Source organism: Apis florea, unplaced genomic scaffold (assembly GCF_048593485.1).
Source record: "Apis florea isolate Af1SG1 unplaced genomic scaffold, ASM4859348v1 contig_3081_pilon, whole genome shotgun sequence".
NCBI classification, from domain to species: Eukaryota; Metazoa; Arthropoda; class Insecta; order Hymenoptera; family Apidae; genus Apis; species Apis florea.
The window spans coordinates 3927163-4487690 of NW_028256703.1; the positions used below are offsets into that span (position 1 = coordinate 3927163).

The window sequence follows — 560528 nt, forward strand, 5'->3', positions numbered from 1 at the left end:
ACATCTCGAGGATCCATCCATCCGTCCAAGAAGCCCGCTCGTTAAAGATCCTTCCATACAAGAGAATACAAACGGAGAGGAAAGAATTAGCTCGAGAGGAAGGAAGGAATCGACTCGAATTCTTTTATTCCTCTTCTCGAACTCGATTGGAAACTACTACTGGTCTACCCGCGGGGGAGCGGGTCTTGTCCAGCCCACTAATTGCCCCCATCTTCCGTTTCCGCGAAACGTGTCGAGTATTACGTGTCGAGATCCTTGGACGGGGAGGATGGAAGGGCTCCTTGGAAGGAGACCGCGGGAATAATAAGCCTGTGTCTCTCCTCTCGAGGGTTCCGTCCCTCCTCCCTGATCGGCGAGACGGGAAGAGGCGCCAACCAAGTCTCTCGAGGCGTCGTCTCCCGAGATACAAGGCGGTGCACGGCGGCGCGCGAGAGACTACTTCTTCTTCTTCTTCTTCTTCTTCTTCTTCTCGAGGAGAGAGAACGGCTAACGAGCTGTTTTGCATGGCAAAATGCTTCGACCCGGTTGTTATCGGTTATCGATCCGTCACGAAGCAAAGCACGCAGCAGCACGCTGCCACGCTGCGGATTAAAGAGAATCCCGCGCCCGGGCTGCGTGCACACACTTTCTCGTCGTTGCATTCGTTTCGAACACGCACGCACACGCGTGGAGAGAAGGAGAAACAAGGGAGAAGAAGGGGGAGGAGGAGAGTTGCTATGGCTGCGAGCGTATCTCCTACACCAGCTGCTCTATCGATGCGATCTCGTTTCGACTCGATCATCGCGCCGATCTTAACGCGTCCATGCGAAAACGTCCGTGCATCTCGCCTCGCCTCTTCCTCTCGTTCGAAAAAGGGAGAAAACGCGAAATCGAGTGGATCGTTTCGAGGGTAACGAGCGAGTTTCTGATCTAGGACGCAAGTCGGTGGAAGCAAGCGAGCAGGCAGGCAGGCAGGCGAACGGGTGAGCACGCGCGACTGCATTAACGGGGCCAGTGTCACAAGATCAAACAAGATAATTAATCTCGTTAGTCCCGAATCAACCTGCGCTCTCTATTATCGGATTACCATACCGGTCGGCCGGCAATTTGTCAACGCGTCGCGTCTCCTCCACGGCGATTCTCCTCGACGAGACGATCGGCCGCCGACCAACTGTGTTTTGCGCGCTCGTGGATTAACGGATCCCCTCCCCCCCCCCCTGCTAGAAAAGAATGGACGGTCAGCACCGTTAAGGCATTCGTTCGTAGAGAGAAAGAGAGAGAGAGAGAGAGAGAGAGAAACGGCGAGGCGGTCGTAAAAGATAATAAACCGCAAAAATTTTTCAGCGAGGCGGTGCTCGCCGAAAAACCGCACCTTGGACCGTTTTATTTAATAAGGGGCTTGTTGGGTGCAGGGTACTTTTATTGTCTACAAGAATCGGGAAGGCAACGTTTGGGATCCGTTTGCCGAAAGTGACTTCCGTTGACAAGGGGATGAGAGAGAGAGAGAGTGTGTGTTGTGTCCCTCTCTCCCTCTCTCTCTCTCTTTCTCTCTAGGTCATTCGTAGTTAACGTTCACGAGGACAATTTGAATCATCGAGTTTACGATAGGGTTTTGCACGTAGGTCATAGTTGCCGTAACGGCAACGTCAAAAAGACAAGCGGGTTTCGTAAATAATATTCCCTTCCTTCCTTCCTTCCTTCCTTCCTTGTTCCTTCGGGATCGGTTGAGGTCACAGTTGTGGTCGTTGCATGGCAAAAGCCTATATAAACTTTTACGATTTTGTTTTATAACAAGCATGCCTTTCCCTCCGTCCCAACGACCTTTCTCTCTTTTTGTTCTTTCCGAAAGCGAGTGTCCTTCCTTCCCAGGCAAACTTCTCTATCTCTGGCTCCTTTCTTTCCCTAATTTGTCGTAGTAAAATTTTAATCCAATCTCAACCTGTTTCTAATCTAATTTAATTCCTTCCTTCTTTTCACTTCCCCTCCCCGCCCCGTCCCCCCCCCTCCCTTTCGCTTTTTTCTTTTTGTTTCCTTTCCTTTTCTTTTTTCCACGGATTATTATTCCTCGCCCTTTTGTAATACTTCCTCGTTCGAATTAGCGGCAGTTGTCAACGGTAGGTTTTCAACCGACTCGCATCAGGCTCGTATCCTTTGTACATTCGTATAATCTCTTTCACTTGACAGCTCTACGGCCAAGTGGTACCAGTTATACCTTAATTGTCGTCAATGGAGAAATTACAGCGTTTTACCTTAAGTAAGCCAATTGAACTTGCCTCGTCTTAATATTTCAAAGCTAAATGGTCAACGCGTTAACGGGACTTTTAACGACTTAAGCAGACTTTGGAAAAACTGTTAATCCTAAACCAATATAAAAGTTTACACGACCTATTGTGAATTATAATCATTCTTTCTGATGAAGCTATATAAAAATATATAAATATATATATGTAATTTCTCAACCGGAGTCACGACAAGTTTGAACAAGTTATACACCGAGTTGAACGTGTCGATCGCTTTTCGAATTCGGGAAATTACGAATAATCCGTCAAAAACCCTCGAATCAACTCGAATCGACGTTGCTCCTTTTTTTTTTTTTTTTTTACCGTAGCCATCTCTCGACCGACCACCATCAAATTTCTTAATAACGCATGATATATTCAATATATTCGTACGTTACCTTTCAAACTGTTACGATCTACAATCAATATCGGTCTCACTATTCGTATATCGGATAAATCTCTCTATCACGCGATTTTTATCGCGACGCGACTCGTGATCGGGGCTGGCAGAGAAGCGGAGAAGCGCGTGAAATCGTCGTGTCGCCGTGGGAAAAAAGAGAGAAAGAGAGAAAGAAAGAAAGAAAAAAAAAGAATCGGCAACGGGATCGAAGGGAAGAATTCGATTCAGCTCGGTGAAAAGTCTCGTTTCTTTCCTACGTGGGGACGTAGCCACGCTGTGCCTACACCACACATAAAGGGGAAAACGGAACTCATCAGGCCGAGAGGAAGTGGACACGTCGGAACAATTTCCTTACACCGTCTCCTGCTCCCATCCGCCCCCTCCTCCCTCGGCCTTTCCGTCCTCCTCCTCCTCCCGATCGCTACTGAAATTTTGACCAATTTGCCAAATCGATTCACGTCGAAATGAACCTGCACCGTAATATCTCCAGGGCGATTCTCTCCCTCGCGCTCCTTTACGCCGCGCCCTCTGCCTATCCCACCACCCTTTCGGCCTCCGCCTTCGTGTCTCGAAACATTCGCGACGTTTCAACTTGTCGTCCAACAACAAGTTGGACGTTCTTTTTTTTTTTTTTTTTTTTCCTCGCTTCGCAGGCAAGGATGGAAGAAGCGTACGAAAAATCTCTCCACAAGTCGAGCGTGAAGAAAAGAAAAACGTCGAAAGAGCGTCGAAAGAGGAGACGATTCTCAAAAGAATTCTCAAAAGGGCGAAAAATCAAGCAGGGCGAGAATGGAAGGGGGGAAAAAAGGGAAAAGAAAGAAGAAAAAGATACGAATCGCATTCCTATTATTAGCCCCTTAATTCAAACATCGAACCGAGGACGATACCGAGTCGTGTCGTACCGCGGCGTAAGCAAGCGAAGAAAGAAGAAATCGAAGGGAGGAAAAAGAAAAATCTCTCGGCGAGATATTTAATTAATTTAAGAGAGATGAAAAGGGAGACTTTTGTCTAGGACGAAAGTGCAAAAGCAGCCGGCATTTTTTAACGCCGCGGAAGAGGGTACTTAGCAAGCCATCCTCTCGGAGGATGATGGGTAACCCCTCCTTCCCCCTTCCCCATCCCCCCTCCCTCCGTGTCTCTCTGACTACCCACCCTCCAGATATTACCCTTTGGAATAGAAGCAAAAATTATGGACAGCCGATAGGCCAGCAGCCGCTGCAGGGGTGCGTCTCATCCATTTAGGTCCATCACACATGACTGGATGGGGTGAGACTTACCCCGCAGAGGTTCTCACGTAGATTATGCCCTCCTCGCCCTCCACCCTCCGGTGCAAGAGTCGGGAAAGCACGTCCCGGCCGGGATGGACCACCATTTTCCTTCCTTTTTCTTTCCTCCTCCCCCCACCCCGTAAGTAACGCGAGAAAGTAACGCGCCCGATCGAGCGAGAGAGGAATTAAAAAATCGACGACGATACCTTTATCATCGCTCTTTCCTTCCCTCTCTTTCCCTTCCTTTCCACTCGAAACGCACCACTTCGATTCGCTTCTTGCCGAGAAATTGTCTTCGCTCTTCGCGGCGACCGATCCGAATAAGATCGTATCGAGATCTTGTTCCGAGTACGTGCGTGCGATGCGGGAAGAAGAGACGGGTTTTTCGGTTCGAAGGGTTCCAAGATTTATCGATTATTCCCGGTAGTAGTAGTTGCGGTCCCCACGTTTCGTCGAACGTGCCAACCAACGGCTCCAACCAACCCAACTGAGAGAAGCGTCGTGCGTACAGCTCCGCTAAATTTACCACGGCAAACAACATCCCGATCATGTGATATTATCACCTTCGATCCGCTCGAACGAGAGAAGAAAAACACGTCTCGCGATCACCAAGTGTCCATCCAAGCGTCCTTCTGACTCTAATTTCTTCTAAAATCGAAATTCAACCCTCTCTCCCTCCCTTCCCAACATCGCGATGTTGCGAGAAAAAAAAAAAAAAAAAGAAGGGAAGACAGAGGGCGAAACGGCCGGAGGGAGGAGGAGGAGGAGGAGGGGGGTCGATCAGCGATTCCATTTGCTGGTGCAAATCCAGCGGAACGAGGAATACATTAACCGCGAGTACAACCACGCAGTTGGCGTGGAGCGAGGAGGAAAAAAAAGAGAGAGAGAGAGAGAGAGAGGGAGGGAGGGAAAGAGAGGGAGGAAGGGAGGGAAGAGGAAAAAGCAAATCTTTTTCCATTAACATCATTTACTGTACGCGAGCCACGCGGCTATTGCCGCCGGTCGCGTACGTGATACGTGGAGAGGCGCGCGCGCAAACACCGTGATCGGCTTCACCACTCTTCACCACCACCACCACCCCTCGTGCTACACCCGTATTACGGTCGTCGGGGGTAAACCATCCTGGCCTCTAGGAGGCGAGCGGCGGGAGCCCGCAGGGGTACGCCACGACAACCCCCGTAGCAACCCCTGAAAATCAACCCAACTCTCCCTGCTCCTTTTCGGCCACCCTTCCGCCTCTTCCGCTCCCCGATCCATTCTGCTGTTAGACTCGCTTAATACCGCGAGAGGGGTATCCATCCGTGCCCTATTCTCGCTTCCAAATTCTCTGCTCCGCGCTCTACCCTTCTTCTTCCACCCATTATGGGCTAATATGGACCTTCGATTCACCCGCCTCGGCTCGATCTCTCTCTCTCTTACGTCTCTCATTCTTTTCATCCTCCGCCCGATTTCGATTCTTCCTATTTTGCCCAGAAATCTTCATCGCGTGCCCGCTACAACGGATACAAGGGATATACCGTTCGAGTTTTCCGATTCGAAACGTTACGGGATTGTATTTCGACCGATGTAATTTTTAGACGATCTCGTGTATATATATACGAGAAAAATTTATCGTGTATATAATATCACGGTTGATGCTTTTGCGTTTTCTTTCCTTCTTCTTTTTTCTCTCCCTCTCCCTTTCGATTAAACGTAATATAAAATCCATCTGGATAGAAAAAGAGGTATCTGTGAAAAAGCGAGCCGTGGAAATTTCATTCACCGGAAAAATAAGCAAAAGGTAGTATATATAGAGAGGGAGGGTGGCTATCTCGATCAAATTCGAAAGCGGCGAGGTATATATATATATATATATATAGGTAGACAGGTGTTGCAATATCGCGTCGGTTCGATCGGTTCTCTCCTTTAAGAAGAGCGCAATTCACCGACAGCTCGGACAGCACTCCCCGAAAGGGGATTGCAAATACGGTGGCGGTGAAAGAGAGCGCCCTTTGCATTCGGGATGCAGCGGCAAGTTAAGACTAAAGTTTGAAACACAATCAAGGGCCCTATAAAGGGCATCCAGCAACGGGGCCAGCAATAATGCATGCGGCGTGCATTCTACCCCTCTGGATAGATGGGGTTCTTTGTGCCAAGGGTGTGCCACGCCAGAGGCCAGTCACTGGGTTTCGAATGTATACCGTACCGTGCCATACCATACCATATATATATATATATATGTATGTATAGAGGAGAGCTAACACCATTATCTAATACTTCTGGGTGCCCATATGTGGTGCTCCAGCTACGAGCCACCGTACACCGTTCTCGAAAACCTCTGCCCACGGTCATCCCCGTGCCATTCCCACCCCATCTTCCTCAAACTCCACAAACTCCCCCTCCGTTTCTTTTATTATCGCGCAAACCCCCAATCTCTCCCCCTACTTACCCTCCCCTCCTGCCCTAATTACGGATAACAAGCTGGAAAGCTGCGTTTCCTTCCCTCCTTGCCCTTTCGCTTTCGATCCCGTTTCGATAATATTTTCCAACCACGCAATACGCGATACGCGTCGCAGCACCGTTGTGTTTTCATCGTTGTTCCCGTATTTTGACGATGAAAATAACGTATTAGACGTAGGATTTTTTACGACTTTCAATTTTGTCGATTGCCGTGCGAGCACTCGTATTTTTTTCCATTTTTCACTCCCCCCGAATTTTCCGATATTTCGCGATCGAACGACGCACAATTAATGCCACGTATCGCGTAGGAGGGGTGAGAGCGGGGGGAGGAGAGAGAGAGAGAGAGAGAGAGAGGGAAAAAAGCACCGGACCTCAGCACAGGAACACCGAATACGCAACACCGAGCGGATTCTCTCGCTAACAAGCATCGCGGCCAACGAGCTGTTTATAATGTTCAATTTCTCGACATTCATTTCGATCGCGGAAGCGTAATTGCCGCGTCGATGAAACATCGAATCCCGCCCGTCTTCTATTTTTTACCGCTTCGATCCACCTCGGACCCACCCCAATTACCCTCCACCCGCATACGATAAATCGTATTATCTCCTCTCGAAAATACGCTCCGACACCGGATACCTTTGTTTTCGACCACACGGCCGCGTTTTGTGCAACCTCGCTTTTCCCCGCCCCGCCCCGCGCCTCCCTTTCCACCCTCCCCTTTGCGATCCAAACGCTTTCCAACGCGCGCGTTCCAAATCATTCCGTTGCAGCAACCTGATCAATTGCTCGTCGTCCACTTGTCCTTCCATTATCCATCCATCCTCTTCTCTCCCTCGGGAGAAAACGAGAAAAAGATGCGAACGAGATCGAGACTTCTTCTTCCCCTTCTTCTCCTTCTCTCTCGTTGCCGAGAAAAATTAATCCGATTACCACCGAGAACTCCTCCTCGAGTAAATATTTGTACACTTTGCGAGAAGAGCTCGCTTCCTTGGAAGCTCGGTTCGCCACCGATCCTCTATCATCAACTACACCCCGAATTAGCGCTAGGTCCTAGGATTATCCGCTCGTTAAATACTATCCCGCGTGGCATCGCGTTCATTCCCTTTTGTCCGCGAGAACGAACAAACAACAAGTGTCACGAACGGCAACAAGAGTCGCGAAGATACGAAGATTTTTCCCTCGGAACGGAAGATATTCATCCCGACTTTATATTATTCAACTTCGACTTTTGCGACTTTTTCGGGTTAACAGAGATCGGATTGTTCGATCGGCAAAAGTTGTTACACGGAAAATCCGTTTCGACGACAATTTTTCCTCATCGGCTTTTCATCGGCCGTGGAGGATCCGACCACCTGGAGGAACAAACGAGAGGCGAAACTGCGTCTCGCTTTGATCCGACGCTCGCCACCCGTCACGCCTTCGCATTCGAGACCGACAAGTGTGGAAACAGGACGCATTCAGCGAAATTGCGGAGCACGCGGAACAACTTGGCCACGCGTGTCTAATTTCGTAGGTCGGCCGTCGGCCAGAGTCTCGGTTTCTGTTCGATACCTGAGAATCCCTCTCCCCGGATACGGAGAGAAGGATACGGTCCAAGAATCGGATTAAGGGATTTCCAGATCGCGATCTACATCTTTCTTTTTTTTTTTTTTTTTTTCCGCTCCCTCCGACAGAAAAGAGCTGAAACGTTCCATCTTTCCCATAAATGTTCCCCACCACTGCTTCCTCCTCCTCCTCCTCCTCCTCCTCCTCTTTTTCTATACGCGTTTCGAGAAGGCTCTCCCTGTCCCTCCCCTTCTCCTCCTCTCGTCGTCGAAATAATACGAAATAATACATTCCATAAGAATACCATCACGCGAATCACGTTAGACTCGCACAAGAGTTTGTGCGCCCACCCGCTCGTCGCTTCGAAGGTCATCGGCGAGGGAAAGTTGGACGAGAGCGTGCTCGCCTCCTCTCGTCTCGTCGTGTAAATTATCCGTCTCGTTTGGTCTGGGTGCAGGCTCGGTGGTGGTCGCGGCAGCAGGCCACGCGCCATATAATTTCCAAGCGGGCGGATAAAGAGGTGCGCTCACGCCGTAAAAGTTTACGGGAGCTTTCTAACGTGGCGAGGCATTGCCAAGGTTTGACGACGAGTCGTCATAAATTTGCCGCCAGTCACCCCGAGGTATCGGTCCCTCGGACAAAGACGCACGCTCCATCTAACGTTCGTGAACGGAACAGAGACAAAGTTGGGGAGTCGTCGTAAAATTTTTGGAGAAAATTTGGAGAAAAAGGTGCGCGGTTCGGTGGCGGACTCCGTTTTCTCCTTTACGATCTTTCCAAGGGAAAGATCTTCCATCCCTTTTGCGGGGAATTGTGCAGTGAGCAGGTTTATAATACGAGGGCATCTCTGTTCGTTGCATTTCCCCGTCGCATTGTCCCCGCATTGTGACCCGAGCTGATCGAGTTGAACACCAGACGACATAAATATTCGCGTCAATTTGCGACGAGACAATGTTTTGTTGTCGTCGTCGTCGTCGTCGTGACAAGAAGACCCAGTGACCTAAAAGCCGGAAGGTTTTCCAACAGGCCATAAGCTTTCCACGTAAATTCGTCTCCCTTTTTTTTTTTTCCTTTCTTTCTTTCTTTCTTTCTTTCTTTTTCTTCTCCCCTCCCCAACCGTCGATTGCTTTTCTTCCCCTTAACGAGCGGGGCAAGAATTCCTCTTCCTCCTTCCTCCTCATTCCTTCTTTCCACTTTATTTTTCCTGTTTCCTGAATCGTTTCCTCCTCTACCACCACCGAGAGGGAAGGGATCGTTTAGTTAGCACGTGCTTCCATCCGTGCTTCGTTCCGCTGTAGCTGAAAAACCTACGAATCCGACCTACGATTCGAGTATACCTTTCGAGTATACGAAAACAAGAAAAAAAAGGGGGGGGAAACGACTTTCACCGAGTTTATCCAACGGACACCTCTCGATCTTTCTTTCCCGCGACAGCTGGGGAAAAAGACCACGATGCATCCACGAGTACTAGCTTTTGTAATACCGTTTCCACCGCGAGGGGAGGAGAGCTCGAGCGGATCGACGCGTCCCGTGGGGATTCCCCACTTTGCGCGTACCGGGCTGAATGTCCCGGAAGAGATGCTCCGCTATCGCTGCTCGCACCAGGACATCGCTCGCATTCTACACCGGCGACGCCATTGTCCTCCGGGACGCACCGTGTAAGGTTACGAATGATTGTCGCGAGGATTCCCGACGACGCGTCCTCAATAATAAGGGGATCCAAAAAGACGTCTCAATTACCCGATCCTACCTGCCCCTTTTTACCTGTCCGTCCATCCACCCACCTCACGCGTGAATCGACCAACCGTGCGGTGTGCCATTACTTTCGCCTTCGAAATCGAAGGGGGGAGAGAGAGAGAGAAATCTCGGTCGATCGGGTTCGATTCGTTCCCGGGAAGTGTACGATACGATTACGTGGAATTTTTATGCCATTTTTCGTTATTATTTTGATGAAAAAGTGAGATCGATTTCGTATTTCGAGGAGAAATTTCTCGAATACGAAGAGGAAAGTGCGTATTTTGATCCGTGTTTCACGAATTAGAAAAAAAAAAAAAGAATCGAATTACTAGTAAATTTTGAGGAGGAGGAGGAGGAGTTGGAGAACAGGAGGCGGCGAACTCAGCACCTATATACGAGATATACGATCAAACTTTTGGAGAAATTTTTGTTGGAAAAGTTCGAGGAAACCGAGTACTCGACCAAGTAAGTAAAGTTTCGAGTTGGGTCCGACTAACGGTCGGCCGCCTGGCATAATTGAGCTTTGGGCGTAATAAATACGGGAATAACTAGCGTCTCGTCGTGGTCAAGGTCGAACAAACGTCTCGTCCTTGGGGTCGCGTGGAAAGCTTATGACTCTCACGAAAGATCATCGGTCAACTCTCGTGCCGCCTCTCCCTTTCTTCATCCCTCCCTTTTTGCCAATCCTTCGCCGAAACCAACGAAACTTTACTTTTCCAATCTCCCTCTCTTTCTTTCTTCCCTTTCCTTGTTTCTCCCAATCTTTCTTCCTCTCCCCCCTTTTTTATCCCAAACGTAAAATAAAAAACGTAAATATCCCAATCTCCTAATTAACCTATCTCTCCCTCCCTCCCTCCAACCGTCCATCCATTTCGAAACACGAAAGAGGAGAGAAGAATATGCTCGGATTGCAGGAAACTCAAACTCGTCCAGTTGAATCGACGGATCACGGAGGGGGCGAGAGGAGCCGAGGAGAAAAATCAGAGACGCGTTTTTCCCATCCCTGGGTTCGTGAATGAGTTGGAGGCAGGCGGTGAAAACCGCGCGCGGATGAATGGCGAAGGCGTTTTCACGTGTACTATATATATATATATATATTATATATATATATATATATAAAGCGAAAGAGAAAGAGAGAGAGAGAGAGAGAGAGAGATCTCTTGGGGGCTGAAGCTGTGTTTGGTGACCCGACATAAATCACGGGAAATCTGCTTTATGCTTCGCGAGGGCAAACAGCGAGAGAACGGACGGGGGCCTCATCGACAATGGCGCGGACGTGCAACGTCCGCTGGCCAGATCGCATAATAAACGCGTTTTTCCACGCGGCGTGGGCCGCGATCAACTCCAGACCGGGGGCACGAGGAGGAGGAGGAGGAGGAGGAGGAGACGCAACGTCCTGGAAAAACGCAAACTCCCGGTAAATAAAGCCGTATTCTAGAGGGCCAGGCTGCTCGACAAAACGCGGGATAAATGGACGTTCCACGCATCCCCTCCCTCCCCCCCCTCTTGTTCCGCTGACTCGCGGCGCTGGACGCCACTCCTGTAAAAAAAAAAAAAAAAAAAAAAAAGAAAAAAGAAAAAAGAGAGAGAGAGAGAGAGAGAGAGAGAGAGAGAGAGAAGAGGAGAAACACGGGGGATGCTCGAAATCACCGCGTGTTCTACCTGTCTCTTCTGGGAAAGCGGGCATTCTTTATTCGCGAGCGCTGCTGCTCTCTGTGCTCGGCTTCCTCCCCCGCGCGATCCTCCCCCTTTCTCCCTTTTGCCGCTGCACACGCTTGTTTCTTCTTGCCGTTTCACCACCGGTGAGTGCGCAGTCTAGAATTTTATTCGGCGCGCTCGCTCTATGATACGGGGTGTAATAGGAAATGGAGACGAGGGCGGTGGAAAAAAATTGTTGTTCCACGGTTCGTTGTCTTTGACGGCGAAACGGAAGCCAGCTCGAATCGTTCCGGTTCGGGACGAATATAATGCCTCCTCGTCGACATCGATTACGCGCGTATTCCAACAATTTCGTTAATCTTCTATCTAATCGCGTTTAATCGCGATCGTTTTTCATCTTCTCCCTTCAGATTAAAAAAAAAAAAAGGAAGAGAGTCCATATCTCTCTCTCTCTCTCTCTCTCTGAGCGTTTTTGAAAATTCCTCTATCGCGGTCGTGGAATCCGCGTGAAATCCCGAAGCGGAACGGGCTGGTTGGAAAAGATTCGTCCCCCGCTGGATATCTGTAACGCGTATCGAATGCTCGGATGGAGCGCGTTACGTTGCACGTGCACACAGAGAGGGAGACGCGCCGCTTCTCCACCGTGCGCGCGTTAATCTTTGCCCGGAGTGAAAAGCTGCAAACGGGGGCGTGTCGCGTTTGATTACACAGAAGTCGACAGCTTTCATGGGAAAGGAAGCGGAACCGAGTGTGTCGAGCTTTGTTCGCGCGTTCCTCGAGCGGAGGGAAAATGCGGAGGGAAAAAATGGACGGGCGGAGGGGGAGACCGAGTCTAAAAACCCGAACAAATTACCAAAAGATTCGACCGAATGTGAGACCGATCATCCATCGTCGCTTGACCTGCTCTCTCCACCATTGTTGATCGAATTGTCACGCAGGGGAAACCTTATTCCGGGGCGGGATATTGAAACGTTTCGTTCGATTCTCGAGTGCCGGGAGAATAGAATAGAGAGGAGGAGGAGAAGAAGAAGAAGAAGAAGAAGAAAAAAAGAAAGCTGTTCCTTTGGAGATTCCTTGGATAACCGAGACGCGTTAATTTTTCCAACCACGACGAGAAATACGTGGATGAAAAGGAGAACGGAATTGTAAAGCGATCGATATTCTTCGTTATTTTATACGTGTATGTATATATATATATAGTGTATATCGCAGTTGTTCGTCTCGAGGTAAACACACAGGGGGAGGTAACGAGTTCTTCGCAACAAGTTATTTTCGTGTGTTATACTTGTTCCACAGCAGCGGAGTACCGCACTGGTGCCGCAACCTGGGCTATTCTGGTTTTCATATTTTTAGCCTGGTACACGCTTGTATCGTCATCGAGCCAAAGCTTGGCATCGAGGCAAATTTCTGGAAAACTCGCGATCCGAAATTTCCAATTCTAATACCGGAAATTTCACTTTCAAATTTCAATCGTTCCCGATCTCCGATATTTCCTAAATTCTTTCCCGTATCGAAACCGGAACTAATACTGATCCGTAAACAGCTAATTTAACCATCACCCACTGCCGTTACTTCCCCCTTTTCCTCTTCGAGGTCATTTCTTGAGGAAAAACGGTTGCTCAAAAGCTCGAGTTTCGAATCGGCTGTAAAAAAAAAAAAAAAAGGAAACTCGTTATCCTGCAAAATCGGGAGGATTCTCCGAAGGGGAAGAAGAATTCGTCGTGTCGGAAGCTGAAACCTCAAAGTCCGCGCGGTGAAACCTCTTGCTTGCCAAACGGTGGGTCGACGCTTAAAAATACAAATTCGACGAACAAAGGGAGAAGCGTTATCGGCACGGTGGGATCCTGCCAATCGGCTTCCTTCTTAAGAGAGAGGAAAAAAGGAAGGAGGGAGGGAGGGGGGAGGGGGTAGATGCGCTGGATCGCAGAGGAGGAACGCTTCGCTTTCGAGAAGGAGCATCATGGGTGCCAACCCCCCGCGGCTCGACCTCGAAACTCGCAGGGGGCCGCCGCTCGTTCTGGAATTTGTCTCCTTCGAGATATATACTTCTCTCGACAAAAATTACGGCCTCTTTCCAGAGACTTTAACTAATCGACGCCGTGTCGACCGACATTCGTCACGTTATTGGCGAATTAATTTATCGTGGTGGTGCTTTTACACAGAGACTGAATACGTTTGTTGTCCAGGTTTCCAGGTTTTACGTTTTCAAGAATGAGAAGACGATGATCGAGAACGAGACGATAATATGTATAACTATACGAACGAGACGAGTAGGAAAAATTGTCTATCGATCTTGTCTATCGTCTCTCTCGTCGAAATTGGAGCGGAAACGGAGGATGGGATTAAAAAGAAATTTCCATGAAATGGGAATGGCAAGTCGAAAGGACCTAATCGTTACCAAATTTTAGGCCATCAGTCATCCGCAATAGAGACATTCCTCGAGGCAACCGGAGAGGTTGAGTTTTGCGGGTGTTTATGGAGCCAACAGTACGCCCCTTCTGCGTCCCTCTTCACCTATCCTCGGAAACCTCAATTGTATTCTCTTAGGATTTTACTTCTCGCCTGACCGTGTGCCCTCGACAGGCCCACAGCTGCCGAAAACTGCTTTCGAAAGCGACTCTGCAACTCGACGACGAATATAAATAAAATAACCGCAAAAGTACGAATTATCGCATTTTTCTTTTTCTTTAAAATAAAAAAAAAATAAATAAATAAATAAAAATTGTTTTCTCGAAAACGATTCGAGCGAAAACTATTTAACGGAGGGGGGCAGGCAAAAAGGAAAAAAAAAAAAAAAAGAAAAGAAAAGAAAATTTTAGTAAATGCAATTTAAAAGGATTTCCAGTAATCCTATGAAAAAGGTACATACCTTTGAAAATCAGTAGTACCACGCAGCAGGTCTAAATACTTTGTATCGTCGTTTCATTATCATAATCCGATTATAATGGCGGTGATTCAACAACCACGATTCACCTGCTCAAACAATTAAAATAAAACGGGAAAAGGAAGGAGAGAGAGAAAAAAGAGAGAGAGAGTGGAAGAGAGGAAGTTGAGGTCCCTTTTGGGCAACGCAAGGCTATCAACGAGCCGTCCATATATTTACTCGTTGAGACCGCGCCTCCTTTATCTCGTTCGGTGCTTGCACGGTCATCGTCGCAAATTTCGCCCATTTATCCGGACCGTTCCACGGACAATGAGAGGGAGCGAGGCGGGCGTAGCGAGTCGCGCGACCGTGCACGAGAGAGAGTTTCCCCAATTTCGAGGCTAACAGAGACGATTCGTTCCGGCCGTAATGCGTTTATGGCACCGTGTCCGCTGCGTCCCGCGTCCGTCACGCTTCCTTCCCGTGTTACAGGACCCGTTCGACGTGCTAAGGAGACCTAAAGACTCTGTTTTGTACGACGGGCGTCCCCGCAGCAGGCGTCGTCCACGCTTCTTCGATCATCGTCCATCGCTTTCCTTTTTTTTTTTTTTTTTTTTTCTCAAAAACAGAATCTCGTTTCGCCATCCTTTCCCTTTCCCTTCCAATTTAGATCTCTAAACTTTTCTCAGATTCGAGTCGAGAACAGTCAATTCAAAAATTGTCGTTCGGTTCAAAATATATTATTGGAGGATCGATCGAGGAAAGTTCTAAACTCGATATCTCGTTTCACCAATCTTTCTTTTCCCTCGAGATCGTAGATCTCTAAACTTCTCTCAAATTCGAACAGATTCAAAATTGTCGTTGAGTTCAAAATATAATATTCTCGATCGAGGAAAGTCGTCGATATCTCGTTTCATTTCATTCTTTCTTTTCCCTCGAATATAAATCTTTAAATTTTTCTCTCAGATTCGAGTCGAACAGATTCAAAATTGTCGTTCAGTTCAAAATATAATATTCTCGATGATCGAAGGAGGATGGATCGAAGAAAGTTCTAAAGTTCTCGTCGATATTAGTCAATATCTCGTTTCTCCCATTCTTTCTTTTCCTTCGAATTTAGATCTCTAAACTTTTCTCAAATTCGAACAGATTCAAAATTGAGTCGAAAATATGATATTCTCGATGATCGAAGGAGAGTATCGATCGAGAAAAGTTCTAAACTCGTCGACGGGATTATCATCGCGAGAGGGAATCGAGATGATCGTGGAAAGAACGAGAAGAGAGAAGAGAGAGAGGCGGTCGATACCGAAAGTTTCGATCGGAAGGATCGAGAGGCGGACGAAGTCGGCGGTGCCGCGTATAACCACGGATTGCCGAGGTTCTTTATGGGCAATCTATGGTGATGGAGATGATAGGCAAGCAGATATACGTAAACCTGATTCCGGAGGATCTTCCGCGACCCTACTGGAAGCGGGGTACGCGGCTGGAGAAGAGTCGGGAGAACCGCCTCGATTCCCCAATAGTTTAACTTACGGCCGGATTTACTGGCGGAGATAGGAGAACCCTCGCGTATTGGCTGATAGACCCGCGACACCTACGCTCTCACCGATCCTCCTCAGCGATCCTCAAACTTGCCAACCAAGAAATTTTTCACCCATGCAAAAAATCACGCCACTTTTCCAAAATTTCCAAAATTCCTCCACACACACACACATACACACACACATTTTTCCCCGCAATTTCTATTCGCATCGATTCGCGATTTACACGAAACAAAACCATCGTTTTGCCCATCGAAAAATCTGTCGTCAATTAAATCCGTCCAATATCCAAGATCCTCCCCCCTCCGGTATATCCGTCGCAATCCGCGGAAGAGGAGAGGGAGGGTGTTGGTAGCAGGGAACACAGGAAGCACTTGGGACGCGCAGGAAGCACCCCTGGTTCAACGACAGTGGCGGCGGGCGAAAGAGAATAGAGGTGGGCGAGGGGTGGTTGGAAGGGTATAGAGTTGAAGAGAGGGGAAGGGAGGAAATGAGGGAGGAAACGGGGAAAGAGCAAAGAGAGGGCGAAGGGATGGAGTGAGCGTTGGTCTCATCTTGCCTCCACAAAGCGGCGCCGCATCAGATAGCATTTGTTTTAAATATATGGATCGGAGGGTGTGGGCGGTCGCGCGAACGGCTGCTGCGAGGGACGACACGACACGAGGAGAGAGAGAGAGAGAGAGAGAAAAGGAGGAGGAAGGCGATGGGATACGATGCTCGGTGTATCCTACGCGAAAACCGGCCCGCACTTTTATCGCGACTCCCTCTCCAAACAGGGACAGGAGACCGAGACGAGAAAAGAAAGGGAGAGGGGGAGAGAGAGAGAGAGAGAAGGAACAACCCCGACACAACTCGTTTTCCTCGGTATTCCCCAGTTTCAGAAGCCAATACTCCACACACCCCCCCCCCCCCCGGACTCTTGGATACAGTCGAACGAGCCTCCCTCCTCCCCTCATCCCAACCTTCTCCAACCTCCCTGCGGCCAGATATCGGCTTCCCAATAAGCTAACCGAGTGCTCCGCGCTCCGGTATCCCCGTTTCTTTCCTTCCAGAATCGCTTCCATATCTCCTTCTCGCCTCTCTTTGCCCCGCGATATTTTTTCACGCGACTTTTACTGGACCCGATTATTCGTCGGAAATCTGGAATCTTCTTCTTCTTCGAAATCGGCCGAGAAAGGAGTAATCGAGGATCGATTCGTAATTGGCGATCGAATTTTTTCTTTTTTTGTTCTCTTCGAACAGAGCTCGTAACCACTTACGGGACTTACAACAACGAGGAGGTTTCACGCCGAGAGATTCGACGACCACCTCCCGCGCCTACCCGACGGGGGTCTTCCGGCCTCTCCTCCCTCCCTATATAAATACGCATCGTGCGCGCATTATCCACGGGAAAATTACGGCCTCCTCCACCTCTGAATGGAAGTTATCGATCTCGATACCGATGACACCAGCGTCGAACAACCTTTCTTCGTCTTTCTTAAACGGTGTTTGACGAATTGCCTGATCCGTCTAAAAAAAACCAAAGGGACTAAAAATGAAAGAGATCGATATTCTTCGAACGATATATATATATATATATTTAGGAATAAATCGTTCTGTCCCATCTCGAAGGGAATTCGCAATTTCGATATATATCGCGCGAGAAATATATCCCGATCTATGATATCGGGGCGAAAGAAGAAGTTCGTTTTTCAGCGGAAAGGTTTCAGCTTAATTTGCCCCGCGTGTCTGAAAAAAGGAAAAAGAAAAGGGGGGGAAAAAAGAAATTGCCGGCACAAATTTCGCGCGAGAAAGCATTCCTCCGGTGCCCGATCGGTGCCCGACAAAGAGAAGCTGCGAGTCACCACGATCGCGTTAAAATCAGACAGGAGGGAAAAAGAAAAGCGTGGCTGAGGGAAGGAGAGAGAGAGGGAGAGAGAGATAGATAGAGAGGCAAGAAGGGCGAGAAAACGAGAAAGAGAGGCACTTGTAGGGGTCGGAGGTCGCTCGAATTTCACACGTGGATTAACTCTCCGTCGAGTGGAGAGAGTGTCCTCTCCACCTCCTCCTCTCGTCCAACTTCCTCTCGTTTTCCAACCCCCCGCCAGAGGCCTTGGCTACAACGAATTCCGAGATCCACCCTGTGCACCCGCTAATGAACGTCCGCGCGACATAACCCTCCCCCCTCATCGATACGGTACACGTACAAGGCAAGTGCATGACAACCACCTGGACGATCAAGTCCAGAACGTTGCGCGAAAGGGGTGGTGGTGGTCGTGTGCGAGCCGTGCTCATATCGTATTAAATCTCCTTCGACCTGAGCTCGAGCTCTCTCTTTCTCTCTGCGTCCATCCATCTCGTAATTCGAGCTGACTTCAAATAAAACCGTCAGTCAAGTATTACCGCCGACACCACCCCCTTCGCACCCCGGCTCGAGCGTCGAAGGAGATTGTTCCACGGTGGACGAGGCGCGGTTCTTGACACCGTGCAAAACACACCGATACCTGTCCACCGAGCATTTTTTTTTTTTTCTTCTTCTTCTCTCTCTCAGACAGGACAGACTTCCATTTATGAATCTTCCGGAATCTCTCCATCTTTTCGGAGATTTTTCGAGAAAATTTTTCCACCAAAACGGATATTTTGTGCATCTTCTATTAGAACCTGACGAAATTGCCAATTTTATAATAAATGATTTTATAATAAATCGATTGTAACCTTATATTTTTGCTCGGCATATATTCAGAATTATATGTCCTCTTATGTTTCCTTTCCGTAATACGTTCTTTTTTCGTATTGGTTTAACGTTTAACGATTTAACCGAACGAATTTAGAATATTATCCTTGCACTGAATTTAGCTAAGTTGCGATTGAAGCATATCGAAATATTTCGAAAATTCGTGTCTGGAAAGAAGAGAATGAAAATGAATGAGAATGATTGAAAATGAGCCCCGAGATAGACCGAAATCCATATTAAACAAAGATGAATTGAAAGCCAAAGTGAAGGAAAGCCAGAGTTATACGTATCTGCAATGACACTTTTCGGACGTTTGGTTGCGACGGATAAAGTGAAAAAATTGGAAACGAAGGATCAAAAGTTTGGAAGTGTATCTCGAAACGGAATAGAATTATAACCTGACGTGAAATCGAATACTATACGATAATCGTACACGATCCGATCGGACGCTAATGAAAATTCCAAACAAATGTCGAAACTAACCGTTACGGTGGTCTGTAAAGGGAACAATTTATCGTTCTTTTCTGAAACAATTGCCAAGAAATTGATTAAGAAACAATCCACATTAGTCAATCGTATAAATCTATTCTTTCGTGTGACAACGCATACATTCTACGAAAATTAGCTGAAATACGGAATCTCATCCACCAGATATTTCAACTCATTCACAATCGTTTCTAAAAAATAATATACTCGAGAAGCTTGAATCCCAGCATTTCTCCCGCACAAAATATCTGCTCGATGAAAAATTTTCTCGAAAAATCTCTCGAAAGGTGGAGAGATTCCGGAAGATTCATAAATGGAGAAAGAGAAGAAAAAATGGAATCTCGTTTCTCTCGACCAAGGAAAACGGCAATTTCGCGTGATGCGACCCGATAGCATCTAATTAATGATATCCTCCCCCACGATTTTGAAATTTTGAATATTCACAACATATCGCAACAACGCGCGAAGTATCTATCCGATGACGCGTAACTCGAAAAAAGTAGTACAAAATGGTAACCGGAATTTCGTTGTTTCGTTTCGAACAAATAAAATTACGAATCACAGCGGATAACTGGATACTTTCGGAATTCCGCAACTTTTGCAACGATCCAATTTCTCTCCTCGTCTCTGTTTTAACGTCGCAAACGAAGACATTATCGAGGAGGAGAACGGCGCAGAACCGAATGCGAACAGAACGCGAATTGGCCGTTTGCAGTTTAAGAGACATTCGACGATGGTTAAGGGAGAGCAAAGAAGAAGGGTTTTCTACGGGGAATTGTTATCTTTAGAGGCGATTCAACGAGGAAGCATAGTCCAGTTCCCTGACCACTTTCGGTATATCGTCTCGCAAAAACTTTACCTTTCAAAGAATCGGGAGAGCTTTCGATTCTGGGCAAACTCTTCGAGAGAGAGAGAGAGAGAGAGAGAGAGAGAAAATTCAAACATGAAAATTGAAACATGCGCTAAAAAAAACGAGATCTTAGAATTTAGAGAAAAAGAAAAAGAAATCGGAGAAGCACAACGGATAGTGGAAACTTCGAACGAATTCTTTGTTGGAATTTTCGATTCTTTCTCGAGACGACAACGACGAAAGTTAAATTTCTAAGAAAAATAGATGAAGCAAATATCTCTTGTCGAGATAAAGAAAATATTCAGGTAACGATGCATTCATCGTGCCTGTTGGAAATTCATTTGAAAGAGAGAGACGCGCCACGTGCTCGAACAAGGGCGGAAGAAAGGCGAATCCTCGAAGCACAGTAGTAGTAAGGGGATGCGATTCGGGATGCTAATAATAATGCCGATAAAGAGTCATTTCGTTAATCGACGAGCGTTCAAACTTACCAAACTCTCGTCCAAACTCTTTTGTTCGAGAACGGTACACAAGCCCAGAAAGGCCATTCGTCTCTGTAAATTATCCAGTTCCGCGACCAGGCTTCCTGGCAAGGGGTCCATCCTATAAAAGAAACACGCATAACGGGTTTGTGAAAATTTACGATTCCACGTTGTGTTTGGATATGGCCAAGTGGCGCGCAACTCGTTCAACCATCGACCCTTTTCACCATTTTCTTTCCTATTCCCACCTCCCCTCCTCTCCACTCCCTTCCCGTTAGAGCTAAGCGTTTCATAAACCTTCACCCCGTTCTTTTACCGAAGGAACGCTTCAACAATTTTTCACTTTTTCGAAAATATAATATTTTCCGAGGGAGGGAAAAAATTCGCCCGCTTCCTTCTCGAAAAATCCTCGACGCGCGAATCCTCTCTCGTCACAAGTCCAAGAGCAAGATTTACAATCTTCGTTCAGAGAGTGAGATATAAAAAAAAAAAAGAAAGAAACAACGGTTTTTTCGCGTAACGGAGACGTTTCGTTCCGTTTTTTTTTCCCCCACTCGTGTTCGCTTCGAGGAAATTTTTACCGTTTCCTTCCTTCCCCTCCTTTCCCTTTTTTTCAGGGATAAGAAAGATGAAAGAAAACGGCGAGGCAATGTTTCACGATACACGTAGCGGTGCTTTATGAATTTATGCCAAGTCGTTCCCAAGACCGTCACACCCCTTCCTTCCTCCGTCTTCTCGACTTTTAAGGGTTATACAGCCCTTGCGGAGTGACCCTTGCCTCCCTTCGCGCGCTTTTTCCCTCTTTTTTTATTACTTCCTCAACAACTCTCTCTCTCTCTCTCTCTCTCTCTCTCTCTCTCTCTCTCTCTCTCTCTCTCTCTCTCTCTCTCTCTCTCTCTCTCTCTCTCTCTCTCTCTCTCTCTCTCTCTCTCTCTCTCTCTCTCTCTCTCTCTCTCTCTCTCTCTCTCTCCCCCCTCGTTCCTTCGAGGCTTGAATCAACTTTACTGCCAGTCGAAAGGCTTAGCGGTAGAAAAGTCAACTGGATGGAATTTCGTTGGGAAGGGGGGACGGGAGAATTAACCCGGTCTCTCGTTTTTATGATTTTTTAAAGAAAAAGAGCCAGGCAAAACTAGAGGTATATATGCCGTTCTTTTCTTTCTTTTTTCTTTTTACCCCTTCCCTTTCTCTCCCTTGCACGGTGCATGTGGGTCACTCCGTACAACTCAACTTCCTTCGTTTTTACCGTTTTTTTCCTCCCCCTTCCTTCGTTCCGGACATTCAGGCACCGGGTGTGTTTCACCCTATCGTTTTTAAGGTTATTGGCGATCGATCTCCGCCTTGCGAATCACTCGAGTAACGCGTTGCTCTTTTCTCGCATATTTTTTCGAAAGGATCGAGCTAATTTCATCCCGAGCGAAATATAGGAACGAGCAAAGAATAGATCAAAATTCTTTGAGATCCTTTCATGAGGAACGCGACGAATATACGGGGAAAAATTTTAAATTTTCTTTACGATTGTAATATATATATATATATATCGAAAGATCCGTCGAGTAATATCGACAACTTTTTATCAACGACGATGAATAATTCGATGAATTTTTTCCGATGGATCGGGAAAATCTTTGGATCCAAAGATATATAGGAAAAAACGAAAGCGCGAGGAGTTGTTGTATACATAGGGGATAATGGGCTGAAGGAGCGGGAGGAGACCTTCTTGAAAGAGTCTTCTGGAGAAAAAGCTTAATGGTAGCTAAACTCTCTTTACGGTCGAAAAGTTTTCTTAGGTGGCAATGACCCAGTTTCGGTTTAACAGCGCCTGCCATTATGGTCGATTTTTATGCTTTTACAAGGTCGGCGCTGGTGCATGCGGGTGAATGGCGAAGATGGGAAACTAGAGCCCAAAAAGTGGGATACCGTTTCGGTGTTTTTCTGGATCAAGGGTCCACCTAACGGTGGTTGTGTTTTTAATAACGGTGTCGTATATTTTAATAGGATTGGTCTCCTTTTTTTTTTTTTATTTCTTTCATTCTTTCTTTCTTTCTTTCTTGACACAAAAGCGAAGGCGTTTTATGCCCCATCGTTAAGACCGTCGTCCGCACTAATTTTTGACCAAAACAGGGCAGTTTTTTGGCCTCGGTCCTCCTCGAATCTGGAACATTTTTTCACGACCAGTCGTAAAGAAATAAACTTGGAAAAGTTCGTTTTTTTGATTTACGACATTTAGTAGTATCCGCCGCTTTTTCAAATACTTCAAGTTCGTTTTTCTTTGGAAAATTACGCTCAGGGGTTTTACTGCGTGCCACGAAAATTCGGTCGAGATTCTGAAAGAGAAGCGTTCCTGTTCGATGATGGGCCCAGAGTCTCTGTCCTCGACGAATACATTATCTTTATCTACGAAAATGAACGGGGAGGCCGATGAAAGACGCTGGGGGGGAAGAAGGAGAAGAAGCCACAGTGATGCTAATCAAGGAAGGAGTAATCTCTTCTAATACGCGTTTTAGAATGCGCGACGTGACGCCAGCTGCGCGATCCAACCCTCTTTCTCCTTCTTCCCTTAAACTCGAAAGGGTGTCGAGTCTTTTCGCGTTAACGAGATCGTCACGAGATAAACGCGAACAATAATTCCCTTACCACGGATTTCGTTTCATCTCGAAAAAATATATCCCCCTGTTGAATCTCTGAAAAAAGAAAAAAAAGAAAAAGAAAAGAAAAAAAAGTCGTTTTTTTTTTTTTAAAGAAAACATCGGTGGTTCTCTCTCTCTCTCTCTCTCTCTCTCTCTCTCTCTCTCTCTCTCCTCTCCCCTCCCCTCAATCACTTTATCCAACGCGAGAGGATAAGTGAGAACAAGCTCGTGGAATATATAAATCCGAGCAACGAGCAATGCAGAAACGATGGCGGTGGTTAGGCGTGCGGAAAGCATCGAAATCGCAGCAGCCTCATATCATCTCCGTTGGAAAGGAAATACACCACAATGAACGTTTTAAAGTAAACCATGCGACGCATGCAACCCTCTCTCTCTCGCTCTCTCGGCCAAAGCCAGACCACCACCATCCAAATTCAAACACGCCACCCCTTCGCTCCGCGTTCTTCCACACACGCATACACGCGCGATCCGCCGGCTGGTCAACGCGCGCCCAGGATGACACTGCGTGCGTGAAAGGGCTCGTGGATGCACAAAGAGTGTGGCCAGCCGAGTGGCCGGTGTGTTGGTGACTTAATTCGGTGTGAATATATGCAAGGCCTCTCGGATCCCTGCAACCATCGACGAGCACGTTCACGGCGCGCTCCATCCGCGTACGGGTAGCGACAGCCTCGACGAGTTTAGAGTCACGCTTCGATCCGAATTTCACCTTCCCCTCCCGTCCATCCTTGCCGTTTCTTTTCTCCTCGAGTAAACGCGACCTTTTTTCCTTTCCTTTCCTTTCCTCTCCAAGAATACGAAGTAATGCAACGCGATTCGATCGCGATTCACCCGAATTTTGCAAAAAGTCGACTCGAATCGAACGAAAAAAATACCATTTCCAAAACTTCGAAAACCGCTAATCAAAATTCGAGGAAACGCGTCGATGAAACGACATCGATCGTTCGTTCGTTCGTTCGTTCGTTCGTTCGTTCGTCCGGTTGAAAAACAGATCCGAGAAATATTCGCAAGATCGGCAAGAATTTTCCAATTAAAGTAACATTCAAAGCGACGAGTGGACGTTCGGCTAAATTACTTGAGCGTGGAGAGAACTCGCGCTAAATTACTTGAACTCGCGATACAGAGAGGATCGAACGGCCATCACTAGCGACCGGTCGGCTAATTTCAATACCTCCCCTCCCCTCCCCTCCCCCCACTCCACTCCACTCCTCTCCTCTCCTCTCCTCCCCCTCTGTGTTTCCAGCCCCGGCGTATGTACGATACCACCACGCGCCCCTGCCGCTGGTCTGCGTGACGCCGAGCCGCGTACGGACACGGGGGTGGACATTCGGCGTTGCGTGTCGGGGGTGGATTGTTTCGGTGGACGCGCGTGTGCGCGCGTACAACAGCGCGGATGTATTTGACGCTGGAATATTCCCGTCACCCGCTGTCACCCGCTGTAGCGGAGGGGGGAGGAAAAAAGAAGGAAGGACTTGTTTCTGAACAACAGGAAGCACGGTGTAGCGCGGATAAACGGATTTTTCGACTAACGACCAGAGATCACATCCTCCAATTAATGCGTCTCGACTTAACGCCTCGCTACTTCTCGCCCGCTCCTCGAGGAATTCTCCCTTCCCCCCCCCTCCCCCCCCCGATATTCCGCGTTAATTAGTCGATCGAAGGCGAGTCCCAATCTTTTTCTTTCTTTCTTTCTTTCAAATTGTTTCAGTCGCAAATTTGTTTCGAGAAGAGAAAAAGAAAAAAACCTCTTGTTTTTCTTCGAGTTTGTAACCTTGATTTAAGAAAGGATTGAAGAAAGGAAATCTTGATCTCGAGGATCAAGGATGAGAAAGGAAGGAAATTTTTAGTTTCGTTCAACGGTGATATTATTACGGTGTTGACGTATTTTCTTCGACGAAGCGAGATTTCGAGAGCCGCGGCAGCCTCGTAAAAACGAGGAGAGAGAGAGAGAGAGAGAGAAGAGGAGGGGGCTTAATCAAGTTGCATGCATCCCCGTTTCCTAGATCTATTTCCTATCGATGCAACGGGATTTACACCGCCTTCCAGCCTGTGTAATTTCGGAGTGGACGTAGAAAAGACGGGGAATTCGACGACGCGGAAACAGGGTCAAAGGGGGGTGAGTCGGTATACCGTGAACTGCAAACTCTGCGTCAGCGACCCTTCGAACTCGCGAACCTTCGACACTCGACTCTCTCTCCCTCCCTCTCTCTCGCTCTTCTACCTTTCCCTCCTCTTCTACAAGAGCGGCTAATTTTGATTCACGATTGCCCTCGCAGCTACACACACACCCCGCTACAACCTTTCATCAGCCGGATCTAGCTGGCCCCATACCAACCCGTGCAACCCTAATTTTCTCAACGCCTCTCGTCCATCCCGCAAGGAAAAAAATTGCTAATACTTCACCGGCAAATTGGGAAGTTACAGCCTCCCCTCCCCCGTCTTCCATGTTTTCGAGAGGGTTCTCGCGACTTCTCCTCGGCATGGCACCCGAGTATTTTTCAAACCAACCTCCCTCCCCCTTTCCAATCACCGTTATCGCTTATATCAATATCCCCGATATCCAAGCGAGAGAATATCTATATCTGTATCCGTCGTCGATCTGCATCGGTTTACGATTCCACTCCAACAACCTCTGATCCCCTTAACTTAACCAAGTCCCTTGGCCAAAAAGCATCATCCCTTTACCTCTAAGAAAGGAAGGAAGGGGAGAGAAGCAAGAAACAAGACTTTTTTTTCGGGCTAGCTAGGCCGATAATCCCATCGCCCTTCCCTTCCCCCCCCCCCTCCCTTCCTCCCCCGGGTTGAATTAAAAAGGAAAGGCTGGAAGCGGAAATAAAAATCTTTTCGGATGCTGCGATTCCAACAATCGCGGGCCGAGCATAATATAAAACTGTCCCCGGAGGGGGATTGCGGATACGAGGAGGGGAGGGGTGGTCGATCGACGAGAGAGGGTTGGCCGGTCCGTTCGAGATTTTCGCCATCTCCGAGGGGTGGAGAATGGCCCCTACGTGAGTTCAACGCGACGCCGGCCTCTATCGCCACGGTTATCGCGGCAAACTCGGCGGGGTGCAATGGCCCCGGGGAGCGGGGGGGGGGGAGGGGAGAGGGCAAACTGGACGCCACGTATCTTTACGGGTCATAAAGGTTGGCCCTCGTTACGGAGGAAGCTGTACCGCACCGGTGGCCACCAAGGCACCGCACCGCCGACCCTCTTTGTCGCCTTTAACCCTCTCCCTTTTCCCCTCTTCTATCCTTCCCCTTGCGGATATCCAACCCCTCGTGGCTCCAGGTGGCATCGATACGGCGGCAATAAAGTCGTCGCCGATTCCAACGGACCGACGAAACGAGGATAGGATTCGAGGGCGCCACTTTTTCCACGAAAGTATTCTTCGACGGAGGGAACGAAAAAAAAAAAAAAAAGGAGGGGGCATACACGTTCGACTTGATCGATAAGATCGATAGGAGGGAATAATAAAGATCTCGCCTGTTTCGCCTTTATTATTTTGGGTCGGAGAGTAGGCCGCAGAGTAATGAAGATGTCTGGTGACGGGTGTCCTCGACGGCGGCATGGGGCCCATCGGTCCACGGGGGGTGCGCGTAAACGATGTCACGGATGTCATTGTGCTCGGCCGAATCGAGAGAGAAATTCAGGTCCGAGCCGGGCCTTTAAATAGGCCGGATATATAATTGGGCCCGCCGGGCCATTCACCGCATTTCATCCGCGGTACCCCCCACAATGCCCGTCGAGTGCTCGCACGGTGAGAAAAGGGAGAGCGGACAAAGACACGCGTGAATAACGAAATCTCTCAGCCGGCGAGGATCCACGCGAGAAGTGGATCCGTATCGAACAGCCGCTGTAAAAAATTTTACAAATTCTTTTCCTCTGCAACTTGCCTTTCGAATATATATATATACATATGGATCTCGAACGGGTCTTCGATCCATAAGGTGTAAAAATTCCACGAAATCGAACTCCTTCCTTTCTCCCAACGATTCGAGGTAGCGTACCTCCCCCCAATACCTGACCTCGGAATCGAGTGCCAAAATATTGAGAGGCGCACCACCGCCGGTTTCTCCGACGACACGCATCGAGGAAGAACGGAGCGAGAAAGGGCCGAGAAGAAGCCGTGATAAATGCCCTAACCTCATTTTTCATGTGCCCCATAAAGATCGTCGTGTATCCTCGGATGAATGAAGGGGGGGGGCCCAAACCTTTCCAACCCAACCTCGTCCCCTCCCCGAACAACAGCATCTTCGAGAGAAGGATCCGCCATTGGCGAGCGCAGGAGCGTGACATTATATTTATGTTGTCACCCTGCGTGTCAACGCCGTGGCTACCGTGGAGCTGGCTGCCTCGTGAGAGTGAGACGTGAAAGAGACTCGATGCGAGGGGAGAGAGAGAAGAAGAAAACGAAAAAAAAAAAAAAAAAAGAAAAAAGAAAAAGAAGCGAAGATAGGGGGCCTGACCGGGCCCAGTCTACAAACACCGCGCGTCCTGATCGCTACTCGCTGCCACACTGGGACAATGGACGATCCTTTCGTTACCTGTTTACCAAAACCCAGTCATCGTAAAACCATCGAATCGAATCGCGAAGAAAGCGACCGCTGCGTTTTCAAAACGCGTTCTCCTTCGTTTTTAGAAAACGTTCCTTCCCTCTTTCAACCAGAATCCAAGGAATCCGAGTCTCGACACCATTTCGATTCGATATCTTTTGCCTCGTCTCTCTTCTTTTGGCGGGAAGAAAGTTAATCGAGAAAGAAGTTAATTGGTTTTCTAGGCCGAAGAGAGAGGAGAGTCGCAGGGGGGCCCCTTCCGGCCCAGCCTCGCGCGTGCCTCTCCTCTTGTTGTCGCAACTGTCGTGAACAGTTGGCCGCCCCGCTCGAAAGTGTCTGCGAATCGTCAGCCGAGAGGGTCGTCGCGCCGACAGCATCCGGTTTCTCGATTCGTCGCCGCTCGTTTGGGCTAACCGCTGCGGACACGACTCATACCTCCGTTTCCCTTTTTAAACTTTCGACAGGTTTCAACGATAGCCTCTCTCTCTCTCTCTCTCTCTCTGTCTCTTCGTCTCTCGCAACTTCGTAGCGATTTAAATCTCTGAACACGGACGAAGAACACGAATAGGAACGGATAGGATTGGCGCGTTCGAGAAGACGAGGTTCTCGCCCGTTCTCGCCCTTTAATCGTGGAGAATGAGAGAAACGGATGGGCGATGGATGAAACGAGATAAGGAGGGAAAAAATAGCGGTGGCAAGACCCGGTGCAAGGCCAGGGACGGGCGTGCAACAATCAATAACTGTCGTTCGTAGCAGGCATAAGTCGTACGTGCTCGTTGAACGTTGTATGTAGAGGAGTAACGCGTGCCAGTTTCCATCAAGAGTGACGGTAACAGCTGTTGCACGTCCATTTCGAAAGCTTTCTCCGTGGAAACTCCGGGGGAAATTGGCGGCGCTGATCGTCGCGTAAACACAACCTAAAAGCAGTAGATCACTCGATTCCTCTTCGTACAGTTCTAAACACGGATCCCGCGGATACGTACGAAGGGGAGGGAGCACAAATCTATATATATATATGTATATATATATATATATATATATGTATACTATATGTGTATAATGTGTGTGTGTGTGTACATGCGCGTATGGGTGTACACGGGCACACACGCAATTTGAAACAGAGCTGTCGATCGATTAGAACTTTTCCAGAGCATACGTGACACCCATAAAAAGCGTATCTCTTCATCCAACGGAATTGAATTCATCCCGCCTTACTTCGTTTCGGTCAAAAGCCATTTGCATGTCTATCCCGCGTTCAAGAAAAGAAAAAAAGGAAGAGAGAGAAAAAAAAGGAGAAGAGAAAAAGTAAAAAGGAATCCGTGCCGATTTCGCCCCGACGATATGCTGATTTTCTAATCAGGGAACGCGTGTATCTTAAATATCTTCCTTTCGCCTTTTCTTTTTCCTTCTTTTTTTTTTTTTCTTCTTCTAGAAATTTGCATCGTTTCTTTTATTTTCGGTCTCACGTTGCTCCAGATATTATCGTAAGAAAAAAAAAAAAAAAAAAAGGTAGGAAGGGTTGATTCCTTATTTCATTCACAGAGTCATACGCGAAGAAAGAATAGTGATTTTTTTGTTTTCATCGAAACCCAAAAGATATTTCCACGCGAGCGAGACAGGCTCGTGAATAAATTTGTAATCGAGTTTTGGAAAGGACAAAAAAAAAAAAAAGGGAGCTCGAATCCGAGGAGATCGGAAAGATTCATAAATTTCATCAACTGTACCCTTTGCACGAAAGAATTCTATGCATCTATCTCCAATTCGAATATCTCAAAAATAGTGTAAGATCGTTACACGGTCGATACTTCGAAAAAATTAGAGCGAGCTCGATAAACAACCAACGTTCCAACGTTCGAGATCGATCGAAAACTCGATCATCCCTTCCCCCTTGCGAAGAAAAATCAATTCGAATTATCGAAAGGGAAAAGAACGAAACGAAAAAGAATAGAAGAGAGAAACGTAGTCGAGGAGAAGAGACGGGAAGGGAAGAGGAAAGGAAATTTGGGCGCGATCGCGATCGAACTGCTGCCAACGTCGTTCCCTCTTCGAAACGAAACATCGTGAAAATTGATTCGAGTATAGATGGGAATCGAGGCGAGGCCGGGTCGCGCGAGCGGCGGCGGCACGCGGCCTGTGTCGTTTCATATTCGTCGAAAGAGTGGCCACGAGGTAGTAGCTCGAGATTGCAGGAGAAAAAGGGTGGGGAGGAGAAGGAAGGGCGGTAAATTTTCATTAAAATACAAGGGAAACATTTCTACTCCGTTAGACGGTGAATTTGCATGAATTAGAATTTCAAGTGTCGCGCGCGAACCAAGGGGCGATTGCGGCGCTTTGGAAGAAAAAGGAAATCGACGTTCGTTCGTTGGCAACGTGCAAACGATACGAAGGGGAGGGAAAAAGAACCGGCGGGAGGGGGAGGGAAAAACAGAGTGGAAAAAAAGTACAGGGAGCAGCGAGAGGGGGAGGAGGGGAGGGGGGGGGGGAATAAATAAAAAAAAATAAAAAAATAAAAAAAAAAGGAGTGACGAAAAAGAAGCGGGGAGGGGGGAGGGGGGAGGGGGGGAAACGCGGATATTATTTTTCAAGCGGGTGATATACGACCGAGGTGACGATTTACGGAGTTACAACGATTGCTTCGTTTTTACAGTCCGGAAAAAGACAATTCTTTCTTTTTTTTTTGTTTTTTTTTTTTTCGTCACTAGTTTTTCCTTCCTTGAATTTTTTTTTTTTTTTTTTCGCTTTTTCGATCTGACTGCTTTTTCTCCTTTCTCGCTGTCCTTCTCTCTCCCTCCCTTTCTTTTTTTTTTTTTTTTTTTTTTTACTACTCGTCGAACAAGCAACGTGTTATCTCACCACTCTCCAAGTTTCTTTTTTTCCGACGCGCACCTCCTCGCGTTTGCCTCTTCTCCGGTCCCCCTTTTTTCCTTTCCTTTATCACTTTTTTTCCTTGCGGATGCAAAAAAAAGGAAAAAAAGAAGGAAAAAAATTGGCGAGCAGAAGAAAACACTGGAAGCTGCGGAAGGAGCGAAAGCAGCCGCAGGACAATGGGTTTTGGCGCACCGACGATGCTTTTAATTTTTATGGGATTCTTCGGGTTAAAAAGGCGCGTACACACCGACGAATTTCCTTCCCGGGCCAGCCACCTCTGCGGCTCTTTTATTAGGATCATAAAGTCCCTGCGGCCGGCTGGCAAGAATTTTTTTTCTCTCTGTTTCTCTCTCTCTCTCTCTCTCTCTCTCTCTCTCTCTCTCTCTCTCTCTCTCTCTCTCTCTCCGTTCCTCGCACCAAGTAGACCTTTGGGATTTCCGGCGCGCGCGCGCGCACGCGCGTCACCATCGGGAAAAACTCGCGGAAAAAGTCGTGGAAAAAGTGACGGCCGAAAAGGATCGATGCAAAAAGCGTCATAATGAACCGTGATGTCGCGATTTCTTGCTGGAAACCCTGAATACCCCCATAGATCCCCCATTATCGATGCTTTGTGTCCAGCAACCAAAGGACCAAAATTGCGGACAAATCTTCGAGGATTATCGGGCGTGATGAGGTAAAAAGTAAGCGGCGAGAAGAATTTTTTAACCTTCTTTCTCCTCGAGCCGGAGATATATACGTACGATCGGATTCTTCGAAGGAAAGAGGGAAAGAAAAAAAAGAAAGAAAGATCGTTTAAATACGTGTCGATCGATCGAAGAAGAATCGAGATCGAGAACGAAAAATTGTTCCGCGGCCTACAAAGAAAAAAAAAAAAAGAAGAAAGAAAGAAAGGAAAAAAAAAAATCCCCTTTCGTTGCAGCGCGATTATCGAATCCTTGGAAAGATCAGAGCGAGATCGAGCGCGGAACGAGCGAGAAGGAGGGAGGCCGTGTCGATATTGAAACGGTGGAAAACAGAGGAAACACAGACGGGCTGACCGATCGGCATGCTCTCCGGTATTTCGCTCTGGTTGCGAACCAATTGCTCTATGGTTTCGCGAGCCGAAAAAAATCGACTATTCATGCATAACACCGATAAAATCTGAAAGCTGCTAAAAGCGCGCGCGATCGTATCGCCCAATAATGTCGTTTCCGTACCGGCAAAATACAGAGGCGCGTTTAAAACCGACTTCACAATAATTTGACAATCCGACTACGGACTGCTGAAAGAAGTCCGATACTTTGATACGGGAATAATTCGACAAGTGGATTCGTTCGTGTCCGGACGAAAGAGATCGGTAGAGGAAAAGTTGGTTAGTTAGTTTAACGCAAATTCAAATTCGTCGAAAATTTGCTCTTGTCTTAAGAACGTGCGATACGAGGAACAGGATCTTTTATTTTCTCGAACAAATTCCTCTACTTCGACTCGTCTCTAATTTACAAGCCTACCCCTAATATCGTTCAACGATCGTTACTGACACGCGTGTCCGGGAAAAGGAGGGGGGAGGGGGAGGACACTGAAAGAAGAATAAACGGAGGAGAAGGAAGTTTTGAAAAGAAGTTGTGGAAAAAAAAAAAGGAGCGAAGAGGGTAAATCTGCGTAATTACCCTCGATTTCAGAGACCGTTGCGAAATTCAGTGGTTCCGGCCAGGCTGCGTTCACCGAGAGGGAAAAAGATATCCAAAGATAGGATCTGAAAGCTGCTGAAAGCGCGCGATCGTATCGGCCGGTAATGCGATCCCCCAGCGACATAATGGCGCAAAACCTGGCCCCCATTGTTAGCCCCGGGGCTCAGCGGCGCATTCCTTGGCCAGGATGTGCTCTCGATTTTCTCGGATATCGTATAATGTGGCTTATGCCCCCGGCGGGGGGAAACAGAGGGAGGACAGGGAGGAGGAGATCCGGCGATTTAGCGTGTGCGTCTCGAGAGAAAGGAAAAAACTGTGCTCGATAGTTGGAGTAGGTGTATCCTCCAGCAAATCTATTATTGCTGTTCAAGGAACAACTAAGGATTGCATTATGAACGAAAAATATAAAAAAAAAAAAAAAAAATCTTCTTTTTCATCTTCGTATATCATCGCCTGATACAATGACGATTGCGAGATTGATGATTGGATGGATGATTGGATGGAAACATATATTTTTATGCGCAAGTGAAATTTTTATTACAAATATTACGATTGATTACAGTGGGCGGTGAATTTTAAATTATTGAATGAACGATGAAATAAAAATTGACGATCTGTTATGAACAAAAGTTGAAAATTTTCAACTTTGAGAGAGAAGTTGTTTTAAAAATGTGCATAACGAATTTCTATGCCGGATAAAGACCGTAGCGATATCTTAGGACAGAACGGAAACTACCTATTTGGATGCACTTTCTATCGGTAATGCAATCGGTTCGAGCTTAAGATAGTTACCTACTGTACCAATGGATAGTGAATTGAAATTTCATATATAAAGTTGATAATTTAATGAATTATAAAATTATAAATCAATATATTAATACGTTAAAAAATTAATAAATTACTAGCGAAAAATTTCAATATTTTAAATAAAAATATTGATTTTTTTACCTGTTAGATACGATCTTACCGATACAACTTTACCCATCAAGCTACGCTTACCAAATGGGGAGGAAACAATTCCGATTCGAATTGTTCACCCTATCGTTTATACGTTTCCAAGCTACGCGTGTTCGATTTCCAATAAATTAAAATTATGCAGAAATTTTGTACTTTATATTAATTAATATGAATATTTTCGAATATTTAAAATATGCGTGTTTTATTCGTAAATATAAATATGGTTTATCATGTAAAAAATTAGAATTACATGATAACACGATGTTATCTACGAACGATATAATTTTTTTAATAAGCAAATTATTTTTTAAATAAATATATACTTTATTTCATGATTTCTTGTATATCACACGCGATAATTTATTTATTATAATTTTCGCTATTCCGATTTTTAATAAATTTAATTCGAGATATTATATTTTAAACTTTTAAATATGTCAATTATAACAATTTATAATCAAAAAGAAACGCGATATTAATTCAATTAATTTTTCACAGTTAATAAAGAACCGAAATTATTTTACTTTACGTGTAATTCAACGTGTAATTAATCATCGAAACACATATAAAATTGTAATGAGCCAACATATATATCGGTCGAAAAATACTACAAACTAAAATGGTAAAAAAAATAATTTGCCATTATATATAATTAAAAAACACGATATAAACACGATATGTAAGAAAACTTATTCTTTTTTAATAAATATAAAAAAAAAAGAAATTATAAAATTCTCGATAATAAATATCACCGATTATTGTATGTGCTCGTATAAAAATTATTTTATGTATACAAGCTATCACTCGTGTCGATTCGGATCTCTCCTATAACGACATGATTGACAGGAGAAATAAAAATACATGGGACTCACCATTAGATGCGAAAAATATTGCCATTGATACTGCAATGGACATCGAGAAATCATCGTAGAGTGAATCATTGAAGATTGGAAAATATCTGCAACAAAACGTACAACATCATAATTAAAAACACAATTTATCTAAAAATAAAAAAAATTATTTAAAAATATTGAAATAATGAAAGATAAAATATCATATGTGCACTATAGTAACAGTAAAAATTGAAATTTTAATAAAGTATAAGAATAACAAAAAAAATGGAATGTTGATATAAATATTTAAATGAAATAAAAGATAATTATTTAACAATTAAATGTTTGATGATCATTTTCTCGATACACTAATTTTAACATGTATCAAAAATAGATATAAATAAAAAAGAAAAAAATAAAAGACTATCGATACAATCCGTTACAATCATTGAACAAATATTAATTCTAATTTTGTACATAACTAATGCGATTAAATTTTCTTAGAGCTATTGTGCTCTGAAAAATATTATTACGTAGCAAAAATATTATTGCGTAGCAAACACTGAATCCATCAACCGTTTTGCACGCGGTCACAACAATTCTTTGAAAGTGAAATATATTGGTAGAGTAGTGGAGTGGGATAGAAAAACATTACACCGCAATTGCGTCGAAATATGTCTATGAAAACAAAACAAGTTGTCAACAAGATTAATTCTTTAAAAAATTTTTGGTCAAAACATAGAAGAAAGTAAAAACTAATCCAATTTCTTATTTAAATAATACATTTTTAGATTAATTATATTAAATATCAATCGTATAAATTACTCCAAATTTATATATATCAATTATATATTAAATACATAACTGATATAATTATTATTAATAGTCTAATAAAAAAAATCATATATATATATGAATATATATCTTTATGTACCTATTTTATTGGAAATTAAAGATTATCCTGTGTTCACGAAGAGCAGAATTGATTATTTGAATTGATTCAAAATCATCATGGCGTCCATATTTTAAGTTGGCATCCCTTTTCTTCGAATATGGTTATAAACAATCAATAATCTGTACAAAAGAAAACCAAAAATTTGGAAACTTTGAATATATAAAACTATAATCAATTATAACAAAATAGAAATAATAATTAAAGTCAAATTTTGTTTGAAAAATTCATAATACAAATCATCGATAACCAAAAAAGCTAAACTAAATAATTAAACGAACGAATAGACAAACGAACAATAACAAAACTATTAAATTTTGTTATAATAATCCTTAATAAATAATTGAATAAACTTAAATTAATTAAATAAGAATAATAATACCTATAAACGGTAACAGGAATGTAGTAGAAACATACTACGCAGTTGAAATTGTTTTCGTTTCGCGGAGCGACACGTCTTGTTGCCACGAATTCTACCGGCAGAGTGAAGAGAACGTTCGCGTGGCGCGCGCATGGAGTTCCATTTGGTTGGAATAATACAATACTCCCGCCAAATACAAAATCGTGTGGAAAATTAAAGCATTATTTATTATAATAATTTTTCTCATTTAATCAATGAACTATAGATATTCCGATCAGAAGATCGTAAAAAATATTTAATATTTTGATTTTTACGCGATGAAATATACATATATTACATATAGATACAAATAAACGAGTTTAAATATTCTATGAAATATTTTCAAAATAATCGTGTAGAATGATTTCAACTAATTTTATTTATTAATTATTGTATACTGATAATGATAAATTAAATTTCTAAAAACTTATAATATATAAATGTTAAATTTCTTCCTATTGTCGATATAAATGATAAAAAAAAGAAACATTTAACACTATTATTATCCTACTGATTCAAGTTATAATTAAAACTTATTATTATTATTAATATTAAGCCAAAACTTAATATTAATAATAATTTAAATAAAGAATTACATAATTAATTTATGTTTTAAATATTTAAATATTATTTTAGATATTATTAAAATGTTATTTAAAACTTTCTAAATGATATTTGTTCCGAAAGATAATAAAAAAAAATATATTTCATATATTATTAACTTTTTCTTTATGCATAACAAAATCCTATTATGGAGTTGAAATCTAGTTATTGATTGTACTTAATACGTATACGATCCATTTCCAAATTAGACTAAATTCATTTAATGTTCTGTTCGGATGTTCTTAATTTACGTTTTCCCGTTGGAACGAGTGGTAAAGCTGATGCTTTAAAGCTCGTTTTCCCCAACATAAAGCGTACGAGAACGGAATAGGAAGGGTATGTCTCACATCTGTATTGTTATCCTTTTGATGTCCTCCTCAAAGCTGGACCACATCGGGCTTTCACTCCCGTTTAGCAAGTGCAGGGAGGTAGAAACGATAAATTTCCACGGTATAGTTCCATAATTTATTGTCCTCTATAATCAAATTATTATACTTCAGTCTAATGTACTACTTATTACTCTATTTTTATTAAATTATTTGATTTATTTTTGTATTGTTTGATATTTGAGGGTGTAAAAATACATTCTATTTTCTACTTTTGCGAAAAATAAAATAAAAGTACGTGTATAATAAATAAAAGATCAACAAATTTTTATACATCTTATGTATAAAAATATACTTATATTATTACATATTGTTTTGTTAAAACGTATTGAAAATTTAGAAGAAGATTGGATTCAAATTTCTTTAAAAACTATTTCAAACGTACTTTCTCTAAGGATATCAGATAGAACGGATGGTCGAAATACCAAATATAATTTATCGAAGACTGTGTGAATCAAGAGCCATCCCTGTATCCTCGGAATCTAGAATACTGTGGACACTAGAGAGAGGTAGTCGCACGGGGGGTTTATTAAGCTTATTAACAGACTATACAAGGGTGGACGTACATATCTACGTCGGTGGTCGTTAAAGTATGGGCAGCTAAAAGGGGTGCAAGATAATGGTACATGTATGTGTTGTACCTTCATTCGTTTCATATAACAGAAGTCGAGATTTCGGCTTGTCATACCTATAATTATCACTTCCCTTTGCGTTATTTCCCGTCCTGTGTATAATTAATTTCTACCTTACTTCGACCTATTAAATCACGGATTTAAACTAATTATACGTATTAAAGGGAATGTAAACGATCACAACGAAATTTAAAATTATACAAATAATTTAAAAATTGTAATATTAACGCAATATTTATACTTTGTTTTATTTTTCTTCGAATTTTATTCAAAGCATAGTATATATATATAACTCACACATATACTATGATAACTATAAAAAAAGAACAGCTGTTTGCCAAATTAAAAATATTATGATAATAATAATCATACAGTCATTTGCCTTCTAAATAGACCCTTTTTCATATGCTTGTTATATTCCTTGACTGCATCCCCTTTCTATAATCGCGTGCCCACCCCAGCGAGTATTATTAGCTGCACGCTTTGCAATTGGATTAACGGAAGCGAAATTGCATCGACGGAAACGGCATAGATTGTTTCGCATAGTCACGAAAGTCCACCACTTTTGCTTGTTCCATCTAATGGAAATACTAGTATCATGAAACAATTATCGTAACGAATCAAAAAACAATTTTAAACTTTATGTATTAACAAAAGCGTTTCTATCGATTTGCAAGAACGATAAAGTATTAAAAGTTTTATTTCTTTCAATTGAAGCTAAATTTGAATGATTGCGATAATATTCACATTTCTAACTAAAAATAAAATATGTATTGTCGAGTAAAATATATATTGCCTGGTGTTCAAACGATACGCGAATATAAGAACGAAGGGTTGAAGGAGCCAAGGATCCCAGATTTGGGTTTTACAGAACAGAGGAAGAGAGGTCGTCTAATCGTGTCCCTAGTCCTGATTTAGGACGGGATTTTAATTACGAAGGGTCAGTAAGTGCGGCTGTCCACTTGCCGTAAGTATTTCTCCCTTATTTATAGTTCATTAGCTCGGCTTTTGCGCGAAAGGCAGATTAACTTACATCTGATTATACGGTCCCTACTTTGAAACAAAATTTCACTCTAACCCTTATGATAAAAAGATCCTCGCAAAATATTGATAAAGTTTCATCCGATATTTTCAAAAATTTAACATCAAGATATTTATAAACTTGAAAAAGATATTGTAATATTTTCATAATTATATAAATATTTCTTATACAAAATACTTGCGAATATAATTTCACGCTTAAAGGAACAGATCTCTCTGAATTAAAGATGATTAACGAGGTTGAACGTATCGCATTAAAATTTGTCGATTAACAAAAACAGGATGCTATTAAAGGAAAGTTCTTTCTATAACGAGACACTTTTTCTGAGAATCAAACTATCGATAAGCATGTCTTACGAAGCCCTTCCGGTGGCGCTGGAAGTCACTCGTTTCCGAGCGATATCGTCATCCTGATAAAAAGCGTAAAAAAAAAATGTTTCTGTTTTTTCTTCTATCGTTAATCTGTTATCTCGCTCACCTCATTTCAAGATTTCTAATCTTGTGATACTCGGAAAATATTATATTTTAATTAATAAAATTCTACGCTCTTTAAAAAATCGATGCGATCGCTAATAAAATATGCCCAGTTATCTACAAGTTATCTGTTACACGATTATATAGATGGAAACAATTTTCCATTATAAGAAACAAATCGATTAAATTAAAGAGACACTTGGAAATTAAAACAAAATCAAAAATACAATCGAAATTACATCGTAATTATATGCAACACACGTGACAACTGCGATAGATCTGACCGGTGTCTTTCGCGTAAGTAATTGCGGTTTCACGACACGACACGCAGCCCGATTTTTGCGGTAGATCGGTGTGAACCGACAAAACCGATCGACGAGGTGTCCCTCGACCGCGCTTCTCGCTTTTAAAGACAGAGAGATAAGAAAACGCAGGTAAAATCGGCCACGGGTCAAAGCACCGTGCCACTTCCGAGAGGTTAATTACATTCTTGCGAGCTCCGCACGAACGAGTGAAACCGCATTTTGCTTCCTCGATTGCACTTTAGCAGACCACAGTGCAATAAACGGTAGCGTTGCGGGAACATGTCGGTGAAGACCTTTAAAGCACCTTATACTGTTTTTTCATGTATTACACATTCTGAGAAAATCCTTACCATCCGAACTATTTGACATCAAATTCTTATCTTTCCAACGAAGGTAAGAAATTAAGGAACATCGATGGACTTTGTTGGATATTGACGATTTTCTCAATAATTTCAAATGATGAACGGCTTCGCGAGGAATTGAGATTTGTTGAGGAATTTCTTCTTGAGAAAAGAATTCTGGATTTCTTTTAGCTGGAAAATTGAAAGAATTGTGAATTAATAAGAAAAGTTGTAAAGGATCGCTATGATATCATTAAGCAATAAAATTAGATCGAGTTTCGCTTAAAGAAAACCTTGCACCTTTATTAACAGTCTGGCGCCAGTTTACAGAAAAATATATCAAATATACAGTTCTATAAGTTCCACCTGGATTGCATTTTGCAATGGCTATCACAGGTAACAGCTTCCTACCTGGTGGAGTACAGATTGGTGGGGGGTCACCGAACAAACTTCAAAAGAGAGGAAAAGAGATCGAGGGAGAGAAAAGGAGGAGGTTGAAAGTAGCGGTGGTACGAAGGAACAAAATCCCGAGGGTGGGGCAAACGATCCACGATACGGGAGAGCCCACCCCCACTTGCTCCCCCAATCACAGGCTCCGCCTCCAGAAAGCCGCGTGACGTCACACAGACACTTGTTACGCCTTGCTGAAGTACTGGATTATCACTTGGATCTTGCCAACCTGAAAAAGTTACCCTTTTTAATCCCTATAAGTCGTATTTCAATAGTCCATCTATTTTTCTATTATCTATTTACCTTCAAAAATTGAAACACTTTGTTACTTTTTTTTTTTTTTTTTTTTTTCATTTTTCGAATATTTCAATTCACACATCATTTGAAACATTAGTATAAGCGTTAGATATGATCACTGCAAAAAAAAAAAAAAACGACTTGAGATAAATTTGCTCGATTATATTCCTGTATTACCAGAGATGATTTATTTCCACTTCTGAAAATATACACAAATATTATTCTCGTATTACATATAGGAATCGTAATTTTTGATTATCGATATATTTAAGTAGCCATTATTTCAGAAAAGGATAAAAGATTCCAACCAACAATACGATTACGATATCGCGAGTGTTGAAAGATTGACCCGCTTTTGAAAATAATACGATAACATAGGGAATTTCGACGATATTACTTATTTTTTTCTTATCGGTGTTATACCAAAAAGATTAGGTTATGACTAATTGCTATGAATTAGTTCAAACATCGAATATCATACTGTTATTTTATTTATACATATGTTTAAAATATATTAATAGTAATTGGTCGAATCAGGTTATGATCGAATATAAAATTAACTGCTTGAATATGCTAATAGATTTACAAATAGATACAATTATGGCCAGTAACTATGATGACACATAGGAATTTCCGTAAATTCAATGTAGCAATAAAACATATCGCATTTACCTACCTTTCACGTTGCACGAATGGCCTTCAATGAAATTTTTTTCATTTTCTACTACGTCGATAAAATTATTCTTATTTTTACATATTCAAAAATTGAAACACCTAATCACTTTGCAATTAATCTAATATCATATCATTGAACTTTTCTTTAAAAGATAATTGTTTTTGAAACTAATCACAAATCGTATACATCTAATAACACTCTGTTCTTAAATCTACTCGATTCGTGTACATTTCACGCACAAAGTTAAAAGAAATTACAATTTCGAACAATAACTACGAAACATGTGACTGGAAACGACGCCATTGTTTCTTCTTCTCATTTCGAGAATCGCAATCATAGCCAGCGATTATCGAATGTCCAATCGATCGAGATCATTATATTCTCTACCGGGCGTGGCGCTACTTAACCTTAATTCAGGTTAACCTTAATTAAAGAAAAAGCATAACAAACCAAACATATCGACGTAGTAAATCATGTAACATTCAGTTTAATTCAATCGTTCATGATTAATCCAAGTTCCAAGTATTTGGACGTTGCTCAGGGATTCGTTGAAAATTAGCGATATATTTTTTCTATCAAAATAACTCGTACAAATAAGCCGAGAAATATGAAAACACGGACACTGGTCACAAAACGAGTCCACACGATCGGAGGGCGGGCGATCTGACAGTGGGGATATGGGACTGTCGAAGCGCGGCGGGAGGACGATGTCGACGGTGGGGAGCGTCGGAATTGCAAGGCTTAGGTTGCCCCGGGCCGCTTACGCGGAACACGCGGCTGAAGCCGCGCCGCCGGCATTACGTCGCGCACCGTCGACCGCGACTGACGTTCCTATAGATATTTCTCATTTCCATCTTTTACGTCTACTTCGATATCCCGCGTTCAATCGATAGCAAGCGAATATTTATCGATCGTGTTTCTACACGGTATCGAATCTCGATCGCGAATAAAGTGAAAGTTTATTTTCTAACCTGTCGTGCCAGAAAATTCCAAGTATTGACGCTCTTATTCGACAACCTGTAGGAGTTTCCAACTGCCAAAACGTGTTTACATCTTCGACAAGTGATTAAATTCAGAATAAATAGATGCATCGATCTAACACAGTGACATCTCGCGGACTAAAAGTGCATTAGAAGAAGAGGAATAGTTTCTGATTGGACGTCAATATTGGATAGTATTGGATAATATTGTCATGGCGTTGGCGGGAAGCTAATAGAGAGTATATCCGTCATGGAATACGACGACACTGAGCATACTCTACATGCTTAAGAAGATAGGATGAACGTGTTGGTAAGTATCCTGGACATCCGTCGTGTGAACCAGAAGCGGAGAAGCAGTCGTTGGAGAAGAAGTTGCTGGTAGCAGCCGTAGCAGAGGAAAGTCCGTGGAGTGTAGAGTGCATCTCGAGGAGGCAAGTGAAATCACGACGTCTTGTCCGGAGGGTACGTGCTTGGGCGACGAGGGGCGGCAACTGGCCGATGGGATGCATCTACCGGTGGGTTCAGTGGGTTGCGGGGAGAATTACGCCACCGTTGGATCCCACGAAGGCGCCGGTCCGTGCGGCCCCTCACTGGCGCCTCTTCAGGGGGTAAACACCAGGTACCAGCAGGCCGACGACGCCGACGCCGGGGGAGGTGGTGGCGAAATGAGCGAGGGTGCCGCCGTCGGCGAGCTTTGGTGGACCGAAAGACTCGTCGGCGAGGCACAAGCTGAACATCCTGGTGAATTGGTTCGAACAGGTTCGTATTCCTTCTAATATGGCTACCAAAAAATCGCATCGTTGATTGGTCGAAACGTTTGACGTCATTCTCAATTCGAACGAGCGGGAAAGTAACGTATAGAATGGAAATTTCGTCGCGGCACGAATTGTGAATCGTGAATTGAATTGAATTGAATTAAAAGAGAACTATAATATTTCTAAAAATTTCCAAGTATTGTTTTTCGTAGATTTTTAGAGAAAAAAAGTGATAAACATTTGTTATATGTTTCGCGATAGAAGAATATAATTACGATATAAGTTTTGAACAAGTATACGGTTAAAAAAATAAGGTTAGGTATCGATACATTTCTAATCATTACATTACACCTCTATTTCTATTCTCTACAAAAAACGTTGAACGTTTTTATATTTTTACAGGATCACCATATTTTCTCTGCAGTCAATTGCCAACACATTGGAGATCCAACAAGACGCTTCCAGTGGCGTTCAAAGTTGTCGCTCTGGGCGAAGTCGTGGATGGAACATTGGTGACAGTACGAGCGGGTAATGATGAAAACTGTTGCGCCGAGCTAAGGAATTCCACTACGTTGATGAAGAATCAAGTAGCCAAATTCAACGATTTAAGGTTCGTCGGAAGAAGTGGTAGGGGTAAGTGTTTAAAATAATTATTCGTTTATTATCGTTTTACCAATTAATTATTTATTACTGGGTATCAAGGGTATCGTACTATTTCCTTCTTCTTTACCTCGTTCTAAAAATAAAAGTTACGAAATAGGCAAAACATATATATTTGATTAATTTTGCTTTACGTTATACACAATTACGCAACCGCGGTACAAAAAATAAAATTAAACAAGAAAGATTTTACAACAACAAAGTATTGTATCTATTTTTAAAAGATATTGAAATTCAGATTTCAATCCGAAGATACAATTTGATGATCAAAGCTCGAGACAACCTATTAAACGAGCCAATAGAGATGGTTAGTTTTGAGGTTTCGAGTGTCATCGTCAGTGGCATGTCGCTTTGTAAGTCGTTGAAAAAGCAGCCAGTAAATTATCTGTGCAAGAGAGGCGCACGTACCGTGATTTCGAACCCCCTAAAAGCACGGTTATTGTAATCATCATCGTCATCAACTGGCCTCAACCCCGCTTGACTCGTCTCTCGCTTTTAAACCCTCCGCATCCACGAGTTCCCTCGCATCCCGCCGCCCCCAGAGTCATTACTCGATGTCCGCCGGTAGCCCCGACCTAGCATCCGAAACAACTGGCCGTTAATCAGAAATCATCGTTCGTCGGCCGGAGAGAGGAAGGGGCTAAGTCTCGAAAATCAAGCGAATCCGCCCATGTTCGTTTCGATGTTCGCGTCGTTTCTCGGAGAAAAAAAAAAAAAAGAAAAAGAAAAAGAGAAAAAGAAAAAAAAAAAGAAAAAGAGAAAAGAATATAAAAATCCAATCAGAGGTGAGGAAAAGTGAGGCGAGGAGGGTCGTGTTTAATTAGCGAGCGTAAATATCTTCTTTTACGTTATTCGCGCGTTAGTTAATTCACACTTGGCAAAACCGCAAATCGTTAAACTGCTTTAAAAGGTATAGATTAAGCTTGAATACAGAAATTAAATCGCGCCAGCCGCGAACAAAGTTACACGTATCAACCGGGGAACCGGGGCTTTTAATAAATGATTTCGAAACGAATCGATCGACCGACAGCTTTTTAAATAATTCGTTTTTGCGCCGATCAAGTCGTAGATTTTGAGCGTTGTAGTACGTCGATCAGCTACGATTATCTACGGGGCGGCAGGTGAGCCCATCCGCTCCTACAAATGCATTTTGCACCCCACGCATCGTACGATGCATTTATGAATTAACGAGCCGGACTGCTCGCGTTGGAACTGCACGTCCGTCGATAGCATCATCTATGTTTCATTCCATTTCATCATGAAGTGCAGGGTCAGCGAGGCTCCATCCACCTCCTGACACCGGATACGCTATCCCCGAAATCAATTAGCGAAAGGGACACGTCCCTCGCCCAAATCCTTCGATCCCTTTGTCCAGTTTTTGGTATTTTTTTTTGTTGTTTTTTTCCGTTTTTTTTTTTTGTTTTATTTTTTCCTTTTTCCTTTTTTTTTTTTTTTTTTTTTTTTTTCGTTTCACTATCTCTCCTCGATAATCCGTAATACTCAATTTCGACGATTGACCAAACCACCCTCGTACCAGCCGCGACCGGCCAGTCGACCTATCCTCCTATCATCGAGATTTTGTTTCCGCGACTTATTAATTTGATTGAATCCTACCGCACCGCTTCGATCCCCCTCCGATATTGCCGATTCGTCCAAGAAATTCGGTGGAAAATTCGAAACTTGGAATCCTCCCTTCCCCCTCCATTTCCTCCCCTCTCGTTCCGAGTATCGATAAAGACGAAAGTCGTTCGCAGAATCGTTCTCGTCTCGTTCGTGAAACAAGAAGAAAAAGAAGAAAAAAAGGAAGAAACGATAACAAAACGCGAAACAAAAGAAGGAACTCGGAAGGAAGGAAGGAAGGGAGATAAGATTGGCTCGCGCAAGAAGGGTTGAAGGATGAGCGGAAGAGGGGAAGAAAAGATGTTTACAATTATCACCTTCCGTGAAGATGGATGAGGTAGAGAAGTAGAGGTAGAAGGAAAAGGGGAGAGATGGGCCGGTGGTGGCGGATCAAAGGGAGAGGAGAAGGAGGAGGAGGAGGGGCTTTGGGCGAGGGGGGAGAGGACGGGCGTTCCATGATCGTCGGGGCCGAGGCAGGCCCGTGCCTATAATTAGTAATATACCGCAGTCTATATCGACACGGGTGAAATTACCACCGATAGTAATTATTTGACAATTGCAGAGACATCCTGTTGCGAGACTCGGGACCTTCGTCCCACCCGCGTACCCTTCGTTTTCCATCCCAACTTGCCGCCCTGCCTCTCCTACTTGGGGGAGAGGAGCAGCCGGCCACCTCGCCCCCTCCTCACTCACTCTCTCTCTCTCTCTCTCTCTCTTCCTCGCTCCCTGGTGCCACGAGTATTAACGGACGGTTTCGAGTGGTTTCGGATGGTTGTGTGGGCGGTTTGGGATGGCGTTCATCTCATCCTCGGCACCGTTCGAAACGCACCGACACAAGCGAAACAAGCGGCGGAGTCGCGGCGGATAACCGGCGATGTGGTGCACGGTTATATATAGGTGGCACATACGCGTGGCCCGGTTTTGTCTGTCTGTCCGTCCGTCCGTCCATCCGTTCGTCCGTCCGTCCGTTCGTCGTTTCGCGAATGCACAGCCTGGGTGTCCTGTCTCTGCAGATGACCGTTCCCATCATCGAGTATTAACCGCAGGTCCGGCCATCGGTGGGGGAAATCGGCTGTGCGGCATTATTAGCCCCAAATGCGATGGACTCGGAGGAGGGAAAGGGGTGGCCGGGTGTCGTGCGCGAATTCCCTTCCCTATCATCGCTTCCGATACGACGCTGGCCGAGCCGCGCACAACAGCTTCCCATTCTCTCCGTTTTTCGCGTCTCGTGGAGGAATAGAATTCTTCAGAAGGGAGAGGAGAAGAACGCGTGGAGGGACGAGACGCGTTCAAAAGAATCATCCATGGTCGATGGACGGTTGATTATTATCGAGGGGGGTCGTGAAAGCGAAAAGACAAGCGCGATTGTCGGGGCGAGGGACGATCGACGCGGCTAATCGATTTTAAAACGGAAGTCGGGGGGCTGGGGGGGGGGGACCGATGCGATGCGCGTGATTTTTGGTGTTCCGAAACGAGCCACTTTGCGCTAGACCGAAATGATGACGATAACAAGGATGTAATGACGGGCGCGAGAGCGACAGCATCGTGGCTGAGAGGGGGGTGGGATGGGGTGGAGGGCGAGCGGTCGCTCGCGTGGGGAGGGAGAGGGCACGCTATAACTAGGATATAACGCCGTGCCTCTGCCGTGCAGTCAGTTGCAGCTCCCGGGGGTGGCGGGGTTGGGGGTGTTTGATGCCGGTTATCATGTTGACAGACACAGCGAGGTGGACCAGGGTGCACCAAGGGGAGACAATTACAAATCGTTGACGTTTACGCCAACACAAACGACTATATGTCCGCGACACGTTAGATATCCTCTCTTTAACGCGAACCGACCGATCTTCTTCGTATTTTCCATCACGATCGATCATCCTCGAGTTGTCTCGCGCTCCAAGAGATCTCTCTCTCTCTCTCTCTCTCTCTCTCCTCCAATCCGGGAAACGAAAAAAACGAGAAAGAATCTTGGCCACTTTCTTCCTTCCTTCCTTCCTTCCTTCCTTCCTACCTATCTACCTACCTACCTACCTACCTACCTACCTACCTGAAAAGCATTCATCTATTTTTAAGTGGTGCCGAATCGTGCCGACACAAAGTGACCGGAGAAGAAGGCTCGATGGTTATAATCCGGTTGACTTTTTACCAGTCGGAAAGAGACAAGGGGGTTTGTTCCGTTGGAAGACAGCAGACAGGCGGCGGCGAATTACCGAATGCATATTAGCGAGCGTTTAAGAGAGCGTAGTCAATCTCTGCGACGGACGTTTATGGAGAGGGAATTAATATACCGAACCTTCAACTTCGAGACCTTGGTCGGTGATATATGCACACCGGTGCTCCACCCCCCGAACCGTCCTCCTCTTCTCTTTCCCTCCCTTCCCCTTGGCCTCCCCCGCCCTCTCCAAGACAGTCGCGGTCCGCTCGAAACAACCGAACGGAGGTAAATGTAATTGCGGGAGGACGAAATCGTAAACTATTTAGATCGCGATTCGCCCGTGACTCGGTCGGTCGACCGCAGCCTATCGGTCTGTCGCAAAATTGATTCGTTCCTCCCGAAACATCGGGTGATGATCGGTGATAAATCGATCTTCCAACGACTTGGGAAATTGGTATGCGCGGAAATATGCCTTCCCTTCTCCCCCTCGATATTCGAGATTTTTCGATTTAACCGATTTAACCGAGGCCCGTTTTCCAGGGAAGAGCTTCAGCATCACCATCACGGTGTCGACGACGCCTCCCCAAGTGGCCACGTACACGAGGGCCATCAAGGTGACCGTGGACGGGCCAAGAGAACCCCGATCCAAAACGAGTGAGTATAGATCAAACACTTTCCATCCTCTGGTAGACCATGGATCGCGAGATCCATCCGCGGCCACCGGCTGCTACTATCCCTATGCTTCGATTCCCTGAAAATGTACCGATAATTCAACGAAAGTCCCTATACGCGGTAATGGGAAGTCATTACAGAGCAGATGGTGCGCGATGATGCAGTGGTCGATGTGCGTACCGCGCGTATGCGTGTTTCGGGTTAGCTATTCACCAACCCGCGCTACATAGACAATGCTTTTACCAGCACACTGCCGCGTGAAAAGTAATCCACTTACCGTAATATACTATGAAAACCTCCAAAAATATCCGTTAATTATCGATGCTTGACCATGCTTAATAACCGGTGTGTCGTATCATGCGTATTTGCCACACCGACCGTTCCATCTACAAATAATCGAAATCGTCGTCCACGTTCGCGGGACGCTCTGATCTTTTCTTTCCTTTTTTTTTTTTTTAAATAGAAATTTTTAGAATAGGAAAATCTTTCCTCTCGAAAGATTCTTTTCTCAAAATTTATCGATGCTTTTCGAGCCTTTGGGATTAATTTATTCGCTCCTCTCTCTCTCTCTCTCTCTCTCTCTCTCGTTTTTCGACTCTCGTGGAGGATAGGAGGAGGGGATCCGTGGGGAAAGGAACCCGCGGAAAGCTTTTAAAAAATTACCGCATATTGAATGTTTTGGAAACCGCGAGGATAACAGGATACCAGAGAAAATACCAGAGCAATAATGAAATATTTAATTTCCAGTTGAACGTGGAAAAGTGATCGGTTGTATTCAAACTTGAGCAGTTTTTGATCATCAATTCCGCATAATGGATCCACGAAACGTAAATTTATCTCCATAAATATTTGTCGAGGACGCGGATCGTCCATCCGGCTAGCAAAGGGAGAGAATTCGAAAAACGCGGAACAATTGTTTCGGCTTAAGCGAGTACCACCAATTTTGAGCTCCGTTCGTAGAGAGAGAGAGAGAGAGAGAGAGAGAGAAAAAATGCCCGTTATTTCGATATCAGATTAATAGCCGCTGCGGAGTCGACCACGAATACGGCAGCTTTTTGCGGACGTTTCGCATTTGTTGTATAAAGTATTGATAGACGTAGGACGATGCGTGCCCACCGGTCTCGCAGATTTTTTTTTTTCCCCTCTCCCCCCCTCCCTCTCCCCTCCCCCCCCGCTTTTGTTTTTTCGAAATGGACCAACGTGATTGATTTTTCTAACATTTTTATCGTTCGCTCAGGTTCCGCGGGGCAGCACAACGATCGATACGAACGAAAGTTACGCGGCAAATCTATCGTATAATCCGCCCCCCCTCCCCCCCCCTTTTTTTTTACCGATGATCGCAAAATCGGGGATATTTTAACGAATCGGGAAACTTTTAACCTCGCGAAGGATACAATTTACACGAATAGAATTTCAAACTATTTACCCGTTAATAATACAGGGGAAAAACTTGACAGTCCCGTGCACGAGATGGACGTGGTGTTTTGTGTTTCTCGTATGAAAAAAATCAAAGCAAGCGAATCGATGTTTTTTTTTTCCTTTTTTTTTTTTTCCCCTCCCATTCGCCATCGTAACCAATGGAAATCAACGGAATATCAAAATATCGCTAATGCCGTGAAATAAAAAAAAAAAAAAAAAAAAGAAAAACGCGAATCGACGAGTTCGTTGTCGCAGCTTAGACGGAGCGAATCCATTCGATCGTCGCGTTGCGCACGAATTTTTCGAACGATAATTCTCGACGACAAGTTTCGCACGAATCTGTTCGTTCTCTTCTCTGGAGCACGAGGATTCCGTGTCGGGAGAAGAATAATCGGGCGGCGGGGCACGCATCACGACATATTGCATACACGAGTTTCGGACAGCGATGGCGTGCCTCCTCGGCCACGCACCAGGGACAATCTATGTAAACGACCAAGCGTGTACGGGAGCCGTCGGGCGAAACAACCGGCGCTTTCATTGTCCTCGCGGCAAACGATGCGAAGCACGGCCGCTCACCAGACACCTGCCGGCTATCATTATTGCGTGGATAATCGCGAGCTTTTTGTTATCGGGAATCACCACCCCTCGCCCCATTTTTCAACCCGCCCCGGCTGTTCCCGCCCCGGTAATCGCGCAATTTTTGCAATTCACCGGCCCGTCGTCGCGTGTAAACACCGAAAACTCGGCCACCGAACGACGCGTGACCGTCGATTACGGACGGACTAACTTTTCAGCGCCAAGTAACTTTTCCAACGGTCGCTTTGAGCGTAGTCCAGAATCTTATTAAAAATCGACGGATCGAACCCAAGGAAATTATTTAATACGCGTAGCTCGTATTCGAATGCATTCGAATGTTAATATTGATAATCGATTTTTCTTGATCGAGAAATGTTGCGTCCAACGTGATAATTACAAGTGCGAAGACAGCTGTCGTTCTCATCGAGACCGATACTTTGAGCGTAGACCAGAATCATGTTACTTTTCTTGCTAAAAATCGTAGCTCGTATTCGAGTTCATCGTATCGTGTTAACATTGGTTAATATCAACGGCTGGTTGATACTTTAAAGATAGTCCGGAATCTTCTTACCTTTCTTGCTAAAAAGGCAAGGAAATCTTGCGTCCAACGTAATAATTAATAAAGTAACAGCTATCATTTTCAGTTGATCGGTCTCATCTTGCCAAAAATCAACGGATCGAAGAAAATTATTTAATACGCGTATTCCATTCGACGTATAATAATTAATAAAGTGCGAAGACAGTTATCGTTTTCAGTTGACGATCGGTCTCATCTTGCCAGAAATCATCAACGGATCGAAGAAAATTATTTAATACGCGTATTCCATTCGACGTATAATAATTAATAAAGTGCGAAGACAGTTATCGTTTTCAGTCGATGATCGGCGAACGTCGGTCTCGATGATACGAGTTGGTTTCGATTGGAATTAGACGGGACGCGCGTGGTAAAAGGAACGCAGACGATGACGCGGGAAGGCCTAGTTTCCTCTCCGGTTGGTGGAAAACCGAGCTCGATCGGAACGGAAAACGAATGGAAAGGAGGGAGGGTCGGTCGACGCGAATCGGTTGGAACGAACGGAGAAAAGGGAGTTGCGGAACAAAGTGGGTACCGGGTATCCATCACTGCGGCCGAAAATCATCGAAACGGCCCCGGCAAAACAATATCGATAGATCGGCCGCTGTCAGTCAAACGTTGAAATTGAATTTGCTTGCCCGCGTAATTGTTCCGCGTTTGGTATTTCGATTAGAGACAAGAATGCACCACGCGCCCTTCTGTCTCTCTCTCTAAATTATTTTCCGTATCCTCCGTAGGAAAAGCTTGGAATCCTCGTATCTCTCGTTTCGAAAAACATTTTTGATCCTCGCCGAAAAAAAAAAAAAAAAAAATCCAAACCCGTTTTAATAATCGTTCGATTCGATCGAGATCGATCCGATCCTCGGTTCGATAGGAACGACGTTACGACGCCAATCATTCGTGGCTGATTTCGACGATATTAATCGGAAAGTAATCCTTCAAGTTTCGAATGGGACGAAAAGCTCGTAAACTTTTGCGAAAGGGAAGGGAAAAGAGACGGCGAATTTAACCGTTGTTTCTAAAAAGAAAAAAGTTTTTTTTTTTTCTACACCGATGTTTCTGGCGAACGAGAAAGAGAGAAGATGGCACGGAGAGAAGAGATCGGAGCAAAATTGTCGAAATGCTGTGGCGTGGTGGCGCGGCGTCAAGGAGGACGTAAGACGAGCGGAGGGAGGGGCCCGTTATTAGAGAGGAGGAAAAAGCCGCGCTATTTCCGTCCTCCGGGGCTGCCACACTTTGATTAGATAAGCCCACCACTCGTGCTGCGGAGATTGGAATTATTGTTCTCTCTCCCTCCCTCCCTCCCTCCCTCTCTCTCTCTCTCTCTCTCTCTCTCATTCTCTCCGTCCTCTCTTCCTTCGCCACGTTCAACGAGCGGGCGAAGGGGCGATCGGGTGTTGAAGGTGTTATATCACGATCGTTCTTGTTCAGTGTAATTAACCGCCTTTCCGCTTCTAGATTCGGATAGCAGGTACGTTCTCGGATATCCCGAACGAGGCGATAGCCAGACCTCGATTTTAATTTTCACGAACAACGAGCCACGTCGGTTGCCTTCCTCGATTCGTCGAGGACGATCGCTTCGATTCAGATGCGTCGAAATTTTACGCGCGTAAGTTGAGAGAGAGAGAGATACGATCCCTTTCCGGATTATCTTTAGCTCGCTGCCCATTCCCATTCTTGTAGTAGTTCGCTCCCGTTGAATGGAAAGTCGAACGGAGGAGAGCTTGGTTCCGAAAAGAGTGTCGGCCGATACGTTTGGAGGAAGGGGTATTACGAGCGTCCGGTACGTGAGAAGTCGTGGGATCCGGTCGTGGAGGCGAACGTGGATCCCTCGTTTCTCGTTCGCCGTGGTAGTCGGTAGCGAGGAATAATCTTGTAGGCATCGGTTGCCGCACCGGAGCTGACCATCTGGGCTCACCGACAATTTCGTGCAGTTTGCGGTCGAACTTTATTTGTCGTTCGCCCTCGTGGCCCTCTCCCTCTTCCTTCCCTCTCTCCCGCCCTTAGGAATAACAATTTGCGCCTCGCGGCTCCCATTCTTACCTTCCTCTCCGAGGGATGCAGCACTGCTCCACTTCTTTCGATCCATTTCGGCCTCCTCTCCTCCAAGGAAGAGGGAAGAATCGTCATCTCTCTCTCTCTCTCTCTTTCGGGAAAAATTAGGATTTCGCTTTCAGGTCGTAATTCGATTAATTCGTGGCACGGATAAAAACGGCGGCAGAGGTTGCGCAGCGTGGTGATTTTGCCACCGAATGTCGTGTACAGCGATTACGTAAGCAATCGAGCCTATGCACGTGGCGCATAATGTGCATCCCCGTATAACGATGCACACGCATTGCGCGCATATTGCGATCCTCCCCAATAGAGGAGGATCGCCGTGTCCAGCGCGCAGAGATACTCGTGCCTCTCCCACTGCTCTCCCCCCCCCCTCCCCCTGCTCGCAGGAGGGAGAGATGGAACGCGCGAGGAATGCTATTGAAGTCGATCGCATAGCCGCTTCGAGTTTCTTAATTATCCCTCTCCGCATCTCTCTGCCTAATTGCGCAAACATCCTTTAATTCGCTCCTCGAATCGAGCCGAGGTTCCGAACAAGGCTTGGGATTTTTCCCCATCTGAGTCTAAATCCTAAAGCGTTGCGCGATCGTGTAAAAAGAGAAGGAGGTGGGGAAAAAGCGGAGTTGAAAGAGAATCGTTGGTTTGTTTTCCAGGGCAGACTCACATCCCCGGACTGGCGCGAGTTCCCGCGCTACCCCGTGTCCCCGGCTTGACCCGAGGGACTTTCCCCGACGCGCCAAGCCCGTTCACCCCCTACCTCCGGGACTCGGAGCCGTACAGGAGGAATAAGCACCACGTCGGGAACAACGTCACCGCGAATTCGGTTAGCGGTGGCTGCACCAACCCCAACAACACCGATCCGACCGCATCGCCTGCTTCGAGCGGCCACCTCGGGGCCAACAGCGGCTCCTCGGCTCATCAAGATTGCTACAAGCACAGCCCCCAGCACGGCGGTGAGTCCTCTTCTTTCCCTTTCTTTCGATCGATTTTCCAATCGCATCGATTTTCTCCACAAGAAAATGGTGTCCTTTTTTTGTCTCGATATCGTCGAGGGGACCGATTTCGCTCGCGACCGTCCGTATCCTCGAAGGTACGCGCAAATCCCACCCACCCCCTTCTCCTCTATCCTCTATCGAGGGGAGGGGAGGCGAGGATCGGGCGAGGGATCCGGAGAGAGAGGGATCCGCCGTTTCGCGAGGTAATAGTTTCATACCTCGTTCCGGCTCTGCACCCTCTAATTCAACGTAATAACGACATTCAACCTGCCGTTTCCATCTCTTCTCCCGCTGATCTCCAACACGATCCACCGTTGTTGTCTCTCTAGCACGAGGCAAAAGTGTCCTCTCGCTCGCTCACGAGCTCTCCCGTTCCTCCGCCCGAGACGTTTGCAGGGAACGAGATCGGTGTTTTATCGCGTAGAACGGATCCATCCCCTTGGATCGATCGTTAAATACGGTTAAAAATTTAGCAAAGCGATATTAAATCGATTTGACGGGCGGGGAATATTTCGAGGCCGTTGCTGGTACGATATTTCGAGCACGGAGTCGAGCGATGGATCGAGGAAAAAAGGCGGGAAACTCCGGGAGCCACTTTATTTCTGCATGGCATCGTCTCGCATCAGCGGTCTCGACCTGATCAAAGTTAAGTAGACGCGCCCCTTCAGGCTGGCAAGACCTCTTTGAAGCTACGTTGCGGTTTCTCTTTGCCCTAATCTCTCTTCTCTCTCTCTCTCTCTCTCGTCCTTCTCCTCGACCTTCTCCGCTGCTGCTACTGCTTCTCTCCGGTCCCGATCGGCCCAACTTTGTTGCACCCGTGTCACCTTCCCGACCATTCTAATTACTTCGTCCAAACTCTCTCTCTCCCTCCTTTCTTCTTTGATCAACGCGAGATATCCAGTATTTTCCGTCTTTTCGTTCGTTCGATCGAGAACGAAAACGACATGGAAAATCAGAAATTTTCATGGTCTTCGTATGAATGGAAAGGCGATCGAGGCGAGGCGATGCTTCGTTTATCGGTCACCCATTCATCTCCTCCTCTTTTTCTTCCTCTTCCCTCCTCCTCTTTCTCTTCTTCTTTTTCGCGTTCCGTCTCTCTGTTTCTCGCCTAATGAGCGGATCCAAGGGGAGCCGGGCACACGTACGAATGAGCGCAGAGAGTGCGAAATGAGCGTCGGTGGATGCAATTTTCCTCCTCCTTTTCTCCTCGCCTCCCTCGTCTCCCTCTCTCCCTCTCTCTCTCTCTCTCTCTCTCGGTCGTGTTTTCGAGGCAGACCCTTCTGAATTTACAATCGGTACAAGAGAGAGAGAGAGAGACTCGTGCACTCACGTACCACTCACGTGCACGTCTGCGTAATACCAGGGATCGATCGATCGATCGCTTCTCGATCGATCGAGAGCTGGATCCATGTTGTTTTTGCCGGCCGATCCGACTCCTCCTTTTGTCTCGGGCTCGGTTCGCTTGCGATGCCGTTGTATACGTTGTTGAATCGACCGTCTCCCCTCCCTCCTCGCCTCCTCGTAATCTTCTTCTTCTTCTTCTTCTTCTTCTTCGTTTCGCCTCTCTTTCTCCATCGCCACCGTTCTCTCTCCTCCTCTCCCGGTGATTGCTCTCTAAATCTCACCTACATGATCGCTCGAGTATCGCTCGAGCCCCCCGTTTACGTCCCATCGAATCGAAACTTTTCCTTCCATCCTATTCGTTACGAGCAACTATTATCCTAGATCCTACTATCTTCGTCCTCTTCTCCTCCATCGAAATGCGAAAAATTCGAAAGAACGATGTCGTTGCAAGGACAAGCGACATCGGCGAAGAGTTTTTGCGGAGGTGTGGAGAAAGAGAAGGGAAGAGAGAGAGAGAGAGAGAGAGAGAGAGGAGGGGAGGGAAAAAGCGGGAAGCGAGCGTTACTCCTATCTGTTATAATATAACCGTGTCCGTTTCTCTTTTGCCCGAAGCCTCATCTCGAGTCGTGATCGGGGTAATAAGCCGGTGGCAAGCGGGCCCGAGTACCCGAAGGAGGAGTGAGGGGGGGATGGTGCGCGGAGAATTGAAGAAGGAAGGGGAGAGAGGTGCCCTCTCTGGTCCTCTTGAAACGAAACGAGAGAAGGAGAAAATAGAAACGACAGGAGAGATGCCGGGCGACCGACCACGTGGTAGGGGTAAGGATGCTGATTATGGGGTGTCAAACAATCACGCTGATTGTATATTCCTCCTCTCTTCCTTTCTCTCTCTCTCTCTCTCTCTCTCTCTCTGCGTATCTCCGCGTTTACTCGGAGAGCGAGTAACCCGAAAGCGATGGATCTGTCTTGTTTCCTCGCTTTGGTTGCACCTTGGAACATCCCGTGGAGAAGATCGGCTAGTCGCGTAAAAATTTTTCGAGTCGCGGAAAAGAAAGAAATTACTGCAGGGAATTTAGAATTTCCTGTTTTATCTATTTATCGAAAAAAAAAAAAAAAAGAAGAAGAGAAAAGAAAAATGCGGTGTCGTCTCATCTAATCTCGAAAGAAAGGACGAGGAGGAGAACGAAATTTGTTATTTACGAGCGGTGTTATATAATTGGATAGGGAAGAGTCGAAGAGAAGGATTCACAATTTCGCGATTCCCACGTGACCGTTTACGGAGATACACGGAGATACCTTTCCCGTCCCGTCTCCATCCCTTTTTTTCCTCCACCTACTGATGATTCTCGGTGTTTCTTTACTTCCCCGTGGATTTTGTCCGACTGGGAGGGCTTTAATGGAAGGCTTGTACGGAATCATTTTTACTCGTTCCTCGGGGAATTGGGAATTTTAGTTAAACGGTACTCTCCAGGAGAGGAGAAGAAAAAGAGAGAGAGAGAGAGAGAGGGGGAGAGGGGATCTTTGTCGTTTAATGTCAAGCTGCGGCCGGATTCGCGTAGAATTTCATCTGGAAAGTTTACGCCCGTATATTCCTCGTGTATACGTATACACGCGCAACTTCTTTTTAATCCTCGCGGCTGGTATCACGTGTGGTTGATTAAATTTCTCTGCCGGCGTCGCCACCTTCGCAGCGTCTGAGCTCTCTCTCTCTCTCTCTCTCTCCTTCCCTCGGCAAGGAAAGGGAAGGGGAGCGAGTGGAACGGGTTCAAGGGTGTAGCCTTTCTTAAGGGGTGCGAGGGAGGAAGTTTGCAGGCAATTAGGAAAGTGTCACATACACTCCTTTCCTCCCCCGCAACACGCCAACCCCTATCATACTCTATCACCGGGTTATTAACGCGCGAGCATAAACTTGTTGCCAATTCGCAAAGGATCCGTGACACACGGGAGGAGGGAAACGCGTGCGATCGACCCCTCCCCTTCTCCTTAAAACTACTTCTATCTTCCTTCCCCGCGTTTGTTCGAAATAAGAGAGAAGGGGGGTATTTTTCCGGAAGATTTTTCGGGACGAAAAACGAAATCTTCCCCCTGCGTTGTAATCCAAAGTCACGGATTATCCCTTTGGAGCGAGAGGAAACGAGGCTTCGATGACGAACGCGACCGCACAACTTAATTAAACTCGTAAATCCGTCGCCGCCACGTCGTTCCACGACGTCCACGACTGTTGTTTCGTATTGCACCGTTTCCACTTATTTCCCTCCCTCCCCCGTCTCGACCGATCGCGCGTTCCTTCCTTCCTTCCTTTCTTTCGCATTTTCGAGGAAAGAAAAGACGCGACGATCCTTCGAGGCGAAGAATTTGAGAAATCCGTCGGTGCTCGCTGGCCGAAGTTTATCGGGTCGGGTGTCGCGTTTATCGCGTATCCTGGTGGCACGACATCCTTCCAATGTGTCCCGTCCAATCAGGCGCGCACTTGGCGGACGACTCAAGGAAACCCGTGCGGTGACCAAGACCGCGATAATAACCGAGGCGAATCGAGCAGCTCGTTTCGTTTCCACGTATTTCGAATCTGGCCAAGGATCTATCTGGAGGTATGCTTTCCGGAAGATGGCCGGAATCTGCCACGATAACGCGCTCGCGCGAGGATGAAGAACGTTCGATGTTTCGACGCTCTCTCGACTCGATCCTCCTCGATCATTCGATGATTCGAATAATGTGTGCGCGCGTGTGTGGAGAGAGAGAGGGAGGGAGGAAGGGTCGAAGAGAATCCAGGATGAGACGAACGAGTTTTGGCACACGAGAGGACGACCACTCTTGGGAGGAGGGTGGATTGAATTCGTGCATCCCTTCGTTCGAACGCATCCACGCTTTTCCCACGACGATCCCTGCTGATCGTGCACCCTTCCCCCCCTCCCCCCCTCCCAGTGTCGAGCCGAAAAAAATACTCGCTCGTTTCGAGACAAGTTTAAATTTTCTTCCATCCTCGATGCACGAAGAATTTCTCTTTTGTTTGCTCTTTCGTTTTTTCGAGTGAACTGGAAGTTGGAACGGAGCAAAAGTCGATCTCGAGGAATAAAATGGAATGGGTCGGGTGGACGGCCGAAAATCGAGGCGTTCGGCAATCAGGATACTCGTTGGAATCGATTTGCGAGATGATCGAGGGACAATCTCGAGAGCAAATCGATCGAGGTCGGATCCGCCGGCTCGAAACGTCGAAAGAATCGAGAGGCGGACGAGCGAAGCGAGAAAGCGGTTCACGATCCGGAGGATCCCGGTTCCCGAGATCGTCATCCTACCGAAACATCGGGGCAAAAACTCTCGAAAATCTCGGCGGGTAAAAAGAAAGGCCGGTTTTTTGTAATAATAAGCCGAGCCGAGCGAAGAAACGGAAAACTGCTCTCTCGGCCAACTTGTCGCCGCGTTTTACCATTAACGGTCGTTTATTTGGACCGATTTCTTTCCGCTCCTCCTAAGGTAAAAAAAAAGAGAAGGAAAGAAAAGAGGAGAGGAGAAAAAAACTATCGAGATTTCTTTCTAGGATTATCTCATTGTGTCGAGTGTTTCGATTCTCAGCAGGGAAATTGTCCAAGCATTGCATCCTGAGAGAAGCAAATTGCAAACTATCCTACTTTGCCCCTCCATCTTGTCTCCTTCTCTTTTCTTCGTATCGAGCTCTTTCGTTTCGATCTTTCGCGATAGATAGAAGTTTGAGCAAATTTTTTCTTTGGCCTCAACTTTTTTCTCCCCTTCGATGTATTTCGAGATTGGCCAATACGAAATATATAGGAAGAAAAATTTTGGCGAAAAGTCGACAGTATATCCCTCGCTTCGTTCTGGATTCGTCTCCATTTACTACTGGACAAATGACGTTGCCTTCTGAGAAAGAATTCAAAGATTTCCAAACACGCGACGGATTATCATCGTATTATTTCCATTCGATTCTTTCCCATCGTAAGTTTCGTTTCTAGAACAAATTTCTAGAGAAATCGTTCGAAACAAATTCGCGAAGGAATGTGAGAAAAGTAACTGTCTCGTAAGAGATTGCAACTAGATAACGCCTCTTTGATTGAAAAGCAACCATTTCTAAACCTCCGTTCAAAGACCACGTTTCCAACATGTCGTTTTCTCTCATTCTTGTCACGATTTTCAGAAGAAAAAAATTCCAAAACTCGTAAATCTCGGCCACTCTCCTGCCGACGCACGAAATGCAAAAAAATCGTAACATCGAGTACGCGAGATCGGGAGATAAGAAGAAAAATAGGGATCGAACGGAAAGAGGGAGAAGAACCACTGGAATGAATGGTGGAACGGAAGTGCAGGCAAGGTAAACGAATTAGGATCGAAAGGAAGCCCGTACCGGCTCTTCCCCCCTCCTTTTTTTTCGTACACAAAATTCCTGTACACGTACATCGCCCCGATACATTGGCCGAATCGTGTTCAGAGAGAGAGAGAGAGAGAAGAAGAGCATCGAAGGAGAAAAAATAGGGAATAAATCTTGGGAGAAGAAGAGGAGACGAGGAGGAGGAGATGGAGAGGCAGTTACGTGATCCACGCTCGAGAGGGCACGGGATCTTCGTCCTGATCTCTTTCTCTCTCTCTCTCTCTTTCGAGTTCCTCTCGTTTTACCTGCACACGATTTTGGTCCTCTGGTCTATCTTCTCCTCGTTTTCCCTCTCCTTCGTTAGACGTCGAACGATACGGGGTCAAATTGAGTTACACGCCGGCGGGCGTGAACTGTGCAACCGTTGCAGAGGATTCATCATTATGAAGACTTTTGCTGCCGCAAAGGCAAACCGCTCCTTCGAACGAATGTCGCAAAAGTATCGATTCTATACGATTTGATTCGTTCGAAGCGTCGACGGATATAAATAAATTGGAAAAACGAAACGATTTTCGTCGGAGCAACGAGAACATCCTTTCTTCTGTCCTGACTTGCTCTTTTATCAATCGGGAACTTAATTGATCGGCAATCAAGCAGCCCGATCGAACCGTGATCGATCGATTAACGATCCTAGCTTTCCGTCTCGCGATCTCGCCTTCTCCTCCACCTCCTTTTTACCCTACCTTTGTGCAACCTTCGTAAAACGTGTCGGCCGTATTTGTTTATTTTCTCCTGGTGGAGGATGCGTTCCGGTGAGAGAATCGAAAAAACACTGGTCCCCCGATATCCCTTCAATTGGGGGACAAATTGAATGGAGGAGGAGCGGTTGAAAGAACGTCTCTCCTCCTCACGCGATCCACTCCTCTTCTTTGTCCAACTCTGTCGCCCCGAACGAGAATAAGATCGACGAATTCCTTCGAATTTTCATTCGACCACGCGTCCAATGCAAGCGTAAAAGTAGCAAGCGAGTGGCAATTATACGGGGAAAAAGGAGGAGAGAGAGAGAGGCTAGAAAAACTCTCGCGTGTCTGGCGAGAGAGGAAGGAGGGGGCCGGTGAATTTCCGGGCGCACGGCTCCCATTCATGATGCTCTTCATTCACCCTCGAAATTACGCCTCGCTCGTGGAAGGAGGGGAAGGGCCAGAATGAAAGTTCTCGGTCGAAAGTTGTTTCTGCTGAAAGGCGAAAGGGGGGAGACAAAGAGGAAACGACGGAGATCGCTGTTCGAGGAGGATCTTTTTCTCCCGACACCGGCTACCTCGATGGGGACCCTTCCCCATTGTTCGTTTTCAAATTGCCGTGCGTGCGAGGCGCGCTCTCTTGTGCGGCGCGTTAAACAGATTTCCTCCTTTTGAGGGGAGGGGGAGATGAATGGAGGAAATAACGAAGGAACGAGAGACGCGGCTTGGGATCGCGCCGAAATTAGCGGCGATGGGCATTGAAACCGTCGTCGAAAGAGAGCGGGCGACGCCTACTTCTCTCAGAGATTGACGAATCGTTGAAATTGTCGGATGGAAGGAGGAAAGGATTCGTTTCGTACTTATCGATCGATCCATCCACGTTATCGTAATATTCCATCGTAATATTCCATCCTCCTTTCTTGTTTCCTCGAAAGGAAATAAAATTCCAACTCCTTTCGAGGAAACGAAATCGAAATCACTTGATCGGATTTTCCGCGTGTTGCGACGAGGAGGGGAGGAAAGAAAAGGGAGTGGAAAAACGATTTTCCTGTTGGATTATATCGAGCCGGCAAGGACACCGGCGACTCGGACTGGTAGCCGGTATCCCGAAGTCATCGAGGGAAACACTATCCTCGGGACAGGATACCCGGCGGTATAAGAAGAAATCGGTGATGGTAAGCGATACGCGAGGCAACAAGAGTTTCCTGCCCGTTCGTATGCGTAAGACTTCTCCTCTCCTCTCCCTCCCTCTCTCTTTCTCTCCTCTCCGAGCGTCGTTCGCGTTGCGCCTCTCGATACGTGTCATACACGTACTTGGTTGGCGTGTGTCGACATTCGTGTCGAGCAAGAATATCGAGACGACGCAATATCGACTTACGTTACACGACCAAACGTGTGCATCTATCTTGGTGGGAAACGAAGCCCCACGGCTTCGTCTGTTCGTTCCACGTTCCTCCTCCTAACTTTTCTCTCTCTCTCTCTCTCTCTCTCTCTCTCCATCTTCCTTCTTACATCTACAGAGGCTGTGACAACAAAATTCGACGAAATTCTTCCCCAACGAACGTTCTCCCTTCTCTCTCTCTCTCTCTCTCTCTCTTTCCAACTTTTGCCACTCTCGCGAAATTCTTGACGCGCGTCCGGAGAAGGAGAAGGAGATAGAAAGATGCCCGAAGCAAGGTGAAACGTGTCAAGGACAAGGTATGCCGCGGGTATCCCGCACACTTTGGAAGGACGAGTGTTTCAAAGCCGGGCGTCCAACTTGTTGCCGAAAGAACGGCAAGTATGTCGCGTCGCGGGATAGAAGACGTTTCTCGATCGATCGAAGGAGGAGGAGGGGGGGAGGGGAGGAAGGAAAAAGACGAGGTCGATGTTGGAACGATGTTGGATAGCGGTAGCTGGGGAAGCGAGAGAGAGAGAGAGAGAGAGAGAGAGAAAGCGAGAAACGACGAAATGACGGCGGTCGATGGACGGTTCGTTAAGTAGATGGCTGGTCGGGAGACTAAGCACCAAAACCACCTCACTGTGGTTTCACACCCGCAGAGCAACGGACAGAGATCCGGGGAGGGGAGGAAGAGGGACACGGGGAGGAGGAAGTAGTAAACAACTCCGGGGAGTTGCTTTGGTCAGGACTCGTGCGTCCCTTCGGTCGGGATGAACGGCGGCGATGTTACACCTTGATGATTTCTTCCAACCCTCCTCTCCGCCCCGGATCGCGACCGACCACCGCGGCGTAACGACACCGAGTCGAATCCGAGCCGATAAACGGGCTGGTCGACGATGGGAAAGTCCGATACGCTTTCCTCCACCTTGCAAAAGGCCTTCTCCCTGCGTGTCTGCTGCGGTTGAAACACTATGAAACTCGACGAAACGTTTCGAAGCGGAGAGAGAGTAGCACGATTTCATCTCGTCTCGTCTCGTCTTATTAGCCGGCAAGGTGGCTGACAAAATAAGAAAAATTGGATCCTCGTATCGAAGCGATCGAATTTTCACCCGACTCGATCCGATAGAGAGAGAGAGAGAGAGATCTCCCCAAGTTCTAGCGGTTCATAGAAGCGGCCGTCTCCTCGTCTTCCTTGAACGGATCCTCGAAACGAACCATTATCCAACAGATGGTCGACCCGGTGCCCGACCCGCTCCGCTTTGTTTTCTTACCGTTGTTCCGGTAATTGCGGCAAATGCACGCCCATTTTCGGTAATCATCCCCACGCCCCCATCCCCGCGGCGGTCCCCTTTGAGAATTCCGAAACGACCTCGACCTTCCTTCCTTCCTTCCTTCCTTCCTTCCTTCCTTTTCCTTCCTTCCTTCCTTCCTTCCTTCCTTCCTCGGTCAGTAGGCGTAACGACAGTTTTGCCGGAGGATCCTCTATCCTCCTGGATGACCTCGATCCACTCCTCTTTTATCCAACCTCGTTGAATCCAAGATCCATCAATTTTTCCGCGATTTTTTTTTCTCGGGAAAAGCCGAGAGAAAAATTGAAAAATGGCTAGGCTCGTGTGATTTCGCGTTGCGAGATTCGTTTAATCGTTCGATGGAGGTCGTAAATGCGCGAAACGAGAGACTGGAGAGACGAGTAAAATACGGGAAAGAGGAGTTTTAAAAGAGGCGTGCGATCGACTCGAGGCCCGTTGAATAATTCGAAGGCTCTCGCGTAGCGTAAAGGCTTGTCCATAGGTTTACGAGGGAATTAGCAACCGTTAATTACAAAACCGCCGACCGTTTCTTGCGCGCAAGCAGCCCCTCATAATCCAACGCGGGATTACGAAGCGAGTTTCGTAGTACGAAGCCAATGGCGAAACCCGTGATTTATCGCCTATTAAAATCGACGGTTTTCTAATCAATTCTCTCCAACACCTCCTCCCCGCCTTGACCGTTGAAACCGTTTCCTTCCATCGCTTTCCATTTACCTCTCCGCTTTAAAATACGATTATATACATTTTTCTCGCTTCCCGAATCTCTGTGTAAATTCTTGATTTTATTATTTTTATTTTCCCTCCCACGAATCCTCGTCGTATCGGTTCTTCTCGCTCCGACGAGGAAAGGAGAGAGAGAGATTATTCGAATCGACGAGGATTCTTTCATAATTTAGATTTCCGAACTACGATTTTTAGCAAAATCGATTTCTCGTTGAACGAAGTAAGGAAACCTCAACACGATCCGGTTTTCCAATCGAAGTTACGATTCGAAAACTTGCAAATTTTGTAAATACAGAGGATTCGAAGTTTCTCGGCTCGTTCCGCGAAATAATTTCGTAAGAATCTTTTCTCGAAATTTATTTTTTTAACCACAACGAACAATGGTAACTCCCGGTCGGGAAAAATTTCGAGAAGCCTCGATGAAGGAATATAATCGACGATACTTGGAAAGTTGCTCGTTTCCTCGTGAAGCAGTTTCTTGGAAGTCTTCGATCCGCCCTTGAACGGAGCGTCATCATCGAGCCGACGACTGTCGAATCGCCAATGCTCTCGCGCGCGTCACGTATGCGATCGTGAGACGCATCGGGTTCCTTGACCTTTTCGAACGTTGATGACGTTTTCACAATTTTTTCCCTTTCCTTTTCTCGCCTTGGAACGAAGCGCGCATCGATAGAGCGGAATAGAGCGGGAAAAAGTGGAGTGGATTCTTTGGAACGAATACTCGAAGGCCAACGGGAAGTAGACTATAGGATTACCGATGTCGAATGAAAGCTGAAACGAGCGATTGAGAGGAAGGATGGGAAAAAAGAGAGGAGGAAAAAAAAGAGGAGCGAAATATTATGCGTCGATTCTTTTCGTGAAACTTTACTCGCGGGGGAAACGAGAATACACGTTTCATAATACTCTCGTGTTCGACCGCCGCCGAGGCAAATAAATGGCGAGCGCGTTCATTTTGCCGAATCATCGGTGACTCATTTTCCTCTCCAACTCTGCTTTTACTCTAAGGTGCTATCGCTTCTCGAGCCAATACTTGGATACGTATATACACACGTATATACATATATTCATCGGACGTCCGACGGAAGTCGCGAATAACTCTGCGATAAATATTTCACGAGATGATGATAATAATATATAATTGCTTGCACACACGTATTTTACACGCGTATATACGAAGAGAGAGAGAGAGAGAGAGAGAGAGAGATCTCGATCCGTCGTTTATTCCGATAGATGAATTAAAAGATGATTATAGAACGTATATTTCTCGAGCAATCGCTTCCTCGTCACACCTTGCCCCGTGACTCATTTCAATTAATCCGGCCGAGTTACTCATTCGAGACCTCACCGTTACTTTTCGTACGTGCCCCCTCTCTTCTCCATCTTCTTCGTTCCTCGCGCACACACACACACATACGGATACAATAACAAGGATCCCGACGAATTGTTGCAGATACGGGTACAGCAGGGAGCGCGGAATGGACTTATCCGTCGGCGGCACCGTCTTATCCTGCTCCCCCGGTAAGCAGCGGCGGCTCGTTCTCACCGATTCCTGGAGGAGCGTTCTCGTATCCGGGTGAGGCCCTCTCTCATCACCCGACCACCGAGCCTGTACCATTGCCAACTGGTAAGCGGGGAGGAAAAATTTCCATTCTCGAACGCGAGGGAAACTCGTTCCGATCTTTGTTCGTTATGACCGATCGAAGTGCATGAATCTGAATTCCTGGAGGAGAGTTCTCGTGAAACCCTTTCTCACCATCCGACCTGTACCATTGCCAACTGATAAGGGGGGATGGGAGGGAAGGGGAAATTTCCATTCTGAGACTCGTTCTCCGTTCGGATCTTCGCCGAAAAGATCTTTGTTCGAAAAATGACACGTCGTGAACGCTGCAAAAATGGAATGTTTGGAATGTTGCAGTTCTGCCGTCGGACAGCCAACAGGACACGTACACGCCGAACTGCGTGTCGATGTATCCGACGAGCCACGGAAGCTCGTCGACCTCGTTGCCGTTGGTTCCCGCGAAATCGGGCGAGCCGGACATTTTCGCGGGGGGCGGAGGGGCGGGGAGCGGGGGGAGCCCGGGCTACCACTACGGCTCGTGGACCCACTCGGGGCCGGCAACCCCGGTCCCGGTCGCCTCGCACAACTACAACCCGAATTACCAGGGCTACTACAACAACCCGAGCCAGAACTACATCAGCCCGGCGCCCATGGTCCTCTACCCGCAGTTGTACAGCACGGTGAACCAGAACCAGATCCACCTGCACCTTCACGGGGACCTGAGCGAGGAACAGGTGACCATTGCCGGCAGCAATCTGACCATAAGCAGCAACAGGCTGGAGATCGGCGTGATGGGCGAGGAGAACGAGCAGAGGAACGACGTTTGGAGACCTTATTGAGCCCCGATCAGTCGTCGTCTCTCCGACGGTTCTTCGATTGGATTCACAGCGCGAGAGGCAGATGTAAATGATGCGATACGATCGGTGAAAGAAGAAAGGTTTATCAGAAGGTTCTGTTAACGGGAGATTGGACGGCATCGCGTCGCAGTGGTAGCTCGGTTGAGAGATTCTTTGGTCGATGAGTGAGAATTCTTCTGGGAGAGAAACGAAACTCGTGCGCGAAAAAGTGTGGTGAACTATCGATCGTGATGGATCCAACGCGTGTATCCTCGAAGTGGGAAGATAGTCATGTAACGTTGTAAATACAGATATTTTCCATGAAATAAAATCTTGCTTGAACGGCTTCCTGAATCCTCCCCCTCCTCTTTTCCCTTTTCCCAGTTTTAACGAATTAAAAAGCAAAGGCGAGGCTCGTCGTCTTGTTCGATATATTCCAACTCCCCAACTCGTCTCGTTCGTTAGCGGGGAAAAATTGGACAAAGGGATTGGAAAAGATCTTATCCGACCCGTAGGGAAAAAAACAAGGCCGCAATGGTCGCGTCTCTTTTTCTCCTCCACGGAGAACAGAGGAGAGCAGAGGATAATCCTTTTTACGGGTGCTGCGAGCTCTATTTAATATTTAAATGGAAATGACGAACGAGAATGGATAGTTCTGCGGTCTACGTCCACCGTTTTCGCCATCCTCTCTCTCTCTCTCTCCCTTTCCCCTCTTTGTCCAGTTTTTCCTGTCCCTCCCTCTACGTAACAAAGCGAAAATCTTTGTACCTCGAATTTGTCGGTTTCCATCTCGCGCGAATCGAGATTTTTCGAAATCTAGATCTATCTGACGCGCGACAAGATCGGGAACGATTAACAATCGTTCGAGGCAGTGTTGGAACGACACTATAGTATATTGACCGAGTCTTCCTATAATTGGAATTATAAATATAACGATCGTATTGAAAAAAATTTTCCTCGTATTACAATTATCTCGAGATCTTCTTTTCGTGTTTGAGCGCAAGCAGACCGAGTTGCAGCGAACGCGGTTTCCTTTTTTCCTTCTCTCTCTCTCTTTTTTTTCTTTCTTTTCTTTTTTCCACAGACGATACAGGAGTAAAGTTGAAATACGGGGTAAAAAGAGAGAGAGGGGATAAAAAGAAAAGAAAAAGATGAAGAGAAGAGAATCCATGGACGGACTTTCACCGGAGGAACGAGCGTCGCCGTCTTCCTGCGCTCGTCGTCGTCAGAGGCTCTGTCAGAGGCTGCACGCTTTCCACCGACTTGTCTCCGCTTCCTCCTCGCTGATGTTTACTGCCTGTTGGAATGGGACGGGAATAAAAGCATGGAATAAGCCGAGGCGACCGTCGCTCGTAAGCTTCCCTCTTTACGAGGATGACTCGACCGCAGACAAGACTCTCCCGCCCTTTCCAAAGCCCGTTAAAACGAACTGAAATGCGCTTGGCCGACGCAGCAAATCGTCGACACCTTTGATACTTCTACTTCAGGTTCGTCCTCTTTCGCTCGCCCAACCAAGTTTCAAATCGGAACTTTGAGAATCGAGTTGTGGCAAGGAATTTTTCTAATATGAGCATAGAGAAAGGGTTCCCTCGTAAAATTACGCACGTTCAATCGAATTAGTAGTACAATTTTATTAACTCGAAATAATCGAACGTTTCACGCTCGTACATCTCTTACTTCGTCTATCGCGTTTACGCCGATTTCGATTAAAAATATTATTACCTTATTACCTTACTATTTACCTCGTCCGTTACATTTTCCTTCCGCCTCTCGTTTTACGGAGAATATTCTCGGCCGAATGGATGAATGAATTTCTTTCTTTCTTTTTTTTTTTTTTTAACTTTATTTATTTTTTTTTCTCGTGTGTTATTTTCTCGAAAGAATAAGGAAAAGAGAACAAAGAAGAACGAAAGAAGACGGAAAAAGGGTCTACGTAGGCACGTTTTATTATCAATTAGTAACTCTCCGCACTTTTTTTCTTTTCTTCCTTTCTTTTTTTTTTTTTTTTTATTTTTCCTCTTTTTTTTTCCCTTTTCGTTTAAACGATCCAATTAAACGCTCAACAACAATACTTACAGCACCGATCGAATCTTGGGTTCAAAATTTGAAAATTGGACCGATTTTATACAAACAATCGACAATCATTATTCCCCTTTCGTCTCCTTCTACTTACAAACGATATACAAAATATACGTGTAATATATGTATATATGTATATATATATATATATCGAAGCGAAAAACGAAACTAAAAAAGAAAAAAGAAAAAAAAAAATCATTTGCTAGTCGTCGGCTAAACATCGTCGGGGAAAACGATAGAAATCAACGATAAAAAAAAAAGTCTATCTAGCTCGTCCGGTTTATATTCGCGTCAACAATGGACGTGGCCAGTTGCGCAAGACGTGCGTACTATTTACAGTAAAATATAATATGTCGTGCTCTTTTTTCCTTCCCTGTCCCCCCTCATTCGCATTCGAAATTCGTTCGGCAAAAAGCTCTCTGAATTTCTCTCTTCGTCGAAGAACGAACGTTTTTCTTTTTTTTTTCTTTCTTTCTTTCTTTCTTTATCCTATCCTAGACAAATTATTTCTTCTCCAATCTTTAACTCTTATCTCGCTAATCTCTTCTCTTCCGTCTATATTAGCGTGTAACATTTGCGATCCTCGAGGGAATCGGAGAAAAAATGTTTTTAAACATTTGGAAAATTGGAAGAAAGAAATCGAGAAGGTAAACGCGTGATTCCTCTTTCTCGTGCTTCAAGACTCTTCTACAAGAGTTTCTAGAGTTTCTTATTTCCGGAAAAATCGCTCCTCCTCCGTAAACTTTCTTTCTCATTTTCTCAAATTTTCAAGGAGAGAAATAAAAGAAGGCGAATAAATATAGGCGGATGAATAAACTTGGAGGATGATGATATATATACGGTGGAAAATGTCGAAGAATGTGGGGCCAGGCAATCTTTCGTGGCGAAACGTATCGAAGTCGCTGGTCGCGACTCGTGCGTTGTTCCAACCGATGGAAGCAAACCCATCCGACTGTGGACCGCAAACTACAGTTAAGCGCGAAGAGCATAAAATGAGAATCGAGAAGATGTGCGTGCAGAGTGTGGATCGTAAATAAAATCCTTGTCTCTCCGTGTCGACGAGTCTGAGCGCGCGACAAACTAGAGATAGGCGAGGCTCCCTTCGAACTTTGTCGCTCCCTTTCTTCTTCGAAACGAGTCGTTTCTCGCCTGCATTTCAAATCCTGTTGTTTCGTTGATCCTGCGAATTAATGCCAACACGGTTCTCTTGGTATCTCTCCTTCTTTTCAATCCTTCCCTTCAATCCTCCCGAGAGAAAGAATAGAATAGACGAGGAAAGTGGCTTTTGCAATTTGTAATATCTCTCCAATTATTCTTTTGGAAATTGTTCGATAATCGTGGAACGATGGAACGGTAAGGAATACGATTTCGTAGGATAGGAAATGCGATTAAAATCATTCAGCGATTCTTCTGGAAGAAAAAAAAAAAAAAACCGTTTCGAGATTATCGATCGTCCGTCACATGTTAGTAGACTTTGAAAAGTATCCAAACCAAAACCGATTACGCTCCTCGAACACTCCTCGATCGACACGTACGAGCCTTCTTCGACTTCTTACACTTTTTATACGCCGTTTCTTCTTTTTCTCTGTTCGATTACCACTTATAAGAAGAGTTTCTCTTTTCTTTCTTTCTTTTTTTTTTTTTTTTTTTTTTTCATAAAGTATCATGAAAATACATCTGTTCCCAGATGTATCGAAGCTGTTCCTAATTGCTGGTCAATCCGTAGAGCACGGCGATTCGATGGAAAAGGGTGGACAATCGTTGCTTCAGAACCTGATCGACCGCGTAACGCGTAAGCACTCGTACGCCGCTTACGAAAACAGGAAGCAGCGGGACCAGTTGCTCGTCCTGTGAAAAATATACTTTATATCGTGAATCGTGAACCGCATTTCATAGATAAGATAAAAAAAAACTTTTTCTCGCTCGCTGGAAAAAGAAATGTATATATATATATAAAGAGAAAGAACAACGACTTACGGACAAGGCGAGAGTCCAATCCAACACGGTGCTCAACATCTCGGCCCATGCGCCCCTGTGCGCCTCGCTGTCTTTGAACACGTTGCTCCTCCTGCGGGACGACGATCCGTCCGCTGTTCGACTCGACACTTCCTCGGTCTCGAAATCCTCTTCCTCGCTCTTCCGCAAGAACGGATTCGTCCTGAATCCCCGTTTGCTCCGCTCGTAATCGCGCAACAGCTCGTCCATGTTGTCGAATATCTCGGGCAAATCGTCCTCCTCCCCCTGCTCCCCCTCCCCGAGAACGATCCTCGAGGAGGGAACGTTTCTCGGGGAGAGATCGTTGGACGATCCCGAGACGGTGGATCCGTTTTCCTCCGTTTTCCTCAGCTCCATCACCGACCTGCAACGCGGGTTCGCGCTCGAACCGAATCGAGCGCGCCTCTCCTCCTCGTCGTCGCGCTCGGCCTCGATCGGCTCGAGGAACCTCAGGCAAGCGTCGCTCCTCCTCCTCTCCAACCTCGAGCCGCGGAACTCGTCGTAAGTCACGCCACCTCCGTTCGTCGCCTTCAACTCGAGTAGCGAGGAATCGAAGGCGAAGGAGTCGGCCGACTCGGTCCTCCTCGAGGAGGACAACGGGCCCAGCTTGTAGTACAAGTTGTCCCGTGGATTGATGAGCCGCAGGGAAGCGGGTGTCGCCGAGTCGTATTTCCCCGTGTCTATGTAACCCTCGCTCGAGGTGCCGCCCGATCTGTCCGGGTACACGGCCGCCTTCTCCGTGACCGAGCCAAGCCTCGACAGAGGCCTCGAGTCGTCGGTTTCCGGCTCGGATTGGGGCCCAGAATCGGTCGAGTATTCGACCGCGAGATCGGACAATCTGAACGGTCTCGGATCGTCCTCGCATTCCGGCCCGAGCTCCTCCAATCCGCTCTCGTCGTCCAGGTTCGGGTTGTAGCTCTCGATGTCCTCTTGCTCCTCTTCCTCTTCCTCGTCCTCCTCCTCTTCTTCGTCCCGATCCTGGTCGATGGTCCGACTCCCTTGGAAGTGTTCCTCCGACTGGAGGAATTGGACGGGGGCAGGGGTGGGAGGGATGAGAAGGGGTCGGGTGTCGGTGATGGGCTCCTTGGCGGTGATCTCTGGAAAATCGTCCGGTTGCGCGACGAGCAGGAATATCCTCCTCTCCGAGAAACTGTCCACCTTGGTGTGCCTCCCGTCCTCGTCCAACACCACCTCCACGTAGCTCTCGCAGAGCTCCTGGAACGTGGTCCTCAATTGTCTCAGGTGTTTCGACAATTTGCGCAGGTTGGGATCTTTTTTCGATTGATTTCGGTGCTCCTCCTCCCCTCCTCCCTCGTCGGGGGACGCGGTGAGAATGGTCTTGACGGTGTCCAAGGTGGCGCGCGCCTCCTCTATCTCGTGCAGGCAGAGCTCGAACAGGGTTACGATTTTAATGGTCCACGCGACACCCGCTTGACGGTAGAGGTTCGCCGGTTGGGGCAGGTTGGCCACCTTCTGGACCAGGAACTTGAGGCCGGGGCGGCAGTCGAACTTCAACGCGGTCGCGTAGGAGAGATCCAGGGCCGAGAGGAAGATGTCGACGTGGTGGTTGGTCAGGTAGGGCAGATAACCCGGCACCATTGATTTCGACGACGTCGACGCGGCCGATTGGGGGGGTATCACGTTGGACAAGCTGAAATACGGAGGAGAGAGAGGGGGGGGGGATAGATAGAAGATAGAGTTTGCAGGGATTGTTCGTTTCTTCGAAGAAAGAAAGAAAGACGGATGGAGTGGTGGATCTGCTTACCTGGGGAAGGAAGAATCGGGCCCCTGCAAGAGAACGCTGGCGATGCAATGGAGAAGCATCTGGTGGACGAGGAGGCCGACGACCAACGCTCTGAGCTGTACTCTAACGATATAAAGATCGGGATTGAGCGTGGTGCCAATCGAGGGCGGGTAGAGAAGGAAAACGTAGGATCTGTCGTCGGGTCGTCTCGAACAATTGTCTTCGCCGCGTTGTTCCTCCATGAGGAACACCTGAAGACAACAACACGTTCCTTCAAATCTCTCTCCTCTCCTCTCCTCGTCGGTGAATTTTCATCGCACGATTCTTCGTAGATCCTCGACACGTATTTTTTTTTTCTTTCTTTCTTTTTTTTATATTATTCTCTCTCTTTCGAATTGAAACGAGTTTATTTATACGACGAATAATAATAATAATAATAATAATGATAACGATGATAATAATAATTTTCGCCCGATTTCTTTCTCTCTCTCTCTCTCTCTTTTGTTTTATGCGTCGATTCGAGAAGCTACAAAAGCAATCGTGCGCGATGTCTGAAAAATTGTTGCAAATGATATCGTCGTGATGTACGTACGTATGTATGCATGTATGTATGTATACATGTGTATGTATGCGACTAGAGAAAAGATGGACGGAGCAGCACTGTTATATTTCTCTCTTTTTTCTTTTTTTTTTTTTTTTTTTCTGATGAATAAATCGCAAGATCGTCGCACGTGGTGGTTCTAGCTTGCTTCGACCTGACGACGTGATTCGATTAATTCGGTCAGTCGGTAAACGTGTGTGCATTCTACGAAAGCTGCAGCTTCTAGAATAGGTGTCGTATATCTCATCACGTACATATTATGTGACAGTGAAATTCTAGCCATGGACTCAAGCCATGGATTTTAATGGTGATATACGCAAGACCGTGCCAAGTTAAATTTAAATGATATCTCGGCCAACGACGGGGTCCTTCCTTGTTTTCGTTAAATTTGATCTTTGTCGATCGAATATGATCATCCTTCGATGATGATGATGATGATGATGATGATGATCTTTCCGATAGAAAAAAAAAAAAAAAAAAAAGAAGAAAACAAAAAGATAAATAGGAATCTAATCATCGAAGAATCGAAGAAAAGCGATAAATTTCAAAGGGGTTCCGTTTCGATGGGAAGGAAAAGGACCTCGTCGAAGATGTTCGTGCCTTCTAACAGCGAGTGCAAACATCTAAACGAGATGATCGATGACAAATCGTGTCGCTTCACCGTCGACAGGCATACTTTGATTCTTTTCCTCTATTTTTTTTCCCTCGTATATATATGTGTATAGATATGTGTGTGTGTGTGTGTGTGTGTGTGTGTTGTGTGTGTGTGTGTATGTGATTTTCATCGCGCAGGCCGATGAAGGAATAAAAGGGTGCAATATAAGAACACGCAGTAAGAGCGAATGATAAAAGCATTCTGTATTTGACACATTCTGCATCGAACACATTCGAGCGGTACAAAAATACATTAAAACCACGAACGTGTTGACAAATGAACGCAGTCCCGTCAAAGAGTACAAAGATTTTTCCATCGTTCTTTCTTTCTCGCCTGACTTTTTCTTTTCTTTTTTCTTTTTTCTTTTTTTTTTTTTTTTTTTCCCCTTAACGAACATCTATATAGCAACTTTGCACAGTGGCATAGAATTCGAGATTTTAAAAAACGGTTTAAAACTTTTTTCTTTTTCTTTTTTCTTTTCCACTCTCTATCTCGTCTCTCGTCCTCTCGATCGCGTTGCGATTTATTTATTTTGAAACGAGTTGCACGCGCTCGATAAAGATATATACATAATATATATATATATAAGATAACGGTCCCATATGGCACGAGGCTTTCTAATTCTACGCCACCGTGTGTGCGATCAGCCATTCAGATGCTAGCTCAAACATGTCACGCAAAAGCGCACGATTCACGAGGCACGTCGATTGCAAAAAAAAAAAAAAAATATAGAAAAATCTGCGATCTAGAATAAAAATATCTACGATCCCGCAATGTCGCGCGAGGAATAATACTTTTCTTTCTTTCTTTGTTTTTCCGTTTTCGTTTAAGGAACTATATAAGAGCTTTTATAAGGCATGTAGAAAAGCTGCGGTTTACTGTGAATCTCGAATCGCGAAGAAACGTGGCTCGAAAGCAGGCCTGTCGACAACGACCACGTGTCATAATGTTTCTTTTCCATATATTCTTTCTCTCGAATAAAACCGCGATGAATCGATAATTATTGCGAATCGAAAACTCTCTCTCTCTCTCTCTCTCTCTTTCTTTCTCGCTTTCTCTCTCTCTCTCTCTCGTTCTCTCTCTCTCCCCCTCTCTTTCTCCAATTAGAAAAATTTTTGTTCTTTTAAAATCGGTCGACAGAAGAAGAATCGATGCGATTACATTCGTTTGTCTGTTTGCTCTTTTGCTTATTTCTTTTTTCCCCTCTCTCTTTCTATCTCTCTCTCTCTCTCTCTCTATTTTTTCTCTCTTCGGAGATAGATTCATTTTTTTTTTTTTTTTTTTTTTTTTCTTAAAATCCATGACGTGAGTTACCGTGGGCGGCTAAAGCCAATGGGGGCCCGTGTTCGACGTAGTGTTAGTGTAATCGAGGGGTGTCGTGTGCTGCCTACAACCAACGGAGTAGGAGGTAGTGTGCTGGTCGATCAGTGTCGTCTCAATGGTCATCGAATCCTGGAAAGGTGTCGTCGGCAGTGACGCCGCATTCTGTCTCTTGATGGCGGACAATACCTCGCGCAGCTGGCTCACCTGAGAGCAAGTCAGGTCAGGAGGGCACCACGTGTCTCTCTCTCTCTCTCTCTCTCTCTCTCTCTCCCTCTCTCTCTCACACTCATACACACACACAGGAAATCCTCGCCGATATATACGATATATTTTCTATGCGTTAACACTCTCTCGCTCGAAATGAATACATATACATATATATATATATAAAATATATAATCAAATACGTAGGAAAACAAACAGCCAATTCGCGGGATTGGATTAAAAGTAAAAAGGATAAAGCGACAAAGAATTTTGGACGGGTTGGAGGAAGAAGAAAAAGGAGGAGAAACGAGATTACAAAGGGAGAGGGATCAACGAATCGATTCGAACGAACGCGGTCGGCCGAGCAAGTTCGAGTTGCGAGTATGAGGGCACAGAGAAGCACAACGAACGTCAAACAGCCATAGTATATATAATAATAATAATAATAATAATAATAATAATCGTGATATCACGATCAAACAAGAGAGACGAACATACCTGGGCGGCGAGTTGTCGCAGCCTTTCCGACTCCTCCACCGTCGCATCCCGCCTAGCCGCAACCTTGACCTGTGCAACGTCCCCGTAAAACGACTCGGATCTCGGCGAGAAAGCCATGGTCAGCTGGTGCAACTCTTGCAGGGAATTCGAACAGGCGCGGTAACAAGCGACTCCGCACACCTCCCATTGTTCTGGGGTGAGGAGGGGGCCGCTGCTCACCAGGACGTGCCTGCGCAAAACCAAATCGCGTGGCGTCGCCCGCCCTTAAGAAAAGAATATATCCGTACGCGGCCGAATATATTTATACGCGTCGATTGTAATGGAAAAATGGGAGGAAAGGATGGATCGAGAGAAAAAAAAAAAAAAGGAAATGGGTTGGCAGGCAAGAGAATGGTGGGTGCCACTCTAAGATTTCAGATCGGGATCCCGTTGGTCGTTCAGCCTATGCCAGCCTATCTGCCCGCGAACCTGTCCCGTTTTTAAACTCCGCGCACGCCTGTACATCGATACTCGCCGATCGACCCCGGCCCGGGATTGAATTACACACGCGGCCGTCCATGTGTGTGCGCGCCGTGCAGTTTAATATGGAGAAAACGGACGAGAAAACGGGGCCCGCGCGGGCCGAAGTCGGAGGAGGAGGAGGAGGACGGAGGACGGAGGCCGAGATGCAGGCGGCTCCGTGCGAGTCGCTCGGCACGACGACGCTCCTCGGGGGTGTCGAGTGTCGGTGGCTACCTTATCCCACCGGACAGCCTGTCAAGCTTCGTTATCATCTTACACGCACGCTACGCCCGTGCACGACCAATAATATATATATATATATATATCTAAACCTCCGTCGATGGACATTCCAACGTTACCTCCGCGTTATGATTCACCTTTTCTCTCTCTCTATCTGCGAATTTTCGCTCTCTCGATTCCGGAAATTTTTCCTATATTTCTTTCGATTCCTTCCCTTCTCGTCATCCTTCTCCTTTAAGGAGGAGGAGGAGGAGGAGGATGGATTCGCCTTGTTGGCGAATCGGTGATCTTAATTCGATAATGAGTCATCGGTGTTCGAAGAAAGAGAGAGGGCTTTGACTTCGTTAACGGATGCGTTGGAAACTCTGCAAGGAGTTGTCGAACTTTTGCTTCGAGGTGTTGGCACCACTGACTTTCCCTTACTTACCTAATACAGGCGCAACCTAGACGAGCTATGCTCTCGGTGGGTTGGACGACGCATTCGGCCATCACTAGTAACAATTGCTTCAACATCAGGGTCGTGGCCGATAGGTAGGCGTCGTTTCGAACGACGTCCGCTCCTAAAAATTTCGATCCGAATTTATTTCTATATCTACTCGAGGATCTCTTCGAGGCGAGAGCATTTCTTTTCTTTTTCGTTTTTTTCTTCAATCACCTTGCAAGTGCGTCAAGTAATCGACAACGAGATCCGTAGTGAGGCCGCAGCACTGTTTAAAATTAGGCGCAAAATTGTCCCAACCCCTGAATATCTTGGACGTCCTCCTCAACCAATTCTGGACCATGGGCAGAAGCAGATGGTTGACGCAGTACAATCCAAACGTCGGCCCGGGAACGTTTAGAGTGTCTCTCAACAGATGGAACAAGGTCTCCAACGTGTGAGGTTGATAACGTTTCGGGCAGATCATGGTGGCGCTCGCCAAACCCTCGATCAGAATGTACCAGACTCTCAGTATACCGCTCGGCTTGTCCATGCTTTGCAGCGTGGTGATCGCTTGGTGCACGTTGTCCATCAAGACGTCGTGCGGCCTCTCGGGGATCGTTTCCTGCATCGACTCGGCGTGTTTGTCGAATCTGATCAATTCCGAGTTGGGTATCGTCGGGTCGACGTATTGCGGTATGGTCGAGACCTGGATCCTCTGGGCCGAGTGGAAGATGGGGCAGGCCGGCATACCGTACATGGAAGCGAGGATGTCGCTGCAACTGAGAAGATACTTGAGACTCTCGACGCAAAGCCTCATCCGTCGGGATTCGACCGCGTCGATCTGATCCTGCTCGTCCTGGTGGCCGTCCGCGTCGCCGATACCGCGCACGTGCTTCAACAGGCAGAGAATGCAATCTAGCGCCGCGTTTGCGAACACCAACGTGTTGTCCGTGGATAGAAACACCCTGAACACCTCGAGAAGGGGGGCGGACTCGACGGAATCTGAATTACCGACCGAAGCTACGCGTAGCGCGCCGAACAGAGGTCGCCAACCGGATCGTATCTCGGTCCTGTTGGTCTCCACGAACTCGCAGATGCAGCTGACGATCTGGAAGGGATTCGCAACCGCTTTTTTGGATCGATTCGACGAGTTGGACGCGACGGATTCCGCTCGGACTCACTTGATCTTGGACGTCGCTGTCGCAAAGTTCCAGACACAATAGGTTCTCGAAAGGTTTGAACAGCGCCTCGTTGAAGTGGAAGTGGGGTAATTCCATTTGCTCGTTCAACAAAGCCGCCATCGAGTCGTGAATGCATTGTACCGCCTTCTTCGAAATGCCACGATCCTTGTGGCAAGCCGCCTCCATAAAGTGGGGCCCCAGGATACTCCAAACCTGAAAGAATTCCAATTTAATCCTTCTGTTCTCGGGAGAACTCGAAAGGGGAGTCTCGTCTCTCTCTCTCTCTCTCTCTCTCTCGTCTCTATCTCTCTCTCTCCCTCACTCACTTCCTTCCTCTCACTCTCACCCTCATTATATGGATCAGAGGTCTTCCACTCTTCACGCACTTCAACATCACTTCCCCCAATCGAGCCAGAAGAAGCACGTTCATTTCGTTCTCTCTCGGCTTACTCCTTCTCCACCAGAATCTCTTATTGTCTTTGGATCCGTCCGTGGTCTTGAACAACTGGGCTTTGCTCGCCTTGCAGAGCGCGGTCAGGAACAAGCATAACGCTTTAAGGTTCAATTTCAACGCCGCGTTCTCGAACAATCTGTCCACTTGTTGGGATAAAACGCAGATGATCTTTGCCGCGTAGTCGGCGGGAAGGATCCCGTTGAATTGGCCGTCCGCGTTCGACTCTTGAATTATCTCTGGAATCGTGTCCGTGCTAGAATTGTGGGTATACGGACTGGATAGGAAACTATATACGTCCACGCTGAAACGATTTTTAATTTTTTTTTTTCTTTTTTTTTCCTTTTTTTTTTTTTTTTTTTTTTTTTTCGATAATAAATCATTATTACATCCATCGAGCATTAATTTTTTCGCGGATGGCGTTTTACCAAGTTTCTTCCTCTTCGATTATGTTGAAGTTGAGCTTCAATCTGTCCTGACTCCCCGCTTTCGGATCCCCGCTCGTGTTCTCCTTCTTGTCTTTCTTCTGCTGGCTGCTTTTCGGCAACGACGGATTTTGATTTCTCCCGAAGAAATCGTGTTCCAATTTGCTCACGTACAAACAGCACCTTTTGTGAAAAAAAAAAAAAAAAAAAAGAAAACACTCGTGTTGTTGTTGATTCGAGAAGACGGATAAAAAAAAATCGGATCGGATAATAATCGTGAAAACAATCGTACGTGAAAACGTGGGGCCAGCAATCGCTTCCGTGACTTCCGAGCTCTAAACCTTTGCCCAAAAGTACGTCCATGCTCAACGCGTGTGACGTGTGAATATTGGTCGCTCTGTTTTGCAATTTCAACCGTAGAACGTCCTTCGTCCTCGTGATCTTCGAGATAGACTGCTCCGTGCATGCAGCTTTCACCAGCAGGGCAAATATGGAACCGCATCGATTCTGCAGACCTGAATGAAAGAAAGAAAGAAAAGAAATCGGTCAAAAGCATCGGTCGTGATAAAATACGCGATATTTCGTTGGCGCTATATATCCGACCAAGTATATTGCTGAGAATCGCAGCCTTGTGAAGGCCTTCCAATGACAGGATCACGGTGTCTCTCACGCCTCGTCTACCACCGTCTCTGCTGAGAATCCCCTTGTTGTTCTGCTCCTTGGGAGGATTCAACCCGGTTGTCAAAACGGTCATCATACTTCCCCAACAGCACGTCAATACTCTTCTCGACAATTTGGCGCCCGCTTCCGCTTCCGGGGTCGGCTCGCTTCGAGACAACTGAGCTTTCTCCAATCTTATGTAGTCGGACAAAAGCTGCCCGCCTCTCTGACTTCCAGGAATCCCGTCGACATCTTAAACGAGACACCTCTATCGTCAATGAAATCCTTGGACCATGCCGAGAGAATTGGACAATTTGCTTACCGGTTAACACGTTTATCAGGGCGCTGTTCTCCGTGTAGTGTGGATTGTAACCGCACTTTTCGAGCAGATTGCAGGCCAAAACTTGTTGATACAGCTCGGACAACCAGGTCGCCGAGAGATATACCAGAACTCCGGATCCGTGTACCTCCTCTACGAATTGTTCCTAAAAAGAAGAAAAGAAGGAGAAGAAAAAAGAAGAAAAGCGAAAGAAGGCGTAAAAAAAAAAAAAGAAAAGAAAAGGAAAGTCGATCGAGATGGATACCTCGCTTATGGGAACTTGACGATTATCCTCGTGGTAATAATTGATCCTGATCAACTTCAAGTTGAGCAGCAAAGCGGCGTATGTTGCGAGATAAATCCCGTCGGCGTTCATTATAGTGATCAAGGCGCACGAGTCCGTGCTCGTGTCCGTCTGCTCCTGCATCCTCTGTTGGGCTGTGAAAACACCTGTGAAAATTACGGGACAAGTTTCGAGTGGAGGAAAGAGATGATATCTGTACATATCTGGAACAATCTCGTGGTGGCAATGGTCGTACCCTGGCAATATTCCGAGGCGAAGTTCTGCAGAGCCTCGTCCACCTCTATATTGCTTCTCAGCAACAAGACCATCGGTATGAGATCGCTCTTCAACGTCCTCACGAATTTCCTCGCGTTGTGCCTCTCCATGTCCACGTTGCACTCGTCGGCCACCTGACGGCCCACGTGAAGGCATTTCGGCAGTTTCTCCAATCTCAATCTTTCCCTCTCGTTCTCTATCGCGTAGTCGTTGTCCTCCAGGCTGTTCTCCTCTTGGATCTCGTCGGATTCGTTCTGAGGGCCCTCGGTATCCGTCGAGTCCCCATCCTCGGACGGGCCGTGCCCCGACGAGTCGGAATCCGACCCTATCCCCTTTTTCATCAGCTCCAATTGCTCTCTGAAATTAAGTATTTTTACATATTTTTGTGGTAACGATACGATACTCCATCAGTGGTATTTATTTACACTGTTTCCACTTGTTTTCACTCGATCGGTTAAAACTCACCTGTAGGTTTTTGGCAACCGTGCCATACTCTGGTAGGTCAGAGGTCCCTTGTAGTCGCAAGACTCCAAATCCTCGTACAAGCTGTTGATCGTGCACGTGTACGTGTGATTAATGGCCTTCCCCTCGCACAATTCTTGAAGCGCGGAGAGCATCGCGACCACGCACGAGACGCTCGCGTGCAACGTGCTCAAACCGCCGGTCGTCGACTCCTCGATCGAGTCCATCGCTCTGTCGTCAAATCGTTCCCATCAATTCCCTCCTGTCGTTAGCCCTCAAATTAACCCTTTCGCTACTGCGGACGATCATAGTCGCTCCGCATAAGATGCTAGTGAGATACCATGAGATAGGTGACTATAGTCGCTCTGCCATTGACATATTACGATCGATTATAGTCGCTCTGCACAAGATGCTACTGAAATATTACAGACGACTACAATTGCTCTGTGCCATTCAAGTATTACGGCTATAATTGCTCTGCATAAGATGCCACTGAAGTCTTACAGGCGACTATAATTGCTCTGCATAAGATGCCACTGAAGTATTATAGGTGACTATAATTTTGTATCAATGTATATAATATTGACTATAATATGTTCTGCATAAGGTGCCACTGAAGTATTATAGGTGACTATAATTTTGTATCAATATATATAATATTGACTATAATATGTTCTGCATAAGGTGCCACTGAAGTATTATAGGTGACTATAATTTTGTATCAATATATATAATATTGACTATAATATGTTCTGCATAAAGTGCCACTGAAGTATTATAGGTGACTATAATTTTGTATCAATATATATAATATTGACTATAATATGTTCTGCATAAGATGTCACTGAAGTATTATAGACGATTATAATTGTTCTGCATAAAGTGCCACTGAAGTATTACAGACGACTACAATTGCTCTGTATAAGGTGCCACTGAAGTATTACAGGCAACTATAATTGCTCTGCATAAGGTGCCACTGAAGTCTTACAGGCGACTATAATTGCTCTGCATAAGATGCCACTGAAGTATTATAGGTGACTATAATTTTGTATCAATATATATAATATTGACTATAATATGTTCTGCATAAGGTGCTACTGAAGTATTATAGATGACTATAATTTTGTATCAATATATATAATATTGACTATAATATGTTCTGCATAAGGTGCCACTGAAGTATTATAGGTGACTATAATTTTGTATCAATATATATAATATTGACTATAATATGTTCTGCATAAGGTGCTACTGAAGTATTATAGGTGACTATAATTTTGTATCAATATATATATAATATTGATTATAATATGTTCTGCATAAGATGTCACTGAAGTATTATAGACGACTATAATTGCTCTGTGTCACTGAAGTATTATAGATGACTATAATTGTTTTGCATAAAGTGTCACTGAAATATTACAGACGATTATAATTGTTTTGCATAAAGTGCCATTGAATTATTACAGGCAATTATCTTATTTGCATAAGATGCCATTGAGATACCACGGATGACTATAATCGCTCTGCACCGTGTATCGTACGATGTGACAAGCGATTATTGCATTTTCTTTGGAAACGTAGCATCGATATTTTTATGAGCAATTTTTTTTTCAATAAACATCATCGAAGCAACTCGAATTGAAATGAAACGTTGCAGCGGCCGCTGACGATCTTTCTCGAGCATCGTGTGCATTTTTGGTGCAGCGGCGGTTTATTTATATTATGGAGGAAAGTAGCGAAAGGGTTAAAGGATGGATAATTTTTGGCTTACAGTCTCATCAAAGCCATGTCGCTCTGAACGTGGCTGGATTTATCCTCTTCCACCAACAAGGGGCCGGCAAAGTCCACCATTCGGCTCGGGCTTCGTAAAAGTTCCTTCAAAGCTTTCAAAGGTTCTAAGCGTTGCTGGGGCGGAGGATAGAGCAACATCCTGTGGAACACCGATTCTAGGACAGGGCGAAGGGGGCCCACGCATCCTACCAATCGAACCAACTCCGTCCCGATACTGTTGGGAAAAGAAAAAGAGAACAAAGAATCGAATTTTGCAAAATTCGATCGATGACACGGTTTACAATGTTTCACTCTTTGCACTCGTGTTCACAATTAAGAAGGTTATCAATCAACTCGGAATTATTTTTCATATTCGATCGAAACTTAACTTGCCGTTTTAATAGAAAGAATTTGAAAAGTATGCAAATTTTTATCCGCATCTCAACCCTTCGATCGGTGAAAATTTATACAATATGTGTATATATATTTTGATTTTTCAAAATTTTCATAAAATAAGTAAAACTAATTTCTTGGTAAGAACACGTAGGAATGCACAGGAATAAACGCTCCAATATTCCTCTCAAAAACATAAACAAATCTTGTGTTACGATAAAATTTATAAAAAAACTGTGAAAGAGCAAAAAAGTAAAAATGATACAAGTAACATTGAAAAAATTACATTTTATAGTTCTCCATCGCGCAATATCCAACAAAACAATACCCAATATGTAATCTTGGATGTCTGCCATTCGTCGACTATATTTGTGATTTAAAATTATTTTTAAGATTTTTCTTTTTCTACAAATAAATAATCTCGAGAAAAGAAATCAACAGCGACACACGAGTGCAGCTTGGTAAAATCATCGCCCACCTGTAAACAGTCTTTGCCTGGTGACTGTCGAAGCTCAAAGACGTGGCCAAGTATCCGGACCCTCTCCCGATCTCGTTCTCCTTTCCCTCCCTCGAGGTGAAGGTTTTGTCGACCCTTGGCGTGCCCAGGAAAGCGATCAACGCGGGGCAAAACTTTTGCCAGAGAAAGGTGGTGAAATGGCCGTTCGTGTGAATCTTCTGGGGCAGGGACGAGATCAAAGTGTGCAGGCACTCCAACAGGAACACGACCGTGTTCCCGTTCCTTCCGTTGCTGGGACAAGATTTTCTAAAGTTACGTGTACCTTGTTTTTTTTTTTTTTTTTAAGGAAAGACTCATCTCTTACTTCCTCTCTTCTCGATTCTTACTTTTGAGCCTCGTCCAACTTGCTGCAGATGTACTGAAGTATAGGCAGAGCTTCGTTGAAGCAGGAGACGCCTCTCTCCCACAAGTTTTTATTCTTCTTCGCGTTCTCGTCCATCTCCTGGCATTCCTCGTCTGACAAAATTCCCGAATTTTTTTTTTATAAACTTTTAAAACGGCTCGAGCCGAATTTATTCGTTTATTACACGCGAGGCCAAGATTTATCGATCAAACCTTCGTTTCGACGAAATTCCGTGACCGCGGAGTAATAACGGAGAGATAACGAAGAGAAAAGGAATCACCTACCTAGGAACAAGCAAAACGATCGCAACGTTTGACTGGTTGCAGCTTGGGCCGCGGTCCTCACAGCTTGATTCCCGTTTTCGAAAGCCTCGCAGCAGGTAGTGAGAATGGCGATTATTAAACGACCGTTCATTGTCCAATAAGAGGAGCAGGCCACTTGTAACAGAACCTAAAATATAACATCAGAAATATAATTAATTGGTTTGAATTAATTTCGTGGGGAATTTTTTTTGTTATTTCCAATTGAAGAATGCTCACTTTCAGCATGTCCGTCTGCGTGTCGTCCGATTGTGATAACATGGAACTCATCGCGTGCAACATTTGTGCGGGTAGCCAGAGAGAATCGTCTTCTGGCTCGTACGGTGACTGGAATCTGTCATCCCTTAACATTTTCTGAATCCAACGAAACGAATTATATATATGGATAATTTATAGAATAATACGAATCGAAGGGAAAGGTCTTTTTTTTTTTGACGAAATTTCGAATTTGAAAATCGATCGTTCAAGAAAGAGAGAAATAAAACGTAAGAGTATCGATTTTGAGATAGACGCACAGACACGTCGAATCTTTGCAACCTTTAGCGCTTCGATACAACTTGGTCGTCTCGATATCTTTCGTTATCGCGAAGTTCGTTCCCAACAGCGGATGTGTCATTTACATGTACCGCGATATCGAAAAAAGTGGCGCAATATGGGTAGGAAAAAAAGATAGAAAGAAAAAGTAATATTCGATGAAACGCTCACGTGTAATCCCGATAGGCCAAAGGCAACGAATTTGCTCCTCTTCGTTTCCAATGCTAGCTGAAAGGCGTGTAGACATTTTGCTCGCAGCTCGTGGGGTGGATCGCGTAACAATCCTTGCTGTTTGTCCAGGAAGTCTGCAAAGAAAAGGGTAAATTCGGGAAATAAAATATCCTTCGCGATTAATTACGAGTTTCGAGTTGTATTAAATGCAAGTTTCTTATTGTTTCTCAATACGGAACGGAAGAAATTGTAATCGATTCGAATGTAATGGTGGTGGGTGGTGATGTATTAATAATCCAAAGTGTGTACGAAATAGGGACAAGTGTCGAAGTTCAATGGAATAAAAAGCGTGTAAATAATAAGGATAATCTTTTGAATCGACTCACCGTACGCTTCCTGCGCTGATTTCCGCAAATTTTGTAATTTTGCATTGCTCGATTCTCGGACGATCTGCAGCAGGAGATCCTCCATGTCACGGTGGACTAACACGCGACTGATCGATAACGGGAGTGCACGCTTGGCTGTACGCGCGCATCCAGGGCCGTACAAACTGTTTCAGAGTCAAATTTATTTCCCACTTATCGATGATTAAACGGCTATTCGAATTCTCAGTATTTTAACGTGTTAAATTAATAATTCGACGATTGTCAAAATTTACAATTTTTTTTTTTTTTTTTTTGAAAAATAAATTACACTTTGAATTACGCGTGAAATTGTTCGTACAATTATCGAGAAAATATTTTGCGTTTTATAAATGAATCGTGCTTATAGTGCAACACTTACCATCGTCATTTTATAATCTTTTTAAAAAGTTGACATAAAATTTCATATTTTCACGAAATGTAACCTTTTTCACGGAAAAATCAATCAAATTCAAATAGATTTTTCGATTGATCGAAAAGTCAATTTTCAAACCGCACGAACGGTGGCGGGTGGCGCGCAAATAGCTGCGATCACGTGACTGCTTCACTTGGCTTCCAAAGATGGCGGCGGAAAGTGACAAGAAGCATAAAAGTGTCGAAAAATTGTGCCGTAAACGAGTGACTTTCTACGAATTAGCTGTGGATCTCATAGGTACAAGCCTCCTCGCGAAAGAAGAAGGCTAATTGTGTGGTTTCCTGTCAGTGTTATCATAAAATCATCTCGTCTCCCGTGACAGGTTTGGCATTTGGCTTGTTTCATCATTGGCATGTGTCTACGCTATTCGAAAATGACCGGCATTTCTCGCATCTGTCCGAAATCGAGAGAGAAATGTCTTTTCGCACGGAAATGGTACGAGTTTCGAATGATATCGGCAAATTGACGAAATATTCGTGGAGTATAACCAGGTATGTTTTGTTTATTCTCTGTTCAGGGGATGTATTACTCTTATTACAAGACGATCGCGGAATCGAAAACATTTATGGACGGGCTGAGAAAAATTAGCCACGATAATATTTCGGAATATGGGAACGTTATCAACGCGGCTAGAAAATATAGCTTGCTACCAGAGGTATTGTATCCTATGACGTTACAGTTATTTTGGTTAGGTTATTGAACACAACACAACAAAGATTGAAATGTATGTAAGACAGAATTGATCATTTACAGTTAGTGGCTGGATATCTTTATCATTGTGCCAAGAATTTGGGGCTTATATCTATAGAGCAGTGTTGGCAAGTGAGATTCATTTTCGTTAGATTTGTATACAGAGTCGACAGATTTTATTTAATATTTATTCAAGGATCTTTATAGATCTTTACAGACTCTGTATGCATAAAGCAATGCAATGTGAGTATCACTTCTTATGGGAGAACTAGAAAAGAATCACTTTCAGATAGAAAGAGGAGAAGGTTTGTCACCGGTAACCAGTTGCGAGGGTCTAGGCGTCCCAGTTTATTTTTATTTGGAAATTGTTTGGACTTCCACTATACTTACAGTAGCTATACTATTCTATTATGCCACTTTCCTTGGCAATAGCCTGTACAGTGGATTCATAGCAGTGCTTCTCTTCTTTTATAACCATAATGAATGTACACGTGTTCAATGGTCTCCACCGTTGAGAGAAAGTTTCGCTTACCCCGTGTTACTATGTCAAATGTACACGTTGACTCTGATTCTTAGAGAGGGTACTCAACAGAGCAAGCAAAAAATACCAAAAGACTTACTCCAGGTGTGTTGAGACTTATGTTCAAACGAGTTGGAATATTTTTGCACAAAAGTAACAAGAAATTTCATTCTTTTCAGAAAATGGGCATGGCAACGATAATTAGTTTATGTTGTTGGCAATTTTCGCATTTCGTATTCATCACGCAAATCGTTGCCCTTTTAATATTAAAATGGATGAAAATAATTTCGAACGATCTTTACAGATCTATTTCTAAAGTTCACGGTTGGTCCATCGTGATAGCAATGGGTATCACCGACAGTTTCCCCTTGCTTTTCTCCATGTACTTGTGTCTTTTGCTCGTCAGCAACGCTTTGAACGTAACCGAGAAATTGACCAATTTTATCGGCTCAAAACTACAAACGATCCTCGAAATAGTTTCCACGATCTTGTGCACGGTATACTTAAAGTCAATCTACGCCTTGTTATACGAAGACACGGCGCACGTGTTCAATTTACTTAAAACGAAACTGATCGGTTACAAAGATTTTCACACGATGCTGTACACGTGCTCCCCGGAATTCGATTTCCTCCAATACAGAAGCTACGAGGCGATCGTAAAAACGTTACTTCTACCGTCTGCCATTCTCGCCGGAATGCTGGTGATCTATTTTTGGTACAGGAATTACAAAATCAAAGGGTACCCTAAATGCATAGAAGCGGATCTCGCGTACAACGGACTACAGACCGGAGCCTTCATTATCATGGCCGTTTTTATCATGAGATTGAAACTGTTCATGAATCCTCATCTCTGTATAATAGCCGGCACGATATGCGCGAACAGATATCTGGAGAAACTTGGTATAAAGAGAAAGATAATCAAGACTGCCATTATAGTTCTATTGATATCCGCGATATCTTACCACGGATTAGAAATATTGCAGGAAGAGCGAAGCGTTATGGGTAACTATATTACAGTAAAGAGAGAAAAAAAAAAGAAAAAAATTCAGTATTAAATAAACCTGTTTATTGCTTGATCTTTTTCAATGATGGCGTAATCAAGGTGAATACAGCGACATCGAGCAAGAAGAACTATTCGAGTGGATCAAAAAGAATACACCTGAACACGCTGTGTTTGCCGGGAAGATGTCTTTGATGGCAAACTTAATGCTCTCGACGGGAAGGCCGATCGTCAATAACCCTTACTACGAGAGCAAAGAGATGAGGTGCATAAGCTTGCTATCCCCTGGATCGTAACGTCGTATATACGATATCAGTTTTGATATTTATTATCTTATGATTTTCCAGAGATCGGACTATGAAAGTTTACGAAGTGTTCAGCAGAAAAGACGTCACATCCGTATACGTGACACTTAGGAACTTGCAGGTCGGATACGTCATTCTAGAGGCATCGATGTGCTTTGGCTACGCAAATTTGTAATGAAATATTTTAATCAACAAATTAATCGTGAGATTAACATATATTTTTGTAAACGTTGCACACAGGTTAGAATTTTGCATTTCAGACCATCGCAATGCCAAATGATCGACTTGTGGGATCTTGTGGACAACGGAGTGGCGAAGGCTGCTGGAAAGCAACCCGTGTGCCCGATGCTGTTTCGAGGAAACGCTTACCCTTTCAAACGATCGTTCGTAAATAATCGTTACGTTGTTCTGCAGCTTGATTATTCTTACTGCGTGGAATTGAAACCGAACAATTCCCTTAATTACCAATCTTGAATGGTAATTGTGATCGAATTGATGAATCGATGTGACAAATCGAAAATACCTCGCCGAAATTGCAGAGAATATTTTTCCCAACAGAGAGGCAATTATGTATGATACTTATATATATATACATATATATATATTTTTTTTTTAAAGAACAATGACTCGTTGAGACGAGCCAAAGTAATTTTGTTAGAACTAAAAATGCGAATAAAAATGTTAACTACGTTCCTGTAAAATCCATATCTTCGTTTTCCTGCGTTCCTGCTTCTTCCCGCATCTCGTTTACGTTTCGTCGAGAAGCAATGCGATTCAAACTTCAAAGTGCTGCCCTCACGTAAGACGAAACTTTTTGCTTTATATAACTTGGCACGAATAAAGGAGCCGCAACGAGAATACTCCGTCTCTCGTAGCATGGTTATAACATCGTCTATATTACGGTAAAATTTGTCCCTTTTTTTTTTTTTTTTTCTTTCTTCCTTTATCTCTTTCCATGAAAATTGGTCGAATTTCACGAGACAGTTATTAGCGCGAGAAACGACTCGGGAGAGTATCGTCACGGGATCGCAAGAAGAATCGAACCACGCCGCGAAGATAGCTCCGTTATAGTACAACACACGGCACTGCACCTTCACTTCGCCGTGTAACAGATAGTATAGTCTTGCCTTCTCGCTATACTACGTTGTGCTGCTGACCCAAATGAATCCAATGGGCAGTCAGTCCTGGTCCGGGCTTCTTCGCGGCGATATTGCTCGCTCGTTCACAGCTGGCATCGTGTAAAATCGCGATACGTCTTTTCGTTACGACAAAAAAAATACCAGTTTACCAGCAATACATGTGCATTGGCAATCGATCGTGGATTTCGTGGTAGATAATTCGCGATTTAATCGAAAAACCTCGGTGCCCATATTGCAGCGTGGTCCCGGTGATCGCCCAGTGAAATTCTAAGGGCACCTTAAACAGTGAAAGTTGCGGACCAATTAATATATATATACACACACACACACACACACACACATATATATATATATACTAAAGACGGTGATTGTCTTGGCCGGTTTATTTTTTCCACAAAAATGGTCCACAACGTTTGGACTATGCGTGTCGTTAAAAATCGATAAATCGGTGCGCCGATTAATTTACATTTTGGCGGGAATTTTTTTCTCGTTGTTATCTCTTTCTCTTTTTACCTTTCTTTCCTTTTATTTCCCTCTCCCCCCCTCCTCCCCTCCCCTCCCATTTCTTCTTTAAATTAGATACCCGAGAGAATTTCTGTTCTAGTGTAAGTTTTATCGAAAAGTGTAACGGAGAAGTATAACATTTCCTGGATTAGAAGTGAACATCATCGGCACACTGTAAACACGTTGTGAAATCTTTGATACAAACGTAACGCGGTAGCTGGACCAGAACAGAGAGGGGGGGAGGCTGAGGATGCCAGAGGCGGAAGCAAAAACGTAGAAATCGCGTCGCACCGGCTACGAGGATCCGATTGATCGAGATCACGCGCATCCGCAGGCTCCGAATAGCGATGCGGTTGCATTCCACGGCAACGATAGTTCCGCATAATCATTGACACTCTGCAGTGAGTATCGAATCATTTTCTCCTTCCTTCCTTTCTTTCTTTCTTTCTTTCTTTTTTTTTTTTTTTTTTCTTTTTTCTCGATCATTATATTCCGCCAACGACGGAAATGATTTCGTGGGATATCAAGGACATCTCCGCCTCGCGTCCTTGCGTCAGCTTATGAACGGTGCATTAATTCGCTCAATGAGCATAACAATGTAAATGCAGTCCTCAATCGGATACGCTGACCCCGCTATCATAATTTCGAAATTATCCTCGTTCCTTCGTGGACAACTCGTAACTCGATCCCCCGGAATTTTGATTCGCATTTTGATATCCTAGATCCTAGTCCATCGTCGAGGAAATTTTGGTTTGCCCAGTTCGAAAATAATCGCGCGTAACTCGCCAGTTGTACGTGGATGTAGAATAACAAGGAAGTAAATTAGCTCGTATTACGTATAGGAGAAACAAGTTTTTCTTACGGCTACAATCCTACGCAGAATGTTAAAATAGCTCGTTAAAAATTAAAATTCCTCACGTTTCACAATTTTTCTATCATCATCTATCGTCGTTTATTAGAAACGCCCATTGAGCTCTCCTCGATGTATGCACGAGATACGTAATAAAATCGTTCATCATTGGCAAAGAGAGAGGAAAAAAAAAAAGAAATACTCCTCCAACGTTCTTGATCGAAAGATGTTTCTCATCTTCGTAAAGTTCCATCGTTTTTCTTTCTTTCTTTCTCTTTTTTTTTTTTTTTTACATTTGGACGATCGTAAAACGGCGAGGGATTGGACGCGGATGGAGAGAAGATAGATTCCTAGTTGGCGAAATAGCCGTTCGTTCCCTGACCTCGAAACAACGCGGAACATAGACAGGTTGGCTGCGTTCGGCCGAGGAATTTGGCACGCACATACCCGACTCGAGCCCGCAAAAAGAAAAAAAAGAAATAACGATGCATCGAAGCCGTACAGAGGCCGTCCTGAATCTCGAACTTATAATATGATCGTTGATGGCCGCGCCTAATCTTCGCCGACGACGATACGACGGATCGTCGCTTACTTTCTCGCCGGTATTCGTAACCCACTTTTCAACCAGTCACCCCACGATTGCACCGGTGCCAACTGCTGCTCGAATTAGTAGCATCTAATTCGCTAGAATTATCTCGAGCCGCCGTTTCATTCCTCAATTCTATCGAGGGAGAAAATTCTTCGAGAAGAATCCACAGTTTCCACAACCGAATCGAAGAGATAGAGATGTATCGAGCTTGAGTGGAGGCTGATACTTTAAAACCATACTTTAACCTCTTCTTCCTCCACCGTGTTTACCACTGGAAAATACCTTGGAGAAGGATGGGCGAATCGTGAGAAACGGTTTCAAGGTGGAGGCCACGCAGGGGGGAAGAGGCGTCCCTCCCGCGCGATAGAGATAAAGAAGCGTGGAGGAAAGCACCGCGTGGAAGAGTGGGCGACAGAGTTTCACATGACCGAGTTAGAGCATCCAGTTTTGCCTGGGGACACGATATATATATATATACTATACCAGTCACGCTAAATATCGTTTTCACGTAGGCCGGTTGATTGCTCGACAGAGCAATCCCTAATTGGCCAGAGGTCACAATCATGAAACGTAATTTCATCCTGCTAAAAGGTAATTGCCGGGAATTGCCGTTCCCTTCGCTTCGCCGATATTCGTATCTTCCGTGTCATTCGAATTCGATCGGATAAATTTGCGCGATTTCAAAGCCAAGTTTTTGGGAAGTTAGAAAAGTTTCTCTCTAACGTGATATCCTCGAACAGGAGGGACAAAGAGGATTGTAAAGATGGAGGAAAATGTGTTTTTGAGGAATTTATTCTCGATCCAGGCCAGCTTGATACGCAGTATTTTGCAGCGTTTTCAAATGTTGGTCGCTCGAGGTATTTTAACACCTTTCACGATCGGACGAAATTGATCGGGAGGCTTAGGCCAGCCATCGCGTGATTTAAATTTATCGCACGTTTTATTGCCAAGCTTTAGAAACTCTAACGAATCTCCACTTTTACACCTCGTAAATTTTGCTAATTTTTAACAGATAGACGGACAGATAGATTTCTTAGAGAGGAGTTCAGTCTCAGAGTTAGGATTAATTTCATCTTGGATCGTGTATGGAATAGGGTCAAACTAGGCGGACGTCTTCCTTCCATGATCTCATATGGCTTCATGGTTGAGCGTTTTTTTTTTTTTCTTTTTTCTGACCTTGCTCGATACTACACCTCCCAGCATTCCTGCCTAATCGAACGACACACCTCTCGCTGCCGCGTCCGTGTCTCGTCACACACGCGCGCACACACGTCTCGGTTAGAAACGTGGTTCCTTCATCCGTGTGCGCCTCGATCCACGTGATTACGAGAAGGCGGTCGCGTTTAAACCCACGTTACGTTTTCGATGCGTGTTTTCTTCCTGGACGGTTTGGAATTTTTTGGAAAGAGAAGGAAAACGTGAATTCGGTCGTTTTATGAACTGGTCTTTTCGATCGATCTCTTTTTTTTTCCCCAGGAAAAGAATTCGACACGTGTCGAAAAAGAAACTTCTTCTTCTTCTTCTTCTTCTTCTTCTTCTTCTTCTTCTTCTTCTCGAAGAAGTTTTAAAGTCGAAGTTTCTAGAGAAGGAAGTAGAAATTGGGAAAGGAGTTTGGAATTTTTAAATTAATCTCGCGACACCTGCCCAAATTCTCGCGAAAGTAAATTCTTTTTTACGGCCATTACCATACAGAGGCGCGCATTTCTGCGGACTTTCTTCGGTGTAACCTACTTCCGGCAGAAGAACAGGAGGAAGAATGACGTTCACACCGGGCAAAAGAAGCCCGGGTATAATAGAAAGACAAGATCTTCAGACTGGTTTCCTCGAACGACATTGTTATCACAGTGGAAGTAAAATTAACCTGGTTTCCGTGACTTTTTCCACTTGGAATCTAATTTCACTTCGGCCCGGCAAATGTCACTTTGCAACAATACCGACGTGTCTATCAAAAGCCAAGATCATCGCGAGAAAGAATTATTAAAAAAACGTTTCCGTGCTTTCCTTTATTTATATATATATATATCTCGTCGTATTTCCTCAAAGTTTTCTCCTATCTGGTTACATTTATTCAATTAATTGCGCAACCAACTGCGCACCGAACAGATTATCGCACCGAAATTTTTCCGCCTTTTCTCGTAATAAAACGTTTCAATAAAACATTCCACAACGCGGGGAGAACTTGAACGTTGAATTTTCATGTTGACGCGTGAAAGTGTAACGCGTGAGTCGCGAAGAATGGGGGAAAAAAAAAGGCGAGATAAAGTCGAGTCGAGTCGAGGAAGAAGATGCACGATCGAAGATACATATTTTGTAATTTTCGATACGCCGCTCGAGGGACAAGGAGCAGGGACGAGAAAGTAAGAAAGGTGGAAAAAGATTTCACGAGGTTGCCGCGATCGTTTCTTTTTTTAGAAACTTCCGCGACCCCCGCCGCTAAATTCTCTCCCAAGAAATTGGCTTCGAACGGTGCAGAGAAATTTCCCTCCGCGAGATGCAAAGGAGGAAAACCTTCCGTGTACGTAAAAAGTTTGAAAATAATCCTCCGGAAAAATTCGAGGGAAATTCACGCGAAATTTAATCCGCGGTTTCTTGCTGGATTGCGCAACGATTCGAAATCGTGTACGATTTTACTACGATCTTTCTTTACGAAACGAATTATTTATCGATCCGAAATGAAAATTTCGAACGAGTAAACGACTCGATTCCGACTCGATAAATTAGACCACGGCCGCGCGGTGGAATAGAAAGTTGCAGAGCGGATCGAAAGGTGCAGGCGAAAGAAGAGAGCAGAAACAGGGTCCGGTGGTTGGATATATATATATATATATATGGAAGAAAGAAGGAAGAAACGATCTCTTCGTTTCCCCCATCGTGTTGACATTTTAGCGACCAAGGAGAAGACTTCCTTCTTCCCGCGGCAATAACTTCGTTGATTAACAATCATTCCCGCCGTTCTTCTTTCCCCCGCCTCCGAGGATGTAATAATTCGACGCGCTAATTGCCACGAGCTTTCATCGAGATTAAGACACTCTCACTGACGGGGAAGGAGAGCCTTTGCTCCGATACGCGTCTCGCCTCTCCTCGCGTAATTTCCCTCGCGTTTTCTTTTCCTTTCCTTTTATCCTTCCTTTTGTCTTCGATCCGACTCGTCTCTCTCTCTCTTTTTGCCCCGGTAAAGTGGGACGTATTTCAAGAATACCGCTCGTAAAATTTCGTCCCATCACTCGACTCGCCACCGAGTCTCGAACCCGATTACCGCGAACGAACATTTAATCGAACGAACATTTGGATCCAAGACGAGAAATGGATCCAAACGTTGTACGTTTGCTTTCCATTTTCCAACCGCGAGTTTTCACGCGAAGAGGAAGGTTGCTTTCTTTCTTTCTTTCTTTCTTTTCTCTCGATTGCAGAGATGCGAAACGAGGTAGGAGAATGGCTGCCCACCTGCGTAGGTTCACCGATATGCATCCTGCTGTTATCATGGTCCCTTCTCATCTATCAGAACCAGCCGTCCTCGGCGAAGAGGAAGATCGACGTGTTCACGGTGGCCATCCTCTCGCAGAGTTTGGTCCACCAGCTCGGCCTGCTCTTCTACGCCATACTCACCCTCATCCGGCCGAGTAATCACTTCGGAGGTAAAAAAAAAGTTGCTGCTCGAATTTCAAGATTATTGGGAGGGGAGAGAATTTTATTTGCCTCGACTCGATCGCAGAATTTTGCTCGACCCTCGTCTGGATCCTGAACTCGTCCAGCATCCTGCAGGAGTTGACCCTCACCTCGATCGCGATATTCACCGCGATCAACGCGGGCGAGGAAGGCGCCAGCCTCACGAAGAATCACCTCAAGTATCATCTGGTCAGCCTGAGCGTGATCAGCGCGTGCGTCGGGGTGACGGGTGTCCTCAACTTCGAGCCGGAGCTGTGCGTCTTCTTGGCCCAACAGATCTCCCCCAAATACGGGATATTCGTCAACTGTCTTCGATGCCTGTTGATCGCCGCCACAGCGGTGAGCCTGCTCGTTGCGTTGGTCAGGCGTCTCTGTCGGCCGGCCAAATCCGAGCTGCTCAAGTCGGTGTCGGATCTGTCCGAGACGAGCTCGAAGAACTCGTCGGGCGCCTTCGAGTGCCATCCCCAGCATTGGGATCCCTCGAGCGGATCTTGCACCAGCGGATCCACCAACAGCAGAGCTTGTTTGCGGAAGAAGAGGGTGCAGATCGAGGAGACCGGCGGGAGGCCGACCACCTACAGCATACTATTCGTCTGTTACGCGTTTCAGTATCTTCCGATTTTGGTGAGCGAAAATTTTTCTTTTTCTTTCTCTCTTTTTTTTTTTTTTTTTTTTTTTGTTCAATCGATGACGAGAGCGCTTACTTCGTAAGAAGCGAGAATTTCGTAACAAAGTATCCGCAAAATCGACGGATGGAGCAGCGAGCCGTGACTCAAAAGGACTACGATCTAATTTATTTACCGATTTATTACGCGTGAGTTAAAAGTGTGAAATTACACGGATTATACGTTTGTCGATTTGAAACGCTCGTTACGAATCGTTGTTTAATTATCCACGAATTGAAGAAACTGATTATCTTTACCCTTGAAAACCGGAAAAGACCCGTGCTCGAATCCCTCTCCACCGGAAGGAAACACGAGTCGCCGATCACCTTTTTTTTTTTCATTCTCTTCTCTCGCCCACACCGGAATTCCGTTCGTTCGTCAATCGAGAAAGTCAACGCGTGCAAAAGGGGAGGGGAACAACAATCGATGCCTTTCTTTCATAAGGTCGCCATATAACGCGCTTTGTCCAATTATATGTTCGAAAGTTTCATATACGTTCGAAATAAAATTGCAACGTGAAGAAAATTAGTAAGAGGGACGACCACCGCGACAAAAGTAGAAACAATAGCGGCATAAATAATATTGGAAAGTGTAGCGAGCTTAATACGGATCGCGGCCTCGATATCAAACTCGATTAAGATTCGTTGGATACCACGTTTCGACTCGTGAAACTTCCCCTGACCTTCCTCGTTAATATTTATAATTCGCTCGTACGCGTGACGTATTCGTTATCGCCGTCGGTACACGAATCAGGTTGCTTCTGCGCAGCCGTTGAAACCTCTCTCCCCTCTCCTTTCCTTCCTATTAGTAGCGTCGCGCCGTCCGACAATTCGACAAAGAGATTTCCTTTCCTTCCGTGAAGATGTTCGCGTTGCTCTTCCTTCTTGCGTCTTTCGTTAATCACATCTCTAAATCTATGCTTCTCTACTCGCTCGTCCACACGGTGTGGAACGTTGTGGTCTTTGCGCAATTATTAATTCATACCCGTCGAATGATTTTACACCGCGTTATGTAAACGCATCCACGATAATTAAATTAGAAACGCGAATACCGTCATCTTGCTCGTTTCTGAAGTTTCGAACCTGCTCGACGACGACGACGACGACGACGATACGATTGAAAAAACTCGAGTCTCTTGGAGCGTTTGAAAATCGTCGTGAACCGTTGCCGATCTCGATCAACGACGACGTGGAGCAAGAAAGCCGTGACGCTCCCATCGCGTTCTCTCCATCGAACAATTAAAAGAGGCGAGGTAAAATTCTCGGTCGAGATTCAAGCGCGAGTCGCCGCTCAAATTAATTGGAGAAACTCGCTCGTGAACGGAGACAGGATAATGGGTTGCGAGATGGAGGAAGGATAAAGATAGATAGAGAGAGAGAGAGAGAGAGAGAGAGAGAGAAGTACGAACGACGCGCCCCTCGCGTTGTGGAATCGCGCGAATCGAGCCGATACAGTTGTGCGGCACGCGTGCAAACAAGAGTCAAGTCGCGTGTTAACCGATATACGAAAAGTATTATTCGAACGATTCGGGGCAGAAAATTTCTGTTAACCGAGATTGCGTGTAGCATGTAATCGCAATTGATGGGTAAAAATTTAATAGATTCGAGGTTACGTTACGAATAAAGTTAATTTAATTTATCTCGCGTGATAATAATTGGAAATAATGAGCTGGCATTATACGAAATGCTATTTAACCGTTTCGACAAGTAATTACTCTAACCTTTATTTTCAACTTTATCTTTACTTTTTCGATCTTGAAGGGTTTTGTAATGTTTACACCTGGAAGAAAGTAGATGGCGCCAGGCAATCGTTCGAGTGGGAGAAAATTGGAATCGGAATCGAAGTTGTGAATAACTTTCCGACGTTTTCGAATTCGGTTCGGTAGAAAGTCGGAGGCGAATCGAGAGATACGATCTATGAAAGGGCGCGAGAAGAATCATTGCTCCTCACGCGACGCGTATATATAATAACCATCACGAAGAACCGAGTGAAATTGGAAATTATATCGTCCGTGAAACGGTTTCACTGTGTTAATGGAACGATATATATATATTTCGAGGTTTCCCTTTCCACGGAGAAGAGAACCGCGACGCTCGCCGCGCATCCCCATTCTCCTAATCACTACCGTCGCAGTTTCGATTTCGTATCTCCGTCACCCATTAGCCGCGTAATCATCGGACGCCGGATTAAAATCACGATAATGACGAGCCGCTCTCCCGCACGTGTAATTCATTTCGCGCATAATTCCATGCAAATCCAGTCCGGCACGCAACGATTTCCCAACCGACCGGCTAGAAACCTTTTCTTTCTGCGTCGATCCTGTCATTAACTTCTGCACTGGCCGGGAGAGATACGAAATATACGACTGTGAACTTTCATCGGTTGCGCAATCGGCCACGATTTCTTCCAACCTTTTTCCGACCTATCGCCGCGAACATTCCCCTCCCCGATACGTCCTACAGTAATTCCAATTGTAATTTTGTTAATTATTTGTTTTGCATCGCTAAAAATTTTATATTTAATCGATGAAATTATTAATCCATTTTTTTTCTGCAAAATCAATTGGCCATCAATGATATTGATCTTATCGAATATTCACGAAAATCGGATTTCTCGCCTTCCTTGCATTCGCGGCGCGCTTTTCGAAAGCCGAGTTTCCACCCGAGCAATTTTCCGCCTGCGGTCGATTTTAAAATCGAAAGTAAACCGCGCAAGGCTCGTTCCCTCCCTCTTTTTTCTTTTTTCTTTTCCTTTCCTCTCTTTCTCTCGGCCCCCCTCGAAATTACAGGAGCGCACGCGTCGCTTCTTTATCGACGCGTCGAGAGCGGGGCAATTAGCCGCATGCGATGCCGGCTGCATTCCGCGCGGCGAAAGCCGCCGTCGTTCCTGACACGATTTCTCGTGGAAAATCCGATCGATCGCGCATCCCAACATCTCTCTATCTCTGTTTCTCTACACGAATTGAATTGGAAGAGTGTAAAAAAGTCGAAATATCGTAAGCTCGTTTCCAAGAAGGAAGCGTTCAGATTCGAAAGGAAGGAAATAAGAAACGCGATGTAAATGTTGTCGTAAATACTGTTTATCTTATTTTCTTTCTCGCAGGTGATATCCATCGAGCCGGGATTCCTCAGGGATTTCTGCACACCCCAGAATCTGGCCACATGGCTCCCGCTGGTAAAGGACACCCTGTTGCCCGTCTTCCTCGCGCTGTTCGACAAAATGTTCTGCCGTTACGTGGCCAAGGTCTACACGAAACAGGATCACGCGAGGAGATTGTCTCACGGTAGGTGGTGGGTGACTCGATCGCGATGCCTCGATTTCACAAATAAGTTTCACGATATTTTCCATCGATCGGAGGATGTATCGATCCTTCTTGGAGATGAAAAATGCAACGCGTTGATCGTTGAGAGAGAGAGAGAGAGAGAGAAAGAAGGTAGCCGTGGGAAACGCGTGTAATCGTCAAGGAGAAATATCGGTTACCGGACAACCTGTCATCTCGCAATCGCGGTAACCGCATACCTCTCGGGTTAATTTCTCTTTTATTCGTCTCTCTCTCTCTCTCTCTCCTCCTTCAATTTTTCTTCCCTTCCCCTCTTTCTCTCCTCGTTAGAAAATAAGAGGAGGAATCTTTGTTACATCTCGTCGAAATGTTCCCGAAACATTGAAACGAGAGAGAGAGAGAGAGAAGGGGGCTTGGCCATTTCTGGCTTCCGGTACGATAAATCGAGGCGAGCGAATTTTCGCAACGAAAGATTGCGAAAGAAGAAATTTCGCGGCCCGATTCCTAGACGATTTCACGAAAAAATTTTCCCCCGCTCGACGTTTCCCTTCCAGGCGGAATCGACGGCAAGTTTCGCCACTTCGAGCACGAGGCCGAGTACAAACTGCAGTTGAACCTGAACCACGGACTCAAGTTCCCCTTGACTAACGGAAGCCTCTACGGCCGGTTGCACAATCACCAGAACAGAGGCGAGTATATTCTGTCTACGCGTTAATTTCACGACACGCTTCCTTTCCATTCTTCCTCCTCCCTCTCGCCTTCCATTTCTCTTTTTCTCTTTTCAACACCGACGGATACGATCGCAATTTAATTACAAATCTGCCTCGTCGCGAATAAAATCGCGATAGATTCTAGGTTTCGAGAGCCGAGGTCGAACGTTTCGAACGATCCACACCTTTCTTATCCACGAGGAGATTTCTAAAGAGGTTATTTTGTACGACGGACAAGTGGCTCCGCCAACCGTGTCTCTCTTCGACTCGAGCGCGCTCTGAATTTTTGATCGCGCGACCCGCTTCCTAACGCGCGTTAGGAATTTCCTCGAAGACACGACGACACTGTTTGGATGAAAAGTGGCCCAACGAATAGTCGCACGATCTCCGTCGATACTAATTTGTACGCTTTTCTCTCCTTCCTTGAAAATCGAGCCGAATAGATCCCTTCTTCTCCTTTCCATACTCGATCCAACGCCTCGATCAAGGGAATGGATTTTACAGGGAAGAGCGGTATACAACAACAACAACAACAACAACAACATTATCCGAGAATACGATCCCTGGACGAGGAGAATAATTACGCTTCACTCCCCGCAGAACTCTCCTCGTTCGGCTGTTCGAGCTTGGAGCCGCGGCAAGAGGCGGGGGGCGGCACCGTCGTCGAGGGGGCAGCACCGAGGAAGAGCACCACCGTCGTCGAGCGATCGAACGTTGGTCCAAGGCCGAGCGAGAGCTCGTTCCAACAGCTGGTGGCCGGCGCTCGCCGAAAGATCGGCAGCACGGACGTGTTCGGCCAGAACATGGAGAATCTGGTCCAACTGGACGATCCAAACGGAGCGAAACGAAAGTTCGCCAAGAGTCTGGACGAGATCAGGGAAGAGCCCTCGAGGAGGCACGCGAGGAGCGTGCTCGGTTTGGAGCATTTGATCCTCGGATCGGATGAGAATCTCGAGGAGGAGGAGGAGGAGGAGCAGCAGCAGCAATCACGTTGCCCTAGGATCGCTCTTCGTAGGAATCAGAGCTTCGATCACGCTAGATGCCAATCGTGAGATTTTCGCCATCTCGATTCTTGATTAAACCTTTCGCCACTTCTCCGCCGCTGAACGAGGAGAATGATCGTCCGCCGCAACAATTCGAGTTGCTTCGACGGTGTTTATTAAAAGAAAAATTGACGACAAAAATATCGATGCTACGTTCCCAGAGAAAGACACTCCGATAAATCCGATCGCTCGTCATATCGTACGATACTTTATGCAGAGCGACTATAATATATACTTAAGTGGCATCTTATGTTATAGTCACCCATAATATCTCTGGCATCTTATGTTATAGTCGCTCGTAGTATCTCAATAACATCTTATGCAGAACGACTATAACAATCGCATGTAGTACCTCAATGACATCTTATCTTATAGTCACCCGTGATAACATTTTATGTTATAGTCGCTCAGTAGCAGAACATAATCGCCCATAGTATCTCACTGGCATCTTATGCAGAGCGATTATAACAATCGTACGTAGTACCTCAATGACATTTTATGTTATAGTCGGCCGTAGCAACTCAGTGGCATCTCGTGCAGAACGACTATAGTCGCCTGTACTCATCTTATGCGACTATAACAGTAGTACCTCAGTGGTATCTGTTATAATCACCTATAGTATCTCCATGACATTTTATGTTATAGTCACTTGTAGTCATCTCACTGGTATCTTGCGCAGAGCGACTATAGTCGGCCGTAGTAGCGAAAGGTTTAAATCGAAATTAAAAAGAAATATAAATACGCAACAAAAAAGTATAGAAATCTCATTTCTCTCTCTCTCTCTCTCTTTTCCGAAAAATATCCCAGGATATATCATCGGCCGATTCTCGACTCGAGAACGTACGACTCGAATAGGCAGGAGGTTCAGATTGGTAGGAAGGAGCAGGAGAAGGTGCGAAAGGAGGAGGAAGAGCAGGAGGAGGGAGACGGATACGAGACCTCGGACGACGAGAGCTGCGATCTCGAGAACGGGGATTTCGACACGATGAGCTCGTGCAGGAGTCGCAGCAGGAGCTGCTGTTCCGTCACCACCGTGGCCAATGATGATTTCGAATACTTTCAACGTAAGGGAACTAAGGTAACATTTTTCTCTCTCGGCACCTCGTTCAATTAATTTCCTTCCTCTTTCTGCAAAACTTTTTTGCCCCTTCTTTGTGAAAAAACGACGCGCGTTTCGAAATCGGCCACAAGGACACAAATACTCGGATCGATGGAGACGCGAAATATAAGTTGGATATATATATATAGTCGAGTCGTGGCCTTTCGTCGTCGATTGCGTAACGGAGAATCGTGAGAACGTGGTGGTTTTGCAGGTGGAGTTGCTGCCCTCGAAGAGAAGCGGCGAGGTAAAGGTCAACATGCGATCTTTCACGCCGAGGATCATCGAGAGCGAGGCGGAGGGGAGGAGGAACGATCCGGCGGACACGAAGCCGAGCATACAGTCGTACCACTTGAAGAGGGCGAGAATAGGGAACGGTTACTCGATGAACGATCTGGACAAGTTGACCGTGGATCGGAAATCCCGGCCGAATCTCTCGATCGAGAGCTTGAAGAGTATCCTGAGGAATTCGGACGTGAGTTATATGGACAACGGGGACATATGCAGGCACGATATTGGCGGATCCGTGCCGGATTTTAAGAAGATCTTCGTCACGGAATTTATATAGATGGATAGAATTTTTCACAGAATTTTTCTTCTTCCTTCGGGAAAGGAAACGGCGATCGCCATTCGGGGAAAGATCGCGAGGGGGATTGGAGAAATTTTTTCGGAAGGAAAGAAGAGAATTGGAATTGGAGGGGGGAAAAAAAGGATCGTACAAAGTGTTCACTGTAATATAAGCGGATATTTTTCCTTTAAGAAGCTAGAGATATATTTTGTATAGAAGAAAAAAAAAAAAAAAAAAGAAAAAAAAAGTCATTTCTGAAACGACGCATAGAAATTTGATACAAGAGCGATGGAAAGACTGTGTACAAAGTGTTCTTTCGAATGAAATTCGTCTTTTTTCTTTTCTCTTCTTCAGAAAAATAAGAAGAAGTTGGATTGTACGGATTTACCGAATTGATTTGACGAGATGCACACAGAGTTTTTTCTTTCTTTCTTTCTTTCTTTCTTTTTATATACTATATACACAAGCGGATCGTTAAGGCTGAAAAGAAGTTTCTTCGTTTGAAAGAAAGCAAGAATCGAGAAGCCTCGGGGAGAAATCGCGAGGTAATCTCCTGCAGTTCCTGAGCACAACCTAAGATCTAGAAAATTATATAACAGCTACACACGGAAGTAGTCGAATTGGAAAGTTCGCGAGGAATGCAATAAGTCAAAGAAGTTGTTAATTAATTCGATTCCTCGACTTCTCTCGTTCGATAGCGAGTTCCACTTTTTCGAGCTTCGAATCGAGACACGAAAAAAAATCTTTTTTAGATCGTCTCTCGAAGAATCCTTGCACAAACGAACGACATTTACATTTAAAGATTCGTTAAAAAAAAAAAAAAAAAAAAAAACAGGAAGAAACACGTTGCGGGAGAATGGATGGGAAAGAAAATCCGAAAAAAAAAACCGGTTTATTTATAACAGCACGATAATATCGCGTCATCGCATCGCACGTTCGTAATAAATCGATAATACGATCGATCGACGTAACGACTCGCTGGGTCTGGAATCGAAAATTGCGACGAGGCCAATTTTTTTTTTTTTTTTTTTTTTTACGTACGCAGGATTCTACTACGCTAGACGAAGAAGATGCGAACAGCGTAAAATATACACTAAAAATATATGGTCGCATCGATCGTAAAATTCCGCGACGAAACGAAATTTGACAAAATTCGATCGCGTCTACGATTATCGCGCGTGGATGGAGATCGTATTGTATATATCTTGTACATTTATGCGTGTGTGTACGGTACTATTTAATTCGTTAAATATATATACAATATATATGCGTATGTGGCAGAGATTTGTGCTCGCTGGTGTATCTTTCATTCCCTGCTGCGCGAAAAATACGAAATGGAAGATTTTTTTTTACAATTCTTACGCGCTAGACTAGAACTTTTTCTTTTTCTTTTCTTTTTTTTTTTTTTTTTACATATACATATATATATAAAGAAAAAGATTTATTTCTACGATACAATTACGAGAAAGAGGAAGAGAAAAGGGGTTACAGCTTATAGAGCTCTTACGAAAAAAAAAAAGAAAAACCTACGATGAAATCTTGCTCTTTCGAGAAATCGTGAAATCTCTTCTCGCAGCTTAACAGCCGATTGCGATTAACGACGTTCTTCGCGCGTCGTAGAAGAGTATATCGAAGATATATCCTTTTTTTTTTTTTTTTGCTTCATTAACTGTGTAACAAATTTGTTACACAGAGATTACACAGTGCAAGCGCTCTAATCGCCGCTTAATTATCCTATCGATCTACACTTTATTACGTTGACTAGCAATACACTTGGTTTGGCATCGTTATTCTAATTATATACTCGCCGACCATGCAAACTATGATCCGCAACGAATCGAGGTGAAAAAGTTGAATTATAATATCGAGATCGACTATTGGACTACACAACGCGTCAATTAATCGAGCGAAATATTCCGTCACATTTTGCAACAGAGGGACGACTCTATTGTCATTTTCTCTCGAATCGTCGATCGCGTTTAACCAATGAGAATCGTTACGCTATTGTTACATATATATATAGATAGATAGATAGATAGATAGAAATAACGCTTTGGTAAAGAAATTGCAACTTGTTCTTGGAACGAGATCGATAGATCAATGGCTCGCGTAGACGAGATCGTTGCCGCGAAAGATCGCCTCGATCATCGACTTCCGGTTGAACTTTCCTCCCCTTGACTCGACGATCGCCACCAGTTGCTGATATCGCTTCCAAGCGGTGACCGAGGCCGCTTCCCCTTCCGCCACGTTTTTAATCTTGCGATACACGTCCGTGCTTCTCACCGCAGCCTCGGATGTTTGACAAACGCTTTCCGAGTCGGGTATCATCTGGAAAACGAAATTTTTAATTTTTTAAAAAAGAAGAAGACCGCTCATCCTCCTTCGAAGGAGGGAGAGAGATTTATTTCTTTCCACATTTGTTGTTGTATTTTTTGAAGAGGCGGCCAGTTTTTTTTTTTTTTAAGAAAATGGAAGTCGATGGAAAAGTATATGTCGCGATTACTTCGTTTCGAGAGGCTCTGCTAAAAGTGGATACATACGCCTCGTTCATCTTTTGCCCTCGTTTAAAGTTTCATCTCTGAGAGAGCTCCTCTTTCCTTCTCTCTCTTTGTCAAACCGTTTTAAAAGCTGGTCGCTTTCATTCGCTAAATTGTGCAAGCTCTTAAGCTTGCCAGACATTGTCCCACCGTGAGAAAGGGAAATCGGCAGGCCGTCCTTTTTACGCCATCCGCCGATCGAGATTCGCTTTTATCCATCCAATAGAGGAAAATCTGCCGTCTCCTCCTCGTTATCCCTCCCTCCCCTTCGCTCGAAATACCCAATTCAAGAATATAAGCAATTATCAATTTTCCACGAGACGAGATCCAATTGGGAGGGAAACGCGCGATTAATAATAAACCTCTCTTGGACAAATTCTCAGCTATTATCCCGATCGTTGGACCCGATTATATACCAATTTTCCTCTCCCTGTTCCTGTAATTTGCTCGACACGGTGGAAAAGCGGGTCGTGTTTAATCGCGTTCCTCGATCTCTCTCTCTCTCTCTCTCGTCCCGTTTGCTCGGGTTGACCGATGTTTGTAGGACGCCGTGTATACACGTGTAACGCAAGCCTAAAGCCGGCCCCTCGAAATCAATACTCGGCATTACACTGTTACTAAGGATTCCCATCCCCCGTCGCCAGATTCAACCCCAACCCGGAGGCGAGGTTCAACGGCCAAAATACGCGTTACACTTTTGGGACGACGAGTTCCGTTCTTTTATCTCTCTCTCTCTCTCTCTCTCAAAGCTCGATTCGATCGCGTGGAAAAATTGGTTGGAACAGTTTTTGGAAAAAGCTGTGTCTCGATCGATAAAAACGATGAGTGCTTTCGAAGTTTTTCGAGTTCCTTGTCGAAATTTCGTTGGATCGAAGGGATGGGAAGGATGAATAGAGGAACGTATCTCGTCCGATTTAATTCAATTCGGGAGGAATAATATCCCGTTTCTATCCCGTAAGATGGGAGAACGATAATTGCGACGAGCAATTGCTACTTTTACGGGAAGGAGGAAGGAAGAAAGAAGTTGAACCAGCATCCTTCTCTTCTATTTACCAGTTCTTGGGCCGGTAGTTTTTAAGTTTTTAAGCACGGGGAAAGTTGCGAAAGACTGTACTGGCAGGTACTTAAACTTTTTCCGCCCCTCCTCTCCGTTCCGGGCGACGATAAACATTTATCTTGTTCGAAAATTGGCGAAAGAACAAACGCGGGTTTAAAGTTGGGAAACTCGCTCGAAGTTATTCCCAAGGAATATCGGAAATCTCGTTGACCAGCATGCGAACGAATTAAAATAGTTTCCTTCCTTCCTTTCCCCGAACATTTTATCTCCATCCCGATATTCCCGATCCCGTAACGGAATTTCACTCGATTTCCTTCGAGGAAGCCTTCAAAAATTTCCTTCCGAACTTTCGATCGCCAATTAACAAGTTTTAATGCACGGGGCGGCAATCGCGCCATTCGAAAACTGCTCGTAGCTGGCCAATTAAACGACGTCGAATCGCCGATGGAAGATTCCCAACCGCTTCGTACGCGGGGCGAAGTACGTTTCGTTCGAATGTTCGGGAGAATTTAATTCGAAACGACGCACTGTTTTAGGACAATATGACGACGAATGAACGATCATCGGTCTTATTACAAATTTCAAAGATTCTTTAAAAAATCGCGAATAGAAGGGAATGAAAATTACGACGCATCGCACTGTTTTGGAGCAATAGTCGAATGAACGATCATCGGTCTTATTACAAATTTCAAAGATTCTTTAAAAAATCGCGAGTAGAAGGGAATGAAAATTACGACGCATCGCACTGTTTTGGAGCAATAGTCGAATGAACGATCATCGGTCTTATTAGAAATTTCAAAGATTCTTTGAAAAAATCGCATCGAATAGAGGAGGGAGGGAATGAAAATTACGTTGGAGGGAATCTGCTTACCTCGATCTCTGCGTTCCGTTTGCTCGTGAAGAAGAAGGGGTTAAGGTCGGGATCTCTGAATCACGGTGGAAATCGAAATGGAGACGATTGGAGAGCGACGACGTATTCGGCGGAGCGCAGCAGCAACACCACCGCCACCACCGCCACCACCACCACCACCACTACCACCACGGCCGAACGGTAACTGAAGAAGGCGAAACACAAACGGCGGCCATCAGCTGGTTTCCCGATTACTCGGCCTCCCTCCTCTCCTCGTGGGGAGCTCACATGTGCCGGCCATATGGGGGGGAAAAGTTGGCGGAGGGCGCTGACGGGGGGAGGGGGCGCCTCTTCCCTTTTCACCCTTCGTTCGCGCTCACCTACGATTTCTCGAGATTTCCGCCCAATCCCTCTTCCGCTTATTAAAAATTGTCTCTCGTTGTCGAGAATCGCCTCTATATATATATATATATTTTTTTTTTCTTGGTTGTTTATCATCGAGCATTACGAAGCAGTTCGTAATAAGAGGGTATAAATAATTTCGAGAGGGTTAGAATTTGTGCAGATCGTTTGATCGTTTTGCTACTCGGCCGATAATTGATTCCCGATACGTGTCTCGAATTCGGGGTAAATTTACCTTGGAATCGGACGGGATCAAGAGACACGCGCTCGGTCAAAGTTTGCCGAATCCCTCGGCGAATATTACTACGTCCCCTCCTCTCTCTCTCCCCTCCATCCATTTTCGATCGATGCTAATTCCTCCGTTTAAAAATGGATGAACGCGCTCGCCTGTTACGCAACAATGCGCAGCAGCAGTTGAGGTAAACTATGAACGAGCTAAGCTATGGCTAACGGCTGTGTACAGCTGCAATATCGAAACCTTTGATCTGTGAACCTGCGTCGCTGCTACGCCTGTATAGTATACGTTATGCAATCGACAGTTATCGACAAATCGACGTTAATTGCCGTCTCGGTTCGAAGCCAGGGACGAGACTAGGGATACGCGGTGCCACGCGACATTTTTTCCTTCCAAATTCTCGTACGAGAATAAAATTCAAAATTTGATCTTTTTCCTGGAAGAAGAGAGGGGAAAGAATGTTGTAGGATCGATTCGATTCGTTGCTCGATCGTTGTCCAAGATACGGGGACAACGGGGACCTCCCCTCTGGCAGCCTCGTTTCGGTTGGGGAATGGTCGGTAAATTGGCTGAATTGCCGCGTCCGAGAATCGCTCGAGTCACGCCAATAGAAGACAGAGTTCGGGAAGAGACGATCACGGCGCCCGGATCACCATTTTCGATCCATTAACTTAAATTTTGTTGGGAAAATTTATTATTTATCTCGTCTCGATGGATCTTTCTCCCATTTTCCCATTTTGGAACAGGAGCGAAAGTTTGTGAAAATTTGGGCGGATTTATCCTCGCGGATGTTGAACCCAAAACCTATTTTCCTACTCGGGAAAGGAGAGAGGAAAAGTTGCGATACGATAAAAGTCCCTCGCCACGAAAGTGAAAAGTTTCGGGCTCGTACAACGACAGATGGTTCCAGCGTGTGCAATATATATTAAAAAAAGAGGAAGAAGTTGCCATTGGCGCGATAAAAGAGCAGGCAAATGAATTATCGCGAGGAACGCTCCACCATCTTTTTCCAACCTCGAGTTATTTTATCTCGAGGTTTAATTCAAACGAATTCGACGAAACCGCTTCGTTAAGAATCGAATCCACGATTTCTTCATTTCATCGTCGCTCCCGATATAAATCCGATATCCATCGATCGAGAATTGATTTGAGCGACGAAACAACACGATCGATCCCCCAGCTGCGCCTATTCTTTAATAGGAATCGGCGCGTGCAGGCCGTAAGGGCGCTCACAGCTGCCGGAAGTATACATCTGCCGGCCGTGCCGCGAGGCTTGGCCCACCTTTGCGTGTTTCGCAATTGTTTCCACCGATTATTCGTTACCGGCTCGATCAAAACTCGTGGAAAACGTAATGGAAACCGTGGTGGAAAAGGATGAGGAGGGGGAAAGAGGAGGAGAAGGAGGATTTTGGAAAACGAAGGAACATCTGCCAGTAGGAGGAGGAGGAGGAAACGGTGATGTTCGAATCCAGGGTCTGGCTCGTGCCGAACGCAAAACACCTTGGCCCCTCTCGATCGTTTTGTGGCCAAGGTGTGCTTCTGGAAAGAAGGAAAGAGAACGTCGAAAATCCCGAACAAAGGATCTCTCCTTTCGAGAAGTAAAAAGAAGGGAAGATATCGATCCAAAATTTCATCTATCCAAACGTCGAAATAATTAACGGCGTCAGTTTGCCCCCGTCGAAGGATAAAGGCGGGCCCTCGATATCGATAAACCTTTATAATCGAATCGATCTTGACGAGAATGTTGGCAACCGGTTTAATCCCGAGTTTAATTAGCGCATTACAGGGGGGAGGGGTAGCATTAAACGATCGGCGATTCGATCTTTAAAGCAAACTTCCTTACCTCCCCAAATAAACGGATAAAGATTTATCTTTCGGCTAACGAGTTACGTATACCTTTCTCTCCTCCTCGAGATCCTGTAGCAGTCGTCTTCTTCCCTTCTGAATAAATAATCGTAATTTCCCGTAGACAGTTTCAGTAACGACGACGCGTCTTAAAAGAGACAAAAGACTTCGAGTGAGTACTTCATCGTGAAAAAAAATTCCTTCCTTCCTTCCTTCTGAAATCTTTTATCGTTTTCTCTCGTGCTTGCGCTACACTTTCCATACACTTTCAGAGGCAGAGTTGGGCATTGACCTAAGCTTGAGAAAGTAACCGGTTAAAAATTTCGAATAAAGTTATCTCGAGCAGTTAACTCGTTGAAATGCTTCCGAAAATTATTTCGACGATTTACTTGGAAATTTAAAAAATGGAATTATAAATCTTAATTATAATTCGAATTGAATTTTGTCTCAACGCTCCCATAGAGTTGACGATTGATCCAAGATTGAAAAAGTAACTTGGTTAAAAATTTCGAATAAACTTTGACCAATTACTTACTTGTTAAAACGTTATATAATCCGTTTTTTCGGAATAGCCACGTTTGATAACCTACAATTATTCGCGATTTTATTATTATTATGTTTCGAACATTGATTTAAAGTAACGTTTATTCGTAACTTGAACTGTTAAATTTTCGATATTAACCTTAGCATTAAGATCGAAAAATTTTGAAAATTTCGAATAAAGTTACTTTGACCAATTACTCGTTAAAACGCTTGAATCTATAATCGATCCACGATCACGTTTCACAATTTAAAATTATTCGCGATTATTATTATTACGTTTCCAGCATTAAATTAAATCGAAATAAATTTATTTGTAACTTCGAAATTTAAATTAAATTTTCCGCTGCCTACGTCCCACAGAGTTGGACATTTTCAACCCAAGATCGAAAGAAATAATTAAAAATTTCGAATCGAGTTATTCGAACGATTACTTATAGCTATAATTACAATCGATCCGCTTTTCGTATAAACGCACGATCGTTTTGACAACCTGCAATTAATCGCGATTATTTATTACGTTTCGATATAACAAATTATCGATACACAACTTTGTTCAACCGTTAAACTTTACCCGCCACCGCATCTGCCATTCGTCCATATCTGAAAAGAGAAAGAGAAAGAGATGGAAAGTGAGAAACGACGAGGAAGAGAGTGGATCCCACGAATATTCCCTGTCCCAATATTTTCCAATCGACCCGGTGCAAGGAATTCTCGGTGGACACGAATCCGCGGAAACGAATCTCCTCAACCCTTTCTCGTATTTTCACCCCCGCAGCTGACGGGGATACCATCTGACGGCTCGGCCAGCAACAGCTGTTCCCTCCCCTCCCTCTCGGTCGGGCCCAAAAAATCGAGACGATTTCGTCCGGAAGAAGAAGAAGAAGAAGAAAAAGGCTTTCGAACACCCGGCAGCACGTTTCCGGAAGGTGATTGGAGTTTAGAGCGAGAGAAATTTCGACGAAATTAAACGGTGAGAAACTTGTGTGGAGAACGGGTGAATCTTGAACAGGCAGATCAGTTGGAAAGTGGACGGGTTATCGGGGTGGAGATAGAGACGAAGTTTGATTTCGGATGGCGAAAGTCGGTTCGATTCCCTTGCGAATTTGGAGATAGGAAAATTTATCTTCCCTTCCTTCTTTCTAAAAGGATGAAACTCTTAGAGGATCGGTGAGATTTAAAGATTTAAAAATCGAGAGTTCTCGAATCCAATTACCTTCCGCTGATATCCGAATCCTTGAAACGAGGAGAAGCGGTTAAATAAGCATAGATTCAGCTTGGTAACAGCAGCCTCGACTACTTATTTTCGAGCGAACGTCGAAGACAACAAAAGTACCTCGACGGAGCAGATGCATGGCATGTGCTACGAGCCGACACCAGATGCCCCATTGGCGTAGAGATCCCCATCGAGGCAAGCTGCCCACCCGGGATCCTTCTCGGCCTGGTCGCGTGCCAGACCCTTCCTCCACTGTCCTTCTCCCTCGATTCTCCTCTCCGAGATCCTTCTCTTCCGGTTTCGATGCGAGGCAGCCAAGCTCGGGGACGAAGCTGCGGGGATCTGGAAAATTGTCTCCCTAGAACAGGCGCGATCTCTGCTGGAACTGGAGGGGGCGAGAAGAAGAAGAAAGAGAGGCTCGATTAACTTAGCTCTTAGTTTATTTACTGGTCAATGATGATTATCTACAATGATTTATTGTAAAAGTAACAAGTAGTCGTGTATAAGTTAAAACGATACGTATCATACATATGTACAAGAGGCTGATGACGATCCCCGAGACGAATCGTGGGGGAGGAATTGTGTCTCGAGTGCGGGTGACTCTCGATCGAGGGTATCGATCGTCGATCCAAAATCACTCGCCGCTCTACATAATAATCCCGTTTTTGATCGATCCGAAAATGTCGGCGTTGAATCATCGACGCGTAAGTCTCCGTATACCACGAACGATTCGCGCCTTCTCGATTTATTATCGTGTCGGCGGATCGTGATTTAGATATAATCGATATATTTGTAATCCAGCGTTTAAATCCATCGACGACATCTCGATCCAAATTTATCATCGTATACCATCTTCTTCCTCTTCGAATTCTCTTCGAACGTTGCACCGCACAATCGCGTTTCTCTTTCTCCGAAGTAGACGTTTCTTTTTTTTTTTTTGACGTTTTCTCTCTCTCTCTCTCTCTCTTTCTCTCTCTATTTAAAAGGTAGCGAGGATCTTCGTAGTTATTAAGGATAAGATTGAAACGGAGGCACTTGGTAAACGTGAGAAATTGCGAGAGGATTAATAATAACAGGGACGAGATGCGATGCAACGTTCGAACGATTCGGATTTATCGCGCGATAAAATAATCTATTAAGGAGTTTGCCCTAGGAATATTTAGTTTTTCTTTTTTCTTTTTTCATTTTTTTTTTTTTTTTGATTCAAAACCGACGTCTCTTCTCGCTCTTCGATCCTCCAAAACGCGAGGATTTTCCCGCGCGAGGAGGATCGAACAGGCGAAAGTGATGCGCGATAAAATAATCTTAACAGGTTTCTCTCGCTTGTGTGTGTGTGTGTGTTTTTGAAAAAACGTCTCGACAATCGATTAAGAAATTCTGTAACGGGGAGTGAACGGGGGTTCACAACCCCCTTGTTCTCCCTCGTTGTTCTCGTTCATATCGATCCAGCGTATGAACCTTCTCCCCCCCCTCGTATTGACATGGTTTATTGACATTCGTTTCTCGCGGAGTCGAATCTAACGTCCAATGGATCGAAAGACGTTTGCGAGAAGAGGGGAATTGTTTTCTTAAGCCTAATAAATAACGCGACGATAATACAATAAATAAACGAATATTATAAAAAGAAGGGGGAAAAAAAAAACGATTATAAACGATTATAAATACTAATGACGAGTATATGGGGAAAACAAAACAAAAAAAAAAACGAACGCTAAATCGTGCTAAAAACGAGATACGAGAGAGGAAAAGAAGGGAGGAGAAAAATGATTAAGGAAAGAAAGAAAAAAAAGCGACTCGTCGTACGAACGAAGGAATATAAAAAAAGAATTAACCAATTTGATTCGAAATGACGGCGTTACAACGACGTTACAACGTGACGCGCCATTGGATGTTAAGTTCATCCTCCCTCTACTGCCGTAGACTATCATCCATCGATGGATAGGAACCTGAAGAAGAGTCGCGGATCCATTTTATCGATCGTCTTTTCTTTTCTTTTCGAACAGGGATCGATTTGAAATGCTCGACTCTTCGAACGCTTACTCAACACTCGTTGAATACAATGCTTCTTTCAAGTGCACTCTTAACCTCTAATTTAAAAATTTTTTTTCGAACCTTTAGAATTTCTATTTTTTTTTTTTTTTAATTACGTACTTTCTCTAACGCGTGGGGAGAGAAAAAGAAAAGGGAGAATAACGCGAGAGAGGATCGAAGAAGGGGAGACTTTTGATTCTCACGCGGTAATTTTCCCTCGGCGAGAAAAACTCGTTGGCCGGAACGAACCGGCCACTCCTCTGCTAAGAGAACTACGCAACTACGAGGAAGTTTTGGAATCCGCTCGACGAGTGTCCCCCTATCTCTCTCTCTCTCTCTCTCTCGTGAAAGAGCGTCGTTTGCTTGACAAACACACGGCATGAATGCATTTTAATCCGGAATGGAAAGAGCTGCTTCTTCGCCTCCTCTCTTTATATTTTCCTTTTCTTTTTTCATCGCGACAGATAGCCGCGCTGGAGCAAGACCGCCAAGCCGTGGACGATCACCGGCCGGTCCGAGATGGTCGAAAAGCGAAGAATCTAGGACGCGTACTGGGTTTCGAGAACGCACGGAGAGGAGCAGAGGTCGAACGAAGCCGTTTCACCTTTTTCCTTTCTTAAAAAAGAAGAAGAAGAAAAAAAAAAAAAAGAGTATCGTAACAATTGTTTTCTTTCTCGTAAAATAACCTCCCCTTTTTGATTCAAAGGGTAGCGCCCTCTCGCGTCCATCTCTCTCCTTTCCAACCACCATCTCCTCCGTCGCTGGAGGAAGCAGAGAGAGTTCCTCCATCGATGGAAGCAAGAGGAGGAGGAGGAGGAGGAGGAAGAAGAGCAAAAAAAGAAGAAGAGAGGGGAGGGGAAAATAAAAAAAAGGTACCTCGTCTCGGGATAAAAATCCAGAGCGAGCGGTTTACGTGGCGTATCGAACGAAGGCTCGTTCCCTCTGCACCTCCAGATGGTCCTTCATGGCCAAGACCGTGGGATGATGAGGCGGCAGTCCTTCGTCCTCGACCAGATATCTCAGGGCTTCCGCGGCGCATGCATCCCAGCCGGCGTTCCAAGACGACGGGACCACCGCCTCCTGGCCCATGGTCGTCGTCGCGGTCGTCGAACGGCCCTCGAGACGTCGCCGTGACTCGAGGACGCCCCGTCGCTTGCATTTGTTCGTGGTGGCAGCGACCTCGCGCCAATTACTCGTCCCCCCCTTGAAGCTCTGATCCTGAAGGCAACTGTGATCCGGGTAATTCGTCCCTACTACTATCACCTCCATCCGATGCGGTTCGAGACCCGTCGTGCAGCTCTGCCTCCGACGGGATTGCTTCAACTCGTTGGCCAACGAGGCGGCCAGCTGGTGCAACAGCCTGCTGTCCTCCCTGCTTCCGTCCTCGTCCTCGAGCTCCTCGTCCAGCTCCACGCCCTCGTCCTCCGAGGAGGAGGAGGACGACACCAGGTTCTCCTCGTTCTCCTCCTCGTCCACGCCCAACAACGTCAGTAACCTCTCCGCGGCATCTGCGCAGACGGTGCAATGGATTTCGTGTGTGCGTGTATGTGCGTGCATGCTGTACCCGAGCCTCTTTCTTCCCCGAAAATCGAGCTCCCACTCCTCGAAACGACTCTTGTTTTCTCCGTTCTCTTGCGCGGGGGGATATTTCGAGTTATAAAACTCGAGAAAGAAAAGGACGACGGTATTACGATAAAAGTGAATGGAAAACACGGAGTTGAATTTCGTCGAACGAACGAATATCTTTCGGGATAAAAAGAAAAAAAACGAGCGGACACGAAAGGGGGGAACGATCGGCGAGGAGGTAATCGGCGACCGGAATTCGCCTGGAATCCAGGTTTCGCCTGTGGGAATCCTGCGCCATCACCCTCCCATGGGAACTACCTGTCGCTACCTCCGCGCTTTCCGTCCTTCCTTCTTCCTGCGAATTTCGCACGATCCTCCTCTCTCTCTCTCTCTCTCTCCTAACCCACCACCTCTCTCACCTCGTGTGCCTGCTGCACCCTCCTTTTCTCCACACACCTTTTCTCGAGAAACCCTGACTGGTAGTGGTGGTGGTTGTAGGGGGTCACTTCGTCCTGTTTCCGGTGGGAACCACGCGGAGACGGGACCCCGGTCTTCGATTATTAAACGATCAAATCGAGATTGGATCGTAACTACTTTGGACGGATGGGGGGAGGAGGAGTTTTTTCAACGTCGTTGGATACGATATCGTTCCAAGTTAAAAGGGAACAGAGGTTTTTCTTCTCTCGAACGATTTACGTTCGAATTACGGAGGGAGAGGATATATATATACGCGTAATTTGAAGGAAATATAGCCGGGGTATAGTTGGAAACGTATAGCGGGGATAATGGGGAAATTAAGAAGAAGGAAGATGCGGAAGGGAGGTGTGTAATACGGTTGGAGATTAAAGGAGATTAAACAAGTTTGGGCAACTATTAGTTTCTCTGGAAAGTCTGGTGTTCCGTTATGAATTATGTATAACGACAATGTGTCTGGAAAACAGAATTTGCGCGTAATTAAAGGTGTCGTGTTTTCGCCGATTTTGAGGAAATCGCGATTGGACGGATAGCATCCTGAGCGGAAAAGAAGCGGTGAAATCTGAGGGAGGGAAGATCGATGGAAGATAAATCTTCCGTCTATTTCTCCCCATAAAAGTTACCACAGAGCGAGGAACGAGTTTAATAAATCTCGTCTCGCATAAATTGAAAAGGAAATTATAATTTATAGGAGTCGGCAGGAAACCGGATCACGTCCATCTCACGATTTTTTCTCCGTGTAGATCGCGCTCCCTTTTTTCCTCTCCTTTTTTTGAAACGTGCGTCGTCTCCTCTTTTTTCTCTCTTTCTTCTTCTTCTCGTTCCCCTCTCTTTTTATCCCATCGGAAGGGAACGTCTGGACCAGTCGCGCACAAACGAGCTCATTGTTTTTTCCCTCCGGAGGACAACCCCCCCCCCGGGACGTGGACGCCGGACGTTCCCACAGGGATAGCCAGATTTAAATGTCTTCTATGCTCTCTCCAGGATTGGGTTAGGTTAGTCAACGATTTAAAGGTCTCCACGAAGGGTGTATTTGGCTAACCTACGTCCCACGGCGGAATTCGAAAAAGCAACCAGACAAGAATTTCGAATAAAGTTACTTTAGTAATTGTCTATCGATAAATTTGAATTTGTTCGTAGCTAATTGATTTTCGTACAATCGCGATCGTTTGCCAACCTACGATTATTATTGTTTCGAGTAATAAATTAATGGCAAGAATCGAGAAAACACTAATCCAAAAATTGTAAAAGCAATTAAAAATATCGAATAAAGTTGCTTTAGTAATTAATGATTATTTATCAGTGAATTTGAATTTATTCGTAGCTATTGTAATTGATCTGTTTCTCGTACAACCTACGATTATTATTATGTTTCGAACAACGAATTGAAGTAACTTTATTCGTAACTTCGACTATTAAATTTTGCTGTCCCACAGGATATGTCTCATACTTGCCAACAATCTTCGAGACGAAATCGCGGGAAATTAAGAAAGAAAAATGTGGACAGAAACGACTGGATCTCTTCTAGTAGCAAACTATATGCCGGATAAAAGTTTCATAAAAATCCACTTAAAAGATTCTGCTCGTTTTGGAAGAATAGGAGAAGACGGGTGATCGTGTCCCGGGAAGAATAAACCTTGGACGTCTTCCGTCAATTTACGACACCCCCCTCCTCGACAATAATGTCCGTCCATCGAACATTACGAAAATGATCGGAACGAATCCTGCTCTAAAACAGAGTAAAAACTCGGTTGCTCGGCGATAGATTATCGGCGTTCCGTCGAGAAAGAGAGATTATTCTTTCCTGCTGCGGAAAGAGGAAGGCCACGAAACGAAACGAACTTTGTAGATAATGGTGAATTCGATCCTCTTTCCGTATCGTTCGACCATTCATCCGTCCCTCGAGAAATTGGCAGGCAGCATATAAAATTCGTATTTCAAAAAAGTGACTTATTTTTCGACGATTAATCATTAAACGAAATACTTGGACGAATCTTACGAATGGACTTTAGAAACCAGATCTTGTTATTGGCCATTAACCCGAGTTGAAAAAGTAGTTAAAAGTAAAGTTACTTTAAGCAATTACTTATTAAAATGCTCGTATAGCTGTTATGTACAGTTGATCCTCGTTTAACGCAATTATGGCAACTTTACTCGCAACTTCGACCGTTATATTTCGCAGACACAAAATCCTTGGGGAAAAGTTGGAGATCCTTTCTTCATTTAATCGATTTAACCAGTGATCGAGATTAATACTTTTCCCCAAAAGAATTCTTGTTTATCGTTATCACTATGATAGTCTTTCGTTGAAGACGGGTCACCGAAGAATCAGGTGAAGCCATCGAGAAGAAGGATCGTTGAAATTCGGAGGCAGATCGAAGGGGGAGGAGAGGAATAAAAATTTCCTGGGATTTCGTCGCATCAGCCACGGAAGCAGGTAGCGTACGTGAAGTGCACCGTTGAGAAGAAATGTTTCTAGCTCGCGTGGAAAGCAACAAATTTTCCCATATTCCCGGGGAAACTCGATTATCCCCCCCCCCCTCTCTCTCTCTCTCCCTCCGTTCCTTCGACAAAGGGTCGACGTTCAAGCTACTTCGAGGCGAGAATAAAGTTCGTTCGGCAACGTCTCGAGTCGAAATTTCGAATAAATTCGATCGTTGCAAAACTTGCTTACTTATTACGCGTAACGATCGTCTTATATACGTCTCTCTAGATCTCCGTTTCCTCTTCGCGAGATTGCCATGGGTTCGAGGCTTCGCGATAAATTGCAAACGTTTTTTTTTTCTCCTTCGACGATAAAACGACCGACACCCAGCATCGTCCAAGAGCAATCTCCAGATAAAAGTAATCACCGTTTCGGCCAATTAAAGAAACGCAGGGAGGGAGGGAGGGGGACGAGTAAGATCGAGATTACGCGATGGGGGCCTACAAATTATCGATGGAAGAGGAGCGATCGATGCGTGGATTAAAGCAATTAAGAAGCGACTCGAAGGAATGTAAAACGAGCAGGGAGAAGAAGAGGGAAAAAGAAACGCTCGATGGTGGTGGTTTTCGATGGATCGCGTGACCAAGGGTTGCCGGCCTGCCCAAGGAATCGAGCATGGTCTCTCGATCGTTCTGAAAGGTAAAACGGTCGAAGGAGAGGGGGAGGAGCAGAGGAGGAGCGGGTAATTAGGACCGATTATCGGACGAACATCAGGGAAGGGGGGAGGGCGAGGTAAATTAATCGCGGAGTGGCGTAATTCGTCGATAATCGAAGGAAAGTCAACGACGATAATTGGACGGAGGTGTGGACGGATGGGGATCCAGGTATATACCTGGAAACAATCGGGCGAGAAAAATCTCTGTTGTGCGAAGAAATTGCAGGACGACCGTCCTCCCCCCTTTTTCCACAACTCTTCTCCGACTTTGACCGTTCAACCGAGACGAGAACGGGGAGGCAACCCTCCTCCTCCTCCTCTTCTCGCAATCTCCTTGTTATTGCTTTTTCCACGCTCCCTTCTGTTCTTTCTCCAACGATTTTTCCTTTGAACATCTCTTTTTTCCTCTCTCTCTCCCCCGATAGAACGCGAAAAACCGGTATCCCGCGTAGTTTCTAATTTGGAGAATTCTCCTCTCTCTCTCTCTCTCATCTCGAGAATCCTTCGAAAAATATTTGATTCGTCTTGGTCTTTTATCCTCGATCAACGAGGAGGACGTAATTTCATAACTGTCGCTGTTGTTTCTCCGACATAGGGAGGAGGAGGAGGGGAAGAAGGCATTTAAAGGAAACGAATTCAAACAAGGATACGTTTACAAACCGCTCACCACCTGGTTTCTCTCCGAGGAGGCAACGACAAAGTTAGAAATAAGCCGCGACAAAGAGGAGGGATTTTCTCGCGGCTGTAAATAATTATTCTGTCTGGGGGGATATTAGGGGAGGAGGGGAATATTCGCTCTTTGTACGGGGAGGGGAGTAATTGCATTTCTGCCAATTTTCCCCGCAGCTGAACGTTTATTTAGCTTAACAATTTTCGAGAGAGCCCACCCACCCCTTCTTCCTCGAGCCCTCGAGCGCCCACCGCCCCCGCCGTTATTCTGCCTCGTTACACAGGCCGACCCACCTACTCTCCTCCCTCTCTCTCTCTCTCTCTCTTCCACCCCTTCCACCCCGGCAATCTAATTAACGAGCAAATAAAGTGCGCGAATGCACACCGGTTTCCACCGCAGAGGGATAGGGAAAGGGGTGGTGGTGGTGGTGGTGGTGTAAAACAAGGGGGTAGTTAGGAATAGAAACGGGAACGAGGATATTCCAAGGAGCAATTTGAATTGCAAGAAACTTGTTTGCGCGCTTTATGAATATCATCCCCTCCCCAACGGATATATAATGCGATGTTATATCATCATATCGGGAGGGGAGGAACTTGCGTCGTGATTATTCTATCCCCCTCCTCCTCCTCCTGGGGAGTGGAGGAAAAAAATAATTCGCTCGAAGAGATTCTCGTCTCGTCCCCTTCGGGCCTCGTTTTAATTAACCCGATTGTTATTACCACCCGATTCGTTCCTCGAATCCGGGGGAGTTGTTTCGAGTTTGGAGGTGGTGGTGGTGGTGCTCGATCGCGACCTTCCCCCGGAAAGGCCCTCCCCCTTTTCCCCCGTTTAAACGAGAACATGCTGGCCTCGTCTGATCCCATCCATGGGGATGAAAGAGGGGGAGGGTAGGGGAAGAATGAAAGTTTAATTACCTCGAATTGTCGGGGATGAATCCGCGACGTCGGTCGCGAGATCGACCAGCTCGTCCAACCCTGCTGCGCCCCCCTCCTCGCAGTCCATCGTCGTGTCCTGAAACCAAAACGTGTCCTTCTCACAACCATCCTTCCCTCTTGCTTCTTCTTTCGCGAGCCTGTTTCTTCCTTTCTCTCTTTTGGATAGGAATACACCGATTCAACCCGTACGCATTGCTCGGTATCTGGCGAGCCTGATAAATGCGAATAAATGCCGCCAGAAGAATAAACGACTTATCGTTATCTCGTGCTCGTCGAAACGATCGTTCCTCGTCGATTTATTTGTCCGCAGGAACGGAAACGATCGTTGGTTGACTCGATCAATTTAAACGTTTTCGTCCGCGAAAAGTACGTGGATAAAATTGTTATCAACCTGTGTGACGAATATTTAATCGGGAACGCAAACGCGAGACAAATGTACACACCGTTATCGTTATCGAAGAAGTTAAGAGGCGGAGAAAAAGTTGGGAGGAAGATCCATCTTAACGAGCATCTCGGCCGACGAATTTCGAAAAATTGAAACGCGTGGTCGAACCGCGACGAGGGTCCCGCCTCGTCTCATTAACGTAACGTACATTGTAATCCGTCGTTACACCGACTCTCTCCCTCTCCCGCGAGCAACGTTTATTTACGATAAAATTGCACGGTGCGAAACGGCCGACTCGGTGGCAAAACCGATTTAATCGCCCCTCGATTTCCCATAAAATCGGCCTGCCTCCACGGATCAGCCGTTCGTTAAACGCCGCCTTCTCGAATCCCTTGAGCTGAATCACCGTTAATAAACAGGGCATTAAAAGGAGAGGAGAACGAAATCCAACGGACCGCCCGTAAGAATGTTTTGAAGAAGAGGAAGAAGAAAAAAAACGAATCTCGATCCCGCTGGTAAATCGTCGAGTATCGTTGAGCTAGGACGAGCTATATACTTCGATTCGTGATTAATTGATGGAGCGAGCTTCGCGTTTCGAAATTATCGCCAATGGAAAAGTAAAGGGTAATTAATCTCGATTGAATTTTGTACTCGCTACAATTCGCGATATTTATCGGGCAAATTTTACGGGCTAAGATTTATAGGCCGCGCAATTTTCAATTAATTAATTAGCGGTAAGACGAGGCGTTTGTTTCGAAATAACGATCGATTATGACGCGGCACGATTTATAGGTGTCGATTCAATCGATCGAGAGTTCCATTGAAAGAAAGATCGTGTCGTCTCGTGTCAACTTTATCCATTTTAAATGAAACACCCGCTCACTTGCTCGATCAATTCCATTCCGATCGAATTAGAAGCCTGTATCCCTTGGAAATTTCTCTCCTCTCGTTCGCCCATTTCGCTCGTTGTTTACGGCCGACCTTGGTCATCCGTAAATTGGGGAAATTTATCGCGTGCGAAAATGCGACCCAGAGAGAACGGGGCGATAAACGAGCGTGAAAAGCGACCGTGGTCCTGGCTCTTCCATTCTGACCATCCACTTTTCTCCACTATCGATATACCAATTTCACTTCTGGCTGACTTGGGAAAAGGAAGGAAAAAAAGAAAGGAAGGAGAGAAATTTCGAAGAGATGAGAAAAGCAGGCAAGGCGTGTGGGAATATTTTTCTTGGGCGGTCGAGGAGAAACGATAACAATCTCGGCCAATATATCCAAGGGATTGGATAATTATCAAAGGGCGGCGATACCACCCTGTCCGCGAAGAGGATCCATCCATCCGTTTTTGAATCCACGACGCGTCGAAAAAAAAATTTCACGATCGTTTCGTGGACGAGGTAAAAATTTTGTTTCCCGGAGGAAAGTACGAAAATAAATAAATAAATCATAGATTTATACGTATTGAATCAACGTCGTTTAAATATTTTCTTAAATGAATCGATAAAATAAATTAAAAAATTAGTTGAATTTAAAATAACATTAGTTGGTCAAATTAAAATTGATTTTAAATAAAATTATATTTTAAAATTCATTGGATGTGTGAAATTTAAGAGTTGAGTTTTTTATCTATTTCCTTTACTTCATTATTTTTAACTCATTTATCATATTAATAAATTCATTCTTAATTAAGTTTAATTTAAAATTTAAAAAGAACTTCAAAATCATTAAAAAAATGAAATTGATTATTCATAATTCTTCCTATTATTGTTTTACCAGGAATTTCTTGATTAATTCGATCACGAATCTTATTTAAAATTTTATTAATTTTATTAAATTATATATTTATATATATATAATGAATTTAAAATCATCTCTAAATCTAATTAACAATCTAGCGTTATTATTTTTATTAGACTAATGACAATTAATGAAAAATTAGACTAATCCTTGGAGTTTGGTTAATCGTATATCCGAAATTACAACAATGAAGAACGGGAAGAAGCAGCAGTTTCGCGCGAATGAAAATTTTCTCGAAAAAGGAGGGATGAGAGATTTCGTTGTAGTCGCGAAATAACTTCGAATAAATAAAAAAATTCCTACATTTAACTAATGCAAATACACATATAATTATAATTACATTCTAAGGGACTCTTGTTACTCGATCGGTAACCTTCTTAAATATAAATACGAGTGCAAAGGATTAATTCGATATTTAATTTCAGTTAAATGTTATTTGCACGATTCGAACAACGGGAGAGCTATCGTTCGAGATATCCAAGATTTTTCAAAACAATCCAATTTATCGATCCCTTATTTTCAAAAAGATTTGAAAATTTCAATGTTCAAAATGTTCAAAATGTTCACGAAGATCGGTGGAACGAAGGTAACCATTCGCCTATGGTTAAATTCGCTTCCCTATTTGCACGATTCTTTCAAAATAATCCAATTCATCGATCCCTCGATTAACCTCGAAGCTTAAAATTTAACCCTTTGCACTCGTATATCGCCATATAATCGCCATCCTACATTTCATTACTACGCATATAATATAATTACATTCTAGGGATTTTTGTTACTCGATCGAGGTGTTCGTTGAGCGAGTTTCGAGAGAGGAAGATTCTGTTCAAAGGGAGGGAGGAAGGTGAGTGAGAAAGAATGGAGGAAAATGAGAGGAAAAAGGAATCGAGGAGGAAGGATATTTTCATGGTGGAGGTGATAAACGGGCGATAAAACGGGCCGAGGATGAGATACGAGACGGAAGGGGGGACGTTTAAAGAAATTAAGAAACGAGAAACTTTCGTCCACTTTCGGGAGAAGCTTGGAATTTATTTTTTCCCCCCCTCTTTCTTCTTATTACCTCGATGCTTACCTTTAGAGAGGTAGCAGACAGAGAAGAAGAATTTTTTTTTTCTCAGGAAAAGACTTTTCTTTCGCGACGATCGTTGCGAGAATAGACAGACAATTTGCTCGTTCAATTTGAAGGATTTTTTGGATTGGCGAGATTAAGCGTGGAGGATTAATAGAGCATCCGCGAGATATTGATTCCGAGGGTAAATATAAATCTCCTCCGCAAACTGACCCAGTTTTCACTCGAGACTACGTGGTTAATCGAGTCCTTGACACGGGCATCAAAGGGGATGCACGCTTTTCCAGAGCGGGAAGGGAACAGGGAGGGGAGGGACGAGGGATTTCGAGAACGGTGAACTCTATTTTAACTCTGTTTTAAAGAATCGTAAAGGGTCCGCACGCCAACACGCCACGATTCTCGAGGGCATAAATTTCCATCTACTTCCATCCACCAAGGGCGAAAGAACAATTTGCCCTTCTTTCTCCGCCCAGGCCGTTATTTTCACACAATGAAAAATACGGTCGAAACGTAAAGATAAACTCGAAAGAGAATCGAGAAATCTGGGAAAGGAAAACTTGCGAGATTCAATTTCTTGCCGAAATCCTCCAACTTTTCCAACTCCGTTTGTCCCCGCTTTATAACCCCGTCCCCTTCGTTTAAAACCAGATTTAAATAACGCGAGCAATTTCCTTGTGCAATCGACGTGTTCGTTTCCAAGCTAAGAAATCGGGCTAGAAGAAACGAGAGAAGAAAAATCGAAAAAAAAAATCGGGCGGAAGTGGTAAAGTAAAGAAGATGGCGTGGATCGATTGTTGTCGGTCGATTATTTCTTTTTTCAAGAAAGAAGGAAGAGAGAGAGGGTGAAAAGCGTGGCGTACAAAGCGTTTGCCGCGATGAAAGCGGCGGACAAGACGGGAAGCGTTGTAACAACACCGCTCGCTCGTTAAATAAAAGTTTGTAACGAGGTAGAAAATGAACGCGCGAAAAGATGGATTAGCGTGTTGAAAAAGCTAATACGTTAACAAGCTGTTGCACGCCTCTCTTCTCCCTCTCTCTCTCTTCTTTTCTTTTTCTTCTTCTTCTTCTTCTTCTTTTTCACTCGGACACGATCACGCGGATTACATCTCATTAATCTCTTGAATAAACAGAGTCTCGAGTTGGTCGATTTTCATTTCGATTCCAATCTAGTTTCATCGATTTCTTTTCTTTCTTTTTTTCTTTTTAATTATTATCACGTCCGATATTTTAAGCGACATTTCCTTCTCGATCGAAAACGTTTAATCCACCAATTGTCTCGAAAATATATATATATATATGTAAATGGCGAAAAACACGGTTAATTTATCACCGAAGTTGAAACGTTAATCAGAAATTAGCCTCGTTGTGACCTATCTAACCAATCCCTCGAACAGGCTTATCAATTTTAAACGCGCGTAAATGGCCGATAAACGGGACTAATTTGTCCATAAAATGCTCGCGCAAATTACTTCCGCCCGCTTCTCTCCGCCATCGATCTAAATTGCAAATACAAAGGAATTTTAATAACCGGTCGTTCACTCGGCGAGCATTAATATAAATTAGAGAGAAATTAACTCCGACGATACTCCGTAATCCGTGGCGAAATTGCCTAACTTTTTCCTCCCTCTGTAGTATAGTATGGATAAATGGAAAATCCACGATAAATAATCAACGGTGGATGGTTCGAAATTTCATTCGTTGGATTCGTTAATTCGAACGAGCGGCCGCCTCGTTTCCATTTTCTTCTCGCGCGAGCTTCGAAATTGCTCGGTTTTTCATAAATTCGCAGTTAGATAAATCCGCGATAAATGCGTTTCGATGGAAAATTTGATTATTCGAAGGTGTACGAGCTCCGAAATTGCCTGATTTTTTCTTTCCAAATGATAAATAAATGGAAAATCCTCGATAAATACAATGGAAAATTTAATTGTTCAAAGCTACACAAAGCTTTGAATCTTTTTTTTTTTCTTTTATAAATGATAAATAAATGAAAAATCCACGATAAACACGTTCGATGGAAAATTTGATTATTGGAAGGTGTACGAGCTCCGAAATTGCCTGATTTTTTCTTTCCAAATGATAAATAAATGGAAAATCCTCGATAAATACAATGGAAAATTTAATTGTTCAAAGCTACACAAAGCTTTGAATCTTTTTTTTTCTTTTATAAATGATAAATAAATGAAAAATCCACGATAAACACGTTCGATGGAAAATTTGATTATTGGAAGATGTACGAGCTCCGAAATTGCCTGATTTTTTCTTTCCAAATGATAAATAAATGGAAAATCCTCGATAAATATGTTCGATGGAAAATTTAATTATTCAGAGCTACACAAAGCTTTGAATCTTTTTTTTTTTTTTATAAATGATTTGATTATTCAAGTGTCCACGAGCTCCAAAATTGACTAATTTTTCTTTTCCAAATGACAGATAAATGGAAAATCCGGGATAAATACGTTGGATGGGAAATTTGATTGGAGAGGTTAATGGATGATCCAAAGGGATGGGCAGAGATCGTTAATGAGTCTCGTTTCGATTTTTGTTCGCGCGAGTTTCGAAATTGGCTAATTTCATTTTTTCTTTTTTTCCAAATGACATGTAAATGGAAAATCCGGGAAAACTTGATTGGAGAGGTTAATGGATTATCGAGAGGGAGGGCAGAGATGAGCGTTAATGAGCGTCTCGTTTCGATTTTTATTCACGGTACGCGTGTATCGTTTAATTCTTGTAACTGGAATGGTGGGCCGCCAGGTCGGTGCACTGTCTGCTATCGAAAACCGATATTTTTGCCTGCAAGGTAGCGGAACGACAACCCCGGAAAAAGGGGATGGTAAAATATTGACACGATACAATAAACGATCCTATCGACCATCGCTGTATGTATCCTCCTGTTGAATTATCGAATTTTATCCCTCCTCCCGTGCGAATGGTAATTAAAAGAATTACGGGCAAGAAGGAGGCCGAGGATAATAAAAAAAAAAAAAAAAAAAAAAAAAAGAAAGAAAGCAGAAAAAGTTTAAACGAGGGACCGATCGAACGAGAGGATATCGGGATCATGCCAGAAATAAGTGTCTCTTTAAAAAGACTAATTTAATTAAAAAAAATTAAAAAAGAAAAAATAGCAATACCCGTATTATTTATATACCTTCAACGTGTTCCTCCCATTTATACTTTTTATCCCCTCGAATAATAAAATAATACTTTAACATCCAAAGATTTTTATCGCGTTTCGAAATATAGAACAAAATTACTTCCCCTGTTCAATCAAACTTGCTAATGCAAACTTGCACGTTGATCGAAATTACAATCATTATTGGGGTATATGAAAGAAAAAAACAGAAAAGAAGGGAGAATCACCCCTCGTTACCGCCTCTCCCACGAAGAGAGAGAAAGAATTTCGAGGATTTCCCCCGAAAATTGATGAAAAATTCCAGAAAGGACAAAACCAGCGGCGTGTAAAAATAGATGGAGGCGCGCGCGATGGAGGCTTTCTCTCTGTCTCGCGGCGAGGAACGAGGAGACCGATAATCCGGCTAATCGATGGAAATAAAGGGGGTCGAATACGAGGTCCCGTATAGCGGTATTAATTCGCTTACAACATTTTTATGCGGCGCTCGTTTTATTGAAACGCAGTTATCGTCCTGCGGACCGATATCGAATATCGATACTCTTGCTTGCGCGAGCACGGATGTGCAAGGTGGTCGTGAAAGAGGGAGGGAGAGAGAGAGAGAGAAAAAAGAGAGCGAACAAAACGCGCTGGTTCGCCTCGTAAACGATATATATATATATATATATATTGCCGTATCGTAAATATGATACGGGCCCATCCGCGTTTTGCATGTTATAAATCGATTTTACACCGAGAACCGATAAAACGGGACGCTTAACAGAATCGTTGTTGTATCTCGAATAAATGCACTCTCGACGTTAAGAGAGGAAGCTTGGATATACACGAGAAGGGGTGAAAGGGGGTGGTGAAAGAGGGGGAAAAAAGAGAGAGAGAGAGAGAGATCCATTGGACAAATAGCCGGGCTTTATGCGAGGATAATTTAAAGAAAAAAAGAGGAGATGGCGGTTTTTATCGCATCAGGGACAAAGTGGGAGACGGTAAGCTGATCAAGCGGATATTTCGTTTGGCCTTTGGATTAAAATTTAAAGAGAGTGCGCGAGAGAGTTGTTTAACGTTCAACTTTGTGATAATTTTGATTAAATGTGGATACACGAGTGGATATTATACGCGGCCAATGGTAAATTATATACGTTTTAAAATTGAGAACGTGTTTCGCGTTGGTTATTAAATTATAAAAGGGAAAATTTGTTCGTTCTACGTGATTCCGTTTCGAGATAGCGCTTGACTGTGCGCGCGTTTCTTTTTTCCTTTGTATTTAAAAAAATGGAGAAATGGAATTAAAAGATAAGCTCGGATTCGCGGGATAATTCCCGTGATGAGAAAGAGGGAGAAAAATTCAAAGGAATACGATTCCACGCTTCTGTGTAAAAGAAAAAAGATGGGGAAAAGTTTTCGGTAGCGAAATAAGATTTCTATTTGAAATTTAGATCCCGACGACAACGGGAACTGAACGAATCGAGGAACGAAAAACCTGTAACGATTTCGATACGGAACGAGGGAATATTTCAACCTTCTTGCGATCGGGTTATTCTTTGCGATCGATTTCAGAGCTACGAAGGAATTCCTGTATCGACTCGAAAAATTACCTTTCCAATCTTCTTTCGAATCTCTTTTCCTTTTTCTTTACGTGAATCGTGAAGTAAATTCAAAAGCGAAGAAATGAAAAAAAAAAAAAAAAAAAACCAAAAAAAAATCGATTCGAATCGATTCTCGAACGAAGAACGATCTCGAAGAAAGATCGCGTTTGGGCAATTTTCGGGGTCGACGTTGGTGTACGATAAGGAGGGCAAAGAAGGCAGGTGGAAAAATTCGAATCGATCGAGAAAAGGCGTTGCGAACTTTTCAACTACGTGGAAAATGTAACCAGAGATACGCGTATCTGGCCGGAAGGAAAGAGTTCAAAGAGCAGAATAGAAAGTGGAAATGGAAAGTAATATCTTTCTTGGTAGCGAGAACTTATGCGCCTCCGTGTAATCGCGCTTTATATCTTATCGAGATCCTGACGCGATGCCGAATCCGTGTAATTGCAATCCGCGCTTTTTTTATCCCCCCCCCCCCCCCCTCACAGGGAACAGAAGATGTGAAAAAAGAAGAAAATGTTTTTTCCCCCCTTTGATAAAATTGCAGATGAAAACTTTCTCGCTGGAAATTGCTGTACGAATACTCTTTTTCTCTTCCTCTATTTCTTCTTCCTTTTCCTTCGACCAGAGTTTGGACGAGATTGGATGCGGTTGAACGTTTCCAGGCGAAATGAGATTTTAATTAGCGCGACCCTGGTTGTCGCTGTTGCTCGAGGTAATCCAAAGATCGGAGGGAAGAGAGGAGAGGGAAGGAAAGAATATCATCGCTCTCTAGGATTTAAATTTTGTCCCCTCACTTTGCCCCCTCTCCCGTGTAATTTAACCGAGCGCGATTGTTTCGTGCGAAACGAGCGTTAAGCGGGGATAGGATAATCCCGGCATTAATTCGGCGGAGACGTCTTCTTTCGACAAAATACAACAACAATAACAAGGGGTGAACGAGAGTGAAAATTATCTCGAGAGTTTAGATCGTTTTCTAAAAAAAAAAAAAAAAAAAAAAACAATTCGAATAATGAAGAGATCGACGTCGAATCGATCGATAATTGCCAAGGATTTCGACGACCTTTTTCCACCGATTTCGCGATTCGATGAAAGATTTCATCGACGCGATGGAAACTTTATCAATCGACGATGGCCAATTCTCCTTCGTCTTCGAGTGCAACAACGGAACGCTATGTCCAAGAAAGCAATTATTTAACAATCTCAACTGAGATAACGTTACTAACCGTTACTATCCGTGCGATTTCTATTTTAATTTTAATTAAAATTCGACGAGTAACGTCGTCGAAAGTCTTTTCAACGTTTTGGGAACGGACCAGACGCGTTTCCAACAATCAAAGCGCACGAGAACACGAGAGAATTTCTTTACGAGAGAGAGAGAGAGAGAGAGAGAGAGAGTGTAGGTAGCGCTCGGGGCGCAGGACGATTATTAAACGCACGAAATTACTGTTAATACAGTGGACGGGAATGCATCGACTTTAATTGGTATGCGGCGAGTACCATTAACGTTTTAATTAGCGGCAAAGCAAGCTCGATACACGTCGACCGACATTTCCTTTCGGCGTTCACGATCGATGCACTGGCATTATAACCTGTTAACGTTCTATTTACGGAACAAAACGCGTTTTCTTCCCCCGACGAAAAGGATTCCGCGGCTCGAAAATGCTTTCTTTCCCTCCCCCCCCCCCTCTTCTTTGTTTTCAATTGGAATAATCTCCGAGAGATTACGATCAACGCCTACTTCTGATCCTCCGAAGAACTTTATCGGCTGCTCCTTCTCCCCCTTTTTTTTATCGCCTTCCTCGATCTCTGCGATCTCCTTTTTTCTTCCATCAATCGCGAATTTCTTCTCTTCAAACGCTTTTTCTCCTGCTCTTCCTGATATCAGAAATCAACATCGATCTGAATTTTTTATCAGTTTCCTCGATCTTTGCAATTCTTTTATCTTCGCGTGTCGAATCTATCCATCTCGTCGAAGAATTTCTATTTTTAGATATTTTTCTTTTTTTTTCCTTCCGGCTTCAATTAGAACCTTCGAACGCTCCATTGATCGGAATCATTCATCGATTTTCGTATTAATATTTCTTATCGTTTATTCGGAATGTACGAAATAGTTACGTCGATCGTGGCACGGTGAAAATTTTGTAGAGAATTTTTAAAATACAGCGTATTATTATTACCGAGATAAAGAAAGTCGACAAAAGTCGGTAAAGTGAATCTTATTTAGAGAAATATTTGCTGCCTCGTCGAAAAGCGTTTTCTTTTTTTCTTTTTCTTTTTTTTTTTTCTTTTCCGTTTCTACACCGTTGCATTATTCGCACAAGGAGTCGAGTGCTCATGAATAATGACTCGGGCGAAACGGTAGAGGGAACAAATTATTTCTCGTGTCGTCACAGCCAGCAGCAACGCGAGACAGCATTGACAAATTACTTTTCGGGAGAAACGTGTTACAAGATAGAAAAGTAAACTATCGTTTTTACTTTTGCAATGGAAGTGGCAACTTTTTTAGTTACTAGCCTCGGTGCATTAATCCTTGATCTCTCTTTTTTTTCTTTTTCTTTTTTTTTTTTTTGAAATCTTTCGACACTAAAAATTCGAATAAAGAACGAATTCTACGTTCGAAGAAAATTATGCGTATATTCGCGTCGAAACCTTTTTTCATTTTACTCGATGATCCGGTTTAAACAGGGAAGGATAGCTGTTTACCGCAACGTTAGACATTTTTTTAATCGATCCAAAGCTTTCTTGTTTGGCGTTCCCCCGAGGAACGAATCGTCGCAACTTTTTAATTAGTGACGAGCTTTAAATAACGTCACCTTTTAAAACCGAATCCTTTTTTTTTTCTTTTTGTTTCCTTTCGAACCAACCAGCCAAAGAAATTAACGGTACACTCCGCGGAGGGAAGAGCTCCCTCTATTTTTCTACGGAATCGCGAGATATATCTCGTGCAATCCGGGTTGAAGAGAAAATTTGTTCCATCTTCGATAAAGTAGAGTCGAGAAAATTGAGAGCAAATTCTATTCCCCCGTGGGTAAAAGGAGCTCGGCCAAAGAGTCGAATAAAATGCACGTATATAAGGGAACCTATAGAAAACGGGGACGAGTATCTTGAACATAAAACGAATGCAAATTTACATACGTACCGGTGAGGAAGATACCGGGAGAACCGATAGCGCTATTGGATTCGTGATCCCCCCCCCCCTTTCCTTGTATACGTGGAAAATTTAATCGTATCTCAATTTTCGCGACGCGAAAAATGCGTCAAATTCGACGTCGAACAATCGTCGAATGCAAACACTGCGAGTATAGATAAAAATTCCTTCGAATTATAATTTAGCCAAGTGTGTATATCGGTAAATATGAAATTCGTAATCGAGAGAAATGAAAAAACGGATGGAAAAGATGGGAATAACGAACGAGAGAAAAGAAATTCGAATTTTTTGCAAGCGTAAAATGCAAACGCAACGAGCATTATTGTCAAAGTTTGCAGGATGAGGCGTTAAATGTGCGTGATAAAATGTAACGATAAGCACCGGTGGAAACGAAAGCCGGGAGACCGAGGTGGGACGCGTTTCCTTTCCGGGACCCCTGTAAACGGGCCACTATATATACACGATGCACACAAGGTGTTTCTAAATCGTCGTCCCTCTGGCGCAGACGAGCCACGATTTTTCCATCATTTCTCTCACCGATTTTAATTTCTAAATTGTCTTCTAAAACTTTGATTCTTCTCGAAATCGAGAAGGGAATTCTCCTTTCGTGTCACGATCGGAATAATGGAAAAGATCGGGAGCGAAGAATGAAAATGAAACGAGACCGACTTTATATCATCTATTACGTACCTCGGACAAGGAGTCCTCCGACATCATATCGCTGGTATCTCTCATGACTCCCAATGGAAACTAGCACCGACAACAATCACTCAACGCCCACGTTTTATCCGTTTCCTCCTCGGGCTCCTCGGGTGTATCTTTCTTCGCTCGGTGTTGCTCGTTCCTCCTTCTCCTTCTCCTTCTCTCTCCTCTTCTTCTTCTTCTTCTTCCTCTTCCTATTCTTCCTTCGCTTGCCACTCGTCGTCCTCGTCGTCGTCGTCGTCGAAAGAGAAAGAGTCTAGTTGGCTTTCTTTCTTTCTTTCTTTCACCGATGAACGTGCACACGAGAAACTTGAAACGGGTCGGCTATGACGAACGAGAGAGAGAAAGAGAAAAGAGCGCTCCCTCTTGTCACGAGCACATTGTCCCGATCGCGTTTTCGGACCCGTGTTCGTTTTAAACGCACGTTATAACTTTGGTCGTTGGATCGATCGTATCGTAACGTGTCACTTTCCTCCCTCTTTCTCTCTTTCTATCTCCCTCTTACACTCCACTCCTCTTCACTCTTGCCCTCTCTCTTTCTCTCTCTCTCTCTCTCTCTATATATATATATATCGTTCTTCTTCGTTCACCCGCCGTTTCCCTTCGGAAACCGTGTACTCGCGACACGCACAGCTTCCGTTTCCGATTGGCCAGGACACGTCGGGATGGATTCCTCCGCGTACGATCAACCGGATCCCGGATTCGGTTCCACTTCTTATCGGTGGGACGTGGTGGGATCCGAGCGTGGCGAGCTTGAGGAGCTCACTAGAGGATCGCGGCTCGATCCATCGGTGGACGCGGCTTTGGAAACACTGAGGAGCGCGCTGTCAGGTAACGAAGCAAGGGAGCAGGTCGACGGACAGCCACCAGCCAGACACTGGCCTCCATGACACTGCTCCCGTCCTCCTCTACCCACCAAGCGCTCTCTCTCCCTCGCACCAGAGGCCACGCTGCTCCGCGCTTGCAGCTGCCTTCCCTCCCCTCCCTTTCCAACCCCCTCCTCGCCCCTACGCCCCAACTCCCCTCCACTTCCAACGCCGCGTTCCACCCTCTGCGTTCCCCTTTCGAGACGAGCTCCTTCTCTCTCTTCCTCTTTCTCCATCCCCTCTCTTCCTCGTTCGCTCCGCTCCCTCCCTCTCGCCCACCGTCCCCCTTCTCCCTTTCCCCCCACCTGCCGCATATCTATCCGATTCTCGGCCTCTTCTCCTCCTCCTTCCTTCGCGAACGCTCTCCTCCCCTCTTCCCTTCCTCCCTTCCAGAAGGTTTCCCGCAGAACCGATGTCGAGACAGCACCACCGCCGTTTGACCACGGATCGTCGATCGGACAAACCTCGGATTCCTTGGATTCGGCTGTGAATGACGAGCAAATCCGGGTCAAATCCGTTCGAGGATCCGTTCCTCGGCGGGTGAACGTTCTCCATTTTGCACGAGGAATTTTCGGAAGGAATCGAAAAATTTAACCTGTATTCGGATTTCTAAACTATATATAGTTTAAAGAAAAGACCGATCGAAAGGAAAGTGAATTTCGTGAAATTGAACCTGAACTTAAAAGTTAACGATGTAATAATAATATAACGTGGTAATGGTTTAAAAGGTTCAAGAAGGAATCTTTAATTCCGGTGCTTTGGAATCCTAGCTCGAGGAGATTAATCGGAAAGAATTGGACGAAGGGTGGAAGGGACTGGAGGAAATTGAAAGGTGGATGGCGAATTTCGATGAAGAGAGAGAGAAAGAGAGAAGGAGAGTTCTCGCGGCATCTACAAAGTTGTTCACGCGTCCCGGTGGAGGGGCGGACGAACAGCTGTTATTTCACCTGTTCGATATATTATTTAAATGCTTCACCTGCCGCGATGTCCAGATACCGCGAGATAAGCGGCCAAACGTTTCCTGCTTTCACAAAGATACCGCGTATCGCTTCAAACTTTTTTTGAGAACCGAGAACCAGCAAAATTTGTCGAGGATGAAACGGAACAATCGAACGCACAAAATTACGAAACGCACGGTACATTTATTTCAAATAAATCTCGATCAATCTCACTCGTTGTTCTATAAAAATCAAGCGCGATATAATTATAAAAATATTCTCAATAAATCATTCTTCGTCGAGATCATTTTCGTTTAAAAAGATCGCCCGACGATCCTCCCCGACTAGTATCGGGCTGAGCTTCTTCATGTATTTGGCCAATTGTTCCCAGTCCAAGTATCCGACCTCGTGATTCTTGCCGCAGCTTTTGAAGGGAACGAATCCGTCTCCTGCTCCGACGAGAAACGTTGGCACCACGACTCTGTACCATTCGTCCTGCTTCAAGTCCTCGAATTTCGGCACCTCGCAAGCTCGGCATCTAGAAAAATGAAACGAATCGAACGACACGATTGATATGAACGATCGATATTCGAATTCGAGTACCTCGTTGACAAGTACCTTATTTTAACCTCTTTCACGATCTTGCTACTACCGGTGTAAATCACTTTTAACCCCGACCATGCCAGCTTTTCTTTCATGTTTAAGATCTGAAATAAGACGAAAAAACGTTCAAATATTATTCATCGGTTGAGTATTCGGCCGTTCGCGAAGAAAAGAGAGCCTAACGCATGGCAACACCTGTTACACGCCGGTATATAGAGAAACGTGCAAGAAACAAGATAAATTGGACAAGAAGAAAATCGACCGCATCTTTGTGGAAAAAGCGATTTCTTCAAATAAATTCGTCCCAATTTTTTCCCTTTTTTTGAATTTTTGACACAATTTTGCAAATACCTGCAAGATGCAGCTGCCGTTCAACTCGAGAATGTCCCACGTGTTCTCGAAAGGTTGAGCCATCAACAGATCGGAATACGTAATATCTCTGCCTGCCGAGTCGATGGGAATGCGTATCCCTCCTGTATTCATAACGCCGACCGCGGCATAAGTCCAAACGGTTTTATTCTCCGCTTTATCCACGTACTACGATCAAACCAGCGACGAAATTTATTAGGAGATGGATAAATGAATCGGTTGTCGATCGAAACGACAATGGACACGTACGGAGTCTACCATAGCGTCCGTGATCAAATTTCCAAAGTTGCACTCCTTCTTCCAACATTCGTTGTCCAGATACACCCTCGATTTGGCAATCTTCACGTTCGCTTGCTCGTCCACGGCCACCTTCCACGGTTGCAAAGCCTTCACCATCTCGGGATCTGGAGAGATATTTTGGTCGAAAATTAAAATTCCGATTTAAACATGGAAGATGGATTTTTTTTTTTTTCACTTTTTCCTACCTTGCTCGATCGACTTGTCGAGGAGAATCGGATTTCCGTCCCAATCGACCACCTCGCCTTCCCCGTCGAACCACACCGTCAAGTTTCCCAAGTATCTGCGGACAGAGAGGAACAGAGAGAAGGCTGATTCACGAGAAGAAAAGCGAAGAGAAGAAGTTGGGACAAGCGAGAACAAATTACCAACTTTGTGAAGGCCGCCGCTTGAACGATCAACACCGTTCTGTTGCTCCCCTCCTGGACCACCTCAACCGGATATTTGTCCGCAGGTTTATCGATGAACGGGGGCGGTCCTGAAAAAAAAGGTGATGATCACTTTTCACGCGATCCCTCTCGTCTCGTATCCTCTTCCTTAACCCTTTCGCGACTTCTCCAACAAAAATGTGCTCGAGAAAGATCGTTGTTTTGATCGGTGAGAAAAAAAATTGACGACAAAAAGAATAAATCAATGCTTTCCGGAGAAAAAATACTCGATGTGCAATAACTCGAATCGTATAGCGAAAGGGTTAACTCTCCCTTATTAAAAAATAGTTTTTTAAAAACGAATACCCGTGTAAAGAAAGGTGTGGGAGTGACCGCCGACAACGAGGTCGATTAAAGGACACTTGGCGGCCATTATTCTGTCCACGTCCAACCCGCAATGACTTAGAACGATGATAATATCGACCCCTTGGGATTTCAATCTCCGCGCCTCCTCGTTCACCGTTTCCACCTCGTCCAGGAACTTTAATTTCCCGGTAGTGGCGATTTTCTGTTGTTGTTGGTAATTTCCAAGTCTCAACAATTATGGAAACGTGTTCGTGTTAATCGTTGTTCCGGTTAAATCTTCGCGTCGTAATCGTTTGCATCGCCGTTGCGCAATTCAATCAATCTCAAACGCTTCTTCGAACGCGTTCAACACCGATTCATCGACCATTGAAATTACGTGTAATTTCGCCACGAAAAATATTGTTTTTCGCACGATATTCCTTTTATTATACGCGATATTGTAAAAAAAAGAAGTATCTTCGCGCGGATCGAATTATTGTTCGAATGTATCGTACTTTTAGATTACGCGAACGAAGATTTGAAGAAGGGAACAAGGATGAAACAAGAGAGATACTCAAATTAAGGTGTACGAACGTTTGTGGTTGAGAGAATAACGCCGATCACCCCGATCTTCGTCCCATTTCTCTCGATGATCGTGCTGTTCTTGTACAGGCCCTGAGGATCGAACGCGATACTCGTGGTCAGTGGCGGGCAAAATTTGTAAATAATCGAAATTGCGAACGAATAAAGTTACTTCAACTTATCGTCCAAGCGCGTGTATAACAATCGGAAATAATTGTGATAGCAAACGATCGAATAGTTGAAAAGCGATCGAGCTACGAACCAAGTACACTTTTTAAGTAAGTTAATCGTTTAAAGTAACTTTATTTTTTAACTGGTTACTTTTCCAATTTGGATCAATGTCCAATTCTGCTCGTCATAAAAACTTTTCAAAGAAGGAAATCAATCGATCAACCTGCATCGTTGGTTCCTCGTGCGCGTCGATATTGGTCACCACCACGGGTGCCTTGACCATTTTCAAAAATGGAACCACACCCTCCACGTTATTATCGAATTCGTGGTTCCCTATCGTCTGGAAAAAGGAGAAACGAATATAATTATAACCAATACGATCGAACGATATCTCCGCGGACAGATAATTTAAAAAAAAAAAGAAAATTATCAATCTTTGTTGCCTTTCTTTGGCAACATTACGAAGATACGAATTATCATTCGTTATTATCTTCCCGAAAGTTATCGTTATCGCATAATTACCGCAATCGACCTATTTTCGAAATCATCTCGTTCTTCTCCTCTCCGATTTCATCGATCGCTTCGACGATAAATCCCATCCTCTCGCGTGCGTTTTAATTTTCACGCGATCACGATCCAAATCTTCCTCTTCATTCTCGCTTTATCGAAATGAAATTCGGATGGGATCTCGTTCGAAGCGATCGAGCCGGACGATCGTACGAAACGATCGATTGTTAACTCGTTGACCCAATTAAAGCTCAACTGGCTGATAGAGCAGCGGAAAGAATTCTCTACTCTGTTTCTCTTCTCTTTTCTCTCCTTATTTGATTATATTGATCGTAATTTTCGTTTTACCATGGCGTCGTGGGGCAGCATGTTCATGAAGGTTGCCGTCACGTTCCAACGATGAACGGTGTACCACAGAGTACCCTGATAATGGTCCCCAGCATTAAGGAAAATCGCGTTCGGCCTCTCCTTCAACAACCGATTCACAGCCGTGGAAATTCTCGCTATTCCACCCACGCAACTCTTCTCCTCCCCCTCTTGACACGTTCCGGATCGAGAATTGGTTTGCTCGAACCTGAAAAAAAATTAATAATAATTTTTCGAAACGAAAAATCGATCTATCGTTCCGAAAAGATCGGATCGATTGTTATTGTTACGCGTCCGAGATAGCGCGTGCAGGGAATGGAAATTTTGTCGTCGGTTAATAGAGAATTGAGCAACCGTGGAGAAAAGAAAAAAGGAACACGGTAAAGAAACGAAGACGATTGACCCGAATCATGGTGTCCCTGACCCTGAGATTTCACTTGGCAGGACCTTGGAATCGAATGGCGCATGCCACGCTTTCCGATTCGATTGTTCTGTTTACGTAACCGATCGTCACAGACCCTCTCTCTCGCTCTTCTTTTTTTCTTTTTTCTTTTTACGATTAATTCCTCGAATCGCGAATTCTTTCGATCCTCCATTTTCGAATCTCTCGGATTATTTATTCGCGAAAGATCGTGGATTTGATTAAAAAAAAAAAAAAAAAAAACACGCGAACGTGACGATTGTGTTTAGAGATAACAGGAAATAGAGATAATTTCTCTCACTTTCATCGCTTGAATCGATCGATAATAAGATGATAGATCGAAAATTAACGAATCGGTTTATCAATCGATTAATCACGCGAATATTACAAATTAATGCTGAACGAAATCACTCTTTGTCATTTTATTAGAAGGAAGAGTTTTTGAAAAATTTTGTTTAAAATATTGAAATATTTATATTAGAATTAGAAGAAATTTTGTAAAATGATATGATCTTCCTTTTCAATCGATTCGGAAATCGATTATAATTTCTTCATAATATTCATGCGAGGTTAATAAGATTATTCATAAGATGATATCACATTCATAAAAAATAAATCTTTGACACGTAGAATTTCTCGAATTTATTCAAATAAATGCGAATATTTCCCAACTCAATTTTGTAAAATAACCGTACGATATTTCGAACAATCTTGTGCCTATGTAACATTATTTTTAATCAACCGAACCGAATCAAAATGGAAGAATATTTTTCGCGATCCAGATACTCGAAGACCTACATTTTTCATTGTTCACGATCTTAACAACCTCCATCAACTTTCAACTTTCCATCCGCTATGCTATACACATATCGACCAACAATACGTCTTGCAATTTGCTCAACTAATTTAACGATGAATCGACCCCCTTACTTCATATCTCGCCGGCCATCACTTTTTCTTAACGAGAGAAGTTCAACGATCCGACAAGTTTAGATGGGGCGCAGAACAAAATTAAATTGCAACAATTTAATAGAGGCCGCATTTAACTTAACATTTACTTAACATTTCGATTCGATCGAATCGAAACACTTTCTCACCTTGCGTGGAAATCGTTCAGATGTATCACCGACAACTCGAACAAATCCTCTCGTCCCGGTCCTCTTCCGGTGGATCCGTGGCACGTCAAGAGGACCAGGAACAAGGGCAAGAGCGAAAGAATGCGGGCATCGTGGATCGAATTCATCTGAAATTCGTGTCGAATCTTTTCCTTCGCGAATCACCGTCTTCGAGATCTTCCTCGTATCTGTCGAAAAGAGGGAAAAAAAAAAAATAATAATAACGTTATCTCCTTTTTAATCATGGATCAAAGATTTTGCGTTCGATTTACTTGAACTTTCAGAAGAATCATAAACTCGTGGATCTTTAATTTTCACAATTTTTGCTCGACGTGATTGTTACGACAAGAGATAGACGTTTCGAAAATTATTTTTTATTCGTTTTTACGGATTATCGCAAGTCTTAATATCGCGACTCGAAAGGAAGTCCATTTAAGAATCGATTCGCAGGAAAGATAAGGAAAAATAATTTCGTTGTTCCTTCGAGAATAAAAGAGGCACAGTGAAACGTGTATGAGTTGATCCCGGCGCATGAAAGGAATTTCTACGAATTCGCCGAATTTCTACGATCTCGACGTTCCCGAAAAAGAGAGAGAGAGAGAGAGAGAAAAGAAAAAGGAAGAAAACAAAGGTCAAAGCATTCGTTTATACGTTTAATCATGAATTATTTCCGGCACAATAGGCCAGATTATGAGAGAAAACGAACAAACATGCTCCTCTTCGAGATTCTTCGTTTCCCATTCTCGAAAACAACGAAAACGTTTTTCTCCGACGGATTGAGCAGAAGAAGAAGACAGAAAAAAAGAGACAGAGGAAAAAAAGAAAAAAGCAATCGCGATATCGTTATCGTACCCTCTCTCTCTCTCTCTCTCTCTCTCTCTTTTTCGCGACAAATTTATCAATCACCACTCGCGGAACTAATTTGTCGAATTTGATTAATGATATCGGGGGGGAAAAAAAAAAAAACACTCGTATCCGCGCGTGTGTGAAAATGCGTTACTCTGATAAAGAGCAAGAAAAAAGAAAAAAAAAAGTCGAGGGTCGAAAAAAGAAAAAAAGAAGAAGAAGGAGAAGAAGAAGAAGAAATGCCAATGTTTTATCGAACACGTCATCGCGAACGTTCGTTAAACAACAGCGTGAGTGTAAATATTTGAAACGAGAATGCATAAATTTTGCACGGATGTCGTAATCCTTGAATCGAGAGAGAGAGAGAGAGAGAGGAGGGGAGGCGAAGGAGGAGGTGACGAAGACGAGGAACGGAAAAAACAGTGTCACGGAAGGGGACGTGGGATAATTGACGAGGAGGATTATCCGATTTCTGCGGGGATGGAAACAATTAATCGCGCGCGTGATGATGGCGAAATGCGGTCATGAAACGTGGTGATCAATCGGAAATTTAACGGGGGTAACCCACCTGTCGCGAGCGGCCGCTCGTCGTCGACTGTCCGTCCAGAGGAAGCGCCCGCGTTTCCTCTCCCCTTCCACGATCGGATAAATTTATTATCAGGCTGAAATTTCTTACGTAACGGAGGCGATAAAAGAAAGGAAGATTCGCGGCGAACTTTGTTTCGCGACGAAAAGAGGAAAAGAATTATTCACGAAGAGTTTGATATCGATTCTTCTTTTCCGATCGATATTTAAATTTTTCTTCCAATACGGCGCGTTTCATTCTGTAAACTTGGACTGAATATATTATTCGTGCTGAGAATATATATATATATATATATTCGTGTTACGCGTTAGATCAGATTGAAATTCCTTATGTAACGGATAAAAATAAAGGGAAATTGGGGAGGGAAGTTTGTTGCAACGAGGGCAAACATTCTCGAAGAATTTGATATTTTTCTTGATCTTAAATTTTTTCCACGGCCAATATGACACGTTTAATCCTGTAAACTTGGAGTAAATATTACTCCAACGTGCTAAGAATACGTTCGTGTTACGTGTTATATCAGATTGAAATTCCTTATGTAACGGAGGCGATAAAAATAAAGGGAAATTGGTGGGAACCTTGTTGCAACGAGGAAACATTCCCGAGGAATTTGACGTTTGATTGATTCTTCTTGGCGATCGAAGTCCGAAAGATCGATACAATGCTGATTTTAAATATTTCGGTTAACCTCGAAAATAAATATTATTCGTGCTAAGAATAATGTAACTCGTGTATGTTACTTTTATCGAGATAAATCTTTTGATAACAAATCGTCGAAAATCACGCGTGTTCGTTGTGAACGGACGAGTAATAAGAATCAGATAAGAATTAATAAGAATCCGGCGAGAGAGGATAGCTAGGCAAAGAAATTGAGAAAAGAAAATGTGTACCGCAAAAAGATTCGAATTATGCTATTATCCTTGATCCGAGTCGATCTGAGAGAACGATTTCCTAGAAATCGGCCTCCGTCGAAGATGGATTACGGTAGAAAAACTGTGCAAAATTGAGGGAGAGGGTTGGTCGGGCAAAAATAATTTTCGGAGGCATTTAACGATCCTCAGGTTCTTCGCCTTAGGATACTTCTTACCTGACTCAGTTTCTCGTTGTCCTTCGAACGAGTAACATCTCTTGCATCGAGATTCAATAGCAGTGAAGCGCGACCTTGTGCGATCCTTGATCCCCATATCGATTGGAAATTTTGTATGTATCATTTGGTTCAATTATTAAACAAAATTAATTATTTCGATGGAATAAGCGGGAACGAAGTGGATGACTCCTCGAATTAATATCCAAAGCGCAATCGGTTGTAATCGATGGATAATGGTTGAAAAACTCGTTTAAAATTCCTCGTGAACGCGCGTCTCGTTCATACATCGATACATCGATCTCATATACATATTTTACCATCGAAGTCAATATAATAGGAAAATAAAGTGAATATTTCTAATTGCTTGCTACGATTTAATCGATTCGCAAATTAACATTCGAGCGCAATCGGTATAATTGATGGATAATGGTTGAAAAACTCGTTTAAAATTCCTCGTACCTGCTCTTTCTCTATAGAAAGTGAGGTTAGAACGTTCGAAGAAGTTGTTCGAATATTATTCCCAGAATTCGCTTCGCAAATAAAAAAAACAAAAGGAAAAATGGATGTATAATTTGGGGCACAAGAGAGAAAATAATTGACGCGATAGAACAGCCATCCATAAATTGTATCGGCCGAGAATCTCTCTCTCTCTCTCTCTCTCTCTCTCTTTCTCTCGATGCAACAGCGTATATTACGAAATCGTGGCTAATTAACGAGTTAACAAACTTTGCAACATCCCGCTAAAACGATTGCAAAATCGGTGCTCGGTGAAATTGCGTTTTCACCCGCTGTTGAAATTAAAATCGATATTGTTGCGCGTCTATACGCGCAGCACGCGTATTATGCATATTACTTAGAAGAGGGGGGGAGGGAGAGGAGTAGAAATTGAAAAATAAAAGTGTTTTCACGCGTTGCTCGTAGAAATACATAAATAAATAATTGTAACGCATTCACGACTCTTTTTACGATTCCGTTTTATTAACGATGATAAGAATATAATCAGAATTTTTTACGATCGTCATCGTTGTTGTTCCTATTACGCACTTGTCGAAGCGTAATTTTTCTATTCTTTCATTCATTCGAATCTTCGTCTCCCGAAGATCCTCTCCCTGAAAAAATATCGACGCGTCACGATTCTCTCCCTCGAGAGAGAAAGAGAGAGAGAGAGAGAGAGAAAGAGAGAGAGAGAGAGAGAGAGATCGAAATTTGTCAACGAAAAACGGCAAGCGGCGTGGTAAGGCGAGAAAAGGATATACAGGCCGCCAACAGACGTCGCTAGGCGACGGTAGGGCGTCCTGGCGCATTGACAAGATTATTCTATATTCTTAGTCTTAGTGTGTCGCTTAATAAAGCCGCGACTGTGATCGAGTAACGATCCACGCAAGACGAACGTCGTGGAACATCTTCCTTTGCCGGAAGATGAGCGCATTGTATTCCCCTTGGACTGTGTATCGCGATAACGTGTCATCATTTATGTCGTTATATCGTGTCATTAGAGTGAAACGTTACGTAAAAAACGATATCCCTCGCCTCGTCCCTTTATCGTGCTCGTGAAACCATGTGAAACGGAACGAGTGGAAGCCACTCGCGCGCTCGCATCGAGATAAAGAACGATCCGACACGAAAACGTGTTCACGATGATGCGTGAAATCTCGTCTCGACAAATCGTTCCAATCGTTACTTTTTCCTCCTCCTCTCCCGAACTGTTTCTTTCTCGCGGTTTGTTTATCGAGTTTGATCGATGATTTGATAACGTACGCGTTATCGACGTAAGATAAAAACGTGATCGTTGTTTAGACGAGCACGAGATAAAACGAGGTTAATAATTACGAGTTTTCTTTCAAGATTAATCAGCAGAACGGCGAAGAAAGAGGCGCGATTCGTTCTCCCGATAAAGCGAGGATTAATTATTAATTAAATGCGTAATTATTTTTTTTCTTTTTTCCCTCGGGTCGCGTATCGAATGAAACGAGACGATCGATCCCGATCGCGTTTAAGATCGCGTCGATAATTACTTTGATTGAAATTAATCAGATAATCGCGTCTTTTCTTCTTTCTTCTTCTTTTCCCTCTTTTTCCCTCCCCCCTTTATTTTTCTTTTTTTTCTTTTTTCTCGTCAAAGGAACGAAAATAAATAGTCTCGAAATCTCTTTCGATCGATTCATTTCGCTTTCTATTTTTATTTGCGAAGTGCAGTACATATACCGTGAAACGTTACATAGTTGACGATCGCGTCACGTTCACGAGGTAACCCTCGACACAATCGCCGTTCCCGTTATATTTAGCTCTTAAAAATGGATAATAAAAAAGACAATTCGAATCGCGTATGATCGATCGAACAGCTTCAACTTGCCATTGAACTTGAAAGCGCAAATCCAAATCAGCTTGCCAAAAAATCTTTATACACACATATATGTATATTGAATACCTGTGGGTGAAAAAAAGAGAATCAATGCGCGGACGATGAGAAAAACTCTCGAACGCGTCCGTTTCGCGATCGGATCTGCATGCGAGCGAATCTCTCGTGTGTTCCCCGAGGGGGGAAACCACGTGCACTCACTCGTTCCACCGTAATAAAAGTCGACCACCGCTCACGATCTCGACCGGTCCGCACCGAAATCCGCACTGTTGGGGGACAAACGGAGGCGGCCCGAGCTTTTCGGTCGACGATCGCGTTCAGTCGACGTTGATCGCTCGGCAAAATCGGGCGGAAAACGTGGTCGCAGAGCGTTATAGGCTAGCCGTGGCCGTGTGATCGTGCGTTGTGCAATCGGCGGATACAATACGCATCGCCGAGGATCGACCGGTGAGTGATTGGCACCGGGGGCATCCTTCTTTCGTTTTTTTCCTAGCCGCCGCGCATTATTTTTAGAGCGGAGAAGTGTCGGTACGCGCTCGAATCGAATCGAAACAGCCGAAATGATTCTCGAGTTACGAGAGTTTCGCGCGCTTCTCCTGCAGACAGATCCGCTCCTCCTTCGTTCCAAGGATCTTTTTGAACGTTCGATTCGAACGACTCGATTATGTATACGATTGTGTTGCGATGTCTTTTTTTTTTTTTTTTTTTTGAGAGGGGAATGAAGTTTTTTGGGGAACGAAGGAACGTTCGGGTGGTGGATATATTTTAATTTAGATTAAATTCGATCGAGGAAAATGAAAAATTAAGCGAGAGCAAGAGTCCGGGTTTTTTAACAGCTTTATTTATGTCGTTCGGATCACGTTGGAACACGTAACACGTGTTTTTTTTTTTTTTTTTTATTACGGTATCTATGTGCGTCAAGACTCAAGGACAAGAATATCTTAATTAATTCGCCGATTTCGAGTGTTCAAAGAGGTATGATTGCGATAATTCGATTTCGATATCCAATTATTCTTTTTGCCGTTTCTCTTACCGGTATAATCTATCGCGCTAATCCATCGTCAATATTTTTAACGGTATGTCGCTTCAATTTATCGTACCTGAGATTCTTATCAATGTGGTTTCAATGTATTGTTGTTAGTTGCAGTTGCACACTCAGCTCATCAGTAAGCATTAAGAATACGAAATCGTCGATTCTCTCGAACGATTCGTACTATTCCTTTTTTTTTTTTCGAGAGAGAGAGAGAGAGAGAGAGAGAGAGAGAGAGAGAGAGAGAGTGTAACACAACTAGTTACGCTCAATCGATCCATTTCACCAAAATATATTTTGATGAAGGGAAATTATTGAACGGGCAAGGCTTTTACTCGAAACAGAAACCAGTTTCCAACGAGCTAGTATGAAATTCAATGAAGAAATAGATGACGTAAAACAGATAGACCTCTTTTTCGCGTTCAAAGATATCAGGTAATACGAGGTGTTACCGTTTCAGAGCACGCGCGCGTTGCATTTATTTAAATAATTTATAAACCTTTATGAATGATATTTTTTTCCCGAAGCGATTGTAATTTGTTACGTAAAAAAAAAAAAAAAAAAAAAGAACCGCCCTTCCCAATTCATGCCTCTTCCATCAAATGACGATTTGTACTTTTTCTGCCAACTAATATCGTTGATACTCTGTATGCGCGTGTACGAATGCGACGAAGAATTTTCGCTGACTCGAAATCGCAAGCGGTAAAAAAAAAAAGAAGGAAAAAAACCTCGGCAAAGTCGCAAAAGTACGCGACAAAGGAGCAAATTTTTCGCAAAAATTTCACGGAAAAATTTTCTTTAAACGTATATAATAAAGCGATTAATTACTAGCTACGTCAATACGACACGTAACACTTACGGTTTATGTTACGAGAAAAGACATTGGAGATATTCGGCCAACTTATCTTACGAAACTTATGTTTAAATATTCGTTAATATGAGGGGAACGAGTACGAAAGAATTATTATTAATTCTACGGAAAATTTGCTGTAAAATATTCGTAATAATTTTGTATATATCGCGTAACAGAAATTTAATCATCGCTTTGATCCATATAAATCGTTTTTTCTTTTGTTTCTTTCTTTTTTTTTATATGATATCTCGTTCCACGATGCTTTCACGATATTGATCCGGTAATCAATCGTTCCACGATATATCCTCCCAATATGATGCTTGTTTCCGTCGAATGAAATTCGACGGAAATAGGATTTGGAGAAGACGGTGATTCGTTACGATCGTAAAGATTTTTCTCATCACACACGGGACGGAAGTCTGCTCCCTTCTTCTTTTTAACGACGAGGAATCGTTTAGGTTTATAATAACAAAAATTAACGAGCTGGAAAAAGCGGCGAGTGGCAGCGACAATTTTATTTTTCTCCTTGCTCAGTGGAATATTTCAAAGGCAAAAACTTTGATTCTTCCTTGAAATCTATCGATCCGCGAAATTAACGCGTCTTTGTCTTTTAGAGCGAAGTTCTAAAAAAAAAAAAAAAGAACGGATAACAAGAAAGAATATAAATAATATTTTTTATTGTTTTAATTTTTTTCAATAATTTGCCGTTGATAAAAATTGGACAAGATCAGAATCGATGAAGGTTAAACTACTTTGACTTTACTTTGACTTACTTTTTTTTTTTTCTCTCTCTTTTCTGCCTCTAATAGCCGCACAATATCGACGCCGCATGTCTCGTTATCTTTGAAACAACCAGATAAACCAGCGTGAAATTGGACAAAAGTGCATAATTGGCGAAAAGTGAACAACAAAAGGGGAAAAATGATGATGATTATTTGGATAGTGTTCTCCACCCTCTTGGCGTTCTCCAACGAAGTCCTGGCCAATCCTGTCTCCGAGAAAAGTGACGACGGGCTCACCCTCAGAATCATTCACACCAATGACATGCATTCGAGGTAAAAGATTTTTTTCTTTTTCTTTTACATCCTCTCCTTTCCTATACTTCCTCTTCTTTTCTTGGGAAGAAAAGAAGGCGAACGAAAAGGGGAGGAAATAATTGTACGTTCTGAATAATTTCTTTTACATTTCCATCAAATTGAACGTTTTTTTTCGTCATGGCGGTAATCTTTCTGTCGTTATCTTTCTAAAAATTTTTGTAAAAAAAAAAAAAAAAGATGAAGAGAGCGCAATTTTATCGCGATTAATCGATCCAATCGTTCGATCCAAACAATGGAAAGATAAAAGAGGAAATATTCGCAAAGATTTCGTTTTGTCGGCATTCGCATTATGCGCAAACATAAGCATATTCGATTCTCGTTTCTATCGCTCTACTTCTCCATTGTTCCACCTTTATCTTTCTATTATTTTTGATTTTTATCAAATTTCTATTATACAAATCCCATTAAAAATTCTTAACGAACGTGCAATTAAAAGAAAAAAAAAAAAAATCCACTCCTAATCTGTAATGTAACTGTTCATTTTGCAATATTTGTTAAGAAAATATTTAATCAATTGGAGAAAATGCATCGTGTACGTATAATTCGTACATTGTCCCCCTGTTTATACGTCAACACGTGTATCGTTTCGGTCAAATATTTAATCAGTTGAAATATCAATGACACGCGATCACAGTAATTGCAAACAAGTCTAAAATGATAATTAACCGTCGACCGATTTTAACCGTTAATTTTCTATACTCGCTGATCGAATATCTACATATATATGTTTGTCGTGAATCCAAGTAAGGCATTGTTCTCCTCTTTTTTTAATTCCTTTCTTTTCTTTTCTTTTCTTTTCTTTTTTTTTTTTTTTTTTTATATACAACACGCACACAGATTCTGTCCTAGATACATACATATATATATATACGCGTATTTTTTTTTTTTTTTATTTTCCTTTCTCTTTTAAAGAAGTCTTGTCTCTTAACAACACGTTACGTCCAATGCCAAGCTAATTTGTTTATCGACAGGCATACGTACGATAATGGAAATGTCAAGTATAACACGATCTTTTAATTTGTTTCTCAAGTCGTTTACGAAGAAAAGACACGTAACAAGAGAATTCAATAAAAGAGAAAAAAAACGATTATTTTTGTTCGCGGGATAAAAAGATCGCGAGGATCCACTGTTATCGTATCACCGTTACCGAGATTCCCTTCCGTCATCATTCTTTGCTTGCATTCCATCGATTGACACGATTGACGAAAGTCATCATTCACGCAGATTCGAGCAGACGTCGAAATTGTCGGGCGTTTGCTCGGCGAAAGAGGCGAAGGAGAAGAAATGTTACGGAGGATTTGCCAGGCTAGCGACATTGATCCGGCATGCGCGAAAATCGCATGTTCCCTGCCTATTCTTGAACGCTGGGGATACGTATCAAGGATCTATCTGGTATAACGTGTACAAATGGGAGATAGTGGCCAAGTTCATGAATCTTTTGGCTCCAAACGCCACGGTACGTCAATTCCTTTCTTCTTCGATCGATAAAAAAATTGATACATTTTTTTATCATCCTATCGCATCCTCCTCGTTTCGTTTTCTTAACACGATACAATTAATTCGGAAGGAGAAGTTGAAGCGAACTAACTGCTGGAAATGAATTAGATTTTTGGAATAATCGTAGTTACGACAATCATCGTCCTTTGATAATATCCTAATTCTCTTTCTGTTGATACGTTGATTACAGAGCTTAGGGAATCACGAGTTCGACGATGGTGTGGATGGTCTGATACCGTTCATCCAGAACGCCACGTTCCCAATTGTGACTTCCAATCTAAATTTAAGCAAGCAACCAAACTTGGCCGCGACCAAGTTGCTGAATAGCACGATACTGACCGTGAACGGAGTGAAGATCGGGATAATCGGCTATCTGACGCCCGACACGAGGATAATCTCTCGGACGGACAACGTCATCTTCCTAGACGAGGTGCAGAGCATACGAAGAGAGGCAAAGGAATTGAAGCACAAGGGTGTGAATATATTAATAGCCGTTGGGCATTCCGGATTCAAAATGGATAAAAAGATCGCACGAGAAGTGGAAGATATCGATATAGTGATCGGTGGACACACCAACACTTTCCTTTACAACGGAAAACAACCGGATAGGGAGATACCGGAGGGGCTTTATCCAACGGAAGTAATACAGAAAAGCGGGAGGAAAGTCTATGTGGTTCAAGCTTTCGCTTACACTAAATATCTTGGCAATTTTACGGTAATTTTCAATGATAAGGGAGAAGTGGCCAATATTAGTGGGAATCCCATTCTTGTGGACAGCAGCATCGAACAGGTGAGCGTTTAATTTTAAACTTACTTGCCACCATCATTTATTCCTCCACAGGGATTTATGATAGTTTATTCCCGAGAATAAAAAGAAATCTTTTATCGTATATAAAAGATATCGATCGTTAACCTGTTATTAAGCCTAGACAAAGGATGATGTTGAGTCTGAGAAATGCCGTTTAAATCGACACTTGTATAATTGTGTAATATTTTTGATTCCAAGAGCGAAATACTCCAAACACGACTGACTCAACGGCGACCAACATCATTCTGATTCGAGGAAATCTATAATAAATATACGCTGATCGATCCTCTGATTATCTTGATTATCTTTTTGTGCGCTGATCACCACCTCGATTCGAGGAATTTTCCTCCAACTTGGGGGTGTCGGGATATTATTGGTTTTATTTATCGTGCCCTATCGATTACACTTATTGTGGCATTGCGAAGAACATCTAATTAACACTTCACACTGTTGCGAATAACATCGTGCTCTGTGACCCAATTGTGAAAGACCCAGCTCTCGTATTTGTAATACGGTTTACTTATCGTTAAAAAAATACATCAGCTTCTTTACCAAAAAGGATTTTCGACACGTGTATATATGCGCTCAATAAACTTTCACCTATCATTATCAATATTATTGCGGGCGCGAACAAATTTATTTGACGTAGTGGCGATAAATTAGATAACGAAGGCTATTGAATGATTATTATTATTTATACAAATTAGGAAAAAAAATTGTTGCAATAATTAGATTTAATTATTTTTGTTGAATCGCGCATCGAAAGATCGAACTTTGAACGTTTTAAAAATTAATTGGCGATTATACTATATTCTATTCAATTATATTTTTCCATTGTGTCCTATCGTATGTACTTATATTTTTATATTTCCTACCTATCTTTTTATTCTTTGATAATATCGATAAATTTTGATAATAAACGTTCGATCCAATGTAATGTAATATACGTATATGTGCCACAATAAATTGAACATGGATTCAATGAAAATAATTAATAATAGAGAAGATTTACGAAATCGATGTATATTAATTATTTATCTATCTGAATTTGAGTCGAAAATCAAAAAATATTAATATGAATATAGGGAAGAATCAAATTCCAAACGTGATATCGTAGATAAGATGTACGACAATTTATAAGTTAATTTCCACAATCTTATAATAGGAAAAACTTTCTCTTAATAAATTTATTTAACGAGAAAGAATATTCTGTATAAATTTTAGTTGTGTGTATATGAATTTCATGTAATATTTTCTTGCTTTCTATATTTTTTTATAATTGTAATTAATAAATAGCTTCTTATTTTTGTTTCTTCATAGGCGGAGGATATTTTACACGAATTGGAACATATGAGAAGAAATATTGATAATATTAGCGGAACAATAGTTGGAAAAACTCGAGTTCTTCTCGAAGGAGATAGTAAAGTTTGTAGACAAAAAGAATGCAATCTAGGTAATTTGATTACAGATGCCATGATTGATTATAATGCTGGTGAATATGCAGATCAAAATAGTTGGACAGACGCTGCGATAGCCCTTCATAATAGTGGCAGTATTAGAACTTCTATCACAAGAGCTAATGATGATAAAGTTACAATGGGAGACATTCTTACTGTGCTACCTTTCCAAAATACCATTGTAAAAGCTTCGTTAACTGGAGAAATGTTATTATCTGTATTAGAATGGAGTGTTTATAATCTGGAAAAGAATAATAGTATTAATCTTGTTGGGGCATTTCTACAAATCTCTGGACTTCAGGTATTTGTTAATTAAATAATAAGTAAATTTAATAAAATATACATATGTCCATATTCACACAAAAAATTATTAAAAAGTCGGAGAAATACATAATATAATATTTGTATTAATAATAAAAAACATTTAAAATATTTAGGTGATCTATGATTTATCTCAACCAAAAAATTCAAGGATAGTTTCGGTAAAAGTATTGTGTGCATTTTGCAATGTTCCAACATATAGCAAATTAGAAAAAAATCAAAGTTATAATGTACTTCTGACTGATTTTATGCAAAGTGGTGGCGATGGATATTCTATGTTAAAGAATCTTCGAACTCAACCTCTTGGTATATTTATATATAAGTCTTGTCAAATAAAATTTTTTTATTATTTTTCGATTTCATAAAGTTTTTTATAAATATAATAATAATAAAGTATTTTTTTTTTTTTTTTTTTTTTTTTTTATTTTTAGGTATTACTACAGCAGATATATTAATGGAATATTTGAAAAAACATAGTCCTGTGCACCCTGCTATTGAATGGAGAATTACTTACTTAAATGATCAAATTAAACATATATATAATAATAGTTCTAACAGCATATATCAGTTTATCAAATTAGCAATTTTATTACCAATAATTAGTTTGTTACTAGCAAGATAGATTCTATATGTAATACATTCTGAGAAACCGACATTCAGTATTTTAAAACTTCATAATTTATACCCACATTTTATGTACGTTCTACCTTTCTCACTACCTCAAATATGATATGTATATTACAAACTATTTTGATGTTATCAGTAAAAATATCATAAATACTTAATTATTTGGTATAATGAAAATACTTTAATTGATATTTTATATTTTGGATTTTTTTGTCAATCGATATTTAATAAATAATAATAGATATATCATATATATCACATATATTGTTATAAACATTGAATACAAATTCACATACAGATGTTATTATAGTAAATAAATGTATTTATTACAAATTTATTTATAAAATAGTATATAAATATATAGTACAAATATTAATAAATTATTAAATAGACATTTGTATAGAAATATTCTATTTAGAGAAAAGAAAGAATAGCTTCAAATTCATATCTTTTATATAAAACATACTATTAATTCGTTTTTTCTTTGTATAAATTTTATTGTATATTATTTAAAGATCAGGAATTTCGAATCGATTTCCATTCAAATCATAGACACGTTTCAAAGTTTCTACCACATTATTCATTTCTTCACAAGGCATTGACACTAAGTCATATAATACTTCGATCATTCTTAACAAATCGTCAACAATATGTTTATCCGATATATTTCCTTCTGTCGCGATATCGACATAATTATTGAATTTTCTTAATACATGATTAATTTTGCTTTCATCTTCTTTCTTCTTAATTAAACTCTATAATAGAAATAAATTATAAAAATAAATAATAGCAAGATAAAATTTTTTGAAATATTTTAATTATTAATTAATTTACTTTAAAGGATTTTAAATTGTAATATAATGGCCAATCTTCTTGACATGCTAGACAATTACATTTAAAATAATATTGTTTCAAAAGTTCTTTTTGCCTCTCTTCTTTTGGAGTAATTGCATAATGTTGACCATAATTATCATATAACTTAAAAAAAAGAATAGATCTTTTGTTATATTATATTAAATTAGTTCAATCATCTATTATTTTTATTATATTTATATGCCAAAATTTCAATATATATACCTGTTCGCCTTTTTTAATAGGATATATAACATAAATGATCATGTAATTAGATCTTGAATGTCTTAAAATATTTGGATTACAACTATGATTAATTAGACTAAAAAATGGCATAGCTACAATACCACGTTCAACTGCATCTAATCCACATTCTTCGGAGAACTAAAAATAATCATTATTAAGAAAATGATTAAGCATGAATTATTAAAAGAAAAAAAAAAATTAGATAAGAAAAAATAATTGTCATTTACAAGAATAATTGTCAAAATTACATAATATTATATTTCTAACAATTACATACACTGTGAATGTTACTAGGAATCAACTGTTGATGTCTTAATATAAGACCACCAACAAATGTAACATTATCATTTTTTATTAATACGGATAAATCTTTCCTTAATGGACTTCCAAACATATTACTACACGTTGCCAGAAAATATAAAATAAAGCTTGCATCTAAGGATCTTCTAAAAAGATCTTGTACTGAACGTTTTTCAGTGTTAGTTATAAGACCTAACAAACTTCTATATTTATCACTAAGAAACATTCCATTTTTAGAAAAACCTTTTGTACGAGGATCTGTAAACATTATATTAATGTTATTAACACTAATATTAATTTTGATACGAAAATATATTATTATTTACCTTCACAACTCTCAACTTCTTCTAATTCTTTTCTTAATTCTTGTATACTTGTAGCTTCTCTTACAGCTTGAATAGCAAGTCTCAAACTAAATAAATCTAATTTAACAAAATTCATTTGTAACATAGAAGGAAATATTGCACATTCAATATCATGATATTTTTTCCATTCCATAGCTTTACATTCTTCTGAACAATACATAGCATATGTACAATATTCACAAGGTATATTAGCCCAAGATACTTCTAAACAATTTGAACAATGAGTATGTATATTATCAGGAGTTAAAATTAATGAATAAGGTTTTTCTATTGCAACTACTTCACCGGGACTTATTTTACGGGTAGCCACAATATGTCTACCATATTTGTCATTATATTTTATTGTTATTGCATCAGAAGCACAAGGAACTTCAATATTATGAGTCTTTATCTTAGGAAGCGGTGCTTGTTTCATAAACTTTTCTTTTTTAAACTTTTGAGATGGTAACACATTTTTTATAGATTTTAATTTTTCATTTAATTTTTTTCTGTCATCCAAAGACATTTTTTCCAACCAATATTGTGCTTCTTTTATAGTGTCTTCTATATTAGGATGTTTAAGTGCATTTAAACATTCAACTTTTCTCACATAAAGCTTAGCACGTAGATTATTTGGATATGCTAATGCTAATGTTCTATCTATGTCTTGAATGCATAATTCATATTTATGTAATTTTAATAAAACAGCTGATCTATTAGCATATGCTAAAGCAAGTTGTTCAGATGGATAAGGAGCACAAGCTATGCTTTTAGTATATAGTTTCAGTGCTTCTACACAAGTATAATTTTTCAATGGAGTTGAAACAAATATCTTATTACCCTGTTCCCTTAATTTTTCAGATTCTTTTGCATCTTTTTTATTATCACATATTTGAGGAACTATATTATATTCTGACATAACATTGAGAGTAAACATTATACGTTCTTCATCTGTATTTAATGTTTTATATTTATGAATCAAATCTTGATGTTTATTTGCAGCAATTATTTTTGCATTTAATGCATCTAATATTTTTTCCATTTTATTTTTTTTTAATATAACGTTTTACATAAAATTATAAATCTTCATATAGAATTAATATACAAAATATCTTTGTAATAATAAATCATCATTTCTGTTTTATATCTGATTATATATAATCTTGTTATATTTGATGAAATTATTCTTATTACGTATAATTGCTTATATGTAATCCTTGGAACTTTTTTTTTTATAAAAATTATTATAATACCTTCAAATACTATTTAACAGACTACAACTCCACTTAAATCTAACTAGTTAGTAAAAGAAATAAAATTGTAATTGCAAAAAATCGAATAAATATTTTTCTTTTCCTTTTATCAAGTTCAAATAAAACATGGATATCTAATACAATATATTAAGATTTCAAATATGATAATTTATTCAAATAAAAAATATCATTGTTAATTAAAATCACTTAATAAAAATCTATTTGGATAATAAATTAAAATACTAATTAACTAATTAACTAAGATTATTTAATATGAAACAAAGTATCAATTAATTTTATAGAAATATTTATAAAAATTTATTTTTATCGTTATTTTATCAATAATTTGTTGAATACCATATCATTAAAAATAATATAATTTTTTAAATAACAAATATTTTAATAAAACATTTACTCAATGATTTATGATATAATCGTAAAGTTTTATGACGTATCTTTTTCTTTATTTTTTTCAACTAACAAAATGGAGTTTACAGTATAGATACATATATAGAAATTTTATTTTATAATACGATATATAAAATAATATAAGTATACATATAAGATATATATATATATTTTTGCTTGTACATTTTGTTTTTATTATTTTGTTATTAAAAATTAATTCAATATACAAGGATATAATAAATATAGTAGAAAATGTTTCCTATAAAAAAATTTTAAATATAATCTCTGAAAAGTTATACCATCACATTTAAAATATAAATTATTAATTAATATTAAATAATTATAAATTATGAATACAACAAAAATAAGAATGCAACAATCTATAAGAAATGTATACATATAATCGAAAATATTCAAAAATAAAAATATGATAAAAAAAAATCAGTAAAAATAATATTTATTTATAATTTTATATAATTATGATTAAACTTAAATAAAATATAAAATATTCTATTTTTCTCGTACAATAAATTAACACTAAATTATCTAAAAGTATTGCAATATTGGCACTACTGAAGATAAGAAATACAATTGATACAAATTAACTATTTTCAAATATATTTTTTACTTGTTTTCATATTATTAAATAAGATAATGAATAATGTAAACAATTAATATTAATAAATTAAAATATTAAAAATAAAATTCAAACAAATAAGTTGATTTTAATTGTAATATATATTTATATATTATCTCCATTGCACTAGGAATTTTCTTTAAGAAGGTATCACTGATGATAATAATTCTTACCTTCGGTTAATATCTGTCTCATTCATAGCATTATGCTATACCAGTTTCCGTTTTGCGATCATGGGTTGCTGTAAGAGTACTGTTTCTGAAAGAAGATAGTTTCGTCAAGATATTAATTATTTTTCGTATTAACGCTGATATTCCTTTTTGTTCTTTACAGGTAAGAAATGGCATCAAGATAACTATATGATTTATAAAAAAAATAGTGACATCGATAATCAATAACAAGTTGAATAAAATGGAAACATACCGATTATAAAACAGCTTTATGACGCCTCTTTCTTTTTCATATAGTATTTTTTTTCTTTAAATAAAATTAAATTTTTAAAAATTAATCGTATTGATTTTCATTAAATTTCGAAATCGAAAGACTTTTATTGTAATATTGTTTTTTGAATGAACATTGACGAAACCTGCGTAATAGAGTTTATATTCAACTTAGTTGTTTTATTAGCTATTAATTTGTATTCTATAATAAAATTATTTATATAACATCTTAAAAGACCTATTATATTAAGTATATATTTATGAATAATATTAATTAATAATGATAAATTTTAATATTTTTCATAAATATTGTTACTTCATAAACTAAATAAATATAATTACTAATATTGTGCGATAATTTAATTTGAATAATAACAATTGAATAATTTTAATTTATACATTAAATTCATATATATTAAATATTACAAATAGAATTAATACTTTAAACAAATTTATTAATATTGAACATAATTTTTATATATATATATATATATATATATATATATATATATATATATATATATATACACACATATATAAAACATATAAGATATAAAATATAAGATATATTATTATATATTTCAGGATAGTTCCTTTTGATAAATGGACAAACATATTAATGTATAATGGAAGGTCCACTGGAAATAAAAGATTCTGCTGCAGGTGCAGAAGAACCTATTAAATCAGAAGCACCTGTACAAAATCCAGATAATAGTGATCGTAGTGATGGTGCAGTTTCACCTCCACCAAATTGTAGTATTTGTTTAGGCAAATTAGTGAATACATCATTTACTGATAGTTGTCTTCATCAATTTTGCTTTACTTGTTTGCTTCAATGGTCTAAAATAAAGACAGAATGTCCATTGTGTAAACAGACTTTTAAGTCAATTATACACAATGTTAGATCAGAAGAAGATTATGATCAATATCATGTACCCAGAGAATTGGCTACTTTGGATCTTAATTTTGAATTGGGTCATACCATGGATACTGGCACTCATCGTTTTCATTATAGGTATTATGTAACTTAAATTAATTTAATATATTGTATTATATGTCTAATAATTTTATACATAAATAATTTTAATCATTATAGGACAACTATGACAGGTCATCATAGACGTCCACATGAAGTAGTACTTAATCCAGATCAGGTTGCAAGAAGAGAACAATTACCAAGTATAGTACCACAAGTCTCAATGTTAGAGCGTTTACGCAGACGTGTAAATCCAGCCGATTATCGTCGTAATATTTATAGGCTTGGAATTTGGGCTACTGCATTACCGGATGTCTTTGGTCGCTTTCGTGAATGTAGTGCCGATTATTATCGGTAAAATATTATTTATATAATTCTTATATAAAAAATTGGAATCATTGTTTTTTTATTATTTTTTATGTAAAAAAATATTCTTTTTTTTATATATAGGAGAGAACCAAGAGAATTAAATCGACTTATACCATGGTTAAATAGAGAGTTGCAAGTATTACTTAATAACAATGCTTCTCATGTTGCATATGTATTGAGAGTCATATTGGATGCTCTTAGTCAGTATGATATCAGAAGTCCAGAATTTCGAGATTTAGTACGGCCTCATTTTAGTACATTTACAGATCATTTTGTTCATGAATTGCTTAATTATGCACGAACTAATTTTGATTTAGTTGGTTATGATCAGTCTGTGACTTATTTACCACAAGGTATTTAATCTTATTATTCTTATATTAAAAATTTAATATTTTAATTATTAAATTAGAATTATTAATTGATAATAATTATTATTATAGGCCTGTCAAATGAATATGTATCAAGTGTTTTGTCACCTGCACCTAGTAGTGCTAGCACTAGTTCTGACGATTCAGATGTTCGAGTTTTAGATGAAGCAATTGATCTTAGAATGAATACAGAAATGCCCAATGTAGGACCACATACAATCAATATGCCTGGTAAATCTTTTATTTAATTTTTCTTGTTATATTATATTATGTTTATGTATTATGTATTATTTCATGTAGAATTAGAATTATAAAATATTATTTTATTTAGGTCCAAGTACTGTAGGGCAGACTTTTCAATTAGAAATTCCATACAATGTACCAAACGTATTAACTATTTCTTCCGATTCTTCTTCATCGGATAATGATTGTGAGGTAATTGGTTATGTGAAACCACGTCATGAAAGAACACCAGAAATCATAGAATTACTTTCATCTGATCCTGAAGAAATAAATATTTCTTATATACCAAATGATAATGCCGAGTAAGTAAAAATGTTTGTATTTTGAAACTCTGGATTTAAATAAAAAAAATATACAATTTATATTAATTTACATATATATAACATTATTTATATAATTATATCATTATTAGAGCTACAGCACCTACTTCGTATGAAGATATTGCTCAACCTAGTACATCTCATAATATTAATAAAAGAGAATTAACATCCTCATCTAATGAAAGTAATTCCGATTCAGATAGTGATTACACTTTTCGAAGAAGTAGAAAGTATCAAAATCGTACTAGAAAACATACAAAAAGAAGTATGACCAGTAAAAGACGCAATCGATCAATAGAATCGAGAGTTCGTAATCGAACAAGTAGAAATTTATCCAGTTCCGGAGAAAGTGAATCTAGAAAAAAAGGAACCAAAAGAAACACTCAGCGAACAACTAAAAGAAGATTAAGTACTAGTAGTGACAGTAGTTCTCATGAAACACAATCAAAACCGATGGATGAAAAAAAATTTGTTTATTACACACCACAGCATTCCGCAAAAGTTACTGTGCGTGTTCGTAAAGATTTAATCAAGAAAGAAACCCGATACTCGGATGATGAATCATTCAGTAGCAATAGTAGTACTGAATCAGATGATGTTAAAAATGTAAAATCTCATACATTACGAAAATCGAAAAGGAAATATACTACTAGTTCGAGTGATTTTGATACCGGCAGAAGTGAGAGAATAATTAGAACAAGAGGTAAAACAAGACAAATACCAGATAGAAAAGAATCTCATCGAAAAGAATTAAGATATAAAAATGATCGACAATCTTTATCTAGAAGTAGCAGTGCATCTTCTTATGCATCTCAAAAAGTAACGAGAGATAATTCTAGGCGACGAGAATCCCAACGAGATTTGAGTGATAACGATAGCAATTGGATAACTAGAGATGTTTCAAGAAAAAGTCGTGAATTAAAATCTAAAGCGAGAGAAGCAACATTAAGTAGTTCAGATTTCGACGAAGATTATAGATCACATAGTCAATGCAGTAATTATTCAGCTAAGTCATATACATATAAAAAGAAATCAAAGCATAAGGATAAGCATAAAAGTAAAAAAAGAAAACGATCTAGTAGTAGAACACGTAATTCATCGAATCGATCACGATTAACTCGACGGCATCCTGCTTAAAATTAAAATATGCAACATTGAAACATTCCGATTTAAAAAATTATTTGATTTAAAATAATAAATATGTGCAACTCCTAGAAAATTTGCAAGGGGTTACATAAGATCTCAGGGTAACACCAAATCAAAATCAATAAAAATAATAATGCATTTGTTCATTAATTAGCTTGAATTTAGAAAAATATTACACTTCTAATTGAAATTATTTGATGAAATTTATCATGTGATTAGAAATTTATTGTTATTATTATGATTTTTTTAAATAATCATGTGTGCATAAAATACAACGATAAAGCATGGTGAAGTCATGTTAATTTTAATGATTTATTATCAATATTTCTTTATAATTGTAAGAAAATGAATATAATATTTAGAAACATATTGCATTATATAAAATATTAATAATGTTGTTTCATTTCTTTATTTTTTAAATAAAAATGGCTTCCACATGTGTTGTAAAATATATGGAAATTATGTATAAAATATTAAAGTGTCATAGATTTTATTTATAATTTTATCTACTGTATAAAAAAAATAACCAAATTCAATCATAATACTTATTTTAAATTCTGAATAATATGAAAAAGAAAGCAAAAATTCTATAAATATATGTATACATGAATACATGTATATATGCATGTATCATTATTACCTTCATTAAGGTACAACAAATTTCATTATATTTCCCTACGATTTTGATTCCCAAAGAATATTTGTAAATATATTTGTATGTTATAAATTAATAATTTAATTAAAATTTTACACAGATATAATTTTTTGTAAAAATATGTAGACTTAGAATAATTGCTATGTGTAAAATTATATATGTTATGTATAAATCATAAAATAATTAGTTTATAAGAATTATTTTAGTTTTCATTTTTTTTCTTAAGTTATTGTACATTTTGACATATAATATTATAAAATATGAATATAATACATTTAAAATTAATCAAAAAAAATTTTTTTTCTATCATATATTTTTCTTAATTTATAATATAAATTTTTTGCATTATTTATACTTTTGAATTATGTGAAATGTACTCCTTTCGCATTAAATGCATGTAAAAGGCTGAAAGTTTTAACATAAGATTAATTTTAGAGTAAATCAATTATCAAAAAAATTCATAAAATTTGTAATACCTGATAAAATCATCTATATCCATAGTTCTTGCACGTTTATTTTCAGCATCTGCTTTTTGTAAAATATCATTTATCATGTCTTTGATGTTAAATCCTTCTGTAATTATCTAAATATCACAAAAAACAATTTCTGTTAATATTAAGACAGATTTTTTTTCAGATATTTGTTACATCCATACTTAACCTTATTATTCAAACTACAATGAAGTTTGTAATTTTTTTCTAACATTGTTAAAACTGTAGTTTGTTTGAATGCAGCAGAAAGTGTTTTATTTTTTCTGACAAATGCAATTCGTGTCAAACCATCCCATTCTTGATAATTAATTGGAGGTGGTGGATTACGTGGTTCTATTCTAACTACATTTGATTCTACTTTTGGTGGTGGTCTAAAATTATTTTTTCCTACTTTCATGAGCAAATCCACACGTGCTAATAATTGAGTATTTATACTTAAACGACAATATAATTTATCACCTGGTTTTGCTACTAAACGTTCAGCAAATTCCCTTTGAAACATAAGTATGGCACATCTGTAGAAAATAATGCTAATCAAGTCTGTTTCTTCTTATTTTTTCTATATAATTATTTTATATCTTTTAAATACTTTAATTATATTTGTATGAATAAACTATAATATATAATATATAAACAATTTTTAAATAAAATAAACTTACCTAAACATTGGTCTATGTAAAAGTAATTTAAATACTAAAGGTGATGATATTTGGTATGGTATATTAGCAACACATAAATCAAAAAATGGTAAATCTGTTTTTAGAATATCACCTATCATAATTTGCAATTTTGATTGATAGACTGTGCCTTGTACACGTTTCTGTAATTCAGCTACCATTCGAGTATCCAATTCACATGCGATAACTTTTTTAGCTTTATCTAATAATTTTATTGTCATATTACCAGTACCTGGACCTATTTCTAATACAACATCTGTTGGTCTAACTGCTGCTTTTTCAACCATACTTTGAATAACAAGTGGATTCTTTAAAATGTGTTGTCCAATATCCGTATTAAATAAAATTCCTATAAATTTTTAACAAATTAATTTGTTGTATTATAAAAAAATATTAGTATTATATGTGTTATAATAAATATTTCATACCTTGTTTTACAACTTCCTTATGAATACGAGTTGTTTTCTGTGAACGTACTTTTGGCATTTTATTTATATAATATTTGAAAGTACTATTTTGTTTCAATAGATATAATCAAAAACGAAGTAAGATAAAATATTTATATTTACTTTAAAAGAATAAATAATAAAATAAAGATAGAGATAGAGTAAAAAGTCAGCGCCATCTCTAAAGTGCCATAAATGAAACAAAATATAAATAAAGAAAAGGATAAAAATAGAATAAGAATTAACCATAAGCGCCATGTTTTGAGTACGAAACAAGTTCAAAGATAGGATAAAATAAAATAATTAAAATTAATCTTTTGAATAAGAGATTAAGAGAAATTTTTAAAAAGATCTAAAAGGCTTTTAAGAAATGGCTAGTAATTAATTTTTATTATATCTTTCTTTTCTTTTTGTATTATTTGTTTTCTTTACTTTATAAATTTTAAAAGACAATATTTATCGATTAATTTTACATCTTTTTATCTATTAATTAAATTAATTTTACGTTTTATTATCTAATCTATTAATTAAAAATTTGAATAAATTCTATTCGATCCAATTTTTATATTAGAAAAGAATATTTGTTTTATCTTTTATTTATTTAATAATTAAAATTTAATTCCAATTCCAACCATTACTAATGTTGCATGATATTTACTTCAATTGGTAATGTTGAAAATGACATTAAAATGATAAAAAAATTGCAATATTCTCAAAGTATGGAACAAAAAAATACATTAAATGTTAGATCTATTCTGTATCTTGCTGTGTTATAATTAATATATTCAGCTTCTTCTTTTGCAAAGCAAAGCAAAATTAGAATTCTGTGTATTTTAGATTGAATGTTTTATATTAATGTTTTCTTATTATTTAATATTAAACTATAAAAAATTAAAATATATAATAAATATATATATATTTATTAAAGCATATTTAATTACTAGTTACAAAGTTACAAAATAGTTACAAAAGTTTAACTTTTTAATAAGTGGCAAAACTGCTACAGGCAAAGTTAGAGGAAAGTTTATCTATCTTCTATATTAACATGGATGTAAATCTGTCATTTTGATAATTATATGATTAAGGTTATAGACAACGAATTGTCTAATTATTGTAATATTATTTAAACTTTTTTTCAAGCATGAATGTTTGATGAAATTTAAATATAAACGTATGTCAGTAAATATATAATTATTGATTTTCTTATTACATGAATTCATTTTAATGTTATAATTTAAATTAGCTTAAGTAATTTTATAATTTTTTAGGGATAAAATTTTGCAATGCAAAAGTTCAATCTTGAAATTCTAAATTGGTGACGTTATGGAGTTGAAAGTATGGGTAGAAGGAATACAACGTATTGTATGTGGTGTTACAGAAACTACTACATGTCAGGTTGGTAATGTCTGTTTAAATATTTAAATTGATTTAACATTAATATATATAATTAATATTATATTATATTATATTATATTATATTATATTATATTATATTATATTATATTATATACTTAATATAATATTATAATAATATTTTCATAATTTTAAATATTGAATTTTATAATTTATAATTTATAAAATTATTGATTCAATAAAATTATAATTTATATAATAAAATTGAATTTTTAGGATGTAGTATATGCTCTAGCCCATGCAACAGGACAAACAGGTAGATTCACTTTAGTAGAAAGATGGAGAACTAACGAACGTCTCTTAGCTCCATATGAAAATCCTTTAAAGGTATTAATATGAAATAAATAATTGAAGAACAGAATAATTTATTGTTTTTTTTTTTAAGATTTTAGTGAAATGGGGAGAATATTCTTCAGAGGTTCAGTTAATATTAAGACGTTCTACTCCGGAAAATAATAAGGCTTCTAGTTCATTAGGAACTCGTTTAAATCATGGTACACGTTCAAATGGTATAATGAGTCCTACCACAGAACATATTACAACTAATAATGGACAAGATGATACCAAGAATACTGTAATTCCAAATTCTGAATTTGATGACTTACAAGGATGTCTTGATAGAAATCGTGACATTAGAAAATCATTAACATTTGGAGGATTGCATGGACATGTTATGGAAAATAATACAGAAGTAAATAATGTTTAAATTATGTTATATATTTTCAACATCATTTTTATACAATTTATCTTATCATATATATTTTACATATATATTTCAGATTCAAATGGAAAATGTTGCCATAGTTCAACCTACATTGCATTTAAAAAATAAGGAATTAAATATAAAAAAAAATATACAAAAACCAGCTCAATCGCCTACCCATGCTACTAGCAGTGAAAGTAACACACATTTATCACAAAAGAAAGTGCGTGAAGTTCCCCCATATAGAGATCCTCCAGGTCCAGCTTCACCACCTTTAAGAACTTTACCCCCATACAGAGATCCTCCACCACCTAATTTAAATAGTCCTGGAAGATCACATTTTCAATCTAGTACAAATATTGGAAGTTCTCATGTTCATAAAGAAGATCAACCATCTTCCAGTAATTCTGTCAAACTAAAGAGAAATCTTATTCAGGTTCTACAGATAAATATATTTTTTAAATATAAATACATACATATACACGCGCGTGCACACACACACACACACACACACACACACGAAATATTTGTTATATTTTTCATATATTATTTCTTATATTATCTTGATAAAGAGAAAGTGAATGAGAGAGAAAATTAGAGGAATAAATTAATATAAAGATAATTATAATATAGTTATTGTTATCAATGTTATTAATGTATGTTTAGGAATTCCAAGAAACAAAAGGACAAACTCAATCTGTAAGTCAATTATCTGGTCAAACTCAAAATATGGTTACTGTTGCTTACACTCAACGCTATGTTGAACTTATAAGACTAGTCAATAAACAACGTGATACTATTAATGCCCAACAAGCAGATCTTACTAAAGTATAAAGTTATAAATTCATATAATTTATAAATTTATAAAAAAAATTTAAAGTACATTTCAATATTTATTTTTTAGTTTGATGCTGAAATATTATATTGGGAAACTAAAAATAGAGAACAGATGCATCAGATAGATTTCATTTCTCAAGAAGTAAATCGTATGGAAACTACGGGGCGTCTTATTGAAGAACAGGTATATTTTATACATTTATTATTAATTAATAAAATTGTAATTACATTTATTGTTTTTATAGTTAAAAGAATTAGCACATGTTGAGGAAGAAAGTGAAATAGTTAGACAACAAGAAAAAACATTAAAATCAGAAATTACATTATTAAGATCAAAACTGGCAAATTGTGAAACAGAATTACTTCAATGTAAAAACAAAATCAGGTAAAAGTATATTAAGTTTAAATATTTTAATGCAATATTAAAATTATTTTTTTTTTTTTTTGTATTATAGATTAGTTATGGAAGAACTTGCTATAGAACAACACAATATAAGTCGTGAAACAGATGAAAGACAAATAATGGAGCGTAAAATCATTACCGAAGTTGAACATCTTCAAAATGAAGTAGAACAAGCTAAACGTTCCGCTGAGTTAGCTTCACAATGTGCAGAAACATTAAAGCTTGAAGTAGTAAGTTTAGAATCTGCAATTGTTGAGAAAAAATTACAAGTAGAACGATTAGTAGCGGATATGAAAGAAGCTAATTTACAAAGTCTTGCTGTTGCTTGTCAAGATGAACAAGTAAAATCATTATTTGAAGGTATTCAAAATTTAAATTAAAATATAATTAAAAATTTTATATAATTATATATTAAATGTTATATATTTATTCCACAGGTGCCCACAAACCCGGTAGTACACGTAAAATGATAGGTTCACCAAGACAATTGGAGACTGCAGTACCTACAAGCAAGAATCCACATGGTGTTTGGGTATAAACATATGTTCGATACATTTTGCGATATCGATTATATTACTTTTTATTTTTAATATAGTAAGCAATTAAACATTTCATGTAGAATTATATGTGCAATTTGCACATCAAGTAGATCTTTTACTTTCGTATTATATGTATACATTAATTATTTTATTCATTGGCCATATAATTTTCGAAACTTAATTATAAGTCTAATTAATAATTTAAATATTATTTGTATATATATATTTAGTATGAAAAAAATTGGACAATATATTTATCCAAAGTATTACAATTATAAATCATGTAACTTATATGTTACACAACTTGCATGTTTTTTAAAAAATGTACTTAAAAATTGTTACAAATTTCACGAAATTATTACTTGAGATAAGATTATATATTTTCTATATTATCAAAATAATTCTGTGAATTAAGTGCATTTATATGATGCACTATATACTTAAAATATTAACATAATATATATGTATTGTGTATCTTGTACATATCGTTGAAAATATGTGATAATGAAGTCTGAAAAATTCTATTCTATTTTCTGCTAGTTTACGTTATTATTATTAACTATATTTTTAAATATTTAAAAATCTATTTTTTTTTAAATTTCAGTCCAAAATCAAATTCATTGCATTTCATTTAACAAATTTAAATTTAATAAATTTAAATTTGTATAAAAAATCTACTTGCATTTATTTTATATTTAAGTTCACTTTGATTTATATGATAATTTTTGTTATTTTATGTTTATTGTTAATGCATATTCATTAAAATAACTTTTTCACTGCCATTATTAGTAATTATCTTTTGTAAATGTAATGAATAAGTATATAGCATATTATATTTTATACGTAATTTCATTTTTATAAAAATTAATAATCTTGTAATTTTATTGTCGATAATATTGATTTGTTTTTTTTTATAATGTTTACCAAAGTGTGTTAATTTTTTATTAAGAATAAACATATATTGTACAATAAAATATAAAAGTAAAAATTAAAATTAAAATAAATTAAAATTAAAATATGAAATATATTTATTTATTTAATTGATTATATATATTTTTTACAAATATAAATATAAATATATATTTACAAAATTTTAGAAAATACAATATAAATATAATAAAAAAAATATTTTTATATCATAAATAATATATGGTCCTTCCAAATAAGATCGAAACCAAATCTCATAAAATGATTATGAAATCTATTAAATATCTTATCTATGATTGATGTGATTGTTATAATTTCGCGCGTTTTTGAATTCAATACCTTAGAAAACGATAAATACTAGTACTCTTGATTTACATATAACTGTGAATATCTAGATAAATAAAAGAAAACATTATTAAATAAGTTCAATATTCGAAGTATGATTATAATTTATTATAATATGATATTTAAATAATTTATTAAATCATAAATTTAATAGAGATTTAAATAACATTATTTTATACATTTTTCAAGCAAATATGAGTCTTTGGGTGGATAAATATCGTCCAACAACACTCGGAAAATTGGATTATCATAAAGAACAAGCAAATTATTTAAAAAATATGGTAATCATGACTTAGAAAACATAGGTTATGCTAAAATTATATGATTATGTGTTTCATTCCTTATTAATATAAATGAAGTTTATTTCTATTCACAAATAAACTTATTCTATAATTTTAGATACAAAAAGGAGATTTTCCACATTTATTAGTTTATGGACCATCAGGGGCAGGAAAAAAGACTCGTATAATGTGTATTATAAAAGAATTATATGGAAGTGGAACTGAGAGATTAAGAATGGAAACTATGACATTTGAAGTATAAAACATATTTTTATATATTTAGTTTAATTTTAATAAAGAATAAATTTATTATTGCTTTCAGACACCTTCTAAAAAAAAATTAGAAATTTCAACAATAAGTAGCAACTATCACATTGAAGTAAATCCAAGTGATGTTGGCATATATGATAGAATTGTAGTGATGGATTTAGTAAAAACAACAGCTCAAACACATCAAATAGATCCAAATGGACAAAAAGAATTTAAAGGTAAATTTTTAAATTTTAATTAATCATTAATTTTAATAATTATCTAATTTTATATATTTCTTAATAATTTATTATAATATTATGGTATAATTTATTAGTGGTATTACTCACAAATGTGGATCAGCTGACAAAAGATGCACAACATGCTCTTCGAAGAACTATGGAGAAATATGTTGCTACATGTAGATTAATACTTTGTGCAAATTCAACATCTCGTGTATTGCCAGCCATTAGATCACGATGTTTAGGAATTCGAGTTCCAGCGCCATCAATAAAAAATATAAAAGATATTTTACATACAATTTGTAAACGCGAAGGTTTAACATTACCAGATGAACTGGCTACAAGATTGGCAGAAACTAGTGGTAGAAATCTTAGACGAGCTATATTAATGCTTGAAGCTTGTAAAGTTGAACAGTAAGAATATTAAAAGATTGGTGATCTTACACAAATCTAATTACAATAATTTAAATATTAATCTTTCATTTTTAGATATCCATTTACTGGAGATCAAAATATTACAGAACCAGACTGGCAAGTATATATTCGTAATACAGCAAATATGATGGTCAGTGAACAAAGTCCAAAGAAACTTCTTGCAATAAGAGACAGACTTTATGAATTATTAACTCACGCGATTCCATGTGATTTGATATTTAAAGGTCTTTTACAAGAATGTATAAAAAATTGTGATCTTCAGCTAAAAATTGAAATTGCAACAGTTGCAGCAGAATATGAACATAGAATGCACAAAGGATCAAAACCAATTTTCCATTTAGAAGCATTTGTTGCGCGATTTATGGCAATTTATAAAAAATTTATTGATTCATCTCTTGAAGGTTTTGTATGATATATTTATTAACATATTCGCATATATTAAAATATAATTATTCAAATATAAATATAATTGTTAAATAAATTGACATTTTTAAATTTGTTTACATTTCTATTAAAAATTAATTATTAATAATATCTATTAATTACTAATAGCATCTAGTTCTGTTTTTGTTATAAATTTAATATAATTTGCGCAAAGTACAAGATAGAATTATTATTGATCTAATAATACAATTAATTTTTGATAGAAGTTATATCACAACATAATATAATTATCTAAATTTATATAGCAGCAAGAGCAATAGCAGAAATTGCTGATAGTCCAATCACTGCATAACCAGTACTATATACTTCCTTGATTGTAAGGAACATTCCCAAATCCCAAGCCTGCAAATTTTAACAATAAAAAGAAACTTTAATCAAAAATATAAATTTTCTTGAATAAATATAATAATAATTTCTATAAAAGTTACCAAGTGACGCAATCCATTAAATATATGATATGTAGCAGGTAAAGCAAGTAAAGTTTTTCCTACGAAAAGAACAGGAGCAGATAAACCTAATTCTGTGATTATTTCTATGAGACAAGGAATACCTCCTGGGATGAGTAATGTTCCTATAATAATAATAAAAATTATTAAATTTATTCTTTCTTTAATCTATGTAAAAATAAATAATAATCTTACCTATACCAAATAACATAGCATAACTTGATAAAATCATGCCTGTTGTACGATGTGTAATTGAAAGAAATGCTGTTAATTGAATTTGGTAAATAGTCAAATGTGGTGACAAAGGTCTCTTGAGGCGCAAATTCTTCTCATCATGAGTTTCACAAATTTCGATAATTTCTTTAAATAGAGGTTTCGAGACAGCGATATTTCGTGAGCTAAGAAATTATTTTAATAATTTAATTTATAATAAGTCGGCATAAATAACATTCAAATAAAATGAAGGTTACGCATTATATAATAAATTACCTGCAAGTGTAAAAATTCCGAAAAGTACAAGGATCAATGCTTCTTCGAGAAAGCAATCTAAATAAAACCAATTTTTAATATTAATATTATTAGTTAAAATAAAATATGATAAAAAACATTAAGCATTATTTTATTACCTCATATAACACAGCGCCATGTTTTTGTGACTGTATTGTAATTTTAAATGAACATGTTATAGATATCTTAAAATATCTTTTTATAGTATTTTTTTTTATTACTTTATTTTGATGAAATTATATAATTCGATCAAATAAAAATTAAGAAGATTATTTCGAATTAAAAATATATAACTTATACATGATTTTTACATTTCTATTATTTTTATTTTCTATTGTTAAATGTTCTAATAAGAAAAAAGATTAAGAGAATAAGAAGCGAATTTACTTTTCTTAAATTTTTATTATGATAAAAACATTTTTCAAATCATCGTTACTTGAAAATAAGTCTTTAATTAAAATAAATTATATATAGCATAGCCATCTTATAATTTCTTATACTTCCTGTAACGTTCTTCGTTGTGACTATTTAATTCTTTACCCGGTTCATGCCTTCCGTTTTACGTAGCTTCTTGTTACATTTTTGATTTGAAAAATAATATTTATTAAAAATTATTAAATCAAAAAAAGATATATAAGTATAATTGTAGTAAAAAATATTATAAACTGAAATGAATGAATTTAAATTGCCTAAAGCTCCTAATGGAGTATCTGTTGCTGCTACATGCCTTGCAGCGGTCGGCGTAACGGGTTACGGCGTTTGGAAATCTATGTACACAGGTTTGATCTCCATGTTTCTATTAGAGATTGATATTTATTACAAATAAAATATATATATATATTATTATGAATATAAATAAGTTGATATAAATTAATAATTTTAGAACAGAAATTTTTTTTATTAATTTTATAATTGTTTTAGTGGAAGCTGGTCATAGAGCAATTATATTCTCACGTTTAGGAGGAATTCAACAAGATATTTTAACTGAAGGTCTTCATTTTCGTATTCCATGGTTTCATTGGCCAATTATTTATGATATTAGAAGTAGGCCTAGAAAATTATCTTCACCTACAGGATCCAAAGATTTACAAATGGTCAATATCTCTCTTCGTGTGCTTTCTCGTCCTGATGCACAAAGCTTACCTACAATGTATCGTCAGTTAGGTCTTGATTATGATGAAAAGGTTAAAATTTTATTATAATAAATATAATTTTTATATTAAAAATTAAAAATTTTTATATATATTAAATTTAAAAATTTACTATTGCTATAAAAATATGATTATTTTTTAGGTTTTACCAAGCATTTGTAATGAAGTATTAAAATCAGTTGTTGCAAAGTTTAATGCATCTCAACTAATTACACAAAGGCAGCAGGTGTCAAATTTAGTAAGAAAAGAATTAACTGAACGTGCTAGAGATTTCAACATTGTTTTAGATGATGTATCAATAACTGAATTAAGTTTTGGTAAAGAATATACTGCTGCTGTAGAATCCAAACAAGTTGCTCAACAAGAAGCACAAAGAGCAGCATTCTTTGTAGAAAAAGCAAAACAAGAAAAACAACAAAAAATTGTTCAAGCAGAGGGTGAAGCAGAAGCTGCAAAAATGATATCCTTTAAAAAATAATATAAATAATATGTGTATATAGAGTATCTCAAAATGTTGGAATATCTGATTCTTGAGGTTTTCTTTTATAAAAACTTTCATTAAGAATAATGAATTATTAATAAAACTAATCATAATATTAACTAATCATAGAGTACATAGACTAATCAAACTACAATAGTTGGATATCTGCCATCGATTGGAACAGAAATATTTCAGTTTATAGATGTTCCAGTATTTTTGGGAATATATATATATATATATATATATAATTATAATATATACATATCTATAATTTTTTTATTATTTTTTAAACAAATATCCTTAACTTCTCTGTACCTTGGCTTAGCTCTTAGTCAAAATCCAGGTTACTTAAAATTACGAAAAATTCGTGCAGCACAAAATATTTCTCGTACGGTAATTGCAAAAAAAATTTTATTTCTTGTAGTAAATTATTAATATAATTATATAATGAGTTTTTTTTTTTTTTTTTTTTAGATTGCAAACTCTCCAAACCGTTTATATCTTAGCGGAAATGGTTTGATGTTAAATATTCAAGATCCATCATTTGATGATTCCTCAGACAAACTAAAAAGTAAGAAATAAAAACAGCATAAAATTTTTCATACTAATTATATGGTGTAAAATAATTTTCAAAATATTATATATGTAGATACCAAAAAAGATTGTTAATAAGAATCATTAGATGATTGTAGATATAAAAATATTGCAGCTAGTCTTGTTATTGTTTTTATGTCCTGTGGTAAGATGATGCTCGCTCGCAAATCTCGAGCTCCTGTTTTTTCAGGTGATAAAAGGATGATGAGCTGGGAAAACTGGAATGATACAATGCAAAGCGCGGTGAAACATTTAACGTCTGAGCAACAAACAACAGTGAAAATCAATGAAAAACCCTTAATTAAATCTTCTGTACCCTCTTCAGAAGAACAAATATCTATTCTATTGGATTCTGCAGATGATGGAGCAAAGATGATTGTTTCTTGAACTCGAATTTAAATTTAATTTTATATTTCGGAAGAGATTTTGCGATGCGAGCTCATCTCCTATCTCTAATATATTCCTTACCCTTAAATCTTATTACTGTCATCAATAGATAAAATTTTTTTTATGTTATATTAAGGGAATTATAAGTGAAGATATCTTAATAATTTTTTAATAATATATTATTACAAATTATCGATATAACTATCGAAATAAAGTTTAATTTACAGTTTATTCCTTTATCCTTATTTTATTCTTCTTTTATCTTTAAATAAAATTCAAATTTATGATATTCATAAGATTATTTATAATAAAATTTTTATAATATAAAAATTTGTGTAAATGAACTATATTTTATCGTATAATATATCCTCTTATTTAATTAATAAGAAAAGTAGATTAATTTCAGAAAAATTAATAGAGAAATTATTGAAAGAATAAATAGATTAATTTCAGAAAGATTAATAACAAAAGTAGATTATTTCAGAATACACTTGAAAATTGCGAATTGTACTTCCGGCAAATTTTTAGATAAATTATAACTAATATAGATAACCTCTATTTGTATACGATAAGAAGAACATTGCCAGCAATTACATAGATACAATTTTCAAGTTTAAATAAATCAAAAGGTGTGTATTTTCAAATTTTTTTTAAGTTAATCTTTATTTTTATATTTCTATATTTATTAAAGTCATTTTTTTATATTTACGTATTTTTTTCTTTATCTAATAATTTATAATAAATTTGATTTCATTGAAATAATCTTATTGCATCATTTTTGTAGATGAAAGAAGATAAATCTATTAATTCAACTACAGGAAGGTAAATGAATTAATTTTTTAAATTATATATCATTATAAAATTATATTTATATTTTATTATATTATTTTTAAGTGATGAGCTTTCTAAGAAGGCTCTTAAAAAACAACAAAAAGAAGTAGAAAAAGCAATAAAAAAAGCTGAACGTAAAAGTCAAATTGTAAGTCAAATTTATATATTTTATTTAAAAAATAATTTTCTATATAAAATATTAAAATTAATTTTTAATAAAAAATTTTTTAAATTATATATGTATGTATATATATATATATATATATATATATAGCAAGTTCAATCAAATATCGTTCAAGAAGAGGATATATCAATTGGAAAATATGGAGAAACAGGATTAATACAAAGTAAAGAAAAATATGCAGAAAGAAAATTTATTGATATTAAAGATTTGAATCCTAATTTAGAAAACCAGACTGTCTGGTTAAGAGGACGTTTGCATACAAGTCGTGCTAAAGGTATATTATTTAAAAATAAAATTGCATTTGATATTTATTATATATTTTTCATATTTCTATATTTATATGTTTTTAATAGGTAAACAATGTTTTATTGTTTTAAGACAACAATCTTATACAATACAAGGTTTAGCAGCAGTTAATAACAAAATTAGCAAACAAATGATTAAGTTTATATCTAAGTAAGTAACACAATTTATTAAATTCATATTTTCTTATATTTCATAATATTATTTTTTAGTATTACTAAAGAATCTATTATGGATATTGAAGCAGTTGTAAAACGTGTCTCTTCTCAAATTGAGTCATGTACTCAAAAAGATGTAGAAATTCATATTGAAAAAGCTTTTGTAATAAGTATTGCGAAACCACAATTACCTTTACAAATTGAAGATGCTTCAAGACCAATAAAAGAAGAAGCTGATGACAATATTTTGAATATAAAAGTAAATCAAGATACCAGATTAGATAATAGAGTTCTGGACCTTAGAACTCCAGCAAATCAAGCTATATATCGGGTGGAAGCAGCTATTTGTAAATTATTTAGAGATATACTTACAAGTAAAGTAAGTTATCAGTAAAATTATAATTGTGATGCAAAAATTTATTTATAAATTTTATTTATAGGGATTTGTTGAAATTCATACACCGAAAATAATATCTGCAGCAAGTGAAGGTGGTGCAAATGTATTTACAGTATCATATTTTAAAGGAAATGCTTATTTAGCACAATCTCCACAACTTTATAAACAAATGGCAATAGCAGCTGATTTTGATAAAGTTTTTACTGTAGGAGCAGGTGATTTTCAATTTCAGAAATGTAATATTTAATTTTCTAAAAACATCTTATTACATATAATTATATAGTTTTTAGAGCTGAAGATTCTAATACACATAGACATTTAACGGAATTTGTTGGTCTTGATTTAGAAATGGCATTTAAATATCATTATCATGAAGTAGTTGAAATTATTGGACAGTTATTTGTAGAAATGTTCAAAGGTCTTCGTAACAAGTTGGTATAAATTATTAATAAATATAAAAGATATCTTTTTTAATATATATAACATTAATTTTATGAAATTTAACTTCAGTTATGCTGCTGAAATCGAGGCTGTACGTCAACAATATAATGTGGAACCATTTAAATTTTTAGATCCACCTTTAAAATTAGAATATAGTGATGCTATTGAATTATTAGCAGAAGCTGGCGTAATTTTGGGTGAAGATGATGATCTTTCTACACCAGATGAAAAATTATTAGGAAAACTTGTTAAAGCAAAAGTGGGTTTTTTTTTGAAAATATTTACAGATATAAATTTATTTTTTACTCTTTTATTTCTTTTATTTAGTATGATACAGATTTTTACATCTTGGATAAGTATCCATTGGCGGTAAGACCGTTTTATACAATGCCAGATCCAAATAATCCTGTAAGTTCATTCAATTTGTCGCAATATTATATTAAATATATATACATTATATGCTTTATTGCAGAAGTTATCAAATTCTTACGATATGTTTATGCGTGGCGAAGAAATTATTTCTGGTGCACAACGTATTCATGATCCTGAACTTCTTATAGAACGTGCAAAATATCATGGAATTGGTAATTATATTTCAGATTTTTATACATTTATAGTTATAGTGAAGTATATATATATTTTTTTTAAATTATAGATTTAGAAAAGATAAAATCATATATTGATGCATTCAAATATGGTTGTCCTCCTCATGCTGGTGGTGGAATTGGAATGGAACGTGTTGTTATGTTATATCTTGGTTTAGACAACATAAGAAAAGTTTCAATGTTTCCTCGGGATCCTAAACGTATTACGCCATAGAATTTCAACTTCCAAATAATATATGCAGTGATAATATATTTATTAAATTTTTAATTGTTTTATTGCTAAGAAAAATTAATAAATGGATATTTTGAATGTTTCTAATTATTTATACTCAATTATATATATATATTATAATAAAGAAAATAAACAACCTTGAAATAGTAATTTAATTGCACTAGTTTAGTGTTGACATTTAAAAGTACATGTAATATTTTATCTTTTTCGATATTAAAATAATTCCGTATTAAAATAATAATGAGATTTTAAATTTTTATGAATTGTTAGAATATGAATTATTTCGGATAATAAATGACATTTGATTAATTTTAAAATTTTGTTATATTCTTAGAAATTATTAGAAATTATTATGTACTAGAAATATTTGTATATATATATATGTATTAGATATGTATGTATATATGTATTAGAAATTATTTTCATTTTATGTCATTTTAAGAAAACCGCCTTTTAACATAGATTTTATTCATAGATTTCATTCATAGATGTCGTAACATGTCACGTAGAATGTGAATTATGTCAACGAAATGCTTATAAATACAAACTTAATAAAAAAATCTTTAATTTTAATAATTTTATGTTAAAGAAGACTAAAATAATAATTTATATTTTTAAGAAATTCATTATTGCTGTAATTAATACATTAAAAGGTATCAAGATTTAAAAATGACAACAAGTAAATCATTGATTTTAAGCGGCTTCAAAGAAGATTGTGAACAATTAATTGCTCGTTTTGAGAAGGCAGATGACATTAGATTTCAAACTTTTTGTGAAATTTGGAAAACGATGAGATTTTCACTGGTTTTTACGTAAGTTAAGATAAAGTTTTATTAAATTTAATTAGTTTTTTTTTACTATAATAGATATTTCTAAAATTTAAAAAACTCTAATTATTCAAATAAATGATGAATTTAAAATGTAATATTTTTACATTTTCAGAGGTCGTCCAACTTTTTTAGAATTATTAGAATTCTGTGAAGAAACACTGAATATATGTAAACAATTTCTTCTTTTACCTCCTCGATTTAAAGAACGTATTGGAGGACTATATCTTTTATATGGAATATATTACAAAATGCCAGTAGATCAGTTTAAAATTAGAGTTAAATTAGATGATTGGCAAAATATTATGGAACTTCATGCAGAAATAAAAGAAGCAGAACACTTAGATGCTAATTATATTTTATGTAAATTAATTGTAGATAATGCATTTCACTTTTGTATTTTTGATTCAGAGGTATGTATGATGAAAACCTTTTTATGTAAATAATATATTACATTATATATAAATGAAAATATTATATATAATTTATTATTCCTAGTTTGGATTGGAAAAACAATATCGTGTAAAGAATGCACAATGTTTTAATCCATATTCTGTATTGCCGATATTAAAAGATTTAACTGACAAGCATCAAATGTTATCAAAAATAAATGAAATTAGTAAAGTTTATGAAGAAAATAAACAATTATTAAAATTAAAGAATGACTCAGGTACTAGTTTAAATTTATTCAATTCAAATATAGCTGAAGAAATTATTAATGATATTCAAAAGTTTGAAGAACAGAAGAGAAATCAACAAATAAAAAGTATGTTTGATTCTGAAAAAGCATGTAGTTCTTCTACTTCAAAAGGAACACATAAAAAAACCCAATTGTATGTAAATTTATGTAATTACAATTAATATATTTGTAATATTTTTTATATCATTGTTTTTTTAATTTATATTATATATTATTATTTTTAAATTGTATTACATTATATTTTAATATTTTAGAAAAGGAACTTCCAAACGTAAAATGCGACCATTAATTGATTATGATTTTCAAATAGAATCAAATGAATCTGATGAAGATGAAGTATTTGAACTTGATGATTATGATTCTAATTCATCTGAAGATTTTGATTAACAACAAAAATAAAAATATACTATCCGTAAGTGTATTATAATAATATAAATTTTATAATAGAATAAATTATATATGTAAATCTATAATAAGAAAATAATATTTCTTAAATTGTCTTTTATTGAAAATTGTACAAAATAAGTATAAGGAACAAGTGAGTGGAAATATTAATCATTTTAAATTTAAAGAAAACTTTTTTAGAATACATTGTACTCTATCTTATTGTAGCTATGTTTTTCACATGCTTTAAGTGAAGACAATTCAATTAAATGACTAAACATCTTTAAAATGGAATTAAATTTCTAAACTTAAAAACTGAGTAAAATGTATTATAGATTTCGTGAATAAGTTACTTTATCAGAGACTAATTTTCAAAGATGTAACTTTTCATTTTCATGTAGCTTTATGTATATTTACGGCATTAAAATTAAATCTATATACTGAATAAGTCTTATTATTGCCGCCAATAAACATTTATAAAGCTTACGGTAACAAGTTCATGTTAAATTTTCTTAATAAACTTTCAGTTGATTGTTATCGTCGAATCCAGCACTATGACCCGCGTTTCGTACAATAAAACTAGTTCCGTCATAATGCATGCGTCGTTCACCGCGTCGCACAAAAAGATGAGATGTTTGACCAAGAGATGCAGTACAATGTAAAAATGGAGTCGTTAACGAAGCTGTACCATTACTAGGTGATGTTCGTAATTGATATTTGTTACTATTTCGAGCAATCCTAATAGAGAAATAATTCATATTCTTATTGATCAATATAATTAAATATTTTTTATATTTATTCTTATGAATAAAATTACCTGACAAGACCATCAGGTGTTTGCGAAACTCTAACATTATTAATGATCCAATTTTCTACACCTTCATTAGTTAACCAATATTGAGCGGCACCTAAAGCTGCCGTAGCTTCTTGCAAACATGCTGGACCGTGCCGAGATCGAGAGTAAAAAACACTAAGAGAAAAGTCCTAAAAGTTAAAGAGTAAAATAATATTTTAGTATAATTATTTTTGATTTATAAAAAATGTTTTATTTTTTATACCTGACTCATATCTGAAAATGAATCCGTAGTTGTTCTTGTTCCCGCCGTATCAACTAAATAAACTAGAGCACATTGTTCTGAAGTAAAGCTCACCCCTTTATACCACATCTTTGCGTATCTGATGAAGGATAATATTACTTGTTAATGATACTTTAATGATGATACAGATACCACTGACTTGTTATTGCCGTGGGCATCATGGGCCAGGATTTCAACTCGTGATCCATATTGATATATTCTTCCATTTGGATGGAGTAATGCTGCAGCTGCTCCAGAACCACTCAACGATAGTACAATGTTATTCTACGCTGACGATAAATGCAATTCAGATAATAATCATGTAAGTATTAGAAATTATTTACCATTTGTATTATTGTATTATGTGAATTCATGTATTATGCAGTTTTTACAAAGACATTTTAATCATGGTATTAAAATTTATTTGAGACAGGAATCTTGTCATAAAATAGAAGAAAAAGAAGATACCTTAAAATTAATTACTCTAACTGCTCGATCGATCGTCATATCAACCCGAATTCTGTTGTGAAGTCTCAATGAAATTGTACCATGTGGTGTAGTTACAATAGCGGCATCAGTATCGTGCTCTCTCCAGTTTTCTGCGTAGATACATGTTTCTTCATAGTATGGTGCAATAGTTTTAGAATTTCGTGGTTGTCGCCACAATGCTGTTGAATTAGAAAATGCTGTTGCACCGGCTAATCCACCCCATTGTTCCGATGGCGGTGCTTCAAAGTATTTGGGAAATTCACTGTATCGCTAAAGGAAAGAATGAATTACTTTCAACTATGACAAGTGATAATTGTACTAATTAGGTAAAGTACCTGGAAATTAGTTTCATCTGTTTGTGCGTGATAACTGTGCGCTGTATAAAGAGATCTCGGTCGCATCGGTGCTGTTGAGGTATTTTGACTTTGAATTGCTGGTATGGAACATGGTTGTTGATTTACAGCTTGTGTTCCTGTTTGGACATTACATTTTTGGATCTCCTTCCGATATTCGCCGCAAGGAGTTGTCATTGCTTTTGCCTTTAATTAATATTATATGATAAAAATAATTAAAAAATTTTTATTAATTAATTAATAATAAAAAAGAAAGAGATTCTTCAATTTCATTAATTTTGAAAATGATTTCCAATTTTAAAAATAAATTTTTTTATATTTTTTAGAAAGAGAAATGAAACTTAATGAAAAAAAATAATTAAAATCAAAAATTAAAAAATGATCTTAGAATAAAAAAAACCTTGGAATTGGCTGTAGCGTTTTTTGTCTTCTTGCGACGCGATTTCCGGGGTTTCGACACCGCCGTTTGACTACCCTCGTTTATGCGATCCACGGCTGAAGCGGTTTTCGTATCTGCAGGTCCAGGTCCTTTTTATGAAATCACGTCTTCGACGTTTCTGATATCTTTTGACTTCACTAAGATGCTTACATATGTAACTTTAATCTTAGATGTTCTTATACAGCGATTAAGAAATTTCGGATCGCGATGAGGGAAATCAATCCTTGTAGATACCTATAAAAACTTGTTCAAAGGATAACACGGTTGAAAGATATTTTGGTAAAACAAATGAATATTTTGGTTGATTATATCGTTGCCTTGACAATAAAAAATGACAAGAGATTCATAATAGAAAAATTTCGATAAAATGAGTATAGGCAAGTTTTTTGAAGTTCGAATGGAATGATTTATCTAACATTTATCATATCTTTGTATTAATGTATTTTTTGTTTTACATATATGTCAATATAATAGTATATTGTAATAAAAAAATTATAGAATTAAAATTTTTCGATCGGCACTTATTTTGAAATGAACAATTCATTTTAACACAAATTTTTTTTTCTTTTATTCTTTAAAGAATTAATTTGATTAATGTTTATAATATTTTATATTTTTCGTTTTTTCTTTTTTTTTATAGATCTTAATAGTTTGAAAAATTATTTTATAAATTATATTATTTAATAAAACTCTAATAATAGAAAATAGTTAGAAGGTGAAGGTGATGTTAAGAAGTTAAGAATTATATAAGCGTTATACATTATTATGCATTATCATTGCATATTAATATCATTACTCGTATTTTTTTCTGTATGTTTTCTAGTAATTCCTCTTTTATATATAGTTGTTTTTCACATTATACGATGTAAAATATTTTTTTTTGTTATACGCAATAGTGTTTAAATGTTATCATAATGCCACTCTTACATTTTATTAAAAAACAGATCAGCATCGATTCAGAATATTTAATTTATTCTTTTATATATATATATTAACATTTTAATATATTATCTAATTAGAACGAATTCAAAGGTTTTGAAAATTATTCTTTTTATTAAAAATAAAAATCGATGTAATTTTATGATAGATTTGTAATATTCTATTGTAAATTTTAAATCTATTTTAATTTCTTAATATTTATTTTTAAAAATGGAATTCCAATAAAAAATATAAAGTAATAAATATTTGATAATAAATTTGATATACTAATACGACAATAGAAATTATGCAAGTCAATGTCATGCTCATTGCATAACAACTTAATCATTGCTTTCTTTATACTTCTTCCTAAAGAATAAAAATTTAAACAAGATTAAAAATTAAATTGTTAACTTTATTATATTTTTAAAGATTTTTTTAAATATATTACTAATTTATATTTTATTTTTTAGGTCCTATATGAAGTACAAAATACATAAAATACGAAAAATACATATGAATTATATTTCTCCTATATTATATGTATAATATAATTAATATATGAAACAAATTTTGAATATACAAAATAGAAATTTTGAATATATAACATAGATTTTCTACAAACAACATTCTTGTATAATACTGATCTTTATATGGTGGGGACATAGGAATTATCTGCTGACACTCCTTAAAGCCCCAGTATGTGTTTGTTCTGTTCGCGTATAATAACTCGCAGAAGTTCAATTGAATTTAGAAACTTCGGGAAAAATTTATTTAACGATTTTTAATTAATAATGATTATTTTTAAAATTATATTTTTTATGAATTTTATCTATTTAACTTTAGGTAATTATTATTATTACTATTGTTGTTATTTTATAATTGTACGAATTGTATATATATTTAATTAGTAAGTTTTTAAATATCATATATTAAATTTTAAACAAATATATTTGTTTTTTAAAATGACAAAAAGTGAGATATAAATACAGATATAAATATAGATAAATATATAGGTATATATATATATTGGATATAGATAAATATAGATATAAATATAGATTGCAACATTTATGTATATTCTATTTCTGTAACTATCTTTAATACTCAAGTATTTAGTTTCAGAATACTTGAAACTATAATTTAAAGTACCTTGTTCTTATCTTTTAGAATTGCTTATGCTAATTGAAAACGTTAAGACAAGTAAACATAATAAAGAAAATGATAGCCTCCGACTAGTGACAGTGGTAAATATAAAAAAAACTTAAATTAAAAAAATTTAAGAACATTTAAAAAATAAATTTTTTATATAAAAAATAAATATTTTTTCTCTTTGGAATATAAAATTTATACATTATTATACAAATTTATATGTGCATATTTGAATCAAATGTATTTACTGTTGAATTAATGTTATTATATGATCAATGATATAAAATATATGAATTTCTAATCATGATAATAAACTTTTAGATAATGAGACATGGAGAGAGAGCACCTCAGGATACTTATCCAAATGATCCTTATCTCAATAATTCTATGGAACCTTATGGTTGGGGACAATTAACAAATGTAATATTTTTACAATTTCTATTACTATATCAACATTTTTATTATCAACATAAGTAATCCTATGTAGGAAGGAAGAAGAAATCAATACAATCAAGGTCTTTTTCTACGAAAAAAATATAATAATTTTTTGGGTCTAACATATAGTCCTGATATATTTTATTTGCAATCTACAGCAGTTGATCGTACAAAAATGTCTGCTATGTTAGAAGCAGCAGCTTTATGGAAACCAACTGAAAAACAATCTTTTAAACGTGATTTAGCTTGGCAACCAGTTACTTTATTTTATCAACCACGTTCGGAAGATACAGTACATATTTTATTTTATTTTATGCAATATTAACCTTATGTTTATTGTTATTAAATTAATATTTAAATTGTTTATATGTTATATATATTAGTTAATGCTGATATGGGATACATGTCCAAAATATGCCAAATTACGACACGCAATTATGAATTTACCAGAAATTCAACAAATTCAAAACGAGAATAAACAATTTTACAAAGAATTAACGAATTTAACAGGTATGGTGATTTCAACTCCAAATGATGTCAACTCGCTTTATGGAACATTAACAGCAGAGGTTTGCAGAAAAAATTGATACGTTATTTTATATGTAACGTAACTTAAAAAAATTTTATTAATATTGTAAATTAATTACTTTAGAAACATATGAATTTAATTCTTCCCAAGTGGACTAAAAATTATTATCCTGATAAACTGATACCGCTTACATTATATGATTTTCAATTAAATGTATATAATGATCTTCTTAAGAGACTTAAAGGAGGACCATTTCTTAAAAAAATTATTACCGATATGTTAGCGAAAAAAAATAATACTTTAAAACCCGAAGTAAGGAAAATGTTCATGTATATTGGTCATGATAGTACTATTGTAACTTTAATGAATGTCATGCATGTATGGAATAATCAAATGCCAAATTATAATATCATGATAATGATTGAATTGCATGAAAACAATGATGAATGGAATGTTCAGGTAAAGCAATAATATAAAATAATATAAAAAAACTTGATAAAATATAATATAGAAGTCATTTTTATAATTTTTACATTCTATTTTTTTTTTTTTTTAGATATTTTTAAGAAATACTACTGAATATGAACCATATCCTCTGACCATTCCTGGATGTACAACAATATGTCCTCTCGAAAAATTTATAGAGATTTTAAATCCAATGATCCCAGATAATTGGAATGAAGAATGTAAAGTTGATGGAGAATATAAACCACCACCGGCACCACTTCCTTAATTATGATTATTTGGCAAAAATGCAAAATGATCATGAGAAATATAGTAAAAAAAAAGTATTATAATAAATAACTTCATTTAAAAAGATGAATTGAAAATGAATATTCTCGAAAAGAATTATTAAAATGATAATTTTTATATTTTAAATCTAAAATATATTTATAATTTTTTAATTTAAACTAATTTTTAATGTTAATTAAAAACTTCTTTTCATAAAATGTATTTATTTACATCTTTATTTACTTTTTTATTATATCCATATTTTATTTATATTCTATTTGCTATAAAAAAATATGTACTTGTATATAAGAAACATATGCATATGTCGATAGTAAGCAATCGCTTATAATTAGATTTTTTCTTCCTAGGCAAATATTTTTTCTTCTCGACGTTTTTTTGTAACTACTGTACCAGGTTTATGTTGAGCATCTGGATGATTTAATAATTCAGGTGGACAAGTAGATATAGGACTTGCAAGAATAGTTTGTTTCAGATCATAGAATAGATGACTATCATCTTTTGTACAAAATGAAATAGCAAGACCAGCTTTTCCTGCGCGACCAGTTCTACCAATACGATGTGTGTAATCTAGAAACAAAAAAATAATATATATTTCTTGATATAATTATATATTCCTGTTTTTACAATTTCATTTTTTTTAATAATATATATTTACCTTCTATAGTTTTAGCCATATCATAATTAATGACCATAGATACATCTTTAATATCGATACCACGACCTGCTACATCAGTGGCAACCAAAATATCTTTACTACCACTTTTCAGCGAAGCAAGTGCATATTCTCTCTGCTCTTGACCTTTACCACCATGAAGGGTACAAGCATTATACTGATAAAAGAATTAAATATTATATCAAAGTTTAAGTTTACATTAAATATAAAATATAATTTTATTTGATTTAGAGAAAAAAAGAAAAAAAGTATAATATAAAATAATTAAAATTCAAACTTACACCCAATTTCTCTAAACCTCTTGCAAGGACATCAGCTCCCTTCTTCTGATTAACGAATATGATAACTGGTGGTTCAACTCCTCTACTAAGTATTTCCATCAATTTCTTACGTTTATCAGCTTCACCCATTATATGTACTATTTGTTCTGTTCTTTCTGTTGGTTTTCCTACACTACCGATATAGACAACGGCAGGTCGTCTTAAATAAGTTCTGGCTAATCTTTCAACTGCAGGTGGCATAGTTGCTGTAAACATCACAGTCTAAAAAATTACAATAAATATTCATTATGTGTATTTAAATTTAGATAAAATATAGTATCAATTATTTTTTACTTGTCTATATTTTTTCTTTGTATTGTAATTAGCTAAAAGTTTTTCTTCATTTTCGGCGTCTTCATTGTCTGGCTTTAAATTTGTAACTGGCATATATTCCAAAATTTTTTGAACATCTGAAAATTTGTATAATAATTAATAATTATTTATATGTACAAATTAATATATTAAAGATATACCTGGTTCAAAACCCATATCTATCATTCTATCAGCTTCATCTAATACAATATAAGTACATTGATTTAAAACCAAATATCGGTTTTCTAATACATCAATTAATCGTCCTGGCGTGGCTATAACTATCTATAAAGATAAGAATTATTTTAAAATGCATCAAATTGCAAGTCCTTTTTTATCAATAAATGATTATAAAATTTATACCTCACAACCCATTCTCAATCTAAATCCTTGTTCTTCTCTCGAAAGACCACCTACAACAACAACTGTTCTTATACCTAATGGTTGTCCAAATTTATTAGTTTCTTCTTCAATTTGTTGAGCCAACTCACTAAAAAATATATTACTTTTTTATAGAAAAATAAAATAAAGATTAAAAATATAGATAATAAACATACCGAGTTGGTGCTAAAATTATACTATAAGGACCTTGATCTGCTTCTTCTAATCTTTCAATTTTTGGTAAACTAGTGATCCATAGTAATAATGGAATTAAAAATGCTAAAGTTTTGCCAGATCCAGTTTCAGCAACTCCAATAATATCACGATTTTGAAGTCCGATGGGAATAGCTTGTCTCTGAATAGGTGTTAAATCTTTATATCCCACTTTATCAATGATATCAAGAATTTCTTTTGGAAATCCTGACTCTTTCCATGATCTAATTGGATCAGGAATACGTCCTCCTTTTATTGTAATATTATAATCTTCTCTAAATATACGCCAATCTCTTTCTGTCATTTCATGAAGAGCTTTTTCAGACCAATGTCTATCATCCCATTTTTGTTTTTCTTCTTTTCTTTTTACTTTTTTTAATCGCATTCTAACAAATAAATATAAATAAGATATATTATGAGTATTATGAAAAATAAGTTTAAATTTCAAAAAAGATATATACTTCTCCTGTTCTTTTTCAGCTTCTGTTCTTCTTTTTTCTAATAGTTCTCCATAAAATTTACTTTGGTCTCGTTTTTGTGCTTTAATATCTATTCCAGCAAGATTTCCTCTACCAAAAAATTGAACCTGATGTCTTTCCTTATAAATACTATTGTAATCAACAGATGTATCTTCTGATGTATCCCAATCAAATACAAATTTTCTATCATTTAATCTTCTAACACGTCGTTTTTTTTTCACTAGTCCTAAATAACGTTCTTTAATAGCTTCTACTTCTTTTTCTTTATCTTTATCTTTAATTTCATCCTCTCGTGTACGTTGACCATCTCTACGTCTGCATTACAAAATATTTTAAAATAAATTTTATTTAATAAATTCAATTTATATAGATAAATATTATATACCTATCTCTATCATCCCATTCTCTATCTTTCCCAGCATTTTCACTATGAAAAGATTTACGTATATCCTCTTGTTGCTTTTTTATAGCTTCAACTTCCTCTTGACGTTTCTGTAATGCTAAAGCAGCACGTTCTTCTTTAGTTAAAAATTTTGGTTTAGCACGTGCTTCTTCTTCTGCTTTTTTCTTAGCTAATAATTCTTCCAAACTTAGCGGTTCCTTTTTTGGAGGAGGCTTTGGCTTTTCCTCAATTTCCTCCTCTTCTTTTTTTGTTTCAGTTTTAGTTTCTTTTTTATTTTCATCTTCTAAGACAAATATAGGACTCGGTTTACGTTTTTTTTCATCTTTTGATTTGTCTTTAAATTCTCGTCTTTCCCTTGATCTATCTCTATCTTTTTCGCGTGATCTATCTCTTTCTCGTGATCTTTCACGCGATCTTGAACGTTTTCTATCTTTTTTTCGATCTTTTGATCTACTTCTTGAACGCCTTCTATCTCGTCGTTCTCGATCTCTTTCACGTTCCCGATCACGTTCACGATCTCGTTCACGCGATCGACTACGTTTTATATTTTTTTTATCATGAGCCATTGAATTTTCTGTAAATTAATTTATTCAATTGTTTATGATCAATATAAGAGGTTATAGAATCGTAAATTTTAAAATATTTGCTACATATATATAGGTATATATTTATAAATAATAAAATAAATATTATGTATCATTGTACTAATAATTATTTTCTATAATAACATTTCTTATAAATACTAATATGTAATATATGCATAATATTTTGATTAAATGTTGTCAACAGTTATATATAAAATACATGATATAATTAAGCCGAATAGAATTGTTCAAATTGTTTTAAAAAATTACAAAATACAAATAAATATAACAATTTCGTCTTACTGAATAGAATTTAATAACTTCTTTAATAAATCAAAAAATTAATACTAAATCACTCTTAACAATAGTTTACAATACAGAATTAAGACATGATTATGGTTATCTTTTCAATGCAAGCGATATAATTTTAATTTAGTCATTTAATAACATAATAATTTTTTTAAATTCTAATTTAATTTAATATAAATTATTTTAGATATAATAAATATAAAATAATAAAAATTATTTTATTAATTTATTTTATTGATTATTATAATCATATAATCTATCTTAAATTATTTGAAGTTATAAAACATTCAAAAAAATAAATACAAATAAAATATTTATCTTTTAAATTTTCAAAAATTCCTTCTATGATAATAATTATTTATAGAGTTTATATATTTTATTAAAAAAAGGAGTTATTAAAGAAAATCTATATAATATGGTAATAATATTAATAAAATTGTGAAATTTATTTAAGATATTTTCACTTTTTAACAATTTTAATATAAATTAAAGATTTACTTTCAAATAATTTTTATTTTTATATAAAATTATGAAAAATTTATTCTACAATAAAATTTATTGAATTTTTACCGCTCAATCGCGAATAAAATGCTTTGTAATCATTGGAGGGTAGCATGTAAAATTTGAACCAATGGAATTGAAGCATCGATGAGCTACGGGGAGGCTCAATAAAGGGCGCTAGTGTCCGTCAAGTGTCACAGCCGTTGCCTGTCTCCTCAGTATTGTAACTTAAATCGGTGATTTAATTAGGAATAACGTATTTTTTTCTAGAATTTGTGAAACATTAAGCAATAATGACCGACAAGAAAGGTAACTATACATCGTAATCGCGTAATACAACTAGCAATATGTGTTATACACGTTAAGAATATCTCGTGTTTTCAAGTCGAGAATACCACTTGTCACTCGTACGACGGCGAATTTTTTTATGTTAGCAATGCTATCCAACACCTGTGAAGAATGGTGCACGTTTAAATTCTATCAAAATTCGTATCATTATTACATAAACAAAGTCTAATCTTAATGCGATGAGAAAAATGTGAATTTCTGTTCAGTGACAGATAAATCAATACCGTATTGTGTGTGGGAAATACAAAATGGCTTCCAGAGTTCGTCTTGAATAATTTTCACGGTGACTCTTTATTAAAAGTTGTATGCTATTCAAAATATCATATTTTTATACAATTAATATTAATCTCGTATTATATATAACTTTATTTCATTTTTATATTTAACCAATTATTGTATATGTTTAAGAAAATATTTTGTATATACATATATATGAATAATGATATATACTTTACGTGTTTAAAAAAAATTTATTTACTTATAATAATTTGTTATTATTGCATCTTATCATGCATTTCTGGTTGAAAGAAAAAATTTAAAATTCTATTATATTTTGAATATCAAAATAATTATATTTTATATTTGATAGAAAATGTTAAGTTTTCTATCAGAAATATGTTTTAATATTAAAACTTTGAAAGTATTAGTAATATTATTAGTAATATTAATAATATTATTGCGATAAAAAGGAATCAGTTGGTCAATTTTTATTTTAAATGTGCTTATAGAATTATCTTAATATTAATAAATTATAATTAAATTTTCTAATTTATAATTAAATTCATAATTTCAATTCATATTATAGAAAAAAAGAATAAAAACAAGTAAAACTAAAAGTATTATATATAATAATATTGTATAACAAAGTTCTGGAAGCCATTATATTTTTTTTATTTCATACTGCTTATAAATATTAGAATTTTATAATAAAACGAATATGCTTCAAATATAATTATATTATTTTTCTACTTTATAATTAAAATTAAATGAAAAAGAAAATGAAAATGATTAAAATTTATTATATCTTAAAAGATATTTTATTTAAAAATTATCAAATATTAATTTCAAATTATATTTTTTTTTACATCTAAAATATTTTGTTTTTAATTTATATAAGATGAAATAAATTCTGTAAAGGAATGTTTAAATTATTTTTTTTTATAATTTAAAAAATACATTAATATATAAATTATATATAATATGTTATAAAAAAGCTGTTTAATAACTCGTACGAGTGAGGTATGTAATTTAATATTACTACTGACTTTCAAGTTTTTTACGTGCTGATGGAAACATTTAATTGATATACAGCTTGGACCATGACTACATGATTTTATAGTAATCTATTATTGTACTTAATTAACAGCTCAGACACTTAAGTGATTATTCCTAATTCAGTCCGCTCTGTTCCTAAGGCATATGATTACAGAGCATAGCGTTTAAGGGATGTGTAAAAGTTTAGTCTGTAAGTAGATCAGTATACATTGTTAATGATTATAACGAAAAATAACGAGAAATTGAGGATTACTGCTGCAAATCTGCGAGCATATTATCGTGACGGTATAGTCGCTAAAAAACCGAAGGATAGCGCCTACAGTTGTGGCTGTCAATATGTTTGCAGCGGACCATTACAAAGACGATTTGATCCCAGTCAGTAGGTGGAGCTTCGGAGACCGGCGTTCGCGCAGCCTAAGCCACGTATCTAACCTCACCTTACTCTATATATTACCTAACTCACTACGTGTTTATATACCAACATATATTACGTATACACACACATACACATATATATATATATATATTCCACCAAATATATATATGAAGATATAGATGCACCGTGCGCCTCCTGATTCAAAAAGTGAAGAAAACGAAAAATCTAACATCGAATTGCCCCTATCTTCCCACCTTCGATGTTTCAAGCGATCAAAATTAGTCCAACCTATTCCATTTCCTTTTATCATTAATCTTATTAATAGACCGTAATACCAAGAGATCGTGGAATGCCTGGTTCAATAAAAAAAATGAAATTATAAAAAGGGTACATATCGTAAGAAAATTGAGGGAATGCCACATTAATTAAATTAATTCTCATTAGACTAATGTCAGTTTCCTCATTTTTCCAGGCCTACGTTGGTTATTAATCCACGATCAGCAGGTATTAAAGGATCGAGAAAATCCGTTCCATGTGTTAAGAGATTGCTTGTTGAAAATCTGCCGATCTAAAGAAAACAGAAGTATAATATACGAGTATGCACGCTTGTATACAGTTGAACAACGATATGTACTTTCGACCGCGTAAAAGTTTAATCACAGGCTTTTCGAGCGAAGCTGTCATCTCGCGATATTAAAAACGAATATACTCGTAAACAGAGATCGCTTAGGATCATCAATGGTATTTGTAAGTCCTTTGTGAATGAGATTAAACGTGATCAGAAAGTTATACTTTTTGAATTGGAGACGTCGGCTGCTATATATCCAAATCAATATGAACGTAAGATATTGATATGGGTGTACAAATATTTCGTAATGAAATCGTGGTATTGGCTGATTGCTTATTTTCTCTTTTTCCATTTTTTTCTTTTTTTTCTTCTTTTTTTTCTTTATTTTCTTTGTTTCAATATACTCACTATATCTCATGTGACTTATTTATAAGAGAGAGTATTCAAATTTGTCGCAATATAAATCAAGTTTATTCTATTTTTTTGTTTTTTTCGAATAGATTAAAAAAATTCTCTTAGAAATAATTTGTCACAAGATGGCATAGTGAGCTAACGGGGTGGACACGAATGCTGTATTTAAGCTCAGCGTATTTATAATATTCTTACTCAATAGAAACTTGGTAGCTCACTTTTAACAATAGTGCATGTTGCTTTGATTCGGGCTACAAGTTTTTTTAAAAAGAAATAAATAACAGAGATAAGTATATATTTATTAAATTATTATATAAGTATGTTTTTATTCTTTTAATAATATTATGAAATAAATCAGAAGTAAATTGATGATAAAACTAAAACTTGTGGTCAGTTGCACGTATTTGTAGTTAATATATAAGAAAAAGTATATTTTCTTCAACATTAGCGCATTTATTTATTTCGTTAAATTGGAATCAAATAAAAAAGAAAAATATATAGCATATATAAACTCTTACATATAACTTATACATAAATATTATTTTTATATAGCGACTTTAAAAGCAAAAAGGAAAAAAATAATAAAATTTTGATCAAATTACAACGTAGCAAAAATTGAAAAAAAAAATGATATAAAAATATAAACATGCTTCATTGATTAAAAATAAAAAACAAAACGATGAAGTGTGTTATGCAAATATTTTTTGGATGTGTATATATAAAAAAAGAAATTTTGAGCGAAATTATATTTGTTGCATCCTTATCTACTTTGTGTGCAAATATACATATATACATAGCTTTGATCATTTTTCATATATTTGTATTTTAGTTTGCATGCTTGGAATGTATTGCTAGAAAAATGCGTGACGTGCGAGCTTCTTTATTGATTGATAACTTGATTGATTATTCATTATTTCTGATCATCAAATGAAAAAAAAAATATATATATAAATTTTCTTATTTAAATTTTGCTATAGAAGTTGCTCGCTCGTCTTATTATAATGCATGTTCATATAACATGTAGTAAATTTTTTCATAATTCTATTTTTTATGTTTATTCGTTCGATGCCTTCTTAATTTTATAATGATCGATGTGTTTCTTTTTTTAGATACAATTTTTTTTTCAAAAATAAATTTTTTATAAAAAAAATGTAAAATCGTTAAGAAGGAATTGAACAAATTGTTTTTGTCGATTTTTTAATTGTCGTATAATTAAAAAATTTTCTAAACGGTTTTTTAGGCACGATAAAGAGATGTTCCTATTCCTGTCGTGAACGAACCATCGAATTCATTAACATTTCTGAATTATTTTTCTTTTTTCTATGGAAATTTTGGGAAATTATTAAGAAATTGTTCCAATTGAATTGTTGCTACAAGGTTATAGGAATCTCTCAAGCAATTGAATTGCATGTGCATGTTTGGCAGAATATATCATGTATACTGTTAATAGTGAGCTTAAATATGAGATAGTATTTAACGATATTCATCGAGAGTTATCGTGAATATAAAAGTGTCTTTACCTTCTCAAACCCAGCGGCCTAGAACAAGTTCGATAAAAAGTCGATTGAATTTCTATTGAAACTAAAAACCAAAAAATACATTAGCAAATGTATAAATGTTTGTAATGTGACATTATTTCTGTAATAATGATATTGTCATTACAATAAATAAAATAAAATATTAAATATTAAATTACAATTAAATATAGAAATGTGTTTTTAAACTTAGATTGTAATATTATATATTAATGAAGTCATGTTGAAAATTAAATCTTGTTCTACATTAGTATTAAAAATAATATAATTTATATAAATTTTTTATATAAATTTATATAAATTTTATGTAAATTTATAAAAATTGCTAATTAATTACAAGATTATCTTTATAAGTAATTTTTTTTTTTTTTGATTTTTTAGATTTTTAAATATCATATGAATAAAATTTCGTCGATAAGTTAATCATTTAATGAAATCTTTGATCGGTCGCTGGGTTTTCCGAGGTACAAAAACTATTCCACCGAAGCATTTCGATGAATAAAATCGTCTTTAAAAAAAAAATAGATAGATTGTAATAATAATAATAAAAAAAAAAAAAAAAGGAATGGGCAAACTTAGCCCGATTTCTCGTGCAAACGGATAAAACACAAAAGACCATTTGATTCTGATAGCAATTAGGTTGAATATGCTTATTGGGACAAATTAGGTTTCGAAAGTAATAACACAGAGCAAGATGAGAGGGAATGCGTGCGTGTACGAGAGAAAGGCGGGTCGAATAAAGAGCAGAAAGAAAGGGGATGAATAGTGGGAGAGATAGAAAGAGGGAAAAGTGAAAGAAAGGAATTAGGTGAACATAAAGAAAAATAAAACACACTGTTCAAGTTACCCAGTAAACTCGTACTAGCATATTAATATTATAATCAATTGTTATTGGATTCGATGATTGTTTGCACCGTGGCACTGACACATAAATTTATTATTCGATTGAAAGCTGATCTGATTAATGGATATAGAAGCCTCCTTCTTTATAATTTAAAAAATTTATATAAGAAGATGGTTTGCTTCTGCTTAGACGGAATGTGAATAAAACGTTATCGTCCTACACATAAATCGAGATAAAGTGTAATATAACATAATTTGAGCGGAGTGCTCGTTTCCATGCGTTGGACCAGTGTTCAATTATCATGGACAATTTGGTGTGGGCTGACGTCTATGTTAGAGTACAACATGTCCATCCACTGCCACTGGACTTGAGCTATTTATCATACGCGTAATAGATCTACATTGATGTGAGGATTTACAAGAATTAATAAAAGGTTGAATTGATAAAAATACAATTACTATGTGAAATGAAACAGATGTTCATTTTTATTTATTTTATTATATAAAAGAAAAAGAATAAAATGTATCTTTATATACGTTTTGCGTATTTTAAATGGCAATAGAACAGGGCATAATTTAGTCTTTACTTCAAAAAAGAAAAAAAAATATGAAATTGGGCGTTCTCGTGTTTGCTTACGAGAATGAGAGTTGAACGTGGCCGATGACGAAAGACTGCTCGTGGCAAAATTTACGCGAACAGCGCCCAATTAATAATATATATTACGCAATTATAAAGAATTTTTAATCATGTTTGATCTTTATTTATGGATATTTGCAGAAATTTGTGGTTTGCTGAATCTTGTCACAACTTTTTGAATGTGTGGAACTTGATATACATATACATATATATATATATACATATATATATGTATATGATATATATATATATATATACATATTATGAACATATATATATATGTATACCTTTTTTCATCGTACCACTGTACTCATTGTATAAATTACACATTCACCGCCCGAAAACAATGACGATTTATTAGTTAATTTGAATGAAAATTAAATTTAATTGGATTATTTATACGGTTACTAAAAAGAACAAAAAGAATTGTGTCTCACTTAATCGAATTTTAATTACTGGGCTTGTTTTTTAACATCACTTTTTAAAACAATCCATTTACCCTTCTTATTCCTGGCTTTATTTTAGCTCTGTTTTTTGTCATTTATTTTCTTTTTCAATCAAGTCGAACCTGAATGTTTCATAGCTGTATTCATATACATATATATATATATATATACATATGTATATACATATATATATATGTATATATATATATATATATATATATATATATATATGCTTGAGTATTCTTTGAAATTCTGTTATTTGAATTCTGTTATTTTTATTTTATTATTTTGTAACATTCTTTGATCGACAAAATGAAAGTTAAGAAAACTAGAAGTAAAATTTTTATGATGATTTTTTTTGTTTTTTTGTTTTTTTTTTTATTTTTATTTTTTTTTTTTTTAAGAAATAAAAAATACTAAAAGATAACATTCTTCTGACATTTATTGCATCTAATATTTAATGTCAGTTCATGAATATTCAAGGGTTCGACTATTTAGACGAATGTATTTGGCTTTTACCTTGATTGCGTAACGCTATTTGCTTTGAGATCGGTTTCGTATATCTTAGTTTAGAAGTAAAGGTAGGTCGATTAACGCGAGTTTTCATTTGAGAATAGTTTCTCATTTTATTGTTATCCTTTTTTTTCGTTTTTTTTTAATTCTTGACTGACTGCCTGACGATTCTTTTGACTGTCGAACATTACGTATCACCCGTAGTGGCTGTATTGTTAGATTTGTTTGTAAAAATTTTCTGTGTATTATGTTCTAAGAAGGTGAAAAGAATTCGAGGAAGCTCTTCTGCAAATTTTTTTTTACAATTTTTTTTTCAACGCGATTCTTTGTCTGTTTAAAAAAAAAATAATAATAATAAACAAAAAAAAAACATTACTCGAGACTTTTTAATTTTACTTATACTAGTGACAAGATGTACCACAGATTGCTCCATGTCAGATTCCAAACATATACATATATATATATACATATATGTATATACATATATATACGTGCTGTTGTTTATTTATTCACAATTAAGGTACCAGAAGTATAGTTCGCTAAGCTATTCTCAAGTGTCTCGCTTTAAATTACGTTTCTTTTGAGAATCCTCGAAAATAAAATTTTTAAATTACAAAATTAAAAATACAAGCCTGTTAAATGCCAGCAATTGTTCAAGATATAATATAAAAATATCGATGGAATATGGATTTTCGAAAGAGTCGTAAATATTTTTACTACGAAGCCTGTCTTGTACCACTGAAGTTTACGCAGATATGCATTATTAGTTCTTTTTTTTTCTCTTAACACGTATTGATTGCAACTTTTCTTTCCACTTGTATGAATATATAAGATTTTGAACTGCTGTAAACTCTAAAGGTAACAAGAAGGCAACGATACCGTTTTTTCGGTTATTTCTTTTCACCATTATTTAGTGACTAACATTGTTTGAGCTTTGAATAGTACCTTGATAAAAACGGTGTATGTCATGTGTAAGATATACTTGGGTGTGGGAGTACCACTTTTGGAATCAAGACATATTCGACGCGCGTTGTAAAAATTAAATTTAATTAAATTGAAGAAACAAGATATTCATCTATTAATGACATGCAATATATATTGATCAGCGTCAAAAATGTCTCGATGATGAGGATGTGAGTTAACACGATCAGCAGGAAATGGAAAAGGAACCTTATAAAATGCATAATATGTAAAATTGAGAGCGAATGAATAGTTCCAATATTGCCTGTTGTTCGATAATTCATGTTGTCTCTTATCCTTCCTAGCAGTGGTACCACGTACCGTTGGCTTAGATCAAACCTACGGCCAACAAACTGAACGGACTTGCATTTTCCATTGCATGTGTTACAGCATACCCGGTGACACCTCATCCACCAACAGGTTTTGTCCCTGCGCCGGCACAGCCTGCTACTTACGGTAGTACACGTAAGAGAGAATCATCTGTTTATTGCATCAATTCCCTCAGATTCCAATGAATCGATTATATACGAATTTTGTAATAGTTGCAGGTGCCGCACCGTATGGAGTATTTCCTAATCAACCACAACTATATGCCGCGCAAGGCCCACCACCGCCAACGTATGATCAAACTCTTACCCATCCAATGGTAAATACTTTGTTGTGATAATTGTTTGTTATAATTTATGAAAGACACGTACCACTCGTTAGAAGTTTTCGTCAAAATTAATCTAATTAATCTGTATATAGATGTATCAACCAATGTATGGTCAAGGATATCCAGGATACTTAGCGGGTTATCCTGCATATGGTCCATTGCAATATTATCCACCATTAGCTGCAGCTGCTGCATATTATCCTGCAGCGGCAATGCAACCTCCAGTTAGGCCTCCTACACTCGTTATGCCTGTAAGTTATTATTAAATTTATACTTTTGTTATAATATTTAATGAGAATATTAATTTGTTGCATTGTTCTTCTTCTTTCAAAGAATGGGTTCGATGCTACTAATCGATTCGATAGTATTTCACAACCTGTCTTGCCACCACCCCCAACAGTTCCAAATGCCGCCCAATTAGCTGCAATGGCAAGTCATAGCGTGGCTATATCGCAAAAGAAGAACTTTCTAGGAGGAGGAACAGAAGGTGGTTACACCTTTTGGTAAACCATTAAACCTTTTGTGAAACACTAAGTCTAACAAAGGCATTGTTGTCGAGATGATCCATGTAGGCAAATCTGATTTATGTTAGAATTTTACTATTTTCACATTGGAAGCAGCTATTAAATTAGTATATCTTGTGCGCGGATCGATTGCAAAAGTAGCACTTATTGATTCGCAAAATTCCAAAATGCTTAATATATTTTTTGTTATTTCGTTAGTTTGTCACAAATTAAATATGTGACACAGTTATCAGTGCACAATGCAATTTTCAGATTTTAGCAATCGGTCAACGCATCGAACATATTATGAGATTTAAGAAAAACATTAAGAAAGGAAGACTCGTGCGATGCTTATATTAACTATATTCAATTATATTCAATTAATTAAAAAAAAAAAAACCAAAATCACATTTTGTAAATTGAAAATGCGTGACAGTAAAGTTGTAGGTCTTGGATGATACGTCGTTGTTTCATGATGGTAACGTTCAAGTGATAAATCAATCTCTTGGCGTATTTGAAGTAAAATTTAAGATAATTATTTAAAAAACAATATATTTAATATATATAATTTTTCATAATTATACAAATTAAGTTCAAAGTAATTTCATAACATCACGCAATATATTTGAATATTATGAATACAATTTTTTTCAAAAACGATTAATTTTGTTTATATAATATAAAAAATATCGACTTTCTCAAATATATTTTGACCAATTTTTCTGCAATCAACGATTTTTCAAAACGCACGAGATATTCCATTTTTTTTTTTTAAATAAAAGGAATATTGGACGCGAGCGAGAGTAGGGAACACGGTGTTGTTCTTCTTTTTAGAATTAACGGGTGAATACGTGCACCAGTGGATGCGAGTTGTCTCATTCGCCTACAGGGATCGATATTCAAAGTGTGTTCTAAGCCTTTTTTAAGCGCGACTTGGTTTTCTGCAAGGCAGACCGAAGAACAAAGGGGCTACTCGTGTTATTTTTGTTACTTTCTACATGACTATATATTTTTTTCGATATTTTTTTTCCTTTGGAGTCTTTAATGCTCCAACATTTAAAAAATCATCTTGAGTAGCCCTAACGTTTAGAAAAAGAAAAAGAAAAAAAAAAAAAATATGTACGTGATAGGAGCCCGAGGAATGCGTGAGAGTCATTCATAGTTATGAGGCTAATTGTTGCGCTTTGTACTTCGAATTTAGCAAACAACTAGTAGTAGGAAACTTTTATTATTCTTTTTTGATAAAAATTTTAGTGAAGGTAGTAAGTTGGTAAAAATCTTGAAAAGGTTCTAACATCGTTAGAATCAACATAATTTTGACGTATTTTGCGATTAAAAGTATAAGTGATAATATTTGAGGCTCGAGTGCCAAACGACAAAATTAAAATTATAAAATATATCGAAGATTCTCACGTATTCAACGACTTCGAAGATACTTACCTATTCTATCTAAAAGTACGCACTCTCTTCTTTAAAATCAATAGTCTTTCTTCCTAGTTGTTTGATGTTTCTTTTTTAAACACAGATTAGCTAGATCGGCTAACAAAGTTATTATTTAATTGAAAAAAGGCTTGTCCACGGCGTTCGAATTTCAGTTTAAGCGGGTTTAACTGTGCTTTAATTGAAATAGTTACCATATAGTGAAATTTATTATAATAAATATTTTTTTCTGTCTCTTAAATAAAAATACCTATAATATTCGAAATGATCAGTGTTACATTTAAAAGAATACATCCTCTCTAATTATAATAATATTCAAATTTTGGTTCAAATTCCATAGTAATTATGTGGAAACTAGATTCAATCAAAGCTCATGAAGGAAACAAATAGTTGACTCAATTTCAAAGTACAAATTGAATATCCATGTAAGTAGAAGGAAAATTCGTAACGACGAGGTCAAGCTTTATGTCAGCCATATTAGGCGAGTTGCGATGATGATAACGGTAAGCAACGCAGCGAATTCGTAATGCCTATAATTAATATTCAGTGCAGAATTGTTAACAACTATACTTTTCTGAAAACGTAAGATCTATTTCAAAAAATGAAGAGACATACAAAAATTTTTGAAGATCATAAAGATTAGTTGCACAGCTACGAAAGCGACTGTTTTGCTCCGCGATCATAGGCATATAGTACAGTGAACCTGCTGATAGGATACTTGGAATGTTCCGTTCTGCAGGTGCACAATTAAACACGATATTAATTAAGCAATGAAGATCGAAGAAACTAATTTACAATCGGTGATAGTTTAGGATAGGACCAAGAATCGCAGTTCTATTTAGAAATTTTCGAATGGGTGTTCCGGCAAACTTGACCAGTACCCTTATATGTTTCGCATTGGGCTTTATCAGGATATGATGTTTAAAAATATTCATATTGTTAAAAAGTGATTTTTGCTCCTTAATCAGAAGTTAAAATTAATTGACGATAAATCAAATCATGATTTCTATTTTGCCCTAATTATTATTTATATAAATCAAGTTTATTGCGTGAAAGTTGTAAATTTTACATGAAAATGTTATCCAATATTAAATTTTGCAGTTAAAACGCAGGAACTTCCTATAAAATTATTACTGTTCTTTGTATTTTGTGATATCTGATTACCTCAAAATCTAAAGCAGAATATGTAGGTATTTGTCTTGTTTTGTACCATCCTCGAATTTAATTCAGTTTCTACGAAAAAAAAAAAAAAAAAAAAGAAAAGATGATAATGCGCGATAATTGGAATTTAAATTTTTATAAGGCGAAACGCACTGGCCAAATTTGTTGCCACAGCGCCATAACTTACATTCACCTTGTACCTTCAATTCTTTTTCTACCAGATGTACCTACAGTTATTCACATGTGACAGCGTTTGATAAAGAAGCGCGTAATCTCAATCTTATTAAAAGAAAAAAAAAAATCTAGTCCGAAGAGTCTGACTGATTGGGATACAAAATGTTACATAGACTTTTTTTCTCAATCCGTGCGACGCCAGGTGCAAAATAATACCGCAGCATTCACTTATACCTCAGAAATATCTGAGAAATTGACATTTTTCCAAAAACTCATGCCATTCCATTTGACGATATTGAGTCATAATCAACACATGTACGAGTCGCATTTAGGAATTTGAGACGCGTATTGAAAAAAAAAGAAAAAAAAAAAGAAAAAAAGAAAAAAAATGAAACGCGAGAAGTTATTTCGTTACTTGAAATGTAATCACTCTCGTCGAATTTTTTCGAATTTGCATATCAGCAAAAGGCTGTTCACTGCAAAGGGCACTTCGCTCATACTTACATTGCGCAATAAGTGCACCGAGCCACCTCAATCTTATGCAGTTATGACAAGAATTGAACGTTACAATGATCCTTTCAGAAAGAGAAAACGAAAGAAAAAGATACTAAGCCTAATAGGGCTAGTTTTATAGAAAACTTGTACACGTAAAGAAACAAGTGAATTATATGTTGTGTTAATATTTATATTTAAATTATTATTATTTAAACGATTTATTCGCAAATTTCTACAGTTTAGATCAAAATTTATGCAACATATTTTGAACGATTATTTTGTATCAAGCGAGAGTGGTGGAAAGGTTTTATATCATGAAAAAAGTGTGCAATAAGCGTAATGTCTATTGTAACAATAAAGAAATGATATTAATTGCAACAGTGAATTTGTTATTATGTTAAACAAAATAGAAAGGATGGGAGAGAGAGGGAGAGAGAGTGAAAGAAAATGAGAGAAAGAAAAATAAAAAGAGAAATAAAAATGTACCATTGCAATCAAGTGTATTAATTAATAAATACAATAATCATAAAATTATTGGTCTTTTTTTTCTTGTATACATTCTTTTTGTATACAAAATATTGTTTACACAATATTTAAATGCAATAAAAATGTACGTGTTAAAATTGTTTTTGTACAATATCATTTGTATTTTAAAAGATTTATAATAAAATAAAACAAAAAGTTAATATTTTATTATAAATCTCTTAATAATAGGAAATATGTAAAATATGTTATACATAGTAAAAAATGATTTTATATAATGTATATAAAATATTGGCAGTTTAGTATTGAATAATTTTACTGTCTCTAGATTGCAATTCATTAATTTTATTTATATTTATTATTATATTACTATTGATATTTTCTTTCGGACAAAACGTTTTTCATTGTTTTTTCTAAATTAGGTAATATTTCACAATAATGATCTACACATTTTGTTACACATTTGTCAAATTGTTCACTGTATTTCTCCAAATCGCGCTGTGATGGATTAGGTCCTGCTGCATCTTTTATTCTATCATTACAATCCATAACACATCTTTGTAATCGATTCTAAAAAATGATATTTATTAAATCTTATTAATTTTGGGATTATTAATTAAGAAAAAAAAAACACAACATACTTGAACTCTTTCCAGTTCTTCTCTAGCATATTCTTGAGCTTGATCTAAAGAATTATTGCAATTTCTTACACAATTTTCAATTTTTTTTATACTGTAAGTCTCATTATCACAACAACTTGCAGCACATCTGTATGCATCACCCTAAAATTAAATATAACATTTTTTATAGTTCATTAATTTTATTATTTTATTAAAAAATGAGATTTTTAATTATGAAAATACGCATGTTTCACAGTATAACCTGAAAATATTACAAGTTCAAAGCACCTTCATTTTTCTCATTGATTTATCAATCTCTTCTACTATTTTTCTAGTATATTCATCGACTCGTTTTTGTTGTTCTTCAACCATTTTATATTTATTTTTCTAATAACTTATTTATATTAAAATATACTAAATTTAATGTACCCGGTTTCTCATAAACCCAGTATATATACAGTATTCATGCTATACGATACAACTCGTGCACAGTACACAATTACATAGAAAACAAGTTAAATCATATATATGCAATTATATAATAACAAATCAAGTATTCATTAAACGAATATTTTTCTCCAATCATATTGTATTTTAAAAAAAGGGAGAAAATATTTCTCTTTAGGAATGCGGCATGAGGAAGAATACAACGATTTGATAATAAAGCTGCGCTAGATATATGCGCAATGATAGAATTTTGTATATGCGCATACGCTGCTGGTACAGTACTATCCATACGAATTAAAGACTATTCCGGTCACTCTTCTTCACTTGGCCGGTTAAGATGTTGAATGTCGTATCGAAAGCTGCTGCTGGCGCCTTAAGGGCCGTCAAACCCTCTATCCTTCAAAATGAAATTACTAAAATTTCGGGAGCATTATCAGTAAATAGTAAGTATTAGAAAATATCATTTTCTCAGTTTCATTGTTTTCTTTAACACTGTGCTTTATGAAATTCTATATAGACAATATTTAATATCTAGTTATGTTATTACTTAATATAGTTTATTATTCTTTTTTATATTTCTGTAGAATGTAGTTTTTGTTTATTTAATTGACATTTAAATATTAAGAAAAAGATATTCAATTGATTATATAATCCATATTATTTGATCAAACCACAGTGGTAATTCTACTGTACCCAATATGGCGGCATTAAGGTCATCGATTCATTTTTGACTGCATCGAAATAATTTGTCAATGTTATTAATTATTCACTTGTTTCAATTATAATTTTATCTAAAAAAACTTTATCTAATTTCTATTTTATATTTTATATTATGAAAAATTTATTATTTTATTTCTTTTTACTATTATCGTTTTATAGAAATAGGAATATCTTCATTTTTCAAATCTTTTATAGATTTATATTATTTTTAACAATATTATTACATAATTTAGATTTTATATATTGATTCAATAAAAAATATGAAATTCTTAATTTTTTAATGAAATTCACGTATTATGTAACTTATCTTTTATAAGTATTATCTAATATATATATTTATATATATATTAATATATATATTTATTAAATATAATTATAATATTATAATTATTATTTTTATATTATTATTATTATTATTATTATAATATTAATAATATTTATATATAATATAATAATATTATATATTTAATAAATATTTATTAAAAATATTTTATTAACAATTATTTTATTTGTAATTTTTCTATATTGTCATGTGAATTATGAAATATAATATTATATATTAAATATATAATTTCAGAAATAATAATTATATGCAAGAATAAATATTAAGGAAAATAATTATTTACAATTAGGTAGAGATTATGCAAAAGCTGCAAGTTCCAAAGGTGGAGCTCAAGGAAAAATTGTTGCTGTCATTGGTGCAGTTGTTGATGTACAATTTGATGATGCTCTTCCTCCAATTCTTAATGCTTTGGAAGTACAAAATCGCACCCCCAGGCTAGTCCTTGAAGTAGCACAGCATTTGGGGGAAAACACAGTACGCACTATTGCTATGGATGGTAATTTCATGTTATAATTATGTATATTAAATATAAAATATAATAAGAAATATAAATATTTTGTAAAAATTTTTTACTTATACTGAAATAATCATGTAGGTACTGAAGGTCTTGTTCGTGGACAAAATGTTCTGGATTCTGGATATCCTATTCGTATTCCTGTTGGTGCTGAGACATTAGGACGCATTATTAATGTTATTGGTGAACCAATTGATGAACGTGGACCTATTCCTACTGATAAACTTGCTCCTATCCATGCTGATGCTCCTGAATTCGTAGAAATGTCTGTTGAACAGGAAATTTTAGTAACTGGAATAAAAGTTGTTGATCTTCTTGCTCCTTATGCTAAAGGAGGAAAAATAGGTAAAATTTATATTTTATTTAAAATTTTATTTATAATATGCAATTTATTCATATCAATTTAATTAAATAGATATTTATATTTAAATAGGTTTGTTTGGAGGTGCTGGTGTTGGAAAAACTGTATTAATTATGGAATTAATCAATAATGTAGCAAAAGCCCATGGTGGTTACTCTGTATTTGCTGGTGTGGGTGAACGTACTCGTGAAGGAAATGATTTATATCATGAAATGATTGAATCTGGAGTCATTTCATTAAAAGATAAAACTTCCAAAGTAGCTCTGGTATATGGTCAAATGAACGAACCTCCAGGCGCTCGTGCTCGTGTCGCTTTGACTGGCTTAACCGTTGCCGAATATTTCCGTGATCAAGAAGGACAAGATGTATTACTATTCATTGATAATATCTTTAGGTTTACTCAAGCTGGTTCTGAAGTATGTATTATTGTTTATTATGTTATAATTTATTATGTTATATTTTTTTTACTAAAAGTTTTTTTTTTTTTAAAGGTATCAGCTTTGTTAGGTCGTATCCCATCTGCTGTAGGTTATCAGCCAACATTAGCAACTGATATGGGTAGTATGCAGGAACGAATTACCACAACAAAAAAAGGATCTATAACTTCTGTGCAGGCTATTTATGTACCTGCTGATGATTTGACAGATCCTGCGCCTGCTACTACCTTTGCTCATTTAGACGCTACAACTGTATTGTCTCGAGCTATTGCTGAATTGGGTAAATATAAATACTTATTTTTATAACTTTTGTATTAAAATTCAATAATGTGAAAATTTACGATTTTTTTTTTTATATTAGGTATCTATCCTGCTGTCGATCCCCTCGATTCTACTTCTCGTATCATGGATCCTAATATAATTGGTGCTGAACATTATAATGTTGCTCGTGGCGTACAGAAAATCTTACAGGATTATAAATCACTTCAAGATATTATTGCTATCTTAGGTATGGACGAGTTATCGGAAGAAGATAAACTCACTGTTGCACGTGCACGTAAAATTCAGAGGTTCTTGTCTCAACCATTCCAGGTATATATATTTTACGATACTGACGATATTTCATAATATTATGTTTGAAATTAATTAATCTTTTTCATATAGGTTGCTGAGGTATTTACTGGTCACGCTGGCAAATTAGTACCATTAGAAGAAACTATTAAAGGATTTAAGAAAATTCTTGCTGGAGATTATGATCATTTGCCGGAAGTTGCATTCTATATGGTCGGTCCAATTGAAGAAGTAGTAGCGAAAGCAGAATCGTTGGCAAAACAATAAATTAATTCACAGTCATTAATCATGTCATTAAAAAGTAATTAAAACGATCTTCTAATAATACCTGTTTCTTTTTTTCTATAAATATTGGTCTTTATCCAAAAATATAGGGATTTTTAAACAATGTACGTGGATTAGAAGATTGTTTTCCGTTCGAAATTTCACAAAAAGTACATAAATTTTTCGAAAACATCATGAACATAATTAATCATAAATTTTGTATAAATTGTGTAATTTTGTTCCAGATGTTTTCAAATTGATATTGTTATTATTTATAACATATACTTTAATATTATAGTATATGTTAGAAATTAATAAAAATTTTACAAAAATATAGAGAAAAAAGGCCAAATATTTTTTGTTTTTACAAGGTATTTTTCATTTAAGATAGAAAGAAAATAGAAATTATTTTATATAGAAGAAAATTATTTTATTTCAGATTCAATTAATGGATTTTCCAATTGATAAATATTTTTCAGGATCTAAAATATAAAATGAATTTTAAAAAGAAAAAAATACATAATTTAAAAAACTAATTTGAAATAGCAACATTACCTTCCACTGTTCCATATTTAAATACATTACATTTTGAATATTTTCGATATTTCCTGTCTTCATTTGAGCTGTCATGTCTTTAGTACAAGGTTGAACAACTAGTATTCCAGATGCATCTATCAAGAAAATAATATTTAATAAATAGAAGTATATATAGGTTTTAATAATTGCAAAAACTAACATTGTACCTTTTGTTATTTTTATCTTTCCATCTCTAACAAGAAAAGATATTTGTAAAATATTTTGAATTGTTTTTCCAAAATCATTAGGATGTAAAATTAATTTGAAAAAATCAAGCGGTTTGCGATAAATTTTATAATATTTAGAGATAAACTCTTTCATTTTTACAGTTTCTTCTGGTCCTTCTTCTTCCTTTTCAATTGTTACAACATTATCTGGTCTTTTAATCTGTGCTTGAGCTTCTTTTACTGCAGGCTTTTTTTTATTAATTTCCTTTTTTTCTAATGGTGTTAAAGTACCTAAAAGTATACATGAAATAAATATATAATGTAATAAAAAATAAATATTAGTTATATAAATTTTAATAGTAAAATTGAATAAAACCTAGCAATGTACTATATTGAGCTGTTCTTTTAAAGCATTTTATAACTCGTGATTCCAGAAGTGACCAATCTGGTGTTTCTGGTTCAACATCTGGAAGTTGTTTTACATATTGTACCTAAATTAAATAAATGTATGAAATTTACTTTTAAACAATTATAAAACAAAAAATTTATCATAATACATACTATTTTTTTAGCAAATTCTATATAATTATATGAGCATACAACTTTTGTTAAGGATCTTGTACAATGTTTTAAAACATTAGAAGATATGTGCATCATTTCTGAATCCATTAATACTTCTTCTTGATTATGCACTAAAAAAATAACATTAAATAATAAAAATGCATATTTAAACAAAAAATTGAATCAATTGAAATAAAACATATTCAGAAGTTATGTACCCTTTTCTTCTATACTTGTTTCAGAATTTATATTGTCTGTTTCTTCCATGCATAATTCCAGAGTTTTTATAGTTTCATCATTAATTGATTCTTCTGAAAAATTTATATTAAATATAATATTTATTTTTCTTTTATAATATATATTCAAAATCTTACGTAAAGATTGAGCTCTAGTTATTATTTTCCTCAGAATTTCTTTGCGTTTTTGTGGTGATCGTGAAATTGTTGTATTTTCATCGGACATAGAATTGTTTGTTGACATTTTGAATTATTTTATTGAAGAAATTTAATTAAATTAAAAATAATTTATCTATGAATATTTATATGATATAATAATAATTAATTAAACAATATTTTCATTATTTTTATGCAATAGGTATAATAGAAAAATTGCTTTTTTTATCATCATAATCAGTACACCTAGCACTAACTCACATTAACCTTTCATCACAGTAAAATAAACTATATTAATATTTATTAGTATAGTATATTAAAACTGAATCATTGTATTGATATGATTGTCTTTTTGAAATATATTTACTGAAAATGTATTTTTAAAAATTTTTAATATATTCATTCTGTAATGATTGTTTTGTAATGTTAATCAATGTAAAGTGCAAATAACGAAACAAAATTAAAAAAAGAAAAATTTGTGATAGATAAGTAAAAGGTTTCAAAGGTTTTGACATTTCGTGGACGAACGTTGACAAGTTTCTTTTTAACCAAAAAATTAAAGAAACGGGCATGGAAAATACCTCAAATAAGGTATTATTTAAACTTTTTAAAAATAAAAGATGCTAAAGTATTAATTGTATCAAATTATTTTATAGGAAGACCAAAATAATCAAGATGATTCAGACTCTGAAGTAGACGAAGTAGAACCTAGGCTCAAATATGTCAGGGTACGAAATGATTTGGAACATATATTACAAAATGATGCAGCTAGTTGCATTGCAGTACATCCTAAGGTGTGAAATATAATCACTAATATTTATAAACATGTTAAAGTTAATAATAATTTCAAGTTATGAAAAGGTTAACCATAATAAAATTTATATATATAAATTTTATAAATTCTGATTTTTGGTCATTATTTTTTGTATAATATAAATGAAATATTTTAGTATATATATTCTTTAAATTATAATAGCTATATAATTCATAATATTTATATATTATAATAAATTAATTTTTGTTTAGTTCCTATGTCTGGGATCACATTGGGGTATGATACACCTTTTAGATCATCAAGGAAATAATATACAATCTAAAAGTTTACAAGCACATACAGTTGCTGTCAATCAAATATCTATAGATCACAATGGAGATTTCATTGCATCATGTAGTGATGATGGAAAAGTTTTTATATATGGTCTTTATAGTACAGAGAATAATCATAATATGAGTATGGGTAGATTAGTTAAAAGTATAGCTATAGATCCAAATTATTATAAAAGTGGTAGTGGAAGAAGATTTATCACAGGTTATTTTATTTTATATATTTAATTTTTTAAGACAAGTTAAAGTTTAGCTTTTTTTGAAATAAAAATTATTTTTAGGAGATGATAAATTGGTTTTGTATGAAAAAACTTTTTTATCTCGAATGAAACTAACTGTACTATGTGATGCAGAAGGAGGAGTAAGATCAATTGCGTGGATTGGTCACTTTGTGGCTTGGGCATCTGATACTGGTGTTAGAATTTATGATTTAAATGCCAGATGTTCATTAGGTCTTATTAAATGGAGCAAATCTGCTGAGTAAGTAAAAAAAGTGATATTATAAAAATTCTATAGTATCAAAATTAAAATAATTTTTCTCTGATATAGTGCATTACCAGAACATTATAGATGTAATCTTCGCTGGTCAGATGAAAGAACATTACTAATTGGTTGGGTTGATATAGTACGAATTTGTCAAATTAGGAAAAGATCAACACAAGAAATGGTTAACAGAGACTTACCAGAATATGTAGTAGATCCAGGTATATATTTTATAACTTATAAATTATAGAAATACAATGAATAATAAAGTATTAATTTTAGTTTCAACTTTTCGAGTGGATTTTTATATTTCTGGTATTGCACCTTTAGAAAATCAATTAGTATTATTGGGCTGTTTGAAAGAGTTAGATGAAAATGGAAAAAGTCAGAGACCAACATTGCATGTTATTGAACCAAAATATCAGGTTTTCTCTCTTGTCTGTGCAAATTCTCTTACACTTCGTGGCTATAAAGAATATAGCTGTAATGATTATCATTTAGATTGTCTAAAAGAAGAAAATAGGTATTTATATTTATTAATATTATTAATATTCATTTCTATTAAATTTATTTTAAAATTGTTTTTATATCTATTTATAGATTTTTTATTGTAAGCCCAAAAGATATTGTTATAGCTAGTTTATATGATGCAGATGATAGAATAGAATGGTTATTAAATCATAGAAAATTTGAACAAGCATTAGAAGCAGTAACAGTGAATAATGGCAAAAACTGTAAAAAGTATACTTTAGTTGATGTTGGTCGTGTATACTTAGATCATTTGTTAGCTTGTGGAAAATATGATGAAGCAGGCAAACTTTGCTTAAAAATTTTAGGAAAAGATAAAAAATTATGGGAAGAAGAAGTTGGTATTGTTTTTTTTAAGTTATTTGTTTTATTTATAATTTTACTTATATTATTTTTTTGCAGGTATATAAATTTGCAAGGGTTCATCAATTGCGATCTATTTCTTCTTATCTTCCAAGAGGTGATGTAACATTAGATCCATTAATTTATGAAATGGTTCTTTATGAATATTTGAAAATGGATCCTGATGGATTTCTCCAACTAGTCAAAGAATGGTCTCCAAAATTGTATAAAGTTGCAGCTGTTGTAAATGGTGTTTTAGAACATCTTTTAATTCATAATCAACGACAAAATGTATTGTTAGAAGCTTTAGCTATTTTATATATTCACGATGAAAAGTACGACAAAGCGTTAGCTATGTATTTAAAGTTGAGACATAAAGATGTATTTCAACTTATTCAAAAATATCAATTGTATAATACTGTTTACGATATGATAGAAGGTTTAATGGATTTAGATGCGGAACGTGCTATACAATTTTTTTTAGAAAAAGACAGAGTGCCATCTGATATTGTTGTACAAAAATTACAGCATAATCATCGATATTTATATTTGGTAAGATATCAAAAATATATATGAAATATATATTATAATTTCTTTCTTCTAATATTTAAAGATAATTTATAATAGTATTTAGATGCATTAGATAAAAAAGATACAAAAGGTACATACCATGGGTTGCTAGTCCAACTTTATGCTAATTATTCAAGAGATAAATTATTACCACTTTTACGTCGATCTGATAATTATCCAATACAACAAGCATTAGATATTTGTAGTCAAAAAAAATTCTATCCAGAAATGGTATATCTACTTGGTAGAATTGGAAATACTTCTGAAGCTTTAGCACTTATGACTAGAGAATTGAATGATATGGAGAGTGCAATTACATTTTGTCAAGAACATGATGATGAAGAATTATGGAATGATTTGATTATTTATTCTCTAGATAAGCCTAGTAAGAAATTGAAATAATATGTTTTATTAAATTATAATATAAGTTAAGTTCTCCAATAATTGTAATATATTAAAATTATAATATTAAAATGTTTCTTTCAGAGGCTATTACATTTCTCTTGCAAAAAATAGGCACATATGTCGATCCTAGACTTATGGTAGAAAGAATAAAACCATCTTTAGAAATTCCAGGCCTGAAAAAAGCTTTAGTTAAAATGATGTGTGATTATAATCTTCAAGTTTCAGTACAAGAAGGATGTAAACAAATTTTATCTAATGATTATTTTAATTTACATGAAAGATTAGTTAAATGTCATCAAAAAGGAATATTTATAGATGGTTAGTAATAAATAATTATAAATTATTTAATTATTTTAAAAATTATTATAATTATTATAAAAATAATTGTAAAAAGATATAAACAAATTTTATAAGAATTTCAATTATATTATATAATTATATTATATAATTATTCAATTATATTATATAAATATATTATATTAATAATAATTATATAATAATTTTTGTCTTTTCTTTTAGATGATCAAATGTGTGGAGCTTGTCATAGAAAAATAATTATAAGAGGTATCTAAAATAATATAAGCTATTTAAATACAATATTAACGACATTTTGATTGTAATATATTATTTTTATTACAGAACCAAGAAATTTAGTAGTATTTTATTGTAAACATTCGTTTCATGAAGATTGTTTACCAAACTTCGAAGTAGTAGTATGTATCTTAATTTTAAATAATTTAAATATTTTTCAATTTTTATATGTTTTAATTTTATTTTTTAGGAAAATTGCGTTATTTGTAATTCCCAAAAAGATACATCTCCTAACAGACAATGATACAGGTAAATTTTAGCATTAATTAAAAATAATGTTTATAGTCTCAAATTTATAGCTATTTAGTCTTTTAATTTTTGTAATATTTGATTTATGATAGAACATTTTGTACATATTTTAGAAACTTTAGAACATTCAAAACATTTCGTATAAGACTGAAAATTAAACAATTGTATGAATGTTTTATAAATATAATACATGTATAATATATGTATATAATTTTATTATAAATATGTATAAAATTTACTTTATATTTGTCATAAATTTCAACAATAGCTTCATATTGATCACAAGTTCTTTCTAATTGTGAAGAAAAATTAGACACATGATTTGAAGTAGATATATCCAATTTTTCTTCAATATCAGATGTAAAATCATTTGAATTTTTTGAATCAATAGAGCTTAAAACTTTGGAACTCTGAAATAAATCATTTATAATTTTTATATGGTATATTATACTATATAATGTATATTAAAATATTTACTTTCTCATGATTTTCTTGTGTGAAACATGTAATTTCTTCTGAACAAATTTTTTTCAATGCAGTACAATCTACATAAAATCCACAGATATTGCATAAAGTATCTAACTTCTTTTCTGTGAGCTGTGATGATACATCATTATCATAATCTTCTTTCAATGTACTGGTCTCCCAAGTCATTGGATTTTTTGCAAATGCTTTAAAATGTTGTATTGTAAAATCTATCACATTTTCTGGTTTTACTGTGGAGACCAGTAAATTATGAAGATATTAATATATTATTATAAAAAGTAAAATGCAATTTAACCTGTTTAAGAAATATTGGTACAATGTTTCCCCAATTGAGAAATTGATTACCAACTAACAGCATTTGAATATAATCTGCAATTAATTGTTTTATTTCCGGATGATCAGCTAAATATTCTGTTTCTTCGGCAATTTTGGAAAACTATTAATAATATATGTATAAAATATGTATTTTATTTTTATAAGTTATTTTATATTAAAATATATTAAATATTACTTACTTTTATATCTAAATATTTAGAAAACATTTCAATATCTTCATTCCAAGAATCTTTTAATGGTGTTTCTATTCTTATTGTTTTACTTGGAATATTTAAATCTGCTAATGGATTAATTTTCAAAATATATGGAACATCTAACCAATTATGTCTGAGTATTCTACCTTTCGTTGTTAAATATGTTCTTATAGTATGAATAGTTCCATCTTCTCTACATAGTTTTCTTTCAATCGTATAAACATTTAACACACGATTATCTAATTCCATACATTCGATAGGAATACAAATCTAATAAAAAAATGTATTTCGTTATTTAAATTCATCAATATGTTCATATTTTCTTACATAATTAGATTCTGTGGAATCTCCATCTATAGAAATGCTTTGAAAAGATAATATTCCTTCATAATTTATAAGTGCCAAATATCGCATAAGTAATATATTTGCTCCTTCACTTATTAACCTACTGTTAGTGTAAAAAGATAAGTCTTTAATTTCCGAAGATTTATCGCACGGACAAGTGTCTGTTAATTTTACATGGTAACAATTATCTTCTATTCCTATAAATATTGTTTTTTCATGTAGACCATTTTCATAAATGAATCTATAACATTAATGCAATATTATTTTTAAAAGAATTTAAAAAACATAAGTTTACTAAAAATTAACAAACTCTGTCCTCTTTTCTTCTAGGCAATGAAATTTCGATGTCACCGAACTGATAACTTTTGACCCACCGAAATGACCATCAATAGACATCGAAGATTGTACATGTATTAAAAATTCTTGAGCTTTAGGCCCAATGGATTCTACCAGAATAGAGTAATTGCCTATTGGCTTCATATCCTTCATAGATTCATTTTTTAAACAAACTATTAAGCTTTCCCGAAAACATAAAGCTGCTCGTTTTTTATAGTCTAAAGTACAAAAAAAGGAAGGATACAATATATTGAAAAGATGGCATAATATTTTTTTCAACAAAAATCTATGTCTAATCTATTAATATAATTCCTAGACATCAAAATAATTACATTCCATATATAATTCATTTCACCAGCGACGAATAAATTTATAATTTTATATATATATATATATATATATATATATATATTGTATATTTTTCTATATTACATATCGTTCGTGAATATTTACTTGTTTTATTTATAAAATATTTTTATTCGTTGTTGGAGAAACTCGGTTTCTTATTAAGAAATTTTTAATATTTATCATTAATACATAATTATTTTGTTTAAAACTGATCGACCGGAAATTAATAATTTATTGTACATACTAATGTATATTCTAAGATTTGAAAATGAAATTATTTTACAATAAAATGTGAAGAAATTACAATTTATACTTTAATATGTACAGTAAAAAATTTGTCAAATTGTGATACAATATATAATATCATGTATTTTATATAAAGGTTATTGTATAAAATGATTTTGATATGTTCTATGGTAATTTAGAGATTTTATGATATAGATTTCACGCATAATATTACACTAATTCTTAGAATATTTTATTTAAGTTTCCATGTAAATATCGTGTCTATGTTGCAGTGTAGAACATGTAAAATATAATTAATATATACATTTTTTACGTCGCTTAGAAAGTTGTATGGCAATTTATTACAGTAAAAATATTTATATATTTATTATAAAAAAGGAAAAAAGAATAAATTTACCAATTGAAAATTCAGGAATCCATTTTCGAATATCAAATAGCTTACAGAAAATTTCTTTCTTATCTGACATTTTGGTTTTTTTAATATATAATTTTTTTACTTAAATATAAAAAAAAAAAGAAAAAAGAAAACAAAAAAAACGCATCGTTTATCTGATTTAAGAGCAACTTCTCTTGAAATATATATTAAAGTTCTAAAACGATATAATATCATTGTATCATTTTATAAAGTAATTATAGAATAAAGATGCGACGAATGCGAAAGAGAGTATTAGATGTTCATGTTTGCGAATTACCAAAAAAATCTGACAGTAATTTACCAAAATTACCTCCAAATGCAAGATTTTATGTTCGTTGGAAACGAAATTTTCAGAAAATTTTTCTTGTTTGTATGACTCATCCTTTAACTCGAAATTACCTACGTAGTTTAGCCGCGGTTGCTTTTGAAAAGAGAAGACACGGGCGTTCTAGAACATGGTGGGTGATACATCCTTGTAGTAATTTAAGGTAATTTTAATTTTTTGAAAATGTATAATTAAGAATATAATGATATAATTAATATAATTAAGAAGATAATTTTAAAATAAATTTATATTTATACAGATATTATTGGGATTTTTTAATGACGTTTACATTCCTGTACATGTTCGTTACAATACCATATATTTTGGCATTTCATAGAATAGCTAAAAGTTCTGAACCAAAAATTTGGAATTTAGTATATCCTGCATATATTATTTGCTTATGTGATATTGGATTTAATTTGATAACTGGTTTTGAATCAAAGGATGGTCATGAAATTTTTCTTGATCCAATTTTGATAATTCAGTAATTTGTTTAACTTCTTTAACTTAAATATGCTTTAATTGATGAAATATATTTTTAAAACAAGTATTATTTTTAGACATTACATGAAAGGATATTTTTTTTTTGATCTTTTATCATCGATTCCATATGTTTGGTTTTATCAAGATCGTATTTTACCTCCTGGACCTAATTCAAATTCTTTATTGCTGATTCCTGAATTTTTACCACTTTTAAAAATTATACGTATTTTTACATTACGTCACTACATTGGACAAATACTTCACACAGTAAGAAATAAATATAAAAATTTAAAAATATAAAAAAAAAATAACTTAAACTTATTAAGATATAAACATATCTTCTCTTTAGTATTTTATAATTTCACACGCTCTCGAAAAAATTATATGGTTATTAATTTTGATATTATTATTATTTCATTGGAGTAGTTGTATAACAATCCTTTTTCCATTTATCATAGCATATATAAATAATGAAACTTTAAAAGTACGTATTATATTTAAATTTTCTTATCTTACGTTTATTTTATCTTTCAAATTAATGATTTGCTATAAAGGTATAAATATTACAGGATTCAGATATGTATTTAATTACTTCCAAATTGTATGAGAAATCTAACTCTGATATTTATTTAATGTATCTTCATATTGGCATGAGTAATATTATGGCATCAACTTGTTTAGAATTTTATTCCTTGGGTAAAATGGATACAATAACACGTTGTATTTTACTATTGTTTGGAAAAGGATGTATAATTTATTTTTTAGGTAATTATTATTATTTTTTTTGATATAATAATTAATTATTTATTAAAAATAATTTTTTAATTTTTCATATTATGATAGTTATAATCTTACAACTGATTGAATCAGCTGCAGAAGCAGAATTAAAGTATCAACAAGTTATACATCAAGTGAAAGAATATATTCATCAAAAGAAATTTCCAGAAAATCTTAAAAAAAGACTTATTGATTATTACGAATATCGTTTTCAAGGCAGTTACTTTAAAGAAAATGCAATATATCGTACTTTATCAAGTTAATACTTAATTTGAATAGAAATTTTGTATCAACAATTTGAATATATCTGTAAATATATACTTTTATATTTAGATCTTTTAAATCAAGAAATTATGATGCACAGTACCCGTGGACTGTTAGATACAGCAATCATTTTGCAACATTTGCCACGCAACATCATTGGAAATTTAATGGGTAAAATAAAAATATGTTTTTATTTTGAAAGATTTTTTATTTTCAATGTTATATTTTTATAGAAATTTTAAAACCGGTCATTTATCTCAATGAAGATATCATATATAAAAGTAAAACTGAAGGTGACTGTATGTTCTTTATAGTTAGTGGAACTGTTGCTCTTATTACGTTCTCTGGAAAAGAAGTATGCAAATTTATTTTAAATTAATATATGTTATAAAAATAATAAAAATTAATAATTTCTTCCTAAGATATGTCATGAAAAAGATGGAGGTTATTTTGGTGAAGCAGCTATAATATTTCCAGATCGAAAAAGATTAGAAACTGCAATCGCACTAGAAGTATGTGAATTAGTTCGTTTAGATCGCCGTGATTTTAAACGTATGTTTCCTATAACATCAATTCTTTATAAAAGATTGGAAAATGTTGCTAAAATCAGATATGAAAAAATTAATAAACTTGAGAAAATAGATATAGTAATTGATAAGGAAAATGAAGATAATGATTTTATCTTTAATAGAATAATTAATGAAGTTGAGGATGACAATAAAGCAAATTGATATAATAAATTAAAATTATTTAAATATTTAATTTTATACAACAATAATTTCAAAATTAAAAAAAAACATTATTGTAATTCGTAATTCATAATGAATTGTAATTCGAAAGTATATATGTTTTCATATGCTTGAATATCTCATTCATATTGTACGCTGTCATTGTACGTTCATTAGTTGTATGCGTTCAATTTATCAATTTTTTTCGGATTTATTGTATCCGAGAAAAAATATATTGTATCTAAGAAGTTATGCAATGTAATTGATTTAATATTAAGATAATGGTTTATATTATAAGTAGTTTAATTATTTTTTAATTTTAATTTTTAATTGATTTATTCCGAACAGATGTTAAGTAAATAGTTACAATTGTTATAATTATGTTATAATATTGATATTAATTTATTATATTTTACTGAATTATATGTTATTTAAAATATTTGCATGAATCGAATTAAAATCAATATTATTATAATTAAAATTATAAGGTTAAGTTTAGAAATTTGATATGTCGTAAGTACACGTGGCCAAACACATGTGTCATTTTATTTAATTAATAAGTATTATAATTAATTAATAAGTCATTAATTATATTTTTAATTTAAAAATTTTAGTTTTGTTTTTTATTTAGTGCTACAAACATGGTTGAATTGAAATGGGAAGAAAAATATGAACTTATCACAAGAAACTTAGCTGAGTGGCTTGGTGATGAAAAACTTAAAAGTATTCTCAAACAACGAGATTTGAAGCTTTATTGGGGTACTGCTACAACTGGTAGACCTCATATTGGCTATTTTACACCAATGTCCAAGATAGCAGATTTCTTAAAATCTGGTGCAGAAGTTACTATATTATTTGCTGATCTTCATGCTTATTTGGATAATATGAAAGCACCATGGGAACTTTTAGAATTACGTACCCAATATTATGAAAAAGTCATTAAAGCTATGCTTAGGTCTATTGATGTACCTTTGGAAAAGTTAAAATTTGTTAAAGGAACTGATTATCAATTATCTAAGTAAATAATTATATATAATCAGATATAAACAAAAAATTGATAGGATATATGCTATATCAATTACTTTTTATTCTAGGGAATATACGTTAGATGTATATCGTTTAAGTTCTATTGTAACTGAACATGATGCAAAAAAAGCAGGTGCTGAAGTAGTTAAACAAGTTATAAATCCTTTGCTTTCTGGATTATTATATCCAGGTTTACAAGCTTTGGATGAACAATATCTTAAAGTTGATGCTCAATTTGGTGGAATAGATCAAAGAAAGATTTTCACTTTTTCAGAAAAATATTTACCATTACTTGGTTATGAAAAACGTATTCATTTAATGAATCCAATGAGTATGTGTGTAAAAACAAATCAAATACAAAAATTAATTTTTAAAATTTATAAATTATAAACACAAAATTTTGTTTCAGTTCCTGGATTAGCAGGATCAAAAATGTCTTCTTCTGAAGAAGATTCAAAGATTGATTTATTAGATAATCCCACAGCTGTTAAAAAAAAGTTAAAAAAAGCATTTTGTGAACCTGGTAACATTAGTGATAATGGAGTACTTTCATTTGCTAAACATGTAATATATCCTTTATTGAAAGAAGGAGAATCTTTTAATATATATAGAACAACTGAATTTGGTATATTTCATTTTTTATTTTTAATATTTTTAATAAATATAAATATATACAATATATCTTTTTTTAGGTGGAGATATATCATTTGATACATATGATGATTTAGAAAATGCATTCGCTAAGGAAGAAATACATCCTGGAGATTTAAAAAATGCAGTTGAGATTTATATCAATAAACTTTTAGATCCAATTAGAAAAGAATTTGAAGTAGATTCAAAATTAAAAAATTTAGCGAATAAAGCATATCCTCCACAAAAGCCAAGTAATATTTTTTTCATATAAAACAAATATTGAGCAAATTCAAATGATAATATAACACTTATGTTAAATATTTAGAAATTATTGAGGAATTAACACCGGCTCGATTAGATATCAGAGTTGGCAAAATAATTGAAGTATCAAAACATTCTGATGCTGATTCACTTTATGTAGAAAAAATTGATCTTGGAGAAGCTACTGGACCTCGTACAATAGTTAGTGGACTTGTAAATTATGTACCATTAGAACAAATGAAAGATAGAATGGTAGTCGTCCTTGCAAACTTGAAACCAGCAAATTTAAGAGGTGTTCAATCCCATGGAATGGTTTTATGTGCTTCAGTGTATGTTTTGATTTGATTTATAAATTTATATGTATTAATTTATATGTTACATTAAGTAATCTTTAAATTATTAACAATATAGGGATGAACCAGTGAGACGAGTTGAACCATTAAGACCTCCATTAGATAGCAAGCCAGGTGAAAAAGTAATTGTGGATGGATATGAAGACGGATCACCAGATGATGTACTTAACCCGAAGAAAAAAATTTGGGAAAAATTACAAGTATGCTTTTTTATATAGTAAAATAAAAGAAGTTATATATTTACAAGTTACTATTAAATTAAATTTTTTATAGGTTGATCTTGTAGTAAACGGTAATGGGGAGGCATCCTGGAGTGGAAATCTTTTATTTACTGTCAATGGTGGCAAACTTACAGCTGATAGTCTTAAAAATGTAGCGATTAAATAATAATGCTTCAGATATCTAGGTATTCATGTATTTTTATTTTTGCAAAAATTGATAAAATCTGATTTATATTGAGAAGTGCTTTATATTTAAAACTGCCGTTTTTTATTTAATTGCTTGCGTTACTATTTTATATTTTTGATGTAAGTATATAATATATAAAAATAGATAAGAAATGTATCTACAAGGAATTTAAAATTTTAAATATTATTTATCCTACTCTTATATTTCTCGTTATATTTTTCAAAATATATAAAATATATTTATGAAATTAATTTGAAATGAATTAAAGCAAATTGAATTTTGACATTTGATCATATAATAGTCGATGAAATATGTGGTATCGTATTTCTGTCTTTATAAAAGATTCGTATACAAGGAAATTGTAATTTTAGATTATGGGAATTTTGTGCTTTTAATTCTGAGCTAATACAAGTTTTTAATACTTTTTGTTTTTTTTTTTGCATTAGCCAAGACGTAGCAGAGCATAACATTAATTCCTTTCTTAGTGAACTATTACTACAGCCATATAATAAAGGATTTATTGCCGCATTAATTAATACTAAATATCTGCTAATATACCTGTAACAATTGTTTATTTGTTATATATTACATATATATTGGAAAAATATTTTTATTAATTTTTTAGAAATATTTACCATAATGGATATATAGCTTCTGCTTGTCCTGTTTTAGGTGTTTCTTTCAATAATTGTGCTCTACGAATTATTAATATGGTAAATGGTACACGGCATATAATGAATGCTATAACTATAAGAGCCAATATTTGTGCTACTTTTCCTTTATATTTTACCACAATTGGATATTTACTTTTTAGAGCTTGTGATTCATAACGGTCTAACTAAAATTCGATATTTTATAGATTATATTTATATTTTTATATTATTTATAAGATTAAATATTTTATCATTTTAATACTTTGATAAGAATAGCTGTGTAACATATTGCCATGATAGTCAATGGTGCCCAAACACTTAAACCAGCAAAAATATGCCAATAAGGATAAATAAGCACAGTATCTTCAGTGCAATAAGTTTCTAAATAATTTTTCCATTGTCTTTCATAATAATGACGAAAATAAATTAAAGGAATGGCAACAGATATTCCAAAAATCCAAGTAGAGAAAAGTAAAATATACATCATCCTGATAATAAAATCCACGATAAAAAAATGTAAAATGTATATTATTTATTATATAATGATTTTTATGTTTTTAATATTTTATTTTATCACCTTTTTGTTAATTTTCCCGAGCAATTAAGGACAATAGCAGAAACACGATCATAACTAATTGTACTCAAATTAAAAACTGCAACTAATGTTAAGGCATGCACCAATGATCCATCCAATCGACAACCAATTTCTCCCAAAATATAATTTTGAAATAGATCGACGCAAAGAAACATCCATGGACATATTAAACATGTACCTAAATCCGCGATACACATATTCACAATTAAGAGATTAGTTGTAGTATGTAAAGATTTTTCTTTGAGTATCACATAGATTAATCCACCATTAGCAAAAGATCCAATGATGATAATTGGTAAAATGCTGATGATTTTTACAATTATTTCCCACGTAGGACGTATTTCCCAAATTTCTCTGGGAAACATATACTTACTAGTGTCAACATTTTCCCACTAAGAATTTATATATTTGTCAGTTATATTAATAGTGAATATAATAACTAATTGATATTTTAAACAAAGTCATACTTCCAAATTAGCAGATGCGAAATCATAATTATTCTCTATATGATAATTCCACTGTATATCTAACATAAAACTTTTATTCCACAAATTTAAAAAACCCATGTCGTTTATTTTAATAAGGCACAAGAACGACATGAATTCTAATAGAGTACTAAAGGCTTAATCATAATTGCAAGAGACTTAATCTAAATGCAACAGATGGTACATTATAACATGTAGAACAAGCTTGTTTATTCAGCACTTTAGTAAAATTTGAAACATGAGACTTTGGTTAAAAGTAATTGGTCAATTCTGGAAATACTTTTAAAAGAATATTTTTTTTATGAAAAATAATGATGATTTATATTTTAATTTATAAGCATATTTTATTTGGTGAAAATGTATATGAATACACATGAATTTCATATAAATTTGTATAATTTGTATAATGATGTGCGGTAGCTTTTTTTTATCTATATAAATTAATTAGATTTTACTTATGTACAAGAATGTACATTTGGCACATTTAAATAAAAATATTTTTGCATAATATTTTACGTAGCTGTGATCTATAATATCATATATTTATTATTTATATACTTTTTATTAAACATTTTATATAATTTGTACTTAGTAGATTATTTTCTAGTCAGTCATAAAATTATCTAAACAATTTTTCATAATTTTTTTTTAATGTACGAAAAATATATAAAAGTTATATTAATAGTACGATTTAATTATGCAAATATTTAATTTCAATGGTACTAAATGTTATTTTTTTAAGAGATTAAAAATAATTGAAATTATTAATCATTTATATACTTTTTTACGAATACATCTATATTTTTTATATTATAAATTTTTAACACCATTGGAACTCTTAGAATTAATTCTAATATTAATCTTTGAAAAAGATTTTTGTTAGATTTTTATTTTTTTATAGCTAAAATAAAGTAATATTTTGTAATTCATTTTATTATATTACTATTATCTTATATTACTATTAAATAACTAAGAAAGTAAAAATTAAGAAAGATATGAAGTATTGAAATTCACAACATAGTTGTAACTAATAATGTAACTCAATTGTTAAAATAGATCATAAATTAAATAATATAGATTTTTTTACTTTAATATATTAAATAGGCATAATAAAACTATCTCTGATACAATTGCTATTCATATTTCACATATTCTATCCGCACAATACCATTGAAGATATACAAATTTGTAGTATGTATTATTTGTATTATTTACAAATAATTACAAATAATACAAATATTTGTATATTTGTATTATTTACAAACGAATACTATTCATGTCTAGTCACAGCAGCAATTCATATTAGAATGTCATTTGTTCATAAAAACTAAAATTTTATAACATTTAATGCATGAATATAAATCCTGCTGATAGTCTTTGAACACTATGGAAAATAGGGATTCATTCATCATCATCATTTTCCATTATATTAAACAATATTAAACTACAATTTATAACAAACATATGACTAGCTTTTATAGTCTCATTCTGTATCATCAGCTTCTGATGATTGCGCGACGGGTAATGGTGACGGAATAACTAGTTCATCATCTTCAACTTCTTCTTCAGCAAGCAAAAAATCTTCTCCTTCATGAATTTCTTCTTCTCTTGCTGGTTCTGGCGGAGCTAATACGTCTTGACCATGTTGTTTTAAATGATCTTTTAATGCAAATGCTCTGCCATAGGATGCACCACAAATATAACAACTGAACTTTAAATTATTATCTTTTTTATGAGTTTGTATATGAGCACGCGCGGCATATAAAGAAGCAAAAGGACGGGAACATTCAGTGCATCGAAATGGTTTAGTGTGACTATTTTTGTGCCCTGCTAATTGAACACGTGTTTTAAAAGTTTTTGGGCAATATGGGCATGTATAAGCACGTTCTTCTCCGTGTGTAAGCAAATGATGATTATATACGGATGAAGCCTTAAATCTTTTACCACAATGTTGGCATCCATATGGTCTAACTCCAGTGTGAGTCCTCATATGTAAAGTCAGACAATAAGATACACGAAAAGTTTTACCGCAAACCTAAGAGATAGTAGATTATTTTTATAATAGAAATCATATTATTTTTAATGTACTTACCTCACATGCATGTGGCTTTTCTCCAGTATGGATGCGTTCGTGTTTTACTTTCTCATGAGGTCTTGTAAATCTGCGACCACAGTGTTGGCATTGATAAGGCTTTTGATTTTCTGCAGGTTCAGCAGTTGTAGCAGTCTCTGTAGTAGGTGGTGTTGGTGAATGTGGTTGACTTAGTTCTGTATGTACTGCGGCATGCATTGCTAAACTATCAGCAGAATCAAATTTTCTGTTGCATACTGTACAAGTAACAGAGTCACCAGAATGTAATGCCATATGTGCTTCCTTGTATGATTCTGCTAATGTTTTACCTAAATAATTATAATAATTATATAATAATATATAAATAAATATAAGTATATTTTAAAATAAAAAATTTAATTATGTTTTTAAATTTAGTATTCGAAACATTACCACATTCAGGACATGTGAATGTTGCACTAGGTGTTCCTTCAGGTGCATCAACATGCCTTGCTCTGACTGGCGCGTGCATTCGAGAATGCAAACGCAAACTTTTATGTGAACAAAATTCTGTACCACAAGTTTCACATATGAAAGTTTTTTGATTCGGATCAGGTTCACCTTCATGTACTTTTGCATGTAATTGTAATGCTTTCGGTGTTGCAAAAGTTTGGTCACAACTATCGCAACGATTATTGCCATGGAGACATGCATGAACTCGAAAGTTTCCTAATTTAGAGAACTGCTGAAGGCACTGATTACATCTATACATTCTCATTGGTGTTGCAGCCAATCTTTTTTCTCGTACCTGTAATCAATGTATATGAAAAAATATCAAGATTAATTATAATAAATAGACAAATAGACACTTTTCATACTTTCACTCCTTCTACATTGGAAAAAAATTTTTCAATCATTGGTGCTTTAGTAGATTGAAGTGATGTTTGTGCTGGAGTTCTATCCCAGAATCTTTCTATTTGTACTACTTTTCTTGTATATAATCTTCCTTCACTATCCACACATTCTTCTGTACGAAGAGTATTCATACTTTGTCTTTGTCTATTATTGATTACATTTCCTGATTCTGAAGTTAAGGTGTTAGTTGCAGGTACTGTAGGAATATCATCTAATTGATCAGCTATTTCAAGTAGTACTTCTTGTCCATCATGAAATTGTTTTATATGTTCCACAACAGAATTAAAGCTCATGTCACAACTAGTGCAACTGTAAACTGCTTCTGGTTCAATCTATAAAAATTACATTCTTTAATTATATAATTTATTCATTTATATATAAATAATGCTTTTATTATTCATACCTCACAAAGTTCTTGTTTAACATGTAAAAGTCCATCTTCATCTAATTCACCTACATCATTTATATGATCCATATTTATCAAAGCACCAGTATCTCCATCAAGAAGTTCTGAACCATCAGGTAAAATAGTAATTACATTTTTATTTCTATTTTTATCATCTGCCTCTGAGGTGGTTGAAATTGCCACTAATTGATCCTGAGATAAAGATTTTTCTTCTGCTTTGCTTGCAATATTAGGAACTTTTTCTGACATCTTAAATTCCAAAGAATTTTGCTCCATGTGTGTCTCTTCAGTTTCCATCTTTTCTACGACTTTAATATCTCCTGATATTTTCATTAGAAATAATAGTCAAACAAACAGAATTAAGATAGATTAAATTAGCATGTCTACACACCATTTTCATCAACTTGTATGGTTTGAGGCCCACCAACTATCATAATTCCAGTGTCATTTACAGTTGCTAGAAAGCTTTGATCTATTCCTTCAACATTTGTATCCTAAAATTAGAATTATCAAGCAAAAACCAAAGAAAATATAAGTACAAAAATTTTCATTGGATATTAACCATTAGCACTTCTGTATCTACTGGTTGAGATTCCTGTTGAGCATCCTCCTCAGTATCACGTTTTGATTCAGATGATGCCTCTGATTCAACGCTTTGTCCACATCGATCCAAATGTTGAATGAGTGCCATTACAGAGTCAGATCGCTGCGAACAACCAGGACAGTATAGGTTGTCCGTCATGCTTAATAAATGGTACTTTAATGACTGTGGATTGTTAAATGTTTCACCACAGCACATTGGGCAAACAAGATTCAACGAGCCCATTATCTTTTTCGTTTTGGTGCTGATCTCATAGAGGGTCTTTGTTGACCTTAATCTGACCCTCTACTTTTTTTATTAACTTAACTTGATTTTTTTACGTTCGTCTATTTTATTTTCAATTAAAAAACAAAGCCGGCTCCTTATTAAGAACCTAACCTGATGATGAATCACAAAAATCAGTAAAACTCTTCAAATATGTCCAGATATAGAACAATGTCATGTTGTTTCTTCGGAAGACTTGGCTTTCCACAGAATATTTATTTAATTGTAATCAATTATATTACATAAAAATAAACGGCATTTCTTTCGTATAATAATAGCGATAACAAAACTCATTAGAGACGAACTTCAGCGCAAACAAATGCCGCACACAACAATCATGAAGTTAGGGATGTGATAAGTGAATCGCGAAGTCGGCCATTACATGCGAGTTTCGGTATATTAACTATCGAAGTCAAATTCAAGCTTTATTATTTACAACATCATAATTGTTTCATTGCAACACAAATTATTATAATCTTGTTAGATTTCGTTTCTCGAGAGTTTCAAATCATTTATATTATAGTACATACATCAAAACAATTGATAGCAATCAAAAGTGAATTAGATGCTCAATTGACAAAAGGCGCGCGGTACGTTCTGGTTTCACTAGAACAAACTTCGCATTTACGAAACTTCCCGTAATTTATAATCCAATAATATATTACTAAAAAATAAAATTATATTTACAATATTATTACATATTTTGTTATATTAATATTGCACAAAATGTAAAATTTATAATAAATAATTTTATAAATACTAAAAAAAGGTAAAGAATAACAATTAGCTAATACATCTTTCTAAATAACATATATTTTACTTATTTAGCAAAGTATATATACATTGTCTTAATTAATAATTACAATATATATTATCACGTAAATCAATAATAATACCATGCGTTTGAATTTCATGCCATGTTTTTGTTACATGGAATAAAAATAGTCTCTTTTTTTATGTTTTAATCAACATGCTCATGCTGAGCATTACTTTCACGCCATGTATTTTGAATTAATTCTACAAATTGTTGCCACCATCTACTTTGAGATGTAAAGTACAAAGCACATGCAGTAATGAAAATCCATGAAAGAACTAAACAATAATCTGTTCCATTAGAAGGTGTACTAGAAACAGGACCAGAAAAATCCAAGGATGTAACATATAATGATCCATTTGGTTGTAAATTAGTTATTTGTGTTATAAATTTTGCAAAAGTTTCCAATGTGTAAACGGTATAATTAAATTTTGCTACAGGTTTCCCATTATGAACAAGCATTAATGTTGGAACTCCAACAATTCCATATTGAGCATTAAAACTGAAAATATGAAAAATTTAAAAATTATTTAGATTTTTCTAATTATATAAATGTTCATGACCATGTTTATTTCATAATCTTACTTTTGATATTTAATAGCATCTAATGCTACTGCTTTAATATGTGGAAATGAACGTGGCAATGCATTAAAATGTGGCGCAGCTTGACTACTGAATATACTCCATCTGGCATAAAATAATACTATTACACAAGTTCCTGGTAAAAGTCTGCCTTCTTTATCATTTCTACTCTTATTTGATGGTCCAGGTTCTAAGATTAATAATTTCATTAATCTGGTTGCATTAACAATCTGAAATTTATATTTATGTAATATAATTTTTTTTTATATTTTATATTTAATATTTTCAAATATTTTATTATTTTACTTCTACTGGTCCATAGACTTTATCTGTTAAACAATTGACTTTAGTCACATTAGAAGACGAATTAGTTGCTGTCACATTTGCTTCAATAATTTTATTTTCTTCTTCATATTTTACATCTTCTGAATTAGATTCAGGTTTTTGATCAGAGTTCTTAAATGAGATTACTTCTATCACTTCACATTCACCCATTCGTCCGAAAACACCTATTACATGAACTACACAAATAAGAGAAATTGAAATTGCTTTATTAACAAATTGCAACGAAAGATATTAATGTCTCACCTAAAACTATGATAAATAAACAGAAGTTCTTTCTAGAAAAAAACATTTTATGTACATAACCTAGAAAACTGCTTATGTTTTTATCAGAAATTTGAAAACGATTAAATTCACAAAAACTTGAACGTTTTTAATATATAACGTACAATATTTAACGAATAATCATAATTGCAGTATAATTCATAATGTTATACACATACCAAGCGAATTGATGCATCATTTTTATTTTCATTCTCAATTAAGAAATAATATGTATAGGAATACCGTGACCAACTGTTTGAGGTCGCATCAGTCGCATATTCTGCAATTCATCTATATCTTATTCCTCACATAAAATATAATATGCAATCTGTTTTTACATATATTATTTTTAATTATTTTTATATATATATATATATATATATATATATATATATATATATTATTAATAATTTATTTTAATTATTATATTAATTTTATATATATACATATATACATTGATATCATATTTTGCATTATCAAGATTAATATTTTTTTAATCTATATTATTTTTTAATAAACTCTCAAATCTTAAAAAATCTTAAGTTTTCTTTAAAATTCGAAGAAAGCGAATTTATACAAATGTTTTTTTTTATGATCAAAAATACATCACATTATATTTATAATATTTTTATGTATCATATTATGTTTACTATATTATATTATAAATATTAAAACGTGTTATTCTTAAAACATATTAAAAAAGCGTCATATCTATTATATATCATCAATTCATTGAAAATAATGACATCAATTAAGTTAGAATAAATAAATCTTAGAATAAATCTCATGCGATCAAATTCGTTACTTTCGAATATATTCCACATAAGTACTGCCGGAAGAAAAAAGAAAGAAAGATTTAAGAGTAGGAGTTACCGCGCGTATCTAGCCACTTTCATTGTTATTTGATCTGCCTTACGCTGAAGGTGCAAGCTGAATATTCCCATTTTTCTGAACGAATAACTAGTAATTTTATTTATTTATTACAAAATTTTTCATCATTAAAAAAAACATAATACCTTCGAATTTTCAGTGAGTATACATATAAATATTTTCACTTATATTTCTTACTATTTCTATAATGCACTATTTCAGTTACTACTTTTCATTGAAAATTACTTTCTTTTTTTTACATTATATTAAAAAAAAAATTCTTTACCTTTATATTCAATGCTTTATCTGACACCTGATATATAATTTTTCCAAAAAAGTAATTAATTTTTATTCAGTTTAAAATATCTTTTAAAGTTATTATTAGTTATATATTTCCTCAATAATTTAAAAATTTAATTGAATATTTTATTTTTTTATTAAATTATTGATTATTATATAGATAATTATAATATAAATAAATAAGGAATTTCTAATGTTTTGTCAAAGATATATATGTATAAGAGATGATTTAAAAAAAATACGAATACTATAAAAGGGAAATAATTGCAAAATCAGCATTGGAGTGCCAGTTAACGGAGCGCGGAAATATCAGCAAATGAAATCAACATCGAATCGCGCATTAGCATACAAAAATACCGATGATAGCCTTATTCACTTTGCCGATCAAGATTCATGTATTCCGTCCAAACAATAAGATTTCGTATTTAGGGCACCGTTGCGTGTACTTAAATGAAAGAAACATCGTACCACATTGTAGTGTTTCGGTCAATTAGGAAAAATTGAGAAATTCACTTCAAATAAGCTAGAAAATTATTTATTAATTATTTATTATTTTAATGATTTTAATTTCAATTTTTTTATTTCAAAATGGATATTAAGAAATATTAAGAATAAAAGAAGAAAAAAATTAAATAAAAATTTAATATACTAGAATGTACATGCAATTTAATTCGACAATTTCTTGAAATAATTAATAATAATCGAAGAATACAATAGAGACAGCTCACGTGCAAATTATGCTTCCTGATTTCACTCGATTGTCGTTGAAATGCTGGACGGAAGGAAGACGCATTCATGCTCTGTTTCAGCGAATTCACTGAGTTTCTACAGGATATACCTACTGAGATTTTAATGATATCGCGACACAAAAATATAGCTTTTTGTTTCTTACAAGTTTTGAAAGTGTCATTGCAATTGGCTTTATCATGAAATCGTAAAGAATAATAAAACTGATCACTATTTCCTCTATTCATATTAGATTCTTATGTAATTTTCCCTATATATAATTTTCACTTTGATTTTTCTTCTATTTTGATGATCTATAAATTATATCTTATTCATATTATTCTTTTATAATGATGAAATCAAATTGAAAATTCCATAATAACAAATTCATACAATATTAAAATGATTTCAGAAATTGTATTATATTATATTTTTATCCATTATAGAGATGGTGTCATTCTGTGAGATATCAGTGATTATGTTGTTGACATTTTCTTCGATTAATTTCGTTCATTCGAATATTGGCAATTGGGAAGCCTGTGGTGGAAGATTAGAACGTGCCCTAGATGCACTTCACAAAGACTCGAGTAGACGAAAAGGATTTGAAGAAGAGAAACCAGGAACGATGTATCAGCAAGAACTTCGTTCTGTACCACTTGAAATGTCTGTCTCCCGGATTGTTGTGAAAGTAATATTTATTGCATAAATTGGATTATAATCTATATATTGTAAATAAGATAAATCTTGATATTTCTTTCAATTAACGATTAATATGTAAATGAAATAGTTACACTTGAATTTAAGAGAAAATTTTCAAAAATTTTCAAATGGAATTTTATATATCATTTTTTTTTTTTTCTAAATTTTATTTTCATTAATGTAGACATTGTTTTTCACTTTTTAGTTATCACAAGGAGCTAGAAACACGGGGAATTGGGCGAGGGTTGAAAAATGCATTTACGAACCCAACAACAATTCTCTTCAAACTCGAGTCATGTTCAATGATTTATCTGTTTCTGGAATGGTTTCGTTAATACCACGAGATCATCAGTCTCCTGTACCAGCTGAGTCTTGTAGAATGACTCTAAGATTGAGACGGGCAGGTGTCGATTTTTTAACGAGTCCAATCGCTCGTGGCAGAGGGCAAATGCGCATTCGAACGGAATCTAGTTTTTTAGAGCCGAGATTTGCTTCTATTTATGCTTATGGTTGCCATCCTACACGTTTAGACAAACAAATTAAGAGACAGGACAAATGGCCTCCGTTTTATCCACCTCGAGATGAAGTAATTTATTTGTATTATTTTTAATTAATTAATTAAATTTTCGACATATTGGGAATGAAACATTTAATATTTTCTAGTATACAATTCTACCTTTAGCATTGAATGATGATTATGAGGCGGCAGAACCACGTCAATTGGTCGGTGTTTCGAAAGAGGTAGACGTTGTCATTCCGAACGAAACTCGTCAATCTCGTTTTGTAAACGCTCCTGTTACAAAATTAGGAATATGGAAGAAAAATATTTGGCTCACCAAATCTCCACTGCGGAAAAGGCGGGCTCTTGTAAAATCTAATATTGTTGCGAGTTCATCGGATGTACATCGTTTTCCAGATTCCTTAAAAAGTGGTCAGAAAGCTAGTATTCGTTCCATAAGGATACCGAGATCAACGGAGATGATCACCCCTCAAGATTTTGTAACCGCATTGATCAGTAAACGGTCAAAAACCAACGAAACTGGTAATTGCACCGAGCATCGAACAGGGCAGAGCAATCTAACCGATATAACTAAAATTCTTTTGAGACACTTGGATGACAGCAAATCAAAGACAAATGTCAAGAGAGAAGAAAGTTATCCGACAATGGAAAAAGAGGAATCGAAAGAAATTAGACATTTGTATATTGATGAATCGTTAGACAATATTTTTCCGATTGATCTAGAAAACGATAGTAAAAGTTGGCAATCTAAAGAAAACATAGCTAGAGAAATGGAAGATGTTTTTTTAAGAGGTGCCAGTCAAGCTTTGACCAGATATATCGAAAGACAATTGCATCCTGCTATTAAAGAAACACTTATGATTTCTATGGGATATACTATCAGTTATGGATAATGTGTTCTTCATCAGTTAGTAATAATTTCTTCTAATTTAATTTCTCTAAAAATTTAAATAAATATTGTAGAAATTTGAATATAATCTAAATTATTGCTATTGTAATATTAATGTCTAGTCTTAACAAAGATGTTTAGCATCGAAAAAAAAAAAATATATATATATACACATTTTTATTCCTTCCTCTATTTCCTAAAGATATAATTATTTCCTAAAGAACTTAAAGAGATAAATATATTTATTATAATAAATAAATATATATAAATTTATTTCTTAAAATTTTAAATATCTTTATTTCTTTATATATATAAAATAACTATTAAATAAGTATATAATTAAAATTAAGTAAAATGATAAAAAAAATTTATCTCTAAAAATATGATAGTTTTAAGAAATATATAAAAAAATTAGTATAAAATAAAGTAAAAATCTAGAAAAATGTAATATATCTTTTTATGTATCATATTTTCTTGATATAAAATCACGAAATTGATCAACAATATTATTTGGATAATATATATATTTTTTACATATGTTTTTTATTTATATATTTTCATATTTTATGTATATTTTTATGTATGTTGTATCAAATCGAAAATCAACGCCATCTAAGGAATATATAATTTTTAGTCGAAAATCGAGAAATGTTAATAGGATTATAGAATGAGAAGAAAGTCGAATAGAATTGTAATATCACAAACAAGGAGAGAAAATAAAAGGAAAAAGACAAAATAGGTAAAAATGGTGAAGTCAACGCCATCTTTAGAGTGCCGCAAATAAAATAAACGTAGATAAATGAAAAGTAGAAGGATAGAGATAAGAATTGACCATAAGTACCATCTCTGGAATATTAAAGAAAATATTTTTTTTAGAAATATTCGAGAGATGGCGTAGATTTTTAATTCATAATATCCTACTTTAAAGAAGTATCTTTAGCATCTAAGAGATGGCACTGATATGCAATTTCTCTTATTTCTATCTTTCTTCTACTATTTGCTATCCTTTCTATGTGTGTTTCATTTGAGACACACCGAAGATGGCGCTGATCCTGCAATTTTTATTCTATTTCTATCCTTTTTCCATTATTCTTTTTCTTTGTCTTTATTTATCAGATAACCTCTTTGAATATTCTATGCTTCTGTTAATATTCCGCGATTTTTGGCGGCTTATTCTATCTTCACCGGATAATTCTGATGTTACTTGTTACTATTATTCGTTATTGACATTCTTATCTGATTAATCAAAAAATTTGTGCAAGATCAAAAAAAATTGTGGAATAGTGTTAAAATTATTATGCAGTTAACTATATTGATCTGATTTTCAGATTAAATGTTCAAGTTGAAAATAATAATTCAAAACATCAAATAAACAAAAAGATGAAATCTCGTTATTATATTATATTATTTTATTTATCATAATAAAAAAATAATTTTAAAAAATAATAAAAAAATTTTTTTTCATATTCATGAAATTAATTAAAGAAAAAAAAATATTAACTACAAACTTTTATTAAATATATTTTACTTATTATTTTTTATATCAATTTATAAGTTAATTTTATAAATTAACCATATAAAATAAATGAATATTATTCAATAACGAATAATAATTAATATGTTTATACCATACATGTATTATATAATATACTATTTGTATAATTCATTATTGTTTTATAAAAGAAAAGTAAAAAGCAGAAAAAAATTTAATTTTTAAAAGTATTTACATTTTAGGTAAGTTCTTAAGTTTTATTTTAATATTTTTTATTTTAATTTTTATTACTTTTATCTTTTATCTTTGTGCATTTCATATATTTTGAAATGGTGATATATTTTATGCATCTAGGGGAAAAATATATCGACGCATAATGACCAACATTTCTATCTTAAAATAATTATTACTGAATGAATCATGATTTTTATTCAAAATTTCTTTTGAATATTCTGCTGTAATATTCTGTAAAAAAAGATTATTAGATTTTTAATAATAACTAGTTGATATTATGGAATATTTTCTTTAAATACTTAATTATCGGTTATCATACACCAAACTCAAGCTAGTTACGATTTAATAATAGTTGAACGATTCTCTGTTCACTATATATATAAATCCCTGCAAGAATGCAGAAAACGTGATGGTAGTGCCAGGGGTGAAGTGATGCTCTCACGCATATAGATCGAGTATATACATACTACATGCACCCTTATCTGTTAGTGATAGATTAAAAGATTCTCTGAGAATTTATAGAACATGTGAAAAAAACATTTGAAGTTCTACTTGTAATCTTTATAATATTTTATATTATACTATACTAAATAATATATTATAAATTGTTTTATCGTGTTTTATAACAGGTGTTTATAAATGTTAAGTTTCATAGGTGATAATAGTGAAAATTGTATCATTCATTAAATTGTTATTCAGAATAATACAATTATCATTATTTTATATTTATAAAAAAAATGATTTTATCTTACATTTTTAATTTTAATATATTTACTTCTATATTTATATTGAATAAATAAGAACAAATAAATATTTACAGAAATTTTAATATTTTAATCATTTTTAAATTTTTTTAAATTTTCAGATATAAGATATAGATTTTTAAATATATTTTTATTAGAAATATTATTTAGAAATTATTAAATTTTTAAAAAAAATTATAAGGAAAAAGTGAAAAATGCATTGTAAATGAATTTATGTACATACATCACTGCCTCTGCACACTTACGTCACAGCTACCCTGTGTGCAGATCGGTGCAGCCTTACCACGCAGCAGCGTGTGCAGCAGCAGCAGCAGCAGCAGCAGCCTGTCCTCTTTTCTCCGTATACTAGCTTCCTTAGTGGAGGGGTGAGATTGGTGGCATTTCAGTGACGTCAGAGTCGATCGTCAGGCGCAAACTGAGGGTTTGCGCCCATCATACTACGTCAGAATGACGAGCCGATAAACTATCCATCAGGGTTTTCTGCGGCGGGCGGGCCAACGGTCTTAGGGTAAACATTCTTTCCGATCGTTTTAATTAGTTGTACGTTGCATTTTATCTACTTTTATTAAATTGTGATAAATTTATGAATGTAAAAAAGAGAAAAAAATGAAGAAAACTACTGACGCGATTGTCGATGAACCACATTCTGGATTCTCGTTTTCAGGTGGCCGCCGTTGGTTTGGCCGACGATGGCGAACTCAGCGGGGACAACAGTTGACGGTATCGACGTCGGTGAGAATGATGGTACAACAGGAGTAACTGGTGGTGGTCCAAGGAATCCTCTCATCTGCGGCGTCTGTCATGACTATTATAACGAGCCTTGCCTGCTATCCTGCTTTCACACCTTTTGTGCCCGCTGCATTCGTGGCCCTCATCTTGAGGGAAAAGTCTCCTGTCCTATCTGCGGGTAGATAACAACGACTGTTATTGCATGGCGTCCTTAGGGTGGGTGATGATCCCAGGTCTGGCTTAGGTTCAGCTACAATGTGCATGTCATTATATTTCCTAGTTCAATTATACATGTAGATTTAAATCCAAGTAGGAGAAAATTTGTTATATTTAATTAATTCTTTACAATGATTTTTTGCTTTATACAATCTCATTTCAATCTTAGGAATAAAATTATGAAATATTCTAATTTTTTTTACATTTGCACAATAGAATATATAATTCAATCTCTATTTAAAACTACTTAATTAATCTATTTAATATCATTGAGATATGCATTAAAACCTAGATGTGAATCTATTTTTATCATTTATATTATAAATTATTATTGTCTTGTAAATACATACTTGATTTGACAATATTTTTTTATTGTAAAGTGTGTGCAATTCTAATTTATCATGCAAAATAAAATTCTTCAGTTTTCCATTTTGCTATAATAGTTTTTTGACATTTTTTTTTCTTTTAGATATTACTTTCATCAGAATCCATTTTTATAATCTATATCAATATTTTTATTTTGCAAGACTTAAAATATATATCTTTTTTGTTAAATTTATCTTTAATAATCCTTTACTTTTATAAATCTTAAATATATTGTTATATATAGGCAACAGACACAATTAAAAGATGGAGCACAACTACCACCCCCCGATCAGCTGATACGTCAGCTAGTTGAATTGGCAAACTCTGAAAATCCACCTTGTGCCAATTGTGATAAGCGTGACAAATCTACTATGTTTTTCTGTACAACATGTGGTACGTTGCAAGTAACATTAAATAACTTATTTTACTAATCTTGTGTATTAAGAAATAGTATCATCTGCTCTAGAAACTTAAAATTATTCTTATGTGTATCAGGTCAAGCATTGTGTACACACTGTAGGGAGCATACCCACCGAGCAAAGATGTTCTCTACGCATGAGGTGCTGCATATGAGCAAATGCGCCAAGGATACACAACGTCGTTGCCCTACCCATGGAGAACAATATATAATGTACAGCCAAAGTGCCAAGTGCATGCTCTGCGCTACTTGTTTTCGCGATACTCCTGCGGATGCGAGACTTCATTGCGTTGATATCGAAACTGCTTGGCAACAGGCATCAAAGAAGATGGAACGAGCTGTTAATTCTATCTGCGAACTACAAGCTGGTGTGCGGGATGGAGTATTGGCATTAAAATCACAATTGGATGAACTGCGACATAGTTTGGATTCCGAAAAGAGAACATTGAATTCTTTTTGTCAAGGAATGCAAGAAGCAATTACAAAGACACATGGAAGTGCTTTGACGGAGTTACAGCGACAATTTGAAACGAAGGAGAGGATGGTTCGCAGTCAATTGCTGTCACTAGGTAGCGCATTACCTGTACTGCAGATGCATTTAATGCTATGCACCGCCTTCACCAGCGGTGCCACGAAATATCAATTTCTCGAGCTAGCCCATCCAATGTTAGACCGGCTTAGTCGAGTCGCGCAATTAGGATATCCATCGAGGCCACCTTTGCTGACCGCGCATTTGAAGACTAACTATAAGAATGAATTTGCTCGTGCACTGCAACCATATGTGGGTCAAGCACAAACTCCGAAAGAATCATTATATGATCAAACTCACACGATGACTCAGCAGGATCCGCCAGTGATTCAGGTATCTAGATTCATTTAGCACGGTCACCTCGATTACAAAATTCCATCTTTACGTTCATATTACAAGTTTCTTTTTCATTGCATTTCTCGCGCACACTTCTGTGTAAGTATTTTTGTTTACAGGATTTTACTCGATATATGATGTGGCTTGTACTTAATCGTATGGTGGTAGTTAGTAGCCAGATTAGAATACAGTCATTCTTGTAGCAAATTGACTGTTCTTGGCAGACGTGAAAACGTTTCGTTTCTTGTTAGTTTCTTAGCCGATGATGTGGTAGTCAGTATCAGACACTTTATTCAGACCCGTATATATTTATATACACGTCTGATGTGCTAGGAAGGAATGACCGGGCGTTTACGTAAAGCATTTCTTTTCCAAGCAGAGCAGCAAATCTGCTCAGAGGATTCCAACCAAGAGTGGGACCGACGGTGGACCGTTTTCCAATCACTGCCGAACATTTGATACTCAGTTAAAGGAATTGAATCAACAGTTGCTCACAGTGAAGGAACGTTTAGGGGAATTGCATCGCGACGTAGCACTTTTGAGAAGAGCCAACACACCTCCGTTAGGCACACGTTACGAACAAGTGGCAAGAGATTGTCGGGTATTAGAGCAACAATTAGAGCATTATCAAATGGAACTAGAACGTCTTAGAAACGTGTTTGATGCGCTTTGGGATGAACAGATATGTAGAATTCACATAGAAAAAGAAATATTCCATTCACAGGTATTCTTCAGATTATATTATCGATAAAGGCAAAAATATCTCCTACAACATCTTGATTGATATATTTTTTCTTTATTTAGATGAATGATATTCTATCATTGAGAAGTCAGGTAAAACAATTGCAGAATCTTGCTCAACAATTAGAACCATTTATAAAATCCTTTGCAACTGGAGTGAGTGCTGGTGAAGTAAGCATGACAGCTTCTGATGTAGCCAGTAATCAGCATTTACAGGCATTATTGGATCACTTGGCACGGTTACAAATGCAGGAACCCCCACAACCACAAACTCAAGCTCCAACTAAGGATCATCGACATTCGCGCACTACTGCCACCAGTGCTGATAATGCACTTTACATGAAAGGTATATATATTTTTACTTATAATTTGTCTCAATTTTAAGATTATATATAAATTTTATATATTTAGAAACCAAAGAGGTACCGACACGTTGTCGTACTCCTTCCGGTGGTGTCGAAGCTGTTTTGGATTCGAGTGGAAATATCGTTGTCTATGGAACAGCCAAGTCTACAGATCCCAAAAGAGGAGTGCTTAGTCAATTGATTGAGAAAGCTAGAAGTAAAGAGGATCGTAAAAAGTCACCAGGAAGAGAGGAAAGTCGCGATCGTAGTCAGAGTCGACGACCGAGAAAATCTCCCGATAGTACAAAACCTAAAACACCGCCTGGTCACTGGTCTGCCAGCAAAGTACGTTCTTTGTATCGATCTTTGAAGGGTGGCAGCGGAGACAATTCTGCCGAGGGACTTGATCAAGCGGAAAGATGTACTGATTCCCAGCAACCACAGTCGCATACGGCTGGTAAGAGCAAATCTGTGAGGATTGTATGTACTAAATGATTAAATAACATTAGAAAAAAATTTAATGCTTCGATGATTAAAAAATTATGTAGATAGTATTTATAAATTGATGTAAATAAAATTCTGATAAATGTACGCAAGAATTATTATGCTATCGCGTTTAATTTAGGAACGATAAGTGTTAATCTCATTTAAATGTTATTCTCTTTTTAAATCATTTCAGCTAATCAATTAATTAAGTTAATGAACAGAAACTTTCAGAATAAAGCCAACATATCAAGAATTGGAATCGATATTATATTATATTATAGTTAATATAATATTAATGGGATACTTAGTAATTTTTTAATTTTTTAGTTTTTTAATACTATTTTTTTCATTTGAAATTCTATAAAAATAATTAAAATAATCCATAAACATATGGTCCAATTAAATTCATTCTTTAATTAATCTTTCGTATTAACTTTTTCAAATTCTTCTATTTAACGAAATAAATATTTTGCATTGAATCTTAATTAAAAATTACATATCTTAATTTTTTTCTGTTCTAAAAATATTTTTATCAAATCAAATCAAATGAATTTTTTTATAACATTAATTTCTCTAAAATATCAACATAATTTATTTTACAAAGGAAAATATATGATGAGATATATTTGATTTGATTCATCCTGATCCATTCATTTAAATTATTCATATATTTCCCTAACAGGCGAAGAAGGAGAATATCAACGAATTTCGGAGGCATCCAGCACGGGAGAGGCGAAAAAACGCGTTCAGGCTCAGGTACATGCAGTTCCCGACGAACAATCAATTTCTACAAGTAAAGGAACCAAAGTGTATCCGGCCAGTGATTCGGAGGACGTATTCTACGCGGATGAAAAGGCCTCGACAGAAGTGAGGAGACGTCGTCGTGCGAGTTGCGACAGCCTAAGTACCACTGGCTCAGGAAGCAGGCGATCGAGCATCATTGATGGGACGGTAGGTCAATCCGCGCAGGATCCCAGGAAAACAATGGTTCTTTTGATCGGATCTACACCGAAGTCGTCGTCTCTGGTGCAGAAGCAGCGTTCCTGGGAAACATTTCCGCGGCCAAAAAGCAAACGCAGCGTAACGACTACCGAGGGTGGAGCTTCGTCCCTTAGCCAATTGAAGAAAACAGATAGTTTCGAGGGACACGAGGAAACGGTGAGGACGCTGGTGGCAGCCGTGCAGGAAACGAGGTCGCATCTACATCATCGTCATATGCACCATCATCGCCATCACCGAAAGAGCAAGACAAATTAAAACAACTGATCAGTTGATCAGTCTTGTTCGAGGAAGATCCGCGATGAAGGTTACAAGGAGCTTTTTTCAAGAGGTATCCAGCCCGGATGGTCAAAGTGCGGAAGTAGATTTTAAGTAGAAAGAAAACTAAATCGAAATAAAAGTATTTATTAGACTGTTTTGGTAGTTTGATTTGCATTTGGCTATCCGGGAAAAAGTCAATACCCTCCAAAATAATGCCTAGCATACATCGGAGAAAGTACTATCGAAAGACTGTATGTTTACGATAGCACATTATTATTGGTAGGAAATTAATGTTATGCAAAATGGTACTACAAGGATTTTTTTTCCAAATATTTTGAATGTTTTATTAGAGATGTTATTATAATAAAAAGGAAATAGAAAGGGCATTTCGTGTGATGTATATAATACTAAACGAAAATAATTTTACGAATTAGAAATCATTTATCGCTATAAACTGCCATTGATGAAAACACCTTCGACTAGTGCACGTTTTTACTTCTATGAAATATTGTGACTTTTTCGAATTTTATTTTTGGGTTTGGACCAAGAACTGTTTTCAATATTTTTTATATAATCATCTTGTATAATTGGTCGGGTAATTTTTACTCCCATGTATGTCTAGTCAGAGTTGTTTCAGGGTCAACCAGCCTTCAACGTAGAGCAGTCCTCAATTTTTTATTGAACAGTGTTTTGATTGCACTTTGAAGCGCCGAAGGTCATAATATCGCTGCCAATAGTAAAAAATAAAAACAATACGTACATTATGTATACATATATATAAAAAAAAAAAAAATTGAAATTGATAAATGGTAATCTTGTTGTTGATGCAATCTTTACATGGTGCATAAAAACATTCAGAGACTCGAATTAGAATTAGAGACAGACGTCGATAAATTATATGTGGTATACACGAAGTTAGGATTTAATTAATACTATTACAATCGGTATTATTACTACTACTACTATTATTATTATTACTACTATTATTATTATGAAAAAGAATAAAAAGATAAACAAGAAGGAAAAAAAAGAAAGAAATGGAGGAAAATAATTTTCCATGCTGCTCAAATCGCGCGTTTTCTTTAATTTGGATTTTAGAATTGGATTTTAGAAGGAATAAATTTTATAAATTGGTTGAAATTGATCCATAAAAATTAGAATTTATATATAATAAATTCAAAGTACTTTATACAATATATATCAAATCTCTATAGTTTAACGACGAACAGATCATCGATTATATATGAGAGATTAAAGTAAGTAACCACTACTTTATCTTGATAAGAAAATAATAAAAATAATAAATAAGAAAATAGCCTAATTACAAGTGTACTTGTAATTTGCCAAATGCACGAGAATCCATTGTCTATTCCACAATATGCTCTAATTGCAGAGGTGCATTAAATGTTTTTACAATTACACATATATGTATAAAATGTTTGAGGTAATTGTATTATGAAAAATATACAGCTTATACTATGAAAAATGAAAGTTTTTCATGGAAATTAAATAAATCGTTTAAAAGATTAAAAAGATATCATGGTCTTTGTATAGATCATGAATTACAATTATAGTAAATGTACACGATTAATTATACATGAAAAATGTCAAATTGCTGATAATAGAGAAATATACAAGTTACAAAGTATAAAGTTGTTCAATTGTTAGTAAATATTTTGACTGTTATATTATTTAATACAATTTATTAACATTTAATTTAATTTTATATATTCTTTTCTCGTTGTTATCAATATCAATTTTTATTGTTTAATGATTTGATGAAAAATACATATACAATATATATATATTACATCAATGAGGTATTTTCAAGTTATCTTTTTATAATTGGTTCATTGAAAACATACGGTGAAAATTTAATGTATTATATTTAGAATTTATTATATTTAGAATTATATTAATGTACACTATAAACATTACATTGAAATATACATTGAATGAAACATAAAATGAAAATAAGAATACGCGTTTTATACATTTAACATTTTAATGCTACTTGATGCAGATTTGGTTATATTAATTTGAATTATATTATTATTTTTGTTTATATAAAATATGTATAAAATATACAGTTCATTGCTATAAATTTATATTCTATATTTTTACCTTTTTATGATTCTTATATTATTAAAATATATTACAAGTTGGATAAACTGTAGAAAAAATTGATTGCAAATAAATTAATTAAAAATTACAACTTACATATTTATTATTACTTTATTAAATTCTTTTCTATTGTTTTTAAAACATTAATGTCGACATTGTTTATAGATTCGTTTAAAGATTCTTTTTCAACAAATTGTGTTTGCTCAATTTTATCATTATTTTTTTTAATGCTATTATCAATTTCATTTGATTTTGTGTCACTTTCATAATTCCACATATGCTCTATCTGTGTCGATTTCAATGATTTCAAATTAATTAATTCGATAATAGCATTCTTTTCATCTGATTCTATTAATATTTGCAATGCTTTTCGAAAGTGGTCTATCAAACGCGCTAATTCAAATATCGTGATATTTTTACTAACATTTAACGTTATATCAAATGGATTATAAATATAAAGCGGTGATGAATCTTGTTTCAATTTGACTTTTCCTTCCTTTATGCAAATTGCTTGCATTTTAAAATCAAAAATACTGTAATATTCGAAAAATCCATATAAGAGATTATATAAAGAGTCATTATCATTATATTTTATAGAATTTTTCCAATTAAGATACCAATCTTTTTTCGATATTTCTGTAAAAAGAAATATAAAATTTAATACAATAAATATATAAAATATAATTCTTTTAATATTTATACTTACTTGTGTAATAGTTTATTGTATTTAGAGAAGGTAATATATTTTTTATTTGTAAATAAAATAAAATTAACAAAGTAAGTGAAAAATTCGTGATCCATTGCCCTGAAATTTCCTTTGTTACATTCATATTTCTTGCCCATTTACGAATAGTGAAAATAAGTGGTTTAACACGCCAATCCATTTCTCCGTATGCATATAACAATTCAGACATATGTAACGCAACTCTGTATATACATACATAAATTCAAAAGTAATCGTAACATTTTATAAAGATAAGAAATATTTACTACATACACGTTTGTGCTACTAAGATCACAATACATATTTGTATTTTGGTTAAAAAATTTAATTATAGGAACTCGTGCTTCAAGAATCTTTCTTATATCGGTAATACCAGGAATACATATTTTCATTATTGTGCCTATTGCATCCAAGAATTCTTTCTGTTCATTCCTTTCTGTAAGATGAACAGGTTGTGTCATATACAAAAATCTTTTTGAAGACTGAAAGAAGATTTCAATTTCTATAAAATTAAAACAAGATTAAATCATTATAATAAAATTATATTATATATATATATATACACACTTACATTATTTACATTAAAAATGCATGTTCTACATAATAAATCAAGATCGCATCCTATTTGACCAAAACCATTAACAGAGGATCCAAATGGTATGACAGATAAATTGGTAAATAATCTAGATAAATAATAAGAAATTTGTTCAGCAGTAAAAAACCTTAACCTAGTATCTAAATCTGTAATTTTTAACATATTGTAAAGAGAAACCATTTGTTCCGATACCTAAAAACATTAATTAATTCAATATTATTAACTTTTAATACATATTATTATACAATTTATAATTAGTTTTATACATTACAGAGTTTTTACGTTCTAATGTTTCTTTGACTTGATTGGCGCTAGGAGGTTTAAATATGGATGAATTTTTTGATAACTTATTATTATTTAACATATTTATAGTTTTATACAAAAATAATGGTGTAACAGAATGGGCATAATTTGGATTTATCTTACATGAAGCTAACTTTCTAAAAATTTCCACATCTTTCTCTGTTATCAATTCTAATAATACAAAACACTGGAAAGAATATAATACACATAATTATTCAAATACGTATTTAATATTGTAATCTTCAAAATCAACAAGTATAAAATAAAAATCACAGAAAATACTTACTTTATCATTTGTTGTATTATAAAAAAATATTTTCTGAATATTCACATATTTTGTACAAAATTTTTCCAAATCATGAATATGATTTTCTGCTACCTTTACTAAAATAGATCTTTTTGCTTGAATTTGTCTAAATTTAAGCATCTGTTCAAACGTCATATATTTATTTTCACCTGCAAAATTTCTTATTTTTAATTTACTTTTGACTTTTTAACACATTTATTAAACAGTGCTTTTTATAATAATGTTAATAACACTTGCTACCATACTTAAATTATTTAATTATTTAAAAAGATTATAAGATAAAAGTTATTCTACTTGATATTTTAAATTATTTTCAATCTTTTATTGTACGACATATATCTGTTAATTGTAATACATATTCAATGTTAAAGTTTCAATTAGATGATATTAATAAATATAATAATTGATATTAATAAATAAATAAAACATAAGTAAAATTCTAACCTAGAATGAACTTAATAGAATGATTATAAGTCATTAAAATAAAAATAAAAAAAAAATTATATTAACAAATTAATTATGGAATAAAAAAAAAAAATAAATTTAAAGCCGAAATAAATAAAAAAAATTTACTATTGAAAGTATAATCATTCACGCAAATGAGGTTATGAGGGACCAAAAATATAATTTTTTAAAACTGATATTTTAAAAGCATACCATGCTTGATATTTGCCTGATTTTTAATATTATATTCTGTTTTACATCTTTTTATGTTTACTATACATTTACAATAAAATGTATTTAATACAAATCCAAAATTTAAATTAATTCGATGTATAAGCGCCATTTTTATATAATATACTCTAGCGCCAAACACGTGGAATTTGATCTAGACACATACTTACACGCATACTTACAATCGATAAAGTAAGTATTTACACTTACATATATTTTTGGATCAGTATGGAATAGTAATCACATTATTACATAATTAAAAATAATTAAAATATTAATTATTAATTTATTTAATAAATTTCGTTTAAGATTTAATTATTTGCAATCAAGCGAAATATAAGATTATTCATTTGAATTATTAATATAAATATATATATATAATTTTATATAGTTAACATACATAGTATTTATTATAAAATAATATCAAAAAGTTCAATTGATCTTAATTGATTTATTTATAAAATTGTTATCATAAATTTGACATTTTTTTGAAAAGTTATATGTTATAAAAACATTAAAATTTATATAAATATAATAAAGATTATATACATTATGTCATAATATTAAAAATTTATATAACATATAGAAGAATATTACATTGTATCTTGAACTTGAAAAAATTTTAAAATTCTTTTACATCCCTTGAAAGGAGCGCAGTATAATATCTAAGCCGGGCGATGACGTAAGCGCAGACTATCTTGCTCATTTCGATACATGCAAACATTTTTTTTCTTTAATAAATATCTTATTACCAGTTCCAAGAAATATTTAATTTTGTATCGTAATTTTGCAAATTTAAAGAAATTCTTGAAAAAAAAAAGAAGAAAAAAAGTTTATTGTAAATTTTTCAGGATATATACATATACATATATATATATATCATATACATATATATATATATATATATTTCCGATTTAAAAATTTTGAAATCTGAATATGAAAGAAAAGAAAATATCATAAAAATAGAATTAAAAATATTTTTACATTAAAAACGAAATTCCAATTGAATAACAAGAAATAAGCAGCACAAAAGTTATTTTTACTTTATACTAAAATTTCATTCGTAAAATGAATTAAATTCGTTATTCCAACGATAAAGAAACAAAGACAAACGCTTCAGTGTCGCGCTCTATCGGTCGATCGTTCAAATAATCTGTAGATCGCTTCACAACTTCTTTTTCTCCGTTTCACCTGTATATATATTCTTTCGTATTTTACTTTAATCCATCGTTCCTTCTTTCTTTTTTCACAAAAGAAAATTTCAAAGGCAATATCCTGCGTTATTTCTTTCTTCCATTATCTTCAAATTTATTAATTTTACCGTTCTTCTTTCCTTCCAGCAACGAAAACCATCTATCTTTGTTTCTTCACTTTATAACGCGTATCATTGCTTCTCTCTACAATTCTCCCTCTCTCTTACCTCTCCAGTCGGCTCTTCGTCAGTTCGTCCTGCGAGGGGAATACAGAGGTAACAGGGACCGTGTACAGGGGACGAAGCCAGTGCAGTCTCGAGCCTCGCGTCGATCGCAACGGATTTCATTTGTTCCTCGGCTCTCTTCATGCTCGACTGCCTCTTTCCAGAGTAACAAACCGCCGACAGGTGTGTGGTGCAGTGGCGATAATAAAACACGTGAAAATAATCCTCTTGGCCAGAGGAAACGTGGAAACGTTCTATTCGAAAGAGATCGATCTATTCCGTAAAAATTAACACGGTGGAATCGATGATAATAAAATAATCAGAATCCCTAAAGATATCCGTTCAACCAAAAATACCAGAAAGTAAATTTGAGAAGAGAATCTAATATAACTTTATCTCGCGATAATAAATATCGCGATAAATAACGGGAATATCGGTGAGGAATATCAAGTTAACCTCGCAAGAATACGATGATGATCGTTTTTTATCTCTACGAAGAGCACAAGATGAATCTTAGAGACATTAGAGTCTCGTAGATGATCGAGAAGAATTATTATCGAATTATTATCATCCACAATTTGGGGATGTCGACCTGCGCGAGATGGACTTTATGGCCGGCAAGAACGCGTTTTCGACGCTATCTGACGAGTATCGCGTGCTACCGGAAGTGTTGATGATGAACGAGCCGGATCCACGAGGTAGATCGAACTGGTGATTTCAAAACGAATTCCGGTGCTTCGTGAAAAGTGATATTTTTGACTTTTCATTTATCGTTTCCCTTTCTCGTTTACGCTCGACTCGTTCTTTCGTAAGAACAGTGGAAAAGATTTATTTGTTGTTCCGCCGATACCATAAAAAAAAGATCGGATATATCGTCTCGATAATTGAACAAATTTTTTTGTGGAAGACCGGTGATCAGAGACAGGTGAGATATTTTGGCAAACAATTGTTTTACATTCTCTTACATTCTCTTTCGTAATTTTGCATATTCGTGAGATATACTTTGCAATTTTTTTTTTTTTTTTTATAAAATACAACGTAATATATAGTATAAAAGGTGATATATGAAACGATTAACGAAAACGATACATTTACTCGATTTATCGCCCGATCAATTCATTGTATCAGACCGCGTATATCACGAGGATTAAGGCCTATTATTAAACGATCGTTTCGATTTTACGTTTTTAATTCGCGTTGACACCAAGATGGCGCAATATCTCTGGCTGCAAGCAAAGACTACGAAGACCACGTTGGCGGACATTCAAGGGCGCGGAAGGCGGCTGAAACGAGTTCTTGGCGAGGCTATTGTCAAAACGGATTGGATAAAAAATAAGAGACGAGATAGAAAATTCGTTACTTACGTCACCGCATCGCCCGATCATAAATTTTCGCTCTAAATTTGGTTCTCCATTCTCAAGGTCGTCGAAAGCGAGCACGCGCACATTTCACAATACTTATTTTGTCACTGCTTATTTCATCGTTTCCCCTATCTCCACAAAACTCCACCTATGACTCCTCAAAATGATATTATTTTTTTCACTACGCATCGTACGCATCATGGCTGAACCCTAAATTCTTAATCGTTCCCAACACTTAAAAAATTTAAACGAATAAATACTCTTCGTTCATAAATGATTATAATTCCCCCTAAATTCTGAACGTTGAATTTTTCACGAAATCGTATCAAAATTTTCATTGCCTGCAATGAAAATCTATCTAAAAATCAAGAAATCCTCCACATCTGGATATATACACGTCCACCTGTGTAATTTTTGTTGTACAAGGGAGGTATATTTGAAAAAAAAAAAAAAAGAAAAAATGAATGGGCAGAGGGGTGTAACGCGAGAGTGGGTGACAGCTGGGCGAGCAGCGTGGAAGCAACCGTTTCCTTTCTCGAGCGCGGAGGAGACACGCACACAGAAAATGGAGGGGCGAACATTGCCAACGGCTGAATGGGTATAACGTGGACTTCATAGTCGGTTTAATGAAACGGCATTATGCAACGGAACTACGCGAAAACGGGTACAAGGCTCGTGACGCGAGGTGTTCATCCTCGTAGGCAGGCACACGGTGTGGTGACCAAATATGCAGGCGCCAAGGCTGTCGGATTTTAATTTTCGTCTCGAAGGATTAAGATTAAATTCTTGGATGAAAGTTCGAATTTCGTTCTCGAATCAGCTTCTTCGAGAATGAGACGAGCATAGCGAGGTAAATTGTCCCTTCCTCCAAGGTAATTGTTAGTTTTTTTTTTTTTTTTTTTTTTTATTTATACAGAAAGAAATTATCGGCAGGATTGTCGTTTAACAGATTCTCGTTAACGAGGCTATTGTTTTAGTCATAAATCTCGGGCTTTCGTAACGGCAACGCGAACGGCATACGTATCGATGACTGAGAAGACGGATATAGCCGTCTTACGCGACAGAAGTCACCGGTGACTTCAACGCCTGGTATGCCATTTACGTGGGCAGCGTTTCAGCGTGTACTCTTCCTCCACCTATGCCCTCCAACCGAATGAAACGATTCGAAAGAATTCTTTTTTTTACGCGCGAAATAAAACGTACGACAAAAAGGAGGGAGGAGGAGGAGGAGGAGAGGTATCGATCGTTTCATATAAAGATTGCAAAAATATATCTTTTTTTTCCCCTCCAGAACGAAAATTTCCAGGGGGGGGGGGGGAAATAAATTTCCGAAAGAAAAGAGAAAGTGAAAGGGAGGAGGAGTGGAAGAGAGATCGTACGGCCCTGGACGGCTCCCAAGTGCATCGGTTCACGAGGCACGAGCCTGGCTTTCCTGGCCGCGGCGAGAAACAAGGTGGAAAGAAAAGGTGGCAGAAGCTCGCGGGATGTCGATCGGCCAGCAGCGTTCCGCATATCCCGCGATTCGTCTGGTCGCGAGCCCGTGTTCAAACGAAAATCGGAAGGGAAACGGTGCGGTTGTGGGAGTGGCGAAAATGGCACCACGGTTCGATCGAGCACGGTGGTCCAGCTCGTTGTTGGCCGAGGCCGTTCCTGTTCCGTGCACCGGCCTCTCCTCCTGCTCGAAAAAGTGAACGTTGCGTTATGTTCCACCTTCGCGAAACACCGCGTCGCTTTCTCGCGATCGCACAGCTCTACTAACCACCTCGAAAACGTTTCTCCCTCTCTGTCCCTTCGAAATTATCGAACCCAATCTCCATTTCCTCGAATTTGATCCCGAGATTTCCCGCCATTTTCTCACGAATCCTCCCCCCTCCCCTCCTTCGGCTCGAGATCGCGAGATCGATATCTCGTCCAATTTTGCCGATTTTTTTTTTTCTTTTTTTTCTTTTTTTTCTTACGAGCAGAGGAGAAGAGATCTTTCGGATTGCATTGTGGTGCGCGATAAAGACATATATAATTGATACGATGTATATTGATATCGAGTGAATGTATCGATCGAAAGAGACGTGGATAATCGTGCGATTTTTTTCTCGTCGCAAGTGTTTTTCTTTCTTTCTTTCTTTCTTTCTTTCTTTTTTTTTTTTTTTGCACGGTCGATCGTACTCACGGGAGTTCGACCCAGTTATTAATAAGACTTTCTCTTTTATTTTAGCCATGGACTGGCGGGGAGTCGCATTGGCATTTTTATCGGTAAGTAAGAAAGAATCCCATCCTTTGCTACGACGATACGAAATTGGGTGCACGCGCTTTCTCATAGACTCGATAGAATCGTAGTTTTATTCCTCTCTCTCTCTCTCTCTCTTATCACTCGAATCAAATTTATTCCTTGAACGTGCAACGCGAAATGCACGGGTATATATAAGTGCGACCAATGCCACGCTACGAAATTCCCCTGCAACCTTTGATCAACCTTTCGCCGCTAACTCAAGTTTGAAATCAGCTGGTTTTCAAACTCGATTCTTCGTGCCATCCATTTTTCGATTTTCTGTAATTCGTAATAACCTTTCTCCCGACGGAATTGTACGGAAAATAAACTCGACTAGAGGGAGGGGGGAGGAGAAGTACGTTGGGCAGGAATGCGGGGAATTATGTAATCCTCTTTGTTGGTACGACGCAAGTTGCTAGGAAAATCGTCGTCGAGATGGCTGCAATTTTTCAACAATTCTCTTTGAATAATTTTCAAACAGCTCGTTCGAACGTGTATTAAATTGTTCTTCGATTATTTGCAATTCGTGAAAGTTGGGCTGAATTGTCGTGCGACGAAATCAAATTCACTTTTTCCCCTCGAAATAAAATAAAAACCATGAATATTGTCATCGATTGCTTTGACATGGTTTTCCTTTTTTTCTCTTTTCTTTTCTTTTCTTTCTCGTTTACAAACTCGTGTTTAACAAGCGTTGCAAACTTTCGTATTGCCCCTCGAGCACGAAATGAAGACTGCACGAGGTAATTCGAGTGGATGCTCGTTCTTTTTATGGTAATCATAGCAAACAACGCCTCGTAAAAAACGAAGCGATGTCTCTCTTGACAAAGAGACCGGCGGGTTTGATGTCGTTAACCCATTCAGAAGGTTGGAATAATGGGTCTGCGCAACGCTTAATAATCGACAACCACGTTGAAATTTCAACGATTATACCGATTATTATGCCGTCGACCGCGGGCAATTCAAAACAAGTGGGCGTTTCTCAAGTTCTTCCGGTTTTTAAAATGCCTTTAAATGCCGGTTTGCCGGAACGAGACATTTTTCTTTTTTCTTCTTCCTCCCCGCCCCCCCCCCCCATTTCGTAACAACTCGCCAATCTCGAGAGCGAATGTGTTTACACGCGTGTACAAACGATATAACGCAAAGTAAATCCGAAAGAATAAAAACTCGCAAGTTCGCGAGAAGAAAGTAGTTTCGCGAGTAAAAGTAAACAATGGACGTCGAAGAAATATTGAATTTTCAAATGGATATTTGAACGCGTTTAAAGGAGAGAGAGAGAGAAAAAAAAAAAACGGGATTGAAAGCAAATTCTCGACGACAAAAATTGGACGCCCTCTCGAGGAGGACGTTGCAAACGTTTGCGGCGCACTCGAGAACAACGGAGTTCCAAAAAAAAAAAAAAAAAAAGAAGAAATTTCTTGTATCTTCTCGCGAGGAACATAAATCTTGAAAAGAAATCATCTTGAAAGGACTCGAAGGGGAGGGAAGGGGTGTAGTTTCAGTGAGAGAAAAGAAAAAGAGAAAAAAAAGAAAGAAAGAAAGAGAAAACCAAAAACTAGGGAAACGTGTCCTCGCGTAAAAATCAACGAGGACACACAGCACACGGAGGATAGACAGAAATTTCAAAGTGTTGGCAAACATTTGCGCACGCCTGAGAAAGAGAGACAATCCGTCGTTGGCCACGCCTACTTTTACTCGGTGTTCTTTTAAATATCGGCGCGGGATCTCTTAAGAGGTATCTCCCGAGCTCGTTTTCACAAACGTTTCACTGTGAAGTCGATAGGATGGGATAGCCAATACCGGAAGTGAACCGCTAAACGCTCCCTTACGAGCAGTTCACACGTTCACAGCCTGAACTTTGGTCGCTGTTTAGAAGACGATATAAACGATATAAACGGTGGAAGAAACGTATTTTTCTTTCTGACCATTCGTCGTGTTTCGTCACGTATACCGATCCAAAACGATCCGTATTCGCATCTCGATGCAATAGCTGAATTGACGGGCAAAAATAATAATTGAAGTTAGGAATAAACGTCACGCACAAGTTATTTCGATAATTCATCGATCTACGAATAAATGTTATCCAGTGGTAGTGTTTTAATAAGCAATTGTTCGAAATTTTTCTAATTAATTTTTTAATGCATCCATGACATATGGCATGGAAGAATTCCAGAATAATTCTAACGTATCGGTATAATATAAAAAAATATTTTTATACTTCTTTCTAAAAATATGTAATTATTATTTGTAACAATAATTTACAAATGTTAAATTTTATATTCCAGTTTGTTTGGGATATAATAATTGTGCATGTACGAATACGAGCTGGACATATGTTAATATTGTATAAAAAAATAATTGATAGTTTCGAAAATATTTTAGTTTCCAATCTTGGATGATTATCACAACGTAAATAAAATATAATTTTTACGATTTCGAATGTTCAAGTTATAGCTCTTCCACTATTGTGACGCGTGTCAGGTGTCAAGATTGTCAACAAAGCGTTTGAAGTGGGGGGGAGAGGGGGGGGGGGAAATAGACGATCCTAGCGAAGGACATCTCTTGTATCGCGAAACTTCTTTCCAGCAGTGAATAATATATACTAACGTGTCGACACGTTACCTTCCAACTATCTTTTTCGTCGAAATTATTTACATTCGTTTATCCATTTTTGATCAACTTTGCCCAGTACACGAACGATTTTTAATTTGAACAACGTGTTCAAATTATTAAAAAAAAAAAAAAATTATAAAATTTACGAAGAATCTCTCCACGTCACAAATAGCAAACCGTACGATTATTGCGTACGTGATGAGATTGTTGTGGCGTTTCAAGATCTCTTACTCTTGCAACTTGTCGAAAACAAGATTAATCCGAAAGGATGGAGTAATTGCGATTTTTTCCAGTTACGGACGGAACAGAGAACATTATCACGGAGAGCGGTCAATAGAAAATCACGGGTTTGTTTAGCTCGAGAGAGAAAGTCGTGAGTGAGTGACGCGGCCAAGTTTAGAACGAGTCATTGCGTAAAATGATTTTTTTCTTTTAATCTGATCCATTCGAAACTCATCGGCTTGCGTGATTCGCAAGGGCGCTCGTATTTGAATAAATCCGAATTCTGGACGGGGCAGAATTTTCGAATTTCTGTACACCACCCACGTTCGACAATGCTCAATATCTATAAATCTTCCAGTTTCGCAACTTCTTCCATCGTTTCGCGAACGTTTAAGACGATTATAAGGAGTTTTAATCTTTCGATTTTTGGAGAGATATTTTTGAAAAAGTAATTTTGATTAAAAGTTAGTTTTCAAGTAGCTACTTATTAAAACGCTCGAACAATTTTATTCGTGTAGCTTAATTATAATCGAATAATCGGTAGAATTTCGTTCTAGGAAAGCGTTCTTCTTCGACAATTACAATTATTATTATCACGTTTCGAGCATAAATTATCGAGGCAACTAACGCGACCAACTTTACTTCAATTTTGAAAGTAAATATAAATAAAGAAGAAATAACTCGACTGGTTAATCGAGATATTTTTGCATTCGATCCAAGAGGCACGTTAGAACAATGACGTCACGGAGAGATACTTATAGGGTAGAGTGAATAATGCGACTTGCGTTATGCGCCACCAGGATCCAGCGCGATGGGAGGCGTTCTCAAGGAGATCTCTGCCTACGCTAGATCCGCCATCTACGTCGATCCGATTACCCATTGATCCACTTGATAACTCGGCTGCCCTCGGGCTAGATTACAACGTACGATGGAGGACCCCTCGATCGAAAAAAGAAAAGAAAAGAAAAGAAAAATAGTCTCGAGGTTAATGGCCGCGAGATGATCGCATGTTAATCGACGAAGAAAAGGATGGGATCGATTATTTTAAAATTGTTTCCTCCATCCTCTGTGCACATTTACCGTATATTTATCGGCTACTCGGAACGGAAGAGGAAATCTCTTTTAACCACAAAGTGGTATAAGAGAGACTTTCATTTTTTCGAGAATAAAAAAATACGAGTATGTAAATATTCTCTGGAAACGTGGGATATCTCCATTATTTTTTTTTATCGCAGGGCTTGGCAAATCAGTAATTGTAATTATCTTAAGTAAAGTTTCATCTTCGAGCGATAAAGCGAAGGCTTCGATCTTCGGGTTTTTCGATCCGGGAGTACTGTTACAAAATACGATTATGCAAATATTCTCTCTCGTTCGAGGTTTCGAAAAAAAAAAAAAAAGGTTGAACGAATAAAAAACAATATCCAGATTTAGATTTTGTGTATATCTATCATCAATCTCGAAGAAATATGTTTTAAAGTATGACAACCACAAGATCTTTCAATCTTTAGAATAAACAGAAAAGAAGGAAAGTGTATTTTCATCATTTTTTTTTTTTATCGCAAGATGTATAGTTTGTATACCTGGATAAATCATCGGTCAGTGCGATTACATTCGAGGATCGTTTTCGAAAGTTTCGTCTTCGAATATGATAAAATATAATAATATCCATGAAACGTTTTCCATCGGTGATCAGTCTCATCCTCGATGCAGATTACTCGATGCAAAACTGCACTTTGCACCGCGTCCTTGAGATTATGTGAATAATTGGAATCATCACGGATGGAGTGGAAACTTTCGAGCGGACATTAACCGAAAGTTGAAAAAAGTAGCTAAGTTAAAAATTTCGAATAAAGTTGTTCTTTAAGTGATTACTTATTAAAATGACATTTATTACTAGCTATTATGGAATATTATAGAATCGTCGATCGTATATAAACCTCGGCCGTTTGCCATTACAATTATTTCCGATTGTTATTATATTATATTTTCAACGACAAATCATCGAAGCAAGTTTGTTCAAGTGTTAAATGTTACCCGTCACTGTCCCCACGCCATAGTCGGGCATTAACTCAAAATGTTGAAAAAGTAGCTGGTTAAAAATTAAAAAATAATTACTTATTAAAAACTCTCGAATGACATTTATTGCTAGTCATTATAAAGTTGATAACTATATAACCTCGGCCGTTTGTCATCACAATTATATTATATTTTGAACAATAAATTATCGAGGTAACTTTGTTCGTAATTGTTAAATTTTGCCCGTGGTTCGATTCAGGCTAGGAGGAGGAGGATTCTGCGTGCGCGATTCCACTTATCCGACAAAAGGCCCACGAGGAGGAATAAACTTCTCCGGTATAACACGAGCTCTATTGCTCCTGTTTCTCCGGCTTCACCCTGCCGTGACACGATTTGACACGAACATAATTGCACCCTGGGATCAAGCAAATTCTGTAATAAAATCTACGATAAAATTTTTAATCCAATATCACTTTCCTCTTCTTCTTTCTTTTGATATTAACAATGCAGTATATTAATGAATGGATTTGAACGATTCGATACTTTGTCTTGATGCTATATTAATGGATGGATACTCGAATTTGAACGATTCGATACTTTGCCTTGATATTACATTAATTCATGGATACTCGAATTTGAATGATTCGATATTTTGTCTTGATGCTATTACTGGATTATTATGGATATTATATTAATGGATATTCGAATTTGAATGATTCGATACTTTGCCTTGATGCTATATTAATTCATGGATACTCGAATTTGAACGATTCGATATTTTACCTTGATGCTATATTAATGGATGGATACTCGAATTTGAACGATTCGATACTTTGCCTTGATACTATATTAATTCATGGATACTCGAATTTGAATGATTCAATATTTTGTCTTGATGCTATTATTGGATTATTATGGATATTATATTAATGGATATTCGAATTTGAATGATTCGATATTTTGCCTTGATGCTATATTAATGGATGGATACTCGAATTTGAATGATTCGATATTTTATCTTGATGTTATTATTGGATTATTATGGATATTATATTATATTAATGGATATTCGAATTTGAATGATTCGATACTTTGCCTTGATGCTATATTAATTCATGGATACTCGAATTTGAACGATTCGATATTTTGTCTTGATGCTATATTAATGGATGGATACTCGAATTTGAATGATTCGATATTTTGCCTTGATGCTATATTAATGAATGGATACTCAAATTTGAACTAATCGATATTTTACCTTGATACTATATTAATTGATGGATATTCGTATTTGAACGATTCGATACTTTGCCTTGATGCTATATTAATGGATGGATACTCGAATTTGAACGATTCGATACTTTGCCTTGATGCTATATTAATGAATGAATACTCGAATTTGAACGATTCGATATTTTATCTTGATGTTATTATTGGATTATTATGGATATTATATTATATTAATGGATATTCGAATTTGAATGATTCGATACTTTGCCTTGATACAATGCTATATATTAATATTCGAATTTGAACGATTCGATACTTTGCCTTGATGCTATATTAATTCATGGATACTCGAATTTGACGATTCGATATTTTGCCTTGATGCTATATTAATGGTTGGATACTCGAATTTGAACTAATCGATATTTTACCTTGATACTATATTAATTGATGGATATTCGAATTTGAACGATTCGATACTTTGCCTTGATGCTATATTAATTCATGGATACTCGAATTTGGACGATTCGATATTTTGCCTTGATGCTATATTAATGGTTGGATACTCGAATTTGAACTAATCGATATTTTACCTTGATACTATATTAATTGATGGATATTCGAATTTGAACGATTCGATACTTTGTCTTGATGCTATATTAATTCATGGATATTCGAATTTGGACGATTCGATATTTTGCCTTGATGTTATATTAATGGATGGATACTCGAATTTGAACGATTCGATACTTTGATGCAATGCTGTATATTAATGGATGGATTACTCGAATTTAAACGATTCGATACTTTGCTTCATATCCCAGCATATGCGAAAATAGTCGTTAAACCACTTTCATCACCTCATACCGATATATATATATATATATATATATATATATATATATATATATATATATATTAAAAACGTGTTCGTGTTTATTAGACAATTTCTCCAATACGCGCGTTTTCATGGCACGCTGTCTTTCGATGTGTGAGAAGAATCGTACACGCCAACTCTCACTTTCCACTCCGAGAGCCGAGTTGGATTTATTTATTTCACCGATATGGGATCGTAATAAGCGAGAGAGAAGGAAAAATTCCATCCATCGATTTAGAACGACGCTATTGGAAACGAAACCAGTTCAGGGTTGCGTGGATCCTGTCTTCGAGACCGTCCATCGGGTCCATCGGGTACAGAAAAAGAAACGGACGCAACGATTACACACGCTCACCTAATCCCGACGGTGGCCGTGCCAGTGTACACGTAACACGTCGATACCTAAATCGGCGCGGATCGGAAAATAAAAGTGTGTCGAGGGAGTAAGAGGTGTCTCTCCGTTGCCCTTGCTTCGTTCACCGTCATCGTCCAATCGCTTGGAGAACGTTTCACGCGTTCTAAATCAAACGATTTTACGATTCTACTTCTTCTACAATTCTCTCTCCAAGTTTGCGAGAATCGATTGCTCGTTTCACGAGTATCAATGACGATTATAATTACGACGCTTGGAACCCAATACTCGCGTTTAATTCTAATAATGTTGGTTATGCTGGAAGATGGATCTCTTCTGTCTCGAAATGATATTTTCACGATTATCACAGACGATGATCAACGATATTTGTGAACCAATCCGTATAATTACGGATTATCCTAAGATCAGGGGACGAGAAATTTGGATAAAGATTGTGCGCTATAGAAGAATACGAATCGTCTTATTCATTATTTAATCTCCAACGAGATCCATTCGATTCGAATATGGAGGGTGTTTTCGCGACAAACGATAAGCGATTACGTATTCGCTCGAAACTAATCAATGTTTGGCTTTACCATCTTTGGGATAATGTAATTAGGAAGGAATCAGGCTCAGAACGTCCTTTGTCCATTATTGCCTTGTTTCTAATACAACCTTGTTACGAACAGCGGGGCTAGGATTTCACGGATGAAATTAATCATCGACGAGCTCGTTGCCTGTCCTCAACGCTACGCCTTCAAAGTTAATTTCGAACGATATCGGGGGTCGCCCTCTTCACGATGAAATTTTTTACCATCTTTCCTCGAGAATTAACCTTATCTTATTGTTGCAACCCCTTAATAGAAATTTGAATTTCGCAGGGCACGATGATCAATTGATGAGAGAGAAGAATTAAGATAGCACGATAGATGTTCTCGAGATTGTCCTCGAAGAAGTGCGTTTTATCGGCACATCGTTTTCCACAACCGGATCCTCGTGGATGATAATCAAGTTTAATCGATGAGAAAACGCGGCTGTAAAATCTCACGATTCATACGTGCCGCGAGCGGAGAGAGAAAGAGAGAGAGAGAGAGAGAGAGAGAGAGAGAGAGATCAGTCGAATCATGCGTTACCTGACATTTTCGCAACGACTTTTTTCATCGATAACGCGCTCTTTCAGTATCGAATTCTACCCTTCATTTTCAACACTTTTAATCCACTTTTCCCATTTCGAGATATTACTATCATTTCATCAAACGATTATAATATACAAATGTTAAAAAGAAGAAGAAGAGATGGAAATTTTTCTCACTTTTCGAAATCATCATATTAAAAAGAAGAAGAAAAAGAGATGGAAATTTTCGACATTTTTAATCCACTTTTCCCATTCGAAATCATCATATTAAAAAGAAGAAGAAAAAGAAGAGATGGAAATTTCCAACATTTTTAATCCACTTTTCGAGATCATTATTATTTCACTAAACGACTAATATCCAAATATTAAAAAAGAAGAAAAAGAAGAAATGGAAATTTTCAACATTTTTAATCCACTTTTCGAGATCAGTACCATTTCACTAAACGATTAATATCCAAATATTAAAAAAGAAGAAGAAGAAAAAGAAGAGATGGAAATTTCCAACATTTTTAATCCACTTTTCGAGATCATTATCATTTCACTAAACGACTAATATCCAAATATTAAAAAAGAAGAAAAAGAAGAAATGGAAATTTTCAACATTTTTAATCCACTTTTCGAGATCAGTACCATTTCACTAAACGATTAATATCCAAATATTAAAAAAGAAGAAGAAGAAAAAGAAGAGATGGAAATTTCCAACATTTTTAATCCACTTTTCCCATTCAAAATCATTTCACTAAACGACTAACATCCAAATATTAAAAAAGAAGAAGAAGAAAAAGAAGAGATGGAAATTTCCAACATTTATAATCCACTTTTCGAGATCGTTATCATTTCAGTAAACGATTAATATCCAAATATTAAAAAAAAGAAGAAGAGATGGAAATTTTCAACATTATTAATCCACTTTTCCCATTCGAAACCATCATTTCGCTAGATGACTAATATCCAAATATTAAAAAGAAGAAGAAGAAGAAAAGATCCAATTTCCAACATTTTTAATCCACTTTTCGAGATCGTTATCATTTCACTAAACGACTAATATCCAAATATTAAAAAAGAAGAAAAAAAAATGGAAATTTTCAACATTTTTAATCCATTTTTCGAGATCAGTACCATTTCACTAACCGACTATAATATCCAAATATTAAAAAAGAAGAAGAAGAGATCCAATTTCCAACATTTTTAATCCGCTTTTCCCATTCGAAATCATTTCACTAAACGAGTCAGTATAATATCCAAATATTAAAAAAGAAGAAGAAGAAAAAGAAGAGATGGAAATTTCCAACATTTATAATCCACTTTTCGAGATCAGTACCATTTCACTAACCGACTATAATATCCAAATATTAAAAAAGAAGAAGAGTTGGAAATTTCGTGTCAAAGCTTTGTCCCACGCCACCTGTTGCTCCCCCCTCCCTCCCTCCCTCCCTTAATCGATTCTCCGGACGATCTAACGAGCATCTTCTCTTCTCTTCCAGATCACAATAGCGAGGCACAGCACCACACGCGCGGCCCAAATACCCCAGCAACTGCCTACATGTGAGTATACGCTTTCTAATTGTACTTGTGCATATCATAACTAATTAGAGAGGGTCCATCCATCAACTTATCTATCCTGGTGGATGGTACGAGATTCGCCCCTCTCGGCTGAATGCTTCTTTCTCGTTCGAATCAACGTCGAATACGTACATATACGAAAAAGAAGAAAAGAAGAAAAAAGACGCTTTCCACGCGCTTTCTAAAGCAGAGCACAATACGAGCGAGCGACGACAATGATTCGAGGGAACAATGACCGAAGATGGATTCAGCCACGAGTGGTAATTAGTCGGTGGGGGAGCGGCCGCTTTGATTGATCTGGACGTTCAATTAATTGCGCTCGTGATTAATTATCGGCGATGGAATAAGCGGGCTAATTAGAGAATGCGTTTTGCTCCTGCATGGAAAAATGTGCCTACCCGTATTCCTCGAGGATGATAGGCTAACGATTACTCGTCGAATATTATCTCTCCTATGGATTTTTTTCTGTTGTATCTACAGGTAAAAAAAAAAAGAAAGAAAGATCGTGTATACGAATGTTTGGTAAAATCAATTTTTTTTTTATTATTGGCGGACGTAAATGCGATAAATGAATTTTTTCGCTTGAACGCGATTATTAATATTAATAGGTATGAAAGGGGGATAAAATAAAAATTGTTGGCATATTATTATCATTTTCGCATTCGATGTTAAACGATTGACGATTGAAAATTTGCGAAGTGATCTCTCGAATCGATCCTTTTGTTTATCCATTGAATGGAAATTCATTTTCACGTCGAAAAGATCGATATTGATATTTTTTTCGTTCCCCTTGAATACTATGAGTCTTCAAGTCTTGTATTCTTCTTACTCGAAGATATTTAATATATTTATTGTCGCGAGGACATATTTTTTTCCAGCATCGAAAATATCGTGATAAAACGTTACAATACAATATTACTATATCGTGGGATAATAATAATATAAAAATCTTTGCAACAGTAATATAAAAGTAAATATACTAACATTAATAAAATTATAAATATTCTTACTTGCTTTTGTATCTTAAATTGCGCCAAGCATTGATGATACCTAGTCGATACATGAAACATGATTAAGAAAATAATATAATTAAATTCATTGGTTAAAAGGTATCGAATCGATACGAAAGAAAATTATACAAATTATATTGCGCGATAATAATCGAGAGTTATATCGTATAATTGGAAACGTGATTGGATAATTTAAGATTAATGAGAGATTAATCAGGAATTGCGGTAGGACAACTGTTTAGTCCTGGATTGACGAAATGGATCGTGGGCAATGATAAATGGAAAGAAAGGGAAAATGATGGGGAAAGAAGAGAGTGTTTCCAGACGAGCGACGACCTTCCTTGGAAGACATTGCTTTGGTGGAAGGTGAACGCAGCCGTGCGACCTAGATTCTCGTGTGGCGACCACGGAGAAAGACCACGGTGAGGAGAAAGATGGTGAGCAGGAAAGGAACGAGATGACGATTATAAACGAACACACGATTTCCTCCTCGACATCGATGCGAATCGAAAGTCCCCCTTTGCAGCCAAACACTTTCTGCCTTTTACCTTTTACCAGTTATTCATCCTTTTCGCTGCAATTTCACCGATCGTCCGCCATCGTTTGTCTCAATTTCGGAAATATCCTCGAAGGAACAATCAGCTTTTTATCGATTCAACGATACGACGAGCGTTGCAAAGAGGGATTAAAACGATTGAATTTATATTTTCAACATGGTTTTTGAATCGATTTTGCGATGGATCGTGAAATTTCCTCCTCTTTTCATCGCGATGATTGTACGAAGGAGAGTAAACTGTATCCCTTTCACGTGTTCCATTTTCAAATGGATCGTCGAATTTCCTCATCATTTGTCTAAATTTCGAAAAGATTCTCCTTTCATCGAGATGATTGTGTGTTTCCTTCTTCACGTAAAAATAATTACATTTAATCTTCTTCACGTGTTTTCCAATCCGTTTTGCAATGGATCGAAAGATTTTAGAAAGATTCTCCTTTCGTTATCGTCCAATGATTGTGATGATCCTTTCTTCAAAAATGATTAAATTTATCTTCTTTACGCGTTTCGAATCCATTTTTCAATGGATTTTCAAGGGAATTTCACCGATCATTCGCCACGACTCGTTTAAATTTAAGGAAGGATCGGACCTCTTTCCATCGAGCAAATGGGAATAAAAATGGCTGAATTTATTTTCTCCACGCGTCTCGAATCCATTTCGCGTCATTCATCTCCTAGTCGATCTTCTAACGTTGTATCGACCCTCGACAAATTGCATATCGATAAGATCGAGTTTTCTGCAAGCTGTAGAAATTGATTACACGTTGCCATTACCACACGTACATTATACGTATACACGCGAATAACTTTCCTACGCCTATAATTATTATTCGTTCGTGTCGTCGCGAACTTACTCTTCCAAAGATCCAAATTTAATTGACGAACGAATTTTGAATTGAATTTTGTTAAAAAGAGAGAAAAAAAAAAAGAAAAGAAAATCGTCTCGAGTCGAAAAAAAGTAGCAGAGGGAGGGGAAAATTCAATTGCACTACACTTGGAAAACTCGCCGTCGTAATGGATTTATGTAACCGCTTCGATTACGTTGCCTCGAACAGACGATTAATGAGTCGGGCAACTTTTTACCGCGACGTCTGACGACGAATCGAAAGTGCTCTCGACTTTTACTTTTTTATCGTTCGCTTATCCACCGCACGCAACCGATCCCTCCCTTCTCTCTCCACGATGAAAGAAAACACGCGTGTGACGATTATTATTCGAAATTGGAAAATTAGGTTTCCTAATTGGATTTTTCCCCATTTTCAAGGCCCATTTTCGGTCTAAATCGTCTCGAAATCGGGACGAAGGTATGCCGCTTGCCAAGAAACATCTGTTCATCGAAATTCACGAGAGATTATCTCCTCCGTTCATCGCGCTTTTACTCGGAAATTTCACTCTCCGGATTCGAACGTCGTCGTCTTCTTTCCCGAGTGGGAAATTTAAGAATTTCTCTCGAGAAAAGTCGAACGGTAAAAATTTGTCTAATAAATGAAAAAGAAGGAAAATTATATAACTCGAGAGACTGACTCTTCGCGAAGCGTATGGAATTTCTGTTCGAGGAGTTTCTCGAATATTTCTATTCGACTTACTCGGCGGCGGTGAGATCATCCCATGAGCGATCTTCGAAACCTTCTTTTAAATGTCCAGCTACGAGCGTGTCCAGCGATCTCTATGTTTCATCGGATTTTCTACAGCAAATTAGAAAGGGAGAGTAGACGAAGTTTGAAAAGTGAGATCTTTGAAAAGAGAGGGAATCTCTCGGAAACGGATATATGCTATTTCCAATTCTCCACGGAGGCGGAAAACGTCGATCCTCGGATCGCCATAATGTCATTGTTTGTCTCGACAACAGGTTGGCCGTTTACTCTTCTCGAGGAGAAACCGCGCCTCCGAGGAAAGTCGTGTCTTTTCCTTTTTTTTTTTTTTTCTCTCCCTTTTCTTCCGATGTTTGCACGCGAGAGAATTTTCGAGCCTCCTCTCTCTCTCTCTCTCTTTCTTTGAAGATCAAGGATTTTCCACGAAGGAAAATTTTGTTGCTCGAAATTATCCAAGGATTGATTTGATTTTGAAGCTTCTTACATTTTTTTTTCCTTTCGATATTTGAAAGAGTTTTCGAGCCTCCCCTCTCGTTCCTTTTATTATTCTTGAAGCAGAAGATCAAAGATTTTCCACGAAGGAAAATTTTGTTGCTCGAAATTATCCAAGGATTGATTTGATTTTGAAGCTTCTTACATTTTTTTTCCTTTCGATATTTGAAAGAGTTTTCGAGCCTCCTCTCTCTCTCTCTCTCTCTTTCTTTGAAGATCAAGGATTTTCCACGAAGGAAAATTTTGTTGCTCGAAATTATCCAAGGATTGATTTAATTTTGAAGCTTCTTACATTTTTTATTTTTTTTTTTCTTCCAATATTTGAAAGAATTTTCGAGTCTCCCCTCTCACTAGAACGATCATCGTATCGTTCCTTCTATCATTCTCAGAATTATCGCACGTGTTTTCTTTAAGATCAAAAATTTTCCACGAAGGAAAATTTGATTGATTTAATTTTGAAGCTTCTTCTATATTTTTTTTCTTCTTCCGACATTTGAAAGAGTTTTCGAGTCTCTCCTCTTCTTTTCCTTTAAGATCAAAAATTTTCCACGACGGAAAATTTTGCTGCTCGAAATTGCCCAAGGATTGATTTAATCCTCGAAGCTTCTTACATTTTTTTTTTTTTTTTTTTGACATCCGGTACATGGATTCTCCTCTCGAGAAAGAATCTCGAAACGTTTAATTTCATTTCATTGGCATCGCGACTCGTGAATATAAATAATAAAGTTTAATTCTATTATGCATTGTTAGAAACCGTCGATTTATTCAATTAATGAACGCGACGAGATTTCCTTTTGCACGTTCACTTTTCATTTCGCCCCTATCCCTCGTCCAAGGTAAAACTCCAAGGCCGTTTGTTCCTCGTTTACAACCGCGCTCCTTGCGAATTATTGTGTTATTCGTAGTTGATAGAAAAAAAACCTCGGCGATTTCCCCCCCCCGCCAGAAATAAAAAAAATATAACCATTATTTTTTTTAAAGACGACCTTTTTCTTTAAGTAAATCGAGAATAGAGTGTATCCAGACGTAATAATTATACGTTTGGATAACGTGTTGAAACGCGATTGAATTAAATTATTCGCCCGATTATAATCAAACTTGACGATGCGCAATTTATTTTTAAATGGACGCGTTTTTTTCGATCGAGATCCATCCACGCAAAATCCATCCGGTTTAAAAATCTTCTCTAAAAGTCTAGATCTATATCTATCGCTAAGTTAAATCGATTTTCCAACCTCTTGTCTTCCTTTTTTTTTTTTTCGATTCAAATAATAATGATAATAGTAACAAAAGAATAAATCATGTACAAAATTGCGTTCCTCCCCCCTTGATTAATAATTATCAATTATTAAACGTCTTAGCTGAGATAAATTTATTTTTCTAGAAGAAGAAGAAGAAGAAGTACGCTATTTATAAATTTTTTTACGACACGCCTGTTCCACCGTTAATAAAATTATTAATAATAATATTATTCGAGATTAGGCAAATTTATTTATTTATTTATTTATTTTTTTTTCTTCCTTCCTCTCTTCCCTCCAACCAATGATTTATGATCCATAATTCCTCTCGCTATTTATAAATGTTTACGACGCTATTCCGCCAACGAATCTCATTCTTGCTTGTTTATTATTAAAATCCTTCCTTTTTTTCTCCCTTCCTCCCCCCCTTCTCATATACAGAGTGATTCGTTCGGATATCACATTTTCGTGTCGATCGCAAATTTTTTTTTTTTCAAACGAACAGTCTCGAAGAGTTTCGAAAAATTCCCATCGTTTATCGCTTTTTCTCTCTTTTTTTTTTTTCCCTTTAAATAAATGAACGATCCCCTTTTTGGTGTTCGACGCACCAACAACGAAGAGATATTACCGTTACTTTTTCATCCTCGAGAAGTTGAGTCGAGGTTCGAAATTCTGTATTTCTGGCTTTTAACGCTTGCAATAATAATAATAATAATAATAATAATAACAACAATAATAACAACAACAATAATAATAATAACGTAACTGTACGAACGTATAATTATCGTGGTATCTCGTGGTCCACGGTAAACATGCATAGGTAAATAGGAAAAGGGGAGGAAGAGGGTTATAAATGATCCTGGTCTAATGACGATCGCTGGATTATTAAGCGGTCAACGACGTTTCCTTCCTCCTCCAAGTTCCGTTATATCTGAATTTATTCCGCGTTGCCTCTCCGCTCTAACGAGATTTTACTCGAGTTGTTGTTTCTTTTTTTTTCCCCTCTCTTTTTTTCTTCCCATCGATATACCGGATGATATCGAAACTCGTTTCCTGTGCAACTCGTCCGATAAACTTTGGTCGAACGAGTTTCCTTCTCGTTTCTCGAGCTTGAGAATTCTTCCTTAAGCGGGGAAATAAGGTTTATAAAAATTTATTTACACGTTTGACTATCGGATTCTTTGTATTCATCGTTTATTGGGTATCTTCTTGTGCATATAGAATGATATATCGATCCATCAATATTTATTTTTCATCGTAAATGTTGTTTCACAAACTGGAATCGAACGATTAGAATTTAAAGGAACGACGTTATATGTTTTACTCTTTAGGAGATATTTTTTACTTGTCTTCCGCAATGGTTCTATGAATTTCAAGCGCTCTTATGAATATGCCGTTGAAATCATACAACCATTATCTGAGAAATCGTAGGTTATTGGCGACATATGAAAAAAAAAAAAAAAAAAGGCTATTTAAATGATGGATAAATTACGAACACATAAAAATGATTTACTCGAAAGATCGTTATTATCTCCACGAGAGTTCGATACGAAAACGAATACGAATAAAGATGATTTGCTCAAAAATTTAAAGAATTCGATCGTTATTTCCACGATCGATAATTTCTATTTCTCCGCCAAAAACGAATAAAGATGATTTGCTCAAAAATTTAAAGAATTCGATCGTTATTTCCATGATCGATAATTTTTATTTTATTCCCCCGCCAAAGATGAATAAAAATAATTTGCTCGAAAGAATTTGATCGTTATTTCCACGATCGATAATTTCTATTCCAAAAACGAATACGAATAAAGATGATTTGCTCAAAAATTTAAAGAAATTCGATCGTTATTACCACGATCGATAATTTTTATTCCTCCGCCAAAAACGAATAAAGATAACTTGTTCAAAAATTTACTCGAGAATTTAAACGAGAATTCGATAATTTCAAAACCAAGAAGATGTTCGAGATGAAAAAGCAAGGAATATCTTTGAAAAAAAAAAAAAAAAAAGGAGGAGAAAAAAAATGGAGGAGAGAGGGGAGTCCGTGCATGGAAGGATGCAAGCTTCCGTAGAAGGGGCGCAATGGAACGTAACGATCGCGTGGATCAGCGTGGATCGTTTCGAGGCTAGGCCATCGATCACGCGGCTGATCGTACGGAAGATCGCCTCTTTAAGTGATTCATTGTTTTCCACCGGGTTTACTCGTGACTTATATTATAGCTTTTACACTTGTCGGCCCCCGTACCCTTTTCCTTGTTCAACCTGGACAAATAACGACGAAGAAGGGGAGGTGGAAGGGATGATGAGAGGGGAGGACGCGGCATGGGAAGATTACGGAGGATAGAAAACGCGTCGTCATCGTTGCATAGTCACGAGGAAACGCAAGGGTCAACGATATAGGAAATTAACCGTGCAGAAGCAAAAGGAAGAAACGGAGGACGAATAATCAACCCTTTCGCGGGCCGATTCCTTCCCTCGATCGAAAATTACGAACGGTTGAATTATACGAAATTAAATTGAAATTAAACAACCTCGGCGCGGTAAACGGGATTTCTTATCTGCCAACAGTTCGAGGGAATCAATTTGGAATCGCTCGCTCGTGTTATCCATCGATCGATGGAGAAATCCATTCGAGGTAAATCGAGAGGAGCGAAGGGTTAATTTGGGGATAAAGCCACGTTTCATTAAGTCGTTGTTAAAATCACTCGCTTGTTTTATCGATCGACGGAAGAATCCGTTTAAGGTAAATCGAAGAAGGTTAATTTGGCATAACGCCACGTTTCATTAACGGAAAAAAGTTCGTCGCTCGCCCTGTCGATCGATCGAAGAATCCGTTTAAGGTAAATCGAGAGAGTAAAGGATTAATTCGGAATGACGCCACGAAAAAAGTCGTTGGTAGCGATAATCGGTCGATGGGAAAATCCGTTTAAGGTAAATCGAGAGAGTAAAGGGTTAATTTGGCATAACGCCACGTTTCATTAACGAAGAAAAAAAAATCGTTGCTCGTCCCGTCGATCGATGGAAGAATCCGTTTAAGCTAAATCGAGAGAGTAAAGGGTTAATTTGGAACAACGCCACGTTTCATTAACGAAATCGATCGATGGAAAAATCCGTTTAAGATCGGAATCGAAAAAATAAAAGGTTAATTTGGCATAACGCCAGTTTTCATTAACGAGGAAAAAAAGAAAAAAAAAAAAAAAAGTCAGTTGTTAAAATCACTCGCTTGTTTCATCGATCGATGGAAGAATTCGTTTGATATTTAATCATTAACGGAGGATACGTGGAAATTTCGATGATCAAACGTCAATCGCTTCGATCCTTCTCTCATACCATCCGAGACTTCTCGATCCGTGCGAAATATAATTCTCTTCCCCAAACTGAGGAAAGTTGTGTTAAGAAGTCTCGCGAGCATCGTTCGAACGGGCAAGAAACAGCCAGAAGGCAGAAAAGGACCGTCTCGTGGACAATGGACTGCTTGTAAATAGATGATAGGAAGTAGAAAAACGGCAAGCAACTAGGTGGATATCGAAATACCGTTCTTCTTTTGCGTATTACACCTTCGTAACGGTATTATACGTACATGCATCCTTTGTCCATGTTTTTTCAATTCATCCGTTTCTTTCGTCGTAAAAATCAATTTGGCCGCGCGTGTGCAACGGCAGCCCCGTTAGAAGGGTACTACGCGCACGCTTGGCTGGCCGTTAACTTTTTTTTCTCTTTTCCTTTTCCTTTTTCATCCGTTTTCTCGATCCTTGTCCGCCGCTCGCGGATCCTGGAACCGAGCCAACGTCCACGAGTTAATTAAAGTGCCAGCCAGCGAGGGAAACGAGCGAGCGTGACGAGCGAACACGATAAAACGGAAGAAATAATAATAATCATAATAATAATAATAATAATAATAATAATCGGGATAAATTCTGTTTGGAATGGTTGTTGTGTTGTTGCGAGGCAGAGGGCGCGGAGATGTATCGTCGATCGATCGCGCGTGCACGGACGTGAATCCGTGAAGAGGTGTGCGTTACAACGAGATCGCGGAGCTGATCTGGTTGGCCACAGCGGGTGTTCATCCTTCTTTTTCCCCTCATCTATCGCCACTATTTTTCGAGTTAAAGCTAAGCTCTCTCGGTGCACAGTTTAATCCTGTACGACCTACCACTACGTAGCGGAGAATTCTCTTCTCTCGTACATTTTCAACGAGATTATCATTAAGGAGAGTTTTAGTTCCCATTTGGCGATCCATTTTTTTTTTTTTTTTAAATTTACGAGTTTTGAAACGGAATAAAATTCTTGCCTGTTCGAATTCCATTGCCTCGCAATCAATGAAGGAACTCGATGCTGCTTGTTCAGAAGCAAGGGAAAACGAGTAGAAAATGAGAATCGCCCGATCGAGACGACCTTCGAAACTCGAGCTTCGTATTTAACGTTCATCCTTCTCGACTGATCTTCGATCAAAACTGGTGCTAATTTATTCGCCAGTTCGTATTCGAACAAAAGGATCGTTTTCTCACGAAGAATCGCGCGCCCCCCTCCTCTCTCTCTCTCTCATCCTTCCATAACAGCGGTCGGAAATAACGAATCACGTGATTAATTATCGAAGGAAGAATGCGCGAACAACGATCGTTCTTGAATTGAATCCTCCTGATGGAGGGGGAGAAGTGGACGATTCTCGCTCGTTACGCGGATAAAAACTGGAGAAACTATCTCGTTCCCAAGGAGGCGAGAGATTCAACCGCTTATTAACCGGACTGGTTCTGAATTCCTTCATCGTCTCGATCTTTCGGGCGAAAGATTGGTCGGAGAAGATACGGGCGGGCGAAGGAAGGAGTCTTCTTCAACATCCGAGACTTTCTGCGATGATATTTATTATTTTATTAGTCGGTCGCTGAGTTATTGAAAATTACTTTTGCACGGAGGGAGGGGAAAGGCCAATCTTCCCTACGATACGAGGTGTAATCAGAAGAACCGCAAGAGGAGTCAAAAGGTCGGCGAAGAGTAATGTGCGAATTATGTTACCTCCTTCCCTACTGCCATTTTCGACCCTGCATCCTCCGACACGTACTCCTATCTCCAACTTCAATCTGCATCACAGCATTCAAAGAAGATTCGAAGATTCTTTTACCTTCTTCTTCTTTTTTCTGCGTGGAAGTGGAACTCTCGTATCCACGATTCGACGGGTCGGCCGATCGATGGAGAGAATATCAAATTCATTCGGAGGGAAGGAAATTGCGGAGAGAGATTGCTGGATAGCTCAATCTGTTCGGAGCAGTTTAGCAACGAGAGATTCTCCTCTCCCTGCAATTTATTATCATTACCTACACCTGCCTCCCCCATTATCTCTCGTGCATCTTGTCCCCCAACTTTATCGAGGCGAAATCCTACGGATCTTGCGAAAAAAAGCAGGCAGCATTCATCTCTCAAATTCAAAGGAAGAACGAAAAATAATAACGACTTCCCTTTTGGAGAGGCTTCTTGGTAAAAGGATATCTTGTTCTTGTTCGAAGAAAGCGATCGAGAGAGCAAGCAAAGACTCCTATGGAAAAGGAAAAGAAAAGAAGAAAGAAGGGAGAGAGAGAGAGAGAGAGAGAGAGGAGACGGATACGAAGTTCGAATCGAGGATGCAACGAGGCATGGCGAGGCAGGGCTACGTGTAAAGAGTGAGAAGCCAGCCTGGAAAGAGCAGCTTTTAAAAAAATTGCTTCTTGGCGGGGATAAGGAGATAAGGATATGGGCCCGGCCAGGGCCGTACGATGGGATCGATAGGATAAGAATCGCTCGCGAGGAAGAAGCGCACGCGAGCAATCGGTGCCTTTGTGAATGGAAAGGATAAATCGTGGAAAGATAAGAAGGGAATAGTTAGTTGCTCGAAACAGTGGAAAGTGGGTCGAATCGTTTTTCATCTTCTTCGGTTGCAAACTTGTGCTGTCCATTGTTGTTTCGACTATTATTGCGTATATAGTTGTGGCAACAACCGTTTGCCTATCCTTAATTAGAGGAAACAACCGATCCTTTAATGGATCGTTTTTCGTCTTCTTTGATTGCCAACTTTTGCTGTCCATCGTTGTTTCGATCGTTGTTGCATATATTCTAGCAACAATTAATTAGAGGAAACAACCGATCTTTTAGTGGATCGTTTTTCGTCTTCTTTGATTGCCAACTTTTATTGTCCATCGTTGTTGCATATATTCTAGCAACAATTAATTAGAGGAAACAACCGATCTTTTAGTGGATCGTTTTTCGTCTTCTTTGATTGCCAACTTTTATTGTCCATCGTTGTTGCATATATTCTAGCAACAATTAATTAGAGGAAACAACCGATCTTTTAGTGGATCGTTTTTCGTCTTCTTTGATTGCCAACTTTTATTGTCCATCGTTGTTGCATATATTCTAGCAACGATTAATTAGAGGAAACAACCGATCTTTTAGTGGATCGTTTTTCGTCTTCTTTGATTGCCAACTTTTGTTGTCCATCGTTGTTTCGACTATTATTGCATATATAGTTGTGGTAACAATCGTTTGCCTATCCTTAATCAGAGGAAACAACTTTAATGGAGATCGATCAAATCGGTAGATAGAGATTTACGGATCCTTTCTCCGGGCAATCTTCTCGATCATTTCACCGTAATCACCTTTAACGGTCGTCGAACGATGTTTCTTCCTTTTTTCCCCTGAATTTTCATCGCAAGATCGATCGATCGTTGGATAAACTCTTAATTAAAATCTCGTAGACCCACTTAGAGATCCACGAATAACCCGTTGCCGAGTCCTGTTGACCGGTATTCCGTGGGACAAACACCGTCCGCTCACTTGCGAAAAGAATCCATGACCATTTATTATCGAACGAAAATCACCGCAAATGTTAACGGTTCACCTTTAAGCCGACTTAATTATATTGGCCAGAAATATTCCGTTTGATAAATATTCGCACGTTCTATCCATCATCGTTGTCTCTGTTGGACAAATGCGTAAACTCCCGTCCCCGAATGGGGAAATATTCGAGGCTTCGATCCTCGCAAAAATAACAACGATCCATAACGGTTTGCGTCGGTTTGATGACCGTGGTGGTGATGGTGTAGCCTCTTACGGTAATCTTCGTTACTATTCCGCGCGTTGGCGCGACTACGAGTCTCGTTTCTTGCATCCACTTGCTCTTGCGTGGAACGAACCCGATCGTTACGCTCGAACAATGTTTTACATGGCCCTCGACGGATGAATATAATCTCCAGTAAGTTGAGCTTGATGGCTTGAGAAGGATGGTGATTTCCTCCTTCTCCTTCTCTTCTTCTTCCTCCTCCTCCTCCTCGTCCTCGTCATGTCCAAAAGGATCGCGTTTCGTAAACGCGTGTGGATGCCATTTCACGATTCCCCTCCCCTCCCCCCTCCTCTTCCCTTGGGCTTCGACGACCTGCCAATTTTCTTCAAGGGCAAGCAACGATTACTCAGGTTGCCCAGGCTGGCAAAGATGGTTTCTAGGAAACTGGCGGTTACCCTAGGCCGAGGAGTTTTGTCCAATTTTTATCGAATTGTCCGTGGAACTCGTTTCCGTTTTATCGTCGTTCCACGACGTTATATGAGGTATATGAGCTTGTTGCGTGTATAACACACGGAAAGGCGCTTGTGTGGGCAAAAAATGCGTAGAACTGTTGGAGTTTTTTTCGACTCACTGACGAATATTTACGAGCGAACGAGTAAATTCAACGAATAAAAAATTTTTTAAAAGTTTTCTTAAGATTATTTTCTTAAGAATTAATCGAAACGTAAACTTCTTCTATTTTTAGAAGATTCGTGCAATTTTTTTTCGTTTAACACGATTCGGTGTATGGTTAATAAATATTATTCGATTAAATATCCGACGCGAAGTCGATTGAAAGATCCTTGAAAGAATTCTTCCAGCAATTCCTCTCCGAAGAGAAGAACGGATAACGCTCGATCGATCGCCAAACAAATCTTTAAATATTTTAAATATTATAAACTTAATAATAATAATAATAATAATTCATTACGAGGTGTCAATTGAAAGATCGTTTCCTCCCTCTATTGGAAAAAAAATTATCCAAGAAATCTTGATGAATGTTGGTCCGCAGACACCGGGTGATCCAGATCCCCCCCACCCCCCCCTCCGACGAGTTATTTTCCTACCCGGCGTTATTATTAATACGCGTTTTAAGATTTTACGAGTGGCTTTGAGCAGGTTCAAGACTGGTTCTTCTCGTTTCGAACACGGAACACGTCCGGCTCGGCCAAGCGGAATCATAAACTCGAAACCAGATATCCGTACACACATTTTGCGCTCGGTGTTTCGTCGGTCGATCGCCGCGTTATCGCGATATATATTTCTATTTTCCATTTTGTAATTACACGGGGCGGTGGCGGCGGCTGCTGCGAAGGAGGGGGGGAGGAGAAGATCGAAGAAGAATTCGAAAAAAAAAAAAAAAAATTGAATAAAGATCCGTTCTTTTCCCCGTTCGTTATGAATATATTCATGAATCCAAGTTGGTTTTATTACACGTTTTGGTACGCGTACTCGTATGGAAGGAAAGAAGGAAGGAAGGAAGGAAGGAAGGAAGGAAAAACAAACGCGAACGTTCGTAACGTTAGGGGGACGGGTTAAGGGGGGAAGAAGCGCGATTCCGAGCGAGGAGGAACGTCGAAAGGAGAGGACGACGTTCGAATAGCGTTCGCAAGGTTAATTATGCGGAAAGCGACCGAGAGATTTATTAACTGCGCTTGATTATTCCGCGATGTTGCCTTTCCACCTGTTCTATCCCGCTTCACGGACAGATATTACGCGACCAAGTTACGAATAATTGCGACGATTATCCTTGGGGAGGAGGAAAAGGAGAAGAAGCTGCGAACTTGTAACGGAAAACGGCGAGATCTAACGGCCGGAAGAGAGGCGTTTCGCGCGAGCGCGGATCGCGATGTTAAAGGAACGCGTTCAATTTTTCTCTCGTTCCGGAAAATATCGAGCAATCTTCTCCAAACGAAAATTTAATTTTATATTCTGTAAGAAGATCTTAACACGTGCCGTAATACACGTGATAACGAAAGCTTTGGAATATATCGAAAATATCGAGGAATCCTCTGCGAAACGAAAATTTAACACGTCGAATATTTTGATATAACGAATTTTACATGTTTTATAGGAAGATCTTGACACTATTTCACGTATAGCAATATATGTGATAAAGCTTTGGAATTTTTGTTTCATTCCGGAAAGTATTATTCGAGGAATCTTGTTTCAAACGTCGAAAATGTCGAAATGTATTTTGATAAATTTTACATGTTCTATGGGAAGATTTTAACGGGTGCCATTTCCTGTAGCACTATATGCATCGAAATTTTTTAAAATTTCCTTCGAATGAAAATTCAAAATATCGAAATGCATTTTGATAAATTTTATATGTTTTCGTAGGAAGATGTTTATAGGAATGTTTATCTCGAGGAATCTTCTTTCAAATGAAAATTCAAAACGTATCGAAACGTATTTTATGAGGAATAAAAAAAGAAAAATGGCGAGAAGAGACATTTCTAAAATTTCGCGCAGTCACGCGTTCACTTTTCATTTAATCAAATTTGAAATTCTCGTCCCTTCTTCAGAAAAGCGTTCAGGAATTTGCAAAATTAAAATTAAAATCCAGTCACGTTCCTCCACACGACGTTTTTTTTTTTTTTTTCGTATCATAGATCGTTGGTTCTAATATAATTATTCGGACACGAAGAATTTTCTACAACGCACCTTATATAAACTATAAAATATAATAAAATAAAATTTCTATAATGTAAAAATTGATTGTTTTCGACTAAATTATTTACTCGTTACAAAAAAACGTTTAAAAAGTCCCGCGAACAATGATCAGAATCGTAATCTGCTGCGATTTATGAACACTAAGGCGCGTAGACAATAATGGAAGAAACGAAACGATTCTATTGCTAATAAAAAATTAAATCTTCACTTTCTCTATTTTTTTTTTCTCTCTCTCTCCCAAAGAAGAATTTGTGGAACATAAAATTTAGATTATCTTCGTGTCTGCACACGGATTCGTCGCATCGTCTTTATCACACCGCGTAGATTATTCTCCTCGGCTTTACGCGAGAGAAAATTAAACTTTAGAAAATTAATTTGCGCAAAACGATCCAACAACGATTATTATCGTACCTCCTTTAGAGATGCTGCTTTTTCACGAGCGAATTTTACCAAAAAAAAAAAGAAACCATTCTTCGATAAAAAAAAAAATCCACCACCCTTGATTGCGACTTTTACCAACCGCGTACTTGCAATTTCCAGTCCCGCCGGCGCGTATGATCAAACCATTGTTCAACGTCTTCAGGCGGAACGACACGCATACTCGTTTGCTTTGTTCGTGGAAAAATATATTTCTTGGTTTTTCGCAATGAACGATGAAGCCGAAACACACTCGGAGGAATTATTGCCGCGAAACGGCCAGCCAAGGACGATCGCTTCTTCTTCTTCCCTCGTGGGAAACCGATCATTTCTCTCTCTCTCTCTCTCTCGAGAATCGTTGAACATTCACATATCTCGCATATACGTTCGTCTCGACCAGTTTTTGATCGGTCGAAAATAACGCTTGTTCGCAACCGCTTTTATTTCCGCTCGTTAGCGGGATCACGTCGCGGAGGATGCGGACGCGAGTCGCGTGCAATACGACAGTTATAACGAGGAAGCGAATAGTTTCGAGGGGGTCTAACGGAATCGTTCGGGTGGCGAGCCAGAAATTGGATCTCCCGCGCTTCCACGCTTCTTGCGACCCGTTGAAAAGGGAGAGCAATCTTTCGAAAACTTATATATCTTTTTCTCTCGTTTATTACACTACTTCTGAACAGGGAGTGACTTGGAAAATATCAAATGGAAATTATATCTTTCGCGTATCCACATCCGAGAAATTAAATTTCTTAGAAAAAGAACGCGAGAAGAATATCGTATCATCTTATCGATTGAGAAAAATTTCAGCAGTTTGGGGTGCTTTGTTTCGTTGGATAAAAAAGAAGAAACGAGCGAGTAGCTGGCTTGGCGAGAAGGATACGGGTTGTTGGAAGATAGATTTGGAAATTTTGGAAGAAGTGAAGAGCGGCGGTGGGCAGCGACGCGCGACAATGCAAATTGCTCGCCCGCCGGGGGCGCATCCGATCCTTGCCGATTCTTGGCGTTCAAAAAAAGGTGTAGTTTCGCAAACGCCGCGGCAAACGAGACGGTCCGCCGATTATGCAGATTATTCTGAATTTCCACTCGTTAATCCGTTTCCCTCCAAGAGATCCTTGATTAATCCAAAATCGTCGTCTGTGTATCGTAGGGTGAAATGGAAAGGAAACAAGCGGGAAATTTGTAGGATAAAATTTGAAGAATATTATTTTAACATTATATCGAAGGAGCCCGTTCCTTTCACTGAAATCGTCGATTAAAAAATTGAACTGTGAGAAAATCGTAAATTTGTGGGATAAAAATTGAAAGAAAAGAACATTAACATTATATCGAAGGAACCCGTTTCTTTCACTGAAATCGTCGATTAAAAAATTGAACTGTGAGAAAATCATAAATTTGTGGGATAAAATTTGAAAGAGAAGAATATTATTTTAACATTATATCGAAGGAACCCGTTTCTTTCACTGAAATCGTCGATTAAAAAATTGAACTATGAGAAAATCATACATATAGGACGAAGTGGAAAGGTAATAAGAGGAAAAATTGAAAGAGAAGAATATTATTTTAACATTATATCGAAGGAACCCGTTTCTTTCACTGAAATCGTCGATTAAAAAATTGAACTATGAGAAAATCATACATATAGGACGAAGTGGAAAGGTAATAAGAGAAAAAATTGAAAGAGAAGAATATTATTTTAACATTATATCGAAGGGACCCGTTTCTTTCACTGAAATCGTCGATTAAAAAATTGAACTATGAGAAAATCATACATATAGGACGAAGTGGAAAGGTAATAAGAGAAAAAATTGAAAGAGAAGAATATTATTTTAACATTATATCGAAGGAACCCGTTTCTTTCACTGAAATCGTCGATTAAAAAATTGAACTGTGAGAAAATCATACATATAGGACGCTACGAAGTGGAAAGGAAATAAACGGGAAATCTGTGGAATAAAATTTGTAAAATTCGAAGAAGAAGAATATTATTTTAACATTATATATCGAATATTAAATCGTTTTTATGATTAAACATTTATTCCCTTCGATAAATACGAATTTTTTTTCTCTCTAAATACGAAAATTACAAAAAATTTAGCATACTTAATTTTTTATTCTTCATTTGATCTATTAAATACACGTTTCTCGAATTTGCACAATTTCGTTTCATCATCCATATCTTCAATTTTCAAAAGGAAATTGTTTTCGAGAAGATCGATTTTATTAACATTGGCCCACGATTTCAACTCAATCGTCGCAGGTTAACTCAATCGGTTTTCAGACTTGTTCACGAACGAGCAACGTCGAATAGACGGAGAGGGAGCTCTTTCGAAACGAATTGATCGGAGTGACAGGAAGTTGTGCGTGCGGCCGAGCATCTGTTGTTACGATACGTTATGCCGCTCGTGTTCCTCGCGGTGCATTAAAATCTCAGGCACGGAAGCCGCAGAGCTGTTGCATAACTGTGCGTCCCGCCGCGACAACTTTTGGACTCTCTTGACCGGTCAAATGTACGAGTATTCCAAGACGTTTTGCGAATCCCAAGTTGCACAATTGTTAAACGCATTCACGTTAACTCTATTCGTAACGATTCGCGTTTTAAATCGTTAACATTTTTTTGTATTTATTTCTCTTTTCACGAAAAAAGAACAGGTATATTTTTTAAAGGACAAAATTTTAAACGTTTTTCTGTCTAATTTACATTCGATTATCTTCTTCCATCTTTCACGATTCAATTTAATTTATTTAATATCTTAAATTATTAAAAACATTTTGTTTTCACAAAGACGCATATTTCTTTAAAGTTTAAAGAACGAAATTTCAAGTCACATTCACAAATGTTTTTTCATGCAATCTACATTCATAACATAACTCGCGTTATACAACGTAAATTCCTCTATTTGTACCACGATTCTGTAATTTTAAATTATTAAAATTACGTATCTCTCTTTTCACGAGAAAAAAAACATATATTTTCACAGTTCGAAGAACAAAGTTTTCTATATAATTTATATTTGATAATCTATATTTAACATGGTGCACGTTACGTACGATTTATCCAATTTTAAATTACTAAAAAATTTTTCGTATCTCTCTTCTCATGCTTATATTTTTTCAAAGGACAAAATTTTAAACTAAACTTTAAACATTTGACAATCGACTTAACTTTGCTACAACTTTAAATCAAAAATTTAAACATTCTTCTATATTCAATTTACATTTGATAATTTATAACACGGTGGCACGTTTCAACTCGATTTACCCAACGTTGCAACGACTTTAAATCAAATTAAATAGAACATTTCGCATCTCTCTTCTCGCAAAAAAAAAAAAGAAAAAGAAAAAAACATTTTCGAAAAACCGAGGGAGCAAAATTTCAAATATATATTCCTTCTGGCGAGACGAGGGATGGAGAGAAGAAAAGAGCAGCCCGGAAACCGCGTGGCTCGCGTGTCGTTTGCAAATTGCGGCTGGGTACACGCCTTTGTTTCACCCCGCGGGACCTCTCCGATGACTCAGACGAGGAAACGACTCGGGGGGACGAAAGAGAGAGAGAGAAAGAAAGAAAGAAAGGAAGGAAGAGAAAGGGGGATCGAAGAACACGTGGACGAACGGTTTTTTCTACGCTTCTCGTCCGCAGATCTACCTCCTCCCCCTCCTGCAGAATGGATGGAGATACGGCAAAGCCTCTACCCTAAGGTCAAGTACCTTCCACTTCCGGCCTGCGACTCACACATCGTCGCACGTGTCTTCTATTTAACACACGGACGACCTCTCCCAGGGAAGAGGATTCTCCTCCTCCTTTTTTTTCGCCTCGTAATTAACGCCGTTCCCTTCCCTTCGAGAATTTCCACACGGGACTTTTCCATCTATGGCCGATAATTCATCTGGCTATAAGGAAGACGAAGGCGTAGAAAAGTGTGTGTGTATCTATGCCCATTGTAACGCTCTTTGAAATGAGCGACTGTTGTTGCATGTCGGTTGCGTGTACAGTTAGTCGCAAAAGTGTATTCGATTACTTGTTTCCTTTTTGCTCGTTTCGAATCGTTATGGAAGAAACGTATGAAAGAAGAAATGGAGGTTAAGGAAGAGATTGTAAGGGGAAATTGTTAAATAAAAAGATCAATAATTAAACTCGACGAATAATTTCAAGTTTATCGAGAACAAAAATGATAGAACAAGATCGTGGTCGTACTTGTCGCTGTATGAAATTTTTTTTCAACTTCTGAAAAATGAAGAATCGATAAAATTAGAAGATACGTAACTCTTTTTAGCGTCCAATTAATTCGCTCGTCCAAAACCGATATTTATTTTCACGTTCAATGTTTTAAAGATATTCCGCATCGAGTTATTCCATCGTATAAAATAACCTACCACGATCCATTAACCCTACAAATCTCTCGATCTCTCAGCCTTCGATGCTGGATGCAACCCCTAATATCGAAAACAAAAGTTGAAACTCGCTCTACAACAACAAATCGCTATATGCTGATTTTCACAATTTTTTTTTTTGCTGTACGCATTTTCCTCGCCCCGAGAAAAAAAAAACAAAACGCAGCAGCCGGCTACGTTTCTCGAAGGAGAGGAGGAGGAGGAGGAGGATCGGCTCGAATCGTGAGCAAGCAGCTTTAATAAGAATCCCGGTTCCTGGAAGAAGAATCGATGTATACCGAGCGTGCAGAATCCACGTTTTTCCTTTATCCGAGATCCGGCACACGGGAATGGCGAGAAGAAACGTTTGAAAAACCGCGAAAGGAATCGCGTTTGGAAGAAGCGTGAAACTTGGAATGGTCGTTTCTCGCTTGGTCGACGACCTCTCCGCGTTTCTTTTATCCTTTCTCTCCCCTTTTCTTTTTTCCTCGATTCCTCTTCGATTCCTTGCCACGAGAGGATATCGCCTCGACTCGAGGAACGTTGTTGCAACGTTGTTGCATTTTCGCGTGCGGTTAATTGGCAGAGGCTCGGGAAACGTTCGTATCGTGTCCCGAGAGGAGAGAGGTGGACGGGTGGGAAAGGGTTGTCAACCTTAAATTGGCCCCTCTGACACAGCTAATCACGCTCCTCTCGTTAATTCGTTAATTAGTTGACGCACCGTTTCGTGGTTGTTCCATCGGTTATCATCGTTGTTGTGTACACATCGCCATGTGTTATGTAAAAAAAAAAGAGAGAGAGAGAGAGAGAGAAAGAAAAGTGTCACGGAAAGATGTTCCCTGCTCGAGCGCAATTCTTCCTTGACTCACTTACTCGGTTATTTACCACGGTAAAAGAGAGAACAGAGCGCTAAACCTTCCTTCGTTTACGTAACCTTCGAACAGTTCTTTTTGTTCGAACAGGCTTCGAACGTTTTAGGTTAGGTTGGCTTACAGATATCGATCGCGTAGCGGGATCTACGTGCGAAGGAAGGAAATGTAAAGCGATTATTCGATCGAGGAAAAAAATCGTTTCTATCCTATTCGTACTGTTTCTCTCTCTCTCTCTCTGTCGTGAGAGGAAAGAGCGATGTTAGAAATTGAATTATTATATAGAGCAAATTTTCATCGGTTGTCGAGAAGGAGAGAAAAAGATGAGGCGAGAGAGTCAAGTTCACGATTCTCTCGTCATTGTCAATCCCACAGGCGGATAGAGATAATGGTGAGCCGAAGATGATCATTGTCGCTTTTTGTCGCCACGCTAATAATTCTCTTTTAAACGGACATTCGTGGATTAATTACGCGGAGAATTAGAAGCTTCTTCAACAGCGGGATTTATCCTTAACGCGAAACTCAAATGAATTCAAGATGATAAAGTCGTTTAATTCCTTTTTCCTTTTTCAATGGGATAATCGTGAAGCTTGGCATCGTCGTCGCTTCGTCGAACGATTAAACGAGAGAAAGAGAGAGAGAAGAGAATGTTTATTCGTTCACGCTCGATTTTCTTGCAAAGAAAGAGAGAGAGAGAGAGAAGAAACGGCGAATTCCATTTCCTCGTTCCTATGTAATCTGAATCGAAGGATCGTAAAGAACTATCTAATCGATTCATTTAACGAGTATCGTTGCGTGAAAGAAATAAAGAATTCCTGCGAGGAAGAGGAAACCTTCGAGAGAATCTAGTTTTTGCCGAGTAACGGTAACAATCCATATTAATGTGATGATCTAAAATATAAAATATCGTTGTGCAAATTATCCGACAAGTAAAAATTAATCTAACGCCAATGGAACGCCAAGCGAAAATGAAAACACGAAAATGAATTTTTGACGATTAATATTGTAATTTGTATTGGATTATTTACAAAGTAATTTCGTTTTTTACTTTTCATAACGATAAAACACGTGATCAGGAACGGTCGAACAATTTCTCCAGTCGTTAATCATCGGTTTGTTTCGATAGGTATCTTTATTTTGTCTTCAACTAGCGCGTTTTTAACGTTAAAATTATCGGAACGAAATTTTGAACGACCAGTTTCGAGACTGGCGTGCTGTTAATACCTGTTACACCTCCATAGACTTGGCGTAACTTTTTTTCTCGCCTGAGAAGAAATTATTTATTCGTTCTTACCTTTTAATAAAAAAGTAGAATATGTCGAAAATGCTCCTTTTGCATTTCGCATCTTGGTTATCGCACACACACACACACACACACACAATTAAACACAGAATCAAACGAATTTTTCTTATAAACGAACCACGAAATGCCAACTGTCAAAATACGTAATAAGAACACGCTTTAGAATGAAGTTGGCTACATAAACGCTCGACTAGCGACGCTCGTGTGGAAAAACGAAATTACTTTCCGAACAGTCGAATATTTGAAATTGTTAATTACACGTCCATTTTATTCGCGTGATAGAATTGTGATAATGGATAAGATTCCTGTGTTAAAAATATATACGTATAGGTAAATTACGTTATTTTCAACTCGAATACGAGTGGAAAATTCATAAACTAAGGGACTCGAAGAATTTTTATATATATTTTGTATAAGAAAAGATCCGTCTTTAAAAGATTTTAAAATTATTCCAACTAGTGACAGCTAGTAGCAGCTAATTTTTATTTTATTCTATTTTAAAACTCTACCCTTTATAATGGCACAAGAAAGAGCACCGAATTCCTTTTTGAAATTAAGATTGAAAATAAAAAGTATTAAATTAACGTATAATTCCAAAAATATCAATAATATCAAAATGAAATTTGGCACGATACAAATACATACCTAGTACGCTTAATTCAAAAATTAATTCGATAAAAAAAAAATGGCAAGATTAATAAATAACAATTTTATTTTTCAGCAATTTGGAGCAATCCACTACTTTAAAGCCGTGTAACTATGTTGATAATTAAAAAAGATATGAAGAAAAAAATCATCCACTGTACCGTGGACCCAATCTTCAATCAATTATCTGCATACAAATTTTTTCATTTCGAAGATACTCACGAAAAGGAGTACCTTTTTCCGAGGCTTTTCAGAGGCGAATACCTCACTGCTCGAGCAAACGTGGGCCGAATAATATCAATGACTGTTTAAAATTATAGAGCGTTCGATGGTTGTTAACGAAGTATCGCGACGCCTCGACCTGTTGCCGAGAATAAAAGTGCGAACCGTTTGTAATTGATCGTGCACCGTTACATCATTCGCTTACTCGTCGAATCGACGCTCCTCTCGATTCGATTTACAGTTAAACCACTGTACTACTAATAGATAAGCCGAACGCAGGAGAGTCGTGGGAGAGCGGATAACAAGCGAAACGTTATAAGTTGAAAATCGATTGTTACGACGAATATGCTCGTAAAATTTTAAAGGCGGATCGATCTTTCGCTTCCTCGCGTCGAGAAAACTTGTAAAAAAAAAAAAAAAAAAAAAAGTAGAATTGGTTGGTTAACGTGGAGCGTTAACGGAATTCGAAATTAGAAAGATGCGATATCGGGTAAAATTTAATAATTGCTTCGTTGATTTAATTGTAACGCAGTTAATACAGAATAAACGTTATTTAAACATTTTAAAATAGATCGAAGTAACTTTGTTCGAAATTTTTAACCTAATTTTTCAATCTTGGGTGAATGCGTTATATTCTCTGGTTACAGCGACCGTTGGGATAGCGAGCACTGTGCAGATCGAGTGTGCGAGCGAGTCGATAATCGTGCACATCTCGACCGAGGGTAAAACGGATTTCCATGGTCTGGTGTATCCTAGGGGGTTGTCGAAGAACAGCTCTTGCCTGCAAGAGTACAGAAGCCAGCCAACCCCCATAACTTACAACCTGCCCCTCAGGTCTTGCAACACGATGCCCACGCAATTGGTAAGTGACGAAAATTAATAAAACACGATAATCTTTCATCCTCTTGTCAATTTATCGAACGATTTATCGTTCCCGATAAATGGGACGAGAATGGAAATACGTATTTATTACTCTTAAGTAAGTTTTCTGACCTCGTTAACAGGCTCACACTTTATTCGAGTTATTAGATTCTCACCTGGGTTGCACAATTTCTGAACGTCCGTCATTGGCGATAATTGCGCGTTATCGAGGTTAATAACGGTCGAATCGTTACACCTTCGTTGAACCGCTGAATAACGCATCGTTTATCAAGGAAAATGGTTCGTTTATTCATTCAAAAGTAATCGATTTTTCGATCGCGCGATAGAAAACGAACAGCAATGAATCCTCATTACGATGGTTCGAATATCCAATTAAGTTCGATATTTTTAGTCGATAGAAACTTTGACGATCGTCCATCAAGAAAAAAATGGGTGGTCATTTGTGCAATCGATTTTTTTACACCGAATTTACGACAGAAGTTCGAGTATCGAGTCGAGTTCGATTTCCAATCGATAGAAATTTTGACGATCCTCTATCAAGGAAAATAATTCGCCACTTGTGTAACAAATTTTTTTTCTACCGATCTTACGACAAAAATAAACGAATCCTAATCCTTAAACGAATTGGTTCGAATATCGAATTAAATTCGCGTAATAGATTCTTTTTTACACCGATCTTACGATCACAAAGAATCGAATTCGATTCCTAATCGACACAAACATCGAATTCCCGTGCAATCCTTCCTTCCTTCCTTCCTTCCTTTCTTCCTTCCCCACATCAAATAAACATCGAACATAAATCGAACGTGAATAGAGACATCGGAAAATAAACACGACATTTCGACGAATAATAATAATAATCCTCCTTTGTATCGAATCCCGTTTACCCGTGCGCCTCGAGTATAGAATTAAGCTTCCCTCGAAAACGGAAAAAACACCGTGACGCTGACTAATCGTTAAAGATGCTCGACCGCGCGTAAAACGAAATTACGTAAGAAATCACTTCGTGAAAGAAGCGGAATAACGTTTCGTGCACGGAGGAAGAGAGGCTCGATCGACGATGCGACGTTCGCGTATGCGCGGCTCTCGGCGCTGGGAGGAAGGGGAGAGGGGGGGGGAAAAAAGGTGCGGAGGCGTGAACGCACGCGCGGTTACACGCGCGAGAGGAAGAAGCGTGTGTCCGAACGAGGATGGAGGGAATGTGAAGCGATGCGCGCGAGAGGAAGAAAAAGAAGGGACGAGGGAAGAAAATACTAGGGACGGGGGAGGGCTGGTTCGTGTAACGAGGGAATCGTGTGTCGAGGCGAGAGATCGCTTCCTCGCCATACCATAACTGGACCGTTATGTGACCGGACTTACGGCCTTCTTCTTACAAGAGAGCGTTACAAGAGATATGTAGTGTGCCAAGAGACTAACGCTTGCTACGCCTTGTGTCCTGTACCGATATATATGTATATAGCGCATGCGCGCATGCAAACGCGCATGCCCGTGTCCTTAACGGAACAGTGGTTCCTTTCCTACCATTTTTCCTCCCGATAGTGAACCGGCCATTTTCTAACCCAAGGTTTCCAGGATTGAGATACTCACAGTGTCGTCACAATCTTGCCCACTTTTGACAGGAATTCGGCAGGGATAATTCTCTTGCAAGGTAAAATTTTTAAAAGTTAAGGATATTTCGAAGATTACGCGGAATAACCAACGGAACGACAAGGTTATCTTGAATAAAGTAATTCGTTATATACGAAATTTTAGAAACTGTTATACGCTTCTTTCTCGGTTAATTTGTTTCCAACTCTGTTTTTAAACGTGTTCGATCAGTATACCTCAAATGTTAAACTGCTTCGAGGTGGGAAAAACGTTCTCCGCCGTTCGATGAATATATATTTTATACCGTAGATTCGTATCGTTCGGAATTCCCTCGCAAAACTTGGCCAATAATACGAACAATCTTTCCATTCTCCCATTTTTTCGATACGGATTTACCATTGTTTCGATAATTGAGAATATATATGAGAATATCGGCGGAATAATTATTCCTTGACCGATTCCCCATCACAGACTCACAGAGGCGACTGAATATTTACGAGAAACAATCTTAAATCTATATATACGTATCCGATCGTAGATCGATCGATAACGGCTGTAAAAAGGTGCTCGAGGGAAGCGATGATGTCGTATCGATGATGAAAGCCCTCGGCTTGTGGAGGAAGATTATAATCACGATCGATCCATCCATCGTGTCTTCGAGAGGAAAAACTCTCTTCGGACACCCGTTGATTAAACTTCCACGAGACTCGTACGAGGAGAAGAAGCGAGGCCTTCGCTCGAACGTTTGAGCGCCTCTCGAGGCAAAGTCGCGCGTCTTATTTGGTAAACACATCGCGAAAGAGAAGTTCCGTGAAATACGTATGGCATTCCGAGCGAGACGAGTACTCGCGATTAAAGAAGGGAAAAAGCGCTCGAGTGGGCCGGTTAAATAGCGATTGTACGAGGGTCTGCATAATAATTTAAGAGTTGGTATGTCGAGGGAAGAACAATTTGTCCCCAGTAAGGAAGGACATGGAAGCCGAGTCTTTGACCTCTCGCCAAAGGATTCCTTGAGGCGCATGGGCGTTGAAGGAACCGTGGGCCAGTTTCTCTTTCTCGCGGATATCCCGCAGGACGATCGTTGCCTCGTAAACCGTACGATTTTACGGGATGTCGTAGAAACCTTCCTCCACACGATTCTTATTCCGCTTGAACTTGAGTCGAAGGGGAGAGGGACGGAGGGTGAAGATTAAACTTAAGAGTTATCTAAATTGATATTGTTGTCGTGCAATATTAACACGGTCTGTGCGAAGCGCGACGGTAATAGGTTTTATCTCGTGTACTTAAGAGTAAAGTAGGGTTTTTTACGCGTGCAAAGTGTTTGCCAAGATAACGGGACGGGATATTAAAATTGCGAACGAAACGGCAACCTAATATGGCCAACTTGGAGGCCCGAGTTTTCGTCGCTTGCGCAATCGATTTTGAGTGGCGTGTTAAAATATTACCTCGCGTATTTAACCCATCATCATCAATTGTGCAATTCACCTTCGAGAAAAAGACATACAATTAATTTCTTCTCGTTTTCGGATATTTTATATATCAGGTAATTATCGTCCTTTTTTATCTGAGAAGAATTTCTTCCCATTTTTGAAATCTAATTAGAAATATTGTTCTTTTTTCTTTTTAATCTTCTTTTAGAAGATAAATTATCTTTAAATGGGAAAATAATTTATCAATTTCTTTTCATCAGTTCTATTAATATTTTCGATATCAGAAACATTGCCTTTTTATCTTCTTTTTTAGAATATTCGTTATCACTAGGTGAGACTTGATTGCGAAAAGGTAGCAAAAGAAGATTATTTTCACCAGTTCCATTAGGAGATCTGATCACAATTATCATCGTCTTCTTATCTTTTTTTTTTTTTAATATTTATTATCAATAACTCGCTAATTTCTTTTCAGTTCCATTAAGAAATCCGATCAGAATATAAGAAACATCCTCTTCTTATATTCTTTTTTTTAAAAATATTCGCTACCACTGGCTGAGACTCAATTGCAAAAAATGCAATTGAAAAGCAGAAAATGGTACTTTAATTTCGAAGAGATAAGAGTAATTTCTTTTCATCGCTTCCACTCCAGCGATTCTTATTTAATCCCCCTTGATCGAAATTTTGCAAACGAGAACAGAATAGATGCACACTTTTTATCTTCTCTTTTCTGGATTTTTTTTTTTTTTTTTGTTATCTGGGATTCAATTGCTAAAAGATAGGACGATTTCGCGTGGCCAATTTCGAGTTGAATAACAGCGAGCACAGAGGTCTTTCCACGAGAGGCGATGTGACCGCGAGCGTTTCGCAAACCGATCCTGGCTAAAACCGGCATCGGATGTTCGCACAAGCATGCAAATAACACCGCTGCCAGCTTGCGTTACTCATTAATGGCATCGTATCTCTATTCGCTTCCCTATTCCATTTATACATCTCGCCCGACCACGTACAATATCCTATCCTATCCTCGAGCCTCGGCACTGCAACTCGAGTTAATTTTTTATCCAATCCCCTGTTTGAATTATTATCATTTCATATGCAAATTTTCAGGGAAAAAGTACGTTTTTGAGAAAAAAATGTCGCGATCGCTCGGTATCTTTTTCTAATAATTTTTGGCAACAGATTAATTTACAATAATATAATCTCGTTTGCGATTTCACATTTTTTAAAAAAAAATGGTAATCCTTGGAATTCTTTTTTTGATGAATGGATGCTAATTCAATGCTATATATGAAAGTTATCAACGTAAAGATTTATTTTCGTAATTGTGTCCACCTGGTCGTAATAGAAAGCATGCTTCCTCTAGAACACTCTACGTGTTCTAAAAACCATCGAAAAAAAAAAAAATATAGAAAATCTTCGCGACATTTACGTTTTTAGATCGGAAAAATTTTAATTGCGAAATTAAAATTTCATAATTTACAGCTTGCAAATTGATAATTCCGCGAGATAGAAGGCGGAGGATGGCCCATGTTTCGAAAGTTCCTTCTCCGCGCATAATTCGATTTAAAGTGGAGAATAATATTTCAGACGTAGGAAACCGCAGCCGTAAGCTTGTTTTTTACGAACGCGCAAAGGTCAGAGCCTCTCTTTCGGCTACAATGTCGTCGAGGAGAAGAGAGAGAGACAGAGAGGTCCTTAAAACGACCATCGCGAGTGGGACGATACGTTGTGGGCAGCCAGTTGTTGTGCCCACACTCCCCCTCGTAAAAGTAAAAGTTCCACGATCGATTCTTTCCTCTGCAATTCCACGTATTTCGCTTCGCTGCTCGTACACTTCTTTGCTCCATCATTTTGCCGTACACGTTTCGACGAATGAAAAACTAATTGAAATCTAATTGAATATTTAAATTTAAAACGCGGAGGGGGAAATGAAAGAAACGTGGAGAAACTGTGAAAAATCTTGCGATTTTTACCACGACACCACTTTCCAGATTGCTTCGTTCAATTCGCAATCAGAATTCGTTTTGCAATCATATTAATTTCACTCCTCTATATTCATTCGAGGAATCTCTACCTTGAAATCGGTGGAACGATTTGGAAAGCCGGTCTTTCGAAATCGAATCCGAAACCGGTGGATTCTCGACTTTCGAACGCATTACGTAAACGCGTCCATATTTCTCATCTCGAACGAAACGATAAAATCGATCGAACGGTCTCTGTATCTTTTTTATTTCGAATTTCGAATTACGATTGCTCATCCTTGACACGTTCCTCGGCCAGCGCGATTCATTGAGTTTCTCACGGGGCCCAAATGTTACTATCGAAAAGCTAGAACGTAAACGGAATGACAAACTAACATAGTTTTAATATTTTTATTTTGTACATTTTAAAATAAAATTTAGTTGAGATTTACTTATATAAATATCATTGATCACTTGTAATATCGATTTTGAATTAAAGTTGAATCTCAATGACTCTATTTCGTCCGTTTCAATCGTTCGAAGACTTTCCAAAGTCGATCTCAAGTATTCTGATCCGAATGCAAGCCTCTAATTGGCTGTCCAACTTCAATTCAATTCTCTATTATCGGTGGAAATTCGTATATTACGGTATAATTTTAGATTTAAATTGTATAAAGATGCAGAGTGATTCGCTAAGGAATCATACTTGTCCCTCTTTTCTGTTTCTATTCTGTTCTTAAATTTCAAATTCCAATGCATATTTTGTATTTCAGCGCTTGTTCCATTAAATTTCTTTTAAAATTCCGTTGCACGTCGCCATATAGTCGCCATCCTACATTTTATTATTATATATATATAATATAATTATATTTTTAAGGGACTCTTGTTACCTTGATTTCTTCTTAAATATAAATACGAGTGCAAAAGATTAAAATCTTTTTTCCAACGAGAAGACATCGCCCATATAACGAGTGACGAACGTGTTAACGTTAAATTTAACCTGTGCTTACGTTGACAAAGAAAGAAATATCGAGCGCGAATGATTTTACGCCGTGTCACGTGACGAAATTGGCGAATCGAGTGAAATTTCACCAAGGAGGGACAGGACTGAAAATTACACGCTTCACGGTCGCGAACCGAACCGAACCGTCGTCGTCGCGTCGCGTAAAAACCGTGCGCGTGGTTGGGAAAAGTGGGGGGACAAGTAAAGTAAATCTTCACATTATGGCGAAGCGAAAAAAGGCTTTGGAATTTTTTTTAAAACGCGTAAAATTTTGCAGAAAAGAAGGAATCGCAGCTATTTTCAATCCAACCGGATTCTTCTGCTCTTATGCAGAACTAATTCGATGTTTTATTTCCGATTCTCTCCGGGCTATTAACCGTGACGCGTCTTCTCTCCTGAAAATGCGCGCGAAAATTATCGGGAGTATGGAAGCACGTTCTGCGCATGCGCTATGACGGTGGCCGTAGGATCAGTCGAAGAAATTTTATCAGCGATGAAATTAGAAGATGGGTTGAAATTTCAAAAACTCAGAAGAGAATGATAATTTAATTTTTAAAAAAACATAGAATGGAGAATATTACGTCCTTTGCACTACATCGCGATGAAAATGCGCGCGAAAATTATCGGGAGTATGGAAGCACGTTCTGCGCATGCGCTATGACGGTGGCCGTAGGATCAGTCGAAGAAATTTTATCAGCGATGAAATTAGAAGATGGGTTGAAATTTCAAAAACTCAGAAGAGAATGATAATTTAATTTTTAAAAAAACATAGAATGGTGAATATTACGTCCTTTGCACTATATCGCGATGAAAATGCGCGCGAAAATTATCGGGAATATGGAAGCACGTTCTGCGCATGCGTTATGACCGTAGGATCAGTCGAAGAAATTTTATGAGTGATAAAATTAGAAGACGGGTGGAAATTTCAGAAATTCAGAACAGCGCGGATTAAAAATTTAATTTTTAATAAAAAATAGAGTGGAGAATATTATGTCCATTGCACTACATCGACACCTAACCTAATTCGTAAATAATCGTTCAAATAATCGTTCGCAACAAAATGAAGATATCCATATATTATTACCAACTTAATAAACAATCGGTAAAAATAATCGATACAGTTTCGGTCAAGTTTGAATCGTTTAAAACTGTGTGTAAAAACTTATCCATATAAGTATTGGGGAAAAAAAAAAAAAAAAAGAATCGAATATATATCAACAACAACGCGAGTCGTTGTGAAACGATCATCCGCCATTTCAATAAAATTGTTCATCCATCGTTGCTCCTCCCCCCTATACTACTCCCGTACACACAACAATGAAAGACGAACAAAACGAACGACGGGAAGAAACGACAAACAAACGCACGGATCGAGAAGAAGAAGAAGAAGAAGAAGAAGAAGAAGAAGAAGAAGGAAAAAACGAGTTCGTAAAAATATCTACACGTCAACTGTATGTATCCACGTGATTGAGGGGGAGAGGACACGCCGCTTAACAGGAGAAACAAAAGCTGGTTTCGACAGCTGCAGTAAATCTACGGATGGGTAGAGATACACCGGTATCCAGTTCTAAGTAGCCACTGTGTTGCTATACGCGCATCCTTGAGGATGGCCTTGCGGATACATAGTTGCAGTTCGCGTGTACGAACGCGGCCCGAGCTACACTGCGTACAGTTAGCCGGCTGCGTTTCGCCATTAAATCGCCGGAAATTCGCGTTCCGAGGATCGGTTTCTTTTTTTTTTTTTTCTCTCTCTTCTTAAATTAAACTAAACGCTTATCTTGGCGCTCGATTTTTCGTTTAATTGACACGCGTGTTTTAAAATATCGGAACTGGTTCCATCGTGGGGAGGGAGAGCATTACGAAAAACACGATGCGTTCCGGCTTGTGGATACTGCGACAACGCTCAATTTCGCTGGTTGTCAGCCGCTTTCTAATGAAAGGTGGATTGAAATATGCGTTTGATTGGACGGGGCCAGGAAAAATATGCGCGCGAACGGAAGGTGAATGGAGAAGAAACGGCGAGACGATATTTGGAAGAGGATCGGCATCGAAAGGATTCGTTTGAGACTAAAATTCTCGAAAGGGCCGGGAAAATAAAAATTCGCCATAAGATGGGAAAAAGGATTATATTCGGAAGTCGTACGTTTCAAATGTAAATAAAATATAGATTCGTTTGAAATGAGTAAAACTCATCATCGTGTTCGGAAAGAAAGGAATATCCAGAAGTTGTATGTTTTAGGTGCATCGAAAAGATTCGTTTTAGAGTAAAACTCTCGGGAATAGAAGAAAATATTCATCAACATGCTTTTAAAATAGGAACGAAGGAATGTCGTACGTTCCAACCACATCGAATGGTGTGTGGATTCGTTTGTCGAGAGTAGAACATTCTCGTGTTCAGAAAATGGGAAAAAAGGAATATTTGAAAGTTGCGCGTTTCGGATACATCGAAAGGATGTAGATTCGTTTGAAAGTAAAAGATAGGAAGAACAGAATATCCAGAATACCATATGTTTCAGATGGATCGAAAAGAATAAATTTCTCGAGAAAAATGATCGAGAAAATTCATCAAGCGAGAGGGAAACAATATCCGGAAATTTCTCGAAAATTCGTTCGAGAGTAAAACATGATCGGAAAATCGGGGAAAAAGGAAATATCCGGAAATCGTACGTTTCGGATGCATCGATAGAATAAAACTCTCGAGAATTGTGCGAAAAATAGTGAAAGTCAAACGATCGCTCTCCGCGCATTAGCGAAGCGATTCTCGACAACTTTACTCTTAGATACATTTTTATTCAAATATCAGAGCGATTCTCGAATTCAATTATGCAAATTTTTCCAACGGTAAAAGAACGATTTCGATTTCGATTCGCACCCCGTTCCAATACCAATTCTTGCTGAGAAATCAAAAATCAGACGACGTTCCTCTGACAATCACGCGAAAACGATGACTTTTCGTTTTCCTATCTATCCCCTCATTCGTTAACATTCTTTATCCGCATTTTATTTCCATTTTAATCATTCCCCAAGAAACGTCCAAGATTACACGAAGGAAGCCATTCAGAGGCGAAATGATCATTGTAGATCGATACTAAAAATCTCGATATCTCGTCGCGAATCGATACGAGTTTCATTCCTGACGGAATATCGCGGAATAACTGGTTGCGAGAGGATACTCTTTTCGTGTTATTATTATCAGTAGCGTGCCTCGATTAATTATCTTCTTCCATACATTCCAAGATGAATAAGCGTGTGAATAAAGCGTCTCGAGATAAATTCGTTTTCCACCACAGGTGGTTGATCATTCTGTAACCAACGCCATTAACCGAGCAAATGTTGCCCTTGCCCGATGGATATCACGCTCGAGGAGGATAATATCTTTCTGGTAGCTAGGTGTAACCATCGGTTGCACAAACGGGGATACAACGTTGCTCCAGCCCAATTACATCGTAAAATCCCCAGCCCGCGGCTTCTAAATTGCGCCAGACTTTTATCCGCTCGTTCTTTCTCGCTAAACGACACATTCTCACTTGTTCCGATCACAAGGCGACGCCTCGAGGAACCGCAAATTTGTCTATCTATCAACCTCAGCTATCCTCGACCGATGGAAATTAAACGGCCAGCCCGTTTTACTTGCCGTTTCGTTCACGCCGAGCGAGTATAAACAGACGACCTGTCGGATCAAATGGCTGCATACAATTATGGAAATCGATGAAATGGTAGGTTGAAAATTAGGTTTCCAACTCGTTCTTTATGTATGAAGAATCAACAGGTTGCAAGATATCGCAAAAAATTGGCTGAGACGAAATCGACGCGTGTAATACTTTGGAAAAAATATGCGCATAAAGTTAGGAGTTCTTGCATGGAATGTTATAATATTACAAATATTATTCACGAATGTTCAAAGAAAAATTTAACGCAAAAATCGTTACAATCTTGATGTAATCAATGTACAAACAAAACCTCGCCTTTGTTTACCTCGTTTTAATAAATTACATTAAAGCATTGACCAAACAAGAATTAAATGTTCACATACGCGACATCTAGCATTCGGGACGATGTTAATAATATGATGATATGATGACGAATCGAGAAGGTTGAATATCTAGAACTTAGAATTGAAAGTGTTCTTTTGGAACAAATTATTGTATTAGCGCGTATCCGTTCATCGAATGGTCATCGCATTATCCAGGTGTTTGCCAGGTATCTTTGATACGTGAGAATTGATGATCGACTTTCACTTATTTCGTCCTCCCCGAAACCACTTACGGCATCTCCTCTCTTTAATAACGGCAACTATTTCATGCCGATTTCCAGCCGGCCAATCTTCATATTCAGGCGTCGCAATCTTCTCGATTCTTCATCGAATCAAACAAACACTCTTACGTAATACGTTATCTTAGAATTATCTTCTACGAATTACTCCAAGATCCATCATTTCATCCTTATTCTGCAAACTTTGAGGATATTGAATTTAACCAAAGCAAATTAATCCAAACTTTTAAATTGGATCGATGAAACGATCTTTCTAAAGTCGATCCAAATTCGACATCGCAATCACTTTGAAAATCGAACTTTAACTTTCGTTCTGAACATAACCAAAGCAAGTCGAATTAATACAAATTTTTAAATTGGATCGTTCTAAGGTCGATCTAAATCGCGGTTAAATAACACAGTAGCAGCTATGTTGGCAAAAAAAAAAAAAAGAAAAAAAAGAAAAAGGAACAGCGCAATTTTAATGCTTGGCAAAGTTTTCCTGTTACGCCGTATTGCCTCTCTAATAAAAATACCGTTACGCCACCCGTTATATTTTCTCGTCGATGCACCACTCCTCCCCTATTATCATTCTACTTTACGACGAATAATCGAGCAGAGAGAAGAAAAATTCGATTCCTCGTGGAACGAACGACTTCCTGGACTCGTGCACGATCATCTCGACCACGAAAACGGCCGGCCTTTGAAAACTTTCTTCCTCTCCAACGATGAAATACCACGCCCGAGAGAATTTTTTCGCGAAAACAATAAGAATCCAATGATGGGGGGGGGGGGAAATAATAATTAATAATTAAAAGTCAGAGTTGAGCATTAACCCGTTGAAAAAGTAATTAAAAATACTTTGATTACTTATTAAAACGCTTAAATAACATTTATTTTTATTAGATCCGCTTTTCATATAATCCCAGGTCGATTATTCGCAATTATTATTATTGTTTCGAACAATAAATTATTGAAATAATTATTACGCAACTATTAAATTTTGCTCACCAAAGGTGGTTACGAATAAAATTAATTCGACAATTTATCGTTCACAATCGCAAATAATCATGGTACCAATTGTATTACACGATTGCTTAAAGTAATCGTATACTTTATTCGAAATTTTTAACTAATCAACTTTTCCAACCTTGGGTTTAATGGCCGAACGTTCGAACGTTCGTTTCGTGGAAGAAAGCCGATATTTGTTGTTGCGACGCGAGCGACGGTTGGAGGAAGAGCGCTTCGTCAAACGACCCATTGTTCGCAATTTCAGTTCCCTTTCGAGTTAAACTGGTAGCGGGGCTTGTTAACGCGTCCACTACCGACGTCGCGACACGAGCCCCGCGCAAAAATCGTCTCCGCGGCGCATTTCGAATAGTAATGCGCCTGTGTAGAAGGGACGAAGGAAACGCAGGTCGAGAAGCTTCTTCAAGCTCATGAAATATTCCAACCTCTAGCTCTTGTAAACTCTCTCTCTTGTACGTGAATTCTATAAAAGAACGAGAGACAATACGCTTCTCTCTCTCTCTCTCTCTATTAGAAAATAAAATTACGAAGAATCTTTTCCAATTCAAATCGATGGAATCTTTTTCCGTGAAAAAAAAAAAAAAAAAATTGAAGAAACGAAATAGAAAGAATAGAAAGTAAGTCCCCCCAATTGCTTGCCAATCTTTTTCCAAGATGGAAGAATCTCGATCGATTTTTCGAGGTGGCGATGATACAAGGAATCAAAGGTTCTCCACAACCTCGTTGACCCTTGACTGAGGGCGAGAGCAACCGTATCCAGTTTTCCAGGCGGCTTACAGGATACGGCACAACTTCACCGCAGGAAGACCGGTCTCTCTCATCGTCTCCTCTTTTGCCGAAGAGACTCGCCATCTTTATTCCACCGTCTTCCTCGAGCCACGACGAGAGACGGGCACAGCGCTGATCCACTGGACAATGGTGGCGCCGAGGTATCGACGACCCCGAGGGGTCGTCGCACCACGATCATCATCCCGGATAACCCTAAACGCCAATCTCTTCTTCCCAAACAACATTGAAAGGAATATAGGAAGGAATATAGGAATTGTTTCTTATCCGAACCGACGCCTAACCGACTTTGGACAGAGCTCTCTCTCTCTCTCTATCGATAGAATTCCTTTGTCTATCATCTTGAAAAAGGTAGGAATATAATCTCGGTTGCTTTTTTGCCACCGATTTAATCAGACAAGAACCGGATCTTTGGAAAACGAACGGCTGTGTTATCCTTCCTCGGATTATTATACGGGGAGGATACGTCTTTACCGTGAATATATAAGCTATCTAGATTCTTAGACAGAATTATCGAGTTACACATCGATGATCCTGGATTTATATTCGATTCTGTTTCGAAGAGAGAGAGAGTCGTAAATCCAGATAGAATCCACCACCCTTCCTGTGATTAAATTCAGTGGCTCTCGTACGCAGGAAGTCGATTTTAATAGAGTAACTTGGTTCGCAAGAATATTCTTCTGTTCTTGAATGGAAAAACAGATACAAAAGTATAAATCGCGAGAATTTTTATTTTTATATATTCGCGTCGAACGATATATATATATAATTTGAATGAAACGGGAACGAAGCAGGTCGAGCGAGATCCAAAGGAAACGAAACGAGGCGTGTTTTAATGGGGAGGAAGAGAGGCGAGAGCAGGATGTAGGAAAGAAAGAAAATGGAAGAGGACGAGCGGAGAGGAAGAAAGCAAGTCGAACGACAACGGTTGAAATCGCTTCTGCGGCATTCCCGCGTCATTAACTTCGTCCCTCGGCGGGAGGAGAGAAGTTCTCGCCTCTTTCTCGCCCTTTATTCTCTTTCCCTTTCCCTCGTTAACTCGTCTCGACTCTTATTTTACCCTTCGCCTTCCTACGATCCTACCTTCCGCATTCTGCACGACAGACAGCGCGCAAGCTGCTTTCACCTCGTCAGATGATCCAGATGATCGAACGTCGTTCAAAAGAAAGAAGACGGAATAGGCAGATCGTATCTATCTGCCGGAAATTCAATCGCGATTAATCTCAATGCCGAGAACAACTCTTCTACTATCGTCGAATAATTATTCCAAAGGATCCAGTTTCTCGACCAACCTACCTTCTTCTTCTTCTTCTTCTTCTTCTTCTTCTCTTTCTTTTTCGTGCGAACGCACGCTAATCGGCAATTATTTCCCCCATTAAACACGAAACTAAACAACTTCCTTTCAACATGGAGATGGACGAGGTTCAGGTTTCTCTTGTTTTGGTAGCGAAACAGTTTATAAAGTCTTGGCAACAGTTTGAATTTCCTGCGGAGTTCCGCGAATAATTCTCTTGTCTTCAAACGTGAAAGAATGAGAAGGAGAAGAAGGAGAGGAAGAAGAAGAAGAAGAAAAGGTAGAAAGAAAGAAGTTTGGCCGGATCGAAGGACAATTTTGTCGCCAAGGGGAGAACTCGATTTCTCGAGAGAGGCGAGGTCCAAGGCCACGGAGGAGGGGGAACGGGAGGGGAAATAGAGGAGAGGTCAGAATGGCGATTACATTTTAAATCGAAATCCACCCACGCGAGAATACCTGTTTCGGCAACTTTGGCAACTAAGGATCTCCACTTTCACTCCACCGATTAGAATTAATTCTTCTCTTCTCGATTGACTTTAACATCTTTGGCACGCCCACGTACCATTCGTTTTGCTCATCGAAGATATATAATCTTCGATGTTTCGTGTCCGAGTCGTGGAAAAAATACTCTCTCGAGTTAATTGAAATCGGTTGAACGAGTGATCTTTAAAATTTCGAATTTATTTCGAAGAGATAATAGAGATTATACCCGAGCAACATTCGTTCAGTAGTTCAGCAGTTAACCGTTCTAACTGGCGGTGCTGTTAACTGTACTCGTTCGATGCTTTGAATAATAAATTATCGAAGTGGTTCTTCTCGTTCTTAACTCTTCAACCGAGATAGGTAAAATTTTATTCCGATTATTCGATACTTTGAAACGAATATAAAATCGTTAAAGGTAACTTTACACTTTTTTATAATTTTCGTTAAAAATTCGTTAAAAAATTTTCTCCGTCTTCGCATTGTTTCGATCTTCGCTCTTGTTCGAACGAAATAAATCATCTTTAAACTTCGATCGTTAAAATTTTTGACGAACGCGCTTCTTTTAATTTCTCTGAAAGGAAGCTTGAAAAAAAAAAAAATTCCAAAGCAAATAAATTGAGTAATAAAACGTGCAAGAATCTCACCGGATCTCGTTGCCTCTAATGAATTTTCAATTTCTCGAAACGTGAAATCGTCGATTTACGCGCTTTCGAATATTTATTTCGATGTTTACACCGATCCGCGTTATTCGAAAGGCTGTTGTTGTTGTTGTTGTTGTTGGAGAGAATTAATTTAATTTCTTTCGCGTGTTTTTTCGCGCACGCGGATGGAAGAGGCGGGGTGGGGTGGTTACGTAAGGGGGATAATAAACGGCCGTGCACGGACGATGATGATGATCTGGTCGTGTTTTCCAGCTCCAGGCGTTCGATACCATTGCTGCAGGTGTCACGTACGCGGCGCGTTATGTTACCTCTCTCATTGTTACGCGTCCCGCGGACACACTTCGAATTTCATTGACACACTTTTGGGAAGCGGCGGCTGTTCAACTTCACAAGAACGAACAGATGATCCGTCGTTATTTCAACAATTTGTGACACACGGTCACAGCTGTTGCTATTCAAAACGCTCTCGTAACACGGATACCGTTCACGAAGGGACTCGAACGTTCTAATTCCAATTCAGTCGAGACTCGCACGCGTTCCATTTTATCAATTTTTGAACATTAAGAAACAGTAAAAAAAAAAATTAAACGTACGTTTAATTAAAACGAAATATCTATATTGTTTGATATCGAGATATCAAAAAAAAAAAAAAAAGAAAAAAGATCGCTATAAATATTTCTCAAAATATGAAACTCGAATTGCGTATATTTTCGACCGGAAAACGAAGATTATCAGGATAGAGAGAGATAAATTGCAATTATGAACGTAATTATCCGCGATAAAAAGAAGGGATTCTTCGTGATTCTTTCGCACGAGCAACAAAAGAATTCTCTCCTCGTGTGCAAATAGCACACGCCGTTTCATGAAATTGCATAGCGAACATCCATCCTTTTTTTTTTTTCTCCCCTCCTTCTGTTCCTATGAACGACTGTTTCCGATGCAACAAAAGCCTGCACCCGGGGATTGAACGGCAAATATTGACAAAAGGAATTTTTTCACGCTCTTTTCATCCGTCCGTCGAGCGCGCGCGCGTGTGTGTGTACACGCCGCGTGACATCATCTCGCCGCGCGGCTTCAAATCTCGATCCTCGCCTCGCGTCACGATTATTTATAAGTCCTATCGGACCGAAGAAGAAATTGTAACTGTACTCTCCAACGATTCGATAAATCGAGAGTACTTTTCTCTCCCGCGAGAAGGGAGCGAGAGAGATCGAAGGATTCTTCGAGACCGACTCGAATCACGCGAGAAACGGATGGAGGGGGGGAAAAAAGAGGAGCAGAAAGAAAGAGAAGGAAAGAGAAAAGAAGATAAGAAGAGAAGCGAAGTCGAGAAGGGAACGAAAGGATCAGGTTCGAAAAAAGACGTTCAAGTCAAAAATGGACGAAGGAAGGAAGGAAGGAAGGAGGGAGAGAGGGGTAGGCAGAGGAAACGAGTAGTCAGTCAGCTGGAGAGCAACGAAGATCGTGTTTACAAGGATTACAGTTCGTAGCGCGTGGCGTAGACGCCGGTGGAGCTGCAACTCGCACTGACCGGACGTCGAACCCGAGAAATGCTCCACAGCGTGGCTTAGATGTATCGTAATAAGTGGACAAAGTAGCCCACGGCCAAGGCGAATTCTTGGCGAGCGAGGATCTGTTGCCCGCGTCCACCATTTGCATCCGCACGTCTCGGCGGATCAACGCCTCTCGCGAGACGAGTTGTAGAGGGCGCTTCGAGCGGGCGATCGATCGACCCGTTCTCGTCCATCCTCCGTCGATGATATTTTTCCACAACCGCCGCGGGATGGACGCACGAGATAAGGAGGGAAGCGTAAGAAGATTTTTATCGCGAAACGAAACGGTACGTTCGAGTACGCGCGTGTTTCGTTCTGTATCGATGCATCGAGATGCACGCGCATCCTGAGATTCGCGTGCATCAGTCACACCCACGTGCATTCCAAGGATAACGGACGACCGTTTTCCCCGTGGAGAAGGGCAAAATATGTATTCTTCGTATTACATACTTGCCACGAGTTGTGTTACGTTTCATTCGATTAGTTGTACTAGGAAAGTTATCAATTTAGAGGCAAAAATGACACTTGGTATGGTGTATCTTGTATAGGGAAATTGATTTGGACGATTGCAAGGTTTATCTACGCGTTGTCGACTTGTATTCCATTGGGACTTGTATCGAGTATTATACTTATTTATACAAGTGAGATGAAAAATTCATATTTGCAACGAGCAAAGTTACTATCGATGTATTCTTGCATCGAATATTACATTTATACTTGCAACTAGTAAATTTATCGCTAAAATGACACGTGTATCTAGAAAAATATGTTTATAGGTTATGTACCATCGGTTATGTATTCTTGCATCGAATGAAAGTTACTACTTTAATACTAATTAAAATGATTACTAAAAATGACACGTTTAATATTTAAAAAAAGTAAGTTTGGACAATCGGAAAGCAGAGTATTATAGCAAAGTAAGAGATGATCACGTTAAGATCAGAGTTCAATAACGGATAAAGGATGAAGTCACCGGTCTCGAAATAATCGTCGACTAAACCACGATGCACGGTACGGAAAGAAGAAGGGAAACAACAAGTTCTCGTGGATGTTATGTAAATTCCGCCTAATAAGATCTCCCCCCCGTTGGTTAGGGACGGAATTAATATCCGGCGTCGCGGATGAATATAAATCTCCCGACAAGGATCGCGATTCGGTGTGCACGCTCGCGTGCATTCCCATTGGTGTGATCTCTCGCCGTGGTGCGAAACGCTCTCCCTCTCTCTCTCTCAAAAAAGAAGAAGAAAAGAAAATAGGCGTTTTCTCGTGTTGTGCTTAATTTAACCCGCTTTCGTCACGAGAAAATCCCTCCAATTTGACGTAAGAATCGAACGAAGCAACTCGAGGATATCTCGAGGATAACTCTTCGTTGTTCCACGCGAGAACATTAATATGCAACGTGTTGCATCAGCGCAATGACTAAGCGAAGAAGATAAAAAAAAAAAAAAAAAAAAGAAAAGAAAAAAGAAAAATCGAATCGTTAATCATGGAAGTTACCCGTTGCATAAATTTTCCCTTCCTTCGCCGTTATCTTCGCAACGATAAATACTCCCGCGATCTCTTCGTGCGATCCGCTCGAAGCGTCGCGGAACTGCCAGCTATTAAAATTATTCTAATTGCGGGTATAGAACCGCGATAAATATTGGCGGCGAGAGATTGAAACTACCGGGAGGTGGGAGGATCTCTAGTCGAAGGTTAATAGTAATAATTAAGAGGCGGTGGTGATGAGTCAGCCGATAATCGACGAGACCTCCGGCTACCGTAAGCCCGGCTTACGTGCCACAGGCCAAAACATGTGTGTATATATATATATATGTATATTTCCTAACCGTTCCTGCGTAATGAACGTGCGCGCCAATCCTGCTCTCCCCTCTCCCTTCGCCCTTCCTGGCCTCGACCACGAATTTCTCCTTTATCGAGTTCGTGGCAAGAAGAAATCGTCCAAAGATCGCAGCAGAGACGGGATAATGATGATGATTACGATTCCCTTTTGCGCGTGATAAAAAGAAAAAAAAGTAATCCTACTGGTATACAGTAGTAGTAGTAGTAGCGCTATACTTTTATCAAATTACACGGTGGAACGTGTTATTACGAACGAGTCTCCAACGAGTCTCCAAGGGATTTTTTTTTTACGTTTCCAAAATTCGTTGGGGGAGACATCGAGAGTAAAGCGATTCGTTTTTATCTTTTATCCTTTTAATTCACGCTCTTTCGTTTCGTTTTTTCTCTTTTTATCGATTTATTCCGCGCGTCGATGATGCGTTATCGAGTGTACGTCGAATCTTTGTTAGATTTTTGGGATCGGATCCAAGGGGAAGGAAGACAGGAGGAATGGAAAAATATTAAAATATCCTCAAATGCGTGGCGCGCGTTGGAAACGCGCTTTCGCTCGCACGCGAAACTACGCTTTAGCGTAGTGGTTTCGAGAGACGCTCGCGTGTTGGGTGGTCGATGATGCAGAGACATAAAGATAAGCTCGACGACCAAACTCTTGAACCCCCTCCTCGCGGCTAATACGAACGATTCGTGGATTCGATCCGCCTCTGAAACATCTTCCCGTTCTCGTGGAGAGAATTTTCACAAGGGAGAAAGGGTTGGGATACGAAAATTCCAATCGAGATTGGATTCCAATCTCGCGATTCCTTTCCCCATCATTTTTCGAGGAATCTCGAGGAGGAAATCGACTCGATGTTCGACGTGACTGCGCAAAGAAGGGAATCCCAACTGGATCCCCCTCGATTGATTTCTTCTTCCTCCGAGTTCCGTAGGAATTCGACTCGACTCCTCTCCTCGTTTCCTCGCCTCTGACAAATCTCCAACAACGATATGAATGATAACCTCCACACGTATGATAGAAGAATCTTTAAGAAGAATTTTCGAACCGTTAGACTAACGAGGGAACAATGGCTCGCTCTTGTTGGCAAAAGCGGAACGATACTTGGGCGCAACGGTACTTCGCAACTGAATCCCCCACCTTCGAACCAGATATTGTTTCGAAATTCGCGCGCTCCTCGCGTCGAGAAGCAAAGTGGTTGTCGTTTGGCGGCGACGAGCCACCGTTGTCGCCACCGTCCACCTTCCCACCTCGAGCTCGTTGCTCGCAAAAAGCCCAAACGTACGATCGTAGCGCTTCCCCCGCCAACCTCTCTTCCTGCTGAGCGGGGGCAAGTAGAGGAAATTCCGAGCGTTTGGATATAAATAAACGTATCGTGGAAGCAAAACAAAAATAATAGGAACGGAAATCTAAATCCTTGTCCCGTTCCACCATCGATTCTCGCGTGCGAGATCAGCACACGGTCCATCACGAGTGTTTCGTGGCAAAAGGCATCGGCTCTCCATCGTGACCCGCGTCCGTTTCTCAAAGAATCCTCTCTCGAGTTCGCGCTCGCTTTGCTCCTTTTCCTCCTCTTCCCTTTTCATCCATCTCCACGATGGATCTCCTTTCCTCCCCTCCCTCCCTATATATATAAAGGTATGCACACGCAACGAAGGAGAGCCCCCCTTCTCCTCTACGTGTCCTCTACGCGCGATTCCTACGGCGGAGGAGGAGTAGGAGAAGAGAGAGAGAGAGAGAGAGGAGGGCAGCGCGTAGGTGGTGGGCATCATCCTCGCATCGGCGACCTCGAAAACTTGCAACATCCTTTCCTTCCTTCCTCCAGGATTCTCGATGGACGAACGGTGGGAGGGGAGAGTAAAGGGCATCGAATATATCAGACTCGAGCCGACTTCTTCTTCTTCTTCTTCTTCTTCTCCTTTCCTCGGCCGGCTAATTCATGATTCTTCCGTGATCCTTTCCGTGAGAGAATGGCCGCATTTCTCCCCCGCGGGGGAAGAGGAAACTTACTTCTCTTCTCTATTCCCGACGCCGAGAGTAAATATTATCTCTACTGCCTACTATCTCTACCTACTTACTTATATACTTATGTATACACTGTCTGTTTGATTATTCGTACGAAGGATTTTCCTTCTTTTTCCTTTTTTTTTCTTTCGCGTGTAATCGTTATTTCTAATTTACACGAACGTGTATATATATACTTGGAATTAATAATACGTTTGAACGTAGAGAGTTAGGTTCTTCGAAGAGAGGAAGGAACGAGGAAGATGGTGTAGAAGGGAAAACTCTCTCTTCGTCGATTCGAAGATCGATAAAGACGGGCAGGTGTGTCGTTACGTAAGGATAGGATTAATCGAGTATCCTCCTCCGTAACCGCACACTTGTGTACACCTATCGACCTTCGATAACGATCCTACGACAATTTGCGGTTAAATACGGTGTGCTGGCATACGCCGATCTTCAAAAATCGCCTCAACGTCCACCGCTAACAAACTTATCGAACGAGCCCCTTCTTCGAATCTATTTATGCCCGGAGCATAAATAGAAGAGGGACGGGCAAAAGGAGGAGGAGGAGGCCGTAAAAAGAAGCGCGGTAGCTCGGGCCCCGCCGTAAAGAACCGCATAACTCGAGGAAACCGAGCCATCGGGAATTTCCCAGTTGGATAATAAGCTCAACGGGTGGATCGAGAGGATGCGACCGCATAAAAGTGCGCGTCGCAAAAATCCATCACGTTCGTCTGGGTGGTCTCTCTCGATCGAAGGAGGGAGGGGGGGGAGGGGGGAATACAATCCCGAAGAAAAAAAGGAAGAAAGGGAGAGGAGGATCTTTTTGTGGGTTGGATCCCCTTCGAGGCGATCGTATGACAAACGCGATTCGCGGTGTGTCGACCACCGCGAGAAATCTTGTCTGGAAATGGAACGAGTGTTGCGATGTTATCCATTTTTGCGAACGCGAAGGGAGTCCTTCGAGAAATCTTGTCCGTGAATAGAAGGGGTCGTATCTTTCTTTTTCGTCGAGAGAAATTTTTGGGAATGAAATAAAACGAGGGGAGTCCACGATCTTTACGCGTTTAAATCGTTTATATTGGTTGAACGAATATATTTAATTATATGCGTAATTGCGCGTGACTGTTTACGAAACGCTTGAAGCGTGCATCAACGTAATTAACGTAATAAAATCACGTATGAAATTTCAGTGAACTTTAAATAATATAACAGCGAGCCAAGATGAACGGTGAGCCGAGTGTGTGGAAGAGGTTGTGGCGTGTCCTTTTTTTTTTTTCTGAAGAAACAAAACAAATTTTTACGCGTATAATCGTAAAAGTTACAACGATGCGGTTCAAGGTGCGATCACGAGAAATCTTGTTATAATATTCCTTTTTTGAAAGGAATTTTTTGAATAAAGTAGAATATTCCCGATCGAAGGGTTCGTTCGTTCACAGTTTGAAAAAAAAGAAAAACGCACGAAGGAGTCCACGATCTTTACACGTTGACGAGAAATCTTGCCTACAAACAGAGTATCGAAGGGGTCCACGCTTCATCCCTTCGACGAGAAATCCTGTCCCTGTAAATGGAAGGAGAGAAATTTTGAATACGATATAAAAATTGGCGACTCGGGTAGCATAATCTTGCCCCTAAAATGGATAAAATTCTCGACAAAAAGAAATCATATCGTCCATAAATGGAGGAATGAGTCGCGTTCTATATTTCGAGAGAAATTTTGCGAATAAAGGAGGGTCGGCAACGACGTTGGAACCGTTGGTGGGCCGTTTGGTTGCTAGGTGCCAGGCGCGAAACGTAAAGTGAGCGAGTCTCTGACGAGGCTGAGGGCCGATGCACCGCAGATTGCGAGTATCCTTGCTGAGGTCGGACGGCGAGCTTCGTCGAAGGTCGTTGCCTGCTCGATATACACGGTGTACCTTCAGAATTTTCGCCTTTCCATCTCCTCGTTCGAAAGTGGCCGAGGAGAAAGGAAGCGGCCACCGCCCCGTCCAAACTCCTCCCATCGTCCTCCGCGTAAAATTATTATTCTTTCTCCTTATTTCTCTCGTCCAATTAAACATTCTTCTTCTTCTTCTTTTTCTTCGAATATTTTGCACCACAGAAGGATCTCGATTAGTTACTTAAATTAGTCACGATATAATATTTTATATATATATATTCGTTAACGATCTAACGATACGAAACGAGAGAGGAGGACAATTAATCCGCGTTAACGACGATAATGATATCGCGTGGAGAACGGCTGCGAGTTTCTCGGAAGAAGATGTTAGCCAAGGTCGCGCCTCGCAATGTCTCGCCTCCTCCACCGCTCCTCGCTTATACATACTATTTATACGCGCCAACCATCTTATTCTTTCGATCGAGATAACGAACGAAATCGATCGGTTCAACTTCGATAAATGTCGAAGCAAGATCCGTATGGAAAATGGTCGACGAGACATCGTAATCGTGGCTGCAATCGTTTACAGGATAATTGCCCCCTAAGAACGGTTCGATTACACTTATTGTCCGTCCGTTCTTCTAGCAGGAAGCGTGTCCCCGATTGCGAATTACACCTATTATCGTCCGCGTTAATGGTAATGATTCGATAGCACGGATGAATGCGCGAAAAGGAGAATTAAAATCGACGTGGAAAATTAAATGGCGATGAATTGAAGGAAAAGTGTTATTCCACTCGACTCGTTCGACATTGTCTCGAGTAATTTACTTTTGAAATAATAAAGTTGGTTCGCTCCATCGTTCGAAGGAAGGATAAATTGTTCGATTCTCTGAATTTTTGATTCTGAAACGAAACGAGTTGTTGGGCCCGTTGTTGCGGTGGGGGAGAAGAAACGACGAAGAGTGGCGCTCGGCTCGAGACGAGAAGGGAGGCGAACGGTCCGGTTTTTGCGGGGGGTGCAAGGACAGTCGAGGGGAACGCGTCGCCGAAACGGACTCGGCGAACGATATCGAAAGAAAGGATCGAAAGATAAGAATCGCCTTCATTTTGCCTTGTCTCGGAAAACCGAATATATATTGTGCGCGTTTCGAAGGTCGAAAACGTTGCGGTTGGACTGATGAAATCTGCCAGGTTTGATGCGCCAATCCGAACGATTACTTATTTTTGTTTGATTTTTTTTTTAAGATAGAAGCTTCACGAATAGATTCCTATAACCTCTTATAAAGCGTGGAATAATATAACTGTCGAATGGAATACCTTAGAATACCTTTTTTAATCTCAAATTAGACGGATCGAACTACGTTTATTCCGAGTTTGACGATAGATGTATTATTTCCAAAGTTTTTGAGTTTCGTAACGAAATTATTTCTATATACAATAACGAAAATTAAGATGCAGAAAAGAATTCGACATTTCATCTTCGATACTTGCCCTGACGAATTCAAGATGCATCTTAAATATTAAAATATCACACAAAACAATATAAACTTTAATTATCGACAAATTTTCTTTCTCCATACGCGTAAAGACACGCGTAAAATGTTAAGACACAAGAGTTTTATACGTTAATTTGTGAAATCGTGTGGCGTCATTCATCCGGAGTGCGAGGAGTTGAAAGGAAAGGCGCGATTCGTTAATTTCTCGGCCACCATTCGATAATGCAAAACGATGTATATCGAGAAAAGCTGTTACAGTTCGATTGAAACGTTCCATCCTCCATCGCACGTTCATCGAGCAAATTCCGTTGACAAACGGTTCTGGAATATAAAAACCCAGCTCGAGAAATATCTTGGGGGCCTAATATTAAAAATATAACAATTTTCGAACGAAGAGATAACACGAGACTTTGTAAAAAACGGAAGAAAGCGAAAGAAAGGCAGCCTAATATGACAGGGGGGGAGGGGGGGGAAAAATTTTGACGTTTTTCTTGAAATTTCGTTCGCAGGACGACGGAGGTATCGAGTACTTCAACACGATAGTCGTCCAGCCGCACCTCAAGCTGGTCACGAATCAGGGCAGGGGTTTTCACGTGAGATGCCGATATCAAACGAGGGACAAAGTGGTGACGAACGACCAAACCCACGTGGCCATGCTGCAATCCCTACCGCTCCAGGTAAGCGACCACTCCTCTCTCTCTCTCCTCTAAATCCCTTATTCAATAAGACGTATCGTCCGTTCAATTGCCGGCTATAAATCGCTTGATACCCTCCCCTCCTCGAATCAAACGCTGATTACACCATTCGAGGTACCTGTACGCGAGTCTATTTTCCAATTTAGCGGTTACACGCCAGCCGGCTGGGCAAGCGTCATCGACGCGGTTTTTTCACGGCAAAAAGAAGGTGGACGAATAATAATAAATTGCGTTTTACGACAGGCGACGGCTCCCATGCCGGGGTGCACGATGAAGATCTTCAGCGGGGATCCGACGAGGCATCAAGTGGCGGAAAACGTGAAGATCGGGGATCCCTTGACCTTGGTCATTAACATCGACAAACAGGAGATGTTCGGCCTCAAGATATCCGACTGTCTGGTGCGGGACGGGTTGGGATGGGGCGAGCAGAGGCTCATAAACGACCAAGGGTAATGATCATCCCTCTTCTTTTTTCCTTTTTTCTTTTCGATCGGGAAGAATCGATCGATCCCAGTCGAGAGAGAGGAGGCGTCTAAGAACTGACACTAAAGAACGATTCGAGTAGATAGATCGCGTTTGGAGGAGAATCGAAGAGGAAATTCTCCGTTCAACAGAGCAAATCGATATATTTGCCATCCATTCGCCATCCTACGTTTCGTTTTGTCGTATATTTGCTTTAGCATTTACCGACGAATTTTAAAAGATTGATCAATTTTTGCTTCATTTTTATTCCGTATCGAAAAAAATTCGTTTTCCGAATCAATTCAATCGATTGATTCGAACCGTTCACGGTCGAAGTTGTGATCAAACGCGAAGGAAATTTTATTGGGATGATTATTTCTGATAATCGAAATTGATTTAAACTTTTATAATTTGGTATAATCGATATCCCTGATGATATAATTACATTCCAGAAGTTTTCTTGATTAGTAACATTGTTAAAAATAAATACGAGCGCAAAGGGTTAATCGTTCTCTCCTCTTTCGTGCAAATTTTCGAGAAAAATAAAGAAAAGGGGATCGGTTGTTGCAGATGCCCGGTCGACGGTGAAATAATGGGGGAATTCACGTACAACGAGGACAAAACGGAGGCAAAGGTCGACTTCCAGGCGCACAAGTTCCCTTACACAGCGAGCGTCTACTATCAATGCAACGTCAGATTATGCGTGAAACACGACGGAGGATGCAGCAACACGGTAAAATAAGAATTCCAGTTTTCCCTATCCCAGAAGGACAAAGAGACGTAATCCTATACTGTGAAAACAGTATACAGATATATCTTATACACCCTTTTGTTGTTTTGAAAGAGATTCGGCTGATCGATTATCCCGTTGCAGCCGCCTGCGTGCAACTCGGTATCCAGACGACGCAGGGACACCGTGGACGACAACACGGTGGTGAAAGGCGTGGAGGGCCTGGACGGTGGGACGCCGGCTACCATCGAGGTTTACAGCGGCTTGTACGTGAACGAAGCGTCAGACGTTGCCTCCAAGTCGGACTTCACCGACGATGTCTTCAGAGAAAGGGTAAGCCATTCTTTCCAACGTGCTTTCTTCCTTTAACGCTGAACCCTTCCATGACCGTTGCAAAACAACATTTGTATCTTAATACAGAAAGAGATTTTTGGATTCGTAAACAAGACTGCAGAAAGTTGTGGATATTGAAAAATGGGTTGTATCTACGAATTATAGAATAAGTCATATGACTTTGTATACAAGAAATTCTAAAGGAAATTTCAAAAACGGTCGTGGTAGGTTTTAGAGCGATTATTCGATGATGGTTTTCCGAGAAAATTCGCTTTTTCTCCGTCTAAAAATTCTCCCACTCGTTGCAGACTATCGACGACCCGAACAGCTTCTGCATATCGCAAAGGAGCTTCGCCATCGGGATCGCGATCGCTGGTCTGATCCTCATGCTGGCTGTGGTTGCGGCCATTTTGGTACTGTTGACCAAGAGGCGGCACAAGACCGTCTCGACAACGGGCTCGTCCATTTACAGCGGACCTTACACCAACACGGCGTACAGTCACAGCAGTTAAAGCTGCTCGACGAATGATCCACGTTTATTGTTAACCCTTTCGTTGCTACGGGCGACTAGAGTATCTTTCTTTGGAGATGCGGCTTTTTCATTTTTCTATGAACACAGCAATTCGAATTTTTGGAGGAGAAGTTGGCCGTGGCGAAAGACGAAAATTCGACGAATAATCCGTTGCTCAACGGCGTACAACGGAAGCACGAACGAACAATTTAGATGGAATTTTTACAAGAGATTTTTTGCTCAACCGGCGATGAGGAGCACGATAGGTCTGAATACGTGATCGATATTATATACCTTTCGTCGATCCGATGAATTTGTTATCTCTTTTGTATTCAACAGATCTTGCCATCTTGCTTTCACACCACTCGTTCATATACGATTGTTCAACTTTCGAATACCTCTTTGTTAGAACTTGTGAACTTGTTAGGAAGCACGTGTTTCATAGGATCCAACTGAACAGAAGTTTTAGAGAAGCCTAGCTCGAAACAAGTTGAAACGAATCTTTAGGATTAACTATATATAATATAATATATATATATATATATATATAATATATATTATATTATTATTATTATATTATATATATTATATACATATTGTATACTAGTCCGGTATACGCTGTCCTAGCTAACATCGCGGCCGCACTAAACGCAGAGGCGCACATCACGCGAAAATATCCTCTCTCTCTTCTAATAATTTAATCACCAGCGCAGAACGAAGTTCAAGTGAAGTGAGCGACAGAAACGAGTCTTTTTCAACGAATCAAACGATTTTTACGCGACAAATCCTTTCCAACTTTTATTTATATACACTCACCTTTCCTTCCTTTCCTTTCCTTCTTCTCTCCTTTTTCTCTTTGAACAAATTTCATAGAAATAATCTCTGAAGCGCGTGGTGGAGCTTGGTCGATTAAACCGTGAAGATGTTTAACAGATCTGTGCTATTCCACGAATCTTTGCTTTTTTGCAATTCGCGTAACTTTGTTTCTTCTGGCAGAACGCGAGACCAGCTCCTCCTGGTTGATCGATCAGAGACAAGTTTCCAATGCGTTCGAACAACCGATCGAGGCAAACTCGTGCATAGAATGCATCGGTTATTGCGACTATGTGCTTCGCGATGTGTTACGCGAGTCCCGTTGCCGCGAGGCGAGAAGAAATGTTGCAACAAACTGTCGATCGATTCGCACCAAAGATTGAAAAGGTGTTTGAAAGAAAAAGATTATTACGAGCAATGCTCTCGGCTACGGGACACTCGCAGCGAGTGTGGCGATAAACGAGTGTATAATCCATTTATAACGCTTAAACCGTAAACTAGTTTCCATTGAATCGAGGTGCTGCTCCCTTATATCGGTACCCTTCCTAGCCAGCAGGAACTTTCCATTTTCTTTCTAAAAACTAAACGAGATAAAACATCTCTCGATTATTGTTCACAGTTGTCAAAATTGCAAGTACCTATTTTCAATACCTTCCTTCGATTCGATAGGAAAATTGATCTTTATGAAAAAAAAAAAAAAAAAAAAGAGCAGATGTTTTAAAAAAGTAAGAATCGAAAAACGTGAGGGTACCGATGTTTCCGTGTTTTGCGTGGAGCGTTCTTTTTATTTGTTTAGTTTTAATTTGTGAAGAAAAAAAAAAAAACTGGCGTAACTGGGTCCAACGTGGTGGTGGGTATACAGATCGTAAAAAAATTACGTTTAAACAGAGCAGAGGGGCGGGGGGGGGGAGAGAAAAAGAAGAAAGAATGGACGTGCAAACGTAACACTCGTAACTTATCACACAGCAATTATTCGAGAAATCGAGAAAAAGAAAATATATATGCGGAGAAAAATGTTGATTCGATTTACAGAGAATCCGTTTTTTTTTTCTTCAACGATCGTTCAAAATTTCAACAGAATTAAAGATAAATAAGGGAAAAATTTTAATCTATCGTGAGATTATGCGATGACAGAATAATCTTAAGTTTCTAACCTTAAGATAAATAAATTTTTATCTAAAATAATCAATAATTCTTCGTCACAATATGTTAGAAATTTAATAATAATTTTTTGTAAAGTGCAATAATTTTGAATGACCAATAGGATAAAAAAGCTTTCGTCATAAATCAAAAACATCCGACGAATATATAACAAACGAGCGTTGTCGTTTCGTCGTATTCGTGGCATTGGTTCATAGCGACATTGGGGATAAAAATGCCTGTATAAACTTCTTTTCGTAAGGATACGCGAGTTTTCTCTAGATCCCGCAATGTTTCTCTGGACCCTTGTCCAAAACTTACAACGAATTTGTGTAAATAACAAAAACGTAATAAATCTTGTAATCATAAATAGACACGGCTAGCTATTATATATCCCCAAAATATTATATATGTATATTTTCGTAATATCAAATATTAATTATTGTATAATCTATCCAATCACTTGCCAATAAAAAAAATATAATATCTCGTTTAACGATAACAAATAGTATAAAAGCACATATATATATATATATACAACTCTCTCCGTATAAAGAGAGAGAGGAAAAAAAAAAGATATAAATTCAAAAATATTTCGTATCAGTAACCGATGGATGGTTGCCATCTTATAATTGAAAATAAAGAAATGCACTTACAGTTTTCGGCATACTTCTTTCTGAATTGAAATCTCCAATCGCCATCATCTTCTTATACACGATAATTCGTATTTCGTATTCGTAGAGATAACCATCGTTAAATGAAAAATTGAACAAACTTTCGAAACACACGTACTGTACGAAAGATCGTACGACATCGACGCGAAGGTAAACGTTGAAATGATTTCACGTTTTGCTTTAAAGTATCTTTCTTGATTTATAAATTATGGAAAAATAATATCCTTCGGGTAAATAACGAATCCAATAATCCACGATTTATGCTTTTTAGTGACGAATGAAACTAATCGAAAGATCGAAGAAAGTCACATTAACATCGAAATGCAACAAATCGCACAAACTTCACTTCAATTTCTTAAATTATAAACACGCAATGGCTCAAATTAATATTCTTACTATTTTTGAACAGTATATAATCTTGTATGTTAAATTTTTTTCTGTATTTTTGACAAGCTTCCCGCACTTGTTTCCACACTTCGATACAATATAGTCTTTTCAAATTTTAGTTCGCGACTCTGCCACCAGAGGCGCGATTAACTCAGGAACGTAGCGCGTATCATTGGTACCTGGGTATATACTATATATACCGTTGTAAAATTTAATTGATATAAAAAATAAAATCATCGAATATATAATTAATTATATAAACACCAATACATATTAGATGGCAGGAATAATTCCAAGATCTCGCAAAGTATCAAACGAGAGTGTCTTCTTTTTTATTGAATTATATATAATTCGTTTTTGGAAAATATGATATATATATATATATGTGTGTGTGTATATATATATATATATATATATATATATATGTATATAATATAACAAGAAATATAATTAGAGTGACATGAGTTCTATCGAATTGTCCGGCTCTCTATGATGTTGTGCATCTTTGGGTTGGTAATATAGCTCTTTTGTTTCCACCATACGATTCCTAATTGAATTCACCTTCTCGGTCACCTTCACGATGCATACGAATTCTCCGATTCGTCGTAGGTTTCTTTTATTATTTCTTTTTTCCTCCCACGCATACTCACTCACTCATTTCATCTTTTTCCCCTATGCAAACTCTTTGAGGATCAGTATATACGCATATCCTACTATCTTTCTCTTATATACGTATATTTCTCTTTCTTAAATTATATAAAAATACGGGAAAATCTTCTCCTTATATAAACTTAATACAAATTATACAATATCTTTCACGTTAAAAAAAAAAAAAAAAAAAAAAAAACAAAGACCAAATGTCTAATGAAAATTGAATCTCTCAAAGAGTTAACATCGTATCTCGACACAGTGTTTCAAGTCCCAAATCTATCGGTGAATATATTTGAATCGTCTCTCTCTCTCTCTCTCTCTCTCTCTCTGTTCCTTAATAAATATATAAAGTATATATTCGACTAATGCATTTTTGCATTTATATTCGGAACGAGGACAAGAGACGGAATAAAGATATCCTGCACATAAATCTCAGTCCAAAAGAAAATTCTAAACTATAATATATTAAGCATAAAGGCACAGCCATCGTTTGCTCTTGTTCCACGTGATATGTCGAACGGAAAAGAAACATTCAGACGTGATCTGAAAATAATGCAAATACGCAATGTGCAGTTTCACCTCGACTCTTATCCTCGCCGTTTCCATTGTATATTCAATCAAGTTCAATTTACATTTCAAATATATTCACCAGATCGGGACGTCGCGCTTCAAACTCATTTATAATTGTCGACGATAAAACAATCTTGCGAGATAACTTTTTATCTTTTTTCTTTTTTTTTTTCCTTTTTTTCTTTTTTCGCTTAACAATTAGACGTCGAATTCACGCCAGCTAACATCTAAAGAGATCGGCAACTAACGAATCGACGTCCGTTTTCTGCGTCCCGCACAGTGTTCGATGAATGAAATCATAATGAACGCTATCAATTTAAAAAAAAAGGTTACCGATCTTCGATCTAACGGGCTACTTACAAATGCCTTGCGAGAAACGGCGGGACGAAGTTGCCAGAACTTCTTTCTCGATGAGATTTGAACTGAAAATCTGACTCGTTTAACTACGAAAATTAAAAAAAAAAAAAAAAAAATATATATATATATATATATATATAAAATGAAACAACGTTGATACATTTTCGATATTATTCCTCCCGTTTCTCGCAGGACAAGAATTTTCTACGACGAGTCGTACGGATAACAATTGAAAAGTTCGAAATACACTCCCCACGTGGACGAAAAGTTTCAGCCGCGTGCCGTGTATCGTTATCGAGGATCGGTTGAACGCGCGCAAAAATGAATCAATTTTCAGGCACACGGCTACACTTAAACGCTAACGAGTCTTTGACGAGTGGCGACGCAATCAACGGAAGGTGATCAGGAAGATGCAAAGATCTTCAAATTAAAAAGCTTCGAACTTTCATACGTACTCTCTCTCTCTCTCTCTCTCCAATTTTTTCTTGTTCTCTTCATCTTTCGTCATTCTCATCCTCTCCCTCTCTCGCACACACGAATTCTTGTTTTTTTTTTTTTTTCTTTAAATTCTCTCACTACCGTCAATCTCCTTTTTGTTTTCTTAATGTTGCATACAAAAATAGTAGGAAACGAACGTGAGGTGTTGCGAAGTTACAACGACTTTATCACCCGTTCTCTTCGATCGTACATAGTTTTTTAATATTTCCTCGAGCTAATCATTTGCCAGGCAGATGATTTCTTCGATACACGCACTCTCTTCCCTTTCTCTCTGTCATTTTTAATAATAGCCCAGGCGAACTTACGAAAAATCACAATGTGATTACAATGCTCGATGCATATGCTGATCAACCTCGAAAAATCTGAAATCGTTCTCTTAGATCGCTTCGAATGAAAATAATACGCGCGTATGTATAAATAAAGCAATTATCAGTGAAACGTTTCTTCGTAACGTGCTTCATTGAGCGGAACGAATTACCGAAGGCATTGCAACCGAAGGCAACAACGGCAAATGCATCGAGCATTCTTGAGAAAGAAAAAAAAAAAAAAAGCGCATGCGAGCGAAATGAAAAATAAATAAACGTGACTGTGCAATTACAATCATGTCTTTGGTTCAGCTTCCTCGGTTAGCACGACGTAAGCGCGACTCTACCTGCAAATAACGCTCTTCGCCCAGATTAAATTATAAATATCCCTTCCTCTTCTCCATCAATCATTTCCTCGCTTCGTATCGATGATTGATTGAATAATTGAAAATAACGAATATTAAATACGTACGAATAATCACATTTGAAAACAATGATCACTCGAACGATACTTGCAGGTTTGCTCTCTCTCTCTCTCTCTCTCTCGATAATTTTATTTCACTTTTTTCTTCTTTCTTTCCCTTCCGTTTTTTTTCTTTTTAATTATATATATATATATATTTTTTTTTTTTAGAGAGATTCGTGAACTGTTTTCTTTTTTTTTTTTTTTTTTTTTTGTTTTTCTTTTATAGGTACAATTATCTTCGTTAACCACTACGACGACTTTAGGTACAGTTAAACCACTACTTTTGTTGTGCGCCCATCTCTTTATAATTGAAACATTGGATAATTCTAATCTGCTTAATATTTATTCTGCTCAGGTCTCTCTCGTTTCGTCCACCACTCTCCCTCCCTTCCTTTCCATTTTCCCTTCTTCTTCTTCTTTTTTTTTTCTTTTTAAATTTCTCTTAGTTAAATTTATCACGCTCCCCCGTCAAGAAAGTAGTGCCTCTCTTTCGCGTCGCTTGGTACAGGGTAATAGATAAAAGGTCGCGGTGCGCGCGTTTTTTTTTTTTTTTTTTTTTTTTTTTTTTTTTTTTCCCTCTTCTTCGTCAATTAAATTCTGAATAAAAAGATAGGCACACCCTTCACCTACGTCCTGAAGTACAATCACCGAAGTAAGCGAAGCTTCTGGATGGATTCCACTTGGTATTATTTCTCGCGCGGAGCAACGTACACACACACACACACCTCGCCGAAAACTTAATTTAAAGAACGATTTATCGATCGATGTAAATTATACGCATATTAAATATTAAATAATGTCCATTTCTTTTACCATTTTTTTCTATTTTTTTGACCGATCGATAAAATAAAAATAAATATCGAACAACGGCGGCGAGGAGACGGATGTGGACGTTGATCCACACGGACGAGTTTTTTTTTTTTTTCACAGACGGAGACATTATTAATTACGACGATCACGCGTCAACCATCACCGCTGCCAAACTGATACATGTATTGCTTCTTCGCAGAATTTGGGCACGAAAAGTATATCTAATTACGTAGCTCGGATATCTAGATAGGATCCAGAAGCGTGCTGTGAAGCTTGGAAGACGAATCATAGTTACCGTGTGGTATGTGTGTGTGTGTGTGTTCGCGCGTGTATGTACGTAAGTGTGTGTGTACGTGTGTGAGGCGCCCCGCTTCAATTCTTTTCCCCTCGCGAGAAGGAAATCATCTTATATACGTGAAATAAATCGTCGTGAACGTCGTGCGCGTTTATCGGCTAAAAAGTTCACATCAATTCCCTATTTACGGATAACGAGAACGGAAGGGGTGGAAGGAGAGAAAAAAAAAAAAAAAAAAGAAAGAACGTTTTTTATAGAAACGCAGATATTCGAGGCAGGTTTTTTCCTTTTTTTTTTTTTTTCCTTTTTCTTTTTTTCTCCTGATACTAAGCTGTGATGGTTTCGCGCTACTTAACTACTTGTGTCGAACTATAGATATAGATAGACCCATGTACTGAATACGTTTACACTTTTTTCTCTTTTTCTTTTTTTTTTTTTTTTTTTTTTTTTTCCCCACGAGCAACAATGTTAACTTGTAACTAAAGTAATCGTCAGAGATCAGAAGCGTTGGCGGATTTTTTTTCCTTTTTTTTTTTGCAGAATGCAACATAACGCTCATAAGGGGGACGATGAATTATGCCAGAGGAGGGGGAGGGGGGGAGTGAGGAGGGGAAAAATTCTTCCAATCCAATGCTCTTTTTCTTTTTTCCCTCCCAAGATGAAAATATTTTCGTCAAAAGCAATTACTTATTTACAATAAATCACTTTGCGAAATATATTTCGACGATATAATAATAATAATACGCATTGGGACATTGGTTTTTGAATGAAATAGAATTAAAAGCTTTCTTAATTCATAAATTCGTAAAAGGCCGATAATGTGAAAAATCTTTTCGATATATATATAAAATTGAGGTAGCAAATAATTTCATTCTGTCCATGAATCACAACTGGCAGCAATTTTTTCTCTCTCTCTCTCTCTCTCTCTCTTTCTCTTTTTCTCTCTTGTTCTTCCTTCTTCTTCTCTTCCTTTGTTTTTCTTTTTTTGGTTATTTTTTTGTTTTTTTTTTTTTTTTTAATATACTTTATAATTTTCTTTTAAGATTAACGCAACTCTTTGGTGGCAGTACGCAGAAGAATCAGTGAGCAATGATCATTCCCGATAGAACGTAGAACCGATCCAGAGATTCTAATTGGACAGCGACGCGGTACTATTGTAAACGTACTCAGTAACGTGTATTATAATACTCGTATATTAGTTAGTTTATCGTTATTTTTAAATGAGGATTCCCTGGTCGGTCGAGACTGATCTGTTAGAGCGGTCCAGAAAATCCATATCCGTATAATATATTCTGTAATTTCACTTTAAAAGTACCTTTCCTTAAAAGTAAATCTCACATTCATATAGGTATCTGTAAAACCGCGATTAAAATATCTCCAGATATAATATAATATATACTGTATATATATATATATAATATATAATAATTGTAATAGTTAAAATTCTGTTCAGTAACTCTGTTTAGTGTGTACCACTGTGTCTATCGTGCCCTATACGCCGAGAGAGGAAAAAAAAAAAAAAAAAAAAAAGAAAAGAAAAAAAAAGGGAAAAAAAAAAAAAAAAAAAAAAAAAAACAACGCACATATTATCCTTCTTTTGTACACGCAATACAAATTTTTCCTCCGATGTCTTCCCCCTCTGTTGTTGTTTTTTTTTTTTTTGAATGTTTCGATAATAGATCAGATTTTATTACATACATAAGTCAGTATGAACGAATTCAATATGATTTTTTTCTTTTTCTTTTGCATTCCCGTTATTTTCATCGTTCTCCAGGTTTTATCAAAAGGGATGTATAATTCGTTTTTTTTTTTTTACATTCGTTATAGTTACATTCTCTTTCTTATTTATTCCTTTCCCGATTTTTTAACAAGTTTGAATTTCCTATTAGTGTATGCTTCTTATATCTCTCTTTTTCCTTAGATATTTAATCAAAAGTTATTATTTAATATTTATAATAAGAATCGTGTGTGTGTGTACAGCGGTAGTAAAACCACGAGCCGCTCATTCGGTTCTTTTCAATCGGCATGTTTCAACGATTCAATTGTCTTTTCTTTTACATCCTTGTCCCGCTGATCCTCCATTCAATATTGGCCCAAGTATTTAATATTGTACCAGTTGGTTTCGACGGGTGATTGTCACCTTCACGGTCCCTGTAATTAAAAAATTATTTCTGAGAGTAGCGCTGGTTCCCATCGTCGATCCACGTCGATACAATGCCAGTGAATTATTGGTGTGCAAATCAGGATTGCGTTAAACGAGTGTCTCAGTACGTTAATAAATATCTGTTAGATAACTGATCTAAAGCGTACTTCCACATATAAAGATTGCACGATGAGTTGCAAGTGTGTGTACCAGCATGTACTGTATCTAGTATCGGAAAAAAAAAAAAAAAAAAAAAACGAAGCAAACAAAAGGAAAAAAATAAAAAAATTGTCATTTTCGAATCGAAGATTCATCATGACGTTTCTGTTTCGGTGTATGTTCCGATAACATTCTTTAAAAAAGAAAAAACGATAAAAAAAATTAGGTTATTGAGCAGCAAACATAATATGTTCGCGTCATGGACACGAGAAAAAAGTAAATAATTTCTTACAGAAACCTGTGCGCGTGAATGTGTAAGCGTACAGTGCTACAGTCGAATATGCTCTGAAAATGTATGCTTCCTATTTTTTTTTTCTTTTTACATTGAAGAATGGAATAATTTTCACCAACTTGTTCGTGCTATCAAAATAGGAGCAAAATAGGAAGCAAAATATTCCAGCCGCATTTTCACACGAACAACAAATATCGACAAAGCGAAAACCAACGCATGTGAAGAAGCGCCTATGTAACAATATGTAGATAACCGTGTGTATTCTCGTTTTTTGTTTTTTTTTTTTTGTTGTTTTTTTTTTGTAGTTATTTTATACTGAAGTTCTGTACCTTATATCATATTGTCTTCCACAGGTTTCGCTTTTAAGGAGATACAAGAACGTGTCAAAAATTGTGTCACATATCGTTCTTTATAAGCGGAACAAAAAATAGAAAGTAACAAAACTTTCAAGCAACGTACCGAGCGAACATCTAACCGATCGATATCGGTAATATCGGTTCTTACCTTCTCTGATATCTTTCGGAACGTTAGACGAGAGCGACGGCATGGAAGGAGTTTGATAAAGATTGGGCCGCGCGCCTGTTGGTGGCAACGTTGGCGTTACTTTGGACCTGATATAAACAAATTAACATTTTTAACATTTTTCGTTTCCTTTTCCAATATTTCCAATATTCGCAACAACAACAACACGAGTGTGTGTTGTATCCGGAAAAGTAGAAGGAAAAATTAAAATCACCTCTGTTTACGAATTTTCTGATTTCTCCCATCGAACGATGTGGGTGTACCAGCGCCTGAGGTGTTCGACGAATAAGAAGGTGGTCGATACGGTCGTGGACAACCTTGAACAACAGGTGGTGATGGTACTGGCGCATACTGCAATCGCGGATTAGCCGGCACTGCGGGATGCATCAATCTCATATCTCCTGGAGAAGTAAGAAAAATCGAAATCCGAATAAAGATTCGAAGGAAAATTGTTTAAAACGAATATATCACACCTTGGACAATATGGACACCCTGATACATTGGCAGTGGGTAGCGTGGTTGGGGTTGTGCGCTTCTGTCCCCGCTCCCACTTCCGAACAACTCGTGTGCTGGAGTCGGCGACCTGCTCGTTTTCTGAGAATTACCTGGCGTTGAAGCTCGTACACCAGCAACGACCTGATGATAATAATAATAATAATAATAATAATACAAGTTTAGAATAGTTACAAGATTTTTCTCCATTTCTCGTTCACGATAATATAATAAACTTACGGGAACATTTTGCCTGAACACGAGATTGGGAACCAGCGCAGGAGTCATGTAAGTTGCAGGAGGCGCTGGAGATGTGCCATTGTGCCCGACCTGATGACCAAACGTCCCATTGGACACCATCGTTGGTGGTGGATAGCTGCCGGAGTTGACATACATCAATGGCACCCCGGGCATCTACGTATCGACGTTTTACAGGATATTTATATATACACTTTTTTTCTATCTAGTCGGTAATCGAGTTTAAACAAATGCGTTTAAAGCAACGCAAACTACCTGATTAGAAGTTGGTGTATTCGGTGGTGTCGGTACTCTGTACATGACGGGTGGTGGTTGAATCGTAGTTTGACTCGGTGGATAATACGTAGGGACCATGTGAACCGGTGGTGGCTGATACGTGTAATCCGCTGGTGTTGGTGTCACAGCGGGCATCGAGTTGTAAGGGACTGGATAAGTACCCACGTAATTAGCTAAAAAAAAAAAAAGAAAAAAAAAAAATAGAAGAGAATCAAATGATATTTATTATACAATTAATTATAAGAAATACGCGAATAGAAAATAAAATTTGGAAAAAATGTTAGAAAATCTACCTACAATTCGATTGGCTCGGAGGAGTCATAGTTTGTGCATTGAATGAATAATTTGTTGGAAATCTTTGTTGCTGATGCAACTGTTGCCTATCGCCTGGACCTTGGCTAACCGAAAGTGTTGCACCAGGAGGAGGTACGAAGTACATTGTTTGTTGCGGCTGAGAAAAAGTGAATACGAAAGAAGGATAAAAGAGTCGAAATTGTATGAAAATATATATACATATAGAATATATAATATATAAACGTATATATATATTATATATAGAATATATAAACGTAATAACAGTTCGTACCAGTACGGAATTGGGTGGTGGTTGCCAATAATTTTGCGGCATCGTCTGCACATTTTGCACCGTTTGATTCGTGGATGGTTGTTGCGGTGGTTGAGGTGGGTAAGAGTGAGGTGGCGTAGAATGATTATCACCGGTTACGCGTTGATCGTAGATGCTCATGCCCATAAAATATCCGGACAATTCGGTTATCTCGGTTGTCTGCGACACCGGCCCTTGCTGTACCGCGGGCACCGCGTAATTCGCGTAAACCGAATTCTGGTTAAACGCATCGTGGCTCTGGCCATTGCTCTGAACGCTCGTCTGACTCTGACTCGGATGAGGGGCCATCATCACAGTCTGTTGTCCCACGGATGGGGGCGGTTGATAGACACCCTGCTGCTGGTTGAACGGTTCTGAGGTAGGTACGTAGGTCGCGTATGTTTGAGCTGCTTGGCTGTGATTACAAGTTTGCACCGTCGACGACGATTTGACTAGAGTTTGTTGCTGCTGCTGCCGCAGCAGCGGCCCTCCTCCATTCTCTCGGGGTGGCGGCGTGTACGGCAAACTCGGCGACGTTGCCGAGTTCGTCACGTGGGTCACCGTGGTTGCGTTACAAGCTGTGTTGCCGTGCTTGTTGCTAGATTGCGATTTCCTTTTATTCTCGTTCTTGTTGCTCGTAAGTTTGGATGGCTCGGATGTTTCTACGATCTTTGCGGGCGACGTCGCCCTGTTATCGTTGTTTCTCTCGTTCTCGTGAGACGACAACGCGGGCGTTGTATAAAATTTAGGTGGATTCTCCGGATCGAAGCGATAAATCGAACCATCCGGATTCGTATACGGTTGATTCGTTTGCGGGTTTATAATTATGCTGCCGGGCGGCACGCTCGATATACTGGTCACCGCCCACATTACCGTCTGATTGCCCGATTCCGGAGAGGCGAGATCCTGACTAGATACTTGGGTATGACTGCAGGTCATCGTCGCCACGGGGGACGGCGATGGAGACGGTGATATCGTGGCGTCGCTTCGCTGGCTTTGCGATTTATAACCGCTACTCGAAGGGCTAAGCCGTGAACACATACTAGCACCTGAGTCTGCAACAGATTTTAATCTCTGATTTATATAATACGCCTGTTTTCTCCATCTTACACGTTTCTTTTCTTTTTTTTTTTTTTTTCTCTCTCTCCATAAAATTTGAATTTTTGCTTCACGTTTCTTAAAACGTTCTCAAAGAGAAGAGAAGATAGAGAATAGAATATTATTATATCGAAAAGAATTTAAGAAGCGAACCTTGCTTCATAAGGCGAGCTCCTGCACTATGAGTAGATGTAACACTGTCCCCTCTAGAAAGCATTCCCCTGGTATAACCACCGAAGCTAAAGGACTTGGAAACGGATGGTCTCAGTACCGAACCCCGACAGGATTCCCTTCCATCTAAAGATTCTCCTTTCAAGAGCTTGGTTTGCCTATCATAGGTATAGGTAACATGATCTCGCTGATTTATTCGCTTATTCGTTATTTATTACGCTTACGTTAAAAAATAAAACGCAAAAGAAGAAGCGTCTCGATATGATCGATATTCACCTCATCATCGCGTGATCCGACGGATGCAGCAAACGATATCTGGCGGACGCGTCGGAGCTTTCGGAGGAGGACCAGTAGGGCCAGGAGGTAACCTCGCTGCTCTCCCCGCTGCTATCCTTGAATATCCTTCGCCTGGCGCGCTCGTACTCCTCCTCCCTCTCCTCGAAACTCTTGTTCTGCCGGCAATAATCGCCCGACAATCTGTCGGGCGATTTGAAGTTGAAACTGTCCTCGAACGAGTTCGAGTCCCTCTTCAGAATGCTCCTCCTCGGCTCCTCGGACAGGATCAGGTCGTCCCTGATGTGCTCCTTGAAACGGGTGTTCGGTATCCGCATGTTTTTCGTCCTCGTCACTATCACGCTGGAACCGGACTGGTCCACGTTGTGCTCCATACCGAAGTAAGCAGCCACCCGATGCACCAACATCCTGTTGTACGAGGACATGTTCGGGAACTTGTGACACACTTTCTGCTTGTCCCTCGCGAACTCTATCAGATCCTTCTCGATTTTTAACAACACCGTCCGATCCTTCTGATTACGATTTATCGTTTCGGCGATGAAATGTTCCAGATCTATCCCCGTGCTGTCCGTGTACAATTCCGTGCTACTATCTGCCAAGTAAAAAAATGATTCCTCGTTTTTCCTCCTCTCCTCGAACAACGAATCGATCCTCGAGATAGAATATATATATATATACGTACGAGAAAGAGAATTTTACGTGAAAATCAATTAATTAATTACGTAAGGACGAACCTCGCGAGAGGCAAGGAGAGGCGCTGTCGAAACTACCCTGGGAAGAATTCTGATGTCTCAACTTGTGGCGCGAGCCGGGCCTGCTCACGGACAAAGTGTTGCCGCACTGGGCCGACGAGCATTGGTTGTTGCAAATGTTCAACGTGTTCGGCCTCGAGCGTTGCTCCGACCGATTGCAATGCTGATGATTGTTGTTCTGGCCAAGGTTTTGAGCCAGGTTCGTGCTCTTGGGCGAGTGCTGCAACGCCTGGCCGCCGCATTTCGACGGGGACGCGGGCGTTTGAAGTAAACCGGGCCGGTCCACGTTCTGATTGTTCTTCGCGCAGTTATTGCATTTCTGGATCACGTGGGACCCGGTCATCTTGGAACGTTGGCTCTCCGCTGGCGCCTTCCCCCCACCATTGGTCGGGGAGCAGGTTTGATGATTATTCTTTGGCGAGTGAACGACTTGAGAACAGGGACTAGATTGACCTGCGATCAGGAGAAACGTGTTCTTGTCTCTTCGCCTTCTCTTTCTGTGTTCTAAGACGGGCCAAGAAGAAGAAGAAGAAGAAGAAGATTGCCCGTTACAACAATATCGAACGTTAACACGTTCGTCGCCCCATATATGGGTGACGCTTTCTTCTTCAAAAAAAAAAAAAAAAAAAATAAGATTTTAACCATTTATATTTGTATTTATATTTAAGAATGTTATCGATCAAGTAAGAAGAGCCCTCTAGAATGTTATATATATATATATATATATAATTATATTATACATATATTTACATTAGTAAATATAGGATAGCGATTATATGGCGACATATGAATGGAAAGAGTTTAAAGCGGAATTTTAAAAGAAATTGAATGGAATAAGCAGTGAAATATAAATATAAAATATACTTTGGAATCACAGAATTTAAAATTTAAGAATAATAGAAACGGAAAAGAGGGACAAATATGATTTGTTGAGCGAATCATTCTGCATTTTTATACAATTTTAAATCTAAAAATTATACTAAAGTATATGGTAATATAGAAGGCTGTTATTACCACCGATAATATAGAACTGAGTTTAAATTGCCAATTGGAGGCTTATATTCATCAAAATATTTAAAATTCACTTTGGAAACGAACGAAGTAAGGAGCGAAGAAATATAGGAATATAGGCATTGAAAACAATTAATTCAAAATCGGTCAGAATTGGTTAATGAAGACTAAGAATTAATATATATATATATAAATATATCCCGACTAAATTTTATATTAAAACTATTTCCGTTTATCGCTCTGTTTACGTTCTCACGGCCAGTACTTCCAGTAACAGTAACATTCGCGAGGAACTCAACGAAATCACGCTGGCCGACGAACGTGTTGAAAGGGGAAGGGCAAGCGTGTTTACCATTCCGTGACGGAGTTCGGTAGGTGGGCGAGGTGGCCGTGTTACGCATTTGCTTCGGGGACTGATTCGGGCAAAGATTGCTGTTGAACATCGGCTCGTTGTTATTCAGCTTCGCGTTAGCGGGAGACAGGTTCCCTGAGACGAACTTCTTCTCGCCGTCGACCGATTGCGGGCTGTGCGGGGACGATGACGAACCGTTGTTGTTGTTGTTGTTGTTGTTGTTGTGCGCCTCCCTAGGGGGAGACGTGGACTCTCTCATAGCATGACTCCTCACCAGCAACTTCACTTTCGTGCTCGTCTAAAAATTATTAATTTCACGTTTTTCGAAAATCGAGGCGAGCGCGAAGAAAAACCATATCGAAAGAAAAATTCGCTTGCTTTCTTTCTTTCTTTCTTTCTTTCTTTCTTTTCTCTCGGAATGCTTTTTTTTCTCACGTACCCTGTTGCGAAAGTTTTTGTTCTCCGTGTCCGATTTGTCGGCGGGAGGGCAGGAGGGTGTGCCACGATGGTGCGAGTTCGAAGTGGGAGAGGAGGCGACACTCGGATTGGCATTCCCGTCTAACATATCCGTGCTGTTCCGATACAAAGCGTTCGAGCCACTCGCGGCGAAGCCTTGCCTGGAGGGCGGCAACGTGGGCATACCTCCTCGCACCACCACCGTGGGACTCTCAGGTCGGCTGTGCGACCTGCTGCCTTTATGCACCACTATACTTGGTACTGGAAACAAAACCACCCAACCACTGACCACTTCGTGCCTAAAAAGCAATCTTGCCGCGCCCCGGATTTTGTTGAAAAAAAAAAAAAAAAAAAAAAAAGGAAAACAGGATTTTCACTCGACTCGACTACATTTCCGCCCCAATTTACGATTTTCTTTCATCCGAATTGCGGTAAAGTAAAGTACACACGTGGAATATGAAGGAATATCGCGTGGGAAAACGGAAGCGGATTAATCTGTTGGAAAGATTTTGTCTGCGCGTAAACGAAAACCAGATTTTGGAAGGAGAAGCGAAGGGGAGCAGAGAGAGAGAGAGAGAGAGAGAGAGAGAGAGAGAGAGAGAGAGAGAGAGAGAGACGTAAGATCGTGAGCGTGAATAACACTTACTCTCCAGGCGGGCCATGTGTTAAATGCGTCATGGGGTTACGGTGCAGACTCTGCAACTGGTGGGTTCAAACAGGTGCAACTGGGTTAGTACGTGAATCTTTCGGGTGGCGTGCAGCTCGTGGGGCTGATACAAGGAGCCAAATCACTGCACGTCCACCTTCCAACATCGTACACTCTGTAAGCAGATACAACACAACGAGTCATGACTTTGTAACAAAAAAAAAAAAAAAAAAAAAAGAAAAAAAAAACGTTAATACTTAAAAGGATCTTCTCGATCTTTCGATTTTCTTTTGTTGGGTTAATCGAACATCTCGTTCGTCAATCAATCAGAGCTTACAATTTCGTGCATGCAAGCGGTGTTACAAAAGCTCGATTGCGTCAAAGAAAAATTTCGATGTGGGATTTCTCTTCTCTCAAACAGATCGAGAAATAAAACTTTTTAATCGTGAATCGTTTGCAAAAACACCGTAGCGCGAAGGTATATTAAAAGCATCCAATTTCTCGAGTTTTTTAATCGCGCGAGATTTACAAATTCGCAAGTATCTCGTTGCTCGACTAGGATATTTCCCTCAGCTTGCGCTTCGTAATATAATCCATAGTCTATCCTATCTATACGGTGGAAAAAAACGATGTCGAAGGAAAGAACGAATCGGCGTTTTACAGTGGTAAAACCATAACCAACCTCCAGAGACCAATCTCCACGACGATTAATCGACAAAGAGCAAGAATCATTGCGACGAAGCGAATACTCGAAAACAACGTTTTATTTCTTCGTTTGAGACATCCTTTCTCCCCCCCCCCCCCTCTCCCTCTCTCTCTTTCTCTCCCTATTCTCTTGATCAAAATCAAACTTTACTTCACTTGTGTTCAAACGATCAAATCCTGCACCAATTCACTATTCGATCATCGTCGTTTGAAATCTATTTCCTTTCACACGTATATATATATATATATATATATATATATATATATATATATATACTATATATAATATACACCTGTCACTCAATTCCCAATTTCCCTTTTTCCGAAGTTATACTCGTCACACACTCTAGAAATTAACAGAGGAAAAAAAAAAAGGATGAGAACGAACGAAAGAGAGAGGGAACGATCGTTCGATTCGATATACGTATAATAAGCGGATCCGGGTATCTTTCACACACACGAAGTATTATAGCACAGAGGAGAAAAAAAAATTTTTATTCTCTATTGCAACAGCCCACGGAACCGATTTAATCTTTCCTAAATTCAATTCGACGGAAGGTTAACCGTGTGGGTCAATGCGGATCATCGATCAATTCAATCGCTCGCGTTACCAACGTCGATATAGATCGTCATCCTCCTCCGTTCCCTTATTCACGCCGCCAAATATCCCCCCCCCCTCCTCCCTTTCAAATCGAATTAAAATCCACGAGTGAAAACAGGATTTACTTTGTGCAACGCGCGCATGGAACATCGAACGAGATCTATTTGATGCGTGAGAAGAGGTGGGCAAGGATCCATCGCGTCTAGAAACGTTTCTTTTTCTTCGTACCGTGTACCGGACGCACGAACGCACGCACGCACGCTCGCACGCACGCACGCACGCACGTTGGCCGGGCTCCACGGCGCGCCTCTCGAAAATAGCAGTACACTCTTTCTCCGTCGATCCCTTCTTCTTCACGAGTCCCAACCAACAGCCATCACCGCGTTCCTTTTTTTACGGTGATCCATGCTCTCGAGACGACACCACACCGACACCACCACCGTCATCTTCCGCCGGAAGAACGGGGAACGGGGTGGTGATAAACTCGAAAGGAAAACTCGAGAGAGAGAGAGAGAGAGGGAGAAGAATGGAGGGAAAAGAGAGAGAGAGAGGGGCACGCACACGCACGCACAACACGAGGGAAACGGAGGAGGAGGAGGAGGAGGAGAAGGCAAAACGTAGGAGAGACCTGGACCAGCCACAATCTATCTGTCGCGCGTGCAACGATACGTCGCCACGAAACCGCTTTGCGCGAGAGACTGAGAGAGAAACGTGGCGCGGTCCCTCGATTCGCCAACTCGACGAGGAGAGCGGTATCGAGAGCGCGCGAGACGGACTCTGGTTAGAAGAGGGAGGCACAGAGGGAGCCAAAGAGAGAGAGAGAGAGAGAGAGAGACGAATACGGAGGCGGAGAAAAGCGGGCGAGAAAGGGATGGAAAATGTCGAAAAAGCAGAGAGGGAGAATTGAAAAGGCTGAGCGAAGATAAGGGAGGATGGAATACGGACGAGAATGGAGATCGAATGGACGAGGAATGGTTTCTGAAGGGAGAGAGAGAGAGAGAGAGAATACGTGTGTCGGGCAAGTGCACGCGTGCGCCTGTTTCGAGTGTACCGGGTGTCAAGTGAGTCACCGATTTTAATCGCACGATATCGTTATGATTTGTAATCTTTTCCATGAAAAATTTCTAAACTCACGGAAATTCTGAATTCATATCGGGAGATAGAATTTTAAGATAAGAGCGTTGGCGTGATCGGTATCGAAGAAATTACAGGCGAAATCTGAAACATTGGAAGATTTTTTTAGAGATTTTCCAGAAAGAAATAAAACTTCTTTCGAGGCGAAAAAAGTACGTTTGTCTTCTCTTAAAATAATGAAAGAAGGAAGAACGAGAAATAATTTTTCCTTTCTTTCCTTTTTAGCCTCCTTAACGATCGAAAACTCTACTAAGAAAATCTGGCTGCATAAGAATTCTTTGAAAAAAAAACCTACTCTTCGAAAGCTCGTCCGATCGAAAATGAATTCGAATTCAAAAGTCGACGCACAGTCATCCTCATCTTGCCGATAATCACGTGAATAAGGACCCCCATTTAAAAACTTTTCCTACGTGTTCGGGAGAGTCACGTTTCCCTGGAAACTATCGCATAATTTCTTAAAAGTATACGTGTATGCATAATATATATATATATAGGCGATGTTCCGCCCGTAACACGTGTATTGCCGCGAACGGTAACTATGATCCGTATAACACGCCCAAGCGTAACTAGGTCGTGCACCTCTGTATCCCCTGGAATAATACAGGGTGTCCTCGTTCGAGGAAAGAACTGGGTCTTCGATGCTTCGAACTAGAAAAAGAAAGAAAGAAAGAAAGAGGAAGAAAAAAAAGATACAGAGTTTTCGAGCTCTTTTCTTCGACCTGTTCGAACGACTTCCGACACGCGATACCCACCACAGGCTATTCCTCCCGATGACGCATCAGAGACATCGCTTCTTCCGTAAAATGACAAGGGCTAAAAAAAAAAAGGGGCGCGTTTCGCTTACCGATCTCTCTCTCTCTCTCTCCCCGATATCACGTTGCGAGCAAATATTTTCTTCCCGCGAAACGATACACGTAAAAATAGATTAACGTTTGGACGACGAACATCGATTCTTCGATGATGATGGAAGCAACGTCCTGGGAGGATGATCGTTCCGCTTATTATCACCGTGTGTAATAAGGGATAAAAAAAGATATGGGTCGAGAAATGGGTCAAGGATTCGATCCGTCGTTCGTGAAAATTAATTCGATCTAGAGACTAATAATAATAACAAGAACAATGATAATCGGACGAGGATGATAATTATTTTTTCCAACGATTCGATAAAAAGTGTAAAGAGGAGGGAAACGAAGAAAGGAAGAGGAATTTTTTCGCGCGGGGAACCCAATTCCAGGAAGTAACCCAATTCCTGCGGGAGGGATGACCCAGCCACGAGGAGGAGGAGGAGGCCGGTAGGATGTATTCCGCAGGAGGCGGGATATATGGGGGAGGTTAGAGGCCGCCAGGGGAGTACGTTCGGTTTAGCAATACGTGCCAGTCCGATGCACCCCTTGTCGCCATGGAAACGACCTACTCTCCCTGGACAGACGCATCGGCCACCCTCTGCGTGTTAAACATTTCGAATAAGGATATCTCTCCTTTCGAGGACCTCCCTCCACCCCTCGCTTTCTTCTTTCTCGAAACATCGATTCTTCTTTGCATCTCCCCGATTAACGAGGAGGGAAAACTTTGACTCGAGAGATTTGTTTAGAGGCGAGGTTAAAAAGTGTCCTCTCTACCCAATCTCGAGGATTTATATGCGGAATTTATAAGCGGACGAAAGTGGTTTGGGGGAACGTTCACGTTCTCCCAACAAGTTATTCCACTCGCCGAGATTGGGAGAAGGAGAGTAGGATAAAGTAAGTCGTGCACGTGGCAGAGACGGTAGGAACCGGTGGTGAAAATTTGGCAAACGAGGATTTTTCATCGAGCGGGTAAATCAACGAGCGAACTCTTCGATCGAACCGGGTGCTTCTTCTATAAATAAAACCAATCCCGGTGCCCGTCGAGCCGTGCTTCCGGTCTCGCGGATCCTCCTTGCGAGATGTTAAAGTATCATCGTCCGGCTCGTTGTTCTTGTTTTTCTTTCCCTTCCCCAATGAAAAAAAAAAAAAAAGGAACGTGTTTTTCGATTGGAAACACGAGATGGAACGAAATTTTCCCGCAGAAAATTTATTGGAAAGTTTACACGGATGCATCTCTGCTCTCTTCGTTTAACACGCACTCTTCGTTCGCAACTATTTAATCACCGTGCGACTGCCTCTGCCAAACTCCTTTGGCACGGAATCCTCGTCGATACGTGTCTCCTTTAGTCGGTCAATTTTCCTCGAGAATTAATCGAGAGAAAAAAATTAATCGCGTCTCGAACGTGAGAAAACGTTCGGCCATTGTTAATTAAAGAGAATTGGGGTGATCACGCGATTTATAACAATAAAAAATCCTCCTCGATTTGAATTCGAGAGGAAAATTATCGATTCTTCCCGAAAATAGAGGGAAATACGACTGCTAATACGAGGAAAAGCGAAAACAGCTGGTGGCCGAATAAATTTGTCGATTCCCTACTACTTTGGAAACGAGCAAACGATCACCCGTTTCCCCGAGACACCCGTTTGCCAGCCAAAAAGACAATGAAGAGTCACTCTGTTGGCGATGTTTCAACGTGTATTATTTTAGTTGTATATCGCGAAGCGTCGTGACGACACGTCGATCCCTCGTGTTACGACATTAAAAACGATCATTGACGTATACGCGGCTCTCTGTTAATCTCGTTCGATCCACGTTCGAACGCGCTCTTTTAAGATGGATGCGTATTCCGCATTATGAGCGAGAAAAACCGAGCAATGGCATGCATAATCCGGATGACGATCAAAACTTCCGGTTCTCAACGAATTCTTGGCGTTGTTGGCCAAGTTTTATCTATGATCAATTGATTGATCAGATCCGCTTTAACCGAACAAACGCTTCGATTGAACGATCCTTAATATCTTTGATTAAAAATAGATCCTGTTTTCAAATTGCGTTTAATTTATTACAAATTAAAATCTTATCCCTTGCGGATGAATATTTTCTTCGATGTATATTCTTTCTTTCTTTTTCTTTTTTTTTTATTTCATAGGAAGAAAGATCGGATAAAGAGGAGCGCGGCGGATAAAGTGGGACACGGAGCGAAACGAAATCATGGGGAATCGGTTCACCGGACAAATTTTATTCGGGTCAACCCGTACAGCGGTCGACCTGGGTGCGGAGGGTTGCTGAACTCGTGACCTATATTCCGGCAAATAGGGCAGAGAATAAACGACAAAGACAGATCGAGTTCATCTCGTAAAGGTGCTTTCACACTTCTCCCCCTTCGAGAAAAAGAGAGAAATTCTTCTTCTTCCTCTCCACTCGAAGAATCAAGAACTTGGACTTGGATATTTCTTGAACGCGGTTAATAATATTGAATTATTGATGCCATTTAAAGAAACTTCAAAACTTCAAAGATTCTTTCTTTGAAGAGAGAATAGAATTTTTTCTTTTTTTTTTTTTTTTGAAATTATTGCTCGAGAATATAAAAATAAATTATGCGGTGAAAACGAATTGCATTACTCAAGTTACAAGTTCTATCGAGAGGAACAAATAGCTCCTCTCTGAGTACGGAAGAATATTAATATTAGCATTTGATAAACCCTTCAAAGGAAAGTTCAATCCGTTCAATAATGCAACTCAAAGATTTGGAGGAATAAATCCACAACCAATTACTCCTCAAAGGGAAATTCAAATCAAGAAGTTGATTCTTCCGAGACAGACAAATATAATTCAATCGAATCATCCCTTTAAGTTTCTACCCTAATCTCATAACTTACATTACGAAACGAGCATATCGAGAGTATTTTCGCAGCACAATTGGCAAAAAGAAAAAAAAAAAAAAAAAACGACATATTATCGAGCGAATTAAATCGAGATTCAATCGTTGAGAAGAAATCTTCCACGAGGAATACACCGTGAGAAACGAGGAGGAATTCGCCTCTGGAGAGACAGAGAGATAAGGCATCCGCGAAAGATTCGTGAAAGCACGCGAGTGGCTTCCGTGTTGGTCTCCTTCCGCTATTTATAATGAAAATATTTTCACGATGCCCAACCACTGGCTACGTATCTATCGACAGATATATATCTCGGCTCGCATTTAGCATCTACGTCCATCGATCTCTCCACGCCTTTTTTCTCCTCCCCCCGCCCCTTCACGGCCAGCGAATCAACAATCATCGAATAAACAATCACCATACGATGTTCGATCTTATTACGAAGAATTTTCGTAAACGATTGTCGATTATCAATTTTATCTCTCCCTCTCTCTCTCTCTCTCTCTTTAGGGGGAAATCAAGTTATAAATGCTGCTTACGAGATTTTATCTTCCTACTTCCTAATTTACATCCCGTCGAGTTTAGATTCTTTAGATTCAATTTATGGGATATATCAATATGTGGAATATATAATAGAGAATTTCTATTCGAGATACTTCTACTTCTTCTATTTACGTTATAATTTCGAGAGAAAAAGAAATTCGTAACACGATACCGAGTCGAAGCTTCGGTCGACGGAAACATGATCTTTTTCTCCGTGCTCGTTGATTCGGAATGGTAGAATCGACGAAGAGAGGACGAGTTAGAGAAGCAACACGTGCTTCCTCCAGTTGTCATAAATTCACGGATGGACGATTAGGAAGAATATTCTGGAATTGAAAGCAGGTATGGAGAAACGGTTTCGGCTCGTGCCGGATCAATACTCTTCGCATCTGGTTCCTTGTCTGTCGACAGTTGCATTTTCAAACGTTTACCGTTAAAAAGAATCGCGATAAAAATTAGTATTTACCTTCCATCAGATGGAAAATAATTCGTATAAAGCTTCGTTCCAGCCTCGAATTTTACATTGTTTTTCTTTTTCTTTTGAAAATTCGAACCAATAATCTGCGGATCGAAGCGAAAATTCAAAATTAATCAAACAAGATTGATTGGACGAAGAGAAGAAAAAGAGAAATGAAAGGAAACGAAAGGGATAGAGGGGAAAGCACCCTGTTGATTCCGGGGTTTCCCGACTGTACGGCAAACGTGAACCGTGTTTAACGCGAAGAGCCGCCAGCAAATCGCTATGCTCCCGACAAGAACCGGTCAATTTTGGCCCTGGTCCAGATCTACGTCAGGATAGTCTCTGACGCCAGCATCAATGAAAGAACGTGAGCGAGAGGAAGCGAGAGGGAATGAAACTCGAACGGTTGACAGGTTATATCTCTCTGTAGGCCTCTGAACCAAAAATAACGCGGGTGTTTTAACACCGGAGCGATTTTCACCGAAAGAGACTCCTTGGCCGTGCGAACGAGATAGCCATCACGCTACACGATCGTGCTACGTTCTTTCTAGCTAGGATTAATTTATATCGACGAAACTTTCCTTGTCGCAATACTTTTATTTATTTATTTATTTTTTTTTCTTTTCCCCCAGTTTCTTTGGGATGCAAATCTTTACGATAATTTTCAGCCGTAGAACGTACCTTCGTGAGAACGAATCGTTGCGAAAAATGATCGATTCCAAGTGTGAAAATGATTTCGTCGATCGCCGATGCGAACTGAGGGCAAATAACGTTTTCACGGTTCGTTTATATAGAAGATCGCGAAGGCTTTACGTTCTCTGCAGACCGTTGTTGCATTATTCAGGTGTTATAGCGCGGTTAGATCGACTAAAGGTTTGCTGATTCACGTGAAAGAAAACGGACGTGTATGATCGGTAGTGCATTTGCCTCTTTGATCGAACATCAAGCTGATTTCACATCTGAAAATATAATTCTAACCTGCTTAGGGATATAAAATAATTTATATTTAATCGACGGATGCCATCTATTAAAATAGATTAAAATGGGATTACCAATAGCATAACAACAACGAGGAATAATTCTTCGACTCGAGCCGATTTAATTAAATCGTTTTTTCGTCATTTGTGAAGAGAGCTTCAACCATAATCACTCGGGAAACTGAAGCCAGTTGAAATGCTATGCACGCTACGGAGTTGCATTTTATTCCTATGATATTCACAAAGACAACTTCAATTATTCCAATGAAAAATTTAACAGACACGGTCATTGTATCTTCCGTTCTAAAGGCCATGTCTAGGGATGAGTAATTTCCGGTCGTTGCCCTTACTTTCCAACGTTTACGCAATTTCTCTCTTTCTCTTTCTCTTCGTTATATTTCTCGTTGGGAAAACTTCATTGGATCATCGATACGATCTGCACAAATTTTTATCTACAACGGATATTAATTATATTATCACGACGAGTTTGTTTCGAGTTTTCTACGAATTTCTCTTCGTCTTTCTTAGAATACAACCGCAACTAATAGTCGATCGAAAGTTCAACCTTCCAACGGGCCGTACACGCGACCATGAAATATAAAACATGACGAATCCAGTCGACTGTATATAATTTATTATGGTACCATGACGTAAATCCATTCGAGAAAATTTCTCATTTTCGAGAATTCTTTTTACCACCTCTGTTCTCTCACCTTCTCTTTCTCTTTCTCTTTCCTTTTTTTTCATTTTTCTCCGTCTTTTTCGTCGACGCAGATTCATCACCCGGTATTCCACGCGATAAAAAAAATCTTATTAAACGTCAACCAAGTATCCTTTATCCGGTGCAATACAATATCCATTTTAGTCTCTCTGATTATCAAACGGGGGGAGAGGGGGGGGGGGGGGAAGGAAGGAAAGCTGTTAAAATAGACCCGCGGGTCTGTTAAATTGGCCGAGCGAAGAAAAATTCGGGCGAAGAAGAAATTTCTAAATATTACGATCAAGAAATTAATCGACCATCCGATCTGGTTACATCTTTTATAATCTGAGAGTGAATAGAAAATTATAAGGGGAAAAGAGATGTGACGATAGAGAATTGTGATTTCAAACAATTGTCTCCTTGATTGAAAAATCAATTTAAAAGAGTTTGTGCCCCCCTTAAAATGCGGTTATGTCACAAACAAGCGCTCTTAAACACAGTGAAAATGATTGCTTTTACCGAGGGAAAGATTAATGATGTAACGTGACCCTGTTCGCCTGTTGGATGACTCACAACAATTCATACCCATATTCCTCTTGTGATTCGATGAAACTTGCATATCTATTTCTTTTTTTTTTTTTTTTTTCAAATTGCATCATTTCGCGTCGTGACCGTTTCAATGAAAAAAAAAAAAAGAAAAAAGAAAAATACTGTTACGATTTTTGCAATGAAAATTATCGCTTCTTGCGTTCTGTGCTCTTTGCGAGTAAGTACGAGAAGAATAAAAGTTGTATCATCAAAGCAACGACGCGCATTTCTTGGATATCGTGGGTGTAGGAGGATACAAAGCTAACAGCTCATCAAGGGAAAAACTGTTAGAAGAGCAATTCCGTTTTTCTTATAGAACTCTGGCACGCTACCTTGCTCGAGGGTCACTGCAAATACTTTTTATCTCCTTGGTTCTCGAGGAGCTCCTACACGTCTTGTTATCTACGGTATATCGAGCCTTTATCAACGACCAACGATTACTTTTATTTATTGTTCCCATAGCAGGGAGTTATCCTTAATTACGGTCGATATAAATTCATCATTGGAAATATATTCTCGAACTTTTATCCTGCGAGATGACTTTCAATGTATAATATATTAACAAAAAAAGAAAAAAAAGAAAAGAAAGTTTAAATCATTTTTCAAATCTTTTAGAACTTTTCTCTTGGAATTAATAAATAGAGAAAGAGAGAGAGAGAGAGAGAGAGAGAGAGAGAGAGAGATGAAAATAGGATAAAAAAGTATAATGATCGATCAAGGGAAAGGAGACAATCAATTAATAAAGATTCGATAAAAGCTTGCGTCATATGTGCGAATCATCGAGGCCGACCAGTGAACTTGACCTTCACCTCGAGCACGACTACCTTCGATCGAATTTCCATGCTGGTAGGCCGGGAATTCCCCGAAAGAAGGTTAACAGAAACATTCTTCAGCGGCACGTGTGTGATACCACAATAAGATGGAGTGCGAAACCGAGGTTGGCGTGACTGTGGTCGTCCAGTGGAGTTCGTCGAAGAGGAGTGATTTGTGTGCAGGCTACCCGAAAATCGGCCTCCCTTCGCCGCCGCTCGTGATTCGTCTTAACTCTGGCCATCGATCGATCCGAGCCACGATTCGGCCCAATGGTGAAAGCATTCGAGCGAATCCCGCGTGAGTCATCTCGTTTGTTCGCTTCTGCGATGACCTTGCTGGATAAAGAACCGCAACGCGCGAAGACTATTTATGTTGGCCGGTGGGCAATAAGTGATTTTCATCGACGTTTAATCCTCCGCGCCGATTATGACACGCAACAACGTAGACCACTTTCGGTGACCAATGAGACAAGACATCTCGATTACTGCTACGGAACAGTAGACAAAAAACAATCGTATAATGTTTTCTTCTGACATTTCAATACCACGCCGATGACTTAATACCATACACAACTGCAATTATTAAATTTCCTTGTAAATGTAATAATGGTTAGGATAAAAAGTAAGATACCAATAAAAAGTATAAAATTCTTCGCTTCGATTCGACGAAAAGAAGGAGCCAAAGATGCAGAAAGTACATTCGCAATAATAGTGATATCCAATGAACGAAAGGACGTTTAACGGATGAAAGGTATCGGTTGATCGATAATTTAAAAAAGAAAAAATCTCGAGGCCCTTTTCACTCAACGATAATTACTTGTCGCATCTTTTTATCGATGTAAATTTCCAATAAAAACAAATCTAGAAGAAGAAACTTCACTTTTTCTAGGTATAAATAATAATAAGTTGAAAATTCATCTAATCAGTCAGATAGGAATTGGATTAATTGTCATTTGATTTGAAAACAATATCTGTGATTGTTTAACGCACTAGCATAGAACAATACACAGTTTGATAATGTGATAAACAGAAAATTGTATAAATATCCCGAGGTTGCACGCAAGACGACGGAAAAAAGCCTTGTTCCTCTGGACGTGCTGTGTTACAGGTTCTTCAAAAATAAACCTGCACCACGTGCAGCCTTGATCCTGTGCACGCAACGTTGCATACACATGTGACACGTAAGCGTAACAGCAGCATACGCACGTGCACCACAATCCACAAGATTGCATACCATCGATACATAATATGCATTATTCTGGTCAATTTATAGATACCGTCGTTCCTAAATCCTTCGTTCCTAATTTATTACCGTAGTAATTTTTGATTCTCCAATTTACGGATTCCCCATTCGTGTGATTTCCTCATTTTGGACTCTGTAAGTATATATTGTAACATTTCTGAATTTATTGTATTGAAGATGATTCCAATGTTAAAATTTTATCTATTAGCGAGTGAAATTTCAAAAATTGAATTAAACGAGAATGATATTATTATAGATCGCCAATCAAAGTGGCGAAGAAATTATAAGTTAAACTAGGTGTTTTCTATAGTCAAAAAAAAATAGGTTTTATAAACAATATGAGATCCATGATTTTCGTATGTCTATGACATCACGATAAGAGGACTACCAGAACATGAAATCAAAGAGAAAGAGAGAAACAGAGAAAGAGAAGGCGGGGATGAAGTGAAGTCATAAAAGTAGGGCAGTAGTGCGGTAGAGCAATCAATAGAGGTCGGATCATGGTGGGGGATGGGGGCATTAAGCCACCGTGAAATTTTGGCATACCCTAAGAGAAGGGATATTTTGATTTTTAAATTAAAAAAAAAAAAATCACTTTTTCATGATTTCATCTTATAATAATAACATTTAAATTTTTTTAAGTTGTTCTTCCTGTATGATCAGAAAAAATCGTATGTATTTTTTAAATATATGAAATTTTTTTTATTAATTTTGAATTATTGTGAATGCTCATAGCTTTCCAAAAAAAAAAAAGAAACATATTAATAAAGAAATATATATATATATAATAGATACATAATAGATGGTAAAATGTTTTCTTCATATTTTTTTAAAAAATATGAAATATATTAAGAATCACGTATTACTTATCTTCCCGCGAAAATGATCAAATATGATGAATATGTGAGCAGATGCATATTTTGATATCCTAATTATTTATCAATTTTATTATTAAATTGAAAAAAAGTATAATTATATTAAACATTATACACAATATCAATTTAAATATTTAAGCAGAAATATTTACATATATCTAGAATATGTATATATGTATAATATATTCTAGATATATAATATATATATTCTTTCAATATATTTCTATTATGCATTAAGTCTTATATATATAAAATTAAAAAACCGATGAAATAAATTAATGAAATACTGATCTTTATTATTGAAGAGGTTTAGAAACAAATAACTAATGATAAACCAAAATTTTAATATATTGTATTACCGACTTTGATCGTCTCTTTTTCCTTATTGTTTGTAAAGATAAATTAATAAAGTTAATATTAACAATACTATACACATGATAGTGTCATACATAAATACATACACATATTTGCATACCTGTCGGTGTATGTTCTATTCGTAAAACGATTCAGAATATTATACGTGAAGAGGTTATGATGCACGAAAAAATATCAAAATGAATAATTCATATAAAATGATTTTATAATAAAACACGACACAAAATTATTAAACAATTAAATATGCAATTATAAATTTTTGATTCTTCAATGTATACAAATTAATGATATAATTCAATGGAGACACCTAGTGGACTTTATAAAATGTTTCTCACTGATTAAGATGTACAAAAATCATCGTGAAAAACGTGCTACTCTATCTAGAACGAGCTACACATCAATTGGCACATGACAAATGAAGCTGAGTATAATTAATGAATAAATACTCACCTGGTTCTAAATATACGCACGACACAACTTCACCATTTCACCAATTTTTCACTGTACTCGATCGCGTATTGTTGTCCTTTGCTTTTTTTAAATGTGCATAGCGGATTGGTAACGCTATCTGTTTCTGCTTATTAGTATTAAACGAAACATTATTTAGATGGCAGCACAGATGTTTTTCACAGATGTCTCTATCATACATAATAATATTTAAAATATTTCGATTTAAATAGCGCCATTCTTCAAAGATTAATTTAATTTTACTTTTTTATTTTTGTAATAATAATATTAATATAATTAATATTTCACTTTCATGCCGATATAAAACTGAAAAAAAAAACTCGTTCCCATATTTTTAAAATCTTTTTTTTAATTGCTAATGTAAATACTATATATTATAAATAATATCTTTTTTACTATATTTATTTTACTACATAAAAAAAAGCTGAAATAATAATTTGTAAAGAACATAAGATTATTTATTGGATATCAAGTTTTACAAATATTATCACACACTCGTTATGAATGTTTCATTAGAGATGGCTGTCTTATACGTATTGTACAAATATAATAATTATATTTTATAATGGCTATACACATATATGTATGTGTATATACATAAATATATTATACACACACACACATACATACATATATATATATATATATACACATATATTTATGTATATATAAATACTTAATTATTTTATAAAGTGGCAGTTGTTCTATTTATATACATCAGTGGCCTATAGCTTTTTATGATATAGATTATCATCAAATTTTGATGCTAATCTTAATAAATCCATAATACACTGATCAAAGAAAAAAATAATGAATGTTATTAAGAAAAATGAAAGATGATGATGATGATGATCACAATAATGTATTAATGGAAATGATTAAAAGCAACCAGCCTCTAGCATTTTGCAATATTCATTTATCCTCAATATTCCCAGTATACGTAAAAATCAATAAATAATTTTACATAGATAAATATATATTTTATATATATCTACTATACTTTTGTGGTAAAATATTTTTATAGGCCTTTTTGTAGACCTATTTCTTTTTTTAATTACAAAGAGCTAAATCACCCCTTAACTCACGCAATAGTTACAAATTTTATATTTATATATAATATTTATATATGTATTTATAATATACAAGCTGTTCTTTTTTTATCGGTATAGCTCATACATACTCTTATAATTTCATAACAATTTTACTAATTATAAAATATTTTTATAAAATGTCTGATTTAAAAATAAATAAGACTTAAAATAATTCTTATTCAGTTAAGCATACAGCCACTTTGTTCGTAATATTTCATATATAAGAAAAATGTATCGAAAAATGTATTGAAAAATGAATTGAAATTGTGCATGATAGAATACGTAAATATCTTAATACTAATTTATTAACTTTCTAATCAGAGCTAATCCGACGATAAAAGAACTTGTTCGCTTCGTGTTGATCAAGATGAATGGTATAATTCCCGTCTAATGGCAAATATTAGAGTAATATGCAATACTCTGGACGAGTCGATAATTTTTTGTATAATTCCCGACTGGCACTGTGTCACAAAGAGTATCACATATTGCTTTGTACTATTTCCATATTAGGCTTTACCACAACGGGAATCCTTGGTGCATTGTTTTTTGACGTGTATTTTGGACTTTTGTACAATTATATTCAACGTTAAGAAAATACAAAAGTGTTTATAAAGATAATATAGTACGAAATACTACATGCGAAATTACCTGATCGCATTCCTTCTTATCTCAAGTTAGAATCGTTATTTTTCCTGCATTTTTAAAGTCTCTCATTTATTAATACTACAGAGACTTGTGTATAGCAATAAAATGTGTATAAAATTTACGTAGCAAATTCCTAGCATTGGAAGGAGATATATCTATATATTTCGACGGATATGGTCAAAAACTGTAGATTAATATTTTATATGAAATCTGTCCGTCGTAATTATTTAAATTCATTTCGACAGAGAAATTCGATCAGCAGTTTCTTAGAAAGTACTTACACATAAATTGCAATTCGTCATAGCTGTATTCAAATATATTCAAATAAAATAACATATAGTACTTACAAATAACAATTTGTAAATGTTGAATAAAAAATAGTTTGCAAAAACGACTCTCAAATTTAATTTAATTCTATTAATTAGACCGACGTATGTACCTTAGTTGAACATTAAAACATAATGCTTATTTCAGTTAAACAAACTATCGAAATTGTAAATACATGGACACTATCGATATTATCGATATTTCATTGAATTCTATCGTATATCGATATATACGATCCTCGCAGCAAAACGCGAATAATTATATTACTAATTCTCATATGCTATATATCTTAATATAATACCCATACTCGATGTTCATTTGTAATCCTAAAATAATTTCTCAATGAGATCGTAATACTACATTGTTACTTTATACGCATACGACTTTTTTATAAATGAGAACAGACTTCTTTTACAAGCTGCCAAAGCCACTGAGTACAGGGCAATTTAATACAAAGTTATTTTTAAGGCCATTACACAGTGTTCAAAAAATTTTTGAAATTAAAATTTTTATATAAATATATGAAAATTTCAGGCCTATTATAAATATAAATAAAAAATTTGTTAAATTTTGTTAAATTACAACATTTAGTGTAATTACAAATAATTTGAAATTGAAAAAAAATTTCTTAATTTATTATTTTAATTCATTAATATTTAACTAATTTGATCATTTAAGAAACCAATTATTGACAATTAATAAATTATGAAATAATATCATGAAAAACATTTTAACGGTATAAAGAAGGCATAAAAAAATATTTCTATCTTCTGTAATGAACTTATAAATTAATTAGATTAAGAGACTCACGTGATCTAGCCATCTTAAGCGTAAGTATGGCAGTCGATATTATTGTTATATAAATGTACTCTGATGAGTATAAGTTACAAAATCATGGCAAAGAACGCGTGAGTTTTTGAATGTAGTACGAATTATTTCTTTTTTTTCTAGGCAAGATAATTATTCTTGTATGAAGCACATAAATGGTAATTGCGACATTACCAATCACTTTTATACGTATAAGAATTGAAAAACGCTAAAATCGTTTTTCTTTACCGTGAATTCATTGAATTAATAATTTAATATAATACAATATAATATAAAAAGGATTATCGATAATAAGCGAACTTATCGATAACTTTCCTTTTATCTCGATTGAATTAAATTGCACACACTGTATGCACAAAATTACACTGTTAAAAATCCATAATGAAATGTTCAATCTTTTCGTCAACACTTTCAAACCATATTACTCACGTTCTTGCAAAATACAAGTCCGTTACAAGAAGGCGGCAGTGTCAAAAAAACATTGGCAAGTATACTTTGCATTTTATCATAAAAAGCAACGTTAGTACCAGAGGAAAAAGCAAATTGACTAGGAAGAAAATTCATTCTAGTCCATATCACTGGGATTCGAAAAATTTATAACCGAGACCGTTCATCGGCCATTGATCATCCATTGCCAATTGTGTATATTTAAACTTCACGAAAAGTTTCGACGTGTAACACAATTATTACATCTATTTCTCAGGTACTAACATTGAGAATGTATCATTGCAGTCTATTGAATTGAGATGGCACAAGGTTTAGGAACCTTTTCTAGCACTCAAATTCAGATGCTGTTATGGCATTTAGATCTTTCATAAGACCTTCTAAATTAGCCATCTCTTGATTTAATTCTTCTGTACTGTAAGAAGGCTAAAAAAACATAAAAATAATCAATTAAGCATTTTATTTATGATTTTATAATAAATTAAATGAAAAATTACCTTCAATCGTTCAACTTCTTCTGAAGTGTGCACCGGATTTGAAACTGAAGCCAATCGATTTTTTGCTAATTGTGCAGAACTTTGTGGCTTCTTATACGGACTTCCGGACATTGTAGGTCTGACAGTAACTTGAGAAACTATATAACATTGCATTGTATAAAAAAAAAATTATATATCAAAATAAAAAAAGAAAGAATATAAAAATTAACTCAAATGCAATTTACCACCATGTTTTTGTTGGGCTGGTGTCGAAGGTGCAGATTGAGGTGGAGGTGCTGGTACACTAAAGCTTTTTAAAGGATGTCCTTGCATTCTTTTACTACTGCTAGTACCATCAGTTCCACTGCTTGTACTTGATGGTTGATTACTATTGCTATAATGTCCCGAAGCATATTGAGTATTTCCACTGTATGATTGATTGCTTGTACCATATGGTAATTGCTTTAAATAAATAATTTGGATCAAATAAAATTTTTTACTTAAAATAATTATCAATTATATAAAAATCTTACTTGACTTTGCATTGGTTCATATGAAGTTGAAATATTACAAGAATCTGGACTCGATTCTGGTGTTGGTTCTAAGGTAATATGTGCTCGACTTAAACTATATTGTGCTACAGTTCGAGGATAATTTTGCCTCGCAGATGGTGTATCACTGCACGATGTGTGAATTGTTGGTTGTGACATACTTGTATTTACGATTGGTGTGGCCGTCGCTATAGCTGTAACAAGTTAAGTACTTTGATATACAGCTTAAAAAATTTCATTTTATAAATTTGTTGCCAGTGAATCCAAGTCACTATAATTCAAAAGAAAAAATAAATTTTTTCGCTTAATTCTACTATTACTTACGTTGATGTAAAGATGCACTGTCAACGGGAAGTGTAATGAGTTTAGGTTTGTGGCTTCCTCGACTATGTTGTCTATTCAGGGTCGAGCACTTCTCATCAGTATTACCTAATGTTAAGTGAGTGAACATAAACCGAATACAAAAATCAAAAAAATAATAAACAAAATAAAATTTTTTTTATGATGTTTCTTTTATATAATATTAACCAAAGCTTTAATGAAGAATAAGAAATCATTAAATTGTAATATTTAATCACGTTAAAAATGATAATGGATTTGTTTGTACACTTGTGATAAAATATATGTAATTAGAAATTTAAATAAACAAAATTTTGTAAGTATTGTGTTTGATATGATGAAGTGTTCTGTAAAAAAATATTATCCTTAAAAACTTACCCATATAACTTGGCACATAAGTACGTTTATCCAATGAACTAGAATTTCCATGCACATTTTCTTGATTATATTCTTGATTGTTTGATCTAGGTAGAGTATTACTAGCTACACCACTAGTAGATGCTTCTCCATTTATTGAAGATTTTTCAAGCGCTTTGAGTTCCATTTGATCATGATGAATCCACAAATCAGGTGGTTTAATGTTTGTTTTTTGATTGGTATCTTTCATATATCTAAATGTTACAATTATAATGTTTATAAAAATAAATGTTGTGCAAAAAATAGGTGATATTAACATAGTGCATACCCTTTTTTTCTATCAGGTGTATCAGGATTCCGTTTGCAACATATAACAACAACTACTACTGCAATACCAGTGACAAGAACAATAGAGCAACCCACAATAATATAAATTAATATATTTGATAGTCCTCGTCCATCTGCAAAATAATTTCATTGTTTAGTAATTGCAATAATAACAATAATAATGCAATTATAAATTAAAAAACTATTTTAAATGCAATATTTATATTATTTCATCATTCACTTTTAAATACATGCTATGCTAAAAACAATGTCTTACCTCGGTCATGCAATTCATCATAGACATCCATACCACTGCCTAGCATAGAAATAAAAAATATAGTAACAACACACCAAAATAATGCACATAAGAATATAATATAGTAATTACTATAAATAATACTATATGTATGCAACACTAAACAAACTTTTGAAACTAAAAAAAATCATAGTATACGTGCATACATTTATTAGAATTAAATACATACTCTGAGGGGTTTTAAATGGATAAGTTGTAGAAAAAGGACCATATCCTTTTGAATTGCGTGCTTGGATTTTAAAGTAATAAGTCATACTTGGTTGCAATCCTTTTACAATAAATTCAGTTTTATCTCCAATTACACCTTCTATTAACCAATCACGATCCCACTTTGTATTATCAGTTGAATAAAAGATAATATATCCTGAAACAATTTTATTATTATTGTATATGCTATCACTAAAAATATCTGTAAATATCTAAATACCTGTAATTGGTCCATTTGGTTGTTTAGGAGGTTGCCAACGCAATAAAACCGATGTTGGACGATCTTCGATACTTTGAATCGTTAGATTTCTAGGCGCAGAACTAGGTGCAGCTTCTTGAGTTTGATTCGAAACAACCATACTCCATAATGATTCTCGTTTTCCCTAAAAAATTATCAGATTATTTAAATACTTTCGTAATATTATGTATGTATGTATATATATATATTTTTTAAATATTAAATTATAAATACCTTCACAAGTTTGACTGTAAATTCATATAATGTATTAGGTTTTAAATCATTTATCATACAGTTAAGATCAGTGGCATTATGATATTTATAACGAGGATTGCTGCTATGATGATGCGATGTATAACGCACAACATAATATCGATTATCCGTTACAAACTGTAATATTATTATTCTTTAATAAAATACATTAATTTATAATAATATATATTAAAATTAAATATTCACATACCTGAGTTTTTGGCAAAGTTGTATCAGTCCAGTATAATACAACAGTAGTATCAGAAAGAACAGAAGCTTTAAGACCAACAGGTGGCAATAAAGGTGCAGAAAATTCAGATACAGAACGTTCTGTAGTTCTTACGTTCGCATATGCTGGCTGACCATCACCAGCATCATTTGTTGCTCTTAAGGATATAACATATTCAGTGATTGGTTCTAAATAAAAAAAAAAAAAAAAAAAAGAAAAAAAAGAAAATAAAATTTATTTACTAGATTGAAAATTTTATGCAAATATAAATTTCATCATTTACCTAATTGATCTATAGTAAAAGATCGTTCTTTTCCATCAAGAAGTCGTACTTCAACATCTGGAACTCCTTTTCCCCACCCAAGTTTATATCCTTTCACTTTAATACTCTGGTCTTTTGGTGGATTCCAAAAAACTTGTATATAATCCGACATTACTTTTGCTATAATATATTTAAAAATTACATTCAACATTTAAGGAAAAATCAAAATAAATTAAAAACTAAATTTAAAAGCTAAACTAACTTCTTAAATTGCTGGGTGTATTTGGTACGCGATTTTCATCAGATTCAGTTTCGTATGTTTCTATCTGTATCCATTCTGTCCAAGGTCCAGTTCCATTTACGTTTAAGGCACATATACGAACTTGATAAACAACATGTTTCTCAAGTCCTGTGAGCACTCGTGAACGTTGATTTCCTTCAGTTGCTATATTTACTGGTGGTGATGCTCGATCATGACGGCGATAACGAATTTTATAACCAGTAATAATCCCATTTTGTCCTTCAAGCGGTGGTTCCCATCTTATCATAATACTCTAAAAAATAAACATGAAAAAATAATGAAATGATATTAAAAATATTTGATTATATGAAATTTTAAAATACGTAATACGTACTGTAGGACTAACTGGTTCTACAGTGACATTGTGTGGTGGTTGAGTAGGTTGTGCACTATAAGTTCGAACTACTATATCTCTACTAAACACGCCAGGACCATTCTCGTTTACAGCTTGAACTTTAATACTGTATTCTGTATAAGGCACGAGATCTATTAAATCGTGCATTGTGCTAGTGGTTTCACGCATTATTTCCTCATTGTCACCCTTTAAATAAAATAATCAAAGAAATTGAAATTTTAAATTAAAAAGTACATAATTATTAACATCTTACAAAGTTTGTAAATATACCTCTACAAATGTAATTATATATTTAGAAATTTTGCCATTAGTAACTTGTGGTTCTTCCCAAGATAATGCAATGCTCACACTACTTGTGGCATATCCTTCTAAATTCAATGGAGGTCCAGGAACATTAGCCTATTACAATAAATTTAAAATAATTTGATCATAGAATAATTTATTTAATTATGTATAAAATATATTTAAAATTTTAAACGGACCTCAGTAAGTGTAGTAACTTGTAATACTTCACTAGATATTCCAGAACCTCTTTCATTCAAAGCAACCACTCGAAAGTGATATGTCATACTTGGTTGTAAACCTCGTATTACTGCCTCTAATTTTTGTTGTGTATTAATAACTCTTTCTCTGTAAGATTTTATATTTTTTTTTTTATTTTCATTGTATACAAAACATGATTATCAAGATAAACGTGTTTATCTATAGACTAATTATCACCTTTGAGCACCTTCTTGTTTATAATAAATATAATAATTTAGAATCTCTCCATTTGTATTTTCAGGTTCTTGCCATCTTAAAGTTACAAATCTAGCAGTGACAATGACGAGACTTAAATTCCTTGGTGCTGATGGAACACTTCCTTCTATCGATTCCAAACTGTCTGTGTCATCTATAAAAGGGGATTTTGGATCGTAATGGGAATTAGGAAATCTAACAGATCCAGGAAGATCTGCAGGGTCATCAGAGGGACTAATGGAAAGCGATGGATTAGGTGTAAATGCAGACATTGTGTGACCTAAAAGAGTACTCGGATGCTGCCACGTTTTATTATATAATTGCCGATGTAATAATAATTTCTTTTTAGGAACTGTCTTTGGAGTAGTTGATTTATGGGAAATTGCCTTTTCTGAATATAAATGTTAGCATGCAACACAGTTAAAAAAGGAGGAAACACACAAGTGGAAAAAAGTAAACATAAAATTAAAAATTTGTATAAAAAAATAATAAATTGAAAATAACATATATTATATTTCTAAACAAATTAAAAAAATAAATTTATAAAAAATAATAACTAGCTAATAAATATGTTAACATTTTGAACATTACAAAAATAAATTAAAAAAAAAATTTTTAACTTAAAATATATTTACATTTGAAATTTATATAAAATATATATACATATATACATATATATATATATATATATATATATATATATTTTATATAAAATATATAGTTGTAATTGTAGAATCGATACTTACTAGGTTGATTAATTGTTAAGCGCGCTGCAGCTTGAATAGTTCCAGCGGAATTTGTTCCGATACATTGAAAAATTCCAGCATCTATTGGTAATAGGCCATTAATTCTAAGATTATAACTGAAAATAATATTATAAGAAATATTTACTTTATAATGATTTACTATATATTATAATTTATTATAATCGATATTTTAAAGATTTACCCATTAACAATTTGCCAATATGCACTCAAAGTAATACGTTCTCCATTTTTGAGCCATGTAATTTTTGGTTGAGGTTTACCATAAATTTCGCATTCAAATTCTAAATCTTGATTCTCACTAGCTATTTTATCTTCTGGTTTTTTAATAAATCTTGGTGGAACTAAAAAGTAATAATATGAAGCAAAATAATGAATATATGATATATATATATATATTATTAACAGAAATTAAATACCTTGTACAATTAAATCAGCAGTTGCATCTAATATTTCAACTTCATTTTCTGCACGACATTGATAAGAACCATTATCTATTTCTTCAACATTGCTAATCACAAGACTAGATGCAGCAACTCTACTATATCTAAATAATGAAATAAAAATTTAAATATTTATAATTTTTTTATATTGTATATTTCTTTTTATATACCTAGATTTAAAAGATGCTAAATCAATAGCAACACCATCTTTCAGCCAAAGTATACTTGGTTTTGGGTAACCATTAGCAGCACACTCAAGTGTAATTGTTGATCCTTCGATAATTACTTGTTGTAATGGTTTAGCAATAAAAACTGGTGGAGTACTTTCTTGATCTACATTACAAAATATAAATTAAAATTCACTATTTTATAGAAATTATATTTAAATATTTGTACTTACCAATATCACTTGTTAACAATCCTAATTGTGCTTTATTACTAAGCCTATATTGTCCATAACTACTAACATTGCATCTATATGATCCAACATCTTGCATATTAACATTATCAATTTCTAATGCACCTGATGGCAAAATTGTCATCCGACTATCAAGTATCAATGGATGTTCATCTTTTAACCATTGTATAATCAATGAACTAGAAGTTGTAAGAAGTGTACAACTTAAATATGCAATTTGTCCTGGATAAACCATAGTATCCTGAGGTTCTCTTTCAAATCCTGGTAAACCTTTAAAATAAAATTTTATATAGAATAATGAACTACAATTTCAAAAATTTATATTAGTTCTAGGTACTAACTAGCAATTTTAATTGTGGCAATTCGAGAAACAATAGCTCCAATATCATCTACAGAAGCTAAACATTGATAGCTTCCAGTCAATTCCAAATTAGTGCCATAAACACTATTTATATATAAGGATCCATTACTTAATTGAGATCTATAAAAAAAAAGATATATTAGAAATAGAAAAATTTTTTTTTTAAGAAAAATATATCATTCTAAATCTTGATATTCATGCCTATAACTATCTCCAATAAAATTAATTGGTTGTCCATCATCAGTTCTCCATTGTATATTGGGTTTCCCAAAACTACTGTTTGCTTCACAATCCAATCTAGCAGGATTTCCCTGTTCAACTACTACATCTTGTGGTTCAATAGTAAAATACAATCCACTTGCATTAGCTGCTGAGAAGAGAATACATTATTTGCTATATCATTTCTAATAAAGAAACTATAAATATAAGCTTATAATACTTTTATATAACTAATTGTAGTTAAATGTACAGTATTTAAAAATAACTTAAAATAAAATATTTTAGTAGATAAGTATTTTATTAAAAAGAGTAAAAGATAACATCATAACATAGTAGTCATAACATCAAATTATAACTGAATTTAATATATTATTTCATAGATAGATTAAATAATAATTAAATATTATGATAATAAATCTTAAAAAACAACTAGAAGTTTAGATATAAAAAAGGAGATACCAATGTGTTATAAAGCGAAGAAAAGAAAATGGATAAAGGGTCGGCAACCCTATATAAGCACCCTTTAGCAAGACACCCGAGCCGAGCGCCTAAATTCTCTTTTCTTTCCTTTCTTTTTTTTCTTTTACAAGGCTTTGCGATCGTCCGATAGACGTATACAACTACGACGCAGGATTCAACATCTTTTCTGAATAATTCTTTGTGAGAACAAAGAAATAAGAAAAACTTGACAGAACTATGAACGCGATAGGAATGATTTCTAGTGAATACTAATTCTTATTTAATTTCAAACAATCAATGTATAAAAAAATTATATTTTTTAAAAAATCGTAAATATAAATTCTCACAATTATTAGATTTTTATAAACATTCTTTATGAAATTAAAACTTTTCAATATATTGTTTCAATATTTAAATTATTTAAAATATTATTTAGTAATGAGATAGTTTTAAATATAATATATAGCTTTGTCTTTATTTATATCTTTATTTATATGCAATAGATCTTAAGGATTGACATAAGAAAATACAGTCATGATATTAAAGCTTTCTTAAAAATTTTTTAAGAGTTTTTTAAAAAAATATATATTATATGCAGATAATTATGAAATATTTTCTCAAACTAATAATCGTCCTAATCGATAATTGTAATAATTGAACTAATAAATATATATAAAAAAAACTATTATTAAAAATATTAATAAATAAAGAATATAAAAAATTAAGTATAAAATTTCATATAATAATACGAGACAAAATTATTAAATATTATAATTAATTCGATATCTGTAATATATAAAGATTAAACAGTATGAAAATAAAATATAATCATTTGAAATAATCATAAATAATCATATATCAATCAACATCATATAACTCAATCAACTTTTCCATAAAATTGAGAAACACTGTCTACGGTTATTGGGTTACAGTTTCACACTCACGGTGGTCTGTCACCGTATAATCTTCAGAAACGAACACGTCTTCAACGATTAATAAAAGTAATTCATACTGGTATTTTTATATCATTTTCATATTATTTATTATATATTATATTATATTATATTATTATTCATTTTTAATAGTATACCTCTTATATGAATATAAATTTAAATTTTTAATACTATAATGTAGTCAACTTTATAAAATTAAAAGTGTTGATATCGATTATATCGAACTAATGAATTGAATGCTAATGATTGTGATTATCGAACTTTTTATTTTTTACATTTCAAAATTAATTTTATCAATTGTTTACGAAAATATAAAAGTAGATATTGGAGAGTAAGAAAAAAATAGGAGAGAAAGGAAGGAACGTGCGAAATTTGGCGCCTGATAGCGCCACGATGGTGCATTCTCAAGGAAAATAAACCGTTCGCTGTCTGACTATTTGATTTATGAGCGCGGGCGACAACCTACCGCACGGCATACTGAAATAGATCAAGAGGAGAACCATTGCAGTGCATGCGCGAGGTAAATCTGTCGCCGTAACAACCACTGCACCTTATTTTCTACAGGGCGTTTATCAGACATCAGTTTATACATCTTGTTTAGTAGTACGGTCTTTACGAGAGTGAAAGAAAGAAATTGAGAAGAAAGAGAAGGAAAATGAAAGTATCATGTACAAACTTACATGTACGAACAAATCTTAATGTCGTTATCTCAGACCAAATTAAATGTAATTTCCTAAAGATAAGATTTACATGATCGACATAAAGATCATTTCGCATTTTCTCTTTATACTTTACAATTATGAATGTTACTATTTTGTTCAATATTAATATTAATATTAATATTTTTTCTAATTTTTTAAATTAATTTTTTTTTTGTATAATCTCTTGATTTATAAATTCTTCTAAATACATAGTTACCTTATGCGAATTTTTGTATGTTAATAAATCTTATAAATTTTTTCACAATAAGAATTAATTTGCGAAGTAGTTTCATACATCTGTGGAAGTTAGTAAGGGAAGCAGGGAGAATGTTGAAAAACGCGGTAAAAGTACTCAACATGTGACGAACAGACCGTGAAGGAAGGCAAGGTACATATATATCGTACTACAACAAGTCTACACAGTGTCTCATAAATATTGCTATCCTTTTCTATAAGAAAATCAATTAATCGTTTGTATATGTTAATATATATATAAAAATCTAAGCTTGATTTTTATAATTGATAAATTAATTCCTTGAATTAGATTTTTTTTTATTTTTCTTTCTCTTAAAATATTTTCTTTGTGCCGTGATCGTTACTTTTGTTCAAAATATTGTTGAAACATTGTTGAAAAATTAAACAAGAATGAAAATCAAAGAAATGAAGAACGAACTATCTTGAAAAGATAACATATTAACATGTATCTAACTTATAACTGGCAATATATAATAGAATTGCTAATACATTGCAATTTTAGATAAATATCATTTTTCTGTAATGAATTGTGATTAAATAAAAAAGAATTAAAACTCCTTAAATGTTAAAATGTAAAAGAAAATATTTTAGGTAAATCACCTTATATATTAATATGCATGCACATACATTGCGTGGGCGCTGACCATTAAGGTGTTGTTACGACATCAGACGCAGAGTACACACGTTTGTAAATACCACTTTACATGGAACACATTTGGACGCGTGTATGTTACATGATCTGTTCCGTATTTGGAATATCAACATTAGAGTGGATCTTCATATTTATACTGAACATACGTCACAAACAAGTTCTTATACTTATATTGTTCAAAAGAAAATAAAAAAATAAAATAAAAATTTCAATTTTTTTCATTAATACAATTAATATAAAAATGTTCGATATATATTGAAATATATATTTAAGATTCAAATTATTATTAAATTTCTATTTAAAAATTCATGATTGTACTGTAACTTACTTGCAAATCAGTATATCTAATCGTATCTCGGAGAAAGTTAACTGGTTTATTTGAGGAACGCATCCTTTTAAGACCCCTTTTAGTGTTTGTATACTTCTTCACCACAACGAGCCGGAAATGGATCTTTATATCTAACTAGACGAATGTATGTAATGATCGAAAGCAAACAAGAAGAATAATAAAGGAGATAGTCCTATGATATTTTACTATACGGAAAAAAGAATAGAACGTTTTATTTTTAGCGTGGGTAGTTCTGGTGATAGATTGGCATAGCGACACTGAATGTTTAACACATGCATTTCCTATCATGATAAAATCATAAGGAGAGGCTTGCCGCGTTATTGAAATACTTCGCTAAAATGTTTAAATGCAAATATTTCTAACGAAAGTGTAATCTTTTTAATAAATCCGTAATAGTTCGAAACTTTTATTTACATATGCGCGCAAATTTATATTATATGCTAGAAAATAATCTTATACTATATAGCATATGCTAGAAAATAATCTTTAATTTTGATTTAAAATTCTTTTAATTCATTGTTACTTTTATCAAAAAAACAATTTTTTATTATTAGGATAATATCAAGGGATATATCTCCGTCCAAATCGTTACAATCGGAAATACATCCCCGAATCATCCCTTTATACTTACTACATTCTTCTCATATCTACATCAATAATAGCTACCCGAATTCAGTGCTTCTCAACTTAATTTTTCAAAATAATTATAAATTATTAAAAATACTTTTTTTATATACGTTAAAATTATTTATGTGTTTATTTGTCTTACTTAGCATATGAAATTTTGATTCTTAAATAAATTGTTCGAACTTATCCAATGATCCAAAACGTTTTATTGGAATAAAAACAAATATAAAAGTATATTATAAGTTAAGAAAAGAAATGAAGAAATATTAATATCTAGAATTCGGTATCTAGAATGGTTTTTTTACTATGCATTTATACAAAAAATAATTATTTTCAGACTTCAAATCTTATAACAAAAAGTTTTCATTATAATTCGAAATATTTTAAATATAATTTCTTATATTTAAAAGATTAATAAATTGAAAATGGTAAAATGCTTTTATAAATATTTGCTTATTATCATGATAAATTGAGATGCAAACATTAGTTACTGTAAAATGATAGACAATGTTTTCCATTTTCATATTCACATTAGATAAAATATAATAAAATCAGGTTATATTTTCAAGAATAAAAATTAATGAAAAAATATTTTTATATTATATTTGCCAATAACAATCATATCATGATAATTATATTTTCGATTTTATATATATATGAATTTTAAATCACTTTTTAATACTAAAATATCTCAATGAAATATATTTATAATAAATACATTATTTTAAATAAAAATAACGCAAGATAACATACTTTCATGACAAGAGTAAATTAAACTTACCTAATATGACGAATGTCAACAAAGCCAACGGGATAGCAAGAGTACGCGGCTCCATTAGGCCAGCGGGTGTCACAGACTCCGACGCGTACAAAAATCCACCGTAGTTTTCTTATACGATTGCTGCACGAGCATACAATGTTCTGTTGAGCGAACACATGCCAATTTCTTTGACTCACCGTCGCACATGGAACGACAGATTGAGTCTCGCATCCACAAACCTCATTTTTGCACAGCACAATTACAAATCAAACGACAAAACATGGCTAAAAGATAACTACACACCTCTTCATCGTCCCAAGTCTACCGACGTTCTGATTAGTGCCGCCATTTCGTGGACATCTTGCGATTATAGCGACATCATTGAGATTTTACAGAAATAACAGGTGGTTTAAAAAAATAAATATATTTTTCATTATTTCTAAGAATTGACAATCTAGATGATTATTTCATATATTCTTATAAATAGATTTTAAATAAAATTTTATTTGTTACAAAAGAATCATTAATTTTTATACGAAGTTATATATTTCATTCATATTACTTTACATTTAATATTAATTAAATAATAGAAAAATATTTATAAATATAGTTATATTATAAAATTAATATTATTATATTTTAAAATTATATATAATAAATCAACAATTTTTATAATTTTATCAAAACATGGATATGAGAAAATTACAGAATTCGATAAAAAAGCATGCTTATCTAAAGATTATTATGTTTATGGTGGCGGCATTAAGCGTCTTTCTGAATTGAGGTTATGTTTCTGTTGTATTCTGTTGTAGAAATACATAAATAAATGTTGATGTAGTCGTCAAGTATATATATTTTTGCCACTTCATTAAGTTATTTTTGTAAGAAAATTACGGTGAGTTATAAGGTCAAAATAAAAATTTGTTTATAATCAATAAATTTATCTATCCTTTATCGCTTTAGTTTTTATTTGGTATATTTATTATTTATATTATTTTTACAGAAAATTTTATTTTAATATAGACTTTCTTAATAATATAAATTTAAATATTAAATAAGAATTTTGTTATTAAGTTTTGTAATTAAAATAATCTTATTGTTATAGATATTTTAAAATCAGCAAAATGTCAGGTGGCATGCTTTATGGAGGAGATGAAATTGGAGCTTTAGTATTTGATTTGGGACATCATTCTTTAAGAGTTGGTTATGCTCAAGAAGATACTCCAAAAGCTGAAATTCCAGCTGTTGTAGGTATAGGAGAAGATGGTAATTGCACAGTAACAAAAACAGAACCAATGGATATTGATGATAAAAAGCCAGACAACAACATTACACAATCTGGGACCAAATATTATATTGATACTACTATACTTCATGTTCCAAGAAAAAGTATGGAAGTTGTAAGTTACATGAAAGATGGAATGATTGAAGATTGGGATCACTTTGAAAAGGTAAAAAATATATTAATAAATTATAATGTAAATATTATTCTCATTTATCTTTAGAATAATATAATTATATCTTTTTAATTTTTTAAAGGTTTTAGATTATACTTATTCTAAAGTAATTCAATCAGACGCAGAATATCATCCAGTATTGTTTTCTGAATCACCATGGAATGTACGTAGTAAAAGAGAAAAATTAACTGAATTAATGTTTGAGAAGTATAATGTACCAGCTTATTTCCTTGTTAAAAATGCAGTTCTTGCTGCTTTTGCAAATGGTAGAGCAACTGGTATTGTTGTTGATAGTGGAGCAACACATACTTCTGCTGTACCAGTACAAGATGGTTTTGTATTAACACAGGCAATAGTTAAGTCTCCACTTGGAGGAGATTATATAAGTATGCAGTGCAGACAATTTTTACAAGTATAAATATGTTTTCAATTTAATATTGTTTTATGATAATACATAAAAGATGGATAATTATATTTTCAAAATAACAACAGGATAATGACATTGATTTGTCCCCTTCTTACATGGTGGGCAGTAAAGAAGTTGTTAAAGATCATGAAAAGCCAAGATGGGTAAAAAAAAAAGGATTGCCTGAAGTTACCAAATCTTGGCATAATTATATGGTAAAGAAACTTATTCAGGATTTTCAAGCTACAGTATTGCAAGTCTCAGAAACTCCATATGATGAAAAAATTGTTTCTACAATTCCTGCAGTTCAATATGAATTTCCTACTGGATATCATCAGGTATATAATATTTAATATGTAATCTATCATTAAAATTTACAAAAATTTACTTAAATATTTAATAAGAAAAATATATTTTAAGGATTTTGGAAGTGAAAGATTTCGCATACCGGAAGCACTTTTTGATCCCAGTATGGTACAAATGCGAGGTGGTATGGTTGGTAATACTATGTTAGGAGTAGGTCATATTGTTACAACTAGTGTAGGCATGTGTGATGTTGATGTAAGACCAGCACTTTATGGTAGTGTTGTTGTGACTGGTGGTAATTCATTCATTCAGGTATTATATTATTAAATAAATTTTATTTTATTTAAACAACTTTTTATATTTATTAATATATTGTTCTCTTTAGGGATTTCCAGAACGTTTAAATCGAGATCTTTCCATGAGAATTCCATCCAGTATGAGATTGAAATTAATTAGTGTAAATGGATGTGCTGAACGACGATTCGGAGCTTGGATCGGTGGATCTATTTTGGCTTCAATAGGAACTTTTCAACAAATGTGGATATCAAGTCAAGAATACGAAGAAAGTGGCAAAAGTCAAGTAGAACGAAAATGTCCTTAAATAAAATGACAAGTTATTTCGATTTGTCTTTTTTTCTAATATAATGTTATCAGTACTTGTACAAATATCTTTTGGATAAATTTATTAAGCAAATAATTATAAAATTACATCTGAAAAAAATTAAGTCTGATATGCAATTATGAAAGATTTGACTTTTTTTATAATATTCATTTAAGTGTTCTAAAAAATATTGATTGAAGACAATGAGTATAATTTACTTATACGTGATACTAAATAATGACATGTAAGATATACAGTCAAACATAAAAATTCTATTTATTATTAATACACCACATAAATGCAATAAAATTTTACAAGACATCTTATGTGTATAAAGAATTGTACTAAGATTTTTATAAAAACTTACAGTAAAAGGCTGTGTCTTTGATATCTCTATTGTTATTGATGTTCCTTGACTATATTTCTATTTAGAATGAACTTTAATTATCAAGATACTTTTTTCTCATGAAATAAAACAAAGTAAATAGTGAAATAAAATAGATAGCTTTCTAAAGTTCTTTTTCCTTGTAATCATACTTAATATTCTCCGTAAAATTATATACGAATAATGTATGATCCAAGGATATAGCTTCAAAAGGAATTTATTAAATGACGATTTGCATGTACTTATATATGCTTTAGCATGGGATCAGAACATAAAGTTTTATAAAGAAAATATATCATTATATTCTTAATAATTTAGGATAATAATTAAACATGTTAAATTTATAATATCTCTTTTAAAAGTACTTGTTCTGTAATGATGGAATGAATCCTAACTATAGATAAAATCTAAGTTGTGTACAAACAATTTTTCAGTTCATAAATTACATTGTTTTTTACATTTAAAATGTATTTTTTGCAATGAATTAAATGTCTAATCAAACAAATACGATGAATATTAAAAATTATGTCTTCATAAATCAATTAGTACTAAAATTTCTTGGATTTTATCCAATAAATATTATAAGATATCTTATATGCATTAGTTGCATTATGTTTATTGTTATACCACAAATAATAATGATTTATATAAATTGGAATGATTTAAATATTGTTATGGAAACGGGGTTGGAATGCTTTTAAAAACGAAATAACTAGTTTATTTTACATAAAAATATTTATTAAATTTTTTTCACTTTTTGTAGCTCAACTTTACTAACAATTTTACTTGCTGCATTGAAATCAATCGTTTGGATATTTAATAGAAAAAATTTGGAATTTTTTATTAAATTTATGTTGACAGATTATTGGAAAATAATTGAAACTAATGTTTTTGAATATTTACAAGAATATGCAATGTAAATAATTTTTAATATCAGAAATTATATTATTTTTTATTTTAATTGTATTTTCAAATAACAATATATATATATTTCAGATATGCTAAAAACATTACCAAAGGTTATTTCATTTCAATGTGTAATGCCTTATTATTTTTCTTTAGTTTACCTATTATTGAAATATTAACTAAAAATGAAAACTTAAATAATTTTACTATAAAAAACTTTCCATTTGCTGCATCATATCCTATAACTTTTTATAAGTTCCCCTTCTATGAGGTACTATTTTATTTCATTTTTTTATTATAGATATTCATTATAGTTATATTTTATTTTATTATAGTTTTTAATTTATACAAATGCATATGTAGATTGCATATATATCTCAAATATTGGCAACAAGTATTTGTTGTCTGATGATGCTTGCAATTGACAGCCTAATTGCAACTGCTCTACTTCATACTTGTGGACATTTTACAGTGCTTAAAGAAAATTTAAAGAATCTGGACACGTATATATATGATGTATGTATATTTTTTTATCATTATAATAACAATATTTATTTATATTCAAAATAATCTTGTTTTTCTAGTTAACTAATTTGAAGACTAATTCAAAACATATAAATAAGAATTTATATGAGATAAAAAATCAAATAACATATATAATTAAACATCATCAACTAGTTCTTTGGTAAATAAATTTATTCTGTTTCAAAAAAATTTTATTTGTTATTCACTTTAATGTAATTTAGGTTTTGTGATAATATGGAAAAGAATTTCCATCTAATGCTCTTTTTGCAAGCAATAACTAGTAGTCTAATAATTTGTTTCGTCGGATTTCAGATTTCTATAGTAAGTATATTTATAAAATTTAAAAAATTGTATTAAAATATAAACAATTTATTTTATATCATCAAATATATATATTTATTATAGGCATTAACAGAACGATCTAAATTTCTTGAATCTTTTTCTCACTTAATCGTATCGCTTTTTCAACTATTACTTTTCTGTTTTCCCGGAGACATTTTAATGCGACAGGTAATATTAATATACAAGAATATATGACATTATTTTAAATTAATTCTCATTGAAATAGAGTTTCAGTGTAAGCATAGCTGCATATTCTATACAGTGGTATCAATTGCCAGTTTTTATTAAAGATGAAATATGTATGATTATATTACGTTCTCAAAGACCTAGTTATATTACTGCAGGAAAATTATATATAATGCATTTGGAAAATTTTACCGCGGTAAAATTTTATTATATATTTAAAAAAATATATATATATAAAATTTTTATTAGCATATTAATATTTTAAATTGCAATAATTATCTGATAATTTACATACATTTGCAGATACTTAGTACTGCATTTTCATATTTTATGATGCTTCAAAGCTTCAATATAGAAGCTTAAAGATTAAAATTGGTTTGTATAGTTTTATAATAGTAATAGATTATTATCTGATATATAAATATTATATTATTATATATTATATAATGGTAATATTTTTTACATATATGCGCCCCATCCAAAATACATTTGACAAAGATTATCTACATTTGTTGCTTCTAGAATCAAATGATTAGTTTGTCCCTCAACACTAAGATTTAAAGCAATGTTTTCTAATTTTTTTCCATGATATCGAATTAATCCTTTCAATCGTTGTTCTATATTTTTTATATGTTCTACAGCCTAAAATATTCGATGTTATATTTTATATTCTATATTAATTTATATTGCATGCACATTATTTATATTTATTATATTACAACTTACTTTTTCATTAGTCTTTTCACTACCTTCACCCATATGATTTTTATTCCAGCTTACTAGAGGATCATACACGAATGGCGTCAATACACTTAATAACGTACTACTTTGTTGTCGAAGAACCCTCATAGTTATTTCACAAGCACGCCTAAATGGTCCTTCAATTTTTAATGGTCCCATAGCATCTACCATGTTATGCGTTAATCGAAATGGTACACGTTCTGGCCATTCAAATAATTCTCCCTGATAATAGAAGTATAATTTTAATTATTAAAATATCTATTATATATATATATATATATATATATATATATATATATCATATATAATTAGTTATTTATTTTGTTTGATTATTATAAAAAATAAATAAAAGTGAAGCATTTCTACTGTGAATTTAATTTGTAAATAAATTTAATATATGTACCCTATTAAATAAACAATTAAAATCTACGTGCACACAATCTCCACATTTAGAATCAAATAATATATTTTCTCCATGACGATCTCCAAGGCCAAGAATATATCCCACCATAGACATTACTGCTGTGGTTCTAATATAGGCAGTACGTGCTTCGTACCTATTTTTATATATAATTATATTTTTTATACGTTTAAATAATAAATTTTTATTTTATTTATAGAAATAAATAAAATATACCATCCATATGGATCAGGAAATGTAAGACGAAACCAATCTCCAAGTACCGATGCATGTCGCGGAAGAAGTTGTTCTAAAAATACTTTTCTTTTTTTTTCCAATGGATCTTTTAATGCTGAAATATAATATACAAGTAAGAATTTTTATAATTATTTATAATTTAATTTTGCAATATATATTAATATAATTTCATTTATATGAATTTATTATATAAAATAAATATGTATTATTTATATAATAAGGACTTATTAATTTCTATTATTTATTTTATTGACAAAAATTTCATTTCAATAAATGGAGTATTATATTTCTACTTACAACATAATATACTTCTAAGTTCTCTATTTGAAATTGCAATACCTCTTTCTTTATATAAACTTATTATAATGGGTCTAAATCCAACTAAATTTGGTACCCATTCTACTAAACCGCATTCTTCATTGAGAGGTACAACACTCTGTAATTTAAATAATATTAATTAAAATTATGTATAATAAGATCACTTTTGACTTACATATGTCCGAATATATAATCTTCTTTGCCGTGATTCTGGATCATTTTGAAGATATTTATTTACAATATCGTTAAATTCCATTAATCGAAAATCTCTTCGTAAATCATCTTTTGGTTTACACATAAATAGATATTCTTTACCATCCGATCCCTTTAATGTAATACGTCGCGGTCTTTGAAGAGATGGCATAACAACCACATTATCTTCTATTCCTGATATATGAATCCAGTTTCTGAAAGTTATAAAACAATACAAATTTTTTAAGATAATAAACAAAATAATACGCAATAAATAATAATGATATACATACGAAGAAAATGCATTATGATTTTCTAATGACATGCCCTTAGATGGCAGATGCAGTTGTCTAAATTTAGTTGTTGGTATCATTATCGAACTAAATTCTTTATTTGAAAGTAAACGAGGAAGATTTCGAGACAAGTGAGTTATTGTAGTATTCATAATCCCCTATCAAAATATAAAATATTATAATATAAAAATTTATATAAAGTATTAGTTTACTTACATCTGGAATTGCTTTATTCGATAATTCAATTAATCTCTCCCATAATTTATGAAAATCTGAAATAAGTTTTGTCATTTCTGGTGTTTTAAGTTTGATATGACTGAGAATTTCTTGACAACGTTTCTGACGTGCTGGATAAGAAGACTAAAAAATTGTTTATCAAAATTTTTATTTATCATTAATAACTTTTATATTATTTAAAAATTATTAATAATTTTTAAAAAAACTTACATTAATAACTGATGCCATCATCCATAAACTATGTTGAGGATAAGCATGAATTAATTTTACTAATATTGTACAAATAGTTTTCTGTACTTCAATAGAAGGATGGCATATTCTTGAAACAAGTTGGCTAAATGCAGTCAGCCACATGAATATTGGTAATCTTTCTTGATACACTTCTAGATTACAAAAAACGAATTATTTAATTTTAAAATTTTATTTCAGTTATTAAACACTTACCCATAATTTTTGACATTTTCAATAATGCATCTTTTCGTAATCTGACTTGTTCTTGATTTGATTGATTTAGAAGATTATTAGATCGTGTTGCTCGAGAAGCAAAATCTAACCATATAGTTAACATTCTTGGCATAGACTGATGAATATATTTGCAACCATATTGAAGTGATTTCCCATAATAATTCATAGTATGCACTTGTAAATCTCTAAACATATTTATAATTAATTATTTCTCCTATTTAAAATATTATTTACTTTACTTACCGTCCTCTTGAATCTTTCTCTTCATCTGTCATTCTATCTATAACAGATTCATAATATCGTGCACAAAATAATAAACTTTTTTCCCATTCTCTCCACACTTCAATAGCTTCTTTGTAATTTATGATATTAGCATCAGTATCTACATTAACTGTTTCATCATTATATTTTGCATATAAAAGTTTTGCCTATAATAAATAAATTATTAGTATTATTTGATAATTATACTATATTTCTATTATTTATGTTATACCTTTGCACATTGCTTTCTTTCTTCTAAACATTCTCCTGATGATAAGTTTTTGTAGTACATAGCTGGCTGAAAATAACTAGAAAAACATCGTTTTAGTGTTATAAAAGCATCTTCTTGACAACCTTTTTGCCAATATAATTGAGCTTGTTCTATATAAAGTTGCTGGGGAGGACAAGAATCGCTCGCTGATAAAATATACATATACGCTTGTTGATGCTGTCTATTTCTAAATAAAAACCATAAATTATAAAATTAAAAGACAAAATGAGATAACGAATACTTATAATATTAATACAAACTTTCTTGCAATTTTTGCACTTTTAAGCCAAATCTTTCCAATTTCTTGTTTGAGTACTGAATTTTCTTTGTTTTCAATTTCCCTTTGCAATTGAAGTGCTAAATCTAATGTAGCTCTGCGCATACTTAATACAAATTCTACTCCCCGTGAAGCACGAACAAGTTGACCACGTTTTTCCCATTCTTCAAATATCATTGGTAATTGTTCTATATTGTTTAACATAGTAGCAATTGCCTTATCGAATTCATTTAGAATATGTAGCCTATATAAAAAAATATTATAAATATCTTTTAGTATCAAATATGATTTTAAGTATCTTACTTCATGATGTAAGAATAGCTTTGTTGATAAGCCCCTGGACGTGAAGCATCTTCTAATAGTGACACTAGATTCCTTTTCAAAGATGTTAAATCAGGTTTAATACCTTTTTTAAGATCTTCAAGTAATATATGTTTTATATTCTTTTGAGAAGTGTCATCAAATCTAATAAAATGAGCTAATCTCCAAAATGGTTCTTGTTCAATCATTAATGGTTCTAATTCTGGTCGATTACTCAAAACTCCTTCAGTAATATGTTTTGCTGTAAAAGGTTGATCAAGTCCAAGATAACATTGGATCATTCCTTGCAAATACGTATGCTTTAAAGTCTTCTTTTGTGCTAATCTTTCGTAACATGTTGCAGCATCCTAATATATTTTATGCCCATTTTGAATATATATAATGTAATATATACATTAAATATATAATAAATTCATAAATAAGTAAATATTTTATCTTACTTGAAGCTGTCCATTAACTTCATGAGCTAAGACTAATTGTTGAACAGTAGGAGTATGATCTTGAGTAGCTAATATACCAGATATACCATCTGGTTCATCTAATTGCGCATATATTTTCTAAAAAAAAAAAATAAGAATTGTAATGAATTACTTTTAATTTTATTATTGATTTAGAACTTACAGCAAGTAATCCACCCTCCAATGCTTCTGATAATCCTTTATTAGAAGAAATCATATGTTGCTCTAAATACATTAATGCTCTATGATATTCTTGAAATTGATAACAGCCTTCTGCCACTACTAATGCATTTAATGTTTCACAAAAATCTAAATTAATTTAAAAAAAATACACATTCATTAATAATTATATTTTATTATTATTAATAATTAAATTATTATTAATAAATTAAATCTAAAAAACTTACTTTTTAAAGCTTTATATTTATAATCGTGAACTAATCGTTGTTCCCAAAGCCATCTTTGCAAATGATCTAATACTGAAAATATAATCTATCCAAAAATTATAAAAAAAATTATTAAATGAATAAAAAGAATATCATTTTTTATTTATATACCTGTGCACAACGCGTACGTCTTGTTTCTTCAGAAATTCTAGTATCTAGCTTTATACTGTGTCCATGTCTAAGTGGTCTATGACGTGATAATTCAGAATCAAGTGTAGGCTTTTTTCTGACATCTATAATTGTCAACATTTCTTCTCGTATTTTTGCATGTTCTTGTTCGGTACCATTTGTTATTATGTATGCTAGTAAATAAAAAAATATGTTCATTTAAATTATATATATTTTTTATTATTGAATATAATATTAATAAAAATACTTACAAACAACATGGGGTAAACAAAATGTTAATATTTTTATATCTCGCTTCAATGCTAATTTACACGCACGTAATACATTATTAAGATTTTCATTATGAATATTATTAAACATATTGCAAAGCCAATTATAAGCCCAGTTTTCTACAGAAGAACCAGCTTCAGAACTGTTTGAAAAATCAGTTAATGAATATAATGAATAGTTAAAGAATTTTTTTTTTAATCAGACATTTACCCATAAATAGGATGGGGAAACGTTTCATTATCGCTAATAGTTGCAATTTTATAATGTGAAGTTAAAAAAGGAGTAATAATCTGTTTCATAGATATAGGTAAATTATTCCATAATTCATTGTTTTTACCTTGAGGTGAAATATCATATGTTTTTAAAATTTCCTAAAATCATTTATACTTTTAAAAATATTTATTTATAATATAAAAATTATAAAATGATATGCTACTTACTTGAATAGCAAGTGAAAAACAATCCATACTTTGACTACTTTTCTGCATTTGAAACGCTCGAACATGTTCGAAAAGTATAGCACATGCAAATTCTTCATTCATATCAGCGATAAATTTACTATCAACTAAAATTTAAAGTGGATTAAAATAAAGGACAAATAAACTAATAAATATATACCTCTAGAAATAATTCTACGAGGAAGAAGGCTTGGTTCAATAGCACCTAATTCTCCTAAACATTCACCATAAAGTAGACGAATACTTTCATCTTTATGTTGACATCCAATTAATAATGTATGTAATAGCTAAAAAGTTTTTCATAATTATTATAATTATTATAATAAATATATTTTTTACTTTAAATAATAAATATACTTCAACTATCAGTGGATGAATATTCGTTTCACTTAAAATCATTTCATTCAATTGACTACGATTTTCGGCTAAAAATTTTTGTAAATACATCAATGCTCTAATTATTACTTCATCCGTTTCATGCGTAATTCGTTCAATCCATAATTTTAAGTTTGCTTCAAAACCTTTGGGTCTAAAATTTATAAAATATATTATTTATAAAATAATATATATTTAATAATTAAGAAAATAAAGATATATTTTAAATCTTAGTTTACTTAGTTTGCAAAATATGTGCTTTAATTATATTTGATATTTCAACTGGAACATCAATATCATCTATGAAAAATAATTCTGCGATGTAATCTGGACATTCTTCATTACATTTAATAATCAGAAATTTTAGCATTGCAATTATTTTTTCTCTATACATATTTAATAATGATATCAATGAAACATATATAGTTGGTAACAATGGACCAAGTTCTTTAATAGCTATACTAAAATAAAAAACATAAAATATTATTTATATATAAAATATAATGATTATTATTACATACTTATGAATGAATGCATTCCATGCATCACACAAAAGAGGTCCAAATCCTGGTCTTTTAAATCCTAATGAAGTTCGTAATGTCGCTAAAATTTTATATCTCAATGGTGTCAAATACTGTGAACCCATATAATGCATTAATGCAGCTAATGAAGCAAGTGCAGATTGCTGAGTATGTTCATCTGATTTTGATCCAAGCTTTATATCAAAATTAACTAATATACCATGTAAACGTAAATTCAAATAAGACTCCTGCAAATATTGTATATATTTTGTATATATTATTATATAATTATATTATATATATAATTTTTCTTCCAAAAAAAACATGTAAATATATAAACTTACAATCCCTTTATGTATAATATAATTTTTTTCTAAATTACTATCATAATCAGATATAATTTTTAATAATCCAATTATCTTTTCAGGAGATTCATGAAAATTTAACATTAGTTTTTCAAATATACCCTATTAAATATATTTAATAAAATTAAATATATAAAAATATTTATTAGTAAAATTAATAATATAGTAGAAATATTTATAATCATTATCAATCATTATTACCATAAATGATTGCTTTATTAGAAGAGATAAATTTGTTTGTGTAATTTTTGAAACTAATCTTAAACACTCCATAGCAGTAGTAAGAGGCATGTTTAAAAATGCATAGCTGCAAATATACTAAACAAACAAATATTTAGATTAAAATTATACTTTATAATAAAAATATAAAAAAAATATATTTCTTTTATTAATATACGTACAGAAAAATATTCTTTTAACATTTGTTTTTCATCCATACTAATTAATTCAGCTATATCATGTAAGAGAGTTCTTGCATTTGGTATATCAATAATGAAAGAAAGTAAATAGCATACTGCATAATGCCCATCTTTGCGTAATAATTGACGTGATCCTTCATATCCAATACATTTTGCAACACGATGTATAGATGTAGCTATGTTATAAGAATAATGTATGAAATTATGAACTGCACATTGCATTATAAGCTAAAATGAAAAAAATTGCTTTCAAAAAATAAAATGTTATTTTTACTATCTAATTTCAATAAAATTTAGGAAAATTTATACCTTAAGAAAATTTTTTTTATATCGAATGTATAAAACTTTTGGAGAAATATTTAAGAATTTAGCAATATCGTGGTAAGCAGTAGTTGCAAATGCTATTGCTGCTGAAGATGATGTTGAATGCACTATGGTAATTAAAAATATATTTAAAATATATCTTTCAATTATATGTAATGGAATACTAAAATTAAAAATAAAAAAATTAGAATATATTTAATAATTAAAGTAGATATTTTTTAAATATATATCATACCATGCACAATTTTTTGCAGTAACAAGTAAAGTATCATGTAATGCATGATTTGAATTTGTTAAAGCTTTCATAACTGCTTGTGCTATAATATTAATAAGTGATTCAACAAATTCATCTAAACAAATCAATGTATTTTTATTTTCAATAGACATCATAAATTTCGATATATCTATTTTATTCAATAATAATCTTTTTATTACTCTAGCAATATTGAAACGAATTTCAAAATTTTCATCTTCTACATATGAAAACCATATTCTTGCTATTTCATTATTGTTAAAAGATTTAATATGATTTGAAAAAGAAAGAATATTTTTAGAAATTTGCAAACGTACTGAAACAAAATTCGAAAATAATAATTTAAAATATGGTCGAAGTAGATGATCATATTCTTCTGAGACATAAGCATTATTTATACTGTTTTCAGATATTTCATTACAACATGTACATTCTAATGTCCATGTTATATTATCAGATTCCCTGTTAATAAAAACATTTTATGAATCACTTCATTAGTAAGCAAAATAAATTATATGATAAAAAATTACCTTATGAAATTTCCACATCCTGATAAATAACAACTTATTTTGCTCAAAGCAATCACAAGCATTTCATGAAGTTTCTGTTCTTCTGAATCTAATGCAGGTTGAAGAATGTACTTTGAAATATTTTCTAATTGTATTTCTTTATTCTTTAAAAGTAGTACACTATTCCTACAAATTTTTTACACAATTTAATATATCTTTTAATCATATTTTATTACTTTTATATTTTATTACTTTCAATTTTTCAAATATAAATTACTTACAATACTGCTGTTGCTGCTATATCAGTTTGATAGTTCATTATACATGTACGTAATATTTTCAATCGTTCCATTCCTTTTCCATAATTGCAAAGAACTTCAAGACAGATTAACATTGTAGCAGTATCAAAGGATTTAAAAACTTCTTTTGCATGATTATTCATTATATCTATAGAAATTTCAATATGTTGCATAAATGGTAATGTTAATATTTTCTGAATTAAGTCTTTATTTGATTCATCATGTGCTATCATATGAATTAAACATTCAAAAATTATATTTTTTTGCTCATATTGTCCAGAATTTAAATTCTGCAACAGTAACTTCAAAACATAATCCAACTCATCTGTATACAAAATCATTTTCAATTGTAATTCTTTTAACCATGATTGTAAAATACGAGATGCTTTTAAAATATGCATAGTGATTTTAAATTTTTCTTTCTGTGTTGCAGTTATTAATTCTTTTTTTAATAAATTCCATGATTCACATGTACAAATATTTGTATTAACTACATGTTTCATATCAATAAAAACATAGTGAATAAAAATGATAATGAAATCCTATAATAATTTTACATTCAATATATAAAAATTTATATATTAAATATATTATAATATAAATTTAATTGTTACAAACCGGATAATATTCAAAATATGAAATAAATTTTTTTGTTTTAGAAAAAGTATAAACTCTTGGTTTCATAATAAAATTTTGCAGAATTTTGTTATATGCAACTTTTTTTATTTGTTCTATAGCATTAAAATTGCTATTATAACCTAAAGATAAACATTTAATTTATAGTTTGTTATAAAAATATAAAAATAAAAAAATGTTAGAGTTAAAAATATTCACAATTGATTGATTGATTAACTTACATTTCATTTCATTAATTGTAAAATCAATTATTTGAAAGCATAATTCAATACCATTTGAAGATAATGGCAAAAATTGAATAAATTGAATACATATCCATAAAAATTGATTTAATTGATTCTCTGATATTTCATGCAAGTTTATCCAAATAGGAAGTATTTTAATAATTTCAATAATATAGAGAATCAAATTTTCATATTCCTTAAAAATAAAAAATCTAATTTCAAGTAAATATATTTTTTAATTTTTATTAATAATATAATATACTTACTTGTTTGCTAAATAATGAAAATTCCATTAATTTTATAGAAAGATCTAAAGCTATAAATTTTACATTTGGAACAGATATAATCATTATTTTTAATATTCTTTCAGATAATATTTTATGATTCCAAACAAAAACTCCTGTTTTTGTTATAATCTAAAGAATTAAATACATATAAAAATTTTTATAACAATATAAAATACTAACAATAATAATATTAAGAAATTAAATATAAATGTATTACTTTAAAAATAGATGTTTGTACTAATGGTAAATCATAATATTTTATTGTAACAGGAAATGCTTGTAAATCCAAATTTTCTATGATATTTCTTTCTGTATGAAATTTACTTAATATGATTCTATCTTCTTCTGAATTCATTCTATAAAATTCTGATATCTCTGAAATAATTAATGTAAAATAATTATATAAAATTATATTACATTAAAATAATTATATAATATATATATAATATTATTTTGAATATATACCTTCAAGAATATCCATATATTCATTACTTATTGTTTCAAACATTGTGATATGATGTCTAGATAATATTCTAAGCATACATGCTTGTATCTCTATACTATTGTTGAGAATTTCATTACTTAAAGGATTTCCTACTAAATAAAACATAATGCCGAACAACCAAGTGGTAAATGCTATAATTAAAATAAATTATATTTTTATGGAATCTTATTAAATCATTATTAATTATTTTTTATAATTTTTTTACCAGAATATTGATATTTCAATGTTTCATTTTGCATCCCATTATTGAAAGGTGGAACTAAAACTGTAGTTAAAGTAGCTGACCGTTTAATTATAGATTCCAAAAGAGAACAAAGAGTTTGTTTGGCGGTTGCATTTTTTAAATCAGAAAATATTGCAATTACAGGACTGTTAATGAATTTCCATACCGAATCCGCCACTGTTACGTTACTAGAAAAATTATTTCCTTATTATTGTTTACATACAAAATTTTATTCACTATAAGAAATTAAACAAACTAATTTACCTGATATTACTTTGAATTGAATTAATTGAATTATCCTGTACTTCCATATTATTATTTTAAATAATATGAAATATATAAAATTAAATGTTACATTATAATAAAATGAAATTATTATCAAACATTTATTACAACGAATAGAAGGTTTCGTTTAAAAACAACATAAATTGGATCTCATCACACCACATTCAATCAAATTGAATGTGATTCACTAAAAGCATGTTCTCAAATCTAAAAGTCTAATATTTTGATTCAGCGGTAAAATCATCAACATTTGAATTAACTTCATTTGAATTCTTCTCATGAAAATTTGGCTTTAGTGTTTATGCTAACCAATTTTTATGATTATATAGTTTCATCAATATTTTGTTTTTGTCAAAAATTAATTTTTTGCAAAATATATATATTAAAATAATACCGATCCGAATTAGTTATAACGTTTTCTTTGTACTTTGTTACAGATTTATTAATACTTTCATTATTTAACCTAATAAACTAATACTAACATATCTTATATTATTAAAAAATAATTAATTTTAGGTAAGTAATAATATTTTACATTTATCGAATTTAATATTTGAATATTATAAAATAATGTTTCATTTTATATAATTTTTCAGAGGTTAATATAGTTCAAATTTTAGATTTATTTAAAATAAATAACACATTCAAATTAAATATAAAAACTTATAATTAAAAATGAGTGAAAGTGCATTAATTAATGATGTACTTGAAAGTAATGGTGCATCAGAACAAGTCACATATAATGGGGAAAGTGAAGAACATACAAGTATGTTAGTTTTTTAAACTATTAATATTTTTAATTTCTGTAAATTTAAGAAACTTATTTATTTCTTTCTTATATTATTATTTAATTATAATAATTCATTTAATAGATAAATCACCTGGAAGTGGAGAAGATAAAATACCTGATTCAATATGTGATAATGGAATTAAAAAGAATAATGTAACTCCTATAATTGGAAGTAATACTACAAATACAACTAATAGAGCTAAAAAGAGAAAAAAAACTCCTAGAGATGCTACTGCTCCAAAACAACCTTTAACTGGTTACTTCAGGTATATTATTCTATAATTAAAAAAAATATATAATTAAAATTAAAAACATATTTAACAACAAATTTTTAAAAAACAGATTTTTAAATGATCGAAGAGAAAAAGTAAGAAATGAAAATCCTACTTTATCATTTGCTGAAATCACAAAACTTCTTGCTTCAGAGTGGAGTACTTTACCTGCTGATCAGAAACAACAATATTTAGATGCAGCTGAACAAGATAAAGAACGTTATAATCGTGAATTTAGTGATTATAAACAAACAGAAGCATATAGGTTGTTTAGTGAAAAACAATCTTCAGAAAAACAACAAGAAAGCAAAAAAGAAAGAAATGGAACTGATATAAATTCTGAGCAAAATGTATAATATTTGTGTTTTAATTAATTATTAATTTTGTTTGAATTTATTTATTATATATTTAATATATTATTAATATTTAATATTTTACCAGGATATTCAACAAGATAAAGATAACGACTTTACAGGTTTTGATATACCTATTTTTACAGAAGAATTTTTGGATCATAATAAGGGTAAATAATTTTTTTCATATCATCATATATAAAAATTTTTTTTACATAATTTTTATATATACAGCATGTGAGGCTGAGTTAAGACAATTAAGAAAAGCTACTTCAGATTATGAAGCTCAGAATGCAGTGCTTCAAAGACATGTAGACAGTTTATATGCAGCTGTAAATCGTTTGGAATCTGAAACAAATCAACAACGCACGACTAATCAAGCTTTACAGCGTCATTTAGATTCTCTTCGTTCACAATTAGCTGGTTGTTTTGCTACAGTATCTCTGCCAGGTTGAATTTCTTAATTTCATATTTGTATTTTATATATTTATAATTAATGCTTATATATTATTTGTAGGAACGAATGAAGGTGCAACATTACAAAATATAGATAATTATGTTGAAAGACTTGAATCATTATTAAATGGCAATGTTGAACAATCTTTACGAAACGCTGTACGTAGTGCTGTATCTCGTCTTGAATTAATTGGATGACGATCACCTCCCGGTAGTACAGCTACTACATCAATGAAACATCATCGTTCAAGACACTCACATCGAAAATAAAAAAGAGTAATTGTGTTCTTTTTTATATATTTTGTAAAATATATTTTTTTTAATATTGTATGCTCCCTAGTTTAATAATTACAAATATATCATAATTTTCTTCCCAATTCATGATTATAAAATCATGATTTACTTTTTAAATAAATAAATGTAATTTATAAGATATAATTGCATGAAATTACATATATAAATATTAATTATTAGATTAGGCAATATAATCAATTCATAGCATAATAACAAAATATTATTATGGTATTATCAAATATTTATTAATAAATTTTTTAAACTTATTAATGATTCGTTTTATTGCTTTTTTATTAGATTTTGAAGTTGATTCCAAGAATATCTGAAAGAAAAACAAAAGTTACATATTGATTATTTATAGTTATCCTTTATAAGTATATTTTTTTACCTGAAAGATGCTGCATTCGGACGTCGATTAATTTCCAAATTAATTAAAGTATGTTCGAGTTTTGATGATAAAACTTGTAATATTTCAGTCGATATCATTAAAATTGAATGTAAAAGTTCAAAAGTATTATGTTGATTTAATATTAATGATTTTTCAACAATACTGGATATAATATTAAAAAATTTATCTCTATAATTGTTAATTTAATTTTTAATTTCTATAAATTATTATTTAAATCAAATATTATAATGAATGCTAATTTTTACCGTAAAGTATTATCCTCCTTATAATATATATTGTTTATAATACTATTTATAAAGTCAATAGTCTGTTGTTTGTGTGGATGATGATCATGGACTTTAATGTAGCATTTAATAATATATGATGTGCAAATTAAAATAATGTGTTCTACAATATGACATGCATAATTTTTTTCACCTTTGAGCAAATTTTGTAAAATTATCATTACCTGCATTAAAGATATATGCTTAATTATAATGAATATTATTATAATTACACATAAATTATATAATTATAAATTAATAATAATATTAATACATACCAAATAGGAATGTTTATGCATCATATTGTCATTTGAAATGGTAAAAAAATTCGTCATCAAAATTTCAAATATCAAGCATATAAAATCTGTTTTTGCATCTTTAAAACATTTTAATAACGAATCAGATACTTTAAAAGTATTTGTATTAATAGTTGGAATTATTAAGAGTGGCATATATTGATCAAATAAATCTCGTATTATTACTTGAAGTGATATATCACTTCTAACATTAAGGGTTTCCATACCCAAAATTATCATAGAAAATGTTTTTTTCCCCAAATTTTTTAAAAAAGAATGTTCTACTGATAATATAGTTCTATTCACTAATGTTTTAAATATATTATTTGGTTGATTCTGAAGAATGATTTAAATTAATGTAATATATTAATAATATATATTTATATATACTCACTTTAGAATATAACATAATAGAAGTACAAAGAATTATTGTTCCAATACATCTATATATCCACAAAGCCAATTCCGAATCTTTAGTTTCTTCAGTAATAGGTAAAAGAATCCATTTTTCTAAATGACTAAAATATAATCTCCATTTCATATCATATTGAATTCGTTCTTGTTCGATCTAAAAAATATTAATAATGATTATTTTGTGATTGATTTTAATGCATTTTCTTTGATAAATAATAAATAATAATAAATATACTTTTAAAGTGTTTCGTTTTTTCATAGAGTGCATTATAAATGTTAAAATAGATCCATCGTTATTTTGAAATTCTTGAAGATCATTATATGTTTCAAATATATCTTGTATATCACTTAATTTCAATATATAATTTTGTAAAATTTTTATTTCATTTCCATTTGTACCATGACCAATGATAGAACATTTTATCCATGCCTAAAATTATAATGTTATGAATATAAAATTTTTTATTATGAATTACAATTATTATGAATACAATTAAAAAATATATTTTATAAATTTTATTTACTAACTTGTATAAGTATTGTATCAAAATTTTTTATTTCTTTCTTTAAATCATGGATTACTTGTTCCTGTTCAAGTATTAATACTAAATAATGTCTTGTAATTCTGAAATAAAATTTTTACATAATAGTTTAATTATGTCCAATATATAAATCTTCAATTTTATATAATCTTAATATAAATTTTTATTACCTTATGTCTTTAACAATTACAGACGATGCAAAATGCTGAAATAAAGACATAGCTGAATGCTTATGTTTTTTTGCTGTTGCTGGATTTCTTAATGCTTCCATAGTAAATAAAACTGCTAATTTTGAAATATATTGATAGTGTTCACTATTAAAAACAGGATCAAAAACAAGTTGTCTTACTCTACAGGCAACATAACACCACAAAGCATCTAACAATTGTCCTACATCACCTATATATATACATGAATTAAAAAGATAGATACAAATTGCAATTTTTATACGATAAAAAAATAACAAACCTGTATTAGAAATCTTAGAAAGATAAATGCATTGTTCAAAGACATTAACTAGCACTTTCATTAATGTTCCTACCATTTTATTTGAACATTCTAATAAGTAACGATCTATCCATCCACTAAATAATAAATGTTGTCCTAATTCAATATTATTAGATGATAAAATTAAATTGAATACATCAATAAAATTATTCATCATTGAACGGGATATATCATCTTTACGACAACATATAGTATTTATCTATAATATAAGTTCATTAGAATAAAGAAAATAAATTAATTAATAGAAATAAAATTTATATTATACCGTATCTATATATAAAGGTGCTATATTTGTTAAATTTAATTTAAAATCGTTATATAAAATAAGAACAGCTAATTTTCCTTTCCAAATTAAATTATGTTTTTTACTATTTTCATTATTATATTCTTTTGTCAATGGCAAAAGATCTAACATTACTGAACACTGTAAAAAATAGTTATAAATTTTTTATAAAAAAAATCTTTAAAAACAATAGCAAATATTTTACTTACAACATTTATAGTATCAGTAGTAACAGCTAATGTTAAAAATAATGAAATAAAATTATATAAACCAGTTATTGAAAATTCTTGAACTTTACCCTTTGAAAATTTAGAATAAATACGACCTTTAATTTGGTTCCAATATTTTGTATCATTATTACTATAATTTATGCGTAAAAAAGATCCTTTAACATAAGTATATATAAATAGAATTACTAATTTAGAAATAAATCATAGAAATTAAAAACTTACCAAGTAAACGTAAAAACATTCCATAACTTGATTCTTTAATAGATTCTATATTATTAAGTCTCTCTTTTACTTGTTTAAGAAGATCCATAGCGGTTTTCCTGAACCAATGAATTTATTTAAAAACTATGATAAAAAAAATATATAAAACCACAAATTATTTACAAATACTTTTCGATTGATAATGTCCAAGGGCCAGATACTTGTAAGAGAAATGGTTCATCTAATCTTTTATGAAAGCAATCCCACAAAAGAGAAATAATTGAAACTCGTGGTTGCCACCAATTAGTAACAATAATATTTAATAAAGGTATCATTATACATAATTCTTCATCAATTTCATCCCGTTCACCATCTTTTCCACCTTTAGAAATATATGTTTTCAAGATCTTCTCTAATTGTTCATAATTAGGCCTGATCTAAATAAATAAATAAATATATAACAAAATAATAGATATATTTATTAACAAATAAGAAAGTAAATAAAATAAAATATTAAATAAAATTAAAATATAGTTACTCGTGAACACTTAGATCCTAAATATACTCCATCACTATTATATCCATATAAAAGCGAAAGATGATGAATAATCCATAAACAGAATAATTCAGTATTTTTACAAAAAAATTGTCCAGTATTATTAGATGCATTCCTATTCAACAATCCATTGATACATTCATTGATATACTTCCAGAAAGTCTAAAAAATAAACACAAAAATATATATATTATAAAAATATATTATATAAATATATTCATAAAAAATTTTTAATACCTTTGATTTCATTCTATCAGATAAATTATCAATAAATATTTGAAGCATAAGCCATAATTCACGAATACAAGTGCAATTATATGGAGTCTTTTGTTGTACATGAGTTAAAGGAATCTAAAACATATTGCAAAAGGACAAATATAAATATAAAATAGTTAAATATTTGATAATAATTTTTTTAAATAAGTTAATATACTTTTACCGTTTCAAATATTTTTAATGAAATATAAATTAAATCATTAATTATCATTGCTTGAATGTTTTCAAACTCATCCAAGTAGTTTTCAATTGAATATTGACAATATATGTTTTTTGTATATATTAATGAAATAAAAAACCATCTTAATTCAATGTGCATATGATACATATGATATTCTGGTTGTGTACACTAGAATGTATAAAGTATAAAATTAATATGTTAAATATTATTATTTATCTACAAACCTGATTGCCTAATTTAGAGGGTACATAATGAAATGTAGCATCAGGAATATTATATATCCTTTCAAGAAAATGTTTTATTATAATAAATAATGAATTAAATTCCTCTTCAATATCCATGTTTATAGTTTTTATATCCATGTTTATAGTTTCTAATGACAGATAGTTTCCTTTAATACTAATAAATATATATTTTTAATTTATAATCAATAACTAGGATGAAATATCTTGAAAAAATAAATTATCTTACCTATTCAAATATGTTCGAACATATAAAATAAATTTTGATATAATACATCTAATATAATAAAAGTTACTATCATGTGTTTTTGAACTTAAAACTTGATCATAAATCTCATGCCTGCTGAGTATTTTTAATTGCATACTAATAAAATATAAATATAATAATACTAATGAAGATATTTTTAAAATAAATTAAAATAATTTGTATTCATAGAAAAAATTTCTTACTTCATACACTTATTAAAATGTTTGAAATCCAAGAGAGCAGTTGCAGCTGGCACATTACAATCAAAAAGTTGTATATTCTTATCTAATAAAAAATATTTTTCTTGTGGATATAGAACATTTTCTATTTCTCCTTGTAAAAATAAACTATTTTTATCTAATTCCCAATCATTAAAATTCACCTTTCCATTGCAATTGAAAGTAAAACAAAGATCCATGTGTACAATATTATTAAAGAAAATATAAATCCATTTCAAATATCAAATATCAACTTAAATTTAAACACATTTTTTTATATTTAAATCTAAAAAATAATGTTTTCTTTTGTAAATAATATATTAAATTATATTACAAATAATTACATTATTTTATTAAGTTTTTTCAGATTAATAAATGTATCAACTACAAGTAGACACTTTTTCCTAAGTTTTGGCGGTATTCATAAAAGTGCCATCTATAAAACTTATGATGACGCACGTGACTTTAAAATAAATATTTGTAGTAATTTAAATTCTTTAAAATTTAATGATTTTTTACAGTAAATTAAATAGTATAATGTAAATTAATAATTAAAAAAATAACAAATCAAAAAAATAATACTAAGCTTTTTTAATTTTGTAGCAAATCACATAACATTTTTGAACTTCTGTTTTTTTCAATATAATTAAATTTGTATCATAAGTAATTGATTTTCTATGGTTGGTTCTTCAAATTGTCTAATTAATTCGGGTGTTATTTTTTGCAAATTTGTGAGTACTTTTAATAATCGATTTTTTAATATGATTTTGCGAGCTACCTGAAGAAAGGGTAAAATTTTGCATTTATGGATAAAAGAATCTTCTTTCTTAGACTGTGCTGATACTGAGGTTGGATACTAAAAAAAAAAAAAAAATGATTTATAAAGAAGTCTTTCAATAAAAAAGAAAAATAATTTTTAATTAAGATAAATACTTTTTGAGAAACTCTTAGAATTCTTTGCCTTAGTTTTTCAGCCTTTTGTTTTTCAAATAAACATTTTTCCGAATTCATTATTAAATTTTTATATTTATTCCATGTTTGTTCTCGTTGTGTTTTAATTTCAATAATTTGATTTTCATTTGGATCGAATTTTCCATAACTTACTTTTGGTTTGTGATGAAATTTTGTTTGCTCATTTTTTTGATAATAATCTTCTACTTTTATTAAAAAATTTTTTAATTTTTTCATTTTTTGATCCATAGTTTGAAATAAAATGGTACCCAATGCTCCTAATAAATAAATAATCTATTTTTTATATATATTTTTTATATAAAAATATATATATAAAATCTCTAACCCTTTAATTCATATTTGTTGTATGATTTTCGAATTTTCAAATTTAAAATACAATTAACAGCGTGCAAAGTATTCGAGGGAAAATAAGTACATTGTTTTAACAAAATATTTTCAAAACTGTATTTTATAGAAGAATTGTTTAAATAATAATTCGGTTTATCCATTTTTATGGGAATTGGCTTTATTTCTTTATAAATGTTTGTATCAATTTTTTTTTTATATGTTTTGCTTTTCATTTTCAATTTGACGTTTTCCAATGTTTCTCTAATCATTTAATGTTTATTTTAATTACATTTATCTGTATGTTACTTTTTTATTTTTTTCTAATAAAATATTATGTCTATGCAAGTAACCTTACCGTAAAAGGCCTGGTCGAGTATACGCATAGAAATTTATAACATATGGAGTTTTACGTAAATCTGATATGAATATTCGAATTTGAAAATTCATACTTATATATCGAAGTGGTTTGTAAATAACCATAATTGTTACTGGTTTTTGCTTTGGTTTTATATGACCTAAAATATATCATAAATATAATATTTTGTAAAATAATGACTCAAATTAAAAGAATTAAAAAAATTAGATGAACCCCATCGAGGATAAATGTCGACACACGATTCTCCGTTAGATAATATAATAGAGAAAGAAATTTCTTTTTCTGCGTGAGAATATATCGGTATTTTATAATAAGCCCTTCAACAATAAATAATTAAATTTATTATTTATCAAATAAATAATTGAAAAATAAACTTACATTCGACCAAGTGGTACATTTCCAAAATTGATAGTAGTGGGAAAAGAAAATTGGGATTTCATTTTTGCACAAATTTTTATTTGCATCATTTGATCATTCAAATATCGTATTTTTAAAACATCATTATAATTTTTATTTTCATCAGGTATAAATAGAATATTTATTTTGAAAACCGATCCAGGATTAAGCCATATCCTCTATAATATAAATAAATTTTATATAAAATATGAACTAAAAATATCAAATAAAAAATTTAAATTCCTTACTTACTTGAGAAATATTTTTAATTCTAAAATATTGAGTTTCTAATGGTAAAAATTGAATGGGACATGGCTTCGAAAAGTAGTTTGCAATTTCTATTGTTTTTTCTTGAATTTTAAAATTATCAGAATCGAAAGTAAATTTTAATTTCGAAGGTATTATGTTTAATGTGCCATTTTCTAATTCTATTTTAAATTTATCTACATATTTTTTTTTAATTTTATTTATACAATATTGAGTTTGATTAACTATATCAGTATCCATATCGGCATAGAAAATTAATATGTAAAAATATTATTTGGCCAGAAATAAGTTCTTTTATTTATATATAATATAACAAAAAACAAATGAAAGATAAACATGTGTCATTTGATATGATTTTAAAGAAACAATTCAATTTTCGCGCGAGTGTAGCGTTTGCATTTTCATCTGTTTACAAGCTTCTGATAATTTGACAGTATAAGGATAGAGTGCACTATGAGAAGATAGCTATAACTGTTTATATTAGAAGATACAATTATTATGCATATTTTCGTAATTTATTTACATAAATGATACCGCTATTTATTTGCAAAAGCAGTTGAATTAACAATATGCTTTTAATAAATTACCAATTGCAAAAAGAAAATAACATCTCTAATGATACTTGTGAAGTATGACTCATTCTACTATGTCAGTTTTTTACGGTTCTATAACTATGTTTTTATAAATACTTCCGTATTTGTATAAATTGAAAATCTCATTAATCATGAACGTGCAGGAATTGCGTGATGGGGTATGTTGTCTTATTTCTTTAAATAAATGCATTTCATTAAAAAATTTTTAAATATATAAATTATAAAATCGGAGGTTATATTCATGTGTCAAATATTCGATTTGCTTCGAATTTTTTATAATATAATGATTTTATTTACATTTTATCCTGCAATATTATTATAAACGTTAATTTGAAGTTTAAAATCTTTAAATTAATATGAATCTATTTCATAAATATAATAAAATATTATAACTAAAATATTTTTTAGAATAAGTATTTCTAATATTTCAAATTATTTCTCTTTATTAAGTTTTTTTATATTATTTATTAGTATTGTTTCTTATTTATTATTTAAAGATTGACTTTATTATATTTTTGTAAAAATAATTAGAGCTATATAAAATATATATGCTTTTAATATTTTTTGAGATAGAATGTAATATTTTTACAGTCTCCTTTGCTACAAGCCATATTTTTTGGAGATGTAGATGAAGTTCGAGCATTATTAGCAAGAAAAGAAGATCCAAACTGGCAAGATAGAGAGCAACGATCTTTATTACATGCAGCTGCATATAGGGGAGATCCAGCAATTGTAGAAGCACTCTTATTAAATGGAGCTGCAGTAAATGCTAAAGATAAAAAATGGTTAACTCCTTTATATAGAGCCTGTTGCTCAGGGAATCATAATGTAGTAGAAGTTTTGTTACGTCATAAAGCAGATGTCAATATCAGGGATCGTAGTTGGCAAACTCCTTTACATGTGGCAGCAGCAAATAATGCTGTCCAATGTGTAGAATTGATAGTTCCACATTTAATGAACATTAATGTAGCAGATAGGTTTGTGTTTTTAATATTTTAATTATTTAATTACTAATTAATTATATCAAATAATTACTAATTAATTTTAAATATAAATTAATAACTTCATAAAAATTTGCAGAGGTGGTAGAACAAGTTTGCATCATGCAGCTTACAATGGACATTTGGAAATGACAGAATATTTGGCTCAAATTGGTTGTGTAATAAATGCTTCTGATAGACAAGATCGAAGGGCTTTACATTTTGCAGCATATATGGGTCATGATGGAATTGTGAGAGCACTTATAGCAAAAGGAGCAGATGTAGATGTTAAAGTAATATATTTTTAATTTTTTTTTATTTAATTTTTATTTTTGTTATTTATATTATAAAACATATAACTATATTTATATTATTAAGGATCGGGATTTATATACTCCATTGCATGCAGCTGCAGCATCTGGTAATGTAGAATGCATGCATACATTAATCAAATCTGGAGCGGATATTGAAGCAAAAAATGTATATGGAAATACTCCTCTGCATATTGCATGTTTAAATGGTCATGCTGATGCAGTTACAGAATTAATTGCTAATGCTGCAAACGTTGGTAAGATTATTTTAAATTTTAGAAATATTTTTATCTATGACAAATTATCAAAATCATTTTTATTTTATAATTATTCTTTATGTAACAGAGGCTGTAAATTATCGGGGACAAACGCCATTACATGTTGCTGCTGCTAGTACACATGGTGTTCATTGCTTAGAAGTTCTTTTAGAAGCTGGTTTGAGAATAAATGTTCAATCAGAAGATGGGCGTACACCTTTACATATGACTGCAATTCATGGAAGATTTACACGATCAAAAAGTTTGCTAGATGCAGGAGCATCACCAGATACTAAAGATAAAAATGGAAATACCGCTTTACACGTTGCTGCTTGGTAAGCTACAATATAATTTTTTTATTTAATAATAATTTTTTCAATATTTAAATTCAAAATTTTTTTTATATAGGTTTGGTCATGAATGTTTAACAACAACTTTATTAGAATGTGGTGCATCTCCAGCAGCGCGAAATACTGAACAGCGTACTGCATTGCATCTTAGTTGCTTGGCAGGCCATATTGAGGTAGAATATTTCTTTACATATATAATAAAAATACTTCTAAATATATATTCTAATATTTTTCTTAAATATTGATATTTTAAATATAATTATTTATAGGTCTGTAGAAAATTATTACAAGTTGATAGTCGACGTATAGATTCAAGAGATATTGGTGGTAGAACACCATTACATTTAGCAGCATTCAAAGGATCTGTTGATTGTTTAGATTTATTATTATCCAGTGGAGCTAATTTCCGATTAACTGACAATGATAGCAGGTTAGCACTTCATCATGCTGCTAGTCAAGGTCATTATCTTTGCGTTTTTACTTTAGTTGGATTTGGAAGTGATTCCAATGCACAAGATGTAGATGGTGCAACTCCTTTGCATCTAGCTGCAGCATCAAATCCTACAGATTCTGGTGCTGAGTGAGTATTTGATTATACATATTATACATATGCAATTTATTTATTATAAATGTATTTTTGAAAACATAATCTATATCATTTTTTTTTTTTAGATGCGTACAATATTTATTAAAACATAGAGCAGATCCGCGTTTACGCGATAAACGAGGTTTTACTGCTATTCATTATGCTGTAGCTGGAGGAAATCAACCAGCTTTAGAAGCTTTATTAGAAGCTTGTCCACCAGGAAATTTAACAATATCATCTAATTCTACAGGAAAATCGGAACCTCCACCTGCATTAACATCTTTACATCTTGCTGTAAGTATAGACAAACCAATTTAATATATTCAATAATTTAAAATGCATTTATATGCATATATATATATATTATAGGCATATCATGGACACAGTGAAATATTAAGTTTATTATTACCATTATTTTCCAATACTAATATTAAAGAAGATACTGGTAAAACACCTTTGGATCTAGCTTCTTATAAAGGTCATGAACAATGCGTTCAACTTTTATTAAGATATGGAGCTTGTGTGTCGGTTCAAGATTCCATTACAAGGCGTACTCCAGTACATTGTGCAGCGGCGGCAGGTCATTTTAATTGTTTAGAACTTTTATTAGAAAATACAGAAGATTCAAATGTCGTCAATTGTTACGATACAAAACAACGAACACCATTAACATTAGCAGTGGCAAATAGCAATCCAGAATGTGCTCTATTACTTTTAAAATATAAAGCAGATTGTAATTTACCGGATGTGAATAAGCATACGCCATTATTTCGAGCAGTGGTTAAAGAGCGTGATCATCAATTAGTGGAATTATTGTTATCACATGGTGCCCAAGTGATGATACAAGATGCAAATGGTAAAACACCGTTACATTTAGCCGCCGCATGTGGAAGGTAGATTTTTTTTTTTTTAAATCACAGAATTTATTTATATTTTTATTTATAAACTTAAAGTTAATTTTTCCGTAGAGTAAAAGCATTGGCTTCTCTTGTCAAAGTTAATTCAACTGCTGCCACTTTAAAAGACGATCAAGGATGTACGGTTCTTCATTGGGCGTGCTATAATGGAAATTCGAATTGTGTTGAATATCTATTGGAACAAAATGTAATTGATTCCTTAGAGGGTAAGTATTTTTCGATATTTTAACTATTTATATTGAAACTATTATATTTTTTAAGTAGATTTTTAGATATAAATTATTTTTATATATACAGGTAATCCATTCTCAGCTGTTCACTGTGCAGTATATCAAGGATCAGCTCACTGCTTAGAATTATTAATAAATAAATTTGGAGGGAAAACTGTTGCTGCTCCGAGAGATGTTCCAGGTGGTCGATTGCCTTTACACGTTGCAGCTAGTTCAGGGTCTGTAGAATGTGCAAAACTGATTTTAAGCTCTGTTGGACCTGAATTAGCTGGTCTTGAAACTCCAGATTATTCAGGTCGTACACCTCTTCTTTGCGCTGCTATTACGGGTCAATGTAGTGCTATTGGTAAGTACTCACTTTTATTTTTAATTATCTATTTTTAATTATCTATTTTTTTTTACATTGGTATAATTTTTTATTCATAGAGTTATTGCTTGAATGGAAAGCTGATGTGCGTGCTGTTGATTGTAATAAAAATACAGCTCTTCATTTAGCTTGCCAAAGACGACATTCTGCTGCTGCTTCATTATTATTAAATTGGATTAATTCGCTTAATACTAATGGTGAAAATACATCACAACAACAGCAAAGTATGACAGTTATTAATATGACCAATAAACAACAAAGAACTCCATTGCATTTAGCAGCAAGAAATGGCCTTGTAACGGTAGGAAATAATATTTTGCTTTTAATTGTTTGAAGTATAAGAATAATTAGAGAAATTTATCTTTTATAGGTAACACGACGTTTATTGCAATTGGGTGCAAGTGTTGTCGCTGTTGACGCAGAAGGACTTACACCTGCATTAGCTTGTGCTCCAAATCCAGCTGTAGCACGATGTTTAGCTACTATCCTTGCTGCACATGGTATATAAATTAATTCTATATAACTTTTACTTTCTTTCTGTTAAGTTATTTATTTATTAATTATTTGTTATCACAGGTCAAAATTGGGAAATTGCACAACATTCACCGTCAATTCAACAAACATCAGAAGTGTATTTAAACGGTAGAAGCGGCGATTCACAACATAGTTCAGATTCGGAATATTACTGACAACAGGTGTCACGCTTAGATCATCAAGCGTTTCAGAATTTAAATGTCGATTCGATGCATGGAAATATTGATGCTGCAAGATTAATTTGGACGAGTTGTTGGTTATTTTCAATTTTGACATAATACTTCTATATATGAAATAACAAAATCATTGAATATGGGAAATCAGTTCTTAACAATTATGTCAGTCTCTTATGCAATTGTCTCTTGTCAACAGTCTCTTATAAGTAATAATGACAATACCTTCATTTTTACTATTAACATTTCGATAAAATTGCGAACTGCCAAAAGAGATATGATAATATGTGTTTAAGCATTGGCTAAGAGAGCAATAATATTAGATTTAAAGAAAGTTTATATTATTCAATAAGCACAACTTTAATTAGATATCTTATATGAAAAAAATATACTATTGTTTTTTGCTTTAATGTCACAATTGCATGCACATAATGCTCCTGACATTGGAGTCAACATGTAAATGTGTCTGGTACAAAACAAGATTTATAGATGAAAACATAGACATTCGAAGTTCATAGTAAATTGCTAATATAATTGATACCTCATTAAAAAAAGACACGATAATGTGATAAGAAAATCGACTCACGTTATTTTACATTATCGCTTTTATTATAACATAAGGATATACTCATAGACTCGTAAATTTAATTCCTAACATAAATTCCTAAGATTTACTAGCTTGCGCTATTAATTGTATATTTTTAATAATCAAGCAATATTTATATCTTCGAATAATAAAGCTTTCTATATTTTGCAATGTAATCAATCTTTCATCAATTAGAAAAAGTACAAATTGTATGAATAAAAAGAATATCGTAATTTTCTATATGGTCATGGTCAAATATATAGTATATATTTGAAATTTATTCAATATAGACTAACAAAGAAAAGAAAAGTTAAATGTCTTTATTTACTTTTTATTGAATCATAAAATGTAATGATACGATTAGAATTTTGTCCATTGCTATTATAATCACTATTTTAATAGAAAACATGACAAGAGAATTTTATTATTTGAACTCTTAAAAACGAGTCATGAGTGGACCATAAAGGACACTAACCAATGAACATATAGTCGAATAAATAACTATATGAACATTTATAGTATACATTTATAATTTTACTGTCTATATAGAATTAGACAGATTACTAGCAAAATGCTCTCTCTATATTATGGAGAATAATATTAGAATACTGACATATGATTAATATTGCACAGAATCTTTGCATTTATTATTTTTAATAAGTTTAATAAGGTCTTCCATTTATAGTATTTTTATTTAAAGAATCAAGACATGTTGGATTAAATTTCGTTTTTACTTATATTTTTAATACATCTTCAACAGATGTATTAAACAAGCGTTTGATATTTTTTGTAAAGATTTTTTTATTAAAAAAAATCAATAACATTTTATCGTACAAAACCGTAAGCATTTTTAATTAGCAAGAATTAAAAAAATAATGAACAATATCATATTATAAATGACACGTTGTAAATACAAAAGCGGATTTACATTGCCTGACAAAATTTTTAATAGTACAGAATAGAAAAAGAAAAGAGAAGTTTAGCCCTATTTTCTTAGATATTTGTAGGAAAAGCCTAAACTGCCTAAATATTGACTTACGGAAATATGAAAGTAGAGCTTGTAAATGACGTAAGTAATTATGGCGATTGTATTATTAATAATCCAATTAAGTTGATCAAGTCATGATTGAATTCTAATGAAAGTCGTTTTGTTTTAAATGTATTCATCGATGAATGTTTTCACATTCATTAATACGCCTTTCATTTTGTACTTAAGAATTCGATAATTTTTTGCATTTATTGCTATGCTTGAGATTTTAATAATAATGGAGATACGTATAATAAACGTACCATCTCCACATAGAGCGATCGAAAAATGTTCAAATCATATCGTACACGAAATATGTATGTATTTTTACTGTATATATCATTTGCGATGATTGTTTAAACAAATGGATGTCCAGATATGCGTGGTACGATGAAAATGTGAAAACTTAGAACGAAATAGTCAATCCAATTTTTTGCGATTTACGCAAAAATCAAATACATTATTTTTCTCTTGAAAATATGGAATCATGAGCTTTGTACATATTGACAAATATTTTTCAGTACATTAATTGATATGTATGTCGTGAATTTTGGAAACTTCATACCATAATTATATTAAAATTGTGCTACAATTAAAGGACTGTCTTTAATATCGTGCATTATGTATTACATGATCATTTGTAATCAATAAACATTATGTTTTATTTTTATACAATTGTCTTTGTTTTAAAAAAGAAAATATTGTTTTAATAATATTTAATAACTTTTTTTACATAACTTCCAAGTTATGTAAAAAAATGTGATTAATTATTTAAAGATAAGTATATAAGATATAATTTAATTACATAAAAGAATGAAATTTAATAAAATAAAATCGTAAGCATAAATATTATTTTAGATATTCCTATAAAATTATTGTTAATAATTATATAAAAATATTTAATCAAAAAATACGTGAAATTTCCTAAAATATCTGTTTTTGTCATTAAACTGTGAAAATTTGCAAATTAATCATAAAAAACGAAAAATTAATATATTTTTTTCATTTTTTATTAAAAAATTAACTTTTTCAATAAAAGCATACGAGGAGCATACGATCAAAATCATTTTTTTGTCTTTTTTTGTTTTTTTATATAATCTTTGTTCTTTGCCTGTATCATATGATCTAAAGCTATATTTTTTTTAATTATATTCTAATTAATATTTCTCGATTTTTACTATATATTTATATGTTCCAAAAAATTATTTTTATCCTATCTTTGATTTGTCATTTACTATTTCTTCTTATTATTTACATTTATTCTATAAAGATTAGACTAAAGATATATTCTTGTCTATAATGATATAAGGAGAACAAATAATTGAAGGACAAGCATAAGTTAAAAATTGTGAAATCAGTGTCATTTTTAAAGTGTTTTAGATTGATATGGATTGAAACAAATTGAGTAGACAAGGAGAAAATATAATAGAAAAAAGAGATAGATTAAAAATTATGAAATCATTCATATCATTCATTTAATATCAATCATATGAATCATATAAAATCATCAAAAATTAGTGCCACAATGAAACACAAATTAGATAAAGAGAGAAAATAATAAGAAAAAGATAAAGCTAAGTTAAAAATTGGTTATTAGCGCCATCTCTCGAATACAAAGAAATTTTTCTTTGAAAAATGTTTTTTAACATTCACACAGATGGCGCTAACAGTTAATTCTTATATCTTTGTCCTTTCTACAAGAGTTTCATTTACGACACTTTGGAGATATTTCAATATTTTTACATTATTATTACATCTTTATCCCGTTATTTGTTTTATTTTTACCTATGATATTGAAGAATATTAATTCTATTTATTTGTAATTAGGATTTTTTTTCCGATAATCCAATATTCAAATTTCATTATTACAAACGAAAAAAGATTGATTAAATTTTTTCATATTAATTCTTTCATTGTTTTATTTTCTCGTACAGAATGGTTGTCATTTATATTAATTAGTTGTACAAACTTATTAGTTAAAGACAAAAGGATATTTTTTTCTTTAATATTGGCACTTGAGATTGGCGAGTAATACAATAAATGAGACATAGATTTTTCGTTTTATAGGATATGGTATCACGCGTTTTGAAGTGTAGTTCTTGTAAAACAATAGAAAATGTTTTTTACTTTTATTGAAAAAATAATACATTTATTGTTATCAAATAAAACTATGTACATTTTATAGAAATTGTATTTACAAATATCTCGATTTATAATGTAACGAATGAAAAAAATATTTGAGCAGATATCTATAAATACATATATATATATATAAGCTATATACATAAATACTTACATAATTTGATACGCAGAGTACGCTCAATTAATTTTACATATGAAAATATAGATGATATTAATATTAACAATCGCATTTTTATCTTTTCTTATTCAATTGAAACGTTCAACAAAATTCTATTTATTTTTTTCACCATACGTTATATAATACATTAACAATCGTTTCCTTAAATTGCATAATCATTGTTAAAAGAGGAAGAAGAAATCATTCCTCCGTAATCATATTAAAAATATTCACGATTAACTCGTTTCACCACTTCTAAGAACACATTCGATAAACAAAGTCACAGAAATATTTGTAATACTGGTGAATTTTTCATTTTGCATAGTTAAGATTTGTTCAATAATATATATATATATATATATACGTTTATCGATAAGATATCACAATACAAGTGAAATCTCGGAAAATGTCTATTTTCGTTATGTGACGATTGACAATCATCGATTGTTTTCTTTATTAAAAAAAAAAAAAAAAAAAGAAAAGAAAAAGAAAACAATATCCATTGAATTATTGATCGTATTTAATCAAGTATACGTGTTTCCAACGTGATGGCATTGGCAACATTCGTACGACTCGTGTCGGAATTCTTTTCAACTTCCTTCTTCTCCGTATCTCCGTCCGACGTTAAATCCAAACAGAAATTATCGTACGTATACGCGTTCGTCGTCATATTATTATTACGATGTTTCTCTTCCGTGATCGAGGCAAATCTCTGAAGCGTAATATTTTTAGGCTGGACGAAGATAGTCGGTTGAACGTCGGTCGAAGAATTCGGCTCGGATGTCTTCTTCGAAAATCCTCTTTCGATCTCGTCCAAGCTTCGACCCCTCGTCTCGGGTAGAATGGTCAATGCGAATATAGCGCCTAGGATGGAGGCAGCGGCGAATATCCATATCGTGGATTCGATCCCGACCATGTCGTGCAGGCTCGGATACATCTTAATGATGGCGAACGTCAACATTTGCACTATGCTTGTGGTGATGCCCCCCAGTGGACCCCTGAACCTTAACGGATACAGCTCAGAGGTCATTACCCAGGGCAAGGTGAGATATCCCAACATGGAGAAACCCACGTGGCCTCCGATGCACGCCAAGGATACCACATACGGCAGTTTGAACCTGAGAGAGAAAAAATTGGATCGAGATTAGATTTTCTTAGAAAATCGATGTCAATGACGAGAGGAAGTAGTAATTGAGTACAAAAAACAGACGATTGTAAATAAGGGTAAAGCGTTATTATATAAAGCTTTTGCCTTTTCCCAAACGCGTTTCGATCATATCGCCACCAACCTATACGCGAGAGCAACCCCTACAGCGGATATCGTCATTCCTAGGCCGCTGAGGAAAGCCAGAGTTTTCCTGCCGAAACTGTTCGCCAGACCGGCTCCGGCTATTGAGGCGAACAATCGTATCACGCCTATCCCAACGCTGGCCGAATACTCGTTCAACTCGATACCGATGTCCTCGAGAATGTTCACCGTGTAGAAGAGGATTATGTAAATTCCGGACATTTGTTGGAACGCGAAGAAAACGAGGAGGACGAGGAAAGGCTTCCACACGCTTGGCATGTGTAGAGCTTTCAACAGACTCTCCCTTTCCTTTTCTCTTTTCACATTTTCCTCGCAAAGCTCCTCGTACTCCTTGTCCGTGCTCGAGCTAGATCCCCTTAGCCACAACAGCGACTCCTTTGCCTCTTCGTTCCGTCCTCGAGCAACCAGCCAAGCCGGTGTTTCTGGGATTATGCTGAATCCGAGAGAGAGAGAGAGAGAGAGAGAAAGAAACGATATTAATCGATTAATTAATTTAAGAGTTGATTAAAGCTCGTATCAAGCAATTGGAATTACCGTGACAATGCCAAAGAGAGGATGGAAGGGCCGATACTGATCGCGGCGGCTCTACGCCACGAGGTGAACGCTCCCAGCGTGTAAATCATCAAAACTCCTAGGGAAACCAGAACCGGACCACAACTTCCTAACCAGGCCCTTTGATTTGGCGCGGCAGTCTGGGAGCGAGCAAACAACGATTTATATGCATATTAATTAGAAATATTTACGGCTACGTTCTTAGTTTTTTACCTCGCTGACGTAAAGATAAATGCCATTGGTCATCCCTATACCGATACCATTGACGAATCTGCCCACGTACAGCATGGACACGGCTCTATTCGACAAAGCTATCAACAGCCATCCTGTGGCGTATGGAAAAGTAGCCAAAGCGATGGCCGATCTTCTTCCAAACCATTCCGCGCACAGGCCGGAGATCAGGGAACCCAGGGGATTCGAGATAACTCCCAACGCGGCGATCCAAGAGGCTTGCTCTTGATCGACCAGCTCGCCCTCCAATAATTGCGGAAGTAGAATCGCGCTAAATCCCTGGCCAAGCCCCACGGATATTTGACTGGAATGCGCCGCTAGTCCGGCAAATATCTAAAAAAGAAAAAAAAAATAAATAAATAAGGAGGACATATTTGAGAGCAAGTTTTCGAAAGTTAAGACACGATTCGGTTATTTTTCAAACGATTATCCATGTGGTATTATCGCGTTTGTGGTATTATGACGTTTCCAGCCAATTGGGCTTGCGCGTCTGTCACGCGTGCTACGTGGGCAGAAATCGAAGACAGGTTCCGCGAACGTGTACCGAAATAATTATGTGTATATCCGAATACGCGTAAACAATGCACGAAAATCATTCGATACGCACGAAACTTTTTTTCGTTCTCGAAACGATCGAAAGACTCCTCGTCCGGAATTTGCGAATTATTAACCAGTTTCGTTCGTATAAACAATGCACGAAAATCATTCGATACTTTTTTCCTTCTCGAAAAACTCCTCGTCCCATACGGATTTACGTATCCTTCGAACTAGTCTCGTTCGCGTAAACAATGCACGTGAAACCTTTTTTCCTTCTCGAAACGATCGAAAAACTCCTCGTCCCATACGAATTTACGTATCCTTCGAACTAGTTTCGCGCGAATAACGCACGAAAATCATCGATGCACCTTTTTCCCGAAACGATTGGAACACTCCTCGCCCGAAATTTATGTATTTGAACTGGAGGGAAGGAAGGATTGGTAAGTTGCGATCTGTAATAACCGACGATCGTGTGTCTCTCTCTTTCTGTCGAGAGAATTTATTTTCGCGGAGTTAAGAAGCGGAAAGAGGAAAGGAACTAGTTGGAGGTCAAACGCGAAGGTTCGCGGTCGCTCGGGGCGAGTCTCGATCTAAAAAAGCCATATCCACGGAATCAGGTTCCACGTGGAATCGTGGAAAATCGCGTCGAATCCTCTCTCTCTTCTTTGGAAGGACGTAAGAAGCGAGGTGGCGAAGGAGAGTCGTTCCCCCTTCGACGCTGGCCTCGTTTAAAGAGGCCTGGAAAGAGAGAGAGAGAGAGAGAGAGATGGATCTCGTTCTCTCGACGATACAGATACACGTCGAATCGAAATAATTACCGGACAGATTGGAATCGTTCGAATGCATTGTTGTTACGCGTACACTTGTGTAACGTGTGCCGATTCTTCCCTGCTTCTTAGACACCGTGGCCGTCGTCGAGTTCCTCGATCTTCTCCGTGCTCGTTTCTTGCGCATTATCCGCGCGATTATTCGCACGATCTCTCTCATATCTTCTTCCCCTCTCTCGAATCCTCGATCTCGACACCTCGCAACGTTCGATGTCACTGTCACGGCGAACACTCGATCTTCTCACATCTGTATTCTATCGGTTAAACGATAGATAATAACGATAAGAACGGGGGAAGAGAAAAGATCTATCTCCGAGGAAAGATATACGAAATCAATGACGCGAAACAAAACGAATTGTGTAATGGCTGGCTTGCACGCCTCTTCCCCCCTGCCCTCCCGCGACTCGATCGATTGTCAAAAAATTATTGCATCCTTACACCTCTCTGCTGGCCGGAACACATCATTTTCCACCATAATTTTGCTCGAGTGATCATCGTGTATCCAGTGAATTTCTGTCCGACTGTATCTGTAACAGGAGAACAAAACAGAGAGAAAATTGAATGTTTCGATGTATATAAATTAATTCTAACTACAACTGGGAAGAGAAAAGAAACGAAAGGAAAAGCGAACGCGCAGGATGGATGGAACGACGTGTCTGAATCGAAAGAATTTTTGACGACGGTATTTTTCGAGCAAGGGCTCGCCGAGGAATTGAATAATGGGAATCGTTTAAAGCGATCACTCGTCCCTACGGTCACGAGAGTCACGAGAGTCACGAGAGTGATTTTCCCTCCGTCGAGGCGATAGTTTCGCACGTGAGTCGCAATTTGTCCATCAACGAATTTGATTTAGGCCATTAGATTCTTTCTTTTTTTCTTTTCTCTTTTTTTTTAAATTATCTCGTTTAAAACGATTAAAATCCTTGCCAAGATTGATTCACGAATTGAAACGACGATTCCACTCGCGAACGAACAATGCACACGATAACTAATCTACAACTTTTTATAAAAAATTAAAGAATACATGAATTTATCTAGCTCTGGGTTTTCCAAAGATTTTAAAAACATCAGACCTATCGTGCATTTTTTCCTCGTGCAATTTCTTGTTTTTCTTTTTTTTTTTTTTTTTTTTTTTCCATTAACTCGTGTTTTTCACTATTCGTTCAACTCTAATAAAGTCGCAACGAACTGTTAAATGCTTTTGCATCTATTTTACACCTTTTCTTCTTTTATTCTTTTTTTTTTTCTCCTTTTTTCTTTTTTGCAAAGATTCACGCAATCGCGATACAAGTAATGAATAAAGTACGCGTTATGGCCGGTCTCGTGCACAATTGCAATTACAGAGATCGGTGACGGTGAACAGGAAAACCTGGAGGATAATACCAATTTGAGGAAGATATTCGCGATAGCCCATGAAAATGATCACGACTTATTGTTATTTGAAACGAGTCGCAAGTTCCGCCTCGTGTGGGAACGAATAAAATGGAAAATTTTTCGAACGGAACGAGCCTCTCTGTTGTTTGTTTCGTCGTCTCCTTGTTCTCTCGAACGTACCACGGCCAGTGTTCGAAATTTTTCGAACAAATGATCTTTCATCACTACTTCGAGTCGTGACACGCCGATGACCGATCCAAACACACAATCGAACCACTGTTTCGATAAATGATATCATTTTTATCTATTCGCAAAGCATCTCGAGCCGAGTGTTACATTTTTTTTTTTTCACCGAGATCTCGATAATATTTCTCGATCGCGTGACACTGGCGCGCGAAATCGATAAATAAAAATTTCGAGAAATAAATATTTTCAACAAAATATCACGATAACAATATTATTGCAGATGTTATGCCGTTACACTTGTTATTACAATAGTAGAGAGAGAAAAAGAAAAGAAAAGAAGAAAAAAAAAATATAAATCGTCTCACGTTTTCGCTTGATCGAGGAGGTGAAATCGTAAAACAACGAATTGTTATTCTTTCGTATAACAATAATTTCAAATAACGGGTAATGTTTACGGCAATGTTGTCCGCGCTATCGATTAATCGAATCGTATCACACGTTTTAAAAGCAAATGGAACGATTCCATTCGTTCCATATAATTAAAACGTCTATATACCAATTCTATAGTAATCATCATTTCCGTCAAAATCAATTAGAACGAAACTAAAAAAAAAAAAAAAAAAAACTTAAACCACGCACGCTAGGTAAAGTAATTCGTAGAGAGAATTATGGACAAACCTTTGGTATATATATATTTATCTAATAAATATACGTCAGAAGTTTCTTCGTTCTGCAAATTGTATCACGTCTTGTCCAGTTTCCCATTTCCGGCAAACAATGTATACACGCGAAAGAGAATAACACACAGCGAGAAAAGAGGCGAAATTTCTCTCACGATAATCTCATATCAGCGTTAATCGTAGTCAATCACTTTTACTTTGCTCTGAGTGGTGAGTCTCGTGCGCGTCTCGATGCGAGGATGTTCCGCAACTGGATTTTCGCCGCGAAACGATCTATAAATCCGCGGTCACGAGGAGAGGTTGGAATGTAGATGGAACGGCGATGGCACGTCGGAAGAAGGCGAGGGAGAAGAGATGTGTTACGATCGAAGTTATTTCGATTGCGATCGCTTGCGAGTGTCCTCGACGATCGAGTGGACGACGACGACGACGACGGCGACGGCGATGACCACGACCACGACGACGATGATCGACGACCATTCCCTTGACACCTCTTCCGCGTTAAATCTCCTGGATGGGACCCGCGAATAGAAAGAAAGAAGGTGGTCACGTGGTTTTACGCACACGCGCAAACGCATAGGACGAGAGGTCCGTCGTGAGTTTTTTCGCGCTCGACACTGAGATAATTTTCGCCGCTGTGTTCGCATTTATAGAGAAGGGAAGCCGACCGGCCTCTCTCGTCGAAACATCACCGCATCGCGAACCGCCCGCCCTTCCAGGGCCGTCTCGAGGTCTGTCGACCTCTCGATCGCCACCACCAGATATTCTCTCCATCCCCTTTTTTTCGTTCCACTTCTTTTTCGCTAAAAATTCCCCTTCTCCCCGCATTGTTCCCTCCTTTCCCAGCCCTTTTTTTCGATCGAAACGAGTCCAACCACTTACTTTGGAAAAGTAACTCTCCGGTCCTTGATTCTTCTCCCGTGGAATCGGATCTCCAGCCAGGTTAATATCGTGTTGATAATTATGCGCCACTCGAAGTTCACGTAGATAGAGAAATAATCGGGCACGTTTCTTTCTCGATGCAAGTGGCAATCTTTCGTCAAGAGAAGAAGAGTTCAAAGGAACAAACGTTCAAACGTTTCTAAAAATCTTTCGAGAAGCGTTTGTTCGTTCGACGGCTAATAAGGCTGAGTTACTTTACTCAGCTCAAGGACGGAACAAAGATTCTTTCACCTCGCGGTAAATCGAACCTCGATTGACAACAAACTTTGAACAAATCGCGTTTCGACGAACTTCATCACTGATCCAACAAATTTTCCCTTGATTTTTCCATCGTTCCATAAAGTTTCGTTCCGTCGCGGTTACCGACGGTGCTGATTCGCTTTAGTAAAAGGTAGAATTATATTATACATTCACAAAAGAGGCACGACCTCCACGGTGATTGTACCCACGTTTCAACACTCAAGATAAAAAAAGTGATGTCAATAACAACGAGCGTACTTACGACTTTCGTACGATCGAGTTTCCTCGGCGAGGAATCTTTTTAAATTCGTTCTCGGTCAACGGTCTGCTTCCTGTATAAACGAACGGACAAAACTGTTTCGTAATATTACTGGGGAGAGGGAGATACTGTCGCTCGAAAGTATCAGGACAATTGTTTGACTTTTGGTGCGATTGCAACGAAATTATGAATACGTACAACAAAAATATGTTTGTTGATAGAAAATAAAAATTCTTTTTAATAAATTTTCATTTTAATTATATATAATTATAATATTTATGGCTAATTATAATATTTAAGGTTAAGACAATTATCGATAGCAATACCGAAAGGCGAATATTTTTAGAAATTATTTGACTCGTATTTTTTCACTTCGTCGTTGGAAAATTAATGGATAATAACCGGACGTTGTGATTGCTAAGACAAATAGAAAAAATAATACAAAATTTCGATCAAAAATGGAAAGGAAACGTTAACGTACCAACCTGTTGACACTTATTTCGTAGCGAGCACCATTACGAGAAAAGTGATCGAGCACGGGGTGCAATATACTCAGTCGAGGTCTCCAACTATCCTTTTTCTTTATCGACCACTTTGTTATCCCTTTACGATCGAATGTTTCTTTGAATCACCGAGTCTCGTTATATGATTGTCAGGACCTTCGAACCCGATTTTTCCAAGGAGAATTCTGTCTGACCTAAAAATCCCGCCTCTCGATCAATATATACGTATTTATATATATATATATTCCGTTCGTATGGGGAAAACGAACAGAATCATCACCATATTGAAATTGTAAGCCGATGTTCGCGCATAAAAAAAACGATTCGCGCACATTTCGAGTCACCGAGCTCGCTATAATTCTCCGCTAACCCACGCACGAATTCCTTTTTTTTCTCTCTCTCTTTTTCTACTTCAAATTAAATTGTAAAACGAGAGACCGTTGCGCGAACACCTTGAACGAAAGTGATCGATAGGCACTTCGATGAAAACTTTAACGAATGCAAATCTCGTTTCGAATCTGTCGATGATAAAATTAAAAATTCTACGGGAGTTCTTTACGTATTTTTTTTTTTTTTTTTTCCTTTTTTTTTTCTCTCATTATCCTTGAGGCATTAAACTCGAAATCTATTGTTCATTCGAAATGACACGAAATTTGTGCGGATATATACAATCTTTTTGGATGATTCACGTGTCGGAAACACGTGTCGGGACGGTTGTTTGTCGTGGTTTTTTTTTTTTTTTTTTTTTTTTTTAGTAAAGATTTAGTTTTAAGCTTCTCGTTACATAAATGAATTAATCTACTACTATTTTATAATCGATAAAGATTTATGCGTATTATTATACGGGAGGAAGAAATAATACGCCTCTTCCCGTCGCAAAAAAATCTTCTGAATTTCTTTTTTTTTCTCTCGCTTATTTTTTTTTTTTTCTTGTCAAATGCGCGAGACACGTGGATCGTTCACGTTTCGTGGCGTCCTAAACGAATTCGTTATAATTTTCTTTAATCGCGCAACGAACGTCACGATGTCAATTGGAAAAGTATTCCTCGATTAATAACCTTCTCATCAATTAGTCCGCGCTCCATTACCACCATTCCTCCGCTAATCTAATCGAATTCGATGCTTGTAAAATTGTTCGTTTTATCCGTTATTATTGTTTCAAGTTATCTCGAAACGTACTTATTTTTATTATCACATCTTTTGATTTAATTGTTCATTATCTAACACACCAGTTATTTTAACCGGTCTATATAATTCAATAATTGTGTAATCGAAAACGAATAGTCCATTCATAACTGACATCATCGACCGCAACTGTTATTAAAAATTGTTATTCATTTTTTTTTTTTTTTTTTTTTTTTGATAAATCTGAAAAATCGTGTCACATCGTTGCCGGAATCATCGTCTTTCTTATCAAGTTCGTGATATTTCCTGTTATTGTATCGTACGTACGATACGAGCAAAATTGTCTTTTTTTTTTTTTTCTTTCTTTTTTTTTTCACGCTCGATGTAACCATCATCAGAGTTGGGCATCAACCCAAAGTTGAAAAAGTAAAGTTGGTTATTAAAAATTTCTTCGAAGAAAATTACTTTTAGAAGAAATAGCTTGCTATATTCGTGGATATCTCGGCCATTTGCCATTTTTTATTTCCAATTATTATTATTGATTTTGAACAATAAACTATTAAAATAACTTGTGGAAGTAAGTTTATATCAGTGAACTGTTAAATTTCACTGATCGTTATGACACGTTACGCGATCATTTGATTCTAGAATGCACCACCATACTACAATGAACACGTTCTCAAGGTATTCGAGGATTGCTCACCCTTCTAATCTAACATTGTAAACAAGCAGGCAATAAATCCTTGTTCAATCCTTGTTGTTGATCAATCGTTGTCCATTTTTTTTCTTTTCCATACAATGTGCACCTGAACTTTTTTTTCCACCCATTCTTCTTTCTTCATACGCGACATACCTTTCCTCCCCCTCTGGAACCGGCTATTTGTCGTTCCTCCTCGATTCTTTCGTCACTGGTTACGGGAATCCGCGTTGCGTTCACTTCCCCCCTCCCTCCCCCCCTCCTTTTTTTTTCTTTTCTTCTCTTCTTCCTTCAATGTTCGACGATAATCGACGAGGATTTTCCGATATATGAATTTCTTGGAGGAATATCTTTATCGCATACGATTATCGCCACGGCGTGTAATTCTTTGACCCCCTCCATTATTTAAACGATCCACAGATTTCTCCCTCGTCGCATGACTGAATCGCGTGATACGCGTCTGCATCTCTCGTTCACAGAGACTGGATTATTTGCCCCACGATTCTATCCTATCGGCGAGAAAAAAGAAGACGTAACGAGAACATAATTGAGCGGAACATCGCTTGAAAAACGTTTCTGTTCGTTCGTTAATAAAAATCGTTAAATGCTTTTCATCGATCGCACAGAATAGAATTCTAACGATTCCGTTCCTTCCAGGAGGAAAGAATTCGAGACAAATATTTCGAAATATTTTCCAAACGAATTAAACGAATAATTACATAAGTCAATAGTGGCGTGTTCGAGATTGGAATATAGGGGAAAGGTTTGAGTGCGCGTTTCTTGGGGACGCCTGGCCCCGCTCCAAAGACCTTGCCATTGATGGGCCACCATGTGAATGAACGAAAGTTGTTGGACCGTGTTAACCAGGAAATAAGTCCAAGGACCGGCTCGAGTCAGGAAGCCGCTATCCAAATGACGAATGGCTTTTATGTAAATCGCAGCCCTCCCAAGCCTTCCGTTTCCGATTACGATTGACCTTACATTGGTAACGAGATTCTTTTTACCTCTTCCTTTCTCTCTCTCCCTCTCTCTCTCAACATATGTATATACATACGAATCAGTTGTATATTTTTTTTTCTTCTTCTTCTTCTTTCAACATCGAAAAACGTAGTATCGTAATTAAATATCCATCGAGAAGCTATTGAATAACTTGGTCTCGTCTGGTTTGTCTCTATAATAAAAAAAATTAAGACACTTCGTATCTGATTATTCTAACATTTGTTCTAATTTGTTAATTTGTTTGTTATTTTTACTCGTATCCATATCGTCATCCATGATCGATGATTGTTAATTTAGAGATAGAGATAGCGAGCACTCTTTCTTTCTTGACATATGTACGTACGAGTCAGTTGTATATATATATATTTTTTTTCTTCTTCTTCTTCTTCTTCTTTCAACGTCGAAAAACGTAGTATCGTAATTAAATATCCATCGAGAAGCTATTGAATAACTTGGTCTCGTCTGGTTTGTCTCTATAATAAAAAAAATTAAGACACTTCGTATCTGATTATTCTAATATTTGTTCTAATTTGTTAATTTGTTTGTTATTTTTACTCGTATCCGATGATTATTAATTATCAATAGAGATATATAGATAATGATGACGTTTCCAGTTGGTTCGTGATTAAGAAAGAAAAAAAAAAAAAAAAACAAGGGAGAGAAGGGAAGAGATTGAAGTTCGAAATAAGTGAGTTTTCAAATAAAGAAAAATTCGTCAAAAGTTCCGCTGTAAATTCCGCTGTACGACTGTTAATTATCCCCTCTCCGAGGATAATAACAAACAAACAAATTATTCCGATCATGCTGCTGTGAAAACAACAAAGATTTGGTTAAGATTTAAAAAAGAAGAAGAAGAGAGAGAGAGAGAGAGAGAGAGAAAAAGATTATAAAAGAAGAAAAATTGAGTAATTCGGAGGAACTGCTTGTTTTCTATTAGATAATTGTGTTATTAGTCATCTTGGACTAATTACATGTTGCCAGTGAATATATTAATTCTCCTTGTATTATTCTATTGCATAATGATATTGCAACATGCTAAGAGATCTGTTTTTTCTCTTCCTTTTTTTTTTTTCCTTCTTAAATTAATCTCTCGGTTAATTATCATTCTTTTTTCTTTATTTTTTTCTTCTTCTCGTTGAGATGAAAAAAAGATCGTTGAATAGGGAAAACAATTTTTGCCTCGGACGAGAGAAGAAGATATCATCGATAGATTGGGAGACACAGTTTGACACACGACGAAGGGAAGGGAAGGATCGAGGAAGAAATCGAGAGAGTCGAACAGAAAGAAAGAAACGATATAGTACACGTAATATCGATAAGAAAACGATAGATCGTATCGCGTAGGTGGTAGGTAGAAAAATTCTGTCCAAGACAATTGATCATCGAATTGCAATTTTACGAGCGACGGATTCAGTATCGTGTGCGACTAAAATAATTATATTCAATTATCCTTACTGTGCGCCGAGAGAATTTAATCGATAACAATTTAATCACAAATGTTTCTCTCTCTCTCTCTCTTTTTCCTCTCTAACACGAGAGTCTCTAACACACGCGCGCGCCAAATTGCAAATTTCACGGTTTAAAGCGTTCTCCTGTTAGTTTAGATTAATCGATACGCGTATGATGGCTTTTAAGATAAGCACATTTCTGCATTCGATAGACAATACAACGAAGCGAGTTTTAAACGAGAGTATCGAAACGATAATTAATAATATTTGGAATGGAATTTTGCGGTCGTGAAACGTGGTAAAACATGGTTAATCGTGGTGAATTCTATCGTCGTTCGATGGAATAATATATGAGAATAAAGCGAGGATCGATAGATGTTGACGCTTTCGATTTTTCTTCTTACATTAATAATTTTAACGTATCGCCACCGTTGCCGTCGTTTGCGAAAATTACGCTCGCATAAGCGGAACCTTGAGACGAGACAAGGTGTGCTGTAACATCTTTTGATTCCTGCTCACGGAACAATCGGATAATCAGTATTTGCTGCAAATCTGTCCGGTTTCTGGGGAGAGGGAAGGGACAACGCGTTCAGCAACGCGTCACTTTAATCCGCCATTTAATTTTTCCCGTCTCGAAATTCGCGACGCCGACGTTAAGAAAGCGGATCGAAACTCGAGAGACGGAAAGGAACGTCGCGCCTTTTTCTTTCATTCCGTATTTTTTCCTTTTCTTTTTTTTTTTTTTAACCGGCTCGATATAAAACTTGAGGAAGGATAAAATTTAATTTGGTAAACAGTAACAATTTTCTCACGCGATGAAATGTTACGCGGTCTTATCAAAACAACGATTAATTCGATAATTATTGGCTGGGGAATAAAAAGAATGTATTAAAGAAAAAAGAAGAAGAAGAAGAAGAAGAAGAAAAGAGGGATTTCTGGAAAACGGACAATGTATTAAGCTTTTATGATTCGGTCATCATTATGCAGTGTTCTCATGCAACAATGATAGGCGCGATGTAACTAATAATAATAAATGAAACGTAATCGCGTATAATAAGTTTTATATATTTTAATGGAAAAAAAAAAACAATTTCCGTTCGTTTCATAAACGCATAACGATCGTGTACTTACTTGCCGTTTCAATAAAAGTTATCTCTCTAAAAAAAATTAGAAGCTCTCGAATCTCACTTTATCAAAATTTCGAATCGAAGCAATTCTAATTAATCGTAGTTGGTGATAATTTGTTGATACACTTTTCTTTTTTAATGGGAAAAAATTAATTAACAAGTAAATGATTCGACATCGATACTCGTCCTTTCATATCAGAAAATTAAATGTTGTAATCGACAAATTTCGATGATAAATCGCACCGATTATAAAGACTAACAAACGAATTATTATTATTGGGATCTCGAAGGTTTGGCAAATTTTTCACGAAGATTCCACTTTTTCTTTTTTCTTAACGTGATAATTCATCTGAAACGAGATTATCAAATTATACTTTAATAATTAATATTGTCGTCGAAACTGTGATCCTTGTAACTGTGATTATAATTTAATTTCCCTTCCTATCAATCGAATAACGTACTTCGATTGGTTTATCGATCTACATCGATCCACGCGATTCTTTCATCGGAGAAATACGCAATTTATCTCATTATATTCACAATTGACGAATTACTTTTTTCGCGTTCGCGAGAGAAGTTAAACGAATTCTGAAAGGAGAGGATTTACTGAAAGCATTAGATTTGTTGCGACCATTCAAGATAGACGCTTTCTAAGTCAATGGAGGGGAATGAAACTTTCTCTTAAAGTCATCAAAGTATATTTAATAAAATTATTGCTCATTGTTAAAACATCAAATTCTTCGTCAAGTGTTTCTAAATAATGGAACGAATGGCTAATTTAAATACTTGTTAAAAATAAACAAGCATGAATTGAATTCAACGGTTAATACGCATTATATAAGGAATTTGATTTTAATATTTTAATATGAAAATATTCCGTTAAATATTCATTAGTATTCTAGATTAGATATATTCATCTTCGAAGGAATATATTATCGACACGGCCATTATGATACCGTAAAAGTAAAAATATAAAGAAAAAAGTGAATATATGATAAATAGGATAAAAGAAGAAGAAGAAATTTCAAAAATCAAACGATAAATCTATCAAAAATTTAAGAACGGCAGTTGACTTCTTTTAATAAGTTATTATGTATAAGCAATGCAATTATCAGTGGACGATAATATCACAAATCTTAAAAGATTTACGGTGTCTTGGAACACATGTGGTATTGCATCATATATAATTGTGCTGTTATTCACTGTGAATCGATCGAAAAAGACGGGGATTAAAGCGAAGCAATATTTTTTTTTTTTTTCTTGTATTCCGACAAATAATGGCCAAAAATTATTTTAGGCTTTTAATATTTTTTTGCTCGTAAGAAAGTGTAAAAAGTGTACAATATTAATTATCATTTATCATCAGATCAGATGAGAATAAGATCGGGGTAATTTAAAATACATATCTCGTCCCAATCTAATTCTGACATATATATATATATATATATATATTTCACGGAAATTTTGATGCAATTTTGTTAAAAAATTAATCAATAAGAATGAGATTGTGCAGGTCAGAATCGAGAGACGACGATGATAGAATTATCATTATCGGAGGCAATCAGTGTCGCATGAGTTGCGGGTAATTGACACGGTGGAGAGAAAAAAAAAAAACTCAGAGGCATAATTGAAGATCGATCCGTGTGAGGAAGTAGCGACGGGACTGGTAGAAATCGCGTGTGCAAAAAAATCTTCCGCAATGTATCTTCCTTCATCGCATTCGTAGAGAACGCCGAAGCATTATGCAAGATATCACGATCCAACCTTGGCAATGACCACTAACCACGAGTTGCGTTGGTATCGGCGTATGTCGGTTGTGTCATTAACTTGCCATTACAATAGTCATATAGTCGCTCGTTTGTGACAATCTATCCATATTGGATATTACGGTTTTTAGTTGAAAAAAAATGATCCCTAAAAAAAAAAACAATCTGTAATCAGTGTTTTAAAATTTTTCAATAATGTCAAAAATGTGACGCAAATTTATTTCATTTGCATGAAATATGGATCAATTAGAGAGTATTTATAAATATAAGAGAAATGATATCATAATTTCAATGTATTGACGATCTTTATAATATGAATGATCATATTATAAATGCAGAAGGTTGTACTTCAAAAATCGAAACTTTTTATGGTATATAAAAATTATCTTCGTTTTAAAATGCTACGTTATAATTTTTTATCGCGATAATTTCATAACACCTGATCACATGTTTGATCAGATTTACTGAAAAAAATAAATAAGCAACGATATAATTTTTCGAATAAACATCGAACAAATTGAAAAATTCATACCATTAATTAGGTTATTATCTCTTACAAGTAAATTCAATTAAAACATTATGAAAATTGAAGAGAAAAAAATGAAATGTCTGCAATTTATGTTAGCAATTTCGACGCTACAACTTTTTTGTTTAAAGAAAATAGAATAACGATTAATATTGGAAAAATAAAATAAAAGTACTTTTCTGCTATGATCTCTAATAATATATGTACGAATAGAATAAAAAATATTTAATAGATGTTTCGTTACCATTAAACGATAAGATTTGTAATTTTTTTTATAAACTTATTGGTTTTTTAAAAACAAATCCTTAAAATATATATTTTTTTAAACTTTTATAACGATCGTTTCAATTCATTTTTCTTCCGTCTCTTATTATTTATTACTTTCCAATAAATTTTGAAACTTCTAGTAAAAAATTTAACTTTTAATTCAAAATTTGAACGCTAGCGGGCAGATAATGACGAATGTTTATGGAGATATCTACTTTATCTTGAGCAAAAAAAAAAAAAAAAGAAAAAACAAACAAAAAATATAATATATTATGTTTTAATATACAGATTTTAAAAGGAACGAAAACGCTAAATTCGCAAGAATAGCAAAAATTGAAAAAAAATAATTGAAAATTAAAAAATCTTCAAAATGTGAAAAGATTACGTAAAAAGATTATAGATTAAATTATAAAATTAAAAAGAAATAAAAAATAATATATACAAATATCGAAACATGATATATTTGCTATAAAAAGTCATCTGTTAAAAATATATAATTTATCGTTCGTAGATAATGATATAGTAACAGTTTCTTATCCATCTATAATGCTATATTAAAGCTCAATAGGCAAAATCAAATACATCCGATCCTATCACTAATGATTCTAAACAAATATTTTAAAATATGTAAATATTAAAATTTTTAATGTTATTAATATCTTATTGTTATATAATTTATATTTACGTAATATTTATATACAATTTATTAATTTTAGAATTTTATTAATCTGTTACAATTTATTACAATATTTAGAATAAATTTATGATTTAGAATAAATCATATGGCAGCGAGAATGTTAATATAATTAATAAATTTTTATTGATTATTATTGATTATTAATTAAATTATTGATTATTATTGATTAATAACGAATAATGATGAATCAGTAATATTAAAAGTTCCTGAAAGTTATTCTAAAAACTTTGATTATAAAATTATGATAATAAAAAATCATATTAATTGTTGAATAGAATAAATGACATCTTGTTTATGATAAAATCACAAAATGCCATACATTATTCTTAGAAAGTTAATGAACTAAATTACTTAAAAATTAAATATAAATTATTTTATTTTACTTTACTTTATTTCCTATGTTAAATTTACTTTATATTTAAATACATATAATTTATTTTATATATCATTCAACTACATTAGAATCCAATTACATTAGGATCACGTTCATCAATCTTTTTCCTTAGATTTATTATCTGTGATGCTGAACCTTGTCTATACGACCAATATTTATAATCATTATGTTTCATTTCTAACTCCCGTATTTGTTTTTCTAACTTAAATAATAATCTCTTGTTGTTAGCTACTGTTAATTTATGAAGAAGTTTTTCATATTCCATTTGTTCGTTTGGAAAAAAGTATTTGGATAAGAATCTTGAAATAGGATGCTGTAAAATTATTACACGCATGAATTTTTTACCTAATAGACATTTAGAATGTTCGTATATAGAATCTTACACTATAATATTCCCATTGTTTTGGACTATATCCGTCTGGGATTGGTTCTAATTGAGCAGGACCTATAAAAACATTGGTAAAAAAGATAATTAAACCAGCAGGTATAGCACCTACAAAGAAATAAAAATGCATCCAATCTTTAGTTTTGTGCCATTGCCAACGACTTGGAGTTATATTCATAGTTCGATGTTCTGACATCCATCTTAACGCCCCTAAAAATCATAAAATTAAATGTATAATATATTCCTTTACAAAAATATAAAATTTATAAATATATAAATGTAAATAAAAATAATTTCACTGTAGTAGTTTTAATATTTAAAAAAAAAAACCATTTAAAAACATTACTATTAAAAAAAATCATAAACGAACGAATTGATATAATTTATATATTGTACGAAAATTTATTGCATAACAAAACACTATCACTTTTGATCTATTGCATATACGAAATAAAACACAATCATCTTTATCACCTTGATTTTGAAATGTGTAATTATTATTGTTTTTTTGTATTAATTTATTTAATAATCCATTTATATGAAAGATTTTTTGATTTCTCGCAAACAAGAGCCTACTCAAGACGACCATTTTGGCTAGAACTACAGTATAGAACAAAATACTTATGAATCTCTTTACTAACTTATCGACAGTACCCTACCATTCGTAAACCGCGAAAATTTAAATTGCACATTGACTAAGAATCTACTTTATCAACGTTAAAATTGCTTAAACGTTATCATAATTACGCAAACAAACTTGATTGACAACTTTTATTATAAATGTTTTTATTTTAATATATTAAATTATATTTAATATTTTGTATTATTATTTTTTTTTAAAAATTGAATTCGAAAAATAAACTAAACTAGTTTTGAAATATAAACTAACTAATAAAAAATAAAAAGTTCAATCTTTTTATGGTATAAGAAATATAAGAAAAATCTACATTTAAATTATATAATTGCAACTGCAAATAGAAAAAATTCGCAATGAAGTTTTCATGATGCCATAAAAATATATATATAAATATATATAAAAAATATAAACTACGTTTAATATCAATGAAGTTGGGTTAAGTGAGTAATTGAACTCGAGAAATGATTCTAAATTACAAACACTCGCGAATCATTGTTGATCGTGTTCGAAAACGAAAACTGAGTAGAAAATAAAATGATAATTAATCTGGAAAAATCAGAAAGTGGAAAAATCAAAATTTTATTACAAATTTAATACATTCTTCTTCATGTTATGTATATAACAATACGATATAAACATATAATCTCTTAATATAATTATATCAATTATTAATATTAATATATTAATGTCAATAAACATTTAGAAGAAATATTTAGTCGGTATATTCATCGTTTGCAAAGAACAAATATTAAAACACGCTTCGAACAATTTGATCGTTTATGCAGAGCTGAGTGAGTAATTTGTGCATGATAGCCGTTCGAATAAATGATATCGATTCAAGTGAAATTAATACTGGCGTTGTGTTGCTGAAGATTTTCACATTGGACGCGTCGTACGTGATACATAACAACACTAGTATTAACTGGCGTTATAGAATCGATCGGTAGTAAGAAACATAAAGAAACATTAAGAACGTTGTAACAATGATAAGTATTTGCTACTTTGTCGGAAAGATAACAAGGGTATGTTATAACAATGACTCGACTAAACACGCGTAAATTATATGATACATAACGTAGATTGGGATACATGATATTTATATCCTTTAACGAACCTATTATTGTCTAATAAAATATTATCTAATTATTCACTCAAACATGTTATGACTTATAATTGATAACTTTTCAACACGTACAATTCTTCTTTTTATCTTTTTTTATGATTCTATTAGATATCTATCTAAAAAAACAACATGTTTAGTATTTTTTTTTCTTTTTTTTTTTTTTCTTTTCTTTCGATTAAGACTCGAGTATATATTGCAATCAATCTCGCGCAATAACATAAGGAAAGTTGCGACGTATTAATTCGTGAAAGTCGCAACGATTAGATATAATTTAATGAGAAAAAAATTCAATAAAATTATTATTATTCTTAACTGTTATTTCCCATTTTTGGATGTTTACATCGTACGTACGTACACGTACAGATTTCATCAAGAAGGCGGCCCTGAAGAAATGGGTTAAAGACCGCGAGCCTTTCCCAATATAATTTTACATGTGTTCTTTCGAGACACTCGGTCGCTTCGCGAATTTCCCCTTCTATCAAGCTTCGCAAAGATAAACCTATGAAAAATTTATGTATACGGTGCACCATACAACCAGCAAATCTCTCTCTCTCTCTCTCTTTCTCTCTCCTTGTCCACGTGATTCGCACGTCTTTCCACTCATTATTGTTTTCGTAATACATGCCGCTGTACACGTGAACTACTGTACTGTATATTCATACATCGGATATTTGGTGAGTTGGATCGGATTTTTCGAAATAATAAATTTCTCTTCGAGATAAAAAAGAAAGAGAGAAATTAATCCAATTAATAAATTAATAAATAAATTCATTCGAAAAAATATTTTCGAAATTGATTTCACTTCATAAAGATTATTTATATAAATTTCATTCTGCAAAATAATAATATATAATTCTGATCTGGATGAGAACAGTTCTATTCTCGAAGTTGTAACGCGAGGTTCGAACGAAAGGTTTCCTCCATTAGAATCACGCCATGAGCCTCGGTATTGCCCATCGACCGAACGTTTCGAGTGTGAATAGGTCATCGTCCAACAATATATGTATACTTCGTATCATACTGTCATATTGTGTGTGCCGAGCATTTAACAGACGGTGCTGTGCTTTCTAGACGCGTTAGCAACCCTTAAATTGTTCGCTTTGTCACCAGCAATATACCGACACAGAAAACAGACAACGTCGAGAAGATACGATCGACCGACCCGCAAGGCAAGCGTGCCCAGCCTTTAGTCGCGTACCGGCCACCGCGCACTGCACGTCGCGAGGTGTTTGTATCCGGAGGACGAGACTTCTGCTTCGTTCCACTGACAGAAAGGGGGAGAGAGAAAGAGAGAGAGAAATTAACCTAACAAACGAAAGAAACAAAGAAAGAGGCGTTCTCGTTCGAGTTCTTTCAAAATTTTAATTCAATTTTCGTCCATCTGGTTAATTTATCGAGACCTCGGAATCGAATTTAAAACAGAGGAAGAAAAAGTTGAAAGTCAAAGGTGAGTAATAATTAATATACTGTTTAACGTACATGTAAATTTGCTATTATATTTACGCCAGAGATGTTTTATCGAGTTGTGCTTGAACGTGCAGAACGTACACGGCAAAAATGAGGATGATAGGAAATTTTTCTCGAGTTATAATGTTATTTAGAAATATTCGGTGTATGTAATAAATGACAGAGAGGGACAAAGGTACAAAGAGTGCAGTCGTTGACTTTTCTTTGATCGATCCTTCCGTTCTCGTGGTCTTGCGAATAGGATTGACCGAAAGGCAGTCGGGGCTCTTTGGTTCGAGTACGGGTCGAAGAAATCGACCAAGAGCTGAAACTCGCCTATTACGAGTCCCCTCGTTGAAAGTCAGACACGGCAAATCCGTGTTTTTAACCAAGCGAAGAACCGCTTTCGAGAACAATCTTTGTTCTTAAGGTTCAAGGAAGTTCACGTTACTCTGTACGTTATGAACATTGCACACACGTGAACACGATCGATCAACGTTTCAAAAATAGACACCATGTGACAGTGACTTATTTCGATACTACGGGTAAGATATACAAGGCTCTAAATAATTAGTGAAGCTTTGTTTCTCGAAGAAATATATTCTTTATTATATTGATCATACGAGAAATTTTCTATGCAAGTTTCGATTCGAATTTTCGTCGAAAATAACATTTGTCGTTAAATCAGCTCGAATCGTCCCAAATATACGGAACGATCTCCCCTTTGAATCGTGCCAGGATCCTTTGTTTTGTTTCTGCTTTGAATATTTTTTTCTAAGCATACATATACGAGTTTACGAGCTAACGACGTTATCATAATGGTTATAAACGTAAACGTGTTTCGATATCGACAAATGATTTAAACGTGTAAATGACGTAATTTTTATTATATCGCATTTATAAATCGTGCGTTTGACGCTTAACGTAACGCGTATCCAATTTTATTTTTCGATCTTTGATCTGACCCGGTGCACGTTTCAAACCGAATCATCGTCGTTTCACATTTGAATGAATAGCAACCGAATAATCGGTGGGAATTGTTCAGAATTCATATTTAAAACGACCGAAGGAAATTTACTTTTGTATTGATTGTAAAAAAAAAAAAAAAAGAAAAAAAAAATACGACGGAAAGGTAAAAATAATTGCTATAATATATGTTTTATCACGTTTTTAGAAGATAAATTTTCACGTAACAGTCTCAGACGTGGATTATCTTATTTCGTTTACTCGATGTATCATCTGATCGATGATTAAGATAGATAAAAAGTTTCGTAAAATTAATCTATTTTAATGTATTATTTGACTTAGGATCGACAATTAATCTTTGATAATTGTTGTAAGGATCGCAAACATCGATTACCCATTAAATGATTAAATAAAACACTTAATTCTTCTCAAAGATAATGGATTTGATAAGTATTCGTCAATTTCCAGTTGCGTATGCCCTTGCACGACAAATAATTATCGACATATTTATCCTTAATTGTAAATCACGTGACGGGCTTCGGCACGTGAATCTCTTATGCAATCCCTATGCTTAAACTCTAAACTATCTCGATCGTGATTCAGTATCGAACGATTTCAAGAATCGTGTCGTGCTTGTTAACTCCTGATCTCGTTGCAATTTTTTTCGCTCGAGGAAGAATACGTTTCAGCGATTAGAGAGGCTAAAAAACAATTTCGAAAACAACTGATTCCCCCTTCCCTCGTTTTACTCGAGAGGAATTCTACAGCTGCGTGCCGTAGAACGATTTAATCGGGATTTTTCTTGAGTCGAGTTGTTTATTATCGTTCAAGGGTTGGTCGTCGAACGTGATAATTTCTTTTCTAGTATCCAACAAGCTTCGTTTTTCAATCGTCCAATATCTCTCGTCTATTGTTCGTTTCGTAGAAAAATATTGCAAAAATAATCGTTGATCTAATGGTGAACGTCACGATGTATGCTCGAGGAACTTTCGCGAAGTTTATTTTCCTCAGGGCGGTGCATATGTACGTATATATATGGTGTATGTGTACGTGTATATATGTGTGTGTGTGTGTGTGTATGTGTACGTGTATATATGTGTGTGTGTATGTATATGTTCTATTTTATGTTTCTACGAAAGAAGGTGAAAAGTATCTTGCGTTCGACATAGAAAGTCAATATTTTGCTGCGAGCGCAGATGTGAAATTATCGCGTAGTTGTGTTAGAGTAGTTTTATGATCTCCTTCGAGATATTGGTTCGTGCCCACGATATGCGCATTGTGTTGGAGAATTATGCAAGCGAACCACGTCTTCCATGTGACGTTCGATTATCGTGATCCTTTCGTGCAACGGGGAATGTATATACGGATAGATTATAAAATTATATTTGACGTTTTGCATCTTTTCTTTTTCAGAGTAACGTAAAATGGTGACCAAGCACGAGATCCTCGCTTCGAGTTGACGAGGGTTTCTTTTAGAAAAGATCAAATTGACCGAAGCGTTTAATTAAAGAAAAGAGGGAGGAATAGCTGAATATACGTTGTATCGCTGGAACGAGAGGCATAAAAACCAGCTATGGATCCTTACTCGTTAAGGTTAGTCTTAAGAAAATATGTTGCTTCGAAACAATTTACAGAGATAAATTGGATGCAAAGGGGAAAAGAAATCGGTTGATTAATATAATAATGGCGGACATACAGCCTTTGTAATGAACGTCTGAATAAGAAATGATGTCATTCGATTTCTTAATTATCTAGAGTTGTATGCACGATTAATTTAACATTGTATCCATAACCAATGAAAGGGAATTAAATTATTCTCCTTTTTCGTAGCAGATGGTATTTATAAAATACCATCGATTCTCACATCCATCCATCCATCCATCCATCCATCCATCGCAGGTACGATCCTCTGAACTGGTTTTCGAAACATGGTTCACAAAGATTTTTTCCTTTTTCCTTTGTCATCATCGTCTCTCTAATCCCTTTCTATTCTATGAACAGGGTCCTACATCGAAGAATCCTAGTGGACAAAGCAAATCCCGCTTTTCCTTCCCCCTTCTTACCTTCGAGAGCATCCTGGCCCGCTTTCCATTCCAGAGGGTAGAAACCATTTTATTCGTTTCACCCTCATTTGTAAAATTTCTCAAGTTTAACTGTTGTTTATCAACCTGCTGCTTATCAATTACTTAACAGCATAAATTATATTAATATATAAAGATGTCGATAATTAATAACTTTAAGCAGTTACTTATTTTTTTTTCTTTTTTCTTTTTCTTTATCAAACTTAAGTAACTTGAGCTTGCAACGAACTGGCATGCTATTGTTCCGTGAAAAGAGGTTCTCAAAACTATTTGCTTAGTTGACTGTGTACACTGATTGGTTTCTGTTTCATAACAGCTAGTAAGGATAATCGAGAATTCAGAGGATGACGACATCTCGTATCGAAACTACTTGTTGTATGTTACTTACATTACGTGTATCTGTGATTCCTCGATTGTCCTCGAACAAGCCGAGAACCTAATCGAATCTGTTTTCGTTGTACGTTCACGTATAACAATGATCGGATGTAAGCGAATTTTGGAAAGCGTCCTTCGGGATCTTCACGGATTCTTCGTCCATGATCGATGATCGATCGTGTGTTCCATTAACGAGTAGCTGCGAAAAAAACGAACATTTTCATCGACGATCAAAGATCAATTTTTCTTTTTTTTTTTTTTTTTTCAACGCGACATCAAACGAAAACACGTGACTCGTTCGAAGGAATAACAGGAAGATTCATATTCCGGAGAACCAGTTTTGCCAGTATAAATTGTCGATGCTTCTTTGTCTTCGAGACGAAACGAGAGAAGGAAAAGTTTTTCGATTCTTCTTTCCTGTTTTCCTCTTTTTCGACAGATTGAAGAGAAAAATTATCCACGATGATTAAAGCGGAAAACGAAATTCTTCGAAAAGAAAAGAAAGGAAAAGAAGAAGAGGAAGAAGAAGAAAAAGTCTCCACTGATCGCGTTAAAAAAGAAAATCGTGAAAATTAATAACGTAATCAATTCACGAATCGACTTGTTTTTCGCAGTTTCAATTTTGGAAATTAAACTTTGATCTAATATTGTCATACGTTTCCCGCTAATATGCTTAATTTGTGTAAACCATCTCTTATATAAACGGTATATATAGCGAGACTTGTAAACAGAGAGAATGAACGAGGAGTTAATATTTAAAAGCCAAACAGGACTACTAAGGTCTCCTAAATGAAATTACCACGAAATTATATTAATGAAATGATAATTTGTCGCTTAATCGACGTTTTTCTTCTTCTTCTTCTTCTTCTTCTTCTTCCCCTCTCTGGTTTAATTAAAATCAATATATCGTTGAAATTGTGGGAGAATCGAGTTGAGGCAAGTTGCATTCTTTCGCTACAATGTAGGAAATACATGTATACCGGTAGGTGTTCTACTTCCACATCCATTTACAATCCGCTGTTGAATAGGTCAATTACTGTTACCGTGATATGTACTAGGTTGAAATGAAACAAGGCACGAGGATCGATTGGCGACTTCGTGATCGCCATAGCCGGCTGATCATGAGCGTAAACGTGATCGTTACAAACATTGAAATTTTTGCATTGTTATTTCCAAACGTGTTTTTTTATCTTATCATTTGCAGCCAAACGACACGTCGAACGTTACGTCACGCAATGAACACACATGCACGCACGCATATATATATATATATATATTGTATATATATAAAACATTCAAATTAATTTTTTTTTCCTAACGAAATGATGATAATCGATCGATAATCGATTTAACAATAAGATCTTGATAAGTTCTGAACGTAAGTTTTTTTTTTTTTTTTCCTATAATAAAATCATTCTTTTAATCGTCAAAGTAAAAAAAAAAAAAAAAAAAAAAAAAAAATGTGAAAAAAAGAACTCGCTATCTCTACCTAACAGGAAGCTAGGGTTAAAATAATATAGGATGACATCATTTGATAATCTCTCGTATGATAAAGAGTATTACTTTAGTACTTACATCTCGATACAATTTTTATTTTTCTTTTTTTTTTCTTTTCATTTCGATAATAAATTACATAAATGGGATAAAACGGAGCAAAACATCTATATCTACAACGTCATAATGAAACTCACTACTTAATGAGACCCTGGATCAACCAGGGTGTGGCTCTCCGCAAATTCGCCTGATATTCCTTATAAGCGAGCACGATCATATTTGCCGCTTCTCCGTTTTACATTTCAAAAGAGTAAGGCTAAGGCTAAAGATGTCAGCGCTTAAAACACATATATATATGTGTGTATATATACATATATATATATATACATATATCTATATAATATTAGCTCCTTCTATTCTTAGGAAAGCTGTTTAATATTATTGGAACGAGTTTTTTTTTTTCAGTCAAGTGTCAACTAGTGCAACTGAGAGAAAAGAAATTTCGATGTATATAGTCGCGTGAAAGTTTATAAAGCATATATATATATATATATACGTACATATATATAGCAAAGATATAATAATTAAATAAATTATGATATTGAATATTTACGGAGGGATCGTTTCTTGTCTAAATATTTAACACACTCGACGATAATATCATAATTAGTCTTTGTCGTGTTTGCTTATGCACGATTCTCCCAGTATATACTCGCAGTACGTAGCCGCTTCATTGATAATTCATGCAATTGTCTTATTGATTTCTACTGTTCGACCGTTGTTTTGTATCGTATACTGTTTGCTTGCGCGAAAGAAATTATCAAACATGATATTCCACATGATACAATTGCCATTTCAAACACTCGCTCGAGTCAGCGATAATTTAATCTTGACAAATTATTATTAGAGTGTTGGTAAGTGATGTGCACGAGACTCTAAAGAATCCGTACCTCGACGATTACCTTGACTGAAGAAGAAATACATATATGCGCACAGGCGAGGGACGGCAGGCTGTGCAGCTTTAAGATTACTCTTTTGAAATCGTTTTCTTCATTCGAGAACAAATCGATACGCGAGAATCGCCTCTCCCGGATGAGAAACGCGTTACAAATTTATTCGTATTTCGGAACTCTACAATTATTCCGATTATATATACGCGCTATACATATATATATAAAATATATACATAAAATGTATATATATATATATATATATATATGCAGAAAGAAACGATGACGATGTCGAGGCAATTTTCATTGAATATATAATTTTATCTAGAGAAAAAAATTATATAATTGTGACCTATGCAATTTTTTTCACACTTAGCAACAAACATTAGACTTTATAACAGATTTTTATAGCGAGTAATAAATAAGGATTAAATTAGAATGCTTGGGTCTATTATAAGGTTTGTACAACTATATCGCGAATTATTAACATTTCCACGCGGTGTATCTGAATTCATCGGCGAGTAAAAATCCTCGAGTAACCGCGTGTTAATTCTTCAAGCACTTAATTAAACCGAGTTAAGGTCCAACAGCTTGGTGATATATAACGCGTTTCTAGCTACTGTTACACAACCACGTACTGTTTTCGTACGCGGGAGCGATCTGGATGTCATTGCTCTTGCCTGGAAACCAAGTTATATATATATATGTATATATGTGTGTTTGTATCGTTGTTGAAGAATCCTCTTTATCCAAAGGCGGTTTAGTAATCATACGATACATTGTCTATAACGCATCTGTCGTATTTAAATCGATGCCCGACGCAGGTTTTTCAATGTGTTCTCGGTCATCGATCGATTTAAGTTGGATCAACTTGTCGCAATAAATCGCCAGCTGTTATAAATCTATTCGCAATTACTAACGCAGACATAAACATCGTGCGTGGATGATAAAAACCGATTCGCATGATGTCACTGTTACGAAAGAAATGGATACATGCTAGTACTGTGGAAATTATATATATATATATAGTTTTGAAATTGTCGACACTCGGGAAAATATTAGTTAGGAAGGAACATTAATCAACTCTGTAACCAGATAGAGTTATAATATTAAGAAACGAAAACATTATGTCGTGTTAAGTGAGTCATTGCTCGCGGCCGTATTATATATTCCACGATCTAGCCTTGAAGTTAATAAAAAAAAATTCAAAAGCGTTTATAAAGCGTTTATAAATCATATCGCCGGGAAAACAAATACATATTCCTCGTTTAACATCCTTTATCGGATGTGTTTTGTCGTCTTTGATATTTTAATTATCGTACGAAGAGAAGAATAGAAGTGTTGTTTATACAGCTTTTCGTGTTTCAGTGTTGAACGCGAGGCGTCGAAGAATATCGAGGAAAATGAAAGAGAATGCTTCAAAGATGCGATCGTGTCGAGCAGAAGTCTCAACAAAGGCTTTGTCGAGCCTACCAACATTAAAAATGCCATACCCGAGGTATAACATCATCGAAGGAATATATCCTTCGATGGAAAAAAAGAAAAAATAAAAGAAACGAACAGACACCTAATCGAATCTATCTCCCTAGATCGCTTCCTGTATCATTGCCGCGTCTTTCCACATATCGGTAGGATTAGCCATGGCATATTCGGCTATACTGATTCCTCATCTCGAGGATCAAGATGCGGAATTGCATGCCACCCAAGAGCAGACTTCCTGGATCGGTAAATAACGAATAGAATTATTCGATTAAAAATTTACGGAATCTTGTGTAAAATAATAAGAATTGAACGCGAGAATAATTGGTTTTCAGCCAGCGTGGTGGTTGTTTGCACACCTTTGGGCGCCGTGCTAGGTGGATTTTTAATGGAGACAGTGGGAAGGTTGCGGACCCTTCAATACGGAGCCATACCTTTCGTAGCAAGCTGGATTCTTATAGCACTCTCGACCAATATCCCGATGGTTTTGGTTGGCCGATTGTTAGCCGGGTTGGCCACGGCTATGGCAACGTCACCGGCGATCGTTTACATCACCGAAGTCGCGCGTCCGGAGCTCAGAGGCTCGATGATATCTTTCGGCCCAACTTTGGCCTCGTTTGGCATGGTGCTCTCCTACTTAAAAGGTGCATATATTGACTGGAGAATTGTGGCCTGGCTCAGCATCGTTTATGCGGTTGTGCCAGTTATTTTGGTGCAATTCTTCGTCCCGGAATCGCCTGTGTGGCTCGTTTCAAAAGGACGGCTAGACGATGCGAAGAAATCTCTGGAATGGTGAGGAAAAACGTTTTAAAAATAAATAGCAACAAGCTATAAGTAACGAGTTATAAGAATGAAATAAGAATTTTTATATATATATATATATATATTATTTTAAATGATCTTTTATTGGAATTGTAGGTTGTACAAGCGTGAGGAGAAGCAAGGAAAAGTGTCTGCCGCGGAAGCGCAATTTATCACAATCTTAAAGGAAAACGAGATTAAATTAAGCGAGCAAAGAAAAAGCAAACATGGCGGTATCTCTACCAAGCTGAGAGGATTTTTGAAACCAACAGGATGGAAACCTATGATGATACTTTTCCTATTCTTCTCCTTTCAACAGTTTTCTGGCATCTATATTACTCTTTTCTACGCTGTTACGTGGTTCCAAGTAAATAACAATTGTCCTCGATTTTCTACCCAACTATTGTAAATCACTGATTACACGTTTGATGATTACCATAATTACTGTCATTCAGGAAGTTGGTTCCGGTGTGGATGCATATATAGCCTCGATTCTAGTCGGTGTAACTCGTTTTCTATGCTCGATGGTGAATACCTGGTTGCTGAGACGATATAAGAGGCGGCTTCTATGTATAATTTCATCCTTGGGAATGACTCTTTGTATGGGTGTTTCTGGTTACTTCACTTATCTTATCAAGAATGGCGATCGTTCTGGAAACTGGGTATAAAAATCAAATTATTATTATATTTATTATATTGAAAGAAAAATTAAATAAAAGATCATTTTCATGTTTTTAGGTTCCTGTTTTATGCCTGTTACTTTATGTCTGCACGTCTATGGTCGGTATGCTTACTATTCCATGGACTATGACGGCCGAATTGTTCCCGACCGAAATCCGAGGAATCGCCCATTCCATTAGTTATTCCATAGCCAATTTACTCATGTTTTCTGCTCTGCAGAGTTACAGAAGTTTACAAGATTTTCTGGGTGGTATGTGTACAATATTTTACGAATGCCACGCGTATCTCCTTCATCGATTTTTATACATTTTTGTACAATCGCAGGATCTCATGCCGTGCAATGGTTTTTTGCTGGCGTTTCGTTAGCGGCCGTCGTTTTCGTATGGTTGTTACTTCCAGAGACTCATGGTAAAAAACTCTCCGAGATCGAGGAGTATTTCCAAAATCATTTCCTAGCTGTTGGAGCTGAAGCGAAGACAAAGAAACGACGAAGACAAAGAAGAGCGCAACGAAACGCCAAATCATCCGCCACGCAACCATTGAATCCTAAAACTATACAAAACGTGTAAATTTTTCTTCCATGAGGCTGGAATCGTAAGATACAAAGAATTCCTAGCCAGAGCATACGTATAACGTACGTATACTCTATACATGACACACAAATTACCTTTTAGTTCAAAGTTGTTACCCCTGTAAAAGATAAAATACGCGCCCAAATTTTTATAAATTATATTGATTTACTTTAATATTGTTAAGATTGTTAGCATTTCGAAAAGTTAAAAACAAGAGGAAGGAAGAGGAAAGTATGTGTGAAAGAGAACGAAAGAAAGAAGAAAGAGAGAGAAAGAGAAAGAGAGAAAGGAGTGTTACGATTACGAAACTGTGTAGTTTCATACTTAAATAACTTGCTTTCACTTAAATAATCGCAAGAAAAGAAAAAAAAAAAAAAAAAAGAAAGAAAAAAAAGGAAAAAATTGAGGATTCTCAATAGGTAATTCTCGTTGATTATATATATTATATATTACAAAATCAGACTTCGTTTATTACTAATTTTGGAGGAAAATTTTAAAAACAAATATTCAAAGAATGATACAAGCAAAATGAATTCGCAGATCTCTGCAATCGTTGAATTACATTTGTTTTGTGATATAACCTCGAGATCAAATGCTTGCATCGTGTAAATTAGTATATATATATATATATAAATGCGTATACAGCAGGAAAGATATAATTAATAATACGCACGGCACGCAATGTGATGTTGCCAAGAAAACTAGATGGAAATTTGTACCAAAAGTTAGCAAACGATTTTAGGCGAGATACGAAACAGTATTATACGTTGATCTTCCATACAGCCTTCCATATAAAATGTATATGGATGACTGTAGAAGAAGACGATAAAAAGATTTTTGTCCGAGAACAAATACTGAGTATGTGCCTAAGATAACCTTTTTTGTAAATTGTCTCGCGAAACATCTATATACGTTTGCCGTTTTCAGGCAGGCATAGCATTCCTTTTGGAAATCAATTGTTAACAACTATGCTGTGATTAAATAATATTTACAAAGAAAATTCATATAACGTGAAGTGCAGTATTCCGTTCTGCCTGCGAAGCGTATCATTTAAAAAGCGAATAGTATCAAAAGCGCAGGCGCTGCGTAAATCACTAACGCCATCTATCGATTCGTTCAAATTTATGGATTTTTTAGTGACACCCATCGTCTATCTATTACTTAAACTTAGATAGATCTAATATTACGATCGTCACTTTTTGTACGACTTTTTTGTCACGTTTAATGTTTATGCTGATATATACATCATTTTTTATGATATTTTTATACTGAATCGTGTTTTCTTCTAATGATCTAAAACAAATTGTGAACCAAACGTATAAATGTACTTTTTACAAGTTCATTGACGCCGTCGTACTTTTATTAAATGTGATAATCGTAATCAGTGGACCAGATCGAACGTCCAATGTATCTTAAAATGCCGAATAGATGCTCGATAAGAATTATTCGAAATCGATCAAATTGGTCAATTGATTGATTTTTTATCATCGAAATTCAGCTTGTCCATTCTTAGAAAAAAAAAATTACTACAAATTGTTAAAGATATAACCAAATTCTCGATGAAAGTTGTCGTTATAAGAAGGGAAGATAAGCTATTAATCTCATATTAAAAAACACGTATATTGTGCGTTACTTTCATTTAGAAAAAATTTTGAAATATTATATATGTATCGAGATTGGTTCGACAAGTGCCTTTCTTTTTTGTCGATTTTTTTTGTAATATAGGTATGCGTGAATATGCGAACAGAGTAGAGTTTAAGCGAATGTACTTTGTATCGTATTATATAGTATGCTTGTATTCTTCGGTTATACATATATGTGTACATACATATATACTTACATCTATATGTACCATTATAAAATTTCGTAGAATCGTTTCTAATAAAATCATATTTTTGGAAACCACAAAAAATTGTAAATTCAGTTAAAAATATCCATTCATAATAAAACGGAAACAATTGATTATACATTCGAATGAAAATTATAACTTGTCAATTTAGATATGAACTTTAGATAGAACATCGAACGTCAAAAAATTTTATATTATTTTAAAATTTGCTGCGCTATTATAATAATTATTATTTTGCAGATAATTTTTTAAGTATTTTTTTATACATTAAAAATTACATCGCAAATAAATAAGATGTAATAGTGAAATTTCAATAATTATAAATTCTGAACGTTGATCGATCGACGTGAAAATATTTCTACTGATTCGATAAAATTATAATAAAAATTAATATTATGATAAATAAGTTTATTCTATTTATAAAAAATATTAAAGATATATGATTTGTTGAAATAATTTTTAAACAATAAAAAAAAATACAACTAAAAAAAATTTTAAAATGACGTGTAGAAAAATAAATATAAAAATATAGATGATCACGTGATTTGGGGCAGTTTAAATGGATATAAATTCAAATCGTTTGAAAGTATACGACAATTGGCTTTATTTTTGACGCGAATTCGTCAATTAAGGAATAAAAATTAAATACGAGTTTGAATTACATGTGTTTCATAAATGTACGCATACGTATATATGATATAAGATCGACATTTAATAATAAAATATAGTCAGACAAAATATCGCAACAGAATAATGAAGTTGTTTATTTATGATTTTTTGCTGCAGTATCGCATATTAATTCTGTCAATCTTGATTTTATCCTATGTATCGAATGTTATCGAATGACTGATATTTTTTTACAATCGACTAGTGCGTCTTGACAAATCGAAATTTTCCTAATTTGAAGATATTTTGAAAAAAGATAAAAGTACAAAATAGTTAAACTACAAAGTTAATATATGATATAATATAATAATATTTTCAAATTTCATTTATTGACAGACACATGAAGCAATCGACTATTCTTTTCGCATATAAAATATAGTCTCTACTACTAATAAGATTAGCATATTAAAATATATATATATATCGGTAATTGAGACAGTTTTTGTTCTTTATTCTTTTTTTCAATGATTTCCTTTTCGCGGGAAATCGAAAGAAAATTCACAGTCGAAGAATTTCATATATTAAAAGGTATTTACATCTGTGCGTGCAAGAAGTATGAAAGTAAAGTATATTATTAACAGAATTAATAGCTATGTCTGCGGTGCAAAAATTTATCCTATTTAATTTTATTCGTACTTAAATGAATAACGTACAAAGCGAAGAATCGGCACAGTTTGGCAATAATAATGATGATAGTAATAAAAATAATAATATTAATAATACCGAATACCAAAAAAACTCCTTTTTCCACACAGAAAAAGAAAAAAATTTCTATAATTTCATTTTTACACGCCAATTATGTTATTGACGTCACACACGTAAAAGCGTATATCATTTTTACATCGCAATGATTTCTTACAATAGAAATGTCCGTGCTTAATCATTTCCATTTAATCGTTCGTAACAATTAAAATATGTTTCATTTTTTTAACATTATGGGATATAATAAGCACGGACATTGATATAGAAATTCTTGTGATGATCTTTTTTGAATTACAATAAATTATGCTTCTTGTTATTTTTGTTTTTTTCTCTGTCACTGCATTAAATAAAATAAAATAGCAAAATTATATATTGTCTGTATAACGAATAAATGTGATTAAATTCATGTAATTTCATCATGATCGTGATGCAAAAAAAAAAAAAAAAAAAAAGTGGCAAAAATTTCGATAATATGCCTTAATTATATTCATACCTACATATCATACACGCGTTAGTAAATATAATATAAATCCTGTCAATAATAATGCTCAAAAACTTAACAAAACAAGCTTTCCTCTTTCTTCTTTCTTTATAAACGATCGCGACACTATGCAGAGTCCAGCAGTGCCAAGGTCTGCGTTCTCAGCACGACTAACGCTGCAGGCAGTGACGGTGGCTACCTAATCCGTATTAATATTACATTAAATTCTATGTTATTTAATAATATGTATATATATACAGGATATATCCGTACACACCAGGTCAAACTCTAAATCTTTTTTTTTTTTTTTAAATAATTACGGCAATGACGAATGAATTGCAAAAAGAATATCAACAAACGTAATGTTAAAAAAGTTTATATTAGACAAATTGATAATCACACTAAATCCTACACGTATCTCCATTCGTTTCCTTCATTGAAAATTCCAAGTTGCATCGTAAAACTTCCTACCGATTTCCCGTGAATGAAAAACCATTTATCCTGTCTGTAATCAAATCGCAATTGGTAAAAACGATTCGCGTCCGTACAATTCATTTTACGACTACCACAATTTATGAAAATAGACATGATTACATTCTTAAACGATGTCGATGATACATGTATCAATCCACGAAAACTGGCGTTCTTCGTGTTCTACGATAAAATAGCAAAATGAACACGAATATTGTTGAGATAATCCGAATCTTTTCTTTTCTTTTTTTTCTTTTTTTTTTTTTTTTTTTTGTTATCTATCGCAATAACGAATGAGAAACTTTTATCTTGATCACTTAATCACTGTCCGTTTTACGCAACATCAGCAAATACAGGAGTTTTCTAGCTACTTGCACTACAATCACTTTAACGATAGCTTTTTCTCTTTTTTACAAGAAGATGAAAGACGATCCTCGAACATATCTTGTTCTGACGACGCCAAAGGCACCAAGTAAAAGAAATAACCTGACTACTCGAACGTTTGAATCCAATTGCTTTCCTGTCGCACATTACCATTTTTTGGCACTATTTGGCCACCTATTAAAAATCAAAACACATTATCACGTGTTTTATTATGTCGAGTTAGGTGTGAATCGCATTTATAACTTCAATCTCACAAAGATTTATAACTTTGTCAACTTAATATTATAATATTTGTATTTTTGAAGAAAAATTTATGAATGGTCAAATTTAATATGCAATATCTATTTCTTTTCTGCTTTTAATATTATAATGGTTCACTTTCAATGAAATTATTCTGTTATTTCATCCTACTAGTAAGAAAAGGCAAAATGATTTATATATATATATATGTGTATGTGTGTGTGTATATATATATTATGTATAATTTTATCCTTATTATAAATAAAACAAAAAACGACAATGGCACAGAATGTTACTAAACTTGTTATGTTTGATTTAGCATTCGTTTAATTATTGGCAACGTGACGAATAGTTTAAATATTAACGTTAGTTTCGAATATCATTCCCTTAATCATTCCTACTCTAGTTTTGCTGATTTCGTCGCATCTCTCATTCATTCTACACATTCTCTCCGTTTCTCTCTCACAGACTCTGTTTTTCTTTTTCGAGAAACTTCCGAACTTTATCTCGTCTGCATCTCTTGGGTCATTGTGCGTCCTTGGAAACTGACTAGCACATGGATTTTGAACAAATAAATTCATTATGTCTTTTTCGACATTTCGACTTATACACGTGTATAAAAGCTCCCATGATGATCGTATTACGTATAATCATCAACAAATACGATACTCGCGAGAGCTTTGTCTCGTTAATGCTGAAATGCGAAAAAAATATTTTATATGAAATTTATTCATTATCACTGTTCATACAGAGCCGATACCAAACATAACGCCCATTCTCATCTTGATATTACCGTCTTTATTTCCCTTCTAACTTAATCATTGCAAAGTGCACAGCAAAATTTATTGCCACGTGCAATAATATTAGCGATGTTTGTAAATCGGCGAACAAGCATATAATGTATTTTTATACAATGCTTTCGGTACCGTTATAATTGGCAATTCACGTCCATTCTGCTTACAAAATATATGAGTCTCTCGGCAGTGATGTCGCACTGTCTTCTCATACTTCCAATTAGATCGAGTCGATATTTAAATTATTTGGAATCACATTCCTATTAAATCATCGCAATCAACTCTAAAAGATGCACAACAATACACTGAGATACCTAAATATATATACAATATCCTAACAAATAGCGAACAAAATTCAAAGTATACAAAATCACAAAGTGTGAACAAGAGGCACGATACTATTCTTTATGAGCTGCATAACATACGGAGGAGTGTTTTTTTTTTTTTTTTTTTTTTTTTTTTAAAGCTTTTCTTCTTTCTTTCACAAGAAACGACGCTGCAACTTAATATCAAGATGTAACGTATCAATAAAAAATATATATATTATGACTGGAGAAATCTTACATCTAAAGCAATTCTCTCATTGCAATAGGTATAAATTTTTGGTAAACAAAACAATATGCATAAATAACTTGTATACTACCTGTTTTTGTGCAACATCACTGTCAGGAGGTCAGGTATGTCGCACACACCTTGCCGTGAAATCATGCAGATCAGTCTATCATATTGAAAAACATCGACTTGTATTGTTCTATCGTTCGATGATAGTTGTCACGGATTGGACTTACTAAGGAAGCTAACCAGCATTCGTTCATGTCTTGCACTCAAACGAGCAAACCTTTTAAGTATCGCGATCCTAAGTGTCGCGGAATTTGATGTTAGTTAATTTTTGCTATTGCTACGTGGACTTGCTGGTTGACTGTTCGCTTGTTGCGCGCGTTGTATATAAATGTTTAAAAGCTTCAATTTGCTGGTATATAAACAACTGAGATGAGGTTTCAACAGCTCTTCACCAACTGCCAAATGTATTGCTACCATACAGAATACAGCACTTTTACGTACTGCACTCTCGGTATCATCATATGCCTGTACAAAAATATATCATATTGTATATTATGATAATAAAAAATCTTTTAGAATATATATTTAAACTCACTTTGATAAGACCAGGCATAACTTTTGATAAATGAGGTTCTATTGCATCACGACCCCAATGTTCCACAACCTTATGAAGCATTTTTATTGCGCCCATATTCAAGGGATATGGTTCAGTAGTTATTATAGTTGATACTAAGTGAATAACTTGTTCTGGTTTTAAAACCATTGCTATTGTTGCAGCACATTTTTCCGCCATCCATAAAACCTAATAGAATGAAAATATTAACAATCGTTTATATACCATGAAATTAATTTATATACTTACTGGAGATCTGGAATTGCTGCTACTGGAAGAATCTTGTTTCTGATCATCTAACTTATACGCGTTAATCACTTTTAAAACCAGTAATTCAGGATAAACAGAAAAGCTATCTACAAGTTCCGTACATTTAAGCATATCAATTAGAGTTTGAAGTACTTCTACTTGCATCTTCTTACTATCGTTAGTCAAACTATCTAATAATGTTTTGAGCAGTTTTCTAAATAAAGACAAATAATTAGAATTCTCGTATTGTAACGATATAATTCAAACAGATGAATTATATATTATTAATAATACATACTTAAAATTTTGTTTAATGTACAAGGCATCTCCCTCACGAACATATAATTGAAATTCTTGTAATGCTGATACTTTTTCTTCAGTTTGTGTCATTTTAGATTGTAATGTTTTAATCATATTATCTAAAACTTCTGGCCTTTTTATCGAATCAGGTGATGAACCTGATATAAATATTTAATGCATGAAAGAAATATGTATAATTCAATGTTATTATATTGTATAACATTAAATAATGCTATATTTACCATGCGTTTTGTAACCATTATTTTCTTGAGGTAGAATCAGATCTCCTGCAATAGTATCACTTGAACCATTTACTGTAATGTTAGTAACAGATCGTCCTCTTTGCGTAGGAGAAGAAACAGAAGATGAACGACCCTAGTAAAAATAAAGCTATTACATCTCAATTATTATATACTTTTAAGAATATTAGTTATTTAATTACCGAATTGCATAATGTAAGTCCTTCCATTTTTTCTTCTACATCAGCCATATTGCTAATTCCACTATCTTTACTAGTAGTTGCTCTTTCCAAACGTTCAAAACCATAATTTTGTATTTCAGCTGTTGTACGTCTTAAAGATCTGTAGAAAGTACTTAAAAATTAAGATGACTAAAAATTATAAATAACAAAATTATCGATTTAAGAATAATCACTCTTACTTATAAACTTCTTCCAAGTTTTCATCCGCATTGTCGATATCAGTTTTACCTTTCGAACGAGCTGGTGAGCTCTGTGCTCTAGGAGGAGGAGTTCCAGGAGATGCAGGATTACTCGAACCTGATGATTTTCTTAAATGATTCTGTACTAATGGCAATGCCGCTTCCTATAATATACATATATGTTCAATACAAATATATTCATTTATTAAAAAACATTCTATATAATAACTAACCTGATAATACTTCGGTAATTCAGCTAATATCATAGTTACTTTTGGAGGATTTAAATTATATAACGATATAACAGCATTTTGTGCATGCCTTCTGACTTCTTGACTTTTAACATCATTCGACCAATCGAGTAACCTTGCTAATGCTGTTCCTGCGGAACTATTAAGTGCAGATGGTTGTGCTGTTTCTGCTATTTGTGTGATAAACATAAGCGTCGCCACTTTTACGCGAGAATTTGGAGTTTGTGTTGGATCTGTTAAATACCTCATTACAGCAGGTAAAAGTTGCTCTCCTGGAAAATATTCTCTGCGAATTCGGAGAGAGATACAAATAGTTAAAATAAATAAAAAAGTCTATATTAATTTCAAAATTAATAAAAATTAATCCATCCATTCTTACCTAACAACTTCAAGCGTTTTATGAATTTTTGCTTGTATCGAACCAAGTAAGTCAGTGCCCAATTTATTTAAAAGTCTTGCACATAAAACATAAAGCCAATCACCAAGATCTTCACTATGAGTAGTTATTAATTCATTCAATGTGTCCAAAAATAAACTGAAAACTTTTGTGTGAGAATCCATGAACATTTTCGTAAAAATATCCGTTACTTTTCGCAATTCCGTAGCTGTAAGCGTATTTCCATTTGAAAGAAAATGTTGTAATCCAACTAAACCTTCTTTTCTATCGCCCCAATGTTTATGTGCACAATTTTCTATAATTTCCTTAATATCCTGAAAGTTAAAGGATTATATATTATATTTTCTATAAATATATGTAATATAAAAAATTTGTCCACAATAAGAATATTTTAATATATTTTCAATTGAGTTTTGCTATATTTCCTCTTTTGGCAGAAGAGTATAGTGTAAGGTATCGAATATGTATGAAATAAATGAAAGTGAATATTAAATTTAACAAACCTTTGGGATAGACTGATCCCACATATCACGATATAGTCTTTGTTGAGAGCCACTCCATGAGAACGACTAATGGGTAGATGGACGATGGACAGATATGGAGAACAGAACGGCGCATCGCGTTAGTCCAAACCAAACAAATACGCCGCAAAAAAACCAAAAGAAAAAACCAGACATGCGTTATCTACAATATAAGATGCTGAAAGCTTGTTTTTTAAGCTTGTGATCTAATTCTACTCTGTCAAATTCAAGAAATAGATATTTTGATATTTTTCGAATATGAATAGATGAAATAGAATTCAGCAGAAATTCAAATTGTCTAATTAATTGAAAATATAATTTATTTTACATGAAATAATAAATTATACACATGAGCACATAGCATTGTCTATAATTAAAAGCAAATATGTTTAAAGCATTTTCAAATTGCATAAGAAATAAAAATCTTCAAATAAAAATAATAATATTGCAAGCTCTTAATTTCATTGTAAATAAATTAGAAAAGCATTATTTAAATAAATAAAATAGGATAAGCATTATGATAAAATAAGTGTAATGATTGTAATGAATAGTTTGAGTGATACAATAATGAATTACATACTTGTAATAATGAATAAAGATGTATATGTTTTAATTATGTGAAATCAATGTATTTTGTGTTGGATATTGGATATTCTATTTTATATATTCTATTTATTTTACCAATTTTTTATTAGATAATGAAATGATGAGATATTAGATAATGATGAGATAATGAAATAATAGCTATTCTATAATTAGTATCTATAATTAATGTCATTCCTTATACTTACATCGTTTGGTCGTCTAAAACTGTCCATACTTCGTTCGGAACATATGCTGCTAGTTTCACTATCATCACTGTGATCACCTTTTCCTCTTGGTGTTCTTGTATAATTATCAATATTTTCAAATGTAAGCGCATCTGCCAATGCTGATTCTGCTTCCCGCGATTGTTGCAACATCTTTTGTGCCATGACTGGTCTAGATTGAGGTCTATCCGTTGGGGACATATGTAAACTTCTTCCCCTATATTTTATATAATATTCCTTATTCGGTCAAGATTAAAATCAAGCAAAATCTATAAGATAAATATTGTACCGTATTTTGCTTGCAAAACTTCTGTCCATTCCAAACCTTTGTGGGCTTGGCTCACGACTATTACCGGTACTTCTGATTCCATGTCCAGATAACCGTCTAGGTCTTGCAATTAACGATTCTCCTTCACGATTATAAGTTGCATAACTCAGTCTTGATGATGGCGATCCTGATCTACTGCTAGCTATATATATATATACATGTAAATTTTATTAAGTCACACGTTTCTTTAAAAAAATGAATTTATTCTTTTCTTTTTTGTGAACTTACGCTGAGATTGCGACACCCCAGACATTCGGGTCCTTGTTCTTGCCGTTCTTTCTGGACTAGCAACAGCAGTTGTGTCTGGTGATTTGCTAGGACGTGCTAAATAAAAAAATTATAACTCGTTTGAAATATATAATAAAAAAACTACTAATGGAATAATTGAAGATTTTAGCGATAAATACTCACGAAGTGATGCTTTCTGTCTACTCATGTTAGCATACATCATTCTCGCTTTTGCTCTTTGTGCGGCTTGCAAATCTATCGCACTAGTCGACCTAACACTCGAAGTTCCACGATCTGAGGAAAAGATTAAAAAAAATTAAGAACTGAAAAAAATTTACTATTCAATACTATTCATATACATTAGAAGCAACAGTGCATGTTCTAAATCATGGTGATATTTTAAAACATCAAACGAGAAGATAACAATTACAATGACTATCAGTGGGTCTTTGGAGGACTGGGATACCAGATTGACGATATGACCGTGGCAAGGACGGCGTTCGTCTGAGTGGGCCATGTGGTTGACCCGAAGTTTGATGCAAATTTTCCGTACTACCTTCATATGTTTAATATAAAGAGGAGTCACAAAAGCAGCATGAAAAAAAGCGAGAAGTATTTTATATACCAAATTGTTCTATCTTATATTTGTGTCTCTGCATCATTTACATCAATACCAATCTTTATCTATTTCAAATATACATTTGTTACGTTTTCGATAATCGAATGAAAATATATAATACCTGTAACACTCATGACTGGTCTGGATGTTCGGGGACTAACGCTCGCTGATCTCGTAACTACATTTAAACTGTTAATGCTACCGCTATTGCTGAGAGACATTAACGAACGCTTATATGCAGTGTCAAGGCTATTGAGCAATGCTTCTGCTTGTTCCGGGAAATGATCTTTGAATGCCCAGTACGATCTGAAAAGATTCGAAATACAATCTGACATCTCTTTTTAATAAAGGAAGGATAAACAAAAAACAACAAGAATATTTACTTCCTAGCAAAAGCTCTCGCTTCCGAATCTGAATCTGCAATACCTTTCTTGATCGTGTCTTGCAATGTGGTCACGTGTTTTTGTAATATTTGAGTAGGCCATATTTGTAAAATTAGATTTAGATATTCGCATGAAGCTCGACGTATGTCTTTACTTTTGTGACCTAAGCATGAAGTGATAATTGGCACAAAACGACTGCAATGTGTATTTTGAAGAATAAACCTTACTGCTACGGCACCAGCTGTTGCCACAACCTAAATGTGCAAAATCGTCAATGTAAGTTTTTCTATGTTATCACAATTGCTCTTCGTCAATATCGACGCTAAATAATTACGAGTCTCACCTTGGCACTATTTTGTATGAGATTCATTAAGGTGAGTAAGACTGCTTCTCCAAAGCTGGCAAACTTATTTTTTAACTGTTGACTAAGATATGCTAAAGTAATGCACGCCTCCCTTACTACTTGCGATCTAAGATCCGTGCAAGCAACTTCAAAAGGTCTTTGAACATTCTTTAAATTTTCTAAAAAGTTTTCGTAATTCGTACCACCTGCGATAATGATTGCTCTTAATTTTTTCATCTGTAAAAGAAATTTACATTTTTGGCATATATAATTCAAATCGATTAGCGTTGATATTATAACAATATTATCTTGATACATACACTTTCTGTTCTTTGTTTCCAATCTTTTTTATCATCACCAACATTATCTCTTATAATTTTCATTTGCTCTTCAAGATCTTTTGCGGAAAATAAATTTACGGATGGCACATCTTCGAATGTTGTAAGGAAGGTTTCTTCATCGACGGCACCAGCTTGAGCTGAATATATTAATTTTATATATATATATATATTCATATTAATGTATATATTAATTATAATACTACTTTAATAAGATATTGCTTATAACGTTTTTATTTTTCTTATTTAGAATATAGAATACTAAATATTTTTAAAAAATTGTATGAATCTTATTGAAAAATTTTAATTATATCTTTAAATTTAGAACTTTTATATTTTGATAAAATATTTAAAAAAAAAAAAAAAAAACGTTTCGTATGACATTTTATAACACTGAATATACTTATGATAATTTGGAACATTGTTAAATGAATATAAAAAGCAAGGCAATTCAATAATAATTACGAGTATGTATTTATAGGGTTCTAGAATTTTATGCTCGCAATGAAATAAGACGCAAATAAAAGAAGAAATAAAGCAACATTGAACAAGGGATTCGTATTAAATATGCATAGTGTATTATTATGAATATTAGTTCGATCGAATTTGAAATTTTTTTTTTTTTTTGTACTTATATCATGATGGAAATTCAAGAGTAAAAGGAAGAAAAATAATACAAAATCGTTCGATACAAAACATCGAAAATTTACGAAAAGGCCATCATGATATATTACAAAAATAATATGCCAATGAAGTTTTAGATACCTGATGTCGATTTTACTGACACGTTTCTTTTGACGGTTGTAGCCCTTGGAACCATGGAAGGTGTATTACCAGGCTGAGCTGTCATGCAAGCGAATAATTAGCATTCTCGTCATCGAAACGTCAACAGTTTATCGACATTTTGTATTTTTGTATTTTTGTTGGAAAGAATATTATTAATATCATACGAAATGCTGAGCCATAGAGTAAAAGAAAGCAAGAATTGTTAGCACGCTTCACACTTGTGCATTGGTTGCATTGGAGGAACATGTGCTTTCCTAATGTATTAATTTTAGGAATTACAACATTCATGTGAAAATTATCCGAGTATTTGTTTCATACATAAATAAAGCACTTATAACATAAAAAGCGCTTTAATTTTCATACAACGATGATAAATGATGTAACTAAAATTTATAAAATCAAATAATTAAGTATATCATTAAGGAATTAAAATTTTGAAAGCTAATTTACACCGAACATTATCTTTCTTTCTAACTTTTTTATAATCTATAAATATACTTATGAAATAATTCAAGTTATTACACATACTAATATAAATTTTGCTAATGTGTCTATGTGTATATATCATAGAGGTACAAATTAAAAGTTAATATAGAACCTATTTCAAATGAGTGTAAATTATATCATGCTTAAAATATAACAATAAAAAATGATTTATATACTTGGATATTGATATTGATTTTTACATAATTACAAATACCATTAGATTTAACTCGTATGTACCTAAAGATGAAGATGAAGTTTTCGCTGGACCGAATTGTCCTCTTTTTAGAGGAGCAGCTGATCTTTTCACAGGAGCTGATTTAATCTAAAATATTCAAATTTATTTCGCATTATCTTGCGTATTTTTAAATATTTAAATATACTTTAAATTTTTAATCAATACTTACAGCTCTATCCGTTTCATCAGAGATTTTCCCAACTGAAAAAAATATATTAAAAGTTTATAAGTTTAATAATAATTTTTATTTTCTGGCGAAAAAGTTTTTATTAAGTTGCAATAATAAATTTATCGCAATTTAAAAATAAATTTTTTTTTTTTTAATTAATTTATTTCATTCTATAAAATTTTCTACCTAAATCTGGATATAGCCATGGTGGTTTGTGAATATCACAATGACATCCTCTTGCTCTAGCACCTGGATGTTTTACAATGTTATCCCATTGGAGAATCCATTTACTACTTGGATCCCACAATTTTTTATCAATACTGGGATATTTTTTTAATCCTCTATGTAAGCAACGATGGTTGCTTGACAACCACGTTTCAGTATCATTCATTTTAACGAAATGAATTTTTTTCAATCACAATTGTATGACAAAATTATGAAACGATCTCTTACGACAAAGTGCAAAGTTTAGTTGATATTTTAATATAATTTGAAAGAAAGTCATTATAGTATAAAACGTCTTCATTTTGGTACAATAAGTCTATAAGTTTATTTTTATAATGATATGATAATAATCAAAATTATATATATGAAAAATAAAGTTTGTCAAAGTTGTTAACAAAAATATTTCTGTAAGAAAAACAAGTTTTTCGCTTACAAAATGATCGAAGAAAGAACGATTGAGAAATTAAAATTCCTTGAATTTACGCTTCTTTTCTAGAATGTGTAAGATAAAAATAATCTTTATGTATAGTACACGTCAGTGAAAGTGATTTGAATTATCCTCTAACGAGGCAAAGAATTCTCTAATAACTAATTAATGATTTTTTTTTTTTTTTAATTGCAACTTATAATCAGGAAATTTTATCGATAGAATTTTTCGAGAGTGCAGAAATTTAAGTCATTAAAATTTATGATTGTTAATAAAAAAAAAAAAAATATACATGTATACAATTCCATCGGATTTCGAAATTTTATTATCTACTTTCATTTTTATGCGAAATTCCTCATTTAACATAACCGCAACTATTCGTCTTCTTTTTCTTTCACTTCCTCAACCGACGGGAATCGATAAAACAATCGAATATCGAAAGAATATTTTTTTCGAAAGTAAATATCAACTATGATATAAATCCAATCTACACACTGTTATAACAATGATAACGAATATAAGTTTTCTCATTCGTATAATTATAAAGATAAATAAGATAAATAAAGATTCATTTTTATCATTCTCGTGATCGAATTATGAGATATCGAATGGCAGTTGAACGCGTTAAAATAAGAAGTTGACTTTGCATTCACGATATCACTGCTAATAAGCACAGCAATGAGAGACGAGAGAGTTATTTTCTCACGTTACAGATAACATGCTTGGCATCCTTGTTACGTTGACTTAATCCAGATTTTACTCAACGACGTTTCGCATTTCCGTTTTGTGCAAGAATTTTTCTATAATTTACAATGAAACAATCGACGACGGAGTTGAAAGAGAAAAATAAATTGCACTTCCAAGGATCATTGCGTCACAAGCACAATCCACAGACACTTACGCGTAATCCATTAGCACACACGTGTACATACACGGGTATTTATTTATGTTTTATTATACCAATAACGAAGATCACGTAAAGATCTTCGATTTATATCTTGGAAAAATTAATAAAACGGATATACACAGTTTTCTTTGAGACAAAAAAAACAGAGAAATAACTAGGAAAATTGTCTAATAATTCAACTGAAGTTCATTGTACATTTGTGAAAGTTCATTAATAATTCAATCGCTGATGATTTTTTTACTGACTCTAAGAAAACATTAAATATAACAAATCACTTTCTTCGAGGAGGAATTCAATTGTTGAAACACAACAATTTCCGTGTAATATTTAACATATCTATTCGCTTCGAACACGTCAACGATGCTAAAAATTTATTCGTATTCCACGTGTTTCAATCTCGAAATGCGACATACGCGATGATTATTTTTCAGGATTTACAATTGTCGATTTATTTGGTCGTATTTTTTTTAAATAGCACGTAAATCCGTTAATCCATTGTATCAAGAACTTAACAAAGGAATTGCCTTGTCTTTCACCAGAACATCTGACACACGATATACATATGCACGAAAAACGTTGCCGTCACTACCTTGGTTATAATCGTTATCGCACAATACCGAACTAAGTAACTTTTTAAAAATATTCTGCGATAATTCGCTTAAAATATCGCGATGTCTTTCAAACCAACGAGGACAACCAACACGGCAGACGTTTCTGCAACAAATCCATCCTCCTGGCGGAGGGATATCGTAACAACGTATTTCAGCAGCTGCGTTTGATCAGGTAAACAAACGAGTGGAGAGAAATTGAAACGATCGTCCTTGCCCATTGTCCGTGAACGGTAACAACACGTATCGCTTAGAACGCGTCACACTCCCGGCCAGATCGTGTTCGGCTCGTGACACAGAAAAAAAATACGATCAAGATCACTAGGCAGACCGTCACGATTCTGGATACGTTTTTCTCGACGAGTCCACGGATGTCTCCACTTCGTCATACACGCGTCTCTCACGTTGCTAAATGGCGACTCGTTTACAAACTCCCGTAAGCGCTGCGAGACCGTCGCGAGACCCGAGCTAAAGTCGGACAGGAGGAAGGGGACCTTCCCCTATCGAGTGTCCCTCGATGGGGGCCAAACGAGGGACCCATAACATTCGAGAACCCATCTCTCTCTGTTACGTCTCGACTATTAGAGAACCTGCGCTAATTTTTTTCTTTATACGATTCTTCTTCTGAACGAGGAGGAACGGCAAAAGATCCGACTGATGATTAACCCTACATTTGAAAGAAGAAGATGTATACTTAATTATTTTTACTATATTACGTGTATCACTATGAATTTATACAAAGAATACGATCGTTTTTAACTTAATAATTAATTTTTTATCTCTTTTTCTCGTTGCAGTTTCACAAGCTCCATTCTAACTTTTTTAAATTAAGACGCGTTATCGATTGATTTATCGCAACAAGGTACATAATTAAATGCACGCCATACTCGTCAAATTAAAAAAAAAATAAAAAGGCCGAATGAAACAAGTGAATTGACCCGATTGTGAAAGTATCTACAAATTGTCCAGGTGTAAAACAAGTGACTGATTAATGCGATTCCATTCGATTTGCTGTCGTTTAAACATCTTCCAATGTGTGTACGGAGAAAAATCGATAATACGAAAAGGGAGAGTAACGAAGATTAATGTTGATTCGGGTAAGAAACAGGTCGTGCAATGAATAAGGTAAAATTATTGCGGTCGCCTTCGAGTTGGATTCCCTCTAACGGAGGGAACATTACATCCTTCGTTCAAAATTTTCCAATTTTTCTTTTTATTTATTTATTTTTTTTCCCCCCTATAGAGTTGATACAACGAAAGATTTTATGTATTAACACGAATGCCGATACGTCGCGAGGTATAATTAAATTCACGGTATAGGAAGGGAAATAAGTGGATCACGATGCAATTACAATGTTTATCTGTAATAAACCCCGCGCGCACCGTCATCAAGAGTTCCCTACCACGAAGCGGCAAGAAATTAAATACAAACAGGACCGTGAAAACGACACACAGATAAAGCTTCGATGAAGAAATAATTTGAGCCAGTAGCTATCTCAGGATAATTACACGTTCCGAATAAGAATTTAAAGATGCAATTAACGTTTGCTTAATCTTTATTCCGAGAGAATTAAAAAGAGACAAGTTTTAAATTAATTATCCGGTCCAATGCATTTTTATATCGATTCGTATCGTTTCTTTTTTTTTTTTTTTCAAATGCGAATACGCTTCGAAAAAGTCCGATCATTTTGATCGAAGCGTTTTTTCCTTTAGAATGAGTGATAATTTCACATAAAGAAAGGGGAGGGAGAAATAGAAAAAAAATTTTTCCTTGAAATTCGTGATTACGTTTTACATTACACGATGCGAATATTGATAATTACGATCATAGATATAATTAACCGCGCGAGGTGTGGGACTGATTAATTCCCCTATTACAACGAACTTTGACGCGCCACCACCTCTTCGTTTTCCTAGAAATTCAGTAGGAATCGAGTGCGGAATAAATTAGCGATAGAAAACGAGATATAGCGATGATAATTTCATCGGAAATCGTATTTACAGTGTCTGTCATCCATTGGTGAAAGTAACGTTATTTATTGTTTTTATCCATCGATGGTTTATGCTTCCGATTTCCCATCAAAGAAAGCTAAAATGAGAAACAGAGGAAAGAGAGACGGAGAACACGCGTTTTTCTCCGCGTGCGATTCTCCATTGTTCGTCGTTCGTAACAGTATCGCAGGTATCGTAACCACGGATGCAAGCGCCACGGAAGAAAAAGGGAAACACGAGTGCCAATTCCACGGAACGATTATTAAATGTTGCTTAAAGAACAAGAAGAAGAAAATATTCGCCCACGCGAATAAGCTTTGAACACGATAATGCTATACTTCTTGTTACATAATAGTATGAACACAATGTGTACATATTGTCGGGCGAAAACACATGCCTTTATCATTCCAGCCAAACGGTGTTGCAGGTCAAGCAAACCTATTATCCTATTAAGCTAATTAATCGATTGAATTTTTCTTTTTTTTTCTCTCTTTTGAAAAACCAAGAAGAGGGATTTCCTTTAAAATGATTTTACAATCAATCAAAAACGTATAAAACTTTTACATTTTAATATTTTATGTATTTTTACATATAAAGAAAGAAAATTTGTCGAATATTAAAATTTATATTGTTGTTTTGTGCGATATTTTAATAATAATGTAATTATCAAGATGCATCTTCGATTTGCCAGGGCAAATATCGCAATGAAATGTCGTTCGATATCTTTCATCTTTCTTATTTTATCGAGAACAAACCTTATAATCCCAATAATCCCGTTCTCTCACCGTTTATTATTCTTATTTTTCACCTTCTCTCATTACATCTCTATTTTCCTTCTCCCTATCGCAAATTTCTTAACGAATAGAAATAATTTCGTTATTCAATCAACGAAAGATCAAACTTATCTTCGTTCGAACTAATTTCATTACCGCACCATTCCATGCTTACAAAACTCAAAATTTGAGATAAAAAAATCTAACCATTCGACAAAGAGTTTAGGAATCTATTCACGAAGCTTCTATTAAAAAAAAATCAAATAAATATTCGCTATTCGAATTGTCGAGTGATGGCCGAGAGTCACCGTTGAAGCGCAAAGGGTGTTAATACAAGAAAGCGTCGCTGCAACGAAACGATGAACCCAATTCGGATAGTTCAAAACTTTCTTCCGTACCATGGTCGATAATCTTTTTTATCGATCGGTCGCGCTCATCTTACTTTTTCCCGCGGTGGAATCGCGGCTATCGTCGATAAGTTGCGACGAGTTGCTGCTATTGCGTTCTGGCGCGCAGAATGTCAGCGAGAGTCGACAAGAGAGGATATAAAAAAAAAAGGGCATCCGTGTGCTATTCCCCGCTTAATATCTGATCATGCACAGAACGGTGTACCAACGGTGTGCAAACTGTACGAACGGTGAAGATAAATCTGTGTTACCACCCTACCTTTCACTTCTCCCGTGTGCACGTGTGCACGCGTCCCGACCGTTGTCCTCGGGGTAAGGTCGCATAATAAGAAGGCGAGTTCAAGCTGAACGGTGTGGGTGCTAATTTCGATCGAGCGAGTGAAGGGTAGGGTGAATAATCTCCCGGTGAAACCGGTGCTGGAGAAACGAAACGTTATAAATTCCTATCGTTGCCAAGTCAAAATCAAGTATTCCTCCTCACCTGGATACGGTTAATCGGTTTAAACGTGCCATTAAACGGTCGAAATTATAAACTGACCTGCGAGAAAGAGAGCTGTTCCGCCTAGTAACGTATAGGTTAGGTACAGGCGATGCGCTGTACCGCGCTGGAACGTTGGAGAAATCGCGCATACGCGATTCAACGTGAACTTCCAACACAGTGGTGTGACGGCGGGTCATAGGGAAAGAGAGAGCGAATACAAGACTCGTGCAAATTTTTCCTGGTGCCGTGGTGCTCGTTCAACCTTTTCGTGTCGCACGTCGCGCGTACAAGGATACTACTCGTGGCGCTAAGCCGCATGCCAGAGTATACACGGTGCAAATTCCACAATCGAGAAAAAATGATCGCATTATCATACGACAAGAAGAGCTTGGCGAAAAAATGGTTGGCCTAAATGCATTCGTTTTCTTTTGTATAAAAAAAGAAAGAAAAAAAAAACAAGGAGAAAGAGGATAGAAAATTCCGTGAAATTCGGTATAAATTGAATAATAAGGAAGAATTTTTGAATAATAATAATAAAAATTATCCTGCGTACAATAATGGATGGGAAAAAAACGAGACAGGAAGAAGATGCTAAGTTCTTCATGGTAATTTGGCGTTCTATTAATATATCTGAAATCAAGCGAAGAACCGTAATTTCCTTGCCAAGCCCATATATGACCTAATCGTGATCGAACATCGGAGAATAAGAAATATATTCCTTATTTAAATGTAGACAACTTCGTCTCGCTCGTAAATTCGAAACGCGTAACAGAAATAATTGTGATCATCACCATTTTTTTTTTTTTTTACGAATGTTTTGCACACGCAGCCGCTAACATCTAGCTAATAGTTGTATTAGTAAAAATATTTAGTCGAAGATGGGATTACTTAAGCCGAGACGTATACTCCTTTCATTTATCGTTACATAAGAGAGATATAGTCGTATTTTTTTTTTTTTTTTTAACAAGAAACAAAGATTAATTATACAATGGAATACATGTGTGCATCGTGACTCATCGAGAATCTCGACTTATCCGTACTTTTTACTGTGTATCTATCGGTGTCGTTGAGTTGCATTTTCTTTTTTTTTATCAGCATTGCAAGTAATATGTTAAGTATTCGGTTGCTGGCGAGATGTAATATTTGCAATCGAAATTCGAACACCCTGGCAATAATCTTACAATGTTACAAGGCCGTTTGTTTAAAGCAGAACAGCTTTAATACGGTATGAATTACAGACAACGTTTGAAACAATACACCGCCGATATTGCATAGCACACCATAGCTGTCGGTATATATAATATTATGTAATATCTGAGAATAGATAACACGAATTAGTAATGTCATTGTGTTACCCGTTCAAGGAAATGACATTTGATGCGATACAGATACAACTATCTTTGAATTCGACATGTTTTCTTCTAAAAAAAAAAAAAAAAAAAAAACGATCTTTCAGTCATCATTCAGTTTGCAGAGAAGTTACAATTTGGAAATTCGAGTAAAAACCATCATCATTCGTTTCCAGAAACATGATTCCTTGATGAAACCTCGAACGTTACAGCTTTATATTTTTTCTTTTTCTTTTTTCAATAATATTACGTTCGCATTTTGAAGAAAAATCAATCTCGAAAAAAAAAACGCGTTATTGTCGAGTAAAGTATTATTCAGGAAGGAAAAGAAGAAAAAAAAAAGAAAAAGAAATGCGTACACTGGTTACAATCGAACCAGAAGTTCGAGCGGAAAACGTGCCAGTGCGACGTAATTAAATTCAAATTGGCTATGTTTTACCGTGCTGAATTAAGAGAATATTCTTATCACGTTGGAGAACAAGCGGTCCTTGCTAAATATTCATCGTGTGTACCAATAACGTGGACAATGAAGGAGAGAGAGAGAGGGAGAGTGAGAAAGCAAGAGGCGAGAGGAAGGAAAGAACGAAGGTTGGTCTTCCCAGGTACGATGGTATGTATTCGCAACGCGATAGCGTTCATGGCTGTGGGATGGCAGCACGATACAGCTTGAATAATATAACGGAGATGACGCGCGTGGCGGTCGGTTTTTTTTATATCTTTTCCGACTTAATTCACTGGATACCTGCTGAGAAGGTAAATTCGATTGATTTACTCACCATCCGAAGACATTGCTAGAGGCAGCAGATCGCCAGCCGCTTTCAATTGATCGAATTTCTCTATCAACAACAGTAATCTGCAACACAAAGTCAAACGTGTCAGATTAACACGTATACGTATGACTTCAACATACTCGATTAGAATTACTAATGCAATTATATTCTCTTCCAAGTGTAAAGAGAGGTTTAAAATCGTTATAAAATCGGTTTTCGACTAATCGGTAGAGAAAAAAAAAGTACTGTGTTTTAATTTGTAACGTATGCAAGCGGAAAGCCGAGAATCGATTTCCCTTTTTCACTTACTTAGCTTGCGGTACATTGTGCTTTCTCTGCAAATCCACGCGTAATCTCTCGCCAACGTGTCTGTAGATATCCGCTAATGTGTTCAAAGCAGTTTCTCGCACTTTTTCAGATGGATCTGATAATAATTTTACGATACTTGGAATTACCCCTGACAACATCATTTCATCAGCGCCGTGTCTGTAAAAAAAAAAAAAAAAAAAAAAAAGATTCATCAAGTATAACCGGATGTTTTAACCATGTTTTTAGCTACTTTTTCTTTTCTTTTCTTTCTTTTTCTTTTTGCAATTTTTAGTAATTTTCCACGGGTCCTTACTCGTTCAACGTTGTTGTTAACAAAATTAGAGCTTCCTCCCGTAATTTTGCATTCTTATGATTAAAGGCCGGCCGCAGTCTATCCAAAAGTTGTTGAGGAGTCATACATCCTTTTTCTATTATTTTAAGGAGCACTAGCTGCGCTTTTTCCCGTGTCGCATCCTTGCTGTCACCTATCAAGCAACAAATCGTCATCGATATCTATATTAATTGTACCACTCATTGCAAATAAAGGAAACAAAACTTCTAGAGACCGGTTCTATATTTATAACTCTGTCATAATATCTCGTCTCGTAATATGCGGTTAAACTTCCGTGCCTATTTCATCCGGAGCTCATCCACTCACGATTCAACGACGATTCGAAAGAAAAAAAAGTTAATAACGAAACGTTCCCACGAAGAAAAAAAAAAACAAATTAAATTTACAACTACACATTTATCGGTTATAGATAATTCCACGAAATAACGTAATTCGTTGTTGAAATAAATTTCAAGAATTACGACAAATTAAAATTTATTAGAAATAATTTACCCGAATACCGGAAGACAAACAAAAAGTGCAAGAAAGTTGGCGACACTTACCCAGCCGATCTATCGTTGGTTGAATAATAGTGGAAATATAAGGTTTGAAGTCGTGACCCATTCGATCCGCAAGAAACGTGAGGATTTCTAAACCGTTCTGGACGACCTGGAACAACAGGGTCGAGAATCGATTAGATCTATATATCGACGTGTATATCGACGATTATAAAGGAACGATTGTCCCCTTTCGTTTATACAGAAATCGTTCTAAATCCTCTACGGCTTTCTAGCCGTGCCCACCAAGGCGATCGGGGTTCGCCGGCTAATTTACCGAGCATAGAAGACGTTTATACGCGCTGCTGTGACGAGAGATTAATTAAAGGCTCGGCGGAAAAAATGTGTACACGGAAAACCAGTTTGCCGAACGTTACGAATATCGATGCATTGGCAGCAAATCGATAAAGAGAAACACGAGGACAATACGTTTCGTATTATTATTCGAAAAACAAAGTATTTTGAAGTCAAGATCTCCCTGATATTTAAAAGGTTTAAAAACCCTTGCATCAATGCTGTGACAAGGGTCCAGGGTATATTGATCCAGGCAAGATAAACTCTGCTTCCCTGGAAAGCTGAAAAAAAAAAAAAAATCGTAGACCCCTCGCTTTCCCTCTTGTCCGTAATTATACTTCGTCTGCGAATCCTCTACGTGCACTCGTAATGATTGCTTCACGGTATTTTCCCTTCCCGCCCTTTTTTCTCTTTGCTTTCGTCAAAACATAATTGCGCAGGTTTGAACGAATTACACCACACATTCCGTGGTCAAAATCAATAAGAATTTTGGTACGGTGAAATTCATCGTGAAATTTAACTGTACACGTTGTTGATTCTTCTAATAATAAAAGATTCATAATTCGTTTTTAAGAAACGATCTATCAATCTTTCTCACCTACTGGAAGTAACGTCGCCTACTGCTTCAAACAGTACGTTCAATCTCATAAAAATCATCTAACTGAGAAAATACAAATAAGGATCGAAAGGATGGAAAGAGGGATGGAACAGTGTAAAGCTATGAATCCGCAGAAGATTGAAAGATGAAGCTGGGATTTGAGGGTGAACGAACTGCTCCTCCGGGGAGGAGGAGGAGGAGGAGGAGGAGCAGATCAATATAGAAAGTGCAAGTGTGGTGCATTTATCGTGGTAGAACCCCTTCAAAGTGAACCCTGGTTGGTTTGAACGATAACCGGGGAGAAGGTTGAAATGAATATTGGCTCAATGTGGTGGGCAGGCATGGCTCACGTTCGATCCGAATCGGCATTGGCCGATAATACTACTCTTGTGCCTCAAGTGCAACGAATCCAATGTCACTGTCTGCAAAACCGTCCATTACTCGGCGACAGTTTAAATACATTTAACGAAGCGCTATACATAGGCATATAAACCTATTTTAGCGTCGCGGGGTAAACGTTCTCTCAGGGCTGTCGTCTGGCTGTGACATCATTGCTCAGCACCGAGACTTTTCGTTTCTCTTTCTGTCTTAACTTTCGTATAATTAGCACACGAGTTTAATCGTTAACAGCCCGGCGAAACGCGTTCAATCTCTCACGATATCTTACCAAATACGTGTGTCTGCACACACATTCGAAACAGATAATCGATTTCACGCTATTTCTCGAAAGACGATTAATCGCGGAAATATACGATATACATCAACTTGGATAAGAATCGAGTGAACTTGAACTTTATCTCAACCTGCTACTCCAAACAAAGATTCCTCGATTACCTTTAAACGATAAAAAAAAAAAAAAAAAAGGTTAGCGAAAAATTGGCTTTCGATCGATTTGGCGCGTCAGCGAAAACCTGACGTGTCTAACGCTCGAACTTTATTTCTAAAATTTGTAATCCAGGAGGGAAAGAGAGAGAGAGAGAGAGAGAGAGAGAGAGAGAGAGAGAGAGAAGAGAAAAGGGCAACCGGATTTAACAACGCGACCTTTTCTTAACTCGCTCTCATCAAGCAGATCATCGGCAAGTAACAATAGATGGGACGTGCACATGGTTCGAAAAGCGTTGGAACGCGTGGGCGAGTTGTCTGGCCTTATTCGTCAAAGTTGGGAGCAGGGCCCGTTAAAAATTGTTAAGCCCACGTGGGAGGTGGCTCTACTCCTCCTCCTCCTCCTCCTCCAATTTGCAGAAGCGCGGTGAAATGCGTTTGTACTTTTGTCGCGGAACGCGGGGACAAATAGATGGATAAAACGTATATAATTCGAGCGTATAATCGGCGAGTTGGAAAAGACGAATTGGAAGAAACAGATATGACATTTCTCGCAAGCATTCTCCTAGCATTCTTCTGGAGGAAGATTTATTTCACGGTTTTGTTATCGCGCTGTTTGTTACTTATTCTTGGTTCGGCCGACTCGATCTCGAGTCGTAAATGGAATGCAATTATTAATCGCGCAACATGGACCTTGTGTATCTGCCTAAAGCAGCGCGAGAGGTGACGTAATAAGTAGAATGAGCGATTACGGGCAAACCGTGTTGTTCGGACAAAATTTTTCTTCGGTTGATTACAGCGTGCAAGAGGACGTTGATTTAGCGAACCGAATCAGATCATAACCGAAATAAACCGCACTGCGTCAATTATGTAACGAGAATTAAGTATTGATTTAATAAACACCGATCATAATCAGATAATAGAGTGTCCGTTCCGATGACGCTTTTCTTTTCTTTCTCTCTCTCTCTCTCTCTCTCGGATTCATCTTTGATCTCGAAAATCATCTATTATGCATAATACGTGATTTTTGAGACGAGATACCGACGCATCCAGTTAAAAGTGTAATTGCTGTTAGCAGCCAGTTATTAATAATTAATGAAATAACAGGACGGTTGCTGTGAATTCCAGTTCGCATTATCAAGACACCTATCGTTTTTACGCGAATAAAATCGCGATCAGACGTGCAAAGGTATAGTTATGCAAGTTGCACGAAATAACACAAACTAATGCGACACAAAAAAAAGCATCGAGATCACCACAAGGCGAGGGTGATGTCATGCTTTAAATTCAAAAAAGGAAACGTTTACGACGAAGAAAAGAAACGGGAAAACGATAGGGAAAAAGCGAGCGAACGAGCGAGAGAGAGAGAGAGAGAAAGATTACGGACCGCAATTTACGTTGTTCTGTGTCCTTGACATCAATACCGGTACACCGATGCTTTGCAAAAATGGTTCAGTTAAGATCTTCTATAATGAGGCATATTGTTATTCAACAGTAATAAGATACGAGACAAGTTACGCAGAAATCTTATCGAAACAAATATGAATTATTACAATAATTCCGAACTTTGTTCCTTTGTTAATCTGAAAATACTTCCATTAAACGATAGTTAATAAATCTTTGAATGTTATATTAATTTTTCAATTCAGAACTACTGACCTAATTCATACTTAATTTAGATATTAATTCGGATGTTAATTCTCCGTGAATTTAAATATTGCCAGATTTTTAAGTAATATGATACAAACTTTAAATTTTATTCAAAACATAATTAAAATTTTAATTAATTCTTAAAAATCTTAACTACCATTGAAAAATATGATTGAAAAATAAAATTCTTTTTCAAAGATTTGAAACTTGACTGCGAGAAGGTCAAATATATCCGCAGCGTAAAAAAAAAAGTTCGGTCCAGATCGATAGAGATGATGTATCCTGTCGAAATAGGAAGGCTCATCACGTAGTAGGCTTCCTGCCAAAATTACGACAATGGTGGTAGGCTCGGTGAAAATTAAAAACGAACGGTAGTCTGCACGCCTTAATCACAGCGTTTTCATTAAGAAAACAAGCGGTCCGAAGTCGTAATTCTTCGATCAATGATGTATTTCTTATTCTCTAGAGACGTGACGAGAAATCTTCTCACAAATATTAAAGTGTGCCTTTGTAATTTTTTTCACGATTAATCTTATCGACTAAATAACGGACTTCATAATGTTCTGAGCCGATATATTACAACTTACTCGAAGAATAAAATACTTATTGCTATTTTCAATATTTAATATTCCATATAAAAAAAAAAAAAAAAAAAGAAATTAAATCTTAGGAACGATTGTTATCTGTTTATTTGATATTCACTTTCTATTTCCATATAAATATTTTGCACATTCTGTTAATATTTTCAAGGTAGTAACGAGACTTTAGCAAGTGATAAGTGTATTGGATAACGATGCGTAAATAATTGGTATTTATGATCTTATTTTTAAAAATGCAATTCCTTTTAATTACGAATATTGAACTCCAGTCGAAAGAAACAAAAAATCCTTTCATGTGAAATTTCCGAACTTTCCACCTGGTATTTCTACAAAACATTATAAAAAACTTGAGATTTTCTTTCGCTTATTGATTACCTGCGAGAAAAACTTAAGAACTGAGTAACAACGCGTGCAATAATAAAAAGCAATTCTAAATATAGGAATGAATGGATAACTATACATATAAATATGCCGGTTTACTATGCTTATTCGTACATTACACACAGAGAAATATATGCCGTGCGTGATATACAGGAGATCCTTGGCTCATATATTATGAACGAGACTGAATCGCAAACAACTCGATTAATTAAATGTCGCTTTAAATCTAAAGGACTTTTCTTTATTTTCTCGTAGATAGAAGACCAGGATAACGTAAAGTTATTACGTACGATGAAATTTGTTAATTTTTCAATTATTTGCCGACAACATCCTACGACGATTTATCTATCGACGAATCAAATTTTTCACCTACAAGATATGTGTCTCTTTATTTTAAATATCGTTCTAAACGTGCATGCGACGGGATAAATCCGTTTGTAGAAATTCGTCCGGAAATAATCAAGAAAGAATCAAGAAATTTGACTTTGCAACTTTCCCTCGAATGCTTATCGATGAGAAAAAAATATTCGTACGAAACAAAAATTCCTTTGCTTAATTAATTTCATTCATAACTTCTCTTCATTGATCACATTATTCAAATATAAATAGAAACATTTCAATAAATTATAGTACGCTTAATGTTTCTTTATCGCATCTCACAACAAGAGAATAATAAAGACGATTAGACAGTTCAACTCGTGGACAAGAATATTCTAGTCTGATTGTCTTTATTAGGAAAGGATTATACTCACGTACAAATGGTTTCGTCGAAGCTGCCTACGAGTCTAGATTTCGATGATTTCAACTTCCTTACGTCGATTTTGTGAATTTTTATGTTATTCCTGTCGGAAATTTTTGCATCGAAAGTTTCTGCATCTATTATCAGAGAACATTTAACTAAAACCAATGACTTCAACTAAACGCCAATCGTTCAATCACATACTCCATGACATACTGTACCAAAGGACACTTTACGTACATGGTGTGAAAGTTTTTCCCATATACGTTCCTGAGGCAGAACCAGCCCAAGTTTTCTGGTATCTTGAAGAAGAGTGAACTCGTTGTAAATAATCGTTTTCGTTTAGACCACATGATGTAAACAAATGATTATTTTAATCGAGAATAATTAGTTACAATATCGTCATACGAAGAATATTATTCAAACTAGAAATGTATTATTGATTTTTAGTAAATTTGAAAGAAATTTCAATTTAATTCCTAATACGAATGAAATATATATGATAGGTTTAAAATGATATGTATATTTATAGAATCATATCCATAGAATAAAAGTTAAATTTAAAACTTTGAAATAATTAGATCACCTATTAACATAGAATATGAAGTAAAAGATTTGAGATTATACAGCTGACTCGATCTTTAAATGTGGAAAAAAAGCTATCAATTTCAGTGAAATATACTTTTCGAAAATGAAAATTAACTTTATTGTTAAAAATTGATAACGATAACACATATAAATCAAATGTTAATTACTCGATCGAGTAATTAAAAAAAAAATGTCGAATCTTTTGACTCGTGTCTAAAGATTTCGTGCAACATCTGTTTTCTTCTATGTCCGTTCTATATATATTATAAAATTTGGTCTGTTTCTTTTTTCCTCGATTGACCAAACATAAATTCGAATTTGATTTACAAATCAATCACGTTGCTGTCGCAGGTAACATCGTCCATTCCCAAGTATCGAGCGTAGAAAGTTTCGAATATATACGCAGAAGATATAGGTCGACCAAAATAAAATGTACACAAATATGTCTTTATCCTGGGAGAAAATCAAAAATGTGATAGATCATGGTTTCTATTAATTCGAATATTTTTAATGTATAATATGATTACGTAAATTCAACGAACTGATTTTGAGAGTATTTAACAATTAAATTTTTTACCTTCTCTTGCATAATGAAATTCAATAAATGAGCACCTCTGCTTATACGCACACAAGTCATTTTGTTACCCGGCACACCCCACGATGATTTTAATTTTTTTTAAAATTATTTAATACAATTTAACAAACTTTTGTTTGTTTTTGATCGTTTAATTATAACAATGAAAATTAGAATATAAATATTTTCATATTGATATGAATGAATGACTAGGGACAAATCGTAAAAAGTTAGCACATCTTTAGCATGGTCTTGTTTACATAACAAACGATGGGTACATTCATAATCAGTGTTAAAAAGAATAATAAAGGAATTTTAAAATATAAAAAAATGCTAGTTGACAACAAAATCTGGTGATGACTTGGAGAATTCACTTTATATTTGAAATCGAGAAACGATAAAGGAGCACGATGTTTTCGTATATAAATTAGTTAAATGTGAAAGTTGAAAATTGTAAATGTTATCTAAAGATTTTCATAATGTTAATTCCTAAGAGAAAATGATTGAAGAGAGATGTTACCTTAGGATTGCCGTTGCTTAACCATGGTATGATGTTATCGATAAACTGCCCGATGTCTTGACATTCGATACTCTTTGTTGCATCTCCTAAATAATTCAACAGTAAACTACCAACATTTAACTTTTTCTTGATGTCCGTCGTTGACAGGAGCGGCATAAAACCGTCCATATCACGCGGATTCACCGCCATGGTGGCTAACACGCACGTCGTCTCCACACCTTCACGAGTCTTTGAACGAAACTAGTTTTCACTCGTGCACGTCAAAGCACATAGCTCGTCGTAGTTTCACAATGCACGAAAATTAAACACACGCCTTTCGTCATGTCAATGATGTTTTTCACAAAGAACACGGTTAACGGCGATATGAAACTGTCTGTGCAGTTTAAAAGCCATACGCAAAACAGTACTTTTTCTTAGATTGTCTCACAACGGTTGTCGCGCGAGTTATTCCAAAATTATGATGCTACAAGAATGATGTTATTTCACAATTTCTCATATAAAATTTCATTAAATGTCACTCATTTAATTGCATATATTGCTCGCATTTTACTTGTATCATGCACAAAAAATAATAACGAACATTCTAATGTAACGAAAATTATCGGCACCGTGCACGCGACGCCATTTTGATTTCTTAATCATCTATCTCTCTTTCTCCTAAACGATTACAACGCCAATTAGTTCAAACGGGCGTCGTTGTAACTATCGATTGTTCATTTCAAATATTTTACGAATATTTTTGCATTTTTAGCATTTTAAACATTATAAATACGTTAATTGCAAATATTAATTGATTAATTTATAAAATTGATGTATAGAATATTTAATTTTATGTATGCTTTGCGTTTTTTCATTTCATATTTTTTTTTCATTCAAACTTTTAAATTTTATACGAATATGTCCGCTTGAATTTAATTATTTGCAATTTATTAATTTAAATTCAAAATTTCAAATATTTATTCAAATATATATAATATATATAAGGATATATAAATTATTTATTCAAATATTTTATTCGAATAATATTTGAACAATTAAAAAATCAAGTTTTTTTTATTAATATTAGTTCAATTTAATTTTATTGATAAAATTCAATTTATTAAAAAAAAAAAATATTAAAAATGAAATAGAAGATACGAAAGACATAGACATAGGTAATACATTTGTCATTAGCTATGTATTTCTGCAACCGTATTTTAATGAAGATGATAATATATATACATAGTTACAATCACATATACAATGTTATATATTTACAATCACTATTACGCAAGTTACGCGCTTGCATTATATGCAACATTATTATCGTTAAATTTTAGGCAAAAAAATATTTAATAAAATATTTAAGAGCATGATTATTTTCAACTTGCAAGATAACAATATAATTATATAAGTTTCGACGGCAATGGTTTCAAATATTTCAATATATAATAGTTTATTTGTAACACATTTTATGTGCGCGCGCGTATTTTAATTTATTAAAAAATTTTGCATGATTTAATAATTCAATTTATATAAAATTATATAATTTTAACATAATATAATTATAATTATATTATATAACTTTATATAATTATAACTATATTGTAATAGAACGAATAAGAACTAATATATCTTTTATTTTTTTATTCTTTTGTAGAGAACTAAATGTATTAAAAAATTTTATCAAATTTTTCAAAAGAAATATTTAAAAATAATTATTTTCAAAAAATATTTGTCATTAAAAGGTATACATTTTTTTACATATAATTTATATATATGTACATATAAATTATATAATGTCATGATAAATAGTAGTGGAATAGAAATTTTCAATTAATATGAATTTATCATACTCTTAATTTCAAATTTTGTAAGATTAAAAAAGAAATGACCTGATTAAATCACTATCAAAAATTTGTATTGCACTTATTTGTTTATCTTAAATTGTATTTTATTTATCTTTGGTATAGCTTTCTGCATGTAATAAGGTCATCTATTTGACCTATTTTATTTCTTCATAGAAAAATCTGTTAATCTTATTTAATATAGTATTAACAAATACTGTTTACAGAAAATTATGCAATAAAAATAAATAATATCTGCATATGTATACATATAAATGTACATATACACATGTATATATATACATATACATATTTATATATATTACTCTTTTTAAATGGCATACTGCATGCATCTTTTATAGACTACTTTTTAATGCAATTAAACAATCCAACTTTTCCAAATATTAAATTCATTTAATTACATATCTAATTGTATATATAACAGGAGAAATTTAGAATTAATCTTAATAATCTTTTTATAAAATAAATTTACAAATTATATTTAGATATTTACTAATTAATAATTAAATAATAGGCATTAAAACTGCTTCATAGTTAGATTGTCTAAATGCATAATTCAATTATTCAAATATATCAATTATGATTTACATATTTTGTTAACTATAAGGTACATAGTAATAAATATTATATACTTCATTATCAGAATTAAAGAAAGATTCTTTAAAAATGTTCTGCTGAGCTTTGGTAGATGAACATTATTACAATTATATTAAAGCTTGGTATCTGGAATATCATGCTTATCAAAGCCGTCAATTTTCTATTTAGAATCATATCCTCTTATCTAATAAATTCTACTTAGCACTTTGAAGAAGATTATAATTATTATATCTTAATTTTCGACTGACATTTGCTCTTGCATATTCAGCAATATAAAAAATGAATTGCTTATACAGTTGTACTCTTAACATAGAGAGACAAAAGATTTTCTATCGGTGGATCTTTAATCTAAAAACTTTATGAGAAATTTTACTTTCTTCATTTCTCTTTTTTTCTCTTATTATTATTTTACAGGTACATCAACATATTTATATGAGCGAAACGAACGAAATAATAATTTTTATGTAACAATTATTGAAAACTCTCTAAATGTCGTCTTTTTACTGATTAAATTTTGATAAGATATACTAAATATCATATGTAAATAAATTCAATATGATAGTCACATCAATAATAAAAATTAAATATACGCTATTTAAAATCTTTATGAATGTTTATCATATTTACAAATTATGTATCATTCAAATGACATGCAATTGTTGTATATAACAATTTAATGAAGCGATTCAAATCACGATGATTCTTTAAAATAGAAAAAAAAGATCCATGCTCGAAAATTAAATCTTCTGTTTCTATCATATACATATAATAAAAGTGCAGGAATTAATTGCACTAATTTTAATAATAAATAAAGCTATCCCTTGTCATTTTTATTATAGTTTCTGAACATTTTCTATTATTTTTTTGTTTCGACTCGATTAAATCATTAATGTCAAGAAAAGTAGTGCTATTGTTGTTGTTGCAATTGTTGCAATAATGGACACACTTCAACTAAAGGTGTTCCTAAAATTTCTTGACATACTTGATTCATGTCAGGTTCCATCATAAGTGAAGAAATCTGATCCTCCGTTAACATTTCCACACTAATTGTAAAATTTTTATGTAATTGGATTAATGAAGAAGAAATAATGTAATTCATAATGTAATAAGATATTTACAAAAAAATAGATACCTTGCTAAACTTTCACTATCGGATGTTTCTTCATCAGCATTAAGATAGGTCATTGTTTTTTCCAATGGACTAGGAACTTTTTTTCCTTTTCCTTCCACTTTTTCAGATTTTTCACATTTTTCCTTATCCCTATCTACTATCTTTGGCTCGTTAGAACGTCGATCTGTAAGGCTAGATATGTTCAATATCATCATTCCATGATTGAGAAACTCTTTTACTTTTTCTCCCGTGCCGGCACTCCATAACATATCAAGAGATTGTCTTCTACTCGAATTAGCTACAGCAATTTAAAAAAAATTGATATTTATATGTGATACCATTATACATATTTTAAAAAATGTATATTGCTGAATATATTTACCTGAACTGCCTCCGCTAGCCTCACTACCAGCAGAACTTCTGGTTATCCAATTAGTTAAACTAGTATCAAGTTTACTTTTATTTTTTATTGATGGACTTCTTGTTACTTCTATTTTCTTTTCATTGCTTAAACTAATTTCGTTTCCTTTTGGCATAGTAGGTAATGATTTTTGAGTTACTAATTTTTTTCGACTAGATAATTCATTGAATGATTCAATATTTGCACCATTAACAGGTGGATTATTACTTTCCGGACTTAAGTCCATTGGTAATGGTTTATAAGGAATTTGATCTTCATCATCAGAATATACTTCATTATTGTAATATATCTCGTCTGGAGAATTATTTAAACTAATTTCTGTCCATTCTTCTCCATTTTGTACTGTAGTATTAGTATTTTTTGTATCTACTGGTGTTTGTATTTTTACTCGTTTTTCTATAGGAGAAAGAATATTTGATAAGTCTGATAATCTTGAAGTTGAAGAACTTGTCTGATTTAGCGTTATGATATGTTTTGTATCAGTTGCTGCAATGCTTTTTGGACGGTCTCGCTTTATATATTTTCGAGGTTCTGTGGATGAGAGATTCAAATTGCTTAGGCCCAAATATTCAGAAGAAAGCTCTCTATCGATCTGAATAAAAATATATACAAAAATTATTAATATATTTAAAAAAATCCATTTATATATATTTTATATGATATATTTTATTGATATTATAAAATATAATTACTCTTGTAGGCACAGGGCATTGTGTATTAGGACTCATCTTATCAGGAAGGCGTAAGTATTCATCACTAGTATAATCTGTACTATCGGGTGATCCAGTAACGCTAGAATCAGTTGAAGTTGTTGTATTGGGTTGTAAAGAAGGTTGTTGGTCAATGGTATCTCTCGAAGATTTATCAAAATCATCCGCTCCATCATATTTTCTAGTCTGTAAGTAAGAAATAATATTTTATTTCAATCTAAGAATATTCTGATTTTAAATAATAAAAAGCAATTATACCCTGTGAATTTCATCGCTGATTTTTTCTAAATTTCTGAGTGCTTCTGCATACGTCATTTTAGCTTCACCAACTGATCTTTCTAATGCACTTACTCTTAATTTTTGTTCTTCCAACATTTGATTAAAATGCGCTTTCATTTCGTAATATGGCCTATATAATAAATTATTTAAAGATTAATAAAATTTATATTACATTTCAGAAAAACTTGATATTTTTATTAAATTCATTTTTAATTATATGCTATAAAATAAATATCATACAAAGCATTTTTTAATAAAACAAAATTTTTGTCTATGAAATATTTTATAAGAATATAATTCGTGCATAAAAACAGGATGATAAATTAGAAAATAAATTGTCAAAAGGGGATTTATGAATAGCAGACATATAAAATAAATATTGTATAAAAAAATAAAAAAATAATTTCTATCCTACTTACAACATGAGCAAGTTGTGCCTGTAGGCGATACTGTTTATCAGAAGCAAGCTGCGACGTGCACCCATACTGCCAACATGAATATAAACCAAAAGACATAAATATTCTAATATCTATATAAAATTAACATAACATAGAATAAAAACATAAATCATTAATATTGATATAGGAAGAAAATAAACAAAAATGTTAAAATCATGGAGCAAGAAAATTCTAAAATTAGATTCTAAAATTAAGGTATATATATTATATCAAATAAATGCAATACATTCCATGCATTATTAAATAAACTAAAAAATCATTCAATATTACTAAGTTCTAATAAATACACATTAATTACACACACCTAGATTTAGCAATTGCACGTTTTAGTTCACGTTGTAATCTTTGAACTTCATGTTCTGCTTTATGATATAGAGCAGTAGTATGTCTGTGTTCTGCTTCTGATAAAGCTCGTTCATGCTCAGATTCATTAACTCTGGCAGTTGCATGATTTAACATTTCCTATAAAAAATTTCATTAATTTCATTAATTTCCAATAAGAATTTTATATAATATAAAAATTACCTGCCAAGCATGATCAAAACATCTTCCCTCTGTTCTTAATCCTTCTTCAGCTAAGTAAACCATTTCTTTTGCTGCTGCATGCTGACTATTGGCTCTTTCAAATCTAATTGCAGCCTTTTGTGTTTCATGTAAAGCCTTGAAATATACATTAATTTAACAAATATAAAATGTATTATAAGTATATTAATTAAAAATAATTCTTACTTCTTTTGCTTTAAATCTAGCATCATAATATGGCCTAGATTTATCAATACATGTACCAAGTTTCTTAGCTAAGCTATCAATTTTTAATGTAGATTCACAAAGTAATTCCCTAAAAGTTGCTCTTGCTTCCTGAAAATAAAAATCTATTGAATAATCAATCATTGAAGTATAGTTCATATTTTTAAACATTTTTATTCACTTTAACAAATTGGATAGACATAGAATTTCAAATCATAAAGTGTTTCTTTAGACCATGTTATAAATGACCATAAGATGATCTTTGAAGCCATTATCCATTTACTCATACACTTTACAGCAATCACCTCAATGAAATGTAATCACACCCAGTTTCAAAACTTACTACTAATTTAATCCTCCAAAGAGGGAGATAGTTATTTTAATTCATTACAATGCAAAAAATTATTTGTATAAAAAATATAAAATCTATAACAATATATAAACTTTAATAATTATACTTACATCCAAATCAACTTCAAGTTTGTTAATATCATCAGTAGCAGTATTTAATCTTTCAAGTTCAATCTAAAATAATATTTTTTATGAAATTATAATATGATAAAATTTTTAATATAAATTATAATTAAAAAATATTATGCTATATAATAAAATATTATAAATGTATAATATTAGTTTTTGAATTAATGAAAAGAATTGATTTACTCTTAATCATAAAATGAATGAATAATCAAAAATTTAACAAAAATATAACTATTTTTCAATATAGAAAAAAAATGTATACATACAGAAAAATATCGAATTTTTAATAGTAAATATGCAAATATTAAGCATTTGAATAAGTAAGATGTAATTTTTATAAAAAATAAGATATTTTATTTAAGTGTTTTACTTTAAGGCAACGTGGAAATGTCAATATCACAAGTAGCTAGGTTTAGAAGTCTATAAATTATTCTTATAAGAATACATTGGTTTACCTGCACTCTAGGATCCACTGCATCTTCAATACGATCAGATTCATCGCCACTTTCTTTCTGCACACGTCCACTCATAATTAAAAGTAAAACTGAATTTTATTTACAATTTTTCATACCACCTGTATCGTCTGCTACATATCAGGTGGCCATGTTGAATGTTAGAGCAACTAACAGTTCTGTCCGCGTTAAAACGGTCAAGGGCATTTATAAACTACTTTTTTTTAATATGCAATAAAAATAGTATGACATTTTTTAAAAAATTATTAGCCTAATCACTTTATATTTTACATAGTAAATAATAGAAGAAATATTTTTAAAATTTTATATAACGAGCAAATTATTCTCTTTAGAATTTTTCTTTGATACAAGAAAATGTAATAAGAAGATACGAATAAATATAGCAATGAATATTTGAATTATATTTTAAGACAAAAAGTATATTTTATATATAATTTATTTTTAGATTGTTACAATAATTCACTTAAGCATGTTTGAAACATGCCGCCATATAACAATAAATATGGCTACTCAAACGATTAGACATGGCGGCGAATGTATGTCTCATTCGTAGAGGGAGCTATCTACTCGGTAGGCCCGCCTGACTCTGAAACAGATTTTTTTCTATTCGCATTGGTGGGTTCTGTGTTGTCGGAACAGGTGGATTATATCCAGGGAAAGCTGACGACAGTGTAGAAACGTCAATTGTCGAGTTGTACAATAATTCATCGCTGTCGGTGAGTGAAAATATTCAATTATAGAATGATCTTATAGTCTAAAAAGAATGGAACTCTTTTTAATTTTTTCATTGTCTCACACCGGTATTTATGGAAAGAGAAAAAGAGAAAATAACAAAAGTGTTTTTAAATTAGAGGCATGAGACTTTCTATTTTGGCATTTTTTACGCGATACGAACAAATACGAAATAGCGAAAGGCAAGAGATAGAGTAGGGTAGATCAAGAACACAGACAAACATAAACTTCTACTCATGATCTAGACAACGCTAGTAAATGCAACGCTCCTTTAACAGAAAGGTGATCATAGATTATTTCATGACATATTTCATAGCATATTTCTGGTGAAAACATTTTTCCTCTTCGCGCTTTCTGTTTTTCACGTGACTTGCGGTGTTTAGGATTTCAAACACTATCGATTCGCGCTTCTTTGTCTTAAGTGCTACTGTTTTGCGCATCTTATTTGGTGAACTTTTAATTACTCATTCTCCAATGTTAGAAATGCACAAATGACAATTATTTGGGAAAATAAATTTCATAAATATAATGTTGAAATTTTATTTTATTTGTCATGTTACCGAATAATTTCACAAACTTTGAAATATTGATAATTTAAAAATGTAAACACCAGAAATGGTTCAACGGATAAATCAAATTTCTGATGTCATATAGTGAATTAATTCAAGGACATAGTGGGAATGTGGTGTCCTGTAGATACCACAAAACGTCATAAAAACATTTTAAACTTTTTATAACACGTTCACCGTAGCCATATCACAGTTAACTTATTTTGTATTCGTACGGCGAAAATGTATCTGATGTCACGACAAATGCACGGTACGTACGTGCAAGTTCCCTTTTCGTTGTAACTAATTCAATGAAATGCTTCCATTGCTTATAGCAAGAGAGACTGTTTACCGTACTTATCGTTTAATAAATTTACACACGTTGCCGAGTGCAGATAATTTTTCATATCATACAAACGCCCACTTCTGACCCGTGCAAATCACTACCGCTCTTAATATGATACAACTTTCTTATGCTTTCAATTGATCTTATTATCAATTTTTATCTTTTATGTTTTTTTTTTATAATTTATCTGCAATAAATTTAAATATTTAATGTAGAATTCAATGTAGAATTTACAAAAGAAGTTTGCAAAAAGTTAAAGTTTTTAAGAAGTCACCCAGTGCATAGTTGGAAAGATTCGATTCACATCATTTCGAAGAATAATTCACTGAATGCCTGTCGTCCTCAGGAGAACATGTCATTCTCTCGGAATATTACCCCTTTTCATTCATTTCATCTGTTTTTATTATTTTTTAAATATTTCATTATTTATTCTACTATATATTCTTTTTTTTAATTCATATATTATAAATATAATAATATTAAAAAATATTTTGATTTCAGGATATATTTATAAAGAGACAAGTCCTTTTTATTCAATAATCTTTGAACCGATTAAATTTGATATAAACATATATTTTTTTCAAATGTACATACATGTTTATGTATTTTGAAATTTATCATCAAAAATAATAATCGACCAATAGCAATAATCTCAAAATGTGTAACTAATGTGTAATTGTAGTTACGTAAAAGAATTTATAAAGTGTATATATATATATATTGATAACTTTCAGCTATATTATTATTATACTTTTCGTAAGTCTATTAATTCTATTTTACAAAATCACATTTATTACTTGATCAATTGAAGTATACGATTAAGATTTTTAATAAAATATGATGCAATCAAAAAATAAAAAAAAAATAAATAAATAAATGCAAAGTGAAACAAATAGTTGCAAATGATTGTAGTTTTAGCAATTTATTTCATTAAGAATACAGAAATTCAAAACAGAAGTATATTTTATTTTAAATAAATAAGATTTTTTGGAATTTCTCTTTTCTTTTATAAATAAATTTTTTAGAAAGTTCTAAAAGAAAGTTCAGATTTATATTTTATTTTTAAAAAAGAATAAATAAAAATCCTTCGAGTTTTGCATTCGTATAAATGTGATTTTTTATTCTTTATATTTTAATTCATCTTCGATAAACTTGATAATTTCATTGTTGTCAGAAGAAGAAAAGATAAATCTTATGATAATTTTATAAAAAAAAGAATTGGAAGAAAACAAAGACAAGATAATTACGTAGTTGGAAAATTTTAATAACCCTCTACAATATAAACTAGCTACGGCACTGTGAGAAAGTCACAGAGCAAGAGAAGCAGACGTTGTCGTTTTCGTCTTGTCTCTCTTGTAACCACGAGTCATGTTGACATGCATGCTTATGTACAAATAACTGCGCATTATTTCTATAAAAAGATGCTCCAATAATATTTCAATAATTCTTAAACACATAGGCATATATTGAATTTGATATTTTTATCCAAAGAAGGATGATGCTACTTTTCAAAAATTCTTATCATAAAATATGAACAATGATTGAAATTGAAAATGAAGAAATTTGTTAATAATTGTTCATTCGGAGATTCTCAAGTTTTATTTTAATATTCATAATTTTCTAATTACATCGCGTTTTATGAAACGCAACTTGTCGCTGAATAATTATTCACACTTGAATACTGCAGCTTAAGATACGTGTCTTGTATAACGATACCACGGAAGTGATTCTGGATGCAATACGTGACTAAATACTACATCATTAATTAGTATTATAAAAAATGTTTTGTGAAATTATTCTTTTCTAACATTTTATACACGAAGTTTTTTCTAAATTTTAAAAATGATTATCGTTTTATTCATTACGTTGTATAAATATCAAAAATAATAAACAAAATGATTGCTAGCAGTCAAGAGCATAGTCAAAGAAATTAATCAATTGTGTGTATAGCATATGAGAAGAATGTAATTTTCCACGATCGTGTTCTTGCAAAGACATTCTTAAATGGAAACCTTGTAACAAAATATACCTTGTGAAAAAACCCATGATTCGGAATAAAATGTGCTAGTATCTAGAATTAGAGTATCGCCCGTTACAAACATGAAAATCGTATTTACAACTTAACTATTGATATATCGATTACTCTCTCAACTTTTTTACAAATAGCATACACGAATTCATAATTGTATACGATTCTATTATAATTTACGGTTATTTACAAATAGTATACATGGATTCATAATTGTATACGATTCTATTATAATCTCTACGGTTATTTGATTTTATAAAAATTTAAAAAATTTTCCAATTATAAAAATAAAAACAAAGTAATGCAATTTTTAAGATTTAAATTTCTTCTTCCATATTTTATAATCTTGTATTACATTAAATATTTTGAGATTTGTTTATGTATATATAAAGAATTATCTTTATAGAAATACACTGTTTTCTAAATAACCTTCGAGTATAAATCGTTGACGCAGAAATTATATGTCATGAATCTATCAATTTCATTCTTCTCTCTTCCGTGAAGGAAGAGAATTGCGGGTCTATAAAATAACCATTTAAATTAAACGGATTGAATATTCAATAAATTTCAAATGGTTTTTATTTTTTTAACAAATTTATAGATAATATTGTAAGTAAAAAAGAAAACTAAGCATAGTATCTAAATATATATTGTTAGTATATAGATAATGATTGTTAATTACTAATTATCATTTGGATTCATGCATATGTGATATGCATAATAATTGTCTTTTATGATATTTATCAGGTAGGCGTATATTGTAGAAAGAATTTATGCAATGTCGTATAAAATATTGTATTATTATTATTATATAGAATTAATGCACAATATTGAAATTTATTCTTTCAAAATTTCTTGAACTTTTAACTTTTTAATGAATTTTTTTCTTTTACAGTTCTAGATATTCTTTTCATTTAACCATCATTGAGTTTCTTGAGCATGATATCAACGATGTTTAAAGAATTCGTCTCCATTAATATGTATGTCAAGCATAGTGAATTGAGATATACTTTCCCTGCTTTCGCGCGTATCCATCGTCCAAGACGAGTTCACTAGCAATCGTAGTATTGTCCGATGTGGCCAGTAGTGAAACCGGAACTCGAGAAAGTTCCAAAAAGATTATCAAGTCGAAAATTGCTTTATCTACACTCACATATACTTTTATATATATATAAGTATATATTGAATCATAGATTCATAGTAGATTCATTATACGCATTAATTGAAATGAAGAATGCAGCCTAAAAATAACATTCGAGGATGGCAGATGATCAAAACAAAAATTGTGCAATCATTTTTTTTTCTATTTGATTGTATAATGAATGAACAGATATATGCGAAAAAAACCGGTTCTTTTACTGATGCTGAATCATAGCTAAAACCTGTTGACTTCTTTTGTGTTCACATTCACATCAGTTTCATGATGGTATTCATCCAATTCCTATGCATGAGGGAAACATTAACAATTCGCGCAACAATAAGCGGATTTTTTTCTTTTAACAATATTTTATCACGTTATTTTTTTTTTTTTCCGTCAAGGTATGATATTACGTCTACTCTTTGGAAATTCCAAGAAATTAATTTAGCATTGAATCGCTCAATTTAATTATTAATTAATTTTAAAGTGAAAAATATCTTTATATCTTTTAACTTTCTTAATCTTTCTTAATTTTTAATTTTTATTCTTGTTATTCCAGAGATACTTTTAATTTTGACGATTGAAAGTGAAAATTCCAAGGAGGAAGTATGATCGGTGTGATTACATGTAAGAGTTTCACAAAGGAAAATCGACAAAATATTCTTCATTGTGAGATTCCATTTCTGGATCTATTCGCGTGGAAAATATTTATTCGTGTTAAACTCTCCAAGCTATTTTTATACGTTCGATGATTTTGTAATTTGGAATTATTTTCTCACGCACAAACAATTACGTCCGCAGTTTTTTTTTTTTTTTTTTTAGATACAAAGAAGGTAAGACGAGTCCATATATCGCAGTTTAACGTGATACGTGTTACATACGCACACAAATATAGCACAAGCATCCTGTTGTAAAGTCTCGTCCTAAATTTCTCTTAATTTCATAAAACCTCGGAAATGGACGATCTTCGTGTCTATTCACCGAATAAAAGCCCCGAATAATGGAACATACGAATGCGAATCGATGTCCTTCGATTCGTGATATTGTGTTACGCTCGATCTTGTGAAAATTAAATTAATTGCGGTTGCAGGATTGATTACAGAAAAATTAGATAGGTTAGAGGGATATAAATGGATCTCGTCACAAGAATACATCTTTCGCCCTCGATGTTCCACAGTAAAAGAGGATAGACGGCTTTGGTCTCGAGTCTCGATCGTGGCTGGTACCGCCATCCTCTTATCCCTTCTCATTCTATTGAAACGTCTGCAATCGCTGATCTCGCTTCTGTTTCTATTCCGTTTTTATTTAAAATTTTTTTCTTATTTCCTTCTATCCTCCCGTTATAACAAATTTTTATAATTTTATTCTCCAAAGAAGATGAAATTCTTTATCCAACTCTAACAATTAACATCAATGTTTCAGTTAACAGTGACAATAGCTTTTACGATTGATGAAGAGTGAATGGACAAAATGTATAAACGATAGAAGGATAAACGGTATCATAGAATCTTTAATGGCAATCACTCGGAAACTCGAACGAAAGTAGATGAGGATAGAGGACCATGGTCTCGACCGTGGCTGGTACCACCACCTATCAGGCCTTCTCATTCTACCGAATAATCTACCAACACCGATTCGACTCCCACGACTGGTTCCGCCAGTCGAGTCGGTTGAGATCGTTTGCACTCGGTCCCCTCCAATAGCATTCGCTGCTTCCAAGCTTGTCTGCTCGACTTCATTCGGTTTCATTCGGTTAATCAACGTGCGCGCCGATCAGTCCACCATGAGCCGTTGAGCGGTTCGCGTTTTTTTCAGTGTTTTTGTTTCTTCCTTTTCTCTTTAATATCTCCCTTTTGCTCGTGGACTCATCGCTGTTCCCTCTTACTTACTTTGCGAATCGATCTCGATCGTGGGCATGTGTTGCGTGCAATCCCCAGTCTAATTTTTCTGGATATACGTGATAAACAGAACGTATAGGGTAAGTTTTAAAATTTCATCGCAATTGCATTTTTTATTTTCTTGTTTTATATATAGATGCAATTTCATAAATTTCGTTTACTATTTGTTTAGCTGCGATTTGTTCAAATTGAAATTTGCTCGTGCAGATTCTTGATTCGAAAGTCGTCGTTCGTGCGTGATCCGTTTCTAACCGTTGAGATCGCAACAGTTGTCCTTGCAACTTAATGCATCTGAATCGAAACGGATCGGATCATTGGAAGCAATGCTTCTCAATACAGAAGAAAAAAAACGAGGCACGTTTACAGTTTCACTTTTCATTGACCAACATTATGATTATTCGAAAGGTATACAGAGCAAGATTACGTTATGTTCTTTGTAAGTGAAATCCTCGATTCTTTTATACGTTCTACTTTCTATCAGCGTTGTGCTATTTATTTTTTTATTTTTTTATTTTTTTTTTTCCATGAAAATAGTCCGTCGTGATTTTGCGTTTTTTTTAGGAATTTATCAGATTTTGTCATTTCCGGTACATATTTAAGTATAAACATCGCATATTTAGATAATTCTAAAAATAAAATGCGTCGTATATTTCGTGTCTTTGTAGTTTCATATTCAGAATTTTTAATGATTTTAAATTGAAATACTGGAAAATATAAAAAAACTATCGATAGCTTCTAATTGATAATAAATAGATCTAAAAATCATAGAGATAATCCTTCTGCATATGCATAGACTAGACTCGTATCGGTGCCAAGAGGTTTCGATATGAAAAAAATAATGTCAGAGGTCGGCGCTTAAAAAGAGCACGTTGCGTCTTATAGAATTGAATCGAATGATAATAACTTGATCGGCGCCTTTATTTAATTTTTTATCGACGCAATTAAATAACTATTAAATGATGCAATAATCTCGTCACAAAGAATTTCCGTAACATCGTTTAGAAAAATGCTCGCATGAACTAGATTTTTTTCATCCATAGAAATATATAACAGTAATGATCGCTCGCATTATGCAATGATTTGCAGTTATTGAAAGAACATTAAATTTCTATCTTCGCTTTTTTTCAACGTCCTATATGACTAGGAACTCGTAATACAATACTCGCATGGTGACCACAGTAATGATAACCGAGAAGAATATGACTAATGTTTAAATAGCCATATAGAGCAAGGAAAAGAAAAGGGCACACAATTTTTTAATTATTAGAGAATCATCGACTTGTTGTAATAATTATGTTACTTAACAATTGCTGTTCACGAGAACAAAGATATCTTTTCAATCGAAATGTGAGAAACGGATTTAATTGGGACAATGAGTTTCCACATTGCCATTAGAAAGCAAAAAAAAAAAAAGAAGAAAAAGATGCATCGTCTCGAGTCGATAGAACGATTCGTTCGTCGATTTATTCGAAGGCTAAATATATATATATATATATTCCTTTTTTTTTATCGAATATGATTGCAATCCATACTTGATACTTTTTTCTTTTTTTGCAAATAGATCAGCTAAAATTATTCGTGTTGTCAGAAGTCCGAGAGAAAGTGCGTCCAAGCAATTTCTAATTATCCTCATCCGTTGGAAAAATAGTGGCAATTATGGTTCGTCTTGTTGAATGTATGGTTGATCATAGAATGGCGCTCGATTCTTCGGCTAATGACTCGCGAAAGGTACATGTAAGATCTTGCGTTTTTTATTTTTCTTTTTCTTCTCTTTCGTTCTCTTCACCCGTTTCACGCGCTAATGATCTCACGTTCGGTTTCACATGAGAGTTAAAAATACTTTGCGATGAATTTTTTTTTGTGCTCTTTTCAAATTAGAAACTTTTCTCGGTAACTATCAGGAATGAACAACTGTGCCAATGATAGATATGAGATTTAATAAACAAATCCTTGAACAAGGGATAAGGATTGATCGATTGTGATCAGATTGAATTAACAACTTGGCTAATTGGTTAATTCTACTACAAATGATGATATAGACGATGTTAAAACATCACGTGTCTGTAGGAGAGTCTCACCTTGAACGTTATGCAACTCGTTATTAACATACTCATATCTATGTTGACTGGGGTTGGTTCATAGAAAAACTACGCTGCATTCGTGTCTAATAAATTGGTTTAAACGGTGTCAGTGTCTAATAAATTAAAAATTTCTATGGAATTATTCTTTCTCTTGGCAAAGCTGAGATTATTCTTTTGGTTTCTCAATTATTTTGATTAGACAGTATCTTGGGAAGCTTGAGAAGAAGCTATTATTCTATTATTCCTAAGAAGAATAATAGAACTGAAATTTCAGCAACAACAAAAATCATTCTACTGATATGAGAGAAAAGGATTTTACCAATAAACGAAGAAGACAAAGGATAGTGAGAAAGCGAGATCCAACAGTAAAAAGCACTTCGGGAAAGGAATAAACAAAGGAAATACTAAGAAACGGAACGGTTAAATGTTTCGAATCGTTATCTTCCCTGGTTCCTGTCGCTTCACTTGGCCAAACCCCTCGAATTTTGACGCTTGACCGATTTTACAATGTATCGTGGAGAATATTATATTGCGTTTACATTACTAACGGTCATCTAATTGAATTGTTTTATATACGATATGTATACAGTTAGAAGATGGTATTTTATTCGAAATCGTAAAAATATTGACGAAAAACTGATTGAAGAAAGGAAGACCTGCGCCGCAATTAAACCTATGCGACGAAGGTTGCTTGTTTCCATCATCGATCATCGAGAATTCTTTCGCAGTTCGAAATTGGTGGCGAAAGTTGTTGACATTATCCAGGGTATGAGTACGCGCATGATTACGTTCTCGAATGCGCCAACGTTCTTTCATTATTCATGACGGGAACTTCTCAGTAATTATACATTTTAATGATTTGTAAATGGTTTCTTTACTGCCTTGCAGTCTAGGATCGGTACATTGTTCTTCTGCAGAAAATATTCCTGAACGTTGTAATTTTTCACAAAGCAAGAAAGTTGAACGAAGAAGAAGAGATGTTCGTTCGACAACGAACGGTTTAGAAAAGATACACTCTGTCCTCATTGCTACACTGGATACTGGTAATACGATACTTTGCATCGTACACGCATTATTCGAGTGGAATTCGAGAAAAAGCCACTTGTCTCGATGATTCGTATATGCTTCACGATTTTCCCTGGTGAAATCGGTTGAAATCGTGTCATTTTGTTAATAAGAAAACCTCTTTCTTGCTTGAATTTATAATTTAACTTTGTATCCTTCTTTGTCGAACACAAATATCTACACATGACGAAACAGTAAATACATGGTATGCATGGTAAATAAAAATAAAAATAAATCTTCACGCAATTACGTTTGTTGCGTAAGTAAAAATCGAGTTAATATTAGATTTCGTTCGTAAAGTAAATTAACGTAATGTATTTCAGGTATGCGGCTGCTCGCACACAGTTTGAACGGACTTTCAGTCCTAATAGATCAGGCAGATCACCGTTAACCTCTCTTCACTCTTGCCAACAGATATTTATTTGACGTATCCGCGTAAATATCATTCAGCCTCGTGAAAGGGACCCCTTACCCCTATCGTGCATGAAACACGATACACGATGTACACGTTGTGTGGTGCGTGCACAGCTGCGCGTGTCACGCTTGGCACTCTTTCGCTTCCGATTCTTTTTGTTCTTCCATCGGCGAGGAAGACCGTCGTAAGGGATATACCATATCAAGCACGAGCCAAGTTTCGAACGGAACACCGGGTATAGGTGATGGTGTAAGCTGGTTCGCGCGCAACAGGTGTTGCTGTACGAACGGCCAATTGAAACGTGCGGTCGAACAAGTATATATACATCTTCGCATAATTCGATGTGCGAGAAGTTGTGAGATCCGAGTGAGCACGATTGTAAAAGTGTGAGTTTCAAAGCGGTAATTATCACAAGACTTCCTGCAACACTCTCCATTGTCGAATGGTTGGCAGAGAGAATTAGCAAGATTCTTTAAGATTCAAACGGATCATTCGATCGCTTCGTCTCTTTCTTCCTTCGAGCGATTTGACGTTCTTCGCTTTCGAGTGACGAGCACAGCGATGGGAAATCATTGTGTCACCCATAGAGAACGGCCCATAGCGGGGCCCGGTTCTCATGAATCGCAAGAGCCGACGCGTAGGACGAATGCATGCGAGCTGAAACGCGATTCGAGAGAAGGACAAAGAAGGTGGTTCTGCGAGTCGGTGGACGGAAAGGGATCATGGTATAGGTGAAGGAAGGTAGGGCAAGTCACGGAAAGGCATACCATTCCGGGTTTCATTCCGGCGGTGTGGCGTAGCAAACCGCGGCAACATACAGCAACATACACAATACTCGTACGGGCCAGGCAAACGGTTTCGTCCGACCTCTTTATGGCTACGTGGGAGGAATAGGAAGTCGTGCATTAAATCCGAACGTCCACTTTTCAACGCTTAAACGCTTCTCAAATAGAATGTATAGGATACCGGCGTGAACCGGCACGCTGTGCGCGCACAAAAGCAAGATCGTGATTGCGCTCATTTTTCAGTTAACACACGAGGAATTCTTCTTCTTTCTTGTTAACCTCTTTCTGCCCGAGTTACTTCGAAACCGGCCGCTCGAGCGAAATAATAGATGGTAGCCTCGGAAAGGGATTCGATTGGAAACCAATTTCGTCGAGGCGTTGATCAGCCTCGTTGATAAAGAAGTCGAGGCGTGGTTGCAACGATCGATAATGATGCACGTTGCGTTGAATGCAACAACGCGTTGAACCACAGACTCCTGTGGCTCTTTAAGTAACGCGTCAATGCACATCTGATTTAATTGAATATACACAGTGGTCGTTAAGTGTAAATAGTGTCATGTGCGAGATGATGAAACGCGAAAGGATTTAGCCTTCGTGTCCAAGGCTGACTTCTCGAACGGCGAACAATCGTCTACACTTTAAGCCGGTTTTACGCGGTTTACCAATCCAATGCGCCGGTTGAGCATATTTATAGCGTTATATGGTTCCTCCTCTCTTCATTAACACTTGCTAACCAAATTTTTCTCCCCTTATTTGAGTAATAAGTTTCTCCAGAGAGAGAGAGAGAGAGAGAGACGAGTCGAGGACGATCCTTGCAGCTATTTAAGGACCAAGTGTTCGTTCGCATCGATGCGAATTACGTCGCAAAATACAACCAAGTGAGGGGAAATGTTTCTCCAAAACGAACGTGCATTATATTGCATCGTATAGAAATTTTCACAATCTCTACGATTCCGAGTATTAAGAATAATTCTTTTTAATTTTTCGATCGAATTCTTCTACAGGTGCCGGTGAATAGGAAACACATTGAAAAGCCGACAATATGAGAAACTCAACGTTATTGAAATGGGCACAGAATTCAGCGAATAGTAAAAATCAAACGAGCAAAAATGGTGAGAAGATTTTCTTTTTTTTATGATTGCATGCGGTGATACAACGGTAAAATTGATAATTTTTATTTATAGGAACGAATAGGAATTGGATACACCCACCAGATGCACTCCAAAAAGGTCACATCGCCTACTTAGTCAAGGTAAAAAGGTTTTTCCTTTCCTATATTGCTAGAGAACGAAGAGAAATATAACAATTTTAATAATCGTTTAAAAAAAAAAAAAAATCATTTATTCGTCGAAACTTTAAATAATTCTCTACAAACTTCATAATAACGATATCAAAATCGTAACATGGAAATATAGCAATGTGGTAAGATTGTTTTCTGTTACAAAATCGGCAGATTGTAAATAAAAAATAAAGAAATTCTGATCACGATGTTATCCACATTGTTATCAATATTTATCCAGATCAGTCTTTCTCGAAATGTCAAGATCACGGTGCCCTGCTTAGTCATTATCTATAAAGGGATGGTGGAAAATTACAGTTAATATATTAGAGAAATAAACTTGAGTCTTCAATAGACTAAACAAAAATTTCTGGAACTAATCTTGGATCGCTTGATCTACGCAAATTACTCAAATGGAGTTGCTATTTTTTTTTTTCTGCCGATAACGTGTATCGACAAAGATATGAGGAAATTATTCATTCCGTCAAAGTCATTTAACATTTTGTTTGAGCGCAAATCTTAAATATAAATTGTAAGCAAATAAACATTATGTTTATTTATCATCGATATTTTAGCATGGCAAGGCCGTCATTTTTTAAATTTCGAAAGCAAAGAAAAAACATTCAATTTAGCAGGCGAAAAATTTATTGAAATTTTTCCCAATAACTTATAAAAAAATTATATAATTATATTTTGGATATATTTTATAAATTAAGAATAGATATATGCGCGACCGGAATGAAACTAGTTGAAGTTAGAACGAACGAAATAACGAATAAATAGATTTCGTTATTCTATCAAGAAAAACTTATTAACCATCATTGTATATAATGGTTTCTTTCAATTATTATTTATAATTTGTAATTTTTGAATGTATCTTTTGATATATCTTTTTATGAAATATTATAAACACGCATTATGAAATATAATGTTGTTTTTAACACAATGCTAAAAATGCATTAGCGATTTGAATTAAATAATAGATGATAAAATTATATATGTCAAAAAAAATTTGTTCGTTCTAAAGATAAAATTACTAAATCAATTAATGTTACAAATTACTAATTGCGTGAACGCATTACGTTGTCGATGTTACATATCGTCTTGACCATTGATCTCGATGTCATAATATGTATATATCTTTTCTCTATATATCGGACAAGCAGATATTATGAGGCAATGATTTATGATAATGCAAATATATATATATATAAAAGAAATACAAAATGTACAATGCAATATTTGTACATTGAGTGTTACAAATTTTCTTTTCTTTATTTATATTTTGATTTTCTCACTCATTGATTATATTTTTTAGTATTTGGGCAGCACAGAAGTGGATCAACCCAAAGGTATTGAAGTTGTTAAAGAAGCCATTTGTAAATTGAAATTTAATCAACAATTAAGGAAAAGTGAAGGTACGAAGACTCCAAAGGTGGAACTCACTATAAGCATTGATGGAGTTGCTATTCAAGAACCTAAAACTAAAACTTCGTCAAAAGTATTACAAATTTTTGATATTTGTAATATTGATGTATCATTATTTTATAAAGTTTCTGAATTGAATGGTTTCCTTCTAGCGGATTATGCACCAGTATCCACTGCATAGAATATCATACTGTGCTGATGATAAAGGCGAAAAAAAATTCTTCAGCTTTATCGCAAAAGAAGAAGGTGCCGAGAGACATACATGTTTCGTCTTTGTTAGCGATAAATTAGCTGAAGAGATCACGTTGACAATTGGTCAAGCATTTGATTTAGCTTATAGGCGATTTTTAGAAACATCTGGAAAAGATTTAGAAACACAAAGGCGTTGCATGATATTGCAACAAAAAATAAAACGATTGGAACATGAAAATAACGTATATCGTCAGCGGTTACAAGACATAGCTGCTATTAAAGGATCGGTTAGTTTAAAACATGTATATTTAGAAAAGAATATGTTAAACAATTTTTTTAAACTTATATTATAATTTCATGAGAATTTCTCGTCTTCAGGCTGACGTGTCAGCATATTTGTCACAACACAATCTTCCGGATATCCTGCACGTGCCTGGGGCTACAAATGAAACAATGCAAGTAAATGGATTGGGAAATAAATCTTCTCTTGGTTTAAACAACGATAGCAATGGAAATACTTCCAATGGATCTCAACAACCACCTCCAGTTCCTCCAAGAAGTTTTGAAAAAACGTTTGACGATAATTTTATGGGGTATATAGAAATATATATTTTAATAAGTGTATTTTAAGATTTTAGAATATTTATTATTTAATGATTTTGTATAAATAGAAATGAACCTACTCCTACACCATCAGTTGGTACCAAATTGGAAGGACTTTTGATGGATGAATTTGAGGAAGATTTCAATCCTAGAGCATATGAAAGTGCGATTAATGGTTTGGCGAATCATCAAACGAGTCATAATAATCTTCTAAATAGTCAAGTATCTTCGAATTCCAATTTTTTCTCACAAAGCAATGGTACTACTAGTCCTCCACCATTATGTAAGTTAATTATTTTTTATTTCTAGTAATAAAAGTTAAATGTCTATTACATATTTTTCATATCATTTAGTGGCTCCACCACCAAAAGCAAAGGATTCAAGACGTCAAAATGGAGTAAAAGAAGATTTATTTGGTAGCATTCCTTTTAATCCCACACCACCTGTAAACACAAAAAGTGAATTCAATGATCCATTTGAAATGGGTGAATTCGGAGCTACAACAACTATTTCTAACCCTAGCCAACAAGAATTAGAAAATGCGATCGGTCTCTTAGATAAGAAATTACTTGAAATGAAGGTATAATTCATAAATAATATATTTGATACGTACATTTATAGGTATTGTTAATATTTAACATATTTCAGGATGGTTTTAGTAGGGGCTTATCAATTGATACTGACGATTTCTCGTTGGAAAGTTTGGATCCACTGCGAAATTGAATTAAATGTTTTTTTTTTTTTTAAGAAAAAGGCAATTATCATTATTATATGTATATTGAAAAGTATAAAAGTCAAAAAAAATGAATAGGCAAATTACATACATTACAGCAAATTACAGAAATATACATTTATGCAAAACCAAAATTAGTCAATTACTATTATAATTATGCTAATTGTATATTTATCATGATATTTGATATTTATCAAATGCCTATTGAGAACGTTGATAGTAATTTTGGTTTCAATATCAGGAGACTTTCAAATATTAAAAGCATAAGAAAACAAATCGTATTGATATTTGTATAATGTACCTTTATTAATATTATTTGTTTTTTTTTTTTGTAAAAATTTGAATTATTTTAATAGCTTAAGAATATAATAATACGAGAATTTCTTATTGCAATTTATCGTAGATCAAATGACAAATTTTCATATCAAATGTTTTCCCTCTTTCCACATTTATAAATGAATGAACCAACTATTGTGCCTTTCATTAGTATTTAATGGACTAATAAAACTGAAATTTGTCTTTAAGCTCATAAATTTAGCTTTGTTGTTAAAGTTATTATTCGTAACATATAAATTTTATTGTTAAAAAATAATCTATTCCATAAAATAAAATGAAAATTCATAGATAAAATATTTTCCGTATAAAATATTTTAGCACTTTTTTCAATTATATTTCTGTATTTCTCTATAAGAATATACAGAATTTAGAATCATGTGATATTATCGTTTTTTAATATCGATTAAATCGAATACGGCATCACTCTGAAAATAAAATATGATTGTCTTCGTTATTATTATAGTCTAATTAAACAAAAATTAATATTATATTTTTATGTAAACATAATCGAACATTTATATGCATTTTTTCTGAATTAGCAAAAGGAAAAATATTAAAACTAACTGAAATAATAGCTAAATACTATTATACTGAATAATAATAGCTAAATACTATTATTAGATGATTGTATATCTAATATATAAATCTTTTTTATAGATTTCTCAACCCTCTTTTATCTGTTTCTCCATTTTCTATTATGTTCATTTATCATCATAAATAAATAAAAGAAATATAAAGGAATAAAAAATATAAAGAAAACGTGAAATGGTGTGAATGTCGTGATATAAAAAATCTTAGATATAAATTTTATAGACTTATACATACATCATAGATACATCATGCAATGTTCAAGATTATAAAAATTAATGTTTGTTACAATAACAGGAAGATTATTAATTATGTACATATGAAATGCTGTTTTATTATTGTTGCTCTATTGTTTAAGCATTATCATTAAGAATATAATGCATAAATAATGTAGCTGATAAATTTGTTTTATTTAATTCCTACATTTGAATTCCTTCATTTTAATTTTAATAGAGAGGCGAAAAAATTTTTTATTTGAATTTCAAATAATCGAATTTTAAATATCGATACTTTCTATTCGATATATTGAAGATTGACGCGTGATAATATCGATTCTCGATGCATTTGAATACGATTAATACGTTATTAATTCGTTTATTTCTTTAATTATCAATAAATTTTATATCGAATATTAAGATAATAATTTTAAGACTATATTAATATAATAAAAAGATATTAAAAATTATTTAAATAATTATTCATTTTTAAAATAACTATGTTTAATAATTGTTAAATACAAAGCAAAAACAGCAAAAAAATTATTAATACTTTAAATTATAACATGTTTCTATTTATAATTTCTACAATAATTATATATTAATTATACATATATATATATATATTTTAATGTATATTTATATCAGTAATTTAATTGCTTTTACGAATATTATAAAATATTGGAATAAGCGTTTGCTAGAATACCGACTGAAATCAGTAACGGAAAATTGAAAACTCTTCCGTGGTGAGGCGCTATTGTCGTGAACGTGGCGAGGCACGCGCTGCGTCAGTATTCCGCGAGCTTCCATCGCGTTCTGTTGCAGTTAATCGTTGAAGAAGGGAGGTACCTATCCTATTCGATAGTGAACTGCGGAGAACGAGAAAAAGTGCTATTCTTCTAAACAAGAAACTCCTAATTAAAGAATGGCGGACGACAGTCACGAGAACGGTACAAGCAACGGTGACGTACCTGAGATCGAGCTGATTATCAAGGTGAGTTTGTACCACGCGTGAAGTAAAGACGGGGAAGAAGGAAGAGATAGGAAAAAAAGGCGATCGTTTCGTGCACGATATGGGCGTGGAACAAACGACTGGTTTCTTCTTGTATTTTCCTCTTCTTTTCAATATTTTTTTTTTTTATTTGCTGATTAGGAACGCCACAGAAACAATCATCTGTGACAAAGATCCGTGTGCATCGTTTACCGTTTCGAAAATAAAGAAGCTGCTCTCAGTGACCATTGATCGTTTGCAAGTAGCGTCCAACCGCTTCTTTCATCTTATTTTCTTTACCCTTTTAGTGGCTTAGTTATTTGAACCACCAATTTGAAATCACCAATCAATTAGGTGACTCGATTTCGATAAGTTGAACTTTAATAATTGCTTTTCGAATATGGTGGAACGTAACCATTGTTCGAAAGCTTTTCGTATTCGTCAATGATTAATTAAAAAAATTAAAGCACAAGAGACATCAAGGAATATATACGGAACCATTTCTTGCAAAGAAATCAACATAACGCCAATAAAAATACGTATATACATATACATATAAATGAGATTCTGGTTGACCGCGTTTTCTACGTCATTGATTCTTCTCTAGAAGAAAGAAATGATCGATTCTTTATCTTGGAGTATATTTTCATATTAATGTATTCATTCGCTTTTACACGTATCGGATTTATTATTTTTTGTGATTATTTTTTCCCGCGTAATTCGTCACTGAAAATATAACAATTTCACACATTTATTATGGACATTCTACAACCACAACGATGTATTTGCACGAGTCATATATTAATTTAACGAGATTAGAAGCATTCACACATAACCAAGCGAAGGATAAGAAAATAATGGCCTGGAAGGTTCCGCTCTCCGTTCTTGTAATTAACGATAAAAATAGACATGAAAATTAACTTTTGCCCTTCGATTTTCATAATCGAAAGATAAGGAAAATAATCCAAATCTATTAACCTTCTTTTGAAATTAATTTTTTTATATTATATATCACAGATATTATCTTCGGAGCAACAATAGATAATCGTCATAGACTGACGATACAACGTTCGATTTAATCGAGAACGAACTCGATTCCATTTCTTGGAACGTTCTTTCACCACATTTTCTGGGAAAACATCTCCTTAGAGGGAAAGAGGCTTCCTTCGATTGTCCAATTACGAGTTGTCGATTAAACTTTCGCCAATCGGATCGACTGAATCCGGCCTCGGATTTGCTTCACCTGTGTGTTGCTTCTAATCAAGCCTTCGCTATTTCAGGCAATGTCAAACGCTAATCTTATCGCATCTACTCGACTGAAAGTACAATTGTGTTAGAAATATTTTCTCACAAACAATTTTCTTCTTATCATTGCTGGATCGTAATAAAAATAAATAAGCAGAAGAATGTATCGGAAATATTTCATTTTACAACACATCTTATGAGATCATTCGCAAGGATATTTAATTATCACGTTGTTATCAAGGTTTTCCGATAAAAATATTATTAAAAATTGAAAATATCAGAAAAATGAATTTAACAACTTTTCGTAAGCAGCATTGAAATTTTTATTACTCTGTTCTATATAAACATTTAAATTTAATAGAATTTTTTTAAAAGAAATTTCATCAGATATAATATAAATGGATCGATCGAGATTTTTCACATAAATATTTCCTATAAATAAAGATTTGAAATTTCATGCTCTTCCGCGAGCCTGATTTTCATGCTTCGAATGCCACTGAATTTTTTTTAATTGCACATTGACCCAGAAGAGAGATAAAGAGAAATAAAGAGAAAGAACCTTATAAGTAGAACCCTACAGGAACGAGAGATAGCCAACAATGTTCATTACAAGAAGAGATTTAATGGCAACTAGCCGACCTTGCACTCGGAAGGCGATCGTGCGAGGTCTTCGTAAGTGTGTCAAACGGGATGAAACGACGGGGAGCTCGACGAGGTCCTCAAGATTCTACCGTTAAACGATGAACTCCTTTACCTTCCGCTTTCCTCGCCTTCTGGCTTTCCCCCGTGCGTAAACAGCCCCCCTTCCCTTCTTCCCTCTCCTTCATCCGCCATCATTCTCTCTTTACCTTCCTGATTGACGTTACTTTGCATCGGTTCCTCGTGACCGTGAATCTTTTAACTGTTAATATCGTCTCCGTCTCAGAAGATTAGTCATTCCTTCCTTTTATTTGCATACCTGCGAAAAATGGTCGATCGGTACGGGCAAATGAATGGACGACAAAGAAAAGGAAAAAAATGTTGGACGAAACGAAATAATAAATGCACATCGTGCATGCAAATATTCCACCACCATGCATAGGGAAGTATCGTGTGACCGAATGCGGTTATAAAAAATCGATCAGATGTTGCGGCTTAATCTTTCTTAAGGTCATTACGAGGGTTCTCGGTTAGGAGTAATAGATAGAATTATGTCTTATGGATAAGTTGTTTTTCTGTCCAACTATAACAAACATGCGAAAATAAATTTTTCGCAAAAGAGAAAAAGAATTTAAAATGGAATTTTTCAAAACCAGTTTTTTGCTAACGAATTGTATATTCTATATTTGTGTATCATGGTGTGGTAAAAAAAAAAAAAAAAAAAAAAATGACGAGAAAAATAACGATACGATACGTTGTATTTTCAACGTATATTTATATATAAAAGATATATCGTGAAATTATCACGCGTATCTCAATGATAGATATTGGCTTTTATTATATTCACCTATTTACCATATGCCGTGTATTATACGGCAACTTGCCTGATGACGTTATCCGTAAGCATTGTTCTCTTCCTTTTTACGTTTTCTCCTCTTCTATACCGATATGCCGAAGCCAAGTATTCTAATCGCGTGTGCATTGCAGGTAAAAGACGAGAGAGCTTCGAAAACCGCTTGATACGTTCTATAAGTCTATTCGTCGGTCAAATTGAAACGGGAATCCCGTGTACCGATGCGCGGAGAAACTCGCTTATTTCAGAAGAAATCAGCAATTTGCCTCGGTCGAATATCAGCCACGCTTCTCATATTCGGCCCATTTACATTTCGGTAGCTTACTAGACAGAAATTATCGATCCACGGGGAATCACGTTTTGCCGCTATGAAAAGATATAGACTTTGATCAGAATTAAATTTTTAAGCGTTCTTTTTCAAAACGAAGAAGAAAAACGAAAGCGTATGATCGAGCAAAAGATATCGCTATGTTCGATACTTGGTGACATTTGATCTAAGGTCACGAAGCTTTCCACGTCGTTCATATTTTATGGCACGTTTGGCGTTTTCCTTTAATCGATCGAAATTACGTTAATTGTTTAATTCTATGGAGAAATCTTTTTTTTTTTTTTTTTTTTTTAAGTACGTGATATAATTTGCACGTCTATCTTATAGTTGTTAATTATTATTTGTTAATCTGCTTGTTCATTGTATTTTCAAAAACACGGAACTGACCTGAGGCAAAGGTTACATTTTGACCTTGGTCGAAAAAGCACACGACAACAGACCACACTCATTTCTCGAGGATCAAGGTATAACTTGCTCGCATCATTCGTTCTTAAAACTTGGAGGTCGGACTTACGTCATCGTGGAAAAAATAATCAGCCACGCGAATATCAACTATTCGAATTGGTTCTTTCTTTTCATTAAAAAAACACAATGGTTGTGGATGTCGTTACGATCGAAATCGAAATATGATGATTTTTTTCTTTTCTTTTTTTTTTTTTTTTTTTTTTTGAAACTGAGTGAAAATAGAAATGACGTTTTTGATAAGAACTGGCACATTGCCAGTTTATCAATTTAGCCAAATTTTGTACTGCTTTTTTTTTTCTTTCTCTTTTTTAATTATAATTATAATTATGACAATTATTATGTATTATAATTATCATAATTATTACAATTATTACGTTGTATAGAATACTTTTTAGAAAATAAAAATTTTATATCGTATACAAGTAAACCTGTGTTGTGTGTAGGTTTTTCATTATATTTTAACGAGTTTAAATAAAAAATGAATTTCTTTTTATAGCTGTGTACGCGAACTAAAGCCTCTTGGTAGTATGTTGGTAGTAAGAAAGAAAGCAGGGTGCGTCATCGAGGGGAATAAATAAACCGTGACATCGAGAAAATGAGAGCGGAGCGAGTACGCTAGATACTCTCAATTTGCTCGATCAACTGGAGAAAATAGATATCGTTTCGTGTTTTCATCGTTTGATGAAATTTTTATATTTTTACCAACATTATTTTTAACGAATACAAAAGAAAATCGACATTATTATTATTATTATTATTATTAATTAACGCGTGATTATTAAATTGAATTTATATTTTTGCAGGCTTCGACGATCGATGGTCGCAGGAAGGGTGCGTGTCTCTTCTGCCAGGAGTACTTTATGGACTTGTATCTTCTTGCCGAATTGAAAACAATCTCTCTAAAAGTGACCACGGTCGACATGCAAAAACCGCCGCCCGATTTCCGCACCAACTTTCAGGCAACACCTCCGCCGATCTTAATCGACAATGGCGATGCGATATTAGAAAACGAGAAAATCGAACGACATATTATGAAAAACATTCCCGGTGGACATAATCTCTTCGTGCAGGATAAAGAAGTGGCTACCCTTGTTGAGAACTTGTTCAGTGTATGTTTGAGTCAATGCTTTGCCAAAGAAACTGCAAAACTACTTTCTCGCCAAGAGCAATCGCTGTACGTGAACGATTTTTGTTCTAGAAATTGAAACTGTTACTGTTGAACGCAAAGGACAAGGATAAAGATCCAAAATCCTCGTCCCTGATGGCACATTTACGTAAAATCGACGAGCATCTAGGTCGTAAGGGCACTCGTTTCCTCACAGGCGATACAATGTGCTGTTTCGACTGTGAGCTTATGCCACGACTTCAACACATCAGGGTGGCCGGCAAATACTTTGCGGACTTTGAGATCCCTGAAACTCTGGTGCATCTCTGGCGATATATGCACCATATGTACAGGCTGGATGCCTTTTTACAAAGTTGTCCGGCCGATCAGGATATTATTAATCACTATAAATTACAGCAGGTTGAACAAATTTAAAGAGACCAGAATTTTTTTTTTTTTTTCTACTTTTTCTTTTACTCGTCATTCAATTTATATCACTTCATTGAAATTGTATTATTGGATATTTCAGAGCATGAAAATGAAAAAGCACGAAGAACTGGAGACTCCGACATTCACAACCAGTATCCCGATCGAGGTCAACGACGACTAGGCTGGACCTCTGCCGTCGGGTCTACGATCTCGTTACTCTGACGTAGAAAAAGTCCTCGACATCGGTGTAGACATAAGCAGTGTGAACACACGTGGCACGCAAAATACGTTTTTTTTTTTTTTTCTTCCAAGGAAAATGATTCCGCACTAGGAAGAGTCCACTATTTATCAAAAGTTAATGAAGTTTTTTCTTCTAGAAAAAAAAAAAAGGTTCTATCATCTAGATTTGATATATAGATGTGCCGATTCGGCTACACCGATTTATATATAAATTTTTGCTACGTATATTTTGACAAATTATCGTCGACTCTTTTATGGCCTAAACTGATGCAGAACAGAAGTAGCTTTTTTACCGCAGAAAACAGTAGAAGATACATATATGAGTGTATTAAGGCTTTCGAGAAACGATCTGTAAGCGTATCCAGAAAATTTGAACGATTTTTTCCTTTCCTTTCTTTCCATTTTCTTTATCTTTTTTTCTCTGGTACGTATGTACTTCGTACGTAATATTCATACGAATAGCATTATTTTTAGAAAAAGTATTTTAATGTTTTACGTATACTTTAGATCAAAGCTAACGTATTTTTTTTTCTCTCTCTCTCTTTTTAAAGTATTTCAATATTTTTGATGGCGCATAATGTTAACACAAGTAGAAAATACGAGAGAGACGTATGCATTTGAATTACGATTAATACTTTGTTTTTAAATTAATATATCTCGTATATATTATTTCTTTATCATTTTTCTCTTATTTTCTGGAAACTGCATTGTATTTATCATACATCTAACGACTAATCAATAAACTGAGTTAATTGATGGTTAATTCTTTAACATTAACGTTTACGTTATATTCCTTCAGCATATCAACCTCAATTTGAATATAAGAAGAGGTATTCTAGTCTCATATTATAATTCAGTCACTAATGATAAACTTCGTATTCTTTCGTATATTCAAAATATTATTTTTTTTTTATATATATATATAATATAATATTTGAATAAATTATAGTGCATACGTTTCTTCCAATTTCTACGCTACAGTCAGTCGAAAGATCCAAAAATATGAAGAATTTGTGACATTTGTGGATATTATAAATTTCCTTGCAGATATTAATCTCGTAATGATAAAAAAAATCGTTATATGAAAACAGCCAGTGCTTACTTTTCATTCAATATTATTCAGAAATCTAACAAAATTCGGTATTTTATATTAGTTATTGTATTATTATTACTATTATATTGTAAATCGTTATTATAACTATTATATATATTGTACTATTTTGGTTTATACTTGTAGAAACGAATATATCAATATTTACATTGACTTTTAAGTTTATAGGTATTTTTTTTTTATCTTATTCTATTTCGAACGAAAAATTTGGAAAATATATTTTCTACATCACGATAGAATAGAATTTTCTAAAAATGAAAAGGAATATGTCTATCTTAACGACGTTGCTATCTATTCGTATAAGTTTTAAAATAGCATACTGCTTCCCTTTCCTTGAGACTGATACTGATTATTACGACGTGTCTTCCATTCATAAATAGGGAAGCACTTGTCGTATGAGCGGCCATTTTGACTACGCAATCGATAAAACTTCTTTTATTTTGATATTTAAAAATACAAACTTTCGTATGAATGTTCGAAAATGAATAAATAATAAATTAAATTAAAATATTTGAGGTATATAGAAATATTTTCGCTAAATAAAAAACATTTGAATGCATATAGTTTTTCAATCGATTAATGTCGTTTCAGTACGCAGTGCACAGCTGATCAGTGGTCCCAACGGACGGTCGCCGCTTGTTCGTGTCTTAAAATCTTCGAAAACGACTGAAAAGTTACTATTATCCGCGTGTCTGTACAGTGACAATTGAAATTTCACTTTTAAATACGTGAATAGAATTGCGGCATTTACAAAGTGTTTTTATCAAGTGTTCGAAGTGAACGATTACTTGTTTCTCGTTCGTTGGACATTTCCAATGGTTGCCGTCCGGTGAGTTTCAAGCTTGCGATTTGAAATTGATGATATACATTAAAGTAATACAATTCAAATTTAATTTGACTTTTCGAAGTTCTTTATTCTTCAATTTTCACAATATCAATACACGAAAAAAAGTATAAAATCCACGAGAATGGAAACGGAAGTATATAATTTAATTTTTAACTTAGTTTGTTCCATGCAATGAAATATATTATATTGTATCGAGTATTATGATATATTAACAATAATATATTCGTATGGATTGATTTCATTGATAAGTAGATGATATATCGAATATTCGTCTTATTCAGTTTTTACTTTTATTCCGGTTTTCTAATTGACGGAAGCATTGATTTTCAAATATACCATAATAACTTTGAGACAAATGTCAATCTTTTTATTGATGATTGATGATGAATTTTCGTATATATTATTGTTTTTTTTTATTTACATACATTTGTTATCAAAGTATGCGTAACTTAATCTTTCTTTGTCGTTTGTTAAACAAGGAAATATCGTTGTTCTTTTTTTAATAAGCTTTCTAGGTATACAGGTATTTTCAAAAGTAAAGGATCGTTATAATTTTATTTTTTTCGAGCGTATCACAAACGTAAGAGGAACCAGGTCAATTGATCTTGTGAATTCTAATCTTCATCAACGATTTTAGTTCACTGTTCTGACATTCGATTTAAAAACTATAACAGTAATAGTAAGTCGGTTAAAAAAGTCTCGTTTTGAACGAGAAGTCATTGGAAAAGTAAACACTTTACTTTAATATCTAATACATATCGTAACAACAAAGATAATATTTATTTACACAAGCTTAATGTTTGCTTCAAGTTATGTAACTATTTTTTTTAATAACTACGATATTTTGTAATTTTTGATATAATTAATCGGTGTTAATTCTTTAGCAATTATCCTGATTATCGGACTTTCAATCGGAAGATCGAAATTTAAATTTTTTGGCACATGTGGAAACGGAATTTAAAGGTCAACGATATTTATAATAGCGTGAAAAAGCTGTTTAGCAGTTAATAAACAAGTTTTACATACGGATGTATGCAAATTATCGAAATCGTAAAGAACTAACGTCATATCGGGCATATCTGATATGTGTGTGTATATATATATATATATATATATACACACGTATAAAGCCGCGTTCACACCGTTAATTGTAATTATCATCCAGTGTTATCGATCGGCCTAAATTATAAATCTACAACAACGATATCGGATAAATTACTTCAGCGAGTTGGATGAAAAAAACAAACGAGTTGCAAGAAAAAGACTCGAAGCTAGTGATCAATATTCGAAAGGTTAATGTAATGGTTAACGCTGACGTTTTCTACGTGAAAAAAAGTATAATATTATTTTCAGGATAGTGTTTATTTTTACCTCGAGGCGTAACTTATCGTAGCTCTGCTTAACGTTAGCGTTGCGTCCCCCCGTCAATTATTATTCTTGGTTCCTTATTTTTGTCTGCCACTAAGCTCGACGCACTTTTTTTCTCTTTTTTTTTTTTTTTTTTTGCTCGTAGTAGTTTCAGTCGGCCATGATTACTCTGCTTTCATGCGGTTCTAAAATATTGCGCGTAAAACGACAAGTTATTGGCAAGCTCGATAATTTGCATATCTCGTTCTCGTGACTGGAAATGTAAATAATTACGCGAGAACGAGAGATATGTCGGCTCTTTTCTGTGAATAAAACCAATTATCGTTATTAACCTTTAAACCTTTAAAGATTTTTCTGATATTTTTAACGTGCATTTATATAGTCGCGCGTGTTACTTCCGTCTGATGGATATGCGGCTTTATGAAGCAACAGGTGTCAACTCAACTTTGCATAGAATAATTTTCTATAGTTTGTACGCTTGATATCATCATCAGTTAAAAAAAAAAAAAAAGAAAAAAAATGTACACATATATATAAAATTACAATTTCTTTATTTCTGTATTCCTCGTTGGCCAGATTTTTTTTATTGATTTATACATTGTCATTTTAGGGCGGAAACGATTCGTTTGGCAGTGTGACATTTGTGCAGAGATATTGGAACATTTACGAACAAATTACGGAAAAACGGGAGTAAAGGATATATATATATATAAAAAGAAACACTGGAAAAATTATTCCAAATGCGTGAAAATACTCGTGGAATTTGCTTTTCCCTGCATTGCCAGGAGTAGACGAAAACAGCCACGCTGTGTCTCCTGGGTATTTCATGACACAAATATCTTCCCGGCATGTTGGAATTCCGCTTTTCCTTTTTCGCCTGTCCCGACGAACGACGTTCTCGTTCCCCCACTTAAAATCCCCCTCTGTGTCACTGATAGAAACATCCTGCGTGTCTGGTGCAATTAAAAGATGCTTCTCCTTCGCTCTCGGGCCAAGGGAAAAATATATATTCGTTCCGCTCCCCGATCGAAACGGCACCGCGACACTGTCCATCGCTTCGAGTCCCGCTTCATAAGAATAAACGTATAAATGTCACGTCACGTTGGTTGGTCGAGGGAAAAGTCGCATGTATTCTCGCGTTGACGAGGATTTCCCGTTTGGCAAAGGGAAGCGCGCTAGAGAGAGAGAGAGAGAGAGAGAGAGCACAATCGGAACGAATTCGATTCACTGTCGCATTTCCGCAGTTCGAGTACCTGCCCACTCGCGTTTATTTGCATTTTCGTCATCTGCGTGTCGAACCGACCGACCGACTGTCTGGCAAACGTTGCCGGTCACAAACTCGGCAAAAACGGCGTGACAGATACAAAGTGACGGGAGTGTAACTTTGTAACTCTAACTTTATTCTAACGATCTTCTTCAACAGGAATAATAATGTATATTTGTATAAGGAGAGGAGCGAGTAGGAAAATCTTGCGACTCGGATTTTTTTTTTTTTTTGTTTCAACGTTCGTTTGCCCGATTCGGAACACGATTAGAAGAAAGCCGCGGTTGAGAAAGTAAGCGGTGTTCAAAAGAAGATACTCCGATTAGGGCGAACGCTCTCTCGAATCGGAGGCTTGAATGCACGGCCGCGTGCCAATAAACAGTTTTCTCTCTGATTGATGCTTCGCTCACCTGACACATGCCAGGTGCTAGGCAACGGAAGAAAGAGAGTCGAATTATTAATTCTACCTAGGACTTTATTCTCTCACGTGGCTGGGTGCCAAGTGCGAATTGCACTCGCAAAGCTTCTAACCTCTTAGTTTCTTCCGATCGAGCGAACAACCCTCTCTCTACTCGCTTTTTCTGGATTTTCGGCACAGCCTTAACGCATCCACGATCGAAAATGCGTAGGAGTAGCTGCGAGTCGGACGGTACGTTGGTTTTCAAATCTTATGCTTTTAAAAACGATGATTTCCTCGCGAATTTCCTCGCGAATTTTCCTCCTCTTCGTTAATAATATTTCCTCCAACGTTTTTAACATCCAAACCTTACCGTCTTCTTTTTTTTCACGGTAGCTTTTAACATTTCTCTCTCTCTCTCTCTCTCTCTTTCTCTCTTCTTCTCTACTAAACTGTATCGTAATAATTTTTGCAATTTTGCAAAGGGAGTCGACGGTAAAAAGTTAAGAAGTTTTTTTCTTCTTTTCCTTTTTTTCGAGAAAAGAATCGATCGAGAATCCTAAATTTTTCGATGCAACGATGCGCTCACGCGGAGAGAGATAAGCGCATGCGTGCACGCGTGGGAGCGTGGCACGCGCAGTGCCGGCTAATTATGTGGCACTCCTACGTGCCACGCGGCACAGGTGTCCACCGTTTCTTTGCTCGCTGCCAATTCCGTAACGTAACGGGTGTCTTCGAGTTGTCGACTAGGTTCGAAATCCTGTTGAAACGCGAGACAACTTTTCCCTCGAAGCATCGGCTGTACAGAATTTTCGAAATTCGTATTTCGAAAATCGACAACGGATATATAACGAAGCGGATATATAATGTATATGACAGAAGTATATCGATGAAGAAGGATGATGATTGACAATCAACGATCAGCAAACACTGGCGAGAAAGGCAAGATTCGTTTCGTTGACGCATCTTGTAAATGGATTTCACGAACAGTAATGGATCCGAATGGCGGCGCATCGTGAAAAAAGGTGAAGAAATGCTCTCGTTCCTTCCCCCCTCCCCCTCCCCCTCCCCCCTTTTCCTTATATTAGAGAGAACGAGGCGATTGTTGTCGCAAAATTTTAATTTAGAAGAAAGAAAAAGAAAAGAAAAAGAAAAAAAAAAAAAAAAAACGATGGAAGCGATGGTGAAACGAAGGATGATCGCGTGTTGAGAGAAAATGGAGTGCCAAACTCAGGGAGTCCCATCGTAGTACACGGGTCGAAGTTTGGTGTGGCCTTCGCTATAATTAAGAGGATTCAACGCACGATCATGCGTAATATTTCATCGCGTCTCCAACAAGTGAGGCGATTTGCCCCGGCAGGTTCCACGGTCTTTACCTTTTCATTTTCTCACGATTTTGTCTCCATTAATCGCATCCCCGTCCACTCATCCGTGGTTGAATAATTTGAAACACTTTCGCGCACTGACACGAAATTGCAAGAAACGTCGTATTTGGAGGGCATCCAAATCGTTTATCCACTAAACTACAAAATTTCCACGATCTTGCCGGATTCCACCTTCTCCCGGCCTCGTTTGTCTACAACGCCGTTACCGCCCGCCGGAAAATCCTTGGAAAATATCATCGATAACGATTTTTAACCCCCGTGCCGACACATTGTTCCCATTTTTTTTTTTGTTTTTTTTTTTCTCTCCCCATTATTTCGCGAATTGTTATTGCCGTGACCGATCGTTGGTCGACCAATCAGCCGTGGCCGTTCATTTCTTCGTTCGACGAAATATCATAGAAACATTGGTGTAACAAGAGACCTGGCACCCACAGGTAGGCCTTGCCAGGAGGATGGGGGCCCACGATGGGGGAGTGCCATTGCTCTAACATCGCTATCATGCAGCTGTTCCATGAGCTGAAGCAGCAGTTCCCTGCGCTCCCTGATCACGTCGTTTCCCAGTGCATCGCCCAGGTATAGGTGCTCTTTGTCCGCCAGTTATATCGCTCCTATATGCTGGTCTCCCGGAAACTTCGATCCATAAAATAAAAGGGGAGACGTAACAGAGATTTTTCGAAATTTCCTTTCCACGATCATTTAGCCGGAGCTATTCGGGTTGGATCGAATTTTCCAGGGAAGGGCTCCTTCTTGATTGCACCGTGTGCCTCAAGTTTAACCTCAGTTTAGAGAGATTTGTTCTTTTTCGCTGATCCAAGTCAATGCTAAAAAAAGAAACGAACAAATAAATAAATATAACGATGATCGTTATAACGACAACTAACCATACGCGCACCACATCACGAGTCTTCTTAATAACACTCCTGCATCGCAAATTAACAGGCAAATTAAATTTCCTCTCTCATTGCACGAGCGTGGAACCTGTGTGTATATAGACGTCCTCTGTGTTGACCATTTGGTTTTTCTCTAATTCCGCAATTTCGGGAAAAAAAAAAATAAAAAATACATATATAGCGTCTCTTAATCAGCAAAGATTGACCGCACTAAACTAAAATAATTTCAATTCTGTTGTACTCGCGTATTTGGAGAAGTTGTGGGATTTCCAGTCGCTAAAAATCGCGCCCTGATCGCGATACGTTACGATAACGAAACGTTCGCTCGTCCAAACAAAACAAACGTGTGGAGAAGAGGACTGGACCAGGAAATCTCACAACTATCGCGCCGATGCCTTCCAACATTTAACCATTTGCGGTCTATCTTTCGCTGCAAACTCCAACAGACAAATTACTTTTGGTTGGAACCAAAGAGAAGAAACCAAACCCGTCGTTCGAACGAATTTCTGTGAGGGCCTAACGGACCGCAAACGGTTAACCGGCGTCAATCCTCTGATGGAGAGGAGGATAAAGTCGAAGAGTTTCGAGAGCAACAAGCGTTTAAGCTGGGATTCCCAGGAGAGAGGGACGTTTTCCAATCGGGAAAAGAGAGAAAGAGAGAGAGAGAGAAAAACCCTCCCCGATCGAGCTCGACACGGTGGAAATTGGCTGACCCAGTTGTGCATCTGTTCATTGCAGAACAGCCACGATCGGGAGACATGCGCGAGAAGTCTTCGTGCCACCCAAGAGTCACGACAGTCTCCGGGTGCGTTCCCACCGGCGGTACTTTGCGGCATCCTCCAGCAGCAACAGCATCATCAACGAGCGAACCACGTGGCTGCTGCGCAGCAGCAACGTTGCTGTTCGATGAATCAAGCGCAGCGCGGCACGAGCAACAACCCCACTACGAACAACAACACGCGGCCGCACAGGCCGGCATCACTGGACATCGGTATGGCGCGGCGTTGCCCTGTCGCCTGTACGCGAGCAGCTGCCTCCTCGCCGATCGCGGCTAACTCGTCCACCACCCCTTCCTCAGCGCCTGCCGTCTGCACGACACGCGGTTTCTTCGACGATTGCACAGGAGCCAGCGACTCGAATTGCCTTAACAAAGTCCAGAACGCGGGAAACGAGCCAGCCGGATTCGAGCTGAACGTGAACGTTGCCTGTAGCCCTGCTGGCAATCGCGGTACGCATCCACGCACCAGAGGTAGTTGATTATCCGAAATAGAAGTCGAGATGGACAATCGGAAAATGTCCATTGATGGTGTTGTTCGTTCAGGGCCTTATCTATGTACACATAGAGTCGAACAGCTTTCTCGATGATAAATTATATCTTATCTTTAGCGTGGTAATCAGTTAAATGTCAACAAAATGAATATTGAATTGTTTTATGGAGGAAGCTGTCCAGACATTAGACATTACTTTAGACATTAGACGTGCTTTTTCAACGATGACAGGTTGCAATTATTATAATTGCGATCGATAAGTTTGATCGATTACATTTGCGAGTGATTACGTTACTCGAATTGATTACGATCGTATATTCGAGGAAGAGAATTAAACAGGTTTTTTTTTTTTTTTTTTTTGCCACGTGCAACGATGACAGCATTTCAATTTCGATTTCGTCATAGTCTTTCGGAGTCTCTTGCGGTGAAGATCCTGTTTGCCTGTTAGTCGAAAGAAAAATCCGTTGTTGTACATGCCGTCGACTTCTTTTGATATATAGTTATCTTCTCGTATCTTCGATCGTGTAATTTACACTCGAGCTCGTAACACAAGGAATATTTTTTTCTTTTTTATTCCGGCCAATTTAGACTTTCGAACGGTGCCTACGATTGGTGGTGCCTGTAAACGAAGCGATCCGCTCCTCGATCCACGGACTTATTATGCCGAGCCATTACTGAACGTGGTAAACACGGGGCCGCAGATCGATCACACGCGAAGCTACACCTCGGTTAGTCTGACGCTCAGGCCCCCGTCCTCGGAACCTCAACCTCCGATCGACATCAGATCGCAGGGCTCGAGTCTCACTTACTCGAGCTCTTCTCTAGATCCTCGGGGCTTTCAAAGTCGTCTACAGATCAGCATTGGCGCGGGAGCCGTTGGCACTGTGGCGGCCGCGAGAATCAGGCCACCGATGGGTCCCAACAGGCCCAACAGTTTGATACCGCCGGCACAGACCGGTCCTCAAAGACCACCAGGTATTATCTGTATTATCTTTCTGTTTTCGTTCGTATTCCTCTTCTTCTTCTTTTTCTTTTTTCAATTTTAAATAAAAATAAAATACGTATACATGCTCTAAAGAGACATCGTCGAGCGTTTGACCGATCGAAAAAAACAATGTTGCAAGTTGCAGGTCTTCCAGCGGGACCACCCAGTCAATTGCCGAGGCCTACGACGACAATGAGCGCCCCAACTACACCTTCCGTACCATCGACAACGAACATCGTCCCTTCCATTAGCCTTCCAACGACTCCGTCAGGACCGACGACGACCTCGCCGCCCTCCAGTCCCATTGGTGAACGCGTGTCGACCAATTCTGATCAAAATCGATCGCCGTTGAATCAAGGTAAAGATCTTATATCTCATTATCTTATTATCTTTCTCTACTTTGAAAATAACCTTTTAGGCTATTTTTATTATTCGCTCTATATATATATGTATGTATGTATGTATGTATATCTTTTTTTTTTTTTTTTTTATTTCGATATCCTGTAAAAATGATCCGCTTTGTTTCCTGAATTCTCGTATCGTAGGAATTACGTACACGTATATTTACCTGTGAAAACCACTCCGTCGCACATACTACGCCCACGCATGTAACACTGAGAACGATATTTACGCATTCCTGACCCCACGCTCCGTCTATACATAGCCACGCTTGCGGTTACTCTACGTGGACCACCTGATCTGCTTTTCCCTCTCACGAGCAGCGTCGTCTCGATGTTGACGCGTTCCCTGAACGCTACAATTCATATTTCGTGTTTCCCCTTTAATTCGTTTACACACAGTGAAATAAAACGTTGACAAGGGTTGAGGCTTGCTAATTTATACCAATGCGATCCCTGCTGACAAATTAGAACATACTGTACAAGTGTATTTTTTGTAAAATAAGTATAATAACAACAAACAACAATATTTTTCAACGAAAACTACCGATTGTATTTCTTCTTCTAAATCTAAATACTAATGTCATGGCATTTTAGTGGCGGAGCATCAAAAGAAATTGGTCGCAGAGCAGTTAGAAAGAAAAGAAAGACTCGCCAGGGAATTGAGAGCCGAGAAAGGACGACTCGAAGCGATGAAGAAAGAATTACAATCTCTCACGAGGCCTCTTGATTCTTCTATGCCTCCTCAAGTACGCGACATTGATCGATTAAGACGATGTTATTAATGTTATTTAACAAATGTTATGCAATGGATCCATTTTTCAGGAGTTAAAAAAAAAGTTACGAAGCGAGATCTATCAGTTACAAGTTGAATGCGACAGACTCGCGGATGAAGTAGATCAGTGGTCAGATCCAAGAGGTAGTGATTTTATTATTTATACTTTTAAATATTTTTTTCATAATTTATGAAATATTATAGTTCAGTTATTTTATTTTATTTATTTATTTATTATTATTATTATTATTTATTTTTTTTTTTTTTTTTTGCCAGTACCTTTGGGTGAAACGAATGAAAAGTTTTATCAGCATATTTATACTGGTCAACCACTACCATCGAGTTCTGTCAGTTCCAATCCACCGCCTTTGCCAAGTCAACCACCCGCCTGGCAACCGGAACTAAGTGATAACAATACTGACAGAGAAGAACGAGACGGGCCTTCTTGGGTCTGTAGAATGTGCACGTTTGATAATCATCCATTAATGAACAAATGCGAGCAATGCGATATGCCACGGTTGATGGATCACGGAAACGCAGGTACGACTTCCGGAAAATCGATAGAGGACCTTACAACCTCGTTAACACGTTTGGATATCGATCTACCACCTCCGCCGCCTCCACCGCCTTTGGGATAGTAAACCGCCAGTATTTTAACAGCATGTTTTTCTTCTTCTTCTTTCCCCTCCCCCCCCCTCTTTTTGACATTTGTGAATTGACAGATAACTCGCAGAATAATATTTCATGAACAATTAATTAATGTATACGAAAAATATACGATCTCTATATTTCGATAGTGTGATGGAGCAATGCAACCAAAGGTGATATTACTTTTCTATTGTAAAATTGTTCGTTGAAGGAATTATGTAATGACAACGTAATGATGAACATACGGCATAAATAAAATAGATATATTATGTACTTGAATGCACGAATGTGTGCCATTTTCTATTTTTTAATGATTTTTCTTTTCTTTTTTAATGAATTTATTTTTAATATAAAGGCATGACTAATCTAGCATATATTTTGCAGTGTTTTTTTTTTCTTCTAATTATTAATAATCCAATGTTATTTAATAATTGACGAGTATTGTAATCACAAATTGGTAAGTAATGAATTTTGAAATTTTTAAGTTTCATACGAGGTTAAATATAAAATAGAGAAATATAATTAAATGTAATATGATTATATTATAAATATACAATATACGATTTACAGGCGAGACTCAAGATATCCATATACGAGTTACACATCATCATAACTTTTCCCCAAGTCGTAAGTAATTTTTTTTACATTTACATTTTAATACAGGAATAAAAATATAAAATAACGTATGATGTAAAAAAATATTTGCTTTATTTTTAGGGACAGTGCATAGTTGGGTGGTATAACGTAAATTACATTGGAAACATAAAAACTGTAAATACAATCACTATTTAAATTAAATAAAAAGTTGCAGCCAACCTATTATATAGCTGTACCCCGTTCCAAGTTTAGCTTTGTTTCACGCGTGTATTCACCGTAGAATCTTTCTAATTTTTGATTGAATTTAGCATTGCGTTCGTTGATGTAATCGATATCAGCATCATCGTTGTGCATTCTTCTTCTGCTATATTTATCTCTCTTTGCAATTCTAGAAAAAAGAGGAAGAATTACAATATACGAATGTTGTAATAAGCGTTAAGCTGTGAAATACTAACTGTTTTTCCAAGTCTTCGACCATTTTGTCAATAGCTTCTTTTTTATCTTCATGAAGACCATGTAAAATAGTATTTTTATCTCCATAAAAAGCTGGACCTAATTTATCTTTAGCTTCTTCGTACGAATCCATGTTTGGTTTAATATTTTTCACTAGCCTATTGTATTGCCGAATAGCCGCTTGTTCATAGTCTGAGAAACCTGGATCAGGATTTTTCTTATTTTTTTTCTTTCTCGCTATACGTTCTGCTTCTGTTGCATCGATATGGAGTAATTTCATTCTTTCATAATCTTCTCCCTATGAAATGTATACAAAATACAAAAATTTAATAATTCTATGCTGTAATATGATCTAATAATATTCATCATTTTTTTAATAATAATATCCACTTTTTCTTGAGCAGCTTTTCTTGCGGCTTCATCTTGTATAATCCATTCTGCTTGCCTTTTACGCGATGCCCAATTTGAAGGAAGTTTATTCCTTTTATCTTCCTCTACCACTTCTTTATGATTTTGTTGTCTGGCCTCATTCTATAAAATCAACATTTTGTAAGAAACATTTTTTGCAAAAGTTATGGAAATAAAATTAAATAAAAAATATAGGTTATATTGTAATTATTGGTATAATATTTTGTACTCACTCTTTTCGTGTGAAGTTCCCGTAAACGTTTCATTCTCTCCGCATGTTTGTCTGCAAGAGATTTCTCACTAGGTATTTTCATTCTCCATTATAAAATGAAATTAAATAAACTCCTAAATGAATGAAATATGCCTGTCAGAAATAATTCTGTCACTTGTTAAAAGATTAGAACGTAATTGTTTGGTTAAACATTATCGACTCTAAGTTGCATCGCGTCACGTATACCGGAAGTTCCGATAGATGTCAGTAAGCTACGATTCGTCGACAAAAAAGGCGAACTCCGTTTGCCCGACTTCTGTGGGTGGTGGATCGATTGAAATTGATCTTCTGCTCTCGAGCGAACGAGAGCGCAATAAGCAGATCTTGTCGTTCAATTTGTAGAGCGCGGTGATATCGTTGTGGCAAGCATCGAGAGAAAAGTCAGGTGATTTTTCGTCCGCCGGTAGAAGATTGAGGTGATACCGGTCGATCACAAGTTGCGTCGAGTTAGCAGCACTTGCCAAGGTTCGCGTTTGCGCGAACCCCGATGGTGAAACGTGACGCAGAATTGTACGCTGGCGGCGATTGAGCCGCAGAAGAAAGTTCGCGCTCTGCGAGCTTTTGGGGATTACCCGCGAAGCGCGGCCAGGGTACCGCGAAAGCTCTAGTGAGGCAATTACAAGAAGGATAGAAGAGATACGCACGCGACTCCTTACTGCGACACTCTCCCGGACAAATTAATTCTTCTTATACCGTTATGGAGACTCTCGAATCTAGTCGCGTCTGCCGCCTTTGCGGTAAGCAATCCGGTATCTCGATTAATATTTTTGACAAGAATGAGAACCACGTGAAGAAAATCAACGCTATTCTCCCAATCATGGTATGTCATATCACTCTTCTCCCTTCTACATTCGTATCGTTTCATTATGAATTTCACGTGTATTTGGTGGTCTTTCCTGACATCATTAACGCCCCCTCCTAAATCACCTTTTTGTCAGAAATTGCACTAGGAACGTTCAATAATTTTTCTTTCTTTTTTTTTCCTTTTTTTTTTTAATGAAATTTAATTTACTAAATTGATGTTTTTCAATGTATATCTTTCTGATTAAATATAATATATTTATTACAGATTTTAATTTTTTTTGTAAATATGTTTATTGATTACATTTATAATACTAAAAGTGAGGTTATTGTTACTTCGCGCCAATATGCCTCATAAACACTTTTCATATATTGCATAACTTCAAGTCACAAACATTTTAACCCCTTATTATTCATGAAATGGATAGATTATAAATTTGAAAATAAATATCTGAAAGTAGAATTGCGCTTAGATATCGAAAATAGTATATAATAATCTTGTACTTGAAGTAACATTACGGAAAATTTTTTGTTTCTTTCAGAACAAGAATTTATTAAAATTAATTGAATATTTTCGTTAACTTAAATTATTTTAAATAATTAATGCGATAATTTAACAAAATTAAAATTATCTTATATTTGAAGCTTTAAAAAAATAGACAAAATTTATATTACATATTACAACGAATTTTTAAATCTTTAAAGTCGACGAAAAATATCACATATGTGTTATTAAAATCGAAATCATTTTTTTATTATGTAATTATTATCTCTTTATCAAATATATTGATCAATTATTTGGACGATGCCATTTGAATTTTTTTTTTTTTTCTTATTCATTTAGAATAAAAATAGAATTCATCATATTTCATTATAATGATATCGTTCTTTTTTTCTTTATTTCGTGTATAAAATATCTTATGATTTTATATTATGCAGATTCGAATATAATTCTTTAATTTCCCGCCCTTCATTTTCTTCATGCATTTGTGCAGCACGTGCAATATATCCCCACCTCGTTTTCCTTATGCGACCACGTGAACTTACCACTCGCATTCGTATCGCGTGTGTATCCTGCAGGTACACGAAATGGACCTGTTGCCGAAACATATGTGTCATCGATGCAGTTACAAGCTGGAGGAGTTTCACAAATTTTACGTGGACTGTTTGAAGACAGATACTGGTTTGAAGAATCAATTATCTTGGATGCAAAAAGAAGATTCGAAGGAGAGAGTCGGTGTGCCAATGGTGCATATAGAAAACATTAAGATCAAAGTGGAGCCGCCGGATTACGACATGTATGGCATAAATCCTATTGTTGGTGATGTCGGCTACATAAATTCGATGAGCTCTGTAACTTTTCCGATGAATAGTGTTCAATCTGACGATATTTCCGAACGTATAACGTATACGACATACGCACGTTGCAGTTGTTATTGTGATAAATCGGACCAAAGTAATGAGACTGTATCTACAAATTATGAAAACAAAATATCGAGATGTAGTAGGACAAATGAAATTAGGCAAGGTAACGATGGTTGCGCGAATGAAGCGCGAATGAAGAAGAATTTTTTATCCAGTAAAACATTTGAGGGACGATCAAATTTAGTTCAGCTTGTCAATGAGATTAAAGATACTGATAGATGTAGGCCGACTTCTTCCAGTTTGAATTTATCTAATGATTTGAGTGAATCTTATGACGCGAACAAAGAAACCTCAAAAGATATGATCGTTCGTAATTTAAGACCTAGAAGGAATTCTATAAATTATTTAGAAAATAGAAGAAAACTTTCCTCTTTGTCGTCATTGAAAGATGAAAACAGATCGACAATTATAAAGTCAGAAATGCCAGCTTCAACAGAGTTTGATATAACGCAAATTAAAGTAGAAAAACTCGATGATTCTGAAGGACGTATCTTGAGACCAAGGAATGGGACCATCAATTATAGAGGACCAATACGAAAATATTCAAAATCTACGAATAATAACCAAAGATCGCAAAATAATAAGCGTCAAGCGAATAAAAAAAAGGTTCTAAATATTACGAATGAATTAAAATTACCATTAAATAAGATGTCGAAACAATTGAAAAATGAAATAAAATTAAAAATAAAGGAAGAACAATCTTCGGATTTTAAGGATTTAATATTTGATGAATCGGTATCAGTCGCCATGTTGTCATTACCTAATCAAATTGATTCACTGCCTGACGATTATAATGTAAATATAAAAAAGGATAATATTAATCGTAATGCATTAAATCACGTCGATAATTTTAGTATAACAAATTGGAAATCTTTGCGAAATATATCGAACAATAAATTAAACGCGAAAAAAATCAAATCGAATCGATTGACTCGTATAAATTATTCGCTGAGATATTTAAGAAGTCAAGATGTTTGCCTGAGAAACGGTAAGATAAGAAAATCTGATAGTGCGGATATATCGATTAAAAAATTACCAAAAAGCCTTAAAAATCTTATGAATAGAAATAAAACATCCAATAAAACATTAATGAAGACGATTAGAAACGGTGTTACAGCTAAGATGTCGGCCTCGATGAAAATGATCGATATTAAACATTATTGCGAGGAATGTAACACAAGTTTTGCTAACAAAGAATTATTCAAATTGCATGCATGTTATGGACATTGATCTTTTTACAAAATCGGCTATCACGTCATATGAAAGATTTATTTTTTAAAGAAAAAAATGTCATTCGTATTCATGCAAATGCTAAACAAGTTTCACTGATAATCGATTATAAATATATATATTTTTTTTCTTAATCCTTTATAAGAAATCGTATGATGATTATAAATTAAAAGAAAATATGTATCTATGTAATTATTTTGAATACACATATATGCATTATTATCGTAATAATATTTTTATGAACGAAAAGAAATGTATAAATATAAATAATTATCAATTGTTAATAGAAATTAAGAAAAAATATTGCATTATACGCTTAAGAAATGTTATGTATGTAGATAAAAGATTCACAGATCGCCTTCAAAGTTTAAAATAAGATATGTGTAAAAGAATATATAAATATATTTTAAAAAATATCATATATTCATATACACAAAATTGTGATACATAGTGAAAATATAATCATTTTTCTTTTCATTCTACAGTTTAGAAATTGTTCTTACAGTCTAATAAATACCATTTGTAATTGTTATTACGAATGAATTTATGTATTTGAAAGAGTATAATGATATACTCTTAAATCATTTTGCGTGATATATTGATCGAAAATTTCTATTTGTACTCTTTAAAAGAATGACAATTGGATTTATGCAAAATGATTATTTTAATGCTTTGTATTTTAAAATGTAATTAAAATTCTATTATAAATTGTTATTAAATATCAAGTGCATTCGTTAACCTTATTATATACATATATTATACATTATTATTCGTTATTAAATTACTTTACAGTTTAATATGAGTAAAAATGAGGAGAATGTGTAGTCATTACAAAATTGTTACGTGCTACTACTAGACTAATAGATCGAACAATAAATTCTCTAACTAAAGCAATAAATAATTATTTTGTTACTATTATTTTTTTGTTATTTTGTTATTTTCTTAAATATAATCATATATACTTATTCCATTATATAATCATTTCATTTTTTTGTATTTTATTCTTAGTGTTTAACACGACATGTCAAAGATATTTTACGTTACTGGTTAGGTGAGGTCGCTACAGGACAACCGTTGAGCGAATTAAAATTAACAAACAAACAATAACTACGCTAAGTGTCAAACGATTCCAAAAAAAAAAAAATGATTGATTACTTAGATTATAATATTCAAAGGTATTACTAGTGAAAAATCCGAATGTCTTCAAATCCTCAAAAATCCCCTCATTATGAGGATGTGAGTATTTTAAATATTTTTATTCTTATGTCTTAACCTAATTTTAATTTTTAAAAAATGTTTGACAATTTATTTATTTTGGATAATTTATTCAAATTAAAGTAGAAATATGCCAACTTTTATCATTTTTTTTGCAATAATTAGAATTTCATACATATTTAATTTATCCAGTTGAACTCAACCGAAGATGATACTTTGGGTACTTCTATTAGTCTTAGTGTAGGGGAGAATTCAATTAGAATAAAAGAAAAACCTAAGACATCTAAAAAATCAGAAGATAAACATGAGGAAGAAAAGTGGTGGTTGAAGAAACCAGACATTTGGCTTGATGCTTCTCATGTTATTTCAATAGATGAGAAAATAAAACAGTCTTTATCCCCTTCTCCGGATGTTAGTTCTTCAATGAAAGAATTTCTTGAAAAAGAAAAAATGTGTAAAGTAATTAAGGCTTTTATGTCTTTTTGTATCTTTTATAAGATATTAACTTTCAAATAAATCGTGTTGTTCAGTTTTATAATTTAATCTTTTATTTTGCTTAGGCTATGCATAAGAATGAAATTGAAATGAAAGACAAAGATGACACTTTATGCGATGTTTTAGCTTCTGCTGCATTTGATAAATATCCTTCTGATTTTGAAAGTAAGTATTTTCAAAAGAATCGTATAATTTTGTACAATTTTTTTAAGTGTATTACTTTTCTGTTACACAGATGCGACTGATGAAGATATTGGTAGTATTTTAGAAGAAATGAGTAAGATAGCTGGAGCTTTTAGTCCAAATTCAGCTATAGATCGTTCAAAGTCTCGAGATTCAGCCAAAAATCCTATAGAAGAAGAAAAATCCGTAGAAGAATTATTAGAAGAAGCTGAAAAACTTGTAAGAAAAAATAGTAGCAGTTTATCTAAGAGTGGATCAAAATCTGATACTTTAGTACCTGAGAATATTCCAGAAGATGTAGAAAACCTTAACAGAGTTAGACAATTAGAAGCTGATATCTTTCAATTGATAGAAGAAGAAGTACATAAAGAGACTGAAAAAATCAAAAGGAGTCCGAAAAATGAGAAGAAGAGAGACAGTAGTCCTGGATTTGAAATTTTATATGAAAATGTGAATAGCTTGAAAGCTCCAAAATCTCTGGAACTCCAAAGAAGAAAATTTGAAGAACAAAAAGTAGAGGTATCTAGTAGTTCGGATTTAGATGATCCTATTGAAAGACATTCCAAGTCGGAAGAATTGAAAAGTATAAGAAAATTGGAATCGGATAAAGATAATTTACAAAAGGAAATAACTGATGTAGATAAGGACTTTTTCGAAGATTTATTGAAAAAATCCAAAGAAAAAGCTGAAGGTGGTATGTCAGGTAGTTCAAGTTTCGGACAAGAAGATTTTTCGCATTTTTTGAAACTTTTGCAAGGGCAAACTAGTAAAAAAGAACAAGAATCAAGCCAATCCAATGCTATAAATCCTTTTCTTTCAAAACCTGAAAAAATATTTACTTTAGATGGAGAAACTACGAATGGCAAAACTCCCGAATTTCCTGAGAAGGAAATTTCCGATATATTAGAAAAGGAATTACCTCGGACAAATTCAAAAATTGAACACGAAATTGTTGAAACAGATTCTAGTGGTGACAATGAAGAAAAAAGGCAATCTTTAAATGTTAATGATAATTGTAAAAATGAAACAGAAGTATTTAATAAAAAAGAGCAAATATCTCCAAGAAATATAGCTGTATCAAAAGATGGTAAGAAAGTACTTAATTCTAAGGAAGAGTTATATACAGTTGATCTTACGCCAAGATTAGAATTGTTTGCAGATGCAATTCCTAAATTATTGGCTGAAAAATCAATAGAAAATACAACGCAACAAGCTAAAGAATCCACGGAAGAAGCGAAAACGATCGAAAAACATAAAACAATTACAAATTCGGAAATTAAATCTAACGTTAATGTAACAATTCCTCAACGTAGTGCTAACGTAGAACGTAAATCTATCCATCTGGCTAGCGCATCTAGCAATAAATCACAAAAAAAAGAGTTAAAATTTTCTAAATCTAAAAGTTATGATCAAATTTGCAAACCATCATTTAAAACTTCTGCAGAGAATATAAGAGTAAGTAAACCTTCGGATGTTATGAAAAGACCTACTAATAATTTAATTAGACGATCGCCAACATTGAAGCCAAAATTGCAACCTACGGTTAAATCAATCACGAAAACTCTTCCCAAGACTAAAATAACTCCAAAGCCAAATAAAAATTCTGTTAAGACTGGTTCTACTTTCACTTTGTCTTCCACGTATAAAACGCACCAAACTAAATCATCAGACATTTATGCAAAATGTACTACAATGGCAGGTGGTGACACGAAACAAAATTTAACGAGAACGAATTGGGAGATGTTATGTCGTGAAGAAAGACATAAGAATAGTTTGTTGAAACAACAATTGGAATCAGAAGTGAAATTGTACAAGAGTCAGATAGACAATATGCGTATATCCTTTGAAGAAGAGTTATTTGCACTGAAGAAACAAAATATTATTTTAAAAGCAAAAATAGACGAACTTTCGTTAAATGAGAAACGACCAGATCCTCATCCAAGAAAAGATACAAAAATTATCCTTCTAGAAAAAGAATTGGAGAAACAAGAGAATTTGATTCAAGCTTATGAAACGGAAAATAAGAAACTGATGCAGGACACAAAGCGAATGCAGGAGGAAATGAAGCAGCTACAAAAACAAAAAAGTACAACTGTTGAATCAGGTAAAATGCAAGAACTTGCAGATAGAATCAAGGATCTCGAGGAGGAGGCTTTGAAACTTAATCTCGAAGTCTCTGAGCTTCGAGAAAAAAATGCAGATTATGCTTTGAACAATGAAGATTTGATTCAACAAAATAGCCTTTTAAACGATGAATTGGAAATGTTTAAGGAACAATTAAGAACAAAGAACGATTTCATCACAGATCGATTACAGGCGATGACTACGTCAGAGTTACAATTGAAGAAACAAGTAGAGGATTTGACAGTGAAATTAAGTTCTAAAACGGAGCAATTGCGAGTGGTTAAACAGGAATTCGATAAAGTGCAGCAGAACGTGCTCCCATTAGAGAAAGAACTCCTAGAATTAAGGGTTAAGGAGGGTAATCTTTTAGAAAAGTTACAGGTATCTAAGAGTCACGTGGAACGTGAGAAACAATTAACACAAAAATTAAAAGACCAAGTAATTCTTGATAACAAGAAGATTACAGATTTGAACAGGCAGGTTCGTGAAATGGAAAGGATACTCAAGAGAAAAAATCCTGATTCAGTGTCTGCTCTTATATTAACTGCGAATTCTGAACAAGAAAAGATCGGCGCAGAGAAGGTTAAATTATTAGAAGATCGAATTTCGAGTCTCGAAAATGAAATTAAGGCAAAAGATGAGTTGGCACAGCAGAAATTGATCGAATTCCAAAAGAAGTTTTCAGATATGAAAGAAAAATATACTGCTCAAATAATAGAACTGGATGGTAAACTATTGGAGGCTAATATGAAAGATCGCAAGGTGTACAATGATATGTTCACGCAAACTGCGTCGAAACTTTTAGAGAACAAGAGTGTAGAAACTATTAGAAAGGAGGAGAGGGCAGGATCATTTGAAAAGGAAGAGAAAAAGGATCAAAAATCTTCTGCGAAAATTACTCTTAAATCTCAGAACTCTAAAGACGATGCTTATCTCATGGCTACGATACGTGGATTGAAATTGGAGCTCGCGAATAAAGATAAAGCGATGTCGAAACTCACGAAAGATTTCCAAGATTTGCAAAAAACGAACACGAGATTGCAGAAGGAGAGGGAAAAGTTGTTGAATGATAGGAAATCATTGAAAACTATGAATTTTGAAAAGAATCGTGGCGTATCCTCGGATTCAAAGTTGTTGACTTTGAAATCTATCGAAGGAAACGATCAAAATTCCAACGTTTATCAAAATGGACATGTATCCGATACTAATAGTCAACGATTGACCAATTCGGCACAAAAGCTTTATGATCCTATGCAGTATACCGAAAATGGAGATACAAATTTAGTGAAGAGGCTGACCGATGAGAATGATATTCTAAAAGAGGAACTGAATAAGATGAACAAGGATTTCATGGCTCTGAAAAACAAACGACTCCACGATTTGAACATTTTGCAAGAGGAACATGAACGTGAGATGGCCACTTTATTGAAGGAATATAGCGTGAAATTCGGAGATTCTAAAGTGGTAAAGTTACAGGTTCGTTGTATTACGTGCAGTGTTTTTTTGTATTTTTTTTTTTTTGTTTTATTATTTTTATCCTTATTTATTTATTTATTTATTTATATTACGTTATAAAATATTTGCAATATTTACATGTATCTTGCACGTAGTACTGTAATCATGTGATATGTGATCATTTTATTAAATAATATTGTTCTTATTGATAGGGTCAAATAAATACTCAAGTAGCTGTGATATCTCACTTGAAACAACAAATAGAGAAATTAAGAGATTACAAAGAGCAAGTCGTTGTTCTAAAGGCTGAAAGGGATCATTTAGAAAATAAAGTGAAGACATTGAATGAGAAAGTGAAATATTTATCAACACCGGTACGTGATTAAATATTTATACATTTTATATATTCATTTTGTAATTATTCTCTCGTTTGTTTCAGAGTACGGAACAACTGCAATTATTACAAGACAAGATAACGATTCTTCAACAACGACACGAAAGTCGCGAGATGACATTACAAAGTTTGGTGCGCGATTTACTTAGAAATAGAACCCAGTGTAAGGATTGTAAAAACGAGAAGGGTAAAAATCGACAATTGTGTTATTTCCGACAGGAGCTTGATCATATTCTTGGAATGCTTCAAGAAATCGCCAATGTTCATTAATTTTTAGATGAACTAGGATAGATATATGTGCAAGGTGGTGCTCATGAAATATCGAGAAATCGATAGGATAGTAATTTCTCGATTCGTTATCGGGCATTGTGATAATTCGTATGTTCAAGTGTACTGAAACGTATCTTAGGTTTTTGTTAGAAGTTATCATGTTGTTAGGCACTTTATAAATATGTAAGTGGATGCACAGCCGAAAAGGTTTGATCGATGTTTTTTTTATCGATCTTTCCACGGAGGCAACACGATTAGTTGTTCACGGTCGAGTTTGCAATATGTTTAATTATTCTTATCATAGGATAATGATAATAAATTCAGTGAAATCATATCGATCCTGGGAAAGTTCGTACATAATAATTGACTGGGATCACTGCCAAAGTTACGCAAAAGAAAAGACGAACAAATAATGAAGTTACTGTTTTATCGTAACTTCTCGTCGACATTCCTTCTTGCCATTGTGCGTGCAATATGCATGGACAACGTCCATAGTTGGAGTAATAAAAACTAATAATCGTAATATCAAATGAAATAAACATAGAAATATTTTGATCTATATTTACTAAAAGCAAACTTTTTATTTATCTAATAACGTAGGTTTAAAAATTGTCGAAAACTTGACTGCTTCCAAATCGGAACTATCTTTAGCCATGTATTTATTGTCAATTTGACGAATGAATAGACAGACCATATATGAGCGTATGGAGGAAAGTATCTCGAGAAAATAAGATATTTTCCAAACTTGCATAGGAGTTAATTTTTTACATGAGGCTTTTTCAAGATATGCTAAACACAAACGACTCAGTTATATAATTGTATTTATTTTCTATTTATATTTATTCACTCATTTTTCGCGATCAACGAATCCATCTATAATCAAGTCGTCCAGTTATATTATACATATATTTATATACACTTTAGAAACATTCTTCATTAAACGTTTTAGCAATAGTTTGACTCTTATATTCTCACCACGAACGAAGCACACGCATATCGCACAAATTCGACGTGTCCTAGATGTAATAGTAATATTAAAAAAACTTTGTTACACGATGATCCTAGAAAATAATTGTTTGCTTTCAGGTTATACCTGTTTTTATCAAATCATTGTAATCACACACAGAGTATATATAGTCACTTTTTCAAGACTGGATATATGTCGTTGCATTTTTTTATAATTACTTTTAAGCCAAACAGCCATGATGTACAAACCGTGAGATTATGACTTTAATAATAAATTATTTCTCTTCTCTTTGACTTTATTCAGCTTAATATATTTGCTATTTAATATTACGTGCTATCTGTGCTATTGTCTTTTTTTCTACGATGTGTGATGGAATAGATGTGCGATGGAAAAATGAATTTCAAGAAAATAACATCATGTTTAATTTCATTTGAACAATTTATTCGGACAAAATATATATTTTTAAATACATGCGACACATTTCTATCTCTATGCAGGATACATTTATCAGCTGTACATTAATATACAGTTTCTTGTTATTAAATACATAGCAATGCCAAAAAATATTATACTAAGACAATGATTAAAAGCAAATCTTGGAAGTAGCAAATTGTTATTCCTTCTTGGATGAGATTCTACCATAGAACGAATTGTGGTGCCTGCCTCACGAAGTTGCTACAACAAATAAACGCATTTTATTAATTTTTCAATCGATTAATTATCTTTGTTTCAATTAGGTATGAGTGGATGCTTGCTTACCGAATGAAAGATCGTTTGCCATAAAAAATGGATAATCCATACATTGTACAAAGACCAATTACAAATGCCTGACGGATAATATCGAACGAAACGTGACTCTCTTGTTTCAGGAATTCTGCGCCGCCCATTCTAGGTATGTATTCATTGTTATGGGTTAAAACTTTATCTCGCATTGCTAATGAACGTGTATTAACAGGAATTCTGGAATTGCGTTCTTGAACTCTTGACGATCGGATATGCCTTCGAAGAAATGTTGAATCTTCCGACAGATCTCGGAAGTTTGATTGTCTTCGAGAGCGAGAATCTCTGTCTGTGGAGCGAACATATTCTCTGTCTACGGAACGAGCTCGTTTAACATCGTTTAGGGATCTATCTCGAGAAAGCATTGAAACTCTTTCAGCGTGTCTTTGTTCCTTCTGGCTAGATCGAATATCGCTTGCAACAAGAGTAGTGCCACTTCGTCGTTGTCCATCAATGTCAAGCCTTTGTCTCGCAGATCGTTTTGAGTTCAACTCGCGTCGATCGGTCCTTAACTCCACGAGTCGACGATCAGCTCTTTGTTCCACGAGCCGACGATCAGTTCTCTGTTCCACGAGACGTTGATTAGCTCTTTGTTGTTCCACGAGTCGACGATCAGTTCTCTCTTCCACGAGACGTTGGTTAGCTCTTTGTTCCATGAGTCGACGATCAGCTCTCTGTTCCATGAGACGTTGGTTAGCTCTTTGTTCCATGAGTCGACGATCAGCTCTTTGTTCCATGAGTCGACGATCAGTTCTCTGTTCCACGAGACGTTGGTTAGCTCTTTGTTCCATGAGTCGACGATCAGTTCTCTGTTCCACGAGACGTTGGTTAGCTCTTTGTTCCATGAGTCGACGATCAGTTCTCTGTTCCACGAGACGTTGGTTAGCTCTTTGTTGTTCCATGAGTCGACGATCAGCTCTTTGTTCCATGAGTCGACGATCAGTTCTCTGTTCCACGAGACGTTGGTTAGCTCTTTGTTGTTCCATGAGTCGACGATCAGCTCTTTGTTCCATGAGTCGACGATCAGTTCTCTGTTCCATCAGACGTTGGTTAGGTTTTTGTTCCATAAGTCGGCGATCAGTTCTCTGTTCCATGAGTCGACGATCAACTCTCTGTTCCATCAGACGTTGGTTAGGTTTTTGTTCCATAAGTCGACGATCAGCTCTTTGTTCCATGAGTCGACGATCAACTCTCTGTTCCATCAGACGTTGGTTAGGTTTTTGTTCCATAAGTCGGCGATCAGTTCTCTGTTCCATCAAACGTTGGTTGGCTTTTTGTTCCATGAGTCGACGATCAGTTCTTTGTTCCACGAGACGTTCGTTAGCTTTTCGTTCCATAGATCGACGATCAGCTCTTTGGTCCATGAGACGACGATCGGTTCTTCGTTCCATAACTTGACGATCCATCCTTCTTTCAATAAGTCTACGGTCAGCCCTTTCTTCGGAAAGTCTACGATCAACATTTTGTTCCATAAGTCGACGATCAGCTCTTCGTTCCACGAGTCGGCGATCCGTTCTCTGTTCCACGAGTCGACGATTAGCTCTCTGCTCTGCGAGTCTGCGATCAGCTTCACGATTCCTCGATTCGACAGGGGTGGAACGCCTTTCGAACGAATTTCTTTCAGAGTCTACAAGCATTCGTCGTTCTGAGCTTCGCTCACGAGACGAATCCCGAATAACTCGTTCAGATGCCCTGCCGAGTCGAGAATCGCGTCGTTCACGAGCCAAATTCAGTCTGTCGTTTCTCTCTCGTCGTTCCATTTCATCTCGCTTTAACGATCTGAGCAAAGAGTCTCGTCGTTCATTCGACCTCGCATCCATACGACGATCCAATCGACCAACTCTTTCTCGCTCACCAGCTACTTCTCCTTGTCTTTCCAATCTGCTAAGAGATCTACGATTTTCCTCCAATCTAGAATCGCGTCTGATCGTCAACTGCATACGTCTATCCCTCGATGATCGATCGTTCCTCTCTCGACGGAAGCCTGTAGACGCTACTCGTTCCAAAGATCGTGCGAGACGTTCTCGCGAATCATCTACTCGTCCGTTTATTTCTCGTCGCCTGTTCGAATCGGTGGACCTCTCGAGCGACCTTCTCTCGGCAACATCTTGCGCAACCCTCGAGTTTCGAGTCGAAGGATCGAGTCTCACGCGGTCTTGGAAATTGTTCTCGATCCTCGTCCCCCGTCTATCCGATCTCTCCACGCTCCTAGCATCTTCTCGAGATCTGGAGACGCGATCCAAGCTACGAGATCGGGACAGTCTCGGTGCGACAGAAGTTCCAATGGTCGTCGTCGAAATCCTGGTTTGGCCTTGCTCGAAGCTCGAGCAAGAAGGCATCTTGGTGAAAGGGGTCAAGTTGGGGCAGGCATCCACTCTGCGGACCAAAGAGTATATTGTTTATATGAGCGTTCATCGAGTGAATTGATCAAGAGTTTCCGATGCTAAGTGTTTACTCGTGAGGCGCTTGGTGTTTTAATTCAGGTCCCGCCAAACTTCCTGCACGGCCTTCCTTGTCCCTGGAGACGAGGCCCAAGGTGAGGCAGGCGAGGGAGACCACCAGAAGGCCGACGTAGTGCCAAGCCCTCACTGGTAACGCGACGTGCCGTGTACGCCGCATCTTCGTCAAACAAGGTTTCTCAGTCCAACCATTTAAAAGAATTATCGTTTCACAATTTTGCCAGACTCACCTCGCTGGTGTAGGACGACTGGTTGGATCCAATGGATGTCTCGTAGGATTCCTCGTGTCGCTCCTCGGAGCGCTGGAGAGCTGCTGATGCTCCGTGTCCCAAGGAACCGGGCTTTTATACCCGGCAGAACTCCACCGCAATTCGATACCGGTCCAATTCAGTGCTTATCAGCACCGACCACATGGGACCCCCGATGAAAATCACCATGAATGAAATCGGGTCGAGAAGAGTATTGCGAACGCCCCCGTAATTGGTTAACCATCCGGAAAATTGCGAATCCGGACACCTGTGTGCGGCGACTGATATATCGCTCTCCTGTATCCAATTGCCGCGTGGACGAGCTTCGAACCAGTCATCTATCAATCCGGATTTTTCACTCCCTCCCCCCCCTCTTGATATTCCATTTTGTCTTTGGGCTTGGAACGTTTAACTTCGATTATTTTCGTTTAAATATTTTAAATTACTAAATTTAATATATCGGTTTCGTATCGTAGGTGTGGAAAATTTGCAATGAATAGAGCCATTCTGGTTTATTTATTTTTTTTTTTTTTTATTTTATTTTTATACAAAATCCATATAAAATACAGGAAAGGCTCGTAGCGCGGATAATCTTATAAATAAGTAGACGATATATTTACATTGTACATTACATTATATTATTACATTATATATATATTATATTATATTTCTATATATATATATATGTATAAATCGGACCGTCAAAATTTTTCGAAAATTTTGTCGTCTCTCATCGGCGAAGAGAGAAATTGTCCCTGAATTATTATTATTAATTGTCTCTTTTCTTCCATTTCCCTTATTTCTTAACACCGTTTCGAACAGTGTGAGGCGTTGTAATTTTTTTTTTTTATAATGTACAGCGAATAAGTTGTTTGAATTTTAATTTTAGGAAAGGACGATTGCCACGATTAGAATCGCGAGGAACGTGGCGATGTCGGAGCACCAGATTCCCGAGGATGCGACATTGGATAGTTTCGCCATTTCCGTGCACATCGTTTCATTTACTTCCGGCAATGCCGTGTAATTAGGAAACGTTTGTATGTCCGCCGGCTGTGAAGGAGAAATCGATCGATCGATGATTTTTACCGTTACATAAATCGAGGTACGTACGAAGGTGTGTATTTTACGTACCAGAGCAAGCTTATCGTCCCTCTTTCTACAAAATGTCATGTGCCTTCCATGATACAGGTTCTGCTCGATAGCTCTTGCGAGAAGTTCCTCCGTCCAGGGTAACGCCAGCATGTGGTCCGCCAAAGTTCGACCTTTGCACGAAATTTCGAACGAAAACGATCTTGTTAACGACGATTCAAAGATCAATCTTGCGAACTACGTATTAGATACCTCTGAACTCTTCCGGCTCCTCGATGATCAATCTGGAGAAAACATTTTCGTTATCCTGTTCCAGGGTGTAATCTTTCACGGCCCTCAACGCCGACTTGGCCTCCCTTATGAGCTCCTCGTCGACATCCTCGCTAGGCCTCGTCGCGGGGTAGATAGGAAGTTGTTGTTGGCCGGTCGAAGGAATGGTTACAGCATCCGTTCTAAGAAAGATTAATTACGTTCTGGTAATTACAAAACTTAGGATAGAAGTAGAATTTATCCAAGTGTTTAATTACTTACCTGGTCGTTAGGAAAAGCTTCTCCAAATGGTCCATGGTGACGCCTTTGAAGCTGTACACCCCCAAAGTTTTGAACAGATGTTTCAACGGTGTCATGCTGTAGCAGGCAGCGAGCGGTGTTCTCGGATAGTGCACCACGAAGGCCAGACACATCTCCTGGGACGCTGCATATCCTCCCAGGGTAGGCTTCGTTCTGTCCAGAGTTCCGTAAACGCACTCGGCCACCAATTCGTCGCCCGGCAGAACCTTCACTTCCTTCTCCAGAGTGTGAGACTGCTGGTACTCGAAATCAAAGTGATTGTCCTGAACTATCCTCGGCAACTCTTTGCCTTGCCGAATATGCTTCAGGCTTAGCCGGCGACCGGCCAGATGGGAGTGCAGCACCACCGAAACGATGTTGACGCCACTCTCTGGGAACATCTGGAAAAATAGAATGTGTTTGTATATAAATATATATTGTATATAGCGAAGGCATCTCTATGAGAGAATCGATATGAGAGAAGGTTAGGTTGTTTGTACCGTGTGCGTGCAATGAGGGGTGCAGTATCCCGCCGTGGCGTATTCCTTTTGTTTGGGAGGAATGAGATGAAGAGGGCTCACGGCAACCCCAGCGACGAGGATCCCCGCCTCCTGGGGACGAAGTTTCGGAGTCAAGTGAAGGCGTACCCCGCTGCTATCCACCACCTTTCTCATGCCAGGATTATTATAGTGCACTTCCAGCATGTAATAGGAACCTTCTGAATGCTCCGCAATGGAAATGCCGACGTGCTCCGGAAGCCATTCTCCTGTAACACACACACACACGCACTTGTAACGGATTACTACTATTAACTCTTTCGTCGCGAGCAACTTTTCACTCCCGCTTAACGAGCCGCCGCACCAAAAATGTGCTCGAGAAACCTCGTTGCGGTGTTTATTGAAAAAGAAAAATATCGAAGTTGCATTTCCAGAGAAATACTCGATGTGCAATAACTTCAAACATATAGTACGCAGTATCTTATGTAGACCGACTACAGTCGTACCTCTGTGGCACTTTATGCCACAGCGCAATTATAGTCGTCCGTAGTACTTCAGCGATTATAGTCATTCGTAATCAGTGACATCTTATGCAGATTATAGTCGCCTCAGTAGCAGAGCGACTACAGTCATTCGTAGTATCTTAATGGCATCTTATGTAGAGCAACTATATAGTCACTCGTAGTACTTCAATGACGTCTTATGCAGATATACAGTCGCCCATAATACTTTAGTAGCATCTTGTGTAAAGTAATTATAGTCATTCGTAGTTTCTCAATGACATGTTATGCAGACTATAGTCGCCCGTAGTATCTCAATATCTTGCGCAGAGCAACTATAATCATTCATAATACTTTAGTGACATCTTATGCAGATTATAGTCGCCCATAGAACTTCAGTGACATCTTATGCAGACTATAGTCAGCCGTAGAATCTCAGCAGCATCTTACGCAGAACGACTATAGTCATTCGTAGTACCTCAGTAGCATCTTATACAGAACGACTATAGTCATTCGTACTACCTTAATTTTGTGAAGACTATAATCGCCTGTAGTACTTCAATGGCATCTTGTGCAGAGCAATTATAGTCATTCGTAGTACCTTAATTTTATGAAGACTATAATCGCCTGTAGTAATACTTCAGTGGCATCTTGTGCAGATCAATTATAGTCATTTCTAGTATATTAATGACATTTTATGCAGGACAACTATATAGTCATTCATAGTACTTTACTTAAGCAGACTATAGTCGGCCGTAGAATCTCAGTAGTATCTTATGCAGAAAGACTGTAGTCATTCGTAGTACCTTAATTTTGTGAAGACTATAATCGGCTGTAGTAGTACTTCAGTGGCATCTTGTGCAGATCAATTATAGTCATTTCTAGTATATTAATAACATTTTATGCAGGACAACTATATAGTCATTCATAGTACTTTACTTAAGAAGATTATAGTCGGCCGTAGAATCTCAGTAGTATCTTATGCAGAACGACTATAGTCATTCGTAGTACCTTAATTTTGTGAAAACTATAATCGCCTGTAGTACTTCAGTGGCATCTTGTGCAGATCAATTATAGTCATTTCTAGTATATTAATGACATTTTCTGCAGGACAACTATATAGTCATTCATAGTACTTTACTTAAGAAGACTATAGTCGGCCGTAGAATCTCAGTAGTATCTTATGCAGAACGACTATAGTCATTCGTAGTACCTTAATTTTGTGAAGACTATAATCGGCTGTAGTACTTCAGTGGCATCTTGTGCAGAGCAATTATATAGTCATTCGTAGTACCTCAATGACACCTTATGCAGGCTATAGTCACTCGTAGTACCTCAATAGCATGTTATGCAGAGCAACTATAGCCATTCATAGTACCTCAGTGACATTTTATGCAGACTATAGTCGATCATAGTCGCGAAAGGGTTAACGAATTTCACGAGTTTCGAGTCGTTTACCTGTGCTGCCGCGAGCCCAGGCCAGCACCGGTTGCAAACAGGACTCCCATTCTCGTGGCATCGTTGGACTGTAACAAGGCGCCCCGACTATTCTCGCGTGTTGGCCCAGGATTGGCAGGGTCGAGGCGCATTCGTACAGTATTATATGATGGACCAGATCCTCGTTCTCCTTCTCCACGAGTGGCGTGTACTGCAAACGAATTTTCCTCGCTTTGTATAAAATGTAATCTTATCGAATTCGAAGAAGAAGAAAAAGAAGAATGGTTGGAATGGCGAGACAGTTTCGGAATACCGGATTAAACCGCGTCAGGTTTGATCTCTCTCTGTTTCTCTCTCTCTCTCTCTCTCTCTCTCGAGAAAGAGAATCTCCATTGAGAATCGGAGAACGTTTCGGAACACGGAATGACATCATTCCGTGGGGGCCCTTCTTTATTCCAATGACGTTCGTCCACGCGGTGCCATGTCCGGCATGGATGACCGTGATTCGTGAAGCACATACGAATCAGGCCCAACCTCTCTCGCATTCCTCCGCACTCGTGGTCGTGTGTACGAAACTTATCTCCCGAAACGAGTATCTCCCGGCGCGGAGAGAAACTCGATGGGGGAATTTTCATCGACACTTACCCCGATCATGTGGTGCTTCTCTTTGTGAGGGGCCTTGAAAATTTTGCACCAGTAGGTGGTGTCCACGTTGTCTGAAACCGGTGGCTATGCATCAAGAAGAACGTACGATTAACACTAAGTTATACACACGTATACATATATATTACATTATATATGTGACGAACGTGATTGATTTGAATATTTTAATTCTATATATATATACTTACCTGATTCAATTTCACGTCCCAATGCTTGATATCCTCGGTGTATCGGGGAGGTGCGTGAGGGGCAGGGGTTTTCAATCTCAAAGCTCTGCCACCACGTTTGTCGCCAGGCCAAATCGCTGTATTTAATTCGGGATCGGTCGAATGAAGCGCCCAGAGAACTCGTATCGTGTCTCCCTGCGATAACCAGAGATATCTTCTTTTATTTTTTTATTTATTTCTTCTCTAAAACTTCTCGTTTCTCGGAGAATCGTTCGTAGGGGGGAGAGGAGGAATAAAAAGTACGTTTTAGTTCGTTCGTTAAGAAGTATTTTAATGGGCTGGACGCCACGCTGGTTAAAGGACTGCACTTCCCCTCTGAGAAATCGAGAAGACGGAGGAGGCTCGCGAACGGCATGCTAAATGCCTAAATATCGCTGCGGGAATTCGCCGGGGCCTTAAGCCCTCTTCTTGAAGTCACGGTTTCTTTTCGGACATAAATCGAGGGGGAGAGAGAGAGAGAGAAGATTCACTTGGCGAATTTTACCGAGGCTTTTGTCTGCAAATCTTTCCTCGCTGTTATCCCTCTCCCTTCAGGGAGAATATCGAATAATTTGTTTTCCGTCTCTAATTGCTCTCGAAGTATAATTAACACGTTCGTCGCCCCATATATGGGGCTGACGCTTTCTTCTTCGAGAAAAATAAGATTTTTAACCATTTACATTTGTAGTTATATTCAAGAAGGTTATCGATCAAGTAAGAAGAGCTCTCTACAATGTTATGTTATATTATATACATTTATTAATCTAAATATATGTATGATAATAAAATATAGGATAACGATTGGTATGGCGACATATGAATGCAAAGAGTTAAAGCGGAATTTTAAAAGAAATTTAATGGAATAAGCACTGAAATATAAAATACACTTTGGAATCACAGAATTTAAAATTTAAGAATAATAAGAAAACAGGAAAGGGGGACAAGTATGATTTGTTAGCGAATCACTCTGCATTTTTATACAATTTTAAATCAAAAAATTATACCGTATGCGGTAGCATAAAAGGATGTTGTTACGATAATATTCCGACCAAAATACTTTGGAAATTGACTTTGGAAACGAAGAAGTAGAAGCACTGAAAACAACTAATTCAGAATCGATATTACAGAATTAACGAAACTAAAAAATAACTAATATACATATATAAATATACCCCAGCTAAACTTTAAAACTACTTTCCGACAGCTTTCCGACAATAACGTTTCAGCCCTGTATTGGAAATCAACGAAATCACGTTGGCCGACGAACCTGTTAAACGAGGTAGAATGATAAAACACGATCCTTTGTCACGAATTTTATTTAAAAGAAGAGGAAAAGAAAGTGACAAGAAAAAAGACAATGTACATGCAAGGTATAATATAATTAAATAAAGAGTATCGTACGTTCTCTATGTTTTTTTTTTTTTTTTTTTTCCAGCCTTACCGTAAGCCGATGATCCTGAGGGTCGCAGGTCTGCCAGCTCCGCGAGAAGATCACGCTCGTGTGAGTTTGGTTCTGCGAACCGCCCAGCACTTTGACATCTTGAGACGTGTCCGTGACCAGGGCCGCCTCTGGATCCTCGATCCCGTGCGAGTCCTGAACGAGAGAGAAAGAAACAATTTCAATCCGGTGCATGTACGCACGGGTGAACGTACGCCGCCTCTGGGAAAGACTCGAGCAGATTCGACGACCAGCAAAAGTTTTATCAGATCGGGTGAACGCCAGGTGTTTATATATATATATATATATATTCGACGAAACAGTTTCTGCCAACCCCTCCTCTCGCGCTTTCTCCTCTTTATGGAACTTAATTCACGTAGAGGATGGACTGTACGCGCAGATTTTGGAACGAATCGAAGCGATGATCGTACGCGATGATCGACGCGTCGATCGATAGTAAGAAGGATCAGGGGCGAGCACCTGAACGCGACGAGAGAAGAAGGGTGGCCGCAGGCGTTTGGGTCCGTTGGATTCCGATTATGGTCGGGCGTTAAAGGGAAGTCCCTTTCCTGCTCTTAATGAATCGAAATAATTGGCCGGCCATCTCGTCATGCTTGTTGCGTATTTTCTAACCAACGCGCAAACAGGAAACGTGTGTGCGAGGGGGAGGAATCGTGACGCGATAAACAAGGATGAATCGATTTTAGAGACTCACTCGCTTTCAACGAGAAAAAAAGAAAGAAAAATCGTCGAGCGAGAGTTTATCGGCGAGAGATCGATGATCGCGTTTCCCGTTTAATTATTCGATTCGCCCTGTAACTCGCCCCTCGTACGAGTTACGTTCTCACGAGATTCGCGCGGGGGTTTTCTCATGGCACCCGGATATTCTCATCGTCGCCGGGCTAATTATCGCGTCCGTGGCATTGGTGATTAAAGAAGAAAGAAGGAAGGGGGGAAAAAAAAGAGAGAAATCCTTGGCACAAACTGCCGATCGAGTAACGTTTTAATTGCCGTTACAATTTACGTTATATACCTCGTGAAATCGGCGTGGATTGATTTTAAACTCGCGAAGCGTGAGAATACGAGAATACGAAAATTGTGCAAACGAGCGGAATTCTCGTGATATCTCGAATTGGACGTCTCTGTCTAAAATCTAGAAAATATCTATCTAACGTTTCTCTCTCTTTTAGGAAATTGATTTTGGAAAAACTGGAACCAGATAACAGAGATGTTTGAGATACATCGAGGAACAACATCCTCCAACCGATCGATTACTTTTATTTCATTATACGTGAAAAATTTCTTTGCGAATCGCATATCGTATCTCGGTCTCGATCGAAATGGACGATCGGTTCGCTGAACAGCGCCTCTCTGCCGTCCTCCTTTTAGGAACAAGTTTCTCTGGATTTTTGCAAGCAACAAATGCGCGCCGTCGCAGCAATCGTGTGCAATCCCCTCGACTAGAGAGAGAGAGAGAGAGAGAACGTATAACGGAGAATGAGAAAAGTGTGAGTATTCTTTCGTCACGAATCGAGTCACGGATGCATGGGAAAAGAGGCACGCGTGCGTGGATGCGGAAAATTAATTCGGCGGATGTGACGTCATGGATCGGTACTCGCGTTTCCTGAGGGACTCTTCTCAGAAACCTGTGTGTTCTTCGAAACACCCTTGGCTATCCCTTACTTATCATTAAACGTGATTTGATTAAGATTCGTGCACGAGGAATCGAAACGAATATATATATATATATATATATATTCATAGCGCCGTATCTGCGCGATCTATCTTGAGAAATAGTTTCCGATCTGTACAAGCGTCGCAAAAAAGAAACGGTTCTCTTTTGTGCTCGAGGAGGATCGCATGGTGGTTCCCATGGGCCTGATGGTTCCCTGAAGAAAAAGAGAGAAATTCTCTCATGAGGCGCCACTAGGAGGAGGAGGAGGAGGAGGAGGAGGACGATGCTTGCCAGGTGTTTTGGAGGTAGTGGGCCTCTCTCTCTCTCTCTTCTTTTTCACAGACCCCTCGCTCCTTTCCCTTTCTTTTCTCCACTCGCGTTTTACTTACTTCTCTCTCTCTCTCTCCCTCCCTCCAACTTTTTCCCCATCCCAATGTCGAGAAACCCGACCACTTCTCCCTCTTTCTCTATCTCTCCTTCTTCTTCATCGTGGGAGAGAGAGAGAGAGATAGCCTAACCTCTCCTTTCTTCTCCAGAAGAGAGCCCTCTCTCTCTCTCCTTTTTACCACCTGGCAGAAACAGCAGCTGGTAGCGCGGAACTCCCTCGAAGGGGGGAGGAGAAGGATAAAGGAGCCTCCACCCCTTTGGAGAAGAAACCACCTACCATCTCTACTGTAAACAGAGTAACTAACCGACGTGCGTGCCACTCTTTTCTAATCGCTGGGAAAAACGTTAGGCACGCTCCAACGGCTCTCGCTTCGAATATACGCCTCTTCCTCGAGTAAGCTGATCGAAACTCTTGGATCGAATGGGCGGTATGCGTGATTCGTTTGGAAAATTGGTAAGAAGGGAGAATTGAGAAAATTAAATTTTCCCCGCGTCAAGTGTCGGAGATTCGTTCCTCGTAAATTTGTTCGCAGCAAGGTTCGAACGCAGGTGTCGCCGTGTACAGGTCTGTCCGGTTCTCGCGTGTCTTCGCAATCATGCTCACCGACTCTCGTTATCACCTCTCTCTCTCTCTCTCTCACTCTTGCGATCTCTGTGCACGATGAGAGAAAGATGATTAGGCGAGATCGATTGTCACGTTTTGCAAATGAAAATTACATACATACGAGGGAGGGTGTAAAATAAATTCCGTTAATTTTCCATTTTCTATGTTGTCCACATATTCAGTGGACAACATTTTCTTTTTTGTTCTTTCGGATATTCATGGGAAAAAATCAGGAATGGAAATTGAAGAAGAATCGCGAGAAACTATTTGATAATCGATCGAAAATTTTCGAATAAAAAGAGGGAATCGATTTGTTCTTTCAGATATTCGCGAAAAAGAAGTTTGAACGTTTGAAAATCTTGAACAGGAGTGGAAAATATTCGAATAAACAGAGGGAATCGAGCGTTTAAGAAAAGATGCCCTTCTGGAGGTTTAATTTCACAAACTACTTTGGCATCCATTTTACCAAACCACGATCAATCGATGCCAAATCGTTTCTCGGATGCCTTGTCTCGAGGTAGATAAAAAAGAAAAAAATATATAAATTGCTCTTTTTCCTTACTACCCGTTCGAAGCCGTAATCGATATCGTTGATTGAACTAAGCTTTAAAAGTTTCGTTCGATTCTTTTTTAAGAGAAAGCCGATGTCGGGCTGGTAGTCAATTTCAGAGGAAATCGTGAATACGTTTATTAAGTATGAAAGAAGCTTGGAAAGCGGCGGTAAAAAAGAGAATGACCTACGAACTCGGGTTCACGATTGCACAATGGGGGATGCGAGTCGCCGGCCATCACGCTAATCTTAATCCGTAAAATATTCTCTATGCTCGGTTAAAATCTCCCCTTTTGTGAGACGGGGGGGGGAACGATAGATCGTTTCTCGATCTCAAGTGTGGTAAAATACAATTTACGAGGGGGAGATCGGTAGACGAATTGTTAACGCCGCAAAGATATTTTTTTCTTTAAACTTTTTTTTTAGCGAGCTTTCCAAATTTCCGCGTTTCTTCGTCTCCTTCATAGTTTTTTTCGCTCAAACTTTGGAAAATTGGAGAGTAAAATTTCGGGAAAGAAAATTGATCGGCGAATTGAGAAAAAAGAGAAGAGAAAGGAAAAGGGAGCGGGACGCGTCGAAGATTATGAGAAATTATTTTTCAGATCGAGAAAGAGAATAATTTGTGGAATAATTTGTGGATCATCGATTAATTCTTCCATACCTTTGTCACACTCTTCTCCTGCGGAGATCGGATCGAAACCAGATACTACGGCAAGTATTCGATCGATATACGTATACATTCCCCCCCCCCCCTTTCCTTTTCTTAATTTCTCCCCTTTTCCTTCGTTTTTTCAATTCGCTCCTCTCTTTTTCCAAACGTTCCACGACTGTTTCTTAACACATGTTCGAATAACCGAGGAGCGGAAAGTATCACGTGTCGGCCGATTCATCGGGACCCGCTCTTCATCTTCCTTCGCAACGATGCTCAAAGATTCGCGTGGTCTCCCCCCGCCAATGTCTGGAGGCCTTGACTGGGGACCCTTTGGAACCGACATACCTACGCCGAGGGGGCCTTCCCTCTTCTCTCGCACACGTTCGGTCACGCAACAACAACCTTTTCGCGCACACTCTTAACTTTCGCCTCGTATATTCCACGCGTATTTCCGTGTATATCTCGGTGGCAGGTTGTTATATGTTCGAATTTATACAGGTGGGGAGGGCGATTATTAATAACGTAACGGGGTCGAAACGGCGCGACAACAAGCGGCGACAAATTGGAAAACTCGCGATCCTCTCCTCCTCTTCCACCCACACAGGTGGGTTTCTTCGATTCTTCTTCGATCTTTCTTTTCGTCCATTCGTTTCTTTCGCTCTCCTCCTCCTCCCCGCTCGTTCGTTCGAGACTCGTCGAGTCACGCGATTGATAAGGAGTCGCACAGTGGATTTGAAATTCGTCAAGGTAGAAAAGGCGTGAGAAGGAGAGGGAGGACGGGGGGGGAGGGAGGAAGGTCTGGCTGGCCTCGCCGAACGTAAATTTATCACGACTTTATCTCGACCGGTGGAACGATGTTCGTTAATTTTCTCGCCAACGCCGGCCTCTTCTCTTCTCTTCTCTTCTCTTCTCTTCTCTCCCGCTCGTTTTCTTCTTTTTCCCCGACCCTTCGTCCTCGCGGAGTATAAGTATCGAGTAAATCGTGCCAAGAAATCCCAACTTTTGTTTTCTTTTTTTTTTTCTTTTCTTTTTCGAGACGGTTTAGAATTCGAAGTTGCGTATTTTCTTGTGACGAATCGAGCACGATGAGAATTGTGGAAAATTGGTGGGGAACGTGGTGGATTTTAAACGAGAAAAAGAGTCAATTTGTCGGTTATTTGTTGGTATTTGGTAATTAAAATTATTTTAGTTAGATTTTCATCGAGAAAAACTGGTTGGTTTTTGAATAAGTTTAAACTGTGGTGTCGAATATTTTTTTCAATGAAAACTTCATTCGATCTCGGGTAAATCTCGTTTTCGTCGAGTTTTTCCTATTAACGTTGCTCGGATGGATATAAATTTAATCGAGATTAGGAATTCGAAGCGAAGGAAGAGGAAACTAATCTCCCGAATGGAGAAATTTCTCTCGGCTCTTTTCAAGATTGTTCACGAGATATTTTAAAGTTTCTTCTAATACGAGATTAATTTACTTCTTCCTTCAAAACCCGTCAAAGGGGATAAAAACTGGATAAACTTTGGAAATTCTACGAATTTTATAAATCTCGTACGTTCTCGTATCGGCGAGAAAAGAAGAAAATCACCGAATCGCGCGTTAATTAAATATACGGATCTCGTTAAATACGCGATTGAAAGCGAGCCACGAATAGGGGAGGGATCCTTGCTCTCGTGAGGCAAGGATTCGACCGTGAGAGAGAAAGAGGAGGCCGATATCTCGATACCTCTCCTTCCGTTTCTTCCTTTTCTCCCCATCCTTCTTTCAGGTCCTTCAGACTGGTGTTTCGACCTCCCTTTCTGCCTCAGCCGCCTTCTTAATCTTCCTTTAATTCCCTCGCTTTTCATTTCTTTACCTCCTTTTTCGCTTCTCCTTCTTCTTCTTCTTCTTCTTCTTCTTCATCGACTTGTCGCGTCCTCCTTCTCGCCCCATTCCTCTTCCATTCTTCTCCCAGTACGATCCACGGCGACGAGGAGCCAATAGATCTTCTCCCAGCTGTCTCCTCGTCGATCCGAGGATGGAAGAATCGCGAAAAACTCGCCGCTCCATCGGGCTCGATAACGTTTCGAACGCAAACGGGGGAGAGAGGCCCGTTTCGTTTATCTCGGTGAGGAAACCGAGATCGAGAGCGAAAATAGAATCACACGCGAGAAATCTAGGATCTTATTGCGACTACGAGAAAAGAAAACGAGTTCTTCCCACGCTAGATCGAAAAACGATCGATGATCGATAGATAAATCGGGGGGGGCAGAGATCGATCAAAGGGATTCGGCTATCGATCATAGGGGCGAATACCTTTGGAGATCCGTCCATTGCGATCGAAAGAAGCAAATAGCTTACCAAAAGATTGACGGTGCCCGTGTGATCGTCGACCCACGCCAGCAGGATGTCGGCCCCCTTCATGTGGTTCCTCTCGTTGAACCCGATCCCGACGTATCCCAAGGTTTTCGCGGTCACCTTGAAAGTGACCATCTCCTCGTCCGAGGGATCCCACTCGAGGACCACTTCCCCGTCGTCGTCCAAGCTCTCCCGCCTCGTGAACCTCGCCGCCTCTCTCGCGCTTCTTCTCCCACGATTATTCCCCCCAAACTCCCCCCAACCCGCCAAGCGTTTCGCGTAACCGCGAAAAAGCTTGGCCGATTTATCCATCGGCGGCGCGTACTTCTTTGGGACGCGATCTCGCGACTTTGGGATCCTCTTCAGGATAGGATCGTCGTCGAGGGGGACGTTTCGACCGGCCGCCTCGTCGATTACTTCAGAATCACTCCTCGAGATGTCGCGTGGAAAATCTATCGTCTCCTCCCGCGACTCGTTCTCGATCGGCTGCTCGTCGGCGGTATCGTTGAATCGCCGCGGTATCGTCGATTCCTCCCTCGAAACTTCGATATCGTCGTCCATGGTTTCGTGGTTGCTCGCGTTTTGCCTGCTCTTCGTCGTGGTCGTCTCCTCGGATTCTCGGATTCGCGACCGGTTACGATCGTGTTTGAGCAACTCGTGTTGACTCGGGTCCAAGTTTTCCTCCCTCGAGTTGGGAAAGTCGAGGCCGTCCTGTTTGTAAGGGAACAGCTTCCTCTTCGCCTTCCATTGCGCGTACCACTCTTTATCCACGTCCAAACGTTGCTTCTTGAACGTGCCGATTCTGAGAATCGGCTCCTCCCTGAGAACGGCTCCTCTCTTCGTCCTCGCGTCTTTGATCGTTCCCTCGTGATGCCTGCTCCTGTACGCCAATGTTTTCATCGTCTCGTCCATGTGCTGGACGTACAGGTCCAATAAATCGCACCTGGCCACCCAACAAACGCTCGATACCACGATCAACAGCCTGAGCATCTTTCTCTTCCTTCTCTTCTTCTTCTTCTTCTTCTTCTTCTTCGTCGTCGCTCGCTCACCTCTCCGTCAACTTCATACGAGAATCCTCTTCTCTCGAGATCAATTTCTCCACGATCCCTCCATAAGGATCGTCCCTTATTCGTTGGAAAAGATGATAATTCACTTAGAAAGAACCTCCTCCCCTCTCGTTATCCGTTATCATAATGAGAATGAAAAATTCCTTCTCTCACAGTCGATCGAGATTCCCACACCTTTTCTTCGCACACTTCTCTTTAACGAAACTGATGAACGATGAATAATAATAATTAATTGATTGATTGATTAATTAAAGTATCTCTCGCTCTCCCCCCAACAAAAAGAGAAAAAAAAAAAAATAGAACGCGAAACTCGTCGACTCGCGTTCGCTTTCTTCTCTACGTGTTACGCGAACGACAGTTGTGCCGGGACTAATTTAAGCACGCGGCTGCTGTTGCCCCTGCAGATGCTTGCAGCTGCTTACCTGTGCCGGCCTCCCTCCCCCTTCCCCGGGCCCTTATTCAGACCCGTACCACCACTTTTCCGCTCCCCTCTCCCCTTCCCCCCCCCCCCCCTTATAATTCACTATCTCTCGAAACGAATAATTTAAACTCCACAAACCTTTCGATCAAACCTTTGTCACTTTTTATCCTTCCTTTCTTTTTCTTTCTTTCTTTCTTTCTTCTTCTTCTTCTTTTTTCTTTTCGAAATATTTGTGAACGAAAAAATAAATAAATTTAAATAAATTTTAATCCTCGAGGGGAGATGTGTGGACAGATTCAGGGACTGAATCGAAGCGAAACGAGAGAGAGAGAGAGAGAGAGAGAGAGAAAGGAAGAGGAAATCGTCACAACGTCTTCCTCTTTCGTTATTCCGTCTCGTAGTATTATTATTATTATTATTATTATTATTATTATTATTCCTACGAACGATACCACGCAGCGTAGACAATGGGTAATCATCCTATTCGAAATCTTTTTTTTTTTTTTTTTTTTCGAATTGTCGAATGGGATTACAGGAATCGATGGAATTACGCGTGGAAAATATATTTGTTTCTACGTTTATTGTTCTTTTGTTTTGTTCGTCGAAGTTTATATGGAAATTTCTTTTTTCCACGACACGAGGCCTCTTCGTTCGAGGAGCGATTTCTTTACGGAGGGAGGAAACGGAAAGATGGAAAGGTTTTGGTACTGCTTCCTGCGGAAGCCTTTTTTCTGAAACCGGAGACGCATTTATCAGTGGTGGTGTTCCAGAAAGGAACCGAGGGGATGCGAAAACAACTGCGGCAGATGTGAACTCTTGGCACGCGCCCTTCTGCTCGGCCAGTGGTGCTCACCGTAATTTTTTTTTGCTCCCGAGGGGAGGAAATTTTTATATCGATTGAAAGGAAACAACTTGGAACGACTCGAAACATTTCAACACTCGGAGTCGAAACGTTTCGTATTTCGAATACTTTATATATATATAAAGATATCTGGTCTTCGAAATTTCATCGTTCACCGTATTTAATTAGACAATATAGTTTGACAACTATATCGTCGATGAAAACTACTCTTTATTTATCGACGAGCGTGTAAAAAGCATTATCATTTGCCAAGCGTCGGCACGCGCGTCGGAAGTCAACTGTATCAAGTTACTTCCTGCGACTGACACTTTATACCCTACAAAGGAAGAGTGTAGAACGATCTTGTTCGTTCATCATCACGCCTCGATTCGATACGAATTGCCTCGATACGAGCGATAGGTAATCGGACTATTGATATTCTAAGAAAGGAAAAAAAAGAAAAAAAGAAAGAAAGAAAAACTATTATCCCTCGCATCTGCCCGTTTCAATTATTGACTTTTAGATTAAACGGGACGGGAAACTAACGTTTTTCGTTGTACACGAATAATTTTAGCTAATTGCTCCCGAAAAAAGGTATAAATCGAATCGTCACTCGATCAAATTAATCGAATGCTCGAAAACCAGTTTGGCCAGATGGATTCGGACAGATTTCGTTAGTTCTCCTCCTCCTCCTCTTCTTCTTCTTACTCTTCTTCGTACTTTCTCTTCGTACGTACGAAGAGAACGGTTTACCGCTTCGATTCGAGCAGGAAATCGAAGAAGGAATCGATTTTCTCGGAATTTCTGTCGGTCAGGTATCGGTTATTGTTAAAAGAGAGGGAATTCCTTTATACGAAAAGATGCGCGTGTACACGCAACCGACGAACGCCGATCGACCAACGCCGACTGCATTATTTCTTTGTTCGTAAGGAATTCGAGGATCGAGCGGGATTTCTGCCAAAAAGGAAAAGTTTTCGTTTTCGTTTATAAATCGCGAATTCTTCGGTGGAATAAAACATAACGAAGAAACGTTTATTCAAATATTCCTCCTCCCCCCCCCCTCCGCTTCGAAAATCGAAGATATAGAAATTTATTATGGAAAATCGTGTCGTCTCGACGCCCCGTCCTCCTCCTCTTCGAGAGAAGAAGCTGTTCAACCGGCGCACGACAGAGTCGAAGCGGTGGGACGCTACTTTGTATTCCATTGGCAAATTTATTCTTCGTCGTCCTCCACGTAGATTATATAGAAGAGAGGAGAGGCGTATCGGAAATCTCGTTGTCCTGGGAAAAACCGATGCCTCGAGATATGCACCGAGCATAAAAAGCAAACGAGGCGAGTCATTTTTATCGCGTGCACGCGCAACATCTCTCCGCGCTCGCGGTGATTTCACGCGGGGCGAATCCATCCCGGATTCTCTCCTCGTTTGTCTTTCTCCGTTTAACATTCAATGGAAACCGTACATACAAGTATTTTACAGTTATCATTACCGATAGATAACGATTGTTCCATTCAATTGTTGTCACCTCGTTGCTCTTTCTTCCTCTCTTTCTTTCTTTCTTTCCTTCTTTTTCGTATTTCTCTCTAGATCTTTCGTTTTCAACTGTGGCGTCATCCCTTAAAATATACTGAGAAAAAACACGCGACGTTCACCTGTCGCGTGCTCGACGTTACACCTGCTTAAGTAACTTTCCTTCGAGAGTCTTCACCATCTGCTTCTTTTACGAGTTTTCTGACCGATTAGCATACGTACGATTTAACGTACGTACGAGTTAAATAATTTTTAATTTGGATTAATTTCTCCTTCTTTTCTCGTTCTCTATATATTCTTTCGAAATAAAAGAATTTGATCTTTGGAAGATTTCTTTATATAAGAAAGAAAAAAAAAATATTGTATTTACACGTAAGATATACTTACGAAACGTATAAAAGTTGGAATAGAATTTTCGAGTGGAGTTCGTTGAGATTTTTAATCGATGGGTAAAGAAGATAATTAATCCAATATCGGAACAATGTGTGTCTCTCGATCGTGTAAATTTTACGGAATAAGCATAGACAAAGAGAGTAAATAGAGAGAGAGAGAGAGAGAGAAGGACGGAAAGAAAGTAAAAATTAGGGAATCAACGCCATCTTCAGAATGCCGAAAATGAAGAATATAAAAAAAGATCAGAAAATAGTGGGACAAGGATAAAGATAGGACAAGAATTGACCGTTAGCGCCATTTCTCGAGTCACAAAGATTTCTTTAAAAAATAAGATAAAGAGAAATTGAATCAAATGAAGTGTAGTCCGTAAGTTATTTCCGTAAGTAAGTCCGATCTTTTTATTAATTTAAGCTCTTAAAAGTTAAGAAATTTTACGTAAAAGTCACGAAATTTATAATTTTCTATTTTGTTCTGCGAAGATTAGTTCCGTTTTCTTGTCGCTAGATGGCGCTATAACATTCATTTTTCTGAATTACTTCGGAACATGCTTCTAAAATCCATGTTAATCGGGGAAAAAAATTTAGATATTTTAAATTATTACTAAGGATCCAAGTTTTAATTTTCGTGCCGAAAATATATTTCTAAAAGTTTGTTTAAACAAGAAGTGCAGAGAAAGAAGTTATATGTGGTAATTTGAATATAATTCGTAATAAATGATTTTTATTAATTTGATTTTGTATTGCAAGTTTTTTTTTTTCTTTTTTAATAATAAATTAGAATAATAATATAGTCGATGAGATACTATAATTCCAAAATATATATAATTAATACGAAAGATAAATTTATTATTATTTTAGACATGTAATTTCAATGGTTAATTATCGAAACTGTATTATCATATTATAAAACTATATTTCGCTTCGAGTTTCCGATCAAGTGGCAGCACTATCGAAAAGAGTAAGAGAAATTTGGATTTGCGTTTGTAAACGACAGTAAATGTCGTATATTTTGTGATAAAATTAGGAGAAAGTAGTGACAAATGTTCTTATAAGAGAAATAATTAAGTTCACAACGGTATTTTCTTCTGGTGTTAAGTACCATCGTCAATCATGGTTCGAAGTAGTGACAAGTAAGTGTAATTACTTTTATTGTGCTATTTTTTTAGGTTAATTTTACTATCTGTGCTACTAGAAACCATTAATCATTCTATCGATATCAATTATTCGATGCCCATTGATCTGATATTAAAAATTTGAATCTATTGCTTCGTAGGGATAGGCATCATAGAAGACGATCGAGATCACGTTCAAGATCTCGTTCTGCTACTCCGGAAAAAAAACGACGACGATCCAGGAGTAGAGATAGGGATAGGGAACGTGATAAGGGACGACACAGGGAAAGAAGGAGTCGTTCTAGAGATCGAGATAGGGATAGAAGAGATCGTTCCGAAAGGGATAGAGATCGCGATAGAAAACGGTAATTATGAATATAATCGCATAATTTTTTGATTTTATAAAATTGAAATATATGGAAGATATGGTTAAATACTTTTTATGGTTATAATTTTGAAGAAATTATGAAGAATTTCAGCTTATCATATTTGATTTTTAGTTTTTCTTAAAATTTATGTGATAATGGAATAATGATGTTAACATTGATTGTTCTCGGTATACTAGTGGAGACAGTAAAGAAAAGCGTCTTACAGGCTCAAAGTCTTCGCGTTCAGGCAAAGATCGGTCGAATAGATCAAGATCAAGAGAGCGAAAGGAGAAAGAGAAGGGTGATAGCGATGAGTTGCCGTTTGATCACACTAAGTTGGACAAAGTAATTATATTCGATTGGAATGATATTGTTTAATTTTACCCTTTTATTTATACGCTATAATATTGCACGTTATAATATTACACGTTCACATCAGGAAGAAGAGCAGAAAAGATTAGAACTGGAGATGCAAAAGAGGAGAGAAAGAATAGAGAGGTGGCGCGCGGAAAGGAAAAAGAAAGAATTGGAGGCAACTAAGAAAGACGGTAAGGCATCCATTTTAGCAAATCTACAGTTGCCTATGAAAAAGTGGTCCCTCGAGGATGACAGTGATGAAGAGACACCTGTTGTTCAAAATAGTAACAAGGAAGTCAAAGAAGATGGAGAAACAAAAGAAGAAGTGGAAGAAGTTAAGGAAGAAGCTAAAGATGATGAGGAAGAAGTTGATCCTCTTGATGCCTTTATGGCAGAGGTATGCATATATCCTATACTTTATGTACATATATATATATATATATATATATATACACATATATTGTTAATATGCAAAGAATTAATATAATTTTTGTATAGGTTCAGGAAGAAGTTCGAAAAGTGAATAAACTCGATAATAAAGGCGGGAAAAATGCTAATAACGGTACAGGTACAGGAGGTACACAAAGTGGCGGAGTTGTGATCGTTACTGGAGTTGCTAAAAAGAAAGTGCAAAAACAGAAAGGAGAATTAATCGAGCAGAATCAAGATGGTCTTGAATATTCTAGCGAAGAAGAAGGAGAAAATCTTCATGAAACTGCAGCTGGAATTGCGAATAAACAAAAGCGCGAACTAGCCAAAGTTGATCACGCAACAACAGAATATCAGCCATTCAGAAAATCGTTTTACGTTGAAGTACCTGAAATCGGTAAAATCGATTAATATTTTTATCGTAATTTGTAGTTGTTGCGTGTATATTTGTTTTGATAATGATTGTTTTAATATTTTGTATATTTAGCACGAATGACACCGGAAGAAGTAGAAGCATACAAAGAAGAATTAGAAGGTATTCGAGTGAAAGGCAAAGGTTGTCCAAAACCTATTAAGTCATGGGCACAATGCGGTGTTACGAAAAAGGAGTTAGAGGTGCTGAAGAAACTTGGTTATGAAAAACCAACTCCTATTCAATGCCAAGCTATTCCAGCGATTATGTCTGGTCGTGATTTGATAGGAATAGCAAAGACAGGTAGTGGAAAAACTTTAGCATTTTTGTTGCCAATGTTCAGGCATATTCTCGATCAACCACCATTAGCGGATGGTGATGGCCCGATCGCGCTAATCATGACACCGACCAGAGAATTATGCATGCAAATCGGACGAGATTCGAAAAAATTCACAAAATCTTTGGGGCTGTCTCACGTTTGCGTTTACGGGGGAACTGGTATATCGGAACAGATAGCGGAATTGAAGAGAGGTGCTGAAATAATTGTTTGTACGCCAGGGAGAATGATAGACATGTTGGCCGCTAACAGTGGAAGAGTAACAAATTTACGTAGAGTAACATACGTAGTTCTTGACGAAGCGGATAGAATGTTTGATATGGGTTTCGAGCCTCAAGTAATGCGAATCATGGAAAATGTTCGACCCGATCGACAAACTGTACTCTTCAGCGCAACATTCCCTCGTCAAATGGAAGCATTAGCGAGAAGAATTCTGACCAGACCCGTAGAAGTTCAAGTGGGTGGAAGATCTATCGTTTGTAAAGATGTTGAACAACACGTGGTAGTTCTTGAAGAAGATCAAAAGTTTTACAAATTGCTTGAAATTCTTGGCCATTATCAAGACAAAGGTTCCGCGATAATATTTGTCGATAAACAAGAAAATGCAGACACTTTATTGAAGGATCTTATGAAAGCATCTTACTCCTGTATGTCGCTTCACGGTGGTATTGATCAGTGCGATAGGGATTCAACGATATTAGATTTCAAAGCTGGTAGAACGAAGCTATTAGTTGCCACGTCAGTCGCTGCTAGAGGTTTAGATGTAAAACATCTCATACTTGTGGTAAATTACGATTGTCCGAATCATTATGAAGATTATGTACACAGATGTGGAAGAACAGGAAGAGCTGGAAATAAAGGGTAAATTTCTATTCTATCTATGTAAAGAGAATATATCGTTGTTAACGAAATACAATGAAAAAAAAAAAAAAAAAAAAAATGAAAAATTATTTTCTATTTGTAGATACGCGTACACTTTTATTACATCGGAGCAAGAACGTTATGCGGGTGATATTTTGCGCGCTCACGAATTGGCAGGTGTCCCCGTTCCGGAACCGTTACGTCAACTTTGGGAAGGGTATAAAGCCCGACAGGCAGCGGACGGTAAAAAGGTTCACACTGGAGGTGGTTTTAGCGGGAAAGGGTTCAAGTTTGATGAATCGGAAGCAGCCTTGGCTAACGAGAAGAAAAAGTTCCAGAAGGCAGCTCTGGGATTACAAGACTCGGATGACGAAGATATAGAGAATGACATCGACCAACAGATAGAGAGTATGTTGGCACCAAAAAGGACGGTTCGCGAGATTGCTAGACCTTCTGCCACCAATATCGCGGTTCCTGGCCAACCTGTGCCAAGTGCGACCGATAAGTTAGAACTAGCCAGACGATTAGCATCCAAGATCAACATAGCCAAAAACTTGGGAGCTGAGGCAAAGGGTGCAACGCAACAAGCGGCCGAAGCTATACTTAAAGGTGCTGGCCCCACTAATCTTATTACAGCGAAAACGGTCGCTGAACAATTGGCGGCGAAGTTGAACACCAAATTGAATTATCAGCCTCGTGAAGAGGATCTCGTTGAGAGCGATGTGGAGGCTGGTGAACAAACGTTCCGCAAATACGAAGAAGAATTAGAGATCAACGACTTCCCACAGCAGGCTAGATGGCGCGTTACGAGCAAGGAAGCTCTTGCACAGATTTCAGAATACTCCGAAGCAGGGCTTACGGTTAGGGGAACTTATATCGCTCCTGGTAAAGCGCCACCCGAAGGCGAGAGGAAATTATATCTCGCTATCGAGTCTACCAGCGAATTAGCAGTTAGCAAGGCCAAAGCAGAAGTTTCACGACTGATCAAAGAAGAATTAATTAAGTTGCAAGCGTCTGGCGCGCATACCGCATCACGTGGTAGATATAAGGTTTTATAAAAAAAAAAAAAAAGAAAGAAAAAAAAAAGAAAGAAAAAAAAAATATGAAATGTTTTTCGTTGTACATGCAATTTTACGCACTACAGTATATTATTTTCATTGAACAACGTACGAGTAAAATATTAGAAATTTATTAAAACTTACAAATGTTTATATAAAACACTTTGTATTTAACAATACAATAACGTGCGAAACTTGCTTAACAATTATGGCAGTATCGATTCAGCGATCAAAGTATCTGCAAGCGATCCAAACTTATCGACTTATACAATTAAGAGATTATCTGACTATCAAACGCACGATATGACACGAAATTTGGAACGCTTGATTTGGAGCGCGACATTTTTTTTTTTTTTTTTTTTTTTAATAGATTATTGTATCTGCAGAGAATATATGTATAATGTAACAATCATGAGACACTTTGTTTGGTAACTTAAGTTAGGACTTTTAACTTTTATTTACAGCTTACAACGAGCAACATAATCACCCTTCAACTACTACCAAACTACCAATGTTTTCGTATTTGGGTAATTTATGCGCCTTTTGTACACGTTCCACGTACTCCCCTTTTTCTTTGGCAATATTAAGAGACGAAAATACACTCTACTTTTCCGTATATTACGTTAGGCACTAGAAGAATCACAGTCATGAAACTCGACGATACCGGCGAGCGGTAAGGTCATTAGGTAAAAGAAAATGCTTCAACACACTTCGAGAAATGCTTTGAGAAAAAAATCAGGATTATCACTGATCGCGGTGAATCTATTAATATCATCTATTTAACCGCGATCGGTGATATCCCCCGACATTTCTGATTCGATCGCTAACAAAAATTAAACGCAAACGTAAAGAAAAATTGCAAGAAAAATTTGCGTGACATATCCTCGAATGGTGATGGCAGCTGATATGTAACTATGAGCAATTTCCGCTCTGATGAGCGCGCTTAAGGGTACTTCCACCGTGATTTTAGGGCTCCTCTCTAAAATCCTAGTAACTAGTTTTTCAGTCTCGGTCACGCAAGCCCGTAATTGCAGAGTCGAAGGCCTTTTCGATGTAGGTTGTACAACGATGAATATGTCGCGATCTGGTGTCATCATGCCCCGAAGAACGCACTGCGCCACTTGAATCTGTCGCGCCAACGCTGACAACAGGGCCTCGAGCGTAACCGCGTCTTTATCGATGTCCTCCTTCATAACGTAGTATATCCTGTCCAACTTCAAAAAGAAAGAAAAAAGTCGGACAAAATAAAAAACGTAACTAGATCCACATATTTTATCCAAAATGTAGAAGAGAAGAAGAGTAACGTACCTGTTTTTTCGAATAAAACAGCTTAGCTGCCCCGCCGCAGACCGGACAACAAGCGCCAGGCGGTGTCACCCCGACGCAATAAGGCACGATCAATCGTGGACACTGTACCAAATCGCCGCAACGAGGCTTAGCCTGATCGCCTATCAATCCAACGGCCACGCATGGGCCAAGGTAATCCACTACCGTCCTCTCTGCCCAAGCTGCGCACTCGTTCGCGTAAACCTCCCCGTTAGCGCCGCAGACAGGACCGCGCAAGGTACATCCTTCCAAACAGTGGCCCCTGTATCCCAGCGTAGCCCCGGCGCGTATCATCGCGCACACCGATCGGTGTTGACGGTTTTCTTTGTCGCATACCGGGCCGCCAGCTTCGTCCCGTGGGTCACAGTCGAGAGGAACGCACTCGTATTGGCGACAAGGTTTGCGAAGCTCGGACAAGCATACCCTGCTCCTTGCCACGCACCTCTCCGTGGTGTCGCACGGATTCGAGGCGCAAGGATCGCGGGACGAACAACTGCCGAATTCCACGTCGTTGACGGACATTCTTGCGCAGGTGGCGAGGCAGCCGGACGCGAAAGTGAAGCCCAATTTCCCGCACACGGGGACGTAGTGGGGCGGGCAATCGCAGGGCAACGAGGGTATCTCGCCGCAATTCCTCTTCGAACACGTGTACTCGCCCTCGAAACAGTGGCAGGGATTGCACTCCACGTAAAAGTTGGCCTTGTGGGCGATGATCTGATTGTGTATCGAGCAAGGATTGAATTTCACGTAATTCAACGTTTTGCACTTGTCCAAACCGTAGGACGTGCACTGGCAGATCTGATGGGAGCCCTGGTTGAAACTCGGAATTTGCACCCACGTTCCTACGGGGACCAATTGCTTGGACATTTTCCCCAAAAAGCAAGCTGGCACGCAGCGGTACGCTTGTCGGCCGTAATGGAGCAACTGACAGATTTCGCCCTGGGCGCATGGGTTGATCTTGCAAGGGGTCGCGATATCCTCCTCCATGCGTGTCACGGACTCGTTGTCCTGAGGATCGTCGAGGAACGGTTTCAAAGACACGCATGGCGCGTCTGAGTTGGCCGGCGAGAGCTTGGCGCACAACGTGGCCGCCGTGTGAGGGCCGGTGATAGCCGACCAGTCCACGCAACTTGCCATCAACTCGAGGCAATCCTCCCGACACAGTCTCGTCTCGTGACTTTTGGTCTCGCACGGCCTCAGTTGCAGCAGACACGCGGCAGCCCGTAGAGTTTCCGGTGGGCAAGTAGCGGCCACTCGAATAGGGAGGCTCAATCCCCGAATGATTCCACCTCTGGACCAGTGATGAGCCTCGAATTTAGCCGTCTCGTCGGTTGTGGCCGAACAACTCCTGAGGAATTAAACGGAAAAAAAAAAAAAAAAAAAAGAGAGAAATAAAGACGATGAGAAGGGAGGGAATAAGAATAGCAGCAGAGATGGGGAGGAGTAGAGTTTTGGCAACGGTTCAAAACGAAGAGACTGTCGTTTTCACCTAAACAGCGTGGTCGATCTGTCGTTGAATCGCGTGCAATAGGACAATCCCGCGCAACCCATTTCGCAAGGATCGTCCGTGTCCTCGAGGCAACGCCTCAGTTCTCCTTCCTGGCTCGAGGACAAGCATTCGGCGTCGAGAGGATGCCAAGAGGATTCCCAGTCCGCTTTGAACGCCCTCCAACACAGATCCTGGCACTTTGGCTTAATCGCTTTGGTACAGCATGACAATTTGCCCGCATCTAGAGGTAGACGGACCGGCTTCGGCGAGCCGGACTTCATTAGACAGCTCCAAAACGGCGATTGAGGGGAAATTGGCGGCCCACATTTTTCCGTCAACGCGTTCAAGATCTCTCGATCGGTCGTTGCCGTGTACAGGATCTTTTTACACGTTTCCATACACTGTAAACTGTCCGCCTTGTTGCAGCAATGCAAATCTGTTATCAAAAACAGATATCGGCCTTGTTACGACAGATAAGAAAAAGATAAGAAAAAAATTACGATTACGAGTTGGAAAACGAAGGAGGAGGAGGAGGAGGAGGAAGAAGAAGAAGAAGAAGAAGAAGAAGAAGGGAAAAAAAAAATAACGATTGTCTCTTTTATACGCACGTTGTTTCGGATTTTCGGCGTGTTTCACTTCGGTCACGCTTTTCAAACACTTTGGCATTTGGTGGAAGCATCCGTTCCGACTTGAGATTTTCTCGCGCTTGTAAAACAGATTTTGGCATACAGTTCTACACGTATCGTTGGACACTTTGCCGCAACAGTGTTCAGCTTCCTCCCGCCTTTCCAGACAGGAATAAAACTCGGGTTCGTCGCTCGGTCGACAAGATTCGTTCAGATTTCTCCTGGATCCTGACAGTGCGCACGTGGATCGACATATCGGATTCTGCACCAGGTAACAGCATCGTCTTCCCGTCCAATTCTCGTGCCTTTTCACCTCTATCGAGCACGACGTGTAAGTAAATACGCGGAATTTAATTAATTTAATTTCGCTTCTAAGCGAAAGGAGTCGCTCCAAAAAACTCTCTTACCATTCAACGTCGAGTTCACGCAACCCCAGAATTCTGTCTGAAAGGAAATAATAAAGAAAAGTTGAAGGAGGCGAGGATTACAGTGAGCAGTGAGGGAGAGGCGTGAAAACCGAGAGGCGTAAGAAAAAAGGTATCGCGAGAGGTATCTTTTTGTAAACGCGAATCTATCGATCTCTCTCGCGTACCTTTTCTCTTTCTTTCTTTCTTTCTTTCTTTCTTTCTTTCTTTCTTTTTTCCCTCCCTCAAAGTATTGTCGGAGGGATCGGTTTCGTATTCGTACACGACGACGATCTTTGACCATCGAGCACGGATTAAAAGGATCGATTAAAAGCGGCTTACCAGCTCGAGGGAACATAACTCTAGCAAGCGCTGCGTCGCGTTCTCCCTTGCCTCTGCTTCTGCCCCCAACGCTACCAGTGAGATCTGAAAGCACCGCGACACCATTTTTTTCTCTTTCTTTTCTTTTCTTTCTTTTTTTTTTATCGATTCGAACGGAAAAGGAGAGAGGGAGGGGGAGGAAGGGAAAAAAAAAAAAAAAAAAACGGCACAGCTGCGCAGCAACATGTTGATGGGAATTTCCACGATTCGGAATGCAAGATACGACGCATTAGAAGTTATTAAGAATCAAGGACACGAGCACGCTTCACGAGTCGCCACGATTTCCTGTTGTCCGTCCCTGAATGACAATAGACCGCGCTCGGGCTATCGACTGTTCCACCATTTAGTTGGGCTCATTCGAAATGCAATCGACGTACACCACCACGAGGACGTACAAGTCTATTTCGTAGTCTCGTCACGGTTACGAGTTACGACTATCCATTGGCGTGCGGTGGGTCCTGTTAGGACACAGCCTGGGTCACAGGTTGTTATTCCTTTTCAGAACGTTAATTCCATCGATCGAGTCTACGTCGTTCTCTCTCCTACTCCTACTCCTACTCTTTTTCCACCTCTTCTTCATTGACGATTTATTTATGAGAGTAGAAAAGTAAGTAGAAAAAAGAAAGAAGAAGAAGGAAAAGGGAGAGAAAGAGGCGCGTGTAAAGTTTTTAAATAGAACTTTTCACAGTTCTGAACTGTTGCAAATGTTAAGGGCGTAAACGATAGCGAACCGAGGAGACGGAGCACATATTTCTGTCCTGGTATATTCTGGGAGCTATGCGCGGCCGAGCCGCGTCGCCATTTCGAAAGGGGGTGCATTTTTCTCGCAAACTTTTCGAATGTCAACTTTTCGAATTATTCCGACCCCGCGAAAATTCGTGCCCCTCAATCGTTATTATCGCATCCCATCGAAATATACGTGTCATCGACATTCAATCCGTCCAACAACTTTTTCGAGAGAAATTTAAAATACACACTTACAGAGATATAAATAAAACGTAGGCATCTCCTCTCCACGCTACGCTAGAACTTCCGGCCATTTCGACCGGACGCGACCACCGCGGATCTATTAATCAGTCGGTTCACGTTTCGCTATAATAATAATAATAATAATAATAATAATAATAATAATTCATCGGTGACGGTTTTATACATGTACACACACGAGAAAACCGATATTAACCCTCAGCGCCTGAGATAAAGGAAGTCTTTCTGCGTAATTGTTGGTTTCTTTCTTTCTAATTTCATTTACCAATTCGTCCGTGAAAAATAATTTACAATATTGTATCGGCTGTTCGATATCTGTGAACTTGTGGTCCAATGACCTGTGGCAATACATTAAAATCTTCGCTTTCATAATTCTCATTCTTCGTCTCTTTGGTAATACAATTTCGCTGTTACTACTTGAAGAGTAGTCGGAATCATAACCAACATTTTCTTCCCGATATTCAGACAATAATGTCTTTTAACTCTTGAAAATGAAATACGTCTTCGGTATCGCTCTAAATTCTCATCGTAATATTTATTTTTCTTCATGTTGGTAGCACGCATAGAAAAGGTCAAAAAATGGTTTAACCGTAACGGTACAGACTTTTTCACGTTTTAACTACGGATAACAATTGCCGATATACGATATGCTAAAAACATTTGGAGCCTTCGGAGTTACGGAACAAATGACAAATGTCTCGGAGCGTTAAGAGTTAAAAAACTTACTCACTACAGCGCGGACCACCCCGCAACGGGCCGATGGAATTTCGCAGAGGAAAGAAAAAGGAAATCTTCCTAGACCGCGATCATTCCCTCGGCTACAAATTGCACGGGAACACGATATCATTGATACCGGTTGAGCGGAGCGCGTCAATTCGTAATATTTGCGTATGAATGAGCCGAGCGGGACCCCCGGGGGGGTCGTGCGTAAATCTCTCAGCGGGCCCTCCGATATTATCTCGAGAGGAGGAGGGGGCAAGTTTTGAAGAAGCTGCACGACCACGCGTGCGCCCCGCGTAGCGAACCTGTGGCCCGAAAAACCACCGCTTCCTCTTTTTCTCCTTTCCGCCTCCCTCCTTCTTACACGCCGTTTCCTTTTTATTTCCCCAGACCTCCTAATATATCCGTGGACACACGGCGTATACCTTTTACCGTGGCTCTCGGGGCTCGCCGATATTTATCAGCGATATCGCGTTCTCTTCTGGGCGAAATTATATTCCGGACCGTTGAAATTGCTCTTTCTCTCGCATTCCCACGCGGGGATATTTCGCGCGTATAATTTAATAGACGGGACAGGCGGAAGGGGACGATGGATGGGTGGGTGCGAGTGTTACCACGTGCTCGTTTTCGAGGATAGAAAGAACGGCAAAGGAAAGCTTGGGTATACCTTGGAGCAGTCGTTGCGACAAGATCCGGCGGCCAGGGAACAGCAGGACATCTCTGGAACAGATAAAGAATAGAGTCGGATAGATTTTTTTCCCTTTCTTCTCTTTCTCTTTCCGACGCACGCACATACGGCTTATATTTAGGAGACACGTCCGCGATCCTTTCTCCCATTTTCCCCTGGACACGAACCAGACGCGCGTGTCGTCTGCGTTGCGTCAACTTGAGAAGGAGAAAGGATCTTCCGAAATTCGAAGGGCTCTTCGAACAACCACCTCCTCCTTTCTCCTTCCTCGTCAAACAACAAAACGAGAACGTTACTCGAGAAAATTTCCCTTTTTATCCTCCGTTAATCCCTGTCTAATTCTATCTTCTATTTCTATTTCATATATATATATATATATAGTTTGGATATCACTTTTATCAAACGATCTCGCGATCGTGTCACATTCCGGCGTAAGCGATCTTTTACGATCTTTTACGAGCGTGATATGCGGGTCGTGAGAGCTGGCTTTTGAACGGGGACCGAAAATCGTAAGAGCGCACAATAAACGATGCACACACGGCAGAGACAGAAGGGGAGGGGTTCGAAGCGTGTTACAATTAAGTTAATAGATAGCAGTCGGGCACAAATTGCTGCGTTTCTGTCCGCGTGACTCCTCGCCGGGTTCGCGCTTAGCGTAGCGTGTATACACTTTCCATTCCAAATCGATCCGATTTTCCTTCGATGCAATTTTTTTTCTTTTTTTTTTTTTTTTTCACATATCTTTCTCTCCCTTCCGATTCCGATGATTCGAACTCGTTTCAAACGAACGCGAACACAGCGTTCGTGGATAGTTTGTACAGGTGACAGGAAAAGGGCACGATTTTCGAAGAAATACCAACTGGCCTGGACGAATATCGATTTCGGGGGGGAGGGGGGACACGGAAGTTGTTCTCGTGGCAAATTGCTAAAAATAATCGAAGGATCGTTAAACGTTATTTTAGAAGGTTCGAGGAAAGGTAGGAAAATGGTCTTTGATGTTGGTTGATGCCAGGCCGACGGCGGTTGTGAAATTCGCCGTGGCAAGTGCGTCGCCTGAAATCGTAACGGGTTTTGTGGCTTCTCTCTCGTGGACGAAACAAAAATAGCCGACGTCGTTCGCCGCTCGTTCGACTTCTGCCCTGATCTAAGTCGTGAACGTCCCCTTAATTTTATCCACTCGAATGAAACGAGGATAATACCACTCTCTGTCTCTTTGAAGCCGCGGCCCGTGACTCTCCACCACCCCCTTTCCCTCGCTACGAACGATTTCAGTTTTTCTTTTTCATTTGTGAAAATGTCTCGTCGACGAAATTATCCAAACATGTCGTCCTTTAACTTCTACACTCGGCGCGTCACGTCGTATCACCACGTCGATGCGTGGATGTAAAGCGTATACGTATACGATTGCATATATAAAAGGGCCGTGCCTGGCACTCTCACAGCTGCGCCATATCGTGCGCGAATGGTGACATCCACGTCGTAAAACTCGCACGATTCTCCCACGCCTCGCGATGACAATCCCCCCCCCCCCCAGATGGATGGAAGATAAGTCGAGGAAGTTGAAACTTCCATGAATCGGCATGCGAGCCATGTGCCGATCGATTATTGAAAATCGTTTTACCTTTTTACGATCTCCTTTATTTTTCGAGGAAACACTTTTATCTCTTAACTCTCGTCCAATCCGTTGATTAATTCCCCTCGTATTAAGATCGAGAGTCGTTTTCAATTTCCATTCGATAATCTTACAACACTTGCTTACGTCACACTTACTTGCTTGGCGCAACGAGCGTCCCGATCCCTTTCGTCACACCACGTTGAATTAGCGCTCGGTCCCAGAATTCTTCCTGTTACACCGCTGGCAAAAAGTGCGCACTTGTTCGGGGTATATAACTTGGGTATAATTACGCTGTACTCGAGGCGGAAGAAAAAGAAAGAAGAAGGAAGAGGGGAAAAAAAAAGGTGGAAGGAAACTGGAAAGGATACCGTATTAATTAGTACAATCGTACACAACACAAACTTGGAGGAGGCAAGTGCTGCCAAGCCTTGCTGGAAAGCCACTTATATCTGCCATTCGAGAAAGAAGTTAACGAAGAAAGAGAGAGAGAGAGAGAGAGAGGAATCGATCGAGTAGTGAAAGATCGGAGGGAAAAAAAGATGGGCGATTACGGAGGAGCGGAGGAGGGAGAGGGATAAAAAGGAGAAAATCAAGATACGTGTCTCTCTCGATACGTTTTTATCCGTCGTGTGAAGCTGTCACGAGGGTTTTATGTGTTTATTTATCTCTCTCTCCACTCTCCTCTCGACTCACCACGAGCCAGCGTGTATCGAGCAGGCAGCGTGTATTGCCTTTACACGCTGCTTGTGGACCGTGTCAGGGCCTTGCCGATTGGAAGTCGCGTTCTCCTTTAACCCCTTCGTTTTGGCGTCTCGTTCCTTTCTTCGGCAACGCGTTTCGCGACAACCGGTCTAAAGAAATCGTTCGTTCCTTCGGAATCTCTGGTTGCAACCAGACGGACGTATAACGAATTTCTTTACGAACCACCTTATTTAGACGGTGGTCTAAATTTTCTCTTTATTTTTTTCCTTTTCTTCTCTTCTTTTTTCTGTTACAGGAAATTCAACCCTTCGTGTATTTATATTTAAAAAACGGTCACCAATCATCGAGGTAACAAGAATCCTTGGAATGTAATTATATTATACGTATATGTATGTATATATATAATAATAAAATGTAGGATGGCGATTATATACGGCCGAAACATACGAAATGCAATGGATTGATATTCAGGAAATAATAATCAAATCAAGATTCTTTCTCAATGTTATTACCAAAGTGTAGTTCGTAATGCGATCAGGGATCGGAGAATCTTGTTTTACGAGGAAAACGTGACGAAGTCGTTCAACTGAAATCCACTCGATTGCTCGTAAAAGGACAGAACGTTAAAGTTTCCAGGAACGTTAATTGCAGATCATGCTGAATACATTTATATATATACATACACACACACATATATATATATATATATATACCGTCATCGAAAACGCGACTAATCAACATTGCATTGCAAATTCTTTTTTCCGATCCTCGTCGTTCGACGATGGTCGTACGAGATTTGAAGAACGAATTGGACGAAACGAACGAACGTGCGTCGCTGCTTGTTCCATAAGGAGGGTTAACTGGGAGAAGCAGGCTCGACTCGGGAGAAAGACCTTTCGGTCGATTAATAAACTCGGGCCACGAGACGAGCGATCGACAAAGATGATGCCATTAATTTAACCAAGAGACCAATCCCCGAGATCGATATATGCATTTCAAAGTGTTGCTATAAATCGATTGCTTGCGCAACGGCCGCCGTTCCAATTTCCAAGTCGAAAGACAGGCGAAATTGCTGGCGCTGGCGTAGAAAGGATTTACGTAGAGGGCGCGCGTTAAAATTACTATGATCTGTGCACGTATTAACACGGTTAAAAAGCCGGTGGCCAACGTAACGACGTGTGTCCCCTCTCTTATCCCTTTTTCCCCCCTCCCTCCCGTTTCTTCTTCGCCTGAAACACCAGTCGGATATATTATTTCACTACGATGGCGCATCCATAAAGCATGAAATTATACGCCTCGATCGAACGACACCGCGTTAACCGATGTTTTATCGCGAGTGAGCAACAGGTCGCGAATGAATCTTGAACTCGACTCCGTGGTGATTCACAATGGAGCTTGTTGAGCCTAGGTGTATCGATACGAGATAAGAGGCAAGTTTAAATCTTTTACGCGTCGTCACCTCCCTCCTTGCGCCGTCGTTCCGTGCGAAACGACGAAAGGTTTTCGATCATCGATAAAACCGATAGCCAGAGAGAAAAGAGAGAGAGAGAGAGCGAGCTTGTTTGCCGCGCATTAGCATTGTATGGCACGAAATATATAGAAGCTGGTTTTACGAGCAATACCACTTCGTTTCTACTCTCTCCGTGCTTGCTGCTCATAGATAGACGTGCAAAAGGGATTCGCCTCGAACGAAAGAGAGGGAAATTCGCAGGAATTTACGAGATATCGATTAGCACGGTGTATCATCAGCCGTTATGCGTGTACCGAGTGTATCGAGTGGTGAACACCGTGGCGAATAAAAGTCGCGCTAATCGGCAGACAGAAGACGGAAGTGAGACGAAACGAAAAGATGTGCGTGCGCGTGCGTGTGTGGAGAGAGAGAGAGAGAGACGCGTTTCTGAAGAAATCTCGAAACATCGTTTGTCAAATAGGCAAATTCCGTTGCCTATAAATGAATTTGGTTACGCGGTTGCGTTCAGTTCAGCCCGTGCTTATACACGTGTATAATATTCTTTTTCATCTTTTTGTACAAGATCCGTGGACGCGTTGAAGAGAGGCAGAGAGGCGAAGGACCGTTAGCGACACCTCGTTCGCACGCACGTGCATCGAGTAAATTTCGAGATAGAACGAGAAGTGAGAGGGAGAGAGAGAAGGAGAGGGAGATTAAAGGAGGATCGGAGGATCGAGTGACGAAATGCGGAACGAAAAAATTGTTGTTGTTATTATTCGTATTATTCTTTAATTAATCTCTTAATTAATCCTTCGTTGTCGCAGGTTGAAACAAGTATAATTAACAGAGTTTCGATTCGGGAAGAGGACGACTTTTTTTCACGTCCCATCGATGAAGAAGATCCCATCGTGAGAAAGCGAAGCGATTGCTCGAGCACACTTGGGCGCGGAAACTCGATAAAGAAAACCTCGGCTCGGCTCTCGAGCGCGTCGACGATAAGAGGATCGAGGATGAAGAAGGGAAAGCATTAAGAAATCACCGCGCGAATCGAACGGCGGAAGAGGCTGTTCGAAGAGAAGGAAGAAGAAGAAGAAAAGGCAATGCTGACAAAAGCGACGAGAATTAATAGAAGGAAAGGAGAGAGAGAGAGAGAGAGAGAGAGTACAAGGAAGGAACGCACATGTGGCCAGAAGTTGTCGCCGATATCTTCTCTCTGCCGCGATGACACAAAAAAAGACTCGCGAAGATTACGAAGAGTCTTCGTAAATATACGGTAAAATTGCTCGTCGGCCTCGTTATTATTTCAACGTTGCTCGACGACGAAATAACATAAACTTTGTGTCGTTGATATCCGCTTTCGTGTTTTCGAAAAGAAAAGAAAAAAGGAACGACTACGATTTATCTATACACCGCAGCAAAATAACGCAAAGTCGAGATGAGCTATCGACCTCTAAAAAAAACCCTCCTCCTCTTCTTCTTCTTCTTCTTCTTCTTCTTCTTCTCCTTCTCCTCTCCTCTTTGATCTTTTTCGCGAGCTCGAGCGTCGAGTTTCTTGATCGCGCGACAGTCGTAAAATTGGCGGAGTGACATAAAGCGACAAATAAATGAATTACCTTGCGCAGCGTCGAGGAACGGATTGGCGACAGCGATGACCGCCAACATCGTGAACGAGAGGATCGCGAGCATGGTCGTGCGGCGCAGATGATAATCTCCGGTTGATCGCTGCCCAATCGTCGATCTAGCTTCGATCACTGGCCGCCCCATCGACGCATCTTCAATTGATAAACGGAAACGGGGGCGCGAGATACAGGGAACGATCGTAACAGACTTGGCATATCGGTGCGGGAAGAACGGGACGAGTACGAGGTGCACCGGAGCGCAGTCCGCGACCGACTGAGCTTTTCGTGGCATTTGCAGCCTCGGGTCTCTCTCCGCCAAGCTTTTTACCGGGTGGGTGAGAGGAAGGAAGAGATCGGACCCCGAGAGAACGTGAGGAAGAAAGAAGGGAAGGGAGAGGAAGAGAGAGAGAGGGAGAAGAGGAGAGCTCTCTTTAAAGAGAGACAGGAAAGGAGAGATTGCGTGTAGGAGGAGGGAAAAGACGCGTGGCGCGGTTGTCACGCAGTGCAACCGCTATTGTGACATCTTTGAAGCAGTACCCACACGTATCTCTACGTAACGTATTTCTTCGTCTCTCCTTCCCCCTTCCCTCTTCGTCCTTTCCGTCGTTGCATTCACACGAGGAGGAATCCCGCATAGGATGACGCGCATCGAGCATAATCGTACATTGTTAGGATCGATAGCAGTTGGTCAAATTCTCAGTTATCTCTCCCCAAACAGATTAGCCAAACGGTGACTCTACACACACACACGCACACACATACATACATATATATATATATATATACCCCGAAAAACGAGATCCCATCGAAAGTCATAAATTCGAGGGAAGTCGCACGGTCTGAAAGCTGAACCGGGCCCCGTCGGTTAGAAAGCTGCATTCCTGCACCGGATAAATACGATAACCCGTGCTTGTACTTCCTTCGATAGCGATTGAGCGACGAATATTACGAGCGGGCATAATCGTCGTGAGCATATCGTTAAGATACGGATATCGTTCGTTCTATTACGATCCTTGCCACGGACAATGAGTCGCGCCGCTGTTCTTGCTGCCAGTTATTCATCGGAATATTTGCTTGCTTGCTTACTTATTTATTTTGTGAGTAACGAGTGAGAACTCGCGATATCCCGTTTTCAATAATCTCGATACGGAAACGAGAGGAATTAATAACGATGTTATTCGGCAAAATAAAAAAATTTAATCAAAATAATAAAAACGCTTCGTTTTTAACGTATCGAGATATATTTTTATAAAAAAATACCCGACTCGAAAATCATCGACGCGGGATGGGATGGGTCACGTTACGAACCCCTGGTGAAGTCAATCGTCTCGATTCGTCGGGTAATTTATTAATTTATTCCGCCGATAAATCCGTTTGAATCCGCGCTGTGTAGGCTGTGGATGGATTGTTCCTCCTCGAGGCTTCCCTTCTCCCTCTTCCTCTCTTCTTTCGCATCTTTATCCGTCTGCTCGTTTCTCCTTCATAGAACAGGCTTGTTATTTCATTCTCGTAAACGCGCACACCCAAACCGTTCGATCAGACCGCACTTATTTGCGATAACAATTTTATCGTCGATAATCATACGATTCATGGTGCACGAGTCACGTGCACCTCGTATAATTGCGAATCCGCGGTCGAAGTCGTTTCAGGTAGAGGAAGGTTTCGACGAAGGGAACGCGAGGAAAGCTCGCGAGTCGAGGGAAATTCGTTTAAAAGCAGATTATTGGCAAAGAGAGAGGGAGAGTAAAGAAAGAGAGAGAGAGAGAGAGAGAGAGAGAGAGAGAGAGAGAGAGAGAGAGAGAGAAAGAAAACCCGTGTGGATGAAAACCAGTTTTCAGTTGAACATCGATAAATACCTCGCGAAGTTGTTGCAAATAATGTAAAATACCGGTTTATATGCCGTATACATCGCTACTTTGTACCCTATGAGGACCATTATTAATGTAACGCTGCTACGCTCTCAACGACTAATTTGCAAAATGAACGGTTAATGGCATTATCTTCTGTTATATAGAGCTCGGCTCGTGGCTCACTTTTCAACCTCTAACAAAGATCTTTCGTGGGTAGAAAACTCCTTTTAAAATTTCCCCTTCACGAGTACGGTGACCAGAGAGTGCCTCTTTTCACTCGGATAAATACATAATGGGCAATTTAAAGCGGTGTTCCGTGAAGCGGAAGCGAATGCGGCAACGATCCGATTAATACGTAATAACAATTAAATAACAATTAAATGTTCGATAATTGCGTATGACGCACGCGTCCTATGTGCCTCTGTGGTTATTTTTTTTTTTTTTTTTTTTTAATGCCACTCGGTCAAATGTTTCATAAGAGGCTACGTGTTTCAACGTTTTTCCATCGACGAGAGATCGTGCCAGAAACACGTTTTTGCTCGGCTCGGACTTCGCTCGCCTCTACTCAACTCACTCAAGTAGTCACAATGGTTATTAATTATCCACAGTGGTGAGCATCGTTTAATTGGACGGATATCTCGTGCATCTATTGGCATCTATACAAATATTTCAAATTTTCCATGCTAGTAGATATATATATGTATGTATGTTATATATATATATCTATTCGATACGATGGTGTCGAAGACGATTTTCAATTTAATTTCTCCTCGAACAAATGCGACGATCGAAAAATCGGCCGTCGCGAAAAACTGGCGAGGTGTCCCGAGGTTGGTGAAATAAATTTGCCGGCGATTTACTTTCTGCGCATGCACGTATTTCAAGTATTTGACTCACGCACCCTCACGAACGAGCGAAAGGAAGGAGGAGGGTGGGAGGAGGGAGAGGGCGAGCGCGCGCGACCAAGGGGAAAGACCAAATAGTTCTGTGAACATTGTATCCTCCGTCGATCGTCGGCTGCATGTCAATGAACCTAAGCATCGAAGAATCGGAGAAGACGACGAAGAGAAATCGAGGACCAACGAGGAGTATCGGCGAGTATCTCTCTGGTTAGCTGATCGTGAGAAATCGAGTTTCTCGCGTAAATTTGTCTCGCGCGAGTTTATGCGACGACAGCGCCCGAGGAATGTCTTGATCGCGATTGGAATTCGCAATGTCTCCACCCTCTCCCCTTTCTTTTCATCACGTTGCGCTATCCGAGGCCCATATATTCCACCCGCGTAATAAAGAGTTTTCGATTTTCTTCTCGAACGAAGAACGAAATTCTTCTTTCCTCCTAATTTCCTCGCGTAATTAAAACGAATCGAAAGGATTAAATTATAAACTTTGTCGAAGTTTGTACACGCGGTTGTCCCCTTGTTTATATAATGCATGGAACGTCATTGTCATTGATACAATTGATGGTTAGTCGTTATTATACTTGCGATTTGGATATAATGCAATAAGGCGTCGACCGTGTCTTGCTAGTTTGCCGGCTTGTCATTATGGAAAACTTCACCGTGGAAGGACAATAGGTGTACGAGAGAGAGGGAGAGAGAAATTGAGACCGAGACGGCGCTTCGAAAAATGATCGAGATCGAGAATTTCTTCGAACTCATGTGTAAGGAAAGATCTTGTCTCGAAAGGTCGACGAGGAAATGATGAATAAGGGATAAGATTTTTAGCGATAACTGTTAATTTGTATAGATATTATATCTAAAATGGCCGCTCTCTTAAAATTCCAAAACCAATTATTTCGTAACGTTATTTGCAAAGTCGAGTAGACGGTTAACGGTTCTCGAATCCGGAAACATATTATTCCATCCGGTGTCATAAATAAGATTCGAATATCTTTGAGTTTAAACGGTCTAAAGGTGCCTCCATCGAGCCTCCATTGTCGTCTAGTCGCACTGTTTATCCTCGTGAAAATTCGCCTCACACGCTGCACACGCGCAATGAAATTCTCCGTCGTTTTACCATCGAAATCCAAGCGAAACATCTTTACCGTGCGTGATATATCATCGAACGAAACATTCTCGAACGGGATCGAACAAATCACAATCGTAAAAGTAATGGCGTAAAGTTAAATTAATTTTTTCGATCGAAGGATCGAGCGTGAAAAATAAAAGAGTGGTTTGACTCGAGAGTCTTTACCGACCGCGCACAACGCGGGTGGCGCCTTCGGCTAGGTCTGCCTATGAGTCGCAACCCTCGAGAGAGACCAGTGGTGGAGGATTGACACACGGTGGGGTGGCGAAACGAGAAACGACTCTCTTTCCGTGAAAGTGTCGGGGTGTATTGGCGCTGTCATATGGAGGCAAACGAGGCGCCGTGTTAGGCACTCTGGCCTGCACGGACGCCTTGCTGTGGTGCGTTACGTGGTGAAAAAGTGTTGGAGGAAAAAAAAAAAAAAAAAAAAAAAGAAAAAAGCGAACTGTGTAAACTTAAGTTTTATTATTAATTTAAGGTGAGTGTCATGGACGTATCGGGCGTTAATTGGAAAAGTTGAAAAGCGCGATGTTGTAAGGATACAGCGAATCTAAAATGGGTCAACCCACCAACCCAGCAACCAAACGTGCTATACTCCTTTCTTCGACAATTCGGCCTAGTTTCGTCGAGTGAGTTGAGCGAGCGAAAAAGATACGCGAAACTCTTCTCGTTTGAAATGAAAGAAATGTCATGGAAAGTGCTCCCTTCTTCGATCCTTTTGATTCTTCGTTCGTCCGTCGTTCCGGCCGTGATCGTCGTTGACATCGCCATCGTCGTCGTGATTCTACGATCGAAATTTTTATTTCCGCTCGGTGAATAGAATGAATATGAAATTCTCGCCGGCTATGGAGGATACGCATTGATTGACACGCGGCCACGGTAGCGAGAGGGATACAGGTGATAAAGGGAAGCGGAGAGGTGAGAGGTCGCGTTTGCATTTCCACCTACACGAGGAAATCACGATTCAACGAACGAATCCCGTCGTGTTGGATGGGATGTCTTCCATTCACGAGGAAATCCTCGTGTCGCGGATGAGTTGTGTGGGTTTTTTGGCCATAAATCAGCCGACACAATGCAACGGAAACGAGTCGTAATATATTTTACTCGTGTTACGGTGTTTTTGTGTGGCACGGTCGACAATCACGCGTATGCGATATGCAATTCGCGAGAAAGCTAACGGGTAACCACGATACAATCGCGAACACTTGTACGCGACCCTGAATTCAATTATCGATTCTCCGAGGAAAATACACGACGATGCAGTTTTGATGCACTGTCGCAATTTATTTCGCTTAAACCGATATTATTCCGATATTATTTGTTTCGTCGAGGAGAATAATGTAGAGTAATTTTTTTTAAATGGAAATATCTAATCTTTTTCTACGTTACAATGTTACTTGCATTGTTTTGTAAAATTGATTTGTAATTCGATACAGTATCCAAGTTACTGTTAACGTTAACACTATTCGTAAACGGAATACATTTACGTTTTGGATGGATATTTAAATGCGTCGAATCGAAACTTTGCACAAATGATTTGACGAAGTTTAATAATTTTTTATTCTTTATTTTTACTATAGGTCAATAATAAGTGTTGATTGAATGTGTTAAAAATGGCGGCCAGTAAACCTCCGGAAATGAATTACACGTGCGAAATTTGCGGTCTAGAAGGTTTCAACGACGAAGAGATGAGATCTCATATGGTTTTCTATCATCTTCAAGGTGCCGCAAATTGCCCCTTTTGCGATTTAGGCGAAATTTCACCAACAGAGATGTTGACACATGTTAACAGTGCTCATCTCGATTACTTAACACCTAGGTATGTATATAGCAATTATACTTTATACGTTTCTTTTTTTTTTTTTTTTTTTACTATTTTTCACGAATTTTCTTTCCATACGTCGTAAACTTTATTTAAATTAGTCCGATTGCGAGAAAAATGGCGGCAAAGATGGGCCTTAGATGTCGCTGATATACGAAGTTTGTGATTCTTGTAACGAAATTATTTTTACGTTATTAGAGAGTACTTTTTGAAAGATTATTTTTTAAATATATACAGAAAATTCATTGAATAGATAAAAAAGTATAAAAATAAAATGCGATAAGTCGCAATTAAGTATATCCATTTGATATTTGCATTTATATGCATTTCGACACTTATGTTTACTTTGATACTTTGTTTTTCTATTATTCAATTTCTATTATTTGTATTTGTATTTTATATTAGTCTACGATTATTATGCAAATTTCTACCGATTCGAATTAATTATATATAAAACATGATAAAAGATTATAAAAAGGAAATAGAATATAAATTGATACGTAATGATAGTGAAAAGTATTCAATTTTTACTTATTTGTTTATTTATATTTTATTATTTTTTTATTTATTTCATTATTTATATTCATAACCAATATATGTAATTAAATATTAATATAAGGTAACAATTATTTTGCAGTACTCCAGAGAGTGATATGATGGCATTTATTGATGATGATTCATTAGTGGATGATAGAAGACATGACGAATGTCGTGGTCCATGTCCTTCTCCAACCATGTCCCCAAGTCCTCCACTTCTTCAAAATGGTTGGAGTAGTTCATTCAGTCCTCGTGCTAAGCAGCAGCAAGAGATATTAAAATCAGAGCCACAAATTCCTAGTTCTAATATGAATAATAATAACAACAACAATAACATTGGAAATGTTAATAATGGTATTAGAAGGAACATTAATGAAAAGAACATCAATGATTATAATGAAAATCTATGAAGTACGAAGAAAATAATCAAGATAATTTTTCAGTTATAGAAGGTGCAGCTGGACATGGATCTCCGCTGCGTTCAGGCCTAAATTTACAACTGCGTTCTCATGCTTCACCAAAACTTCCAGTTCAAGAATGTCCTATGTGTCCCTACAGTTCTGACAACCCATCGAGGCTAGAAGAGCATATCAACAGGCAACATTTTGATCTTACTTCGCCGTCCTTTCCACCTGAATCTCCACCATCTCGTGATGGTGTCTTTAACTGCCCTTTATGCATCACGTCTTTTCCAAATTCTTCTGATCTTGAATTACATGTTAATATAGAGCATAAAGATATATTAAGGTAAAATAAAATCTATATATTACATTAATTATAAATACATTAAATTATGTATCATGTATTTGAACCGATTAATTATATTATACGTTTTATTCTTTCATACAGTCCTGCAAATGGTGCAGCTTCCCAAACGGCTCAAGCAACCATTGGTAGTGATACACCTGCATGCCCAGTATGCTTTAGTACCTCGTTCAAAAGCAATGATGAATTGACTGCACATATTGAAGAACATTTCAGTAAAAAGTGCACTCCATCCCCAATAACTCCAGATTTATCTACTGATAGAATGTTAGCAAAAGATATGGAAAGACTTGAAAAGGAGCTCAGAAAATTACGCGAACAACGTGAATTTGAATTGTTAAGAGCTCAATACGGGATGGACAATCAGGGAAATTTTAGGGAACAAAGTGTTACCAATATGCAGCGGGCTGTATATTCAGGAGAAATGACGATTGCTGATTATTATGAAAGACAAACTGAGCTCAGAGTAGCTGAAAGCAGCGGTATCGATGATGGCAGCTCCTGTACACGCGGTAATAATTTTTTTTTTAAAAAAATATTCTCCCATAGTATTAAGAATATTTCTTACTGCTGTAGTAAATCAATATCTATCTAACAATCATATTTTTTTAATAGGATTAGTTCCGAAAATACGAGCTGTCAGTCAAGCATGTAGTAATGTATTAAGCACCTGGATGTGTTCTACTGTAGACCACTACGCTACTACTTATGGGGACAAAGGATGGGGATGTGGTTATAGAAATTTGCAAATGTTAATTTCATCACTTTTACAACATACAGGGTATAATGAGTTAGTTTATAAAGCATGGAATTCTGGTTTGGATAGTGGTAGTTCTACCAAGAATCCATTACGAAGTTCAATACCGTCGATCTCTAGACTTCAGAAAATGATAGAGTGGGCTTGGGCTCAAGGTTTTGATACCCAAGGAGCAGAACAATTGGGAGGAAAATTGGTGAACACTAGAAAATGGATTGGTCCTACAGAAGTAGTCATATTATTATCTAGTTTGAGAATAAAGTATGTTTTTCAATTTTCATTCATCTTTCTCCATCTACAGAATCACATTATATAATGTGATAATGTGTAATATTTCCATTTGTCCAGATGCCAGTTAATAGATTTTTATACACCAACTAATTCTGATGGTGGACATCCTGAAATGTTTAATTGGGTTTTACAATACTTCCAACGTTGCGATGATTTTAAACCACCTCTTTATTTACAGCACCAAGGTAAATACTTATGTAAAAAAAAAAAAAAAAAAAGAATTTAAAAAAAATGAAAATAAAAATAAAATTAGGAAAGAAATTAAATATTATTCTCATTCAGGTCATAGTAGAACAATAATAGGAGTAGAACAGTTAAGAGATGGTTCAATAACAATGTTAGTACTCGATCCAAGCCATAGCCCAGCACAAATGGCACAATTTAACAATACAAGCAGTGCACTCGGTGCAATGCGTTTGGTGCGAAAATCGATTGCAGCGATGAAAGCGAGACAGTATCAAGTTGTTGCCGTTACCGGTATTATGGAAACTGACTTAGAATATCATGTAATTTCTCTTATTTAAAATCTCTCTAAAATTTATTCATTGTTTATATTTTCATTTCTTTATTTTACAAGTCGTTCATTATTAAATTACATCTCTATATTTCTGTTTCGATTTCAGGAAAGCAAAGTGTTACGTTTAATTCGTGTACCACAAGATAGGTGAGACTTACTGGCTCGAAAAGAAGTTAAATCTTTTGGAAAGACGATAGACTGCCTGAAACCAATTTTGTCCGGCATCCTTAAAGTTACATGACCGCAATGTTCTAGGTTTTATTAATAGGGGATTTGCTCCACCATAGTAGTTGCAAAAATATTATTTAACAATATATTCTTGCATATTTTCGCCGTCATATGTCGGTTTCTCAAATCACCATGTGTATTTAAGCCTGCGTCGCGGTTCAGTATTTTGGAGTTGAAATTGACGAAACTTAAAATAAAAGTTACAATTTTTTAAAAAAAAGTATCTATATATCGCGAAAATTAATTTTTTTTATCAGCATTAAAAATATTGTACTTTGATGTATGCTTGAGAAAAAAAGTTATAATCAGGATGTATTTCAAAGATAAAATCGATTCGATTGAAAATTTTTGGTCTAAATAATGTTCTGCTCAATTTTCGTCGCACCGAACAGGTTGTGCTAATTTTTAATCGATCAATCGACTTATGCCGATCGGTTGCATCAACGGAAAAAAGCCATGGCAGAGCTTGAAAAATGAGACTCTTTCGTAGCTGTGATGCTGTTAACAATTTAATGCTAATCACCGATTCTTAATATTTTTGAAGACACTCCATGTGATCATTAAAAAAAGCATTGTCCGCGTTTTTAACTTCTTTCACTTGTATTTTACATTTTTAATAAACATTGTTGTCATAATATTGTCAATTTTTAGTCGATATAAGTATCAATAATAATAATAATAATAATAATATATCACGATTCGCGTTATATATGAATGATAAATTATATATGATTATATATGAATTTTATAAATCGTTAAAAAAATTATTCTCAAATAAATTTTTATTATTGTTGTTTTTACACAGTTTTTGGGGTGTCTACAAGAATAAACAACATATTTCCATATATTATTTTATATATATATATATACATACATTTATCTATATTCATATACACATATGTGCACACATTCTTCGTTATATTACACTTCATTCACTCATACATAAAGTACAACTACTTTCATACTATTTATGAATAATGTATTTAATTATTGGATTATTTTAAGACTTATCCATACCTTAACACGTAAGTTGAACACAATGTTGAGAGAGAAAAAGATCAGACCAGTCCATTACCTTGTTATTTATATGACATAATTAAAAATTATATTATTTTTATTCTTATAATTATAATCATTAATATTATTGTTGTTATTATTATTATTATTATATTTATTATATTTACTGTAAATTATATCAATATACACAACTTCTATTTATTACAGTTGAAAATATTGAAAATTATTAGAAGAAAAAGAAGAAGAAGTTTGATATTTGTTAATTTGTTAATCGGGAAAATATTATTAAAAATTATTATTATGCTTTATTATTTTACATGAATGAATGATACATATAAAGGGCACTAATTGGATAAATATTTGTATTTCTACTTACTTATTATAAGATCATATAAAATATGATTGACAGAAAAAATGACAATTATTACTTGCATTAAATTCATCATATATTGATAGAAACAATATGTTCAACATTTTGGAATGTTCAGTCAAAGCAAATTGTGGAATTGTTAAGCGAGTGTAAAAAAATACTTCAAATTATTCACATGTCAAATTAAAATATATGCTTTGTGTTAGAATTCCCAATTTATGTGTGATTGTTTTATACCATTTAAAAAATAGAATATTTTTTTTCATCTCAATATAAAAACTTATATGTGAATATAGGGAAATTTAAATAAAAAATACATTTGATACGAACAAAATAATTTCTTTCTTTCTAAATTTTAAATAAATTTATTTAATATTAACATTGTTAAAAAAATATTATATCATTCGTATAAATTAAATATTATTTATTCAAATACAAACTTTGTTTCTACAAACAAAATATAACCTGAGAATTTGTTACATCATCTACAGCAATAAATATATATTTATTTATATATTAAATCCTAATGATCGCATACAAATTTTATGTGCTTCTATTAAATCCCTGCAGTTTTCTTCACCTTTGGTAATAATACTGAAAAAAAATTAAAATTTTATTTGAAAATGTTTGTAATAGAAAATATAAATTTAAGATAAGGTTATGTATTGATTTATGTATAAATAAGAGCAAATTAATTTAATAGATTTCATTCAAATAAAATTATTTTATTCGTAGTTTTAAAAATTTATGAATTAAAGATATTTTTTAAGCAAAAATATTGTTATTGTTTAATATTGTTTTAAATTAAATACTTAAAATATAAGCATACCAATCATCTCTTGCTTTTTTCGTTTCAGGACAAGCACAACAAGGTTTCAATGGTTTATCAGATTTTTGTACATCTTTTGATTCTGCACTGACGTTTGGTTTATCATTTATAATACCCATTATTGTGTAAGAAAGATAATATTTTGTACAATATAATGTTTTATTAGAAACATAAACCTAACATATACTTAAAGCTTTCAAGCTTGCATTTGCACCAGTTTCAGCGCCTCTATGAGAGTCATTTTCACGAAATTCGAAATATATGGATACAACATTTTTTTCTAAATAACTTAATTAATTAAATATTGTATAATAGAATCTTTATTTAATAATTGATTTAATGAAAAAATAGGCTAATTCGTATAAATGAAGACCAACTAAAATAGCATTACATAAATTATATATTAAAAACAAGTTTTTTTTTTTAAATTCTTTATACGAAAAATGTTTTTCTTATAAAAATTTTTAATATGTATAAATTTTCATTCTATTATTTCTGCACTTATACGTGTTTTATCAAATGATTTGCATCTAATGTTTCTTTTATTTCTAAAAAAAAAAAAACTTATACAATCGATAATTCGATTAATTGAGATTACAAATAATCGTTAATCGAGTTTCTAATTAATTGAAGTTACATTTTGTATATTAAAATATATTGAAAAATATATATAATATATAATATGTAATATATTATGTGATAAAAATATATATTGAAATATATTAAAATATATATTTTAATAATATATATAATATGCTTCTCTTTCATTTTTATAAATCGAATATGATCGATATAATCGATAATTGGATTAATTGATTAATTCATTGATAATCGTTAATCGAGTTTCCGGTTAATTGAAGTTATATTTTGTAATATATAATATATATTATATATTATATATATATTAAAAACATTGTTTAATTTTCTATATTTAATTAATTAATATAGCATAAAAATTTTTAATGAATATTTGATTTGTTATTTTCATAATTTGTTAATATAGAAAATTTCTACGGCGCGGCGTAGAGAATTTTGGTTTACTGCGCAGATGGAAAGAGGGGGAACCTCGCGCCAAATTTACAGCGCGTCACACAATGAGTCATTAGTAATGTCGAACGTCGTGAGGATAACGTGTATATTTTCGATCAGTGTTATTGTGCTCATCAATTACGTGATACTTCCACTGCTATTTTCTTGAGGTATTTATATATTTATTAACTTTATTTCATTAGTTATCGTCTATTTAATAATTTATTAAATATCTTTATAATAGAAAATTTAAAAAATTTCGAAGTTTTCTGTCTTTCTTTGTCGATCGGCTATCTGATTACCTCATATATATAAACTTTTGCGATAGAATTTATTGTTTTTATTGTTAAGTTTTGTAATTAGCTTTAGCTTTTATATTTATATTAAATTTTTAGAAATCCTTTTCTATACAGATTATAAATTGAACGCAAGTATGTATAATTTCGAAGAGATAAAACGCAATTTAGAATATGGACGCCATGATGATTTTTTAACCATTTCAAATAGTTAATCCCGCGCTTTGTGGAAACATGGTAACGTTCAACAAAATATACGTATGTATATAATTATTTTTTTTTATTAAACTATGGTAATAATATTTAATATACAATTGTTATACATATATTTAACAAAATAATTCGTAGTTAATATATAGCTAAATTAAATATTTTTTTTTGAGGATATCAAGATGAAAGAAGGTTAAAGAAATTATATTTTTATATTGAATATATAATATAATTACTTTTTTCGTTTCAAATTGTCAAAATTGATTTTAATCGAAAATTTCTTTCTAAGAGTAATAACGACGTCATTTGGCCTTTCTCAATATTCTTTCCTTGTCTTGAACGACAACACAGCGTAGTAGTTTTGTTATTGAATTGTTTTTAGAAATATTTTGTTTTGAATTTTCATTTGCCTCGAATCATTTTCGAATATTTATAATATACGAAGTTTTTTTTAAAAATATATATAATCTAAATTCTAATAACATTCACAATATAATAAATAATAATTAATAATAATTAATAGCTTTAAAAAATTAGCAGTATTTTCTTCAGCAAATGTTCGATATGAAAAAGAAGCAAAATATTTTCATATTTTTCTTCTTTTTCTATACCATTCCTTCCTACTAATTTATTTTCAGTTGTTGACCGCGTGCAATGCGGTAATTAGCGTCAGTGTTTGTTGCGTAGTTTTTTAAATATTTTTTTAGAGCACAATAGCTCTAAGTAAATTTAATTGTAATAAATATTCGCGAAATTCGAGTCAGTGCTTGTTCGCCGATTTTACTTTTACGGTCGCGCCAATAGTCTTTTATTTTATTTTATTTTTTTAAATATTCGCTTTCGGTACAGGATAGAATCAGTGCTTCTCTCAACAGTATAAGGCGATCATCCATCACGCGAAGAGGTAATTGTTTTTCTATATTTTTCTACAATTTATTCTTATTATTTCCAATTGTTATTTCTATTAAATTTCTAAAATTTATAATCCATTCCATTTTTTGAATAATTTAAATAATTTAAAGAATACATTTTTAAAAAAAGATTTAACATAATATTTCATTTTTGTTACAGATGCTGATAGCCAATTAAACTTTTTGCGATCGCGTGCAATGCGGTTATTAGCGTCAGTGTTTGTTGCGTGGTTTTTTAAATAGAGCACAATAGCTCTAAGTAAATTTAATTGTAATAAATATTCGCGAAATTCGAGTCAGTGCTTGTTCGCCGATTTTACTTTTACGGTCGCGCCAATAGTCTTTTATTTTATTTTATTTTTTTAAATATTCGCTTTCGGTACAGGATAGAATCAGTGCTTCTCTCAACAGTATAAGGCGATCATCCATCACGCGAAGAGGTAATTGTCTTTACATAATTTTTTACAATTTACATTAGTTTTTGTATTTTGGTTTAATATATTATTAATGAAGAAGTAAAGAAAGTCGATATTTTAAAGAATTAAAATTTCAAATTTACCCTTTTTATTACAGATGTCTTCCCAATGACAACTTCTCTTTGAATCAGAGCATGAATTTCATACTTCGCATCTATTGGTGAGTCGCATGCATTTAAGTTCCTCCGGTCATTCAATCATGTCGTAGGATGAAAGATCCAAATCGACACGGATGACTGGTTGTATACGTAGAATTTTGCACGAGCACAGTGACCACGGGTATTTTTATTATACCTGTGAATAGTAACATTTCTTTTTTTCTGTATTTTATTCATTAGATCAGGATAGGTTTTCTTGCACATCGCGTTTCTAATAAAATGATACCAATTTTGATTAATTATTGATTAAATTTCAATATAACGAATTGAAAATCAATCTGAGATCTGTAATTCAAAATATATATTATACCATTTGAAACAGTTGAATGAGAAATAAAAATTTTAATTGCTATATGATGATGATAAGTAATAATATATATTATTATTAGTATAATAATAAACAATATTAAATTTTATCCTTAATTTTTTATTTGTAACTTAAATATATTGATTTGAAATGTAAAAAATGTGTCAAATATGTGCAAGAAAACATTTCGCGACAGGTAGATTTCTGAATCAGAGCAATAAATTTTAAACTCATTTTGCATTTTCGAAAATATGCTTTGATGAAGAGATCGCCTGAGATCTTATTTGTATTAAAACTCCATTTAGAGCCAATTATTTAAATGAATTTTCATTGCTTATAAAAATTTTTCCTTTTTAAAATTAATAATAATTTGTAAAATAAATTTATCAAATTGTAAGATAAAATGAGCACGCGTTGAATCGAATGAACATTAGTCCGTTAGATAAAAATATGCTAATGCTTTTTTTTAGCTCAGGATTTTCAGATTTAACCCTTTCCGTGTCAATTGCCAGGATCTCACTCACGTGCCCAGGTGCTACTTGGGTGAGAGAGAGGCGATGGGCATGATGACCTTAGTTTATAAGCTAATAAACATTTTTTAGCGACTGACGATGCGTTAGCGTATCGTGCACGACGTACTTTCCACATTATGTGTGTGTGGTTTAGGCTGTGGAATTGCGTCGTTTCATTTATCATTCCATAACACAGTACTTGAAATAACTGACTTGAAATATTTAAAATATTTAAAATATTCACGATTAATATCATTACAATTTTCAACAACAATATTTGTACGCAATATTATAATTTTTTCAAATATTATAATTACTTTCAAATTATAATAACGGTCAATGGTGATCAAATTTTCATGTAACTTTAATAATTTAATTGCCTTAAAAGACATATCCATTCATTAAAAAAATATTCACAATTAAAATTAAGATATACACAGGTTTTTATCGCATTTCACGCAATGGTCACTAGCCATCGTCAGTCGATTTCAGGAGAATGGTACGTAAACTTAGAGTATGCGTGTAGCGTGCCAAGCTCGGGTGTCGGATGCGTCCCGGGACGTTTTCCCTAGTGTAGGCTTTTGCGCCCGAGTGTTATGCGTGAGAATCGTGGAATGAGTGTGTTGGTGTGCCTGCTTTGCCATATTTTTTAAATATAGGGCTAGGTAGGATAGGTAGTATACTTCTGGTGTGTCTGTTTAATTATAAGTAGGTAGGGCCGGGCAGGTTGTCACAGTCTCTGATCGGGTAGGCGCGTTTTTCGCGTGGCAACCTGTTTCAGGGAATGAAATTTGAAAAATGGGGGGTAAAGCCGAGACGAATGGATTACGTCTCTCTCGGCTTTGCTCGTCGAATTTTTCGAATTCCGCGCTCGCGCTCGCGATTTGCTTTCGAGACGAACGTTGCGCTCGAGATTCTGCGCATGCACGGAGAATGATCATTGCGATCGTTGGTCGTCCATGTGCACTTAGTTTCCGCGATTTAGTCATTTTTTTCTTCCTTTTTTTTCTTCTTGATTTGCGAATCTCGAGCCTAGTTTTAAGTTTCAGCGGGCATCGCGCCCGAAGGAGGAAGACCGAAGAGGCCTCGACAAACTGTCGCGAAGAGGGGCTGCAACGAATGGCTTCTCATCTTTTGGATCTTGTTGTACGGGTCCAAAGAATGGGAGGTCATTGTTACTATATTGTCACTGTGTCTCGTTTTAGCAATACCGTAGTATTTGTCATCGTGTTTGTCACCTGGCCGATTGCATGCAGGCCCAACGGATCCAGTCTTCACGGGCATCGCGATTTTTTTATTAGTGTTGCGATTGATTAAACACGGGTTGAATTAGGGTTGCGTTAAAAGAAGAATCGTGTTTGCATTATCGTGTTGCGAAAAATTAATTACGGGTTGAATTAGTGTTGCGTTAAAAGAAGAATCGTGTTTGCATTAGTGTTGCGAAAAATTAATTACGGGTTGAATTAGTGTTGCGAAAAATTAATTACGGGTTGAATTAGTGTTGCGTTAAAATAAAAATCGCGTTTGTATTTATTGAATCAGTGATCGAAAGATATCGCGTTTTTTTTATTATTAAATATAAATTGTTACAATTTCTTTTGTTTGTTTGTATTAATTTTTCAATTAGCGTTGCGTCTGAGAGTAATCGCGTTTGTTGAAGTAGTGTTGCGTCAAAAAAATAATCGCGTTTGGCAAAGTAGTGTTGCGAATATAACGAATGCCCAACCTTCCACGAGGATTGTGGAAGCTCCTGAATCACCTGGTGTGGCTAAAAATGCTACATGGGTGACTGTACGTCGACTGGCAGTCATTAAGAAGAGACTGCTTAGGATTTGTCGTTATTAGTGTCGCGTGTATTAAAATTTGAGTGCATAGAGTAGTAGTAATGTTCATTAATAGTTGCGTATATAAATGCTTCCGCGAATTTTCTGATTTCTTTTTTATTTTTTTTGTCACTTATTATTTAACTAGTATTGCAAATATGTTGAAGCACTCATCGCGGTTGATCTTGCAAATTTTCTATCTTACATAAAAATAGTAGTTTATTAGTGTTGCGTAAGAAATGGATATTCCACTCACGGTTTGCTCGGGTTTATTGAGTGGAAAATATTTGTTTTTTAGTAGTAGCCCTTCTGGCTACTATTTAGGCATTTCTTTTTCAGCGTCCCTCACTTCATTACGTTTGTTGTAGAAAATACTGTTATATTTCTTTTTATCAGTGATAATTCTTTTTATCAGATCTTTTAAAATGCAAAGAATTGGTGATTTCAATTTTTCAAGAAAAAAATTTTATAAATATTCAAATTTGATTTGTACAAATTATAATTCATTCATTATTATTCATTTTTAAGAAAAATTTTATGAGAAAGTAAAATTTTATTGAGAAAATAAATCGTATAATTTCATCTTGGTATTTAAAATTTTGTTATTTCAAAATTGATTTACAAAATATAAATAAATTTTTTTTTTTTAATTCTGGCAATAATAATAATTCAATTCCATTCAATAAGTAAAATTTTTATATTTATTATATATCATATTTTTCTTTCAGCTTTTTTTTTTTTTTACTAATCAAATAAGTAAGTTTGTTTCAGACATATTAATTTAGGAGCAATGAATGAAATTCTCAAGCACGTATATCAAAGTATATTAAAAGAGATATATGAAGTAATGAAAAGGACTAAGGAAATGCTATTCAAACCTATAATTGAAAAATAATAATTATAAAATTTTATCAATATTTCTGTAGTTTGATTTGTTTCAGGAACAATCGTGGAACCAATTCAAGCATCGATAGAAGAAGATTCGTATTTTATATTTTTTACTAAGTATTTATATTTCCTTTTCCCTTTCCTTTTTGTTGATTATATTCAAATTTTTCCATAGATAGGTTTCAGATCTTTAAATTTTTAGGTAGGGGACGATTTTTTGTTTTTGGGGTCATTGTGTAATTCATCGATATATTTTAGGTATTTTAGGTAGTAATATTCCCTTTCCCTTTCCTTCATTATATTAAGATCTTTGTGTATAAAGGTTCTCGTATAGATCTTTAACTTTTTCCATAGTAGATCCATAGTATCGTTAATTTTTCATTAGGTAGGAAGTAAAAAAAAATTTAGTTTCTATGTAGGTAGGAATAATATTTGAATGTTCACCAATTGGGAATTAATAATAAATATTTTATTGAATCTTATTAATTTTTTTCTAGTTTATTTGTTTCAGAGACCATGGAGGAATCAATAGAAGAAGGCTTCACATGATATCCTTTTCCTTTCCTTTTCCTTTTCTTGAAATCTATATTGAGATTTTTATACAAGTAGGCTTCCCATAGAAATCTTAATATATAGAATGGTACTAGTTCTTAAATTTCTATTAGATAGGGAAGTGTGTCCTATGCTCCTCTTATTTTTCCAAATATTAAATATTTTCAGATATATATTTAGGTAGGCTTTAGATTCTTAGATCAGGTTGGTTATATCAAATATATAGTTATAAGATAGTTTCAAATTTTATAGAAACTTCTCTCTTCTAATTCCCCAAATATTAAACATTTTTGGATGTATATTTAGGTAGGCTTTAGATTCTTAGATCAGGCAGATTAAGTTCAAGTTATAAGCTGGATAGTTTTAAGTTTAGTTAAATTTAAGAATTAATAAGATTATTCTTAAGTAAAAATTTTGGGACATAAGTGGTTGCTACAAGTAATTGTTCTTTTTCTTTCTTTGATTGTTTCTGGTTAAAGTAAAATATATTATTAAGTGCATGCATATAATAGTAACTATGGTGATGGTTGTGTTGAATAATTGTGTTAAATATGTATAATTATATATAAGACATATTTTACATTTTTTTTTGTTTGTTTTATATTTTGTACTTCAATCAATATTTTACGTCTTTACGTGGCAGTAAAGATATAAAATATTGATACAAGTACAAATTAGCCTGTAATATGTTTTATATAGAGTTTATACAATTGGATCAAAATATAATTTGTCTCTATTTTCACAGGTTTAGCTTGTCGCGTCGGTTTTCCTTAAGAATTCTTTTGCTGTTCGTTTTGCACAACGGTCAAATTGAACGTTTTGCAAGCATGCATCAAAAGAAGGAATTGTTATTAATGTTAAATAAATTTTTAAAGTACATTAAAGGAGGGTGGATGGGATCGTGGTTAGGGTGAGCCTCTTTTCGCAGCTTCCCTCCACGCGGGGAGGCTTGGGCAATCATCATTATTTGTATATCTAATTTATAATCGTATTACTGATAGATTCTGTAATTCAATTATAAATTATATAACAAATAATACGAGCTAATTGGCTGCAATGTTATTGTTTTAATATCCAAATGTTATTTGTACAAATAAATAAATAAATAAATATATTAGAAATATTTATTATCTGTTGACATTTCTAGTATAAATTACAATACTCTATATTTAGTATTTAACTATTTATTTTAAATTTTATTTTATCATGAAAGATAAATTTTATTAGTAGAACTCTTCTATATCATACGCAGTATGTACAGGTTTTTCTTCTCGTCAGTAAACTTGCTTCTTTATCGACGTGGAATTTAATTCGTACTCGTATTCACAGAGAGCTCTGTAATACGAGAATAAGCATTTCTCCTCGTCTTATGTAATAAGCTTGAATTTTCTTTTATTTCGATAATTATAATTTCATTTACGCGAATAATCGTATTCGTTATTCTGTAATGTTCTTTTTTTTTTTTTTAAATTACAATTTCATTACAGAATTTTTACGAATATATTTCCTTAAATCTTTTTCTCTTTCATTCCGAATAAGAAAAGTTCATCGATAAACTATTTGGAATGGGATCGAAAAAAGAATTTAAGAGAAGAATCGCATCCACGTTCGATTGAATTTTATACATGAAATTCAGAGGATCGTATCGTATCGGTCACTTTCCAGTGTAATAATTCGTCTTGACAAAGGGCATTTTTGTGACTTTCGCTTTATAAGTTTTTCCACGAACCTCGACCAAAACTCCTTTGCCGTATTCGGCCAGTTCTGGCGGTACGTATCCCATAGCGATGTAACTTCCAAGAGTTGGACTCGGACCACCGGAAGTGATGTTGCCAACGCGTTCTCCTTCCGGCGTTAATATACACGCTCCCGCTCTAACCGGTGGCCCGTTCACAACCGTTATTCCTACTCGTTTCTTCTTAGTTCCTGACTCGATCTGTAGAAGTATCCTCGGCGCACCTGGAAAATTTGCTTCCGCTTTTCTTCGTTTAGCTGTAGCGAAGAATGAAAAACGAGATTATCTTGACAAAGTTCGATCGAATGATAATCGAATTACAAATATTATTCTCACTGACCTATCAACCAAGTAAGTCCAGCTTCGATCGGTGTCGTTTTCTCGTTGATGTCTTGCCCGTAGAGGCAAAGACCAGCTTCCAGCCTATCGATTGAATCGAGACGGAAATATTATTATATTATAACGCGAGGAAAACAGCGGAACTATCAACTCACCTCAAACTATCTCTGGCTCCCAGACCGGCCAGTTTCGTGTCAGGTGTGTTTAAAATCGTTTTCACCAAGGTGTGCGCTATTTGAACCGGTATCGAGATCTCGAATCCGTCTTCCCCCGTGTACCCGCAACGTGTTATTCTTATTCGACTTCCCAACACCTCGGTCTCCACGCTGTTCATGAATCTTAGATTCTTCAAATCGACGTCAACGATCGATTGAAGAACCGAAGCGGCGGTGGGCCCCTGCAACGCTACAAGGCTCTGCTTTAACGGGTCTAAAAACTCCAAGTGCACCGATCTTCCTTGGGTGAGAAATATTTCCTGCGAATCAGAAGAACAATGAAGAAGAGTGAGAATTAAGATTGAACGATAAGATTTTTTTTCCTTTCCGTAAGAGGATTAAATGTCGCTTTATCCACCTGTTGTTGAAGAAGCAATCGGGAATCCTCCTTCCTTCGCCCGGCGTTCGACACGAGAAAATATTTATCCTCGTCGTCTTTCGTAACGATCAAGTCGTCTAGAATACCACCGTTCTCGTCTGTGAACACGGTGAGAACGGCACACCCGTTGCCCAAATTCTTCAAATCGCCTGTGGTGAGAGATTCCAAAAATTGGGTGGCGTCCTTCCCACACACCCTTGTTTGCAACATATGACCGACATCGAACAAGGATGCGAACGTTCTCGTGTGCAGATGCGATGTGGCTATCGCCTCTTGATACTGGACAGGTAACAACCAGCCGGAAAAGTTGATTATTTTACCTGGATGGATGACGCATCATCGGATTAATCCGCGATCGATCTCGAATGGGAATGAAGAAGGTGGGAAAATTTCCATCTCGAGACGCTCACCTCGATTTTCCACGTGAAGGTCGTAGAGGCACGTTTTCCTTGGCGTCGGCGCCGTTGTTGTCGACGCCGTTGACAACGCGCGACGACGGCGGCGGCCTTCAGTATCGTTTGACCGCGTTTCGGAATCGATCAAACATCTTAAACGCGGCTCGTGTCCCGCACGCCTCGTGTTGAAAATCATCGTGGGTATAGGGCCGGACAACTCGCGCCGTTGCACCGTTTTGTCCACACATTTGTCCAACAACGTTTCCGCCGATCTCCGCACGGCAAAGCGAAGCATCGTCTTTTCTCCGTACCGATTCGTCGTTGACTGGCTAAAGGCCGGCAGCCGGCGTAATAGCACCGGCCGTGTGTGCTCTCCACCGATGACCTCGGTGACACCGAGGCATATTTCAGACAGACTCGGATTTAGCATAAAAAAAAAAAAAATCGGCCGATGCCTTTCACGCGATTTTGTTATTTTTTTCGAGTATTTTTTTTTCCCGAGTATACACGGTGTGTACAATAATACGATATTATTGTTGCTGTAAGATAAAGAAACAGTGGGTTGCTTGTGTTTTTTTTTTTTTTTTCGAAGAAGAGGTAAAACGCGAGATACGATCGAGGTATATTATATTATATTCCCCGATTATATTCGAGGAGGTGTTTTTTTTTTCTTTCTTTTTTTTTTGTGATCGGCAATCGATTTTTTCCTTCTCCTCTCTTCTTTAAATTTAAATTTTCATTCGTTTATTATCGTCACGCGTCACGACGCTCGCCGTCACGTGCCGCGCTGTTTGCACAGCGAGAAAGAAGAAACTCAAGCACGTTGTTTAATTACGATTTTACGATATTTCTCGTAATTGAAATTGTTTACCGTGCACGCGTTCTTACTATACGCAGATTCGATACGCGAATATACGAAAATATATATATATATATATTTGAATGTTGTGCGGATAGACACATGTGATGAAACGCGCGGTACGCGATGACGATAGAAAGGGACCTTCGAGATAAATTATTTTCTTGTACGATAGATACGGAGCCGGGAATATTACAGATATGGTTATTTTCTCGCGTAAGAGAGGTCAGCATGCTGTTAAAGTCGGAAGAGATAAGACAAGTGGAAAAAAAAAAAAAAAAAAAAAAAAGAAAAGAGAGGGAAAAAAGATAGAATCGTGTCGTAGAAACATGCATAAGCAAGCGTATATCTTGGCAACTTGGCGTGTATTCTTGTAGGAGGGGGGGAATGTGATACCAATAGTCACGAGACTCGTGCGCATCGGATGCTTATTAAATTTTTATTGTACCACGTAATAATAATAATAATCATCATCATCGTAATAATCATTAATAATAATAATAATAATAATAATTTTAATAATAATAATAATAATAATAATTTTAATAATGACAATAGTAATAATCGCAATAATCATCATCGCAATAATAAATCGTGATAATAATAATGTCAATAATAAATGTTAATAATAATAAAATTAATAATAATAATAATAATAATAAATCATTCGTCACAATAATAATAATAATAATAGCAATAGTTTCGTAATAATAATGACAATTCATCGTCGTCGGTAATAATCCAATGACAAATGTCAATAGTCATATAGTAGCGTGTCGAACGGAGAAACGACCTTAAAAAACGAAGACAGTATCAATTGTTCGTTCGTACATTTTGTTTTTTTTTTCTTTTTTTTTTTTCCCTTTTTTATCCTTTTTTAGCTTCCGTCGTCTTATTCTTCTCGCTCGCGCTTTTTTTTTTTTTCTTTTTCCCTTTTAGTCTCTTCTTACCTCTCGCTCTCGCTCTTCCACACGCGCATTCTCTCTCGACGTTTTTTTTTTTTTTTAAATGTTTTCTTTCTCTCACACACACGCACACTTTCTCCCTCTGTCTCTCGTGTTTACACAATTGATGCAAAATGTCCCTACACAGTCCGACGAATGTGTGTGTGTGTTACGTTTTTCCGATCGATCGATTTTTTTCTTCCTCCGGGTCGTAGTGTGTTTGCTCGACGCTTTCCCTATTGGATTTTTCTTTTTTTTTCTCACTCTCTCTCTCTCTCTCTCTCTCTCTCTCTCTCTCCCCCTTCTTCTCTTCAACTTTTGCCATTTCTTTTCTTTTTTTCTTTTTCTTTCCGCCTTTTATGTATCCTCTTTGAAATCCGCTTTATTTCCCTTGTAGCACGTGTTGACACATTCACTCACATTGGTTAATCGGTTTGCTAGTGGAGGGACTAAGGTGGTGGCTGTGGGTTGGAAACGTGAGGGGGTGTGCAGTTGGTGGAAGATACAGGTTGGGTTGGTGGATGGGTATGGAGACGTGCTGAGGAGGATTTGGGAAGGGAGGGTGGGAGGGAGGGGGGGGGAGGATTTGCGTGTAAGGTGTCGCGAATTAATCAATTAGGAAACGCTATCACGAGGAAAATGGATATGCTGCGGTGAAAACAGAAGGCTCTATTTATTATTATAAAATTCGGCCCCACCGGTCAACGGATCCGCTCGTTTCCTTCCTTTATTTATTTTTCTTTTTTTCTCTTTGCTCTTTTTTTTCCCCACAATTATCCCACAATTATTCTCGAATTGTAATTTTGTTAGGAAAAAAAAAAAAAAATAAAAAAATAAAAAAAAAAGTGAGAAGCCGAAAGACGAAGAATCTTTTTTTTTTTTTTCTCGATACGAGATTCTCGTTGTATAAACACGTGCGAATAATACGTGCGAAATACGTGATAATATAATAACGCGTGAAATTCGTCGACCGAGGGACATTTTCGCGGTGCTGAGAGCATCGAAAGTCGATAACAGTCGCCTACGATCGCGAGGCGATCGAGGAAACCGGAGTTCGATCGGGATGGGTGCGATCGGGGAAGATGTATACTGCCTCGTTTCCGCGATTCTCGTGTCGCGTTCGTCCTACGTATGTTTTATCGAATCCCTTCTATCTCTCTGCCTGAGCTATTTATTTACTTCTTTTTTTTCTTTTTATTAATTTTTTTTTTTTTTCATTTTTGCCTCTGTCGCCTCTCCTCCTCTCTGCTCATCCTGGAACGCGACAATGCGCCCTTCTCGCGTTTCTCGAATCGGTTCGTATGCGTGTATGGTGTATAGTTTCGTTTCCGTCTCGAGGAGAAGAAATAAAAAATAATAAAGGTGGAAATGAAAACCGAGGGGAGGGGGGGGGAGGGTTCAAGGAGGGGGTTCTTGAGAAACGAACGTTAAGGATTTCGTCGGAAGTTTTTCAGATTTTTCTTTTTTTTCTTTCGGGCGACATTGTCACGAACGAGGAAGCACATCGCGTACGCGTTCGCGTTTTTTTTTTCATTTTTCTTTTGTTACTTTTGTTTCTTCATATATTATTATTTTTATCACTTTTTCTTTCTTTCTTTCTTTGTTTCTTTGTTGCACTGGTGTCGTACGTATGCGTGCGTACATACATACATATATGTATATCTTTATATATAGATATATAATATTTTTTTTATATCATCGGCTATTTTTCTCCATCGATTTTTTCCTATTTTTCTTTTTTGCAGTGGTTGTGTTGTGGAAAATTAAACGAGGATTGAGTCGTTCGTTTTTTTCGTTTTCGTTTTTCTTTCTTTCTTTTTCTTTTTTTTTTTTTCACCAAAGAATGTTTGCTGTGTTTTGAACCGGAAGTGGAAAAGAAAAAAAAAAAAAAAGGAAAAAAAAAAAAAAAAAAAAAAATCATTCCTGCGAACCCAAACTATTGCCCGCTATTGTTCTTCTGTAATGCGTTTTGCATATGTCGAAATGTATCGTTTTCTGATGAGTTATTTTTTTCTTTTCATGGTTTTTTGTTTTTTTTTTTTTTTTACGCATGTGCTCTCTACCTCTACCTTCTTTCCTCTTTCTTTCCGTTCCT

General features: G+C 36.0%; 59 protein-coding genes and 9 long non-coding RNA genes across 205 annotated transcripts; 35 read left to right on the top strand and 33 right to left on the bottom strand.

The window, feature by feature from the left end:
* Positions 1–35475: 35475 nt before the first annotated feature.
* Positions 35476–39088, bottom strand: LOC147657541 (uncharacterized). Its single transcript, XR_015292259.1, has 2 exons — positions 38906–39088; positions 35476–36192 (listed from the first exon to the last, which is right to left on the bottom strand). It is a non-coding gene; the product is annotated as an uncharacterized LOC147657541 (long non-coding RNA).
* An 84-nt stretch (positions 39089–39172) lies between these two features.
* Positions 39173–41143, bottom strand: LOC116414586 (uncharacterized). Its single transcript, XR_015292258.1, has 3 exons — positions 40320–41143; positions 39650–39761; positions 39173–39575 (listed from the first exon to the last, which is right to left on the bottom strand). It is a non-coding gene; the product is annotated as an uncharacterized LOC116414586 (long non-coding RNA).
* Positions 41144–41581: 438 nt separating this feature from the next.
* Positions 41582–65312, top strand: LOC100863776 (uncharacterized). 2 transcript variants are annotated; one of them, XM_086908853.1, is made up of 6 exons: positions 41582–42058; positions 42457–42687; positions 47024–47137; positions 52433–52732; positions 64038–64211; positions 64503–65312. In XM_086908853.1, exons 1-6 carry the CDS (start codon positions 41803–41805, stop codon positions 64982–64984), a joined length of 1557 nt encoding a protein of 518 aa, XP_086764979.1. In that variant the 5' UTR covers positions 41582–41802; the 3' UTR covers positions 64985–65312. The 2 variants fall into 2 exon arrangements, with proteins under 2 accessions (XP_086764979.1, XP_086764980.1); XM_086908854.1 differs by lacking the exon at positions 52433–52732.
* A 1280-nt stretch (positions 65313–66592) lies between these two features.
* LOC100863656 (brefeldin A-inhibited guanine nucleotide-exchange protein 3) lies at positions 66593–83895 on the bottom strand. 3 transcript variants are annotated; one of them, XM_086908844.1, is made up of 22 exons: positions 83737–83895; positions 83351–83484; positions 82865–82999; positions 82610–82775; positions 82309–82438; positions 81944–82213; positions 81074–81307; positions 79303–79530; positions 78818–79194; positions 78544–78728; positions 78282–78444; positions 77903–78211; positions 77592–77814; positions 77303–77482; positions 76770–77178; positions 76424–76636; positions 75477–76350; positions 75249–75381; positions 74081–74309; positions 70821–71050; positions 69038–70706; positions 66593–68908 (listed from the first exon to the last, which is right to left on the bottom strand). In XM_086908844.1, the coding sequence occupies exons 1-22, from the start codon at positions 83819–83821 to the stop codon at positions 68765–68767; spliced, it is 6720 nt and encodes a 2239-aa protein (XP_086764970.1). In that variant the 5' UTR covers positions 83822–83895; the 3' UTR covers positions 66593–68764. The 3 variants fall into 3 exon arrangements, with proteins under 3 accessions (XP_086764970.1, XP_086764968.1, XP_086764967.1); XM_086908842.1 differs by having other exon boundaries at positions 78544–78716; positions 81944–82228; XM_086908841.1 differs by having other exon boundaries at positions 81944–82228.
* Positions 73271–74062, top strand: LOC147657542 (uncharacterized). The gene is made up of 2 exons (XR_015292260.1): positions 73271–73597; positions 73790–74062. It is a non-coding gene; the product is annotated as an uncharacterized LOC147657542 (long non-coding RNA).
* A 409-nt stretch (positions 83896–84304) lies between the features above and the next one.
* Positions 84305–87403, top strand: LOC100866692 (protein C-mannosyl-transferase DPY19L1). Of its 2 annotated transcripts, XM_003694762.4 has the most exons (9): positions 84305–84424; positions 84510–84622; positions 84705–84842; positions 84941–85009; positions 85167–85502; positions 85577–86399; positions 86500–86662; positions 86745–86873; positions 86963–87403. In XM_003694762.4, the coding sequence occupies exons 1-9, from the start codon at positions 84334–84336 to the stop codon at positions 87174–87176; spliced, it is 2076 nt and encodes a 691-aa protein (XP_003694810.4). In that variant the 5' UTR covers positions 84305–84333; the 3' UTR covers positions 87177–87403. The 2 variants fall into 2 exon arrangements, with proteins under 2 accessions (XP_003694810.4, XP_086764977.1); XM_086908851.1 differs by lacking the exons at positions 84305–84424; positions 84510–84622 and having other exon boundaries at positions 84735–84842; positions 85085–85502.
* Positions 87404–87528: 125 nt separating this feature from the next.
* Positions 87529–102088, top strand: LOC100863413 (uncharacterized). Of its 6 annotated transcripts, none has more exons than XM_086908847.1 (9): positions 87529–87604; positions 88446–88746; positions 93195–93419; positions 93497–94074; positions 97218–97398; positions 97950–98084; positions 98610–99153; positions 99956–100226; positions 100462–102088. In XM_086908847.1, the coding sequence occupies exons 3-9, from the start codon at positions 93197–93199 to the stop codon at positions 100813–100815; spliced, it is 2286 nt and encodes a 761-aa protein (XP_086764973.1). In that variant the 5' UTR covers positions 87529–87604; positions 88446–88746; positions 93195–93196; the 3' UTR covers positions 100816–102088. The 6 variants fall into 6 exon arrangements, with proteins under 6 accessions (XP_086764973.1, XP_086764976.1, XP_086764974.1 ...); XM_086908845.1 differs by lacking the exon at positions 87529–87604 and adding an exon at positions 87826–88289; XM_086908846.1 differs by lacking the exon at positions 87529–87604 and adding an exon at positions 87826–88205.
* LOC100863299 (uncharacterized) lies at positions 102028–131030 on the bottom strand. Of its 4 annotated transcripts, XM_086908855.1 has the most exons (4): positions 130116–131030; positions 118293–118389; positions 112405–113036; positions 109920–112143 (listed from the first exon to the last, which is right to left on the bottom strand). In XM_086908855.1, the coding sequence occupies exons 1-3, from the start codon at positions 130158–130160 to the stop codon at positions 112438–112440; spliced, it is 741 nt and encodes a 246-aa protein (XP_086764981.1). In that variant the 5' UTR covers positions 130161–131030; the 3' UTR covers positions 109920–112143; positions 112405–112437. The 4 variants fall into 4 exon arrangements, with proteins under 4 accessions (XP_086764983.1, XP_086764984.1, XP_086764981.1 ...); XM_012488021.3 differs by having other exon boundaries at positions 109920–113036; XM_086908857.1 differs by lacking the exons at positions 109920–112143; positions 112405–113036; positions 118293–118389 and adding an exon at positions 102028–103143 and having other exon boundaries at positions 130116–131016.
* A 1085-nt stretch (positions 131031–132115) lies between these two features.
* On the bottom strand, positions 132116–142161 carry LOC100866572 (apyrase). 3 transcript variants are annotated; one of them, XM_086908866.1, is made up of 12 exons: positions 142023–142161; positions 137058–137263; positions 135522–135747; positions 134890–135006; positions 134508–134588; positions 133935–134136; positions 133573–133678; positions 133389–133483; positions 133153–133307; positions 132886–133071; positions 132550–132638; positions 132116–132469 (listed from the first exon to the last, which is right to left on the bottom strand). In XM_086908866.1, the coding sequence occupies exons 2-12, from the start codon at positions 137201–137203 to the stop codon at positions 132220–132222; spliced, it is 1653 nt and encodes a 550-aa protein (XP_086764992.1). In that variant the 5' UTR covers positions 137204–137263; positions 142023–142161; the 3' UTR covers positions 132116–132219. The 3 variants fall into 3 exon arrangements, with proteins under 3 accessions (XP_086764992.1, XP_086764991.1, XP_086764993.1); XM_086908865.1 differs by lacking the exon at positions 142023–142161 and adding an exon at positions 138490–138742; XM_086908867.1 differs by lacking the exon at positions 142023–142161 and adding an exon at positions 137348–137525.
* Positions 139619–149671, top strand: LOC100864605 (protein 5NUC). Of its 5 annotated transcripts, none has more exons than XM_086908862.1 (7): positions 139619–139707; positions 144646–144891; positions 146158–146389; positions 146621–147220; positions 148559–148996; positions 149133–149322; positions 149448–149671. In XM_086908862.1, exons 2-7 carry the CDS (start codon positions 144758–144760, stop codon positions 149636–149638), a joined length of 1785 nt encoding a protein of 594 aa, XP_086764988.1. In that variant the 5' UTR covers positions 139619–139707; positions 144646–144757; the 3' UTR covers positions 149639–149671. The 5 variants fall into 5 exon arrangements, with proteins under 5 accessions (XP_086764988.1, XP_086764989.1, XP_003694795.1 ...); XM_086908863.1 differs by lacking the exon at positions 139619–139707 and adding an exon at positions 140945–141412; XM_003694747.4 differs by lacking the exon at positions 139619–139707 and adding an exon at positions 142204–142400.
* Positions 149672–149887: 216 nt separating this feature from the next.
* On the bottom strand, positions 149888–152427 carry LOC100864362 (protein-lysine N-methyltransferase SMYD4). Of its 2 annotated transcripts, none has more exons than XR_004225117.2 (5): positions 151368–152427; positions 151019–151299; positions 150721–150879; positions 150478–150640; positions 149888–150398 (listed from the first exon to the last, which is right to left on the bottom strand). XR_004225117.2 is itself a non-coding variant. In XM_003694745.3 (5 exons), exons 1-5 carry the CDS (start codon positions 152425–152427, stop codon positions 150153–150155), a joined length of 1890 nt encoding a protein of 629 aa, XP_003694793.2. In that variant the 3' UTR covers positions 149888–150152. The 2 variants fall into 2 exon arrangements, 1 of the variants encoding a protein (XP_003694793.2); XM_003694745.3 differs by having other exon boundaries at positions 150478–150621.
* A 1454-nt stretch (positions 152428–153881) lies between these two features.
* Positions 153882–159357, top strand: LOC100864130 (E3 ubiquitin-protein ligase Topors). 2 transcript variants are annotated; one of them, XM_086908860.1, is made up of 8 exons: positions 153882–154016; positions 154709–155138; positions 155220–155453; positions 155550–155821; positions 155909–156067; positions 156168–156381; positions 156492–157102; positions 157185–157360. In XM_086908860.1, the coding sequence occupies exons 2-8, from the start codon at positions 154750–154752 to the stop codon at positions 157220–157222; spliced, it is 1917 nt and encodes a 638-aa protein (XP_086764986.1). In that variant the 5' UTR covers positions 153882–154016; positions 154709–154749; the 3' UTR covers positions 157223–157360. The 2 variants fall into 2 exon arrangements, with proteins under 2 accessions (XP_086764986.1, XP_003694792.3); XM_003694744.3 differs by having other exon boundaries at positions 156492–159357.
* Positions 158384–160173, bottom strand: LOC100865081 (putative dimethyladenosine transferase). Its single transcript, XM_012488195.2, has 5 exons — positions 159797–160173; positions 159351–159717; positions 158861–159206; positions 158677–158783; positions 158384–158605 (listed from the first exon to the last, which is right to left on the bottom strand). Exons 1-5 carry the CDS (start codon positions 159852–159854, stop codon positions 158563–158565), a joined length of 921 nt encoding a protein of 306 aa, XP_012343649.1. The 5' UTR covers positions 159855–160173; the 3' UTR covers positions 158384–158562.
* A 655-nt stretch (positions 160174–160828) lies between these two features.
* RASSF8 (ras association domain-containing protein 8) lies at positions 160829–164732 on the top strand. 3 transcript variants are annotated; one of them, XM_003694741.4, is made up of 10 exons: positions 160829–160985; positions 161083–161209; positions 161444–161554; positions 161613–161918; positions 162007–162366; positions 162597–162758; positions 162835–162951; positions 163013–163152; positions 163223–163530; positions 163608–164732. In XM_003694741.4, the coding sequence occupies exons 2-10, from the start codon at positions 161138–161140 to the stop codon at positions 163706–163708; spliced, it is 1677 nt and encodes a 558-aa protein (XP_003694789.1). In that variant the 5' UTR covers positions 160829–160985; positions 161083–161137; the 3' UTR covers positions 163709–164732. The 3 variants fall into 3 exon arrangements, with proteins under 3 accessions (XP_003694789.1, XP_012343648.1, XP_086764994.1); XM_012488194.3 differs by having other exon boundaries at positions 160847–160985; positions 162007–162153; XM_086908868.1 differs by having other exon boundaries at positions 160874–160989.
* Positions 164613–167013, top strand: RfC38 (replication factor C subunit RfC38). The gene is made up of 6 exons (XM_003694749.4): positions 164613–165073; positions 165171–165262; positions 165381–165518; positions 165585–165750; positions 165849–166167; positions 166243–167013. Exons 2-6 carry the CDS (start codon positions 165176–165178, stop codon positions 166598–166600), a joined length of 1068 nt encoding a protein of 355 aa, XP_003694797.4. The 5' UTR covers positions 164613–165073; positions 165171–165175; the 3' UTR covers positions 166601–167013.
* LOC100865319 (succinate dehydrogenase cytochrome b560 subunit, mitochondrial) lies at positions 166584–167830 on the bottom strand. Its single transcript, XM_003694753.4, has 5 exons — positions 167705–167830; positions 167568–167624; positions 167274–167476; positions 167061–167203; positions 166584–166974 (listed from the first exon to the last, which is right to left on the bottom strand). The coding sequence occupies exons 1-5, from the start codon at positions 167722–167724 to the stop codon at positions 166870–166872; spliced, it is 528 nt and encodes a 175-aa protein (XP_003694801.1). The 5' UTR covers positions 167725–167830; the 3' UTR covers positions 166584–166869.
* A 245-nt stretch (positions 167831–168075) lies between these two features.
* On the top strand, positions 168076–170429 carry Phb2 (prohibitin 2). The gene is made up of 6 exons (XM_012488166.2): positions 168076–168364; positions 168507–168769; positions 168879–169196; positions 169533–169610; positions 169692–169788; positions 170002–170429. The coding sequence occupies exons 1-6, from the start codon at positions 168256–168258 to the stop codon at positions 170196–170198; spliced, it is 1062 nt and encodes a 353-aa protein (XP_012343620.1). The 5' UTR covers positions 168076–168255; the 3' UTR covers positions 170199–170429.
* AspRS (aspartyl-tRNA synthetase) lies at positions 170369–173493 on the top strand. Its single transcript, XM_086908869.1, has 12 exons — positions 170369–170827; positions 170983–171020; positions 171093–171177; positions 171304–171487; positions 171567–171669; positions 171729–172053; positions 172115–172286; positions 172355–172502; positions 172582–172771; positions 172840–172920; positions 172985–173096; positions 173168–173493. Exons 2-12 carry the CDS (start codon positions 170983–170985, stop codon positions 173329–173331), a joined length of 1602 nt encoding a protein of 533 aa, XP_086764995.1. The 5' UTR covers positions 170369–170827; the 3' UTR covers positions 173332–173493.
* A 336-nt stretch (positions 173494–173829) lies between these two features.
* On the top strand, positions 173830–176596 carry Pbp45 (proximal sequence element A Pbp45). Of its 2 annotated transcripts, none has more exons than XM_031917318.2 (5): positions 173830–174161; positions 174292–174589; positions 174675–175009; positions 175131–175288; positions 176486–176596. In XM_031917318.2, the coding sequence occupies exons 1-4, from the start codon at positions 174019–174021 to the stop codon at positions 175261–175263; spliced, it is 909 nt and encodes a 302-aa protein (XP_031773178.1). In that variant the 5' UTR covers positions 173830–174018; the 3' UTR covers positions 175264–175288; positions 176486–176596. The 2 variants fall into 2 exon arrangements, with proteins under 2 accessions (XP_031773178.1, XP_003694803.2); XM_003694755.4 differs by lacking the exon at positions 176486–176596 and adding an exon at positions 175788–176111.
* On the bottom strand, positions 175363–178006 carry fest (wurstfest). The gene is made up of 7 exons (XM_086908893.1): positions 177579–178006; positions 177161–177364; positions 176805–177095; positions 176497–176621; positions 176319–176436; positions 176078–176244; positions 175363–175998 (listed from the first exon to the last, which is right to left on the bottom strand). Exons 2-7 carry the CDS (start codon positions 177353–177355, stop codon positions 175773–175775), a joined length of 1122 nt encoding a protein of 373 aa, XP_086765019.1. The 5' UTR covers positions 177356–177364; positions 177579–178006; the 3' UTR covers positions 175363–175772.
* Positions 178007–179186: 1180 nt separating this feature from the next.
* LOC100864720 (lysosomal acid phosphatase) lies at positions 179187–181621 on the top strand. 5 transcript variants are annotated; one of them, XM_012488163.2, is made up of 8 exons: positions 179193–179381; positions 179706–179782; positions 180009–180107; positions 180175–180202; positions 180281–180414; positions 180506–180691; positions 180775–181110; positions 181208–181621. In XM_012488163.2, exons 1-8 carry the CDS (start codon positions 179330–179332, stop codon positions 181382–181384), a joined length of 1089 nt encoding a protein of 362 aa, XP_012343617.1. In that variant the 5' UTR covers positions 179193–179329; the 3' UTR covers positions 181385–181621. The 5 variants fall into 5 exon arrangements, with proteins under 5 accessions (XP_012343619.1, XP_012343617.1, XP_086765017.1 ...); XM_086908891.1 differs by having other exon boundaries at positions 179204–179381; positions 180284–180414; XM_086908892.1 differs by lacking the exon at positions 179706–179782 and having other exon boundaries at positions 179234–179381.
* Positions 181591–185177, bottom strand: LOC100863532 (putative ATP-dependent RNA helicase DDX23). Its single transcript, XM_003694739.4, has 10 exons — positions 185073–185177; positions 184168–184759; positions 183765–184097; positions 183267–183689; positions 183073–183199; positions 182871–182994; positions 182692–182807; positions 182359–182619; positions 182060–182234; positions 181591–181971 (listed from the first exon to the last, which is right to left on the bottom strand). Exons 2-10 carry the CDS (start codon positions 184749–184751, stop codon positions 181748–181750), a joined length of 2367 nt encoding a protein of 788 aa, XP_003694787.1. The 5' UTR covers positions 184752–184759; positions 185073–185177; the 3' UTR covers positions 181591–181747.
* Positions 185178–185725: 548 nt separating this feature from the next.
* Positions 185726–197234, top strand: LOC100868966 (DAZ-associated protein 2). 6 transcript variants are annotated; one of them, XM_086908900.1, is made up of 7 exons: positions 185771–185888; positions 187294–187392; positions 193882–193956; positions 194034–194137; positions 194239–194397; positions 194480–194649; positions 195484–197234. In XM_086908900.1, coding segments are annotated over exons 2-7 (528 nt in total). In that variant the 5' UTR covers positions 185771–185888; positions 187294–187373; the 3' UTR covers positions 195485–197234. The 6 variants fall into 6 exon arrangements, with proteins under 6 accessions (XP_086765027.1, XP_086765025.1, XP_086765029.1 ...); XM_086908901.1 differs by lacking the exon at positions 187294–187392 and having other exon boundaries at positions 185726–185888; XM_086908902.1 differs by lacking the exon at positions 195484–197234 and having other exon boundaries at positions 185756–185888; positions 194040–194137; positions 194480–195377.
* Positions 187752–188367, top strand: LOC147657543 (uncharacterized). The gene is made up of 2 exons (XR_015292266.1): positions 187752–187965; positions 188051–188367. It is a non-coding gene; the product is annotated as an uncharacterized LOC147657543 (long non-coding RNA).
* A 1168-nt stretch (positions 197235–198402) lies between the features above and the next one.
* On the bottom strand, positions 198403–199723 carry LOC100865796 (TIM double twin CX3C motif protein). The gene is made up of 3 exons (XM_003694757.4): positions 199311–199723; positions 199044–199184; positions 198403–198972 (listed from the first exon to the last, which is right to left on the bottom strand). Exons 1-3 carry the CDS (start codon positions 199392–199394, stop codon positions 198772–198774), a joined length of 426 nt encoding a protein of 141 aa, XP_003694805.1. The 5' UTR covers positions 199395–199723; the 3' UTR covers positions 198403–198771.
* On the top strand, positions 199636–202739 carry ATPsynbeta (ATP synthase, beta subunit). The gene is made up of 7 exons (XM_086908885.1): positions 199636–199912; positions 200822–201028; positions 201128–201391; positions 201480–201823; positions 201899–202124; positions 202206–202435; positions 202508–202739. The coding sequence occupies exons 1-7, from the start codon at positions 199807–199809 to the stop codon at positions 202679–202681; spliced, it is 1551 nt and encodes a 516-aa protein (XP_086765011.1). The 5' UTR covers positions 199636–199806; the 3' UTR covers positions 202682–202739.
* Positions 202740–203086: 347 nt separating this feature from the next.
* On the bottom strand, positions 203087–204894 carry Nse4 (SMC5-SMC6 complex kleisin component Non-SMC element 1). Of its 2 annotated transcripts, XM_031917299.2 has the most exons (7): positions 204357–204894; positions 204201–204293; positions 203983–204113; positions 203798–203912; positions 203422–203712; positions 203234–203349; positions 203087–203160 (listed from the first exon to the last, which is right to left on the bottom strand). In XM_031917299.2, the coding sequence occupies exons 1-7, from the start codon at positions 204460–204462 to the stop codon at positions 203104–203106; spliced, it is 909 nt and encodes a 302-aa protein (XP_031773159.2). In that variant the 5' UTR covers positions 204463–204894; the 3' UTR covers positions 203087–203103. The 2 variants fall into 2 exon arrangements, with proteins under 2 accessions (XP_031773159.2, XP_012343588.2); XM_012488134.3 differs by having other exon boundaries at positions 203087–203712; positions 204357–204642.
* Positions 204688–212856, top strand: lt (vacuolar protein sorting-associated protein light). Of its 3 annotated transcripts, none has more exons than XM_086908870.1 (14): positions 204688–204965; positions 205031–205168; positions 205401–205683; positions 205760–205958; positions 206028–206182; positions 206244–206484; positions 206562–206826; positions 206892–207383; positions 207459–207786; positions 207888–208124; positions 208326–208370; positions 208446–208519; positions 208588–208646; positions 212730–212856. In XM_086908870.1, the coding sequence occupies exons 1-13, from the start codon at positions 204945–204947 to the stop codon at positions 208639–208641; spliced, it is 2532 nt and encodes an 843-aa protein (XP_086764996.1). In that variant the 5' UTR covers positions 204688–204944; the 3' UTR covers positions 208642–208646; positions 212730–212856. The 3 variants fall into 3 exon arrangements, with proteins under 3 accessions (XP_086764996.1, XP_012343572.1, XP_086764997.1); XM_012488118.2 differs by lacking the exon at positions 212730–212856 and adding an exon at positions 210338–210628; XM_086908871.1 differs by lacking the exon at positions 212730–212856 and adding an exon at positions 210338–210628 and having other exon boundaries at positions 206292–206484.
* Positions 208415–211622, bottom strand: LOC105735823 (ciliogenesis-associated TTC17-interacting protein). 3 transcript variants are annotated; one of them, XM_086908886.1, is made up of 8 exons: positions 211335–211622; positions 210318–210561; positions 209990–210248; positions 209648–209932; positions 209478–209568; positions 209124–209362; positions 208886–209056; positions 208415–208793 (listed from the first exon to the last, which is right to left on the bottom strand). In XM_086908886.1, exons 1-8 carry the CDS (start codon positions 211402–211404, stop codon positions 208701–208703), a joined length of 1452 nt encoding a protein of 483 aa, XP_086765012.1. In that variant the 5' UTR covers positions 211405–211622; the 3' UTR covers positions 208415–208700. The 3 variants fall into 3 exon arrangements, with proteins under 3 accessions (XP_086765012.1, XP_086765013.1, XP_086765014.1); XM_086908887.1 differs by having other exon boundaries at positions 209124–209243; positions 209428–209568; XM_086908888.1 differs by lacking the exon at positions 211335–211622 and having other exon boundaries at positions 209124–209243; positions 209428–209568; positions 210318–210496.
* TyrRS (Tyrosyl-tRNA synthetase) lies at positions 211453–217819 on the top strand. Of its 14 annotated transcripts, XM_086908880.1 has the most exons (16): positions 211453–211840; positions 211937–212161; positions 212238–212427; positions 212510–212644; positions 212730–212925; positions 213004–213195; positions 213271–213372; positions 213435–213556; positions 213624–213713; positions 214544–214947; positions 215024–215286; positions 215365–215580; positions 215648–215839; positions 215914–216178; positions 216261–216402; positions 216476–216777. In XM_086908880.1, exons 1-16 carry the CDS (start codon positions 211581–211583, stop codon positions 216587–216589), a joined length of 3108 nt encoding a protein of 1035 aa, XP_086765006.1. In that variant the 5' UTR covers positions 211453–211580; the 3' UTR covers positions 216590–216777. The 14 variants fall into 14 exon arrangements, with proteins under 14 accessions (XP_086765006.1, XP_086765007.1, XP_086764998.1 ...); XM_086908872.1 differs by lacking the exons at positions 211453–211840; positions 211937–212161; positions 212238–212427; positions 212510–212644 and adding an exon at positions 217283–217819 and having other exon boundaries at positions 212775–212925; positions 216476–216608; XM_086908873.1 differs by lacking the exons at positions 211453–211840; positions 211937–212161; positions 212238–212427; positions 212510–212644 and having other exon boundaries at positions 212775–212925; positions 216476–216608; positions 216735–216777.
* On the top strand, positions 216508–228755 carry LOC100865434 (uncharacterized). 2 transcript variants are annotated; one of them, XM_086908889.1, is made up of 4 exons: positions 216508–216608; positions 226924–227165; positions 227382–227762; positions 227840–228755. In XM_086908889.1, the coding sequence occupies exons 2-4, from the start codon at positions 226926–226928 to the stop codon at positions 228587–228589; spliced, it is 1371 nt and encodes a 456-aa protein (XP_086765015.1). In that variant the 5' UTR covers positions 216508–216608; positions 226924–226925; the 3' UTR covers positions 228590–228755. The 2 variants fall into 2 exon arrangements, with proteins under 2 accessions (XP_086765015.1, XP_012343586.2); XM_012488132.3 differs by lacking the exon at positions 216508–216608 and adding an exon at positions 225466–225610.
* On the bottom strand, positions 216516–218542 carry LOC105735797 (neuropeptide Y receptor type 1). Its single transcript, XM_086908904.1, has 5 exons — positions 218326–218542; positions 217841–218250; positions 217526–217751; positions 217246–217448; positions 216516–217168 (listed from the first exon to the last, which is right to left on the bottom strand). Exons 1-5 carry the CDS (start codon positions 218455–218457, stop codon positions 216901–216903), a joined length of 1239 nt encoding a protein of 412 aa, XP_086765030.1. The 5' UTR covers positions 218458–218542; the 3' UTR covers positions 216516–216900.
* Positions 218668–222912, bottom strand: LOC100863655 (uncharacterized). Of its 3 annotated transcripts, none has more exons than XM_003694740.4 (7): positions 222277–222912; positions 222106–222208; positions 221712–222034; positions 221272–221640; positions 220847–221201; positions 220436–220743; positions 218668–220378 (listed from the first exon to the last, which is right to left on the bottom strand). In XM_003694740.4, exons 1-7 carry the CDS (start codon positions 222538–222540, stop codon positions 219827–219829), a joined length of 2274 nt encoding a protein of 757 aa, XP_003694788.1. In that variant the 5' UTR covers positions 222541–222912; the 3' UTR covers positions 218668–219826. The 3 variants fall into 3 exon arrangements, with proteins under 3 accessions (XP_003694788.1, XP_012343573.1, XP_086765010.1); XM_012488119.3 differs by having other exon boundaries at positions 221712–222022; positions 222277–222684; XM_086908884.1 differs by having other exon boundaries at positions 222106–222192; positions 222277–222375.
* On the bottom strand, positions 223371–224876 carry bug (thioredoxin domain-containing protein bug). 7 transcript variants are annotated; one of them, XM_086908895.1, is made up of 5 exons: positions 224761–224876; positions 224564–224623; positions 224282–224484; positions 223979–224205; positions 223371–223895 (listed from the first exon to the last, which is right to left on the bottom strand). In XM_086908895.1, exons 2-5 carry the CDS (start codon positions 224607–224609, stop codon positions 223541–223543), a joined length of 831 nt encoding a protein of 276 aa, XP_086765021.1. In that variant the 5' UTR covers positions 224610–224623; positions 224761–224876; the 3' UTR covers positions 223371–223540. The 7 variants fall into 7 exon arrangements, with proteins under 7 accessions (XP_086765021.1, XP_086765023.1, XP_086765022.1 ...); XM_086908897.1 differs by having other exon boundaries at positions 224564–224595; positions 224761–224865; XM_086908896.1 differs by having other exon boundaries at positions 224282–224496; positions 224564–224595; positions 224761–224850.
* Positions 228756–229670: 915 nt separating the features above from the next.
* On the top strand, positions 229671–238719 carry LOC100862946 (RING finger protein 207). 7 transcript variants are annotated; one of them, XM_086908907.1, is made up of 10 exons: positions 229671–230319; positions 231343–231583; positions 231740–231982; positions 232631–232779; positions 232882–233666; positions 234046–234393; positions 234474–234756; positions 234822–235211; positions 235923–236191; positions 236273–236655. In XM_086908907.1, the coding sequence occupies exons 3-10, from the start codon at positions 231765–231767 to the stop codon at positions 236495–236497; spliced, it is 2667 nt and encodes an 888-aa protein (XP_086765033.1). In that variant the 5' UTR covers positions 229671–230319; positions 231343–231583; positions 231740–231764; the 3' UTR covers positions 236498–236655. The 7 variants fall into 7 exon arrangements, with proteins under 7 accessions (XP_086765033.1, XP_012343644.2, XP_086765032.1 ...); XM_012488190.2 differs by having other exon boundaries at positions 235923–238719; XM_086908906.1 differs by having other exon boundaries at positions 234049–234393; positions 235923–238719.
* On the bottom strand, positions 238374–241404 carry MTPAP (mitochondrial poly(A) polymerase). Its single transcript, XM_031917298.2, has 7 exons — positions 241211–241404; positions 240533–240702; positions 240215–240433; positions 239920–240135; positions 239622–239830; positions 239331–239551; positions 238374–239260 (listed from the first exon to the last, which is right to left on the bottom strand). The coding sequence occupies exons 1-7, from the start codon at positions 241338–241340 to the stop codon at positions 238731–238733; spliced, it is 1695 nt and encodes a 564-aa protein (XP_031773158.1). The 5' UTR covers positions 241341–241404; the 3' UTR covers positions 238374–238730.
* A 1282-nt stretch (positions 241405–242686) lies between these two features.
* Positions 242687–309468, top strand: pio (zona pellucida domain-containing protein piopio). Of its 3 annotated transcripts, XM_086908928.1 has the most exons (10): positions 242687–243570; positions 243854–244856; positions 246219–246256; positions 256196–256256; positions 279379–279593; positions 303375–303542; positions 303804–304009; positions 304593–304755; positions 304897–305085; positions 305394–309468. In XM_086908928.1, exons 3-10 carry the CDS (start codon positions 246221–246223, stop codon positions 305595–305597), a joined length of 1242 nt encoding a protein of 413 aa, XP_086765054.1. In that variant the 5' UTR covers positions 242687–243570; positions 243854–244856; positions 246219–246220; the 3' UTR covers positions 305598–309468. The 3 variants fall into 3 exon arrangements, with proteins under 3 accessions (XP_086765054.1, XP_003694794.1, XP_086765052.1); XM_003694746.4 differs by lacking the exon at positions 243854–244856; XM_086908926.1 differs by lacking the exons at positions 242687–243570; positions 243854–244856 and adding an exon at positions 245455–246101.
* On the bottom strand, positions 307097–335449 carry LOC100872971 (uncharacterized). 11 transcript variants are annotated; one of them, XM_086908915.1, is made up of 15 exons: positions 335274–335449; positions 322089–322263; positions 321426–321703; positions 320987–321284; positions 319606–320127; positions 318854–319463; positions 318560–318735; positions 317291–318363; positions 317002–317155; positions 316684–316877; positions 316411–316584; positions 316152–316314; positions 315893–316079; positions 315661–315767; positions 307097–314713 (listed from the first exon to the last, which is right to left on the bottom strand). In XM_086908915.1, exons 2-15 carry the CDS (start codon positions 322102–322104, stop codon positions 314664–314666), a joined length of 4002 nt encoding a protein of 1333 aa, XP_086765041.1. In that variant the 5' UTR covers positions 322105–322263; positions 335274–335449; the 3' UTR covers positions 307097–314663. The 11 variants fall into 11 exon arrangements, with proteins under 11 accessions (XP_086765041.1, XP_086765047.1, XP_086765045.1 ...); XM_086908921.1 differs by having other exon boundaries at positions 319606–320076; positions 335274–335448; XM_086908919.1 differs by lacking the exon at positions 335274–335449 and adding an exon at positions 329935–329986.
* Positions 332680–334275, top strand: LOC147657544 (uncharacterized). The gene is made up of 2 exons (XR_015292269.1): positions 332680–333708; positions 333782–334275. It is a non-coding gene; the product is annotated as an uncharacterized LOC147657544 (long non-coding RNA).
* Positions 335450–335727: 278 nt separating the features above from the next.
* On the bottom strand, positions 335728–350898 carry fra (neogenin protein frazzled). 7 transcript variants are annotated; one of them, XM_086908912.1, is made up of 27 exons: positions 350839–350887; positions 350557–350676; positions 345762–345930; positions 345541–345680; positions 345182–345469; positions 344952–345114; positions 344758–344885; positions 344523–344682; positions 344321–344436; positions 343557–343965; positions 343319–343466; positions 343107–343235; positions 342816–343022; positions 342443–342734; positions 342202–342360; positions 341901–342106; positions 341672–341827; positions 341420–341582; positions 341162–341356; positions 340954–340992; positions 340678–340810; positions 340371–340603; positions 339978–340082; positions 339636–339847; positions 339348–339564; positions 339124–339260; positions 335728–339052 (listed from the first exon to the last, which is right to left on the bottom strand). In XM_086908912.1, exons 2-27 carry the CDS (start codon positions 350609–350611, stop codon positions 338954–338956), a joined length of 4458 nt encoding a protein of 1485 aa, XP_086765038.1. In that variant the 5' UTR covers positions 350612–350676; positions 350839–350887; the 3' UTR covers positions 335728–338953. The 7 variants fall into 7 exon arrangements, with proteins under 7 accessions (XP_086765038.1, XP_086765039.1, XP_003694785.1 ...); XM_086908913.1 differs by having other exon boundaries at positions 345762–345927; positions 350839–350886; XM_003694737.4 differs by having other exon boundaries at positions 345762–345927; positions 350557–350898.
* On the top strand, positions 339216–344200 carry LOC147657545 (uncharacterized). Its single transcript, XR_015292270.1, has 2 exons — positions 339216–339401; positions 343621–344200. It is a non-coding gene; the product is annotated as an uncharacterized LOC147657545 (long non-coding RNA).
* Positions 347410–348710, top strand: LOC116414583 (uncharacterized). Its single transcript, XR_015292268.1, has 2 exons — positions 347410–347711; positions 347793–348710. It is a non-coding gene; the product is annotated as an uncharacterized LOC116414583 (long non-coding RNA).
* Positions 350899–350995: 97 nt separating the features above from the next.
* On the top strand, positions 350996–353693 carry Bap55 (Brahma associated protein 55kD). Its single transcript, XM_012488217.3, has 6 exons — positions 350996–351430; positions 351641–351986; positions 352075–352404; positions 352485–352736; positions 352819–353016; positions 353090–353693. Exons 2-6 carry the CDS (start codon positions 351660–351662, stop codon positions 353303–353305), a joined length of 1323 nt encoding a protein of 440 aa, XP_012343671.3. The 5' UTR covers positions 350996–351430; positions 351641–351659; the 3' UTR covers positions 353306–353693.
* A 485-nt stretch (positions 353694–354178) lies between these two features.
* On the top strand, positions 354179–356932 carry LOC105735796 (odorant receptor 10-like). Its single transcript, XM_031917315.2, has 10 exons — positions 354179–354375; positions 354454–354606; positions 354687–354867; positions 354960–355112; positions 355181–355281; positions 355343–355442; positions 355527–355631; positions 355690–355845; positions 355953–356024; positions 356425–356932. Exons 1-9 carry the CDS (start codon positions 354179–354181, stop codon positions 356010–356012), a joined length of 1206 nt encoding a protein of 401 aa, XP_031773175.2. The 3' UTR covers positions 356013–356024; positions 356425–356932.
* On the bottom strand, positions 356059–366786 carry LOC100872852 (serine/threonine-protein kinase atr). 3 transcript variants are annotated; one of them, XM_086908929.1, is made up of 39 exons: positions 366649–366786; positions 366367–366572; positions 366122–366292; positions 365874–366031; positions 365636–365785; positions 365367–365565; positions 365128–365267; positions 364492–365051; positions 364232–364396; positions 363684–364163; positions 363434–363611; positions 363107–363352; positions 362907–363023; positions 362685–362807; positions 362341–362588; positions 362059–362280; positions 361802–361973; positions 361605–361731; positions 361427–361551; positions 361197–361357; positions 360968–361128; positions 360699–360889; positions 360549–360633; positions 360305–360450; positions 360124–360240; positions 359666–360030; positions 359346–359606; positions 359047–359272; positions 358797–358981; positions 358533–358738; positions 358299–358471; positions 358068–358211; positions 357852–358009; positions 357542–357773; positions 357346–357484; positions 357028–357142; positions 356794–356947; positions 356376–356612; positions 356059–356291 (listed from the first exon to the last, which is right to left on the bottom strand). In XM_086908929.1, the coding sequence occupies exons 1-39, from the start codon at positions 366693–366695 to the stop codon at positions 356109–356111; spliced, it is 7473 nt and encodes a 2490-aa protein (XP_086765055.1). In that variant the 5' UTR covers positions 366696–366786; the 3' UTR covers positions 356059–356108. The 3 variants fall into 3 exon arrangements, with proteins under 3 accessions (XP_086765055.1, XP_086765057.1, XP_086765056.1); XM_086908931.1 differs by lacking the exon at positions 365128–365267 and having other exon boundaries at positions 364492–364657; XM_086908930.1 differs by lacking the exon at positions 362059–362280.
* Positions 357026–371270, top strand: Hmg-2 (High mobility group protein 2). 9 transcript variants are annotated; one of them, XR_015292272.1, is made up of 9 exons: positions 357026–357160; positions 367107–367185; positions 367266–367435; positions 367542–367725; positions 367802–368081; positions 368173–368254; positions 368319–368534; positions 368602–368816; positions 370951–371270. XR_015292272.1 is itself a non-coding variant. In XM_086908933.1 (8 exons), exons 3-8 carry the CDS (start codon positions 367345–367347, stop codon positions 368736–368738), a joined length of 990 nt encoding a protein of 329 aa, XP_086765059.1. In that variant the 5' UTR covers positions 357026–357160; positions 367107–367185; positions 367266–367344; the 3' UTR covers positions 368739–369100. The 9 variants fall into 9 exon arrangements, 5 of the variants coding, with proteins under 5 accessions (XP_086765059.1, XP_086765061.1, XP_086765060.1 ...); XR_015292271.1 differs by lacking the exon at positions 370951–371270 and adding an exon at positions 369132–369638; XR_015292274.1 differs by lacking the exons at positions 357026–357160; positions 370951–371270 and adding exons at positions 366778–366903; positions 369132–369638.
* Positions 368821–374928, bottom strand: LOC100872732 (protein MMS22-like). The gene is made up of 21 exons (XM_031917314.2): positions 374633–374928; positions 374478–374555; positions 373685–373985; positions 373464–373598; positions 373217–373391; positions 372975–373160; positions 372773–372886; positions 372518–372697; positions 372169–372416; positions 372001–372098; positions 371758–371933; positions 371531–371689; positions 371227–371464; positions 370929–371157; positions 370745–370841; positions 370452–370646; positions 370197–370370; positions 369785–370138; positions 369489–369691; positions 369223–369411; positions 368821–369156 (listed from the first exon to the last, which is right to left on the bottom strand). Exons 3-21 carry the CDS (start codon positions 373897–373899, stop codon positions 369114–369116), a joined length of 3408 nt encoding a protein of 1135 aa, XP_031773174.2. The 5' UTR covers positions 373900–373985; positions 374478–374555; positions 374633–374928; the 3' UTR covers positions 368821–369113.
* Positions 374929–375158: 230 nt separating this feature from the next.
* LOC147657546 (uncharacterized) lies at positions 375159–375691 on the bottom strand. Its single transcript, XR_015292275.1, has 3 exons — positions 375588–375691; positions 375354–375513; positions 375159–375259 (listed from the first exon to the last, which is right to left on the bottom strand). It is a non-coding gene; the product is annotated as an uncharacterized LOC147657546 (long non-coding RNA).
* Positions 375692–376466: 775 nt separating this feature from the next.
* LOC100873010 (uncharacterized) lies at positions 376467–383618 on the top strand. The gene is made up of 14 exons (XM_003694733.4): positions 376467–376788; positions 377222–377607; positions 377711–377903; positions 377989–378178; positions 378267–378513; positions 378587–378701; positions 378798–379108; positions 379201–379408; positions 379484–380007; positions 380083–380237; positions 380329–380607; positions 380688–380929; positions 380999–381128; positions 381205–383618. Exons 1-14 carry the CDS (start codon positions 376762–376764, stop codon positions 381315–381317), a joined length of 3120 nt encoding a protein of 1039 aa, XP_003694781.1. The 5' UTR covers positions 376467–376761; the 3' UTR covers positions 381318–383618.
* Positions 383619–385067: 1449 nt separating this feature from the next.
* LOC100872891 (facilitated trehalose transporter Tret1) lies at positions 385068–391844 on the bottom strand. Of its 5 annotated transcripts, none has more exons than XM_086908938.1 (6): positions 391826–391844; positions 389142–389230; positions 387322–387672; positions 387091–387248; positions 386537–386989; positions 385068–386365 (listed from the first exon to the last, which is right to left on the bottom strand). In XM_086908938.1, exons 2-6 carry the CDS (start codon positions 389196–389198, stop codon positions 385768–385770), a joined length of 1617 nt encoding a protein of 538 aa, XP_086765064.1. In that variant the 5' UTR covers positions 389199–389230; positions 391826–391844; the 3' UTR covers positions 385068–385767. The 5 variants fall into 5 exon arrangements, with proteins under 5 accessions (XP_086765064.1, XP_012343612.2, XP_031773092.2 ...); XM_012488158.3 differs by lacking the exon at positions 391826–391844 and adding an exon at positions 390942–391566; XM_031917232.2 differs by lacking the exon at positions 391826–391844 and adding an exon at positions 390045–390877.
* A 10067-nt stretch (positions 391845–401911) lies between these two features.
* Positions 401912–402982, bottom strand: ND-SGDH (NADH dehydrogenase (ubiquinone) SGDH subunit). The gene is made up of 3 exons (XM_003694731.4): positions 402793–402982; positions 402317–402528; positions 401912–402246 (listed from the first exon to the last, which is right to left on the bottom strand). Exons 1-3 carry the CDS (start codon positions 402905–402907, stop codon positions 401998–402000), a joined length of 576 nt encoding a protein of 191 aa, XP_003694779.2. The 5' UTR covers positions 402908–402982; the 3' UTR covers positions 401912–401997.
* Positions 402983–405126: 2144 nt separating this feature from the next.
* Positions 405127–416835, top strand: LOC100872460 (facilitated trehalose transporter Tret1). The gene is made up of 9 exons (XM_031917258.2): positions 405127–405525; positions 407904–408083; positions 412759–412888; positions 412980–413115; positions 413205–413661; positions 413788–414037; positions 414126–414332; positions 414409–414601; positions 414676–416835. The coding sequence occupies exons 2-9, from the start codon at positions 408064–408066 to the stop codon at positions 414918–414920; spliced, it is 1638 nt and encodes a 545-aa protein (XP_031773118.1). The 5' UTR covers positions 405127–405525; positions 407904–408063; the 3' UTR covers positions 414921–416835.
* A 2146-nt stretch (positions 416836–418981) lies between these two features.
* Positions 418982–445366, bottom strand: chb (CLIP-associating protein). 7 transcript variants are annotated; one of them, XM_086908943.1, is made up of 27 exons: positions 444688–445366; positions 437929–438034; positions 437348–437519; positions 437035–437211; positions 436732–436808; positions 428787–428818; positions 428616–428704; positions 427876–427955; positions 427093–427250; positions 426773–427009; positions 426430–426683; positions 426168–426352; positions 425858–425983; positions 425611–425721; positions 425428–425523; positions 425161–425341; positions 424854–425088; positions 424045–424110; positions 423524–423855; positions 423127–423430; positions 422894–423057; positions 422676–422826; positions 422476–422608; positions 422232–422391; positions 421934–422147; positions 421667–421873; positions 419322–421596 (listed from the first exon to the last, which is right to left on the bottom strand). In XM_086908943.1, the coding sequence occupies exons 1-27, from the start codon at positions 444874–444876 to the stop codon at positions 421393–421395; spliced, it is 4440 nt and encodes a 1479-aa protein (XP_086765069.1). In that variant the 5' UTR covers positions 444877–445366; the 3' UTR covers positions 419322–421392. The 7 variants fall into 7 exon arrangements, with proteins under 7 accessions (XP_086765065.1, XP_012343608.1, XP_086765067.1 ...); XM_086908939.1 differs by lacking the exon at positions 427876–427955 and having other exon boundaries at positions 418982–421596; positions 422676–422814; positions 428620–428704; XM_012488154.3 differs by lacking the exon at positions 427876–427955 and having other exon boundaries at positions 418982–421596; positions 428620–428704.
* Positions 445367–447927: 2561 nt separating this feature from the next.
* LOC100872100 (uncharacterized) lies at positions 447928–451961 on the bottom strand. Of its 2 annotated transcripts, XM_003694726.4 has the most exons (11): positions 451793–451961; positions 451320–451382; positions 450840–450968; positions 450636–450770; positions 450415–450572; positions 450072–450137; positions 449632–449782; positions 449356–449559; positions 448625–449255; positions 448264–448540; positions 447928–448174 (listed from the first exon to the last, which is right to left on the bottom strand). In XM_003694726.4, the coding sequence occupies exons 1-11, from the start codon at positions 451865–451867 to the stop codon at positions 448039–448041; spliced, it is 2025 nt and encodes a 674-aa protein (XP_003694774.1). In that variant the 5' UTR covers positions 451868–451961; the 3' UTR covers positions 447928–448038. The 2 variants fall into 2 exon arrangements, with proteins under 2 accessions (XP_003694774.1, XP_012343483.1); XM_012488029.3 differs by lacking the exon at positions 450072–450137 and having other exon boundaries at positions 451793–451952.
* A 400-nt stretch (positions 451962–452361) lies between these two features.
* On the top strand, positions 452362–468408 carry LOC100872223 (PTB domain-containing engulfment adapter protein 1). Of its 4 annotated transcripts, none has more exons than XM_086908968.1 (10): positions 458339–458581; positions 458674–458855; positions 463852–463959; positions 464032–464099; positions 465445–465627; positions 465707–466033; positions 466125–466339; positions 466418–466632; positions 466703–466929; positions 466998–468408. In XM_086908968.1, the coding sequence occupies exons 3-10, from the start codon at positions 463890–463892 to the stop codon at positions 467070–467072; spliced, it is 1380 nt and encodes a 459-aa protein (XP_086765094.1). In that variant the 5' UTR covers positions 458339–458581; positions 458674–458855; positions 463852–463889; the 3' UTR covers positions 467073–468408. The 4 variants fall into 4 exon arrangements, with proteins under 4 accessions (XP_003694775.1, XP_012343501.1, XP_086765094.1 ...); XM_086908969.1 differs by having other exon boundaries at positions 458709–458855; XM_003694727.4 differs by lacking the exons at positions 458339–458581; positions 458674–458855 and adding an exon at positions 452362–452526.
* A 556-nt stretch (positions 468409–468964) lies between these two features.
* Clic (chloride intracellular channel protein 5) lies at positions 468965–475792 on the top strand. Of its 2 annotated transcripts, none has more exons than XM_003694722.4 (4): positions 468965–469215; positions 473546–473851; positions 473941–474267; positions 474377–475792. In XM_003694722.4, exons 1-4 carry the CDS (start codon positions 469147–469149, stop codon positions 474455–474457), a joined length of 783 nt encoding a protein of 260 aa, XP_003694770.1. In that variant the 5' UTR covers positions 468965–469146; the 3' UTR covers positions 474458–475792. The 2 variants fall into 2 exon arrangements, with proteins under 2 accessions (XP_003694770.1, XP_086765097.1); XM_086908971.1 differs by lacking the exon at positions 468965–469215 and adding an exon at positions 471057–471157 and having other exon boundaries at positions 473545–473851.
* Positions 469341–478079, bottom strand: LOC147657547 (uncharacterized). Its single transcript, XR_015292277.1, has 2 exons — positions 477846–478079; positions 469341–471415 (listed from the first exon to the last, which is right to left on the bottom strand). It is a non-coding gene; the product is annotated as an uncharacterized LOC147657547 (long non-coding RNA).
* On the top strand, positions 476180–486667 carry Tab2 (TAK1-associated binding protein 2). Of its 17 annotated transcripts, none has more exons than XM_086908958.1 (11): positions 476180–476456; positions 478453–479755; positions 481323–481461; positions 482517–483006; positions 483635–484021; positions 484171–484389; positions 485027–485178; positions 485255–485348; positions 485481–485744; positions 486423–486479; positions 486570–486667. In XM_086908958.1, the coding sequence occupies exons 3-11, from the start codon at positions 481354–481356 to the stop codon at positions 486593–486595; spliced, it is 1797 nt and encodes a 598-aa protein (XP_086765084.1). In that variant the 5' UTR covers positions 476180–476456; positions 478453–479755; positions 481323–481353; the 3' UTR covers positions 486596–486667. The 17 variants fall into 17 exon arrangements, with proteins under 17 accessions (XP_086765084.1, XP_086765086.1, XP_086765085.1 ...); XM_086908960.1 differs by having other exon boundaries at positions 484177–484389; XM_086908959.1 differs by lacking the exon at positions 478453–479755.
* On the bottom strand, positions 486537–487760 carry LOC100871739 (pre-mRNA-splicing factor SYF2). Its single transcript, XM_012488049.2, has 4 exons — positions 487544–487760; positions 487293–487433; positions 486905–487200; positions 486537–486837 (listed from the first exon to the last, which is right to left on the bottom strand). The coding sequence occupies exons 1-4, from the start codon at positions 487622–487624 to the stop codon at positions 486672–486674; spliced, it is 684 nt and encodes a 227-aa protein (XP_012343503.2). The 5' UTR covers positions 487625–487760; the 3' UTR covers positions 486537–486671.
* Positions 487761–488270: 510 nt separating this feature from the next.
* Positions 488271–491955, top strand: LOC100871859 (uncharacterized). The gene is made up of 2 exons (XM_003694724.4): positions 488271–488401; positions 489463–491955. The coding sequence occupies exons 1-2, from the start codon at positions 488279–488281 to the stop codon at positions 491035–491037; spliced, it is 1698 nt and encodes a 565-aa protein (XP_003694772.1). The 5' UTR covers positions 488271–488278; the 3' UTR covers positions 491038–491955.
* Positions 491956–492079: 124 nt separating this feature from the next.
* Positions 492080–498438, top strand: LOC100871386 (uncharacterized). Of its 3 annotated transcripts, none has more exons than XM_003694720.4 (6): positions 492080–492273; positions 492445–492711; positions 492813–492912; positions 492983–496530; positions 496722–496883; positions 496949–498438. In XM_003694720.4, exons 1-6 carry the CDS (start codon positions 492235–492237, stop codon positions 497171–497173), a joined length of 4341 nt encoding a protein of 1446 aa, XP_003694768.2. In that variant the 5' UTR covers positions 492080–492234; the 3' UTR covers positions 497174–498438. The 3 variants fall into 3 exon arrangements, with proteins under 3 accessions (XP_003694768.2, XP_012343479.2, XP_086765077.1); XM_012488025.3 differs by having other exon boundaries at positions 492983–496518; XM_086908951.1 differs by having other exon boundaries at positions 492445–492706.
* Positions 498439–498559: 121 nt separating this feature from the next.
* Positions 498560–501693, bottom strand: LOC147657548 (uncharacterized). 2 transcript variants are annotated; one of them, XM_086908953.1, is made up of 6 exons: positions 501610–501693; positions 501376–501539; positions 500137–501296; positions 499995–500055; positions 498900–499940; positions 498560–498815 (listed from the first exon to the last, which is right to left on the bottom strand). In XM_086908953.1, exons 2-6 carry the CDS (start codon positions 501537–501539, stop codon positions 498776–498778), a joined length of 2466 nt encoding a protein of 821 aa, XP_086765079.1. In that variant the 5' UTR covers positions 501610–501693; the 3' UTR covers positions 498560–498775. The 2 variants fall into 2 exon arrangements, with proteins under 2 accessions (XP_086765079.1, XP_086765078.1); XM_086908952.1 differs by having other exon boundaries at positions 498900–501296.
* Positions 501694–502138: 445 nt separating this feature from the next.
* On the bottom strand, positions 502139–515641 carry LOC100872608 (MOXD1 homolog 1). The gene is made up of 10 exons (XM_086909005.1): positions 514207–515641; positions 508010–508162; positions 506551–506724; positions 506345–506428; positions 505721–505910; positions 503766–504031; positions 503248–503666; positions 502969–503168; positions 502759–502889; positions 502139–502677 (listed from the first exon to the last, which is right to left on the bottom strand). Exons 1-10 carry the CDS (start codon positions 515191–515193, stop codon positions 502513–502515), a joined length of 2769 nt encoding a protein of 922 aa, XP_086765131.1. The 5' UTR covers positions 515194–515641; the 3' UTR covers positions 502139–502512.
* Positions 515642–518983: 3342 nt separating this feature from the next.
* On the top strand, positions 518984–534390 carry Prp5 (pre-mRNA processing factor 5). 2 transcript variants are annotated; one of them, XM_086909004.1, is made up of 9 exons: positions 518984–519142; positions 519312–519583; positions 519727–519930; positions 520131–520278; positions 520373–520687; positions 520789–521116; positions 521207–522329; positions 522433–523367; positions 534359–534390. In XM_086909004.1, exons 2-9 carry the CDS (start codon positions 519564–519566, stop codon positions 534373–534375), a joined length of 3090 nt encoding a protein of 1029 aa, XP_086765130.1. In that variant the 5' UTR covers positions 518984–519142; positions 519312–519563; the 3' UTR covers positions 534376–534390. The 2 variants fall into 2 exon arrangements, with proteins under 2 accessions (XP_086765130.1, XP_086765129.1); XM_086909003.1 differs by lacking the exon at positions 534359–534390 and having other exon boundaries at positions 522433–523547.
* On the bottom strand, positions 523503–536603 carry Reck (reversion-inducing-cysteine-rich protein with kazal motifs). Its single transcript, XM_003694719.4, has 8 exons — positions 535389–536603; positions 529988–530040; positions 527575–527658; positions 527236–527272; positions 526811–527143; positions 526203–526638; positions 524696–526061; positions 523503–524601 (listed from the first exon to the last, which is right to left on the bottom strand). Exons 1-8 carry the CDS (start codon positions 535684–535686, stop codon positions 524221–524223), a joined length of 2988 nt encoding a protein of 995 aa, XP_003694767.3. The 5' UTR covers positions 535687–536603; the 3' UTR covers positions 523503–524220.
* Positions 536604–538041: 1438 nt separating this feature from the next.
* On the top strand, positions 538042–545910 carry LOC100871030 (zinc finger-containing ubiquitin peptidase 1). 10 transcript variants are annotated; one of them, XM_086909010.1, is made up of 9 exons: positions 538042–538353; positions 540853–541091; positions 541732–541985; positions 542075–542378; positions 542481–542908; positions 543012–543414; positions 543502–543629; positions 543727–543950; positions 544068–545910. In XM_086909010.1, exons 2-9 carry the CDS (start codon positions 540886–540888, stop codon positions 544110–544112), a joined length of 1992 nt encoding a protein of 663 aa, XP_086765136.1. In that variant the 5' UTR covers positions 538042–538353; positions 540853–540885; the 3' UTR covers positions 544113–545910. The 10 variants fall into 10 exon arrangements, with proteins under 10 accessions (XP_086765136.1, XP_086765132.1, XP_086765142.1 ...); XM_086909006.1 differs by lacking the exon at positions 538042–538353 and adding an exon at positions 539165–539750; XM_086909011.1 differs by lacking the exon at positions 538042–538353 and adding an exon at positions 540021–540190.
* Positions 545911–545983: 73 nt separating this feature from the next.
* Cox17 (Cytochrome c oxidase copper chaperone COX17) lies at positions 545984–546973 on the bottom strand. The gene is made up of 2 exons (XM_003694716.4): positions 546406–546973; positions 545984–546170 (listed from the first exon to the last, which is right to left on the bottom strand). Exons 1-2 carry the CDS (start codon positions 546522–546524, stop codon positions 546086–546088), a joined length of 204 nt encoding a protein of 67 aa, XP_003694764.1. The 5' UTR covers positions 546525–546973; the 3' UTR covers positions 545984–546085.
* Positions 546974–554677: 7704 nt separating this feature from the next.
* On the bottom strand, positions 554678–557069 carry LOC100872374 (aminomethyltransferase, mitochondrial). Its single transcript, XM_003694806.4, has 5 exons — positions 556646–557069; positions 556215–556555; positions 555797–556116; positions 555643–555725; positions 554678–555559 (listed from the first exon to the last, which is right to left on the bottom strand). The coding sequence occupies exons 1-5, from the start codon at positions 557058–557060 to the stop codon at positions 555222–555224; spliced, it is 1497 nt and encodes a 498-aa protein (XP_003694854.4). The 5' UTR covers positions 557061–557069; the 3' UTR covers positions 554678–555221.
* Positions 557070–560528: the final 3459 nt, after the last annotated feature.

Coding starts and splice junctions, on each gene's coding strand:
- LOC100863776 (XM_086908853.1), top strand. CDS start 41,803: ATGCATCTACCGGTGGGTTCAGTGGGTTGCGGGGAGAATTACGCCACC. Junction 42,688..47,023: donor CGTCGGAAGAAGTGGTAGGG/GTAAGTGTTTAA, acceptor CCCGTTTTCCAG/GGAAGAGCTTCAGCATCACC. Junction 52,733..64,037: donor GCACAGCCCCCAGCACGGCG/GTGAGTCCTCTT, acceptor GAATTGTTGCAG/ATACGGGTACAGCAGGGAGC.
- LOC100863656 (XM_086908841.1), bottom strand. CDS start 83,821: ATGGAGGATCTCCTGCTGCAGATCGTCCGAGAATCGAGCAATGCAAAA. Junction 82,776..82,864: donor CGCAGACGGACATGCTGAAA/GTGAGCATTCTT, acceptor GTTATATTTTAG/GTTCTGTTACAAGTGGCCTG. Junction 77,815..77,902: donor GATTCTCAGCAATATACTTG/GTCGGATATATA, acceptor TCTTTCATTCAG/GTCTGCAGAATCGATGCGGT.
- LOC100866692 (XM_003694762.4), top strand. CDS start 84,334: ATGGCGGCGGAAAGTGACAAGAAGCATAAAAGTGTCGAAAAATTGTGC. Junction 84,425..84,509: donor ATTAGCTGTGGATCTCATAG/GTACAAGCCTCC, acceptor CTCCCGTGACAG/GTTTGGCATTTGGCTTGTTT. Junction 86,400..86,499: donor GGAAGAGCGAAGCGTTATGG/GTAACTATATTA, acceptor GGCGTAATCAAG/GTGAATACAGCGACATCGAG.
- LOC100863413 (XM_086908847.1), top strand. CDS start 93,197: ATGCGAAACGAGGTAGGAGAATGGCTGCCCACCTGCGTAGGTTCACCG. Junction 99,154..99,955: donor GATCACGCTAGATGCCAATC/GTGAGATTTTCG, acceptor AAAATATCCCAG/GATATATCATCGGCCGATTC. Junction 100,227..100,461: donor TTCAACGTAAGGGAACTAAG/GTAACATTTTTC, acceptor GTGGTTTTGCAG/GTGGAGTTGCTGCCCTCGAA.
- LOC100863299 (XM_086908855.1), bottom strand. CDS start 130,160: ATGAGAGATACCAGCGATATGATGTCGGAGGACTCCTTGTCCGAG. Junction 118,390..130,115: donor CGGAGGACTCCTTGTCCGAG/GTACGTAATAGA, acceptor TTTTGGTTTCAG/GACACGACGATGGACTGCGA. Junction 113,037..118,292: donor TTCATCCCCGACAATTCGAG/GTAATTAAACTT, acceptor CCGTCTGCGCAG/ATGCCGCGGAGAGGTTACTG.
- LOC100866572 (XM_086908866.1), bottom strand. CDS start 137,203: ATGAATTCGATCCACGATGCCCGCATTCTTTCGCTCTTGCCCTTGTTC. Junction 132,639..132,885: donor ACGGCAGCTGCATCTTGCAG/GTATTTGCAAAA, acceptor GTCTTATTTCAG/ATCTTAAACATGAAAGAAAA. Junction 132,470..132,549: donor GTGAAAGAGGTTAAAATAAG/GTACTTGTCAAC, acceptor TCATTTTTCTAG/ATGCCGAGCTTGCGAGGTGC.
- LOC100864605 (XM_086908862.1), top strand. CDS start 144,758: ATGATGATGATTATTTGGATAGTGTTCTCCACCCTCTTGGCGTTCTCC. Junction 148,997..149,132: donor TACAAATCTCTGGACTTCAG/GTATTTGTTAAT, acceptor TAAAATATTTAG/GTGATCTATGATTTATCTCA. Junction 149,323..149,447: donor TCTTCGAACTCAACCTCTTG/GTATATTTATAT, acceptor TTTTATTTTTAG/GTATTACTACAGCAGATATA.
- LOC100864362 (XM_003694745.3), bottom strand. CDS start 152,427: ATGGAAAAAATATTAGATGCATTAAATGCAAAAATAATTGCTGCAAAT. Junction 151,300..151,367: donor AGAAGTTGAGAGTTGTGAAG/GTAAATAATAAT, acceptor TAATGTTTACAG/ATCCTCGTACAAAAGGTTTT. Junction 150,622..150,720: donor CTATTAAAAAAGGCGAACAG/GTATATATATTG, acceptor CTTTTTTTTAAG/TTATATGATAATTATGGTCA.
- LOC100864130 (XM_003694744.3), top strand. CDS start 154,750: ATGGAAGGTCCACTGGAAATAAAAGATTCTGCTGCAGGTGCAGAAGAA. Junction 155,139..155,219: donor ACTCATCGTTTTCATTATAG/GTATTATGTAAC, acceptor TAATCATTATAG/GACAACTATGACAGGTCATC. Junction 155,454..155,549: donor TGTAGTGCCGATTATTATCG/GTAAAATATTAT, acceptor TTTTATATATAG/GAGAGAACCAAGAGAATTAA.
- LOC100865081 (XM_012488195.2), bottom strand. CDS start 159,854: ATGCCAAAAGTACGTTCACAGAAAACAACTCGTATTCATAAGGAAGTT. Junction 159,718..159,796: donor TAAGGAAGTTGTAAAACAAG/GTATGAAATATT, acceptor AAAAATTTATAG/GAATTTTATTTAATACGGAT. Junction 158,606..158,676: donor GATATAGATGATTTTATCAG/GTATTACAAATT, acceptor TAAAACTTTCAG/CCTTTTACATGCATTTAATG.
- RASSF8 (XM_003694741.4), top strand. CDS start 161,138: ATGGAGTTGAAAGTATGGGTAGAAGGAATACAACGTATTGTATGTGGT. Junction 162,367..162,596: donor TAAAGAGAAATCTTATTCAG/GTTCTACAGATA, acceptor ATGTATGTTTAG/GAATTCCAAGAAACAAAAGG. Junction 163,153..163,222: donor CAATGTAAAAACAAAATCAG/GTAAAAGTATAT, acceptor TTTGTATTATAG/ATTAGTTATGGAAGAACTTG.
- RfC38 (XM_003694749.4), top strand. CDS start 165,176: ATGAGTCTTTGGGTGGATAAATATCGTCCAACAACACTCGGAAAATTG. Junction 165,263..165,380: donor CAAATTATTTAAAAAATATG/GTAATCATGACT, acceptor CTATAATTTTAG/ATACAAAAAGGAGATTTTCC. Junction 165,519..165,584: donor TGGAAACTATGACATTTGAA/GTATAAAACATA, acceptor TATTGCTTTCAG/ACACCTTCTAAAAAAAAATT.
- LOC100865319 (XM_003694753.4), bottom strand. CDS start 167,724: ATGGCGCTGTGTTATATGAG. Junction 167,477..167,567: donor CGGAATTTTTACACTTGCAG/GTAATTTATTAT, acceptor ATAATTTCTTAG/CTCACGAAATATCGCTGTCT. Junction 166,975..167,060: donor TTAATGGATTGCGTCACTTG/GTAACTTTTATA, acceptor TAAAATTTGCAG/GCTTGGGATTTGGGAATGTT.
- Phb2 (XM_012488166.2), top strand. CDS start 168,256: ATGAATGAATTTAAATTGCCTAAAGCTCCTAATGGAGTATCTGTTGCT. Junction 168,365..168,506: donor TTGGAAATCTATGTACACAG/GTTTGATCTCCA, acceptor TAATTGTTTTAG/TGGAAGCTGGTCATAGAGCA. Junction 169,611..169,691: donor CACAAAATATTTCTCGTACG/GTAATTGCAAAA, acceptor TTTTTTTTTTAG/ATTGCAAACTCTCCAAACCG.
- AspRS (XM_086908869.1), top strand. CDS start 170,983: ATGAAAGAAGATAAATCTATTAATTCAACTACAGGAAG. Junction 172,054..172,114: donor GAGATATACTTACAAGTAAA/GTAAGTTATCAG, acceptor TTTTATTTATAG/GGATTTGTTGAAATTCATAC. Junction 172,921..172,984: donor TGCCAGATCCAAATAATCCT/GTAAGTTCATTC, acceptor GCTTTATTGCAG/AAGTTATCAAATTCTTACGA.
- Pbp45 (XM_031917318.2), top strand. CDS start 174,019: ATGACAACAAGTAAATCATTGATTTTAAGCGGCTTCAAAGAAGATTGT. Junction 174,590..174,674: donor TTTGTATTTTTGATTCAGAG/GTATGTATGATG, acceptor TATTATTCCTAG/TTTGGATTGGAAAAACAATA. Junction 175,010..175,130: donor ACACATAAAAAAACCCAATT/GTATGTAAATTT, acceptor TTAATATTTTAG/AAAAGGAACTTCCAAACGTA.
- fest (XM_086908893.1), bottom strand. CDS start 177,355: ATGACAACTCCTTGCGGCGAATATCGGAAGGAGATCCAAAAATGTAAT. Junction 176,622..176,804: donor TTAGAGTAATTAATTTTAAG/GTATCTTCTTTT, acceptor TCGTCAGCGTAG/AATAACATTGTACTATCGTT. Junction 176,437..176,496: donor GATGCCCACGGCAATAACAA/GTCAGTGGTATC, acceptor ATCCTTCATCAG/ATACGCAAAGATGTGGTATA.
- LOC100864720 (XM_012488162.2), top strand. CDS start 179,330: ATGATTATTTTTAAAATTATATTTTTTATGAATTTTATCTATTTAACT. Junction 180,108..180,174: donor GTTGGGGACAATTAACAAAT/GTAATATTTTTA, acceptor AATCCTATGTAG/GAAGGAAGAAGAAATCAATA. Junction 180,692..180,774: donor ATGGAACATTAACAGCAGAG/GTTTGCAGAAAA, acceptor TAATTACTTTAG/AAACATATGAATTTAATTCT.
- LOC100863532 (XM_003694739.4), bottom strand. CDS start 184,751: ATGGCTCATGATAAAAAAAATATAAAACGTAGTCGATCGCGTGAACGA. Junction 183,690..183,764: donor GCTGAAAAAGAACAGGAGAA/GTATATATCTTT, acceptor TTTATTTGTTAG/AATGCGATTAAAAAAAGTAA. Junction 182,235..182,358: donor GAGGTTTAGAGAAATTGGGT/GTAAGTTTGAAT, acceptor TTCTTTTATCAG/TATAATGCTTGTACCCTTCA.
- LOC100868966 (XM_086908898.1), top strand. Junction 194,138..194,238: donor AAACTCTTACCCATCCAATG/GTAAATACTTTG, acceptor ATCTGTATATAG/ATGTATCAACCAATGTATGG. Junction 194,398..194,479: donor CTCCTACACTCGTTATGCCT/GTAAGTTATTAT, acceptor CTTCTTTCAAAG/AATGGGTTCGATGCTACTAA.
- LOC100865796 (XM_003694757.4), bottom strand. CDS start 199,394: ATGGTTGAAGAACAACAAAAACGAGTCGATGAATATACTAGAAAAATA. Junction 199,185..199,310: donor AATCAATGAGAAAAATGAAG/GTGCTTTGAACT, acceptor ATTTAATTTTAG/GGTGATGCATACAGATGTGC. Junction 198,973..199,043: donor AAGAACTGGAAAGAGTTCAA/GTATGTTGTGTT, acceptor ATCATTTTTTAG/AATCGATTACAAAGATGTGT.
- ATPsynbeta (XM_086908885.1), top strand. CDS start 199,807: ATGTTGAATGTCGTATCGAAAGCTGCTGCTGGCGCCTTAAGGGCCGTC. Junction 201,392..201,479: donor TGCTAAAGGAGGAAAAATAG/GTAAAATTTATA, acceptor ATATTTAAATAG/GTTTGTTTGGAGGTGCTGGT. Junction 202,125..202,205: donor TCGAGCTATTGCTGAATTGG/GTAAATATAAAT, acceptor TTTTTATATTAG/GTATCTATCCTGCTGTCGAT.
- Nse4 (XM_012488134.3), bottom strand. CDS start 204,462: ATGTCAACAAACAATTCTATGTCCGATGAAAATACAACAATTTCACGA. Junction 203,913..203,982: donor TAGAATTTGCTAAAAAAATA/GTATGTATTATG, acceptor TATTTAATTTAG/GTACAATATGTAAAACAACT. Junction 203,713..203,797: donor TCAATATAGTACATTGCTAG/GTTTTATTCAAT, acceptor GTATACTTTTAG/GTACTTTAACACCATTAGAA.
- lt (XM_086908870.1), top strand. CDS start 204,945: ATGGAAAATACCTCAAATAAG. Junction 205,959..206,027: donor AAATGGAGCAAATCTGCTGA/GTAAGTAAAAAA, acceptor TCTCTGATATAG/TGCATTACCAGAACATTATA. Junction 206,485..206,561: donor TGTCTAAAAGAAGAAAATAG/GTATTTATATTT, acceptor ATCTATTTATAG/ATTTTTTATTGTAAGCCCAA.
- LOC105735823 (XM_086908886.1), bottom strand. CDS start 211,404: ATGTCAGATAAGAAAGAAATTTTCTGTAAGCTATTTGATATTCGAAAA. Junction 210,562..211,334: donor GATTCCTGAATTTTCAATTG/GTAAATTTATTC, acceptor TTTGTACTTTAG/ACTATAAAAAACGAGCAGCT. Junction 209,933..209,989: donor ATTCCACAGAATCTAATTAT/GTAAGAAAATAT, acceptor TTTTTTTATTAG/ATTTGTATTCCTATCGAATG.
- TyrRS (XM_086908880.1), top strand. CDS start 211,581: ATGCGACGAATGCGAAAGAGAGTATTAGATGTTCATGTTTGCGAATTA. Junction 211,841..211,936: donor CATCCTTGTAGTAATTTAAG/GTAATTTTAATT, acceptor ATATTTATACAG/ATATTATTGGGATTTTTTAA. Junction 212,645..212,729: donor TAAATAATGAAACTTTAAAA/GTACGTATTATA, acceptor TAAATATTACAG/GATTCAGATATGTATTTAAT.
- LOC105735797 (XM_086908904.1), bottom strand. CDS start 218,457: ATGTCGTTCTTGTGCCTTATTAAAATAAACGACATGGGTTTTTTAAAT. Junction 218,251..218,325: donor TCGCATCTGCTAATTTGGAA/GTATGACTTTGT, acceptor ATAAATTCTTAG/TGGGAAAATGTTGACACTAG. Junction 217,752..217,840: donor TCGGGAAAATTAACAAAAAG/GTGATAAAATAA, acceptor TTTTATTATCAG/GATGATGTATATTTTACTTT.
- LOC100863655 (XM_003694740.4), bottom strand. CDS start 222,540: ATGGGCTCGTTGAATCTTGTTTGCCCAATGTGCTGTGGTGAAACATTT. Junction 221,641..221,711: donor TTAAACAAGAACTTTGTGAG/GTATGAATAATA, acceptor TAATTTTTATAG/ATTGAACCAGAAGCAGTTTA. Junction 220,379..220,435: donor AAAAGCCACATGCATGTGAG/GTAAGTACATTA, acceptor ACTATCTCTTAG/GTTTGCGGTAAAACTTTTCG.
- bug (XM_012488136.2), bottom strand. CDS start 224,609: ATGTTTTTTTCTAGAAAGAACTTCTGTTTATTTATCATAGTTTTAG. Junction 224,497..224,563: donor TTTATTTATCATAGTTTTAG/GTGAGACATTAA, acceptor TTATTTGTGTAG/TTCATGTAATAGGTGTTTTC. Junction 223,896..223,978: donor GATGCTATTAAATATCAAAA/GTAAGATTATGA, acceptor TCATATTTTCAG/TTTTAATGCTCAATATGGAA.
- LOC100865434 (XM_086908889.1), top strand. CDS start 226,926: ATGGTGTCATTCTGTGAGATATCAGTGATTATGTTGTTGACATTTTCT. Junction 227,166..227,381: donor TCTCCCGGATTGTTGTGAAA/GTAATATTTATT, acceptor TTCACTTTTTAG/TTATCACAAGGAGCTAGAAA. Junction 227,763..227,839: donor TTTATCCACCTCGAGATGAA/GTAATTTATTTG, acceptor AATATTTTCTAG/TATACAATTCTACCTTTAGC.
- LOC100862946 (XM_012488190.2), top strand. CDS start 231,765: ATGGCGAACTCAGCGGGGACAACAGTTGACGGTATCGACGTCGGTGAG. Junction 231,983..232,630: donor GTCTCCTGTCCTATCTGCGG/GTAGATAACAAC, acceptor TGTTATATATAG/GCAACAGACACAATTAAAAG. Junction 234,394..234,473: donor AAGAAATATTCCATTCACAG/GTATTCTTCAGA, acceptor TTCTTTATTTAG/ATGAATGATATTCTATCATT.
- MTPAP (XM_031917298.2), bottom strand. CDS start 241,340: ATGGCGCTTATACATCGAATTAATTTAAATTTTGGATTTGTATTAAAT. Junction 239,831..239,919: donor GCATTTTTAATGTAAATAAT/GTAAGTGTGTAT, acceptor ATCTTCTTTCAG/TCTTCAAAAAGATTTTTGTA. Junction 239,261..239,330: donor TACAATAAACTATTACACAA/GTAAGTATAAAT, acceptor TTCTTTTTACAG/AAATATCGAAAAAAGATTGG.
- pio (XM_086908926.1), top strand. CDS start 246,053: ATGTATCGATCGAAAGAGACGTGGATAATCGTGCGATTTTTTTCTCGT. Junction 246,102..246,218: donor CGTGCGATTTTTTTCTCGTC/GCAAGTGTTTTT, acceptor CTTTTATTTTAG/CCATGGACTGGCGGGGAGTC. Junction 305,086..305,393: donor ACGATGTCTTCAGAGAAAGG/GTAAGCCATTCT, acceptor CACTCGTTGCAG/ACTATCGACGACCCGAACAG.
- LOC100872971 (XM_086908915.1), bottom strand. Junction 320,128..320,986: donor CCGAACTCCGTCACGGAATG/GTAAACACGCTT, acceptor GGCCCGTCTTAG/AACACAGAAAGAGAAGGCGA. Junction 316,878..317,001: donor TCCTCCGAGCCAATCGAATT/GTAGGTAGATTT, acceptor TTTTTTTTTTAG/CTAATTACGTGGGTACTTAT.
- fra (XM_086908912.1), bottom strand. CDS start 350,611: ATGGAGCCGCGTACTCTTGCTATCCCGTTGGCTTTGTTGACATTCGTC. Junction 342,735..342,815: donor TAGAACCAGTTAGTCCTACA/GTACGTATTACG, acceptor TTTATTTTTTAG/AGTATTATGATAAGATGGGA. Junction 339,848..339,977: donor CAGTGCATCTTTACATCAAC/GTAAGTAATAGT, acceptor AACTTGTTACAG/CTATAGCGACGGCCACACCA.
- Bap55 (XM_012488217.3), top strand. CDS start 351,660: ATGTCAGGTGGCATGCTTTATGGAGGAGATGAAATTGGAGCTTTAGTA. Junction 351,987..352,074: donor ATTGGGATCACTTTGAAAAG/GTAAAAAATATA, acceptor AATTTTTTAAAG/GTTTTAGATTATACTTATTC. Junction 352,737..352,818: donor TTCCTACTGGATATCATCAG/GTATATAATATT, acceptor ATATATTTTAAG/GATTTTGGAAGTGAAAGATT.
- LOC105735796 (XM_031917315.2), top strand. CDS start 354,179: ATGTCTAATCAAACAAATACGATGAATATTAAAAATTATGTCTTCATA. Junction 354,607..354,686: donor TATTTACAAGAATATGCAAT/GTAAATAATTTT, acceptor TATATATTTCAG/ATATGCTAAAAACATTACCA. Junction 355,282..355,342: donor CATCATCAACTAGTTCTTTG/GTAAATAAATTT, acceptor AATGTAATTTAG/GTTTTGTGATAATATGGAAA.
- LOC100872852 (XM_086908929.1), bottom strand. CDS start 366,695: ATGGAAGTACAGGATAATTCAATTAATTCAATTCAAAGTAATATCAG. Junction 366,293..366,366: donor ATTGAAATATCAATATTCTG/GTAAAAAAATTA, acceptor TTTTAATTATAG/CATTTACCACTTGGTTGTTC. Junction 363,353..363,433: donor ATAAAAAAAATTTTCTTAAG/GTATAAATTTTC, acceptor TTTTCATTTTAG/CTTATAATGCAATGTGCAGT.
- Hmg-2 (XM_086908933.1), top strand. CDS start 367,345: ATGAGTGAAAGTGCATTAATTAATGATGTACTTGAAAGTAATGGTGCA. Junction 368,082..368,172: donor ATATAAATTCTGAGCAAAAT/GTATAATATTTG, acceptor ATATTTTACCAG/GATATTCAACAAGATAAAGA. Junction 368,255..368,318: donor ATTTTTGGATCATAATAAGG/GTAAATAATTTT, acceptor TTATATATACAG/CATGTGAGGCTGAGTTAAGA.
- LOC100872732 (XM_031917314.2), bottom strand. CDS start 373,899: ATGGATCTTTGTTTTACTTTCAATTGCAATGGAAAGGTGAATTTTAAT. Junction 373,599..373,684: donor CATTTTAATAAGTGTATGAA/GTAAGAAATTTT, acceptor ATATTTTATTAG/TATGCAATTAAAAATACTCA. Junction 371,934..372,000: donor AATGTTTTTACGTTTACTTG/GTAAGTTTTTAA, acceptor CTTATGTTAAAG/GATCTTTTTTACGCATAAAT.
- LOC100873010 (XM_003694733.4), top strand. CDS start 376,762: ATGAACGTGCAGGAATTGCGTGATGGG. Junction 379,109..379,200: donor CCTACAGATTCTGGTGCTGA/GTGAGTATTTGA, acceptor TTTTTTTTTTAG/ATGCGTACAATATTTATTAA. Junction 380,930..380,998: donor CAAGAAATGGCCTTGTAACG/GTAGGAAATAAT, acceptor TATCTTTTATAG/GTAACACGACGTTTATTGCA.
- LOC100872891 (XM_031917232.2), bottom strand. CDS start 390,117: ATGGGCTATCGCGAATATCTTCCTCAAATTGGTATTATCCTCCAGGTT. Junction 386,990..387,090: donor CTCTCTTTGGCATTGTCACG/GTAATTCCAATT, acceptor TCTCGGATTCAG/CATAATCCCAGAAACACCGG. Junction 386,366..386,536: donor GGGGTTGCTCTCGCGTATAG/GTTGGTGGCGAT, acceptor TTTCTCTCTCAG/GTTCAAACTGCCGTATGTGG.
- ND-SGDH (XM_003694731.4), bottom strand. CDS start 402,907: ATGGTCGTCTTGAGTAGGCTCTTGTTTGCGAGAAATCAAAAAATCTTT. Junction 402,529..402,792: donor TTACACATTTCAAAATCAAG/GTGATAAAGATG, acceptor TATGATTTTTAG/GGGCGTTAAGATGGATGTCA. Junction 402,247..402,316: donor AACAATGGGAATATTATAGT/GTAAGATTCTAT, acceptor ATAATTTTACAG/CATCCTATTTCAAGATTCTT.
- LOC100872460 (XM_031917258.2), top strand. CDS start 408,064: ATGGATCCTTACTCGTTAAG. Junction 413,116..413,204: donor AGAGCAGACTTCCTGGATCG/GTAAATAACGAA, acceptor ATTGGTTTTCAG/CCAGCGTGGTGGTTGTTTGC. Junction 414,333..414,408: donor GCGATCGTTCTGGAAACTGG/GTATAAAAATCA, acceptor TCATGTTTTTAG/GTTCCTGTTTTATGCCTGTT.
- chb (XM_086908943.1), bottom strand. CDS start 444,876: ATGGCGGTGAATCCGCGTGATATGGACGGTTTTATGCCGCTCCTGTCA. Junction 436,809..437,034: donor CACAATGTACCGCAAGCTAA/GTAAGTGAAAAA, acceptor TTTGTGTTGCAG/ATTACTGTTGTTGATAGAGA. Junction 425,722..425,857: donor AAGACCCACTGATAGTCATT/GTAATTGTTATC, acceptor TCTTTTCCTCAG/ATCGTGGAACTTCGAGTGTT.
- LOC100872100 (XM_003694726.4), bottom strand. CDS start 451,867: ATGAGTGGACGTGTGCAGAAAGAAAGTGGCGATGAATCTGATCGTATT. Junction 450,771..450,839: donor CTAGATTTAAAGCAAAAGAA/GTAAGAATTATT, acceptor GTATATTTCAAG/GCTTTACATGAAACACAAAA. Junction 450,138..450,414: donor CGTGCAATTGCTAAATCTAG/GTGTGTGTAATT, acceptor TCATGTTGGCAG/TATGGGTGCACGTCGCAGCT.
- LOC100872223 (XM_003694727.4), top strand. CDS start 463,890: ATGAGAAACTCAACGTTATTGAAATGGGCACAGAATTCAGCGAATAGT. Junction 464,100..465,444: donor ACATCGCCTACTTAGTCAAG/GTAAAAAGGTTT, acceptor TATATTTTTTAG/TATTTGGGCAGCACAGAAGT. Junction 466,340..466,417: donor TTTGACGATAATTTTATGGG/GTATATAGAAAT, acceptor TTGTATAAATAG/AAATGAACCTACTCCTACAC.
- Clic (XM_086908971.1), top strand. CDS start 471,057: ATGTTCATTACAAGAAGAGATTTAATGGCAACTAGCCGACCTTGCACT. Junction 471,158..473,544: donor GTCAAACGGGATGAAACGAC/GGGGAGCTCGAC, acceptor TATATTTTTGCA/GGCTTCGACGATCGATGGTC. Junction 473,852..473,940: donor TTGTTGAGAACTTGTTCAGT/GTATGTTTGAGT, acceptor TTTTTGTTCTAG/AAATTGAAACTGTTACTGTT.
- Tab2 (XM_086908954.1), top strand. CDS start 481,354: ATGGGGGAGTGCCATTGCTCTAACATCGCTATCATGCAGCTGTTCCAT. Junction 481,462..482,516: donor TTTCCCAGTGCATCGCCCAG/GTATAGGTGCTC, acceptor TGTTCATTGCAG/AACAGCCACGATCGGGAGAC. Junction 485,179..485,254: donor ATTCTTCTATGCCTCCTCAA/GTACGCGACATT, acceptor TCCATTTTTCAG/GAGTTAAAAAAAAAGTTACG.
- LOC100871739 (XM_012488049.2), bottom strand. CDS start 487,624: ATGAAAATACCTAGTGAGAAATCTCTTGCAGACAAACATGCGGAGAGA. Junction 487,201..487,292: donor GAAAAGCTGCTCAAGAAAAA/GTGGATATTATT, acceptor TACATTTCATAG/GGAGAAGATTATGAAAGAAT. Junction 486,838..486,904: donor GTCGAAGACTTGGAAAAACA/GTTAGTATTTCA, acceptor TCTTTTTTCTAG/AATTGCAAAGAGAGATAAAT.
- LOC100871859 (XM_003694724.4), top strand. CDS start 488,279: ATGGAGACTCTCGAATCTAGTCGCGTCTGCCGCCTTTGCGGTAAGCAA. Junction 488,402..489,462: donor ACGCTATTCTCCCAATCATG/GTATGTCATATC, acceptor TGTATCCTGCAG/GTACACGAAATGGACCTGTT.
- LOC100871386 (XM_003694720.4), top strand. CDS start 492,235: ATGTCTTCAAATCCTCAAAAATCCCCTCATTATGAGGAT. Junction 492,913..492,982: donor ATATCCTTCTGATTTTGAAA/GTAAGTATTTTC, acceptor TCTGTTACACAG/ATGCGACTGATGAAGATATT. Junction 496,884..496,948: donor TGAAATATTTATCAACACCG/GTACGTGATTAA, acceptor CGTTTGTTTCAG/AGTACGGAACAACTGCAATT.
- LOC147657548 (XM_086908952.1), bottom strand. CDS start 501,539: ATGCGGCGTACACGGCACGTCGCGTTACCAGTGAGGGCTTGGCACTAC. Junction 501,297..501,375: donor AAACACCAAGCGCCTCACGA/GTAAACACTTAG, acceptor TTTGGTCCGCAG/AGTGGATGCCTGCCCCAACT. Junction 498,816..498,899: donor GGCAAACGATCTTTCATTCG/GTAAGCAAGCAT, acceptor TATTTGTTGTAG/CAACTTCGTGAGGCAGGCAC.
- LOC100872608 (XM_086909005.1), bottom strand. CDS start 515,193: ATGCTCAGGCTGTTGATCGTGGTATCGAGCGTTTGTTGGGTGGCCAGG. Junction 504,032..505,720: donor CTGGGCTCGCGGCAGCACAG/GTAAACGACTCG, acceptor TGTGTGTTACAG/GAGAATGGCTTCCGGAGCAC. Junction 502,678..502,758: donor GGGACGATAAGCTTGCTCTG/GTACGTAAAATA, acceptor TCTCCTTCACAG/CCGGCGGACATACAAACGTT.
- Prp5 (XM_086909003.1), top strand. CDS start 519,564: ATGGTTCGAAGTAGTGACAA. Junction 520,279..520,372: donor ATCACACTAAGTTGGACAAA/GTAATTATATTC, acceptor CGTTCACATCAG/GAAGAAGAGCAGAAAAGATT. Junction 522,330..522,432: donor GGAAGAGCTGGAAATAAAGG/GTAAATTTCTAT, acceptor TTCTATTTGTAG/ATACGCGTACACTTTTATTA.
- Reck (XM_003694719.4), bottom strand. CDS start 535,686: ATGCCACGAAAAGCTCAGTCGGTCGCGGACTGCGCTCCGGTGCACCTC. Junction 527,273..527,574: donor AGTTATGTTCCCTCGAGCTG/GTAAGCCGCTTT, acceptor ATTTCCTTTCAG/ACAGAATTCTGGGGTTGCGT. Junction 524,602..524,695: donor TGTTTTATTCGAAAAAACAG/GTACGTTACTCT, acceptor TTCTTTTTGAAG/TTGGACAGGATATACTACGT.
- LOC100871030 (XM_086909010.1), top strand. CDS start 540,886: ATGGCGGCCAGTAAACCTCCGGAAATGAATTACACGTGCGAAATTTGC. Junction 541,092..541,731: donor CTCGATTACTTAACACCTAG/GTATGTATATAG, acceptor ATTATTTTGCAG/TACTCCAGAGAGTGATATGA. Junction 542,379..542,480: donor GAGCATAAAGATATATTAAG/GTAAAATAAAAT, acceptor TCTTTCATACAG/TCCTGCAAATGGTGCAGCTT.
- Cox17 (XM_003694716.4), bottom strand. CDS start 546,524: ATGGGTATTATAAATGATAAACCAAACGTCAGTGCAGAATCAAAAGAT. Junction 546,171..546,405: donor AAAAAAGCAAGAGATGATTG/GTATGCTTATAT, acceptor ATTTTTTTTCAG/TATTATTACCAAAGGTGAAG.
- LOC100872374 (XM_003694806.4), bottom strand. CDS start 557,060: ATGCTAAATCCGAGTCTGTCTGAAATATGCCTCGGTGTCACCGAGGTC. Junction 556,556..556,645: donor CCTTCACGTGGAAAATCGAG/GTGAGCGTCTCG, acceptor TCATCCATCCAG/GTAAAATAATCAACTTTTCC. Junction 555,560..555,642: donor TGGACTTACTTGGTTGATAG/GTCAGTGAGAAT, acceptor TCTTCGCTACAG/CTAAACGAAGAAAAGCGGAA.